This window comes from Girardinichthys multiradiatus, chromosome 15, assembly GCF_021462225.1.
Source record: "Girardinichthys multiradiatus isolate DD_20200921_A chromosome 15, DD_fGirMul_XY1, whole genome shotgun sequence".
Classification (NCBI taxonomy): Eukaryota; Metazoa; Chordata; class Actinopteri; order Cyprinodontiformes; family Goodeidae; genus Girardinichthys; species Girardinichthys multiradiatus.
In genome coordinates, this window is record NC_061808.1 from 9,837,043 (window position 1) to 10,352,300 (window position 515,258).

The window sequence follows — 515,258 nt, forward strand, 5'->3', positions numbered from 1 at the left end:
AATGTGACAGTAATTTCTTTCTGCGAATCAATGCATTTGCTTTATTCTGTTAGTTAGCAGGAGTCACTCTGTTACGGCCTCTGCGTGGAATTGGCACATTCTCTGTCCACCTTTCACCCATCAGACTACAGGTGAGGTCTGGTCATACTTAACGCTGCAAACATAACCGCTTGGCAGCCCTTTTTAGACTGTATCTAAGCCCAGATCCAGTTTAACTGGTATATAAGTTTACATGCTGTCTAATGTAGTGTTTTGCACAGGAGTTCATACTTCTTGAGCTTTTCCACAGTTTGTCAAGTTACAACTACAGACTTCAGTGTAATTTATGATAGCCCAACAACTCCAAATAGCTTTCCTGTCACTGATAAAGAAAAACTTCACCTCAGCATTCTGCTGCCACCACCATGTTCATGGTGATGTATTGTGCTTCCCATGTGGTTGAGAAAGTTACATTTTGATTTCATCCTACTAGAACAAGTTTTTTCCTGTTGCTGGGTCCCGGCAGTAGCTTTCTTCTTGCCACTCTTCTGTTAAGGCCTGAATCGTGGAGTGCACAATAAATAATTGTCAGATTCTCCCACCCAAGCTGTGGATCTCTGCACCTCCTCTAAAGCTACCATCTACCTCTGGTGGTTCTGTTATTAAGGCTTTCTTTGCCATCTTGTCAACTCAGCTGCATGGCCGTGTCCTCTTAGGTTTTCAGTTGAGACATACTTTGTCAGACTAAACATTGGTTAAGGATGTTTGCAGGGATGTTACTTATAACCCAACCCTGCTTTAAAATTTGTTGTGTTTCTAGGATGCTGTTTGTTCACTAATGCTCTCTGACACCTGAGGCTCTCACATATCACTTGTCCTTAAGCAGTAATTAAATTACACACTAGGACTGAAAAAAGGGGATGAAGGCATTTGGTTGCACTTGATTTTATTTAAAGGTATCAGAGGAAGAGAGACTGAATACAAATGCATGCCCCACTTTTCAGATTTTATTTGCAAGTTTTTTAAAGCCATGCAGTGTTTTTTCACTTCACAATTATGTCCTGCGTTGTGTCGTCTATCACATAAGTAGATTTGTGAAAAATGGAGATGAGTAATTTTGACAAAGCATCATAAAAAGCATTGATAAATCATAAGAAACACAGGGGAAATAAAAATTTAATGTCATGCTGATTGTCCAAGTTTGCTCACATTATTAAAAAAAGCACAGTCTCAAATATTATAGTTATACTTTAATGCACAAAGACAAACCATCAAAGCTTAGTGCTGTGCTTAATGGTAAACATCTCTCCTCAAAGTTGTAATGCATTTTTTGTAGTTTGTTGCTTGGATTTTGTTTCAGAAACCCTCTAAATCCTTCAGTTGATTGGCTACTCAAAGATCAGCTCCCTCTATAGATTTGTTAGATTGAGGTCTGGATACTGACAAGCCCATTCCTTGGTTGTCTCACCAGTGTATCCTCAGTCATTGTCATGGTGGAAGACTCATCTATGACCAATCTTTTAGTATTCTCATCCTAAATTTCACAGCAAATGACCCAATTCATTGGCCATACCCCCTTCCAGAAAGACAGCCCCAAAACACAACATTTCCACCTCCTTGCTCGACCGTTGAAATGGTGTTCTTCAGGTCATACTTCAGTAGTTGATGCAAAAAAAAGCTAAATTTCTGTCTCACCTTACTACAACACATTTTCCCAAGCCTTCTCTGCGTCATTTAGATGTTCAATGGAAACCTTAGTAGGGCCTGTATGTGTGTCCCTATAGCAGGGGAATTTACGATTTTCAGTCCATTATATCATAGCGTGTTAGCAGTGGTGTTTTTGCTGACTGTGGACCTACATGCCTTTGGATCATTAACAAGCTCCTACTGATTAGCTGTGACCTTGATCTCTCAATTTTCTTATGAACGGTCTCACCAAATAAGCCCCAAGGGTAACTGATGGGAATTTAATATTATTTTCCAAATAATTGCTCCAGCAGCTGCAGCCATCTCACTAAACATCTAGCTAATGTTCTTAGAGCCCATTCCAGTCTTAGTTAAGATCTTGCCCCACTAAATGCTCTTTGGACTGCCCATGGTGGTGGAGAGGTTGAAATTAATACTGTGAACTGGTGTTTTATACATATTATTTAAGGTCAAGAGTATCTATAAATTGAGTTGTTTGCAACATCAGCACGTAACTAATCAATGGGAACCAGAGTTAAGGGATCAAATACTGAATTCATGCAACTACATGCAAAGAAATTGCACATAGGCATTCTGTCAGCATTAAAATTAAACTAAAATAAATTTCACATTCTGTGATTTTGTTTGTAATTGAGCAAATACAGAAAATTCCCCTGCTGTGAAATAGACATTCTAAGCATTACAATTTTATTATTCTTTATGATCTTGTAGTCAAATGGAGTATGACACTAAAAATGTATAGTTTTTTTTCCCCCCATTTCATATACAATACTTTAAAAAAGGATGCTGACCCCAACAGATACAACAAATAGGATAAATGTTTGGTGTTACTTGGTTTACAGCCTTGTTAGAGGGACTTAAAGAAAGGTCCATTGGAGGTATAACCGCAGTTGCACCGATGAAAGGAAAATGGGGTCTGAACAGTCCAGCTTCAAACACAGATCTTTCCTAAATGTAGCTCTTGAACTATTTTACTGGAAGAAGATGATAGTGTTAAGCAGCTTCAGCAGGACAGGAGAGAGGCTGGACTCCTTTAATTTCCAGGGCCTTGTTGAACTGCACATCCATGGTCTTGGAGGCCTTGGTAATCTTTAGGTTCCTCATACAACCTCTGAAGGATGAGATGGTCGAAAGAGCTGCCTGGCGAACTCCAGCTGAGGAAAATATGTTTGCTGGTGAGTTATTTATGTAGAATACATATATATAAATATAGGAATTTTAGATATTTTATACACTGTTTTTACTGAATGGTTTTAGGAAGCTGCTCATACCAGGATATCCTCCAACATAGATGGGATCGTTGGTATCACAGATGTTGGAGCGAGCATTAGGAGACTGTGCTTGGATCTTTTCCCCATCGACCACCAGCTCCAGCCTGTGGCGAAGCTTGTTGGCAGTGACGTTGTGCCACTGGCCATCACAGAAGCTTCTACCTTCAGGCATGTACTCTGCAGTAATTCGACCAGCTCCGTTGTCAACATGGAACAGCAGCTAAATGACAGAAAAGGAATTTTAAAGACATTGGGGAATGAGGAAGAAGCTTTGTCAGGAAGATTAGTGCGAGTTTCAGCAGCCTAAAACTGATTACAATTTTTTCTAGCATGTTTAATAAACATATATTACAGTTTTTTAGTCTCACCATTAGATGAGCTGGTTGCTGGTTTGTTAAAATATCACAGTTTGTCAGCTGTAACCTTGCACATATGGAAATCCTCATTTGTCATTTTTATAGTAAATATGTTAGAAATGCAAAGGAATCCTCAGAGTGATGGAAGGCTCATAGCTACTCAGATGAATACTTCATTTTATCTGATCTTGATAAGATACATCAGTCGACTTTGCATGAGACAAACAAAATCCTGTTGTTACTATGTAAAACTTAATTAGTTATGACTGCCGGCTCCATCAATTGGCCTGGTTAACTGTTTCCAAGAAGAAATGGCAATAAAGTATAGTATATACTACTATATTCTGTGAATATTAACAATTTCAGTTAGAGTTGTTAAAACTGCTTAAGAAAAAATGTGGAACCAATCTATGAGAAACCAAGACTAGTTGTTGGTCGTTCACTGTGCTGAGAATATCTTCACTTTTTCCTATTCCTATTCCTGATTACAGAACTGTTGAATGCATATGTTTGATAATGTACCAATCAGAAGCTTTAGGTTAACTGAAAAGCCCAGGTGATTAGCCCAATACAGGAGGCTTGATTTACCAACCAATGCAACAAATTAGATCTAAAAATAAGTCTTCAGCAGTGTTTCCCAATCCTAACTTCTTAGCACCATAAACTAGCATGTTTTAGATATTTTTCTGCTAAAACATAACGATTTAAACAGATTTGGAGGTAAATGGGCTCTGTTGCACTTGATCTAAGCAGTATTTCAGGGATTTGAATCCAGTGTTTTGAAGCAAGAATACAGGTCCTTCTCAAAATATTAGCATATTGTGATAAAGTTAATTATTTTCCATAATGTCATGATGAAAATTTAACATTCATATATTTTAGATTCATTGCACACTAACTGAAATATTTCAGGTCTTTGTCTTAATACAGATGATTTTGGCATACAGCTCATGAAAACCCAAAATTCCTATCTCACAAAATTAGCATATTTCATCCGACCAATAAAAGAAAAGTGTTTTTAATACAAAAAACGTCAACCTTCAAATAATCATGTACAGTTATGCACTCAATACTTGGTCGGGAATCCTTTTGCAGAAATGACTGCTTCAATGCAGCGTGGCATGGAGGCACTGCTGAGGTCTTATGGAGGCCCAGGATGCTTCGATAGCGACCTTTAGTTCATCCAGAGTGTTGGGTCTTGAGTCTCTCAACGTTCTCTTCACAATATCCCACAGATTCTCTATGGGGTTCAGGTCAGGAGAGTTGGCAGGCCAATTGAGCACAGTGATACCATGGTCAGTAAACCATCTACCAGTGGTTTTGGCACTGTGAGCAGGTGCCAGGTCGTGCTGAAAAATGAAATCTTCATCTCCATAAAGCTTTTCAGCAGATGGAAGCATGAAGTGCTCCAAAATCTCCTGATAGCTAGCTGCATTGACCCTGCCCTTGATAAAACACAGTGGACCAACACCAGCAGCTGACACGGCACCCCAGACCATCACTGACTGTGGGTACTTGACACTGGACTTCTGGCATTTTGGCATTTCCTGCTCCCCAGTCTTCCTCCAGACTCTGGCACCTTGATTTCCGAATGACATGCAGAATTTGCTTTCATCCGAAAAATGTACTTTGGACCACTGAGCAACAGTCCAGTGCTGCTTCTCTGTAGCCCAGGTCAGGCGCTTCTGCCGCTGTTTCTGGTTCAAAAGTGGCTTGACCTGGGGAATGCGGCAACTGTAGCCCATTTCCTGCACACGCCTGTGCACGGTGGCTCTGGATGTTTCTACTCCAGACTCAGTCCACTGCTTCCGCAGGTCCCCCAAGGTCTGGAATCGGCCCTTCTCCACAATCTTCCTCAGGGTCCGGTCACCTCTTCTCGTTGTGCAGCGTTTTCTGCCACACTTTTTCCTTCCCACAGACTTCCCACTGAGGTGCCTTGATACAGCACTCTGGGAACAGCCTATTCGTTCAGAAATTTCTTTCTGTGTCTTACCCTCTTGCTTGAGGGTGTCAATAGTGGCCTTCTGGACAGCAGTCAGGTCGGCAGTCTTACCCATGATTGGGGTTTTGAGTGATGAACCAGGCTGGGAGTTTTAAAGGCCTCAGGAATCTTTTGCAGGTGTTTAGAGTTAACTCGTTGATTCAGATGATTAGGTTCATAGCTCGTTTAGAGACCCTTTTAATGATATGCTAATTTTGTGAGATAGGAATTTTGGGTTTTCATGAGCTGTATGCCAAAATCATCCGTATTAAGACAATAAAAGACCTGAAATATTTCAGTTAGTGTGCAATGAATCTAAAATATATGAATGTTAAATTTTCATCATGACATTATGGAAAATAATGAACTTTATCACAATATGCTAATTTTTTGAGAAGGACCTGTACATGGGTTTCAGGAAGTTAAATATGAATGACCAAAAACAATATACAGTAAGCCTAATTTAACCTACATTTCCTATTGTAGAAGTTAATACTGTTTTGATTATTCAGTCAATCAATAATTAGTTGACGACAATAACAGGAGAATGACTGTGCGAACGTGTGCAGAAGCACAGTGCTTATTTGTGACTGTCCTACACATCAAATTAAACTACCCCTTAATATTCTTACAATATAGGAAAGAAAAACAAAACGGCAGATACTGTATAACAATACAACTACTTACATTTATAACCCTCAAATATTGTCATTTTTTAAAAAACCAATTAACTGCATGTTTTAAACTGTCAAAACATGCAATAAAAATTATAAAAAGGAGTGAAGACTGACCAAAACTAAATGTTAAAAACCTAGTTTGGAAAATCTGGACAAACGTAGGACTTTTGAAAGGCTTACAATTAAGACTATAGAAATCTTAGAAACTTGTAAGCAGTCAGTCCCCAGAAACCAGTGTTAGGAAACAGTTTACATGATGCTTAGAATGAAGACAGCCAGCACAAAATGTCTCAAATTACTTAGAGACTACTTACTACCAGGAAAGCTGTTGGTGGTTGAGCACTTCAACCTCCATCATAAAGGCAATAAATGTATTTAGCAAGCGGTAGGGGGAAGAAATAAAACTACCTTGCCCTCGACAATCTCCAAACCCAGTCCGTCATTGGCTTGGTTACTGACTGCCAAAAGGACTCCACTGGTTTTACTGGTCCGAAACTCGAATGTGATTGACACATCCAGACCCACCCTATAGGAGGAAACTGAACAGACAAATAACTTGAATTATGATTTTTTTTCTTTTATGAACTGCAGGTGAAGTGTTGCAACACAGCTGCTTAATGGCTAAAATTTGTGGAAGCGCCCTGGGTGAACTCACCAGCTTTCAGATACCCAGTGCCATCAAAATAGGTTCCTGTTTCAGTCGCAACGAAACACCTTCCAACCATATGACTGGAGGTGGGTGCAGCCATGTCCAGTTTAAAGTCCTCATTTACTACTTCATTACAACCCAGAGAGAGAGGAAGAAGTGAAATACATTTTAAATACAGCAGTAGTTTCATAAATTCAAAAGAAAAGTGTATTAAGCAAAGCATGCATGAGTTCATACCTGTTGTAGTGCTTACAGGACTTCCAATCATCGTTAAGTTACGGATACACCCATTGATGCTGTAGAGAATCTGTAGACAGAAAAAAGTCAAGATAAAAACATTCTTAATTGTACTTGTTTCTGTGTATCCTGCTGACTGATGGAAAGACCAAGGGTCCTTACTGGTCCTATTCTCTTGGTGGTGTAGTCTTGCGGTAATCCACCAACATACACTATTCCAACCACATCTAAAAGGTCCGCCTGGTAAAAAAGAAGCCATTAATTGTATTACAGCAAAAACAAAAGAGACATACAATTGGTTTCATGCAGCAACTTATATCTGACTCAATGTTAAAGTTATCTTGTGTGAAAGACTGTGCTTACTGTCTTTGGACTGATCATCTGTTTGATGTATCGACGCTCAACAGTTAGCACAGCTAGCACAGCTCTCTGCTTAGTGCGTTGCACACGGATCTGGAATTAACAGGAAACAGAGCAGCCAGTGTATAGATAAAAAAAGAAATTAAAAAAGTTATGCAGGGATAACAGGGACAGTTTTAACCAACCAAATGCATATTATAAAAAGGCATTCTGTATAATTTCTAAATTCAGATTTAGCAACAGTAAAATAATAAATCCTTTTAAAAGTGCAGAGATGCAGTGAAACAACTTTAAATGACCGAGTCATGTAACTGCCAAGCAGTTATTGCAGATATTTGTGGGAAGCAATATAACATGGATGTTTTTACAATTATAAATGACTAAATATCAGATCTGATGTGCAAGTTTAAATAGTTTTTCCTGTATTTCACTTCTGGACATGGCTAAGATGTTCACAATGCTTATATTTACTGCAATAAGGTATTAATGTGGATCTGATACCGTTCAAAAATACCAGTTTTATCCATTTATTATAAAAATGAACCAAAAGAAAAAAGTGTAAGGGGTTTTACCTTGTGCCAAGTACCATCATTAATGGAGAAAGGAACACAACCAGAGATGTTCCCATGGCCAAGATCATAACCAAGACAAGCTTGACCCTCCTTGATCTATAAGCAGAGATTCATAATAAAGTCAGTAGACATGATATACAATTTGTAAAATGGACTACATCCAAACAGTTTGTTTCTTTCAAGTATTTCTGCATTGTCTAACATTAAAAGGGTGATCGGTCATGTTTTTCAGTGTAATTAGAACGGTTGTATATTCCTAAAGGGAATTAGGAATCAAATGCTGTGCCTGAACGAGCAGCAAAGCACAATTTGCATCTATGTGAGAACAAAAGGACCATACCTGTATGGAAACAAAGTCTGCATGGTTTATTCTTGCCATGTAGAGCACAAGGCCAGAAAGCTCCTTTGTCCTCAGCTCGAACTCCAAAAACAACCTGGGACAAACATGCATAAAGACTTTTGTTTTAAACCATGTACCCCTTTGCAGTCGCAATAAAATCAGTCAACATATTTTTCTGTGTATTGTCGTGACTTTTATCTTATTGTAAAGATGTTATTTCCACATGTTATTTTGTATCGTAAATTAAGGGTGAGTGGCAGGATTATGTCAGATTAAGATGGATGCTGTTCTATACTCTTAATCTTAATTTTATTGTCTTCCATTTCCTTTAGCTTAAACTACCCTTTAGGTATTAGGCATGAAACGATTATTGGTTTTAAAGCTTAGCATAAAAAATATTTTAAAAATCACCTTTTAAATTGTATTTAGTTACTGCGGCATTAAAAAGTTAGTTTTTTAGTTATAAAAATTAGTTATCAAATACAGCACAAGACGTACACCAGGAATATTCAAACCCTGCTGTACTGCTAATTGTAGCTGTTTTTGAATTTTACGTGTAAAAAGGCTTTTTAATGTTTTTCTCGCTTAATGCAGAAATAAATAACCTGAGTATTTCTCTGCTAATAGCCACTATTAGCAGCTAACACTAAGCAAGCAAGCAGCCGTGTCATCTTATCTTGAACTTTTTCACATTATCTCATGTTATAACTACAAACTTCAATGTATTTACATTGTTTGAAAAGTTTTGTTGCCTATATTCTGTTATGTTTTTCTGTAACAGCTATATTCATACAGAGCAAAATTAGGATGAAACTGTAAAAAAATAATTAAAAAATCTAAGATTTAAAGCAGCCTTGCCAAAGTATTCTTACCTCTTAAATCTTTTCATGCTAACTACAAACTTAAATGTATTTTACATAGATTTTATGTGATAGACCAACATAAAGAAGAGTATAGTTATAAAGTGAAAGGAAAATAATGCATGGTCTAAGTTTGGTATGCATCCAGGGAAGCTGGATGAAACTAACAGGGTAATCCTGGAAGAAAACCTTATAGGTGGAGTGGAGGATTGACCTTTACAGCAAGAAGACAACCCTAAACATACAGCCAAAGTTACAATTGAATGTTTTAGATCTTCTCCTGATTCAGCATACCTGAATATAATGAATGGTTCATTACCCGGTCTCCGCAGATTTTGATGATACTCTGAGGTTTTTCAGCCATTAGTCAGGCTGTGTAGAATTATTTTCTAATATTAAATGAGTTCAACTGTAATTGAATTGTTCTTTGCGATTATTGGTTTTCTGAATGTAAATCTGAGTTGGAGCAGGGACACATCTAGATCTTGCAGGACACGCTCTCTTGAGGATGTTGTCGGTTTACATCTGAGCATATTCATGTTAGAATGGTGTAGCAACCAATTATGTAATTATTTTGGCCATTTTAAATGTAATAATGCTTAAAACGTTTATTTAGCCAAATACATATTCTGCAACTGTTGATAATATGATCCATAAATACAAATTAAGTTCTCGGAAATAAAATATGTTATTCTTTCAGGTTTTGGCACAGTTTGCTTGCCAAAAAAAGGTATAGTGGTTATAGATGGCAAGGATATGCAATAAACAACGCTCTCCTATGATTTTGTAACCAATTTAGGAATTTATTGTACAAAAGCTTTGTTCATCTTAAATATCTAAATGTAAAACTTTATATATGGAAAAGGTTTATCATTTAGTGGAAGGTGTATATTTAGAGAACACTGGTCATGTGACTCACATGTTTAAGTTCAGCATTAACAAGCTACTAATGTAATACCTTTTACCAATTATTAGTTTTTATCATATTAGTTGTATTACATTTAAAATGGTCAACACATTTGCATTATTGGTGGGTATTAATTTGTCTATTATTACATTGTTTTCAATATTTCCCAATATTTTAAAATAAGAATGCCCATCACACTTCTTAGATTTTCATTTGTAAAATACTGTATTTTAAAACCTATGTCCTTTTTTCTTTTCACTTTCTGTTGGTCTTTCACATAAAATCTTGCTGAAATACAAAAAAAAAAAAAACATTTGCGGTTGTAAAGAGAAAATTTTAAAACAAAAAGCACGTTCAAAAGGTATGAATACTTTTCAAAGCTACTGTAAATGCTAAGGACTTAGACAATATGCTGCATAATAAAATCAAGTTTGACCCTAAAATGGATGCAATTCCTTCTTTACTACATTTACATAAAGATACACAAACTATTGCCTTTCCTCTGGATGGTGGGTTTATATTTCCCTATTTTCACCATAAATGCACACATACACAAGGAGTACATTAATGTGTGGCTCAGTCAACATGTTCACCTTAACAAGATTTGAAACTGGTGGCCATTTATGCATTTGTAGGTATCTTATCCTGTCAAAACTATCACTCATTTGCTGGGTTTTTCGTGTTGTACATGTTACCTTTGACAAGTAGATGTCTCCAGATGCTGTGGGGAAGTTTAACCAGTATAGCTAGTTCTATGTGAGTTCATTATCTACATAACAAGCCACAATATTTCCTCTTATGTTAGAGGGGTAGAGAACTGGTAACAAGAAATCAAGCGCATGAAAAATAAAAATATACTGAAAATTAGGATTTACTTCAAACTTACTTCTCTCTGACTTTGGTGTCATCAAAGGCGAAGCTCATGTGACTGTTTCTGTTCAGTCCAAACTGATAGGCCTTTTCAAGCGACGTCGGGGCCACAGCTGATGCACAAGAGTCCTGGAGATTGGACATGACATGTCAGCTCCACCGACAGGGTCTCACAACATTGCTCCTATTTTCTCCTGTCAACAGGAGCCTTAACACCCAGGTTCAACACTTGCCAATCATTCTAATTGGATCCCTGCTTCTGATATGGAAGTAACTGTGGCATTGGTAGGTCACTATGGGTTATTAAACAGCTCTTTATACAACTGCAAATATTATTTTTGTCTAAGTTCATACTGTAGATTTATGATTGCAGCCCAGAATTGCTAATTATAAGTACATACAAAAATTCAGAATCAACATAAAATTGATCACCCTGAGCATCATATAGTACAATTAGCATTTTTTAGAACTAATTATAGTGTTTATAATCTATTACATTTAGTGTTTTGATAAATCCAACACATTTTCCTATATTTCCTCAGCAGAATCACTTATATTTTCAAAATAATTCCCCTTTCAAGTGGTAGTTAACAGTTTGTTTTTTGGGTTTATTTACTCCCTTTCTTATCCCAGATTGCAGTTCAGCTCTTACCCACAAGATGTCATTGTTGTAGTTTTCTAATCATTCTTCCTCCTCCACTTCTTTTTAGGTTCTTCTTGTCTCCTTTGTTCAAACTACCTGCTTTTGAATTGGTGTTTTGTCTGGAACTGTCACCACTTTATACTTTAAACTTTTCCATCTTCTCTTGAGCAAAATTGAACTTCACTATTATTTTCCTTTTTATCTTTAAAGTATTTTCTTCCCATAATGGGGATTTTTTACAATACCAAGGTTTCCTTTTCTAAATATTGTCAACCCTGCTCTTTTCTGGTTACATGTGTCTGCCATTTTCCATATTTTACCTTTCATTTTTACTTAACCACAGGAGCTAAAAGGAGGAGAGCTAAAGTCTAAGTTTGCAGTGCAGCTACTCTTAACTAAATCCTTTTTCCTCATGCTTACGTTGGTCTAGATTTTTCCACTCTGCTTCAATCCTGAACATTAAACCGGGACTCTTTCGCCACTTTTTTTCTTTCTGCTGAATCCTTTCTTACCAGTTTTATCCTCTCAACATTTTTTTTCCTGAGTAGGTCCTCCTCCACTATTCTTAGCGTGTTATTTTTCTTCTCTCATTTTCAGTTTCTGCCCACTTCTTCTCTGTGGCCGTTATCCATTTTTTTGCTTTCACATTATCTCACCCTTGTAGTCACCAGAAGTCTTTTCCTTTTGCTTCTGTTACTTAATATCTAATTTCCTATCCTCATCCTGTGCTCCATCCCAAATTTAAGTACCAACAGCTTCCTATCTGTGCTGACGCAACTAATTTTTCCCTAAGTATCCCCTTCTCTTTTTTTTGAATCTACAGTGCCTATTTATACCACTTAAACTTTTTCAAATGGTATAAATAAAAATGGTCACAACCTCATAATAGGTACTTTAATGGGGATTTACTTTTTTTTTCTCTTTATTATAAAACAAAAAAAGTGTGGTTTGGCCTTGTGACTTAATACTTGCTGAAATACTGCTACTTCCAGTCTTTTGGGGTATGTCTCTACCAGCTTTGCACATCTAGACACTGTAATTTTTGCCCAGTCTTCTTTGCAAACTGCCTTATGCTCAGTCAGATTGTATGAAGAGCATCTGTAAGCATCAATTTTCAAGACTTGCCACAGATTTTAATCTGATTTAGTTCTCAATCATTCGAACACATTGTTATTCGTTGGTATAAACCAGTAACTACAGTGTATGGGTGTACATTTGGGGTAATTATTCTCCTGGAAGGTGAACCCCCACACTAGTTTCAAGTCTTTTTTAACCTCTGACAGGCTGTATTTAGCTCAGTTCATCCTCCAAGTCAATGCTAAAAAAATCATTCCAACAGCATACTACCACCACTGTATTTGTTCAAAAGAATTTGCTTTTCATTTTCTGTCACATAGTTTTGGCACCTTTGTTCATACTGTATGTTCATGGCTTTCTATAGCTTCCTTTAAACAATGGTTTTCTTCTTGTCATCTATACATGAAGGGGAGGAGTTTTTGAGTGAACACGTAGTTTTTCTGCTAACGGGCTCTCACCTGAGCTATATATTGCTGCAGCTCCTCCAGAGTTGCCATTAGACTGCCTATTTCTCCGCTTTCCTTCCCAGTATGAGACAAAGTTAGGATTTAAGGCAATCTGAGACAACAGTATGTGCATGTCTCTCAAATCCTCGTTCTCTTTCAAGTAAAGACATTCGCCGTTTGTGACCTTGCTTTGTTACAGCTGACACTCACCTATTATCTCATTCCGTCCTCATATCCACTACTCCTCCTCCTCAACCTCTCTCTCCTTTTGCTGTCTTATGCTTCCGCTATCTAACAAAAAAAGAGGCACGTCCCTCGTTCAGAAGCCTTTTCCCTCAATTCATCTCTGAGCTCTTCTCCTTCGTCTTTCCATTAAGTCAACAAAAGATGAGCGGCATTATGTTCAGAAGAACTCTCCCTGTTTTTATCCCTTCCTCCAAGGCTGTACCTTTTTTTTGTCTACCTTGTCTTCTCCCTTCTACCCTCTTTCATCCTTCCTTTTCTTCCCTTCAGCATCTTTCCATTAAGCTAACAATAGGAAAGCCGTTCTCCATTCAGGTCTTTCGCTGGAGGTCACACCAAGGCATTTAGTCAGAATTATGTGTATGCACATGACTTTCCACCACTCTGACGTACAGCGGGATGCAGATAAAACTACTAAGTGCCTTTTCATATAATACCAAACAAAAGTTTGAAGCGTTAAATGTTACTCTGATTTTTTTTAAGCAAGTCATTAGATTAATTGATATCCAAAACATTTACAATTGAAGAGAAGTAAATTTTTAAGCTGCAGATTTAAAAAAGTAAAGAAGGGCTATTTAATAGCTTTAAGTCTCAATGAGATTTAGGCTCTCATACCTTGAAAGTCACTGATCTTTACAGACTTGTTAAACATGTTACTCCTCCACAGGAAAAAAAAAAGAAAAATCAAGACAATTATTTTTCATTTTTTGCCCAAACAAGGGCCACACAATGGCTTCATATTTACTACTGTTAAAGCCAATTACCACATTGCTTTGAGGTGTGTTTATATTGCCGTTTGCTGTGTGCATCTGTATGACTGGGGGCTTGTTAAGGGTGTACCCTTTTCATTGACAACTGTAGACAGAATCAGCTCACCACGACAGTGGACAGCATTAAGCTGTTAAACATAATGACTATACTTGCTTAATCCTTGCAGGGTTACAGGAGGGCTGGTGCCTATATGCAGTGGTCAATGGGCAAGAAGCAGTGTACATCCTGGATAAATTCCCATTCCATCAAAGAGCAGCACAAACATACATGGAACAGACAACCATTCATGCACACAAAAACACCTAAAGGCAGTTCAGAGTGCCTAAGTAATCCAACATGAAAGTTTCGCACAGTGCAGAAAGCACATGCATTGGGAGTAAGGTCCCAGCCAGGATTCAAACTGCAGACTTTCTTGCTGCGAAGGTAATGGTGCTGAATGTACAGCCATTGAACTTGCCCTATATACAGTTAAGGCCCAAATTATTCATACCTATGGGAAGAAACGTGTGCCATCAGAAATTGAATTTGAATTTCTCAAACTGAATCTGTATTTGTGTAATTTGAAATTAAATGCATTGGTTTGAAATGAATTTCACTTAATTGAAACTAAATTTAATGGTTTGAAACTGAATTCATTTGCTCTGAAAATGTATTTTGTTGAATTGAAAAATTCAGTTTCACTACTTTCACTTTCAGTTCTAAAATTCAATTTCAGTTCTAAAATTCAGTTTTTTGTGTCAAACATCCGGGTCCTTGAAGCCACAGATTAATCAAACACAGATTCACCGATTCACGGATGTCATTCACTATTGCTGTGTCCAAATTGAGGGGCTACATTCTTTGAAGGACGCATTTGTTGGCCGATTACGTCATTGTGAGGCAATGAAGACTACAGCATCGCAGGCTCCTCCAAATAGGGCCGACAAATGCGTCCTCCTTTTCCCCAAATATGAAGGATGGGTCCAGTGTATCCTTTGTAGGCCACCCTATCCCATGATTCATTGCGGGTCAAAGTAGATTGTGCTAACGGAAGTAGCAAAGCCTGGAGGAGAGGGAAACGCTGTGAGCAAAGTTGGATATATTGCGCTTTCTGTGAAACAAAATGAACTTGTTTTTAGACTAGAATGTAGCTGTGTAAACCTGAAATATCTGCTCGGTTTATCAAGATTTCGCTTAATTCCACACGTGCTCCGACGTGTTCGGAGACGTCCGCTTCTGCTGCCCTGACACCGGACTCACAGCCGGCTCGCCTCGCCAGCGCACAGCTGTCCGTGGGGATTGAGTATGGGGTAAGAACGCTGTCAAAAAACAACGTGTATGTAAAGACGGAAATGTGTGCATATTAGTCAATAGTTTTGCATAAGTAAAATCCAAAAAAGGTATTGTATATTTTCTCTATACGAATACAAAATAAAATGTTACAGCTTCAAGAAATTACAAACACCAAGTTCAAGTTTACAGTTGTGGTTTATTCTTTATGAATACAATATGAAATAACAGTTTGCTTTATTTTCTTTGAGAATAAGAATTTACATCAGCGACTTGGTGTCACGTGATCTCAGGCTCAGAATATGGTGGGTGGAGTTATACAATGATGGACAGTAGGTGGCAGTATGCACCTCTGAATTTGTTGCGAACCGCCAGCAGAAGAAGAGAAGAAGCAGCACTAGCGCCAAGATGACGGACCAAGAGCATATATTAACGACATTAAGACATATATAAACTTTTTAACATTACCTGTCTTTGTACCGTAGTTTCTTGGTCTGTTTATTTGGCGCTAGTGCTGCTGCTTCTCTTCTTCTGCTGGCGGTTCGCAACAAATTCAGAGGTGCATACTGCCACCTACTGTCCATCATTGTATAACTACACCCACTATATTCTGAGCCTGAGATCACGTGACACCAAGTCAGTGACGTAAATTCGTATTCTCAAAGAAAAGAAATCGTATTCACAAACTGTTATTTCATATTGTATTCATAAAGAATAAACCACAACTGTAAACTTGAACTTTGTGTTTGTAATTTCTTGAAGCTGTAACATTTTATTTTGTATTCTTATAGAAAAAATATACAATACCTCTTTTGGATTTGACTTATGCACAACTATTGACCAACATGCACGCATTTCCGTCTTTACATACACGTTGTTTTTTGACAGCGTTCTTACCCCATAGTTGAAGTACGATGAACCCCGAGAGAACAGCTGACTCCCGCCACGTTGTTTTCAAGCTCCTGCTGGGTTTTCCAAATGGATGGAAGATAAACACAGATATAATTCAGTCAGATGAAATCTAATGTTTGGTTCTTTTATTTTTATGCTCTACAAATAAACTGATTTAAACGTTGTTCCTAAAGTTAATATGTTAGTGTTGAAATTGTTACATTTTTACAAACAGATTTACAAATAGAATTTTACTTTTTTTTTTATTTTTATCTATGAACACAAAACTTTAATAATTTAAATGGCTGAATAATGAACAAGATTATAAAACAAGAAAATTAGCCATTAGGGCTCCGTTTGGTCGGCTTCACAGCTCTGTGCTTCACGCTATCACTGTTGCTAAGCAACATAAGTTACGCTGAGGTAAATGCAAGATAAACGTAGACCGACGTAACACCGGCCGCACCATGCTGATCTGGCATGTCTAGCTAATAGCTACAGGTAGCATACGTGTTGCTGTTTGACCATCATTTGTTTACATGACACTTCTTATAGATGCTTTGAATTTGTGATGGACATCCGCCAAGCTCATGTATGCTGCACTGCTCCAGCTCAAATTGCCGTAAAGGAAGTTTAACCTGATGTGAAACGTAAATCGCTGAATCTGTGTTTGATTAATCTAAGGCTATCCTCAAGGACCCGGATGTGTGACACAAAATCTGAATTTTAGAACTGAAAGTGAAGTGGGCAAACTGAATTTTCAAAACAACGAAATACATTTTAATGCAAATTAATTCATTTTCAAACCAATAAATTCAGTTTTAAACCATTAAATGCAGTTTCAGTTAAGTGAAATTCAAATTCAGTTTCTGATGGTACAAGTTTCTTCCCATACATACCCCTGGTAGACTGATTTATTATTTTTATTGAACCAAGAAGTTTGCTTTTGATAGGAGACAGACATCTGGAATAATGTAAAAGGAGTATTCATTCAAAACAATTATTGGCATGTCAGAATTTCAAATTATTTATATCCTTCTAAATAATCAATTGAAAAATCTTTATTTGAATTAAAGCAATCAAACCCTTCTTATAACTGCTAACCAGTTTTTATCATGTTTCCACTGATATCTTGATGAGTAAATTTAGCGATGAGCTCTGAGTCTTTTAAGCTGGAAGGCCTTTTTGCCTTGACCCCAAATTTTTCTGTACCTAATTTAAGCCAGAACTCTGGTGGTGTCCCTTCAAAATGTTTATTACTTCCAGTCAGACGAAACATTTTGGTCAAATTAAAAGATTACTTCAAACATAAATCTGCCAGGGGTATAAATAATTTTGGGCTTGATAGTATAAAGATATTTAATAACCAGAACGAAATGTAACAGCATCAGCATAGTTACTTGAGCCAAACCCCATTTAACTTCTTTTCTATACTACATAGCCCTGCATCTGCTTTTTACACAGTCAGGCCAGAGAGCAGAGTCAGGTTAAAGTTCAAGTACACTTTGCAACTGCTTAGTTGCAAAGGCCCAAAGGGCAGTTGAATTCACACAGGAAAGCTTTAAAAATCCACAAACTGTATTCATACAAAAACACCTCTGCTATGAGAAAGTTATATTAGTCATGTTTTGATGCTAAAATATTAATTTCTGCTGCTTGTCTCTGGGGTGGGGTCAAATTTCAAGAACATTGTATGTAAGAAGATCAACAGATAATATCCATGGTTGCTTAGGAAACAAAATATCAAACTTTACTACCCCCCGACTCTCCCAAATGTGTAGTAATCTAGTCTTAGTTGGAAGTTGGCCTCTTTTATTGGTCACTGCTTAGGGCCTGATAAAAGCTTGGACTGGCCCTGCCAGAGAGACTAGCTTGTTCAAAATGTTTTAATGTAGGGGCGCCATCTTTTCAATAAATATTTTTTAGGGGCAAAAAAAGACTTGGAACTTGGAATGGGTTTCAAGTTTTTCCTATTTCAACAATATTTTCAATGCCTTGAAATATACTTTGACAAATGCAAATGTATTTAATTTGGTGTTAATGTAAATGACACCAAATTGTAGCCTGCTCAGCACTTTATTTCTGAAAACAATTTTGTCACCACAACAGATTTAATGCCTAGTTTGGTTTGTATGAAGCTATTTTGCTTGGTATCATTTTCAATTAGCCTCAGCAAGCAAACTGCAAATTCAAACAAAAATACTACTTATTCGTTATGTCATTTTGAAGGAAATCAGCCATGATATCATGGCTCCTTTAAGCATAAATAAAAATAACATTAGCTGACTTTTGTTCCATGCTAAATAACCAGAGCTATATAATATGATGGTATATATCCTCATATTGACACTCAGTTTGTTTACATAAAAGATTCTGATAGATGATATTTTTTGGGGGTTTCTGAAGTGATTTCCCATTTCACAGCAGGAAATTTTAACATCTCTAACTGGTTAATCATAGGTATAAAGGGATAGTTAAGGAAAAGTGATTCTATCAGGTCTGTCACATTTGGTCATTCTATAAAAAAGTGCTATTGTCATTTTTACATTTATGCATTTTGAAAAACAGTTTGCTCGCTGAGCCACTGTGAGAAAGTATAACTGATCACTTCATTGATTCAGCCTTTAAAACAAAGGCCCTGAAGAGGGACAATGAAATGTTTGGGCAACTTTAGAGAATATGCTGGAAAACAAAGATAAGAACTGTTAGTGTATATAGTTTGAATGACTTTCTTTATCATCAGATTGTCCTGACATTTAACAAAAAAAAGCTGGGGGCAGAGGCAGAAAATCTGGGAGACTGATGTATAGTTTAAATTTGTGTTTTAATAAAAAATATTGACTTAAATAAAATATTGACATAATGAGGGAACTATGCATCAGTCTGAGTGTGAATACCAGGTCTGTGCTGGGATCCAGTTTAGCAGTGGGTGGTGCTACAGCAGCAGACGCAGTGGGTGTGGCAGCACCAGGGACAGGGGGTGCAGCCTCCTGCAGGTCAGCAGTGTGAGAGCAGAAAGGAAGAGTTTAATGACAGCTGCAGAAATGCACAACAGCAATAAAGGAAGCAGTGATTTCATCAGGAAGGGCCATAAAACTTATTGTCAAATACAGACAGGTAATAAAGGTTTCCCATTATTTCACTATACCAATGACTTTATTAACATGGAAGACAATAAAACCCAGTTCAACTAAAATAACTCATAAAATAACACATTTATTGCCTGCACCCAACTGCAAATAAAAGTTTTTCATGAAGGTTGCTTTACACTATAACTGAGAACTACATGTAAAGGCTTATTGGAGTCAACTTTAACGTTCTCTTTATTACAGGAAATGTCTGGTTTTTCAATATTTCACATAGCCTCTTTCTTAACTAATGCTGAGTAAGGGATAAAACTGGAAAAAAATATATTACAAAGAGTGTGAGATAAACAATCTTCCAAGATACACTCACCAGCCACTTTATCAGGTACACCTGTCCAACTGCTCGTTAACACAAGTTTCTAATCAGCCAATCACATGGCAGCAACTCAATGCATTTAGGCATGTAGACATGGTCAAGACGATCTGCTGCAGTTCAAACCGAGCATCAGAATGGGGAAGAAAGGTGATTTAAGTGACTTTGAACGTGGCATGGTTGTTGGTGCCAGACGGGCTGGTCTGAGTATTTCAGAAACTGCTGATCTACTGGGATTTTCACGCACTACCATCTCTAGGGTTTACAGAGAATTGTCCGAAAAAGAGAAAATATCCAGTGAGTGGCAGTTCTGTGGGCGCAAATGCCTTGTTGATGCCAAAGGTCAGAGGAGAATGGCCATACTGGTTCGAGCTGATAGAAAGGCAACAATAACTCAAATAACCACACATTGAACCTTGAGGCGGATGGGCTACAGCAGCAGAAGACCACACCGGGTCCCACTCCTGTCAGCTAAGAACAGGAAACTGAGACTACAATTCGCACACTCATCAAATTTAAAAGTTAAGAATAAATCTAAAAATGTTTCAACTACATTTATTTTATAGGAACTTTTGACAACAACTAAAGTTTGTTTAGTTTATTCAACAATCATTTCTAAACATAGGCTACCCAGACTGAATAAATGTACTCAAATTAAAGGTTGAATCTTTCATTTCTCAGTAAGAATTTAATAATTTACAATAATTCTGTTTTTACACATCTTTACCAGGGTTGTTAATAATTGTGGAATGTACAGGTCCTTCTCAAAATATTATCATATTGTGATAAAGTTCATTATTTTCCATAATGTAATGATGAAAATTTTACATTCATATATTTTAGATTCATTGCACACTAACTGAAATATTTCAGGTCTTTTATTGTCTTAATACGGATTATTTTGGCATACAGCTCATGAAAACCCAAAATTCCTATCTCACAAAATTAGCATATTTCATCCGACCAATAAAAGAAAAGTGTTTTTAATACAAAAAACGTCAACCTTCAAATAATCATGTACAGTTATGCCCTCAATACTTGGTCAGGAATCCTTTTGCAGAAATGACTGCTTCAATGCAGCGTGGCATGGAGGCAATCAGCCTGTGGCACTGCTGAGGTCTTATGGAGGCCCAAGATGCTTCGATAGCGGCCTTTAGCTCATCCAGAGTGTTGGGTCTTGAGTCTCTCAACGTTCTCTTCACAATATCCCACAGATTCTCTACGGGGGTTCAGGTCAGGAGAGTTGGCAGGCCAATTGAGCACAGTGATACCATGGTCAGTAAACCATTTACCAGTGGTTTTGGCACTGTGAGCAGGTGCCAGGTCGTGCTGAAAAGTGAAATCTTCATCTCCATAAAGCTTTTCAGCAGATGGAAGCATGAAGTGCTCCAAAATCTCCTGATAGCTAGCTGCATTGACCCTGCCCTTGATAAAACACAGTGGACCAACACCAGCAGCTGACACGGCACCCCAGACCATCACTGACTGGGTACTTGACACTGGACTTCCGGCATTTTGGCATTTCCTTCTCCCCAGTCTTCCTCCAGACTCTGGCACCTTGATTTCCGGATGACATGCAGAATTTGCTTTCATCCGAAAAAAGTACTTTGGACCACTGAGCAACAGTCCAGTGCTGCTTCTCTGTAGCCCAGGTCAGGCGCTTCTGCCGCTGTTTCTGGTTCAAAAGTGGCTTGACCTGGGGAATGCGGCACCTGTAGCCCATTTCCTGCACACGCCTGTGCACGGTGGCTCTGGATGTTTCTACTCCAGACTAAGTCCACTGCTTCCGCAGGTCCCCCAAGGTCTGGAATCGGCCCTTCTCCACAATCTTCCTCAGGGTCCGGTCACCTCTTCTCGTTGTGCAGCGTTTTCTGCCACACTTTTTCCTTCCCACAGACTTCCCACTGAGGTGCCTTGATACAGCACTCTGGGAACAGCCTATTCGTTCAGAAATTTCTTTCTGTGTCTTACCCTCTTGCTTGAGGGTGTCAATAGTGGCCTTCTGGACAGCAGTCAGGTCGGCAGTCTTACCCATGATTGGGGTTTTGAGTGATGAACCAGGCTGGGAGTTTTAAAGGCCTCAGGAATCTTTTGCAGGTGTTTAGAGTTAACTCGTTGATTCAGATGATTAGGTTCATAGCTCGTTTAGAGACCCTTTTAATGATATGCTAATTTTGTGAGATAGGAATTTTGGGTTTTCATGAGCTGTATGCCAAAATCATCCGTATTAAGACAATAAAAGACCTGAAATATTTCAGTTAGTGTGCAATGAATCTAAAATATATGAATGTTAAATTTTCATCATGACATTATGGAAAATAATGAACTTTATCACAATATGCTAATATTTTGAGAAGGACCTGTACTGTATTAAAACTGTTTATTCAGTTTAAAGACAAAACAAACATTTTCATCGCCACTAAATGTCTATAAACCCTATTTATTTATAGCCCCAAAACAAAAACAAAATTAAACTACATTTTCTCTGATTAGGTTCAGAATTAACTTTTAAATATTAGCAAATTACACTGTTTTATCATGCTAGATATTTGGTAAACATGTTTTATGATTTTAAAGAAATCATTGAGCATCAAATGTGATACCATGGGCAACTGTGGCTCAGTAAGAAGAGTAGTTTTCTAGCAATCCAAAAGCTGTGGGTTCCATTCCAGCTTCCTCCTGCCACATGTTGATGGCCCCTGGGAAAGGCATTTAACCCCAAGTTGCCATCCGATTTGCGTGTTCATGTTTCTGAGTGCGATTGGGTGAATGTGGCTTCAGGGTAAAGCAATTTCAGTCGTCAGTATGACTGGGAAAGCATTATATGAATTCCATCCATTTACACTGGAATAAAGACCATGCATCCGAGACACTGAAGTCTTAAATTTCTATTTTTCTCTAGTTCCCAGCAAAATTAAGTAAATTTTTAGCAGTTAACCTTATTTGCCTGGCAGATGGGAACTCAGAACTATACCTTATCACATTCAGCAGTCTATATCATAAAAGTAACTTGCAGCCCATAAAGCAACAGACCATAGAGTTACAGCAGAGTTGGCACAGTTCGCTGCCTCTTGGCTTCATGATCAATGTCCTTTAAGAGATATAGTTTAGCAGCTATGTTGGTAACAGATAACCTATAGCTACTGCGAGATATTTATTAAATATGTAAAATAGGTGTCCCAAAGCTAAGAGTATGTATTTAATAGCCCACTGGCTGCCAGGTTTTTAGCATAGTGTCTAAACGTTAGTTCAGAGCATTGGCTCCCGTGCACTCATAATACATAAATGACATGCACAGTTAGCCTAGCGTAAGACTATGGCTCTGCACTGCCTGACAAGCTGCCAAAGGTGGTGTTTAGTGACTCAAGGCTAAAGCGTCTATAAAAAAGAGTTAATGGGCTGTACAACTGCTGCGTGATAAATCTCCAAGGTAGCACAGTGGGCCATGGCTGTGTTTCATCAGAAAGAAATAGGAGCATGATTGTGCTTAAGTTAAGTTAAGTTAAACCTCTGACAGTCAAAACTACAAAACATTAGTGGAGCACAACATCTATTTGCCCAAATATGGGATTATTTTCAACTTACACTTATGAGTAAATATAAACATTATTCAGTCGAAATTAACTACTGGAATTACAAATCCCTTAGTCTAATATGCAAAACCCTTATTTATTCGCTTTATTTTACACCCTTAGTTTGTGTTCTGCATGTATTGAGAAATTTATGTAACAGACTGTTAGTCTAACAGTGTGAGCATTCCCACTTACGTCTGGACCACCAGGATGAGATGTGTCAGGAGCTGGGGTGAGTGGAGGACTGACTGGTTTTGAGTCCACTTTCTTTTTCTCAGTTTCTCCTTCTGGTAGATGAGGGGGAGGTGGTGGTGGTGGAGCAAAGTTGGGGCACTGGCCAATTTCAGCATTTTCAAAGGAAATAGGCTGGGAGAAATCTGAGAGACTGAAAGATAAAGGCAATTAAAATGAGGCGGAGAGAAGTAACAAAGTGAGATAACATCCAAATTGTTGTTGAATTTGGTTTCAAATGAGAATCTTTTTTTTTTTCTTCAGGTTTGATACAATAATTCTCCAGGTTTTCTAGAAGTTTAGTGGACATGTGTAATCTAATTTAATATCTAATAATTTTCTCAATGTTTTATTTTCTTCGTTTTATTAGGCCACAACACTGACGTATTTCAATCACAAAAAAGACACCTAAAAGCAGTGAATGTTTATTTTTTTTACCAGCAGCCTGTGTGAACAATACACTTCATTGTTAATTTTTATTTCTGTTGCATATACCGAAATTGTGAAAAAATATTAATTTTGTCAACCACAAAATGAAACTATTTGCCAAAATGTAGATGTAAATGTATCATGTACCAGATCATTTTAAGTACCCCTGTACTAAGTAAAAGAATTATGTCTTAGAAAACGATCGACAAAATCTAGAGCAGATACAGATATATACAGTACAGTAAAGGGTTGTCTTTGTTTTCATGACTATGAATATTGTAGCTTCACACTGAAGGCATCAAAACTATGAATCAACACATGTGGAATTATATACTGATCAAAAAAGTGTGAAACAACTGAAAATATGTCTTATATTCTAGGTTCTTCAAAGTAGCCACCTTTTGCTTTGATTACTGCCCCGCACACTCTTTGCATTCTGTTGATGAGCTTCAAGAGGTAGTCTCCTGAAATGGTTTTCACTTCACAGGTGTGCCCTGTCAGGTTTAATAAGTGGGATTTCAAGCCTTATAAATGGGGTTGAGACCATCAGTTGTGTTGTGCAGGAGGTGGATACAGTACACAGCTGATATTCCTACTGAATAGACTGTTAGAATTTGTATTATGGCAAGAAAAAAGCAGCAAAGTAAAGAAAAACGAGTGGCCATCATTACTTTAAGAAATGAAGGTCAGTCAGTCTGAACAATTGGGAAAACTTTGAAAGTGTCCCCAAGTGCAGTCGCAAAACCATCAAGCGCTACAAAGAAACTGGCTCACATGAGGACCGCTCTAGGAAAGGAAGACCAAGAGTCACCTCTGCTGCAGACGATAAGCTCATCTGAGTCACCAGCCTCAGAAATCGCAGGTTAACAGCAGCTCAGATTAGAGAACAGGTCAATGCCACACAGAGTTCTAGCAGCAGACACATCTCTAGAACAACTGTTAAGAGGAGACTGTGTGAATCAGGGCTTCATGGTAAATTAGCTGCTAGGAAACCACTGCTGAGGACAGGCAACAAGCAGAAGAGATTTGTTTGGACTAAAGAACACAAGGAATGGACATTAGACCAGTGGAAATCTGTGCTTTGGTCTGACGAGTCCAAGTTTGAGATCTTTGGTTCCAACCACCGTGTCTTTGTGCGGCGCAGAAGAGGTGAACGGATGGACTCTACATGCCTGGTTCCCACCGTGAAGCATGGAGGAGGAGGTGTGATGGTGTGGGGGTGCTTTGCTGGTGACACTGTTGGGGATTTATTCAAAATTGAAGGCATACTGAACCAGCATGGCTACCACAGCATCTTACAGTGGCATGCTATTCCATCCGGTTTGCGTTTAGTTGGACCATCATTTATTTTTCAACAGGTCAATGACCCCAAACACACCTCCAGGCTGTGTTTGGGGTCATTGACCAAAAAGGAAAGTGATGGGGTGCTGCGCCAGATGACCTGGCCTCCACATTCACCGGACCTGAACCCAATCGAGATGGTATGGGAGGATCTGGACCGCAGAGTGAAGGCAAAAGGGCCAACAAGTGCTAACCATCTCTGGGAACTTCTTTAAGACTGTTGGAAAACCATTTCAGGTGACTACCTGTTGAAGCTCATCAACAGAATGCCAAGAGTGTGTGGAGCAGTAATCAAAGCAAAAGGTGGCTACTTTGAAGAACCTAGAATATAAGACATATTTTCAGTTGTTTCACACTTTTTTGTTCAGTATATAATTCCACATGTGTTAATTCATAGTTTTGATGCCTTCAGTGTGAAGCTACAATATTCATAGTTATGAAAATAAAGAAAACTCTTGAATGAGAAGGTGTGTCCAAATGTTTGGTTTGCACTGTGTGTGTATATATATATATATATATATATATATATATATATATATAGGGGGTTTCTGTACAGGTAGTATAGAAATCCCCCTCATCTAGATCCACACAAACCTTTTATAAGTTGATTACAGTCCTTATGGTGTTTCATTCCAAACAGTACATGTGAAGCTACTGGTTGTGTCAGTAATTAAGAAACATCCTAGTACAGACTCAATACTCCTGGTGGTAAAGCACTGTGGTATGTCCAAGAGAGCAGCATGGAAAAAAGCAGTTTGGTGAGTACTAAGAGGACTCTAGCATCATGATTGCACTTATACTGAAATTAGGTTTTTCAGATTTGTCACAATGCAGCTAGATATCAACATCAATGCCTATAGACAGGTCTCAATCTGGTGTGAAAGATGTTACTCAAGATTCAAGGTAACACTGGACCAAATGTTTTCTATAGCAATTTATAGGGATACATATACATTATAACAGGAATCATATTGAGAAAAGTAGGGAAATTAAACTGTAAATGATGCAGTTAAGCCCCCGTTATTCATACCCCTGACAGATCCACCAAATATGGACTATATAAGCAATATTAACATTTAAAGTGGCCTAGCCAGAATCCCAACTACAATCTGTGGAAAGAGCCAATGATTAGGGTGATGGCAAGGATGTCTTCCAACATCAATGACTTCCAGCTCATCACCAACAACACATCATAAATAAAAAAATTGGCTTCCCATTTTTTTTGTATGTAAATAAAAGCAAATTCTTTTCAAAATTGACATTTCTTTTGTTTTATGTTATCTTTTGAGAGATGCTTATCTCATTTCCTATTAGTGACAAAGTTCTTGGTTGAATGAAAATAATTTAAGTGTACATACTGTACAAACATGGAAAATGTTTCAAGCTGAAACCACTGAAGATAACTGCTAAAGGTACATCTTAACGGGTTGTGGGATCATAGGTCACTGATGGACAAAACGGACAAAGAAAGAATGCCAGGGGAGTTTAAGTTATTAGTATGTTTAGGATGGCAGACAATGCTAATAATACTCCTCATGCAGAAAAAGACACCAGCTTTCCTCAGCAGCAGTAATAATACCATCATTGATCTCCTGCAATCATTAAATACTCTTTGATTCAGTAGTGTGTTTACTAGACAACTTCTATGGGGGTTTTCACAGCTAAGGTGTTTAGTTTATTTAAAACAAACTGATTCGTTTTCCTCCTTGGTGTGGTTTGTTTGTGTAGATGTCAATTGCTCTAGGATGAGAACCGAAACAACCATGGGTTTATTTTTAGTGTGCAAGTGATCCAACCTCGATCCGTCACATCTACCAGGTGTATGCTGCAAGCTGGATCCAAATGATTTCCCGTAGCCAGGTTTGTGTTGCATTTTGGGATGTAGTAGAGTAAACAAACTAACAAACAAAGGCCCGCCATCTTTTTCGTAAAGCATGAAGGTCTATGCAACTTTCAAGATGTCTTCACAAAATCATCCGACAAACTCCTCGCATAATTTTGCTCTGAATAGTATAGAGAAACACAATAATGATAAAATTAAATTCTCTGTTTTCTATTAGATTGGAACACAGCATCTGTTTCCTGTATTTGCATTTGGTACTCCTGCCCCTGACAAATCTGACCAATAAATGTTCTCACATAGTTTGTAATGACTGATTTTGCTTCCCATGGAGTTTTCTCTGTGTGAAAGGGAACGAAAACATCAGAAAAGTTGCAAGTTAAACTCATTAACTAATTCGAACAAAACTAAAACTATAGGTGTGAATTGCCCTATCATGCAGTAACAAAACAAAACGACTCAAAAGAACAAAAGCTACATACACTGAATTGACCATAAGGTTCCATATGCATCCCTTGAATGGAACGTTGACTCTGTTGGATTTCTGCTCCACCTCTGCTGTAACACCACCAAGGAAAATGCGCTGCAGCCTAATTGGCTGGTTATTTGGGAGCTTTGCATCCCTCTTGCGTTCCTCATCCACCTGGACTGCAAAGGACCTGGAAAAGAACAGACAAGCTTACATGCATTAATAAGATTAGGCATTAATTAAGTCTTAAAGTCTGATATCAACAGGGAGATCAACAGGGAGCATAAACAAAGTTTTCCCTATAAAAATCATGCACTTACCTGCTAGCCAGCCTCTCTATACGCAGTGAATGCTCTCTGCCATCATTCAAGTTTCCTTGGTCAGGTCGTCTGATGACACGATGCTGACTAGGACTGCCAGTATTTATTAGGACCTCGAGAGAGCCTTTGTTCAGCATGACTGAAAGGTATGGCTGTAGGAGTTGGAGATAAAACATTAACTGAGGAACATGCAGACAACTCTTGAGACACAGCCAGGGATTAAAAATAACATCACAAGAAAATCATTAATTAAGAGATCAATTCCTATTTATATCTGCACTAAATTGGCAAAGGCATTCACTCATCCATCTAAATAATTGAAATCACTTCCATGGCCACAGGTGTATAAAATCAAGCACATAGGCATGCAGACTATTTCTACAAACGTTTGTGAAAGAATGGGTCACGCTTAGGAGCTCAGTGAATTCCAGCTTGGTACTGTGATAGGATGCCACCTGTGCAATAAGTCATGAAATTTCCTCATTCCTAAATATTCTACCATCGTATTGCAGTGGTATTATTAGAAAGTGGAAGCAATTGGGAACAACAGCAACTCAGAGATGAAGTGGTAGGCCACGTAAACTGATGGAGCAGGGAGATCGCCGACTTTTGCAGAGTGAATCGCAACAGACCTCCAGACTTCATGTGGTCTTCAGATTAGCTCAAGAACAGTGCATAGAGAGCTTCATGAAATGGGTTTCCATGGCTGAGCAGCTGTATCCAAGCCAAGTGCAATGCAAAGCGTAATATGCAGTAGTGTAAAGCACACCGCCACAGAACTCTAGAGCAGTGGAGGCCTGTTTTACTCGAGTAAGAAATGACACTTCTCCATCTGGCAATGTGATGGACGAGTCTGGGTTTGGCGGTTGCAAGAGAACGGTACTTGACTGACTGTGTTGTGCCAAGTGTAAAGTTTGGTGGAGGGGGGATTATGCTGTGGGGTTGTTTTTCAGGAGCTGGGCTTGGCCCCTTAGTTCCAGTGAAAGGAACTCTGAATGCTTCAACATACCAAGTAATTTTGGACAATTCCATGCTCCCAACTTTAAGGTCCATAAAAACATGGATGAGAAAGTTTGGTGTTGATGAGCTTGACCGGCCTGCACCTCAACTTGATAGAACACCTTTGCGATAAATTAAAGCTAAGATAGAGCCAGACATTCTCGTCCAACATCAGTCTATGAACTCACAAATGTGCTTCCGGAAGAAAGGTTAAAAATTCCCATAAACATGCTCCTAAACCTTGTGGACAACCTTTACAGAAATGTTGAAGCTGTTATAGCTTCAAAGGGTGGACCAACATCATATTGAACCCTATGGATTAAGAATGTGATGTCACTTAATTTCATATTGAAGTCAAGGCAGGTGAGCAAATACGTTTGGCAATATAGTGTATATTATGCAATGTTTTGGTTAGAGGGTCATGTCAATAATATAGCATTTTGATGGAAGAAATTATTCTAATGGGTTTCATAGCCAAACAAGTGTCTAAGTTAGACATGTTTATATAATTTCATTAAAATGCAAACGGATCACAATTTGTTTGATTGAGTTAACCTCGTTTCAAACTTTTAAAGAGTGAGCTCCAAAGGGAAAGAGAAAATTCAGTGCATACAATAATAAATCAGTCCTAAAGTTTCAGTGTGCAAAAGCTAATGACCTTTCAGTAAATTGCCCTATTTTTCTAAAACCTAATTGCACAACACAAAACATAATAAATTCAAATTAATAAAAACTTAGCAAAAGTCACTTGCAGCCGCCATCTGAATTACATCTTTAAAAAGGATCAACACAATCTCGTCTCACTTTACATGAATTCCAAGTGCTTTTTTATTATAAACTAATCAAAATTTCCATCGTATCTAGGAATAGACTCAGTCTCACACTTCTATAGTAAAGAAAACAGGTGGGAGAGAAAAAAAAGGTTCAAGAAACAATCTGAAAAGAAAACTGATAATGAATAGACGACGAAAATGGGGAGAAACTGGATGTTAAGAGAAAACAGGAAACTGGAGATAAACTAGAGATGAGTAGAAACATTTGGGGTGTATGGGGAGAAAAAGAAGAGGAGAGGAGAGCAAGGAGGAAAGGATAACAAGAGATGAGAGGAGCAGAGAGGAGGAGATAATGGGGGGAGAGATGAGAGGGCAGAGAGCAAAACAGCGAACTAGATAGAGATTGGGTAGGAGAGAAGAAGTGAGAGCCACAGAGGTGCTAGGGAGCAGCGGTGCGGGGTCAGGCTAATTTGAATTTTAATTCACTGTGTGCCAGAGGGCGAAGTGGGAGACAATTTACCACCTGAAAATGGAATTTCAATTTGAGGTCGGGGACAAATTGAACTGAGATGTAGCTACATCATGGCTCTTGGTGTGCCATCTCACACTCATACACAGATACAATAGGATGAACGAGCACACACAGACACACACATGAATTGGCATTGTCAAACATATTGGAGACTATATAGACTTTCAGAAATGCTTATAAATAAGTGTTAAGGAAATACATGAAAAATATGTAGCAAATTAGGACATAAGGTGTATTTTTAAAAACTGTGGAAAGCAGAAATGGGATCAAACATTTTTCTACATTAAACATTGAAAATGTAAACTTTCAGGCCTTTATACAATGCCTTGCAGATGAGCTTCTTTACTTTATATCATGTTCCAATGCTAAATTTTAATATAGAGTATCTCACAAAAGTGAGTACACCACCCACATTTTTGTGAATATTTTATTATATCTTTTCATGGAACACACTGAAGATGAAACTTTGATACCATGTAGCCAGTGTACAGCTTGTATAACAGTGAAAATTTGCTGTGCTCTGAAAATAACTGCTGGCAACAAAAGTGAGCACACCCTTAACTACAAATGCCCATATTGTGCCCAAAGTGTCAATATTTTATGTGGCCACCATGATTTTCCAGTTCTGCCTAAACTCGATTGATCATAGAGTTCACTAGAGCTTCACAGGTTGCCACTGGAGTCCTCTTTAACTCCTCCATGAAGACATCATGGAGCTGGTGGATGATAGAGACCTTGCGCTCCTCCACCTTCAGTATGAGGATGCCCCACAGATGCTCAATAGGGTTTAGGTCTGAAGACATGCTTGGCCAGTCCAGCACCTTTACCCTCAGTTTCTTTAGCAAAGCAGTGGTCATTTTGGAGGTTTGTTTGGGGTCGTTACCATGTTAAAATACTGTCCTGCTGCCCAGTTTTCACAAATAAAAAAAATTTAAGTGCATATTTATTTAGCACCTTTTACTCCGGTCCACTGAAATAAAACCCAGTGCAACCAATTACTTTCAAAAGTCACCCAATTAATAAACAGTCTATATGTGTGTAATTAAGTCTCAATATAAATCCAGCCATTCTAAGAAGGCCTCAGGTTTGTTAGAGAACATCAGAGAACAAAGAGCATCATAAAGACTGGAAGGACTCTTGTTTACCACAGCAAACAAGAGTCCTTCCAGTCCCTATCTACATTCTAAAGTTTTTTACACTCATTTTATAGATATTTATTCCAAATAATGTGAAACTTTATTTTAATGTCTGACAGTATTAACCTATGCAAGGTTGAAAAAGCAAATTTTTACATTTCTGTTTAGAAAAATCATTAAGACGCTTACTAAAGCTGATAAATTCTCATTTACATATCAGAACAATTTGGTGACATAACACACAGTGTATTTTAAAAACTTGAAGTGCGTCACCTACAACACTGGAAAGGTCTTAACTCTTGCAATTCTGGCAGAGGGAAAACATTTAATCTGGAGAATTTCATGCTCTTGTGTGGACACAATTACAATGTTTTCTATCTGACACTCTTATTAATTATTCATGCAAAAAAGAGTTTAGTCTCCTCAATCAAGTTCTAGATCTACTGCTGCATAACATAATGCCAAATAATTTCTTTGCTAAAAAATTCATGTTCAGATTTTTCCAGATTGGATTTGGCCAAACCTGGTTTTTGTATGTTGCATGAAAATATCTCCAGAATTGTGTTGTTTCGGTTAAAGTGAAAAGATCTTCTACATGCCACTTTGCTATCTTCTCTAATTTTTCCACTCCTGTTTTTAGCTTCAGTTCTCTTCTCTCTAAATCCCTCACCTGTGCCTCTGCTGGATTTGTCCTTTCTCCCTGTCCTTTCACTCCCTCTGTCCCTCTCTAAACCAGCCATTAGTCAGGGCCAAGTTGAGTTGATGGTGTTTTTAACCTCGCTTAACCTTTCTCCACACACAAGCCTAGGCACACATGCTATGCCTGCCAGCACAGTTTGTAAAAATAGATTTGTGCGCCCAACAACCATTGATGGCTTTAGGTAACCCTCTGTCCTCCCTCTTCTCATCTCACACGTAAACACTGACACTTTCTAATTTACATTTGTGTGAGCAGTGGGTAAAACATGCACATTAAAAACTCCTAAAATACATACAGGGGTTGGACAATGAAACACCTGTCATTTTAGTGTGGGAGGTTTCATGGCTAAATTGGACCAGCCTGGTAGCCAGTCTTCATTGATTGCACATTGCATCAGTAAGAGCAGAGTGTGAAGGTTCAATTAGCAGGGTAAGAGCACAGTTTTGCTCAAAATATTGAAATGCACACAACATTATGGGTGACATACCAGAGTTCAAAAGAGGACAAATTGTTGGTGCACGTCTTGCTGCTGCATCTGTGACCAAGACAGCAAGTCTTTGTGATGTATCAAGAGCCACGGTATCCAGGGTAATGTCAGCATACCACCAAGAAGGACGAACCACATCCAACAGGATTAACTGTGGACGCAAGAGGAAGCTGTCTGAAAGGGATGTTCGGGTGCTAACCCGGATTGTATCCAAAAAACATAAAACCACAGCTGCCCAAATCACGGCAGAATTAAATGTGCACCTCAACTCTCCTGTTTCCACCAGAACTGTCCGTCAGAAGCTCCACAGGGTCAATATACACGGCCGGGCTGCTATAGCCAAACCTTTGGTCACTCATGCCAATGCCAAACGTCTGTTTCAATGGTGCAAGGAGCACAAATCTCCGGCTGTGGACAATGTGAAACATGTATTGTTCTCTGATGAGTCCACCTTTACTGTTTTCCCCACATCCGAGAGAGTTACGGTGTGGAGAAGCCCCAAAGAAGCGTACCACCCAGACTGTTGCATGCCCAGAGTGAAGCATGGGGGTGGATCAGTGATGGTTTGGGCTGCCATATCATGGCATTCCCTTGGCCCAATACTTGTGCTAGATGGGCGCGTCAATGCCAAGGACTACCGAACCATTCTTGAGGACCATGTGCATCCAATGGTTCAAACATTGTATCCTGAAGGCGGTTGCGTGTATCAGGATGACAATGCACCAATACACACAGCAAGACTGGTGAAAGATTGGTTTGATGAACATGAAAGTGAAGTTGAACATCTCCCATGGCCTGCACAGTCACCAGATCTAAATATTATTGATTGGGTTGTTCTGGAGGAGCGAGTCAGGAAACGTTTTCCTCCACCAGTATCACGTAGTGACCTGTCCACTATCCTGCAAGAAGAATGGCTTAAAAACCCTCTGACCACTGTGCAGGACTTGTATATGTCATTCCCAAGACGAATTGATGCTGTATTGGCCCCAAAAGGAGGCCCTACACCATACTAATAAATGATTGTGGTCTAAAACCAGGTGTTTCAGTTTCATTGTCCAACCCCTGTACATGGAAAAACAAAAGCATGCATAACGATACAACATGATGAGCATTGTACGTTGATATAAATACAACTACTTGTGTTGGTAGAATGAATAACTAGCAACTTCACATCAAGTGCATGGTTGTTTATGCATAGGTAGAAACATCTGCACATTTCTGCCAGAGGTTTTTATTTTCATCTGGGAAAAAACCTCTAAATTATAACTACCAAAAAGTAAAATCAGCCAAGCTCTGCGATCATAGTCAAAGACAGCTTCTGCAGATCTTAAAGTTTATGTGTCTTTTGTGCAGTAGTTATCAGTGAGTGGATTTTTTTTAGCTTGAAACCAAATCCAATTAGCCAAGCTGCCAACAAATGCAAATCTCATTAATAAGCACGTGTGTAATCATCATTCACTTAGGGTATAGATATGAACTCACCTCTCCTGACTGTCTTCTTCTCCTCTTGGAACTTAAGTTTGACCTGCGAAACTTTGGCTAGAAAACAAACAGAAAAAAAAACAAAAATTGTAAGGAACTATTTTGAGATTCATTTTTTTTACTCCCACCAGGAGGCAGTTGTGTCAATGCAAAAATCATCAAGGTATTTATTTGTCATGTCAGACGTTTACATACTCATAAGCATTTTTAACAAATACTTTTAGGGGCCTTCCTTTTTAATACATTTTTTTTTCAGGTTGGAACGATGCTGAAACAAGTGTGGGTTTTCTCTAATCGGCACATTTTTTTTAGACTTAAATATATTCACATATCCATACTAACATTTGGTGAAATCCCTCAGCTAGCTGCAACTCAAACACATAAAAGCTTTGAGAGGATTCTGGCTGGATATTTAACCTCTATTGAAAGAATTGGTAGTTAGGTTAGAAGGTTGGTTTCCTAGAAACAATCTACTATATATATGCTACTATATATATGCTTCCAATAGGTCAAATTATTAGGCAGCATGGGATAAATTTTCACTGTTACGCTGATGATACTCAGCTTTACTTATCCATAAATGCTGATGAGCCCAACCAGTTAGATAGACTACAAGCATGTCTTGAAGATATAAAAAGTTGGATGACTTAAAATTTTTTGCTTCTAAATTCAGACAAGACAGAAGTTGTCGTCTTTGGACCGGAGTCTTTAAAAAAAAACTGCTTAGTCAATCACTTAACCTGGATGGCATTAAATTGACCTCCGGTAATAAAGTAAAAAACCTTGGTGTTATTTTTGACCAGGACATATCATTTAAATCCCACATTAAACAGGTTTCTAGGATTTCCTTCTTTCATCTCTGGAACATTGCCAAAATTAGAAATATCCTGTCCAGGACTGATGCTGAAAAGCTAGTCCATGCATTTGTTACTTCAAGGCTGGACTATTGTAATTCTTTACTATCAGGATGTCCAAAAAATGCAGTTAAAAGCCTTCAGCTGATTCAAAATGCTGCAGCAAGAGTTCTGATGAAAATTAAAAAGAGAGATCATATTTCTCCTATTTTAGCTTCCCTTCATTGGCTCCCTGTTAAATTTAGAATAGAATTTAAAATTCTCCTCCTCGCATATAAAGCCCTTAATGATCTAGCTCCATCATACATCAGAGATCTGATTGTTCCATATGTTCCTAACAGAGCACTTCGTTCTCAGACTGCAGGTTTACTGGTGGTTCCTAGAGTCTCTAGAAGTAGAATGGAGGCAGATCCTTTAGTTATCAGGCTCCTCTCCTGTGGAACCAGCTCCCAGTTTTAGTCCGTGAGGCAGACACCCTGTCTACTTTTAAGGCTAGGTTTAAAACTTTCCTTTTTGATAAAGCTTATAGTTAGAGTGGCTTAGTTTATCAGGGAGGGAGCCTTCCTGCCTCCCTGTTGGTTAGAGTAAGGGGGAGTCAGGTTTAGCCTAAACCGGCTCAGTTATGGTTTAGGTGCAAACACACCCTCCATTTCTGCTACCTGTATAACCCCTTCTCTTTTCCAATGGTTATAATCAGTATGAAAGAGAGAGGTATCCCAATCCTTGTGGTTTTTAGTATAACAATGACCATCAGTGGGACCCTTTGTGGGGTTCCTTGAGATGACATTGTTGTAAATAAGTGCCGTTTAACTAAATAATCTGAACTGAAACTATCTGTGTAGTTATGCTGCTATAGGCTTAGGCTGCTGGAGGACATAATGACCACTTTCACCCTCTTCGCTACATTCTCGCACTACTCTCCAATTTTGCATTGTTTGCTGTTATTTCAGCTTTTAACCTTGTTCTCTCTATTCTCTTCCTAGAAGCTACACCTGGCCTGGCTCTGTGTCTACCTGTGACACCTTTCTGGAGAGAGGAATCGTCCGAGCTTCTGCTGGCAACAACTTAATGCACACCCTCGACCGATGATCCACATGGCCCTGTCTTTTAGTGTTTAACCCTTTCTCTCTCCTAGACATGGCGATTGACTGAGCTTCTACTGTGACTAACTCTATGTGCTCTTTTTCAGACTCTAACCGTGAAAACTGGCACAGAGTTTATCTGTTCTTTCTTTCTAGGTGAAACGACTAAAGGAGCTACATCTATTAACATTTACTTTTCCTTCCCATAGAAAGGACTCCTGGATCAGTGCTTCTGTCTTCTTTTTGTGTCTCTGCTCTGTTCTCTCAAACCCCCAGTCGGTCGTGGCAGATGGCCGCTCACACTGAGCCTGGTTCTGGTGGAGGTTTCTTCCTGTTAAAAAGGAGTTTTTCCTCTCCACTGTCGCTACATGCATGCTCAGTATGAGGGATTGCTGCAAAATCAACGCCAGTGACTGTCCACTGTCTCTACATGCTCATCCAGGAGGAGGGAATGCTGCAAGTCACTGACTGGATGCAATCTGCTGGGTTTCCTTAGATAGTAAAACTTTTTATCCAATTTGAATAAATAACTAACTCTGACTGCACTGTTCAATTGTTAGGACTAACTGGAATGTATGTACCTGACTGTTGTGAAGTGCCTTGAGACGACATGTGTTGTGAATTGGCGCTATATAAATAAAACTGAATTGAATTGAAAACAATCTCACTTTTAGAGTTAAGGTTGGATCTTTGTGAAGGGCATTCCAGAAGCTACATGTCAGCCTGCTTTATCTATTCCAAACCAGTGTTGATGTGTGCTTTGAATTTTTCTTCTGGAAGAATACCAGTTGTATTCCACATTTGAACATGAATACATACTAGCAAATTAAGAAAAAGGGAGATTGGTTAGGATGTTCAAGAACAAATAGCAACCACCAAGGTTCGTGATCATCGTGAACTGGAATATGTTTGAGAACCAGTATCACTGTCAACAGTAAAGTGTGGTAAATGAACTGAATTTATATAGAGCTTTTCTAGTCATACTGACCACTGAAACAGCTTTACACTAGAGCCACATTCACCCAATCACACTCACAAATGCGCATGCATTCATACACCAATACACAGATCGGTAGGCAACTTGGAGTTATGTACTTTTCCCAGGGACTTCCGGACGGCAAAACGACTACCGTATTTTCCGCACTATAAGGCGCACTTAAAAACCTTTAATTTTTTCAAAAAATGACAGTGCGCCTTGTAATCCGGAGCGCCTTATACATGGATCAATTGGTTAATTGGTTGATCCATACTGGTTGTACACGGGGCTCTGTCAAAATGTTTCAGTACGACTGGTAAACTACAAAGCCGCACCGCTTGCAGCATTACGGCTACCGTAGTCAGGGGCGTCGCCGAAGTAATAGCGGTAAACACCTGTACTGTGCTTACTCCTAGTCCAACACCACTTGTGTGTGTATAACGTTTGAATGTACTGTTGCAGGAATTGCCTGAACTATAAGTGATTAGAAGCTCAGTGTGTGGGGTGTATGTTTCGTGTGTGTATATGGAAGATGTTGACATTACTCCTCCGGACAGAGGTGGCGCTGTGTGCTGCCGTAGCTGAGAATCAAGAGTGAAGGAGTGACGTCGGTATTATTGTGTGTGTAGGGTGGGTAGAGACGGCGACCGGAGCAGCGGTGTATGAGTCTGTAAGCCCTGTGTTTTTACGTGCTGCAAAGTCATTAAAAAGAACCCCGAATCTCGTCAACAACTCAGTGTTTTGATGCTGTTTCTTCATGCTCAACTCAGCAACGTATGAGTGAGGGAGTTAACCCCGAGGAAACTAGTAACTTCGGCCCTGGAGAAAGCGTCTCCCCTGTGTCATCAGACTACGGTCAGGGGACAGAAACAGGAAAGGTTAACAGTACTAACGTTTGATTTAGTGCATCAAACTGTTTCTTTTACGTGTTTACTGAATCAGGGAAAAGTTCCCTTTCACGTTTTAACTAACGTTTGATTTCAACTTCAACTTCATAGACTCCAATGCAGTCCTAACGTGCGGTTGGCTCTATTCAATAGAATTCCATGTAGAGGAGACCTTACCATTAGAGTGAATGGCGTTATCAGAACGCTGGTTTGTAGTGTATTAATAAAGTTTGACTGACTGACTTATCTGACTGTTTTGTTGACATTCTCTTTAGCACAGCTCCATCTAGTGGATGCATAACGCAACCCCGGTCAAACGTTTGACTGCAGTAGCTTCTATTCTATGCGCCTTATAATCCGGTGCGCCCTATATATGAAAAAAGTTCTAAAATAGGCCATTCATTGAAGGTGCGCCTTATATATGAAAAAAGTTCTAAAATAGGCCATTCATTGAAGGTGCGCCTTATATATGAAAAAAGTTCTAAAATAGGCCATTCATTGAAGGTGCGCCTTATAATCCGGTGCGCCTTATAGTGCGGAAAATACGGTACTCTTCCCACTGAGCCACAGTAAGCCCACAAGGGGTGCTGACCAAGACAGAAGTCCCTGTTCCAAAATTGACACCTTCAAGCTTGACTGAAATTTGCACCTACCAACATAGAGAACCGAAATGCCTTCTGAGGAAATGTTTTATGGTATATGATATAAAAACCGAGCTATTTGGCCACAATGGCAAAATGTATGTTTGTAACGAGTCATGGTGAAGCTTTTAAACCTAGGGCCACTGTGTTAACTATCAAGCATGGTGGTGGTAACTGGCTTTGGGATGGAAAAAAGCAGGCCAACATTAAGTTTTTAGACTGACCTTCCTAAAACACCAAAATCAGCGGTTTTAAAACATTTCTTGCCTATGTTCAAAAGGTAACAGACATCTGACCCAATATAAGTTGTGGTATAGGCATGTATTTGTGCCGGAATTTATAAGTTTGACCTTGTGTGGATTACAACACTTCAAAATATTTTAAATTGAGGGTACCCAGTTCTTGTACTTGAAAATAATTGAAACAGTTTGTTGGATGACAATTTCAGCCTCGGACAAAGAACAGCTGAAATAAATCATTAAAATCATAACTTAATACTGACACTCATGTAAATGATTGTACGCAAACGTCCTCCTAAACTGTATGTGAACAAAACATAGACTGACTAAAAGAACTCATCCTATTATTACACGATTTACTTTTAATCGTAAATTAATCTCCTTGTTTGGACTTGTTTGTTGGAACAAAAATATTTATTAGCAGTAATGTTCAAGGTGTTCTTTCTCATTTGGTGCATTATGGGTCAAAGGTGCTTAACATTAAAAGCTAAAAAAACAGTCTTACTAAATCTGCAGTAAAATCTATTTATAGCGCTACTTTAGAATTAAAATAAAGGCAAAACGTTTTCCTTAATTTTTTCATATATATTCCATGTTTTATGGAAAGAATGTAAGACAAGCCTTCCACAGCTTACTGGTATCCTTAAGGCACAATACAACTGTGGACTATTTACAATTTAATATGTAAGAGTAAACTACAAAACCTTTTTTTCTCTAAGATATTTGGAACCAAATTCCTAGAATACCTTCAAATAAATTTCCAACAGCATAAATTAAAGCCCCTCTGCTTCTTTTAGCAAACTGCACATCACAATCTGCTCAGAGGTTTTTCTGCAAGTATTGCTGAAGTGAGACAAACAAAAAACATTAAATAGATAACCTCCTGGCTGATTGGTGAAGCCCCTCCCACTGCCAGCAGTATAATCCCAGTGTCCGACAGAGTGCTGAAGGACAAGCTGATTTCAGTGCCGACTTCGAGAGACAGGCCGCCCAGCTCCATGTATCCTGGCTTACTGAAGCTCACTGTGTACAGGTTCTGTGAAATATAAGCAAGTAATGTTGTATTAGTTAATGATCCACAATCCATCAAAATGTCAAAGCATAGCTTGAAAAAGAAAAGATGTATCTGCTATAATCTTATGTTCTCAAAATAACAATAAATCCTTACAATGTGACTGTATAAATAGTTTCATGCCCTCAGAGTAAAAATATACTACATATTTGAAACATTCAGATGCGCATGAAAAATACAAACTACTAACTAAAACACTCAACCCAGTACCCTAATTAACTCTTTACATATTCTACACTTATATACATGAAAGGTGCAGCTGCATAGATTTCATTGTGAAGCCTGTTTCTCACTTTGAAGACTTTATAGCAGGCTCAGTGCAAACTTGTGTGTGCCAAATAATAGGACTGTAATGACTAACAAAATGTTAGACAGCTTGAGCTGGCCTCTGCTTCCACGTACGTCCTGCCTTTTTGTTTTATTCTTTGCATCAATACAGAGGAAGGCCATAAGGTGAATGACAGAATCAATGATGCACTAAAGTGAAACCAGTAGGAAAGACAGGGTCAAAAAGGGATTAAGATGAAGCGGGTCAGCAACTTAACAAATGTCAAGGCCTTTTCAAATCTCATTTCTTTGGTGTTATATTATTTTCATGTAAACTATTCATGTAAACAGAGGAATATGTCTAACACTTTAGAATCCACAGTTGACCAAAAACCAATAGATAGTCTGATATCTGTAAAGATATACCATAAAAGCTCCAATTTATAAACTTGGTGATCAGTGTTACCTCCACATTACATCCTTTAGTGACTCCTGTATAATCAGTGCTGCTGAGGAGATTATACGGAGTTCTGGAAACTTCAATGTCTCTGAGACAACCTGCATATCTCTTCAGGGTCACCTCTGACCTAAAAAGACAATAGCCATATTACTAAATGAACTAAATGAAATTGTTAGCATGAGAAATTCCAAACTTATTGGACTTTGTCTTTATGCAGTGAAGATGAATTACTGCAGCTATGAAATGATTACACCATAATTAAGTATCTTGAAGGAAGCTGAGTGAAGTCTGGAAATCAATAAGAAATTTCTGAATATGTTGTTTGTCCATATCGAAGCTGAAGTTTTCAGGGATTTCTGGGATTTTTTAAATTTTATTTTGACTTTCAGCATTGATTATGAAGGACGAAATAATCATCCACTTTTTCTGTTTCACAGTCTCTCCTTTTTGGGCTCAAAGACCAACCACAAAGTAAAAAAAAATATTATGTCAATATAGTAATGTCAACAGGGTATCAACAGTGCCATGAAAAAAATGTGCACTCGTTAAACTTTTAAATTGTCTGTCATGTTTTAACCACAAACTTCAATGTAGTTTACAGGAATTCTATGTGATAGACCAGGCATCTGCAACTTGCAGCTCCAGAGCTGCTAGTAACCCTATAAGCCTTCCAATACGGCTTTTAATAACTTTGGATAACAATTATAAATGACCAACCAATATTTTCAACATATTTATAACAACAAATGCAGGTTTTAGCTATTTTTTTTATTTGGACAGCTGAATTGAATTTCCAAAATAGAGAATGAAAGGTACTAGTAATGTTTTTTAGATCTTTTTTCCATTGTCATAATGTTGGAAGCTGTGCTTTTTTTTTCAGAAACATCAACATATGGAAAAACATGTATACATCCTCTTTTTGCAAAGGCTTTATGTTTTTCTTTATTCTAAAACCTAAAAATAGAAATAAACAACAAATTTCCTACAGTCAATGTTCATCAAAAATTAGAGATGGTCTTTTTCAACAGCTTCTGTAACATTTTCAGCTCTAAATTAGTTTTATGTAGCTGGACTGAGGGCAAAAATGGCTCTTTGGATTGTAAAAGTTGTAGGCCACTGTGATAGACCAATACAGAGGATTATAGGGAAGTGGGAGGAAAGGCTACAGGGTCTTCACAGATTTTTTACAAATTAAAATTATGAGAACTGTGACATGCATATGTATATAGCTCCTCAGAGGAAGTATTTCACAAAACCACCTTTTGCTGTAATTACAGCTGCTTTGTGTATGTCTCTTTCAGCTTTGCACATCAATAGACTGAAAAATATGCCAATTCTTTTGTAAAGCTCAGACTGGATAAAGCACATCTGTGACCAGCAATTTTCAATTCTCGCCACCGATTCCACACTTTTTAAATTTTATTTGAAAAAAAAAAAAATAACCTGCATCATCTTACATTCCCTTGATAATTAAATGCTACTTTGTGGTGGTCTATCACATGAGATCCCAATAAAATACATTAAATTAAAAACGTTAACATGACAGAATAGGTATGGTGGCTTCTGGAAGGCACTGTACGTTTTCTGGAACAAACATCAAATTCTGGCTAATGAAGGACAGAAAAGTGATTTGCAGCAAAGACCTTTAAGCCAACAAAACAAAGGCAATAATTGTGGGTTGCACAGCATTGCTAGCATCATGCAGTGATAAACTCTCTGTACATTTTTTCTAAATCAAAAGATCCAAAATTTATTCATTATTTTACCTGGCTGCCATGCTGTTAAAATAGAACATAACAATGCATTAGCACACAAATAATAAAAAAATAATGTAAAATATATTAAAACAAGTTTTTCAAAAGGAAAACAAACACTACAAATGCAGTCTTCATATTTAACACTACAACCACCAAACAGTCAATTTGATTTGACTGCCTAAGAGTTCTCAACTTTGTGTAACTGAAATTAAATTGAACCCGCTCCCTTCATGCTGCCACAGGGGGTTCAATTGTCATTATTGTCAAAAATGTTAATTACTGAATATTAGATCATTATTGAAAAAATTATAATATAGATTTTTCGGTGTTGACAGGATTACCAATAATCAAAGACTGAATGGCATCACTCCAGAAAATAAATGGCCAATATTTTGAATTATGGAGAATTACTCTGCTGTGCATGGAGTTGTCAAAAGCAAATCAACTCATTAATGTTACAACTCTTCGTCTTTTCTTTTGGCTATAAATTGTGTTTTTAGGTCTTATCTAAATTAAAATGTGATACGTGAGGTTTCAGGCAGGGTATGCTTGCCAATTACCTAAAGTAATTGGCAAGCATACCAGGTACAGTAACAAAGATTTTAATCAGGAAAAAATTAATGATTTTTTTAACAATCAATAATTGCTGAATGGTATTTTTGCAGACAATTGTGGTGGTTCTAGTGTTAAAACTATTTCACATCCTTCTAACATTTCTAGCATAAACACCATTTTACAAACATTGTACTCGTGTACATTTATTCTATCTTTATGCTTAATGAGTTTGCGTCTGTGTGTACCTGTAGTTTCTGATCATTGGCAGACCACCAAAATAGATTTTCTGGTTTTCCTTCAGGTTAAGACCAGTAGCAGAACCCTGAGATAAGGCCACAATCTTTTCTTCAGCACCACTGTCGATGTCCACAACAGTCACAGTGGCTATGTCAAGATGAATAAAGACATTTTCAGCAACAGAAAAGTAACTTGAGATACGTTATCTCTTTGTTTAAACCGACATCTTGTTTCATGACCTAAGGCCTACGTAGTCTTGCCAGTACCCTGTTTCTTGTTCCTTGACATAGTGAGAGCTTTCCAGCGTCCATCATTGTGGCGGTTAGCTGATATGGCACTCGCAACTCCTGATCCTAGGTCAAAATTCACCCTCACCTTTCCGTCCGACAGCTCCAGAGACATAAAGTCTTTCTGCAAAGAATAACATTAACATAAAAAGAGCTGTGGGGATCAGTAACAGACTTTTTGCTAAATGAACTGCAGATCAGGCTAATAAAGTATCTAAACAAAATTTATTACACTGCTATGCTAAAAACGACTGCTCATGATTTCCATTATTTTTATGCCAAACTCTTATGCTAATGGTATTAGACTTGGAATGATGCTGAGAGTCCTCACAGGAACAATGATTAAAACATTTCTCAATTTAACCTGGAATCCTGGCATCGTTCATTCTAAATTATGCCTATACTAAGAGAAAATATTAAAAATATATTTATGTGAAAACCTGGGCCCGTGTTCACAAAGAATCCTAAAGCTCCTAGTGATGTCCTTTTAAGAAAAATCTGAGCATTTCTTGAATTTTAAGATTTTTCTTTAAATTTTAAAGCACCTTAGGCCTTAAGAGAGTTCCTAAAGTGAACAGATGTTAAGAGTAGTCAGGAGGACTTTTAGTGAGCCTAAGAGTGTCTTAAATAGGAAAGATGGTGGAAAGACAGAGAGAAAGGAGAAATAATCTCCATACAAAAAACCACAGCAAATTCATAAACGCTACCGGCTTGATGGCATAGGGATCCACTCCTTAAACAGTCGAATAAATGAACACATAAACTTCTATAAAAATCCTACAATTATTAATATAGAGATAAGATTAACCTTATCATCCCCCAAGTGCGAAAAAATTGTTTCAGCAGCGGGACAGGTTAAAGATGCACCTCTAGTAAGGAAGAAAAAAAATTAATAATGACTAAAAAGTTAACAAAATTACACACAATACAGTAGAGAATTATGTAAATATTTACAGACTGTAAAATTATAAAAAAAAAAAAAAAAATTGGCAACATTTGGGAAAAACTCGCAAAAATATATATACCTAAATACAAACCCTTGATGAGATAAAGTCCAATAATCCAAACACTACAGGTCCTTCTCAAAAAATTAGCATATTGTGATAAAGTTCATTATTTTCTATAATGTCATGATGAAAATTTAACATTCATATATTTTAGATTCATTGCACACTAACTGAAATATTTCAGGTCTTTTATTGTCTTAATACGGATGATTTTGGCATACAGCTCATGAAAACCCAAAATTCCTATCTCACAAAATTAGCATATCATTAAAAGGGTCTCTAAACGAGCTATGAACCTAATCATCTGAATCAACGAGTTAACTCTAAACACCTGCAAAAGATTCCTGAGGCCTTTAAAACTCCCAGCCTGGTTCATCACTCAAAACCCCAATCATGGGTAAGACTGCCGACCTGACTGCTGTCCAGAAGGCCACTATTGACACCCTCAAGCAAGAGGGTAAGACACAGAAAGAAATTTCTGAACGAATAGGCTGTTCCCAGAGTGCTGTATCAAGGCACCTCAGTGGGAAGTCTGTGGGAAGGAAAAAGTTTGGCAGAAAACGCTGCACAACGAGAAGAGGTGACCGGACCCTGAGGAAGATTGTGGAGAAGGGCCGATTCCAGACCTTAGGGGACCTGCGGAAGCAGTGGACTGAGTCTGGAGTAGAAACATCCAGAGCCACCGTGCACAGGCGTGTGCAGGAAATGGGCTACAGGTGCTGCATTCCCCAGGTCAAGCCACTTTTGAACCAGAAACAGCGGCAGAAGCGCCTGACCTGGGCTACAGAGAAGCAGCACTGGACTGTTGCTCAGTGGTCCAAAGTACTTTTTTTGGATGAAAGCAAATTCTGCATGTCATTCGGAAATCAAGGTGCCAGAGTCTGGAGGAAGACTGGGGAGAAGGAAATGCCAAAATGCCAGAAGTCCAGTGTCCTGGACCTGGCACCTGCTCACAGTGCCAAAACCACTGGTAAATGGTTTACTGACCATGGTATCACTGTGCTCAATTGGCCTGCCAACTCTCCTGACCTGAACCCCATAGAGAATCTGTGGGATATTGTGAAGAGAACGTTGAGAGACTCAAGACCCAACACTCTGGATGAGCTAAAGGCCGCTATCGAAGCATCCTGGGCCTCCATAAGACATCAGCAGTGCCACAGGCTGATTGCCTCCATGCCACGCCGCATTGAAGCAGTCATTTCTGCCAAAGGATTCCCGACCAAGTATTGAGTGCATAACTGTACATGATTATTTGAAGGTTGACGTTTTTTGTAATAAAAACACTTTTCTTTTATTGGTCGGATGAAATATGCTAGTTTTGTGAGATAGGAATTTTGGGTTTTCATGAGCTGTATGCCAAAATAATCCGTATTAAGACAATAAAAGACCTGAAATATTTCAGTTAGTGTGCAATGAATCTAAAATATATGAATGTTAAATTTTCATCATTACATTATGGAAAATAATTAACTTTATCACAATATGCTAATATTTTGAGAAGGACCTGTATATACATAGAAAGTAGTACACATAATAAACAAATCAAAATAATTACATAAATAAGCTATGTTCAAACATTTTGATGCTGTGGGACAATTAATTTAATGTTGCTGAGTTTTATCAACATGATTTACACATTTCTAAATCCTTATGAAATTTTATCAACAGTTAATTTCTCTCAATTGATTACTAGGAGCATTTTTTTGTAACAACCAATCACAGTTCTTAGAAGACAGTGTCACACCTAGCACCAGGGGTCAACCACACCTTCTCACTAAGATGGGAATTTCTGTCGTTTCCTTGTTCAGAGTTGCTCTCAGCATTGAGCTGAATCACTCTTAAGCTAGGACTCCTTGCTAGGGCTTTTAAGGCTAAGATAGGAGCTCTCTGAGAGGACTCTGAGAATCTTTGAGAATGCCCTGATTTTTGGTTTATGAAGTTATATCAGGTATTGAATAAACTGAACATCTGTACCAGGGGTGCACAATATATTGCAACTCACATACAAGTCTTAAAAATGCAATAATTGTTAATTGCTACTGTACTTTAAGTATCATCAATTCACACTTGGGTTTGTCAATAAGATATTCAGCTTTTTGTAAGGAGTCTCACTGCAGTAGATGCCCACACGTGACACAGATTACCACGATCGAGATATCAGTCTTAAACGCACAGCCGAAAAAGATAGGAGGAAGGAAACCCTTGACTTATTGCAACTGATGTCATTGTCACAATTTTTATCAATAATCTCACCATCAAATGATTTTCCAAAATCGTGCAGTGGCTATTTTGAACTGCACTTCTTACTCTACTATCACTGTGGAGCAGGATAATTCTCGACTTATTAGGTCACATGATTCTTGACCATTTGTCCAGGGTCCACTCTTTATCCGATCTAGCAAAATGAACAATCCTATTTCAACTAACCTTAGGGTTTTTTCTTTAAGACTGTTAAATAGTTCTCTATTATAGTATTATATTATATATATTATATTATGACTAAACATTACTCATTCGAGTTGTACACATTTATAAATTTGGATTTGACTTAATGAGAGGTTTAAGGCACCTGTAACAAACAATAGTCAAGATTTATGTTAAACCAGATTTCTTAACAAATAGAGTATTTACTTTCAGGTGTTTCAAGCTACTTTTAGGAGTTTAGATTATTCTCCAAGTTGTTTTGTTTGCCTTTGCTGATCCTAAAAAAAAGCAACAAAAAATATAATTTCCAAAGAATGTGTCTTCCCACATGATTGCTTAAGGAAAACTTTCTACATCAGGTTTTTTTTTTTTTTTTTCTCCCAGTGGTAGGCCTGTGCTGCTCTCACCCACTTTCCAATCCTGCCATGCATGGGGCTGTATCGCAAAACATGTTAGGTGGATCTAAACCTGAAGAAAACAAGCACACTTTGGTAAACATCAAATTAACGCTCGGGGGCACCGATTGTATGGCAACCTCACTTTTGTCTGCCTGCCCCAGGGCAGCTGTGTCAGTGTGTGGACATGCGTAAGAATGGGTGGATGACTGACTGTAGTGTAAAGCACTTTGGGGTCCTTGAACTTGATAAAGCCTTATACAAGTGCAGGCCATTAAAGATTTACGATATGTAATTTCTATGATGCGTGTGTTACCCTTTGATGTTTCCTTGTTGTGTAGAGGGTATAGAATTCACAGTGTTCTACTGCGTCAGGACGTCACCATCTTTTATTTTATTTACATATTTAAGGATCAACTGACCATCTGATACAAATTTTCAGTGCTCTATATCTGCCTTAAACATAAACAATTAGAAAAAGTACACCGCTACAATAAGCAGACTGAGTAACTGCCTAATGTAGCATAAGATTAAGTTAGTGTTGTGTTTTATTCTTGCGGGCAAGATATTAGGAAGTCATGTAGTTGGAATAGTATTGTTATACATTGTAGTGATGATATCAGTTGCCAGAAATCAAAAATGTTCTCACTAAGCTTATAATAGACTGTGACCTTTAGCATGTTGGACCCTGATATCTGTGTCAGGTGTGGTCATACTGCAGCAAGACCTTATCCAACAGGCTTTATATGTTTTTGGTATGGAATGCAAGAGTTAACCAAACTGGGAACTAACAAATATTGTATTCCAAACAGTACTTTGTGATGTTATTATTGCACACACCAGTATTGCAGTTACAATAATATTTGATATACTTTGCAGTTCTGTTTCATATCATCAATCTCTGTTGCCAACATACCATGTCTTCAGTGGCCAGATACATGAGCAGAGCATCGGTGGAGAAGGTGCGGAACTTGAAGGTGACTGTGGAAACATTTGGGTTCCACCTTACTGGCCGTCCAACTGCAGCGTAGCCTTCGCCATCCAGCTGAAATGTCCCCTCACCATCGGTTCGCTGGGGACTACAAGAAAACAGATGGATAATCAGATTTCATTATGTTCAGTGATTTCCAAGATACAATATCACACACAAATAAAGAAAAAGGACAAACACAAATAATAAATATAGATGTATACCTGACAACACATCCTTTGCAGTCTCCCTGTCTGTCTCTGTAGTTCCATAGACCGATTGGTTTACCGTCCAAGAAGGTCTCTCCCATACAGCCTGTAAATGTTGATGCTCTGACTGCTTCTGCCTTCTACAGGACAGTAAAAGAAACCAATAAGGGGTTTAAAAAAAAGGACAGCCAGGTTCATGATGCCTTTGACAGACAGATACCTTTGCGGTGCCAAAGATCCCTCCTACAAACAGGTACGCATTCTGGTCAACGTCTAAGATGGTATAAGTAGTGGGTGAGTTGTCGCTGGCTGGGGATGGCATCATGCCAGCCATAGGGCCTTCCAAAGGATATACCGATATGGTACCATTCAGACCATTACTGTAGATGAAAACAAGGCACAAAGGTACAAGTGTTTTCAATGTATTACATGTTTTCTGGAGGAGTTACAATGACTAAAGATATTGTGTTCACCTGAAATCCTCTTTTATGACCTTTTGTTTCTAAAGACTAATGACAAAAACTAGGAAAGCAATGTGGGTATATTGAGCCACTGAGCTGCTCAGCCACATGAACCATCCACCTTGAAAGTTTGTTTTCAAGGCGGGAGTAACATTATGCATTGTGTAGGAGAACACTTTCAAAAGTCTGTGTGATCCCATCAGTAAACACCTTTGGGATGGAAAATGAATGCAACAGGTGGGACAACTCTTTTTTTTATATGAATGAGACTGTGTAAACAACAACAACACTGCAGCTTACAGCTGGAGGAAAACAATAGATTACAGTGGATCTATGTAATGATGTGCCAAAGGCTGACAAGACTGCAAACTCTAAATTTCCCAGGTGTGAAAACACAATTTCTACTCTAGCATGAGTAAGACAATGTTTTCGGGCTACTGCTGTTTTGTCTTTGCTGTTGCTATTGATTATTATTTGTTAAATAATGAGTGAGGAGTAAGGAAAGACAACATACCAGATATTTTATATAGTATCAGTAAAAGCACTGTGGAAACAGGCAGAAATGTTTTTCATATTTATGTTCGGCTGGGTTTGTAATATTTGTGATAAACTACTAAATGATTGGCTTATTATTACATCTTGTCGAAAGTTCAATATAAGGTGTGACTACACGTAATACATCCAACATCTTTCAGGGACATATGTATTAGATTAATAAATGTCTATTCATGCAGGCTTCTTACCGAGACGCTTCTATCCGGTGCCAGTTCCCATTGTCGATTGTGTGATGGGGATACTCAACCCTTCCCACCCCCGAACCCACATCCCAAAGGAAATTCACTTTCCCCTTACGCATCTCCAAGGCCAAGAAATCAACCTGAGGTACAGAGGAAACATACAAAAGGATGTGTCTATAAATGTTTAGTGCATTTAGCAGTGTTAAGGTCTCAAGTCCGATGTAAAAAAAAATAATGCTCAGTGCCTCACAAAAGTATTCAAACTGAACCTTTTCACATTTTAAAATGTAATTATATAAAGACAAACTGTTTTCCAGCTAGGTGACTGCTGGAGACAATTGGTTGTACTTGTTTTAAAATAGAGGTATGTGACTAAAGGAGAATGAATGCATATGCAACATGCACATTTCTATTTTTAAAAACTAAGTATCACTTTCAATTGACTTCAAAAGTGGACTATTTTGTGCTTGTTACATAAAATCCCAAATAAACACATTGAATACAGTGGTTTGAACATGGCAAATGTGGGAAAAGTTCAACATGTATTATTATTTTTGCAGTCTTGAAAGACTATTTCCCTAACTGAAAAACGGAGGATTTGGAAAACTATCAGCATTCGACACTTTAAGTGACTTTTTTTAATAAAGATTTTTGTTGAAAATAATGTGGGGATAGTAACAAGACTCTAGATTCTCAATATATTACCTATTAAACTGAACCAATTGGAGCAATTATGTTGAAGGTAAATTGAAAAGAGAATGATAAAGTGATTTCACACCCAGCTTGGGGTCTATTTCAAGAGAACAAAAGCCGAAGCTCTCTCCAGTGGCCCCTTTAACTAAATTTTCCCTGGATTTGTTTGTGTTTTGATTAACAACCTTATTACTCATGTATGAGTTTTAAAAAAAGTGAGTTCTGAGCATGCAACCTCTTTTGCTGTCTTTGAACTACACAACATAATTATTCATATAGCCTTACGCACAATTACAGATTATCAGGAAGTCACATCTGAACACACAAATCACAGACAAACACACAAGTGAACACACTTCTTTCTAGTCTCTCCAGAGTATAGGCAATTATTCATTAGCAGAGATCACAGGGAAGCATTATTATTCAACTAGCATTTCACTATTATAAAAATGTAAGATCTGAACAAAAAGACACACTGAATTATTATTTATACTAAATTAGAATATCCATGAGAGACACAAACACATATGTGTCGAGATGTCCCAGTATGATGAAGCGAAGCAAAGATTTCTCCAGGGAAATCAGGGTAGAGCAGAGAGTAACACAAGCTTCTTGTTAATTGCTGCTCCACTCCAACACACTCACAAATACACTGCACACAGTTTGGGACTATCAGAAGTAACTTTAAACAGTGCTGTGTTGTATTTTAAGGATGCTGAGGGGTATGTGTCAAGATGTATTGATTATTCTCCCATTAGACATATCACCATAGGAATATATGCAGACTGAGCTGCTTCTTTGTCTAGTTTAAGACTTAAATACAACTTGTGTTTCTCTTTGTGTATGCAAGGTTTTGTGTTTGATAAACAGAGCATTTTTCAACTTGATAAATGTTGTTTGACACAAACTTTAAGATGACATGGCGCTGCTGCCCATGTCATCTCCAGAACATCACCCACCAGTCACATTTCACCTGTACTTCAACAGCTCCACTGGCTTCCAATAAAATACAGCCTGGAATTCAACATCTTGCTCTATACATTTAAGGCCATCCATCACCTCGCTCCTACATATCTTTTGGACCTCCTCCACATTTATACTCCCTCCCAGTCTCTTAGGTCAGCTTCCTCCATCAGCCTCATTGTGCCTCCTGCACGTCTGACCACTGTGGGATTCAGGGCCTTCAGTCGATCTCTACAGATGGACACTGCCACTCTCTCAAATTCTGGCTGAAAACTCATCTGTTTAAACGTGCATTTTTACCATGATTAGCTTTATGATCCTTTTTTTTGTTCCTGATTTTGTTTTATCTGATTTTTGTCTTTTTTTTACTTTTCTTGCTTTTACTTTTGTAAGGTGACCTTGTGTGCCCTGAAAGGCACCTTTAAATAATTGTATTATTATTATTATTATTATTATTATTATAAATTAGATTAACCTTAATTTATTACAGTATTATACAAGATATGCCTGCAAAAATATATGTAGTGTCTTTAGTGTGGGACTGCAAACAATACATGAAGGAAAAAAATGCAGTTTTTTGTGCTGCATTCCTATACTGTCAAAACAAACTGTATACTTACATATTTGACAGATCCCAGGTAAAAAAGGAGGTTATCAGATGTGGTGGTTTTAACATGAAGGATGATGGCATTGTACCTCCCTTTTCTGATATCTGGGCGATAACTTCGGAGGCAGTCACCACCTGATGAAACTGAGACTTTGATCTGGAAAACAGGAGAAAATTTGTTAAAAAACATTTACTTGTTAACAGTCCAGGACAGCCTCATGGTAAAGACAGAACATTTATTGTAATAAATTAAAATAATTTCAAATCAAATACAATATGAAGAGATTGATTTTAAGCTTATAATGTATATAGAGGTGAATCTCAGTACATTAAAATGCCATTCAAAAAGGGAACATGTATTGTTTCATTACAAAAAAAGATATATTTCAAGGGTTTATTTCTGTTAACTTTGTTGATTATGGCTTACAGCTTATATAAACGCATATTCTCCAAAAATACATAACACAAGATATAAAAACTTTATTTTAATTATATTTTATGGCCATATTGGAGCCTACACAATCATGAGGAAGACTGCCGACTTGACATTTGTCCAACAGACTGTTACTGATACTCTCCACAAGGCAAAAGACCATTGCTAAAGATTAATGTTCACCAACTGCTGTAAACATATCAATGAAAAGTTGAGTAGAAGGAAACAATGCGATTGAAAAAGGTGTATAAGCAGCAGGGATAACAGCAGCCTTGAGAGAATAGTGAACCAAAGCCCAATTGAGTTTCTTCTGGTATTGTTCTTCTGGTGTTCTTCTGGTCTTGAGAAAACACAGTGTGTTTTCTCAAGACCAATGTCATAGCAGATGTTTACCAATACATTTTAGAGTACTTCATGCTATGAGTTATTGAGAAAGATGGATACACCACACAAAACAATACAAACAACCTGATGACTGTTAATAAAGCAACTTTGGCCTCCTTTACACCTCAGCAGAGCCACAGATAGACTGACAGACAGGGACGGACTTTATTGTCACTGTATTTAAATACAACTAAATTTGCAGCTCCTTGTAAATACAGAACTAAAAACCTCACCCTAACCCCTGCTAACCCTAACCCTAAAAACTGAATAAAATAGGTAAAAAAAATTAAAATTACGGTAATTTTATGAGACCCTGAATTTTGAGGTTTTGAGCCATACAGTAATCATCAATTAAATGGTAAATGGACTGAACTTATATAGCGCTTTTCCAGTCATACAGACCGCTCAAAGCGCTTTACACTAGCGCCACATTCACCCAATCGCACCCACTAACGCTCACACATTCATACACCGATACGCAGATCGGTAGGCAACTTGAGGTTAAGTGCCTTGCCCAGGGGCACATCAACATATGGCAGGAGGAAGCTAGAATCGAACCCACAACCTTCTGATTGCAAGACGACTACTCTTCCTACTGAGCCACAATCGCCTAATTAATCAATTATATCATTCTATTTGTAATGTATCCATACATAACTGAATTTATGAATATGCACTTGTAAGAAAATGTACACACATTATTAAAACACTAAGTCACGTACCAACATTTAGTACAAAAAATGCACACAAGAAAACTTTGGCTCCAAAGTATGGAAATAAAATTTTCTCATTAATATACTTCCCATTCTGCATTAATGGGCTGCAATAACATGTGTCAATGTCAAAATAACATACTGAATTTGCTTGTTTCCTGGCCTGGTTGATCAGTTCCTTTATTTGTGAGATGTTGCGCCTCAAATTGTCTTGAAGCTTTTTTATTGGTTGCAGCTTCTCCAGCAGTCTGTCAGCTTCATCCTCCAGATCCTTTACTTTAGCTCCTGCAGCATGGACTAAGAGAAGAGAGAGATGGAGCAAAATGAGTTTAAGCGATGGCACAATACTGCTTATAAAAATACTACAGAGTTCATCTCAGCTGAAAGTGGAAAGCTTGCAGGAAATTTAATAATTGAAAAGACAGAAATACGAAAGAAGAGCAAAAAAAGTAGTGAGAGCCAAAGAAATTAGTGTAGCATAGCATTCAAAGATAACTGCTTTAATTTTATAGTGTACATTGTGTAAGACAAAGTAATAGAAAGAACTTTAAAATTCAGAAAGGCGTTATATGTCTTGCAATGAGCCGATATTTCATGCTCATTTTCACTGGAGGCATTAATTGAAGCAACTGTATAGATACGAAAGACAGCCAATAAATTAGTGTAAGGTGCATCAATACAGCTGCAGAGATCAGTTTATATTGGTATTAACTGAGCCGGTTAAACAAAAATGATTGCCTTATGGTGTTAAAAACTGGAATTTAGGATTTTTTGTTTTTGTCCAAGAACAAGAACTGATTATAAATCTGTAAAGCCAAACATAGTACTATATAATAGTATTGGTGCACCAGTTACAATAATTAATGTTTTTCTATTAAGGTAAGTGAAAAATACATACTGATTGCTGTGGGGATTGAAAAAAGAGAAACAAAAAGAAAAAATATCAAACATTAAGTTGACTTTACCAGTTAAAAATTATAAAATTAAAAACAAAGTGTTGTCTTCATAATTAGTATACAATTACAGAAATATGAATTTACCCAGCCAAAAATCAAGCATATATAATTTCATTTAACGATTTGTGAGTTAATGTCAATACCCAATAATAAAGCACTTTACTGTTTTTCTCAGGGTCCTGGATCATCTGATTGGCTGTATCAACAGTTTTTTCCAACTCGCTGCAGTTTAGCTGCAGGCCTCCAAGGCGCAGGTTCAAATCTGCAAGGCGCTCTAAGATGTCTATGGCTGTAGCATTGGCATCAGCTGCTACTGCTTTTGTAGCTGCTAGTTTAGCAGACGTATCTGTGAAAAATGCGAGACACAAAAAATGTATGTTGCAAATTAACAATGACCACAATGGTAAATGGCGGGTCTAATTTAAATTTGCTTAATGAAGAGGGTCTATGATTTGTTTGGTCACAAACAGATTAAAATAAAGAAAAAAGACAACTGTCAGGTTGGATTTAAATACAAAGCAATATTGACTCAAGAATTGCTTTAAATTACAAATACTTTAAACTGTGAATACAAAACAGCAAACTGGTATCCAAAATGGGGACGTTCTGATCCCAAGTACTTGTTTAGGTGCTTTATCTGATGAGGGCATTGTAAAACGTTGGTATCAGAGTACCTGTCTAAGCTTATCTCTTGATACCTGTTGTTGATCTAATGTCTGGGATTTTATGCCTGCTGTACACAGAAAATTTGTACATGCTAAAGTATATGCTATATATGTTATCTTCTCAAAAAGCTGTGTCTGAGCTGCAAGGAACAACACTAAAGCATCAGTCATTTATGATGTTCAAAGCAAACCACAAAGTTTATGAAACAAAAGACAGCAGTTTGTTTTCTTTAGTTTTTTTCCAAAACAATTAACTGGAACCACACTAAAATAGGTTATGACCTGAATACTTTCAAACAAAGAGTAAACATGCAAGCATAAATTTTGCACCTTAGCACACTGCCTGACATAACATTTTTAATGTGAGCAGGACATGAGTTTATTAAAGACTCTAGCTCTGTGTGTCAAGTAAGATATATCTTTAGAAACATAAGGTTGTCCTTTAGAAACTCATGTTGGGACAAAATATCCTAGTTGTCAAGAAAATGAGATACTGCAGCATCATAAACCCCATTAAAAGTGAGGTGGGAAACAATCGCAATGTAGACCAGGCAATACTGGTTAAATACATTACTATTTTACTGCATTTTAAAACTTCTGAGATTTTAAACATATATACAGACCCATTTAATAGATTAGAATATAATTTGAAAGTCCATTTATTTCAGTAATTCAGTTCACTGAGAGTAACAATATTTAATTATACAGACTGAGGTTTTCAAGCCTTTATTTCTGTGAATTATGATGTTTTTCCATTTACAGCAAATTAAAACAAGACATTTAAGATTAGAGTATTACATCAGACAAATTAAAAAAAACATTTTTACTACAGAAATGTGGGCTTAAAGCTGCATTAGGAAAAAACTGAAAGTTTGAAGAAGCACACCTTATAGATCCCTCCACCTTGCTCTCTGCTGTGCTTACAGCCCTAGTAAGCTAGTAAGCAGGGCCACTGATGATGGCAGATAAACAGCTATGGCACATTCACTGGTAGGGATGAATCATAAACGATATGCTTTACATTGACTATGGCCTGTTTGGCGTGCCCATACTTTGACTACAAACAAGGTAGTCAAATCATTAGCAGAGGGCCATTAATACAGCTGCAGCACACTGGCAATCTAGAAGGATGGTGGGGGAGGGTTGTGACCAGCTTCTGCCAAGGAGCGGTTTATTACTGTAAATGGCAGTGGGATCACTGGGAAAAGCCAGAGGAGTGTGATTTTTTCATAGATAACCAGTCTCACATTATACCATCAGGACATAATGACACTTTTAATATGTTAAAAATTATTTTTTACAAAGGTTACCTACTGCAAGTTATAATAAAAAGTATGTGCATGGCATTGATTTCAAATAAGTGTCTGACTAGGATTCTCCTGCACACTGTATCTATAAACATTATTATTCCATATGCAGTATAGGGTGAAGACTGTTATTTTTAACTACAAGCTGCATGCTAAAACATACAATTAGCAATTACATTAGCAATAATGCCTCCAAACTGAATGGGCTTTTAACCCAAATTTCAAGTGTAGTATTAATTTTGGTGATTTATGACCTTGGTCATGTACCTTCAACATTACTGCAAAGCAGGGACCTCTTTTTTTGCAATGGTACTTATCCACTATCTCTCTCTCAGGAATATATGTGACTTGCATGATGACACACGCCCACACCCACACACACCTAGTATAAGTGTATTTAAACAATCCTACCATTGGGGATGGCGTTGAGTGTCACCAGGGTTCCATTAACAGCAGTTAGAAGGCCTTTGGTTTTGTCTCTCGCCGTCTTAACTCTGCCCTTCAGTCCAGCCACGCTGTCCGCATTTTCTACACACAAAGTAAATGATGATGATGGTTATATGTCGGGCTCTTTAGTAATAAAATATCCTCCTTCCCCTCCCTGATGAAGATTAATTGCGATCACATATGGGGAGGTAAATAATACAGACATACTGCTGCAAAGATAATATAGAGATGATTAATGGATGTTTGTTCACTTAACAGTCCTTATTATAAATGTTTTTTATTAATGTGAAAACTACTTATGTTAAATGTCACGCAAATGTACTATACCCAGCTCAAATAAAAAAATGCATAAATAAATTCAGTGCACAAATCAGTATTTAAAGCTTTTATTTAACAAAAATAAATGTAACCTTGTACCCCTTGTACAGTCCTCCAGCTCTGCACCATTTAAAGCTATCTCTATAGTGAAAAAGATAAAATAATTCAGTTCATGCTTTAAAAAAGAAAGATGATACAGAATATAGCTTTAACATGACATGGACCTAAGTACACTGCTCAAAAAATAAAGGGAACACTTAAACAACACAATATAACTCCAAATAAATCAAACTTCTGTGAAATCAAACTGTCCACTTAGGAAGCAACACTGATTGACAATCAATTTCACATATTGTTGTGCAAATGGAAAAGACAACAGGGGGAAATATTTGGCGATTAGCAAGACACACTCAATAAAGGAGTGGTTCTGCAGGTGGGGACCACAGACCACTTCTCAGTACCTATGCTTTCTGGCTGATGTTTTGGTCACTTGAATGTTGGTGGTGCTTTCACACTCGTGGTAGCATGAGACGGACTCTACAACCCACACAAGTGGCTCAGGTAGTGCAGCTCATCCAGGATGGCACATCAATGTGAGCTGTGGCAAGAAGGTTTGCTGTGTCTGTCAGCGTAGTGTCCAGAGCCTGGAGGCGCTACCAGGAGACAGGCCAGTACACCAGGAGACGTGGAGGAGGCCGTAGGAGGGCAACAACCCAGCAGCAGGACCGCTACCTCCACCTTTGTGCAAGGAGGAACAGGAGGGGCACTGCCAGAGACCTGCAAAATGATCTCCAGCAAGCCACAGATGTGCATGTGTCTGCACAAACGGTTAGAAACCGACTCCATGAGGATGGTATGAGGGCCCGACGTCCACAAACGGGGGTTGTGCTCACAGCCCAACACCGTGCAGGACGCTTGGCATTTGCCAGAGAACACCAGGGTTGGCAAATTCGCCACTGGTGCCCTGTGCTCTTCACAGATGAAAGCAGGTTCACACTGAGCACATGTGACAGACATGACAGAGTCTGGAGACACCGTGGAGAACAATCTGCTGCCTGCAACATCCTTCAGCATGACCGGTTTGGCAGTAGGTCAGTAATGGTGTGGGGTGGCATTTCTTTGGAGGGCTGCACGGCTCTCCATGTGCTTGCCAGAGGTAGCCTGACTGCCATTAGGTACCGAGATGAGATCCTCAGACCCCTTGTGAGACCATATGCTGGTGTGGTTGGCTCTGGGTTCCTTCTAATGCTTGACAATGCTAGACCTCATGTGGCTGGAGTGTGTCAGCAGTTCCTGCAAGATGAAGACATTGAAGCTATGGACTGGCCCGCCCGTTCCCCAGACCTGAATCCAATTGAGCACATCTGGGACATCATGTCTCGCTCCATCCACCAACGTCATGTTGCACCACAGACTGTCCAGAAACTGGCGAATGCTTTAGTCCAGGTCTGGGAGGAGATCCCTCAGGAGACCATCCGCCGTCTCATCCGGAGCATGCCCAGGCGTTGTAGGGAGGTCATACAGACACGTGGAGGCCACACACAATACTGAGCCTCATTTTGACTTGTTTTAAGGACATTACATCAAAGTTGGATCAGCCAGTAGTGTGTATTTCAACTTTAATTTTGTGTGTGACTCCAAATCCAGGCCTCTATTGGTTAATAAATTTGATTTCCATTGATGATTTTTGTGTGATTTTGTTGTCAGCACATTTAACTTTGTACAGAACAAAGTATTCAATGAGAATATTTCATTCATTCAGATCTAGGATGTGTTATTTGAATGTTCCCTTTATTTTCTTGAGCAGTGTATTTATGTGAAGGTAAAGTGGTGTGCTTAGTTCTAAAAATGCAAAAAAACCTCAGACTTGCTCTGAGGATTTACAACAAGAATTTAAATATGAGGTTAAACTCAGTGAAATACACTCAAATTCACTTTTGACAATTATTTTTGTAAAAGACACTGTTATGACCTGGCTCAAAGGCCACAACAAAAAGGGAGACAGTGTGTATAGGAGTTCTAAAATATAGATTTATTCAACACAAACTAAGGTTTAAATCAAAAGTTTCAAATTTGAAGTGAGAAAGTCAGTTGAATCAGTGGTATTGGCATGAGTGGAGGAAGTATGTGAAAGTGTTGTAAGGTGCAATCAAAATAATCTAGATGGCAAAAGACAGCAGCATACCTGTGGAGGAGAGCAGACAGGTTTTAAAGAAACAGAGCCTTACGAGATCCTCAGGTGTCCCGATTCAGCAATCAATTGCATATGAAAGGTAAATTTAAAGTGGATTTAAATTTTTTATGATTTGTTTTCTTCAAATCTTTCATTTTTCATAAGCAATTTGTGTCCCTTAAGTATTTCTTGTGCCACCAACTCCTGTTCAAAATGCATACTATTTTAGTGTAAGATTGAGAAAAAAAAAAGAAACTTTTGCTGACTTTGGTGAAAGAGGATCAGGACCAGTGTTGCTGCCAATTTTTGACACTCAGATGCTCAGATATGGCCACCAAACAATTCCAATTTGCATATAAAAAGATTCACGAGTATTTGATATATTTGGTGAAGAGTTATTAATGGCATTTTCCAGAAGTGGAAAAACTGTGTCAACACAAAATATTTCTAGGCATAAGTTGCAGGTGCATAGTGCAGGTTTTTAAGTTAAATATTATTTATTTTCGTTCCCATACGTGCCCTTCCAATTGTCCGACATGTAAAATGAGTTATCTTCTATTTACCGCAGTTGCCTCTACAGGCTAGATTAGTCAGTTTATTAGAGAGTGATTCGGGTCGAATTCTCAGGGCGTGTCCATGGGTGTGACGTGCTACCTGCTACTACTATGTTGAGAGTCAACTGTTTTAGAAGATGGAACACAAAAGACCAGCCACATCCGCATCTCAAACCGCATCACAGACTCCACACAAGAGAAGAAAAAAGACAAAACAACTTTAGTCTAGCTGGATAAAAATGGCAAAGTTGGAGTCTGATCGGCAACAAGAACAAGACTGGAGTAAATATTGGGGGAGTTTTGAAGCAATGGAGGGAGCTCAGATCTGCCCTGGGAATGAAAAGGGACCAGCATTTGGCCCTTTTTTTGCAAAAAAGGTAAGATACAAAAATACACATTGCATTATATACATTGAACAAAACAAAATAACAAAAGTTATCAAGTGAAATATCTACATTACTGACCAACTAAAAGGGTAGCTAAGTTTTTCCTCTAAAAAAAAATTTGATTATGGACTCGATATGAAAAATTTCGGTACAAACTAAAATATTTCTATATAATATTAGATAATGAAATAATACTTCTAACTTTCTTACCTCAGAAAAGTCGGTATAATATTATATAATATATATTATATAACTGAAGTCGCAGCGGCAGAGGACAGCTTTTTTTCTCTTATTTCATGCGCACGCACTGACACTGGTGTCATTTCAACTTGTCGCCAGAGGGGGCACACGCCTGAAAAATGGATCATGCTCTATGCTCCTTTAAAAGGTAATTGTGTCTAAGTGACAATGGTGAAGCACAAGATGAAAGGACCTACGAGGGTTATGTTTTAGATATAAAGCGTCAACTGTCAATATTGTGGGTCAACATTTACTGTTCAGTTTCAATACAGTTTAAATTAAATATTTACTTCAGCCAGTGGCCATTGATAATAGTTAACACAGCTGCATATGTGGCCCTTTGAAAAAATGCTTCCCAACCCCTGCTGTTTTGACTTATATAGCTTCAATTTAATTTATAAAATTAAAAAAAAATTAAAAACCTTTAGGATTTTGGTAGTGTAGGCAGCTACATGCTGACAGGTGGTGATAAAGGCAGCAGATTCACTTCTTTACTTAAAGAGCAGAGTATGACATACAGTTTTTTTTTCTTTCCTACAAGCCGAACACAATACTGTATTGAGGCTTTAAATAAACATATCCAACACAGCCAGTAAATCAATGATCATCTCTAAATCTATTCCCTCTTCAGTTTGCAAGGAAAAAGACAGTTGTGATGAACTTTAAGATACAGGTCCTTCTCAAAATATTAGCATATTGTGATAAAGTTCATTATTTTCCATAATGTCATGATGAAAATTTAACATTCATATATTTTAGATTCATTGCACACTAACTGAAATATTTCAGGTCTTTTATTGTCTTAATACGGATGATTTTGGCATACAGCTCATGAAAACCCAAAATTCCTATCTCACTAAATTAGCATATTTCATCCGACCAATAAAAGAAAAGTGTTTTTAATACAAAAAACGTCAACCTTCAAATAATCATGTACAGTTATGCACTCAATACTTGGTCGGGAATCCTTTTGCAGAAATGACTGCTTCAATGCGGCGTGGCATGGAGGCAATCAGCCTGTGGCACTGCTGAGGTCTTATGGAGGCCCAGGATGCTTCGATAGCGGCCTTTAGCTCATCCAGAGTGTTGGGTCTTGAGTCTCTCAACGTTCTCTTCACAATATCCCACAGATTCTCTACGGGGGTTCAGGTCAGGAGAGTTGGCAGGCCAATTGAGCACAGTGATACCATGGTCAGTAAACCATTTACCAGTGGTTTTGGTACTGTGAGCAGGTGCCAGGTCGTGCTGAAAAATGAAATCTTCATCTCCATAAAGCTTTTCAGCAGATGGAAGCATGAAGTGCTCCAAAATCTCCTGATAGCTAGCTGCATTGACCCTGCCCTTGATAAAACACAGTGGACCAACACCAGCAGCTGACACGGCACCCCAGACCATCACTGACTGTGGGTACTTGACACTGGACTTCTGGCATTTTGGCATTTCCTTCTCCCCAGTCTTCCTCCAGACTCTGGCACCTTGATTTCCGAATGACATGCAGAATTTGCTTTCATCCGAAAAAAGTACTTTGGACCACTGAGCAACAGTCCAGTGCTGCTTCTCTGTAGCCCAGGACTGAGGAATGCGGCACCTGTAGCCCATTTCCTGCACACGCCTGTGCACGGTGGCTCTGGATGTTTCTACTCCAGACTCAGTCCACTGCTTCCGCAGGTCCCCCAAGGTCTGGAATCGGCCCTTCTCCACAATCTTCCTCAGGGTCCGGTCACCTCTTCTCGTTGTGCAGCGTTTTCTGCCACACTTTTTCCTTCCCACAGACTTCCCACTGAGGTGCCTTGATACAGCACTCTGGGAACAGCCTATTCGTTCAGAAATTTCTTTCTGTGTCTTACCCTCTTGCTTGAGGGTGTCAATAGTGGCCTTCTGGACAGCAGTCAGGTCGGCAGTCTTACCCATGATTGGGGTTTTGAGTGATGAACCAGGCTGGGAGTTTTAAAGGCCTCAGGAATCTTTTGCAGGTGTTTAGAGTTAACTCGTTGATTCAGATGATTAGGTTCATAGCTCGTTTAGAGACCCTTTTAATGATATGCTAATTTTGTGAGATAGGAATTTTGGGTTTTCATGAGCTGTATGCCAAAATCATCCATATTAAGACAATAAAAGACCTGAAATATTTCAGTTAGTGTGCAATGAATCTAAAATATATGAATGTTAAATTTTCATCATGACATTATGGAAAATAATGAACTTTATCACAATATGCTAATATTTTGAGAAGGACCTGTATTTAAAATGACCTTGTTTGTTAAACAGTCATAAATTAGGGTCACAATTTCAGCCCCAAACATACACTAAACACAATTTGTTGTGATAATTATTAGGGCTGACCTAATAATTATCAGATATGATATTCCAAACAAATAAAACAACCACCACTATTTGGTAGCAAATATAAATAAACTTTTTAAAACTTTGTATCTTTTTTATGGTTAATATGTTTCATTTACAGGGTCGTGATAGAGGTTGTAAATATCTCTTTATTGTTCTGTGCTTCATTAGCAACTCTAGTAGTATCCAGAAAAAAACAAAAAAAACAAATAATTGGTCAGTAAATAAAAAGAGAGGGATTTAATTAAGAATGCCAAACTAAAAACCCTGAGTAGGGCTCCAATTAAACATTTCATAATCAAGGATTGATTTTCCAAGGGTGATTTCATACTTTCAGGAAAAGGTTTTTGCTTTGAGTCCAGTAAACATTGTACACAAACAGTACCTTTAACATCATTTTGAAGTTGTTTGGCTTTGTTCAGCAATATTTGACTCTTCTGGAGAGCACTTTGAGCTGCCTCCTTTACTGGGACATCTGGACCCAAAGCCTGAAAAAACAGCAATGCAAAATCTGTCACTTAATTTTGCTTTCACTGCTAGAAAATAATGCTTTCACAAACTTAGATGTTACATAACACTGAAACACTGCCTCATGACAAAAAGAAACACTTACTTACATTTAGTAACTTTACATGGAATTTAATCATTATTACTTTGTGATAATTGGGGATGGCGAAGGTAATCAAACTACTTTTTTATCTTCTAAGAGCTTTCTTGGGCCTCACTTTGAAATCTTCCTAAACTTAAACTTTAACGTCCTTTAAATTTGATAAATATTTCAAAAACTGCTTAAAAAAATGCTATGATCCCTTAGTCCTGACCAACGGGGAGCCAATCATAAATTTTCTTATTGAATGCATGCTTGGACGCACGCAACAAATCTCTTGTGTTGAAAGTACACTGTTAGGGTCTCGATGGCTGTAGTACTTGCTACCCCTTCTGAAGCCTGTATATTTCAGGTGTATTTAATAAAATATTACTCTAAAAATTTTCATTTTTGGTACTTATTTTTTGACACCTAAAGAATCAAAATGAATGCAAAACATGGAAAATAAGACTTTTTGACCCACTCAAAAGATGCGAGTTTCTGAATTCTTACCAGTGCCAGAGCCTCATTTGCGCTCTGTTTGGCCGCCTTTGCCTCTTTCTCCGCTGCATCAACATTGGCTTTAATGTTACTATAAGCATGGACAGCAGCAGTTGCATTGAAGGACAGGTTTTTAGCTTCTGCCAAAATACTTTGAGGTGAAGCATAATATTGAGGGGGAAAAAACATGACAAATTAAATTACCTGTATGCACACCTTTGCATATTATGGCATTTTTCAATCAAAAATACTACTTTTGCTTGTGTTAATGGCAACGATTTGGCATTTCTGTCAAATTTTAAAATGTCAACCTTGAAAATAATAACAGGATTGCAAAAGAGGTAGAAAATAAACATTCCACCTTGTACCCTTTAGGACAAGGGTGTCCAAAGCAGGTCCTCGAGGGCCGGTGTCATGGTTTAGATGTTTTCCTGCTTTAAACACACCTGATGCAGGTGATTGGAGCTAAGAAAAAGCCTGTTAATCAGCCATCAACAGAAATCAGGTCTGCTGAAGCAGGGAAACATCTAAAACATGCAGGACACCCACCCTGCAGGACTGACGCACTGACATTAGACACCCCTGCCTTAGGGTAAAACAACACTTTCAATAGAAATACATTTTTATCAATCTAAACTGTTGGATTAAAAATAAGTTTTATTTAATTATCCATCGTTTGTTTTGTACCTGTTACCATGTTTTTTCAATATAATGAGCCCTCAGACACACATTAGAAAGTGAAATCAGTGATGTGTTTGTAATATATTCACCCATCTAAAATGGCTGCTGATTCATTTAGCTGTTTGGCATGTTCCTCTGCTTCGTGGACATGTTCAGCTAGCATGCCATCACTCAAGCCGTCGGCAAGGCCCTGAACCTTGTCATCCAGCCGAGCATGAAGACGACCGAGCTCTCTCTTCATCTCCTCCACGTCCTACGAATAGGGATCAGAAGCTTACATTTATATTTACTTAGCAAGATAAAATAAGTTTCTTTTTTATAAATGTTCTCAACCAACCAACCCACTCACCCACCCCACTCAGAATGCACAACAGTAAAAATAGTTTTAAAAGGTCGTGGTGCTTTTCCTGATAATTCAGTACCTCCAGCTCCTTGTTGATGTTGTCAGAGAGCTCGTTTGCCTCATCTAGTAGATTATTTCCATCTCCAAGGATCTTCTGTGCATCTTGCTTCACAGCATCAACTGCATCTCGCCTCCTCTGCAAAAAAACCCAAAAACGGATCATTAAGCATGTCTGCAGTAATACACTTAATGTACAGTGCCTTGCGAAAGTATTCGGCCCCCTTTAACTTTTGAACCTTTTGCCACATTTCAGGCTTCAAACAAAAAGATATGAAATTCTAATTGTTTGTGAAGAATCAGCAACAAGTGGGACACAATCGTGAAGTGGAATGAAATTTATTGGATGAGTCAAACTTTTTTAACAAATAAAAAACTAAAAAGTGGGGCGTGCAATATTATTCGGCCTCTTTACTTTCAGTGCAGCAAACTCACTCCAGAAGTTCAGTGAGGATCTCTGAATGATTCAATGTTGCCCCAAATGACTGATGATGATAAATAGAATCCACCTGTGTGTAATCAAGTCTCCGTATAAATGCACCTGCTCTGTGATAGTCTCAGGGTTCTCTTCAAAGCGCAGAGAGCATCATGAAGACCAAGGAACACACCAGGCAGGTCCGAGATACTGTTGTGGAGAAGTTTAAAGCTGGATCTGGATACAAAAATATTTCCCAAGCTTTAAACATCCCAAGGAGCACTGTGCAAGCAATCATATTGAAATGGAAGGAGTATTAGACCACTGCAAATCTACCAAGACCCGGCCGTCCCTCTAAACTTTAATCTCGAACAAGGAGAAGACTGATCAAAGATGCAGCCAAGAGGCCCATGATCACTCTGGGTGAACTGCAGAGATCTACAGCTGAGGTGGGAGAGTCTGTCCATAGGACAACAATCAGTCGTACACTGCACAAATCTGGCCTTTATGGAAGAGTGGCAAGAAGAAAGCCATTTCTCAAAGATATCCATAAAAAGTCTCGTTTAAAGTTTGCCACAAGCCACCTGGGAGACACACCAAACATGTGGAAGAAGGTGCTCTGGTCAGATGAAACCAAAATTGAACTGTTTGGCCACAATGCAAAACGATATGTTTGGCGTAAAAGCAACACAGCTCATCACCCTGAACACACCATCCCCACTGTCAAACATGGTGGTGGCAGCATCATGGTTTGGGCCTGCTTTTCGTCAGCAGGGACAGGGAAGATGGTCAAAATTGATGGGAAGATGGATGGGGCCAAATACAGGACCATTCTGGAAGAAAACCTGTTGGAGTCTGCAAGAGACCTGAGACTGGGACAGAGATTTATCTTCCAACAAGACAATGATCCAAAACATAAAGCCAAATCTACAATGGAATGGTCCACAAATAAACGTATCCAGGTGTTGGAATGGCCAAGTCAAAGTCCAGACCTGAATCCAATCGAGAATCTGTGGAAAGAGCTGAAGACTGCTGTTCACGAACGCTCTCCATCCAACCTCACTGAGCTCCAGCTGTTTTGCAAGAAGAATGAGCAAGAATTTCAGTCTCTTGATGTGCAAAACTGATAGAGACAAACACCAAGAGACTTGCAGCTGTAATTGCAGCAAAGGGTGGCGCTACAAAGTATTAACGCAAGGGGGCCGAATAATATTGCACGCCCCACTTTTCAGTTTTTGATTTGTTAAACAAGTTTGACACATCCAATAAATTTCATTCCACTTCATGATTGTGTCCCACTTGTTGATTCTTCACAAAAAATTAGAATTTTATATCTTTATGTTTGAAGCCTGAAATGTGGCAAGTGGTTGAAAAGTTCAAGGGGGTCGAATACCTTCGCAAGGCACTGTATTTTTATCTTAGTTTTTTTGTAATTACTTTTCAAAAAACCAGTCTGCCTCCTGATCTTTTAAAATTGCTGCTATTGAAAGTTTTTCATTAGACATTGGCTTTTCTTTTAACTAATTCTACATTAACTCCATCTGACCATCTTCGTAGGACTTTTTAAGAGCTGAGCTATAAGTCATTTGGTCATGAAAAAAGCATGGATTAACCAGTGAGGCATGTCAATGTGACAAAGAGGCAAAGAACCAATGTTAAATGTATCTTCGAGCACTACACTTGGTTATAAGCAGTCTGATGTAAAAATAGAGTTCGTTACTCGAATCTTTCTATCAATGAAAATGATAAAGATAACAGAAGTGTGCACATTACTCCAGTTTTAGCTTCCCTGCATTTATTGCATGGAATTAATTCCAAGATGTTAGTTTTATCTATTATGGACTTGCATTGACAGTCTTGGATGTGTACATGTTATCTAATATTTTTACAATTTGTTGTTATTTTATTTTGTTCCAATATTTTTGCTCTGATGCACTTTGTGGTTCTTATTTGTTAAATGGAATTATTCTAAAGTCAATTAAATAATCTAAGAAATAAATGGGAATTTTAAAAGTGAATTTCAGAAAAAACAAGTTGTAAGTAGCAGCACCTATGCACAACAAACAAGAAAGATTGTTCTTTTGATTTAATGTGCACATTAAACCTAATTTGATAAACATTCAAAGTTACACTGCAAACCCTGACAGCTGGTAGTGTAGAGATGCTTTAGGACATTTACGTTACTGCTCTTTAACAGGAGAAAATAGATCTAAATTAAGTCCATATTTTGGTTGCAACTATAGAAATGTTGTATTCATTGTATGTTTAACGTGGAAAAAAATGTAATAGCCAAACTGTAATCATGACTGGTAATAATGTCTGATCCTTCTTTATGTTTTAGTTGTGCTGCACCTGCAGAAGAGTAAGGTTGGCTTTGTTTTGTTCCACCAGCGAGCCAGACTGCCTCATTTTTCCCTGGGCAGCGTGCAGTAAATCTTGAGCCTCCTGGAGCTTCCCCTCATGATCAGACAGCTTCTCTTTTATCTTTGAAACACACAAGGAGGTATTTAAGTAATCCAAGTCATTTAGTAATTTTGAAGGCAAGATTAGGAACCAGAGATCATTGGTACCTCAGCTTTCAAGTCTTCAGTGGACTGATGAGGGTCACCAAATATTCTTTTGACTTTCTGATACAGCTTCTCTGCTAGACTGTAGGTAAGGAAAAGAGTTAATTTATATTCAAAGATTGTATGAGGATATTATGATTCAGAAGAAAGGAGTACTTATTTGTATGCATTACCAATGTGAAAACAATTCAAAAGTAAAAAACTGTAATGACATTATGACTTTGCCTCTATAGCATTTAAACTGCAAAACAAGCTGCTGAACGAGTCTCTAAACCTTCATTTCTGCCGTCATGTCTGTCTTTGCCACAATGAGACATTATCTCCTGCGGTAAGTTGGATGGCTATTGGACAAAACTTGGCAAAGGTAATTTTTTCTGTTATGATCATCTGATCATCCATCAGAAACAGACTTCATGAGGGAGGCCTGAGGGCCTGATATCCTCTAGTAAGTTCTGTGCTCATGCCTGGTACTGTGGAGCTCTACTGGCATTTGCTAGAGAACAACGGAACTGGCAGGTTCGGCCCTGGCACCCTGTTCTCTTTACAGATGAGAGCAGGTTCACTCAGAGCTCATGGGACAGATATGAAAGAGTCTGGATAAGTTGTGTTGAAAATTATGCTGCCTGTAACATTGTTCAGCATGATTGGTTTGGTGGTGGTTCAGTGTTGGTCTGGGATGGAGGAACACATAGACCTGTACAGGATAAACAATGTCACCTCGACTGACATTAGTTATCAAGATAAAATCCCTAGACTGATCGCTAGACCCTTTGCTGGTGCAGTGAGTTCTGGGTTCTTCCTGGTGTAATATAATGCCCGGCCTCATGTGGCAAGAGTATGCAGGTGGTTCCTAGAGGATCAGGGAATTGATGACATTGACTGGGCTCCATACTCTCTGACCTAAATAAAATAAAACATCTCTGGGACATCATGTTTGCTTTCATCCGATGCAACCACGTTGCACTTCAGACTATCGAAGAGCTCAGTGATGCCCTTGTCAGTATCTGGGAGGAGATACCCCAGAACACCATCCTTCATCTCATTAGAAGCATGCCTCAATGATGTTTGTCAGTTTAAATTTCTCACTGACTTTGGATTAAGCTTTCTGTGGGTTGGTCATTTTGATTTTCATCAAACGATGGGGCATCCTCTTGTTACTAACACCTTACCCGTTCCATATCAGTATGGATATCCAGCATGATTTTTTTTCTGATGTGTTTTCAAAGTGTTCCTTTCATTTTTTTGAGTAGTGTAGAATAAATGTTGACTTTGTATCAATTAGCTCATTAAGATTTTTTTCATAGCGTTTGGATAACATGTTCTTATCTCTCAAAATAAATCGTAACAATGAGAAATAAATTAAACTTTGTCTCTTTTTTAATATGTGATATTAAATCTTACCCTAGGAAAGTTCAGGATTTACAAACATATATACAGTACATCAAAGTTCAGATAGATTGGTATATTTGTATAAATATGAGATTGATAATTGAAACTGATAATTTATATAGTAGTATAATTTAATATAGGACTAAATATCTACTGCATAATTTGATGATGATATGATTTGGCGATTATTTTCTGTATTTTCTTTGGCAGCTATGCACCTGAGAGTTATATTATCAATAGTGACATTAATTTGTGATTTTTAATCATTGACATCGATTACATTTGATCATTTCTGTGGAATACAACAGTTTTTGAAGAACAAAAGTTATTGTGTCAACTGATACTACTTGGTCTTAAATGTAATTGACCAAGAAGAGTGGTAACTCACACCAGTATACGAAATACCAATTGCATCTTGGCAAGGTGATTCTGACAGCATCTTTAAATGCAGCTTTTCTGCAGGGCTAATACAAACCTTTGTAGTTAGACATAAATGGTTAGAAAACATGCAAAACTGCTAGCAATATGCTTTTCTTTATATTTATATTTAACTGTTGGTTCTCAAAATTCTGATAATGTGTTGGAGTGGCATGACTTTTAGTGAGTCTCTTTGGAAGCATTTAAAATACTTTAGTAGCCACTTTTTCTCCTTTAACATAAATAATTACCACAACTAGTGTCCTCCATTTAATATGACATTGGGGTAAAATTTCACAGTGTTTGGGGATACGGGGAATGCAATGATTGAATAAGATAAAACTTTAATGAACCCTGTGGGAAATAACGAGAAAAAAATAAAAATCAAGGAGAGGATTGTCTAGTCATTACCCATCTATTGTACCACTGCTTTGGAAATAGAGTCCTAATTTAGTGTATGAATTAAATAAAATCTAATTTGCAACATGTGAACAAATTTGCTTGACAATACTGAAAATATGTTCAGTGTGAAAAATATACAAACAATTTACATTTTCTGGGACTCTGAATGAAATAGCCCCTTAGGCTTCAGTCAAATAATGAAGTGCAAAAAAAGTCACACAGTGGCTGAAGTAATTTCTCTTTGTCTCCATTTCACTCATTCTCTTCATCCATGTCAGCCGTTCACCTCTCCTGCTGTTTTTTTTCCTGTCTCATTACATGTTCTTTGTATCTTTATAACTGCCTCTGTTTATGCCCCTACGGTGATATTTTTAATTAACTCATCGACCTTTACTACTCAAAGAGACAAAAGGGGAAAGAGGTATGAAGAGATAGATAACTTATTCCACCAAATGCCTTGAGAGAGAAAGAAAACGTTAATGAGTGATAGTGAGAAACAGTGAGAACAATCTTTGCAACATCAAACACAAAGACAGGGCTTTCAGATGTACATCTATGAAATACCTGCTTACTTTTCTTTTCATTTCCAGTGTCAAAAAGGAAACAAATCAAGAAAACAATTATAGTATATAGTATTTTAGTTATTTTGGATGATTTATCCCATTTTTCTCCAAATGTGTTCTCCATGTTTTAAAATAAAACATTTTACAGCCAAATCTGTTGTGCTACAAAATAACTTTCAGAATTATGAGATAAAACTGATTTTGAAAAGCAAACAACTACATTTTAGTACATAAAATGCAGGTTGTTTTTGCAAAATAATATTTGCTTCATTAATTTCAAATTAATTTACCTCTTAAAATACAAACATACATGAGGCAGAGTTTAGGAAGAATGTAAAAATAAAACAAATTCAAAGGTTTGAAATCAGATGTAGTTGGCCTGCATTTCTCTTTCGTTTGTCCGGTTAATATTAATATAAAAATGAAAAAAAAAGTGACAAAGAGTCCCAGAAGCAAGCAAGAGATGCAAGACAAGACAAGTTGAAAATAATAAAGTATAGGTATGAATGAGAAAGAAATGGGCAACACTATAAATAAGACATTATGCCAACAGGAGTGGTAATTTTCCTTAACATATTCTGAACAAAAAAGAAATTACACAAAATATAAATTATGAAATTTATGCTTTAAAACAACTCTTCACTTTGCATTTTAATAAATAAAGAAAGCCTGTGTATACACTTCTTTATGTATCAAAGAACAAAAAACCTTTGTCTGCAAAGACAAAACATTGTGTTGTGTGGGAGAGAGGTGCAACACCTTAGTTGTGTGTGGTGTGTGTGTGTGTGTGTGCACGTTCTCATACTCCTCCTCTTCTTCTGCAATGCTTTTCATCCCTCCCAGCTGGCGTTTTCTCATCTCGGCTAGCATTGCCTGGATCTCCTCCTTCATCTCGCTAAGGCTTTTGTCTGGAGTTCCATCTTTCCGCAAGAGGGTCCTGTTCAACTCAGCAGCCTTGGATTGGAGGTCTGGATGTAAAGAGAGACACAGAGGGACTGCTGTGAGGATGCGACCAATGGACAGATTGAGTTCATGTAGCTGCAATTGTGAAAGCAATAAGGAAGGATATTTCAGCTTGTTTGGTTTCAGCTATAATAAATTGAAAATATTTTTCAGTTAAAATTGTGTTTGTATAAATGCCGACAAATGACATTTAAAAAAAAAAAAAAAACTTAATTTTAAGCCTGGCTTTCATCTGCAACTGTTACAGTGGAACACTTGCATATTTATGTTGATATATATATATATATATCAATTTGTCTTGGGAATGACATATACAAGTCCTGCACAGTGGTCAGAGGGATTTTAAGCCATTCTTCTTGCAGGATAGTGGCCAGGTCACTACGTGATACTGGTGGAGGAAAACATTTCCTGACTCGCTCCTCCAAAACACCCCAAAGTGGCTCAATAATATTTAGATCTGGTGACTGTGCAGGCCATGGGAGATGTTCAACTTCACTTTCATGTTCATCAAACCAATCTTTCACCAGTCTTGCTGTGTGTATTGGTGCATTGTCATCCTGATACATGGCACCACCTTCAGGATACAATGTTTGAACCATTGGATGCACATGGTCCTCAAGAATGGTTCGGTAGTCCTTGGCAGTGACGCGCCCATCTAGCACAAGTATTGGGCCAAGGGAATGCCATGATATGGCAGCTCAAACCATCACTGATCCACCCCCATGCTTCACTCTGGGCATGCAACAGTCTGGGTGGTACGCTTCTTTGGGGCTTCTCCACACCGTAACTCTCCTGGATGTGGGGAAAACAGTAAAGGTGGACTCATCAGAGAACAATACATGTTTCACATTGTCCACAGCCCAAGATTTGCACTCCTTGCACCATTGAAACCGACGTTTGGCATTGGCATGAGTGACCAAAGGTTTGGCTATAGCAGCCCGGACGTGTATATTGACCCTGTGGAGCTCCTGACGGACAGTTCTGGTGGAAACAGGAGAGTTGAGGTGCACATTTAATTCTGCCGTGATTTGGGCAGCCGTGGTTTTATGTTTCTTGGATACAATCCGGGTTAGCACCCGAACATCCCTTTCAGACAGCTTCCTCTTGCGTCCACAGTTAATCCTGTTGGATGTGGTTCGTCCTTCTTGGTGGTATGCTGACATTACCCTGGATACCGTGGCTCTTGATACATCACAAAGACTTGCTGTCTTGGTCACAGATGCGCCAGCAAGACGTGCACCAACAATTTGTCCTTTTTTGAACTCTGGTATGTCACCCATAATGTTGTGTGCATTTCAATATTTTGAGCAAAACTGTGCTCTTACCCTGCTAATTGAACCTTCACACTCTGTTCTTACTGGTGCAATGTGCAATCAATGAAGACTGGTTACCAGGCTGGTCCACTGTACATTTAATAATAGCCCAAATCACTGCTAGGATGTCATTAATCTACACTTTCTATTTGATTATAGACAAATTTTAGTTTAATTAAGGATGTATTCACACCAGGAAAGTCCTTTAGTTTGCTTGTTTGGTCCGGACAAAAAGCCGACTTTATTTTTTTTGTTTGGTGCGGTTTGCTTTCACATTGTACTTTTTGCAAGTGAACTATTACTTGTAAACAAGTGACGGTCATTGCTCCCATTGGACAGAAATGATGAGGGCAGGACACAGCACAGACCCGGGAAATTTAGGAAAACAACCGTAGACGTGCTGTGTGCACCAACTCTTTTCTGCATATTTGTGCCGGTTTTACAGCTGCAATATTATTGTGAGAGTCAAGAGCAGCTCAACTTTGCAAAGTTCTACTTATAATTTTAGAATGGCAGCGGAGAATGCATGTGCCCTGTTTCACAACATGCCAGTAGCGTTGCTAAGTACCATACAGCTTATCAGGTACTATTTCAGTACAATGTACACCTTTGCTACTGGCTACAGTGGCTTGTTAAGTCCAAAGAGACGTATGTTTTCTGTAGTTGGTTCAGATTGGGGCTGGTTCGTATTCAGACCATAACCCTCAAAAAGTGGGTCTCAGTCCGGTGGTTTGGTCCGGATCAGAGTTCGCTTGAGTGTATTCACACCTGCACAAAAGGTCCATATAAACGGGGGAAACGAACTCTGATCTGTTTAAAGCGGACTAAAAGTAGCACGTGTGAATACACCCTAGGATTTTGTGAAAGTAGATCATCAAGCTTCTAGGGCTTTGAAAGTGAATAGTCAATTAAAAATCTAGTAGTACTCGACAATGGTTTTGTTTGGAGTTTAGATTTTGATATTTTGCTTTCTGAAAACAATAATTAAGATGTACTGATAAGGCTTAATGTTATTACCACCCAGTCAATAGTGGATTGGTTAGATATTTTCCGTACAGTTACCTACTTTTTGGTCCCTGCTCCAGAGCGGGAATGACTGGCGCCAAGTAGTGAGTACATGTGACGTGAACTGACTGCTGTTTGCTAATTGGCCCAGGAGAAATAAGAAGGTTTTCAATGAGGTAGTACAGGAAAAGTTCATAAAACTCAAAACTGACTACAATAATATTAAAAGGACCACATTTGCTGGAGCGGGTCAAATCAAAATCTAATTTTACTATTCACAATTTAAAAACCATGCCTGAAAACAGAAAGAAAAGAAAAAGGACACATCAGCTGTACCAGTTGATCACACATAAAATCAGCTGTTTAGATGCACAAACATTTCCCCCAAAACACACACTACAATATCACCATGAAACAGAGTGTTTGGTGCAGATATGTATTGACGCTCCTTAAGAAAACCAGCATCTGCAGGAGGAGGGAGCTGACAGAGAGCAGCTGCCTGTAATCAGACTGCATGCTTTGGATCAAACGGGAAGAACACACCGGTGAATCCGTGGAGCATAAATATCAAATATTCAACCTAAAGTTTGTGGTTCTGTGCTTAAAAGTCATTGTCTTCGTTATTGCCATGGCTGAGACAAAAGGTTCATCATAAAGCCAAAAATTATAACTTCTTCAGGCAAACTCTGCAGCTTCACCAGTCCAAACAGCAGCGCCTCTCCGCTCTGCTTCTCATGTCACACCCCTCTCACATCAGAACCCCTGAGCCTTATTTTATAATTTCTGGCTGGGTTTTATTTCAGATAATTATCCCAGTGGATAATTTTATACATGAAAAAACATGACATTCTTGCATATACAATAATACAAACATTATTAGTACTTAGTTTATGTTTTTATTTTCTATTTATTTTTTATCGTTTCACACAGAATAGTTTAAAGTGACAATATCAGAGAATAACGTTAATAGCAGCGCAGCCCATTACACTGAGTGGGTCAGTGGAAACACAACAGGTACCTTGCAGAGTAGAGCGAAGCCGATTGGAGCAGAGCCTAAAACGAGTCGGTGGAAAAGGAGCATTGGATTCAAAGTCAACATTGGAAATAGGTTAGGTCCCACTAACCATTCCTGAACCAATTTTCACACTTGACCTTTGCACATTATGCTGCTGAAAGAAGTTATAGAATTCAGAAAAACCCATTTCTGTAAAAGGTCGTGTATGATCTGCAACAATCATTAGGTAGGTGGTATGTTTCACAGTAACATCCACAGTAATGGCAGAATAAGGTTTCCCAGCAAAACATTGCGCCATTCTGCCTCTGTCAGCTTATTTTCTTCCCAAAAGTGCATCCTGGTGCCATGTGCTCTTGACGTAAGTGACACACGCACCCAGCTGTGCATGTAATTTTTAGACTAGACCACTTTCTTCCACTGCTTGCTCCGTAATGATTTCCACGAATTAACAGGTGCCATGATAAAAAGATAATATTTACTTCACCTGTCAGTGGTTATATTGTTATGCCTGATTGATGGATGTGAAAAAACACCAGATTTATTTAAAATATAGCCCTATAATAATTTATTACAGATCTAGAGCATCAAAGTGATGTAAAGTGGCAAAGACCAGATTTCAGATACTAAATGATGGCAGTGATGTACCTCGTGAATAATATTATCCACCAACTTCGAATAACTTCCTATGGAAGGACCTTCTTAAAAAAAGGCTTAAAATTAAGTATAAATTCAGCTTAATTCTTTTAATTTGTGGAGGTGAAAAGTAGTTCTCATCAAAGTTGTAAACCTAAATAGAATATAAATAGGATGGCATTGAAAGAAGAAAAATCACCCATTAAAATCAAACTCAGAAATTCTTATTTCTACATCATGCTATGCAAATCTACAAATGGTTTCCAATACTATATCCCATATATGCACTAATAAATGAATGTCTCATTTGATTTCATCAAAGTATAACTTGGATAACTGAAAACATTTGATTAGAACTGAAACAACACCTGAACCATAAACAACCAACCTAAAGTAAAGTGAAATATACTGTGAGGTCCAAAGAAAAATAAAATTAGATTTGAAAGGGCCAGAAAATTCATAATCATTGTGTAAAAATAAGATATCATCGCACTGCAAACAAAACCACATAGTATAGTATGTTACATTTGTGTGTATTTGGTAAACACGCTGAATCTTTTTAATGACTCAAAACTGAAAAATTGCACTCTTTGATCTTTACTCCTTTAATCACGGTTGAAGTTGAACTCAATCTCAAATATATCAATGATGAAACATACCAGGGCTTACTTAAATAAACTCAACCTGCCTGACATTAATGAGGATTGTGCACATGTATCAGTGCAGGAGCATAATTTGTGTGGGTGTGTGTGTGTGTGTGTCTGAGATGGGGCAGTGCTGCATTTCACTCATTTGAAGTGTAAACATGAAGTGATTAGAGCCAAGACAGGAGTTAAGCCATCATGCTAATGAACATCTGGACTGTATGTGTGTATGAGCGTGCATGTTTCCTCTAACAGTGTGTGAACAGAGAAAACAAAAGTGTGTGCCACAGCCATATAATTACATAGTAAGATTTAAAAACCAATTAAACACTTAAAACACGGACGGAATCATATTAAGGTATTTGGCAAACATTTGTGAGGAAATTGTGTACAGTGTTTTTCTGCCTTATTGTGTGTCTGCCAGTTTTCGCACATTTGTACAACTCTGCACACAAAGGAGTTTGTGTATTGGTGTGCATTTGTGTGTTTGTGATGGCCACTAATTAAGTCTCTAATTGCTACTCTCAATCATTCAGGGAGCCAGGACACGGTCTCTTTTTTTACTCTCCTAGAAACACAGATACAAATACACACCATAATCACACTTTGATTAGTCAGAGGGCCAGAGAGCTGGGAGCAACAACAAAGAGAGGACAGTTTCACCACTGCAAGTCAGTATGAGTTGATTTGGCAACTTTTCTCCCCAAAACCACAAGAATTTTATAATGGTAATAAAAAAGCAATAAAAAAAAAAAAGAAAATTTGGTGCTACAATCTTTCATACAACACGTTTGTGTTTCATACCTTCGAGTACAATCATACCTTCAATGCATTACTACAAATTAGTCTAATTGCTTAGAATACAATTACAGTTAGGTTGAATAGTGAAAGACTGAGTTCCTTAAAGTAGGAAACTTGTTAATGTTAATCCAGTTTACAAAAAGTACATCATATTTGATGCTTTGACGGTGCCTTTTCTGTCTGTCTGGCCCGTTTTAACCTCTGTAAAGCACTTTGTGTTAGACCTGACTTAAAAACAAAGTTTTATAAATAAAGTTTGGTTTAATGATTAACTGATTGTTGCGAGGGTAGGATGAATTGTGTGATTTCAGATGTAGAGGGAGGGTAAAGAAGTAGGGCACCCTTGAACTAGCAAAGAATGTCATAATCTAATCTGATATGGTGCAATGCATTTTATTTATTAGAAATAATATGTATCCCTTACAACATAAATAACATTATGTCTGTTTCTAGCCGGATTACTAGTGACATGACACATCTAAAACACAAGCAAAGTACAGAGTAGTTGTTTAGTTCAAAGGAATCTGAGAAAATGCCTGATGTATCAATTTGTTGGAAGGGATTTTCCATTGTGTAGTGGAATATTTGAATTAAATTAAAAATATAAGCTTTATACTAGGGCACTGGATTCAGGCAAAGACTACGGAAGTTGATAGGATAATTATTTTCCGTTCTAAGATTAGGTTAAATTTTACATTTTATAATGCTGAGGAGCAAAGTCAACAACTGCCTCTGCCTGCATTAAGGAGTTGTACTTTCTCCCTCTGAATATACTGCTATCAGACTATCTTAAATATCTAGCTGGCAGTTCAATAAGTCCTGTAGTTAATCTTCGTTTCTATGTAACAAAACGTTCTAATGCTGTCCCTCACACAATGAACAACAATCTGCACATTTAAGGCCAGTATCTCTATGATAGGCTTTTCACCTTTATATCCCAGACTGCCCCTTTTAGAATAGCTTTGGCAGAGGTCTTGAGTCAATTCATTTCAACAACAGGACCGAGTGAAATATCCTTTTCTGAAGGGAATACTGAACCTATTTCTGGGTAGAAGTGGTGACAAAGCAGGAGATTACCGACTTTGTTTGAGACTTTAAAAATTAATGCTACTATCGCTGACCTTAATAGCGTAGACATTGTTTTAAACAGTCTCAAAGAGCATTTGTTTTTGGATTTTTTGAAAAGAGCATATTTAAACAAATGATAAAACTTAATCTATTATATGAAATGCATTGCCATAATCTAGCTGTCTTTGACACTATTCCTTAATCTGAGGTCAAGTTTAGACCCCCTGGTGTGGAAAAACAATAATTCCTGCAGAAGGCTAGATAAAATAAAGCAGTTCAATTTTCATTTCAAATGCTGATAAGAGTAAGATAAAGTTAATAAGTAATTCATTACAATTAATGACTGGTAGAGGCAACAATACTATAATTTTTCAACAGGAAAACAAATAACTACTGACAACCGTTTTTATATTGTAATTCACATCTGTGCTTTTATAATTGTGTCAACCTTCTCCAAGTTTAGCTGGAAAATAATTTTTACAAAAAGCTAATCCACTTTACACAATATCAGCATCTAGTCAATGATGGGAAAAATGAGCAAATTACATGTTCTTCAGTTAGGACCTAGTGGAAAATAAATTCAAAAAGAGACCAGAAACAAGAGTGTGTTATGAAAGAAAACTGATCACTGGCCAATTATTTTGTTCTAATTAGTACAGTAACTTGCCAATTGCCAGGGAAAGTACTAAAGTTGAGAAAGCCCGGTAGATAAATTTTCTTCAACAGTTGCACTTTATCATGGTTGTTACTTTGATGCTGCAGCTTGAGGAATCTGTTGATAGTTACAGCAACACCTTGCACCAGAAGCCCATCTGGAGCACTGTCAATTTGTCTATTGGCAACAATTTCTCAGGTGCTTTTCTCCATTAGGTGAGTCATTTGGCTGGCTTCATATAAAGCTTCCTTTAAAAGCTGACAAACAGTATCTCAAGGACTATTAAGTCTTGAGATTTTTAGGAAACTTGATGTTTCTTCCCCCCCCCCCCCCCCCCCCCCCCCCCCCCCCCCCCATTTACTACATTGTATTTTCCTTTATCCACATTTGTGTAATATGCTTTCCTATATTCCCCACAAGGGGAAAATGTAAAATTAACTCTAGTGAGAAATTAAATAAAACAATAGACAGCAGATTCAAGAAAATGTTGACAGGATTTGTTGGGAGCATATAGAAGAGATGCAGAGCTCAATTTTTACCTTTAGCTCCCAGCAGTGTGTCTTTGATGAACTGCTCCAGGTCATTGGCTCGTTTATGAATCCTGTCAGCATCATCTTCCACCTGCTCTCCATCAGCAGATACCTTAGTTGCCTGTACAAAAAAAGTGCATAGGAACATCATAAAATAATAAACAGGCATTACATCAGTGAATATATTCAAGTAAAGTAAACACAACACTAGATGTAGAAAAGGTGACATGAGAGAAATACATACACAACAAACACAAATCAATATTGTGTGCAAAAAGGTAGAAGACTTACTGGAAAAAGAGAATACACAACCTCATACATTCAAAGATTAAGAAAAGTACAAGAACACAGGAGGATGAATGAAATTTTGACAGGGATGAAAAAAATATATCAATACACTTAATTTAACATGTGCAGACACACACAAAGTTGGAGAGTGAGAGTAATTACAGTACAGACCAAAAGTTTGGATACACATTCTCATTCAAGAGTTTTCTTTATTTTCATGACTATAAATATTGTAGCTTCACACTGAAGGCATCAAAACTATGAATTAAAACATGTGGAATTATATACTGAACAAAAAAGTGTGAAACAACTGAAAATATGTCTTATATTCTAGGTTCTTCAAAGTAGCCACCTTTTGCTTTGATTACTGCTCCGCACACTCTTGGCATTCTGTTGATGAGCTTCAACAGGTAGTCACCTGAAATGGTTTTCCAACCGTCTTGAAGGAGTTCCCAGAGATGCTTAGCACTTGTTGGCCCTTTTGCCTTCACTCTGCGGTCCAGATCACCCCATACCATCTTGATTGGGTTCAGGTCCGGTGAATGTGGAGGCCAGGTCATCTGGCGCAGTACCCCATCACTCCTTCTTGGTCAAATAGCCCAAACACAGCCTGGAGGTGTGTTTGGGGTCATTGTCCTGTTGAAAAATAAATGATGGTCCAACTAAACGCAAACCGGATGGAATAGCATGCCGCTGCAAGATGTTGTGGTAGCCATGCTGGCTCAGTATGCCTTCAATTTTGAATAAATCCCCAACAGTGTCACCAGCAAAGCACCCCCACACCATCACACCTCCTCCTCCATGCTTCACGGTGGGAACCAGGCATGTAGAGTCCATCCGTTCACCTCTTCTGCGCCGCACAAAGACATGGTGGTTGGAACCAAAGATCTCAAACTTGGACTCATCAGACCAAAGCACAGATTTCCACTGGTCTAATGTCCATTCCTGGTGTTCTTTAGACCAAACAAGTCTCTTCTGCTTGTTGCCTGTCCTCAGCAGTGGTTTCCTAGCAGCTATTTTACCATGAAGGCCTGATTCACACAGTCTCCTCTTAACAGTTGTTCTAGAGATGTGTCTGCTGCTAGAACTCTGTGTGGCATTGACCTGTTCTCTAATCTGAGCTGCTGTTAACCTGCGATTTCTGAGGCTGGTGACTCGGACGAACTTATCGTCCGCAGCAGAGGTGACTCTTGGTCCCTTGGGCGGTGCTCATGTGAGCCAGTTTCTTTGTTGTGATTGATGGTTTTTGCGACTGCACTTGGGGACACTTTCAAGGTTTTCCCAATTGTTCGGACTGACTGACCTTCATTTCTTAAAGTAATGATGGCCACTCGTTTTTCTTTACTTAGCTGCTTTTTTCTTGCTGTAATACAAATTCTAACAGTCTATTCAGTAGGACTATCAGCTGTGTACTGTATCCACCTCCTGTACAACACAACTGATGGTCCCAACTGCATTTATAAGGCTTGAAATCCCACTTATTAAACCTGACAGGGCACACCTGTGAAGTGAAAACCATTTCAGGTGACTACCTCTTGAAGCTCATCAACAGAATGCCAAGAGTGTGCGGAGCAGTAATCAAAGCAAAAGGTGGCTACTTTGAAGAACCTAGAATATAAAACATAATTTCAGTTGTTTCACACTTTTTTGTTCAGTATATAATTCCACATGTGTTAATTCATAGTTTTGATGCCTTCAGTGTGAAGCTACAATATTCATAGTCATGAAAATAAAGAAAACTCTTTGAATGAGAAGGTGCGTGCAAACCTTTGGTCTGTACTGTATATCTTTAGGTGAGATTTGACAAGACCATCTTGTATAACTTTAGCTTGTGTGCATTTGTGAGTAAGCATATAGGGTATGGGAGATAGTACCACTGTCAACAAATGTCAGGCATTCAGTCCCTAAAAGTGTGTAGCTTGACAACATGAATGTGAGTGTTGTTGTTTTTTTTACCGTGTCCTGTCCGGCAGAGTAGCGCTCAGAATTGTTGTCTGAGTGCCAAGAAATTGCCCAGCAGATTTACTTTCACAAGCGGAGCATCACAGTTAATGCTTTAAAGCTCTGCTTGATATTTATAAAATAAACTTTATTATAAACTTCTTTGGGAATGTTTCAATTGTTACGGACAGGGAGACTGAAATGAAAAGGAAAAAAGAAACTCAAAAAAGAGAGAGATGGGGCAAAAGGGAAAAAGGGGAGAAAAGGAAGAAAGAGTGGAGGAGAGAAAGAAGGATGAAGAGAATACAAGATTGCACCCTACTTGCTTATACACCTGCAGCTGTTTTTTTTTTTTTTTAACAAAATAGTACATGGTACTTATGAATGTAAAATGTACTTAGTGAGAGGTGCAGCCCAAAATAGAACATCTGTGTATCTGTCAACACCTAAAGCTTTACACCTGTGAGTATGAGTGTGGACGCGCTTTTGTATACAAGGTTTCTCCACAAAAATATGCAATAGCGAGTGTGAGAACCCACAGACCTGCCCCATGGTCCCTGGACGGACACTGAGGAGATCCGAGCCACAGATATCCAAAGGCCCCCCAAAGCACAGGAACCTTAGGAGAACTACTGCCGGAACTACCGCAACCCCCCCAGAGAAGAGCAGTGGAGAGTCCCAGGGGAACCACCCAGCAGCGACAGTGCAGAAGCCCCAGGGAGCCGCAGCGACGAGCCCACAGGCCCTGCTGGCAGCCGTCCACGCCCGAGCAGATCCAGCCATGGACCCAGAGACCCGAGACCCCGGGACACACCACCCCCCAAGCAGAGGCCCGACAGAGCCCAGGGGGCCAGGCCCCGGCAAGCAGCCACCGAGAGTGAGCCAGCACACACCAAAGCACCCAGCCCCTCCAAGAACCACAAGTACACCAGCGGTCAGAGACTCCAACCACCGGCAGGTAGTGTGGCGGGGAGGGAATAGGCCCCCCATAATATGGGGGAGGCCTAAGCTGATCCAGGAGAGGGAGCAGCACAAGACCCAACCTGTCACAAAAAAAAACAGGCACACACAGTTACAATCACCCACTCCCACCCTCATGCATACGCATAAAATCACTCACACCCAACGTAAAGACAAACAACAATGGACGTCATACACTCACTCACACTCCCCATGCATACTCTATACTCCCAGGTCCAGGCGCCGGTACCCCTTAGGGAAAACCAGCCCCCACACCCAGGAAGTGGTCCCCTTCCATCCTGGGGCAGAGACAGGCAGACAGCGCCGGCACCGCCAAGACCCAGGGGACCCCGGCCCGGCCCCCGCCCCGAACCCAGTCCCCAACAACCCCCATCCACCTCCGGAGGGGGGGCTATGTTTTTTCACTTGGTAGGTGTAGACCCACACTCAAGGTGTTTTTTCCATTTTGGTTAACTTCCTCTCACAGCCATCCATGGCAGCCTATATATTTAAGGAAACTGCCATTCCACAGAATCATCACCTAAATAGGGTGGGCGGGTTTGTCTGGAGCTATGGCCACTAGTATGGCCTGCCATTTAAAGGTAGCATCAGGGAAGGGCTCAGACTGAATGTGATTTATGGACCTCAATGGCAGATAACCACACAAAACTGCAAACCTCGACCAGATTAGGGGAAACCCAGATTATGGTCATGTAGTAAGGTCTTTTGGGGGACCTTGCCACATGTGACCAACCATCTCAGGGCAGGGACTCTATGTCTAATCTGATCTAGTTTTAGGTGAGTGAGATGTTTACCTCTTTGCATTTTCAAGACCAATTAAATTTTATTTCAGCCTATTTATATAGCCCCAATTTACAAAAAAATGTCATTTCCAGACACTCTTCAAAAAAGAGACATAATTTATACACAGGAATAGTTCAATAATTCAATTTAATCATATAAACAGAGTCAAAGTCCATTACATACATTCCAACACAATCCTATGTTAAGAACTTTGGTTAATTATGCCAATTGGTAAAATGCTTGCTAAGGTAACTCAGCCAACTGCTTGACATGAACCACTGGGTATTTTGTTGTTGGAGTTTTGTGCTAACACTGTTTTAACGCTAGGTTTATCCATAACAGCATACAGAATACACGCCTGAGACAGTAAGGAATAGGCTGCAATGTCGCTGCATCAAATCTAATGCCATAACAAAGCCGATCTTCCACTTACACTTTGTAAATATCCAGATGAGCTCTCTCATACATTTACCACTTCAGTCTTAAAAGACTTCTTTCATTTTGTATTGCAAATATCTGATTTAAAATCCCAGCAAAATTATTTTTTTTCTGATAAATTTAAATGTTTTCATATCATTTACATCTTTTCTTGCAGACTTCCTTCTTTACACTGTCAGAGGATATCTTAGTTTTAATATTATACATTTATGCCTTTAATCATGGAAAATTTTCATTTTTATTTGCAAATTTACAACTTTGTAACTGAAAATTCGAAAATCTTTCTCGCAAATATGTAAAATTACTATAGGAAAGTCAGGGTCTTTGCAAAATTTAGTCTTCTGTTGCCATTTATTATTTTTACTAGAGAGCTGGATCCGGTGTATGGGGAAGTGGCTGGACAGACCTGGTGAACTGAAAACATATAGTGGAAGCTGCAACTGAGGAAACCATCTCCTGATGGTCAGGGTTGAAGATTTATCTCATGTTCTGGAGGAGGGTAGAAATATAAAATATGGCCTGTTGCTGGACACCAGCTTTGCTAGAAGCTTTCAAACTAAACAAGGAAACCTCTAGGGCCTGGTTGGCACTGGGGAACTTCTAAAAAAAAAAAAAAGAATAAGAAGTGCTAGATGGCAAGAACGACAGCAGCTTCTGTGGTTGAAGAAGCAAAAACTCAGGCATCAGCAGAATTGGAAGAGGCTACAGAGAAAAACTTTCGATTGGCCTCAAGCAGATTCTAAAAACGTTTTAACAACTTAAAAGGCTACACAGTTTCAGGGGGAACTCCAGACTGACTGGCGATATTGTTGGGAATTGACAACCTAACTGTACCTCACTTTGTTCATTTAACATCATTTAGGCGTTAGGCTGCCTCCGTGGGTTACATTGTCTGTTATATAAGCATTATTTGAGTTTGCATGACACTAGACAAGCAATATGTAAATGCTGTGTATTGAACTTTTACAATTTCACCAGCTCTCAAAAAGTTGTGATATGTCTAGATTTACTTGACTCTAGAGTCAGTGCAATTTCCAACCCTCGCTTTAGGGTATGAGTAAGTCACTACACCCGAGCTGAAACTTCAGCCATGTCTTTGACTACACACAGAGAGAAATTGAGATGAAAAGAAGAAAAGCAGACCCTATCTAATGTGAAGTAAAAAAAAGGATGTGTACCCTGCTGTGTAGCTGGTCCATCTCAACAACCAGTGATCCTAGGTTGGAGTCGGCCAGTTGCAGTAATCTCTCCGGAGCTTTCTGAGGCGACAACATGTGCTTCAAAGCAGAAACAGAGAGATAAAAGTATTAGAGGAACATCTGACACAATGTGGCCCCGAGCAATGTTTTCACAACCACCCAGTCCTCTGCTGCAGGGCAAAAAACAGAGGAACAAGCAAAATAATTTGCACTAAGAAACATCTAAAAATAGTTATCAAAAAACTCTATATAGATTACCTTTTGTTGAATGAAAATGTTAGAGAGATGCCCTAACTAAAAATAAAGAGAAGAGCACTTAAAACTTGAAATTTCTCATAAATAGTGCATTTAAAAATATTACATAATGTAAACCTACAGTCAGCTGAAAGGAAAAGATTTTTCTTTCAAACATTCATTTCAATCTTGGAAAACTGGAAAACTGTTGATGTAAAGTAGAGCTTGAAAATTTGAGAATGAGACCTAAACATCTAGTGTTCATGATGATAGACCAACCAGAATTAACTAACATTAGGCAGAAATATGACAATTTATCTGGGGAAAAGGATCCAATTTGGTCAAAACAAATGTGTTGATTTAATAAACAAGCTATCCATTTCTAAACAAAACTTTAATAAGTAAACACAGCAGAAGTGACTGATCAGACTAATTGATGAACTTGGTGAAAACAGGCCAGTTGTTCTGCACACAAAATGTCAACACTCCACCATTTCTTTCCCAATGAGTGTTGTTGGACCATAAATGCCTGTCCTTTAACAATGTATTTCTTTACAGTTTTTAACAGCAGATCATTTTTAAAATTGCAGTCAAGCCATTTTGACTTTAAACATCAATCTAAAATCCCCATTGCCAGGCAGCTGCTCAAAATTACTGTTCACAGTACTTATGAGTTCCTGTATGAAACTGTTATTATTATTGAAATTCTCACACATGAAAATAATTTTACACACTGTGAGTTCACTGAAGACAAGATTAATTTCATCCCAAATTATTAAAAAAATTACTTAAGATTAAATAAAAATGAGCAACCTGTGAAAAGTTAATTGAAAAGAGGTATGGTTGAATTTTCTTTACTAGTGTGAATTTGATTATGTAAGAATACACGACATTTCAAAAGATCCCCCGGATGTCTAAGCACAGTAACATGTTCCCATTTAAGTTTACTTGTCTATCTAAAAAATCTTTCTAAAAAACAGCCAGTGTTACCCAGCCTTGTTCAATTAAACAATGTTACCCAGAACCAATACACATAGCAACAAAGAAAGCTTGTGGCTTTATATATATTGTTTTACCTTGAGCTCCTCCGTCATGTTCTCAAAGCGGTACAAGACTTTATAAGGTGGTGGCAGGGGTGTGGTCAGAGTGACATCGGTGATAATGCGATAAAGACGGTCCATATCACTTATTAGCAAACCTGAGCACTCATCGTCACAGGCTGGAGGAGAAAATAAATGAATAAAAACACAGTTCTGAATCAATTAGTTTGTAATGAGCCCCACTAAATTCATCTGAAAGATTTTCTGACAGCACAATGATGTTTTTCTTTGGCCATGTTTCAGTGTAAGCTCTTTTTTGTGACTGTATGTCTTATATAATGTGAACCTCTAAATATATCAATATGTGACTATGCCTGGATGTTTCTGTGTGTTTTGTTATTCTAGCATCAGAAAGACAAGGCTGCTGATGCATGAAATCAGCGCAGAGAGGAAAGAGCACCTATTATGAACACACTCTGCAGGCAAAAACCAAACACCCTAATGCACATGCGCACACTTGGGAATTCACTAAGATACACAATTACTTTTTTGTGAAGTGTTAGGAATTTTTTTTTTCTTTTCACCCTGGGGCTGATTTATGGCAGAAATTAAAATTCCTGAGAAATCAAAGATAAATTAAATAATATACAAACTGTTTCTAGTCTATCAATCTCTGACAAAACCAAAAACAAACAAATTTAGCACTGCATTCAAGAAGTCTCATGCACAATTTTTATGCACACACACTAAACCTAACACTATTGTTTGTGGCCACTGCATCCAAGCTGTCTCATGCATAATTTGCACACACCTACACACCCCAACCATGTGTGGGTGTGTGAATGATGTATTATAAATAAGCCTATATTGCTTTGAGTTTGTGTATTTTTTCTCTATAGTATAACAAGTGATCAACCTAGACTATTCAAGTGCTTGCACTTTCATTTTTAAATTTATCGTTATGGTGGACTTTATGTTAGCATCTACATTTTCCCCTTTTGTAACTATACAACTGTTCATAAATATAAAATTAAAGCAAATAAAGAACCCCAGAAAAAAAGAAAACAAATTCAAACCAATATAATTTGATCAACTTTAAGCTGATGTATTAAGCAATATAGTGAGCATGTGATACCTCCTTTATTTTTCCCATTGAAGGTAATCTGTTAAGGCCTAAGTCACCTTCCAGACATGGGCTTGGGGATACTCATATGTTACATCTGCATCTAATGGAATAATAATTACATTGTGGGCATCATTTTGTAGATCGATGCTGGCAACTTTAATAATGCAACAAACTGTATGACATGACTTGTTAAATTTAAGTTACATTTCTGAACTTGCTAAGATGTTAATTTTTCTCTTATTCAGGACAAGTGCTTTGCTGTGCCAGGTGGAATGTAAGAAAAGCCAGAGCTTTTGAAAAACACTGAGTGGCATCACGTTTCAAGTAAGCGTCTGTTTGACTGGCCCCCCAATCATCAGAACCAGGACCTATGATTAGGGTTTGGACACAAAGGCAAACAGCTTTGTGTCGAGGTGGCACTGCAGCACTTCCGTTTTATGGGCACACATTCAATGTCGAAACATGCAGAACAAACCTGACAGCAGCAATTTCACACTGGTCTCTTGTCTTACAACCTTTTCTTCCATGTTCTTATTCACATGCACACGCTTCCCTCCAGACAAGCTAATGGCGCTAAAAAGGCACTGTCATTACGTTCATGTTAAGTTTAAATTAGATCCAAATGACTTTGAAATTATTTTCTGAATGACTTGAATCTGACTTCTGCCATGATCTCTTGTCTCCCATGGCAACTAGAGGAAAGGCCTCTGATTTGCATTTCATTGCCAAATTACAGCAAATATTACAACATCGGGTGACACTGCACATGTGTGAGCCACCAGAAATTAAATTAAATAAATAAGACTGAATGTAGGACTCATGGGGTGCAGAACCTTCTGATGGAAATGGGGTTTACGTTTGTTATAACATCTGCAGTTGGAGGCTAATTTGTATAATGACTTGAATTCAAAATGCTTTTTAAATAGGGTCAGCAGGTACACACCAACCAGTCATGGGACAAAAAAATGCTACATGTTACCAATGCAAAAAAATATCACTTCAAAAACAAACAAACATAAAAGAAAAAGTAGATATACAATAGACTTTGCATTCTACAGATCAACCATCAAAGAAAATCATTGAGCTCTATAAAATATCCTCTTTTAATTCCAAGTTTTTCAGATCACAACTATACCCTAGTAATCACACTTTATCGACAAATGCTGGTTATTGGTGCTGCAGTTACCCATTATGTCTGTTGATTTGTTTGTTTTAGAAGGGCTGCATTGGCAGAAACTGTAGCTTCATTTATTGTGAAGTTGCACCAAAGTCATCGCTGTCTTTGGGGAATTGGGAAGATTTTACTAAAAATGTATTCAGCTGATGTAATGAGTCTTTTTTATGTTGCCCAGAGGTTTACAATACTAAGTTAATCTTAACTACAAAACAAAAACAATTTGGCAAATCATCTAACTTTTAGGAATGTGGGACAACAGTGCTGTGAAATCAACTAAATAATAGATATCATGCTATCTAATATCTATTTAATGAAGCAGAAATGTTCACCTACAGTGCTGCAAAATATTCAATTCATTTTACCTTTTCACATTCTGCCACAAACCTTAATGTCTTTTATTGTGGTTTTATGTGATTCACCATTAAAAAGTATGAGTTTCATAACTGCTAAGTGTAACAATTTTTTTGTTGTTGTTTTATTCAAAGAATGTACCGTAAGAATGCAAATCTGGAAAGTAGTAGTGTAGTGATTATTTTTACTACCCGCAGTTAAATCCAATTCCTCTAATGATGTCTAATAAAACTATGTTTGCTTTTATATCCATTTCACATTTATGGAATATGTTGTATTGGTCCTTTTACATAAAATCTCAATGTAACGCATTGAGGTTTGTGGTTTTAATGTTACAGAATGTGAAAAGTTCAGTGGGTATTATTATTTTTCAGAGGAACTCCATTTCCTAAGAATGTTAAGAACATGAAAACAAGAGAGTCATAAAAAACCCAAAAAAACTTGTTAGTCTTACTGATTATCCCAGAAGGTCCACACACATGCCTATCCATGCACTGGTCACACGAAATTCCAGATGCCCCAACCCTGCAACGACACTGGCCCGTGACAGGGTTACATGGTCCTGGAAATGACCCCCATGAAGAACACTTACACTCCTCACAGCGACCACCTGGCATCCTTGGGTTACCGTGGTAACCAGTGGCACACCTAAAGGAAAGGACAATCAAGATAGCATTAAAAACAAATCGGTCATTGGAAATTAGTGAGATTTAATGTTTCTTCATGTTTGTCCAACCTTGTAGTTGGACAACCACTGGTGCAGTACTATTCAAGCGTCAGTGTCAGTGACTAAACAGAGTTAATCTCCATAAAAAGGAATTTAACTCATTTAGAAAAGAAAAAAAACATCTTACATGTGTTAAACTGAACTATTTGACCATCTGAAGAGAAGACAAGACAAAAACAAGCTCAGTGGTATTAATGATGATGGCATTTCTCTTAGATGAAGTTCTGCTTTTTTACATATTTGAGAAATAACCAGCATGCACCAGTGCAGACCTGGGATGCATTTATAAATACATTGGTGCTGAACAACTGAATGCAAAATTTTGCACAATCTGAAGTAACCACCCTTGCCAGAGTTTTGAGAATGAAGGACTGGGTCAAAAGTTTGACAAAATCTGATTGTTGCAAAAACATCATATTGTGTGAGAGTCATGAGGTGACCATAGGAAATATTTTTTGGAGAGAAACCTCCAAAATCAAAACAAAAAAAATGAGTGCACCATTCATTTCTATATTTATTTAACCAAGTAGTAGGTAAAGAAATTGCAAATATGTTAATAATAATAATAATAATAATCATCATCTTTATTGGTCATTGCACATGTACATTACAATGAAATTTGTCCTCTGCATTTAACCCATCCCTTATAGGGAGCAGTGGGCTGCCATTGTGCGGCGCCCGGGGAGCATTCTGGGGCTAAGGGTCTTGCTCAGGGACCCAGAGTGGCAATCTGTGGGATACGAACCTGGCCCCTTGTGTCCCCTCTGGAACGCAAACCTCCTGTTCTAACCACTAGGCCACAACTCATCCATGGAAGCTCCATGGCACCGTTATTTCCTGTCCGAGATTCTCTTAATGCAGATAAATGTCCAAAGATCTTTATTTCTTTTCTGTATATGAGTCTCACCTTTCACAATGTTTTCCCTCATATCCCTCAGGACAGGCTGTACAATGGTAGTCATCCAATCCTTCTGCTATGCATGTAGGGCTAAAACTTGATTCAGAAAAAAGTACATCAATTACTAAATAATTAAAACATTACATTTTAAATACCCAATACAAATGCAAAAACCCTAATTAACTTACAAAAAATGAGTTACTGATGCATGCTCCTTCAAAATTGCAAGCACAGAAGGAAAAAATAACCAGAAATATTACTTGTTCTCAGGGATGGAGAGAGGACAGGCACAAGGTTTACAGTCATCTGGAGAACCTCGGACCACACCGTAGAATCCTGGAGCGCAGCGTTCACAGTGATCCCCTTCTGTGTTGTCTTGGCAGTTCTACCAACACAAATACACAAAATCCATTGCCATTTTGAAGACTCCATTTATTCCTACTCCTTTAGAAGTCTCACACAAACCTGTAGGTCCTGAAATGTCCATCTTCCACCTAGCATGAGTTCTGTTTGTGTGTTTTTATAAGGATAATGTTGATGCAATTAATGTAGTTTGGAAAAAGATAAAAGAATATTCAATGTCAGTGGGCTTTTTGCAAAGTTAAAAAATAATAAAAGTTAAGCCATATGGTTATCTCAATGTTGCATTTTCTACCTGCCCAATAAGATTAAGACAACAAAGTATTCATTAAGATAGAAGAAGCTTTTATAGAGTGTTTATCAGAAACTTATTCAATAATTAATACTAGCATACATGGTTGGGTTTCCACAAGTGTAGAGGATCTTATGCTCTCAGCCACTTTAATAGGCACACCTGTCCTATAGATTATAATGAATCAGCCAATCACAAGGCTGCAACTCAACGAATTTAAACATCTAGACATGGTGAAGATCACTTGAAGTTTAAACTGAGCATCAAAATGAAGCAGAAGGGAGATGTAAGACACTTTCAATGTGGCATGTTGTTGGTGCCAGATGGGCAGGTCTGAGTATTTCAGAAATTGCTGATGTGCTGGGATTTTCACCAGCGCATCAGCAGAACAGAACAGACATCTCTCGGGTTTACAGAGAATGTTCAGAAAAAGAGGAAATATACAGAGAGTGGGTGTTTGGAGGACAAAAGGGCCTTGTTGTTAAAGGAGAATGGACTGAGTGGTTCAGAGAGGCAACAGTAGCTAAAAAAAAAAAAAAACACTCATTGCTATTAAGGTATGCAGAATATCATCTTTGAATGTGCTACATGAACATTGAAGCAGATCGTTTTTAGCAACAAAAGACCACACTGGATGTCACTCTTGCTACCTAAGAACAGAAAACTGAGGCTACAATTTGTAAAAACTCACCAAGTTGGGCTTTAGATATCTTGTAAAATAAATGCAATGAAAAACTGGGGCAGTTCTGAAGGCTGGTGCTAACAAGGTGTACCTAATAAACTAGTCGGTGAGTATATATTTTTTAAGAAAGGGGGGCTGGTTCCACTGGCTGACCTGCGGCAAAGTCAGAAGAAATAAAAAGTAGCATACAAATATTTCAGTTTTCCATTGAAAGGTGTGACAGCAAAATTTGTCAAAGCGGTGTGTTTGGATTTGAGGTGAACCATTTAGAGCATCATTCTGAAATATTTTGACAGAAAGGTGATTTCAATTCCATTCTAATCTTTTCTAAAACTACTTGAAATTTTCTGTTATTTTAAAGGGAGAGATGAATGAAGGGACTGACTGAACAGTTGCATATATCTAAAAGATAACTGGGAAGTGCCCAATGTGATTCCAACTGCTTTTAAAGTGCCTAGTATCTCCACAGTGGTGGCAGGGAAACAATTGCCCCTTTCTCTTCACCATCCTCATTTTCTCAGCTTTTCTTGCCTTTTTAACAGTTCAACTGTTATCTAGCCTGGGCTGCTTTGGATAAGAGATGCATTTGTCCACACGGTAATGATGCTCAGGCCCACCTCTGCATGATGAGGTGTAGTAAATAAGACTGTGCACCGAAGTAATCAACTGGTCGTTGGTGCACAGGTACTATCTTACATATTGGAGTTTAACTTCCTTCTTCAAAAGCAGACAGAAATAAAAAAAGATTTCAATAACCTGTTATTGCAAAGATAGGCACAACATTACAATGATATAGATATTTCTACAGATCATTTGTAACTTAATTTATAAGCGTACAAAATATCTTCTACTCTTACTCTTATAGAAACTATGCAAAACAGTATAAATACAATAATTTTCGAACATATGCACACAATAAATTAACAGAGGTAAATGCTCAGCAATGTAAACAACTAACAATACCGTCCACCACACATACACAACTGAAACAAAACTATTGCACACAAAATCAATTATCTCTACTGTTCATATCCCTAAGGTCCCATCTTATGTGTTCCATTGGTTTGTTGAAAATGGGAACTTTAGTTGGTACAACAGAAAGTTTTTTTCTTAACGAGGCAAGTCATTTCCATTACCTTCCTCAATTTCACGTTACTGCTAATTACCACAGAAACAAACTCGTTTAGCGTTTTCAATTTAGCCTGGTCGGTTAGAAAATGCTAATGATGCCGTTATGGAAAATGAAGTAGAAATGGGCAAGGAAAAAAAGGGCTGGGAGGCAAAGTGAGACAGAAATTAAACAAGAGGGAGGGAAGACGCAGAAAGAGAGAAACAAATTGGTACATGACGAGAAATTAGGCACCAGTGAAACAAAATGAGACAAGGTGAAGTGGTCTTGTGTACAGGAAAAAGAAAAAGGATGTAGATGTAGATGATAGAAGAAATGATGTCTGAATAACCAAGCAAAGAGAGGTGGAAACCTTAAAGGGATATGATTAAGCCATTCAATGAGTAAAAGCTAAACTAAGGGAATGGGAAAATCAGGGGAAAAACACATTACATTAACATATTAAAACAGAGAAAGGAAATCCAAGTGTCTCAAATGTACATGTTTCCTGGGAACCAGCAGATAGTGAGATAACATTTGTCTGAGAAAATGTTGAATTTAACTTAATCCATTACTAAAGACAAAGATTCTCCTTCTGCTTTTATGGACTAAAACTACAAGTTTTTGTTTTGAAGAGAAGTTAAATAATACAAGGACTGTTGCAGTAGCCCATTTCAAAACATACAGGTAGAATTTCTAAATTAGGCTGTATTTTGTGGAGGTTTAATACAGAGGGAGGCAGTAGTCATAAGTGTACCTTTTTATAAGAATAATTTTAATGGTCGGTAGTGGTCCCTTTAAAGTAGCTTACCTGTAACATGTTGAGGACCTTGCAAACCAGTTAACCAGTGGTTAATATTTGAGTTAAAACCATATACACTGATAAATGTAGTGAGGATTAATGTCTCCCACTGGCCAGTGGTTGTCAGATGGTTGTCATGGAGACTGGAAGCAGGCTGGTGAACCTACATTATTGTTCTTGGCAAAGAAGTTATGTTGAGGCAACTCTCTCTGGTGTCTGGGTGTCAAGAAAAAAACAGCTGCAGCTAACTGCCGATGCTGTTTCACACATCATCAGACCTTTGACATTCTCAACAGCTACAAAGCCTCCAACACATAACTAATGAAAAGAAATGGCACTTTTAACTATTCCATATTCCACACTCGTTCATCTCTGTGATTTCTTGGTGGCTTGAAAGGATAAAATGCTATACACAGAAATCCTGCTGTATTTACCTGTTTTGTGACAGAAATACAGGACAGTTTTAACACTTAAAAAGCTGATTCAGATTCATTTACTTTTCTTCCCCAAGCCCGATCTGCAGGACAAATCATGTTTGATGAAGTTAATTTTATTTCCAATACAGACTGTTGCTATAGCAATTATTTCTAAAACGTATTTCAAGTTTGCCAGTTTAAAATTATTTTAATTAATTAAATAAAATTAAATAAGTTAAATTAATTAATTTAATGTTTAATGTAGGTAATCCTATGCGTTTTCTCAGTTTATTGTTCTTAGCTGTCAGTAGAGGCCCCCTGATGTGGTCATCTGCAGCTGTAGTCCAGTTGCTTCTATGTCTGGTACGTGCCTTCAGAGGTGGTATTTTGCCTACCTTGGTGAAAACGAGTGGTCATTTGAGCTGTTTACTTTCTATTTCCAGACCATTCTACCAATTCCCCACTGATTTAAAATATTTTCCCCCTAACTCCTGATGACTAGATTTGAACTTTTATTGACCATTCTCTAAAAATTGCAAGAGGTGGCTTTGAATGAAAATCGTAGTAGATCAGCAGTTTGTAAAATACCCAGACCAGCCCGTCTGCCACCAACAACATGTCACATTTAAAGTCACCTAAATCAACATTCTTTCCCATTCTGATGCTCGATTATAGCTTCAGAAAGTTGTCTTCATCATGTCTAGATGCCTAAATGCATTGAGTTCCTTACATGTGATGCTGATTTGTGTTGATTGCAACTGAACAGGTGTACATATTTACCTGGCTAGTTGGTGTATGTGAAATGACAAATTACTTGTTCATTTATGAATATCTTGCAATCAAAGGAAGTGAGTACTCACATGGTCTTTATGTTTTATATGAGATCCCCCCCCCCCCCCCCCTTTCTGCAATCCTCTCATATGTTTTCTAAGACAAAAGTGGAAAATGATTTGATAATCTTTTGACCGAAGTCAAGTCAAGTGTGCAGGTGACAAAGCTATGTTCACAAATCTTGTGTTGCAATTTTCCAAGAATTGCAACACAGATTATGGATTAAACATAAGGCATTCAGACCTTTTTGCAAAAGGTATTTTGCCAGCTTGCTCAACGCTTAAAAAAAATTATAAAACCAAAAACCGCTCATTTACATAAGCTCATGTAGGGCAGCCAGGGTGCTCTGGAGGCAATTAAAAGGTGATCAAGAAAAATACATCACGGTTAAATATAATTACAGATAATTACATTGTTTATGAAAAATGCTTTTGTATTTAATTTTTTTAATTTACAGAAATAATATACATTAAAGTAAAGCAGGAATGTAACTTTATAAGTCAGGTGTAGAGAACAAAAAAAACTACACACAATACAAGTTAGCCAGGTGGTAGTTAATTATTGCCAGGCTAATTGCAGTACCTGACATCCCTCCTCATGCATATCCACTCACACTTTCTCATTACACTCGTTTCTCTGAAAACTACTCAACATATGGCTCTATGATGAGCTCCAGCAGCAGAGAACTCACACACATGCATACTCATTTACCTGGCATATGGATGTCTCAGGGTCACAAGTGGAGGAATGCCCACTGCACTGACACTGGACACAGCTGCCCATGCCAGCAGCTGTGGGCATTCTGGATGCTGGAACCGAAACAAGCGACCCAGCGCGGAGACGATAGAAACCTGCAGCACATTCCTGCAACAAGATGGGGGAAAAGAAACACTGCACAAATCCAGCTTTCACAATAATTCTGATATTAGAATACATAACTAAACAGATGCATGCAGGGACTCTGGCAAAAGTCACACATTTACTTCCCTAGGTAACAGTTTACTCCTTCCTCTCTCACAGATTATTCACTCCAGTAACTTTTGGACAAAGACACAAACATACATCTCTGGGCATGTTCACACGCACACAGACTTGCAAGGTAACTCTCTATTCCTCTCTCTCCTGTTCAGTAGTAATTAATGGAGTCCATTTAAAGAGCCATCTGTTCCCTCTGCAAGCACTAAATGCCCGTTTAAAAATACTTTATTAGCAACGACGGCAGCTACAAATAGCACAGCCATCTGTCTGACGAGCCCTGTATGACCTGAGCATTTTAAGTTTAGCTGCAGTTTGCTTGTTGGCTTCTATTTGGCTTTGTTTCAACAGTATGTGTACCTTCTAAATTATATACACCTGTAGTTTTTCCAACAACATAGATCACCCTTGTAACATAGACACTTCAGGGACTTCTATCCAAAGTTATGCAGATGTGTAGTCTGTGTATCAAAAACGGTCTTCATGGAAATTTAAAATTAAGTCACTGCTAAAAGAATGTTTGTGGCTTAATAGAAGGAGCTTGACCACTTGGAGCATCTCCTTTCCTCAGTCATGAGGAAAGGAGATGCTCAGAAGATTAAAACTAGTGAGTTGAATTACTTCATGTGCCTTAAAATGGGTTAAAGAAATCTTCTTGTCATACTCTACCAGTTACAAAAATGTAAGAACATCCCACTTTGACCAAAAACCCCAAACTGTTTCTGGGAAATTACTGAAAACTGATGACAGACAGAGGCTTCCCACAACATGCATTTTGTTTGCAGAGGACTGAGTGTTCACATATGTGCATACCTCACAAGAAAACCCAGAGTATCCAGTAGGACAGTCACATTTTTCTATTTGACGGGCTTTCCCGTTTTGCTCCGTCAGTGTTCCTTCCTCTGCTACTGTTAAGCTGATCTCTGAAATACTGAAAGACAGAGGTTAGAAAACAATTGATCAATGAGAAACCTTTCAGAGGTATCTATGATACTCTGTGTTAGTGTTTTACCGGCTATGTCTCATCAGGTTGCCATGTGATGCCTTTATTAGGATGTAGTCCACATAGAACAAAACATCCATGAAGTCATCTCGAGTCATAGACCGGCCGTCTGCGTACTTCCATTCATGCTTCAAACACACAGATAAAACATGCAGAGAAACTTGATCTCTCCAGCCTTAAAGTTTAACAAGTACTTCTTGCATCACAAGATTTAGGTAAAATACACTGTACTTTCTGAAGATATCTATCTAAACAATGTTCTTAAAACATAGTATTCTTAAAACATTATCCTTACTGTACCTCTGTCATGTCGATCTCATGACGGGTGAGCTGACCAATCTGAAGTCCTGGGATGTGCCGTGTTATTATGATATTGTGGTTTGGACCACCTTTAATAATGACTTGAGGCTCATATGATGAAGGACCAGTTTCATCTCTGGCCTCGTAGTACACAGCATATTTCAACTGCCCGCCGTAGGCTGTGATCTAGTGAAACAGACAAGGTATTTTCCCTGTCAGTATGTCCAAGAAAACATGATCAGAGATGAGTTTTTAAGTCTATTTACAACCTGGGAATACATATCAAATGCATTTTTTGTTATATTTGGGAAATCAAATGCAAATCTGTCTCCATTTTATTTTTTCCCTAAATAACCAGTTTAATTCACAGTGGTGATATGTGTACAGTGAATATCTGATGTTTCTCTGGGTGAGTTACTACTGCTTCTTACTGTAAGGATTATGATTATTTATGAATGAATATCTATCAAACATTATAATTAGACATCATAATTCAGAACAATAATTTTCTTAACCAAAAATCATTGCTTAAAAATAGAAATCAGAGATGTCCTCTGGTATTGTGCTTAATTACAATTAGTTAATTGTCATTAATAATTGATAATTATTAACCAAAACTACACAAAATGTCACTGTTTAATCAGATGCTTCACTGAACTGTGGGGGAACTTTGACCTTATTTTGACAGATAAATCACTCTTGCATGAAATAAACACAAATGCTCTTTATATATGTGAACATTTATTGACAACATAGCAATACAATTACTATTCTGGTCCAAAAAACCTCACCTAACTAAATATGCTCTATTCTACAGAAAGGAGCAAAAAGACTAACTAAAAATAATAAAGAAAATGTATGCACATTGAGTGTCTATGGAATTATGAATTATGGAGAAAATGTGCAAATTGGGTTAACTTGGAAAGTGGAGCAGAAACACTGTACAGGGAAGCCTTCTTGGTGCGCTGATGCGTCTTGATGGCGGCGATCAGCTGATAGAACAGTAGGGCCACGCCCCTTTAGCCACTAACAGCTGATTGCCCCAAATCTCGAACAAAGGGTCATAAAACTCAAAGGTGAGAAATCAGTTGAAAAACTCAAGTAAACTTCTGAAGGCTACTCTGCTGGACAGGACATGGTAAAAAAAGGAAAAACTCCAGTAATAAAACTGGGACAAAGGAGTGGTCAGGCCACGAGGCCCAGACCGCAGCTGCTTTGAATTAAAAACTTTTAAAAGTCCAACTTCTAACTCCTGGCTGATTTAAGATCAGCCAGACAATAACATACACACGCACAACACTTTCACAGCATAACACTTCCATCAAGATTGCATGCAACAAATTAATACCTTGGATTAACTACTGGTGATTCTAAATCACCTTAAACTATGCCTGACCCTACCCATACCTCTAAATACACCGATCCGATTTAATTTAAAAATAATTAAATTACTTTGACGTTGACTTCTTCTCTTCACCGGCATGAGGATGGGTAGGTCTGAAGAAAAACTGGGGGTGGGAGACCAAAGTGTCACGCGTCTGTGATCAACTCAAAAATGGTAAACTTCTCCTCCGTCCAAAACGGGAAAATATGAGGAACCGTTGCAATTGATTGAATCAACAAGGAGGAAAACTCATCTCCTTGGCAACAAACCTCTGTTGGTTTTCACCTGCGCCGGAGTGTCGGTGGGGTCTTCGATCGGTTTATGAATCTTCTGGCCTTCTTGTATCAGACAGATTTCCAGCTTTCAAGCTCTTCCGGGAATAGTCGTGTGGAGGAAAAGTCCGCCTGCGAGCTTTTGTCTCTCTAGATATGCGTCTGCATGCCATTTCCTGCGTGACCAAAAAGTTTGGTTTTGCACCTGTTTTATAATCCTGGGTGACGTCAGAGCGGCAATGCCTGTTGAGCTGCACATGTCGAACTTCGCAGCCTAGTCCGTCTGTCTGACCAAACTAGATGGCCTCAACATTACTGATGAATGATAAACTACCTAACTGATGAGCAATGAGATTCAATAGATACAGTAATGTGATGTTTTTCTTTTCAAGTTTTGTTTTTAACACAACACCAGTTGGGACAGAATGTCTGTTTTGGCCAGTAAACTGTGCCTGGAATATCATTGGTGAGTGAGTTCAGAGGTATGCAACCACAATACTAATGTAGACCATGTAATGCTTATGAAATAGAGCAAGGTATTTTACTGCACTTGAACTATTGAATGTTCAAGCATTCACGTGACACTGAATTTAATGAAGTATCACAGTAAGGCCTAAATAACTCAGATGGGCATCTAGAATAAAACAAAATCCCTGAATGGGACATACTTTACCATTATTGCATATGAGCTGATTACAATCAGAGCTGAATTATGAATTTTGCATATGCGACATTTCAAGACCACAGAGTGCTCTTACCATAGAGCCTGTTAACTGCTCTGGCAGTTTCCAGTAGTATGGTTCAGACAGAGCTGCTGTGACCAGTTCTGCATGGGCCAGGATCTCAGGGTGCTGGAAGCTAACTCCTGTTCTCTTCTCCACAGTATTGGATTTATCCACCAGAGGGAGCACCTTCTGCTCTGGCTTCAGTGTCAACTGGAATACAAGTAAAAAAACATTAAACTCATGATTAACGATCCATGGATTTGAAGTTTTACTATACAGCTGTCAAGCAAAACAACAGATTTTCTGCTTGCCAATGAACACACTACTGACTCACTAACAAGATGAAACTTTAAAAAAAAAATCAGTGGGTTATTGTTTAAAATCCACTGAAAGGACTTTAACACTGGCCTATAAAAACATAAAACGCATTCAACAAATATTTTAAGCTACATTTTTATTCTCTGGCTTCAAATAAAATATTGCATGAAAAGGGTTAAGCATCCATAACCACAAAATGGTAAAGGTGACTGTAATTTGTGTCTGTACAAAAATCTGCTAACACACATCATACTGCAAAAAAGCAGAGGAGCTGAGTTGAGTTTTTAAAATGAAGTCCATTCTAAGAAACAGAGCTGTGGTACCGTAATCCTGTTGCTTTTTTAAATTGTTTCTTTCAGCTTTTTTTCTTTTAATTATTAAAAACTAATCTTTGAACTTTACAGTTTTTTCTCTCAAATATAGGAGAATCATTTGAGAGAGTTATTCAAATTATGTTCAACAGGTAAATTTCTTTTTAAGGATATCGTTTGTTTCATATCAGAAACAAAATAGCAAAAAGTCATCATCACAGTTTCATATGAAAAACAAAATCCTTTGTTACACTAGCGTTAACTAAAAAAAGTTACTTTTCCACCTTTAGGTAATTATTTTGGTGATACAACTAAAATGCATCCACTGGAATGCAGTACTATAGAAAACAGAAAAACATTAACCATCACTTATTGAGAAAATAACTGAACATATTTAAGTTTCAGTCACAGTGAGGTATGACCTTAGGTTGTTTTTATTTCTGTTATTAAAGAAAGTCAGAAGGATCTCATTTCTTTCTGGGCATACCTTGAAATGTACTGTGTCAGCTTTATTTTTGGTATTTGATATACGGCTATTATTTCAGTTATTTGCATTCTAGAAAGAACAATTCACCCTCTCTTTCTTAAGCTCTCTTTTGAGTTTTATGTGTTGATATTTCAATATTACTTGAATAATATTAGAGCTTATTGTTGCAGTTGAGTGGACCAATTTAAAAATAGATTCATTGTCCCTCTGATGCCATCTCTCTCTTCATGTATGCATAATGAGATAAGAAAATGACCAATACCGATTGCAAGCAGCACTAACTAAAAAGAAACCCTCAGAACATTCAGCGTCTTGTAAAACTATAACATTTAAACACATTCCACACTGTGAGCAAACATGAACTTTAAAATGTGTTATTGGAATTTTATTGGATAGACCAACCCAACGTTTTTGTTGTTTTATCCTTTAGAACTTCATTCTGTAGCATCTTTTTTAAAATCAAAAGTGCTTTATAAATAAAATATATTATTATTAATTATTATTATTATTATAGTGAAGTGTAATTATAAAGTGGTAGAAATAAGATATTGTCACTGTTGGGCAAAAAACTTGAATGTGCATTTTTTGTCAGTTTCATTTACTTGTGAAAATCAGCTACTGATCACCATTCACATCTCAATTGAGTTTCTTTGATACATTTCAAAAGGAAGAGTAAAAAAAAAAAAGACGATGTAACTTTGTAGACTTTTCTAAGTCTGAAGTGTAGAGGCAATATGCATTTTTTCCATTTGCTGTAATGTTACCTATTTGGAGATACACTCTAGTATTGGGTCACACCACCAAATCAATGAATTCCAGTGTTCCACTTCTATGGCTGCAGTTTTATTAATTTGGTGTGGAGAAACCTGGTAGCCCTGCACAGACTGCTGACCTCAACCTTCTTGAACTCATTTGGTACTACAGCGGAGGCTGCAATTCTGGTATCTCATCTATGAACACACTTCTAGACCTTGTGGAAGATGTTTACAGAATAGTTAAAGTTGCTATGGTTGGCAATGGTGAGTCCATCAACAAGTTGGACCTTATAGATTCAAAACAGGATGTCATCAAAGTTCATGTAGACAGACAAATACTTTTGGCAATAAAGTGTACAAGCTTTCTGTCCAACATCAGCAGTAAGTAGAATAATAAGACCCCAAGATGCAATATTATTCCCTTTTCAGGTCATGCACATACTAACCTGCAGTATTTCATATGTCGTAAGGGAATAAAGGTGATTACTATACAGGTCCAGACTACGACAGTGAAGCAGCACTATTTCTTTAAAGCTGACAAATACAGAACGTGAAAACCTTTGTAAGTTGAAGCTTTATTTACACTGTGAATTATGATAATGCTTTATTTAATGATGTGATTTTGACCTGAAAGATTATTTCAAATCCTGCTGCTACACTAAATATATTGACTCCTGGACTTTTAATGTACTCGTACTCGTCGTCTTCCGATTTATCTGGGACCGGGTCGCGGGGGCAGCAGACTCAGCAAAGACACCCAGACGTCCCTCTCCCCAGACACCTCCTCCAGCTCCAGCTCCTCCGGGGGGAGCCCAAGGCGTTTCCAAGCCAGCCGAGAGACATAGTCTCTCCATTGTGTCCTGGGCCATCCCCTTGGCTTCCTCCCGGTGGGACGTGCCTGGAACACCTCCCGAAGAAGGCGTCCAGGAGGCATCCTGTATAGATGCCCGAGCCACCTCAACTGGCTCCTCTCAATGTGGAGGAGCGGCGGCTCTACTCCGAGCCCCTCCCGGATGGCCAAACTCCTCACCCTATCTCTAAGGGAGTGCCCGGCCACCCTACGGAGGAAGCTCATTTCAGCCGCTTGTATCCGGGATCTCGTTCTTTCGGTCATGACCCAAAGTTCATGGCCATAGGTGAGGGTAGGAACGTAGACCGACCGGTAAATCGAGAGCTTCGCTTTTCGGCTCAGCTCTCTGTTCACCACAACAGACCAGCAGTCACCTGTGACACATGGCTTCCCCCTCTCTTCACCCAATTTCTTGTCTGATGTGCTCTTTGATCTTCATAATGCTGTTTAATTACACATTTTCTCTAACACACCTCTGAGGAATTCACAACGCTGCTGTATTTAGGCTGACATTAAATTACACACAAGGGAACTTTCGTAAATATTTTAGTGACTTCTGCAAGCTGTTGGTTCCAGAGAGTAAAGGAGACTGAATAAATATGCACTTCACTCTTACTTCATGCATTTGGTAAGTAAAAAATACATGTTTTATGAATTTTACATTTTAAAGCTATTATTTAGTTTTGCTGATTAAGAGTTCAGCATTTCACTCTTTGTTTATGGGGAAAATGTTTTGAATTGATGTGTGTCTTTTCATAAACTCCATGTTCTCCTGTGTAGTGCAAGTTTCAGTGTAAATGTCACCCCTGTGTGGAATGTGTGTCTATAAAGTCTTGATGTGTGTGGGCACTTGTATTTCCCACTTCACTTAGTGTAATCTCACAATTCAGTGGTTCAGAGAAAATCTCCCTCTTCCCAATAAACGTCCAATTTTTTATGCATTTCTCTGACCAGTTTTCCCTCCCTGAATCCTCCTCTTGTCAACTTTAAATGAATGTTTGTTGATTAAGTGGAGCCATCCCATTTTGTAACATTTACAACACAAACAGCAATTTATTTCTATAGGCAACAAATTCTGTGATGTACTGTAATTTTTAGAAATATACCTATCCTTATCAAATGTAAACTTGTCATCTGTCATCAAATTTGTCAGTCATACATATACCCCTTCTTTTGGACACAATGTGTAATTTAACACACTTTGTTTGCATTTCTAAGATTTATGAAATAAATGATAACAATTTAACTTCCTATCAGAAGGGAAAAAAATTAACAACTTTATTGATTACTTGTTTGTCCACAAACAAAAAAATTTTTTTTATAAATGTCTAACAGTATTTTAGGAGAAATATGAGGTTTGGCCAGCATAAGGATTTTAGATGTTGTAGAACAGTTTATATTCCTTAAAATGATGAAATAGCCCTTTAGTTTAGAAATTTTCAAGTCCTGCCACAGATTTATTTAATTTCCCTTTGGGATGAATAAAGTCTTTCTGAATTTGAATTGAATTTGTGGGGCAACTGACAAAATCTTTCCCCATTAGTTATGGCAGCATGCCGTTATGGGTGGTGAGCCCTATTGTATATCAAGAGCTGACATTTCTTACAACTGGATTTTTTTGTTGTTTTCTGATGAAAAATATCAAATAAAGTATTAATTAGCTTTGCCAGTTTTACTCAAATAAGACAAGTTATATTTTGAATACTCACCGACATCCTTATAAGTCCTTGTGCCTCCGTGCATGAGTGTGTTAGTCCATAACAGTAGCACTTGCTGCAGCCAAGTGGATCTTTTACAGATAATCCAAATGTATCTGACTTACAGCGATCACAGTTGTGCCCTTCCACATTTTCCTAAAATAAGAGAGACACAGAAGCGAATATCAATTTTGTTTAAATACTTTTGAACCTCTTCTGAAAGTTTAGAAAAAGGCATTTTTGCTCACATTTCAAGTTCTTTCACCTGTTGATTTTGGCAAAAATAGTTTGTTGCCAGAGTAATGTTACAGTGGAAATAGATGTTTACATAAATTGTATAAAAAAAGATCCATAACCTTTTTCCCTATCCCTGTCTGACATTACAAAAATACCTAAAGCCAGAATAATAGATTTGCAAAGAGATTGTTTTTTTTTAACTTTATGTAAAACCAGAGGTTTAAATTCACTAAGATTGATATAAACTTATCCAATTAAAGGAAAGCCCAGATGATGATGATGATGCTGCTGCTGCTATTGCATTGTAAGCTTCTGGTTGATTCAAAACATTTGAGTTATATAGAGGCAGACCAGAAGCAGATACAACACCTCAAACACATTGCTCCCTTCTGTGATATTGTGGAAGACAAAATAATGAGGCAAGATTTCATGAAGAGATTTTCTTCAAAGTGGAATGTCCCAAAATTCCAGCAAACTGTTGGAAGAAGTTTGTAGATGGAAACAAAAAACAAGATCCAAGTCATACAGCAACTTTAGCAAATCTAGGAAATGTATGTAAACTTCTGATTTTGGAGGAATAAAAAAATATCTATTTTTTTACTACCATGTGGCAAAAACAAAATTCAAATGGTAATCCTGACTGACCTAAAACAGGAAAGGTTTGTTGGCCTGCTTTAAAACAGTGGTGAACAAAAACAGGTTGTGTCTTTAATACAGTGAATGTGAACATCTTGTTTCAGCTGCATATATAATATTTTCAATAAACCTTTGGCATCATGGACATTTAAAAAAAAGAAAAGGAATAAATGTCCAATAATGGAGGGTTTAAACAATTTCAAATAGGAGTAAAGATATGATAAAATTCAATTGTACTGCTTAGTTGTATAACAATGTTCAAACAGAGAACCAGAACTAAAAAAAACAAAACAAAACAGATTAACCATGAGACAAGTGACAAATGAGTGACAAGCATTCAAACTCATGTCTTTTAAGAAAGACCATAATACAAATTACCTGACATCTCATTAAAGGTTACGAATTTGTGGAGCATCAATACAGAAATGAGTGAAAACAAAAAACTACCTTGTTTCCGTAAGGCATAATAAGATGTCTGAGGTCAAAAGTGTCATCTGTCTGAGAAAGTCTTTATATAATCTGCACATGCCTTGATTTTGTCAAAGATTGAAACTTGTCAAAGTGATAAAGTGATGATTCACAAACGTCCTTGTATGTAGTTGGTGAATGTTTACATAAAGTGTCAAGCTAAATGTTTTAAGGCGAGAAAGGGTAACAGGTCACATAAAGAAGAAATGGCCTGCACTTGTATAGTGCTTTATCAAATCCCCAGAGACCACACAGTCATTTACACTACAATCAGTCATCCACCCATTCATACACACATTCACACACTGACAGTAGTAAGCTACAATGTAGCCACAGATGTCCTGGGGCAGACTGACAGAAGCGAGGCTGCCATGCAATTGGCACCACCTGGCCCTCTGACCAGTATCGTCTGGTAAGGCGGGTAAGGTGTCTGGCCCAAGGACACGACAACTGAGACGGAGAGAGTGGGAGTTCGAACCAGCAAACCAATTGTTACAGGGCGAACGTCTACCATCTGAGCCACAGTCGTCCCCAAAGGAAAAAAAGGAACGTTTTTTTTTACACCAAAAAACTACAGAAACTTTTATTCTAGCTTAAATAACCCCCAGTCGGTCATGGCAGATGGGCGATCACACTGAGCCTGGTTCTGCTGGAGGTTTCTTCCCGTTAAAGGGGACTTTTCCTTTCCATTGTCCCTACATGCATGCTGAGTATGAGGGATTGCTACAAAGTCAATCCAAGCGACTGTCCACTGTCACTACATACCCATCCAGGAGGAGTGAAAGCTGCAAGTCACTGACGCGATGCAGTCTACCGGGTTTCCTTAGATAGAAAACCTTTTAACCGATTTAATTAAACTGAATTTTACTGCATTGTTTGATAACATCAACAACATCAATTGGAATATATGTACTTGACTTAGAATCTGTATGATTCAATTAAATTGACATTGCAAAGTGCCTTAAGACAACGTGTTGTGAACTGACACTATATAAATAAACTGAATTGAAACTGGATTAAATGTCATATGTATTGCCAGGGACAGAAATGACAAAAACAAAATATCCATCAAACAGAACAGAAACTCACACATACTCCATCTTCTCTATGCCTCCTAGCTTAAATATCTAAACTCAAAGACTTAAAGCTGAATTACCTTAAAGTAAAGCCAAGCAGAGCACAGCAGTATGATGCCATGCAACAAAAGTAACAGAATGATTGCAAAAAATAACATGGAAGTGACCAACACAAGCAGAAAGGAGCCTGTAAGCTTTACCTTGCAGCTACATTTTCCTGTTCGGTCTGCACAGGCACACACTCCTCTCTCCAAGTCGCAGGTCTGGCTGTCTGATCCTGCAACGCTGCACTCACACTGGATGCACTGTTGGAAATATGCAGACAATACAGACGAAGGGTTCTATTAACCCAAGCTAAGAACATAATAAGGTATTGGCCGGCTATATGGTTTAATTAATTTAACATCTTAACAGAAATCCTATCTTAATGTTCTTTAATTCACTTGTGCTCCAAAGAATTGAGTTAACCAGTTGTTTTTTCTTTTGATATTAAAAAAGAAGGTAAATTTTTTAAATGATCAATTATCTTTAATTTGATCCTTTTTTAAGTCACATGTGTTACTAAACCAATGTGAAATTTTATATAAATGTTATATTGCCAAAAATCGGTGGCCCAACTGGAGTCTCAGGGGATACTCATGCCACGCCTAATCATGGGAGGAATACAAAGTACTGTACAGGGGTGCGGCGATGACGCACAGGTAAAGCTTGTGATCCAAATGTACGGAGGCTACAGTCCTCAACATGTGTACGAGTCCCAGCCTGTTGACCTTTTCTGCATGTATTCCCCTCTCTCTCTAACTCATTTCCCATCTGTCAATTTTCAAAAGGCTAGCAGTGCCGCAAAATAAATAAAATAAAATAAAAAAATAAAAAGGTACTGAACTGCAACAGAGAACAAAAGAGACTGGTAAAAACTCAGAAACCCAGAATGCTGCAGAAAAGAAAGAAACCCAGAATACACTGTAATTAACCCATTTTCATCACCGCCCCCAGGGAGGAGGAGTCACAGCTGGAATCCCAGTGACATCACCATGCCAATCTCTTCGTTCGCCATCTTGTGAGTCCATAAGCGTTTTTTTGGTGGCCATCTTGGTAGTCCATCACTCTAATCAGTCACAGTGATGGCTAGTTAACTTAACATTAAGAATCAATTGTCCTAAATGTTATTTACTTCTATCATAACATTCTATACATAAAACAATAACTGACATAGATTGAGAACTGTTTGGTTATTATTTCCTGATAATCAAGCCATTCCCTAACTTAATAATTTTAATAAAATTTACTAACTTTATTAATACTTGTCCTTGGAACTTATTAATATTAACTGATAGCCAAACCAAACAGTGTTGCACATCACTCAAGTCCTAAAAAATAAACCTCAGCATTTGTGTTTAATTATCTTTAAAAAAGAAAAAAAGGGCACTCTAAAGTAGCAGCACCGCGTTAAACATGTTTAATCTTGACCTTTTACCTGAGGGAAGTCTCTATACCCAATTTGACATTCATCGCATTTTTCTCCTCTGAAGGAATTGAGACAGAAGCAGCAGCCTGTGTTGACGTTGCACTGCTGGGTGACTGAGCCAATCACATTGCAGCCACACTCCTTTTTTCAGAAACACAAACAGGATTACACATAAACCTTTTTGTCTATAATCGTTTCAAAACATTTAGACAACGGGAAACATTTTTTTTACATTTCTTTGTGGTAAAAATCTGCCCACAATTTGATAAAAAAGAACAAAAATTTAAAATGTTAACTTGAAAAAAATATATACTAATAAATTTATTTTAACTAGCCTGGACCATTAAAGTGACGTTACTATGGACAAGAAAAAATAAAAATAAAAAAAAATCAAAGAAAAGGTACTTTAAAGAGGAAAATCAGAAGTAAGAAAACAAGAAAACATTTTAAGTGCAATTATGTTATTTGAGAAGTTCATTTACTGATTTCACTGATTTGTTAACAGTAACATACTAATTTGCATTTGCAAATTTTTTTAATTGTGCTACCTAGTTTCATTTTACAAGGAGTTTATCCCAATGCAACACTTTTGATTAAAAAACTGTCTCACCTTACATCCAGTTGTGATATCATGGCCCCAGTGGTTGGGCGCACAGCGGTCACACCTCTCACCAATTGTGTTGGGAGGGCAAATACACCGCCCAGTGTTCGCATCACAGTTGTTTCCCACATGACTGCACTGGCAGGCTGTCAGATTGGAGAGCAACATCATTGAAGAACATTACAAAGAGCACAATGTAGGACAAATTGTAGAAGACACAAAAAGTATTTTAATGAAATTCAACAATTTCACAGTTTATCTTTCAAGATCATTCAAGCTGCCATTGACACACTGATTGGATACAGCTGTACTAATTCACAATAGGAAACAGGTGTAATGATTTGCAAGCTAGGAAAAAAATAGACAGGGGAGGGTCTTTGGTGAATGGAAACGGAAAGAAAGGATTAAAAATGTCAAAGCTGAAAAAACTAATAAATTGAATTTTACCCATTATCAAAGAAATGTAATTATGAACTCAAAAAAAAAAAAACTTGTCTAATCTTATTGGAAATTTTCTGGTCTACTTTCATTTATCCATTTTACAGTCTTGCTGTTTTACTCTAAAGTTTAAGTAACACTGAGGAGAGAAAATTATAATCTTTTCTTCAATGTGTTCATTGCCCTCCATGAAGTGGTATAATCCTTTACACTAAAACCAACAGCTTTTTCATTTAAACTTTTTGAAGCAGCTTATTAAGAGCTACAACTGGTCCTAATTTGACCCTGGTAATCTTTGGTAAAAGGTTTCTCCTGAATGACTGACTTTGCAATTTTATTTTTCATTAACCTACAAAAACAATTTTTAGTTTTACCCAAACTGCAAAATTTGTAAAAACTGACTTTCTTTCTTCAAGAGCCCCAACGTCACTTCTGCTACTTGTAAAATGAACACACACAACTGCCAGCAATTTCTAATATTGACATTTGCATATATTGTTTTTCTTTTTACTTTTCACAACTGAGAAAAGCTATGATGACTGCTATCTAAAGTCACAATAAGCAGAACAAGCTGAATTTGATATGTTCACTTCAAACCTACGTGCAAGCTGAATTTTGCAAACATGACTATTTTGAGAACAACTTTGTCAGAAGCCAGTACCCCTGAAGCATTAGGGATATGCTATTGTAGTGTTTACTGTATTTTGTTTTACTAGCAGCTAGTTTGCTATAGTAACAGTTCATTCTTTCTGGTGGTTTCATGTACATAAAAGGTTATTGGTTTTCTGTTACAACCACTTTTTTCACTCCATTCTTGTCTTTATATGTATTATACACTCACAAGAGCTTTTCTGCAGTTTTTGCTTCAAGAGGGCAGTTTTTGTCCTCATATACAAAATAAGTTTAAACATATAACAAGAAACACATTTACAAAGTAGTCAAATATTTTGCATTTATAACTTTAAGGTTTGATATTCAGGTGAAGCTGCAAAGAGGCATATTCAAGATTAGACTTGTTCTTTAGATGAAAGTCTTGCATAAAGTTTGTATTTCAGATGTTTATGAACTATAAAACAATCTTAAAAGAATAACATGAAATAACTTTATTTAATGTAATATTTTTGAGTGGACAACACAAAGACAAATCTTTTTGTGAGAAATCAATTTCTTTTTAGATGACTTAAGTTCTCATCTTACGTGTGCAGCCACCCTCCTGGAAGTTGAAGAATCCTCTTGAGCATCGGTCACATTTGGGTCCATTGACGCCCGGCTGACAACGACACTGACCTGTTTCGTCACAGTCGAATGACTTTGAACCGAATGAGTTGCAGTGACATGGGACGCACACTCCACCTGTCGTGACGCCGTGAGTTTGAGGCTGAAATAAAAAACAGTGAAGGCTAAGAAGGTCAAAAGCAGAAAGGACAAAATGTTGCAAAGAACAACTTTTAATTAAGTAGGAATAACTAGATTTGGAAGACTTTCTTCAAACAATAAGTGTAAAGAATAATCTATGAAAAAACGCTAAAATAGGGCATTAATAATTTCACTCTTAATGTGTGTCTTCATATGTATATCTTCTTGTCTTTAATCTTCTAACATTAGTGGCTCTAGCAACTAAAACACCAAAGCAAATAATGACACCACACAGCACGCAGCAAGATGCTAGTTTGGTTATTAAAAATCAGAAAGCATGCATTATTGCCACTATTTTTCATGAAAAAAAACACAACAACAAATAACTTTCACAAAGAATACTTTAAACACGACTGAGATGAGTCTACATATATATTTCTCAGCAAAAAAAAAAAAAGATTCTACATCTCATTTTTTCCACTTAGGTTGCAAAGCAAAACACTCAAACACAACCACTGCCATCCACATGCAGGGTGTGTTACCCCTGTCTGAGGCCTGTAAGCTCCCCTGGGACAACCCCTTGTTGTGCCGGAGGTCCCCCCCCACCTCTGCTGCACAGACTCCATTGGAACACGCTCAACGGGCCGCCGTGTCTCCCGCCTTTCGTAACCTAGGCGACGAAGGTCACAGCGTCGGCCCATGAAGCCGGGGCGGCAGATGCAGCGACCCTCAGTGTCGCAGCGCTGAGAGATAGAGCCATAAGGACTGCAGCGACAGGGCATACACTCCTGAAGCTCAGAATCCCACCAGCAGTTAGGCTGGACCAGTAACAATCAAGATTGATGGATGGGAAAAAGTGAGGAGTGAAGGTAAAATTAAGAAAATGAAGTGAGGATAAACAAAAGAGAATCAATTAAATAGTAAAAATTGCACAAATTCTACAGCACCTACCATAACAACAAAAATTACAGCAGAAACAACTGCAATGTTTGTGGCTGTTGAAATAAAAAGTTGTTTTATAAAAAATCTTTGTGTGGACACGACAACAACAATGCTTTATTACAAAAGCTATTTCTGTGTAACTAAATATCCTGTGTTTTGTAGCTTAAAAAACAGTAAAAATAGTTTCTGTAGAATTATGTTGAGGTTTAAATGATGAGAGGGTGATTGTAGGCTAAGCTATCACTAATAGTACAGCAGATAGTATAAATAAACCTAAATATTGAGGAAATCGGAGTACAGTAAGATAGTCATTTAGGACTGTTGATAATTCCCAATAATATTAAAGAACTAAAAATATATTTAAAAATTGAAGCAGAAAAAAACAAATAAGAATGCTCTATGGCAAATCAGTGACAAAACATATAAAAAAGCCACAACACTAGATATGCATCGAGAAAGGGCCCAATTGTATTGGTCAATTTTCAGTTTGATTAGCCCTAGCTTTTGACCAGGCTGTCAGAAAATTCAAAGAAATCGGTTATTGTTTCGATCAGTGAACATTCCTAAGCATTACTGGGTCACTAACAACACTCTTCAGCATGACCACTATTACTGATAAAAGACGACTGAAAGTTAACTACAGTCAGTTAACTATAATCATTGGGCTTTAAAAAGAACCAAAGGAATGTTAAAATCAATTTAAAAGAAATATAAATTTTCTATGAAGAGTTGCAGCAAATTTTTGGCTCATTCATGCTGCGATCCAGCAAGACTGAGTGAGAATGGCAGCAGATACCAGGACAGCTGATCAGAGAGAAGCACAGTTGATCTGTTTTGATCTTTCTGAGCTTTCAGTCCATCTGTCATGGTACATGTTGGATTTGAACATTTTGGTTGCCATTTGGAAACCTCAAGGTTAAGGTATTAAGGTAAGGAACTATATGTTGCTGTTTTAGTAATGCTGGCTGCGTTTATTGTGGAAATTGCTAATATAGAATGCTAACGACCATTTAAACTGTCAGCCCTGATATAATTTTCTCTGTGAATGAAAATAGTGACACCTTGTTTTGCGGCAACTCTTCTCACACACGCACACAGAGGTACTACCTCTGCTCCTGACGTAAATAATTCATCGTTTTCAAAGCTGGAATGCTAGAAAAAAATATTTTGAAAGTTGTTCCTGTGTGTTATTATGGTCTTTAACCAGAAATGCTAATCAGCTAAAACTGGTATCCACAAAAGTCTGATGAGTGCATCTCTAACTACTATATTTGTCATACCAGTTACTATAAAGAATAAGAATGCTTACCATGCACTTATCGCACTTTTGTCCAACCACATTTTCTTGGCACTGGCACTGACCATTCTCCTTGTTGCAAACTTCTGATACAGAACCATTAGTGTGGCACTGACAGGCTGCAAAAAGAGGGGGAAAAAACAAAAATATGAATATTCAACAACAGCATGACTTCTGGTGTTGATTCCTCTTTGACGTGTGTTGGACGAGTGTTTTAAGTAAAGAACTCCCACAAGTTCACCTCGGTTTTCCTAGTTAAAATGTCCCATAAACAACAGAAGCGTTCAACTGTTCTACATTTTCATAGGTTCTAAGATCTTTTTTCATACCAAAAGTTGGTTTTTTTTGCAAAGTTGTAAACAGTTAAATGGCAACCAGCATTCCAAAGCGATTAAGTCTATATCAGTGCAGACAAAGAGTATGCATTGTATAGCATAAGATTAAGTAACATCATTGTTGTGCAATTGCTGTAACATTTGAGTAACACTTGCGTCGATTCAGTAAAAGTACAACATATGTGCTGTATTCACCTTTGACAATGAGGAAAATACCAGTAATAATATTGAACTTCAATATTAGTTCAATGTATGTAGTTTAATGCTTCAACAGATGTTTTTTGATTCAGTTTATTTGACCATTTTGGGATTCAGTAGCCTAAATATAATTTGTATTCACAAACACCAAATACATCTCTCTTCCATTGCTTCCCTACCTACTTTAATAATTTATTTTCCTTGGTTGGGAATTAAAAATAAACATTGATTTTACACCAAATAGGACGAAAAATGGATAAACAGTTATTTCAGGTTTTGCAGAATAAGGCAAAGAAACTAAGGCTTTATTGTGGGGAAAGACGCATCATGCAAGGGAAATAAACAAAGAGCACTTCTTTACTTTGTTGATCTTCCAGATGGGTTATTACAAAATTACAGAACAAAATGTTTTTCAAGCTGAAAAAATCTTGACAAGCACTGAAAATAATTGCGTAACACAAGAGAAAGTCACATTTTATTCCATAATAAGGCTTACGTTGTAGCGACTCACAGCACAGAGTCCAGATGGTGGATAAAAGGTGGCACTATGGGGTGTGAGACTGTAAGACACATAGACAAGCATATACCTGCACATTTTTTTTTTGTGCATATGTTTGTGTTTATGCATGCCTGAATGTGAGTACATAGCAGTGCTGAATAGGTGTACATTTGTGGGACGGCATGGGTGCCCTTCTGTTAATTGTATTAGTGTTTCTGCATATTTCTGGTGTTTGTGTGGACATCTGTGGTGAGCTAACTCCTTTCTTCCCTAACTAGGAATCACATTTGTCGTCCTGCCTGCTCTTCATTTAATATGAAGCAACAGCAGGAGGCAATACAGACTAGTACTCATGTATGTCCTCGCTGTGTGATATGGTGTGTGTCGCTAATTTTATTACAAAGTGTATACATAATGTTCTTTTTGAGTGTGTGTGTATGTATGTGTGTGTACTCATCTATGCTTTTAATAGGCTTATGCAGCAGATGCAAGCTGTGATGCTGGGGCTTTTAATTGTGTATCTGAGGGGTTGATTGGCATATGTAGGTGTGATTTTTCATCAGCTGGGATTTAAGCTTAAAGTAAAAAAAAAACATGAAGTCATGCAGAGTATCATAATTAGACTTCAAAAGTAAGACTGTATGGGAATGACTCTTGGTATTCTGTAACAAACTTGTAAAATTACAAACCGAACAGGTGACAAAGACAAAGAAGTGGACAAACAACAAAACAAAAGTTTTTGTTTTTACCATTTATATTTATAATATGTGATATTTGGTAAATGGCCTGCACTTGTATAGCACTTTTATCAAGTCAGAGGACTAAAAAAGCTTTACACTACAGTCAATCCTCCACCCATGACAGTGGTAGACTACCTTGTAGCCACAGCTGCCCTGGGGCAGGCTGACAGAAATGAAGCTGCCATACAATCTACACCACCGAGCCCTCTGACCACCATCAGCAGGCTAGGTGGGTGAAGTGTCTTGCCCAAAGACAAGAAGACAGAGATGGATGAAGCAGGGGTTGAATCTGGCAACCCACCTTTTACAGGACAAACCCCTGCCACCACTGTCATTGAACATAACAGATACACAAACCGATAGATACACAATTACTTTACTACAACTACCTTTTTTATAATTATAGTGCATACTGCCTTCACATGCATCCAACTTTTTAGAAACAGCATTTTTAAAGTATTTCAGCTTGGCAAATGGTCATGACCATCTTGGTCTGTTTGAAGCTGTAAGTATAACTCTAATTTTTCTACCTTGTAAACCACCTGATTAGTGACTTTGTAAAGGGTATGTATAATTTAACAATATAAATACTATCAGACATATGATCTGAACTTTTAACATGGATGCAAATTTACAGCAATATTTCCTGTCTCTAAAATCATTGACTTATGCCTGCATATTATTATGTACATATATAAAAGTGATATATATGTTAACTGGTGAACACAGACTGTATCTTGGCTCAGGCTGGTATTTTTACTGTTGAACATAATAATTTTCTAACTGAATGCCAAAGTTGAGTGCCAAAGTTATTTGACAAGTCAAACTGCAAAATAGTTATCCCAAACGTCCATAAAACAGCTTAAATATTGCATTTTCAAAACTTTTAGGAAGCATTTGTGAATTATAGTTACCACAGGTCCACTTACTTCTTGTGAATACAGAAACATTTAACAATCCACAACAATTTTCAAAAGATTTTATTCTTATGTGTGAAATGCATGAAGGTGTAATTTTATTTGAATTTACTCACCAGACAAACTGCTTGGTGGTCAGATTTGCTCCAAAATACCAAACATTTTTTTTCTTTTTCAAAAGGAAATAAACTGAACCGTTATTACCCCAAATTGGAGTACGCAAAAATGGCCAACGGCAAGAACTTTGATGTACAAAGAAGGAAAAGGATTTTTTCATTCCAATAGCGCACAATTGGACTCAGTCTGAACTCTTCTACTCCACTCAATAAAATTCATTAAGACTGGGAGTGATGGGTAGAGAGAGGCAGACAGAGAGAGAGTTGTTGTCTTTTAATACTTCTCTGTGGTCTTCTGTCATTCGTACAGGATCAATAACAACCCTCCATCTCAAAGACGCAAGCAGCTGATCAGTACCGCAGGAGAGCAATAGATCAGGCTGATTAATCAATACCCATTTAGGTGGGTAGAGAGGGGAAACACCTACAGAACAATGAACTATCAAATGCACATTAATACCCTTTGTCAGGCTGTCTAGCTGCTTTTGTGCAGCCCTGAAATCCTTTTATGTCTGTTTATCACTCTACCTGTCTGTTGAGCTTTCTGCCTTCCTACTTGTGCTTCTGGTTTTGTCAACAGAGCAAGCTTTAATGAAGAGTTTCATCAAGATGTGCCATCTGTACATTTGTATTTCTTGCCTTCTCCCTCTGCCTTGCTGTCTCTCTTTTCTTTTCTCTCCAAGGTATAGTTTTTTATTCTCACGTTTAAGCACAGCTGGCAGTCGGTGGGCCGCTCAGACATCACACCTCCTACTGGTACAGCTGCTACTTGACACACTCAGATCCACACTCCAGATGGTGTACCATCTACTCAGTGTTTTAGTGAGACTATTAAAGGTATAATTTAAATAATTTCAGCTATGTTTCTTAAGGACAAAGTGCTCTTCAGAGCAACACCCCTACTGGGTTACAAAAGCTACCCTGCTGGCACTCTTTACAAAAACAAAACAAAAAAAGAAAAACGCAAAAAGCTAATTATATATTCTGTCTCTAAGACCCAATGGGTATCTTTCTGAATACAGGTTCTTTAAATGGCATCTTAGGACTGGTTTACAGTCTCTAGACAAACCTTTCAGTCAGTATGTAACATTCACTGATTTAGTGTCATTGTGCTGCTGTTTGATATCTAGGAAAGGGATATAGTGTTCACAGTGCAGTTTCTTTCTTTTGATAGCACTAATAGGAAACAACAAAACAACATTGACAAGGGACTGCAAATAAATTATGTTGATACAAATACAGTTAACTTTTAAACAGCATTTCATGAATCTTCATTCTGCACAAAACCTTTTTTTTCATTTTAATTATTTAGTGAGGACAAGACATTCCTACTGGTATACATCATATATTCTCCAATGTGGAGACAACTGACAGGTATTGCCTCTTCAGATAAAATGTTCTGCTGCTAATGTATTTTTGACTCATCTTCTGAATTAGTCCAAGTCATTTTTGTTTTGACAACATTACAGTTAAAAATGTCCCAGACAATAACAGATTTAGTATCTGTATCATGTTTCAGCTGAGCCTTAAGCCACAATGCAGTTTCTTCTCTGGCCATATATCAGAATCAGCTTTATTGCCAGGTTTATGCACACAAACAAGGAATTTGACTCTGGTACACTTTGCTCTCTGTGAAGATTTTTTTTCAACATAAATGCAAATAAAAAGTATAAATATCTTTAAAATGTACATATATACACCAGTGACTTTACAAGAGAGATGATGTAAGATCAGTCCAAGTATGCATGGTGCTGTTCTGGAACTCTGACTCTGTCAAGTGTTCATCAGGTTGATGGTGTTGAAAGCTGAGTTGTAGTCCACAAACAGGATCCTGGCCTACATCCCTGGGTGGTCGAGGTGTTGCAGAATGAAATGTAGCCCCAAGTTGACCGCATCATCTGCCGACCTGTTTGCTCAGTAAGGAAACTGCAGTGGGTCCAGCCTGTGATGACCACAGATGTCAGGGCGACAGGCCTGTAGTCATTTGATCCTATGATGGTGGGTTTTTTTGGGTACTGGGATGATGGTGGAGCATTTGAAGCAGGAGGGAAACTCACACAGCTCCAGTGACTTGTTATAGATCTCAGTGGAAATGGGTGCCAATTGGTTGGCGCAGGCTCTTAGGCATGATGGGAAGACATTATCAGGTCCTTAGGTTTTTCTTGTTTTCAGGCGCTGAAATAGCCTATTTACATTTTCCCCTGAGATCCTTAGGGTAGGCGGATGTCTGAAGGTAGGGGGTGGTTGGTGTATGGGAAGAATTTGCATCTGAATAAGATGTGGAGGGGTTGGGTTGAGGTGTGAACTGGTGCTTTTCATACCTACAGAGAGCACAAAGCTCTGAGGCGGCCATCATCGCACCCATATCTTAGTTTATCTTGAAATGTGTCAAATGTGGGTTAAAACGTGAGGAAATTTAGCGCATTTTGCAAAATAGAAATTCCTTTCCTGTCTATACAGTGTGTGTATCACATGTGATGTACTCTTGTCTAAATGTCTTGTACAATCAATTTTTTTCCTGAACATCTGAATGTTCAATTCGTGCCACCCTAATGGTCTAATTATTATTAGCTAATTTAATCAGTAAGTAGGACAGACTGTGAACAACTGGTATAGCTCGAAACAAACACCATGCTGAGGTAACCAAATCATCAGCTCAAATAGAGCATCTACATAGTAGTGTGAGATTTACTAAGGCTGTTATTAGAACATTACTGCAACTTTTAAGTACCAGTCACATACAGGGGTTGGACAATGAAACTGAAACACCTGGTTTTAGACCACAATAATTTATTAGTATGGTGTAGGGCCTCCTTTTGTGGCCAATACAGCGTCAATTCGTCTTGGGAATGACATATACAAGTCCTGCACAGTGGTCAGAGGGATTTTAAGCCATTCTTCTTGCAGGATAGTGGCCAGGTCACTACGTGATACTGGTGGAGGAAAACGTTTCCTGACTCGCTCCTCCAAAACACCCCAAAGTGGCTCAATAATATTTAGATCTGGTGACTGTGCAGGCCATGGGAGATGTTCAACTTCAATTTCATGTTCATCAAACCAATCTTTCACCAGTCTTGCTGCGTGTATTGGTGCATTGCCATCCTGATACATGGCACCGCCTTCAGGATACAATGTTTGAACCATTGGATGCACATGGTCCTCAAGAATGGTTCAGTAGTCCTGGGCAGTGACGCGCCCATCTAGCACGAGTATTGGGCCAAGGGAATGCCATGATATGGCAGCCCAAACCATCACTGATCCACCCCCATGCTTCACTCTGGGCATGCAACAGTCTGGGTGGTACGCTTCTTTGGGGCTTCTCCACACCGTAACTCTCCTGGATGTGGGGAAAACAGTAAAGGTGGACTCATCAGAGAACAATACATGTTTCACATTGTCCACAGCCCAAGATTTGCGCTCCTTGCACCATTGAAACCAATGTTTGGCATTGGCATGAGTGACCAAAGGTTTGGCTATAGCAGCCCGGCCGTGTATATTGACCCTGTGGAGCTCCTGACGGACAGTTCTGGTGGAAACAGGAGAGTTGAGGTGCACATTTAATTCTGCCGTGATTTGGGCAGCCGTGGTTTTATGTTTTTTGGATACAATCCGGGTTAGCACCTGAACATCCCTTTCAGACTGCTTCCTCTTGCGTCCACAGTTAATCCTGTTGGATGTGGTTTGTCCTTCTTGGTGGTATGCTGACATTACCCTGGATACCGTGGCTCTTGATACATCACAAAGACTTGCTGTCTCGGTCACTGATGCGCCAGCAAGACGTGCACCAACAATTTGTCCTCTTTTGAACTCTGGTATGTCACCCATAATGTTGTGTGTATTTCAATATTTTGAGCAAAACTGTGCTCTCGTACTCGTACTCGTCGTCTTCCGCTTTATCCGGGACCGGGTCGCGGGGGCAGCAGACTCAACAGAGAGGCCCAGACGTCCCTCTCTCCAGACACCTCCTCTAGTTCCTCCAGGGGGAGCCCAAGGCGTTCCCAGGCCAGCCGAGAGACATAGTCCCTCCAGCGTGTCCTGGGCCGTTCCCTGGGCCTCCTCCCGGTGGGACGTGCCTGGAACACCTCCCAAGGAAGGCGTCCAGGAGGCATCCGGTATAGATGCCCGAGCCACCTCAACTGGCTCCTCTCGATGTGGAGGAGCAGCGGCTCTACTCCGAGCCCCTCCCGGATGGCCGAGCTCCTCACCCTATCTCTAAGGGAGTGCCCGGCCACCCTACGGAGGAAGCTCATTTCAGCCGCTTGTATCCGGGATCTCGTTCTTTCGGTCATGACCCAAAGTTCATTGCCATAAGTGAGGGTAGGAACGTACACCGACCAGTAAATTGAGAGCTTTGCTTTTCGGCTCAGCTCTCTCTTCACCACAACGGACCGGCACAGCGCCCCCATTACTGTGGCAGCCGCACCGATCCGTCTGTCGATCTCCCGCTCCATTCTTCCCTCACTCGTGAACAAGACCCCGAGATACTTAAACTCCTCCACTTGAGGCAGGAACTCCCCTCCAACCTGAAGAGGACAAGCCACTCTTTTCCGGTCGAGAACCATGGCCTCGGACTTGGAGGAGCTGATCTTCATCCCAGCCGCTTCACACTTGTCTGCGAACCGCCCCAGCGCATTCTGTAGGTCTTGGCTAGAGGGGGCCAGCAGGACCACATCATCTCAAAACTGTGCTCTTACCCTGCTAATTGAACCTTCACACTGCTCTTATTGGTGCAATGTGCAATCAATGAAGACTGGCTACCAGGCTGGTCCAATTTAGCCATGAAACCTCCCACACTAAAATGACAGGTGTTTCAGCTGTCATTGTCCAACCCCTGTATATTCCCTAGCAGTGGTGCATATGTGCAAAATGTATAGTATCACAGATGTGACACTCATGGTACAGTATTTTTTATTATATATAAAAAAACAAATACTCTGTGCTGTCTAGTTTAGTTAGTGATTTGAATGCTAGAGTATCAGATGCATAGGAAGGCAATGCTGGAGAATTATTTACCTAAGGGAACATATTCCAGTGCCAGTAAAACGCAAGGCAAATATGCTATAGTATGATGGGTAGCATTATTCCTATGCTAGAATTTCTAAATCTTTTCCTTTTCAAAAATTGTACAATTTTGACATTTAGATACAAATAATTTAAATTGAAAATGCTGTCATATTTTATTATAAATGTTTTCCACAAATCAAGAAACAAAACGTTTGATTGCTTTTTATGGATGGATGGATGGATGGATAGATGGATGGATGTGGATGGATGGATGGAATAAAATGGAGAGGAATTTGTAAAAATATAGATGTTCCCCCTTTTCTTTCAATAAGTGTACACTTATCTCTAGGTTCTCAGCCAAAAACTGAAATACCAAATTAATGGTTGCTAAATTGTTAAAGTCTATTGTTAAAGTCTATTGGAACCAGCTCCCGGTTTTGGTCCATGTGGCAGACACCCTGTCAACTTTTAAGGCTAGGCTTAAAAGTTTCCTTTTTGATAAAGCTTATAGTTAAAGTGGCTTAGGCTATCTTCCTTATTTTTACCTCCGCCTTTCTCCCTCCCTGTTGGATGGAGTAAGGGGGAGTCAGGTTTAGCCTGAAACCGACTCAGTTATGGTTGAGGTGCAAACACACCCTCCATTTCTGCTACCTGTATGACTCTTTCTCTTTTCCAATGGTTATAATCAGTCAGACAGAGAGAGGTATCCCGATCCTTGTGGTTTTTAGTATAACAATGGCCATCGGTGGGCTCTAGATGGACAAACCTTATCAGTTTATTATTTTACTTAGTACCCCTACATGTGGCCCGTTTCTGGGGTGGCCAGGCTCTGGCACTTGGTGGTTTGGTCTGGCCTCCCCGGCGGCCCCGCGCCGTTCCGGACCCTTTGTATGTGCCTTGAGACGACATTGTCGTAAATAAGTGCTATATAAATAAATAAACTGAAACTGAAACTATCTCTGTAGTTATGCTGCTATAGGCTTAGGCTGCTTGAGGACATAATGACCACTTTCAACCTCTTTGCTACATTCTCACACTACTCTCCAATTTGCATTAGTTGCTGTTATTTCAGTTTTTAACTTTATGTTCTCTCTCTTTTCTCTTCCTAGAAGCTACACCAAGCCTGACTCTGTGTCTAACTGTGACACCTTTCTGGAGAGGGGCATTGTCCAAGCTTCTGCTGGCAACAACTTAATGCTTACCCTCTACCGATGATCCACATGGCCCTGTCTTTCAGTGTTTAACCCTTTCTCTCTCCTAGATATAGCAATTGACTGAGCTTTGACTGTAACTAATTATATGTGCTCTCTTTCAGACTCTAACCTTGAAAACTGGCTCAGAGTTTATCTGTTCTTTCTTTCTAGATGAAACGACTAAAGGAGCTACATCCACTAACATTTACTTTTCCTTCCCATAGAAAGTACTCCTGGATCAGTGCTTCTGTATTCTTTATGTGTCTCTACTCTGTTCTCTCAAACCCCCAGTCGGTCGTGGCAGATGGCCGCTCACACTAAGCCAGGTTCTGCTGGAGGTTTCTTCCTGTTAAAAGGGAGTTTTTCCTCTCCACTGTCGCTACATGCATGCTCAGTTTGAGGGATTGCTGCAAAGTCAACGCCAGTGACTGTCCACTGTCTCTACATGCTCATCCAGGAGGAGTGACTGCTACAAATCTCTGACTCGATGCAATCTGCTGGGTTTCCTTAGATAGAAAAACTTTTTATCCAATTTGAATAAATAACTGAATCTGACCGCACTGATCAATGGTTAGGACTAACTGGAATGTATGTACCTGACTTTTGTGAAGTGCCTTGAGACAACATGTGTTGTGAATTGGCACTATATAAATAAACTGAATTGAATTGACTTCAATATAACTATATAAAACTGGAAATTTTTTAGCAATGTAGATGTTTTTCCTTTTAGAAAATAAATAAAAAATAATGTCTGGAAAATGAAAATTTCCTTTACACAATTTTCTTTTTTCCATACTTGTCCAGAACTAGAAAAAAATAATAAAAGCTAATTCTATAAGTTACCCAACTTTAGTGCATAGAAACCCTGCTATGCCTTTATCCATATCCAGTAATTAACAATGTCACAGGCACAGGCAAAATATTCCACTGCACATTGTGATACCACTTAAATAGGCAAACATACAGATACATATGATCATATTTTATGACCATATCAACGTGACTAAATATACCATGTAAAATTAGTTATCAAGCCTGTAACAGACTTCAGTATACAGTTTTACATCAATTGCTACATCAATCAAGATATTAAAAATGTTGGTATGGCATCATATATAATTGGCAGACTTTAATAAACTAAAAAATAATAAACTATGATACCAAATAAAGCATGTCGGAACATGTCAAACAAGCCCTATTTTCCTTTGTTCACCAGTAAAATATTTCTAATGGAAAATAAATCCACATGCATTTTTGAGAAGATTCAGAAGTGCAGGTCATACCTCTTATTTTAATTTATGCACTTGAAAAATATTGTTTGATGAACCTGAGTGCACTACCCCTTCACCCTCCCATTACATCTAAAAAAGGATTAGGGAACCTTGACTCCCAGGAATGAACATGAGGTTTAGTGGCTACCAAGTAGGGAGAAGGGTTGAAATGGGATCTGACCCACATGTTTGGATTGATTGAATCTCTATTTTTACTGCCTCACTAAATCTGTAGATTTTATAAGTGGCTAGCACTAACATATTTCCCACAGCAGTCATGTTGAAAAGCTCTGCCAAAAGTCCTAAAAAGGTTGAGCTAAGGTAACAGGGCAAGTATTCACAAAGAATCCTAAGACTAAAAGTAGCTCCTTGTGACATCATTCTAAGAAAAATCTTAGAACCTTCTCGAATTTTTCTTAGAATTTTCCCTCTGTAAGATAGGGAAGTTATACACAAAGGATCTTAGGCCCTAAGAGAGCTTGCCTTGCCATCGCAACGCGATGGGGGCAGGATGCGGCGGGGGTGCTTGGAGCGGGGCTGTGTGTGGAGTTTGTTCTGTGTGGGTGTGGCTTTCTCAGCTTTTCAGGGATGGAGCTCACCTGTGGGGATGTGCCCCTGTGGGAAGGGGATTCATGGCATTTGGGTTCAGGGGCATGTGCTCGGGGTGGCCCTTTAGGGAAATTCATTTTGGGGTTCATGGGGAGTGGGGGGCTCATCAGAATTCATTTGGGGGTTGCGACTGTTTCATCCTGTGGTGGCTCTGGTTGGTGGGTTCGTTTGGACTGGGTAAACCCCGCTTTTGTTCATGGTTGGGGACTGGTGTCAGGGCAGGGAGGTCGGGATGCGGGCCGGGGTCACTCGGGTTTGGGCGGTGCCGGCACTAGTCTGGGCTGGTGCTGGGGCGGTCTGCCTGTCTCTACCTCCAGAGGGAAGGGGACTACCTTCTGGGTCTGGTGTCCGGTTGCCTTTATGGGGTGTCGGCACCTGGACCTGGGAGTATAGAATATGAATGGGGAGTGTACGACGTCCATTGTTGTTTGTCTTTATGTAGGGTGCGTGGGTATGAGTGTTTTTATGTGTACGTATCAGGGTGGGAATGTGTGATCGTGAATGTGTGTGCCTGTTTTTTGTGTCAGGTTGGGTCTTGGAATGCTCCCTCTCCTGGATCAGTTTAGGCCCCCCATCAAACGTGGGGCCTAAACCACACTACCTGCCGGTGGTTGGTGTCTCTGCCCGCTGGTGTACTTGTGGTGCTCGGTGTCTGGGGCTGGGTGCTTTGGTGTGTGCCGACTCACTCCCGGTGGCCGCTTGCCGGGGCCTGGACACCTAGCCTATGGCGGGCCTCTGATTGGGGAGAGATATGTCCCGGGGTCTCGACCCATGGCTGGATCTGCTCTGGTGTAGACGGCTGCTGGCAGGGCCTGTGGGCTCGTTGTGCAGCTCTCTCGGGCTTCTGCACCATGGCTGCTGGGTGGTCCCCCTGGGGCTCTCTTCTGCCCTTCTCTGTGGGGGTTGCGGTAATCCCAGTGATGGTTCTCCTAGGGTTTCCATGCTCTGGGGGGCCTTTGGATGTCTATGGCATGGATATCTGTCCCAAGTCCAGGGGGCAGGTCTGTGGCTCCTCACACTCACTAATGCATATTTTTATGGAGAAACCTTTTATACACAAGGGCGCTCACACTCAGACCTACAGGTGTTTATATTCAGGTGTCTAACAGATACACAAACGTTCTATATTGTTCCATATATATCGCATTTACCACTAATTACATGTTGCATTTATAAGTACCGTGCACTTTTCGGTAAAAAAGCTGTTATTATGTATGTTTCTGCAAGTGTAGAAGCAAGCAGGGTGTTATCTTGTAATCTCTTCATCCTTCTTTCTCTCCTTTATTCTTTTCTCCTTCTCTCCCTTTTCCTTTTTGCCCCACCTCTCTCTTTTTCGTGCTTCTTATTTTTTCCTTTTTGTTTCTGTCTCCGTGTCCGTAACAATTGAAATAATCCCAAAGCAGTTGCTAATAAAGTTTATTTTACAAATATCAAGCAGAATGTTAAAGCTTGTGAAAATAAATCTGATGGGGTTCTTCTTGGCACTCAGACAACAATTCTGAGCGCTACTCTACTGGACAGGACACGTTTAAAAAAAAAATAAATAAATAAAAAACGAAGGAAGGAAAATGTAAATGAGGTGAAGAAGTATTTGCTGTATTGTACATGATGATGCCAGCAGCCAAAGACTAAATGGTCATCTACAACGCTCCCAATCTGTGGAGAAGTTTGCTGGTGTGCTGCAATCTCCTTCCTAGCTTCTGACTGCTGCAGGTACCAGCGCTGCTCACATTCCAGGCTCATGCTGAAAGCAGAGGGAACGACGCATTTATCTGCTTGGGAATACCTGTTTGTTCGCACCATGATCCCAGGACCAAACTTGCCTTTCAATTCTCCTCTCTTCTCCTCCACCAGCAGTCTTTGCTCCTCTGTCCGGTTCGGTTTTCTCCACCTTTTTTTCTGTTTTGTTTTGGTTGTTTTATCAAACTAAACCTCTTTATACAAGAAGGAGATCAGAGTACAATGCTGAGTTTTATTATTATTAGTGAATTAATATGACATAGATGCAGTATGAAAATGTCGAACATGACCAGCATGTTGAGTAAACATAATAAGCTAATCAAAATAATGATTAGCATGTAAATAAGCTACGTTTAAACATTTTGATGCTGTGTGACAATTAATTTCATCTTGCTAAGTTTTATCATCATAGTTTAAACATTTCTGAATCCAGTCTAAATTCAATCATCGGTTAATTTCATCGGTTAATTTCCCTCCATTAATTACTAGGAGTGCATTTGTTTTTTAAAAGACAGCGACACACCTAGGGTGAACCACACCTGCTCACATTAAGACAGGAATTTCTGTCATCTCCTTGCTCAGAGCCACTCTCGCCAGCAAACACAATCATTCTTAAGATAGGAGTCCTTGCCAAGAATATTTAGGCTAAGATAGGAGCTCTCTGAGAGGACTCTGAGAATCTTTGTGAATACGGGCCCTTTTTATAACATTCTTTTGTGTCCTTGATCCAAATGAATAAAAATATGATGAGATTAGTTCCCAAATAAAACATTTAAAAAGTCATTGTTGTATAGTATAATTAGGTCTAAAAAACTTACGTTGGCAGTTTTGTAATGTGATGGCGTCACCATAGTAACCGTCAGCACAGCTGTCACAAGTCACACCATCATAACCCTGGCGACACCTCAAACATTGGCCTGTGATCGAATCGCAGCTATCAGGCACAGATAGGTCCAGATTGCCATTGCAAGTGCAGGGTTGGCAAGACCCTCCTGGTAAAGCAGGTTGACCGTAGTATCCATTGGAGCATCTAGGTGGCAGCAGAAATATGAATAGAATGAGATTGAGTACCATTAGCTACACACATTAGAATAAATCACTTTGACGGGAGAATAGGTTTGAATAGTTATAATAATATGCATATGAGACAAAGTGCGAATGTTTTATTACATCTTCAAGAACCTTCCCTGTAAGGGTACACGAACGGGTGCTGTAAGACATGGATTTTTATACTGTTTCTGAGGCCTGTTAGTTGTTTTTAGTGTACTTCATTTGTAAGCAGATGTCTGAATTTTGAAGTCCAAGTCTGAAAAACACCTAGAATGACCCCAAAGTAGGTCTCTCATCAACTCTGACCTCAAAATCATATATGGCAGCATTGGACAGAGGCCTGGTGTTAGGTTATAGAAGCACGAGAAACTAAAAACGATAAATATTCAAATGCATTTGAAATGCAGTTTCATTTGTTCTCTTTGTATTGGGTGCCACACACAAGAAATACACGTCCTGTCCAAAATTTAATTAATAAAGAGGAGAACATGTTTTATTTTTGAACTGAATAAACAACATTTCCTTTTTACACTTATGCCAAGAGTAGAGCAGTGATGTTTTAACTGAAAGGGCTTTAAAATACCTCAAGACCTAATCATCAGTTCGGCTTGTTGCCGCTAAGTTGTGGCAATCAGATTATTTCCTGTTGTTTTCCATTTTGTTTTCTATTGAAAGAACCAGTAGTGCTATATTCCCTGACAACACAGGTTTTCTCCACTTTTATGTAGCAATTGCGTTTGAAAATATACTTTTCCGTGGCTTTCTGCAGTAAAATTGACGGCCACTCTTATATATCTAACTACAGAAAATTACTTTTAGATTTGAGCAAGAAAAGTTAGTATACAAAACAGTGTCTGTACTGGTGGCTTCTTTGGAGAGTAAAAAGCTAAAAGTAGAAAGAAACTTGTTGCACATGTGTGAAACATAAAAGGTCAACATTAGTCAGAGCCCCAATGCCTGTTGCAGTAAGGTCCAGTACAAAATATCTTTCCTGCCCACTGTAATACTATTTTAATTCCAAAAAATGATAATCCTATAGGATTAACTGTATTACCTACTGGTCTTAATTTCATCTGCATTTTTATTGAATATAATTAACAATCTATTACAGCAAAAAAAAAAATGCACATCTAAAATTCTCACTTTAAACTAGAAAACATTTAATTCTGCTGTGTTAGAAGGTCTAAACACATGTAGGACACCTAAAACATGCAGGTTTAGTGTGAGATTCTAATCTATTGTTGAAAGGTCCTTAATTTCCTTGTGAAACAAAGCTCTTTTGCACCATTTACCAAAAAACATGCAGTAAAAGAAATACAAGAAAAAAGGTTTGGACTTTAGATATCAAGGAATGTTGAATAGGTGTTTACTGTCAAAATCGTTCCAAGAGTTTTTTATTTTTGCTTTTTCAGACTCTTGATATGAATAATAAGGGTGGGATGTTCAGATGTGGGAAAACGTATTAACTTAAGAGTGCAGCACAGGGACAAAAAGCCACAAAAAGCAAATAAAGAGCCTTTGCTGAAATAAAGCTCTACATGCTGAAAAGGGGAATCGAGATGAAACAAAAGGAAGAAGGATAGAGAAAGTCAGCAAAGGGAGAGTGAGAGGAAGGCAAGTGAGATGGAGAGGGTGGAAGGGTCTTCACATTCAAAAGAGAATTGAATTTAGAGAGGAGGGAAAAGAAATAACCGAGAGAGGGAAAGAGTCAAGAGGAGCAAGCCGTTATTACCACTGACCCTTCTTGGTACTCAATAGAACTGGTTTATTATTTTGTGTGTGTGTGTATATACACATGTTGCTGGGGTGTGTATGCATGTGAGTGTTAAGTGTCTGCTGTGTCAGGAGTACATCTTCCCAATCAAGTGGCAAACTGTTCAGAAATCAATCTCATTTTTGATAGAGAGGGAGCATCAAGCGTAGTGCATGTGTTTGCTTAGAGTCTTATTTGTAATATGACTCCCCAGTTTCAGCTCTCTGTTGCTTTTAATTCAATTATATTCCATTTTATTAATTGGTAATCCATGTATAGCTCCAATATGTGGTCAAGGTATTCATAAACAGAAGGTTAAATACTTGTTAAAGACCATAAACCATGGTGAAAACAAAACTTATTTTAAATAATGTATTATAACTAGGGAGAAAACTATAACATTTTCACATACAACGTGAGACATACTTTTAAACAAAAACCTTTTTGGGGTGTTTTACTCTCTAAAAGACCTGCTATTTTGGCACCAAATTCATTCATGTAGTTTTTGCCATCAAAATACATCAAAACAATTATTTTGGCTTGCACCAGTCATTGATTTCCCTGCGCACCCACAAAACCTCTCATATAAAGGGTTTGCGAGGGGCTATTGTTGGAACGCTAAATCCGTTTGGCTGCCAAAAGAGAAAACTCAGATTCTGAATGTTAGTAATCAGATTCTTTACTAGAGTACTGGACTGCATCATAATTTATGCAGCTAAACTTGGACAGATGCTGTTTCTGTGATGAGGAAACTGAATTAAATCTCATAAAAAAACTAACTACAAACTGCTTTACTGGGATAAAATATAACCAACTTCATCTAGCTGAAAAAGTGTTAATTTCTAACTGACGATTCTTCTCTTTGAATTTCTTGTACAATATCCTCTTCGTCAATTGAAATCAAATTAAATCTTTTTAGTTTTGTTCCATACCTCAGAGTAGCTAAAACTAATATTCAATAAAAATATATATACACCCATAATCGGCCATTTTAAAAGATTAATGATAGCTTGCCTAATTTATTCTAAAACCATGTTTTATGTGTTTGGAATCATTGTCCTATTACAAGTCTGAGCCAAGATGGCAGCGGGTGTCATGGCACGCAGTCTCTCGGTTCTGAAATGTTTTTTGTGCATAGTGGTGGCCCTACTAGGGATAAAAACCCACTCCTTGTTGGTGAATGAGTGACCGAGGCTTCTTAATATCCGTGACTACCTGCCAAAGCTCCCCTGTGTTAGACAGCAATGGTTGGCTATGTATTGTAACCACAGAAGCTATGAGTATAGGTGCAGCCCTTCAAGGCTATTGTTAGTGGTTTATCCCTTGGTGCAAAAACTTTAGTCCATCCCCACTTGCTGGACGGGCCTCACTCAGTCTGTATAAATCGCGCTTAGACTGGGTAATCGGCTCCCAAATAGCATTTCTTTCTTGAGCCATTTAAGAACCAATGAGACCCAGAGCTTAAAGGGCTGCACTTAAACTCATAAAATCTGGGGTTACTATGCATAACCAGCGTTCTATTTTGTGTAGGCTTCGCCCTTTAAGGCTATCGCTAGTGGGTTAAAGGTGAAGCCTGAAATATGGTCTATGCCTCACTGGGTCCGTTGAATGAATTGTAAAGCACTTATGTTGTCTTTAATGTGCTATATCCATAAAATCACATTGATAAATTCACAGAAAAAGCTTGACAATAATTGATAATTAAGCGCTTCAACAGGATAACCACAAATTACATTAATACTGGTTTTGGAATGGAAAAAGCAGGTGTTTTTTTTTTTATTATCATTCCACCCTGAAAAAAAAACATTCAAATAAGAACTCAAAAACCAATGACAATGTGGTGATAATTATATGTAAACTTCTGATAAGCACTGTATATTATTATGTAGAATATTCAAATAAAGATCTGTTTCTTTCTCCCTGAATTTTTTTTTTTTTTATTATGTTATTTAATTCAGCTCATTTTTAAAATTATTTAAAATACCAGAATGTCCACAAAATGTATATTTATTTTATGTCTGCCTATGCATTTTTAACAAAATAAATTACATGTTATAATCAAACAGTTACAGTTCTTTATGCAAGTTTTACCTTAACTTGAGTAAAGATCTAATAAAGTAATGCAACGTTTTTTGAGTACTTTATTTACCTCTGATCAGATATGTAATATAAATGTAAGATTTATATAAGACAAAGTTGGAAGCTGACCACATAGTGATCCAAGAGTTTGTTTCAATACCATACACTGTATTAAAAAAGATATCCCTTTTTTGTGTTTTTAAAAGGGGCAAATGAGTTAAATGTTTTCCTTTCCGGTTATCACTCACATTTGTAATGCTGTCGGTTTAATAATGCCAACGAATATAATAGCAAACATTAAAAATGTAGCTATATTATCAACTGCTAATTGGCACTAGATCAGACCAAAATAATATGTATTATTTAAAATACCTCATGTGCAGGACCATTTAGATTCTTGCCAGACCCCGAAAGGCAGCTTATGATTCACACAGTGTTTTAGCTGACAAGGTTGGGGCTTGCAGGGGCTTTTCAGCTAGATTTTAAATGGATGTTTATGGACAGAAAATTGAAAAGCATAACCACTTAGCAGCGAGTGGATAGTCAATTAGCATTGGATGAATAGAGTGGCCATTTTGCTAAAGCCCATAATACAGACAAATTGCCATATTACAATTAATTACCACAAACAATAACAAAAACAGGACACATAATGAAGTAGAATAGCAGGTGGAAGGTATAAATCAGACTAACAGAACAAGAAACTACTGCTCATTACCTCTTTATACTGCCATTAGTTAGACAACATTATTTCATTTAAAATAGCTTCTAGTTCCGTAGATAATATAGGAATTCATATCGACAAAAGTTTGCATTAAAGAAGAATATCTTAGTTGGGCCTTATGTCAATGCTAGATCATATTGGCTGTAGCCTGGATGGTAGCCTGGTGGCGAAGTATAAAAATCGCAGTGAGTCAGAGTGCCACTCAGCAACAAATGAGGTTTATAAAAAGACTAAAAGACAGACAGAGAGATTCTGCTCTGGACAGCACTGCGAGGTGAGGCATGCAGACTATGCAGCACTCCTCCAGCAGCACCAAATATAAACAGCCTGGATATTTGCAACTGCAGTTTTACAGGAACACAGTGTTTCAGGCTCAACATTCACAATGTTAAGAGATTAAGCCTGGCAGTAATATCAGCAAACAGTGATGCACAACATTTACCCAGGTTATGAAAACATTTCATCTGCTTTGGAAACAGGCACCTTGAAAATTCAAAAATTTACACTTCAGTAATAAAAAATGGAAAAATCATGGCAGTTGATTAAGTATCATATGATCACTAAAGCATTGCAACTTTTGTTCTAGTTGCAAACATAAGAATCTAATCTCCCTGTCTAATAGTGAGCGACATACAGAGCATTCCTCTAAATTAGAAAGGCTATAGAAAAGCGAAACTCTAAATTATTGATACATTTTAAGGGTTTTAGGGTTATTCTAATCTATGAATACAAAATAAACAAAACAACCCTTTAAACAGAAAAAAAGGATTTTATGGCTCAAAAAAAAAAAAAAATCAAAAAATCAAGAAAGGAGCTAGCAATTTTGTTTGACACTAAATGTCTGCCAATTTTAACTTTGGTGTATTTTGAAAAGCTTTTGTAAGTTTTAATAAGTGGAGAATAAAGTATCACCTAAACATTTAAAACTGGGTGTACACCTTTCTTATAGCTGACACAAATCCCCTAATGAGGCATTAGTCCTTAAGGACTGGAAGGCACGGGCTGACTTTTGGTGCTAAGGTTATAAAAATGTACTATTTTAAAACACATAAAAGTTTTCTATCATATTTATTTTTTACTGGTTTAAATTCCTTAAATAATATACCAGAGAAAGAGCTGGAACGATCAGAGTTTTCTCTGGGTGTGTTAAGCATGGTGCTCTGTTGACCCTCCCCCACCTATTGCTATACACTGCCAGTCAGCTGACTGAATGAAGGCTCCTACCCTTTTTCCATGCTTACAAGAAAAATATATTTGGCTGTTTGGAAATACAAAATCCAAATATTCATGGTGTGGAAACAAAAGAGTGCCACCCATCACTCTTATTAGGATAACATTTTTGAAAACTATAGCTGGAAAGTTAAGAGTGATATCACCTGCAGGTTGGGTACGGAAGCAAATAGCCTATCAAATTAACCTGTTGTTATGAACTTGCTGTTAAAAATTACTACTAAGCCTAACCAAGTTTTATTCTACTTTTTGCTGATGTTTGTTTCATTTTGGCAGCAGGAGCAATCGTTACTATTCGCTTAAAAAAACAATTAGATTATGTTCCACATGCATTTTACATGTTTTTGTAAATACCATCAAACCATGGTACTTTTACTCAAGGCAGTTATACCATGAAATTCTCATACATGCCCAATGCTAACAAAGGATGTAAGCAATAAAACCAATTAATTATTTAGTTCACGGTATTTGAGAAATTTTAACACAAAAATACGATTTTGCCCCTTTTTAAGGAGCTTGACAAGGAATCTGTAACATGTGGGTTTGGATCCTCCAAGGCTTCTTTGGACCTGCCACAGTGGCTCTTAATAACTGTCTAAAAATGTTTTAACATATAGACCCAATAATAATGCAGGTTTAGCAGTTTTTTTGGAATACTTGCATTGAATTTTCACAACAGAATGACACTAAAAGTAGCAGTAATATGTTCTGGATCTATTGTTCTTGTCATTAGGTTGGAAATTATTCACTTTTTTTACATAATCTTGAACAAATATCAACATTCTTTTAAAAATTATCCATCCTCTTTCTAAGTTTTTCTTTGTTTTAAAACATAAAAATAGACATTTTTATATGGAAACAAATTTCCCATAGAAGATTTTTTTTAATTATAACTTTTTTTCAGAAAGCCATGCAACATTAATGTCTCTAAAGGCTTATTTAGCTGGACTGGGGGCAAAAAATGGCTCTTTGGGCTGTAAAGATTGCAGACCCCATGGACTAGACATACTAAACCCCTAAAGGAATTAGCTCTATGAGGTAAATTGTTTGCAGTACAAAACATCTCCTCTAAATTCCTTAGGTTAAAATTTAAATATGCAGACCATATATCAGGCAGACCAAATAAGACCAAACTCAACATGTTTTGCAGATATACAAATATAACCCCCTAACTTAAAATAAGTGATAAAATAATTAATATAACTACACTATATTAACAGTATGGAAGTCATTTTTACATTCATACTGCACTCTGCAGAAAAAAAACTCTTCAGAGTGAGATCTAGAGGCAGATGCAATATATATATATATATATATATATATATATATATATATATGAAAAGTCACTGGGAAGCAGTGAGGCTGAATATAAAATCCTGGCTGGGGGTGGGGGTCACGGTTCATGCGTATAACTTTCTTGATACGTTTACAATACAATTTATGAGGAAACTTAGTTGTGTTTTTGTAAGGTTTATGGAAAGCCTGTTTATCAAGGAAAATAGTGCACTGAGGACATTCTTCCAAACAGCTGTGCTAAACCCAACTGTTTAGAGGCTGATGAGAAAACATTTTTCAAGAGCAGGATGGAAATAAAACGTCTTGGTTTGTCAAATTTGATTGTTGATTTCAGGTTCAACATGCATCACGTACAACATGCATGCACGCAGGAGATTTCAGTTTGCTCTCACAGTTACAACAATCCTAGCTGCTAACAGCTGCTACATTCTGACATCTGATGCTGAACAGAGGAATGGCAGAGCAAGATGGTTGTTGGTTTTGAAGGAAAATAAAATCTGTGGATTTTGTCACAGAGAACAAAATGTTAAATTAGTGAGGTTTGGTTTGGGTAAATGTTGTGTATGTTTGTGTTAGCTGGGAGGTAGTAGTGGCGAGGCTGGGACTGCTGATCTAGTTAATCTTTAAAAATATACACACCAGAGCTTTTTTTGAAATCTTATCACAAAATTGTAAAAAAATAAAGTCAGACTCTTTCTTTGGTCAAAATTCCTTACTTTGATAAAAAAAAATGTTCTTCATTTCACTTAGCCTGGGTGGTGAATAGACAATTTACACAGACTCCATCATCACATGACAGTAGAGCCTGAAGTTTTAACAAGAACACCACCCAGTGAGAAAGACTTCTCATTAGTGTTGAGCTGCTTAAAAAACCAACAGCTAATGGTACAAACATGTCAGTCAGCTAGGATAATGAAATGTGCAATGGATAGACAGCTGGATGGACAATGAGTCACAGTATTCAATACAGTTAATGAGCAGCATATTCCATTTATATTTGGTTGCACCTGACTACCAAATAGACCGTTCCTGAACTGAAAACATAACAGTTTTTATTTTGTTGAACATCTATGTGCAATTTTAATGGATTCAATTAGATCTTAAAAATAATATGTATCTATTTGGTTTAGATGATAGGTTAATGGCAGGAAATTGCAAAAAAATATTTTTTATAGATTTATTGATTTTAATAATGACATGTTTTGAGTGTAAAATGTGTTTACCTGTCACATCTTGACCCAGTGTTTCCAGGCTGACACCGGTCACAGAGCAGCTCTCCTCCTTCAGCAAGGTGGCATGTGGGACTGAAGCTGTTTTGGCGTAATTGTTGTTGAAGTTGTTGTTGAAGTCGATAGCGTTGTCCCAGTGTAAGGAGAGGCAGGTGGAAGAGGAGAAGGAAGAGAACACACAGGCGAGTTAAGGCCATTGTTTGCTACCTGAATGACACACCTGCGTCCCTGCTTTTACTTTCCGGTTCTTTTGGTTCTGCTTTCACACATAACATACATTTATTTCTTACTAATAGCCAAACAAACACATCTACATCTAAACAAACTCCTTAAACTCCCCTCACTACAAACTGTTGCCTAAATGAACTCAGACATAGGGAACCGAAGTAATGTGATAGTTGTTTGCCCCCTGTTCCGTCACCCTCCCACTTCCATAAACTATAGATAGTTCAGTTGGCTCGGATTCCAGGCTCCAGACTGACTCACTAGATGACGGACTGGCTCATTATGAGCTGCTCACTGAGTTCCAGATAAGCTTGCTTGGCAAATGGACTTACATAAAACATAACAAAAGCCACTTCTATTCATAAAATCTGATTATTTATATAGATGACCAATTTCACAAAACTACATATCTTTGTATTTTAGCTAGATATGCATTTAAGGTAAGTTTAAGTTAAAAATATATCCTGTAATTGTGCCTGTTTTGTGTTTTTAATGTAATTATTTTGTGGTAACAAATAGTGGTATTCTTCAGTTAATATAATTTTTGATCAGAACAAAATATGGAAAAGATTTGGCAGGCTCCTGTATTGTTCCTGTTAACCTTACAATGGTTTCAAGTGTAAACAGCGTCTTTCAAAAGTATTCTACCCCTTGAACTTTTTCACATTTTTTCATTGTATAAAAAACACTTCAATATATTTTATTGGGATTTTTTTTTAAAATACTAACACAATACATTACTATAAATAACAATTATTTTCCAAGATTGTTCTACATTTAGCTAATTCTATCTTCCCATGAACTCTGACCAGCCTGCCCTTCCCATTCATTATGGTGTCACCGCCACAGTTCTCAAACTTGGTGTTCCTCCGAAGAATTTGTGGCATCAACTTGCATCAAGTTCATATCGCAACAGAACCCAATGACCCTAAAATGCCAAACATTTCACTTCTGATACAAGTATTTCTAAAATCCCCACTTCTTTAACAAAGATTTAAAAAATCTGCTACAGTGTGTATGTGCTTAATTTTAACTTCAGCAAGAGTTTATTATTAAGATTATCCCAGGATAACTAACCTCTAGTTCACAGTGATTCCGTCATCTGTGCGTTTTGCTCTTCATCGCCAATACAAGCCATTCTGATCAATGTGGTAATTCACACTGGCTCCGTGGTGCTATGGCATGACGGAAAGCCATCCTCTATTGTCCGTCAGAGATACAGATCAAGTTTATTTTTGATGGATGGCAGAGCAAAAATGCGTAAATTTCAATAGGGGTAAAATTCACAGATGACTGAGTTGTTTTCAGATGCATAAATGGGTCCTAAAATGCATCCAGTGTGAATTTCCACACTGCACATTTTGCGACAGATGACAGCGTGAACTAGGGGTAACTGTTATAATCCCAGCTTGTCTTTCTTGGTAAATAACACAATATTGCACATCCCAAATATACTGTTTCCTTAATGTTTAGGTAACAAGAAAGAAAAGCCTGTTAGGAATATTTTTGGAAACCTTACTATTACTTAAAAGATGACAACTATAAAGTTGATACAAATCCAATCTGACTTTACAGTTCAAGATCTGCATAATGGAGTTATGCCCATCAGGGAAATTAAAGCCTCTGTTGAATGTAAATCATCAAGAATTTTAATATAAATTGTACAAAAAAAGAATAAAACACCCTCTAAGCTGTTGGGGAAACATAAAATGAGCCAAACTCAAGGACCAAGCTGATTTCCATTGATGCATTATAAATCCCCATCCTGCTCTAACAGCAACACTATTAAATCCCTTTATCTAATGCTCAGGAAAACCTAGATGTTGTTAATAAATACAAAACATTCAGCTACCTTTTTGTGCCACTGGCTTCAGTGAACATCAGTGGCTGAATGAATATTTTTAAGTGGTTGAAAGGCATTGCACCTCAAGCTATTATTACTGCAAGTGTTGGAGGAGGCAGAAAATGGGAACGGTGAATTGTGTCTTTCTTTAGCTTGTAGCGTTGTGGAAATGACACGTCATGACTGCTTGAAAATTCCCAGCTGCTGCTTACAGCGTGTTTGTGTGTGGGGATATATGTGTCCATTTCACCAAGATCTGATGGGAATGTCTCTTTCTTGTATTTACTCCCATACATCCCTATTCTAGGCCAACAACAGCATGCATAATATTGCGCATAGATTCCTAACCTAAGGCCAACAAGTCTTCAACCAGTTTGCTTCCTAATGTTGACTCACAATGAGACAATCTTGAAAAACATTAAATAGTCCTCAGTCAAATAACGGCGCCTTTTCAAGAGTCACAGGTCAAGGGTCACCTATGTTCAAACACAAATAGAGCTAAGGTGAAAATAACATGCCAATTACTTGCATAACTGTCCAACAAAATGGAACTGGCAAACTTAAGAAATGTCTCTCATACCAGTACATGACTATACAGGTCAAATTCTTACTTTTATTAGGAATTTTCTAATTAAGTTTAAAAGTCCTTCCTTTTAATTATGATGTTTGCATCCACAAAAGATGCTTTAAGTACACAACCTTGTTTCATCGAGAAGTTCATTTTTTCCATTATGTAAAACAAAACGCTGTGTTTTGTTGAGCATGTATAAATTTACATCTTTACATCTGTGTAATAATCTGAGTTAGATTAAACAGTTAGTGATACAATACGAGAAGGTGGCAGGACAATGTGAGTGGGCTTTTAAAGAAAATGCTGTTGTAAAGAGTTTTCTTCAAGACGATTTGAGTGTAATTTGCATTCATTTTGAATGTGCATTCTGATGGTTCTAATGATAATGACATTTAGTCCCACAGCGATGATGCTTCTCATCATAAGCTTTTCCACTCTACCTGTGGTGATGATATTTCTGAAATAATGTCACTACAATTAAAATCCTACCAAAGATGAAGTCTTTTTATTGTGTTTGGAGATTATGAAAAGAAAGATTGAAAAAACAGAAGCAGTGAAGAGATAGCACTGACAGGCTGGTCATATTTTCCTGTCAGAGCAGGATTAACCCCGGGTTCTCCAGAACCTACTTGTTGCTGGGAAGATTAAGTGGGCAGGCACATGGCTGACAATCCTGGGTTGTCCCTTGGGTGGCATTGCCATAGTAACCAGGTGTGCAGGTGTCACAGTGGTGGCCAGCAGTGTGGTGGGTGCAATCCTAGGAAAGACAGATTTAACATTTTAGCAAGGCAACGTTTTACAAATTGTCTGCTTCAATTGTAGTAAAACTTTATCAAAGTTTTGCTTCAATGTTGAACTGAAAAATATTTAGAGGTAAGGTAAGGTAAGGTAAGGTAAGTTTATTTATATAGCACTTAGTAACAAGACATTCAAAGCGCTGTACATGAGGAAGAACAATTACAATACAATCACAAAGAAAATAAACACAGAAGGTAGATAACATTAATAATCCTTTGAGTTTTACTGGTAAGAGCTGGTTCTAAACCAATCTTTCTAAAGAGGTAATTATATCATTAAGTCCTCTATGTAAGGGAAAGCATATTGTGCTAAGAGAGAATGATCCTTGGGTTCGCTGGTATAATGCAGTTGTAGTCCAATAATAACAGTCATTTGCATCCACTGAAATTTAACTAAGCAATCACTGAGTTCTGACTAAGGAAGCTAAGTCACTGGTGTAAAAACAGCTTTTGTTCAATTTTTTAAAAACTAGTAATATTTTCCTTTCACTGGTAAACCTTTTGAGAAATCTAAAGATTTATGAAAAGGAGAAGAAATTAAATCCACATTTAGGTAAAAAATAAGGGAACAAAATCAATTTCAGATTGTTTCTTGTGCCCTGGTGCATAGTTTATAGACAGCGTAGAATACTGACTATATAAGGGAAGGCAAATGCAGATGCAGATTTTGTTGTGATACAAGCTAATGCATAACAAGGATTTAAGGATTCACACTATCAACACTATTTAGTATAATTAATATTTAGTTTCAAATGATTAGAAAAACTAGAAAAAACAAATGTTACAGCAACAGAATTGAATTAATGAATAATATATGTTAATACATTTTTATCGGTGGTCAATTTCCCTTATTAATGATTTCTGTCAAAAAATGTATTATTAGAGAAAAAGCAAAAAAGAAAATAATCAGTCTCAGGGCTCTGAAGGTTAATGATGTGTATCTGGACTAGCAATGCATTTCATTATCATAATAATACAAACAAACAGAGGATTTACAATTACAGAATAACTGGAAACCACATGAGATTTGCAAAAGCATTCACACCCCTTGAACCTTTTCCTATTTGGTCATCTTATACTCACAAACTTCTGTTTGTTGAATTGGGATTTTATTTGAATGACCAACACAAAGTACTGAAAATGACTGATTTGACTAATAATCGTATTTACCCTCAGGTCCATTGAGTGAATGCTTAGTAGAACTAACTTCCACTGGAATCACAGCTGGAATGTCTTTTACCATCTATATAGTGAAATTTCAGCCCATTCTTTGCAAAATACCTCACGATCTGTCAGACTGGATGGAGAGAATCTTTGAACAGCAATCTTCACTTGTTGCCACAGATTACCAATTAGATTTAGATCTGGACTCTGATTGAGTTTTGCTGATTGTGAACATATTTTGGTCCAAATCGTTCCATTGTAGCTCTGGCTGTATTTTTTATGGTTTTTGTCCTGCTGAAATGTGAACCTCCACCCAAGTCTCAAGTCTTTGGAGCATCCAACAGGTTTTCTTCCAAGATTAAACTGTGTTTGGTCTTTCCATCTTCCCATCAACTCTGACAAGCTTTCCTCCCCTGCTGAAGAAAAGCCTCTCCAAAGCACGATGCTGCCACCACCATGTTTTCATGCTAGGGATGATGTATTCAGAGTGATGCACAGTGTTAGTTTCTGCCACACACAGGGTTTTGCCTGCATATCAGTAAGTTCAATCTTGGTTTCATCTGAGCAGAGGACCTTATTTCACATGTTTGTGTCCTCTACATGGCTTGTGCAAAACTTGTCAATAGATTCTGCCACTCCTTCAGAGTTACCTTGGGCCCTTTAGTTGTTTCTCTGATTAATGCTGTCCTTGACTGATCTGACCATAGACTGCCATGACTTAGTAAGTTTACAGTTTCTGCCATACTACAATACAAATTAATTACTTAAAAATCACACAGTTTGATTTTTGTTTTAGATTCCATCACTGACAGTTGAAGAGTACCTATGATAAAAATTAAAGACTTCCACATGCTTTGCAAGTGGGAAAACCTGCAAAATTGGCAGTGTATCATATACTTGCTCTCCACACTTCTCTCTGTTTTTACTGTTTTCCCACTTTCTACAACACGTTTTTTTATGTTTTATATCTAAATCTGCACATCCATAGGAATAGTTTTGACCAAACATGCAACATAAAAGGTTAAAACATTTTGAAGAAAACCGGCCAGACAAAAGATCTAGTTTTTATTATTTTACATGTCTTATTCTTTCAAAGGAATGGATATCAAGTTGCTTGTGAATATCACAAATCATCATTGTCATCATCATTTACTACTAACGAGATGCACAATATGAATATGACTAATTTGGCCAAACATCTGAGAAACAACAAGCTGAACAAGTACAGCTCTCAGCCTCTCCAGCAAAACATCACTGTAGACTTTGTTTTGACCATATTGCCTTGAGGCAGTTCCTCAACCAATAGATAAATCTTTGAAAAGTTTACTGGTTTCAAAGCCGTTTTCTCTAAGATTAAATGTTTTCATTGCAGAAATCAGTTTCCCAGCTTTAACAACTCTCAGATTTTCAGGGACCATGTGTGGGAAAATGTTAGTATGTCAGCATGTTCCAAATCTTTTGTTTCTCATGTTAAATGGACTTACACTGCTGAAACACACGCTGACACTTACACACTGTGTTAACCTATAAGTCTGTGGCAGTCAGTCAGTCATTCGACTGGAGCTACAAATCACTGGTGTCAGTGAAGGTGTGCGTGGATGAATCTGGCCGCCTGTCTGTCACTGTGTATACAAGTGGGACATGTGCACGTGTGATTCTAAGTGAGTTAATGTCAGACTGTGTGTGTGTACGTAAGAGATAGCCTCCCTGACTGACTATCTTTCTGTGAATGCACGTCTACCTTTGACACATCCTGCTCTTCTATAATGAACCATAACACAGAAAAATAAACCCACAGGTGTGTGTATATGTGGATGTGTGTGTGGGAGTGTGTTCTTTGTGTATGCTCACCCCTGTGGGTTTTAGTGTGTGTGTATTAGTCAATGGCAATTGACAGAATTAGCCTAAGGCTGTGGGAAGAGTGGGGAGTGAGTGTGTGGAAATCCACATGAGAGGGTAACATGTACGTGTCTGTTGTACATATATTATGTATGAGTGTGTGTGTAAACAGCAGGAAAGTGCATCCCCTCGCAGTTCCTGTAATGACAACTAGATGGCAGATCCATAAGAGCTTCAGTTACTCTTTTCTGAAGGTCATGTACATTTTGTTTCAAATATTGTATTACAGCATATAGAATAAAATAGCACTTGATGATGTTCAAAAGCCCTGTCATGTCATTACTGATTTAGATGAAAACAAATACCAATTGAAATTAATATTATTAGAAGAGTTGAAACTTAAATGGTGGACATTTGTGGCAATAATTTTTTTGTAAATTCAATAGCAAACACCCATAAAACATTCAATATCATCTGTCTTCTGCTCTTAAATATATATATGGATATAGTCCATTTGATACAGTGCCTTGCAAAAGTATTTATACCTCCTAAACATTTTCACATGCTATCATTGTTACAATGGCAAATTTAAATGTATTTTCAGGGCATTGTGCATAATTGTGAAGAGAAAGGAAAAATTATACATGGTTTTCAATTCTTTTTTTAACACCTGAAAATATGAGAATTGTAGTGTGCAGTGGTATTTAGCACCCTTTACTCTAATCTCCCTAGCAGTTCAGTACAACCAATTGCCTCCAGATGTCACTTAATCCATAGATACAGTCCAGCTGCGTACAATTTAATTTTAGTATATAAACACTGAGAAGCAGCAAAGAGGATCAAGGTAACTTGGGAGGAACAGAGATCCACAGTTCAGGTGGGAGAATCAGTTGAAATGATAACTACTAATTATGCACTCAACAAATATGGCTGTTATTGATGAGTGGCAAGAGACAAACCATAGGAAGTCCTTTTCAGTGTCTTCCACAAGCCATTTAGGCATACAGCAAACATGTAGAAAGAGGTGCTCCAGTCAGATGAGACAAAAATGTAACTTTTTGGGCTACATGCAGAATGCTGTGTGTGACTGAAAATTAACACTGTACACCACCCTAAACAGAACAGTCCATTGGTTAAACAGGGTGGTGGCACCACCATGCTGTGAAGAGCTTTTCTTTAACAGGTAAGCTAGTCAGAATTCATGGGAATTGGCTAGAGCTAAATATGGGGCAATCCTAGAAGAAAACCATTTAGCAACTGCAAAACACTTTGCAGATTTTAATATATTTGTAAAGATATTTGCCAACCCAGTATCCCTTTTCTTTCACTTTACAAATATGTTCTATGTTGTGTTGCTCTATCATAGAAAATGCTTATAAAATTCACAGACGTTTGTGCTTGCAGGGTGATAAAATGTGAAAGGTTCCAGGGACATTAACACATATGCAAGACACTGTAGGTCAGAGTAGGAGAGGGAGATGCCCCTTTTACAGTTCCACAGCTCTGCTACCTACCTAAACTTTTTTGGGATTACTGTCGAACATTAGACAGTAATCCCAGTAATATTTTCCAGAAAACTGCTACGACATGTAATTCAAATTTTTCTAAATCAAACATCTCAGGAAACAGTATCTATAAAATATTATGTTCTGTCATTCCAGCTTTCATTTGCCAGCCATGATATCTCATTTGTGTTAAAAAAAAAACCTTAGAAAAATTATCTTTTGTTCTTCTGTTCCATATTGTAAATATACAAAATACAAGAGATTTTTTATTTCATAATATTCTTACCAAGCAATGCCCTGTGAACTCATGGCAATGTGAGCTGTGTCCATTACAGTTGCAAGGTTCACACACACCATTATACAGTTTACTGTGGACCCTCCGGAAACCAGGACGACATGTCTGAAACACAAATTTCAAAAGTGAATTAGCAATTTTATCTGCAGTTCAAGCTATGTGTGTGCAATTTATTTTGTGTGTGTTTACTTCACAAGATAATCCTCCATATCCAGTAGGACAGGCACACATTTCTACAGCTGATGCTCTCTTTCCACTGGCAAAAGGATTTGCCACCTGCATTGAGAATGAGTGGAGCCTGTACAGAATATAACAAGATGAAACAATTAAGCACTGGCAATCTATCTACACTTGAAATTAAATTTAAGGTTGTTTATTTAGCTTGGTGTAAAAACGTTCTGCTCTGAGCTCATTCTTACTGGCACAAAGTAATCTAACAGCAATCAGTTTCATCCTAAAAAATAAGAAAGAATTATTTGTTTTGGAGTAAAATTTCATAGAAACTATTTGAGCAGCTTCAGGTAATAAAACTAATAATTAGTATGCACATTTAATTTAATTACATATAATTACATATATTTAATTACAGATAAAAACTGCATTTCATAAATATACTAAGTAAGATCGTGTGCTTCTGTTATTACATAATATCCAACAGAGTATTCTTCCAACCTGTAGACAGCGCTTGTTTCCGTGCTGTATGAGGCTCGCACCATTAAACCCGTCACATTGGCCAGCACCAACAGGAAATCTCTTCTACTGATCGGCTGTCCTGTCTCTGAAACCAGGAAGTTCTCAGGAAGGAGAACAATGTGTTTGGTGCTGGTTGAGGATGGATACACTGGCTGGCCAAACCTGTTGTCTGTGAGTTTCATCCCACCTCCCTGATAGAGAGAAAGACATAGGATACAACAGTTGTAGATATATTTAGTGTATTTACATGGTAAATATATACATATATATATGTATATATATATACATATATACAGTTTAATGAAATTGGAAACTGCTTTTTCTCTGTGTCTGTGTCTCTGTGAGCTAGTCCTAAAAATAGGGTGAATGATGGGTCATTAGATAATGAGCTTCAGTTGCTATTGACATTTTGCATGAACTAAATGCAAAGCGAACTGAGCCAGGACCTTGTATCTGACCATCTCTTGTTAACCGTGGATCAATGGCATGTAGTAACTAACAGAGTGACAACCACCCATGGGGGAGGAGGGAGCAATTGCACCAATGAACCATTAAATAAAAACTTATTGATATAAAAGACAAGTAGGAATTGGTCATAACAACAGAGAAAGCAGCTGCAGGACTGAAAGATGCAAAGATAAAATATGATGAATTCCCTTGTTCCGAAAAATACCTTTCAAAGTTGGTCTGTCACCAGAAATGTACAGCAAATAGTTAGCAGTTAATAATGTTTATTGGCAAGGTGGTTATATTGCCTGTTCATTTAAGTAGCACATTTATGAACTACTATTTTGCAGATGTTCCTTTTAGACTATATTTTAATTAGAAATTCTATTATTTCAGATTATTCAGTTACGTTTGATGCACATTGTTCACATAGAGATCCATGTTTGGTCATTTGATGCAATCACTAGCCCTTGACTTTCAACTTACTCAATAAAAGCAAATCTCTAATTTTCAGCACAAAATTCAGCAAGCTATCTACAGGTGAAAAACAAAACTGAATGTAACAAAATTGTAACGTGTTTTGTAGGTCAACGTTCTGAGTCTATTCAAGTTGCAGGGCTTGATTTCACTGATAATTGTAATTTTTATATCATATAAATAACATTTATCTCACTTTATAAAAATGTTTCCCATTTGTTAATACCTCGAATTTTAACTCCTTGTCTATAAATCATCTAAGCGTGAAACAGATGAAAATCAACTTTAAACTTATTCTAGAGAAGATGTAAGAAAATGTTGCTAATTTAAAACAATTTCCCAAATATATACAACAAGGCAAAAATCCAACTTATGATAAAAAGCAAGGAAAAAAATCAACATCATAACTTGATATGCAGAGAGTAAACAGCAGGGGTAAAAAAGAGGCAAACATGAGAAAAAGGCTGAAAGAGAGATGGTGAAGAGGGGGGAAGTTGGCTGACAGTGTGTAGGTGGTTCATTATTCTCATCATTTGAAGAGGCCTTTTGTTGACAAGAACCAAACATTGTCCTCCTCTCCTCTTTCCATTCCATCCACACTGGCATGTGTTAAAAAACAAGCTTACTGTTTAGCCACTCTGCATAATTCATTTGTCTATGTATTTCTACCCCTTTAAAGTTTTGTCTTTGTTGTATTCCTTGATTTAGTTTGCAAATGATAAAAAAAGGTGGTTGTAAGCAGTTTCTTTCCTTTCACTTTTTTTCAGTTTGTAAAAACATACATCCAGAAGGGTTCTTATGTCTGTGTGAATTTTCGTATTTGTTTAAATTGTGGTGAAATGCCTCCACACACACTGAGAATTATCACAGATCAAGTTTCTGAACATTTTGGTTTTAATTCAAAACCTTTTTCTGATTTTTGCCAAAAACCAACTAGTGCATATTATCACAATCACCTCAGACCTTTAGTCAAGCATGGAGATGCAGCTAATGATTCAAAGGAATTTTTTGCAAGGCATTTGGATTCCCTATGGCCACTGGATGAGCCATGGATTCCTCTGTATCACCAAGTATTCCAGAATTAAATTTAAAGGGACTATATTAAACACATATGTCTTGCAACCAGAGAATCAACTACTCAAGATTTAACACATTGTGAGTTAAAAGACTTGAGATGTTGGAATAATCTAGTCAAAGCCGAAATCGTATCCTGAGTTAATCATACAAGCCTCAAAATTATTGGGGAACTTTTTACAGACTGTTTTTGTATTTGAGATTTTTTTGTGACATAAATAATGACATGGCAGAATACGTCATCTTTAATTCATGTGACATTGTTTTTCATACTTTACATACAAAGATCTGATAATGACCAGGGCCCATATTCTCAGAGTCCTCTCAGAAAGCTCCTGACTCAGCTTAAAAATTCCTGCCAAGGAGTCTTAGATTTAAGAGTGATTCAGCTAGTTGCTGACAGTGACTATGAGCTGGGAGACGACAGAAATCCCTATCTTAGTGAGGAGGTGTGGATGATCCCCTTGCTAGGTGTGATGCTGTCTTCTACGAGTTGTGATTGGCTGTTGCAAAAAAAAAACTAAAAAACAATTGCGCTCTAGGTAATCAATGGAGAGAAATTAACTGATCATAGCTTATTTACATGCTCATCATTAGTTAGATTTGCTTGTTATTATGTTTACTCGGCATGCAGGTTGTTTTTGCTACTTCATCTATTTGATATTAATGTTGACACTAACCTGTCAGCATTTTACGTTCTTGTATGAAGAGGTCTGATTTGGTAAAATGACCAAAACAAAGAAAAGGTGGAGAAAACTGAATTGGACAGATGAGCAGTGCCTGCTATTGGTACAGCTGGTGGAGGAGAGTTGAAGGATTAATTGGGTCCTGGGATCATGGTGTGAACAGGCATACTTGGAACCGAACAGATCAGTGCATCATTCCCTCTGCTTTCACGCACCATCCTGGAATGTGAGAATTGCTGTACCGGCTGCAATATCCTCTCTAGCTTTTGATTGCAGCAGGTACCAGGACTTCTCACCGGCAAACTTCTCCACAGATGGGTGAGCTACTGACATCATCATGTACAATACAGCAGATACTTTACCGCATTTACATCTTCCTTCTATGAATATGTGTCAAATTCCATATATGCAATGTTTAGATTATTGTACTTTATCTTGTCTAGTGTGTATTTATGTGTATATATATATATATATATATATATATATATATATATATATATACACTTGAGGTTTATTCAAGTTTATTCCAAATTTTTATTTTTGAAAGCATTTTACAGTCTGTAAATATTTAAATAATTCTTTACTATATTGTTTGTAATTTTTGTTAAGTTTTTATTCATGTTTTTAATTTTTTTCTCTATTGTGTATTTATCCTTCACAATATTACCTTACTAGTGGTGCTTCTTTAACCTGTCTTCCTGCTGAAACTATTCCATTTTCCCCTAGGGGGATGATAAGGTTTTTATCTCTATATTGATAACTGTATGATTGTTATAGAAGTTTATGTGCTCATTTACTCGACTGTTTAGTGGGTGGATCCTTTATTAATTCACTGTTCTTCATTGTACGGCGGATATGTCGCTTTCCTCTATCTTTCCTCCATCTTCTCTGCTTAAGACACTCTCAGGTTCATTCTCTCAGGCTCAGTCCTCTTCACGACTCTTAACATTTGTGCACATTGGGAGCTCTCTTAAGGCCTGAAGGTGCATTGTGAATAAGTTGTATCTTAGCGGGGGAAAATTTTAAGAAAAATTTGAGACATTCTAAGATTTTTGTGTGAATGGTGTTACTAGGAGTTACCTTTAGTCTTCGGATTCTTGACGAGTCCAGATCTATTTTTTAATTATATCCTAATATATACAAATTTGAAACAGCCTTTAACGTTTTAACAAGTTTGTTTATTTTATTTTTCTCTATGCTTTTTAAGCCCGTTTGTTTTTTGTGTACCGCAATTTGGCACACACTAGCAGTGTTATTTAGTGATGAGGAAGACATTAACAGTTAACTAATAGTGTTGCTGCTTTGCTTATTGCTGCCATGCATCATACTGCAACCTGATCATTATAATAGAGAAGGTGGGAAAGACTCCATCTGCATTTTTATTGCTCAGTTCAGCACTTCTCTGCATGCTGTGGTTGTTTTTGTGTATATGTGCATGTCAGTTTTTCACCACCTTTTTTGCTGCATTATTTAATGTTCACCACTGCTAAAGCCAGTAGGTAAAGCAAAATATGCTAAGGACACAAATAAATAAACATGCACAACAGTTTCTAGGGTTATGTGAACACTTTTCCCAAACATCAAAGCAAGGTAATCATCAGGGCTTGGTGACACTCAAAGTCAGTGCCTTTTTTTCTCCGTAAATGGGGTGTATGAGGTACTTATGCATGACCACGGTACACCCTGCTGTGGGTGTATTTGTTTCAAGGGATTGCTTGCAATTTATTGCTGTGAATGTGGTTGCAGAACTCGATTTAGGTACAAAAAAGGACCCATATTTAAAAAACAAATCACTATCAATTGAACACCCACTTAAACTGGAGGCTACATTTACAATAATTTTACAGTTAAAACAAAGTGTCTATAAAACCCCATATAGTTATCTTTTGATGGCGTCATGAAAGATCTCTGGAAAAAACACACAAAAAAAACACTTAAAACTTACCTCTATGATAAGGTCAGGTTCTGAGGTGACTCTGATGGCTACCTGCTCTTGCTGATGCGTTGTATAGGACACCGTGAATACCACATCTCCTCCATATGCCAAAATCTGAAGACACACAAGCAATAACACATATAGGTTAAAATTATTTGGGTTTATATTCATAGAAGTGGTTGAGCTTTTGTGTTAGGCTATTTTTCCTGGAAGGGATCATTCACAAAGCTATGGGTGGGATTAACTTTGTGTTTTTCATTCCATAGAAGATACACCTGGCCCTGGAATTGTGTTAAGTTCTGGATGAAGCCACTGAACAAGCTTTTAAATCTAGTCATGTATTGTACAACTTTTATTTTAAAGTACTCCTCAGCCAGTGATTTATTTTAGTTTGTTATTGTCTACCATAGAAAGTAATTCCAGCAAAATGCTTTTGTTTAGCTGTGTTTCTTTTTTAATTAAAGCCATTGACCAAGCTTTGCTGACATTAATGTGTATACCGTTTTCTTTTGCATAGAAGGTTCTCCTGGCTTAGTGTTACTATGCTTAGCTGTGCCTCCTGATGAGCAGCTTCATTCACAGAACCTCTGCTGTCACAGTTTTTTTTTTCAGAGAAAGTCCAAGAACACATTGATGGATCCATTGTTATCAAAAGGTCTCTATAATCTTTGTTTCTCTTTTCCATAAAAAGTTATTTTTAATCAAGTGGGCTGTACGGTGGTGCAGTTAGCAGCACTATTGTCTGCAGCTGGAAGGTTCTGGGTTCGACTCCCGGCCGGGAGTCTTTCTGCATGGAGTTTGCATGTTCTTTCTGTGCATGCATGAGTTCTCTCCTGATACTCCGACTTCCTACCACAGTCCAAAACATGATTGGTAGGTCCCTCTAAATTTCCCTTAAGTACAAATGGATGTGTGCACGGTTGTTTGTCCTGTGTGTCTCTGTGTTGCCCTGCAATGGACTGGTGACATGTCAAGGGTACCCTGCCTCTTGCCCGTAGACCAAAGGAGATAGTCTCCCCCGTGACCCTGTCTGGTAGAAGCGGATAAAGAAAATGGATGGATGGTAATTCTCAGTCACAACTTCTGTGTTTTTTTTTTTTTCTTTCTGCCTTCCTGTCCTCTGAACCCCAGCCAGTCACAGCAGGCGGCCAGTAGGAACAGGAATTAAACAGAAAAGTTGCTTCCTGTTAAAAGGGAGTGGTTCCTCTCCAACTGTCACCACAAGCTTGCTTAGAATGAGGGGTTGTTGTAAAGTCATCAACTTTGACCGGTCAGTGTAATTTGCAATGTTTCTGCCTTTTTATTCACAATTTAACTGATTAACTGAATTGTGTTGAAAACTGTTGGATAACAATTTGAATTGGACTGCCTTTATGTGATTGGATCTGATAATATGTTCAGACTGCACTAATTACAAATGGATTTGGACCAAATTAGATTCTGGCTGGATATGAATTGATTCTACTTGCCTTCTAAAGTTCCTTGAGATGACACTTGTTAATTGGTGCAATACAAATAAACTGAATTTATTAATTTCCAGACCAGATGTATTTATGAATGCTAAATCAGTTATTTTGGCTTAAGTTCTTCTGTTTTACAAAATGCTCAGCCTTCTATTTGTGCACAGTGGGAAGAACAAGTATTTGATACACTGCCGATTTTGCAGGTTTTACCACCTGCAAAGCATGTAGAAGTCTTTAATTTTTTTATCATAGGTAGTCTTAAAGTGTGAGTGACAAAACCTAAAACAAAAATCCAGAAAATCACAGTGTGTGATTTTTAAGAAATTAATATGCATTTTATTGCATCACATAAGTATTTGATACATCAGAAAAACAAAACTTAATATTTGGCACAGGAACCTTTGTTTGCAATTACAGATATCAGACATTTCCTGTAGATCTTGACGAGGTTTGCACACACACTGCAGCAGTGATTTAGGACCACTCCTTCATACAGATCTTCTCCAGATCCTTCAGGTTTTGGGGCTGTCACTGGGCAATACAGACTTTAAGTTCCCTCCAGAGATTTTGGATTGGGTTCAGGTCTGGGGACTGGCTAGGCCGCTCCAGGACCTTGAGATGCTTCTTACACAGCCACTCCTTAGTTCTCCATACTGTGTGCTTCGGGTTGTTGTCATGCTGTGCTGCAGGATTTTAATCCATGGCAGTGTAATGTGGAGAGGTTGGAGTTTGTTCGATTGAACATGTGGACAGGTGTCTTACACAGACAACAAGTTCAAACAGGTGCAGCTAATATAGGCAATGAGTGGAGAACAGGAGGGCTTCTTAAAGAAGAACTAACAGGCCTGTGAGAGCCGGGATTATCATAAATAATCATTCTGCTACACACCAAAAAGACTAAAACCACAGTTTTAAAACATCATTGTAAGTTTCTAAAACAAAACTAAATTTTTTGTGGTAACAATTTCTCAAGAACAAACATTCAGCAAAGTCTTTGTTGTCCAATGGTGTTTCTTTGCACCCTTTCTGTTGACACCACCAAAATGAACTTGAGCTGGGAAAACGCTGCATCGGCATGATCCTGAAATTTATTATTCTGCTCCATCCTGAGCAGTAATGGGTGGGGGAGTCAGATAATAATGCCACTATAAAACAGAGAGAAGGGGACACTCTGGAGAGGAGGAGAGAAAGATAAAGAAATGGTCCTTGAGAGAGTAAGTGAAGAAGTAAAACGTAGGCATAATGCCTCCATAAACCTCCGCTATTCTGCATCATTACGCACACTTCTTAAACTAGGATGAGGGAATCACTCATTTGGCACTGGCTCTGAGCGTGCACACACACCCACACACACACTCTTGTTTTGCTATATGTAGTGAGGACCATGTGTTGACTCCCATTGACTTCCATTGATTTTCAGTCATTTTCAACCCTTTCTATGCCCTAACCCTGACAATAACCCTAAACCTAACTATTACCAGTGCATGCCTAACCCTAACCTTAACCTAAAGGCAATTCACACCTTAGTCCTAAACCTAACCGTTAGCAAAATAGGTCGTGAGGACCAGCAAAATGTCCTCACTTTGGTACAAATGGTCCTCAATTTGATGGTGAAATCGGGAAAATGGTTCTCACTGTGAACACACACACAAACACACACACACACATCCGTGTTTTACTATCTTTATGAGGACTTTTCGGTTACTTCCATTGACTTCCATTCATTTTCCTTGATTTTTAGTGCCTAACCCTGACCCTCACACTAACCCTAACCCTAACCAGTTAATACCTAACCCTAACCCTAACAATAACTCAATTCATACCCTAGTCCTAAACCTAACCCCTGTCCCAAGAACGGAATTTGAAAAAGTGAGGACCAGGAAAATGTCCTCACTTTGTGATAAAAATACGAAAAATGTTTCTCACTCAGCAACAAGTACAAGAACACACACACACACACACACACACACATACACACACCAGGGAAGGCCTACAGGGGTGCTACAGTGGAGGTTTTTATTCAATAAAACTCATTCTTGATCTACCTCAATTTACCGACTTGGACTCCAGAGGATACTAAGCAGCCTGCACTTATCTAACGCTTATGCTGCCTGACCTCCTTTTGTCATTATCTAAACTGAAGTATGAAAAAGTATTTAAACTTTTCATCTAATACCTACAAAACAGCAGAATTGTAACCTAGAATGCATATGAATGCAAAAGTATGCATTTTTTTCATATTTTGCCATGTTACAACCACAAACTTTGATGTATTTTTTAGGGATTATGTGTGACAGGCCAACACAAAGTGGTGTATAAATGTATAGTGGAAAAAAATTATTTTCAATGATTTTTCACCTTTTTTCAAAATCACATCTGAAACGGGTGGCATGAATATGTATTTAGCTTTGTAGATCTAGAAACTAACCCATTCTAGCACATGAATATGGACTGATCTACATCATTTCATTGTAGCTCTTGCCCTGCTGGCATGTGAGCCTATGCTCAGCCTCAAATATTTTGCTACTAGGATTGCCCAGTGTTAAGAAACATCCAGATTCCTTTTGACACTAAGGAAAAGTGTCACAATTACTGTAGCTTTGCGGTTTTCTGGATGATGTGTAGTGACAGTTTTCTGCCACACAAAGACTTTTGCATGTTGGCCCATTTTGGTCTCATCTGACTCGGCGGAGAAGTAGCTCCTTCCAAATGTTTTCTGGTTCTTCTACACTTTTCAGTTTACTTTTTTTTTTTGTCAAATAATGAATTATATTTTTTCTCCTACTTCACAATTACATGTTGGGTTGTATCTAGTTAAATACATTGAATTTTGTGACTGGAATATGAAAAGGTTTAACAGGTATAACTATTTTTGTAAGTCAATAAAGCCAGTTCCCTCAAGTTTGAAAAAAAAAAAAAAAAAAAAAAGTATTTTGACAGAATGAGGGTTGACCTTCAGGTGCTCAGTCAAAACCAGCGCTCATACAAACCTGCTGCCACAGGCAACAGAAGAGTGAAAGACCTGATTTTAGCACAAATATCTGTTGGTAAATATTTTATTTTTCTTAATGTATTTTGTCACTAGAAAATGAAGTTTTTGACCCAAGTTGTAAAGTAATTTGTTTTGTACGCAACTCTAAAATTTCAAGTAATCCATTTGAGAAAAAAATGTCTTGCATACCATAGAATATCTGTTTTCTTGAGCTAAAATGTTAGATGATCCCCAAGCCAATAATGGGTCCAAACCTTTGTAATTTACTTTCTTCAAAACTATTGACTATTTCTCAGAAAACCATGTTTTCATGATGCCATCCCTTGAATTCTGGCCACCAATCAAATCTTTTTCATAGCAACAAGAATGTTAAACTCCACCCTTGGAGGGGAAGAAATGAAGACATAAAATGGAAGAAACCCAAGAAACCAATGAAAAAAAACACAGCAGGAGAGAGAGAAATTATCTGTAGAGAGAAGGGAATTATGGGTAGCAAAAACAATCACAGAATAAACACTCAGCTGAAACAGACATTGGTTAGATGCACCCCTGCGAGCTATATAAGCCTGTTATTAGCTTTAGTAGTGGTCAGGACAAAAGAAAGTCATAATCCTCACTGTTCAAACTGTAATAAGGAACCTGACTCAATTTTCATTAAAGTGACTGCTTTGTTATTAGCTATGAGTAACAGCTTATTGTGATACAACAGGTGGAAGGAGGGATGAAGAAAAGTAATCAAAACAGAAAGATTTCCAATAAAACAACAACAAAAAAGTGCTGAAATAAATAGAAATGATTTTCACGCATTCACACATTAGGTTAAAGGCAGTCTGTTGAGGGAACAATAATAATTACTTCCAAAACTAATTTCAATGAGAGAAAAAAGGGTTTTGCTTAAGAGGTGCAAGATGAGTAAACTTATATTTAATTTACAGTCTATGCCAAGGAGTGGGTTTGACACGGAAAGTGAGAGGAGGAGTAAAAATGAGTCACTATCCAACCCCACTATTCCTCCAGGGTACTCAGCAGAGCCTTGATGCAATATAACTTTTCCATAACTTTACATAACCAAGTCAAAAGTTTAATGACCTACAAAGTATTACTCCATCCTGATTTTAGAGTAGGTATTCAGAAGGTCAGATTCATGCCACAGTTTAATGCTCTGGTGAGAATAAACCAGTAAAAAGAACCTACTGTGCAAAACCATTGTAATTTCAATAGCTATACAAACATTCAGACACCACAATATTTAAATCATCTTTAGGGTAAAAAATGTATTTGCATTCATATGAAAAATGTAAGCACCAATTGGACTTTTGCCTCAAACATAATCCGAATTGTGAAAAAAGGGGAAGAAATTAAGTGATGAACTGTTCAACATTTCTCTCAGTAAATGTATTTCTATTGGTCCTAGTGACATGAAATTTACACTTGATGCCAACAAAAAGTAATCCACACATACAAAGAAATTAACACAATTGTGTTCACATGTTAAGTTATGTGCAATAAAGTGGAATGACATGCTTCCTGGAATGAGTTGGTCCTTGCTAAAGGAAATCTAATTTCCCATACCACATTTAGTGTGTTTATAACTTTGCTAATGTAATTACGACTAATGACTGATCTTATCAGGAGAAACTTTTTTTTAGGACATTGGGTATTTATGAACATATCACTTTATGAACATTACTCTCTGTATTAACTGTTTTATATGTTGTCAAGTGTTGCAGAGGGTGCAACTTAAAAACACTTAAAAACAACATTGCACTTTGAAGTGGGTGTATGCAGGACTATGGCATGATTATTATTGCAAGAGGCAGATGAGAGAAGGTTACAGGCACTGTAACTCAGTATGCACATCTCATTTAGACTGATGACTAAGAGCAGCTCACTTTTTTGTGCTTCCAGTGTCGTCTTGCAGCCAATCAATTATTGTTTTGCACTCCCACGGATCACTGGGTCTTGAAAGTCAGTTGCAAATCGTGTTGTGAATCTTACTTAAAGAAGCTAACAAAGATAGAAAGATACTTTATAGTTGAGAAATTTATATATGTATGTATGTATGTATGTGCGTACGTACGTATAAGATAAAACTTTGGATATTTTTCTCTTGCAAAAATACTCACAGGGTGCTGCAGACACCAAAACATACGCATTAAGCTGAGGTGAGTTTTTTTTTACAAAACATAAAGGAGAAGGTAAGTTCTGCATGTTTTGAGCAAATGACGCTCTGTTGAGTTTTCAAGGTTCCCAAAATGACAGGTGTCAAATGTTATCACCAGATCACTTGAGGGTTAGTACCAGTTATTCATGATGTTTACACCACCAGGTGGCATAAAGGTGTAGATAAATATTTCTAAATATTTAGCTACAGGAGGTATGTTACAAAATGTTTGAGTGGACGTTTTGAGTTTTGAGTGGAATATCGAATGTCAAATATCTGTTCTAAATGTATACAATGACATTGTTTAACCCTGATTTGGGCAATGACATTGACTTTCAAGAATAAAAACATCTTAATTTTTATGTTTTTTAAATTAATAAATCAGTTCTTCTTTCATTAATAAGGTCCTGCTATGCATTGAGGGTAAAGCCTTATATATATATTCATTAGCATGAATTTGAATTGTTTGGCATTCAATTACGTTTCAAATTTCTTTTTCAGGGTGAGATGGTGACAGCTTCACTAAATTTTAAAAACATGAATTGGGTTTTTCTTTACTATGGTTAAGTTCAAAATTATACTTACTGGCTCAAATACACACATAAACCGCTCCAGATATTTGAACATCCCTAAGCAAGCCAACGAAAAGTAACTTTTTGTTGTAATCAACAGGGTCTTGGCACCATTCTGTTGGGATATTTGACAAAACTTCCTGGGAGAATTGGGAAAGCTCTGTTAAACTAGTTGGTTTCTGGGGATAAAGCCAGCTTTTAAACATTGTCCAGAAATTTTCAATAGGTTTGAGCTAAGGGGCATCTCACATGGTTAGTTTTAACAAAAATGTATTCAATCCTAAGCCATGTGTGTTTGTTATCACTGTTAACAACTATAATAAACTGAAAGATGCAGGAACACCAGTATCATTGTTCACAGTAAATGCTAATTGTACATAAACATGACAAATCTTCGTGGGGCTGAATGTATACATGTGACCCCTTTCTTACTTTTAAAATTCATTGGTTGTTTTATAACTATTCCACCACAAAACAAGGAAGGTTCATTATTAAAATGGTCCAGTTTAAAAGGAGCATCTTAATCCATACAAGTAAAAATATGGAAGAAAACAAAATGGGAACATTTAGAAGAAAATTTATTTCATGTGATCTAGGCCAGATGAGTCACATTATAAATAAAATTGTTTTTACACTATCAATGCTTTTGCTGTTTATTTAACAGATTACAACTCTGCAGCTTAGTAAAAGTTGATCTGCGCATTGCAAATCTGAAATTTTATAATAAAATCAAATTTACTCATCATCTACAGGAAGCATCAAGCTTAACAACAAAGTAAAGGAAATAGGAACATTTCTCCTAAATTACTGTGTTTGTCTCCAGTTTTCAGCCGGGACAAGGTTTTCTCCCTTATCATTCAAGATCTTATTTTTTTTATTATGGCTTTCACCAAAAACCCATAAATTAAGAAAAATAGCTATGGTAAAGCCCCAAAAGAAAAGTTATCAAAAAGGTTAGGAGAAGAAGTTATTGCAAGCCAAGTTGTGTGTTTGGACATGAGTTCCAGCACATTTTGAGTTTCTTTCATCATCTGTCAGGAAAGAGTATTGCTCTTCTGTCCATGTTTATCCATTGCGTATCTCAATCTTACAATGCTCTGTTTTTGTCTGATTTTGACACTTATTTTTCTCTAAATGATGAGAATTCTGTGGCTTTGAAGCTTTCATCTGTCTTGACCACACGTCTTTTTTTTTTTTTAAATCAGCGTATCTGATGGATACAAAGGAGTTGGAATTTTGAAGGCTGCTGAAAATTCTGCACTAGTATTACCTTATTTGCTTTATGCACAGGCACCTAAGGAAACTTTACACTCTAATATAAACCATAATAACACTTTCCCCTAACTTTACAGAAACTTTCCAAACATTATACATTTTTAAAAAGACATTGGCTCATGAATTTGAGTTTATTGTAACACTTGATTCAATGTCCCTTTGCACGATGCACTTCTAGCACAAGCAATTTTGTTGCCGTTAGCATTATAGCAGAATTGGCAGAGTTCCTTTAAATTAGTGGATTTCTATCTATACAGTTAGTCTATATTGTTTCAATAGGAATAATATCAATAGTTTGGAAAGACCATTTCAAAAGTAAAACATTAACCGGTTTATCTATTCAGAAATCAGTTTTGATGCATCTTTGGGATCACTGTCCCAATTAAGTCTCAGCCATCTGACCCAATTATCCCACTCAGGTAAAAGACATTTGGGTTGAATAACTAGGAACAATCAGGAACCACCAAGGCTGAACCCTATCATCAACTGGAAAATGCTGGAACGCCAGTGCCACTGTGGATCTTAAATAAACTTTCACCTCACCATGGATTGAGAGGGCTGTGACTTAAAAAGAAAATCCTGCTGCAAAATTAACACCTTAAAGGCTGACTCATATTAGCAGCTGCCCTCAAAGAAAAGTGTTTTCTGGCCAGATTGTGATAGACTAAGTTATCTGGGCTAAAATGACCAGAAGAATGTTTGGAGTCCAGCTGAGGCCTGCAAACCAATGGAAACTCTACCAACTGTCAAGCATGGTAGTGGCAGCATCATCCTGTGGGGTTGTTTTAATGCTAGTGGCACTGGTGCTTTGTGCAAGGTGGATGGAATAGTAAGAGAGTAAGATGTATGTTTAATTCTTTAACTTTACCTTGAATTAACAGGTAGACAGTTGAAACCTGGACACAGTTGAATGTTCTAACAGCACAAATGATGCCCAACACATTCAAACTGGTTTTGGAAAAGATTAAAGTAGGATAAAGACAAACGTTTGGGAACTTCTCACCTTAACTATGTTTAAAAGCCAGGAAACCATCCAATTTAAATGAACAACAAATTGTTCCAAGAAAAAAATCTAGGCAGAATTATGTGAGAAGCTTGCACAAAAAAAATTGTTAAGTTGTGTTTTGCAAGATGATTTTTAATCAAAATGAAACAACTGGTCGTGGTATTTTATTCTAGCTGTGTGGAAACAATTTCATTTTGTGTACCTCATAATGCTGCCTGAGATGCAAAGCAGGCATATATTTGAGCCTACATTATATATATAATTTTGAAGAAAAAAAATACAATAAAGTCAAACTCCCCCATGCAAAGAAAGAAATCATTTGAAGAAATAAAGCTAGTCTGAGAAAGTTGAAATGTAACCAAAATATCATTAAACCATTTCTTAACATAAAAAATTACATCAAAATATATTAGAGTAATAAAAGGATGCAACCTCTCATTTGACAAGATCCTGAGGTTATTTTTGGCTCTCTAAATTAAACTCCACTTGGCCTCATTGCTGTCAGACAAACTCTAAACCCTGTGAATATTCTTTTAACAGCATGTTCTTTAACGATGATAACAGCCATCTTTGTGGATGACAAATCCTTGGACCGACATGGGTAATAAAATACTCAATGAGCATCAGTGGAAAATGCTTCTGGTCCGACGAGCAGCCACGGAACAGGAGCATTCACGGCCATAATAAAACTGGAGACCATGCAGAACACAGAACATTATCACATACACATTTACGTTCTTATACATCAACTGCTAGCTTGTTATAACAAGCAGAGCCTGTCACTCCCAATAACACACACTAAAATGCTGTTTCACTGTGTGTGAAAGTCACATCAAGTCAAAGAGCATCCATCTCTGTAACGCAATCAGAGAGTGGAGCAAAGAATTGCTTTTTCATACAGTACGCGCATATAGTGCTTCAAGCGATTGGACGCAGATGGATGGATACACGCACATACACACACACACTGTAGTAATTTGTTTGTTTCCCATGTTTGGAGGCATGCGGTTCTGCTTCGTCATCCCTAATGCCTCCAAAACACATCACTATCTGACTTATGTAGACCTGGGAGTCTGTGCGAGCATTACTGTGTATGGCTATGTGTTCGGTGTGTGCATGTGTGCGGAGCTAAGAGAAAAACAGTTGATTATCGAGTTCAACAGGCGAAACACTGTTTACCCCGTGAGACACAAAGCAAGTGAGAGAGATAGAGAAAGAGGCAGACAAGAGAGTTGAGGTGGGGAGGAGGTGGAGGGAGGTGATTTAGGAATAGCGAGGTGAAAAATGGGAGTCCTGGAGAGATGAAGCGAGAGTTAGAGGAGCAGGGCTGATGAAAAGAAGCTGGGATGGAGGGATGGTTAGGGGGAGGGAGGAATCGAAGCTTAGACAAAAAAGTGAGATGACAAGCCAGGCCTGCAGGGTGCTATGTAATGAAATTCAGTGGTAGATCCCTCTAAGCCACGACACGCAGACAAACATCACAGTTGGTCTGTTGTTGTAGTAGTAGAGCAACAACTTCAGAAACATGGACTGCAGCTATTTACCAGCTGGAGTGATAAAAGTCCAATCGTTCCCAGGGAAAACCACAGTCCAATATCAAAGTGTCGACATTAGCAGAAGCTGATCCAGAGAAGAAGGCCTAGGAGGGAGAGAACATCCCAGCGGGGCATGTTCACAGCAGACATCCACCCAGGAGGCATTTTGTTTTCGATCACAAATTGGATGTGTTTACGCATTCAGGGCTAATGATGCAGTATCATAAGAGCATTTACATATTTATACCATTTTTTTTATTATCCAATTGTAAAATTGAGTGTGATCCTGAAATGTTTAAGCAAAAATTACTCAATCAAAACATTATTCTAAAAGGACAGAGGAGTACACATTATTATAAGTGTGTGCCTTTAGTGGTAAAATATAGTAATCATAATTACTTGGGAAATCTTTTAATTTTTACAGATGTTTCAAAGGATCTAGCAGAATGTGCCTGTTCAAACCTTGTTGCCCAAATACATTTCAGGTGCGTTCCAGTAGTAGGCGGATCCAAGATCGTTCACAACATCCAAGTGTCTGACGGTCAGAAATAAAGGTGTCTCTCTGTGAACAGGCCACACCCTCCCTCCTGTCTCTCCAACCAGGTGCCAGCCAGCCAGAGAGGTCACCTGGAAACACAGCAATCACACAGAGGAGAAAAAAATAGGCCATTTACTTTATTCTGCAGAGAATCTTTTCACTATAATTGCTCAGTATACAGGTCCTTCTCAAAAAATTAGCACATTGTGATAAAGTTCATTATTTTCCATAATGTCATGATGAAAATTTAACATTCATATATTTTAGATTCATTGCACACTAACTGAAATATTTCAGGTCTTTTATTGTCTTAATACGGATGATTTTGGCATACAGCTCATGAAAACCCAAAATTCCTATCTCACAAAATTAGCATATCATTAAAAGGGTCTCTAAACGAGCTATGAACCTAATCATCTGAATCAACGAGTTAACTCTAAACACCTGCAAAAGATTCCTGAGGCCTTTAAAACTCCCAGCCTGGTTCATCACTCAAAACCCCAATCATGGGTAAGACTGCCGACCTGACTGCTGTCCAGAAGGCCACTATTGACACCCTCAAGCAAGAGGGTAAGACACAGAAAGAAATTTCTGAACGAATAGGCTGTTCCCAGAGTGCTGTATCAAGGCACCTCAGTGGGAAGTCTGTGGGAAGGAAAAAGTGTGGCAGAAAACGCTGCACAACGAGAAGAGGTGACCGGACCTTGAGGAAGATTGTGGAGAAGGGCCGATTCCAGACCTTGGGGGACTTGCGGAAGCAGTGGACTGAGTCTGGAGTAGAAACATCCAGAGCCACCGTGCACAGGCGTGTGCAGGAAATGGGCTACAGGTGCCGCATTCCCCAGGTCAAGCCACTTTTGAACCAGAAACAGCGGCAGAAGCGCCTGACCTGGGCTACAGAGAAGCAGCACTGGACTGTTGCTCAGTGGTCCAAAGTACTTTTTTCAGATGAAAGCAAATTCTGCATGTCATTCGGAAATCAAGGTGCCAGAGTCTGGAGGAAGACTGGGGAGAAGGAAATGTCAAAATGCCAGAAGTCCAGTGTCAAATACCCACAGTCAGTGATGGTCTGGGGTGCCGTGTCAGCTGCTGGTGTTGGTCCACTGTGTTTTATCAAGGGCAGGGTCAATGCAGCTAGCTATCAGGAGATTTTGGAGCACTTCATGCTTCCATCTGCTGAAAAGCTTTATGGAGATGAAGATTTCATTTTTCAGCAAAACCACTGGTAAATGGTTTACTGACCATGGTATCACTGTGCTCAATTGGCCTGCCAACTCTCCTGACCTGAACCCCATAGAGAATCTGTGGGATATTGTGAAGAGAACGTTGAGAGACTCAAGACCCAACACTCTGGATGAGCTAAAGGCTGCTATCGAAGCATCCTGGGCCTCCATAAGACCTCAGCAGTGCCACAGGCTGATTGCCTCCATGCCACGCTGCATTGAAGCAGTCATTTCTGCAAAAGGATTCCCGACCAAGTATTGAGTGCATAACTGTACATGATTATTTGAAGGTTGACGTTTTTTGTATTAAAAACACTTTTCTTTTATTGGTCGGATGAAATATGCTAATTGTGTGAGATAGGAATTTTGGGTTTTCATGAGCTGTATGCCAAAATCATCCGTATTAAGACAATAAAAGACCTGAAATATTTCAGTTAGTGTGCAATGAATCTAAAATATATGAATGTTAAATTTTCATCATTACATTATGGAAAATAATGAACTTTATCACAATGTGCTAATTTTTTGAGAAGGACCTGTAATTTAAGTCATTTTTGTGAAAGGGCTTCTGCTGAATTGCACCCTTGTCCCTGTTCTCCCTCTATATTGCAAGTGGATGTTTAAAAAAAATGGTCAACTTTCAATTTTCAGTTTTAATCACAGTAAGTCTCTAACCCCTAACACGAGACATACAAGATCAACTGTACAGTACATTTCCTACAGCAACCTAATTTTCTTTTATAAAAAAAGAGTTTACTATATTTGCACCACCATGCTGACAGCTCAGCTGGAATGCTGTTTTAATTAAACTCCATGTTACAATACATAGTCTGTTACAGTTACATATATTTTATTGTCATTTTGCCTTTTCCTACTTAGCCCTAAACAAACCTATTTGTACATATGTACTCAAAAATTGCGTATCAGGTTATTTTGATATTAATACTTAAAATGCTTAAATACTTGGACTAAATATGAAGATAAAATTGTTAAAATGCTCAGATCTAATGTATAATTTATTTTAATGTATGTTGTTATTAGAAAAATTTGTATTACACCATATTATGATATATTTTTTATATTTATCTCCATTTTGCCAGAAGACTCTTATGAAGTATTAAGCTCTGAAGCTCCATTCAGTGAGCCAAGTGCACTTAGCCCCGCTCCAAGAACCCGCACCACATCCCATCCCCCAATACACAGCGTGCTGCGACAGCAAGGCAACAACCTCAGCTTCCCGGTGCCTGACCTCCAACAGTGACCTACCTCAACGATGTCAAACCTCTTAAGGGAAGATTCTAACAGACTGGAGGAATTACAACGCTGTTAAGAGGTTGGACACCGAATGTCTGCCTGTTGAGTTTGCCATTGTTAAATGCTTTTTGGTGGGGCAAAGCCATGGAGATTTGAGCTATGCAGGCTAATGCTAACCAACCAAAAGGCAGAAGTTGATGCATGAAGACCCAGGCCCTCCTCATTCGCGTAATGAGGCAGAAATGCATACAGAAATGTAGAAAGCACAGGCATAAATAAATAGCATTGAACAAACAAACATAAAATACAAAAAAAATACAGAAAATATTAAAACATACACATAAATAAAGTCATTAATAAATAAAGCTGAAAATTGTAATGGATAATAAATAAATAACGTAATAATAAAATGTGTATGTTCACAAGTGGCATCAAGTTTTTTTTGAACAACTTTGAGTTTTTTTTCATCTGATGAAACTGAAGTGGGTGCAGCGCTCCCTGGTGTCACTAAACATTGTTATATTTGGCTGGGAAGGGCTGCTGTAAAATGAAACATTTTGGACAAAGTTATGGCACTGGGGGCAACTGATTGGTGATTGTTGCCCATATATGTGGTTACAGGCTTCAGGCTATCACCTAAATTTGTCTTCGTCGAAATCCATTATTAATAATGTTCTCCTCTTGTGTTAAGCTTAATTAAATAAACTGAAGACCCCTCTCTGACCATCAAGTTGCCAAGTTGTGTCAGCATTGGTTGTTCTATTGTTGCCAGACAGAAGCCTGCCCTTGGTGGGTCCATGTGATGAAGCTGCAGCCTAATGCATTCTGTCGCTTCTACCTTTTTTCTCCAAACATCTTAAGTTAGCTAAATATAGCTGAAAAAACAGCACAAATGGGTGCTGGTCATTTTGCCCCATTGCCTTTCCATACCTCTGTACCTCTTTTTTTGGTACTTAACCTTTTTAATATGCAAAAGTGAGCTGTCTAGTACCCACTGTAACAACTGATGGTTAGAATTTTCAAGAGTCTACTGTAAGAAAATGAGGTTATATGACTCCCATAAATAACATCCACCAGCATGGTGTTTCTTGGCGCTAATTGGACTGATTGTGGATCCTAATCTCTCAAATTTCAAGAGTGAGAGCCCTAAAAAAGAGATTGGAACCAACATTCATGGGATTGTAACAAGAGTAAAATAAAATCTATAGAGGGTTTAAGCATTTTTAATACTATTAACTCCATAATTAATAAAATACATATTGCCTCGTGATTTATGTACATGGGTATGAATCATGCTATACTGGCCACAGTTAGGTCCATTTATTTGTGCAATTTTATTTCCAAGGACTGCACGGTGGTGCAGTTGGTAGCACTGTTGCCTTGCAGCAAGAAGGTCCTGGGTTCGAGTCCCAGCCTGGGGTCTTTCTGCATGGAGTTTGCATGTTCTCCCCGTGCATGCGTGGGTTCTCACCGGGTACTCCGGCTTCCTCCCACAGTCCAAAAATCCTGCCTGTTAGGTTAATTGGTAACTCTAAATTGCCCTTAGGTGTATGAATGAGTGTGTGTATGGTTGTATGTGTGTTGCCTTGCGATGGACTGGCAACCTGTCCAGGGTGTACCCTGCCTTTCGCCCATAGACTGCTGGAGATAGGCACCAGCTCCCCCGTGACCCACTATGGAATAAGCAGTAGAAAATGACTGACTGATGACTATTTCCAAGGAATATTTAAGGATTATGAATTAAACCTGAAATGAGCAGCTTTTTGTACCTTCATACTGTCTTTTAATGCAAGCTTACAGTAAATTGCATCTTTTGTTAGTGAACTAAAAAATAAAGCAGAAAGTATTGTTTGAGGTAATTAGGAGTATTTTGTTGGTTTCAAACAGAGATGACCCTCATGCTTAAATAGAAGTAACTTGCTTGTTGTCACCTGATCAGTAGCAGTCAACTGAAAACATATTTAAGTCATGTAGAATGTAGCCAGGCTTTTTAATCCCTTGAGCTTAATTATTAAGCCCAGTGGATGGTCTTAATTTGATGCTCCATACAACTGTAACTGACAACGTAGAGAATGTTCAACTAGATTGGTTCATTTAGCATCCAAGCTCCGGTTTCACAGCCCATATAAACCAAGCTGCGACAAGAATGTCAATAATGCTAAATATTTCTTATGTTTCTGTGAGTTAAATGTACAGCTGCACAACAAATGCTATGAATGAGAAACACATTTATTTGTTTTGTATATTTGTAATATGTCAGCAATAACCTCTTAAACTGGCACCTTGAAAGTTTTTTTTCCAAACCCCTAACTGATGATGTGCATCTCTGTGCTTGTGTAAGAGCCAGACCCGGACACACACACACACACACACACACACACACACGTGTCTTTACAATTAACCTAACCTTGGCTTCCCCTTTCGAACACACACTCACACAGAAACACACACACACTTTCAGTATCTAAATCAAAGCTGTCATCCTGTCAGCATCTCCTCTTTCCTCCTCTCCCACCCCACCTGTCAGTTAAGAACTCTTTTCCTCTTGCTTCACCTCTCTTCCCCCTCTTGCCTCGTGTCTTCTCCTTTCCAAACTTGTCTTCTTGTCTTTCCCCTCTGAACTCTTTCCACACCATTTTTACTTTTCTCCTTGTCTTTCCCCTGCATTCTACCTCCCTCTTTGCTGTACTCTGTAATGGCTGATTCTTTGTTGTAGACCTTAAAATACCACATGTGTAAAACGTTAATACCAACAGAGTTAACATCTCTGGGCACTGTTCCCCTAATTTTGTCTTGGTTTTTTGTCACCAGGATAAGTGTTTTACCTTATTGAGAACAGGATTAGGGTTGACCCTAACTTATGGCTCTAGTCATTCTATATTATTGCTTCACAACAGTTAATCAAAGAGCTTATTGGTAAGCAGGGATGTTGCCTAACCATTTGCCAACACTGAAAACACTGAAGCAATACATTCTGTATTAATATATCTATCATTAACAGTTTGCAATCTGATCTAGCTGATTAGTTAACTGGATATGTGTGCATACAGTTGGTATGATTGCAAGCAAAGGATTTCTCTTTAGTAAACATATTTTTCTGTTTTTAGGTTTATTTAACTATATAAGAGACATGAGTCTAAAGCTACAGTAAACGATTTGTACAAGACCTGTGCCTCTAACTCAACCTAATATAATCTGGCTACAAGTAGGTCTTCTGTTTAAAGAAAATTGTAAGTATGCAAATGCTTAAATGCCTACACCAATTTGTTTTTAATTTTTGACAAAGCAAAAACCAAAATCTTCCAGTTTGACCTTTTAATTAGGCACTTCAAAAATGTGTGCACCTTTTGAACCATCAGGTCCACATTCTGCCCATCTATTGGCTTTGAATCACAAACTGCTTTGATATTTGACAATGAGATACAATCATCTTAGAATATTTCCATCCATATTTTTGGCATCTGCTGTTACATCATCTGCACTGCACTGTTATCTTTGCTTAGCAAATAAGTAAGTAAAGTTTATTTGTTAAGTGCCTTTCTCAGGCAAAACCATCACAGAATGCTGTACAGAAAACCAATAAAATTACTAATAAATTAAGTGCCATGAAAAAGATAAAATAAAATACAATAAAACACAATAAATACAAACATTCAACAGAAAGCCTTTTTAAACAGGAAGGTTTTCAACTGCTTTTAAGAGAGTCCACATAGTCATCTAAATGTAGCTGTAGAGGTAGATTGTTCCACAGCCTTGGTGCCGCAGACTAGAAGGCTTGGTCCCCCTTGGTCTTAAGTCTGGTGCGCAGAACAACAAGAAAATGTTGAGCCTCAGAAAGCTCCGGAGCTTAGGAGCTTGGCTCTCGCAAACAGACAAAGAAGAGTGCTACTTTTTTGACCCTCAACTGTAATGTTCAAACTTTCATTAATAAAAATCAACAACTGTTTTTAGCCTCTCATGCAGTATTATGAGGTCAGCAAAATGAAATTGTTTCCAAAGATTTTCATAAAATACTATGACCGGTTGTTTAATTTTCGTAATTTCCACCAACATCAAAAGTGTCTGGAACACAAAACATTTAAAGTAAAATTTTATCTTTCAAAGTTTAATAAAGTGCACATCAAAACTAGCAATGTGACTAAACCTTTACATCCATTTGAGCAGGTTTTATAATTGCAGCTTTTTTGTAAAATTATTTTTAATCAAATGATAAATTTCAGTTTTTCTTTTAAATACAGGCAAGACAAAGTCAAAATGGCAAGCAAACTACAAAAAACTTTGCAAAATGATTTTTGGCACACAGAGATAATGTCAATGTCCCCCTATTGCTATGTTTTTTATGTTTATAGCAGAAACCATTCTTAGGTTTCTTTGTTATTTTAAAATAATAGAAAGCCAATTTGTTTAAGGTCATTTTATTATGTTATATGTGATTAAACATTATCAGAGAAGAATATGAACAAGTAAAAATGCTTACATTTCCAAAGTCCCATGGGGAGGAAGAGCACTGGCTTGCAATTCCCATGCAGAAGCACTTTTCGCAGCCACGTCGATTACCACGTTGCAGATTGTAGAAACCAAGTTTACAGCGATCACAGTTCTCTCCTTCAACATTTTCCTGCAGACAGAAAAGAACTGCATGAAGCATACTTTATGAGCTGTCCTCAAATATGAGCACAAGGAATGCTGTTGCAATGCAAATGTGGTGAAAATAATGTTGACAAGGCTAGAAAGGTTAACGCAAAGTACTTGTCATAATGAGTGTGAATGCAAGTGTGTGTGAGTCTGTCTCTGACCTTGCATATACAGGGTGTTACACATGGGTCAGCGTTGATGCTTCCTTCCACGCTGCAATTACAGCGCTCACAGGTTGGGTAGCCTTTATAACCAATAGCACATCTGGACACAGATACATTTAACAATAAAGAACACCATCATAAAATTACCAAACTATTATGTTGGTTAATATCATAAACCCTGCCAATGTTTTTGCCTGCCATTGATTTATTATATACAGTAACCTAAGGTAAGGCACATATGCAAAATGACAAGAAAACTTCACAGTTTATCGGCAAAATGAATACAGAAACGTTTATTTTTGTCTGCTGTAATCTTATTCTTTTAATTTATCCTAGAGACGAGTACTACTAAATTAGATTATTTTTGAATATTTGCAATATATATATATATAATAAAAATTGCAGTGTAAGAAAAGATAAAGCAACTTGTTTAGTATTATAACATGACAATAAAACAACTACCTTATTACAATACATATTTTGCTAGAGCTCAGTGCTGCTTTTGACACCACTGACCACAGACTTTAGCATATCATCATGATCACGGGTGTAGAACTCAATTAGGTAACATTATATCTTTATGACAGATTTAAATTTGGAAAATTTAGTAATACATCTGCAACCAATTCCAGCATAAATTATGGTGTTCCACAGGGTTCTTCTGTAGCAATAGTTTTATTTCCTTTATATATGCATCCTTTGGGCTGTTGTATACAATTTACACTCAGATTTATTAATCACTGAAACCTGATGAACGTAATCATCAGTAGAACTTAAAAACGTGTCTTGAAGACAAAGAATTAAACAAAAATTAAGTTAAACTGAATAAGTAATTGTTTTGATCCTCAAAAACTTACCTTTCAGGTCTCAGATTAAACAAGTAAAACAAACAGCTTCCTTTCACCTTAACAGCATCTATGAAATATGGAAAATATTCTCTGACATTTCCACAAAAAAACATAAATAAATAAAAAATGGTCCATGGTTTCTTCACCAGAGAAACATGAATTTCCAACACCAGAATGGCAGAGAGCACACCTTTAAATTCAGGCTCCTTCCTTGTTCAACTTGCTCCCTCTAGGCTTTAGAAAACGAGTTTAAAGGTTTCACTTTGAAAGAGCTTTTACCTAATTACTATTTCATTCAAAAATAGATTTTCTCTCATTGAATTTCTGATCATGTTTTTATCACATACTCTCAAAATAAGTAAAAGCAAATTTAATTTAGTTTTTTTTATCGTTTTCAGTTGCATGTTGTGTTACATTTCTGTGTAAAACGCTATTGAAATATAAATAAAGTTGAGTTGGGAATGGTCAACAAAATAACATGATTTACCTCAATGGCAGATTCAAAGATTTGAAAATCAAGTTTTTAATTATATGATAATTTTAATTATCATTGGTTATATTTATGCTCATTAAAGATTAAAGTGTAAAAATTATTTTCTCAGGAAACAACATTCACTTATGAGTCAGGCTGCAGAGCCACTCAAAAGAACATCAACTTCAAACATCTCGTCTATACATGGTCATTTATTAAGTGACTTTTATATCTTATATAAACTCACAGTGTGATATCATTATCTAAGACCTTAATGGAACCTTTCTGGCAATTTTCAAACAATAATTTGAGCGGACAGGAGCTGAAAGGCTCTGCTCACCTGTCACTACATTTCTGTGTCTTTCAGTGTGTGAGTATGTGGGTTTCTAACCTGTCACATCGCAGACCCCCGAAACCTTCCTTACACCAACATGACCCTGCTGGCTGACCTGCCAATCAAACGTATACAAAGACAAACATTTTAAAAGACACTATGAGCAGGACAAAAAAGGAAAAGAAAACTAGCTAAAGCAGCTGCTACTAAAATAGATCTACTTTTGTGACATGAAAATAATAATACTCAAAGAAGCACAATTGTCTCTTAATATAAATAGTCTGGCACTGTCAAAAATATTATTTATATAACAAGAATTCCAATAATATAAACACCACAGGATATCAGGTGGGATTAACAAAGAACTATAATAAGATGATCAAAGTCTCACTTTAAACTCAGTTAAAGGAGGGAAGTGTGTGTGCGTGTGTGTGTGTGTGTTTGTGTGTGTGTGTGTATGTGTGTGTGTGTGTGTGTGTGTGTGTGTGTAAGCTCTAAATGTCTCTAAGAGAAACATGGACTGACATAGGAAGAAAAGAGAAAAAAAAATTGTTTCCGTACCGGAAAAAGCTTGACTTTCATCAGCAACACAAGTTTGGCTGATAGAACCATATGGATCACAGGAGCAAGGAATGCAGGGGTCCTCCTCATCCACACTGACCTGGACAGGCAAAGAAGACAATGTTTAACTGGAGTATTAACATTACTGTAAATGACCACGTACAGTATATGTATATATATATATATATATATATATATATATATATATATATATATATATATATATATATATACACACACATTATAGAGATTGATAGATCGATAGATGCATTTATGTGTATATGCATACCTCTGTAGGTCTGTAGTAACCAGAAACACAGCTTTGACAGTTGATTCCAGCTGTGTTGTCACGGCAGCCAATACAGACACCACCGCCTCGATACTGACCATGAATATCAAGGCTTAGGGATAGGTCAGCTACAGTCTGATTAAAGTAGCACTCCTCTGCCTTATTATGGCAGTTGCATTCTGAAAACACATGGACATAAATAAAAAGTGAATAAAACTCCAACACAATATATGCAGCCAAAGCTAACTTTTCCTTCAACCCTTTGGGTTTTATGCATACTGAGACAAAGAAGTTTTTACACTTTTTAGACAGTCCCAAAAGGTTCATATACTGACCATGAGTAAGAAGTAAAAAGCTAAATTATTTCCATTCACTTAGTGTGCACTGAAAACATGTAGTTTGCTACATTTAAAAAAGGGGTCTTAAATTCTCTACGTTGATAAAAGGACTGTTATTTTAAATTACAATGTAAAATCTAAGTAGTAACATTAAAGAACAGCAAAAAGGATACATTGGCTGCCAATAGTGGCTAACTTGTGCAACTCAAACCTAAAGAATGTACCTGCTAAAGAGTACTAGAGGACAAAAATAAATTTGCATAATAGTCAATGTGACATCCTCAAGTTTCAATTTGTTAGTTACTTCAAAATATGTTTTATTAAATTTATTTGAAAGTAACATACTTTATTACAGTGCCTTCCAGAAGTATTTTCTCATTTTGTCATGTAACAACCACATCTTTCAATATTTTCTATTGGCATTTTTTGTGATGGACCACACAAAGTAGTACATAATTGTTAAGTACTGAAAAAGTGTGGTGTGTAAAATGTAGCACCCCTGACTCGATAAGATTTTATGGAACCAGCTTTTGCTGCATTTACAGCTACAATTCTTTTGGGGCATGCCTCTACAGCTTTGCACATCTACATACTGAACTTTTTGCATAATTTAATATCAAAGTAGCTGAAACTGTCAGATGGGATGGGTCGTTTTCAGAACATAAATTTTAATTTCTCAGACCCCATTGAGAGTAAATGTATGCATGTCATGAATAGCTTGCACAGGATGAGAATCTGCTGCAAAGTTAATGATTCAATGCAATTGGCTGGGTCTCCTTAGATGACTTTGTACCAATAAGCATAATAAGCCAAACTTGAATTAATTGCATCACAAGTAGAATCCAATTGATCCATCAAAAATGTCCCAATCAAATGCATTGATTGTGATTATGACAAAATATGAAAAAGTAAAAGAAAAACATTGATATTTGTGCATTGCACTGTAATGTTTGAAAATGGCAGTTTAACAATAAGATATTCTGGACAACTCAATCTTTAACATCTGGTTTTTTAATTGCTTGCTCTAGTAACAACCTTCTTTATAGAAGTGATGTTATGTCAATGTCAGTGCAGTAAAAGTGGTTATAACTTGGCCTGTGTAAAATAAAATGGAAGTTGCATGTTACATGTTGTAACCTGTTTTTATGATAACAGCTTCTGACTTAGTCTCTTTACTGCTGTTGATCAAGGTTAAAAGAGAAAGAGGTGACTTTTAATGGCCTAATATGCCAAAGTCCAAAGTCCAAAGTACTGTACACTTTTTTGGTTAGTCGTATATAAGGCTACAGTACATGCATGTTATCTGTTTATTTAGCTTCAATATAGTTTAGGGAAACATACAGCATAGCATGAGCAGCCACAACACCTAAGAGCTCTCTAACCAAACCTGGTCCATCCTGTTGTGGATGGAATGTAAAGCTTAAGTAGACTTGGGAAAATAAGGTATGCATTTTTTTCTTACTCTCACAGACGTGTCGGGTGAGGAAGGTTCCCGCCATCCATGGCTGCTGGTGGTAGCCTGGGCAACAGTGATCACAGCTCTCCCCGCATGTGTTGTCCTCACATTCACAGCTAAACATCTACATAGATACACAAAAGAAATAAACAGTCACTATGTGTTTTACAGATGTTGAACTGTTTTGATTTATTGGTCCTCTGCAGTCTGGATGCTGGTTATGAGAGGTTTGCTAAAAATTTGAACAAACTGAATAACCACAGTATAAAATTCCATTTTAGTCACTTTCTCACCACAGTATACTGAGTTCCTGGTAAAATAATTAACACTCAAATCTTAGCTTGCTTGAAATGTACAGTATATCAATCAAATGAACAAGTTTGCCAAATCCAAGTTTTGGAAATTTTAGTAAGTAACTACAAGAATAATATGTAATTCAAGAATCATAGCAATAATTATTGTTTTGCTCTTGACTGAGTATTTCTCCTATTCTGTATGTGAAATGCATTTTCTGATGGCTTTATACTATTGCCTTTGTGTATTCTCACACTGACAAAAGCAGCCTGGACACCTTTTTAAGTTACATATTTTTATATAGTGAGCTAATGAAATACTGTTGTGCTCCCAAATTTACATACCCTGGCACAATTATAGATTTTCTGAAAACTTTTCAGAGAATATTTTAAATAATATTATAAAAACCTTTCATTCACTCATGGTTAGTGGTTGTGTGAAGCCATTTTTATCAAACAGGTGTGTTTGCTCTTTTCAAATCATAATGACAACAGAAACTGCCTAAATGACCCTGATAAAAAGTTTACATAATCTAGCTTTTAATATTGTCTATTCCCCCTTTCAACAGGAATGACAGCTCAAAGACTTTTGTGGCAGTTGTGGATGAGACACAGATGGTAATGATACCTTTTCTTCTTGGCCAAAAGCCTTAAGTTCCTGTAAATTATTGGGCTAACTTACATTAACTGCACTCCCGAGATCTTCCAAAAGTGCCACAGTGATATTAAGGTCATAAGACTTAGATGGCCACCCTAGAACCTTCACTTTTCCCTGCTGTAGCCAATGACAGCTAGACTTGGCTTTGTGTTTTGGACCATTGTCATGTCAGCACATCCAAGTGCATCACATGTGCAGCCTCCAGACTTATAAAGGCATCCAATATTTTCTGATAACAAGCTGCATTTGACTTGCCATCAATTTTCCATCAAGTTTCATGTGCTTTTGTAGCTTACATATCCCCAAAACATGAGAACAACCTTGGTGTTTCACAGTAGAATTGGTGTAACTGATAATTGGGGCCATAAAGTTCAATTTTGGCCTAAATGTTTGAGGGATATTGTGAGCAGGTTTGCTTTCTGGCATTGGCAAAATAACAGCCAATGCCAGTAACTGTACTATTCAGTCCATTTTTTCTTCAAATGGCAGTTGTGCCTGGCAATTATGTTTGTCTACCCAGTTATAAATTGTTCTCAGCACAATCCCTTATTTTCCACTATGTAGAATTTGAACACTGCTGATGTAATTTCCTTGGATATCCTTTTATATCCATTTCATATTTTCTAAAGTTTGACTATCTTTTACAGCAGATCCTGTGATAATAATATAACTTTCCTCATGGCTCAGAATCCAGCAACGTCAGTACGTGACTGGATAATACATGCAGGAGTGTGTGAGGAGCATGGAACATACTGACCCTTTATATACACATCAAAGCAACCAGATCAAAAGGGAGTAGGAGTACCCAGAGAGAACCCATGCATGCACGGGGAGAACATGCTAACTTCATGCAGAAAGACCCCAGGCTGGGAGTCGAACCCAGGACATTCTCGCTGCAAGGCAAGTCCTACCAACTGTAACACAGTGCAGCCCTTTTTATGGTGTTCACTATGACAAAAAAAAATGACAAAATATAATCATTGCATATAAAATGACTTCTCTCCTTCACTAACACCATAGGTAACAGAAAATATTTTGTATCATTAATATTCTCTGAAGAAATTACTACAGAATTTGAAATTCTACCAGAGTATGTATATTTATAAGCACAATTGTATATCTAACAGATCACAATAGGTGAGGACAATTTATATTTTTGTTTAGAAATAGTCACACAAATCTAAAATAAGACAACACTAAATAGTGAATCACAACAAGAATGACCTGTTAAAAGACGAACAAACAACAATGTATCCACAGGAGAGCCAGTCACACTGAAAGAATTTGGTTTGCCTTTCAGCTTGTTAGTAAACAGAAAATTGGTTTCCTATTATTCTCCCACAACAGAAATAAATGTTAACCTCAAACATAGCAAGTAAAAAGCAGAATGTAACAGCATGTTGGCCAATTCCAAGGTTCAGTAATTCAGTTCCAAGGTTCAGTAATTCAGTTCAATTCAGAGGATCTTTTGTGAATTGGGTTATTCTGTGGGTGTGCTAGATTTAACTGGGAGGGGTTGTTGTACAGTAGCTAAGGCGAAAGCCAAGTTTGGATTTGTTGGCAGTGGTGAAATTCTCCTTTTTATCTGAAACAAAAAACACTCAGCGGCCACATTCATCAAAGCACAGAGTTCCAACATTATTTGCTTTTCTGGACTTTCCTGCATTGGTGGTTTGAGCTTTTGTCAAACAAAATGAGGCAAGTCTGACCTCCACAAAATTACTAATACTGCGGTGGCAACATTCCCATATCAGGGCCTTATAAGCCATTTTAAAGTTGTAAGAATACACAAAAATTACCAACTTACATATTTTTATAGAGCCTTGCAAAAAATCATATTAAATTCAGTTTATACCAGAGCAAGTTTTCATGTTTTTCATATAACAATCACAAACTTCAATGTATTTTACCCGAAATTGTATGTATTGCCCAGTCTTCTTGGCAAAATAGCTCAAGGTCAGATAGATGAAAAGATCTGCGAACAAGAGTTTTGCAGCATCTAACAGGTTTTCCTCTAGGATTACTCTGTATTCAGCTTCCCATAAACTCTAAACCTCATCACTGTCCCTGCTGAAGAAATGCAATGCAACATCCCAGCAATGTAGATTTTGTCACTTTCACAATGTTTTATGGTGGAGATGGTGATTTCAGAGTAATGTGCACTGTAGGTTTGCCCTTATGTAAGCCAAAAATGTTCAATTTTGGTTTCACCTGATCCTAGCACCTTCTGTCACATACAGCATATGCATGGGCTGGTCACTGGTGTTAAGGTGTACCGTAGTTTTAAAAAGTTAACTTCAAAAACATTGATATTTCTCATCATACTGCACCTACAGTTTAATGTACTCAATATACATTATGCATTCTTATTTCAGCTCAAATTCAGCTCATGTTTATTCCATGTTTTGCTTTACTCCAGTGCATCTGTTAAAAAAAAAAACATCTTCTAGAATGACTGTTTTTAGCTGACACCGACTTTTATTCTATTTGTGCAATTATTTTTCTAAATATCTTTTGTTGAAAAAAACATATTACATTGTCTTGAGTAAGGGCTGCACAGTGGCGCAGAAGGTAGCACTGTGGAAGGTCCTGGGTTCAACTCCCAGCCAGGGAGCAAAGAGTTTGCATGTTCTCCCCGTGCATGCATTCTCTCCGGGTACTTCTCCCACTGTCCAAAAATATGACTGTTAAGATAATTGTTCTCTCTAAATTGCCCTTATGAATGGGTGTGTGCATGGTTGTTTGTCATGTGTTTTTCTGTGTTGCCCTGTGATGGTGTACCCCTCCTTTTGCCCATAGATTGCAGGAGATAGGCACAAGCTCCCCCCGTGGACCTGTACAAAGAAGCGGGTATAGAAAATGCTAAGCTGTGCTCTTGGTCACAAATAAGTGTCATTGACCACATTATCATATATACAATTAATATACTGCATTGCTTTACCAGCCGCAATTTGATAATTGTTGCATTTTAAATGCAAGCAGTTAAATTATATGACTTATGTTTAGTTTAAATTTTGCTTAGATCCAGTGATATCTTGACGTTTAGTATTTTTACTCATAATTTGTGTACCATGAGAATCTCATACCGGCCTTAAGTGGACACATGCTTGCTGTATAAAAAAAATGGGACCATAAAGGCTGGATTTGACTGGACAAATAATATTCATTGTGTCAAAGAATTATCCCATATGAGCTGTAGATCTCTGCAGCTCCTCCAAAGTTACCATGGGTATTTTGGCATATTGTCTGGTTAATGCTTTTTTTTGCCATACCGGTTTAGATGAAAGGTCATGTTTTGGGAGGTATGCAGCTGTGACAAATTATTTCCATTGATTTCCATGATGTTTTCAAATCTTGGGATATTGTTTTAAGACCTATCTCTGCTATGAACTTCTTCATAACTTTATCCCTGACCTGTCTGGTGTATACCTTGGTCGTCATAAGGCTCTACCAAATTCTCTACCAAACCTCAGAGGCATTCAAAGGACAGCTGTATTAGTACAGAGATTAAATTATGATCAAGTGGACTCTTTTTTTTAAATATGCGACTTGTGGATGTAATTGGTTAACGTGGATTTTAATTAGGGATATCAAAGTGAAGGGGTAAATACTAGTGAATGTCATCCTTTTGTAGTAGTTAGTACTTTTGTAAAGCACTGTAAATATGCCACCTTTAGTCCAGACAAACAACTAAAAACTAAACTAACAACCAGTGCATGTAAATGTCAATGTGGCTCAAGCTGATAGTGCTTTCGAGTCTGTTTAAACACTTCTGGAAAATAACCTTTAAGGCTGGGAAGAGAAAAGAAAGTAGGAAACTGGAGCTCCACACACACTACCGATATCACTTCTTTTCATTGAGATCATCACACAGGGACCAGACACCAGTGTCACATCTGAGTTACACTGTGTATTTAAGCCTCAGGACATCTAAAAATCACACACAATTAAGTGCTGGTGTGTGGTCAGAGAGAGAAAAAAAGGAAGATCAGATGTCTGGTATCAAACACATCTGTGTTTGAAGTGACATGAGAGACCACCTTTCGCTGTGTGTCACCTGTGTTGCTGAAGGCAGCTACACACACACACACACACACACACACACAAACACACAGAAATTTGATATAAGGTTATAAAAAAAACCTGCAGCCTCAGGGTACTCTTTGCTCTCATTTAGTACTATAGAAGTGCCTCATTGCATTCATGGTGTTGTTAACTGGACTTAGAAGTAAAGAGTGGAGTGTTGTACCTTTGTAGCAGGGTTGAGTGGACAGGCTTTGGCATGGCCATAACAGATACACATCCCTCCAACTGAGATGTCCTTAATGGAATAATAGTACTGACAAGAGAAAGCAAAAACATGTAATGATGACAACAGTGCACTGATCAGAAAAATACTTGTGTTAAAACACTCCTTGTGAAATAATGTTTTAACTGTGTTGAACAAAAAAAGGTTTTCCAGATGTAAAAGTTGGTATTGAAAATATTATCTCTTTAAAATATGGTGAATATCAGTTTCATAAATTTTCCAATCCTACTTGAGAAAAAATGGAAAGCAACAAAGCTTAAAAACAGTGTTGTGCCTTTAAAGCTCACCCGTCTTGTCACAATGAGATCAATATCTTTGGGGTCGCTGAGTGTCAGAGTCATGAGGTCAGCGTTCAGCGTTCGTATTCGCTGGAACACCAACCTGATGTAGCGGGCAGAGGTGAAGGTTAGCAAGGTCGGAGAGGGGTTATCTGCACTGGGCCGCCCATTGATCAAAGATGTATGGATCTATAGACAGAGGGTCAAGTATACATATAGAGCTAATCAAAGACATGCTGCCAAAACCAATAAAAAAGGCCCAACTACCCCCACAGTACCTTAATATATTGCAAATTACTATCATATAAACACATATTTGATGTCTGTATTGAAATCACAAAATACATTTTCACAAATCTCACCTAAATAATCATTTATGTGTTGAATGTGCTGGTCAGTTATGTCATGGTGATGTTTTTAAAACTCTCTTCCCACTCTGCCCACTCACACAGTTTCAAAGTTCAAATATGTTAAAAGTAATCCTCTTCTTGAGATAAAATTTGTTGAGTTGTATGTTTGACCTTTATTGCATAAAATGATGTCAGCAAATGAATTCCAAGCTCACTCAAATTTTAGGAGTAAGTATAGAAAAATAATTTCGGAACACCACCATTTATTTACAATTCAGTGCAGGTCCAAGAGATAACCTGCAGGCTTCACTGAACATGAGTTATACATGAGAATGCAGGAGATGCAGGTTATTCACAAAGTAGACTTTGAAATGTTTTCATTTCAGAACTGGTGATTTTGATCCATTACTTTTTAAATGCCTAAGTAGACAATGTAAACACACAGTGTAATAAAATTTATATTTAACAGAATTCTTACAAGGTCAAATAGTTTATCACCACTATAACATAGCTGGAAGGATTTTTAAAGGATCTACAACTGACCTCATTAAACCACTTGGTGTTATATCAGAGCGCAAGTTTCAGATCGGAGCAATGTAGAAACTAATCCAAACACTAGATGACATAAAAGTAGTTGTATCAAACTCAGGCCTCCTGATTATTTTTTACATGTTGTTTTGTCCAACACCACAAGTGAATGAAACAGAAATGTACCTTAAACAAAATAACAAATAAATGTAATGAGTTAAAGTTTAAGGACTTTTTACCCTACGGTGGTACAGGGACTATAATGTTGCATTTGTCTCTGATCTAGGATTTAACACTCGAGTTGAGTGCATTCTGGTTATAAAACACGTGGGTCTTTATCATTGTTTGCATAGTGGCCAGGCTAACTTTAATGAGCAATGCAAACTTATAACATTAAGCATTTTTAAAAACATTTTAGGTATTCAAACAATAAAAGAGCACGTTCTCACAGATTATTCTAGACTATAGGTGTCAAACTCCAGTCCTTGAGGTCCAGTGTCCTGCGTCTTTAAGATTTGCCTCTGCTTCAACCCACCTGAATAAAATAATTCGATTATTGGACTCTGGAGAACATGACTATATACTGAGGAGGTAGTTTAGTCAGGAGTTTGACACCCCTGTACTATACTATGAGTACCGTTGGTTTATTGTGATAAAGTATCAGATAAAAATTCAGCAGTCTATACCTGCAACTTTTATATAAGCAGCCGTCATATGGGGAGTTCGTAGAACACCCAAATGCAGGCAGGAGGCAAGAACAATTACTTCGAGGCAATTTAATAACTAAATAAAATTGCAAATTAAAAACTATATAGGAGCCACAAAACAATGAGGAACAACAAGAAAATCCTGCAGAGTAGTAGAAAACAGACAACTTAGATACTAAATTACTTGTTTTGATAACCTTTAATTCAAAATCCAAAATATTTAAGACATGTTTAACCTGAACTGGATTATTATTGACTTAATTGTGTAGCCATTATTCCTTTTATTGAAAAAAGATGATTTCAGTGCTTTATTTCAGATGTAAACCACCTAATATGGGGTCTAGGGTGGAAGGTACAAAATCTATTGCTAAACTGGATTGTTCAACACACACTTCCTCTATGTTGTCACAAAGAAGAAAAACAGATTTCTCAAATGATAAACTGTTTTAAAGAAGTAATTTATTACATTAAGTATTTTAGGTTTTGAAGAAGATCTGACCACAGTTTGTTCAGATTTAATAAAAGCAGTGAAATAGACCCATTCAGTGCCAAATCAAATGCTTGCATTTTAGACACTAATGCAACTGCAGAAATGATTCCATGGAAGGACAGCTAGCAGACACTTGAGATGATACAGTCCCCACAACGGACTGTGGTGTCTTGCAGTTGTAAACTCATTTATTACCATTGATGATTACATCTATTTGCAGGAAACTAGAACTCCACAGCATTAGAACAGTGTTGGGGTTCCCAAACTTTTCCATACCATGGCCCCCCAAACGGCATTAGCTTCTGGGCGGGGACTCCCTTTTGCAAACCCACAGACGATGCTAAAAATTATGTAAAGAAACATCAGCTTTTTAAAATGTCTTTTACTAATTATTCAATGATCAATACAGTTGTTTAATGTAAGAATATTATTAAAATATATTAACACAATTATAATCCCACTGAACAAACTGTTGAGAATAAGAACAGTGTTTTGTTTTTGTTTTTTTATCATCCCCCAACCTTTCTGAGGTCGTCCTAGCGCCCCCTGGCAGCCCCCTAGGGGGCCGCTGCCCCCACTTTGAAAACCACTGGGTTAGTGTATTTGAATCCTTGCTTTGAAGTTATGTTCATCCTGGTATGATAATCTTGAGACTTGGTCTTTGTTCACACTTGTAGACATATGTGGGTATCCAAAACTTTACATAAATAAAGAAACACAACAAGAAGAAAACCGCAAGATAAAATACATTAGGAAACCAAAATATTATTATCATATTATTGTTCCAGCCCTGACCTATATTTAAAGAACCCTGAAAGGTGATTTGCTTCAGTTTCTTTCACACATCACCAATAATCATCAAACAGCCACATAATGAGCAGGGCGAGGTTCTGATTGCCTGCCTGTCCATCTGTCGGTCTTGTTAATGTGGCCAAAAGCAACATTTGGCATCTGTAAAAAAAAAAGTCTCACAGAGAGCTAACTGTGTGTGTGTGTCAAGGGGGAACCCTTGATGGGTGTAAGCTGCACACTTGGAAGTAACGAAGATGGCTATATATGTGTATGTGTGCGCTGCCATGTGTGTACAGCAGTCGGATGACATTGTGAATGTGTGTGCGATGCAGTGACACATCGCCTACGACTCATTATGGTTTCACTGTGATCAGACGGCTCGGGAGCTGTCAAACACACACACACACACACACACACACACACACACCAACAGACACCTTCGTCGTTACTTGCAGCTCTTGACATCTCCCAGCTCACACCCCCTCTAGTGCTCCCCCGCAGGACACAACCATGAACAGCACAAACACAATGTGCACACACCAGCACACATGTAAAATGCACTCACACACAGGCTTTGAGAAATTAACAATTAGAAGCCTTTGTAGGCCATGAGAATGTGTGATTGGTTTGTTTTCACTCTTCATTTATGTGTATGGGAATATGTTGGTGTGTTTTGTAGTTCCTTTTCTCTTCATTAATGTCACTTACAGTGGGCATGCTCCTCTATTCATCCTGGTTGCAATCACATAAAGCTGATCAAAGCAGCATCACAGTAAATGCTGGTGAACTCAAGCTGTGTGAATCTGTGCTTAGCCAAAAATAAGACTTCTGTTTTTGATTAAAATGTTTTATGGTTATGCATGTTATAGAGCATCACTTGTCTCCACATTTACTTCTCAGCCCATCCAATTACCTTCAATTAGCCACTAATCCACCAGATTATCTGATGTGTCATAGCCAGGAAGATGTTTTTTTATATGTCTTATATTTTCCTCATGTTTTTCTTGCCTGTAATATTCAAACAATTGTTTTGAAGTGTTTTAAATACCCAAATCTTTTTTTAAAATACCAAATACAATTCAAAAGGTAGTGTTTATAAAAAGTAGGGACATATTTCCAGTTATGTTAAATTGGCTATGACATTTTGTAGCAACTACCAACACTGACTGTTCTAGCTATAAAAGGAACATGTTTTCTCATTTATTTATTTGGCTTTTTTAGCAGAAAGTAGTTTTTGAGAAGGAGATCAGTGTTTATGATAAACCTGCATTAAAATACATTTGTTTTAATGTCTGAAATGGAAGCAGTGAAATCCAAGATTTTCAAAAACAATTTTTTCTGTTGTTTAGAAAAGCAATCTTAGTAGCAATCTTAAATATTTTTTGTAAAAGTAAAACCCAGCTAATCATTATATTAAAGACATATTACTTTTTAGATGTTCCTTTTATGCTAATTAATATTACTGACCTGTTGCCAATAAACCTAATCAGTTCTGAAACCATTAGGTATTTTGCACAACAATTTTTTTCCACCAATTAAATAATCACAATCTCAAATCTCACATCTCAGTGTTGATATATTACGATTAATCTTTTGATTGACACTTTTATGGGGCAACGGGGGCAACAGTGGTAGGGGTTTGTCCTGTAACCTTTTGGGTTGCCGGTATGAAACCTCACTCTGTCTGTCTCAGCCGTTGTGTCCTTGGGCAAGACACTTCATCCACCTTGCCTGCTGATGGTGGTCAGAGGGCTCGGTGGCGCCGATTGTACGGCAGCCTCACTTCTGTCAGTCTGCCCTAAGGAACATTTAATGTATGAATGGGTGAATGACTGATTAGTAAATTACCTAATCAGACCAGAGATTATTATAGTTCAATAATACTAGTTGTTTCTTTAATCTTCTTTAATTTAATGCCTTTTTCTTACAGAGCTAAAATGTCATTCATGCGCCACACAAAGGTTTTTTCAAAACTGGTCCAGGGCTAGTGCTAGAGCCAGTATTAAGTGGTCTAATAAAAGAACTGACTGGGTTTATCCACAGCCAGACAACCAGCATGGTACCATAACATCACGTCACTGGTATAGTCCATCTATTGTACTTTGAATTTTAGGAGGGGTTTGCAACTCAGGGAGGTAGTTAATTTCAAATTTATTTTGGTCTCCCAACAATAGATGTCCACATATTACTTGTGTTACTATGCTGGAGCTGGCTGACTACCTAAGTGAGAATTCAGGACATTTTGAGCATTACCTCGCCGTTCTCCAGTGGATGAATCTTTGAATAAAATGATGTGCAGATCACTTCATCATCTCTGGTGTAGGATGGAGGTCCTGTTCGTGGATTTATGTTGAACCTTGTCAGGCACTCTGTGTCTGTGATTGCGTAGTACTGCCAGGGTTCAAAAGTCACACCATCTATTGAACGCTCCAAGATCCAATTACCTGTGGACAACAACATTAATCATGAAACGCATCAAATACGTGACGTGAAGATGAGAAAGGAATCCATATAAACAATGATCGAAACTGCTGTTTGGGTCATGCTGATTATTATACATGGAAAATTGACATAACATTTAATTTCATATTTGTCTTTGACTGATTGCATGCAAGGTGAGGAGAGTATACTTATGGGAAAGCTGAACAGACTAGATAGATGATAGTTTAGATGGCACCAACCAGTGAACACATGAACAGAATAAATCTAACTATCAACATATGGGCCCTCCAAAAGCCTATTTTTGTCAGTAAAGACTGACATAATTAAATTAAGATCTGAGCTGTTAAATAAATGTAGGTACTATTATCTTGCACCTCTGTAGAAACCATGAGCCTAAGATTGTTACACATTAATATTAATAAAATCTAAAGCAAAAGCACAAATGATTTAATGGAAGCCTAATCACTTAATTCATGCAAATTCTTCTTCAGAGGATCATTTGCTCTTAAGATTGTATTTAATGGATTTACTTGCTCATGAAACAAAGGCTGAGAATATGCTACCAAAATCCCCTCTAATCACATACTCTTTGCTTCGTAATCAAAGCTGTAAAACTGGAAATAGTGTATTGCCGTCATAATAAAACCCATAAAGAAGAATTCATACCTGGACGAGGCGAGTTGGCTGCCTTGATAATCACATAGGCAATCTGGAAAATCTGAAAAATGCAGACAAAAGAGAAAATGACACAATTATACTGTGTCCTAAAGAAATAAGTATGGTTTCTGCAGATGATTTTTTAAATCATCTTTACATTTTGAATATGGTTTATTTTTTTCAGCAAAGGTACATAGACAATGGATAAATGTATATGGGTAAAATAATGTTGGTTAATGAAGTATGGATTTCCAAAGCAGGACTTCACAGAAATAGTTCTTAAAGTGGAACTAAGTCCCATAGAAAAGAATAACTCCCCAGTCAAAGTTTGAAAAATGCCACCAAAGTGGGCAGCACTAAGTGTGGGGATGAGTGGAGGGGGTTAAACAGGAGTATGGTCCGGAGGACGAGGGATAGTGGCAGCTAGCTTAATTTGATATATTGACACAAGAAGGAACCCCCTCATCATCGGAGGTTAAGGGAGGCTTTACGGATCCCAGGGGGCCTGAGCCTTTACAGATGGTTTTACACCCATGGTTTTATACCCGAATGCGGGGTCTGTGACGTAAGCATATGCCTAGCTGTACCAATTGAACCATTAGGAAAAATCTACTGCAGTAACCACCGTTCAACCCAAAGAGGGCAGCACTAAGACGGTTTTAGGACAAATATTGCAGAATTAAACAAGTTTAGATGACATTTTTAAAAATAGCACAGTAACAAAAGCATTGGCCTTAAGATAGCACACTTAAGGCCCAGTTTAAACAGTTTATCTCCCAAAAAAAAAAAGTTGAATTGAGGTTTAGTTTCTCTTTAAAAAGCACATTGAACAAATCCCACAACTGCTAACTCTACATAAGTAGCATAAAATCAAGCTGATCAGTGTTAGTAAACAGTAGGGCATGTGAGCTATTTTTGAAAGATTTCGACTATAGCTGAAGAATTGAATCAGATTAGTAATGATTAATAGATTATTGAAATCATCGTCAACTAATTCAGTAATCGAATAATTGTTAACTGGAGTATACAGACTCTTAAACATGCCATTTGCTGAAAGAACAACCCATTCAGAGCAGTAATTAGGCCAAAAACTTTACACATATGCTCTATCCAGAACTCCTCAAGTGGCATAGTTTTAGCTTCACCTGGTTCAAATTCTGTAAAAAACAAAACCCTCATATTAAGCAACTTTTGCTATCTGATTATTAATCGATTAATCAAAATGCCATCTGTGAGCCGTGATGGACACTATTTTGGACAACAAAGCTAAAGCAAATGATGGCAAGAACAATGATAATCTTCACAATGTCATTGGTACGAGTCATTTTAAATTCCTGTTTGATTTTTTTCAGTCTGATGGATACATCATTTGCCACTGTCATAATTGCTAAAGGTTTTTGATAATGAACTTTAACCTTTCCAGTCTGCGCTCATCCTCATTTCATCCTATTGCCAAACTTACCGGAAGTCCATGCATTGTTCCAACATAACATTTGCTGCAGGCATAAAGAATGAGTATAAACAAAACTTAAGACTATATTGACAGATTTCACAGAAAGTCTGGCTGGTGGCATTAAACTTTGAAACCACTATCTTGTCAAATGACCTCAAACAAACTATGCCTACAAGAGGTAGAGTTCAACATTATTTTATTTACTTGCTTATGCATTTAAACAATAACAAAATAAAGGAGGGAAAGGATGACATGTAGTAGCAAAACATGTCAATCTTTTTCCAAAATTTAAAAATAACCACATAACCGCAGACATCTTTAATCTCAAACTAATGAAGTGGTTAATATTAAATAAAACATTTCAGAATTTAAAACTGGTGTAGCAAAATATGCAGGCATAGCTCAAACCAACAGATAAACACAAACAGATTAGATGTAGGTCAAATGTGGACTCCCTGTGTCTCCCTGTCACCACCCTGTTTTCCCTCTACATTTTTTTTCTATGTGGGCACATCTTTCTTTCTTCTCATGATGTGGGAAGCAGTGTCGTATTGCAGCAATTAGAATGGAGAGAAACAGTGTGTTTGTGTGTGAGAAAATGTCTTTTAAGGTAACTTTATACCAGTTATTCAAGGCCCCTACAAAGAGTCACTGTTACCAGAATTCAGGATGTATGTGTGCATGTTGAGGGATAAAGAGAGTGAATGTGTGTGTGACTGACAGGGGGAATTAAAGTTTTCAGCTGTATCTTGTTATATGGTGACACTTTGATAGAGCCAAGCAGCTCTACCAGCTCTACTCTGATAAACAGAGTTAACTCATACAGTGTATATGTTTTTTTTTTTCGCTGGGTAGGGGTGTTTCACTGAGACACATTCCCAGTTTTGATCAGATGTTGATCAAACGGGAAATTTCTTCTGCCTCCAAAGCTCAACATAGCATCAACAAATAAAACGGCTGATAACCGTCCAGCTGAAGATCACACAGATGGCAGTTAAATGTCACTTAAACTCAGAATATTTAATGACAGATTTTCGAGCTTCTGCAAAAATAAACTTTAATTGGCCAAACCGCAAACCCCCCTTTTTTAAATGAGTTTCTTTTAAGTTTTCTTCTTTTATAGTGCAAGAACTACAAGCTCATAGCAGCTGAATGTCTGGGAGTTTCATCAGGTTTAGTTTAAGGTCCTGTCACTTCCACTCACAACAAAACATAGAGGAATACAGTATCAGTCAAAAGGTTAAACTTTTAATGGTTCCAATTAAAGGACAAATAGAACTTTAAATTCTTAGAATTAAGAGTCTTATTTTCAACTAATGCTCTAATGTACTGTTTTGTGACATTTGTTCAAATGACTATTCTTCATAATAAAACAGAGGGACATGAGTCAAAAGGGCAAATACAGCTATCTTGTTAAAGTTATTATTAATCTACAACAGTGGCACAAAAATAATGGCAACAATGTTTAAAATCTGATATTTGAAAAGGGTACCTGTAAATATGTTACTTTAAAATGCTGAAAGCAAAGTGATGAAAACAGAAGTGATGATGAGATCACACTCTTGTCTAAGCACTGGGTTCAACATACAGCTGCAAATTGGCCCTAAAAACCAGAGTTTGGTTTGAATTGAAGTCTTTACATAAATAGAAGCAACCACCTTTTGAAACATTTATTGATCATAAAAAAAACGCAACTCAGTCGGATAGTGTTATATGAAACAGAGCTTCAGAAATAAGTATTACATGAAATGATTACAAAACAGCATAGGTAAGTTTACAAACTTTCATCATTTACATGTCATTTATTTTTTAGCTTTTAATAATGGATTTGAAGTGTTCCGTTTTTAGGGTTGAATCGTTACAGAACATCCAACTTTTGAATTGACTGTACAAAATTGGGAGAAATCTTTCTTAGCAAGTGATAGCACATTTTGTAGCCACCAACAAGCTTCTGGTATCTGACCCATGATTTCACCCTCTAATAAAACAGGAAGTGGTTAGAATCTTTAGAAACACCTCAAAAACCATCATGGATCAAGCCTGCCATGAACTGGAAACTATTGGAACTTCATTAACAGTGCTCAAACGCCAGCAAGTTTTTTCCACTGGCATTGACGGAGAGGGAGCCAAAATAAATGAATCAGTAAATATTCTGATCCAAATTTGACACCTTGAAGCTAGACTGAAATTTGTAGGTCCCCACATGGACAAGGTAAAAGTTTTTTTTAAATTAAGCTTGTTGGTAGCAATGGCAAGAAGTATCTTTATAGGAGTCAAGGTTAGGCTCTCGAACAATTACCAGCAATTTGGAAGTCCTCTTTATTTTTCACTATACCATCTACCTTGCAAAACGCCAGCGTCGCTGGCCCTGAACTACCCCCATTGGTTGGTACAAGGAAAATAATTTATTGAACTCTACCAAGAAAAGTAAGTATCAAACCAAAATTAGTACTAGAAGTTTGTTTAAAGCTACAAAAAAACATGTAATTTCTTTACAACTTGCTAAGGGACATTTATCTAAATATTGGGGGGGGTTGTATGCATAGATATTAACTTGTATAAATGAGAAGAAATGCACAATAAATTCAAATTTGTGAACCCAACTCTTGTTTTTAAAAATCACTTTAACTATACAGTCCATTATTTGTCCACCCTGAAAAACAAAATGGTTCAGATAAATCAATAAAAGACCAAAATCAATATGAAATTCATGTCTATGGTGAGTATATGCTGATTTCTGGGCGGGAATGTACCTTCCGGTAGGGCATGGGTTCATCTCACTGATGTATTTATGTGTCAAAAGCAAAAAATCATTCACACACAGTTTAAACATTTTGGGGTTTTTAGCACTTTAACAAGATGGTCACAAAACCGCTCTTTGGGAACATTTATGCAAAACATGCAAATAAGCATATTTAGTACTATATCAATCCATTTAAGCCTTGTGTCCAGTATGGTTGGGTTGCCTACAATTAGACTGAGGAATTCATTTTGTCTGAGTTTGTTTGGACACAGTTACAGCGGTTTAACTGAACAGCTGGTGTTTACGGGTCACCCAAATGGAAACGTGTTAAAATTCTCCCTGGCTCAGCAAACTGGCATCAACTTCCATTTCCAGATTGCACTTTCCACCACAATTTGCACACAAGAGAACAAAAGACTGATTGAGGTGGAGAAAAATCTGAATATGATTAAAGATACATAAAACTGTTGTTTAGGATTTAGGTGTTAACACACAGATGCAATTGTGTAGTATCACAAGTGGACATTGCGTCAGAGCAGTGGAACTGGTATGCAGGGTCGTTAAAATGTACCGCCACTTCAAATGAAATGCGTTAACATCTCCCTGGACTATTAAAGTAGGTGCTGGCAGGGTTCTCTTATGTGAATCATCCAGAATTCCTGGCCACTGCTAAACTAAATTCATGCAAGCAAGCAGCAGATATTCGGTTCAACCATCTGAGTGCAAAGCCTACCCAATTTCTGAATGAGCTGACACAAAAACATGAATACAAAAATTAGGAGACATTTTGAATGCAGCTGTATTTTGAATGATTGCCTATTGATAAGGCACCAGCAAATAGAAACATTCATATTGGACCAAACCAGCAGACAAAAAATGAAATTATGGAAGAACAAGTATTATTAGGTTTGCTTAAACAATAAAAACTAAAAAGTACATCCTTACATATAAAATAGATATGTTAAGAATTGGCCTTTAAAATCTACTATATGCGAGTCTGCTTCTGTCAATACTGCCAAAAAAATCCTTTTAAATGTAAATACATTACATGTACACATCCAGTGCTCACAGCCTGGGTCTTAATTTGGCATTTAAAGCTTTTGAATGCTTTTTAGCAAGCACATAACACCAGATGCTACACTCTCTCCCACACAAGCTACCGTGCAACATTAAACCAAGAAAGTTACATTTGCTGCAACAGATGCTTAGTGAACGGTTTCTGTTAGATATTTTTGTTGTCTCTTAAGGCTCTGTGTATTCAATGTTTATTGCATAAAATAGGCAAAAACTAAATTTGATGAAAATGATTCTGTGATATAGGTTTGTGGTAAGTTTGACGTTTCTCAGCATCATAGACAAATCTACAACATCTACTAAAATGGCCCATTTCGAAGCCATCTACTGTGTGCAGTGCTTTGCAAAAGTATTCATACCCCATGAACCTTTAAAAAACCCGCCATGTTACAACTCCAATCTTCAAAGTCTTAATGTGATTTAATGTGACAAACAGAAAGTAGAAAATTAATTACATGGAAGGAGAATGATATGGTTTTCTGTTATTTGTTTTGTTTTTACAAAAGATTAGTTGTAATCCATCAACCTTACTCTCATACCCCCAAATAAAATCCAGTACAACCAACTGTCTTCAGAGATCACCTAATGAGTAAATATAGTCCACCCCTGTGTAAATTAAACTCAGAGGAAATACAGCTGTCAAGGCCTCAGAGATAAAACCTTGAGGAAACAGAACATGCAAGACCAATGAACAAGCGCAACAGGTCAGGGATAAAGTTGTAGAGAAGTTCAAAACAGGGTTTGATTATGAAACAATACTTGAAGCGTACAACGTCACAGAGCACTATTAAATCTATTATCTGAAAATGGAAAGATATTAAAACTGACAGGCTGTGCAAGAAAAGCAGTAATCATAAAACCAGCCATGGTAACTCTGGAGATCCAAAGCTCATTTTGGATACATTTGTTGACAACTACTAGTTTGGCAATTCACAAAGCGGCTTTTTATAGAAACCCATCATTCAAATAAAGCCATAAGTAGTCCAGGTGCCGGTTTGCCACATGATTCTTGGGTCAAATGAGACCAAAACTGAATTTTCTGACCTAGATGCAAAACATAATGAATAGTGAAAAACTAACACTGCATACACAATTCCTACCATGCAACATGGTGGTAGCAGCATAATGCTTGGGGGTTGCTTTTCTTCAGAAGGCACAGAGAAGCTGGTCTGAGCTAATGGAAGATGGATTAAACTAAATACAGGCCAAGAGAATCCTGGAAGAGAACCTGTTAGCAGTTCCTCTTTGGTAGACCTCAAGCTGATAATTAATAATCTATGAACTCTTCTAAAAAGAGCTGGTAACCGTAATTGCTGTGTTTTCAAGGAAACCCATCATCCAGGCACAAACTAAGAAAGAGAAGAAAGAGTTCTGTTTTGTTTTAGTCCAACCAGTAACGGAGAAAACCCATTTATAGGCAACTATCACTCAAATATGAATATTATACAAATAACTTTTGTGTAATAGTCATGTCATGATAAATTGCTGTAATGGAGCACCCCCCTAATATCTTTCTGCCTCACAAGGAAAAACAAATCCAATATACACACATTCTAAACATGTAAATAAACAAAATAAGTATTTCAAGAAAAAAAAAATTCTAATTATTTTACATTCCTACAAATATGCTCCTCTCCAGGTTTAAAGCACTTTTCACCCGAATCTAATAAAAAAGATTTCTAGTGTGTTCTTTAAAAAAAATGTAGTAATTTATCTGAATATTTTGCAATTATAAAAGCTATTTCCACAAATGCATACATAATGAAGTTAACCTAACCAATGGCATGCCCATCTTCTGTGTGGAAGCCTTCAAATATTCAAAATTGGCTGCTTGTGTGTCTTGAGGTATTTCTGAACTGTGGATAAAAACATCTTTTGAGTGGCAGCCGCTTTCAGGACCCCGATCACCAGCTTCTCTTTTCCTCCCAAGAGAGCAGAGCTGGTTCGTGATTTGACCGCCATCCATCAATCAAACTGATCGCAGGATTTCCATAACAACCACAGTGTAAATGACTTCTGTCTGAGGCTCACAAAAGATTTTCCTATTTTTAAACCAAGTTACACCTAAATGTACCTATGGTAAAATAGTCATATTAATTGTAATATGTATTACTTAATCTGTAGAAAATGTGTTAATTTCTATAACAGCAGCAAGATTGTAAGACATCACTTACAAGTACTGAAGTTGGAGGTCTCCCAAAAAAATGCAGCCTTTTACATTAAATCTAAAAATCATTCAATTTTGTTCTAAAAGTTCTCACAAGGTTACAAATGAATCACAGTCCTCCTCTGCAGGTCTCTGTGGACAACTTCTAGTGTATTTTCAGGTCTGATGGATTTCCACGCACAATTACAGTTGAAGAATTCATCTGAAAAATTGATGAGGAACATAAACAGACATCAAATGTCGCTTTCACGCACACACGCCAACACACGTGGCCCCTCAGCTCCCACTTTCTCTCTCATTATTTAGTCTTTCTGTCCAGAGAGGCTCAACAATAACAAGGAAGGAAATGAGAGCGCTGATGTCATAGGCGATAAACCACACATACTTGCACACAAGGGCACTGTCATTTTCTGAGTGAGATGACTGTAGTCGCAGGGGAAATTTTGTCCACTGGAGGGTAAATAGCTTTTCGTTGGACTGATAGAGCACCACACACAGACACATAAAACACCTACTGAAATGTAGGCACACTGACAAAAGTCAGTGGCTAAAGGGTGTATATTGTACAAGCTCCACAAATTAGCATTAAGGTAATAAGTGAGTGAGTATGCAACTATTTAAGGAGGTATAAAGATGTTTGCATGTATATGTGTTTTGAAGGCTGATTATTTGTGGAGAAGCCCTATTGCTGCAATGAAAGCTGTGATTAAAGGGCTTGAAAGCCAGAAAGATATCAGGAAGGCCTCGTTTTTAATTTAATGTTCAGATATATACTCAGCCAACTTATTAGTTACACCTTGCTGGAACATGGCTGGAACCTTAATGTTTTCAGGCCGGCCTTAATTCTTCATGGCAAAGATTTAACAAGGTATCATAAATATTTCTCAGAGTTTTGTGTCTATTTTAAAAGATAACATCATCCAGCTTCCACCATATAACAAATATGCTCTATTTGATTGAGATCTGGGGACTGTGGAGGCTGTCCTATTTAAACAATGATCAACTGGTTTCTTGTTCTTTGCTGACAGGAGTGGCACCTGGGGTGGTCTTCTGCTGCTGTAGCACATCTGCTTCAAGGTTTGATGTGTTGTCTATTCCAAGATGGTATTCTGGATACCTTGGTTGTACTTAGTAGTTCTTTAAGCAACTGTTGCCCTTCCATCTCAAATCAGTCTGCTCATTTTGATGATGGGTTTGAGATTCAGCAAGTCATTTTCACCATGTTTAGACTGTATAAACTGACTTTTTGCCACATGATTGGCTGATCCACTTTTTGTGTTAAGCAATTGAACAGCTGATGCTAATAAAGGGGCCGGTGAGTGTATAAAACTCTTCTCTTCTTTTTGTCTTTGTATTTACAAGAAAAAATTGAATAATCATTTCAAACAAGTTTTTATTGTAACAATTGATCCAATGAAATTTAAGGTTTTTTTTGATGCTTCAAAAAACCTTTTGCAACAAAAAATGCATTTTTATCAAATGAATGTGCCATTTCATATGTGCCCCTCCTTTTCTAATTAATCATTAATATCCCACATTTTATTTTAACTTTATTCTTCAGGCAGGATTGTACATTTTGATGAAAGCCAGATGAGATGGGTGTTGCTGTATTATTATTATTGCATGTTCTGCAATAGATATTAACAATTTATGTTGTGGTATTCTTCTGGAGTATTTATGTGTTATTACTCAAAGTTAACCTACTACAAAGCTTAGTGGGAACTTTTAACTGGCTTTTCTCAGTAAACTAAGAGATTCTAATGAATTGAATCCCCATGCAGGATTGGTTTTATTCTCTCTCCTAATAATTCTAATGCAACTGACTAATCTATTTTGTTAAATTTCTATTCTAAAGTTTGTCGTAAAATATCCAGTACACAGTCTCTCAATCATACAGTTAATGTTTAGCATTCCAAATCAAAAACTAAAATTGTATTTAAGTTGTGAAACATGCATATGAATGATTGATGTAACATGTAGATTTAACTAATTCTAGTACTGCTAGAGGGGGATCTTTTTATGTTTTCTCTTTTCACAGTGTCTCTAGATATCCAGAGTCATTGCCCTCTCTTGTGCTCTTTTCTGCTCATTGCCCCCTAAATGTATACGACGAGCGCTACACCACGACAAATCCATCAACTTACTTAACAGTTGGATGAGGTACTTTTCCACATACTTATCTTTTGTTTCATGTAACACCCATCTGGAGTTTTATTCCCGAAAACTTCAATCGTAGTTTCTAGCACACAGTTGTGATTTTAAAAATTAAATTCTACTTTTGTTTTTATTAAATTCACACATTTACACTTTTTCCTCAACCATCAACCACTAGCTGATGTTTATCAGTTGTCATGGTAACATTGTGATCCTTACACGTTTTGTGGTAGCAAGTTAAAGTGGCCAGTAGCTAGAGAAATGGATCTCTGTGTAATTTTTGGCAAAGCCCAAAATTGTTCATATCCATGGAAGGTACAGTATATGTTTGAAAAATTCTTTCAATGTTACAGACGTGTTTTTCTCTGACAGAAAGTTATTTTAAAAATTTTGGAGTTGCCCAGACAGACTCCAGACTTGAATCTTACAGAGAATCTGTAGAGGGAGCTAAAGATTAGGGTGATGGCAAGAAGGTCAAAGACTTGAAGCTCATCACCAAAAATAAATGGTCAAATTACAAGTGGAAACATGCAAAAAAACTGCTCAGCAATAGAGAAGGAGCTGACTGCTGTAATACCAATGAGGATAAATAACGTATAAAAGGTATAAATAGTTTGATATTGGATCTTCTTTTAAACTGATATTGCTCTTACAGTGCGTTATACCCTTTCGAAAGATGCCTGTCTAATTTCCAATCAGAAAGAAAGTTCTTGGTTCAAGATATAAAAAAACTGCCAAGAGCATGATTCATTTTGGAACCCACCTCCTTAAATGTTCCCTCATAAAGGTTAAGGTTTTCTTCTATAATTTTCAGTGTGATATTATGTTTCTGTGCTGGATCCAGCTGTTTAACTGGGATCCAGTTAAACAGAATATGACACAAATTGATTTCACTATGACAACGTTTAACCTGTCATAATGCCAAATTGTGTTTTTTATAGGAGGACAAATAGTAATCTCCCCCAAACAGTGTGTGTAATACAATAGGGTATTATATGACTACTGAGACTTATCATACTCCCCAACAGAAGCTCCGAGGTTCGCGTTGCCATACATCCCTCCATGTGTCTGCGTAGGTTTGTTCTGTGTGAGTCTGCATCCTCCCACAGTAACAAATACACTCACAATAAGGTAACTGGAAACTGATATGTGTGGTTTTCCGTCTGAATGTCTCCTATAGATGTCATCCCCATGTCTCAGAGCTATCTGAAAGGTTTTTTGCTACAGTAATAACTAACTCTTCAATTTAATATGCTTGAAAAACACCAACTAGGAGCAAAATATTTACATTTTGAAAGTTATTAGATATGTCTTAGCAACAAAGAAAGAAAAGCTTTGGAGCTGGATATGATTCATCAGTTTTAATGAATGACTTTGAAGAGGACACAAGCTGAAACATAATTGTGTGAAAATGAAGGTGCTCCTTGATGTTCTGCTTTGCCAGAATTTCAACATCTTTAATTGCAATCTCCTTTAAAAATGAAAGGTCACCACTAACATTTTTCTAGCTATTTTAAGCTATAGTTATCACTGTGTGAAAAGAGACTTTGCACAGCCACCTTAAAAGTCTATTGACAGTGACAGTTTAATAGGAGAAAAAGGAAATTTTTGATGCAGTGGTAATTTAAAAACAGGGTTACAGTAATAATTAATTAAATAACACCATGATGCCACAGTATCTTAAGAAAAGTGCTGAAGTTAAAATTCATACCTTATTAGACTACATTCACAGGGCCTTGCAAAAGTATTCCTCCCTTTGGAACCTTTTCTTATTTTGTCCCATTACAACCACAAACTTCAATATAATTTATATGATGAGTCAAAGTAGATCATGGATAAATTATGCAGAAGATGGGGAAATGTTTAAAGCAGGGCTAGGTTACAAAATGATACCCTAAGCTCTGGTCATCTTATGGTGCATTCTTAAATCTATCATTTGAAAATGGAAACGGTATGGCCCAACAGCAAACCTATTAAACCATGGATGTCCACCTAATACTTTGGAGGACTTGAATGAATGTGGCTGAATTTAAATGCACTCTATACTTTTTATATTAATATTTGTAAAAATGTGTTAAAACATTGCATCTTTTTCCTTCAACATTCTGATTATGCATCACGTTGTGTTGGTCCATCACATAATATCCCATTAAAATAGATTCAAGCTTGTTGTTTTAATGATATGCTAAACATTTCAAGGGTATAGGATTTTTTTAGGAAGTTGATGTTGATAAAACTCACACTATCGGGTTTTCCTCTTTTCAAATTAATGTCAAATTAATAAATGTGCGTGGTGTATACCTGTTTCAGGTCCAGTGTGATTGTCACGTAGTGGTATTCCATTCCATTCATGATAGACGGACTTTGCCACCAGTGGTTGGTTCCGTCTATGGCATATTTAATAGGATGCTGCTCTGCACATACACGGAAAAAGGCAGATTATAAAATTTTCTTTTGATGTTTAATCATTACATTTTACTTCCAAAAAAAACCTAATTCTTATTCTGGATGCTGGTATAACTCACACAACAGCTTTAATGGAGAAGGTGGATAAAACAGACACTTTTTTAAATGACGAAAGCACACCTTGATTTATACTCGAAGGCTGTGTATTTGGGGGGCTATTTGAGTGTTCATGTATGCAAATCAATACTTCCAAGTAAAGATGTGTAGTTTCAGGTTGGAACGCCAGCTGCCAACTAACCGCTGCTTATGTTTGACATTTCCATGACTAAAAAAAAAAAAAAAAAAAGAAACTATGACAACTGCTGCTACTTAAAGAAAGAAAACAGCATTGAGAAAAATCTTTGTTTTTCTCAACTTTAATTTCACAGTTTCTCCTCAAGACTTGTTTTCCAGGAGAAAAAAGAAAACAGAATTCAGAATTCAGTGCGTGTACAATTATTAGTCAAATTAGCTTCATGACCATGTTATTTTTTATGTATATTGCACAATTCCAGGCTGCATAAACTTGGATGCTTATTGGATTTATGCATATCATGGTGATGTGTTTTGTGAGAGGATGTGGCTTAAGGAGATCAAGATACTATATTAAGATCTGAAAAATTATTAGGCAGCCTACACTCACCAGCCACTTTATGAGGTACACCTGTCCAACTGCTCGTTAACGCAAATTTCTAATCAGCCAATCACATGGTAGCAACTCACTACATTTAGGCATGTAGACATGGTCAAGACGATCTGCTGCAGTTCAAACCGAGCATCAGAATGGGGAAGAAAGGTGATTTAAGTGACTTTGAACGTGGCATGGTTGTTGGTGCCAGACGGGCTGGTCTGAGTGTTTCAGAAACTGCTGATCTACTGGGAAAAAGAATGGTCCGAAAAAGAGAAAATATCCAGTTAGCGGCAGTTCTGTGGGCGCAAATGCCTTGTTGATGCCAGAGGTCAGAGGAGAATGGCCAGACTGGTTCGAGCAGATAGAAAGGCAACAGTAACTCAAATAACCACTCGTTACAACCAAGGCATGCAGAAGAGCATCTCTGAACGCACAACACGTCGAACCTTGAGGTGGATGGGCTACAGCAGCAGAAGACCACACTGGGTGCCACTCCTGTCAGCTAAGAACAGGAAACTGAGGCTACAATTCACACAGGCTCACCAAAATTGGACAAAAGAAGATTGGAAAAACGTTGCCTGGCCTGATGAGTCTCGATTTCTGCTGGGACATTTGGATGGTAGGGTCAGAATTTGACATCAACAACATCAAAGCATGGATCCATCCTGCCTTGTATCAACGGTTCAGGCTGGTGGTGGTGGCGTAATGGTGTAGGGGATATTTTCTTGGCACATTTTGGGCCCCTTAGTACCAAATGAGCATCGTGTCAACGCCACAGCCTACCTGAGTATTGTTGCTGACCATGTCCATCCCTTTATGACCACAGTGTACCCATCTTCTGATGGTTACTTCCAACAGGATAATGTGCCATGTCATAAAACACGAATCATTTCAGACTGGTTTCTTGGACATGCCAATGAGTTCACTGGACTCAAATGGCCTCCACAGTCACCAGATCTCAATCCAATAGAGCACCTTTGGGATGTGGTGGAACGGGAGATTCGCATCATGGATGTGCAGCCAACAAATCTGCAGCATCTGTGTGATGCTATCATGTCAATATGGACCAAACTCTCTGAGGAATGTTTCCAGTACCTTGTTGAATCTATGCCATGAAGGATTAAGGTAGTTCTGAAGGTAAAAGGGGGTCCAACCCGGTACTAGCAAGGTGTACCTAAAAAAGTGGCCGGTGAGTGTATATTCCTCAGGGAAAATGAGCTAAAACAGAAATTTTTACTGATTCTGATAAATCAAAAATTGTAATGTCATCCACCATTTTGTTGCCAATAGTCAACAGGGAGTCAATAGGATGAGAAAAAAGACACACATTAACTGCCAAGATTTGCGATAAATCAAGCATGAAGCCACCAGGAACCCCAGAAAATGCACCCTCCTGGAGTGCCCCAAAAGAACCATATGGGGCACAGATTTTCAGTATATTTTTCTAAATGTCTGAAATGTTTATCTGAACTTTTTTTATTTAATATTCTCACTTTAACAGAAAGAAATTCATTAGGTTTTATAAAAATTCTTCACAGTAATAGTTGCACAATAATTTCCACATGTATATGTTATCATAAGAAAGCCATAAACCTAGTTTTATCTAAGATTTATTTATATTTTGGACTGATAGAGGATGGTAGTTGTTAAATAAAAAAATTATTCACAACACTGCTTGCTTAATCATTTTGCACACAGTGTAATTGATACAGAATACATAAAAATGGTTAAATACTAAACAATATGTCAGATTGTTGGGAAAACACCTATACCTTCCTCTTATTTTTTAATGTTTTATTTTGCACAATTTTGGCTGTGTTTATACAAACGGCATACCATTATACGAGGTTGTGGGTTTTAACTTTTTTATTCTTTATTTTAAAATTCTTTATTTTAAATTCTTTCATATACCTCTAAATATAAAGAAATCTGTGTCCATCCACAATTTATGTGCACAGACTCACATCCAAGATGCATACAGTAACACTCCAATTGGATTTTACTTTTCAAAATTTCATAGTTTATTGATTTCCACTAAGTAAGGATATTTTTCATTTACTGTTAATCAAATAATTTGCAGCCAAGTGGTAGGTCACATCTTAGTTTTAGAGCCTGCCAAATTACATCACTCCATTAGGTCTATACCAAGAGAAAGCCACCACAACAGTCATGTTAACAGCCAATTAAAACATATTTACTCACAGTAACTGCCTTTGGAGTTGCTTAGCCTGAATTTAAACACTAAAACAAGCTATTTAGCCCCCTATCCAGTACTTTGCGCCCATCTTAAAGATCAGGTCAAATTATTCCTCTTGCAAGTCTTGGTCAGCAGCTACCTCAGCAGGAGTCAAACGTGAGCTTACTGCAATATCTTTTTTGCCATTTTTCCAATTATAGTTTACTTCCAGATCACTATTTAATTTGGTTTATCCTTGATTGTTTCTAACCTTGTTAATAAATTAAGACTGGTGCAGAGGATGGTATATTAAAGTGTCTGAATATTAACAAAGTAATTTACTAAATTCTTAAAGCGGATTATCTGAATTATTAACTTAATAGATGAATGCTTGAAATTAAAATTTTCTTCAAATCTGTTTTTGATCATCCAAAAAGAAATAAAAACATCATTCAAAGCTTTCCTTTTAATGCATAAACAATCAACAATTTGAGGCTGGCATCTGTTTGTGGCTGTGTAGATGGCAATACCTGGAATCAAAACTTTAAAAATACATCAGAAAAAAAGAGATATAAAAAATATTTGCCTTGAATTGAACTGAGACCTTGAACAGGCAAGCCACAGGCACAAAGCCAAATACACTCACAAACAAAGAAAGGACGCTGTCTATAAATCTAAAAAAAAACTAAAAATGAATGAAAAATAATTGATGCTGTTCATTTCACTTTATTGCAATTTAAACACCTTTGGGATGTTTTACACCCATTTTGACAATGGACTATTTAACATGATTGTCTATATTATACTCGTAGCTTACTGTAAGGAAATCTTGTATGGTAATATGATTCCAATAAATAATATCTACCAGCAGCAGGCCACTTAAAGTGATTTTCATTTTATATGGGGTCAGAATCTATCATATATTATAAGAGTTAAGTGGCTCAAACAAGAACCAGAAGCAAAATAAATGGGAATATAGTATAATCTGTTTTTATTTCAAGATATACAATTAAATTATATAGGCTTACGCATAATTGATTAAAATACTACGTGGGTTCTCACCGGGAACTCCGGCTTCCTCCCACAGTCCAAAGACATGCCTGTTATGTTAATTGGTCACTAAATTGCCCTTAGGTGTATGAATGAGTGTGTGCATGGTTTTTTGTGTGTTGCCCTGCGATGGACTGGCGACCTGTCCAGGGTGTACCCTGCCTCTTGCCCATAGACTGCTGGAGATAGGCACCAGCTCCCCCGCAACCCACTATGGAATAAGCGGTAGAAAATGACTGACTGACTGACTGACTGAAAAAAATAAACTGATACATGTTGGGGTACATATGGATTAAATGGTTTGTTTACAGACATGAACATGAGGGTACAAATTAGGCAAGAGGTGAAATGAACCAGAGCCAAAAAATACATTTAAACAGACCAAAACCAAGCAAAGAATTAGAAACCTATTAATTTTAATAGACAGGAGATCCTAGGCAATAAATTTGAATGAGAGTCCAGATAATTTGTAACTGTAAAGAAAATTGCATTTCAGATTGTATATCTGGACAGTACCTCAAAAGATCAAAATATACACAAATGTGGTCTCTGTCACTTTCTCAACATAATTTATCCTCCTGCTATTTCACATAAATGATGAGCAACCATAACATTAGGAGAACTAGCAGGTGAAGTAAATAACACTTGTTAACTTGTCATTGTGGCATATGTTAGAGGGTGGAATATAGGTGTCAATATAGGTGTCAGAATAAACAGTATATCACAGTTTGTCGTATAATGGGCTCCGGAGCTGAAGTCCAGTCAGTGTGCCTGTGCTAGTCATAATGCTACACCTAATTGGTGTAAAGACTTTTTTCCTTTTGGGTGATTTGCTGTAGAGTTAATAACTTGCTGGTTTACTGATAAACTGACTTCTTCAGCTGTTGCTAACTGCCTAATTGAATAGTTGATTTATTCTGAAACAGCCTGCAGGCTAGTTTTACTTTGTCATCTTGTCATTTTGAGACCGATTCCTTTGTTGATTTGATAGTCATCATCTCAGACAAAATGTTTGATTAACATCTGCCTAAACATCCTCTGATTAGTGAATCTCACATGATTAGTGTGTGTAATCTCCCAGACTTTAACTCTTGTGGGGTTAAGAATCTTTCTCACCAACTGGGTTTGGACTCTGTTGGTTGCAGATCTGACATTGTGGGTTCGTCACAGGCTGACCAGGGACGTGTTCCACCAGCTTACAGAACATCTCTGGACCATTTGCACCACAGGTAGCATTGGTTGCTATGTCTGCCATGGTAGCCAGATTCAGCACAGCTGGGAACAGTCCTGTGAAACAGAAAAGCAACACACAAGTAGTTACAACAAGAAATAATAGATGGAAAATTAAAAAAAAAGGTATTTCCTTCTATACAAAACAAGCTAGACATGTATATGTGTTTTTGATAAACAGACATTTTTAAAGAAAAGACAAATTATTTGAAGAAGTATCCTTAATTTAACAATCACCCTAGTGAATATGAAGCTTGAGGAAAGAATTAACAGAATACAGAAGCTGTGTTTATAGATGACCTCTAATTAAAGGCAAAAATAACACACATTTAATTGCTAAAATACTACAGTGGGAGTTATTAGGAAGTGAGTCAAGAAACACCTGTGTTTCTATTGTATTGAGTAATTAACCTTGAACATTAGAGGGCAAGGGTTTTATGAGTTGGATTTCTTCTTACACCATAATACAGTTACCTTCATTTACCCCCACAGACTGCAACAGTCACTGAGGACTGCCCTATGAAAAATTACATGCAGAATTTTTTTGTGTGCGCTAAATTTGCTGAAATTCAACAAAGAATGACCCTATAACCCACCAAAATCTCATTGCTTAATAATCTTACAATTTCTATTTAAAGGTATGCTATGGAAAGCGCATGTTTGACTGGACAAACACAGTGATCACATTCAGATTAGAACAATCTGAGCAACATAAATCCTAAAATGACAACGAGGAACAGGTAAGGATCAGATGGTAATAAAACCAAGGTGTGAAACACAGTGAGTTAACCAAGCTTGGACACAAAATGACAAAGAAAACCATGGTTTCCAAATAAAATAGGAAATCAAGAAGAATTAGCAACACAGAACAGGAGCTTAAGGAAACAATCAGCAAGGCACGTGGCAAGTGGAATTGAAAATGCTTTTAAAAGCTATGAAATCAAACCAATACAATATTTATCTTAGATTATTTCAAAGCTGTTATTGTTTAAAGCCATTCCAAACTATGTGAAAATGTGTAAATAAAACAGAATTTTAATTAACATTGCCAATCCCGACTCTGGGGAAGAAAGGAAAAAAGCATTTCTGCTCAGGATCAAAATAGACTTTCTAAAGATATCATTTGTAACAATTCTATAGTAGTTAAGCTTTGAAACTGAATTAAAATCATTCCTAACTAAGAGGACGTTTGAAATCATCTATAGATTTTATAAATAAAACCTGCAGATGTGTCTGTTAAGAACAGTCATCACACACACAGAAGCTGCTGCAGCAGCATATCTAGTTCATTCAAGCATACAATTGTTGAATGATCAACAATGCTGGACAGTTTTAATTGCTTTAATCTGCATCTCAGAACATAATTGCTTAAAAACATTGAGAGTGTCATCGCTCTCTGTTACTGTGAAGTCCACGGTTTCTTTAATGAAATGCTTCGATTACTATTAGCTGATTTGATCAATTTATATAAATGCAGATCCTGCAGTGGAAATTCAGCTTTAGTGCTAGTTATACATTTTGTCTTTTTTTTATCTTAATTTTGTTTGTTGTTTTTTTACTCAAAGGTTACTATAGTAATTTATGCAACCCTGTGAATTAGTATTGGAATTTGTAGCAAACGTATGGTCATTTAAAAAAGACATCCTTAATTGAATTACTGCTAATAGGCAGCAGGTAGATAATGTTCTTTTGCCCAATCAAAATTCAAGTAGGGGAGCTTGAAATGGCAAAATATCTTATCCCATTCTGTTATAATAAAATCATGATCACAACTTTATAATAGTTTACTGCCCTTACTTAAAGAAATAATAGTGCGTTTAGACCAAAGAACACTTGTGCACAGATTATTGTATTTTTCTGCAATTCTTCCAACTTAGGTTACGTACAATTGAGATTTTATGCTTAGAACATGAAGTATTTTTAGTCTCAGACTGTTATTAAAGGATTTAAACTCATGTGAAGTGGGCTTTTGGCACATATAGGTAATTTTAAGGGGCTAAAGAGAAAGAAGGGAAATAAAATTGATGCATCTGCACAGGAGCATTGACATTTTATGTTCTGCATGAGAAGGATTTGCTGAAATGGTTACATTGGTCCAATAAGTACAGAAAACAAAATACAATTAACGACCAAACTCATGACAATATCATGATCTCTCTGCAATATTTTCTAAACCTTCACTGTCTTATATTGTCATGTTGCCTAACCCTACTTTCAAACATCAATTTGTAGTTCATATTCAAATCTCTGATGCCAAAATGAATAAGATTAGAAAGGTGATTCATAAACCTTTTAATGACATCACAGCATCTTAGTTCAGCTCTGAAAACATTAAATGCAAGTAACTAGTGACTAAAAGGCCAAGATCCCTGGCTCTTGATTACTTGCACAGACCAATCGCAACCATACAAGTGCAGAGGGACAATGTGGAAGGTTTTTGAACTGTAACTGCTGCTCATCTGTTCTGTTCCCATTGTAAAATCCAGATTGGCGTGTTTAGACAGTATGACAGGCCTGTACGAATTCAAGTACTGGAATGCTCAACATACATATGGTCCAAATTTACTAACTGCAAAACACATGCAAATGTGTACTACATTACATAAGATGGTCTGGATAAAGATTAACAACTGTTATGGCTAAACAGAATGCATATGGAACCACGCACAGAAATGCACCATATCTGCACAGAAGGAAAACTAAAGTGAAGAAAAAAATGAATCAGTCTGTGGACAGTCCGTGTGTTTGTCCAAAGTAGTCCAGCTGTTTGGCCAGATGTCAATGCTGATGAACTGCAAAGAACATCTACGACACCAAAAGGCTCTTCCACGTTTGTACATATTCTCACACATTTACCCACAGCTGGTCATGAATATAATCAGTCAAATAGACCTAAATCCAAATCTTTCAACAGTGATATTTGAGAGCTCTTGTCTACTTAGGAGGCCCACACTTGTTATTCAGAGTTTTGGACAGATAATGTTCCAGAAAACCCATTTTTTTCTTTTCTAAATTCCATGATTGCACACGTTCCCTAATTTATCTCAGAAGACTAAAAGATGACTTGATACATTTTAGCATCTTTTAAAGATTTACTGCTAAAACAAGCCAGAATTGATAAGAACATCATTTTTGGGTGTAACTAATTTTAGTAAATGGCTGCTTTGGACAGAGTATAAAAATCCAATTTAGATTTTGATGTTTGCACTACCAGTTACCAGTTTGTCATTTTAAAATTACTTATTATTTAAGTAGAATTGATCAAATTGTTAAATGGCTCCTTATGAAGCAACTTCATGTATTGAACAAAAAAAGAAAGGCAGAAGATTCAACTGGAAACAAATCACATTTCATTGCATGTGAAAATCCTTTTATGAAAAGTAATAAAAGTCCTTATACAGATGATACACTTGGCCCTGTCTTTAAGTGTTTATCCCTGTCTCTCCTAGACATACTGGCTGAGCTTCTACTGTGACTAACTGTATGTGCTCTCATTCATACTCTAGACTTGAAAACTGGCTCAGAGTTCATCTGCTTAGCAGTCTTTCTCTCCTAGATGAAGCCACTAAAGGAGCTACTACCATTAATGTTTTACTTTTCTTTCTCATAGAAAGTACTTCTGGATCAGTGCTTCTGTGTTCTTTTGTGTATGATCTGTTCTCTCGAACACCCAGTCGGTCATGGCAGATGGCTGCACTGAGCCTGGTTCTGGTTTCTGCTGGATATTTCTTCCTGTTAAAAGGAAGTTTGACTTTCGACTGTCGCTACATGCTCATCCAGGTGGAGTGAATGCTGCAAGTCATTGACATGATGCAATCTGCTGGGCTTTTAGATAGAAAAATGTTTTCACCAATTTGAAAAATAAACTGAATCTGACTGTACTGTTTTATAATCAGGATCGATTAGAATGTATGTACCCGATTTGAAATCTGTATGAATTGACTGAACTGAATTTGTGTGCCTTGAGACGACATGTGTTGTGAATTAGCACTATATAAATAAAACTGAATTCAAACTGAATTGAATTAAATAGAAATGTACCTAGAGATATTATTTGAATTATGAGAGGCCCATTTCTCACTATGTCACTATGGCTAGGCAAGCTCCATGTTTATCTTGCTACCAGGAACAGTGAGCAGGACGGTAAAGGAAGTAAAACAAAATCTGCACAGAAAGAAGAGTGCAGTAAGAGTCGTCTCTTGGGGTCACCAAGCACCCATAACCATCATCAGATATAAAGATCAGCACGACATTATTGCAATAAAATAATTGTTTTAAGGCTTTAGACAAATCTTTACCAGCGATGTAAATAGGGGTAAAATGGTATTGGGACTGTGCGGAATATGTCTACTGGTTATAGAATTGCTCACATCTGAATGTGAATATGAATTCAGTGATGTTGCAGAAAAGTTTTATCCTGCAAGAAAGTGATCTAAGAACCCCAACTGCTGAATGAGCTGCAAGCGAACATTTAAATAAATGACCGGTAAAGTTAACCCAGGTAATACAAAGCAAACTTTGACAGCATTCAAGGGGAGCTCTCAGTGTTCTTTAACATTCAAAGGTTTACCTAGACTAATGCAAAGAAGTGTTCTATAATAATATTTAAATATTACATTTTGGTTTGATATGGAAAAACCTTTTCACAAACATGTTTGATTGTGGGCTGCACATTGATCAGGAGTCACATGGTAAGAGTTAATGACTAAAAGTGTGTAAAAATGTGAGTTTGCACTCTTGGTTTAATGTTAATATAGACATAAAATATATAAACATTCCTATAATAAGTGACCCTTGTAGATGAGTATTAGAAGCAGTGATATTTGTGGGAAAGCATCTCAATCTGCAAATTATGTTCAGCCTAGTAGTGTTCCAAAGCCTTCAAATGTACAAAACGCCTAGCATTAATACAACCGTTGTTTATATAATTTTTTATTTAACCTTTATTTAACCAGGCAGGGCAGATTAGGAATTTCCTATTTACAAATGCAGCCTTGTAAAAGGCAGGGCCTTCTGAGGGAAAGGGAGTAAGGGGCTGTAAAAGCAGACAAGATAAGTAAAAGTCAACCCTTTTTCACTGAAGATCACGACAACAGCAAAAGTCACTTTTGTAAATGCTGTATCACAACCTTTTCAGTTATATCTACCCATTGTGAATGTTCTTTTGGATGCCTCAAGATTTTAAGATTGATATTTGTTAACCCTCTAAAGAAGCCCTTCAGTGGAGAATATATTAAGTCGTTACATCACTCTGTTGCCAACATATTATTTAATTTAGACAGTTCTTAAGATTTAACAAACTGCATTAATGTGTTCTAAATATAAATTATACCCACGCCTAAACCTTTTAATACCAAAGAAAAGAAAAAAGACATACCATCTTTTAGTCATATGATCAACACAGATAATCCAGACTCCAGTTTCAGTTGAGACTTTCCCGCTGATCCTTTGGATGGATTTTTAGAGCTCTGCTTCACACCTTGCCAAGAAATCAAGCCAATATCCTGTGTATTCTGAGATCTGATTCAAAATCTGGAAAAGACTTTGCTTACTAATACATGTGGTAGACTGTAAAACCTTTAAAGAAAAAATGTTTACCTTCATTTGAGTCAGCTAATACTTGAAGCCTTTTAATAAATCTGGCTGGTCTTGCTCTCTCAGTCTAGAGGGGAAAATAGCAAAAATAGAAACAGGGTAGCATTATTTTTGTTTGGTAGTATTAGGAGGGTAAAATATTAAAGGCTCTTGCTTAAAATCTGCCTTTCTGTGCAGATGTATCTCATTTCACATTCACCTGTTGGGATTTGATATTTCCTTAGTCAGGAGCAGCACACTGCATAACACTTTTTTTCTGCACATAATCTAGGTTCCACCTCCAACAGCGGCATCTCATTAAAAATAATTATCATTTTAATGTAATTAATCAACTAGTCTGATTTAATGGTTAGCTACACTGGGCTTCAAATGGTTATATTTTGTAATCTGTCAGTAGTAACTGATGCATCTACAGCTTATGCAGTAAGTGTTATTGAAAAAATATTTGACTTTTGGCATAAAAAAATAATAATAATAATTTCAAATTTTCCAAATATAGGCCTTTTTTTCCTGCAGGACACTATTTATATTAATATTTAATTTGCCAAGCTAACAAAAAAATAAAGGACTGATTAAACTACATCTCCCAGCATTCACAGTAGTGCTGGGGATTCCGCTATCATCACCGATATGTACTCAAGTCGGTGTACAAACAGAAACTTTGAAGACGGTACCGGGACCGCAGCTCCGCGAGCCAACTAGCTGCTGACTGAATGCAACTGCTGTGTGCCACACAGCCTGATCTGGCCATTGGACTTCCTGGACTCCATATTCTGAGAACACTACAAAGAGTTGTCTCACAGTAGCAGACTTGAGTCTGGACAGAAATAAAATAGTTTAAGGTACAATGATTTAGATATCGTTTCAATGTGTTTGTTTGGTGTGTTTTGAATTGTTGCATGCAGAACGCTGAGCCGACACTCTTGCCATTTCTTTTGAATATTGCTCATTTTATTGTGTGATTATTTTGCTTTGTGCTTAACTGGTTGAGTTCATAGCAGGCCGCTGAGTCTGCTCTGCACGATTTGTTAGATTGTGAGTAGCCTTGAAAACCCTGCTTTTTTTTCTTCTCCCACACACACACCCGTATCAGTACTGCCGCACGTTTGGGGACCCACAAGCTCATGTGTCCCTTTGTCTGGTCTTTAATGCTAGTGGTAGCCATTTTACTCTCTAAAACTCAAAGATATTATTTGTTATTACAGTAACTCTGAAAATTGTGAGCTCTATCACTTGATGAATTTTATTATTATATATGCCAATTTGTTTTTATTCATAAACAAAAATCTGCAAACTCAACACCTAATGTTGCCCATTTTCTCTCAGAACAGAACCTTTTGAATGAATCACTAAAACTGATTAACAATAAAAAATTACTTATTACTACCTACTATAAAAAGTTTTTTACTGAAACCTCTAACTTGTTACTTGTTTTGGTTTTATTATTAAGTACGTCAAGTACGTCAATATATATTTTTGTAAAAGGCTTTTCATCTTACACTCTTCAATAACAATTTCATATCTTTTAGATGGAAGGCAAGATCATCTTTTCTATGTCTCTTTTCTGTTCAAAAAAAGGCGGAAGCTTCTGCCTTTGGGGACAAATGGAACATGGCATAAGTAGCTAAAATTACTTGTTCCTTGTTCACTGTCATATGCTTTTTGAAAGGAAGGTTTTGAATGTTTCTTCACTGCACTTTTCTTTTGAGAAGTTTCAGATGAAGCAAAAGGCAGTTTGAGCGAACATTGCTTTTATTTTAGCTGTTTGGTAGTTCTACATCACAGCTTACTTTAGTGGTCCCAGCAACGGCAGCCCAGGTACCACCAGTGGTACTCCACAGTTTGAAAACAGCTGGTTCATAAATCTGCCATTTACCATGACAACGTCTGACAAAAGTCAAAGTTATTTTCAAGAAAAACGTAAACCTTTGTATGATTTTGACTTAAACCAATGATAACAATTGTCTTGCAAGTTTCAACAATAAGGCAAAAAACCAGAGAAAAAAGGAATGAGGGGAAAAGACAAGGATTCATGTTTCATATTCACTGAATGATGAGGACACAATGACTGTCTGACTATAGGTCTATGAAAGCCACACACACATAGAGCTCAAGTTCATCACGTTCCATTCCATTCTCTTTGCTCTGATAACCATGGTAACCTGTCTGTTGGCCTTTCTATCCTCGATCTATACGCTCTGTTACACAGACGTCTCGGAGGCTTAACTGCTATGCAGAATCTAAATTATAATGCTGTTAGCCTCTACAAGTATGGTGAGAACTGGACAGTGTCATGGTCAAATAAGTTTTGCCATTACATGTTTATTTTTTATTTAGCAGTTATTATAGCTGGTTATAAATAAAAATATTTTGTATTGTGGATACAATTCTATGTGGTTGGATCAAGGCCCAAACATTTTTAATGTATGTTTTGGTTTCTAGATGGTATTTTATGAGATCATAAGTAATGGAATAGAATCAGAGGTGGGTAATCCAAGTCCAGAAAGTAAAACACCTGTACAGAGATTAGTTCCAACCATTTGCATTTCCAGCCCCACAACTTGGACAAGGACTAATCACCTGGTTAATTAACAGAATCAAGGAAAACTAGGCAGGGCTTTTATTTTCTAGGTCTGTATTACCCACTTCTGAATACAATGTTTGTTTGTTTTTTTTGACTTAACATTTCAATCAATGCATGTATAGGATTCATTTTCACGGTAGGATCTAGATTAATGGTTTGTAGCCAAAGCAGTTTGCAGTCAGGATGAGTCAGTGCTTGGCAATGTGAGGACATGGTTCTCTTGCAAAAAAAGGTGAAATGCTCTGTCCAGTTTGGGGGCTAGTCTACCGCATGTGAAGGAGTTTATATATCTGGGCGGCTTGTTCATAAAAGCTCTCCCATAACTATATTCTTCTATGTTCTAAATCTCACCTATGGCAATACAAATATGGATCATGGCTGAGAGAATTAGATTTCAAATACAACCAGCTGACATGAGCTTCCAGACATTGGTTTACTGTAGAGATAATTTGAAGAGCTCCTTTATCTGGGTCACAGGTGTCAAGCTCCACTCCTCAAGAGCCGGTGTTCTGCAGCTTTAACATGCATATATGCTTCAACACACATGATATATAATTAGGTAATTAGAGTGTTTTACACTCGCTATCCAGGAACAGCTTAAAGTAGAGCCAGTGCTTGTCCACATCAAACCAAGTTGGTTGAGATGTTTCGGCCAATTGATTAGGATGCGTCCTGAGTTATCTGGGTACATCCAACTGGAAGAAAATCTCTACTGATTTGGGAACAGCTTGAGATCTTTCTGGTGTTTGATTTTTGGATGTCTCTCCTGGACCTGTTACCTCTCTGAACCAATACCAGATAAGTAGACAGATGGATAGATCAGAATTTATTTCAATTTATAGTTACCTTTAGTGCATTTCTGCTAAATTGGAACAGAAATGTAAAATTACCAAAACTATTCCTCTGTGACTTGCAGCTTAGTTAGCATCATAACGGTGGTAATACCATGTATCTAAAACTGCTATAATAGAGAAAGCTTAAATGAGACCTTAATTTTTTGCAAACTTTGTCTAATAAATTATTTAATTCCATATACACAATACCTTATTAGTCATGAAAAAATGTTTTGCTTCGCTTCATCTGTCCAAACACTAGACATCCATACTTATCTATATCCCAATAAAAATTGTAATTCATTAACATGCCATACATTAAATCGTATAAACTCTACACATGTCCACAGACTCAAGGTGACAGCATATTCTTTTCCATCCCATAAAGATTTTTTATTTCACTATGAGTGAAATTGTATTTGCTTTTTCTGTCATGGTAGAAGATGATATGCAGCATGTGCTTTGCTCTGTGTGTTTGCATGCGTGTGTTGCATCTGTGATGGATGTATTATTGTTGAGTATTGAGGCTAGATGTATGCTTGATGGAATAAAAAGAAGGTTGAAAAAGACAAGATCATCTCTCTCTGCATCCCTGTGTAACTTTCCATCTCACCCTCAATCCTGAGTGTTGGGCTGTGAGAGAGAGATATGGATGAAAGGAAAAAAAAAAAAAAAAAGATTGATGGAGAGCAAGAGATGGATGGAGGGATTCCCAGAGAAAGATAGAGCACTGTTTAAAAGGGGTCAGGCCCAGGAGAGGAATGAGGGATGAGGCTGCCATAATCCTGTAACACTCACACACACAAACATTCAGAACCCTTTTACATAGGTATTAACATACTGAGGTGTGTACGTGCATCAACACGCAGAGGTTCATCCTGTACAAAGGCACTTCAAAATAAAATGTACAAATCAAAACTCAGGCACAGAAATTAATATAGACCATAATAAAACAGTGGTTTCTATTCTTCAAGCAACATAAAGATGGAGTTGGCTTTATAAAAATACCATAAAACTACATTGTTAGCCAAGGTGTGCCTAAAACACCTATGTGAAAACAATTACCTCTTGTCCTTTCATGTTACTAGAATTCAGGAAATGGGATTTTAACCATTTAGCAAGGGCAGAAATATTCAATGCATGCCAAAATCTGTGACAAAAATCATCAAAATGCACTCTTGGAGGTGAATATCAACCAAAGCTATGATCACAATAATAAAATTGTTATCTGGATATATTGAGTATCCTCTGAAAATCAGGGAGAGAATATTGCTTTCCTAAGGCGACAATTTATTGCCTATATTATATTGATGTCTATTCACAGCTAAAGTCATGTTGTAGGCCATGAAACTTTATAATAAAAGATGCAACAATACTTTGTGTGTTTAACTACACTTTCACTTTCAAATACACGTAAAATGCCTTCGTTATTCTCTGTAGTTTTTCTTTTTCTTTTACTTGTGGTTTGTTCTTTAAAATGGTTTTTGTTAGTCTTGTTCCATAACCTGATTCCTCCTGTCAACCATTTTCTTGATGCATATTTCCTGCAAGATATTGAAAGTGACACAACTGTAGATTTAGTAATTCCCTCCAACCCTGGGGTGGACCATTAATCTACAACAAATGTTTGAAGCCATTCATTATTTTATTATATATTGATTTCAAGGAGCCAGACTTAATTGTGTTTTTTGTGAGGTTTATTTTAAGAACTCCTCAATTAATCTTGTTTATAAAGTTGCTGGTCCAGGAACACTATTTATCAAACTGTTGATGTTTCACACAAACCTTTTTCATCTTTTGGGTATAGTTCTGTTTTATGCATGAAAGGTTTGGAGATAGCAGTTCAGTTGGGAAAAAAAAACAAAAGGCAAAAATGCTATATCCAAATAAAATAATAAAAGACCACCAAGAAGGAAAAAGTTACAAGAAAGTCTGGCTCATTAAAAACAAAATGTAAAAAAGGGCCACTGAAAATTTGCTCTTGTGCTGCACTGTAATTACTCACTGGAAAGGTCAATATCTTTTCAATTGATAAAACATGAATATGTGGACATCAAGTTGGCAGTTTTGAACTTTCTGTGTCTGTTTGCACAGTGTGATCCCTCTTTAGATGGCTCTAGATAAATATACAGTTTCTTGGTATTACTTCTGCAGACTTACTAAAATAAGAAACATGCATATTAATCTTTACTTTTTTTTTTTATCCGCCTCTGTCTTTACATTCTCTGACTGCTATTTTTTTGACCTCCAGGGTACTCGTGGAAAGCTGTAATGAAAACTAAATCAACATCCTGCTCTCCCCAAGACTTCCTGCCTTGGGAGTGTGTTTTACTCTGTGTATGTCTGTGTGGGTTACTCTCGGTAATGAAGCTTTAAAATAAAAGCAAGCAGTTGTATAAGGAGACAGCAACGAATGAGTTATACAAAGTAAATAAAATCAGAAATCGTTTCAAAGGGTGAGGGAAGGAGAACTGCGGACAGATCAAAGGCTTCAGACCAAGCTCACATGTTTAATTTCACTCAAGAGACTTTTATGATTTCACAAGAAGTCAAACCCATTTTCTCTCTCAACATTACCTACTTTTACAGTATGACTGCACAATGTTGCTTTAACAAACTTTTTTTTTGTTTTGACATTTATTAATCCAACTATATATAATTAACAAAAATACACTTTGAGCACAGAATAAAGATTATTTTAGTAGCTGGATGTGCACTCAGTTGAAGGAAATCTGAGCCTAACATGCTGTTCTTTCCCAGATGTTCGAAACAGAGAAACACATCAACCACATACTCAAACATGGGCTTAAGTGTGTAAAGCTTGATCGCTCTTTTTCCAGAAGCACTCAAACTCAGACTAAACAGGAAATTGGATAACCTTTAAACAGTTAATAACCTACTTAGACACACACAAACACATACAGTGACCTAGACATGTCCACCGGAGGCTACATTCACAAATGTGCTCCAAACTCGGGGGTGTTTATCCGTCAGGGGGACAACTGGTTTTGCTTGCAGTAATTACGTTTATTACAAAGCCTTACATGACGACATGTGAGGTCTCTGACAAAATAACTTTGCCACAACAAAGAAACCTCATTGTTTGACTTGATGAATACCATTTTCCTAATTGTATAGACTGGTGATTGGGGTGACTTAGAGCACACTATGAGACTATTGTAGCTGGTTAACAACACAGTAGGGTCATGGACATCCATGAAGAAAAGGGGAGACCCAGACATGGCATGCAACAAGAGGACAGGAGGAACCTCGTTCTTCAGTTATCTCTCTCCTGGCTGGGGTTATGAATGTAACTATTTTAATTAGGGATACTGAAACCTCAGGTGATGTATTTGACCAGTGTTTGTGGTTTTCATCCAGTTTGGTTAGACTGGTAATTGTGTAACTGAAGTTGAAAACAAGAAGAGTCTTAACGTATAACCTAGGCAATAGGTTCTTTATAGCTCGGCTACAAAGGAGCAGTCCTTTGGGCACAGTAGTTGTTAAGGTGCTCTCTATACTTCCCAAGGATTTTCAAGATAGGATGGCTCATCACTTCTGGAACTAAGGTTTTCCTTAGGTTTCCTTAAGTTTGTGAGCCTAAGCATGATCCAGTTAGGGGTATCAATGTACAGTATACTAAGGTATTAAAGATTCCAGTTTCAGAATGGCTAATATTATCCGTTGTGCCACTTCTGATGTGATGCCAGAAAAAGTTTTCTTCAAGAGTATGGATCAGAAAGCAGCACGGTGTCACCCTCCCCTGCTTGTTACTGCGCACATCCAGTCAGATGAGAGAGGCTGAGAGAAGCCTGCTACACATTTTCACATTAAAGACAAATTTTAGCAGACTGGAAATATTTAAAAAAAGAGTCAACTGTGGTGTGGAAACCAAAGGGCCCATCCCTCTTATTAAGGTAATGCTGTTTGGAAACTACAGTTGGTAAGCAATGAGTGGCCAGTCTATCAAGCAGCTGACAGCAGGCTGGTGCCCGAGTAGATATCTTCACTAATTACCTAGCTAATATCAGCTTCTTACACTTGTGTTACAACAGAATAGCAAAAACGTGCAACATTTTTTACAATAAGCAGATGAAAACTACAGCTTAAGTAGGCGTGGGTATTCTACATTTTGCCTATGTATCAAACTAAAAACATAATAAATGTTATAGGTAACATTTATTGATGTGATATTGTTTAAGTAGGAATAACTGTTGCATAGCTGTTAACATAAAAGGCACAAAACCTTTTTTGTTTTAAACACCATGATACTTTACTTATAAATATGACTGAAAGCAATTACTATGTGCTGTTTAGCAATACAACTGCACTAATGTAACGGGTTACTAAAGTAGCTTATGTAGTAACAGGAAAGTTTCATTTTCAAATCTTTATTGGTGTGCATGTATTTGTGTGAGTCTCTGACCATGAACAGAGACAGATGCATTGCCACGGTAAGGAATTACAGACAGTAATATTCAATAAATTGGAATATTATTGAAAAGTTCATTCATTTCAGTAAATGAATTTTCTAAATGAAAAACAGATTAATTTACTACAGACAGATGATTTCAAGCTTTTATCTTTGTTAATTATGATGATTTTTTGCTTGCAGCTAATAAAAACACATCATTTAAGATTAGAATATTACATCAGACCAATAACAAATAAATTGTTAATACAGAAACATGGGCTTAATTAGAAATATGTATAACACCTGCTAAATGGTTGTTACTTTCAAAAGATGCTTTTAATCTGACAAACCAGCCTCTTTTGAACCCCTATTCTAATGTATTGAATATGACTGTATGTAGTGCAACAACAAAAACATGCTTGATTACAATATTACTGAAAAACTTTAGGGCCAAACTAAAAACCAAAAGAGAATGCAGCAGATCCCAAGCCAACAAGAACAGCTTTTTTATATATATATTTTACAACAAATTTTAAACAAGATATGCTACAACTTATTTTCACTCTGGATATACTTTCGGCCAAAAGAAAATAATAAATAATTAAATAAATAAATACTGCTCAAAAAATGAAGGGAAAACTTAAACAACACAATATAACTCCAAGTAAATCAAACTTCTGTGAAATCAATTTCACAGCTGTTGTTCAAATGGAATAGACAACAGGAGGAAATCTTTGGCGATCAGCAAGACACACTCAATAAAAGGAGTGGTTCTGCAGGTGGGGACCACAGACCACTTCTCAGTACCTATGCTTTCTGGCTGATGTTTTGGTCACTTTTGAATGTTGGTGGTGCTTTCACACTCGTGGTAGCATGAGACAGACTCTACAACTCACACAAGTGGCTCAGGTAGTGCAGCTCAACCAGGATGGCACATCAATGCAAGCTGTGGCGAGAAGGTTTGCTGTGTCTGTCAGCGTAGTGTCCAGAGCCTGGAGGCGCTACCAGGAGACAGGCCAGTACACCAGGAGAGGTGGAGGAGGCCGTAGGAGGGCAATAACTCAGCAGCAGGACCGCTACCTCCGCCTTTGTGCAAGGAGGAACAGGAGGAGCACTGCCAGAGACCTGCAAAATGACCTCCAGCAGGCCACAAATGTGCATGTGTCTGCACAAACGGTTAGAAACTGACTCCATGAGGATGGTATGAGGGCCTGATGTCCACAAACGGGGGTTGTGCTCACATCCCAACACTGTGTAGGATGCTTGGCATTTGCCAGAGAACACCAGGATTATTAAATTTGCCACTGGTGCCCTGTGCTCTTCACAGATGAAAGCAGGTTCACACTGAGCACATGTGACAGATGTGACAGAGTCTGGAGACACCGTGGAGAGCGATCTGCTGCCTGCAACATCCTTCAATATGATCGGTTTGGCAGTGGGTCAGTAATGGTGTGGGGTGGCATTTCTTTGGAGGGGCACATGGCCCTCCATGTGCTCACCAGAGGTAGCCTGACTGCCATTAGGTACTGAGATGAGATCCTCAGACCCCTTGTGAGACCATATGCTGGTGTGGTTGGCCCTGGGTTCCTCCTAATGCAGGACAATGCTAGACCTCATGTGGCTGGAGTGTGTCAGCAGTTCCTGCAAGATGAAGACATTGAAGCTATGGACTGGCCCGCCCATTCCCCAGACCTGAATCCGATTGAGCACATCTGGGACATCATGTCTCGCTCCATCCACCAACGTCACGTTGCACCACAGACTGTCCAGGAGTTGGTGGATGCTTTAGTCCACGTCTGGGAGGAGATCCCTCAGGAGACCATCCGCCATCTCATCAGGAGCATGCCCAGGCATTGTAGGGAGGTCATACAGGCACTTGGAGGCCACACACAATACTGAGCCTCATTTTGACTTGTTTTAAGGACATTACATCAAAGTTGGATCAGCCTGTAGTGTGTTTTTCCACTTTAATTTTGTGCGTGACTCCAAATCCAGGCCTCCATTGGTTAATAAATTTGATTTCAATTGATGATTTTTCTGTGATTTTGTTGTCAGCACATTCAACAAAGTATTCAATGAGAATATTTCTTTCTTTCAGATCTAAGATGTGTTATTTGAGTGTTCCCTTTATTTTTTTGAGCAGTGTACATATACATATATATATATATATATATATATATTTTTTTTTAACTGCAAATGTTAATGTTGAAAAAAAGCTGGTTAGAAAATGTCAAGTTAAGCAAAAAAAAATAAAAAATACCTAGCAACATTGTAAAAAGGAAAAGGCAGAGATGGGGGGAATGTTTACGTGCAATAACTCCAAGAAAAGTGCTGGAAGTGATTTAGCTGAGCTCAGATCAGTTGGTGGTAAATCTGTCCTCTGATGGTCCAACTGCTCTCTCACATACTCTCACTCAATCCATACCTGATGAGGCAGTGATGAGAGCTTAGTTAAATCATCCTCAAGCACCTCGGACGAATAAATGTGTATGCTTGTGGTTGTGTATGATTTAAGATGGAGCTATCGGTGATAGCCTTAGTATGTACTTACACTCCGACCTACAACCAAGGCCAGTACACACACACACACACACACACACACACACACACACACACACACAGTTACGTACTCTCAGGGGAATAAAGTGGAGATGTTGGTACTTGTAATGAAAACATGCCAGTGAGTAGATTTACAGGAGAGAGCAACTTGACCTCTGATCCCACAAACAATCTAATCTTCTCATGGCTACAAGCACTATATTCTCCAGCAACCTTCAAATAATACACAACAGAACAGAATCGAATGACTCTCTTGGGAAAATGTAAATGTCATATTTGGATTTGCATTTGTCAACTTAAAACTGTTGATTGCTCTTACTATTTAAGTTAATATGTTCCCTGGAGAGTGGAGATAAAGTCTAAAATTTAATAACTGTGCAGTCTTTTTGAACATACAAAGCTAAACATTAACACAACTCAACCTTTTAGAAATTAAAATGCTAACATGACCACAGTGGGAACATAAATAACAGAATATTTCAATATGTTAGATGTTCTTATTTAAACATCTTGTAGTTACAGCCAGTTTGTCAAAGGAACTTCCTCAAGCTTTCAGAGTTTCACAGTTTAAACATCCAAATCTTTTAGATTATCTATTATTTTAAAGTTTGATATTTAAAATAAGTGTAAAATAAAATCTATGTTCCTCAATAACAGAGTAAAATAAGAGTACCGAATACACTTTCATGGCCAGGGGTGCCTTTTAAAAGGGCAAATGACCAAAGCCAATTCATGAATTTCAATAAATTGTTTCTTGAATCAATGACTTGCATGCAAAACACATTTAAGTAAAAGATGGTTGAATAATAACTCCCAAATGCCCAGTAGCTACTATAACTTTTAATTTTTAGTAACGGATCTGTCCAAAAACCATAGGGGTACTCTACCAGAGGTTCTGTGATATTGATGTGGAGACAGCATAAATGAACAACAATAAAATATAGCTGCCAGAAAGAAATCTCTTTTCAATGAAAGATGTCATAAGCATGTGCTAAGGAGTTCTTTACTGGAAGTACCTAATTTTTTTTGTATGATTTTTATTAGTTAATCCAGAACATATGAGTTAAATGGAGGCACATGTGTGGATGTATTTTAGGGCAACACCGTAAACAAACTGCTTCCATGTGTGACATCATGAGAAAATCAAAAGAAATGAGCCAAGATGTCAGGGAGATAACTGCAGACCTCCACAAGTCTGTTTCATCCTTGGGTTCTATTCACAGATGGCTGAAGAAACCACATTTATTTGTTCAAACAATTACATACAAGCATAAACACTAAAATGAAGCCATTATTCCAAAAGCAGCATAAAAAGCCAATTTACAGTTTCTAAATGCACACAAGGATAAAACTCTTGATTTTTAGACATATGTCTTGTGGTCTAAAGAGCACATCATCTTAACAACATCTTAAGATATCAGAGAGGAAGGAAATGCTTTGTTGCCAATAGGTCTTCCAATGACCCTTAGAATATCATCAGAATAGCTACAAAGTGGCCTAAGGACAACAGAGTCATTGTTTTAGAGTGGAGCCATGATCTCAGTCCCAGAAGAAATATGTGGGCAGAGAAGAAAAGATTTGTGCGAGCATCACGGCCTACAATCCTGACTTAATTACACCACTTCTGTCAGGAGGAATGGGCCACAATTCCAACAAAATATTGTGAGCAGCTTGTGGAAAGGAACCCAAAATCTTTGACCAAGTCATATAGTTTTAAGGCAATGATGCCAAATATTAAAGAAATTTATGTAAATTCTATCATTGTTCTGGGATTTAGCAAATAGAAATAATTTTGGTAATCCTAACTGACCCCATACAAGGAAAGTTGTTTGTAATAAATAAATAAAAAATAAAAAAACAGGTTGTGTCTTTTTTTGCAGTGTATTTAGGAATCTGCCTTACACTGTATATTGTTTGTATGTAATCTAAATTAGGGCAAGTTGTGGGAGCTAAATGGTTGGGTCATTGCCTCTACAGAACCAGAGCTCTTGAAGGATATTCCCAATAGGTACTGGTCAGGACCTAATATAATTGTTTGAAGGAAGGAAAGAATGAACTGACACAGACAGCTGGGTCAAGGCTCACTGATGCTTATGTGGAGCAAAAGTCTTGTTTAATTTAATGAAGGGGTAGATCTTCTGAAAAAGGTGAAAGCTAGTATATGGTGTAAGAGCTAAATTGATGCATGCCGGTCAGGGTGTTAATGCTGACCTGTGTCGCTTGATATCCACAAATGGAAGACACAACAATGGGCAGGTTAGCATTACAGCTAAACCACAGAGCAAACAAAGAAGGTGAATTGGCCTGAAAGTTAATGCCTTTCCATGTTATGGATGTTCTGGAGGTAAAATGGGAACCAATTCTATGTATGGCAAGGGTGTAACATTTGATCAGAATAAAGTTATAGGGAGACAACCCTTTCACAGAATACTATTACCCTGAAGGCTATTTGTGCAAGTGCAAGCTTCAGAGCCTGGTAGGGTCTCCAATAGTGAATAGACCTCAGTGAAGCATTTGTCTAAAAATAATTTGATGGCAAACAATCACAGAAATTGGATTATTATATAGGCCAGTTAGAGAAAATGCCTGACCTGACTTAAATGCAAAAAAAGTAGCCAGTAGGTACAGAATATTGGCACTGTTGGTAGACTTTTAGCGAGTTTACCAAAAGCTGACAAACGCATTTGTTATTTCTTTTGGGTTTTCTAAAACTTTAAATAGTAACATATTTCCCTGGACAAGCTACAAAACATTACCTTTTTATTTTGTCCAAGGTCACGATTACTCCATGACAGGAGTAAAACCCAGAGATAGATCTCAGTATATTGGAAATGCACTGATGGTCCAGAAATGCATTGCCAAAGATGAAGATTAGCCTCTTGAAGATTGCAAAACTACAACAATAAAGAGCTTATGCTGATTACAAGCAAAGATATACACATAAATCTCAAACACCCGATGCCAACGATAGTTAAATATTAATATACCCAGCCATCAGAACTCACTTTTAGCAACAAAGCTTTCAAAGGGTGAAATGTTTCTTGGGTTTATATACATGAAGATCTCTTATGTTGATAGCAGTAAATTACTCTATATCCATACATTATGGTAATACCTACAAAATTAGAAATTGAATTTGACTAAACAGAGGTCTACAAGATATACAAAATGTAAGAATATAAGACCTAAAAAGAGAATTTATACCAAAACCTTTTAGGAAGAAAACTAAATCAGATAAAACATGTCACGTTTTTGCCTTAGTATAATATTTACATAACAACAAATAGAGATTAAATTTTTCTGTTTACATTTAAACTTTTTCTAGATATCTTCGATTTCAAAGATTTGAATGGAGAACAGCTTAGTGTGTTTAAGTTAATGTGATTTCTAATGTATTGATGTAGATGTATTTTTCATCAGTGTGCTGAGCTTCCCACCTTGACCATGTTTTCCATTTGTCTGGCCAGGAAATAACATTTTCTAGAAGCGACCAGTGGGGTCACAAGGGATTGTGGGTAATTGGAAATCCAGATGGATGTGCATGTGCTTCTAGGAATAGACGGTTGCGACAGAGATCAAACTGAACACGTTCCACAGCATTAATGTTGCTCATCTATGTCTGTGCACTCCTATTCTTTAACTTTTCCCCTTGGTCTCAGATCTTCCTCAAGTTTTCAGCCATCATTCCTTCTCTTCTCCTGTGCTCTCTATTCAGTCGACCAATGAGTGCCACTGAGGGAGACAGGAAATTGCATACAATCCAAGGTGAGTGGGTGGGTCCATAGGGACCAATCAACTAAATATGTGCTAAAGGAACTCCCACTAATCATTCGGAATATTTACCAAACATGAACAAACAATCTTCGTTGCTTTGTCTGAGGAACCACTTCTTTATCTGGGTAAGAATATTTTTTCTGTGCAGAGCAAACCATTAGAAAGAGTCTGATGATAGCAAGAATTTCAGCTTTTAGTTTTCTGTTAGCAACAATGTAGCCGATTCCTAGACTGCATAAAGATTGCAATCTTAAAGTCAACATTGATAACATCACTGCAGGCTAATAAAAATAGAAAACACATGTTGAGACTTGATTTGAGCACAAATGTACAAAACAGGAAGTTCTGGCTGAAAACAACATTTAGCAGGTTAATTTATTTCAGTCTAAAACTATAAAAGCTACAGTGCCTTGCGGAATGTATTTATATACAGACCTCATCTCCAAAAGTTTGTCATGTAAGAACCACACAATTAAATGTATGTTTGTTTTGATGTAATAGACCAAAATATAGTCTTTAATTGTGAAGTGGAAGAAAAATAAATCGTTTTTAACAATTCTAACAAAAAAATGTGACGTGTATGTGTATTCAGCCCACCCAAAATAAAATGCAGGGCTACCAGATTGTGAAGACACAACATTAGTGGAGTCCACCTGTGGGTTATATTTGATGTCAAACTCCCCTATAAAAACCTCAGAGGGTTGTTAGAGAACATATGTCAGCAAACTGCATCATGAAGACCAAGGAACACAACAAAAAGTTAAAGTTGTGGATAAATTATAAAGCACAGCTAGGTTATAAAACAATATCACAAACCTCTAAAATCTCAAATAGTGTTTGATTCATCATTTAAAAAATGGAAAGATTATGGCACAACGTTAAACCTACCAAGACATGGTGGCCCACTTAAATTGACAGGCTGGGTAACAAAGCCATTAACCAGAAAAGCAGCCAGGAGGCTTATGAAAACTCTGGATGGGATGCTGAGATCCCCAGCTCAGGAGGGAAAATCTCTTGAAAGGACAACTATTAGTTGTGCATTTAACAAATCTAACCTTTATGGCAGAGTAGCAAGAAGAAAGCCTTTGTATGGTTTGCCACGAGCCATGTAGCGGACATAGCACTGCAAACATGTGAAAGAAGGTGCTCTTGTCAGATGAGACCAACGTTGAACTTTTTGGTCTGTGCGAAAAAGCCTAGTTCTTTGAACACAAAGAACAAACATTCTTCACAATGTAAAAAGGTGGTGGCGGCATCATGCTGTGTGAAAACGTTTCTTAAGCAGGAATAGCAAAGCTGTTAAAAGTTGATTGAAAGATGGTCATATCTGACAAGCTTGAGCTAATTTGCAAAGAAGAATGTGCCAAAATCTCAGTCTCTGGGAACTTGCAGATGTACATGTAGCAAATGTATGTGCAACAAAATATTGGTTGAAAGGACTGAATACAAATGCACGAAACACTTTTTAGTTTTTTATTTATAAAAAATGTGCCATCTACCTCCTACTTTAAAATGACTTCTTTTGTGTTGGTCCATCACATAAAACCCCCCCAAAAAACATTTAATTATGTGGTTGTAAGAATAAGCAAACTGTAAAAAAAAGTTTAAGTTTAATATGTATAAGCCCACAAATATACACCTGAAGTTAATCATTAAGGCCTTTTGTCATGACTCCAAATCACCCAGTGTTTAAACCAATATTCTACAAAGCAGCCCTGATCAAAATAATTAAAAAAAGCAATTTTATTTCCTCTATTATTTGGTAATATTAAACACTTGATGTTTTTTTGTTGTTCTTTTTTTACTTCAATAAACTCCTTTCAGGCAACTAACATAATTAGGATCTGAACCACAGGTTGCTAGCTCATCACTTTTAACCACCGCTAATGAATTCACATCTGCTATTAGCTGACCCCTGGCTACCACTAAATGTTCCACTGGAAATGTTCAGGTTAGACTAAGAGAATGTACTGGATCCTAATAGAATGTGTGTGCATGTCAACAGCACTTTACAAAGGTCTTAAGTTTAATTAGACTAGGAATTTCAATTTTATTTGTGAAAGCAGTCAACACACTCTCAGCATTTTCCATAACTGGCTGGTTGAGTGAGTGTGTTCAGGTGTGTAGAATAACAGTAACAAGATAAATTTGCCTATTACAACAACAGGTTTGAAAAAACACAAATTAATGGTTGACTGAATACAATACAGCTTTGACTACAATGCTCTTTCTGTCAAGTTTAGATGCATGGTTGACCAAACCATCTGTTACACATGCTTACATGATTCGTTTGTGCTTGTATGTGTGTAGTTAAGTGTGTGTGAATGAAAGAGTGGGAAAGCACTGTGTGTGTGCGTTGGAATATATAGCATTTGTTACAGTGGCACTACAGACAAACCGCTCCCTGGATAGACATTGATTTTCACCCAATGGATCTGGCTGTTAGCAAACCTAATAGCTTGGTGGGTAATGGCTACATGTTATGAATGGACCCCTAAATGTGGAAGTGTGTTGGAGAAGGGAAAAAAGAAACAGAAAAACCCAGAGGAAAAAAAGACAAAATGTCAAAATGATGTAGATGATGGAATTAGGAATAGTGATGCAAGAAAAACGATAGGGAAATTTAACTGACAGGAAAAGGAAAACAAGGATTAGATCACTTGTGAACAGAAATGGGAGCTGCCATTTACCATTCTGCTAATAGATTTCAAAAGGAAATAAGTAGTTAGCTAAATGAATAGGCCCTAAATGACACATTACCACGTTAAAGGCTGATTCCACACATTGTTAGAACTCTGACTTTTCCATGCATCATCAGTGCTGTGTACTAGTGTAAGCTTGCCACTAGTGTACAGACCTGCTGACTCAGCAAAGACATGCAAAGAAACATATACATCAGCAGAGGACTATGGAGAAATGCAATGTTTTAAGAAAAAGCAGCCTTTGTACAGAACTTTGTTCTGTACAAAGTTGAATGTGCTGACAACAAAATCACACAAAAATCATCAATGGAAATCAAGTTTATTAACCAATGGAGGCCAGGATATGGAGTCACACACAAACTTAAAGTGGGAAAAAAACACTACAGGCTGATCCAACTTTGATGTAATGTCCTTAAAACAAGTCAAAATGAGGCTCAGTATTGTGTGTGGCCTCCATGTGCCTGAATGACCTCCCTACAACACCTGGGCATGCTCCTGATGAGATGGAGGATGGTCTCCTGAGGGATCTCCTCCCAGACCTGGACTAAAGCATTCGCCAGCTTCTGGACAGTCTGTGGTTCAACGTGACGTTGGTGGATGGAGCGAGACATGATGTCCCAGATGTGCTCAATCGGATTCAGGTCTGAGGAACGGGCGGGCCAGTCCATAGCTTCAATGTCTTTATCTTGCAGGAAGTGCTAACACACTCCAGCCACATGAGGTCTAGCATTGTCCTGCATTAGGAGGAACCCAGGGCCAACCGCACCAGCATATGGTCTCACAAGGGGTCTGATGATTTCATCTCGGTACTTAATGGCAGTCAGGCTACCTCTGGCGAGCACATGGAGGCCCATGCGCCCCTCCAAAGAAATGCTGCCCTACACCATTACTGATCCACTGCCAAACCGGTCATGCTGAAGGATGTTGCAGGCAACAGATCGCTCTCCACGGTGTCTCCAGACTCTGTCATGTCTGTCACATGTGCTCAGTGTGAACCTGCTTTCATCTGTGAAGAGCACAGGGCACCAGTGGCAAATTTGATAATCCTGGTGTTCTCTGGCAAATGCCAAGCATCCTACACAGTGTTGGGATGTGAGCACAACCCCCGTTTGTGGACATCAGGCCCTCATACCATCCTCATGGAGTCGGTTAATAACTGTTTGTACAGACATGCACATTTGTGGCCTGCTGGAGGTCATTTTGCAGGGCTCTGGCAGTGCTCCTCCTGTTCCTCCTTGCACAAAGGTGGAGGTAGCGGTCCTGCTGCTGGGTTGTTGCCCTCCTACGGCCTCCTCCACCTCTCCTGGTGTACTGGCCTGTCTCCTGGTAGCGCCTCCAGGCTCTGGACACTACGGTGACAGACACAGCAAACCTTCTTGCCACAGCTTGCATTGATGTGCCATCCTGGATGAGCTGCACTACCTGAGCCACTTGTTTGGGTTGTAGAGTCCGTCGCATGCTACCACGAATGTGAAAGCACCACCAACATTCAAAAGTGACCAAAACATCAGCCAGAAAGCATAGGTACTGAGAAGTGGTCTGTGGTCCCCACCTGCAGAACCACTCCTTTATTGAGTGTGTCTTGCTAATCTCCAAAGATTTCCCCCTGTTGTCTTTTCCATTTGAACAACAGGATGTGAAATTGATTGTCAATCAGTGTTGCTTCCTAAGTGGACAGTTTGATTTCACAGAAGTTTGATTTACTTGGAGTTATATTGTGTTGTTTAAGTGTTCCCTTTATTTTTTTGAGCAGTATACACAGACTCTCTTGTCTTCTGCTCACCTTTAGTTGACCAGCTAGTTTTTATAATGCAAACTAAATAAAGAATTACTTCAGCCCCAACAAAGTATCTTTCTCAAAGCATCTCTTACAAAGATTATGTTTTCCTGACATTCCCAGCTATTATATCATTTTCTTATATATGAAAGCCACATGCAGCTGCACTGGACTCACTTAGACAAAGTATGAGATCATAAAGGTTAACCACTTATTTTTCTTAATTTTCTATAATTGAATAAATTCACAATTATTCATCTTGATGTATCATCAATACTGAATGTACATCTTGTCAAAATTATAATTGTGATACAGCATTTATAAAGTAACTCTTATTAGCCAGTATTTTAGTCAAAAAGGTACATACATTCATAAGCTTGTACATGTGTGAGGCTCTCTGATGTCACAGAGGTAGAATAATTGTAATTGGCCTTTTAACTTTTTGGCTGAATAATGACAACTTCTACATAGCTAAAATGTTTAGTTTTTATGTGTTGATCAGCCCTGGTTGACATGTTCTGAACAAAAATGCAAATCCAGCTGAGTAGCTAATTACTAATTAGAACGTTCTCTTTGTCATGAGTTTACTTTTTGTTTTGTTTTATTTGGTTTATATTTTGTTTGCAATAAATTAATGTTTATTGAGACACCTTATAACAATTGATAAACTGATAATTGATACATTTCCTATGTTTATTCTTTGAACAAGTATTATAAAAATTAAAAGAAATCTCCTTTTCTTATTAAGTGCAATTAAAAACTCCCTGGAAATGTTAAGAGTTGTTCTTCTGATAACATTAATTTTACTAAAATTTATTAGACTTGATTTCAATAACCAGGACAACTAGGGACATTTATTAGCAAGGGACATAATTGTAACATATTTTACAGTAACTAAACAAATTTTTTGGCCTGAAACTATAAAACACATCACACGTCTTCAGTAACTTGGAAAGAAAATATCAGCTGTGGACCAGCTGGTTAGAAAAGAAACACAAAGTACGAAAAGAAAATATGCCTGGAAGTACATAGAGAGCTTCAAAGTTTTCCCATTGCTTTGAGTCAGTGAACAGCTGCTGATACCAAGACAAACAGTATAGGCGTGTCTGCAGTGAAACAGATGGATTATTTTAATGCATTAGGAATACTCAATTTTATGGGGGAAATGAATTGTAGGCACATGGGAAAGGAGTGGTAAAAGTAAGAGTGTGTCAGATTGAGAAAAGTCACAGCATTCAAAGTAATGATGGCTGAGGTTCAGAGGTGAATACAGCTTGTTTTCTACAATTTAATAATGTGGTTATAATTGTGAGGGACATGTTATGTACCCGTTGGAGTGTGTTAGGTAAAATACATACAAAAAACAAATTTAGAAGTAATTCTAATAAAACTGTAATATTTTGAAATGGATCATGATGATAATGGTTTACAATTCTATCATATGACTTAAAGTGAAGTAATTTCAGTCAGGATTTTTAGTCCCAGATACTGGGACTAATTTAATGTGAAGCAGTGTACTAGTGTTAGGCTAATGTTAACACACAGTGCCTTGCGAAAGTACTCGGCCCCCTTGATCTGGTCAACCTCTTGCCACATTTCAGGCTACAAAACATAAAGATATAAGATTCAAATTTTTTGTGAAGAATTAACAACAAGTGGGACACAATTGTGAAGTGGAATGAAATTTATTGGATGTGTCAAACCTTTTTAACAAATAAAAAACTGAAAAGTGGGGTTTGCAATATTATTCGGCCCATTTACTTTCAGTGCAGCAAACTCACTCCAGAAGTTCAGTGAGGATCTCTGAATGATCCAATGTTGTCCCAAATGACTGATGATGATAAATAGAATCCACCTGTGTATAATCAAGTCTCTGTATAAATGCACCTGCTCTGTGATAGTCTCAGGGTTCTGTTCAAAGCGCAGAGAGCATCATGAAGACCAAGGAACACACCAGGCAGGTCCAAGATACTGTTGTGGAGACGTTTAAAGCCGGATTTGGATACAGAAAGATTTCTCAAAGATATCCATAAAAAGTCTTGTTTAAAGTTTGCCACAAGCCACCTGGGAGACACACTAAACATGTGGAAGAAGGTGCTCTGGTCAGATTAAACCAAAATCAAACTGTTTGGCCTAAATGCAAAACGATATGTTTGGCGTAAAAGCAACACAGCTCATCACCCTGAACACACCATCCCCACTGTCAAACATGGTGGTGGCAGCATCATGGTTTGGGCCGGCTTTTCATCAGCAGGGACAGGGAAGATGGTCAAAATTGATGGGAAGATGGATGGGGCCAAATACAGGACCATTCTGGAAGAAAACCTGTTGGAGTCTGCAAGAGACCTGAGACTGGGATGGAGATTTATCTTCCAACAAGACAATGATCCAAAACATAAAGCCAAATCTAAAATGGAATGGTTCACAAATAAACGTATCCAGGTGTTGGAATGGCCAAGTCAAAGTCCAGACCTGAATCCATTCGAGAATCTGTGGAAAGAGCTGAAGACTGCTGTTCACGAACGCTCTCCATCCAACCTCACTGAACTCGAGCTGTTTTGCAAGAAGAATGAGCAAGAATTTCAGTCTCTCGATGTGCAAAACTGATAGAGACATACCCCAAGAGACTTGCAGCTGTAATTGCAGCAAAGGGTGGCGCTACAAAGTATTAACGCAAGTGGGCCGAATAATATTGCACGCCCCACTTTTCAGTTTTTGATTTGTTAAACAAGTTTGACACATCCAACAAATTTCATTCCACTACACGATTGTGTCCCACTTGTTGTTGATTCTTCACAAAAAATGAGAATTTTATGTCTTCATGTTTTGAAGCCTGAAATGTGGCAAGAGGTTGAAAAGTTCAAGGGGGCCGAATACTTTCACAAGGCACCGTATTTGCACTGTTTAAATGCAACTCATTGAAAACGTCAATCACAACTAATTCACTGCAGTTTTAGTTATTCAAGTGCAGAAACACTAAGAAAAAACAGTTCTCCTGCTTCATAAACTTGTTGCTTTGAACATCGTAAAATTCCATGACTAGCGTTCTGCATGGCTCTCCAATTCACAAACAACTGTCTGGGATATAGAAACCAAGTCCTTAAGTTGGCAACACTGAACATAACATGTAAAGAAATCACATGACACAGACAAACAGGAAATGGCAGCAGCCAATACTGTATTCACTGCACTGTAAACATTATCGTAGAGGGTGAACAACAACGCGTATTAGTAGTCAAGGTTAATCAGAGACTCCAATACTTGGAATCAGATCAGAACATCCCTAATATAAACATTTGTCTGTTTTTTCAAACATCAAAGTCTCTTCTTGAAATGTGAATTAGTTCATTTTAATTTTTTATTTTCTTTTTGGAATCAATTTACTCTATGTCTGCTGCAAACCCAAAACATCCCATCACCCTAGGAACACCATCCCCCCAGTGATACATACTGTTGGTAGCTTTATGCTGTGGGGATGTTTTTCAGCAGCAGGAACTAGGAAACTGCTCTGTTTAGATGGAAAGATGGATGGTACTAAATACAGGGATATTCTTGAGCAAAACTTGTGTATGTCTGCCTGTAATTTGGGACTGGGACCCAGGTTCACCTTCCACCAAGACAATGACCTGAAGCATCCTGCCATAGCAACCCTGGAGTAGCTTAAGTGAAAACATTTAAATGTGTTTAAATGGCCTATTCAAAGTCCAGACCTTAATCTAATTAAGAATTTGTATTAAGACATTGCTGCTCACAAGCGAAAACCATTCAACATGAAGGAGCTGGAGCAAAAAAACCTTGAGGAATGGGCAAAAATCCCAGTGGCAAAATGTAGCAAGCTAATAGAGACTTATCAAAAGGTGCTTGCAGTTGTAATTGTCGCAAAAGGTGGCTCTGCAAAGTACTGACTTTAGGGGGGTGAACAGTTAAGCACGATGGAGTTTTGTGTTATTATGTCTTATTCATCGTTTGCTTCATAAGAAAAAAATAGTACATCTTCAAAGTTGTAGGCATTTTTGGTAAATGAAATGGTGCAAGCTCTCCAACAATCCTTTAAAATTTCCGATTGTGAGGCAACAAAACATGAAAAATGCCAAGGGGGTAAATACTCGTGCAAGGTACCGTACATGTGCGGATTAAAATTAATTTGACTTCGTTTTTCTTTAAAGATAGTTGTTATGGTTCAACAGAACATTAAGCATGGAAACACAAAAATCCTTATCAAACTTTGTAATGAATATTTTGAAAAAAAAAAAACCAGACTAACTGGCACCAGTAACTTAAAAAGATCCAGTAATAAAAGAGCAATAAATGTCATGCCTCATATCAGAGCAGATACATTTCAAAAGGGCAAATGTATTTGTTAGAAATTCCCTGCCCAGCAGAAGACAATGAGTCAGATAAATTGCAAGAGGATAGCTATGGTCTCCTGTAGGAATAAATGTGCTGACATACCTCCCACCTACTGCCAGATCAAGCCTTGGGCGCAGGTGAATGCTTAGGTCGGCTTTCTTCAGTGGGGCCGAACAAGGTCAGCAGAACAAACAAAGTATGAATCCCACAGATATTAAGATGATGAATGTTTCAGCCTTTTTAGGGAAAAAAAGTTAATGAAAAAACTGCTCCCCATTGTATTTCAGAATGTGACACTTGCTTCTGATTTAGGGGTTTATTTATATTTTTAGAATGTATTGATCCCAGTAGTGGAAATCTTAATATGGAGGAGTGAAAAACATCAGCTGCACTCAAGAATAAGGGTCTTTTCACACAAGAGGGTCGATTTTGATGGGTTTTTCCTATTGTTGATGAAGATGTGAATATCTAAAAAACTAATGGTGTTGATGGACTAAAGTCTAAGTCAATTATGTCTATTTTTGTTGACCAACATATTTATTTATTTTTTTTATTTTTGAGGAGAATTTTTCAAACTTTAAATAAACTATATAAAACATTGTGAAACTAAAATGCTGAAATGTGCTAGCTGAAGTAGTAGCTTATTTCTACTTTTGTGCCTCCAGGGATCTTGTGGTGGAGAAATTTCAGATGACTCGCAACCATCCATTGCTCCACCTCACATACAGCCTCAGAAGAAGAGGCATACCAGTACAGATGACTAATTGTCCCCAAAACTACAGCTGATTGAATGGTTAATAATGACAGTGCTTTTTAATGTTTTGAAAAGAACAAAGCAATGTGAATTTATAGTTTTGCCATTGACATTGTAATATGCATGGAGCACAGTTTTACCAGCAAATGTGTTACAGAATTTTATTTATTTTTTTAACCATGTCCTGTCTGGCAGAGTAGCCCTCTGTGGAGCATTACAGCTAATGCTTTAAAGCTCTGCTTGATGTATACAAGGTTTCTTCATAAAAATATGCAATAGTGAGTGTGAGGAGCCACAGACTTGCCCCCCTGGACCCCGGACAGATGCAGAGGAGATCCAAGCCACAGACATCCAAAGGTCCCCCAGAGCACAGGAACCCCAGGAGAACCACCGCCGGGACTACCACAACCCCCCCAGAGAAAAGCAGGGGAGAGTCCCAGGGGAACCACCCAGCACCCACAGTGCAGAAGCCCCAGGGAGCTGCAGCAACGAGCCCACAGGTCCCGCCGGCAGCCGTCCATGCCCGAACTGATCCAGCCATGGACCCAGAGACCCGAGACCCTGGAACATATCACTCCCCAATCAGAGGCCCGACATAGCCCAGGAGTCCAGGCCCCGGCAAGCAGCCACCGGGAATGAGCCAGCACACACCAAAGCACCCAGCCCCAGATACCGAGAACCACAAGTACACCACCGGGCAGAGACACCAATCACCGGCAGGTAGTGTGGCGGGGAGGGAATAGGCCCCACGTTTGATGCGGGGCCTAAACTGATCCAGGAGAGAGAGCAGCCCAAGACCCAACTTGACACAAAAAACAGGCACACACAGTCACAATCACACATTGCCACCCTCATGCATACACATAAAAACACTCACACCCACGCACCCAACGTAAAGACAAACAACAATGAACGTCATACACTCACTCACACTTCCCATACATAGTCTATACTCTCAGGTCCAAGTGACAATACCCCACAGGGACAACAAGCCCCCAGACCCAGGAAGTGGTCTCCTTCCCTCTGGGGGTGGAGACAGGCAGACTGCCCCAGCACCTGGACCTGGTCCTAAGCGACCCCGGCACGGACCCCGAGACCCCAGTCCCTAACAACCCCCATCCTCATCCGGAGAGGGGGCCATGTACAAAAGAGGGGTCTACACGGTCCAAACCAGCCGGCCAACCAGAGCCACCACAGAATAAAATAGTCCCAACCCCCCACTGAATTCCGATCCCAACCCCATGAGCCCCCTGGCCCCAATGAACCCTGACATGAATCTTCCCAGAGGGCAACCCCCAACCAGGACACAGATATCGAACACATGCCCCCAAACCCAAATGCCTTATATCTGTTGTACAACTACAGAGCAACACTGCATCATACCCTACCAAGTTTTGGTTGTAACAGCACATAATGTAAAAATGTTAAGTGAATGAATACTTTATCAAGACACTGTGCATAAAACAAAACTATTACCACATACCAGTCTTGTTAACTGCAGTTGTATGGCCTTACAACTCAGGCTCTAATAAATAAGGAATTTTAATTTACCATCATGAAAGATAAGTTTAAATGTTCAATAAAAAGCATAATTGGGAGATTCATCAGGAGCAACATAACTTCTGAGGAATTAAAAGTAGTTGTCTTTGGTTCACAGACTACCCATGTTAAGACCAAAGAGCATATGACAGAAAATGGCAAACACCAAGTGAACTGTGGCGCTGCAGACAAGTTTGGTCATTTAAGCGTTCTCCTTGAAAAATTAAGTAAATGTTGTAAAAGCCTTTAAATATAACGCCTGGTGCTTTGGGTCAAAAGGTCAAAATATGATTTAAAATATGTTTGAAAAGTCAAATTGTATAAAGATATGTATTCATTAGTGCTAAAGTAATAACACAAAGAAAAAAAAATTTAACACCAATTATTCTGACACACAGCAAGATTTATTAATTTAAAACTCTGTTAGTCTGCATATTTCATTATTTGATTTCTCCCTTAATACTAGGCCTAAATAAGTACAGCTATTATACTATTTACAAGAAAAACTACTATTCTTCTTCTGGACCAAACTGAACAAGAAAGGACACTGTGAAATACTTTTCTCCATTTTGGTCTTGCCCAGTCACAAGCCAGGACCTAAAATTCCCAGGTGTTGTTAGTCTATTACTACTAACAAAGATTACTGCAAAGATTTTTTGGCCCTGTTGGCAAACTCATGCACACACAACACACAAACACACACATCTAATTTTTCCACAGATTACGTCTCATGCCACATGTGCACATTTGCTCTGTATTGGGTTCTCTATGGATTTTCCCTTGGACCAGAATAATGGAAATACAAAAAGTATAATAGAAATGTGAAATTACATACAGAATATGTCACTTCACACATACACATACATTCACACGCAGATATTGATGAGAAAAACAACTAGAATAACGGGAAAACAAAAAGTCTATACGCAACACATGCGTCTTTGGCCCTCATTCATTCTGCCGGCATTTTTCACTCTCTTTGTCAGACACCCACACACAAACACACAGTGACAGAGGTGCGTATAAATGTTAAATCCATAGCTAACCAGGCCAGCCTAATAGACTCTTATTCCTCTGACGCTTTATCAGCTCAATCACACAAACATTCAGCCCCAAAATAATGGCCTTTCTGTTTGTTGCCTCTCGGTGTGTGCATGTGTGTGCCCCTCTATCTCAGAGTTGTGCAGCACAGTCCATGTGCACTGCATACAGATTGGTCAATAAGGACAGAAATAGCATTTGTTGGGTTTGGAAAACCAATTTTTCTATTAATGTATTTAACGTTCTCTCAGTCAAATTGACTGCATATACTTAAATAAGAACTTGTCAATAAAAAAAAAAAAAAATGCTTTTATCTGAGGCACATGGTTTTGTTAAAATAAATTAATTCAAAACTAATCTTTGAGTCAAATTCAAGGGTGAGCAGGAGGTCTGAGATAGAGATCCAATGATTGCAGTTTTCCAACTTGGTTTTATACAGATCAGTGTTGCCAGTAGAAATATCAAAAAAATATTCTCCATAGCCTTGGACAGATATACACATTTCTACACAACTTCTGCATCTCTGCAAACATGAATGAAATGTGGGGAGTTCCTCGGCGCTGTATTCGGAGATCTCTTTCAAGCACTATCTATGTGCCTCATCATTTACTGGCTTTATTTAGTCTATTTGAGCTAGACTTAACATCATATACAATTTTACAATGCTATGTTTTGGTTGAATTCAGCAGTTGCCTGCATGTTCATTACAGAAAGGTGTTAGTAGAGACAACACAAAACAAATGCCCTAAATAGTAGTTCTAATTTTTTCAAAATAATGCACAACTGCTCTGCACTCTTCCAGACACATAACATCCATCAACATTTTCTAACTGTTCTGTTTCAGCCTGGCCAGTCCTCATCTCCATTTAAAATTCCAAATAGATTTTTAAGCTTTTTGTTCTGTCCAAATTTAGCCTGAACAAAGTCAAGATTATTAAGCCTATTTGGTCACCTCAAACAACGTTTTAACCCCCTTTAGACATCATAATACAAAGTTTTTCACATTTTCCCATTGACGAGAGAAAAGGCAAATTTATTTCCACATCCTTTTAACAAAACTTACCTTGAGTTGTATTTTTACAACAATGCAAGATATTCTGACTTTTGAGGTGTCCTGTGCTAGATTGTTGGTTGTATTCACAAAACACAAGGCAATCTAAAGTAACTTTTGGCAGTTCAAAGTTCAGGAATGTAAAAGGTTAGAGGCTGTCAAATAATAAAGGTCAGGACACAAAATAATTACAGCTGCACACACAGAAAAAATAACTAATTTGTCAACAAATGTCCAAAGGCATCCTAACATAATATCTTCCTGTTCCTTAGACACAACCCCATATTGTTTAAAGCATATTGAGACCATGTGTTGAACAAGGATGTTGTACGTAAGGAAACTGATCATTTCCAGCAATGTCTGAAGCCAGCTGGTATCAATACACAACTTCAGAGACTCGGAGGAAACGCAGTTCTTAAAAACAAAATGCAACTTAAACATTCTTACAACACAGTGACCCACAGCAGACAAGAGCAGAAGACTCTGGTTACCCTACTAGAAGGTGGTCTATAAATGTTTGTGATGTTGGTGAAAGTCTGGTTGAGTGACATTTTTAATTATGTCTGAGGGTATAATGTGTTACAGAGACGTGTCTTGAAAATTATTTAGACAATTTTATCACAGTGAAAATAATGCCAGTGCTAAAATTTATTTTTGATTGGTCTAGCCATTATAGACTAATTTAATAAAGGTTAATTAAAAAGATCCAAAGTTTACTTTTTTCATTACAATACACATAGAGTTAATCTTTGGCAGTTGACGCAAAGGACACTATGTATAAAAGCCTATCAAAACCAACATCTGTAAGTCATTAAAGTTGAGTAGTTTATAGCAAAAGGCATTTTTTATTTGTCTGGAATTTGACTGATCTCTTATAATTGAGACTGTAAACCACATCTTAACTCACTGGAAACCCGAATAAAACTTGTGACAGCAAATAACTTGCTTGAAACAGGACTGAATTTGCCTCAGTAAAAAAGTTGCACATCTTAGAAAACATGAAAACCAAGTGCGAAGTTCCCCAAGGCTGTGTTTGGATACTACTTTCATTCAACATCTACAAGTGTCTCATATTGTGTGAACTTAAAAAACAGGTTGCATAATTTCAATTTTAACTCCCAGAAATTAAAAGGACAGAACAGCTTCAGAAAATTAAAGCTGCATTTACACTCAGAGGTATCTACTCTTCATTGTGGGTGAATTTAAACAATTCTGCGAAAGAGAGGACCAATAGTTCATTGTTCTATGCAACGTGTATGAGTGCCCCTGAAGTGCTCAAATGATTGTTGGATGAATTACTTAGAAGAGAAAGGCAGGTCATCTCAGACGCTTCACACATTCAGCATGCAGCTGTGAGTGAATGTTCATTGGTGTAGCCGAAGCGTGTGCATAGTGCACCTTAAGATTAAGTAATGTCATCATTAAATTAGAATTTATCCAGCAATTACATTACATGTGCTTCAGTATTTGATGATGAAGGTGTTGCTGGTGTATTATCAACTTATTGACATGTATCTTAATATGCTATAGAATGCATGGGATATGCAATTGCGTTAATGGCTGTATATTCAATTAGTTATGTTAACAAACGTAGCTGTAACAACATTTAATGTCATTTCTACTTTAGAAAAGTACAAGTTAGAAAAACCCTATTCACCAAGTGATCTAGACTTTACCAAACCAGTTTAGATGAAAACTGTGGGGCAAAAATTGAACTGTTTTGTAGGTCCCAAACTTTGGGGTTTCTCAAGCACAGAAAAAGAACTTTGTACAAACTGAATCCAACTAAGTTAAAACAATCCAAAATAAAGCTGGGGGTGTTTGTCTTGCACTATGGCGTGCTTTGAAATGTCTGTGTCAGACAGATTTCTCCTGTAAAAGACAGCTTTGCTCTCAGTGTGCTCACTGTGGATAAACAGAGGTTTTGAACTGAAGTGATTTAAGTAAGAACAAAACAATAGGACCTCCAGAACTGACGTTGAAGAATACCAAGGCAAACAGTCCCGGGCTAGACACTGAGCTCGGCTATGGCCGCAGAGGTTGTCAGCGATACTCCTACACAGGATGAAAGGAAGACAGCGAAGGGGCGGTGGAGTGGATGAGATGAAGCGCAGGGGGAATAGGCAAGGAGGAATAGTGGAGAGAGAAAAGTGCATACAAGTCCTGCATGCTTATAGAATTAGTGCACCTAAAGAATTAAATTACATATTTAATCTGTGATGATTTTTTTCTGATTCAATATTTCACGTTTTTTGGTGTAATTAGAGAGGGGTAGCAAAATCAGAAAACAGAGGAAAAGCAGGGGAAGAAATGAAGAGTGGAAAATAGGAGCAAAGAGGAGGCCAAGGAATGAAAGGAGAGAGGGAAAAAACAAGAGATGAGGGATAGGAAAGAAAGAGTCAGACAAGAGGGGAAGAAGATTTGGACTTGCAGAGGAGAATGTCTGTGTGCGCCTTTGTGAGGGGGCTCATTATTGACACCATGTGTTACCACAGGAAGCCCTCTGGGAAAATATAAGCACCCCAAAAGATCAAACAGGGGGAGAAGGATGAGAGAATGGCATAGAAAGATGAAGAGGCTGAGGTCACTCCAAACTCTTTGCAGCTGCAGACATTTGTTTGTTTATGTGTGTAAGGGTCAGCAGCGTTTGTTTTCACAGCGGTGCATCTTTATGTCAGGCGTACCATGATGCAGCAGCAAGTTCACAGCATCAAATCCCACAGCCAACATATACAGATATGCCCATCTATCTAACAAATCTTCTATCCTTTGTAGACGTATGAATATTTAAAATACCTCTCGTCTGCTGTGCTTGATGGGATTTCAAGAGTAAACCTGTTCAGCTTCTGCAGACAGACTCAACAAACATCTGTTTAATATTGTTTTTCTGGGTGAAGCAGATTCTGTTGTAATACAAATGATGTGAACAAGGATCATTAAGATTCCGGAATGAAACAATTGCTCCTTACAAATGAGTTAAAAGCGAAGTAAATTGATTAATAATGGATTATTAGTCACAAAAATAAAACCTTCTAGTCTGCGGTGCATTTTAACAATTGTAGAATTATAATATTAACACTTATAAATAATTTACTAAGAATTTTACAAAGATACTAAAGACAAAAAACACTCAGTATGGCAGTAAGAATTGACACTAGACACTGAGGGCAATACCAAGCAATTAGGATGGACAGTAAGCAGCAAGTTTAGAGACTATAATCAACACTCTGGTCAATGAATGACCGTTGACAGATTCCTATTCTGAAGCATTATCATTAAACCCACCTCACATGACGTTTGGGGCTGAATTTTTGCAAATGGAGTTGGTGATTTTTTCAGAATAAATGTTCTATTCAGTTCTGAGAAATACAGGCAGATACTTATCCATCATGTAAGGGAGGAGTTTGATTGGCCCAAATTTATTCTGCAGGGCAAAGACCCCAAAGGACATGAAGAACTATCTTCAGCTTAAAGAAGAACAAGAAGTCCTGGAAATGATGGGATGGCCCCGACAGAGCCCTGATCACAACATCATTGAGTGTGTATGGGATTACATGAAGAGAACGAGAGATTTGAGGAAGCCTACATTAACAGGAGAACTGTGGTTAGTTCTCCAAGGTGTCTGGAATAACCTACGTACCAGCAAAGTTCCTTCAAAAGCTGTGTCCAAGTGTAAATAGAAGAATTTATGCTGTCTTAAAGGCAAAGGGCAAATATCGATTTGATTTGGATGTTTCTTCTGTTTATTCACTGCATTTTGTTAATTGATGAAAATAAAGTATGAACACTTCCGTTGTTAAAAGCATTCTTAGTTTACAGCATTTTTTCATACCTGCCTAAAACACTTACACAGTACTGTATATCTAAAGTCAGTTTGATTGAATTTACAACAAAGTCTCAAGAGTGTGTTTGGAATATCAAACATTAACAACAAAACAATTAATTTGTATGAGATTCGGAAAAGGCATGACAACCTAATTACAAAAGTAACCTCTACTGGTAAGTTTATTTTGTTTTCAGCAGGTTTTAACATACAAAAACCACCTGACTTATTGCCAAGGTGTTTGGCCTCAAAGTTCTAAGTTTCAGTATTATTTGCTCTTGACTCTTTACATGCTACCAAGTAAACTAAAAGTAAATTGCTGCCAAACAAAATGTATTTACGAATACAGCAGCTGCAGATGTGTTAGACAATCTGAAAAGGTCACAGGAACAAAACCATCAGAGTCCACTGGTGCACTAATCAGACTGAAGATGGGTAATTTGGCTATCTCAGTAATGTCAAGAACAAGTAAGAGCACCATAATATGGGGTGACTTCAGAAAATACTTTATTTTCTTTAATTGAAGATAACAGGTTTTACTGGATAAACATAAAAGAAATATCTGCTATTGCTTTATAAACACTATGCAAACACATGGGATAATTTATACGCAATATGTATCCTCAATATGGAATGTAATCAAACCTAATTGGATGTTGCAGCTTTACTAAAAACTCTCATTAAATGTATTTATCATGTTTAAAATTGTGCCCAGCACATTCATATCTCACACAACAGTCTGTATCATGTAGCTGGTGCTCAACATATATACAAACCCCCTCTATAAACTCACAAACACACACACACATATACCAATTCATCAACTCATACCCATACCCTGTTTCTCTGTCTAAGCCCATCGCAGAATGGAGCTGGGCAGAGCATCTATTGTGTCCCTGGTAGAATTAACTATTGATTTTCTCCTCAGCATTATCAATGCTGTTCTGACAGCAAAACACCCAAAACACACACTAGCACACACACATGCACAGACCTGGATTTTCTTTAAGAAAAAGATTTTGCTTTTAAGGAGACAGAACAGTTTCACAGAAAAGACCGAAAGTCAAGTAACACCATAGTGTTGCAATAAAGCTACAAAAACTGCCACACAGTGATAAAAGCAAATAACCAAATTTCCAAAACAAACCACAACAAACATTTTATAGTCATAGCACACATGAAGTAAAAACAAAGCCCTGTAAAATATCAGACAAACATATTTATGATAGGTTGAAACTCAGTCAGAGTCAGATGAATGTTGTATTTGTAAGCCTCTAAAAAGTTGCATTGATTTCACACTAATTACATTAAAATACTTGGATATTAGATTTTGGTAAAGTAATTTATGAGCTCATTTGAAATATTTCAAGCAGAATTAACTAATTTTGCAAATCAATGTAAAATATAAAACAGTAGAGAGCCGGTAAAATTTCTGATCACTGACCTTTACGTTAACAGTGCTAAATACAAATTTCCCATACTTGATATGATTAATGTTCTAATAACACATAAATATTTATTATACAACAAAAGTGTTTTAACAACTAAACCACACCATATGTTTACCTAAAATGTATTGCTTGTATTAAGCACACTTAAAAAAAGCTTCTAAATAGGATTTGACACAGAGGTCTATTACTCTAACCTCCTCTTCAAATTGGAAAAGACAAGAACGCCTTACACTTAACGTAGTCAGAACATGCCAACAAGAAAATAGTTACTCACTTAAACTTGTCAACCCCTACGGTCAGAACAATATATACTATACAGACAATATAACTGTTTAATGCAACTGGAACTGAGACAAAAAAAGGTTGCACTGACCAAGTGTATTTTACACTGGAACTATGCACAGGGAGCAGGGAATTGAGAGAGGTAAAAAAAGAAAATCTCCATGGCTTCCTGTATCTTAGGGTCACAAATCACCATATCCACATGGCAACCAGTTTTGTGAGAAGCATTCAAGAAAAAAGCTGTTTCTGCCGCACCATCACAAACATAAAAAAGGGGATTTTACTAACTGTGAATGTGTCTTCAACTGAACCCATGTGCTGTGGTCAGATGACACTAGGATTAAAAACTTTATATCAGAAGCTTCACCAAGTAGATCTGCTATAAATTAAAGGAGGTAGAAAAGCCCTTTATCCACACAGGGCAAGTATGTTGGGGGACCTGTAATACTGTGAGCCCATTTCTTTTACTAAAACCGCAGAACTTCAAAAGCAATGAACTCTTTTCTATCAAGTCCTTCTTCCTGACCAAAGCCTTTCTAATTATTTAGGAGACATGTAGCACCGGTATAAATTAGCACCCGGCTAATTTTAGCAGTTAGAAGGATCTTCTAACAACCAGACATATACACACCTGTTGGTGTTCATGTGATCAATGTCTTTGACACAATGTCATTGGTGATATTTTTTCTGGCTTGAAACTAAGGACAGACTCACAAACAGTAAGCCTTGTTTGTGAAGCGTGCAACATAGAGACAGGCTACATTCAAATGCTGTAATAAGTTGATTATTGTCACTGTTTAATTTTATTCACCTCTGATATGAATGCTGGTAATTACAATTTATATAATTAGGTTAACGGGAGCAAAACTATCACACTGATAATAGCTGTGCTTCAGTTCCCCTTTCTTTAAAAGATATAATGGATCCAATGTGTCTAGGGCAAGGTTGAAGGTGGAGAAAAGAGAATCTAAAGAATTCTGAATTTCATATTTAGACATAAAAATTATTTGGTCACTCCCAGATATTAGTCCGTCCTAGATTTTTTTTTTTCAGTAAAGGGTGAATAAGTACAAGAGTTTTTTATACTTTCAAACGCATTTAGTAAAGCTTGCCTGTTATCATATACACATATTAGAACAACATATTTTAGAAACAAAGACAAATTATTTTACCTTATAAATTTGTTGATTTTTCTAGAAAAATAACCAAACTGATTAACATCGTCTCATCACATACAGCCCAGTTTGGCTAAATCAACAGTATACTAATCTTATGAACCATCTGGAGAAACTAAAAGAATGTTTTATCTGCAGAAAGATTAAGTTTGCCAAGCAAACCCTGTGATAGAAAAAAAATCATAGTATCACTCTGCACATGTGATTACATTAAAGTATAATAAACATCAACAGGGAAATCAGTTTTACCAATCTTCCTGATTCTTTTGTTTTAAAACTGCATAATGTGGCTTCTGTGGGAAGTGGATATTATGAGTAAGTCACAAGGATTTGCCAAATAAAATTTTGATTTCCCAGTTGAGTCACACTGTGTGTTCATATATACAGTACAGACCAAAGGTTTGGACACACCTTCTCATTCAAAGAGTTTTCTTTATTTTCATGACTATGAATATTGTAGCTTCACACTGAAGGCATCAAAACTATGAACACATGTGGAATTATATACTGAACAAAAAAGTGTGAAACAACTGAAAATATATCTTATATTCTAGGTTCTTCAAAGTAGCCACCTTTTGCTTTGATTACTGCTCCACAAACTCTTGGAATTCTGTTGATGAGCTTCAAGAGGTAGTCACCTGAAATGGTTTTCCAACAGTCTTGAAGGAGGTCCCAGAGATGCTTAGCACTTGTTGGCCCTTTTGCCTTCACTCTGCGGTCCAGCTCACCCCAAAGCATCTTGATTGGATTCAAGTCCGGTGACAGCACCCCATCACTCTCCTTCTTGGTCAAATAGCCCTTACACAACCTGGAGGTGTGTTTGGGGTCATTCTCCTGCTGAAAAATAAATGATGGTCCAACTAAACGCAAACCGGATGGAATAGCATGCCGCTGCAAGATGTTGTGGTAGCTATGCTGGTTCAGTATGCCTTCAATTTTGAATAAATCCCCAACAGTGTCACCAGCAAAGCACCCCCACACCATCACACCTCCTTCTCCATACTTCTCGGTGGGAACCAGGCATATGGAGTCCATCCGTTCACCTCTTCTGCGCTGCACAAAGACACAGTGGTTGGAACCAAAGATCTCAAACTAGGACTCATCAGACCAAAGCACAGGTTTCCACTGGTCTAATGTCCATTCCATGTGTTCTTTAGCCCAAACAAGTCTCTTCTGCTTGTTGCCTGTCCTCAGCAGTGGTTTCCTAGCAGCTATTTTACCATGAAGGCCTGATTCACACAGTCTCCTATTAACAGTTGTTCTAGAGATGTGTCTGCTGCTAGAACTCTGTGTGGCATTGACCTATTCTCTAATCTGACCTGCTGTTAACCTGCGATTTCTTAGGCTGGTGACTCGGATGAACTTATCGTCCGCAGCAGAGGTGACTCTTGGTCTTCCTTTCCTGGGGCGGTCCTCATGTGAGCCAGTTTCTTTGTAGAGCTTGATGGTTTTTGCGACTGCACTTGGGGACACTTTCAAGGTTTTCCCAATTGTTCGGACTGACTGACCTTCATTTTTTGGAGTAATGATGGCCACTCGTTTTTCTTTACTTAGCTGCTTTTTTCTTGCCATAATACAAATTCTAACAGTATATTCAGTAGGACTATCAGCTGTGTACTGTATCCGCCTCCTGCACAACACAACTGATGGTCCCAACCCCATTTATAAGGCTTGAAATCCCACTTATTAAACCTGACAGGGCACACCTGTGAAGTGAAAACCATTTCAAGAGGTTGCAACAGAGATACAGAGAGACTGGAAGAGTCACAGAAAGGCATAGAATTGGACGTCCTTTGGCCACATCCCACACTAATAACTGCTTCATTGTGAAAAGTGCCCTGTGGGACTGGATGATAACTGCCACTGAACTCCGGGCACATTTATGGGAGGTGATAGGTACCCAAATGTCACATCAGACCATTTGAAACAGTTTACATCAGCGTGATCTACGTGTTAGGCGACCTGCAAGAGTACCACGCCACCAGGCACAGGCATCATTGTCTTGTATGGGCCAGGCAGCATTTACACTGAACGAGGAACCAGGGGCCTCAGAGCACTTCTCTTATAAAAGTCGATTCACGTTGAGCAGAAATGTTGGCTGCCAACAATGTTAGAGACATAGAGGAGAGCGCTATACATCAGCCACTGTTGTCACCAGATGGGCCTTTGGTGGTGGTGTTACAGTGTGGGCAGGTGTGTCCAGTCAATACAGGACAGCCCTACAGGTCCTTCTCAAAATATTAGCATATTGTGATAAAGTTCATTATTTTCCATAATGTCATGATGAAAATTTAACATTCATATATTTTAGATTCATTGCACACTAGCTGAAATATTTCAGGTCTTTCATTGTCTTAATACGGATGATTTTGGCATACAGCTCATGAAAACCCAAAATTCCTATCTTACAAAATTAGCATATCATTAAAAGGGTCTTTAAACGAGCTATGAACCTCATCATCTGAATCAACGAGTTAACTCTAAACACCTGCATAAGATTCCTGAGGCCTTTAAAACTCCCAGCCTGGTTCATCACTTAAAACCCCAATCATGGGTAAGACTGCCGACCTGACTGCTGTCCAGAAGGCCACTATTGACACCCTCAAGCAAGAGGGTAAGACACAGAAAGAAATTTCTGAATGAATCGGCTGTTCCCAGAGTGCTGAATCAAGGCACCTCAGTGGGAAGTCTGTGGGAAGGAAAAAGTGTGGCAGAAAACGCTGCACAACGAGAAGAGGTGACCGGACCCTGAGGAAGATTGTGGAGAAGGGCCGATTCCAGACCTTGGGGGACCTGCGGAAGCAGTGGACTGAGTCTGGAGTAGAAACATCCAGAGCCACCGTGCACAGGCGTGTGCAGGAAATGGGCTACAGGTGCCACATTCCACAGGTCAAACCACTTTTGAACCAGAAACAGCGGCAGAAGCGCCTGACCTGGGCTACAGAGAAGCAGCACTGGACTGTTGCTCAGTGGTCCAAAGTACGTTTTTTGGATGAAAGCAAATTCTGCATGTCATTCAGAAATCAAGGTGTCAGAGTCTGGAGGAAGACTGGGGAGAAGGAAATGCCAAAATGCCAGAAGTCCAGTGTCAAGTACCCACAGTCAGTGATGGTCTGGGGTGCCGTGTCAGCTGCTGGTGTTGGTCCACTGTGTTTTATCAAGGGCAGGGTCAATGCAGCTAGCTATCAGGAGATTTTGGAGCACTTCTTGCTTCCATCTGGTGAAAAGCTTTATGGAGATGAACATTTCCTTTTTCAGCACGACCTGGCACCTGCTCACAGTGCCAAAACCACTGGTAAATGGTTTACTGACCATGGTATCACTGTGCTCAATTGGCCTTCCAACTCTCCTGACCTGAACCCCATAGAGAATTTGTGGGATATTGTGAAGAGAACGTTGAGAGACTCAAGACCCAACACTCTGGATGAGCTAAAGGCCGCTATCGAAGCATCCTGGGCCTCCATAAGACCTCAGCAGTGCCACAGGCTGATTGCCTCCATGCCACGCCGCATTGAAGCAGTCATTTCTGCAAAAGGATTCCCGACCAAGTATTGAGTGCATAACTGTGCATGATTATTTGAAGGTTGACGTTTTTTGTATTAAAAACACTTTTCTTTTATTGGTCGGATGAAATATGCTAATTTTGTGAGATAGGAATTTTGGGTTTTCATGAGCTGTATGCCAAAATCATCCGTATTAAGATGGGAGTTTTAAAGGCCTCAGGAATCTTATGCAGGTGTTTAGAGTTAACTCGTTGATTCAGATGATTGGGTTCATAGCTCGTTTAGAGACCCTTTTAATGATATGCTAATTTTGTAAGATAGGAATTTTGGGTTTTCATGAGCTGTATCCCAAAATCATCCGTATTAAGACAATGAAAGACCTGAAATATTTCAGCTAGTGTGCAATGAATCTAAAATATATGAATGTTACATTTTCATCATGACATTATGGAAAATAAATAACTTGATCACAATATGCTAATATTTTGAGAAGGACCTGTACACTTTGGGAATGGTACAGTGACAAGCCCATACTACCTGAATAACAGATTTTATCCAGCCATTGTCCCCCTGCATGAACAACACGGAGCATTGTCATCCATAAAGATGAAATTAGGCCTAACTCATCGAGGTTGCATCATTAAAAATAGCTGCTGGAGACTGGGAAACCTCGAATGGAGCAGCCTGCGCTTTCTTCACACCTGAATCCTGTTGAAAATCCATGGGATCAGCTGAGTCGCCACCCAGAGCCCCGTAACTCTGTACCCCAGAACCTCAACGACCTGAGTGCCGCCCTTCAAGAAGAGTGGGATGCCATGCCTCAGCAGACAAGAACAGAATGAGATGTTGTTGTCAAGTTCTAAATCTCCATTATAGCATACCTCTACTTAAATGTACTACCTTCATTATATAATATCACTGTGTTGTGTACTTTTTGCTTCCCATAGATTTCATCCAGAAGGCAAATATCCCTAACTTTAGGGATATTTGGGTTATCTAAGGTATTTGTGTGGGTATATATATTTTATTTTTATTTTTTTTTTACCAACAGATGGCACTTATACTTTGGATGATGAAACCAACCAAAAATGGTAACTTAAATGCCAAGGCATCAGAAGCAGTCAAGCATAAAAAAGTATTCCAGTTAAAATGTTGATATACCTAGATAAATCCTAAATTTTCCTACCAAGCCCTTCCACTGTCTTGCAATGTAATGGAAAAAAAAAAACTCAAATGACCTATTTAAGCAGTCACACAGTTAGTGAATGAAAACAGTAAATTCAATAAGAAATTTAATAAGACTAAACCACACAGACTTAAGAAACAATCCTACTAAACAGCCTTTGATCATTGGATATTTTATCTTCATGACATGCTGTTCATGAAACTTTCTCACACAGCCAAAGGCATTAAGTCAGTATGTCTGGTCCTAACACTAAAACAAAACTGCCAGCAAATTTGCATGAACATTCACCATCACCAATAAATACAGTTTATCAGCCAGAAAAACCAAGGCAAATTAAGAATAGGAAAACATTTTTGGAATGCTTTGATTTCATTTTGGACTCTTCCAGTTTGTTTATACCTCAAGTTTATCTTGTTTATCTATGTTAACATCATGCCTAAAAATCTCCTCCTATGTCTAAGTTCTTTTGGACTTTCCATCTACCCATTTCATCCATCCTCTCTCTTTAAATAATGTATCCTCCAATGTCTAACAACTCTTGAACACCAAACCTTCCTTTCTCTTTCAGACCAGACCCTCCTCCCCCACCCTTTTTCCTCTAATGATTATCTCCTGGTGTCTGTCTGAGCTCTGTCGCTGACAGAGAGCATGCCTGGTTGACACGCCTAGTAATGAGGCTGCTAACACAGATGGCCTCTCCAGCCTTCTTCAACTCACTCTCTTCTCCCTCACACACAAACAAATATGCAGAAACACTCTCGTCCTGATGGCAGCCCCCTCCATTTCCTCAGCAGGAGGTCCAGAGCACTCGTGGGTTAAACACAAACAGGGGATGTTCTCAAGAAGATAAATAGAAAAAGGTATGACAAGCAACATATTGTTCTCACCAGTTAGTAGACAGACAACAGCACCAAATCTCACGAAACATGGAAGCAAATAATTAACCATATTATCATGACCACTCATAAGTATAATTAGAAACTAATATTCTTCTTGGAAAACTTAGATCCTGGCCTTTACAAAGGGGAATTTAAGCCAAACCATCTTTAGTGCTAGATGGGAGCCTGTGTTTGCTTAACACCAGATTTTTTTTATCTGCCCAAGCACCAGCCCTTGCATTAGAAAACTAGTGCTACAGTAGCACCATGTCCTTTTTGGGTGAGAATAAAGAAGTTTGTTTTCAATGGGACTTTGAGGCAATCTTACAGAGTCCAAAAAGCAATGCAAATTTTCCTAGCCAGCACTATAAAAAATGGGTTAACAAATGCCAACTGTTGGCATAATGATACAAAAAAAAGTTATTGCTTGGCTCTAGAATCAACACTACAGTGATGTTTGCCAAATGTTTGAGTTCGATTCTGATTGCATGCAACTGAACCTTGGATGATGAATTGAAAGTCATAAATGGTTTGTAATAGAGAAGAAGCTGTGTGACCAACTCCTAAAGAGGCAACTTCAAGTCAGTCAAATTGACTTGACTTGAGTTTGCACATAACCCCACTGGAGAAGGAGGCTGGGCAACAGCAAGATCTCTGAATCCAGACTGATGTACAATTGGTGCTGATAGCCAAAATCCTTCTGTCCAGACAACAGAATCGTAGGTCTGCTGCAGCCCATCATAATCCTGTGGTTATTATCTGAGGTACAACATGAAGAAGCAATGTAAATTGTGAAGACTACCTTCACCTGTCAGCTATATAAAATTTGGTTACCATGAAAACTATACGCAGCCTAATGGGCAGACATTGTTGCACAAGGATTCATACAAATATCTTAGGCAACTCCTCCTGCTACATGGGCGTCAAGAGAAGTTTTATGGTAGATTTTTAAAATACTCTTTTTCAGCCACTTTAAATTATGAGTATACGGAACATGGAACCATATTTACCGTGAGAATTGCAAGATGCTTCGAAAAATGACATACACGTATCCATCTGATCAGCATCATTTTGCTGTCAGAGATAAAAAAAAAAAAAAAACTACTTTGACAGGAGATGTCTATTCTGTACCACAGCATTGGAAGAGTGATCTGAGAAACAGTAAAATGCAAATCCTTTTGACATGTTTATGTCATGCGGACCCAGACTGTTCCGAGCTTTTCTGAAAGCTGAAGTGGAATCCTACCTAATATTTGGCAAAGTGTATAACAATTTATCTGATTATTAATTGGTGAAACAGGTGATCACCTTCAACTGTTATTTCCATGTTTAGGAAAATTCTCAATTTGCTGTAATTTATTGCTAAATTTGCCCACATGTTTAAGAACTATAAAAATAAAAACATACTTACAATAATACTTTGACTGTTTTTGTTAGCCAAGCTATTTTGTGGTGGTTTGTTTCCTCTTTGTTTTTTTCTGTCTCAGCTGTCAATCCTCATTTATACACCGGGCTTTGTTGCTCATTTTTCATTGTTGAAAATGTCACGACCCAAACACCCACAAATACACACACACACCAAATAAAAGAGCAACCATTCTTTCTGGTGCCTTTAATGGCATGATTTGTTCCATAAGTAGATTAATCAAGTTAAGTCTCATTCCTTGATCACTGGAGTTTAATAAAGTCTGTAAGGATTTTTTTTTTTTTTTTACTTCCAACCGTACAGAAAATTTTATCTTTTTCAATCAGAAATGTGTGTGAAGGAGAAACTCTTGGATAGGTGTTTGATAGTATGTATGCATTTTGTTTAGAGCACTAATTATGTCTATTTGTCTAAAAAGATATAACAGCTATTTCCAAGAAGATGCATTCTAAGCACAAGAGGTGCATGAATCATATCTATTGCTATTTTATAAAATGATATGTCAAGAGACAAATTCTGCAAAATCAAGTCAAGCCAAAGGCTGCAGGCTCATTTTATAAACAACATAAAACTGGAAATATCTAGAAAACATCTAATTTGGCTATGCTTTTTATATGTTTTTAAAACAAATTTCCAGAATTGAACACATACTGTACACATAAAGTGAGGCAGTGAAATAGTAGGAGCTGGATTAAACCTGAATTGAAGTTTGGTGATTTAATCTGCAGCCCCTCCAGCATCAAAGTGGAACATTGTAGATCATATGACCAAAAGGTATACTGCTCAAAAAAATTAAAAGGAACACTTCTATAATATTAAGTCAGATAAGATCCTGGAAATTTTTATTTGGTCAGTTAAGTAGTGGAGGGGGTTGTTAATCAGTGTCAGCCGTTTTGGTGTTAATGAAATTACCAACAGGTGCCCTAAAGGGGCAACAATGAGACCACCCCAAAAATAAAAATGGTTTTGCACATGGAGACATTTTTTCCCCACCTCTTTTTTTTTTTTTACTGCTTTTCAGTATTTTTACATTTGACCGGGTCAGTGTCACTACTGATAGCATGAGGTTATACTTGGACTCCTCCACTAGGATGGCACATCAATACATGGCATTGCCCAAAGATTTTCTGAATCTCCCAGCACACTGTAAAGAGCATGGAGTAGACTCCAGGAGACAGGCAGTTACTCTAGGAATTTATCTCAGAGGTCTTCAATACATCAGCAGTACGGGTATTTGCTTTTTGAGCAAGGGGGAACAGGATGAGTACTGTCAGAGCCCTACAATATGACCTCCAAGTGGGCCACTTGCACAAATGTCTCTGACCAAACCATTAGAAACAGACGTCATCCAGATGGCCTGATGGCCCAAAGTCCTCTAGTAGGCCCTGTGCTCATTGCCCAGCGCTGTGGAGCTCAGTGGAGCACTGGCTCTCTGCTCTTTTCACAGATGAGAGCAGGGTCACTCTGAGCTCATGTGACACATGTGAAAGGGTCTGGAGAAGCTGGAGATTACTATGCTGTCTGCAGCACTGTTCAAGATGATCAATTTGGTGGTGGGTCAGGGTTGGTCTGGGGAGGAATAACAATGGAGAGATGCATAGACCTGTACAGGATAAACGATGGCACCCTGACAGCCATTAGGTATCGGGGTGAAATACTTAGACCCATTGTTAGACCCTTTGCTGGTGCAGTGGTCCTTCCTCCTGGTGCATTATGATGCCATATTTTATGTGGCAAGAGCATGTAGACAGTTTCTGGAGGATGAAGGAAATTTTACCATTGATTGGTCTCATTGCCTTCCTGACCTAAATGCAGGTTGCACCTCAGATTGCCCAGGAGCTCAGTGATACCATGGTCATGACTTGGATTAAGCCCCGTGTGGGTTGATAATTTTAATTTTCATCAACTGATGTGGCATCCTCTCGTTCCTAACACATTACCCATTCCATATTGGTATAGATATCCAGCATAATCTTTTGTTTTCCAATTGAGATCTGATGTGTTTTTGATATGTTGTTGGAATTTTTTTGAGTACCATAGTATGAATATGGATAAATGTTACAGGAGTGACCCAGTAAGGACCACGTAAGGACTCCACCCACTTATGCCAACACCTCTTTGATCTACTGCTATCAAGCAAATGCTGCGAAGCCTTTTTCACCAACACAAGCAGACTCAAAAACTGTTTTCCTCCCCACAGCATTTGCTGCTCTGAATCTGACCAAAATACTGACTGCTAAACTACCTCATTTTAAATAAATAAATGCCCACCTGCAGATATATCTTTTAAAAATACATGACTATGTAAATGTGGCTATTATTCAACTCTCATTACCAACTAAATGATTCATATTTACAACTGTAATAAAAACCATGGGCAAATGCGTACGCTGACCTTAATATTATTTGTTCACAATTTATTTATATGAGTTTATATATTGCAATATTTATTCCTCTTACTGTGCAACACCCAGTCCTCACCTGCGTTTGAACTCTCACGTTAAGATTCTTAATATTTTTGCTTTGTCATTTGTTGTAACTCTATTTTATTTAATATAATTTTTGCATCTTTTGAGTTGTGATTAAAACACTTTATCTACTATTGCTTCTCTTTGCATATGCTCTGTCTGTAATGATGAAAATTAATTTCTCAAGGCCCGCTGAAAGCTCAAAATGGCTCAGATGGCGAAAGAGTCGAACTTTCTGATTATTTCCCTTGGGCGTTCCTAATTTCACGTATCGACAATAATGTAATAGCTACATCCTTCATCCCAATACACACATTCTCGCTAACAGGTCATCATAAGCAACACCTGTAGTTCATAGATAGCACAGAACTTGTTTTATGAAGTCTGCTTATTTTTACATTTAGACTTACATAAAAGGTGTTTTTTAGATACACCATCATATGTAGCAAGATAAAAAAAAAAAAACTATAACAGTTGCTTCAGAGCAAAAATCATTTTTCGTTATCTATGGCATATAAATGACAGTGTCTCAAAAAAGCACTTCTGCATTTAGAGGAAAAAAAATGCACCCGTCGAATGCGACAGTGACTGGTGCCTTCAAGTACAACCTTTATCAGCAATAAAAATCAGGAACTTCAAAACAACATATAAGCATTAAAACCACATTTTAAATAAATTAGTTAAACAGACAAATCCCATAGTTCCAATATTTTTGGCAGTGTCAGACCAATATCTGATATCAGTATTAAATCACTTTACCCTAACAATAACCCAAAAAGTCAAACAATCCATCATTTAACAAAAAAAAGATAATTGACAAAAAAAATACTTAACAAGTGGCTTTGATCATATGCTATACTGCAGGATAACTTCATTATACTATTAAAAATCTAAACCTGATAGACTGGTACAGTAAAATTGATAGTTTTGCCAACTGCCTTCTAAAGCAGCCATTTTTGCCTATCATTGAAGCAGCTTTACAAGGTCATGACAAAGAAAGGTTCAAGCACTCGATATAATTTATGGCTTTAGAAATAACAACACATCCATCTCTAATCTCTGACCCTCTGTGTTTCTTTGTGCGAACACAGAGCAAACATCCAGGCCAACGTCTCTCTGCATGTCCTTCTCTCTCACATGTGGGTTTGTGTTTATTGATAACGCCAGTTTCATCTGAGCCCATTTAATGAAGCGCTAAGAAATTCAATGAACGGGCGAGACATTGTAGAGCCAGAGCAGGGGGTGAGTTTTTGTTAACTTTCTGCCATATTTTGCCCATTTCCTAACTGTAAAGTAAAGGGAAAGTTGGGGGCATGAACAAGGACCTTTCTAAACGACACCGAGTTCTGGATGTCACTCTGCTTAAACGGCTCCTATAACAGCGGCGCGTATTGGAGCATCGATTATCTATCGGTCTCTGGTGACTCACCCCTCTGCTGGGTATGGCAGCATTGCCATAACAACGCGTCGATAAGCACCAGTAGGAGAAGAAGTGGTCGATCCATCTCGCTCTGTGTGGTTTGATGCCCTGCTGCGCGCTGCGGAGTGCGCGCCGTCCTCTGCGGTTCTTCGGTGTTGAATGACAGAGAAAAGTTTCACACAAGTTGAGCCAAACTTTTCCTGCAGACCTCCTCCTCCTTCTCCTCCTCCTTTTCGCGCTTTTTTTTCTCCTTCTCCAAATATAGTGCAGAGACAGATAGATATAAAGATGGATAGATGTGAACATAAAAACCCCTCGAGGTAAGATGGGCACTAAAACACGGCATCTAAAAGGGTTAGAAAATATACATCAATGCTTTTGCTAAAACAGAGCTTGGAGATAAAAGCTTCAATGCTACAAAGCAAATGAAACATTACATCAGCTCTGTTCTCGTTAATGCAACCAGAGCAAATAACGGGAAAAATATAGAAAAGATGTGGAAAAGATGCATTTGTGTACAGAAATAGATCTGGAACTGGGAGAAGTTTTTATGGAGTCCTATCAGCTACATACATTACTGTTCTATGGCTCCTCCTGCTGCCCTGCACAACTTACCACACTCTGGGGCAAAGAATGGACACCCACTAAAGCACAGCTGGATGCTGCTGAAAAATATAAAGTGAAGGAAACAATATAACAGTCTGTGTATACTTGCATATGGCATAATTAATCACAACAAATGCCGCTCAAAACAGATAAATAACTGGAAAATATTTATGTTGCAAAAAAGAATACAAGTATATAACATCAAGAAATAAATGTCTAATCACCTGGGCAACCGACTGCACTGGAGATGCAACAGTAACGTTGCTTATTAGCAGAGACTGAGCTGATATATGTCTGTATTTCTTGAGTGCGTTTAGGTTCTTTAGCGTCAAAAGCAATGTGTTCTATCTTCTATAAGTGCAGTTGAGAGTGCAATCCCTTCTGCCATCATATCTGTTGGGGAAGCAACGCCATCAGAACCTGTCACTTAAAAAAGCTGAATAAGCTGATAAGGACAATTAACTTTATTGTAGGTTACTATTCACAGAAAAGATAGTTCACAAAATCAAGACCATTATGGAAAATCCTGAGATTTCTCTTTGCAACACAAAAGCGTCTTCTGTGAAAAATGTCATCAGATATGCTACAACGCAGACCACTGTGGGAGATTTTTTCCTACCCAGAGTTAAACCATCTATCACAATTCTTTAAGGAACCTAAGAAGCACACTAATTCCAAGTAGCGAGACTTCAGTGTAGTCTTCCAAATGTATTGTACAATACATTTTTAGGACCAAAACACAGGCAGAATGGCAGGGGCAGAGCTGATGCAAATCAAAAATGTTTAAGGAAAATACCTGATGTTTATTAAATCCAAAATCTATATTCCAAACTCTAACACAACAAGCATAAAATAAACAGAAGAGGAAGCCAACAAGAAACAGTTGTGCAAACCACATGGTAACAGGTGGATACAAGGGGGGAGGGGAGATTACTGAGACTTGAAACAGGTGAAACTAATCACTGCTGAGGCTGACAAACAACTGAGGAAATTTAATGGGAGGCCTGGTTAATAGAAAATAGCACAGAGAAACCTGAAAACCACATAATAACTATGCAGAATATAACTCAACAAAAGGATAGCTCAAAATACAAAACCAAAGTGTAAACAATATGGTAAAAACCTCCAGTAACAGAAACCAGGGAGTAAATGAAACACAGAGCACAAGGAATCAGACTACCAAAATAAAACTGGAAATAATGCATACAAAGGTAAACAGTAACTAAAGGCTTAAAATTAACATCAAGGAAACATCAATAATCTGTTAAGGGAGCTAAAGGTTAGGGTGATGGCAGGACTTGGAGCTCCTCACCAAAGATGAAATGCAAGAGACTATCCAGGGTCATTACAAGCCCATCCGGGAGGAGTGAATGCTGCAAGTCAGGGACTCGACGCAATTTGAATAATAAATTGGATTTTACTGCATTGTTTGATAACTAGGATCAATTACACGAATATACTTGACTTGGATCTGTATGGTCCAACTGAATTGACTTTGTAAAGTTCCTTGAGACAACATGTGTTGTAAATTATTGCTATATAAATAAACTGAATTGGATTGAATTGAACAGATTTATGAAAGACAAATGCAAAGATCATTTCAGAAGAAATTATATTTTTAAATCGCCATGGTCTATATTCCTTCATACTCATACTATGCATACATAAAAGGAACTTGTATAGGCTGGGCACCAGCATTAGAATATCATCACATATAAAAGTGAAGATTGTGGATGATTGGAAGACAAAAGTAAAATCTTATGTTTGAAAGTCAAGTTTAAAAAAAATAAATAATTTAGTTATTAGTTATCTGTTATGTGTTGACCATTTAGGAGCCTTTAGAATGCCTGAAAGATTTTATAATGATGTAACAAAGCTAAAACAGTTTTAAAAGAAATATTTGTAGCAATCTAAAAAAAAAAAAAAATCACCTAATACGAACATAAAGGGTTATTTTTTGTATCTGGCTTTTGAACAGCAAAGTGTAAGAAAAAAAAAAAAAATCAATTAAAGACTTGAGACTTTTACAGCCACTTGTATAAAATAGAGAAAGGATTCAGGTTGATTGTTTTTATGAACACATAAATCTGAATAAATAAATTTGCTGCAAAGAATTTTTTCCATCGACCGCCTCTTTGAGTGTAAACATCCTGCTGTGAAGGCCATTAAAGTTGTTTAGTCCTTTACTGCTGAAAGCACAGGCATATTATAAAGTTACAGCTCAACAACCTGTCAATCACTGTCTGTGAATGCCATATTTGAAAAATTTTATTTTAGTTTGGGTCCAGAAATTTGTGTAGCTGTGTGTGTGTTTGGCTGAACATATTTGTTCAAATGTGAGTGAGGTTATAAGTCAGACCTCACAAGACACAGAGGCAGGGTGTGTTGGAGCCGAGGTTGAAGATGGGGTCTCCTCACTGGGGTCGGAGCTCTGGGCAGCCCTGGAGGGTTGTTTGGTCTCTGTGGGGGCGGGCTGTGTCAAGATTACATTTGGGCTGGAGGACACGGTGAGTCGCATCATGAGGAACAACTATTTTCTTAATTAGGGATAAATTACTTTTCTTGTGTACAATTATATGTTTACTGCATTATAAACATCTGGATATGTACTTTCTGTTGCTTCAAACCACATTTATATGCTAATATTCATTATTTTACTAAGCTAAATAATTGAGAATTCCTAAATTGTCTGAATAATTTCTAGCTTAATCATATTGTAAGAATATGCCTTACTATTATCATCAAGTGAATGATGCTACTGTAGGAACTCACTTGAAAGGTTTTCCTGGACAGGCCTTTTGAAGAAGATGAGGAGATGCTGGTTCTTACACACAACGATGCATTGAATCAAACTTACACTGAGGGTGAGAGATTGCCCATTAAAAGCATAAAAAGCCGAAATAATCTCCAGAGTGATGACACCAAAGGAAACAAATTATTCACAGAGGAAACCAGTCTGGTTTTCACACATTCAGATGACAAAACCTTGAAGGATAAATGCAAAATTCCAAGATCCACCGTCAATGGCATGCTGGAGAATCCAACATTAAAAGAAACCAGAGCGGAAGTTCTGCCCACCTCCGTCACCATAACGTCAGCAGATTACTGTTTGTTCAAAAACACAAGCTGCCATGACAGGGAAAAACAAGTGTCTGAGATGCAAGCCAACAATAGAGAGAAGAGCCTACGTTTAAACCAGAATCAAGAGAAAAAGAACAATTTCTGCATGATACATGGGCCTTCTAGAGGGATACTCTCAGAAAATAGAACTAAGGAAGATGAAGAAGAAATGGTGAGCCCTTATAATCTAATTACCTCACTTCAAGAAGAGCATCCCACCACAAGTCTGGCCTCTCCAGTTCAGAGCCTCAGCACTGATTCCACAACTCTGAATTCCCATCCCACCATCACGGCCTGGGAGGCAAGCTGGAATGTCACAAATGCCATACAGGTATGCTGAAACAGTTTGCATGATCACAATGATTTTTGTTTCCTTAAATAACCTGCAGAGCTTGTTTATTTATGCTAGATCTCTAAAAAAAAAAAAAAAGGACAACCCTTAAAGAGATTTTCTTTCTTTTCATACATCTTTCTTTCCCCTAAAAACATACTCTTTTTCACTCCAAACCTTATAATTATAAATGTCTGAGTAGTACAGGTGTAATTTGTCAGGGCTTTGGTTGTCATCAGGAGCCAGTTCTGGCGATGACTTGTTCAGGATAACCACTTCTATACTAACAAAAGGAGTGATAAGAGTGTCAGCTTTTTTAGACTTAAACAACTTTTTTGCTGTGTTTTGGATCTCTGGATTAACTTGAGAAATGTTCCTTACTCTTGTTAACTGCTTCAACCTCATATATTCACAAGATCAAATTGGTTATGTTTTATTCTTTAAGAGTGAGTGTCAAAAATATGTAGTTTTTGTATGTGCTATTTCTTTTGTAAAGGCAATCAAAAACATTAGAACATATTTAATTATTATGTAAAGAGTTTTCACTGTCTACTTTCAAGATAAATGACTATATAGGCCATAAAATAAGAAAAGGTCAATCTATAACATATGAAAGACACAGTAGGAGGTATAAGAATGGTGTCTAGGAATGCTTTCAAGGAATCCACAGCACATTTTCTCTTATGGCCAATGTTTGCTGAATAGCTGTATGTCTTTCAGCTCTAAAAAGAATTGTCCGACTTTGGAATTGGCTGGCCAGAACTCAAATACAACCAGAAATGTAGGTTTCACCAACTAAACCTTGAATGGTGCATCAGGAATCTAATTATAACTAAATCAGATCACTAGAAGATGGAAAAAGTTCACCTTAAAACACAAGTAAAATATTGAAAATAATTGTGTCATCTTTGCTGAATTATTTAAAACCAGTTGAACCTGCATATCCAATTTGTATGTTTTGGGTCTACCCTCCTTCATGTAATAGTTTTTGTCAGTTTACTGTGCACAGATATAAGACCTCTTGCCAGAATGTTTTAATTTATCTCACTGAAACCATTCTTTAAAAAATGAAATGTGGTTGGTGTGAACACCCTAATTCTTTGTTCAAGTTGACGTTGTTACAGTACTCAATCTTTTTGCATAACTGTTTATCAGCTCACCAAATCCAGACTACACAAAATTTGCCCTCTCCAAATGTGCCAGACATTAAGGGTTTACCTGTACACAGACCTTTTCAGATCATCCCACCGATTTTTCTGTTGAAGCTATTCTTGTTGATTTGGTTGTATGCTTTGGGTCATTGTTGTGACAAAAGATGAAGTTCTTCTCCATCTTCAGTTTTATGGAAGAAGTCTAAGGATTTTGTACCAGTGCTGACTGGTAACTTGAACTGTTCATAATTCTCTCCACATTGACTAACGCCTCAGTTATATCTTCACAAGCCAGATGGCTTGAGAGAATTCAGGCGAGATGAACCTCCCTTTGACTTTAATATCTTCATTTAAGACTCATGGCAGTCACTACAGTTACTGAGTTAAACAGTGGATGCATATCCAGTCTGCCAGTATTGAACAATTGGGCAAAACCTGAACTAACATGCTTTAAGACTTTCGACTTTACCCTGCTGCTCTTTCTTTTTGGTGAGCGTCACTCACGTTATATTTGGAAATTTATAAAAACATTGATGTGCAGTTAGTGTGTAGGTGTACGATTCTGTTGAGAGATGCTGTTTGTGAGAACAGAAAGGGTATAATCCAGGTGTAAGACCCAAATACCTGGTAAAGAAAAACAGCCCTAGGGCCTTATGCTGCCACCACCATGCTTCATTTAGTGATGTGCAATGTTGTTTTTGTAACATACCTTCAAAAGATTTAGCCTCCATTTATCAGTCCATATCACATTTTCTCACATTCTTTCCAGAGACTTCAGATGTATTTTTGGAAATTTAGCTTCACTTGGTGTTTTTTCATCAGAAGGAAATACTTCTGTCTCGCCACCCCACACCATAGCCCATTCATTTTAACCCCCACAAGCCCGGGTACGGGCATCACCCCAAAACTCAGTTTCAGCTATTCACCACATGGCTTTTACACACAAAACCAGCATGCCTTCTGAAAGGAGAAATATCACAGATTCCACGAATATAAATTTAGTCAAAATCCACCCAGGATTTATTCAAGCTGAAGCAATGTAAGACCAGAATTATTACTCATGTTTGAAAAACACCATTACTAACATAATGAGTACTTAAATATTCAACTATTTAATTTCAGAGAAAAAATCAATTAGTATTCTTTTGAGCACAAACTTCACAAAAACTCCTTGGGGCTTAAGAAGTTAATCAGTATTGGTAGGATGTCCAGATTTTGGTAATGTCACTTGCGCGGCATATTTCCTCCCCTTGATGATAATGATCTTCTTGGTATACTATGAAAAATACTGACTATCTTCACTGTATTCCACAACATACAGTATCTAATACCTTGGAAATTAGTTTGTACTATTCCCCTGACTGATACCCTTTGACAATCCCTATGATGCTTTGCAACCTCTGCAGACTGTGGCTTTTGCTGGGAGATGTACGTAAGAAAATGTCAGGAAATATATACAAGAACAGCCTCACTTTATTTGGTATTAATCACAGGCACTTTAATTGAGGGAAGATGTGTACTGTGTTTACATTTGACATAATAATGTTGGTGACCTTAATGACATCTAGGTTATTTTATGTTCCAGTTATCTATTTGTACAGTTGTTCCTCTTTTTTCCATTCATTTTGAGTCATTTATTTAAAACTGGTGATACTTTGAAATTTAAGCTGCAACATATAGGAGTCCTAATGTGAGTCCTAATCAGAAGCGCCTGTGGCTCAGTGGAGAGAGTAGTCATCTTGCAATTGGAATGTTGTAGGTTAGAAAGTTGTATGTTAGATTCCAGCTTCCTCCTGCCACATGTTGTTGTACCCCTTGGCAAGGCACTTAACCTCAAGTTGCCAACTGATCTGCGTATCACTGTATGAATGTGTGCACATTAGTGAGTGCCATTGGGTGAATGTGGCTCTTATGTAAAGCACTCTTGAGTGGTCGACAAGACTGAAAAATCGCTATATAAGTTCAGTTGATTGAATATTTTAGTGTTTCTCTTCTGATTACATTGAAAATGCACTTTTTTCTCAGTTCATCTTCACACATGAGCCTCACTTTTTGTTGGAAATGGTTCTTCAGCCCTTTCTCTAAAAGACAAATGCAAAATGTAAATGCAAATTGCCAGGGTGTTAAGTTGCTCACTACATTAAAAAAGCATCAAGCATTTTGCATACCATTTAATTTGCTCTTACTGTGTTTTTCTTTTACATTGCCAGACAATGCTTTGTAGTCTCACAGGATGTTTGTCAGACACTCTCTCATATTCACTATCAAATTAAGTGTGGATCAAATTATTACAAAAAAAGAAAATAAATCTCCTGGTCACAGTGTGCCTGCATTGCAGTAAAGCGAATGGCTTATAATGCTGCAAATGCTGTGCTGTATTCAACCGCTGCACTCATGTAAATACTCTTTCAATGAATGGCTGTGGTGTAATTGAACAGTGTCACCGGGTCCGTTGAGAATCCATTATGACATTAGAGCATCAATATCCAGCTGTACAAACACACAAAAAACACACAAATGCTGACAGTGCACGCAAGCACACCCTTTAGGAGCTGGGGGGAATTTGCATTCAAAGTCTTTGTGTTTTAAATGTAAAAAATTATTTTTAATCACTCTCAATACAGTTATCATTTACAAGCAGCAAATGATGGTTAGTGGATAAACAACAATAGTATGTGCATAGTTTGTTAATGTGAGCATATTTATCTGAGTGCCAGGATTTTTTCTGTTTTCCTTATAAGCCAAGTTTCTGTGCCAGGCAAGGCAAAAATACTCAGTCGATGTGCTATTCCATATCACCTGTTAAAACTGCCTATTAAAACTAATGGGGCACTCCCAGTTCTTGCAGCAATATAATGGCGTAAAAATAAAGTAAAATAGATCCCGGCTTCAGGTTATTCATTTGTTTTATGCCTTATAGCTGAAACAGTATAATTTTTTTTCCGAGGCTGTTGTGTTTTTTGCTAAAGGTTAGTTTAAATTTTCCTGTATTCGGTCATGATGAAGACAAACATTGTCAGATCCTGTTATTTGATAACCACATCTCCTTATACAGGTAAAAAGGACATAATTTGATCTTATATTGAAGCTGAAAAGAAAATAAGTATTTTTCTTTGATTTCTTCATTGATACCACTATAAATCAATTTCTGCCAGCTTAATAAAGCTTTTATTAAAAAGCAAATTTGCTGCCAAAATGCTTAAAAAAGCGACTGGGTCTCTCAGTGCTCGCGTAGTGGGAATATTTTGAAACTCAGTTTGATTTCAAACACGATTGTTAATAAGGCAGCACTAGCGTATGTCTATGATAAGATTTTTCTTTTATTTATTTATGTCACAGAGAGTAAGGCTGGTATTATACAATTTTACAGGATACAGCAAAGCAAAAAGCACTACATTGTGTAATCGATTAAAACAGATTTATGATTTTGTAAGTCTTTGCAGAACCACCTTGTGCTGCAGTTACAGCTACCTGTGTATATGCATACACTGTATGTCTTTACCAGCTTTGCACAAAAAGGGACTGACCCATTCTTATCTGTAAAACAGCAGTCAGATATGATGGAGGGTGTCTGTGAAAATCAACTTTCAAGTCTTCTGTGGATTCACAGCTGGACTTAGGTCATGACATTTACTCTTGCATTCAAACACATGAATGTGCTTTGACCTAAACTGTGCCATTGTAGCTCGGGTTGTATGTTTAGAGTTGCTGTCTTGCTGAAGGGTGAACCACTGGCTCAGTCTAAAGTCGTTTGCTGTCCCTGATAGTTTTGTTGATGATTTTTCTGAATTTAGCTTAATCCATCTTCCCATCAACAATGAATAACTTTGTCTCTGCTAAAGAAATGCAGCACGATGCTGGAATAGTGTGTTAAAGGTGATGTGCAGGTTTCCACTACACAGGGTTTTACAAAAAACCAAAGAGTCAGTTTTAGTCCCATTTGACTAGATCACCTTCTTCTACATCTTTGCTGTGTCCTAAATGGCAGATAACAAAGTTCAAAATGAATGTCTTTTCACTTCTTCCAACAATAGCTTTTTATTGCATGTTCTGTTGATAGCTCCACCTGAGCTGTGGATTCTTTCCGCTCCTCCAGAGTAATCATGGACCTTTGGCTGCTTCTCTGATTAATGCTGAGCTAGATTTGCAGTTGTGCCAAACTGTTTTCATTTTTAGACCCTGTTTTAAGCTCCTCCACAACTTTATCTCTGGTCTGTTTGCTGTGTTACCTGGTCTTTGTGATGCTGTTTTATCACAGATCAGCTGTATTTATACTGATATTATATTATACAAAAGTAGAATTAGATTACTAATTCATCTGAAGGCAATTGCACTGGATTTTATGTAGGATTTTTAGAGCATAAGGGGCTGAATACAAATGCACACAACATGTCTTCAATTTTCAGTTGTAAACAAAAAATTACAAATACATTAGTCTCCACTTCACAAGGATGTGCTATTTGTGTTTGTCTTTTAAATATGATCTGAAAAAAATACATAGATGTTTGTGACTTGATCGTCATAAAATGTGAAAAGTTCTAGAAGTGTCAATGCTTTACCAAGGTTCTAAAAATAACCTTTCATCTTTTTTTTTCTGTACAAATGAGTCAAATGATAGATTAAAAGTAATTTTCAGCACGAAACATAATGAGCGTAGGAATTCAGCCAAGATGTTATTGCTTAGACTTTTCAGCAATCATTTAATTACTTACATGGTAGCTGAATAGCAATAAAGATTGTTATACCAACTCATTTTTTATTATATTAAATGATCAATGTGACTAGGAAAGTAAGCCTTTCTCTCTTGACAGAAGTTCCTCCTCTCTTGTATTGACTCTGGAATAATTACACACTTTGATAAAACTTGGATATGGGAATTTAACTGATTTAAAAAAAAAATGGCACTTTTGTTATTTAAATGTCAAACCTGTCTGGTTCTGCTCATATCAGCTTCACCTAATCCCCTCATGGCAGTGAAAAGACAATTTCCTGTCACTTTTTTAAGGAAAAGACATGAGCTTGCATTAAATATTGGCCATGACCTGAAGGGGAGAGCATTGGAAATTATACAATGGAAAAGTCCAGGTGTGGCAAAAGTGCAGACAAAATACCATTGCAACTTTTTGATGTCTGATACATAAAACGGAGTATGTGCGCTTTGTTGTAGCCTTTAAATAAACATGATGTCTTGGTTATGAGATCGGAGAGGGAAAAGATCATTAAAAAAAGGTCTGTCTTCTTTCAACCCAATCAAGGATTCATTCCTTTTCTATATTGTGCTCCTTTGTGATTGGGAGCTGCTTCAGGATTTGCTCAGAGTAACAAATTAGCTGGCAAAAACAGAGAGAAAAAGAAGTGCCATGGAAGAGCAAGGGGAGATGAAATCAAATACTTGAGTGTTGAGTTTTCTCTCAAACTGCTTTCATCCCCAGCCGCTCCATTTGAACATCAAAGCTCCATCAGCATATGCCTAACAGACAGCAGTTACCAAATGGAAACTTGAAAAGGAAGAATGTTCACTTGTCTGTTTATGTATCCACAGTGTATGTTTGTGTCTGCGGTGTGTGATGTGCTTCCATGGATCTCTCGGTGAGTTTGTGTAGCTGCGTGTTCCAACATTCGAAACACAACTCCATCAAAGTAATAGCTTGTTGCCTCTTCTGATCTCCCATCACCCAACCTTGTGCTGTCTTACAGTGAGGCTTCACCTCCTTCCACCCTCTTTCTTGCTCTTGTCCCTCTGCTCCTTTTGTCCCCCACTGCTCCCCGCCCAGCCTCCCACTTTTACCTCCCTTCCCTCTCCTCAATCTTCCCTCTCTGGCAGACTCTTACATTTCTGTCTTGGTGACAGGCCAAAGCTCGACTGGCCTCTTCTTTCTGCTCCTGCTGGTCCCCTGCATCCTCAGACTCTCCAGGCGTCTCGCCAAAATTCTCCTCTCGCCTTCTCATCATCCAACCATGAACAGTTCTTTCATCTCTTTTCTCTTCCTTTTCTGCTCAGCTGTCCTTATCCCATGCTTTTTAGAATTTCATGGGTGCAATGTAAAAATAGAGAATTATAAAATGTTTTTCTACCAAGTGAACATTTCCAGATTTTGTCACATTTAACTATAAACTTCAGTGTGTTCTATTGGGACTTGTATGATAGATCAACACACAATAGTGCATTATTGTGAAGTGGTAGGAAAATGATACATGGTTTGAAAAAGCAGGGCAAGTAGACTCTTAATCAGAGATGCCGTAAATCGAAAAAAGATCCATAACTCAGGTAGCATAATCTGTTGTGAACTCCTGAATCTAGATTTAATCAAATGGTTAGGAAATCATTTTATAAAGAATTATAAAACCAATAGCTATAAAAAAATAATAATAAAAAGGGCCAAAAAAGAATAAAACTAATAAAACAATGCAGTGTTATCACAATTCAGTGTGAATATGTATGTTTAGAACCACAGTTTGTTTTAAGAAATTTGGAATATGGCCAGAAGAGCTTTAGAAGCTAACAAAAGCTGCTAGGTGTTAAGACAACCAGTTCACAATGCAAAGCAGATGTGCAAATAAAACACTATTCATATAAAATAATGTAAAACAAATCTTTTGCTGAATTAGATATTAATAACATTTTGAACAGCTGATTTTGTATGTTGTGTTAACTAGTCATCACAGTGAGGAATTCAGTTTAGTGATGGCCTGCCAAGATGGCGGCATGCTCTGGCCAATTCCTGGGAACTGCCATAAAAATCGGTTAATACTGTGCATTCTGGGATTCAGAGGTTTTACCAGTCTCTTCTGTTCTCCATGTGCAGATCGGTCTTTGTTTTCCATCTATTGCTGGGTCCAACATACAGATCATTTTGACGTTTAATGACAGAGTAGTGCATAACTTTGTACAGTGAAAGACAAAATAAAAAAGACAGAGTTGGAAAGAAGGTGGTAGCTTGCAAAATCATATAACCTCAGCAATTTATAACTGTATGTTAATTGTACCAATCAGTAGGACTGTTATTTTAAATACATTACGATTATTTGAGTATGATTATAAATTCTTGTCCACAATTATCATCAATTCTTAGGAGGCAGCAATTTATTTGGTCTGGATTTTGAAATTAACTTAATATTAAGTAAAAAAAGCTGATTGATGTGCTTTAAACATCTGTCAAAATTTGTTAAATACTACTGAACATTACAATCAACAAATTGTTGAATAAAGATGCGGGGGAGAGAAAGTAATGAAAACTATAACAAAGAACATTTTCTCAAATTAAATATAAAGGCAAAGAATGCAGTAAAAAGGGAAGTTTTTACTATGAATCATGTTAAATATTCCTTGTTGCAACCAATAAATCACAAAGATTCTAAATGAATAGTTTTTGAATCACTGTAATATCACTTGATCTAATATCACTTTTTCAGTCAAATTAATTTCTTATTTCTTTTTTACTCTCTCTCAGGGTATATTTGTATTGGGATTGCCCTTTGCTCTGGTTCAATCTGGTTATATGGGCTTGGTGATTCTGGTTCTATCAGCCTGGGTCTGCAACCACACAGGAAGGATCTTGGTGGACTGTTTGTATGAAGAGGAACACAGGTAGAGTTTCTATTAGGGTACACTTATTTGTTGTCATTTAGCTTTTTGCCATAGAGTTACTGTTTGATTCCCAGCTTTGACTGTTGATCTGTCTCTTCAATTCAGTTTATTTATATATCGCCAATTCACAACACATGTCATCTCAGGGCACTTCACAAAAGTCAGGTACATAAATTCCAATTAATCCTAATCATTGAACAGTGCAGTCAGATTCAGTTATTTATTCAAATTGGATAAAACGTTTTTCTGTCTATGGAAACCCAGCAGATTGCATCCAGTCAGTGACTTGCAGCATTCACTCCTCCTGGATGAGCATGTAGAGACAGTGGACAGTCACTGGCGTTGACATTTCCAGGACATTTTAAACTATAATGTCCTGAAAACAAAAGCATACTAGAATAAGTTTTAGATCTGAATTAGAGCCATTCTAGTTTCAGAAATTAGCAATAGAAATACAGTCCTAGCATAACGAGAACAGGTTCAGTTTGGAATCACAATGGTTTATTACATAGTATGTCATAGTAATGATGTGTTTCTGTATTTTAGCAAAGAATCTGACACTGTGTCAAAGGTCAGAGTTCGACACAGCTACCAGGATATCATGGATGCCTGCTGTAAAGGACTGTGGCCATACTGGTCAGTAGTCGGAGGGTGGCTGATCAATGTAGCTCAGGTAACATTGCTTTGTTCTATGAACAAAAACATAATTTCTTTACTCTTCATTCTCTGTACAATGCCAATAGCACATAAATGTGTTTGAAACAGGTACAATTTTGTAATTCTTTGGTTTTTTACACTAGCACCTTCAAGTAACATCAGTTCGGAGAGCTCTGCTCTATCCTGGTTCAGATCCTTACCTACCTCCTCCCTGTCACATGTCTGACGGTGTTCTGCATGGTTCTGTGTTTGGTTCTTTGCTTTTTATCCAACATTTATCCAAAGTTCTACCAATGGACCACATCATTTGTCACAACAGACTTAACTTCTATTGCTATGCTGATAACATCCAAATCCATTTTTCAACCAAATCCAAACCCCCCAGGACTCATTCCATTTTTACCAACCGAAACAATTTTCTCCAGCTTACCTATATGTGAACAACTGAACAAACATTTCTCACTGAATCTGCTCACAACTATTATTGACCAGTCCACACAAAACCTGCCAGACAGGTGTGCCACCTTGGATTCATCTTCACATTCAAGAACCACATCAGCAACATCTTTACAACTCTTTTCTTGTATCTCAAAAACATTGTTCGCTTTCACACTTCATTCTGTTTCTCCACCTCTGAAACCTCCACACATTTATTGCTTCCTAATTCGATTACTGTGACAGCATCATCTATGGTTCACTCTCCAAATTTCTTAAAAAACTCCAGTACGTCAAGACCTCCGCAGCACCACATCTTCTCATTCTCTCCAGCAACAGAGTTTATATAATCCCTGTTCTTTAGAAACTTCACTGACTTTCCTTCTTTCAGTTCTACAGCCAACATTCAAAATCATCTATAACTATATTTCATTATGTGTTGGTTTGTAAAGTGTCTTTGTGTATGGTGTAAAGCTCTTTATAAATAAAAATTATTAACATTGTTGTTTTCAAAAGCTTGCATTAGTCTTAAGCCTTGCAATACGTGACTAAAAGGTGTGAATGATAAGTATTTTGCTTTCCAACAACATGCAGTAACTATACACAGAAAAAATCTCTGTTTTTAGGTAATTGAATTGCTGATGACCTGCACCCTGTATCTGCTTGTCTCCACCACTCTGCTGTGTGACAGTCTGTCCGCAGTGGCTCTTCCCAGATCAGCGTGTTCGCTGGTGTCACTGATGTTCCTTCTGCCCTGCCTGCTGCTAACTGATCTCAGACCAGTCTCCACGCTCAGCCTGCTCTGCTCTCTGGCTCACATACTGATAAGGTGATGGAAATAAAGTAGAGACATCTTTTATTTTTCCCACAGAACTGTGGAAACTGAGAAGTCATCCACACTAATGCATCATTTTTAAGACTGTGAGGTGGACAGTCTAATATGTTCTTATTCTCACTCCTGCAATCTTGTTGCAGCTGCTGCTGGGTTAGCAGTTTTCTCACCTGGTACTGACTACTCTTGCTGTTTGTTTGATTTATTTCTAATGCCTTATTCTGTCTGTTCTGAGCCAAGTAGTGTAGGGATGGGGGTAGATATTTCACTGTTTCAGGGGTTCTGAGAGCTGTCTGGTCACTTTCTTGCTGTTTAATCCTGTGGAAAGGCACATTACCTCTCAGTTCAGACTATGGTAACTCAATATGTTTTTTTCATGATCTGTATAAACCCCTCTGCTGCATTATTTAATTAATTAACTAGCAGGAACAAGGAAAAGAAAACAGGAAAAGCACACAGCTATGTGTTGATATGCAAAAGTGGTACCCAGAAGGATACTCTATCCATTTTTCAGAACAATTTTGATCATACAGATGAAAAAAATGCAAATAAACTGGAAGGTTATTGCAAAATCTTCATAACCTTGAACCCAAAGTAATACTTGAGGCATTTTGTTGCAAGAAAGAAAAACATTGCATTCAATCACATCAACCATATCCTCTATGGCCATAAATGCAGGTATGCAGACAGGAAATTAAGATGTAAGATGCAAAAGAATGACTGGTGTGGGTACCTGGAAACCAAGTTGACTACAGGTGTCAAGGTGGGGTTTTGGATCGGACCAAAGTGCAGACAAGAGCTAGGCAGCAGCATGTTGTAAGAGTCTTCAAGTTTAATTCCAAAGGTTTACAAAAAAACTAAGCAAAAGCACTGCAGGTACAAACCATAAGTCGAAGTTCAAAAACTTACAAAGTAGACTCTGCAGGAAACAGGGTAACCCTTGGACCATAGTCGAGGGTAGCGAACGGGGTTGTGACGAACAGGAACCAGCAACAAACAATGACATAAAACCAACTAATATACTGAGGGATAACAAAGGGCAGGTAATTGAAGAAACAGAGAACAAGTGTGACAAGGAGACAGGGAGGCAGAAGGAACAGGTGAAACAGATACGAAGAATGAGCATGGGCAAAGTAACTAATAAATAAACAGAAACACAGACCAAGCAAACCTATAGACAAAGATAAATAATCAAATGGGGAATACAAAAACTAGAATAATCATGAACTAAAGTAAACAGAGAAACTAGAGGGAACATAGGAACAACAATAACAACCTAAGAACAAACAAAGAACCCATAAAGAAAACCTGAATACAAAAGTAAACAAACCTAACCACACTGACTGAATTAACTGGAAAGGAAACAGAAAATAAACTAGTAAACAAGAAGGGTGCAAAGGAACAAATACTAAAACATAAATAAACACAAAGATACTAAAAGAGAAATTAAGCTAGAGAATCCAAGGAAGACAAAGAACTATAATAATTACAATAATATTAATAATGATATAATAATAATAATAATAAACCATACAAAGTAAGAAAACAACCATAAAGGAACTTAAGAAGACTAGGAGGCGGTAGAGAGAGAAAAAGAACTACTAAACATGATACAAAAACCAAAATAGAAACATCTAAATAAAAGGTAAACAAACACAAAGCCACAAGCAAAGTCCAAAAATGTCACACCCTGACAATGGGAATCTCATGGCTAGGCATGTCAAACTAAAACAGCTCCAAATAAATAGACAACCCAAACTGGAATTTCTACTGTTCAAAAGCCAAGAAACATCCTCAACTATACGCCTACACCACATATGTGTGAAACACAGGAGTGTTAGTATCACAGTTTGAAGCATTTGATACATTTTTGATAAACCTGAATAAGGACATCATGATATCATCACTGAGTAAATTAGCCCAAAGGTTTCTGAATAACATTGTTTTTAAATAAATGTAGATTATGCACCGAGACAGAAACTTTAAGTCTTTAAGTCGTTCTATCAAAATTAAATTTGTAATATTAGGCAAATTTGATTACAACAATGACCTAAAACATCTCGGAGATTAAACCATTAAGTGTTTAATATTGAACTAACCATTATCTATGAATTCCACAATTATCGTTTATCTGAAATGTTGATGTGAAATCAGTACTTCGCTAATTGTACACAATGGTTTTGTGGTAAGTTTCAAAAGACGGTCAGGTTATTTTATGCATAAAGAACACCAATATAACAGACAGAAATCAAAAAAGGCTTACTGAGTTATTATAAGCTAAGGAAATGAAAATGATTTGGAAGTGAGGAGTGGAAAATAGGATGACTGATGATAAGAAACTTTCTGGCACCACTGTAAGTTGTGGGTTTTGTTCTGTGCACCACAAAATGAACTATTCAAGTGTCCCAAACATAAAATAAATCATTTTTACATTGATCTAAGAAAACTGTACCTTTTGCTTTATCTTTTATCTCTGTCAGCCTGTTGGTCATACTGTACTGTCTGAGCTGTGCCAGCAACTGGTCCTGGGCCTCCCTCTCTCTGTCTGTGGACCCAGAAGACTTCATTGTCTCAGTAGGTGTCATCATCTTCTCCTACACCTCGCAGATCTTCCTCCCTCCACTAGAAGGCAGCATGGAAGATAAAGAGCAGTTTGACACCATGCTGGGGTGGACCCATGGAGTTGCCTGCATCATGAAAACCACTTTTTCATTACTGGTAGGTGTGACTGGATGGTTCAGGCTTAATGACTTCTGGTGTATCCATTCACAATTTGTGGTGGCTTCTGAAAAGAGACAGGGTATAGACAGTTTTCAAATGCATGGTAACATTTGGCTCTTTCTGACAGCAGGTGTGATCCTGATGGGACAGAAAAAAGGACACACTGGTTTAGATTAATTTTAAAAAAATGTTTCTTCCTTGCAGGCGGTGTTGACTTGGGGGCCAAAGACCAGTGAAGTCATCACTGACAACCTACCTCCTAGCCTTCGGCCTATTGTCAATCTGTGTCTCCTTGCCAAAGCTCTTCTGTCCTACCCTCTGCCATTCTACTCTGCTGCTGAAATTCTTCAGACATGTTTGCTTAGAGGTGAAACAGCCATGAAATGATCTTTTATCCAAATTACTTATCTCAACAGTATTTGTTGTCATACAGAAAATTAATACATTTTTCCATTTAAAATAATTTTTAAGGTTTGTTTTAAGGTTCAACATCTGACTGATGATAACAGTTACATCTTGGTTTTTAGGTCAAACTGAATGACATGCAGTTCACATAATGTATTTTCTTCAAATTTTATATTACACTTTGTCTGTGTTGATTGTGGTTTGGATCCCTGTTTGTGTCATTTGAATCTTATCAAATATTAGAGATTATGATCTCTGATAAAACAAAAATAACTCTGAGCATCCAATAAAATTTATTGAAGTTACCTCACCATATTTTATTACATTAAAGATGAATAGTCAGTCAGTCATTCGCTACTGCTTCTTCCATCGTGGGTTGCTGGGAAGCTGGTGCCTATGTCCAGCAGTTTATGGGCGTGAGGCGGGGTACACCATGGATGGACAGGTCGACAGTCCATCGCAGGGCTAGAGAGGAATATATTGTAGAAAATTGATCCAAGTCATTGGTTGTCAAAGCAGATAAATAGCGTCCAAAAAAGTCTGTTACAAATGACCAAATCTGCAAAAATACAGCATGGGAAAGGGGTGAGATGACCATCACCTGCTGCCAACATTGAGAACAAAACATTGACTGTTTACTGTCATCAAAAACCAGCCAGTCATGTAATTGATCTTTTTTTGTTGTTATTTTCCATGTCTTTTTAAAAACAGATTTGACTTCTGGTTTAATCCTTGGCTCCCTTTTCCGCTCAATGATTACTACCTATGTTATAAGGTAACTTCTTCCTTTGGAGCCCCACCACTGTTAAAAGTGTAATTTCCAAGATAAACTAACTATAAAAGGCAAACAACAAAGAACTATGAATAATGCATACATTGCATTGAAGAAAATACTTGACCTTTCATACGTTTTCATGCTGTGAGCAACTGGAGTTTTGCAGATCAGTCCTATATTACCACTTTTGTATGCTGACATAGACATACTAAAGTTAAATTGGTCTTTCTTAGCAATTATAAATTAATTGTAAAAAGTTAAATATAGAATAAAAAGATAATCAAGTAACAATATTACAATATTAAAGCATAAAACATCTGAACAAAATGTTGATCCATCACTTCATCTGTTTACCTAACACCCGATTCTTACTGGAAGTGTTTTATCTTTTTTTTTAACCAATAATTCCATATTTTAGGAGTTACTTAATGTTAACATAAGAAAAATATATGTTCTGATAGCAGTTCCTTAAATCTGATGAAACTAAACAACTTGGAAAACCAGGAGTCATTGCAAAGCAAAAGTTGCTTGCGTTGTCAACACAGCTTGCCACCAGCAGCAGCAGCAGTGCATCTCTTTCCAACCTTTCTCCTTCAATCTCTCTCCAGATGCTCCCCTCTCATCTTCTTCCAAACAGAGCAGTCAAAGAGTCACTGATCCAGCCCTGATGGTCCGGGGCGCCTTGGTGGTGTCATCGTACTTACTGTCCATGCTAGTGCCCAGGTTTTCCCTGCTAATGGGCCTGACAGGGAGTGTGACCGGAGCAGCGATGACACTCATACTTCCATGTCTGTTTCATCTCAAACTGCAGTGGGAGCGACTTACTGTGCAGGACCGCCTGATAGATGTGGCTATACTGAGTCTGGGGCTTTTATGTAGTGTTGCTGGTGTGATTTGTTCTCTGAAAGGTCTGTTGAGAGATCTTTAAGAAGGTTAATTAAATTAAGTTACATAAGGAAACTGGTACTTGTGTTTCTTTTGTGTGTGTTATCTCTTATCAATGCGTGTTTATGCCTTTCTTTTACCATGTGTTTATTTCACAATGGAATGTGAAATAGACACATTTCTTTCTCTAGAGGCCAAAGTTATTCAGATCCTTTGCAGTCATCTAGTGCATTCAGGAAGGGGGGTTTAAAAGGACTCTGGACTAAAACAGAAGATTTCTAATGAAAAATGGTAAATGATACTGCTGTAATGTAGATAGAAAAGGAGAATAATTTTTTACCTTGTTTAACCTCCTAAGGAGAGTGTATGATTTAAATAAGTGAAAATAGGGTGTTTATGTTGAAAGTAATATTTTACTAATAACTGAGTAGCTCATTATCACAATAGCTTAGGAATGTGCTCAATGATGAACATCGGTATTGTTTATGGAAAAATACATGACTGGAAAGTGAATGGATATGAAACTATCTTTTATTTCACTGTATAAATAGCTTTAAATGCATAATACAACAATGTAATTATAACAGACCTGCTAAGTGTAAACTGTTTCTTTAAATATTAAAAATACTATAAAATCTCAATAAATTATATTGAGTCTTTTTTCTCAAATGGCAACATCCACACAAAAGAATAAAAAGATTGTTCCACTGCTTGAAGAAAACAATTTTATCTAAAGGTTACTTCAGCTGGTGAGGACGCGATTTTAACCATTAATCTGGAAGGTCAAGACTTTCTTTTATATTTTACAAACTCTGTTATGAGCAAGAAGCTTGTCATTTTTTTTCTAGGTATGCTGTACATATCTGGCGTACTTAGAAATAAATTTTAGACGGTGGTTATATCGCTTTAAGTTATTTTTCAATGTGTAAACTTTCACATGTAAAATATGAATCTTCAATAAGAAAAATATATGTTTTACAACTATGTTCCTTGCACATTCTTTTAGCCTTGTACAATTGTGATACTTAATCAATTCAACCAATAAAACTTAAAAGTTTCATTTCTCATACTATTTTACTTGTGTGTTAAAAAAGTTACACTTGATTTTGACAACAAAGGAATTGTCACAGACCTTGCAATGCATTGAAATACATGTTACTTTGCTTTGAGATAAGAGTTTTTATAAATATGATGTAATTACCAAACTCAAGATAATTATCTCCTGCAGCAGCTCCAACAAACCTCCCCAAGCTCTTTTCAGGTCCAAATCCAAGTGCTGCATTACAGTTTTAACAGAGGTTCCTGGTCATTCCAGACAAATTTTATTAACCAAAGAGGCTGCATACTGGCAGGTACTGCCAAAAGCTCAACTTTTAGTATGCATTCGATTTTATTTGGTAAAAGATGACATGTAATCAGTGTCACAAAATAACCACATCTTTCTTCCCATATTGGCTTCCTATAAATTTTAGAATAACTCACAGGTTTTATATTTCTTTGGGGCAAGTCAACATTTTATTGTTGTTTTTTAATGTTACCCAAGCCTTAAGTTGGGTTTTCTGTAAACTGTTATTACTTACTGTAGGTGGTCCTCAAATTCTTTTGAAATGACATGCATACAGGATATCCCTTCTCCGATAGATAGGCAGTATCTGTAGCTTATTTAAAGTATTGCTGGTGACTTTCTGCCTTGATATTCACATTTGGTGCTGTTTGATAAATATGGAAAAAAGGTTTTTACACAGAAGTATTGTCAGAAAATTTAGATGTGGTGTACAATACGTGTTCAAGAGAATAGACTTGGCTCTCTGCAATGTGTCTACTAAGAATATACATATTTTGAATCAGTAGTGTTGGACCACATGTGCTGAATATTGGACCATTTGCACGTTGCTGGACGCTACGAGGCCTTTTGACATCATCAGCAATTTTGTATCCCAGGATAGTCCGCTACTACAAATCCCAGCGGATATTGCGGTTTATATGACGGGGCGTCCCAAGTCTGACGTCACAGGAGATTATAAAGGAAGATGACCCCCTTTAAAGAGTTGCCTTTAGCTGGGGACCTCGACACAGTTACCACGCAACTGAAGCATCCCTCTGGAGAAGAAGAGGTCCCACATGGATTCTTCATTTATTCTCCTTCGTTGGCCAACGAAAAATTCATGAAAGAGGTTTCTGGAATAAGAAGGCCAGAAATTTCACTTTGCCGATCGAAGACGTGAGTTTAACACGTAACGGAAGAAAAAACCTTCACAGTGGTTTCAAGGAGACACATCGCCACCTTGTTTTGTTCTAGTCGACTGCTGACAGTCAGATCATATTTTTCCTTTTCGCCAAGGAGGCCAAAGGACGGAGATTGACCACTTTCTTGGAGTTTAACTGCGGACGCGCAGAAACTCTTCACCCCCCTTTCCTCTCTCACTCGCTGTCCCAGAAGGAAGACTTCAACAAGTAAAATCCACCCTTTTATTTTCATTTCTTTATTAGGAATAGCGTGGGCAGGGTAGAGGAGGTTTTAGTGCGATGTAGAATCACTACTTAGAGTCGAATGTGTTCTGAATTGTATGTGCATGCCATTGTTCTTTTGAAACGTGATTACTGTTGTTTTCTGAGACTGCCGAGTCTCGCAAGATTGTGCTTTCACCGTGTGAACACCTGAGAGCAAGCTCAGGTGCGCTGTGAAACTGGACTGCTATAATAACCTTATGGTGAAAATCAACCATTTTCTTTGTCTTCAACTTCATGTTTTATGAGTTGCCACCAAAAGTTTTATAACCCTTTGTGTTCTCGAACATCCCCAGTGGCGGGGGATGGATCATACACACTCACTGCTATTTTCATTTTGTGTAGTTAGATATTTTACCCTTCTGTGTAGAACTTTGCATGTTTGATTAGGTGAAGATTATTGAATCGGAATAGCGAGGTGGATCAGGCCGTTGATTCAATAAAGATTCACGTAGATAAAGAGAAGTTGTTTGTGTTTATTTTGTGCAAGAGTGATTTGTCAGACAAAATAAGGTTAAAGTTCCCCACGTTTCGGCAGAAACGGTTGATTAAACAGTGACATCTCCGATAATAGTTATCAATTATTACTGAGTATTTAACGGTTGTAATTATCAAAGGCGTTGAGCCACAATTACAACACCAGAAGACATCTCTGGTTTCGACTCATAAATTAGGATTCATTAACACAGGCAGATAATTCCATCACCTATGATCAAAAGGGCACAACTTAAGTTGAAAGTTTAAATTATTGATCATTCGTTAACACTTTTGGATAAAATTTAAGCGTTTTTGCTGGGTTTTATTGTGTGAAGCATGTTTTGATCTTACTCATAAACTAACTTAGTTGTCTAACTAGAAGGTAAATGATCTACATTAGAGAGCACTAACATTTATTTGAAGCAAAGAACAGCATTGAATGTTTTAGTTTCGTTTTCCCATTTTTAAAATTTTATTTTGAATTTGGTATTGCATTATTTCAACATTGTTATCTTCTTTCCTCTTTCCTTTTTGTGTGTGTGTTTGCTTGATTACTTCCATTAAAGCATAGACTTGGGTAAGCCACACTTTGAACGGTCAAACCTGTGTGCCCATTTTAAGCAAACCCATACACCTGCAAGATACATATATGAATCAGACAGCTAGCTGAACAGCTTAGCCTGTTTGTGTTGCTTCTAATTAATTTAGCTATCATTTGTCACAAGAACAGCTTAGCCTGTTTGTGTTGCGGCTAATTAATTTAGCAATCATTGGTCACTGAGCAACTTGCTGCGTTGCTGCTAATTGCTTTTAGTGGTGGTTCAGAGCTAAACAGCTTGTTTTTGTGCATTTTAGCCAAAGATGGAGGACACATCCCAGACTGCAACTGGAGATGCGTGTAGGTTAGAGCATCCCATAGGAATGCAAGCACAAGAGGCGATTGGGTCATTGATTCTGTTATCCACAGAGGAGCGTAAAGGTCTCAATGATTATGGCATTGAGCAATGTGAAGCCAGGATTCAGGAGTTGCTCCAAGTCATTAAAAACCCACCAAAAGACAGACAGGTCTCAGATGTGTTAGGACAGCTCACTCTGTTGTATCAGTGAAGGTTAATGTTGGAAGTTAACCAGCGTGTTAAACTGCAGTTTGAGTTGAATGATGCAGACGGTTTGTAGATGATGTATGTCCTTAGAGGTGAACTAACAGAAGTTGGAAATAGGTTGGAGACAATTGAATGTAACCAGACCACTCCCCCATCCCTGGAGGAATGGGGGGGGCGAAACGAAACACACCTCACAGGTTGAAACCTTTGAAGGTGAGCCATACCTGCGATACCCTGAGAGAACCTGCAGGTCAGATCTGGAGGATGTAGAAGCTGCTCTCCAGAGATTACCTTTCCAGGCTCATGGGGTTCCCCATACATCCACCGAGGCAAGAACAGGTGTAAATAGTCAGAATAGGTTCAGTGACGTGGTGCCCCACCCCACAGTAATCAGCAGCCATGAACGATACCTGGCTGGGGATCCAGCAGGAGTAAATAGTTCAGGGCTTAGAGGCGAGCAGCCTTCAAACTTGACTCGCAGTATGGTCCTCTACGATCCTTCACCTCCGCCAAGGCAACAGGAGAGCCGCCCCTGGGATTCAGGTGGTTCCTACCGCCCTCAAGCGCAGCCCAGGACCCGAGTCCTGGAATCACAGGGCCCACCGGTGTACCCTGAGCAGCCTCCACGGCCTCCCCCGAGGATGAGGCATGATGCACCAACACACCCTGAGTGCAGCCGGAGTGAACTCTCCGATGATGACTCAGATGGGCCGGCACCAATCCCTGAGAGTGGATTGCGCACCGGCCAGCTTGAGTCTCTGGCCAAAGACATGGAGCGTTTCGACCCTAATAATGCAGAATCAAACATTGATGATTACCTTAGGGAAGTTGAATGCTGTCTTCTAGATTTGTACTGCCCATCAGCACGGGAAAAATTGAAGCTCCTCTGGAAAACAACATCCAGGAGCGTCCATGTTTTCATGGAGAGCCTGACCCCCGCAGTCCGAGACCGTTATTCAACCCTTTGCGAAGCTTTAAGGGAAGAATATTCTGTGTACATGGACCGGGCCTCTGCCACATTTGGTGCTTTCACTATCCAGCAAAAGAAAAGTGAAGCACCCAGGGAGTATTACCGGCGCTTGAGAGCCGCTTACTTCCAAGGACGCAATGCTCCCGGCATTGAGGAGGAACATGTTTTTAAATCCTTGTTCCTCCACAACCTTCATGAAAGTGTGCGATACGATGTTACTATGTATTGCAGAACAAAGACCATGAGCATGCAAGAGATCCGGAAATATGCTCAGACGGCATGGGAAACACGTGCTCACCTGACCGAGGTATCAGAAGACGAGGCTAGGGTTTTACAGACACAAACAGAAAGGAACAGCCTTGCATTGGAAGATCGGGAAATGCCTTCAGCAGGAACCCATGGTAAGAACAGGTTCACGGAACAAGGTAGGTTTGGTCAGCAGGACCGGGGGATTGGCAATGAACGGCAACCAAAGTCTGGTAAACCGGATAACCCCAGGTCCAGCAGATGCCCTGACCTTCAAGCGAGGCCGAAAGATAAGACTGGTGAAAAAGGGTGAGACCAACACGCAGAAGGAATTATGGGGAAAGAGATGAAGGAGGCCTTACGCAAGAGGGTAACAGAAGCGGTGCGTGAGGCCTCCGCACCACCACAACCTTCGAAACAGGAAACTGACCATCCAGGTAAACCATATCCGAAATCCCCGTCAGCATGACTAGGCATGGACTCCGTCTCCACGGCAACCAGAGTCTATCTGGTCGGTGTGGAGACAAACCTGAGAAACCTCAGGAACCCCTTGAGACCTCGTCAGGAGAAACACCCCGGACTCCCTTCCTAAAATTCTTGGGTGAACTAACCCACAACACACATGCCGGTCGCCTATACTGTCCGACAATTATAGGGGGGTGCGTTAAGGCGAACGCACCCCTGGACACAGGATCAGAAGTTAGCTTGATGTGCTCAACCCTGTTTGAGGAGGTGAGTAGAACTATGCTCACTCTTGGTAAACCATTTCAAATTGAGGGTTGTGATGTAAGCATCACCAGCTACACCGAAGACCGCTTATACATAACCAGTCGGGTGTGGTTGGATGTTTCATTCCAAGACATGACTTTGGTCCACCCCATTTACATTTGCACATTGGACACAGAGCCTCTCCTTGTCGACCAGGACCTGCTGGACAGGCTGGCCCCCTCATTACCAACTCTGGACCCATTTGGAGGTGCCAAACCCAATGGGTGCAAGCAGCAAACGATCCGTTGTGACCAACCAGGTCACCAGCTTAGAGGAGCCCAAAGAGCCTCTCAGGCCCTCGTCAGAGCCGGGCATGGGCACCTCCGGGACACAGCTGCACCCAGCAACTCAGAAAACTCCTCCCAGATGCAGTCATGCATCATTTCTTTGCTCTTTAAAGAACCCAGGTGTGAAAACTTACAACCCCAAAGTCGTGGAAGGCATACACCTGGAAACCATGTTCATACCAGAAGTGCTTCTAGCATTCTGGCTGGAAGATTCATCAACCCAGTAGAGAGCTGTATGACCGCTTGTGCCAAAAAGATCCCCTCTTAACCGAGGCACAACACAGCCACACACTCCCTTTAGCAGATGGGCTAAAGGGAGTGTGTGTAGAACCTGCAATTTTTCACACACTGCATTATCAGTTATCAGATGCCTAAAACACTTCTCCTTTCAGTGCAAAAAATAGAAGCTCTGTCCAGCCGCATCCTTAAGACTCATTCCAGAAAAGATTTAAATTAAACTTATCTACAATCTACCTGGTCAAAACTATTTTTTATGACGAGTGGCTTTGGAAAGCCAAAAATGTTGACATGCAAAAGTCTAAATCTCTCAGCTGATCCTACAAGCACATGTTAACAAGTGAGGCCAGACATTTCTGCTACAACAATTACTGTAAACTATTAAATAATAGTAATCATTCCTAAATCATGTTTTGCCATTGGAACTACAGCTGCAACAAACGAAATGTACTATTTATCAAAAATATTCTGTATTTAATACTTCAATTAATATCCTTTAAACGTACTTATGGTAATCATAATTTTGCTCATAACAGTTGAACATTACAAAAAAAAAAAAAAACACAATTTGTCTGAAAGCTAGGTATAATGAACTACTGCTTAAACTGGGTGGTGAGATTGGTGACCTCTAGATATATTGATTAATCAAAAGGAAGACCTAATACCTCGTTATCAGCCATTGTTGTACTGATCCCCAAAAATGCATTAACTGGAGCTATTCCTTCTCCTGTCTCTTGTGATAAATGATGCAATTCACGTGCTTTGTTTTTGCTTTACCTTTTGTTTTTGTTTTAAATCACTTTGACCATAATTAATGTTCAGAATTTTTTTTCATCTTTTCAGAAATTGTCTTTTAGGGTCTATTCTTAAACTTTGCGGTTTAACCCATTTACATGAACAATCATTTCCTTTGAGGCAACGTTTCTTACTCAGTTTGAAAGAATATGCACTAACCACACAATCGGTTGCTTTGCATAAATGTGTCTAATGGGCAAACTCTTGAAAACAAAGCAATTTTCTTTTAGCCGAGGTTCTAAGTCAATCTTACATCATGATTTAAAAAATGTATCTGTCTTTTGCAAAGAGTTGCCCTGCATTACACCAGATTTCCAACCAGAAACTTTCCCACATAAAAAAAAATTAAGATTCCAATATTTTACCCAGCAAAACCAACGTGTTTGTCAGAGAGGATGCAGCAACTTTCTTATAGAGATGCTATATGGTATCATGTTCTCATGCTATTAGCTGACTACCGGATTTTTTTTCCTCCTCCAAGGGAAAACTGACAAAGAACCAAAAACCTCCCATACATACAAAACCACAGATCATCACGGAAGCAGCTGAGAACAAGATGTGATACACATGGCAGTAGCATTGAGGAACATGATATTCTAGCATGTAGCTGGGCCTGATACAATTTAGGATAGTTATAGCAAAATCCTATTAAGCATGACATTTATTTCGGCGCATGTGAAAACAAAAATCTGTCTAAGTTCTGGGTAATGGCTGCACACAGGCAAATAAACAATATATAAATTTATGACTTATTGTGTAAGTTTAGGATTAGGACATGGGAGCAGGTCTTAAACTAATTAATGAAAAGAAAAAGAAAAATGTTACCGGGCCTGAGGCCAGATACTTTAAATAGCATTTGTCATCTCTTTAGATAATTGTCTGACCCACATGCAAACCACACTCAAGAGCAAATAAAGTTTGAAAAGGTTTATAATAACAGCACAAGCTTAAGTTCAGCTTTTTCTTAGGTGTGTCAACCATGTGAGGGCACAATGGCTTCTTGGGCTTCATAGGTCTCAGGTAGGTTAGCAGTCTCAGGAGGTTACAGTGGAGGTTGGGGGTCCGGGAGTCCAGGGATCTTAGGGAGCCAAACCAAACAGCCAAAATGAAGGAAATCCAAGGTCAAACTGTTGGTATGTAATCCAGGTTAGAACAAGGTTCTGGATAAATGAATCCGCCCACACCTCACAGGTATTAGAAAGAAGCAGGAAAAACAGGTACTGGTTAGAACTAAAACTCTGTGTCTGGCAAGAATTACTTCGGCTAGGGATTTACCACATGGGCAAAACACTCTGGCGTCGAAGGACTGGTGACTTGGCTCCTGAGTACTCCTCCAAGGCATCCACAATCAGATGAAGATCAGGGACACCTGTGGAAGGAGTACACTTTGTGGCTCGAGGGGGACCTCTGGTGGACATGATACTCCCAAGCTCCAAGAGTACCCTCCCCTCAACGGCCGCCTCCAGGCGGCCCAGGAAAGGACGTGGGAAGAGAAGCCAGGTAGTCGGTGATCAGAGAACGGTCACAGAGAAAGGACCGCGGAACCCAGGTACGATCCTCAGGGCCGTAACCCTCCCAGTCTACCAAGTACTGCCACCCGCGGCCTCGCCGCCGGGAGTCCACAATACGGCGGACGAGGAAAGCAGGGTGGCCCCCAATGTCCCGGGCGGGTGGAGGGGGCTCGCCTGAAGGGCTAAGGTCACTGGTCTGGACGGGCTTGATTTGAGACACATGTAAGGTAGGATGGATGCGCATAGAGGCGGGCAGGCGTAGGTGTACAACCACGGGACTGATGATCTTGTCGATCACATATGGACCAATAAATCGGGGGGACAACTTATTGGAAAATGATTTCAGGGAAATGTTACGAGCAGACAGCCATACCTTCTGTCCTGGGGTGTACACTGGCGCCGGGAACCTGTGTTGATCCACATAGTGGCGATTTCTGTCTGTAGTGCGCAGCAGTGCTGCCTCAGTGTTGGCCCAAATTCTTCAGCAGCGGCGGATATGGTGTTGTACAGAAGTCACAGAAATCTCTTCCTCATCAGCCTGAAACAGTGGTGGTTGATAACCTAAAGACACCTCAAAAGGGGACAACCCAGTGGCAGCAGAAATGTGGGAATTGTGTGCATACTCAATCCAAGGAAGGAATTCACTCCAGGTAGTGGGTTCAGTGGTAGTTAGGCAGTGTAACATCGATTCCAGCTCCTGATTCATCCTTTCAGTCTGGCCGTTAGTTTGGGGATGAAAACCTGATGACAGAGAAACATGAGCGTGAAGTGCAAGGCAAAACTGCTTCCATACCTGTGAGGTGAATTGTGGGCCACGATCAAATAGGATTACTTGAGGTATGTCATGGAGACGAAAAACATGTTTGACCAGTAACTTAGCTGTCTGGAAGGCGGATGGAAGCTTCTTTAAGGCAACCAGATGGCAGGATTTGGAAAACCGGTCCACCATGGTGAGAATTGTGGTCATGCTGCGTGAGGGAGGTAATCCTGTGACAAAATCCAGTGCGATATGTGACCAGGGATGTTTGGGTATGGGTAATGGTTGAAGCAGCCCAGCAAGCGGCTGATGAGAGGGCTTACTTCGGGCGCAGATGGTACAGGCGCCCACAAACCCCTTAACATCATTGTGGAGGGTTGGTCACCAGAAACGGCGGGTGATTAGAGCAGAGAACGTCATTCAGCAGAGCCTGAAAGACTGCTGGAGCATTGCAAAGTCCAAAAGGCATTACTAAATACTCAAAGTGCCCTAAGGGAGTCTTGAACGCAGTTTTCCACTCATCCCCCTCTCTAATGCGTACCAGATGATATGCGTTGCGTAAATGAAGTTTAGTAAAAATAGTTGCCCCTTGGACTGGTTCAAAAGCAGCTGACAAGATAGGAAGAGGGTATTTGTTTTGTTGATACTGATGGCATATAAACCCTTATAATAAATACACGGCCGCAGAGACCCATTTTTCTTACTAACAAAAAAAAAAAAACCTGTCCCTAGTAGCGAAGAGGAGTATCTGATTAGACCAGCAGCTAGAGACTTGGTAATATAATCCTCTAAAGCTTGACGTTCCGGACGAGAAATGGGATATAACCTGCTGGCGGGTAAGGGTGCGCCAGGAAGCAGGTCAATTGCACAATCATAGGGGCAGTGTGCTGGTAAGGATAGGGCTTTCTGCTTACAAAACACCTCCCTCAGGTCGTGATACACAGTAGGCACATCAGACAACTCACAGGGGTCAGCCTCCTCATGAACTGCCGGCGCAGCAGCTGTTAGGGCCAGCACCCCTGCCGGTAGATGTTCTTTCAGCTCGAAGCCTTCTCCTTTCTCTGAGACGGTTGTCTATACGTATGGCTAGGGCGATAAACTCATTTAGAGGTAAAGGATAATCCAAAACTGCCAATTCATCCTTCAAAGGTTCGTTTAATGCATGGAAAAAAGCTGTCTTTGAAGCGCTAGAATCCATTATTTTATTCCTATTTTAAAGAGCCCTAGATTCCCACAACTATCTTCCCCAGACACCTTCTGGTTCCACCAAGGAACAAGACACAAGGCACAGATGAGATAAAATTTATTTTAAAAGTCCTGAGTGAGGCGCGGTGCTGATGGTGTAGGGGCAAAGCATGCGACCGTGTGCAGAGGCTATAGTCCTCAAGGCGGCTGTCCCGGGTTCGATTCCTGGACCCAGTGACATTTACCAAATGTCTCCCCCTCTCTCTACCCCTTTCCTGTCTACCTACTGTCAAAAAATAAAAAATAAAGGCCACTAGTGCCGAAAAACATATTTAAGAAAAAAGTCCTGGGTGTTTCAATTTTTTCCTAGGGAACATATCCTTAACACTTTCCATGGTACAAACATTTGCATGATTTACATAAGGAGACATATTAGTAAAACGACCGATGTTTTTAAAGTAAAATAACTGTTATGTGATGGATTTATTAGGCCGTTTATATGCTAGTATTTGTGACAATTGTTATAGTTATGTCGGGTTCGGCTCTGGTGCAAGCAACAATTACAGACACGCTTGACTGTTTTTAAGTAATTTGTTGAGAAACACAAGGTAGGGAATGTTAGGGTTCTACACCAGGATCTGGATGAACACTGGAAGGAGAAGGGAAGTATTAGCTAGAGGTGAAGTTATGTTGAATGTGGAATTGAGTGACAGGTTGAAGGAGCGGCTTACTGTTTGATAAGGATGGAGGTCCAGGGAAGGTGAGTAACTGTCTCAGATTGACATCCGGACTGTGTTTAAGAGGTTGTGCTGGCAGAACATTAGTTTGTCCTTCTCCAGAGTGAGGCTGATGGATGAGCCACAGCAGACTGAGGCTGGACGGACAGGAGAGCGATGCAATGGCGTGGCTAGGACCCAGGAGGACAGAGGTGCAGTGAGGAGACTAGAAGCAGCGGTACAAGGAAGGATCTTCTTGGAAGTCCTCGAGACGGAGGAACACCAGCCACTGAACTTGACACAGGATGTGGTAAATGGCTTCTGGAAGCAAGAAGACAAAGGTATGATCAGAGATCGAAATTCTTCATGATAATGTCAGCAAGACCTGGCCTGATTACAGTGCTATGTGAACTAACAATCTGGTGTCTCTCAGGGAGAATCCCTGCTCCGTAACAGCAGATGTGGAGCCTGCCAGTCGCACCCTGCTGGAGAGATGAGAGAGGACAACAGAAGAAACACAACACAAACCTGTACACAGACAACTATATTCTAGTATATATAACTATGTTGTAATGGTGTGGGAATTCAATTTCACATACTTTTGTATTTACTATTCCAATCTCCTCTGTAATCAGACATTACAGACTGGCATTGGGGTCATAACTATCTCGATTCATCTGGAATTATGTCCCCAGATAACTTCTACCTTAACATAAATTAACCCAAAAAGGCCTTGAGTATTTGTTTAATACTGCTTTTTCTTTAATGATAAAAACTGCAGGAGAAGCATCACCCATCCAATCACCTTTATCACAAAGCTTAATCCTGGTGTCATAAAGAGCTCTCTAAAACATCTTTACCTGCTCTCAGACAACAAAGAGAAAACAGATGGCAAAGGGGTAAGGAATAAAAGTGGCATGATTAGAAACAAATTTGAGAGAAATGTTAAAAGAAAAAAGAAACAGACAGAGAAATGAAAAGGTGAAGACAGAAAAGCTGATTATTGATGCGAAAGCTAGGAAAAGCCACTGTGGTAAAGTGAATTAGCTTCAGTGGATAAGGAGCTCTGTACTTGCTGCCAATTTCACTAATCCCACTTACGTCTGGCTGGAAAAGGCAGTGAGCGTATATGTATGTGGGAGTGCCATTGTAGGCAAAGTCTGCACATCAGCTCTCATATGGTCATATGTCACTGCAGGAGCCCATATGTTGTGTGTGGGAGCATGCATATGAATATATGTTTATGCTGTGTGTGTGTATGTTTGTCTTCAGTGCCAACCAGCTTTTAGACTGATGAAGTTGTCACACATATAACCAAAGCAGCCGATGGCTACTGTAAAGCTTCATGACTTTGTTTGGAGGATTGTCAGTATGGAATAAGGACTTCATATATCCTGTTTTTGGCAAAAGATGGAATAAAATGATGTCCAACAACAAAAGCAGGCCATCATTTTATAGCTCTAGTTTAAGTAAAAGCCTTAAAGGATGGTATTGAGTGGTTTAACCCAATTACTCAAACATTCCTGTATGTCCCAGTTAATGCAGTCATAGAGCTAGGCATTCTGTTAAAGTTACAGACAACAACCTGTGGAAATATTGATGAATTACCAGCTCCTGATTAAGCTGCACTTTATTTGTGCTGCCATACAGAGATGTTGCACTCATGATGCATGATAGAAAGATTAGGAATATCATCTTCAGAATTAGACTCTTATATAGCTGCTGCATCTAATTTACAAATAGACACTAAATTGATATTGTCTGCCTATAAGTATTTAGGTGTCTTTTGATTTGTACTCAGAAGTCCAGATTCTGACATGGAAAGTTTTAAGTTCCAGAGCTCCCAGAATTAAACATGGACAATAGCTGCTGTAGGCATGAAACTTTGTTGGTGATGCAGGAACAAACAATTGGCACTTCTGACCAGTTGTATCACATCCAATGTGGTGCACATAATGCTGTAAAATCTTTTTGTAAGCATGTTGTTTTAATGTTTGACTTAATTTATCAGCTTGTTTTATTTACAGGTGCTGGTCATAAAATTAGAATATCATGAAAAAAGTTATTTATTTCAGTAATTCCATTCAAAAAGTGAAACTTGTATATTACATTCATCCTGTTGGGACCCACAACCATGAGTTACAAAAGGAAATGCGATACGGACTTTTCTGGAACTTTCAAAATAAATTGCATTAACCTACTTCCGGCATAACGTAGGAATTGGGGGTAACAGCAGACTTCCTGTGACGTCACTGCCCAAATAAAAGCACCGCTCTTGTTACATCCGGCCTCTTCCACTGCTCCTCTGCGGGACCGGGATAGGGGAGGCCCAGCGTGCTGTTTCTTTGCTGGCAAACAGACATAACTCAAACTGGATCCAGGGGTGTCATAAGATCAAGCGATCATATGCAAGAGTTAAGTACTGATGACTTACTGTTGAAAGAAGCTGGTATTCATTCATAAAAGGGAGATTAAGGTATAGGCATTGCTTTACTTTCTCTCTGAGCCCTGCAGAACCAAACTGTGTTCCAGAGTTCCCTGCAGAGACGCGATCTCTACGAAGCAGAGTGGAGCGGTTTTTCCCCGGTCTGAAAGGACGACAACAGGAGCCGCATCCCGTGGTAACGTGCAGTGTGGTCAGAGGACAGAATGAGCCGTCTTTCACCCACAGCTACGGGGGTTAGCTGGAAGCTAACCGTTCGTTGACTGTGGATGTTTCTTCAAACTTCATCGTCGCCCGGACAACTCCTCAACACGTTCATGAGGTTAGGTTTTGGGCAGAATAATAGAGAAGGATTTAGATTGAAATGATCTAAACGTTTTTCATTTTATGAAGTTTGGTTTTGTTTGGGTTGAACTCAGCTATCTTGGTGCTAGCAGACTTATCTGCAGCACACGTGTTCAGTTTTGTATTCTTTGTGTGTTTTTAAAGTTAAGACAAACTTTACTTGAAGGGTGATTTTAACAGAAGATTGATCAGAACGCGCCGTCCGCGCTTATGCATTTTAAGCCTTTTATTGATGGTATTTTTAAAGGTGTGTGTTGGATTCTGGTGCTAAGCTATCAGCCTCCTTTGTTAGCTTCAACTGCTAACAGCTAAGGACACGTGCTTGCTGCCAAATAATATTTACCCAGAAAGGTTTAGTTTTCAATCCAGTAAATAATGTGTCCCTATCATTTTACTAAATTTGATAACTAAGTAAACACCATTAAGCCCAATTTCCCCAGAAAGATTTGCTTGTTTTCCAAAATATTCCCTTAAATATTTTACCATTTCCTTTAATAATATTTCTTTAAATATTATTTCAATAAATAAAGGCAGCTAATGAGACTCCATTGAAAATTAGTCTTCCAGAAGGTTGGTTTTATTCAGTAGATCATTCTTTAAAACATTATTTTATTCAATTAATATTTTATCTGATCTTGCATTGTGAATGGTTGTCTACAGGTATGCTGATTATTGGTTAGTTCCAAGATTAACTTAACTTCACTTCTAGATTCTTCAAGATAATCCTTGGTTCTCAGACATAAACATTGCATGGTAATGTTGCATCCCTCTTTTGGTTATGGTTTTCAATCATCTTTAATCAACTTCTTTATATTGAACATAGCCCATGAGTCTTCGTTATTCTTTAATCCTGCTTGGTAGTTTAGTTGGATTGTTTTAGCATAGTAAAGAGTTTGTTGATTGAAATATGTTTGACTATGAGTTGACTTATTTTTGTTAATAAATTCTTGTATTTTAAGAAATTGTGTGAATTCATTCCATGTGCGTGCAGAGTTTATGCTGTTCAATAATGTCAGAGCTCATCTCACACCTTTCTATTTTGTCCTAATACCATCGCCTTACTGGGCTGGTATTCACAGAACAACCCTTAACAGACTGAAATATTATTTGATAAAATATAAAAAATTTTATATTAAATATTAAATAATATTCTCAGATTCATACTCACAACAATTCATTACACACAGACTAATATATATATATATATTTTTATTTATTTTAATGTTGATGAATATCCCCTCCTTGAACCGCCACCTTAACGTGGTGGAGGAGTTTGAGTGCTCGAATGATCCTAGATGCGATGTTGTCTGGGGCTTAAATGCCCCTGGTAGGGTCTCCCATGGCAAACAGGCTCTAGGTGACGGGTCAGACAGAGAGCGGTTCGAGAATCCCTCATGATGACTACAGAATCGAGGCACGTGACGTCGCCCGGTACGGCGGAGCAGGGGTCCCACCCTGGAGCCAGGCCTGGGGTCGGGACTCGGCAGAGAGCGCCTGGTGGCTGGGTTGCTCCTCGCGGGACCCGGCCGGGCCAAGCCCGAACGAGAGACGCGAGACCATCCCCCAGTGGGCCCACCACCTGCAGGGGGAACCGTGAGGGACCGGTGCAAAGAGGATTGGGCGGCGGACGAAGGTGGAGACCTCGGCGGCGCGATCCCTGGATGCTTAGGCTGGCTCTAGGGACGTGGAATGTCACCTCGCTGGGGGGGAAGGAGCCTGAGCTGGTGTGGGAGGTTGAGAGATATCGACTAGAAATAGTCGGGCTCGCCTCCACGCATAGCGTGGGCTCTGGAACCCATCTCCTTGAGAGGGGCTGGACTCTCTTCTACTCTGGAGTGGCCCACGGGGAGAGGCGGCGGGCTGGTGTGGGTTTGCTTGTTGCCCCCCAGCTCAGCTGTCTCGTGTTGGGGTTTACCCCAGTGGATGAGAGGGTTGCATCTCTGCGCCTTCGGGTTGGGGAGAGGTCTCTGACTATTATTTCGGCCTATGGGCCGAGTGGTAGTGCGGAGTACCCGGCCTTCTTGGCGTCCCTGTCGGCGGTGCTGGATAGTGCCTCTCCTGGGGACTCCATTATTCTGCTGGGCGACTTCAACGCCCACATGGGAAATGACAGTGACACCTGTAGAGGCGTGATTGGGAGGAATGGCCTCCCCGATCTGAATACAAGCGGTGTTTTGTTATTGGACTTCTGTGCTAGTCACGGATTGTCCATAATGAACACCATGTTCAAACATAAGGGTGTCCATCAGTGCACTTGGCACCAGGATACCCTAGGCAGGAGGTCAATGATCGACTTTGTTGTCGTATCATTAGACCTTTGGCCGCATGTTTTGGACACTTGGGTGAAGAGAGGGGCTGAGCTGTCCACTGATCACCACCTGGTGGTGAGTTGGATCTGCTGGAGGAGGAAAAAGCTGGACAGACTTGGCAGGCCAAAGCGCATAGTGAGGGTCTGCTGGGAACGTGTGGCAGAACCCTCGGCCAGGGATGTATTCAACTCTCACCTCCGGGAGAGCTTTGACCAGATTCCGAGGAATGTTGGAGACATAGAGTCCGAATGGACCATGTTCTCCACATCTATTGTCGATGCTGCTGCCCGTAGCTGCGGCCGTAAGGTCTGCGGTGCCTGTCGTGGCGGCAATCCCCTAACCCGGTGGTGGACACCGGCAGTAAGGGACGCTGTCAAGCTGAAGAAGGAGTCCTATCGGCTGTGGTTGGCTTGTGGGACTCCTGAGGCAGCTGACGGGTACCGTGGGGCAAAGCGTGCTGCGGCCCGGGCGGTGGCAGAGGCAAAAACTCGGACCTGGGAGGAGTTCGGTGAGGCCATGGAGAAGGACTACCGGTTGGCCCCAAAGCGATTCTGGCAAACCGTCCGGCGCCTCAGGAGGGGGAAGCAGTGCTTTGCCAACACTGTGGGGGTGGGGAGCTGCTGACCTCGACTCGGGACATTATCGGCCGGTGGAAGGAGTACTTCGAGGATCGCCTCAATCCTGCCATCACGCATTCCCTGGTGGAAACAGAGGCTGGGGACTCGGGGTTGGACTCTTTCATCACCCAGGCTGAAGTCACCGAGGTGGTTAAAAAGCTCTGCGGTGGCAAGGCTTCGGGTTTGGATGAGATCCACCCTGAGTACCTCAAGTCTTTGGATGTTGTGGGGCTGTCATGGTTGACACGCCTCTTCAACATTGCGTGGCGGACGGGGACAGTACCTTTGGATTGGCAGACTGGGGTGGTGGTCCCCCTTCATAAGAAGGGTGACCGGAGGGTGTACTCCAACTACAGGGGGATCACACTCCTCAGCCTCCCTGGTAAGGCCTATGCCAGGGTATTGGAGAATTGAGTCCGGCCGATAGTCGAACCCTGGCTTCAGGAGGAGCAGTGTGGTTTTCGTCCCGGCCGTGTGACACTGGACCAGCTCTATACCCTCTACAGGGTACTCGAGGGTTCATGGGAGTTTGCCCAACCGGTCCACATGTGTTTTATGGACCAGGAGAAAGCATTCGACTGTGTCCCTCGTGATGCCCTGTGGGGGGTGCTCCAGGAGTTTGGAATCGGTGGCTCTTTACTAGGGGCCATCCGGTCTCTGTACAAGCGGAGCAGGAGTTTGGTACGCATTGCCGGCACTAAGTTGGACCTGTTCCCGGTGCATGTTGGACTCCGGCAGGGCTGCCCTTTGTCACCGGTCCTGTTCATAACTTTTATGGACAGGATTTCTTGGCGCAGCCAAGGGCCGGAGGGGGTCTGGTTTGGGGACCAGTGCATTTTGTCTCTTCTTTTTGCAGATGACGTGGTCCTGCTGGGCCCATCTAGCCAAGACCTACAGCATGCACTGGGGCGGTTCGCAGCCGAGTGTGAAGCGGCTGGGATGAAGATCAGCTCCTCCAAGTCTGAGGCCATGGTTCTCGACCGGAAAAGGGTGGCTTGTCCTCTTCAGGTTGGAGGGGAGTTCCTGCCTCAAGTGGAGGAGTTTAAGTATCTCGGGGTCTTGTTCACGAGTGAGGGAAGAATGGAGCGGGAGATCGACAGACGGATCGGTGCGGCTGCCACAGTAATGGGGGGGCTGTGCCGGTCCGTTTTGGTGAAGAGAGAGCTGAGCCGAAAAGCGAAGTTCTCGATTTACCAGTCGGTCTACGTTCCTACTCTCACCTATGGCCATGAACTTTGGGTCATGACCGAAAGAACGAGATCCCGGATACAAGCGGCTGAAATGAGCTTCCTCCGTAGGGTGGCCGGGCACTCCCTTAGAGATAGGGTGAGGAGCTCGGCCATCCGGGAGGGGCTCGGAGTAGAGCCGCTGCTTCTCCTCATCGAGAGGAGCCAGTTGATGTGGCTCGGGCATCTATACCGGTATACCGGATGCCTCCTGGACGCCTTCCTCTGGAGGTGTTCCAGGCACATCCCACCGGGAGAAGGCCCAGGGGACGGCCCAGGACACGCTGGAGGGACTATGTCTCTCGGCTGGACTGGGAACGCCTTGGGCTCCCCCCGGAAGAGCTGGAAGAGGTGTCTGGGGAGAGGGACGTCTGGGCGTCTCTGCTGAGTCTGCTGCCCCCGCGACCCGGTCCCGGATAAGCGGAAGACGGAAGACGACGAGTACGAGTACGAGTACAAGTTGATGAATATAACTGACAACTAATGAAAACCCCAAATTCAGTATCTCAGAAAATTTGAATATTACTTAAGACCAATACAGAAAAAGAATTTTTAGAAATGTTGGCCAACTGAAAAGTATGAACTTGAAAAGTATGAGCACTCAATACATAGTAGGGGCTCCTTTTTCCTGAATTACTGCAATAATGTAGCGTGGCATGGAGTTGATCAGATTGTGGCACTGCTCAGGTGTTATGAGAGACTAGGTTGCTCTGATATTGGCCTTCAGTTCTTCTGAATTGTTGGGTCTGGCATATTGCATCTTCCTCTTCACAATACCCCATAGATTTTCCATGGGGTTAAGGTCAGGCGAGTTTGCTGGCCAATTAAGAATAGGGATACCATGGTATTTAAACCAGGTACTGGTAGCTTTGGCACTATGTGCAGGTGCCATGTCCTGTTGGAAAATGAAATCTGCATCTTCATAAAGTTGGTCGGCAGCAGGAAGCATGAGGTGCTCTTAAACTTGGTAGATGGCTGCATTGACCTTAGACCTCAGAAAACACAGTGGACCAACACCAGCAGATGACATGGCACCCAAACCATCACTGACTGTGGAAACTTTACACTGGACCTCAGGCAATGTGGATTCTATGCCTCTCCTCTCTTCATCCAGACTCTGGGACCTTGATTTCAAAACGAAATGCAAAATTTACTTTCATCAGAGAACATAACTTTTGGACCACTCAGCAGCAGCCCAGTCTTTTTTGTCTTTAGCCCGGGCAAGACGCTTCTGACGCACTCTTGTTTAAGAATGGCTTGACATAAGGAATGCGAGAGCTGAAACCCATCTCTTGCATACATCTGTGCGTGGTGGTTCCTGAAGCACTGACTCCAGCCGCAGTCCACTCTTAGTGAATCTCCACCACATTTTTGAATGGGTTTTGTTTCATAATCCTCTCCAGGGTGGGGTTATCCCTTTTGCTTGTACATTTTTTTCTACCACATCTTTTCCTTCCATTCGCCTCTCTATTAATGTGCTTGGACACAGAGCTCTGAACAGCCAGTCTCTTTAGCAATGACCTTTTTTTGTCTTGCCCTCCTTGTGCAAAGTGTCAATGGTCGTCTTTTGGACAACTGTCAAATCAACAGTCTTCCCCATGATTGTGTAGCCAACAGAACTAGACTGACAGACCATTTAAAGGCCTTTGCACGTGTTTTGAGTTAATTAGCTGATTAATTCAATTCAATTCAGTTAATTTATATAGTGCCAATTCACAACACATGTTGTCTCAAGACACTTCACAAAAGTCTTGTACATACATTCCAATTAATCCTAACCATTGAACAGTGCAGTCAGATTCAGTTCTTTATTCAAATTGGATAAAAAAAATTTCCATCTAAGGAAACCCAGCAGATTGCATCGAGTCAGAGATTTGTAGCAGTCACTCCTCCTGGATGAGCATGTAGAGACAATGGACAGTCACTGCCGTTGACTTTGCAGCAATTCCTCATACTGAGCATGCATGTAGCGACAGTGGAGAGGAAAAACTCCCTTTTAACAGGAAGAAACCTCCAGCAGAACCAGGCTCAGAGTGAGCAGCCATCTGCCACGACAGACAGGGGGTTTGAGAGAACAAAGCAGAAACACACAAGGAATACAGAAGCACTGATCCAGGAGTACTTTCTATGGGAAGGAAAAGTAAATGTTAGTGGATGTAGCTCCTTTAGTCGTTTCATCTAGAAAGAAAGAACAGATAAACTTTGAGCCAGTTTTCAAAGATAGATTCTGAAAGAGAGCACATATAATTAGTTACAGTAAAAGCTCAGTCAATTGCTATATCAAGGAGAGAGAAAGGGTTAAACACTAATTTTAGACTTAGTGATCAGCAAATAACAGTAAGGTCAGCTAGTGGGAAATTGACACAAGTCTGTGAGTCTGAACCAGTTTGGATAAGAGATCCCAATGGACAGTCATGTCAGCTATCTATTCTAATGTTCCCTGAGTGTCCGGTGAATCTATTGGGACGAGATGGATTACTACATCTGGGGATAGCATTAATTCCGACCTCAGAAGGACATATTGTAGTAAAGAGAAAAGCAGAACTCAGCCAAGGAGATTTTTTTTGTGTTGAAAGGAGTAGGAGCACCTTATTACTATTATTCACTGGACGTTCCGAACAAACCACCCCTAGACATAGGGATAGCTTTATTAGCAGAAGGAAGAAATGTCATTACTCGACTACAAGATCAGATGACACCAGATGACCTACATATTACCTTGTGGTATAAAAATACTCCTGAACCAGATAAAACTATATACAATTATTCCAGCACAAAACACACAATTCAGTCAATGAAGGTGTCATGTTTGGAGGCTGCTGAGAAGGACCCAAATGGCAACAATACTTCGTCAGATGCATGGAGTGTAAAATGATGGATTGAATTATCAGAAACGTAGAGAGGAAAATCGGCATGGGAACCAGTACAAAAGCAAGAGTAGAATTCAGATAAAGAGATAAAGAAACCAAGGGGCTTAAATAAAACTTCACAAAACCTTAACATTATGACATGATACTTTATTGTTTTTTTACACTTTGCTTTTTGTGCATCATTAGAAACATACTCAAATGTTTTGGGTCACACCACAATCAATGAATTCCAGTGTTACAATCACTTCCATGGCTGCAGGTGTATAAAGCTTGGTGTGAAGAAACTTGACTGGCCTTCTCAAAGTACTAACCTCAACCTTCTTGAACACCTTTGGGAAGAATTAGAGTGGAGGTTGCAATTCTGGTTATCCCATCTTACTATGAACACACTCCTAAACTTGAGAAAGATGTTTACAGAATAGTTGCCATTGCTGGAAACGATGGGTCCATCAACAATTTGGACCTTATAGATTAAGAATAAGATGTCATCAAAGTACATGTACACGTAAAGCATACACAAACTTAGTCAAATACTCAAAATTCTTAACTATGAAAATAGATTGTATGTGTAATTATATATAGATCCTGAAAGCTTAAAGTCTACAAAAAGGAAAACCTTCTGTTTCTTTAATAGCATAAATTAATATTTGCAATATCCCTACCCACTGGCCAGTCATGCACCCCATCAACTGAAAATAACAACAATTTTCAGTAGTTGTTTTTGTGTTGGGTTGGCTAAGCTTCTTGTCATGAATGAAGTTCTCTGTAATTAAAATACACTTATGGCACAGTCTGCAGCATGGTCATTAAAATGCTAATCCTAATTTAAAATATGATGGAAATTATATAAAACTATAAATTCTCATTAAGTTTAAGGTAAAGGTAATAACACCATTTTTAAAACAGCTTTATTAAGGCCCTGTCATGGACTTTCAAACTATTCATTCAGACCCCACCTTTCCCCCAATGACCACTCGAGATAGGCACCAGTTCACCCTGCATGGATAAGAGGGTATAGATAATGGATGGATGGATGTTTTACTCAGTTTATGCAGAGTTGTGCATCATACACAGCTGGAAAACTATTTGAAATAGCGCTGTCCAAAAGCACAACTTTAATGTAAATTCAGTAAATAATTGAGAGTTTAGCATTGTAAACTATGGCAGCCTTCAGATGGTGCAATTCTGTGCAATATGTCAGCTAGAGTAGCTTAAAATTGGAGCAATTGCAAGCAGGTCAGGAAGGGGCGAATGTGGTCATCTCGTTTAGTTCAGACTCACATTTTCAGAAATGTATTTCAGTTGAACTCTGTTTGACCAAAGCTGCACCTGAAATCATTGTCAGGAACTGGCAGCAGATCAAAAGTTCATATTTAGCACATTTGTGGTGCATCTGGGCTCAGAGGTGTTGTTGGGATGATTAACAGTAACCTTTAGGAGGCTAACAGGTTAGAATTTAAACACTTTTTGTATGACTTAAATTTAAATAGGTATACTAGGTTTTTCTGGTGAATACTATGAAATTCAGTTTAATGTTAATCTTATTTTTAAGATTAAAATTTCGTAAATTCACAAACCTAGGCAATTTGCTCAGCTGTATTTTTATCAGCTTCATTTCTGCACTGGAATCATTAAACTAATTGCATTAAATGCTCTACATTATGATGTAAAGTTGTCCTTCAAGTTCAGCTGATGCCAGCATTTTACAGCCATTTTTGAGTCAGGTCTCCGTTATACTCTCTTGAGCCACAAACACAGCAAATAACTTATAACAGCGCTCTAAGGCCTGACAAAATTTTGGCACCACCCAAAACTTTAAAACCATTATTTGTATAAAGAATAAATTACATTCAGAATAGTGTTTCTGTATCAGTTAGAGATGTTAATGTTTTATTGCAATAATGCAGATTTTAGGAAGTAATGGATTGATTTAACCTTTTGACTGATTCATTAAAAGATTAAAAGGCATTGCATAAAGTTAAAATGCATTAGACGTTGAAATTATTATGTGTCGTCTACACAACTTGAATTTATTTGTAAAACCTGCAGCACTGAACTGTCCCTTCCTACGTACCATAAGGTGTTATCTCACATCTAAGCACTACAGTGTACCTCAAAGAAGGTTATAGGAACTCACAAGTTGCTTGCCATCCTCACAGAGAATACAGTTCCACAATAATGCAATCTGAGCCATCATCCCTCATGTCCACATTTTTTCAGGATTGGATAGATAGCTGACCAAAAATTTAAAAAATAACTTTAAAAAGATACACAAAGTGTGTTAAAGAGCACAAGCGTTAAACTTTTTTTTTCGTAGACCAGGCTAGATTATAAACCCATTACCAGTCTCATTAACTGTATCTATGTTTTAAAGCAACTGTTTTTTGTAATTAGGAAAACTTTTCGATTTTGTGGAAACAAATAGAACTAGGTAGGGTGTTGAGGCTGCCCTATTTCCTTGCAGCAAAAAGGTCCTTGGATTGAATCCTGGCCTGGGGTCTTTATGCATGGAGTTAAAATTTTTTCCCTGTACATTGGGATTGTGTCCGGGTACTTTGGCTTCATCCCACAGTCCATAAACATGACTTGTTTATGGTCTCTCCAAATTGCCCTTAGGTATGAGTGTTTGTGCACATGGTTGTTTGTCTTGTGTCTTTGCATTGCTCTGTGATGGGCTGGCGACCTGTCTAGGTTGTACCTCGCATTTCGCCCAATGACTGCTAAAGATAGGGACCAGCTCATCCACAACCTTGGAAGGACAATCTTATAGATGATGGATTAATGGATAGATAAATGAAACTGTGGGGATTTTGTAAAGTTTCTTAGGTGAGCCTCTTAGCACTTGAGTTCGTCTGCACATTATAATAAAACCACTTTGGTCAGCTGGCACTGTCATAGATATTAAGGAGTTATGGGCAGTCCTCCTGCAAGTCTATCAGTGCTGTACTACCTAATTCATCACACCAACTCATCTGCAAATCCATCCTTGGCAAGACACTGCTTTATCTAAACTCACCAGTCCACATCTCCATTAGCTCCAGCAATTTCCTTCTCTCTTCCATCCCCTCGATGAAGCACACACATACTTTGGCTCTAACCAACTCCACTGTACAGCTGCCAGAGACTTCAGATTCACCCCACCCCCAAAACTGACTGTTTCATTCCAGCTAAATCCCTTACCAAAAAAAGTGAGTTTGAAGAGTCTTAGGATTTTTTTCTAAAAGTGAAAGTATCTCTGTTATCTCCTCTTTATAAATTGATATCTGTTTTGCTCCTGGATGTTGTTGCTGGAAATAAGAATTTATATCCTGCTGAAGAAGGTTAAACAAAGATAAATAATTAAATGTTAATATTATGTCACTAGCTATACTGTAGCATAATGAGAGCATTATGATAATTAAACATCCTAATGAGCCTGGGTCATGTTTAATCTCTCTGAGTTTTGGGTCAGCAGATGTGGATGATGCCTCATTATGGAAATGCCATGAACAGAATCAACACAATTTTCTGTGTGATATTCAGAATAGGTTGTGATTACAGTCCACTTTAACCTAGATTTTTCCTAATTAAGGTCACAGTTATTTACAATCAATTCTTGTTTTCCTTTTATCGTTATAGTTTGCCATTTTCATTTTTAAGAAATGCATCTACTGGTTCATTAATAACTGGCCTTTTCAAAATGAACTGGGTAAGCAAAGTCAGACCATTGAGGAATAAACAGGCTAAGCAGTATTTGGAATATACCTGTTTTGAGAAAAGCAGACCTGTGTGTATTTTTAACACTTTTGCAAAGATTTGCAGTCAAATTGACTCTTAAATTTACCCAGAATTGTTTTGAAATTCGTAGAATTTTGCTCTCTTATTTCACATTCTGGCTATGGAATAATGTTTAGTGTACACTAAGGTTTAATGCTTTTGTTTCCTGAAGAGTGCTGCAACTGCTATAAAGACGTTCCTAAGCTGGACCATGTAATTTTATTTTTTTTTGTCTTTATATCTAAATTTTCTTTGTGTATTTTAAAGTCTATTTCAAACTTTTAACTTTTATCTTTGTAGCAGTCCTCCATCTTGTTAGGGCCTTCCTTCAAAAAGATAATTAAATCTCAACAGACATTTGGGTTAAACAAAATTAGCAACAAAATGAAAAAGCAAAATGGAACCAACCCCAATTTCAAAATCCAATACAGCCATGACAGTTCCAGCAATAAACTGTTTATTTACATGGTCCGATCTCAAAAAAAGTCTCTTATATTACTGTACAGCATCTGTTCATGAACCTGTTAAACCATTTGAATACACATAATTCTTAAAAATATATTGCTGTTGACTTTCTTCTGGCCAATTGTACTAAGCTTAGTTATTGAGCACAGCTGTTTGCAAATTTTGCTGGTTTTCCAACTTATAACTAGAACATGGTAGATTAGCATCGACATTCTGATATCTGAGTTCTGACTTATGAGGTAACCCCGTGAACATTTCTTTGATGTCTTGAAGTGGTTTTAGACATTTACCAGAATTTAAACGTAGATCTGTTTAAGTCAAGAATGATATGGACAAAAAAGTTATTCAATGATTAAGGTGATGTTGAAGTTAGAACCTCACAATTACTGTCTAAGAACTTTTACCCGGTAAGCCTCCAATCTGCATACCTTCATGTGCTCAGACAGTGTAATGGTCCTGGATGCCTGATGTGTATCAAGCATGGCTTTACTGTGAATGAATTAATGCCTTTTATTAAATTGCTAATTAAACTCCGCATCTCTTTTGCCTCAGAGATATTGTTAGGGTTTTTATGACTTTTTGTATTGTTTATCACTCATCTAAGTGCTTTTCCCTCCTTACATGTTGCAGGAAGGGAGATGGTCACAAGAATGAGTTATGCTTTTATTCTTTTATTATTTTATTATTTTACTAGCAGCATCTGGGGGCTATACACCAGGTGCCCACTTCCCACTTCCTCTGTTTGTTTATAATCAAGACAAATGAACCCTCACCTTTCTTACCCCACACACACACACACACACACATACACACACACACACACACACACACACACCCTGAATGTTTGTTGAACTCAAGCATGTATAAATAAAGAGAGATGGGTGCCAACACTTTGTAGTTTTGCACTGCAGAGTGTGACCTACCCTTGCCGCAAGTATAACTGACTGTGTCGTTTCCTTACTTCTGAGTTGACTAAATAATACCTATCATTAATTTGGTCCTTCGAGCCGGAGATTATAAGAACTAAACTGATTTTATCTTTCTTTGCAGTGACTGGCGGATCTCCGGGAACAGCCTGACGTCGAGTTAAGCGCTGCCGTACAGCCGCATTTAGGCCTGGTGGCTGAAAGTCCCGGTGTGTGACGTTCGCACCTGGCCTGTGGATTATTGTCTTACTCGGCGCCGGGTGACTCTGGAGGTCCGACAGAGTCACCTAAAAGTCAACTCCGAGGTGAGACAGTTTTAAAATACAGTACATGAGATAAGAGTAAGCGCTATATAAATGAAAGAAGAAAAGTATTTACAAGTCGTTTGGCAGTGTCTCGCCGAAAGGAGACTGCATTGGAAAGGTTTTATTTCGCCGCAAAGAAATAGTGATAAATTTAGGTAGTTATCTCGCCGTAAAGAGATTAAAAACAACTAGGTGCCGTAAAGTGAACTGGATAATTCTGTTGGTAACATTCCGCCGGAAGGGAATTAAGTTAAGTGTTAAATAATAAAGAGAGCTCATAAACTAAACTAGGTCGACCATACATATTGCTGAAGGGACATAAATATGTTAAAATACTAACTGTGTGAGTATTGTTTTGTGTGTGTTTGGAAGACTAAGCATTTTGGAAGAATCTTAGTAGGATTCTGCTGGTCTTGTGTTTTCTTTTGCCCAGAATAGAAAGACGTATTGGTGATTCTAGGAGATAAAGGTCGGGTTTAATCCCAGAAAATTAACACCGCTGCGAATTAGTTGCAGTAGAAGGGCGTGTTAATGTCCTTTCCTTGAATCTCATGCCAGTGAACTTCTATCTGGGACATTTACAGTATTGTGAACTAAAATTAAACATCATGGGGAAGAAACAAAGTAAACGAATTAACTTAGAAGGGGATGTAAAGTTTATGGAGAATTATGTAAAAGGAGCAGGTATGATCTGTCATAGATGGAACAAAAAACATGGTTTCTTGGGTAAACTAATGTTAGGTTTAAACCCCAACACTTATTACAACATCTGCACAAAGAAAGACACAGAGAAGTTAGTTTGTTTTAACTTGCAAGGAGAGTGTCCCGGAGACTGTCTCAGTTACAATCCTCCAAACACACTCTGAAGACAGTCTCCGCTCTTCATGCTTTTATTGGATAAGGAACGCCCTAGTTACATGAAGTTTCAACTGCTGAGGGAGTTTATCTTAATGTGAAAACAGACTGTTCTCACATCCTGTGCTCATGTTGCAACATCATATTCCTCTATGCATATAAGGAGATAACAACCATTCTCAATCAGTAATATAAACAGCACATCTAGATAGTAAATAAGTAATGTAGAATGAAAACTGAATAATGTATGTACATTTATGTAACATTTCCCTCCTGTTTATTCAGTTTAGCATTATATCAATTTTAAACATCATTCAGTGACTACTTCTTTTCAGATTTTCAGTCATGAAATCATTGCAATGCTAAAAAGTTACACTCAGAGGACCTCCCTAATAACCATCAGGGTCTGGATACAAGTCTGGAAAATGCAGAGACGTCTCTTCGTTGCTTGTCTCATCAGGGTCTTCATCTGAGTCCTCGTCTGGTCTTATAAGGGCATACATCTCTGAGAGCTCTGTTTTAACTGGTTGTATAGCAGAGGTGATTATTCGAGAACACAAGGCTCTTATACATATATAATATATTAACGATATCTTAAAATTGCAAAGGGATTTAAAATTAGAAATAATAAAAACCAAGAAACCAACTAAAAAGGAAAAGAGAAAGGTTGAGTATAAATTCTCAGACAAATGGCTGGAACAAAGTAAATTAAGAAACATTCAGAGGCAAGATAAGGAGGAGAAGCGACGGGAGAAGCTGACAGCTGCAGTCTTGGTGCGCCCACATGAGGAAACAGTGGTCGCATCCAGACAGCGAGGTGTTCAGCCCCCTGCCGTGCAGACAGCTGCAGGACAGGAGGCTGCAGCACAACAAATTGGAGGCGAGATAGAAGGAGCTGTTCCTACAACTCCTATAAGTAAGCAAGAAAAATTAAGTAATCCTTCTAAAACAGAAGAACAGAGCTCTTCTAGTGAGCCCTGGTCTCCTAATTCCTGGTGGGACACAGGAGTGCGAACTAGGAGTAAAAATAAGAAAACAATTCCCAGCATATACCCAAGCGAAGCCTTAATGGCTCACGAACAGAAATTTCATCCATCTGAAATAAATTTAGAGGGAGACACATTCCCTCTAGTTCAGGTAGCAAATCCAAACAAGTGACGCTAATCACCGACAGCCGCCAACTATTCTAGTATATAGACCATGGACACAGGAAGACAGAACTGCTGCTTTAAAAGGTATTCCACAGATACAAGAAGGCGTGGAAGAATTTCTAGACGCTATTACAGAACTCAGAGGAAGCTTTCATCTTAATGGCAGAGAGATGCTCCAGTGTTTTACCCAGCTGTTTGGTCATCGCTGGTGCAGAGTAGCAGGAGGTTTCACTGGATGCGATGACAATGGGGACATACTAGCACATAATTCACTAGATTTAAGGGACGCCTTACGCTTACTCTTTGAAAGAATTCGAAGAGTTTATATACAGACAGCAGATTTTGGTAAAATCTCACAATGCAAACAGAAGGAGGAGGAGGACCCACAAGATTTTTTGGATAGGATGAGACGTGTTTTTAGAGCAAACTCTGCTATACCATATGATGAAGCAGAGGGAGGAGCCTATCAGCAACAGTTGAAGAGAGCCTTTATGCAAGGCCTTAAAATTGAACTCAGACGGTATATAGATAAACACTGGGTTCATCAAAATACAGGAACTGTTACACAAGCTTTAGAGTATGTGCAGCACGCTCATAAAACACAGAAAGATAGGAAGACAGATACGTTTGGAATACAAGACAGTTTAATGGCTTTGCATCGCTCAGGGGCAAGCGGGCAAAGAGGACGGAGGGGATTTAGAGGTCACAGAGGAGGAGAAGGAGGGGGCCACGGCACAATTACACACACAGCAATGTGTGTCTGAGGTGTGGAAAAATAGGGCATTATGCTAGAGAATGTAGGACAATTTTACAAAACCCTGGCGCAAGAGATGAAAACTGCTGGATCTGCAATGAGCCAGGACATTTTGCAAGAGAATGTAATGAAAAGCAGGTGTATAACCCCAACTTTACCCAGAATTGACAATTACAGCCACAGCCCCCACCTCCTCCCCCACTAGCAGAGAAAAACAGTAATGAAATGGAAGAAGTTGACATACAAGCCACATTAGAACTTATAGTACAAAGTAGGACGCAAGATTTTCCATATAAAAACATAATAATAAATGGCAAAGTATATAGTTGTTTGTGTGATACAGGGGCATGTAGAACTGTGCTAACTAAACCTCCACCCGGAGTAAAATATTCTAACACCGCAGTGCATGTTAGATCAGCAGCTGGCACATCAGAGGTACATTACCTAAGTGCACCAGTAACAATAACAGAACCGGAGACAAAACTTACTTGTCAGGCTCCCGTTCTGATAAGTCAAAAATGTCCAGTAAACCTGTTGGGAAGAGATCTTATGCAAAAGTTGCATATAAATATAGTATTAACATAAACAGGTATGAAAGCTGTAGTGGAAGAAGGGGCCCTAGTCCTAAAGGAACTCTCACAGCCACATTATTACTGGTCCCTCGATCTAGGCCCCACACCAACAGCTCGAGAACTACTGAGGAGAACCAGCGAAAAACAAAGCTCCCAAGAGGCACAGTACAGGCTAGATACTGAACTCCATGTAACCATGAGATATAAAAATACTGCAGGGCCAGATTATCAGTATGATACTGTTTTTCACAGAGAAAATAATCAGACTGTTTCCATAAAGCATCTGTATGTTGACCCCAAAACAGGGAAATCTTCCACCTCAATCATACTGTCAGGAAGACAGCTTCAACACTTTAAAGGCAGTACACCTCATCTGTCATTAACTAAACCTGTGGGGGGTCAGTGGGGAGAATTAGAAAACTTTATACAGCGTGCTGAAAGAGGGAGATATGAGGCATTAACAAGTTCTGACTGGAAAGTAGATCCTAACACAGGAATCTGGAAACTCACTTTAGGGTGGATAGTTAAAGTCCATCCAAAGACACATTTGGATGAGGCAAAGTGACAAATACAGGGCCTAGCTGAAAGCAAAGAGAGCAACAGGCACCCTGCCTTAGCTGCTGTCCCACCTGAACTGTGGTCCCAATCATCGACTGATGTAGGACTTATAAAGGGATTTCCACCATATAAGGTTAAATTAATATCTGAAGAACAGCCAGTAGTTCGCCAGTATCCCTTGAAACCAGAAGCTGAAGAGGGTCTTAAGCCAGTAATACAGGATATGTTGAAGTCAGGAATATTAAGGGAAGCACCTGATGCTACATGCAACCCACCTATCTTTCCAGTGCAGAAAGCCAGCACAGGAAAGTGGAGGATGGTTCAGGATCTTAGACCGATAAATAAAATATTGTGACATGCGATTCCAGACGTCCCAAATCCACATACATTACTGCATTCATTAACTCCAGATAAAAAATATTTCTCAGTGGTAGATCTTAGCAATGTTTTCTTTACAGTACCACTGCATGAAGAGTCACAGCATTTATTTGGCTTTCAGTTTAAAGGGAAAAAATACACTTACACCAGACTACCACAAGGTTTCAGTGAAAGCCCACATGTATATACACAAGCCTTAAGATACTCTATGAGCACCTGTGAGGTGCCTGAACATAGTCAAGTCCTGTTGTATGTAGATGATATTCTTATAGCTTCAGATACTCAACAACACTGTGAGGAAGCTACTATAACAGTTTTGAAACATCTCTACCAGACGGGGCACAAAGCCTCTAGGGATAAACTGCAGTTTTGCAAGGAGAAAGTGATTTATTTTGGACATATGTTATCACAACATGGTCGTTCCCTCCTAAGTAGTAGAAAAACAGCCATACAAGAAGCCCCAAAACCACGAACTAAACAACAAATGATGTCCTTTCTGGGACTGTGTAATTTTTGCAGAGAATGGCTACCAGACTATGCAGCCATTGTACAACCCTTGCAATCTATGATCTATGGCAAAGACATGACATTAAAAGACAAAATCATAAGGACTAAGGAAGGAGAAGTAGCATTCACAGAGCTAAAAAATCTGCTTCAAACAACAGTCACCTTAGCTCTGCCGGATTATAGCCAGCCTTTCACACTTTGTGTAGATGCATGTAAGGGTTATATGAAAGCTGTATTAACCCAACCATTTGGCTCCAAAAACAGACCTTTAGCATTTTATTCTAAAAAACTGGACTCTGTGGCATCTGGATTTCCAAATTGTCTGCAGAGCTGCATCGCTGCAGTAGAAGCTGTGAAGCAGACAGCTGAAATTTTGTTGTGCCACCCGCTCACACTGAAAGTTCCTCATTCAGTGCCACTTGTATTGCTACAAACTTCACTTCCTTTCTTGACTCATGCAAGGCATATTACGTTGACCTCATTGTTACTCTCACAACCAAATATAACTTTGCAAAGATGTGGTCCAGTGAACCCTAGCACGCTAATTCCAACAGCAGAAGATGGGAAACCACATTCTTGCAAACCAAAGGTTGAGGAAGACACAAAACCTAGGCAAGATATCTCTCAGACACCTCTGGAAAACTCACAAATAATCTTTGTAGATGGATCAGCATCAAAAGATGAATATGGAAAAAACAGAGTTGGTTATGCAGTAACCACTGAAACTAAAATTATAGAATCACAGGCCCTGCCCCATACATGCTCAGCACAGACTGCAGAGCTGTATGCTATTATCAGAGTGTGTGAACTATATGAAGGAAAAATCCTAACCATTTATACAGACAGCCAATATGTATTCGGTTCTGTTCACCATTTTGCCAAAATATGGGAAAATAGAGGGTTTAAAACATCAACTGGAACATAATTGACACATTTAAATCTGTTAAAACGACTGCTGTTAGCTATCCAGCTACCTGCAAAGATAGCACTTTGTAAATGTAAAGCGCATCAATCTGATGAAACCATGGAATCAAAGGGGAACACCTTTGCTGATATTTCTGCTAAAATAGCTTCGAGGCTTCCCCTCACTTTGAAAATGTCAGATCTCTTATTTATAGATACAGATGTGCTGAAAGATTCACAACAATCTGCACCAGCTGCAAAAGTTAAATCTTGGCTGAATAGAGGGGCCATAAAGAAAGATGACATTTATCATTTGGGAAATAAGCCAATATTACCAAAGAATTTATACAAGACGGCGGCCCATGCAACACACGGGGTTTCCCATGTGTTGAGAGGGGGAATGATACACTTAGTAAATCTACATTTCCATACCATGTTTCTGACTATGCAAAAAACTTTTGTAGATCATGTATTATTTGCTGCAAACATAATCCACAGGGGAACATGAGACCCAAAAGAGGCCAGTTCCCAGCAGCAAATTATCCCTTTCACACGATACACATGGATTTCATAGAGTTATCATGGTCAGGGGGAAATAAATATTGTTTAGTGGTCATAGATGCATTTTCGAAGTGGGTTGAGATGTATCCGGCAAAACACTGTGATGCGCTCACAGTGGCAAAGAGTTTAGTGACACATTACTTCCCTACATATGGTATCCCACAAATCATAAGAACAGATAATGGGATTCATTTTGTAAATAATGTAATAGAAGTGTGCTCTAAAGCATTAGGGTTTCAGTTAAAAAAAACATTGTTCTTATCACCCACAATCTGCTGGGCTGGTTGAACGAACAAATGGAACAATAAAAAATAGATTAAGGAAAACAATGGAAGAAACAGGGAGGTCATGGCCTGAATGTCTATCTCTGGTTAAATTATGGATGAGAATAACTCCAAATCAAACTGGTTTCACTCCATTTGAAATAGTACATGGCAGACCTTTTCCATTGCCATCAGAAATGGATGACATAGGAAAAGCACAGCAGGAAACATCAGTAGCTGAATGCATGAATAAGATGTTACAAACAAAAGGAGTACAGTTGTCCAGTAGTCTGCCAGTAACTTTTGCTCCGGTTTCACAGAACCTGAGGCCTGGGGACCTGGTTCTGATTAAGACACTTCACAGAAAGGACTGGAGCACCCCCTGCTGGAGAGGGCCATACCGTGTTCTCCTGACCACACAGACAGCTTTGAAAATCGCAGACAGACCATCCTGGATCCACAAGAGCCACTGTAAGCTAATATCACCGTTACAGGTGCCAAACCAACCGACGGGGTAACAGGGGAATGACCGGATACAAAGGGGTTTGATCCATATGGTCCAACATCGCAAACCGGCGAAGAAAACAACTGACCTGTGCCCAATTTAGCATGGCTTTCTGTGACGTGTGGACAGGACTGATAAGCCTGAGCTTAAACCTGGTAGCAGGGCTCTTTCTGTGTTTAAGACAGGATCCACAGGATGTAACATCACATGAGAAGAGATGGACAAGATGGACACTGGACCCAAAAAGCAGATGATTATGATGACATGTTGTAAATGAATATATCTTCAATGCCTGAGTGTATTCATACTTGTAATTCATAAAATGACCTTATAGCAGAAAATCGAAAGAAGTTGCTGTTCAAGTGAAATGAGAAAAAGTGCAATGATGATATGAAGAAGGCTTGTTTTAATTCTTTAATTTTTTTATTATTACATTTTGTTTCTTTGCTTTATTATATTGTTTCACTCTGCCATGATTGGTGGTTGCCTAGGGCGGAGGAACCATGTAAGTGTTTCCCACAAAATAATCTGTTTTCCGTCCTGTGGGTTTGTGCTTACACAGAGTGTTTCATTTTACATGTATTTACTCATGACTTATTCGTGATAAAACAGGGGGGAACTGTTAGGGTTTTTATGACTTTTTGTATTGTTTATCACTTATCTAAGTGCTTTTCCCTCCTTACATGTTGCAGGAAGGGAGATGGTCACAAGAATGAGTTATGTTTTTATTCTTTTATTATTTTATTATTTTACTAGCAGCATCTGGGGGCTATACACCAGGTGCCCACTTCCCACTTCCTCTGTTTGTTTATAATCAAGACAAATGAACCCTAACCTTTCTGACCCCCCCCCCCCCCCCCACACACACACACACACACACACCCACCCTGAATGTTTGTTGAACTCAAGCATGTATAAATAAAGAGAGATGGGTGCCAACACTTTGTAGTTTTGCACTGCAGAGTGTGACCTACCCTTGCCGCAAGTATAACTGACTGTGTCGTTTCCTTACCTCTGAGTTGACTAAATAATACCTATCAGATATCCTGTCAGTACTACATCATCTCTGTGTTACTAAAAACCCTCATAAGTGATGCTGCTGTGTAAGAAGGAAGTTCTGTTTTAAAATTTTGATTCATGCTGACCCGCTGACCTTTTTTATTTTCACGAAGAATGAACTGAACTTTGTATATGTTGATATCAAGAAAACAGTGCAAAGCCTGTATAGCTTGAATTTTTAACCACACATTAGATTATAATCCATGTCATTTTCATCCACCAGTACAGTACAAATAAAATCTTGACAAAATCACCACTATTCTCTTAACTTTTGACTCCTACATAAACAAATTTAGATACACACGTGGACAAAATTGTTGGTACCCCTCAGTTAATTAAAGAAAAACCCACAATGTTCACAGAAATAACTTGAATCTGACAAAGGTAATAATGAATAACAATTCTATGAAAATGAACAAATGAAAGTCAGACATTGCTTTTCAAACATGCTTCAACAGAATTATTTAATAAAATGAACTCATGAAACAGGCCTGGACAAAAATGATGGTACCCCTGAAAATAATGTGACCAAAGGGACATGTTAAATCAAGGTGTGTCCATTAATTAGCATCACAGGTGTCTACATTCTTGTAATCAGTCAGTGGGCCTATATATAGGCTACAGGTAGTCACTGTACTGTTTGGTGACATGGTGTGTATCACACTCAACATGGACCAGAGGAAGCGAAGTAAAGAGTTGTCTCAGGAGATTAGAAAGAAAATTATAGACAAGCATGTTAAAGATAAAGGTTATAAGACCATCTCCAAGCAGCTTCATGTTCTTGTGACTACACCTGCACATATTATTCAGAATTATAAGATCCATGGGACTGTAGCCAACCTCCTTGGACGTGGCCACAGGAGGAAAACTGATGACACAACAAAGAGACGGATAATACAAACGGTAACAAAAGAGCCCAGAAAAACTTCTAAAGAGATTAAAGGTGAACTTTAAGATCAAGGAACATCAGTGTCAGATAGCACCATCTGACATTGTTTGAGGCAAAGTGGACTTAATGGGAGACGACCAAGGAAAACACCATTGTTGAAAACAAATCATAAAAAGCCAGGCTGGAATTTGCCAAACTACATGTTGACAACCCACAAAGCTTATGGGAGAATGTCCTATGGACAGATGTGACAAAAAGTTTACTTTTTGGCAAGGCACATCAGCTCTATGTTCGCAGATGGAAAAATGAAGCATATGAAGAAAAGGTTCTCTCACACAAAAACATGCATGTGCTGTCAGTTGAGGGGCCATCGCCATAGCAACAGAACTCTGCCTCTTCTGAGAGAGTAGGAGGCCAATGCTTGGCCCTTCAAGGTCAAAATGACAAATACTGCATAGCACCAAGTGGGTCTACAGCAGAGCTCCACAGTTTTAGTCATTAGGACGGTATTAAAAATAAAGTTTAGAGATACTAAACAAAAACTATAGGTCTCATAGATGTACACAGTACATCACTGAGAAAGTAAGTTATTACTAATTGAACAAAACCAGTCCTTGAAAGACAACTATGCTGGACTTTCAAAACAAAATTTAGACATACTCCAAAATAAATCATTGCAGCACTGGGCTTTACACTATTGCTGGAATTCACCCAGTGTTGGAAATTGGACTAATTTTGTCTTTCAAAAGAAAATGTAAGCTTTCAAAATAAAGCTTACATTTTCTATAGTTACTAGCTACACTGAAAGCTCATAAAAGAGTAGACATTAATTTTAGCATAGGATGAAAGTTTCATTTGACTAATGGAACCAAACCAATGTTCAAAGGAGAACTATGTTGGACTTCAAAAAGAAGACCTAAACTTGCTCTACAAAATAAAAGCCTCCTTATTTCACACAGCAGATAATTGCAGCATTGGGCTTAACATGACTTCTGGGACTCAATCAGTGTTTTCTAAATAAAACTCAGTTTTCCATAGTTACTATTTAAACCTGAGGCTGTTAATAGAATACACAGTGATTTCAGTATAGGAAGAAGGTTCCATATCATTACTGGAGCTAAGCCAGTCCTTAAAAGACAACCATACTGGACTTTCAAAATAGGACATAACTATACATTACAAAATAAAAGCCTTCATTTTTAACATAACCGATTACTACAGCATAGGGCTTAACACTACTGCTGCTCAAAGAAGGATGGAAACAGTTTTAGTTACTACAGTTTAGATACAGTTACTATTTGCATTTTCAGCTTATAATGGAGTAAAATGTGATTGTAGCATAGTACTTACATTTAGGAAATAAAACAATTGTTTTTGCCAAACTAATTCTTCTCATTATCTGTTCCGTCATCCCAGATGAACAGATATTGCCAGGAACACAGGTGGAAGGTGATTAAGAATCCCCTGTGCCAAGCTGTGTTGAAACCACTGTTATAGGCTTGATGGATTCTGTGTAATAAGGTCAAGTCTGAGGGCATTTTTACCCTCACATAATGAAACCTGGATCCTGTTTTAGGGACCACCTCTTTGGTCGTTTACATGAAATTGATACAGACACCAATTTACTTATCTTTCAAGCTCTTAAAGGTTCTACCGTCAACCCTCATGCACACTGGGACTACCTCATCCACAGAATCTTTGGCTCTGGTCCGAAAGGCACAAACCAAGCGGTAGGCCTCATCAAAATTTCTTCAGTAATTCTACAGGTTTTTTTTTGTGTTTTTTGCTGCTCTCTGAATTTGTTACCACCTTCTCATTAAACCTAGATGTTTTATCTAAAATCTTTTCTCTAGCCAACAGGTGCCTATTAAAAACGGTATTAGGAAGATTTTTGTCTTTTTGTTTTTCCCTTTTATTTTCCAAAGAGCATAGTCATTCCTAAAATGACTATGAAATATATATAACAAATACCCATTATCTTTGCTTTGCTATGCATCTATGGCCTAAACTAAGATTAGGTGCCTATTTTGTTCCCATGTGCTTTGCAAAGCTCAATTAGAACATGATGCAGTCGAAAAAATCTGAAAAAGAGCAACATCCTTGAAACCCATTTAAGAAGCACTTAGGTACTCTTTATTGATGGGCAGCTACTGGAAGCATGCTTTCATTTTACGCTGATTCAGTCTTTTTTCATTGATTGGTGGAACCAGCTGAAAATGCATCCATTTCCACCCAAAGGGAGGAATCTCTTGAAAATATATACTCTCTAGTTTCAGGCCAACTGCAATAAACACTGAACTGAGCTGACATCATCACATCATTAAAAGTCTTCTCTAGTTGTTCCTGTTCTGTGCCACAGCAGCTGCGATGTGGACAGACAGATGCTGATTAAAATTAATATCATCTGACATAGATCACACAAACACAATGACCCACATCTGCCACAGAAGCATGCAGACATACTGGGCAGTACATGTTCTCATACACACTACACTTGCTTGCCAGGTCTGGAGTGTGTGTCTGTGAGAGTGTTTGTATTTAGAGTGTATCGTGAGGTCAGTCATTAGTGATATTGGTTCTCAGCAGCTGTTAATCTGATCCGTTGCAACACCAGGTTATAGGATGATCTGTGTGCCTTTGGTTTATTGGAAATATGGAACACATCTGAACCTTAGTCTTTAAAAACTGCATTTTAAACTGCATTTTCTGCATTTTCTTGGTTGTTTTAATATGATTGTTTCTGCTTTCTAAATGAAAACAACTCTTAAATGTGCATAAACAAGCTATCCGCACAGCAGACAGTCTTTCGTAAATTGTAACCACTGGCAAATGTACACACATATTACACATATAAAAAATGTTGCTTTTCAGGGTGACAGTGTATTTCTATTTTGTGTGTATACATTTGTCATGTATACACACAATAACAGATAGTAATGGATTATCAATTAAGTTCTTAGACACTCTGAAAACACTATATTAGGAATAGAAAAGTATTTTATGTCAAGCCTTTTTGACCTAGATTGATGCATTTGTGTTACAGAGAATCTGTGACTTCAAGATTCCCAATTTTGTCATAGCTGAAATGTGTTTTCTAATGTTAGACTGTGCAATCAACAATTTTAAATATTTTAAGGCCCTTTGCTTATTGTTTTTAAGGATGTATAAGTGTAGAAGGCATTGTACATTTCTAATAAAGAGGCAAAGTACAAGTTTGGCAAGGCAGTGAAAGAGGCCAAACGACTGTACTCTGAGAAGCTCCAAAACCAGTTCTCAGCCAACGACTCTGCGTCTGTCTGGAAAGGGCTCAAGCAAATCACCAACTACAAGCCGAAAGCCCCCCACTCCATCAACGACCGACGCCTCGCCAATGACCTGAACGAGTTCTACTGCCGCTTTGAAAGACAAAGGGACAGTCCTGCAACCATCCCCCACGACACCCCCCAAAAGCTGCAGCCACAATCCACCACCCCCACCTCCCCAACCTCAAGAGGGGCCTTGGCACCTCCAACCCCCACCCTGAAGTTCCCCCCCACCAGCCCCCTACCCACGCCGGGGATGGCTCTTTCCATCCAGGAGAGGGACGTCAACAAACGCTGCTGGACCGGATTCTGTCTCACCAGCCAGCCTGAAGCACTGCGCTGATCAGCTGTCTCCAGTCTTCACAGACATTTTTAACACCTCACTGGAGACATGTCATGTGCCAGCCTGCTTCAAGTCCTCCACCATCGTCCCTGTTCCCAAGAAGCCAAGGACCACAGGGCTTAATGACTTCAGACCCGTCGCCCTGACCTCTGTGGTGATGAAGTCCTTTGAGCGCCTTGTGCTCTCATACCTAAAAGACATCACCGACCCCCTCCTGGACCCCCTGCAGTTTGCCTACAGAGCCAACAGGTCTGTAGACGATGCAGTCAACCTAGCCCTTCACTTCATCCTCCGGCACCTGGACTCCACAGGAACCTACGCCAGGATCCTGTTTGTGGATTTTAGCTCTGCCTTCAACACCATCGTCCCAGCTCTGCTACAGGAGAAGCTTTCCCAGCTGAGTGTGCCCGACTCCACCTGAAGGTGGATCACTGACTTCCTGTCTGACAGGAAGCAGCGCGTGAGGCTGGGGAAGCACGTCTCTGACTCTCTGACCATCAGCACCGGTTCCCCCCAAGGCTGTGTTCTCTCTCCTCTGCTCTTCTCCCTGTACACCAACAGCTGCACCTCCAGTCACCAGTCTGTCAAGCTTCTGAAGTTTGCGGATGACACCACCCTGATCGGACTCATCTCTGATGGTGACGAGTCCGCGTACAGATGGGAGGTGGACCATCTGTTGGACTGGTGCAGCCAGAACAACCTTGAGCTCAACGCTCTAAAGACAGTGGAGACGGTTGTGGACTTCAGGCAGAACCCAGCCCCACCTGCCCCCATCACCCTCTGTGACTCCACAATTGACACTGTGGAATCTTTCCGCTTCCTGGGAACCATCATCTCCCAGGATCTCAAGTGGGAGCCAAACATCAGCTCCCTCATCAAGAAAGCCCAGCAGAGGATGTTCTTCCTGCGGCAGCTGAAGAAATTCAACCTGCCAAAGACTATGATGGTGCACTTCTACACAGCCATCATTGAGTCCATCCTCACCTCCTCCATCATCATCTGGTACACCGCTGCTACAGCCAAGGATAAGGGCAGGCTGCAGCGTGTCATTCGGTCTGCTGAGAAGGTGATTGGCTGCAGTCTACTGTCGCTCCAGGAACTGTACACCTCCAGGACCCTGAAGCGGGCAGGGAAGATTCTGGCTGATCCCTCCCATCCCGGTCACAGACTCTTTGAGACTCTCCCCTCTGGCAGGAGGCTGCGGTCCATCCGGACCAATACCTCACACCACAAGAACAGTTTTTTTCCCATCTGCCACCAGCCTGGTTAACAAAGCCCGGAAACCACCTTGACATTCTCCCTTTCCCCCACACCCCCCCTTTTTTGCTGACAGGACACTTGTAACCTGTAACTCTATGCGTTACATTAACGCTCAGCTTGGACTCCTGCTTTACTTGCACTGCCATACTTGCACAATGATCACCTGCACTGTTGTATTGCTCTTGCATCTTATACTGCTCTACATTTACTCTCACTCACTTAAAACTGTGCACATATATTTATATTATATTGTAGATATGTTTATACTGTTTAATTTGTACTGTATTGCACCGACTACGCCAAAACAAATTCCTTGTATGTCCAAAAACGTACTTGGCAATAAAGCTTTTCTGATTCTGATTCTGATGGGAAGTTATTAATTCTTAACATGGCAATGTCACTGCTATTATTATTTTTTTGCAGGGTAAAAAAGATGAGTATCATTTTGATGATCCATATTTCTTGAGGTAGAGTTAAAGTGACTATTTCTCTAAATCTTCTAAAATACCTATTATTTTCTTTGATCCAGAAGACCTATGGTGTCTCAGAGTTTTATCATTGTGAAGAAGGCATTTTTTTCCATTATCTTTTTTCAATTACCTCTCAGAAAAAGGAAAGCCACAGTGGGAGCACATAGTCTACAACCAAGTTCATCAATAAAAAACTTCCATATATTGTAGTTTCTTGTGGAGATAAGGCTAATGCGGTCAATCTTTGGGAAGTCAAAGCTCTATGCTAATTTCCTGTAGGAATAGCAGCCTCCATAGACTGTAGCAGTTAGTGAAATAGATTGTTCAGTAGAAAGGTGGGAAAATCAGAACTCAGCAATTTTCACCATCTATTAGAGGTAATATTGCCTGATCAAGTGTGGAACATTTTCTCTCACACTCTCAGTAACTCTTTTTGAGTCTGACTCCCTCTTTCTATTCCTCTCTCTCTGCCTGTCCATTATGATGGGTAATGAGTGCTCCGTTTCCACTGCATCCAGTACTCACCGTTCTCTTAAAATACCAAATACCAAGTGCTCATAAAGTCGTCTTGCCAAGAATGACTTTTTGTTGTGAAGCAGATTTCGCAAATCCTCAGACACTCGATGTAATGTTGAAAGATAGTTACGTTTTCATCCACATTTAAAGAAAACATGTCGCTTTATAAAACAGGGGAACAAGATTTTTTTTACCTTGTTCCAAGCAAACAAAAAACCATGGAAAGAAAATGCGGCATTAAAACAAGACAGCAGTTTGTTTACTTTCCCGTCTAATTTTTGATTTTTTAAAAACAACTGATAGCTGCTTGTGTTCCTCCATCTTCCCATATCAAATGTTTTTATTCCCAAAAAAAGGCCACAAATACAGTTCATTTCAACATTTGGTCTCTACATAATGGATCACTTGGGTACTTTTACTTCAGTCTATCTGCATAGATATTACAAATGCTGGCAAAAATAATCACTGAGCATCGACACAAAATTACCGCTTGTAAGAAATATGTAATTGTGAAATTTTGTTGGTATATTCACTCTAACAATAAATCATTTTATTTGTAATGGATAACTGCACTTTCATGCATATAAAATTTTACCTTGATACAGTCATAAATTACATTATCAGAAACTGTGAAGTAGAGGTGAAAATACAGGTCCTTCTCAAAATATTAGCATATTGTGATGAAGTTCATTATTTTCCATAATGTCATGATGAAAATGTAACATTCATATATTTTAGATTCATTGCACACTAACTGAAATATTTGAGGTCTTTTATCGTCTTAATACGGATGATTTTGGCATACAGCTCATGAAAACCCAAAATTCCTATCTCACAAAATTAGCATATCATTAAAAGGGTCTCTAAACGAGCTATGAACCTAATCATCTGAATCAACGAGTTAACTCTAAACACCTGCAAAAGATTCCTGAGGCCTTTAAAACTCCCAGCCTGGTTCATCACTCAAAACCCCAATCATGGGTAAGACTGCCGACCTGACTGCTGTCCAGAAGGTCACTATTGACAACCTCAAGCAAGAGGGTAAGACACAGAAAGAAATTTCTGAACAAATAGGTTGTTCCCAGAGTGCTGTATCAAGGCACCTCAGTGGGAAGTCTGTGGGAAGGAAAAAGTGTGGCAGAAAACGCTGCACAACGAGAAGAGGTGACGGACCCTGAGGAAGATTGTGGAGAAGGGCCAATTCCAGACCTTGGGGGACCTGCGGAAGCAGTGGACTGAGTCTGGAGTAGAAACATCCAGAGCCACCATGCACAGGCGTGTGCAGGAAATGGGCCACAGGTGCCGCATTCCCCAGGTCAAGCCACTTTTGAACCAGAAACAGCGGCAGAAGCGCCTGATCTGGGCTACAGAGAAGCAGCACTGGACTGTTGCTCAGTGGTCCAAAGTACTTTTTTCGGATGAAAGCAAATTCTGCATGTCATTCGGAAATCAAGGTGCCAGAGTCTGGAGGAAGACTGGGGAGAAGGAAATGCCAAAATGCCAGAAGTCCAGTGTCAAGTACCCACAGTCAGTGATGGTGTGGGGTGCCGTGTCAGCTGCTGGTGTTGGTCCACTGTGTTTTATCAAGGGCAGGGTCAATGCAGCTAGCTATCAGGAGATTTTGGACCACTTCATGCTTCCATCTGCTGAAAAGCTTTATGGAGATGAAGATTTCATTTTTCAGCACGACCTGGCACCTGCTCACTGTGCCAAAACCACTGGTAAATGGTTTACTGACCATGGTATCACTGTGCTCAATTGGCCTGCCAACTCTCCTGACCTGAACCCCATAGAGAATCTGTGGGATATTGTGAAGAGAACGTTGAGAGACTCAAGACCCAACACTCTGGATGAGCTAAAGGCCGCTATCGAAGCATCCTGGGCCTCCATAAGACCTCAGCAGTGCCACAGGCTGATTGCCTCCATGCCACAACACATTGAAGCAGTCATTTCTGCAAAAGGATTCCCGACCAAGTATTGAGTGCATAACTGTACATGATTATTTGAAGGTTGACGTTTTTTGTATTAAAAACACTTTTCTTTTATTGGTCGGATGAAATATGCTAATTTTGTGAGATAGGAATTTTGGGTTTTCATGAGCTGTATGCCACAATCATCCGTATTAAGACAATAAAAGACCGGAAATATTTCAGTTAGTGTGCAATGAATCTAAAATATATGAATGTTAAATTTTCATCATGACATTATGGAAAATAATGAACTTTATCACAATATGCTAATATTTTGAGAAGGACCTGTACTTGTGCTACAAATCAAGGCTAACTAAACTCATAAAAGTTGTCTGTGATTACCAGAGGACACATACATATTTTGTTCAGTTTTCTATTAGATGCAATAAAAGTAGTAAAAAATAAACTTGTTGGCTTACTTGGGCCAGGATATGCATATGCAAGTCATGCATTTTGTGCTTTAATAACTAAAATCATGGACAATGGGTTTCGCTGTCAATGCAGCTCAAAGTTCTCACGTAAGGCACTGTTAACCTGAATCACCTCTGTTTGAATTGTTTTAGACCCAACATGCAAAGCTGTTTACAAATGGCCTACAGAAGGAACTTTAAACCCATGTAGTGGTTGAGTTGCAACCACTTACCAGAGAAGAAACAGGTTGACATAAGTGAACATAAAACCCCACTGCTCAGATTTAGTATTAGGTTTAAGAAATAATTATTACTGTGGTTACTTCCTAGGTACATGACAAACTCTTTCCATTTTTCTGATGAGAAGTGGAAATTTTAACTAAGTCAAGTCAAGTTTATTTATATAGCGCTTTTCAGCAACAAGGCACTCAAAGCGCTGTACATGAGGAAAAACATTACAATGATACGGAAAATCAAACACAGAAAAACAAATCAAATGACGTTAATAATCCTTGGGAGTTTACTGGTAAGAGCTGGTTCTAATCCAATCTTTCTAATAGAGGTAATTAGATCATTAAGTCCTCTGTGGTTAGGAATTCCTCCTGTGCTAGAAGAAAAATGATAATATTAATCCTTGAGGTCGCTGGTATGAGGCAGTTGTGGTCCTATCAATCGAATAGTAACAGTCATGGGCACTCACTGAAGTCTAAGTAAAGAGGCTGGGTCACTGGTATAAAACAGTTTTAGTCCAAACTTTTTAAATACTAATAATGTTTGGCTTTCACTGGTATTAAATTCTTGTAATACAATCCTTCTAAGAAATCTAAAACTCTCTGGTCACTGGTGTAAAAACAGCTTTAATCCAAATTTTCAAAAAGCAATAATATTTGGGTTTGGCTGGTAATCCTTCTGAGAAATCTGAAAATCAATTCAACCTGCCAAAGACTATGATGGTGCATTTCTACACAGCCATCATTGAGTCCATCCTCACCTCCTCCATCACCATCTGGTACGCCGCTGCTACAGCCAAGGATAAGGGCAGGCTGCAGCGTGTCATTCGGTCTGCTGAGAAGGTGATTGGCTGCAGTCTACTGTCGCTCCAGGAACTGTACACCTCCAGGACCCTGAAGCGGACAGGGAAGATTCTGGCTGATCCCTCCCACCCCGGTCACAGACTCTTTGAGACTCTCTCCTCTGGCAGGAGGCTGCGGTCCATCCAGACCAAAACCTCACGCCACAAGAACAGTTTTTTCCCATCTGCCACCAGCCTTGTTAACAAAGCCCGGAAACCACCCTGACACTCTCCCTTTCCCCCACACACCCCCTTTTTTTGCTGACAGGACACCTGTAACCTGCAACTCTATGCGTTACATTAACGCTCAGCTTGGACTCCTGCTTTACTTGCACTGCCATACTTGCACACTAATCATCTGAACTGTTGTACTGCTCTCGTACCCAATACTGCTCTATACTTACTCTCACTCACTTAAAACTGTGCACATATATTTATATTATTTTGTAGATATGTTTATACTGTTTAATTTGTATTGTATTGCACCGACTACGCCAAAGCAAATTCCTTATATGTCCAAAAACGTACTTGGCAATAAAGCTTTTCTGATTCTGATTCTGATTAACATTTCAGTCTGAGTGTTGATTGCTCTACAGACTCCATCTAACATCGCAGGCAGCTTTGGAATGCTTTGAACATCCACCCATGTTTTGCAAATCACTCAATATGCCAGGTAACCACCACCTCCAAAAAGCAGAAATCCTGCTATCAAAAGTCCAAATATGTACACATTTTCTACGTCCTCGACCGACGTCGTAGTCAGGTGCACAATCTTCAACTGCTGCCAAGAATCCATTTTGTATTCAGAGAAGAACGTTCCGTCTGGACAAGAGTCTCCTTTACCCTGTCTTCCCGTCGAAAAAAATTGATCAATTACGTTGAGAAACCAGCTGACCAAATCCATAATTTACAAGTTCGGCAGATATGCAAAGCCAGGCTCTGAGAAAAATACAGACAACAAGCAGAAGCAGGGATCAGCAGGGAGGGAGGGAGAGAAAACGCGTGTGTCTTCCACCGAGAGCAAGAAAAAAGTCAGTAAGGAGTAAAAAAGTGCAAAATATATATAATTTGAGCATGGCTCATAATTTTAGCAAAGAATTTAAAATAGTCTTGTCCTTGACATTTTTGATTGTTTCTCATATGACAAAATGGCTCCATTGCAATAGTTTTTAGTACACAGACAGGGACAATGGAAGTTTTTCCTCTCCACTGTCGCTACATGCATGCTCAGTATGAGGGATTTCTGCAAAGTCAACGTCACTGACTGTCCACTGTCTCTACATGCTCATCCAGGAGGAGTGAATGCTGCAAATCACTGACTCAATAAAATCTGCTGGGTTTCCTTAGATAGAAAAACTGTTTAACCAATGTGAATAAATAACTGAATCTGACTGTACTGTTCGATAGTTAGGATTAATTGGAATGTATGTACCTGACTTGAAATCTGTATGATTTGATTGAATTAACTTTGTGAAGTGCCTTGAGACAATATGTGTTGTGAATGGATTTAAATAAAACTGAATTGAATTGAATTGAACATATGCCAAAAAGGCTGTAATCATTTCCTAAAATCCCAATTTCCCATGTTTAAAACTCATTTTTTCCAACCTAAAAAGCTGTTTGTATGTGGATTAGATGTGCAAAGGGAGCAGAAAAAAGTTTATTTGTCAAAGTATTGAGACTGGACCTCAAACATTAACAATCTTAAAAGCAAATCCATCCACCGTCTTCATCTTACCTGAGATCTGGTTGTGAGGGTTACAGGTCTAGGAAGATAACCCAGACATCCCTCTCTTCAGCAACACTCTCTTGGTCATCCTGGGGGGTTCCAAGGTCAGAAAGTGATATCAAGTCACAGTTCTAGGTCTCATAATAGTAGAAGGTGCCCAGGGGGCATCTTAATCAGATATTTATCCCAGCTCAACTGATTCATTTCAAGGAGAAGGAGCAGCAGCTGTCCTTTAAGCTCCCTCCAGATATCTGAGCTGCTCACCCCACCTTAAATGGTGATCAACCATATGGAGAAAGCTCATTTCAGCTACTTTAATCCAGATTCTTGTTCTTTTGCTTATGATCCACATCTCAGGACAATCCGTAATGGTGGTAATGAGGATGAAATAGAAAATACAGAGAATAATTTTCTGGTTCAGCCCTTCGTTTACCATGACAAAGCTGAGCAATACTTACAGTGCATTTCTGCACAAGAGGCCCCAGTTTGTCCATCCTATCATCACCTGTAAACAGTACATAAAGACACTACCGTCTGTCCTCAAGGGATCAGTCAAACTCTTTTTGGTTAGGAACCATGACCTCAGTGAAGCCAAAGAAGCTTCTCGAGGCCATAAAAATGTTTTATCATTTGGCTTAATGTATTTTTGGAAAGAGAAAACATGTAACAGCAAACATATAAAATTAGAGTCATTATAGATTACAGTATTGTTTATGTTTGAACTAAAGTGAAAAGAAGGAGGAGTACAGATAAGCAACTTTTTTGTTTGTTCATAGCTATGTAGCACCTTTCATCAGCGACATTTCCTTGTATGTGTGTGCTTGTGTGTGTTTGAGTATAAGTGGATTAGAAATAATGAGTATTCTGATGAAAGACAATACTTTCACGCACCTCACATCCCTACACCCATTCCCTTGTCATGTTGTCCATCTACTGACAAAATCTCTGTCGCCAACCTCGTCGTCCTTTCATTCCTACCCACCACACTTTTTTAGTTTATCTGATTGTATCACTGTTGAACTCCCTTTATCCATTTCTGAATTATGTTATTTATAGTTAAAACAGTGAGCATGTGTCTCTCTGTGTGTAGTATGGGAAAAAAAACAGAGCAGTCCAGTGGTTGTTAATCAGTAATTAGTGCTCTACGATGTGTTGAGGATTAATTTACTGATTCCTCTATTGCCCATCTGTTGTCTAGGCACACACACACACACACACACACACACACACACACACACACACACACACACACACACACACACACACACACACACACACACACACACAACCACACAGCAGTCGTTTTGGACAAAGTGAGAACAAGACAAGCACACAGACTGTCTCCCAGACACACACATACAAGCTCACACACACACCTATACACACACACACTAACACATATACACACACAAAGTCTCTCTATCTTTCAGTAATAGTCTTGTCTGATTCTACGTTGTGTTTCGCAGATCTATGATCAGTCTAATCCAACAGGAGTCAGCCTCCCTGTGGCTGCATAACAGAATCAGCCTAAACTCTTTCACAGAAGATAAGCTGAGTGTCGCCTGCAGACTCACGGCACATTAGTGCGACATCCTTGTTTCTCTGCAGGGGCTCTGAGAGAAAGAAGAAAGTAGTGTTTTCAAGCAGGTATCCAGTCAGGAGCAACAGGGAAATTATTACAAATATAATTGTAAATTTGCTGGGTATGTTGTTTGTATTACGTTTAAATTATTTTATGTGAACTAAGGGACATAAATCAAAATTTAGTGATTGAAAAATGTGTTCTGAAGTATGTATAGTGCATAACATTAAGTTCCAGTAATACCTCAGTCTTGCGCGAGTCTAAAAATAAAAATCTATAAATTATTTCTGGCAACAAACCAACAACTATGATCGGAAAATTCAGGTGAATGTTTTGGAGTGTCTTAGTTTGGTCTGTGCCCCCATCAGACATAAAATAAGATTTGGCCTTTTGTTCCTTCGTTTTCTTCTGTTGAAAAATGCCTTATGCAATAACTCCAGCTATAATTGTAAATCAGAGTTATAAATTAATTAACAATGAATAACATAAAAGCCATTTAAGTCCCACATACTAAAACACATTTTAAGCTGTAGATGTGATTAATGCAGGGAAAATAAAAAATTAGAATCATGTTTTGTTTTGGGGCAAATAAAGAACTAGCTACAAAACAGCTGCATACTTTTCACAAAATACCTTTCCTACCTACCGCATGATGTGTCATTGTGAAAGATGCAACTGGACTGGACTGCTCTGAAGAATGAGAGGAGGCAACAGGTATCAATAACAGCAGATAAAAGAAAAGGATCACTAAAGGAGTTTCCTCATTGGAGGATAAGAGAACACTGTCTCTTTGGCTTTATACAGAACAATCTCCTCTCTAGAAATAAAGGTCTAAAGAAAGTTGGAGGCTGACAAACAGGCCATCTCAATGAAAATAAAGTAAAGGATTGTCAAACGCATGCTAGACAAAGTTTATCAGGCCAGAGAGCGCATCTGTTGCATGAATCCAAACTTCACACATCTCTTCATCTTCATCTGAAGTGGATTTAAAGAGACCAGCTTTCAAAGTTTCTCCAACTATGAGATCTGATATCACATCTGATACGTTGCTCCAACAAGGAGAAGACACAAACAAGAAATGGGGTGAAATTTAAGGCAACATTCAAAGTCATGTGTTGGCAAAGGATGTTTAAACTTTGGGTGGCAAGGAGAAATAGATTTTTAAATAAAATTATTGGAAATCATCTAAGGTCCCTAAAACCATAAAAATACTTTAAAATGCCCTAAACAATAACATTTTCATTGTAACCATATTAATATTTGAAACCATTCTAGCCATGCCGTTTATAACCATTCAAGGTTATCATATACAGTGTGACACAATCAGGATAAAAGAAAGCAGGCCTCCACTCAGTTAAATTAATTCAAATTCAATTGTTATTTTGTTGATTGAATTGGCTGTACTATTTTACTTGTTTTTTTGATAGAAAGTAAGGCAAATAAATCAAAGTTATCAACAGTAAAAACAAGCTCTGAGGTGTAAATAGTGCAAACATTACTCAAGTAGATGTTTTGAAATAGCTTGGCAAAGGTTTTGTGATGCAACAAGCCTTTTACAAAGGTAAGAAGGACACTAAGATTTTACCTTTTGTTACTTCTACAAGCTTTAAAAAGGTTTCAGGAGAATTATCTAATAACTTTAAATAAGAGTTATAAAGAAATAAAGAATGATAAAAAAGAAAGGCCATTTAAGAGATAGATATTGACATATATTAAACTGTAAATGTGATTAGATGCAAGGAAAAGTAATTAATAGTCATGTTTTGGTTTATGAGGAAATTATGAACCATTTAGAAAATGGCAACTTACTTTCTGCAAATACCCAGTGTCCTGCATGCTGTATCTTTGAGGTGGAGGTAACAGCTGTAGGGTTTGCTTAGGAAGATGTAATATTCATGCAATGATACAGCACAGAGCAACATTTTTAATCTGCTCATGTTCATATTGCCCAGGCCTCTCCTCACCCCTTAGTAGTTTCACTAGAGAATATGTGGTATCTATTATTTATTTAATAACTTTTCATACCTATGTGTTTACAGCAAAATAATACCAACCAAATGTTATAATAAGAGGTAGAAATCAGGATTTTTGGACCCCAAAAAGTAATTTAAGATCAGGCACCTGCAAGACCAAGTCAACCTAAAAAGTTGTTCATCTGCTTCATAAATTCAGAGCGTTACTTTGAGCATCAGAATATTTTAATGATGAGGGTCTCATCTGGCAGAGGGGAGCTACAGCAGCTAATACAGCATAACTCTCTATGTGTCCGCCATTGTAACTAGTAAAAGCATTTGTATTGTTAGAAAAACCCAGATTTGTTGGGTTGATGAAATAATTGGCACAATCTATAGTGTTTTGCAAGCCATTAACAAAGATATGGGTTACGTTTCATGCAGCTAGCATAAAATCAGAGGTTCAACAACTGCAGGTATCAAAAGTTGTTTGGCATTTAGATTTCATTAGTTTGTCGTGTAACATATTTTATACCTTTTTTGATACCTTTTGTTTTCTTTCAAAATTCTGCAAACTAGGTTATATTCAGTTTTGCACTCTGCCTTTTCCGCACATGTGGTCATCTTTTGCTAATTAAATCCCCTGCAACATGATAGCACTTATCCTCCCTGTACACTTTGTTTCCTTGTTCTTTGTCTTTCTTTGGTAATTTGCTTCGTGGAAAGTTTTGTTGGTCTGTGCTGTATTTTTGCACAGCATTTTAATTATTTTTACATGCCAATTATTGTGTTTTACAACCAGAAAACGTTATTCATTGTTCAGAGAAGGATCTTACAGATATTCAGTTCAAAAACTGGGTGCACACATTCGAAAATAATGTAAAGTTGACCTAATCTATGCAGACAGAATGACAATTACATGCACACACTGAAATTTATACGTACACATTCACTAATAATAATTTCACTAATAACATTTAACATTAAAATATTACAATAGACCACCAAAAAACATTTTTAATACAAAAATGTGGGCTCAATTAAAATATGTTTAATACCTGCTTAAAAGTTGTTTTATTTAAAAGCTACTTTTAATCTGACAAATGAGCCTCATCGGACCACATATCCTGATTTATTTATATAATTTACTCTACAAAAAGGATATCTCATGACAGAATCCTAATTGCGTGATTAACTTTCAAGCCTCCACATCAAAGTAGGCTGGCCACATTGATGTAATAGTAACTTGACCTTTAACCATTTAGATTATTTCTGTGTTGGTGCATGGGTGTGTGAGTGGGAAAGCATATGTGTTGAGTCCAGCCTAAGCCCAAGCACCCACACGAAGAACACCACACTAAGGAGCCCCCTGCCAGTCCCCCTATGACTCCGTCAGAGACCCCCAGGCTATCCCCACACCTCCAGTCCCAACCAAATCAGCACAGGTGTCAGGGCAGGAACAAGAGGATCATGTCATGCCCCATGACCTCACACCCTCCCCCACTGCACTGTGTTTGCATGTGTGTCTGTGGTACAGTGAAATGCAGATGTGTATGTCCAACGTGCATTAAAATTGAGTTTGTGGCTGGGTGTGCAAACCCTGCTACTAGCTGACAGCAGAGTCTCCCCAACTCCACTGGCAGTTGCTTCGCTCTCAGACAATGCACACGTTGGAATGTTGTTGTGATTATTAATCTGAGAATATTATTTAATATTTAATATAAAAATTTTTATATTTTATCAAATAATATTTCAGTCTGTTAAGGGTTGTCCTGTGAATACCAGCCCAGTAAGGCAATGGTATTAGGACAAAATAGAAAGGTGTGAGACGAGCTCTGACATAATTGAACAGCATAAACTCTGCACATTGATGGAATGAATTCACACAATTTCTTAAAATACAAGAATTTATTAACAAAAATAAGTCAACTCAAAGTCAAACATATTTCAATCAACAAACTCTTTACTATGCTAAAACAATCCAACTAAACTACCAAGCAGAATTAAAGAATAAGGAAGACTAATGGGCTATGTACAATATAAACAAGTTGATTAAGTATGATTGAAAACCATGACCAAAAGAGTGATGCAACATTACCATGCAATGTTTATGTTTGAGAACCAAGGATTATCTTGAAGAATCTGGAAATGAAGTTAAGTTAGTCTTGGAACCAACTTAAGCAATAATCAGCAAAGTTTAGACAACCATTCACAATGCAAGATCAGATAAAATATTATTTTAATAAAATAATGTTTTAAATAATGATCTGGTGAATGAAACCAACCTTCTGGATGACCATTTCTCAATGGTGTCTAATTAGCTGCCTTTACTTATTGAAATAATATTTGAAGAAATATTAAGGGAGTATTTTGGAAACGAGCCAAATCTTTCTGGAAAAATGGGGCTTAATGGTGTTTACATAGTTATCAAATCTAGTAAATGATGTTTAGGTACTATTATTTACTGGATTGAAGGCTAAACCTTTCTGGGTAAATATTATTTAGCACCAGAATCAAACACACACCTTTAAAAATACCGTTAATAAAAGGGCTAAAATGCATAAGCGCAGACGGCGCGTTATGATCAATCTTCTGTGTTTAAAATCACCCTTCAAGTAAAGTTTGACCTAACTTTAAAGACACAAACACAGAACACAAACAGGGCACGTGTGCTGCAGATAGCCTGCTAGCACTAATATAGCCGAGTTTCACACAAACAAAACCAAACTTCATAGAATGAAAACGTTCAGATCATTTCATTCTAACTGTTAATCTGCCCAAACCCAACCTCTGACCATGGTGAGGAAATGTTGTCCAAGGGGCGAAGTTTGAAGAAACGTCCACAGTCAACAAGCGGTTAGCTCGGTAGCTTCGCGGGGGTTGAAGGTGCGTTCGCTCTGTGAACAAAAGGGTTAGCTCCGGAGCTGTAGCTGGGCGGCCTGTCCTGTCCGCTGACCACACGGGTTAACACGATGATGCGGTCTCTGGTGTCTTCCTTCCATACTGGGAGACCCCATCTTTGCAGGGGCTTCTCTCGTACACCATTTGCTTCTGCAGGGCTCGGAGAGAAAGTCAGCAATGCTTATACCTTAATTTCCCCTCTTTATGAATGAAATCACCGGGTACACAAACAGTGCTTCACTCATACTTAACTTGTGCATATGATCGCGTGATCTTATGACACTCTTGGATCTAGTTTGAAGAGTTTGTCTTTTTGCCAGCGAAGAGACATCAGCGCGCTTGTCTCCCCTATCCGGTCCCTTTCGAAGGCCGTGTGGAAGAGAGCGGATGTAGCAACAGCTGTGCTTTTATTTGGGTAGTGGTGTCACAGGAAGTCCGCAGTTATCCCGTTTCCTGGCTCTGCCCGAAGAAGGTTATTGCACTTTATTTTGAAAAGTTCCAGTTTGAAAAGTTCCAGAAGAATTTGTACCGGAGTTTAATGTTGAAATCCATGGCTGGGTCCCAACAATGTGATGGTTGTGTACTGCTCTCAGGATTTTCAGCTGCAGCTGGAGGAAACCTTACACGGTGGTCTCTGGGTCTTCTTCTGTGTGCTCAGGAATGCTGGAGAAAACAAGGTTGTTCCACATGCTCCTCACTTGGATATCCAGTATGGTCTTCTTCATTTTCTTGTTGTCACTAGAAAGCTGTGTCATCCCTTCTATGAGTTTTTGTACACTTTCCCAAAGCATCTTGTTCTCAGCCGCTAGTGTTGCCACCTGTTTCTGATGTACTCTAGCAATTCCCTCAGAGCCTGGAATTCCTCATGCAGAACCTCTACCAGGGCCAATTCTGGCATCGAGACTTCTGCTCAATAGAGTCTAGCTTTTGTCTGGTGAGGTGTTGCTACTGCTGTAGCATTCAGGTCGTGTCTGCTTAGATGTTAGAGTGGCCACTGGCTTCTGTGATTTTCCCGAATTACTCTCTGAAAATGCTCGTCAGTGTGGCTCTGCAGACTATCAACAGTTTCCTTGTCCAGTTTGTCGTTGATGAGTAAAAGAACACAATGATTTATTTTTTAAGTTGCATGCAATAGTTGGCCAGATCTTATTGGCTTTTTTTTTTACCTGAGCTTGATAGCTGTTTTTTTGTGAAGGCCATGTTGTATACTTACACTCATAGCCGCTTTCCTCTGCTTAGTTCCATATTGTGATTTATTGTCAGACGAGGTGTGGTGGTGGACCCCAGAGTGCAGACAGGTAGGAAGCAGTGTAGTGTGGTAAGTGAAAGATTTAATAATAAAAAGGAAACAACCTGCAGGCAGGTTGGTGGTAGCAGATGCAGACATGGATGTCCAGAAGCAGAACAGGCTTGGCAGGAACAGAAGGGTCCTATATCAGTATTATTGTTAATATCATTGCACACAATGATATTAACAATAATACTGATATATTGAGTGGCTCTACTTCAAACGTTACCTCAAATCAACTTCTCCCTGTTGAAACTTTGTTCCAACAAGACAATGATCCTGAACATGCATCAGTACTGGTTTTAGAATGGATAAAACAGGCTAATCTTGGGCTTCTGGAATGGCCTTGAATTCAGGGCTATTGAATAATCATCAACTGTGCTTAAAAGTTGTGTCTGTGCCACAAAACTAACCAATATAGTTGAACTCTACAGCTTTTTGTGATCAGAGTTGACAAATATCCAACTAGAATAAACCAACCAGCATTTACTTGATGCAAAACTTGTTATGGACCTTTATTCAAATATTTCTAGGTGTGTATGTATCAGAACCTGTATGCATCATTTTGGCCCTGTGTGGATTAGAGAAAATTTACAGTAAATCCTAATTCTTGTTTTATAAACCATTTAAATTGTATGTTGCATTAAAAGTCATGCCACCAAAGAAGAATTGCTTAAAAAATCAATAAAAAGCCTTAATTAATATAACAACTCAGTAATATGTGTAGGTCAACCGCTGACTAGAACTCTATACTCTTAAAATTACCACTAAAAGAGCTGCACATGTGAGGACTCAGGATTGAGGCAACTTCCTGCACAGTACACATAGTACAACCATGCACAGCAGAAATGAGCTTTTCTTCTCTGACAGAGAAATCGGGTGTGTCATGTCATCGGTCAAGTGGAGAACTGAGCGCTGATGGGCTAAAGAAAAAGCTCAACATGATTCACTTGCAGTTTTCTGGCAGTTCTTCCATGTGAAGAAGTCTGCATGTTCCTCTGCCCGCCAAGCTGCCCACTGGACCACCTTCACATTCACTGGAGAAAGGCTTATTCCTCAATGGCTACAGTTTACAATGTGAAAAGGCCTTAAAGAAGGTAAAGTAGCACCAAACAGCACTAAAAGCATTGTTCTGACACTTGAATGACTTCAGTTATTTGTGGTTTTTCTTGTAAGTGTAAGAATGTTTCAAATTCTTGCAAAAGTAAAAATATTTTTTATACATTTCAGAACTAAACTCTGCAAATCAACCAGTTAAATGTTAATTACTTTGCCGAAGGACACTGCAATGGTATTTTTACAGCAAGAAGATCGTGTTTTACATTAGCCTGCCTCTGAACAAAAGAACCACTGTGAGGCGTTGCTCTTTGTAATGAGAGCTTCTCTAGAGTAATGAAACTCATGTAGAACAAAGAGACCAGTTCTAATATAAAACTGTGTCCTATTACCATAATACCTGACCCTTCTATTGGTTGAGGAGAGGGACATAGCCTTTGCTTTGGCCCAATCTAAATCTATCATCATGATATCAAGCTGAAATTAATGGCCAGAATAATGGGGTGCAGGCAAACGAGAATGAATGAAAGTAGAAGGGGGGTCGGCTCTGGGTGGTGGAGGACCTGTCGAAATGCATGAAACAGCAAGAGAAGGGGGAGAGAAAAAGGTGGGCTGTGTGGTTAGGAGGAGGTGGAGGAGGAAGGTTGTCAAGAAACAAGGAGCAGAGAGGAGAGTCGGACGAAGTGTGGAGATTTTTTAACAAAAGGTTTCCTGTTGAGAAACACTCACTTTCTCCTTTTCCCCCTCATTATCCCTCAACAGGACAGAGGGGAGGGAGGCTGTGATGGTGGAGAGAAAAATGACATTTTCATTTGTTCGTTTAAGGGTTTCTTATTATCACCTTTCATTAGAAACCTGCTCTTTTTCCCCCTCTCCCTTACTTTTTTCCCCTGCTCCTTAACAATAGACTCACATAGAATACTTTTTATACTTTCTCTCTCCATGTTCCCTCTGTCTCTCTCTTTCCACTCTCTTGTTCTCTCTCCGTTTTCTACACTGTAATTGCATAGCTGATTAATTATAAGGGAATCAGGAAGAATGAAAAGAGGCGTTGGCATTTCAACTTACAAAGAGACATCAGCCCAGCACCTACACAAACACATCGAGGCACACACACACACACAAATTCAAAAAGATAATTTTTACCTTTGTGTAGTCTTGTGTGAGTATTCTCTACTTTCTTTCTCTGTGCATATACACATATATATATGCTTCAGACATGGTATCTTAAACTTCAACAGATTTTATTGGGCTTTTATCTGATAGAGATAGACCATCACAACGTAGCAAATAATTGTACAGTGTGAGGACAATGACACATGGTTTTTGAATTTTTTTGACATTAAAAAAGTGTAGCATGCAACTGTATCAATACTTTGAACAGCAGTTGCGTTGACTGTAGCCTAAAAACCATAAGATAGCATCTACGAGAGAAGGGTTAAAGAACAAAAGACCCTTCGGACGTTGCAAGGCTTTACCATACATGGAGCATTTAAAAAGAAAATAAACATATTCTATGATAAGAAATATTGTCATTTAGATGGCTCTGATGGCTTCCAGTATTACTGGCACCACAAGAAGATCCTATTGGAGTTTGCTTTCTATATCATGATCTAGGGAGCGGGTTTTAGGTTGTCCAGGGGCACAAAAGCATGGCTAGCTACACTGACATGTTGCAGCAGGTATCTCTCCTAACTGAGGGCCCTTGCCTGTGAAATGATCACTGCTCTTTTAACCAGACAGCACTGCAGTTAACAGTTCTTCCAGCAGGAGAAAAATGCCCTCTTTTGAACCATTCTGCATGTTCCTTTGATCTAAATCCAATTTAAAATGTTTGGGGATTGATGGCATGGGAGGTTTTACAAAGATGGAACTCGGTTTCAAACCGTGAAACCATCTTCAACATATGGAGCAAAGTTTGCACTAGTCTACTGAAAACACTCACATCAAGTATGCTTAAATACTTCTCAGAAGTACAGGTCCTTCTCAAAAAATTAGCATATTGTGATAAAGTTAATTATTTTCCATAATGTCATGATGAAAATTTAACATTCATATATTTTAGATTCATTGCACACTAACTGAAATATTTCAGGTCTTTCATTGTCTTAATACGGATGATTTTGGCATACAGCTCACGAAAACCCAAAATTCCTATCTCACAAAATTAGCATATCATTAAAAGGGTCTCTAAATGAGCTATGAACCTCATCATCTGAATCAACAAGTTAACTCTAAACACCTGCAAAAGATTCCTGAGGCCTTTAAAACTCCCAGCCTGGTTCATCACTCCAAACCCCAATCATGGGTAAGACTGCCGACCTGACTGCTGTCCAGAAGGCCACTATTGACACCCTCAAGCAAGAGGGTAAGACACAGAAAGAAATTTCTGAACGAATAGGCTGTTCCCAGAGTGCTGTATCAAGGCACCTCAGTGGGAAGTCTGTGGGAAGGAAAAAGTGTGGCAGAAAACGCTGCACAACGAGAAGAGGTGACCGGACCCTGAGGAAGATTGTGGAGAAGGGCCGATTCCAGACCTTGGGGGACCTGCGGAAGCAGTGGACTGAGTCTGGAGTAGAAACATCCAGAGCCACCGTGCACAGGCGTGTGCAGGAAATGGGCTACAGGTGCCGCATTCCCCAGTCCTGGGCTACAGAGAAGCAGCACTGGACTGTTGCTCAGTGGTCCAAAGTACTTTTTTCGGATGAAAGCAAATTCTGCATGTCATTCGGAAATCAAGGTGCCAGAGTCTGGAGGAAGACTGGGGAGAAGGAAATGCCAAAATGCCAGAAGTCCAGTGTCAAGTACCCACAATCAGTGATGGTCTGGGGTGCCGTGTCAGCTGCTGGTGTTGGTCCACTGTGTTTTATCAAGGGCAGGGTCAATGCAGCTAGCTATCAGGAGATTTTGGAGCACTTCATGCTTCCATCTGCTGAAAAGCTTTATGGAGATTAAGATTTCATTTTTCAGCACGACCTGGCACCTGCTCACAGTGCCAAAACCACTGGTAAATGGTTTACTGACCATGGTATCACTGTGCTCAATTGGCCTGCCAACTCCCCTGACCTGAACCCCATAGAGAATCTGTAGGATATTGTGAAGAGAACGTTGAGAGACTCAAGACCCAACACTCTGGATGAGCTAAAGGCTGCTATCGAAGCATCCTGGGCCTCCATAAGACCTCAGCAGTGCCACAGGCTGATTGCCTCCATGCCACGCCGCCATGAAGCAGTCATTTCTGCCAAAGGATTCCCGACCAAGTATTGAGTGCATAACTGTACATGATTATTTGAAGGTTGACGTTTTTTTGTATTAAAAACACTTTTATTTTATTGGTCGGATGAAATATGCTAATTTTGTGAGATAGGAATTGTGGGTTTTCATGAGCTGTATGCCAAAATCATCCGTATTAAGACAATAAAAGACCTGAAATATTTCAGTTAGTGTGCAATTAATCTAAAATATATGAATGTTAAATTTTCATCATTACATTATAGAAAATAATGAACTTTATCACAATATGCTAATTTTTTGAGAAGGACCTGTAATTAACAAGATGAGGACTGCGCACTATTGAGTCCTTTTTGGAATTTCAGTTCTGTGTTGAATTATTTTCACTAATGGTGTTAAATCTTTGATCAGTTGTTTGACATCAAATATAATTTTCAATAAATTCCTTTTTTTATTTATTTTTTTTGGCCATTGCTTTTTATCTTTTTGTTTTATTTATATTAAAGTTGAACTTACAACCTTAAAAGTAATTAATAAAGAAAAAAATTATAATAATATGCTGCTAAATGTGTACCACTATTGGGACTTTCTTAGCAAAGAAACTGCCACAGAAATTGTCAGGATATGTAACTATTATAAACAAAAACATGAGTCTTATATTGTAAACCCATCAGACATGTTTCAGAAAAAAAGTCAGTTTATCCTCTCTGATAAGCACTACTACAATAGAACCTTAACTTGTGGGAAGATGCGGGTTTATAGTGGACAGAAGACCAATACCAATTAGAAAGAATTTAAGTTCAAATTCAACCATCCAAATCTCTGCACATGACTGGTTCTTTCATGAATATTCATTTATCAGGTCTTAGCCAGTTGGCGGATTGTCATGAGCTATGCTACATTTGCCAAGCCAGCCATCAAAACTAATACTTAATGATCAGAAGATTGCATTTGGACAAGCCAGAGTGCATGATTAATATTCCCTCACCGAAAACTCAACATTCTTTTATTCTGATGCTTATTTTTTCCTAGTTTCATTTCTTATTTAGAACTGATTAAAAATAAATTATGTTTAATGTATTTTAGAATATACATTGCATGAGCATTACATGTGTTTAATCTGATATGTTAAATCTGTACGCAGTCTTTTTCAATTCTATCATTCTAAAATGCTTACCTCTGACTGTGTCAAACTACTTTCTGCAAGAATATTCTTAAAGCTAGATGTTTGACAATGGTAGTAACTGGATGTGTAGTAGTGTGTAAAACAGTTAAACCACCAAATGCTAATTAGTACAAGTGCCTTTCTTTTAATTTAGTAGCCATTTTATACCTGACTGAATGTGGCCAAAGTTAAATGTTATTTTACTTGAGCTTGATAGTGGTGTTAAATAACATGTTTAAGTACTTGGCTGAAGACGAGTAAAAAGGCATCCAAAGTATAAACAAAAGGTAGGGGAGACCTAAAGTGGAATGCTTAAAAATTAATCGAAGAGACCACTGCTGTAAACAATCCACCAAATAGATGAGGTATTTAAAAAATATATTTTATTGTATTTAGGTGAATAGAGAGTGAGTAGAGAATCAAGGAAGCCTGTACTGCAACCAGCTGTCAGGTTTGTTTATGGAGGGGACAGTCTTGTTAGAGGAGATCAGTGGATGTTGGTAAGTATGAATTGGAATATGAGTGGGAGGCTACCTTGTGGGAAGACTGAATGAATCACAGGATGATTTTGTGGATCCTAGAGTTGGTGTTTTATCAGAAAACAGGTAAGTGGCAAGGGATTTGAAGATCATGCTGCTCTGCTTATGCAGAATATTTGATCTATCTGCCCCCATACAGTTAGAGTGAGCACAGAAAAGTGAGGAAGGTGATTAAAGCGCAAAAACGGAATGAGTTCAGTGGACGGAGGTGTATATCCCAATGAGAACTGCCAAAGTGAATCAACCAGGAGGATGTGAAAATACAGACTACTTAAATCACTAAGAACGTTTTAAGGAGTTTCACTGGATTGTCGCAAGTAGATGGAAAATCTTGTAAAAATCCATAGACTACCACTGGTCTTAATTTGCTGGATGAGCTGATGAGAGTATGGATGACCACCCAAAAGCACCCCCGAATCATCCATCCAACCATCTGTTTTGTATACTTGCTTAATCTTTTCAGGATCACGAGCAAGCTGGTGTCTGTCACCAGTTACAGGATCATGGGCAGGAGAAAGGAAAATAATTGCTTACTTTAAAAAAAATCCAAAAAGATCTGACTCCTTAACAGTGTAACTACCTGGAAAATGTAAAATCCTATTTTTATAGCTCCAGGCTGATAGACTGGTAGAGTTCTTTATTAATTTGATTAAGGTTCGTGCATAAAATAAATTCCAGAGAGCTGCAAATCATTCTCCAATTTTCTCCGTTATCCTCTTTGTTTTACCTCAGAATCAGCAACTTTTGGGGTTAGGATTAGATTATCTCATCTAAGTGAGACATTTAACTCATCATTAACAAAATGTCATAAAGTGGGTTTTTGATGGACCAAAATGCAGGGAAGAAGTCCTGAAGCTTGAGGTTTTCCGGTAAGATGAGTCTTTATTATCCATGGCAGGACACAGACAGGGTAGCAAACACATGAGATCACACATAAACTCACATACATAAGGAACCAGCAGGGAACAAAGGAAACAAATGCGCTTAAATACATAACTTAACAGCAGAGGGAACCAATGACAAATGTGAACCAAAAACAAAACAACCCAACCAGGGTGGGCGGAGGGGGCCTTGCAAGGAGGGCAAGACTTCAGGCAGCCGGCCTGGAGGCCGTCCCCGGCAGACCCAGAGTTCAGGCGGCTGGCCCGGAGGCCATCCCCTGCAGACCAAGAGTTCCGGCGGCCGATTCGGCGACGTAGGAGCAGGCGATCAGCAGGCCGGCGACGTAGGGGCAGGAGATCAGCAGGCATGCAACGCAGTAGCTGATGATCTGACGGCCTGCGACGCATGAGCCGATGATCTGACAGCCGGAGGCGGGACCAGAAGAACCCATGGTGGAGCTCAGAGACGTGTTGCGGAGACCGCTGGAACCCGGGCGAATGGTGCAGAGCGCTGGGACCTTAGGCGAGGCCGTGGAGATCTGCGGCGGAGCCACCGAGGCACAGCAGGTGGAGAGGGTGTGTCCTCGCACCCCTCAGGGACAGGAACAGGAAGTGGAAACAGGTCCTCCACGAACTCCTCCGGAACGGGAACCAGGGATGGAGGCAGTTTGTCCTCGGAGCCCTCCAGGACAGGAACGGGAACAGGAGCAGAGAGTGGAGGCAGTCCATCCGCGAGCACCTCATGGGCAAGAACAAAGTGTGAGGGCGGCTCGACTTGGGACCCCTCTGGAACAAAAACCAGGGACAGGATCGGGGTGTGGAGGCGGTTCATCCAAGAACCCCTCTGGAACAAGACCAGAAACAGGATCGGGGTGTGGAGGCAGTTCATCCAAGAATCACTCCGGAACAGGACCAGAAAAAGGATCGGGTTGTGGAGTCGGTTCATCCATGAACCCCTCCGGAACTGGACCAGGAACAGGATTAGGAGTCTGAAGCAGCGGCAATGGCTGATCAAGAGTTTAACCATGAGCCGGAAAGCCACCTCCAGCTTCAATGGAGAAGCAAGCAGAGGAGGGGGCAGGAGGCCTCCTCATTGAACCGGCGATTTCTCCCAGGGCCCTTTGTCGCTCGGCCTCAATAGAATGGTGAATCCGAGGATCAGGAAAAAAAATCCTTCCTCGTCTCGAGCCAGTCTTGGAGGCTGCCAGCTGTATCTCCAGCCTCCGCCATGGGGAGCTGGAAGAGGTAGCAAGGTGGGAAAACAATTTGACCAGAATCTCACCCTTTTTGATTTCCCTCTCCATCTTCCCTGCTTGGTCCCGTTGGCTGGTTCCCTCTGTCATAAAGTGGGTTTTTGATGGACCAAAATGCAGGGAAGAATTCCTGAAGCTCGAGATTTTTAGGTAAGATGAGTCTTTATTATCCATGGCAGGATACAGACAGGGTAGCAAACACATGAGATCACACATAAACTCACATACATAAGGAACCAGCGGGGAACAAAGGATACAAACGCGCTTAAATACATAACTGAACAGCCGGGGGAACCAATGACAAATGTGACCAGACAATTAGAGGAAAACACAGAACAGGTGTGGGTTAGGGGTGCAGGGAGACAAAACGAAAGACAAGATCAGGTAATTTAACAAAAACACAAACTCAAGAACTCAAAACACAAGCAGGTATGACACAAATGGAATGGTGCGCATTTCTCTTTAAAATACCTGATCTTTTTTTTTTTTGGAGACCTTGCCTTGGGGTTTTTTTGTTTATTAGTTCTAGAACAAAATATGATTAATACTGTCTGTGCCATATTTTTCAAGGACTCTTTGAAAAATAAAACTTATATAATTTCTTTGGTGTTAGTTCATTTATTGAGAATATGTGTACATAATTGTTTTTTTTAGGTGCGTTTTTAAACATTTGTGCACATACTTTGCTGATGTGATTTGTTCAGACACCAATAAAAGCAAATCTCATTATCATCAAAATGCTTTAGTACTAATCAGGTTACTGAGCAACCAGTGAGCCAATGGCAGCTACTAATGCCATTAAGTTGAGCCGTGATTGGATTGGGATCTTATTTCCACTTCCTGAAGGCTGCCAGCATTTTAATCAATAAACACAACAGCAGTGATGTCACAGTCCGTTAAAACTGTGAGTCAGTGATGTCACAGATTGTTAACATCGTAATGATGGTAGAGAGGAATAGAGGAGAGGATTGAGATGTACATAGCAGAATTCAAGGAATTTCCACCTCTGGCCTCCAGTAGACGAGGTATGGCTGCTGAAACACAAATACAGCATTATTATGCAAGGTAATTACATAGTCTTAGCAAGGAGAAGGACATTTCATGATGCTAGTGGAGGAGGAAAGGTGGAGGGAGAAGAAGGGGGTGTAGAACAGGTTACATAAAATCTAAAGCCATGTAAGCAAAACTGCTGAGCTGCTCCAGGGTAGGAGTGCTCTAGTGTTCATGAAAAAATGAGATGCCACTGTATCAACACATTTTAAAAAGCCTTTCAAAAATGTTTACAGATTTAGTTTAATGTGTAGTATGTAAAGCTACTTTGTGTAGTTGCTTTGTAAGGACATATAAAACAAACACCAGAATTTGAGGTTGAAGTAATAAGCTGATTAACAATCTCTTAACCTTAATGTTTTATTTTAATCATCAGTTCTCAATCATATTTCAATCATATGTGTTTTAACTTGATAAATAAATATTTTATTTAATACTTGTGGAAAACAGAAAATCATCATTTCTTTGGTTACACTTAGTTTATACTTCGGCAAAAGATAAGACAAATAACATATGACTCCATACAGGCTTCTCCAGTCTTTTGGTCCCAGAATGTGAAAATATACTTATTTTACGTTTTATTGATTTAACTGTGTGCTTTTAATAATGGTTGCATGGAAAGATCTCACCTTATTTTAACAATTGTCTTGATTGTTGTTGTTTTTTTGTGGATGACCGAAACACAGATTGGAACCAGGCAGAATCAAGTGAAAAGTGTATATATATAATGTGAAAACATGGAGCACAAAAGGGACAGGGAACATGATGGGAAACAAAAGATAAAAGCAACAAGATAACTGGTGTAAATTCTGAATGGGGTGATTAGTAGAGTGAAAAAAGGTAAGTGATTACACTAATATGACAATATGATCAAATGCATCCTTAAGGAATGTGAAATAGCTATCTAATGTAGTGGCAAATGAGGAGCCATGAATCAGATGCAAACTTCAGCATTATTACCACCCATTGTGTAATTCCATATTTTCTTAGAGTACCTAAACTGTGAGCAAATGTGAGGACACCTTCCACCACTGACTGGACATTTATATGAGCAATTGACTTGTTTTGAGGGCCGCACAGTGGCACAGTTTTTACTGTTGACTTGAAGCAAGAAGGTCCTGGGTTCAGATATGGCCCTGTGTCTGTCTGCATGGAGTTTGCATGTTCACCCCATGCATGAGTTATCTCAGAAAAGTTGTTATCTGAGATAACAAGAAGGGCACATTATGTGATCTGTAGCACACATAATGTGATTTCCAGCTAAGCTAGGCTGCCATAAATTATTTTTTGGAAATGCCTAAAAGAATTCGGTGACTTGAGCATCATTAGTCAGAGATACTATATTGCCACCTACTATGAAGTTTACATAGATGCTACACAAATGTAACAGCAAGTAGCTGATAATCACGTAATTTAATCTTGTGTGATTTAGATGCTCGTTCTGCACTGATAAAAGTCTTACTCACCTCAGCAGCCAAATGCTTAAAGTGGCCATATTTTTTGCTCAATTAAGGTCATATTTATTTGACCTCTTGGGGGAACAAATGGGTAGGGTAGAGAGCATTGAACTTTCCTCCCAAAATGGTCCAAAAAAAGAAAAGATGGAAAGGGTTACTTCAAAATAAAAGTGACTTACCCTATCCTGACACATTTGCACACAGTACAATACACCCCCTTAATGCCAAATCACACACAATATTTGTACTGGGGATGCATCATAAATGATATAAAGACTTCATGGACAGAACCGAACATGATGTTTCACAAAATTAGCTGAATTTCTTCATATTTGAACCTGTAATAAATGCATTTTTAGTCATCCCAACATACATGTCTCTATAAATAATTTAGGATCCACCCTTGTGTGGCAAGTTTTTTTTCTTTAAAATATCAGACAGAATCAAATAAGGGCTTAAAACTTGAGGATTTTAAAATATGCTTTGAAAAAAAGGAACTTCAACTAATGTAACCAAATTACACTCTTATGAGTTCTTCACAGAAAAGGTGCGTCAATAAATAAATTTCTCTCCAAAAATATTTCTCTTCTAACAACACTGATTGAATTCATTTGTTGATTTAATTACATTTTTTGTGATTTTTACAGTATTATGTGTTTCCAGATAAACCTATTACACATTTGTATGCAGCTGTGCAAAAAATAGTGGCCTTATCAGACCCATTTAGTTTAACTGTAACATAACGTTAAAACAAAACATTCTGGACAGTTTAATCCATTTAACCTGACCAATGCTGTTGCAGTCACTTCATTCAGTGTTTCATTCTCCCCAATTGTTTCAATTTTAAGGCCCTGCCATGCTTCTGTCTCTCTTGTGCACTGTCTATCGCTTTCTTTATCCCCCCAGTCTCTTCTGCCTTGGATCGATGACGAGGGCGAAAAGCTAATGACCCATCTCAGCAACCAATTCACTCAGTTCTGCCACACTCAGTACCTGTCGAAACCTATGAGGAAAGAGTAGAGGGAAGGCGAGGAGAGGACGCTGGCTTATTTATCTATAAAGCTTTTACCTTCTTTTCACAGACTGGGAGAATAGAGAATCAGATACACATAAGACTCAGGTTCTAGATTATTATAGAGAAGATGGAAACAGCAAACAAGACAAAATTACATTGGTTGCAGCTATGGAGAAAAGGGAAGAGACAAGCACTTTAACATTTTTACAGTTTTTATATTTTCCAATATGGATAAGACATTCACTAAAACCTGGTAATCCTTAAAATATGGTCAGTGAACAGGGGTTACAAACAATAATTAGGATTAAATTTTAAGTTTTGGTAACACCCTTTGTGCATACAGTTTCTCTGGGTCATTCTCAAACCAGGCAGCTGAAAAAATGTCTGTCTCAATCCATGATCTTCCTTAATCCCTAATCAGCTTTTTGTTAGGTCCAACTTAAAACATTCTGTTGGATCCAATTAATATTTTTAGAGCTAAACCCTAAGGGAGCAAGCAACAATTGAAAATAGTGGTTGATTTTGGGAAATACATTTTACTTGTTTTATAAAGGCTTATTTAAACTCCACCTGCAACCTAAAGGGTTTTTAAACAAGAAACATTTAAAACATACACTATTTAGCTAAAAGTATTTCCTCATCTGTCGTCACACACATATCAACTTGAATACCATCCCCTGCAGCTATAAAAGGCTTCAAATCTTCAAATCTAGTAAGGCTTACCAGAAATGTAAAATGGCCTGTACTTGTATAGTGTTTTATCAAGTACGAGGACCTCAAAGCACTTTACACTACAATCAGTCATCCACCCATTTATACACACATTCACACACTGACAGTGATAAGCTACATTGTAGACACAGCTGCCCTGTGGCGGATTGACAGATGTGAGGCTGCCATACAATCATCGCCACCGAGACCACCATCAGCAGGCAAGGTGGGTGAAGTGTCTTGCCCAAGGACACAATGACTGAAACAGACAGAGTAGGGGTTCAAACCTGCAACCCACCGGTTATAGGAAAACCCCTACCACCATTGCCACAACACAAGGTGTGTAAATGAGAACGTCTGACCATTTTTCCAGAAGTGCATTTGTGAGGTCAAATACTGATGTTGGTTGAGAAGGCCTTGTACACATTTTGTAATCTAGTTCATCCTAAAAGTCTTCTATCAGGTTAAAGTCTGCACTTTTTGTACCTTTGGAACGTTTTGTACCTTGCCAGAGTACGGTATCTCAAGCGGATGACACCGTTGTGAACCCATCCTGGACCCTGAAGTGGACCAGAGAACTGTAGCCTGGCATGGTTGCAACTGCTGTTCTTGGCACAGTATATCCAGACATGGAGGGGTTTGTTTGCAATGATAATGCATGCCGGGCCAGTATACCAAAAGCCAGAAGAGAGTATGTAACGTAAGAGCAACGCATTTGAGTAGGAGAAGAAGAAGTCTAGGTAAAACAAAGAAAGACCGAGAATCCGAAGACATAGGAGTTTGAAAATGTCTTGCTGGGCTACATGGAGTGCTGAAGAGGTGCAGGCACACAATTACCTTTGAACACCAACGTAGCAACAGAAACCCAGATCAGACGGACTTTCCCTTTGGGCATTTTTCTTCTCAATCAGTGCAATACTGACCCCAAAACAATTTGTTGGAACTGCATGAATTTGTTTGGTCCAGTTTAAAAAATCTCTTTGTGAAAGCAAACCATGCCAAATGAAAGTGTGTATTTTTTCACTCCAATCCCTAGACCAGTCCTTGGACTGGCCCAGCAGTGTTAATGCACCCTTAATGAAACTTGCCTTGTCCACTAGCGTGAGTTTGAACCGTAGGGGCCATGCTCAAACTGTTCAAAGAAAGTTGGGATCATGAAATTGCCCAAAATGTCTTGGTACTTGGTGGGGTTCCTTTCACTAGAACTAAGGGACTGAGTCCATCTCCTGTAAAACAACCCCACACCATAATCCCCTCTGCACCAAACTTAACACTTGATACCATTGCAGTCAGGCAAGCAGAATTCTTCTGGCAGCTGCCAAACCGAGACTCCTCCTTTGGATTGCCATTACATTAGCAGATACTGAGTGGTATCTCCTCCCACTGTCGCAGTACAGACAAAGGTCTCACCCAGCTGCTAACTATTAGAGAGAGGCTATAGTTACAACAATAAAAGCTGTAATTTTTAGCAACAAAACTATAATTTATGAATGTAACAAATTTATGAATGTCACATAGTGACTCTGCTTTATAACTTGTAAAAAGTAATTATAACATTCATGGAAAGGTGCAACTGGAGCTAATTTTTTTTTTTTTTATGCACACTTCCATGTTTTAGAGCTTTTGGGGTTGTGAAGAGGAGAAACCTCCAGTTTGGAGTAGAACCTGTTATTGCAACCATTAAGATGTCATTATTTCACAGCATTTACACATTGAAACTTATAAATTATAATCATGTCAAAATCAGAGGAAGTTTATAAAATTCACAGGTATTTTATAATTAAAGCCTGAGACATGTGTCCCAAAGGAGTATTCATAACACACAGCATTAGCTGCAGGTCGATTTAAGGATCCACAGGGGTTAAGGTTGCTTTTATTCTTGGCTTCTTGATTCGAAAAGCTTAGCACTCTCTTGCCACAAACATCCATACATAAATCCCCGGTAAATAAAAAGTACTACCACCCATCCATCCAGGACATTTTTCTTGGAATATTTTCACCTTGGTAATTAGTTTTTACCCTAGTAATTGCAATAGAAATGCAATAATGGCCACAGAAAAAGTTTCTGGAAAAGGTTCCAGAAGTGGAAATTCTCCTTTTCTTCCATCTTTATGATCCAGTTCAAATCAAGCTTGCTCTAAATCAATGATCTAATGTGGCAGATTTTCTTTTGTTATAAATGACTTGTTTAACCATATTATTGTGCAAACAGTCATGTTGCCCACCTGACATATTTTGAGGAAATGGGTAATATGCAACTCCAGAAAACCTGTGAGTGTTTATGATGTTTGAGCAACAGCAACAACAAAACATCCATCCATCCATTTTCTATACTCTCATAATTCTTCAATAGCTGGAGATTCTTTCCATCAATAAATGGACACAAGGCAGTTTATACCCCAGACAGGTTGCCGGGCTACCACAAGGAAACAAAGAGACACACAGGGCAAACAACCTTGTGCAAACTTGCATAACTATAGGCAGTTTAGATGGTCCAGTTCACTTAACATGCATGGTTTTGGACCATGTTAGGAAGATGGAGTTCTCAGAGAGAACCTGCGTATCCACGGGGAGAACAACCAGACTCCAATGAGATGGTTTGAGCCCAGTTCTGTCTTAGTATGAGACCAGAGTGCTGCCAACTGCACCACATATAGTAGAGCTAAGACAATACAGGCAAATGTTAAAATGAAATTGCAGTTGTAGTTCTTCAAAGGGCTTACTTCTCTGTATATGAAATTAAATTGAACAATTTGGAGTCAAATATGACTGCTTTTTTGTGAAAAGTCTTTGTTATTAAAGATTTGGTTTATTCGTGAAGGAGAATAAGTTAGACAGACCCTTGTGTAAAAAGACAGGCAGTAAGATATAGAGTCATTTTTGTAGGTTCGGTAACATAATAAGAGATTATGAAGGACAAAGAGAAAGGCAAACTGCCTAATCTAACAATTTCACCATTAGCCTGTAATTTCTTAGTATAAAATTGTTTTAGCTTTGGGTGAAAGGTTGAAAAATATCACACATTATCCCTGTAACATTACTGCAAATTAAGTCCAGAGATAATGCAAACTGGTAATAAATTATCTGCAGAGGTCAGTCAAAACAATGTTATTTTTTCTCCCTGAGGCTCATGTGCTGTGTGCCATAAGTTATCAAACCCACTGTGCTTCAACCTCCAAAGTCAACAGTATTTTGCCATTACAGGCTTCTCCAGGCTGCATCCCAGGGGTTTTTGACTGAGTCACTTAACACCCAAGTCAATCAGGGATAAATATTTTTATAACATGATGTAAACATGATGGGAAAATTATCATTTTAACAGGTTTTGCACAGATGAGTTATTTTTCTACTCTGAAAACAGATACTGAACTTCTCTGTCTCTTAGCCTTTTTTGTTGTTTATCCATCTATCTCTCTCCGCTCCCTTTCCTTAAGTTCAGCTTCAGTGCCTATCACATCTAAATTCATTAGAGCCTCGAGAGGATGTGCAATTGTGTGAGTGTGTGTGCATCATCAGCGCTAAATGATTATAAAGCACTGTTATTAAAAACGGGCATAATTACCATCCCTGTAGCAAAAACACTTTGACATGAATTTACCTCCTCTCCAGGCAAAGACACAAACACCACACAGACGTGCACACACACGCATGCATTAACACCACACAGATGCTTAAAGTGCTCATATCAGCAAGCACATCTATGAGTGCTGCACAAAGAGACACACTGGCACAAGGAAGATAATAGGAAGCACACACAAACACACACCTTTCTCCTTTGGCAAGAACAAACTCTGACAGGCTCTGAAGCTTAGTCTAATTTTCAACGTTCCTGGTCCTTTCTAGCCTGCAGAGAATGTCCACTAAGAACTTTACACGCTTAAGTTTGGAACTCTATTTCATGGCGTATAGTGCATTGTTTATTCTATTGCTCATTTTAAAGAAAAGAATGGGGTTTATTATAATCTCAAATTAAGCATCAATATTACAAGGATTTAAAACACATAAGGAAAACTTAAAGGAAATGCAAAATTCACTTTTTGATCGTTTTTTTATTTCCATTTGGGTATTTAATGCTTCTACAAATAGTCCAAATGCAAAACTTTCAGATGTTTTTTGGCTATAAACGAATGTTTTATTTTTTCTAGAAAACATGTGGCTTCAAAAGAATTCCATGACACTGTTATATTTATAGCTGAATACCAATGTGAATCAGTTAATCCAACAGTGTAAGTCACATACTACAAGGAAGTAATTCAACAATGCAAATATCTTAAAGTCTGTTGACTCTGACTGCTGATATTTTCTACTAAGTGTACGAATCCAGTTCCCATTAAAACCTCAGTGTAGAATTTGGGTGCCAAGCTGCAACACAAACGTGTGGACTAAGTAACAATGGACTGTTGAGATTCTAACCACTTTGCTCTGTTGAGCAAAATTGTTTGACTAAGATCCCTTTTGGCTGTATTGAGTGCAAGCATAAGTAATGTCAGATGCAAAAGCCTCTGAAGCCCAGAGGAAATATCATTTAAATACATTTTTATCACTGCTTCAATGCTATGCATATGACTAAAATGTGGAAACAAGTTAGTATTTGAATTATTCAAAAATAAATGATGAATATAGAAAGGCATTTAACATATCAGCCTTTAAAATTTACACTAACCATTTTAATGAAGGCAAACATGACAGTTGATTCCTAGGACTGACCATTCATGCTTACCATCAATAGAAAGTCTGATTGAGTTTGAAAAGAATGAAAGCAACAACAATGTGTTGGGAAAAAAAGACACAATGCTTTACACTGAATCCCACAATTGGAATGCAAATTTAAGTGTGTGCTTAGTTTAGTTTAGTGTTTAAAAACACACTTCTTTAAGTAAATGGTATCAAAAAGAAGACGATTTCAAAATGGGTACTTTTCTTAAGAGCAGTGTTTGTCTTTGTTTAGCTTTGACTGCATTGACATTCAGTCAGAGCCATACAGTTGCCTAAAAAGGACTGCAAATAAGTTGTAAATACTTTATCATCACTTTTACTGTTATCACAACGAATACCAAAAAATATTGAGAGACAATTTGAAATCCATATCACCGTCCCTAGTGGTGAGTTTGTTTGATCTTCAGCGGTGAATAAGAAGCCTCACAAATTGTGTATAAAACGTGCAGTAGTGCACCACTATTTGCACGACTTCATAAATTACAGCATCATTATCCAGTTAAAATTCTTGCATTCTAGATTTGTAGCCCTCTGCACAATGATTCTTGTTTTTATGAAAGTAGTACATAAAAGCCTTAGAAACATTTTCTGTGGAGACTTGTTGACCCCTGGAAGCCACTCTTTGCCCAAATTCTTTAAGGAAGCATCTGAGATTTTTACGTTCTCTTATCATCCTCAACACCATGCATGGTGAAAAGGTTAACTTGGGTCCTTTCAGCCTTGTTTGTCACAGTTTCACTTGTTTTAAACTTTTTTATTATTACTCTGTGGATATGAGAAAGTTAAGATAAGTAGCTGTTTTCTTTGACAGACCTCAGGCAAAGTGTAATAGGTCTATGTGTTGCAGCATATTTACACTCTAGGAAAACGGGATGTCATGAATTACTAATTAAAAGTACCTCGACTCTCTGAGCTTGTAATGCATGAATACAAAATGGTTTGGTTAAATTCATTTAACTGGAATTGTGGCACAGTGATTTTGTTGAAACAATTATTTCATAAATGTAGGACAATTCCTACTGACTAAATTTATTTAAATTAAAGGCTGGGATTTTAGTATGACATTAAGACCTTTTACACATCTCTAACAGGGAAAGTGAGTGCCTGTCTTTATGGAGGGCACTGTAAGTTCATTATGTAGCTCAGATCCTGCTTTTACCGGCACTGATAGCAAGAACATGTAATGAATCAAATTAATGAAATATAATTTCAACAAAACCTCAAGTCATGTATTGCCACCAGGTTTTTTATATTTTCTGTGTACATTTACATTATTCACTGTCTTTCTACCCATATATATATTCAATTCAATTCAAAAATACTTTATTAATCCCAAAGGGAAATTAAATGTATATATATATATATATATGCGTGTGTAATAAGCCACTGACTGTGAAACATTCTGCAAACAAATTAAGGCGGAAAGTAAAACTTTCAAACAGTTCTCTGTACCAATACCACTGCATTTCAATAATAAAGCCCTTTATTCATCCTTCCATTGTGTTCTGCTCATCCAGGATTCTGTAACAGGTAGAGAAGGTAAACCCAGATATTCCTCTCCTCAGCAACACTCCAGCTGATTCTAGGTTATCATAGGGTGTTCACAGGGCAGAGGGGATATATACAGGTCCTTCTCAAAATATTAGCATAATGTGATAAAGTTAATTATTTTCCATAATGTCATGATGAAAATTTAACATTCATATATTTTAGATTCATTGCACACTAACTGAAATATTTCAGGTCTTTTATTGTCTTAATACGGATGATTTTGGCATACAGCTCATGAAAACCCAAAATTCCTATCTCACAAAATTAGCATATCATTAAAAGGGTCTCTAAACGAGCTATGAACATAATCATCTGGATCAACGAGTTAACTCTAAACACCTGCAAAAGATTCCTGAGGCCTTTAAAACTCCCAGCCTGGTTCATCACTCAAAACCCCAATCATGGGTAAGACTGCCGACCTGACTGCTGTCCAGAAGGCCACTATTGGCACCCTCAAGCAAGAGGGTAAGACACAGAAAGAAATTTCTGAATGAATAGGCTGTTCCCAGAGTGCTGTATCAAGGCACCTCAGTGGGAAGTCTGTGGGAAGGAAAAAGTGTGGCAGAAAACGCTGCACAACGAGAAGAGGTGACCGGACCCTGAGGAAGATTGTGGAGAAGGGCCGATTCCAGACCTTGGGGGACCTGCGGAAGCAGTGGACTGAGTCTGGAGTAGAAACATCCAGAGCCACCGTGCACAGGCGTGTGCAGGAAATGGGCTACAGGTGCCGCATTCCACAGGTCAAGCCACTTTTGAACCAGAAACAGCGGCAGAAGCACCTGACCTGGGCTACAGAGAAGCAGCACTGGACTGTTGCTCAGTGGTCCAAAGTACTTTTTTCGGATGAAAGCAAATTCTGCATGTCATTCGGAAATCAAGGTGCCAGAGTCTGGAGGAAGACTGGGGAGAAGGAAATGCCAAAATGCCAGAAGTCCAGTGTCAAGTACCCACAGTCAGTGATGGTCTGGGGTGCCGTGTCAGCTGCTGGTGTTGGTCCACTGTGTTTTATCAAGGGCAGGGTCAATGCAGCTAGCTATCAGGAGATTTTGGAGCACTTCATGCTTCCATTTGCTGAAAAGCTTTATGGAGATGAAGATTTCATTTTTCAGCACGACCTGGCACCTGCTCACAGTGCCAAAACCACTGGTAAATGGTTTACTGACCATGGTATCACTGTGCTCAATTGGCCTGCCAACTCTCCTGACCTGAACCCCATAGAGAATCTGTGGGATATTGTGAAGAGAACGTTGAGAGACTCAAGACCCAACACTCTGGATGAGCTAAAGGCCGCTATCGAAGCATCCTGGGCCTCCATAAGACCTCAGCAGTGCCACAGGCTGATTGCCTCCATGCCACGCCGCATTGAAGCAGTCATTTCTGCAAAAGGATTCCCGACCAAGTATTGAGTGCATAACTGTACATGATTATTTGAAGGTTGACGTTTTTTGTATTAAAAACACTTTTCTTTTATTGGTCGGATGAAATATGCTAATTTTGTGAGATAGGAAATTTGGGTTTTCATGAGCTGTATGCCAAAATCATCTGTATTAAGACAATAAAAGACCTGAAATATTTCAGTTAGTGTGCAATGAATCTAAAATATATGAATGTTAAATTTTCATCATGACATTATGGAAAATAATGAACTTTATCACAATATGCTAATATTTTGAGAAGGACCTATAGTACCTCGTGTGCCATCCCAGTGCTATCACACAGAGGCGCCTGCAAGGTAGCCAGATCAGGTGACTCCTTAAAAGTGTCTTCTTTTTGCGAACAAGCATCAGCTCTACTCTAACCATCCCTCCAGATGATAGAGCTCCTTACTCTATTTCTAAGCCTGAGTCAAGCCTGTGGAGGAAACTCCTTTCAGCTGTTTGTATTCAAGAACATTTTCAGGAATACTTTCTGTCATAATCCATATCTCATAAGTATAGGTGAAGGTCAAACCAGAAAGGACAGTAAATTGAGAGCTTTGGTTTTTGGATCAACTCTTTATTTAACAGAACAGACCAGAGCACCATTCACATTACTGCAGACAAAGCCCTAATGTGTCCATCAATCTTATGCTCCATATGGCCGTCATTTGTTAAGGAGAGACTAATATCATATTCCTCTATTTAAAATACTGTCGAGACCCCTCCCTATTCTAGTGGGAGTAGTCCACCGTTTTCTGGTTAAGAACCAGGAACAGGTAAAAAGCTTGACTTTGTCCGCGTCCCTGTCCGGTGGACATTATCATGAACAGCTTGCACTGTACATAAATGCGAATGAATAAACCACAACTGCACATTATTAATGTACCAAGTGATTAGCTTAAAACCAGCTGTCACTGGTCACAATAGGACTCAAAACATCAGAGTTCTAACATCAGATGTCACTGATTATATTAGCCCTTATATATATATAAGAGAATTATAACTCGTGACATTCCAAGAGTTAACAAATTTAGACTTTCGTCAAAATTAATAACTCCAATATCTCCGTGCTAGTAACAATCAACTCTGCTACATAGGCAAAATTTTAGATGTTCGGACTCAGTCTGGTTTCTTCTGTGTAAGCAATGACTTGAGACTTGGTTTAACTTCAGTTAACCTCACTGTCCAGACAGTTGCTGCTCATCTGTATCCAGAGGCTGTGTTTTGTGTAAGACCACAATCTGAAACTGAATTAAATTTGCTGTTAATTTTAGTATCCGACCTAATTTTTATGCATGTATCCATTCAGGAACTAGATTTGTTTTATGTTTTGAAAGAAAGGATTTATTGCCAGATTAAATCCCACATTTAATCTAATCCACCCTGCCATAAAGGGGGGTGAACCAAAAGTCAAATTGCAATTATTACCCTTAGGAGGTGTAGCAATTTTCTTTTTCCTTTGCATTTTAAACAAAATTCCCTTAAAGGTTAAGAGTAGTGTCTAATCACTAGTTCTCCCAAAGAAAGGTGACGAATTAACACTAAATTCACAAATATCCCTAAAGAAAGGAGTAGCATTGTAACACTTAGAGCATAGTGTTGTCATAAGTCACAGGTTGAATGATCAACTTCTGTGCCCATTTTACAATCATACAAATGTTTGCAGTTAATGTATAGTCAAATATACATATATAGCTGGACATACATTTGTTGGATGTTGTTGCTTTTAGCAATTTCTCATAACTTTGTTGTTGTTTTGTAGTGTGCCAGAATGATGGAATCAAACTCCATTATGAATTCAGCAGACGTGGAGATGCAAAAGGTTGTTGTTGCTGATCTCATCCGATTGTCTCCAGATGAGCAGGATGCTTTAAATCAGTTTGACCTTGCCACATGTGATGAGAGGATTCAGGAGTTGGTAAATTTAATTAAGTATCTGACTAGAGAAGCTCTGATTTCAGATGTTCTTTGTCAGCTTACCTTGTTGTATCAGCAGAAATCACAACTGGAAGCTAAAAGATGTCTTCAGTTACAGACTGCACATCAGATGACTCTTCAAAGAGAAAATGCTGCAAAGCTTGAGCTCTCAAAAGCTGAGGAGAGGACCAAGAAAGCTGAAACAAAGTTAGTGGACCTGAAGGCAGATGAGCTCAAGAAAGCTTCATCCCAAAAGCAAGAACAGTCCCCCACCTCTCAGGTACCTGATTTGCATTTTCACTCACAGCAGCCACAGCAGTGGACAGACTCAGACAGCAGGCATCCAGCACCTAGGTCAGAGTCTCCCCTTCCTAAATTTAGTCAGTGTTCAGCTTACTTCCACAGACCTTAACAGAAATGTTGGAAGTCAGATGGTCTCCACTGGTGTCCTGCTAAATTCCACTGCAGTGAACAACCACCAAGATGACAGAGTGCCAGACTCAGCATGCACAAGTGGTCCAATTGGGTGGAAGGAGCACCCTTCTGGCCTGATCGGCACCCCTCTCCCTTCTGACTCTGTGTTGACCCCTAGGGACCAGGAGAGACACATGGTTCTCAGGTGACTCAATCCAACTTGACCCACCACCACTTGCACGAGTCTATTCATTAGAAAGCTCTCATTTAGATCATGAGAAAACTTGTTTTCTCCCCGAGTTTGGATCAGGATCTTCTACCATTTCATGAACCTAACCAGCATAACTTCTCAGATGGACATGGTCCACCTTGGGAGCATGGTGTCCATTTTAAGCAGCTTGAATTCCTTGCTAAGGACATAGAAGTTTTTGATCCAGGTAGCCAGGAGTCAAATATTGATGCTTACCTGCTTGAGGTTGAACATTGTCTTCTTGACTTGCGTTTTCCTTCTGATCGTGAGAAGCTGAGGCTTATTTGGAAAACAACAGCTAAGAGCGTTCATGTGTTCATAAAAACTCTTCCTCCAGAAATTAGCGACAGTTATTCATCTTAGAGTAGAGTACTATGTTTACAGAGATGAAGCTGCTGCCACTATTAATGCTTTGACAGTTTTGCAAAAACAAGATGAACCTCCCAGAGAATATTTCCACCGTTTAAAGACAGCTTATTTTCAGGGATGTTATGCTCCAGGTCTTGAAGACCACACTTTTAAGTCTTTGTTTCTTCACAACCTCCATGTTAGCGTGCAGTATGAAGTGACCATGCATTGCATAACAGAGAATCTCTCCACGCAAGAGATGCACAGCTTGTGTGGGAAACACGTGTCCATTCAGACAGAGCAGGAAAAGGCAAAGTTAAAGTGTTAAACATTCAAACTGAGAACAGGCCTAAGAAGAGGCACAAAGTAAGTCCCCAAGTGATGCAACAGAACCAGGGGGGTGGTAACTGGCGTCAGCCAAAAGACAAGCCACCAGTTAAAAGACAAACACCTTTTCACAGTGTAACATCGAACTGTAAGGTTGGTGGTAAAGAGTGGAGCCACTCCAAAGATGTCATCACAGAGGAGTTTGAGGTGATCTGCAAGTGTGCGTTACTGAGGTAACGGCGTTCCTAAAAGACATGGCAAGCCGTTGCAGTCCAGAATCAACCCTGTAAAATCTATCAAACAAGGTATGAAGATGTTAAATAATTTCCAACACCCTATATTCTGTTTTAATCTTTTCCTTTCTTATGGTTCTGAACTTCAAAAATTAAGGTTTTAAAAGCAGTATTATTATGGTGTGAAAATTATTACATGACTTTTGTTTTTGTTTTGTTTTTCTCTTTAAAACATTTTATTAGTGTTAGTCTCTGCCCAAGCCTGCCTCACTCCTGTCCAAACACTAACCTCTGAACCAAAAATGAACTGTTGAACTCTGCCTACCTACAGGAATCCAGTGACTCTTTTCACATGGCTGAGGATGGATGTTTAGCCCCTAAGACTGTGGACTTCATCCCATTCTTCAGAACTAAAAGGGGGGATGTTGGGACCCAGCCATGGATTTCAACATTAAACTCCGGTACAAACTTTTCTGGAACTTTCAAAATAAATTTCAGTAACCTACTTCTGTCAACAGCCAAGCAAACTGTAACAGCGGAGTTCCCATGATGCCACTGTCTGTATAAGAGCACCCTTTCTCCAACAAGCCGACCTCTTCCAGTTAAGTACGAGAGAATAACTCGTACTTAATTTCCCCCTTTTATGAATGAATACTGGGCACACAACCAGTATTCATTCATAAAAGGGGGAAATTAAGGTATAAGCATTGCCTGACTTTCTCTCTGAGGCCTGCAGAAGGAAACGGTGTTCCAGAGAAGCCCCTGCAGAGACACGGTCTCCCAGGCTGGAAGGAAAACAGCAGAGACCGCATCACTATGGTTACGGTAAAGTGCAGTGTGGTTGGCGGATACAACGAGCCGTCTTTCATCCACAGCTACGGAGGTTAGCTGGAAGCTAACCCTTTGGTCACAGAGCGGCCACACCTTCAACCCGCCCACAGCTACGGAGGTTAGCTGGAAGCTAACCCTTTGTTCACAGAGCGGCCACACCTTCAACCCGCCCACAGCTACGGAGGTTAGCTGTAGCTAACCATTGTTCACTGTGGATGCTTTCTTCAAACTTCGCCGCCCCGGACAGCTTTTCCTCAGGTTAGGTTTGGGCAGAACAGAGAAATAGAAGGATTTAGATTTAAATGATCTAAACGTTTTTTATTTATGAAGTTTGGTTTTGTTTATGTTGAACTCACCTATCTTGGTGCTACCAAGATATCTGCAGCACACTCCCTTAATATTTCTTTAAATATTATTTTAATAAATAAAGGCAGCTAATTAGACATCGTTGAGAAATGGTCATCCAGAAGGTTGGTTTTATTCAGCAGATCATTATTTAAAACATTTTATTAAAATAATAGTTTATCTGATCTTGCATTGTGAATGGTTGTCTAAAGGTATGCTGATTATTGTCCAAGTTAGTTCCAAGACTAACTTAACTTCACTTCCAGATTCTTCAAGATAATCCTTGGTCCTCAAACATAAATAACATTGCATGGTAATGTTGCATCACTCTTTTTGGTCATGGTTCTCAATCATCTTTAATCAACTTGTTTATATTGTAGATAGCCCATTAGTCTTCCCTATTCTTTAATTCTGCTTGGTAGTTAGTTGGATTGTTTTAGCATAGTAAAGAGTTTATTAATTGAAATATGTTTGACTTTGTGTTGACTTATTTTTGTTAATAAATTCTTGTATTTAAGAAATTGTGTGAATTCATTCCATGTGTGTGCAGAGTTTATGCTGTTCAATAATGTCAGAGCTTGTCTCACATCTTTCTATTTTGTCCTGATACCATCGCCTTACTGGGCTGGTATTCACAGACCAAAATTTTATTTGATAAAATATTAATATTACATAAAATTCTCAGTTTCATAATCCCAACACACCTATCTGCATAAATTAGAGTCATTTTACTGACATTAATGTCTTGTAAACCCATAAACAACTTCATGAGAAATAAATGAATGATTTCATTGTTTCTTTCTGGTGCATTTAGTTTATGTGTTTTTGGTTTATCAATTCTAGAGCAGAAACACACTCTGTAACACACTCCCACCATCCACCTGCCATTACCAGCTGGCAGATACACCTGGCTCACTGGCACTGTCCAAAAAAAATGGAGCATTACCATAGCAACCATATGGGGATGGTCAGGCATGGTGGAAACTGTCATGGAAACAGCAGAGCAGACAGTTGACCAGTGCCAACCATATAGGGCACATACACATATGCAAGCACCAATTACTCCTTAATATTGATTGGTACCTACCACACTCTAAAAAACCCAGGTTGTGTGTCATTCAGTATTAGTTATAACATTAATCTTTACCCAGATTTTGGAAACATTTGCTATGTCTATCAACTTTTAATACTTTTCAAATTTTCAGGTTTTTAGCAAAGCCAAACACCATGGCCAACTATGTCTGCCTTGGCTGGGTCTGTGGGCAGAATGAACAGGTTGGGGAGACAGGACTACAGCTGAAGTGTGACAAACCCCAGACAGGCTCCCATAAATGAGAAAAAAACATTTGAAGTGGAAAAGTTGGTGAAACAAAAATAAAATTTCAACATTGTACACATTTAGTACAATTTTAAAAATAAGAAATCTGTATCATCTCATGGAGCCACTTTTCCTGGGGACCACTGTGGCTCACAGCAGTTTAAGAACATCGAGTTAGAGGTAAAAAAAAATACCAAAGAAATATACATACAGCATATGTAGAAAGACATTTTAGTACATAAAACACTGCACATAAGGAGAGTTGACAGGAACAGGGAAGTTTATACATTCTAAGTTAGAGGTCCTATCAAACTGCATTAAATTCAAACTTCTTCAAATACCAGTTTTTGGCTTCAGCTAAGTGTTATTTTTCTACCATATTCTTCTTGCTATTGTTGTTTGCCTTTGATGCACCAGACTTTCTCTTCGTCTACCATCTTTGTCAGTCAGTCATTTTCTACCGCTTATTCCATAGTGGGTCACAGGGGAGCTGGAGGCCAGGTCATCTGGCGCAGCACCCCATCACTCTCCTTCTTGGTCAAATAGCCCTTACACAGCCTGGAGGTGTGTTTGGGGTCATTGACCTGTTGAAAAATAAATGATGGTCCAACTAAACGCAAACTGGATGGAATAGCATGCTGCTGCAAGATGCTGTGGTAGCCATGCTGGTTCAGTATGCCTTCAATTTTGAATAAATCCCCAACAGTGTCACCAGCAAAGCATCCCCACACCATCACACCTCCTCCTCCATGCTTCACGGTGGGAACCAGGCATATGGAGTCCATCCGTTCACCTCTTCTGCGCCGCACAAAGACATGGTGGTTGGAACCAAAGATCTCAAACTAGGACCCATCAGACCAAAGCACAGATTTCCACTGGTCTAACGTCCATTCCATGTGTTCTTTAGCCCAAACAAGTCTCTTCTGCTTGTTGCCTGTCCTCAGCAGTGGTTTCCTAGCAGCTATTTTACCAAAAAGGCCTGATTCACACAGTCTCCTCTTAATAGTTGTTCTAGAGATGTGTCTGCTGCTAGAACTCTGTGTGGCATTGACCTATTCTCTAATCTGAGCTGCTGTTAACCTGCGATTTCTTAGGCTGGTGACTCGGATGAACTTATCGTCCGCAGCAGAGGTGACTCTTGGTCTTCCTTTCCTGGGGCGGTCCTCATGTGAGCCAGTTTCTTTGTAGCGCTTGATGGTTTTTGCGACTGCACTTGGGGACACTTTCAAGGTTTTCCCAATTGTTCGGTCTGACTGACCTTCATTTCTTAAAGTAATGATGGCCACTCATTTTTCTTTACTTAGCTGCTTTTTTCTTGCCATAATACAAATTCTAACAGTCTATTCAGTAGGACTATCAGCTGTGTACTGTATCCACCTCCTGCATAACACAACTAATGGTCCCAACCCCATTTATAAGGCTTGAAATCCCACTTATTAAACCTGACAGCGCACACCTGTGAAGTGAAAACCATTTCAGGTGACTACCTCTTGAAGCTCATAAAAGAATGCCAAGAGTGTGCAGAGCAGTAATCAAAGCAAAAGGTGGCTACTTTGAAGAACCTAGAATATAAGACATATTTTCAGTTGTTTCACACTTTTTTGTTCAGTATATAATTCCACATGTGTTAGTTCATAGTTTTGATGCCTTCAGTGTGAAGCTACAATATTCATAGTCATGAAAATAAAGACAACTCTTTGAATGAGAAGGTGTGTCCAAACGTTTGGTCTGTACTGTATATATATTTCTATAATATATTTAAAAAATATTTTACAGGTGAATACTGTAAAAATTACGGTATATTGATGGTGTCTGCTGCCAGCACTTTACCTTAAATTTTAGAAAGACAGTACAATACCGTATTTCTGGTTTACAGTCTACTACTGTACAATTATTTTACAGATGAATACCGTACAAATTACAGTATATTACAGGTGTCTCTGCTGCCAGCTCTTTACTGTTATTTTACAGGAAAATTATTTACAGTGCAACTATTAGACATGCACTCCAAAAATCTGTCCTTAATGGCACAGTGGTTAAGAAAAGCAATCACTGACGAACCAAAAGAAGCCCTATTTGCACTTTACCACAAGTCTGACTGGGCTTGAGCTACTTTGCCAATAACAGGCTAAGTCAAACTGTCTTAAAATTTGCAAGGCATTGTATCTACATAATTTTGTACTGATCTTTATTCTTTCCTTTAGCAAGTAGTTTGCTGCTTTAAGTGTTTGTATATGCCTATTTAATTTTTCACCCACCCACTCCTACCCAATCCATTCCTGTTAATTAGAGTAGTCTTATTTGACCTTAGGCTTCAATGACACATGCCAACACAGACTTGCTGCTTTTAAAAATTACCATACAGATTAAACTCTATTCTATCACTTACAATAACATATTCAAAAGTGTCTTTGATGTGCAAACATACCGTGTGCGTTCTTACAAATGGCTGAATGGGCATTATGAAAAGCCAAATACCTCAGATTTCTCTTGGTGTGAAAACCTTTTAGAAATTCCAGTTTTTTCAAAGGGTCATTCTTTCTTTATGCAATTATTTTTATTAAATGCATTTATGTTCAAGGCAAATGTTTAGGTGTTTTGTCCGCATCTTTAACTCCTGACAGATCTGATTCTGTATTAGTTTCCATTTTTCTTGGTTTGCTTTGCTTTTCATGCATCTGGCCTTTGCACCCTACTTATACTATTGTTCTTCCTTCTATTCCGTTTTCATTTCCTATTGTTACGATTATTAATCGTAGAATATTATTTAATATTTAATATTTTATCAAATAATATTTCGGTCTGTTAAGGGTTGTCCTGTGAATACAAGCCCAGTAAGGCGATGGTATTATGACAAAATAGAAAGGTGTGAGACGAGCTCTGACATTCCAGATCAGATAAAATATTTTAATAAAATAATGTTTTAAATAATGATCTGCTGAATAAAACCAACCTTCTGGATGACCATTCCTCAACGGTGTCTAATTAGCTGCCTTTATTTATTGAGATAATATTTGAAGAAGTATTATTAAGAGAGTATTTTGGAAAAGAGCCAAATCTTTCTGGAGAAAGGGGGCTTAATGGTTTTTACTTAGTTATCAAATCTAGTAAATGATGTTCAGGGACTATTATTCACTAGCTTGAAAACTAACAACCTTTCTGTTAAAAACTCTTTAGCAGCAAACACGTGTTACCGATGAGCATTTGAGCTAACAAAAGAAGCTAATAGCTTTTTCTCTAATAATAAAAACACAACAGAAATTGTTGGAGGAAGATGAAATGAAATCATATCTATTTTTAGTCATGTGGAAATACTGGATGAGATGGATAAATAGCAAATGAGTCTTAATCTTCTTGATTGGTAGAAAATTAATGAACAGAAATATTTAGCAGAAACATGGGTACTTAGACAAAGTGAAAAAGAGGAAAAGTAGAAAACATTTTTACTTTGATGAAAAATTTCAGTATTTTGTGTACAACAACAAATCTTCGGTTTTCAAAACTATAAAAAGAAAAATTCAAATATGTTTGTTTTAAATAAATGTAATGTTTTCCTGCAAATCCCAACGTATATATCCTAAGTAAATGTTTTACTTATGTGCAAAGAAATTATTTTCTTAAAAGATGTAAAACAAAATGTTTTCTGTAATTTGGTTGACTAATTGTAGTAAGACTTAGTTGACTAAACTAAACTAAATGTAAATTGACTAAAGATGACTAAATTGTGACCAAAACTAAAATAGATTAGATTTTTGCCAGAGTACTGTGACCAAAACTAAATTAAAATAGGCAGACATGAAAGCACTGCCTTTGAGGGAAGATATTGTCTTGTCACAAAGATGTCATAAAGGGCTGAATATTGTTAATATATTTAAAAAGGCAAATTGCTAGCTTAATTTCTTAGTTTCTTAACTTTAATTTTAAATTGCATAGCCTTAGATGGCCAATCAGCACAGCTGATCGAAATGACCTGTGAACTAGAAGAAGGTGTGCAAGCTCCAGGCTCAATCATTTAATCAAACTTTAGACATCATTCAAATCATGATTACAAAATAAGAAATTTTAAAACATACAGATTTAGAGCCTGCAGAGTATAACAGCTCAAATTTTGAATTGTGGAGAATCCTTTAATGCAAACCCGTATACTTGATATAAAGAAGAAATAGAAAACATTTTCAAGAATTAACACCAAAGTTTACACAACAAATGCTTGCAGGTAGATATTATAACCCAAGAACAGAAATATAGATTTTATATATATTGCTGTTCACATTTACTGGCAACGATGTGTAAAAATTGTTAAACTAACTTAGGATTTTATTGACATAGCAGAATGTTACACTAAAAATGTGCCACAAATTACCTCTAATTTGAGTACATTTATTCAGCTAAAGTAAAATCCCACATAAATAAATAATTGTTTTTTGATGAAAGGCAGATGTGTTGATCTTAATAGGTCAAGAAATGGCTGCAAGAGTGTACAAGTCCTTATTCATATCCCATATCACACCAATAACTAAAATGTTTATTTATTTAGAAAATAACTAAAATCTTTAAATAACTGTGACTGTGACAAACAAGACTGGACAAGGACCCATAGTAATGTTGCCACCACTCCCAGTGGAAAGAATGTTCACTGTTAGGGCAGTGCAGCAAATTGTTCACTGTGAGTGTGTTGGTCAAATACTTTTACAGCAATCTTTTTATTTGACTAAATAATGTGAAAATTTTTTATTTATACCTTGAGAACTGTAACCAGGTTGTAAAACAAAGATAACTGACATTTCTATAGCCCTTTTCCTGAACATGAGCTATTCATAACCAGTTGTTTTTCTTCTTATATTTATCTTTTTCACTCAGCTTTTCATAACTTTTAATTCATATTAGAAATGTATTTAGCTGTCTGATTGTTTATTATTGCTCTTGTGCTGCTTTTCAAAGTACCAAGTTATCAAAAGTAAGGACAAGTATTTTCACTGACATTCACTGTCCTGATTTTTATTAAATAATTAAGTTCAGCTATTTTATTATTAAGGTGCCATGGAAAAAATTTAAGATTTTTCGAAAGACCCCTCGTTCCTCATAACAGAGTCATGGTTATAAATTTTAAAAGGCGTTCCTAGTTAATACATTAGAGCAAAAATTAAAATGGGTTGGCCTCCAGTTCTGCTAGCTGCTTTTAGTTTAGATTTTTTTAACCCAAACTATTCATGGCAGTTAAATCCAAATATTTTTTAATTTAGGACATCTTTTCTGCTGCCACAATAAAGCCTTGTGCTGGCAAAGAAAAAAAAAATGTATTTAAAGACAAAAACTACTACTAGACAGCCAATGCAAGAATTTTCAAATATTTCTTCATCTAAAAATTGTGAACTTCAAATCAGATGTTTCATCAGAACAGGAAAGGACATACTTCGACTAGGACCAACCCAATTTATAACATTCACATATCCAATCACTTAAATAATAGGTATCTGTTCAGAGAAGAGCTAACCAGCCTTGGAAGTGTCTATAGAAGTCACAAAGCAGGATACTTTCACAAAATATTACCACTTTTTGTAGCACTGTTGCCTTGCAGTAAGAAGGCATGGTTTTGAATCCCGGCCTGGGGTCTTTTCACCTGGAGCTAACATGTTTTTTTCTGTGCATGCACAGGTTTTCTCTGGAAACTCCCAGAGTCCACAAAATTCAATTCAATTCAATTCAATGGAGTTTTATTTATATAGCGCCAATTCACAACACATGTTGTCTCAAAACATGAACAGGTTAAAGTTAATTGCTTTCTCTAAATTTCTCTGAGATGTGTGTTTACATGTATCTGTGTTATCCTCTGATAGACTGGCAACCTGGCCCTCTTGCTCAATGGCTGATGATATAGGCACTAACTCTTCCAGAGTTAGAATGGATATATGTCTAGCTAGTTTTTCAATTTTGCAATACTTTTCAATTTTCATGGATTGAACTGTGCTCTGTTAGATGTTCAAAGCTTGTGATATACTCTCATAACTGAACCTTACTTTAAACTACTTCAACACTATTCTTGACATATATGTCATTTGGTCTTCATTGTGCTGTTTGGTCACTAATGTTGTTTAATAGAGCTGCTGAGATTAATTACAGTGGTGTTCTCCATTTAATAATTAGGTGAATTTATAAAAGAAAGTTTTTGCACTGGGTTTAATTTATGAGCATTAGAGTCAAGGGGCTAGGTACAAATGGACACCACATTTTTCAATATTTTATTTGTAAAAACAATCAATTTCACATTTAAATGCTACTTTGTGTTGATCTCTCACATAAAATCCCAATAATATGTATTACACTTCAAAATGCCCCTTTAAATGAGGAGCCTACCTTTGTCAAAGGATCACTGTCCAATTCATTTACAATTTATATCTGTCCCTTTCCCATAATGGAGGTTTTGCTTGTAATCAGACCTTCAGCACATAAGATTTGCTATTGCAGGGCAATGACTACCTACCATGATTTATCTCCTGAGATGGGGAACTGTTATTTCCTTTTATATTAAAGAAAAACAGTCTCTAAATGCAAGACATCAATATTTATCCTTTGAATTTTTGCAAAAAGGCTGCTGAACAACCAATGGTTCTTTTGTAAATTTGTTGGTGTATGTTTGACAAGTTGTATAAATGACCACTATCTCTATGTTTATATTTCACTAATACATTAATTTGAAAATGCAAAGGTATCTATTAAATGGCATATGAAATACTTCAAACAATAAAAAAATGCAAATATTCTTGCAATGTTTGTAGATTTTAATACAAAATCAAGTGTCATTTTAAAATGAATGTGTGTTCAGATAATATTAGTGTTCTGTAAATAAACCTACAAACATAAGGCCATCTTTATGTAAACCCTGGTATGATTGCACTGTTACATGGCTTCATATAATCATCTGAAACCTGTAACGTCAAACAGTAAAAAAGTAAATAAATTCAGCTTTCAACAACCACAGAGCCACCAGCGCAGGGTATTAAACAACATATATTTACATTCTGGAACATCACAGTGATAATTGATCACAAGGAATAACAGTTAATATCCAGAAAACCCTTCTAGGTAGTCACATTTACAGTAGCATCATAGGAAAACCTGTAATGAGCAACACTGTAAAAGTTTCCATGAACTTTATTTTTCCTCCAAACAACAAAGCATTTTTGTGTATATGCCTGCCTACAAACAGAGAAAGAAATTGTTTGCACCCTTTATGCAGCAGAGGTGGCACTAAAAGAGACAAAACAAACACTGATAGCATACACATGCCTTTTCCCTGCTCTTACATTTCTATCCACAACAGATATTTATAGCAGAACTGAGTATCAAATCAAAACATCTATTTTGTCTATTTGGCAGGGCTGTCATGATGTTATCCATTCCCACCCTGACATGCTGTCACCAGTGGCAGCAGATGGTGAAATGTGGGCAAATGCTGTTTTTAAGTCAAACTGGGGGATAGACAAAACTGCTGTTAACACTTGCAAGTTAGCCACTTTATAATTCCACAATAAGTAGGCGATTGAGTTGAAGAAGCAAAAATGAATTGCAGATATATGTGGTATTAGCAGCTCTCCAAGGATGAATTTTTGTGAAGTGAAATAGAGGATGGATAGGTCATCAAGGGTGCTACACTCTTTTAAATCACTCTAGGAAAGGTTGGTTCTTAACACACAGACACACACACACACACAAACTCACACAAAGAAATCATTCAGCTATGGTCACAGTCCACCAAGGTTTCTTTTAAATCAAATGGAAGCAGCTTCTGGCTGTACTTCCTGATGACTTTGCAGATCCTTTGCTGCTCTGATTCATTTTTTGTTCAACAGAATTTGTTCCTGCTTAATGTTTTCATTCTGTGGGTGAGGTCAATATACACAATTTTACATTAACCCAAATATATTTTAACAAAAGATTTTTGACTTTGGGTACGTTTCCCTTTGAAATGTACAATGGCTGTCTTTTCATGTCTGACTTAGATATCGTTCCGTTCTATTATTCTTTCTTCCTCTTTTCTGCTCTCCACTGTATTTCATTTATTGTGAAGCACTAGCAGGGGTCCCTTTGCTGAAGGTTGGCTGAGAGGCCCTGAGCTGGACAGGGACCCTACATTGTGCTTAGGATTATAAATATTCTTGTGTTAGAGCTTTAATCTGGTCGGTGGGCCCAACTAAAGCTATGAATGGAATGCATTTTCCCAAATAACTGTTTGTTTTTCCTTTTGTTTTGTTTTTTTTTTTCATTTTAATTTTACCCCTTCACCTATCCTCATTTTGTATACATGCATTGTTATTTAATTCATTCCTTCCACTTTGTACCTGTAACCAAACTATTTCCTACCCGTGAATTTAATCCATTTATTATTGTTTATTTTTCGTTTTTCCACAATTTAATTAATTTGTGAGAAAAAATAGTCATAAAACGCTGAAATGTATCTATTTTATCTAATTGTGTGTTCTAACATCTTTGTATTACACCCTATTTCAGTTTCATTTATTTCTTTGCCTCTAATCAAAACAAAATAACTCTGAGTGACCTCTTGCTATCATTTATTCGAGTTATAGACAACATTTCCTTTCATTACCATAGACAGGCACAAAATGTCTGGTCAAATGTCCATTGGCAGATGACTCCTTTTTGTATTCGAAATTGGTATGACCAAAACTACAAAAGAAGAGATTTTCTTGATCAATGTAAACACTGCAATAACAAGCAATATTTATGGGGATTTATACCAATTCTGTTCTGCCAAAGTGACTTCTCATGTCCAGTATGGGACCTTAGATGTGTGATGATGTCTTTATGCATAAGATCTATTTTTCCTGTTCTTTTTGTATAATGGTTGACTGTGACCATGTTGTCACATGATTCCAATTAATGCTACAACTAGAAGGGTATTTTTTTTTCAGTAGTCATAATATCTCATACTGTATATAATAAGAGCAAACTGACCAAAATGTGATTCAGAATAGCAATCAATAGAAACAGATCATAATATAAAGTCTTCAGAATAATACACAGTCAGTCAGTTATCTGGCTACCCTAGCTGGTGCCTATCTCCAGCAGTCTATGGGCAGAGGTGGGTCACAAGTCCATCGCAGGGCAACACAGAGACACACAGGGCAAACAACCACGCACACACTCATTCACACCTAAGAGCAACGTAGAGAGACCAATTAACACAACAGTCATGTTTTTGGGCTGTGGGAGGAAGCCAGAGTACCCAGAGAGAATCCAAACATGTACAGGGAGAACATGCAAACTCCATGCAGAAAGACCCCCAGCCAGGTGTCGAACCCAGGACCTTCTTGCTGCAAGGCAACAGTGCTACCAACTGCACCTCCATGCAGCCCCATCTGTGCTGATTCCTTCGTTGCAGAACTAAAAAAAGCACTTTCCAATCATGAGAGAAAAATTGATATGCATGTGTGTGTTTAGAAATTGGTTTTTTGACAGGTACAAAATTGAGGTTAGAAAGCACAATATGGCAACTTATTGGTAAAAAATAAGCAACAGGGTAAATCAACTCAAATCAAATCACTTGAAATACAGATTTTTTGGCATCAATTCACAACAAATATAGCCTCAGGGCACTTTACAAAGAAAATAGTCTCTATCTCCAATATCTGTTTCTTTGTTTAGTTCAGTCTTGGTTTCTGCCTCTTTGCCACAGCATATCCTTTGGTGACCACCACACCTGCTACGTATTTGGTCATTTTTCTCTCATTATTCAATTCAGCCTTGTTTCTTCAGTTTGATGCTAGTCTTTTTTTTTTTTTACTATGGAGTGTTAAGAGGTTTGAGGACCCAATTTGATTTGGGTCCTTCCGCTTCATCAGGTTTTGTGACACCTAAGGCTCTTTATTGAACCTGTTTGAAGCTGTCTTGTGGTAAGTTGGGGCATGTTGAACCTGTGGAATGAGTTTACATAGTGAAGTGCCCTGTGAAAGACTTTGGTAAGGATTTAAAGAACAGTAGCCAGGAGCTGCAAAATAGCCTTCTTCTTTAAAATGACTGGATGTTTTCAACAAGAGAAAACCTATAAAATTGGTGTTTCTATTTATTTTGGTTTTTCTACATATAGGGTTATATTTTGTTCTTTAAACTACGATTTGTTGTATTTTTTTGTTTATTTATTTATTTTTCGAAAGAATAGTGAGACTTTCTAGTTTTTATCATACTTTGATTGTATTAGATAAATGTTAAGGTTTTCTCTTTTTAAATGTGTTGGGACATGTTTCAGATTTCTAACACCCAACATTAGCCTTAAGGTTTTTTTTAGTTTTTTTTTTTAGACAAATCAATAGGCAACCAGAAGCAAACTTAAAGTTAAACAATAACTGTTACAAATGAGAGCTACTTATAACAATACATTTCTTGGCTGTACAATGTATCTAATTTTTTTCCCAATCAACTCCCTTCTTGTGACGTCAACAGCTCTCTCTGCTGCGCTCGCGCTCCCTCTACGCCTCGCTCTCTTCACTCCGCCTCGCGCTCCCTCTCCACTCTCCGCGTGAAACAAAGTGTGGACTCCGCGAGCGCCCGCAGGAATCGAAAAGCGAGAGCCTGGACTGAAAAATGGAGCCGCAACACCAGATGGAATAAAAACAACCCATGCACGAAAAAGACTGAGACGATTGTAGAAACTTGGACCGAGCAAACTTTTCACGGGAGGAGAACAGTCTGGTAAAGCCATGGATACACTTTTCTCTGTATTCCTGGGAGTTGTGATCCTCTGTCTGAGAGTTGGCTCCGTCTCCGCTCAATTACCGACAGGTAAGAAGAAAAGACTAATGCATTATTTGGAGTGTTTTTGAGTGGGTAAAAGAGAAGTTTAAACGATATATCACCCGTTTTTTCGTAGTGGAAGTGCATGAATTCCTGACAGGTGTGTGAAGGTGTTGAAGAAAAGTTAACCTTCGCTTTGTCAGTGTCCCGTCATGCCTGTTTCAAAGCTCCTTTTGTGCTTTTTTTGAAATGACGCCGGATGTGAGATTGGCACTTTTTGTGATTTTTGTCAGTTTAAATATTAAAAGTTCGTTTCGTCGGCGTACTTAAACCAGTAAATAGGGTTGTTTAATTTTGCCAAGTGGGTTGAGCTTACCATAACGAGTGTCAGGCTCAGTCAGAGGTTTGGATTGTAGCCCTTTATTTTATCTAAACTCCTTTTAAGTTGCGACAAAATATATTTTTAGTTTTACAACGAGAACTTTCCTCGCAAAATCTTGAGTCTGAAGATACAAATGTACATTTAGGACAAATTAGAACACATTTACTGCTGCTTTTATAGTTATTTGTTATTTATAAGTATTTTCATTAAACTGGTACGACACTGCGGACGAACAGCTCGTGCCGTTTAGACTCTTCGTGCAGCGCGTGAATTGAGAAGAAAAGTTATTGAGCCTACGGACATCACAGTATAAAAACTGTATAATAGCCATGTAGCATGATAGTGATCCCATAAAAATATATATTTTACAACGATGTTGCACTTTATTTGCGTTTCCATTAAGTGTTAAAGTAATACACGCGTTGTCTAATGCGTAAATATTCGTTACATTTTTTTTCTTCTTTTCTCTCTCACTTGTTTAAAGCAGTTTTAGAGTAATGATTTCCTTTGCTTTGTTCGAGATCGCTCTAAGTTCTATTTAGACTCATTTGCTACGTCCTTGGTTACGTTGGATCAAAATGGTTTGGCGTGGTAGGAATACGGATGTGACGAAAACGTATTTATTCTTTTAAGATGCTATAGGAAAAGCTGAACATCCAGGCAGCATTCTGCAACTCGTCAGACTTAAAATTCGAGTTATCCGAATTGCAAAGTAGTCTAAGCAATTCGGATTACTCGAATAGCAGAATTTGCATATTTTCCAAACAAATCGACGCTCCTGCAGGTAAAGCAGCTGCTGTTCAGGGCTTCTGCAAGAGTCAACTTTTCAACTTTTCCGAGTTGCGATATATGAGAAAAGCTTCTCTAACCCCGATAGTGTCTCTGCAGGTCACCTGGTTCCGTTTGAGCCAGCGCTCTAAACTGTATGCGGGTCCGCTGTGCATTAATTTCCGCATCAGCATCTGTTTCTCTTTCAACTCATGCACAGAGAGAGAGAGAGAAAGAGACTCACAGAACTGTACTGAGAGCTGACCTCCAAAATCCCACTAAAACCTTAAGGACGCATCACGCTCCAGTTAAGTCCTGCAAATGAATCCACATTCATTGTACAAAAACCTCATTTTCTGCTCCAGTATTCTCGCTGGCAACAATCATTTCAACTTTATCAGCGGACGTTTTATTGTCACCCCTCACCCCACCCTGTAGCCCACAGCTATCCGCTTCTCTTCCCCTCCTTTGGGGCCATTTGGTCCTCTGGGCAACAAATGTGTGGAATTTCTCTGAGGCCTCTTTGGGAATGTGAATGCTGTTAATTTGCAAGTAAATACTAGTGGCGGGATGCTGCCTCGAAAAGGGGGATGTGGAATATAATTTGTTTGGATAAGGGTTTACATAGATTACTTGCACTCAGTTGCATTCCAGAATAATGAGTTACTTGTGCATAAAAGCAAATTGAGTAATGTTATAAAAAGGTACATGTTAATGAGTTGAGTTTTACGAAACACGTTTTTGGCCAGCATCTTTGCTCCGGTGCATTATTCTATAATAAACCCCTATATTCAGGCACTGTAACTTGCACTCATTCTCAATAAAAATGTTTCTCATTAAGGCTAATAGTTTTTTTCTTTTGCAGTTAATGCTAATATGATATAAAGGCAGCAGTGAAACAATAACTGCATCTGTTTAGAAATTTCAAAAAGCTTTAAAAACTTTAAAATCTTTTATACATGAAATACACTATTTACAGTCTGTGCTCCAATATCTGTTACACTAAATTAGTCTCGGCCTTGTTTGATAAATTTTTAGTTTCCCAATTACTGAGTCAAACTATAAAATGAGTGATTCTCATAAATCTCCCACACTCCGTCTTCTTATCGTACTGTTTTGCATATTTGTATGTTGGCTAATCACTTACAAAGTCAGTGTAATAAACGCGAACAAGCCTGTGGCTCACCATCTTCACAAAGTCAGTGAGTTTTATATTAAATTGACAACTTTCTAAATCTGCCTCCTCTCTGATCCAGTTGTGACACAAATTCCAGGCGTCTTTAATCCTAATGAAGTGAAATGATTGTTTTCCATCAGTGTCTCCAGACAAATTAGAAGGTTGCCGCTCCCACTGAACACAACATCTGAGCTGGTTTAATTATAACTGTAAATTATTTTAGTATTTTGAACATTAGCACCAAGTTGGTTTAATTATAATTACTTTTCTGCTCCATTTAGGAGATGAAACAAAATTGGGTGTTTTTTAATGGAGAAAACCAAGAGAAGCGAAGTGATAGTGAGAGAGAGGGAGAGGAGAAAAAAAATCAAGAAACCATTGGTTTTTGGCCGTGGGCATCTCCTCCACTCAAGAGACTGTGAAAACGGCAGGAGGGAGAGTGTGTGTGTGAATCATTGTGTGCTTCTGTCATTTTTTGTGTATGCATGGTGGAAATTTGTGTGTCCGCTCTTGTGCTTTGCTGTCACTTAAAGAGACAGAGGCAGAACGACGTTTTTAAGCCCCCGGGTGAACAACTGTACAAAGACGAGTATCTGAAATGTTTGCCTCTCATTTAGATTCATGCGAAAAATGCCTTCTCATTCTACTCATGCCATGTAAAATGGCACCAAATCAAAGGCCCGTTTTATTTATTTTCTCGTTAAAAGTAATTCCTCGGTCTGCAGTTCTTCAGATCCATTTTTATGTCTTCTGCTCAAATCAAACGTCCTTTTTGCCCAAAGCCAATCTGTTTCTAGTGATTTCAATTTGGTGATAGATTAAAAAAAACTATCTCTTTGAAAGTACTGGCTCATTCCTTGAGCTGTTTGGGGACGAAGTCTGAAAAATGTAATTAATCTGTTGAGAGAATTCATTAGCTAATCCCTCATTACACTGTGTGCATGTGTGTGCCGGGGTATGAATGAATATGAGGATTTGTGTTGAAATGGATTAGCGACACATGGCGGTTGTTCAAACTTATGATATGATTGACAGATTGTGATCTTGGTTACTGTACTTTTTTACAGTGTGAACTTTATAAACCAAACCTACCAAAAACTGTACGTTAGTATATTTTTATAAATATGGTTTTGGTGTCACAGATCCCAACACTTGTCACTCCCATAACCATGAACTAAACAAATATTTGGTTAATGTTCTGAAGAAATCTGTTAACTCAAACATGTTTTCCTTAAACCTAATCAAGTAGTTGTAGTTCCTAAACATAAGCTGAATTACTTTTCTAAATCAACCCCTTACCCAAATTTTGTGTTTAAAGGTCACATATTTTAGTCATACACAAACCAAATCTTTCACTTCTGACTTCTAAGCTTTGTTTTAAATTTCTTATGTAATTTTACAGTTTACATTATTTATAATGAACCTAATAGATAGTGTATCTTTATTGCTGAAACTAATTACCATGCTGGGTAATGTACATTTTCATCTTCCTTAACAAGTTCCCCAAGTTTTTTAAGCAGGTTTGAAGATTTTCACATGATGAAGCATAAATAATGGCATGTCTAAGTCAAAGTAAGATGTAACTAACTGAGTGTCTGTAACAATAATGGATTGGGGCATTGGTTTGCACATTATTCAGCCTGCCACAATGTTTTTAGCTTAAAATTACCTGTAAAACAAAAGTGTCTTTAAATATCTCATTTCTCCAGCTAAAATAATGGTGATGATACATTTTAAGAAAATGTTGTTCTTTGTATTTGGATAACCATCCAAACCTAAATGGTGTTTCCTTCATTATAAGATCAGTGTCCTTTGATCGATTCCACACAAAGAGATGAACAGATGACTTGAAACATTGGGGCGTGCTTGGGGTCGTGGTGATGATGGTTTGGGTTTAGGATTAAAATCCATGCCCTGCTTCAAGCACAGGATTTCAAACAGTAGTGGGTATTGCAAAAAAATATTGTTTGCCACCTCGTATGTCTTTTGACTGTGCTTTTTAAAGATATGTGCACACCTGTTTTTCTGATATGATCTAAATAAAATATACACCACATCGGAAAACTATTTAGACCCGTTTTCACGTTTTGTTTTGCTAGAACCACAAACTTCAATGTATTTTGTTCAAATGTTGAACCAAAGACCAAAGCAAAGCAGTCCATAATTATGCCGCGGAAGGAAAGGATACAAGGTTTATTAAACTTTCTATAAATAAAAAATCAAGGCAGTGTAGGTTGCATTTCTATCAGCTGTGTTTGATACTTAAATTACATTTAGTGTACTCAGTTACTTTCAGAAATCACCTAATTAATAAATAGCGTCCACCTGTGTGTTATATAGTCTCAGTATAAATACATTTGTTCTGTAAGGCCTAAGAGGCCCACAGCTCTGCACATCAATCTGAACTCACAAATCCCACCATGAAACGTGGTGGTGGTAGCATCATGCTGTGAGGAGGCATTTCTTCAGCAGGTCAGACATGACCTGTTGAATAAAGCTAAATACTGGGCAATCTTGAAAGAGAACCCCTTCCAGCAGGACAACAACCTGAAACATACAGCCAAAGCTACAACAGGATGGTTTCTATTAACACGTTCATGTGTCAACATGACCCAGTCAAAGTCCAGACATAAAGCTCACTTAAGATCTGAGGCGATACTTGAAAATCGATGTTCTCTTTGACTTTTTTTATCCAATATGAATGGGTTTGAGCTATTTTGTGATACATTCAGTCTGTAGATGTGCAAAGCTGAAAGAGAGATATCACAAAAGAATGGCAGTAATTTTAGTAAGGATGGTTGAGTCTTTACTCAGGGGCGCTGATTCAAAATGCACACACTTTGTTTTTGTAGAAAAATATAAACAAATCATGCATCATTTTTCTTCTACTTCTCAATTATGCACTAAATTGTGTTTGTCCATCACATAAAACCCCATGAAAATACATTGCAGCTTCAGTTGTAATGTGACAAACTTTTAAAAAATGTTTAAGGAGCATTAATAATTTTGCAAGCACAGTTATCTTCGAGATTGTGGCAAATCATTGGGCGAGACAAATCAAGTGACCCATGAAAGTGATGAAGTTTTTTGGAAATTAACTGAGACAGATTACTCAAAACAAATCCTGAATGCCTGAAACATCCCACCCCTGATAAATGATGTTACCAGTAGTCCAGTATCATCAATCTCTGCTCTGCTCTGTGGCTCCGGTCACAGCTGTTGGTGCAAGGCTGCCTCTCATACATCCACACTCACATTTATTTATACACACACACACACACATACGCTTGTACACACGGTTGGCTAATGACAGATTAAGTAATCAGCCCTCACAGCCGATTCATTACATTATATTGCATGCATGTACACAGGCACATACACACAATTACATAGGCAGATGTGAGAAAACTCATTGCCAGCTATGTGGGCTTGTTTTTGGTGTTAAAGATATATTCACTGGAGGTTTGGCTGGTGATTGTAAGAGACTAGGAGAAACACTGGCAGGTGAGGACAGTCTTGGAAAAGAGATTATTTTTAGGGTTACCACGAGGGTTGGTTGAGGCAAAAGGGCAATGGCTGAGGTCAGACATGTGTGGGATAGGAAGGAAGTTTGTCTTTGGCAACTTGAAGCCAGACTTGACAGTTTGAGTTTACTTTTAAAAACTTGTTTTCCACAGTAAATAAAACAAATTGATTAAAATTAATGTGTTTAATGAAAGCTTCATCCCCAAGATAATCTTACGTGCATCTGTGGTTTTAAGATAACTTTTTTTTTTTGATAGATAAATAACGAATCTATACAGACAATCTCTCTCTTGCATTTGTGAACCTTTGCATGATTTCTAATCTAATTCTGTCCTATTATTCTCTGCTTTGCTTCTGTTGGACCCAGCTCACTTGGGCCGTGCAGAAAAGGGTGAGTTACGACTTGTCAGCGAAGAGCTGCGTTACATGTTTCATTGTTCTTTCCATAGTCTTAACTCTAGGTTCTTTTGTACCAATTATTCACCATCCTCCATCACACCTTTGAGGGAATTTTTAGTTTTGCATAACCATCCCATTGAGACTAATGGCTCAACTGTTATTTTGATACTTTTAAACTCACTGTGACACCATTGACTGTTTCTTTTGTACATCTTGTTAAGCAACCATCAAAGTAAAGCTTGTAGTTATAGGTTATGGTTTTCACTGTTAGAATTTTTGTGATATTGCAATTTATTGGATTTGCTCTTTAATTGTTTGATACAATGTCAAAAAAGTTTCAGTGATCCACAAACCTTAAGGCTATGTCTGTCGAGATTTTCTTCTTCCTGCAAATAAATAGCTTGAACTAACGAAATACTTGAAGCAACCTTGTACTGGCTTGCTGTCGCTTGCATTTATAACTTTGCTTACCTGGCTGCCAATTAATCTATTTGCCGCTTGTCTGTGTGTCTCCCTCCTGTCTTTCTCTGTCTGTTTTTCTGTATAGTTAGACAGCTGTCGGTAGAGTTTGAAGTTTCCATGTGATGTTTATTTAGCTGAGCCTGCTCAGTAATAAAGGAGCTCAGAGGAACTTTGTTCTTTCAGCATCTTTTTTCCACTCTTATTTTTTCTTTGCTGTTTTCTTCTGCTGTTTCATATCTTATGTTTTGTCTCCAACGGTTTTTCTCACTTTCACACACAAACACTTGTAGCAAATGGTACATTATAAGATAGTTGTTCTTGGTTGTGAAAGTCACAAGGAAGTAAACCACTAAGAATAATTTTGGTGATGCAGCCAGAGTTTGTTTGTGATTGCCCGGTATCCCTCAAGGTTTTTAACTGACCAAGCAGAAGACCTTTTTTTTGTTCAAAAATAGACTGAAATACTTAATCTTCTGTTATTTTTTCTAAAAGTCACGCTCTTTTATTCTGTAAAATGTTACCGAATGTTACCATCCATCCATCCATCCATTGTCTTCCGCTTATCCAGGGTTGGGTCGTGGGGGCAGCAGCCTAAGCAGAGAGACCCAGACTTCCCTCTCACCAGCCACTTGGGGCAGCTCGTCGGGGGGAATCCCAAGGCATTCCCAGGCCAGCCAAGAAACCTAGTCCTTCCAGCATGTCCTAGGTCTTCCTATGGGCCTCCTGCCGGTGGGACCTGCCCGGAACACCTCACTGAGAGGCTTCCAGGAGGCATCCTTACCAGATGCCCAAGCCACCTCAACTTGCTCCCCTCAATGTGGAGAAGCAGCGGCTCTTCTCTTAGTCCCTCCCGGATGACCGAGCTTCTCATCCTATCTTTAAGGAAGAGCCCAGACACCCAGTGGAGGAAATTCATTTCGGCCGCTTGTATCTGTGATCTCGTTCTTTCGGTCATGACCATAGATGAGGGTAGGAACTTAGATCGACCAGTAAATAAAAACTTTGCTTTTTGACTCGGCTCTCTCTTCACTATGAGAGACCGGTACAGCACCCGCATCACTGCTGATGCAGCACCAATCCGTCTATCGATCTCCTGCTCTATTTTTCCCTCATTCGTGAACAAAACCACAAGATACTTGAACTGCACGTATCGAAGGGGCTGTTACACTATACTGCCAGAGTACCTCCCACAGGATTCCCAGAGGGACACGGTCGAACGCCTTCTCCAAGTCCACAAAGCACATGTAGACTGGTTGGGTGAACTCCCATGCACCCTCCAGGACCCTGCTTGGGGTATAGAGCTGGTCCAGTGTTCCACAGCCAGGACGAAAACCACACTGCTCTTCCTAAATCTGAGGTTCAACTATCTGATGGACCCTCCTCTCCAGAACCCCCGAATAGATCTTACCAGGGAGGCTTAAGAGTGTGAATCCCCTATAGTTGGAACACACTCTATGGTCGCCATTTTTGAATAGGGGGACCACCACCCCGGTCTGCCAATCCAGTGGAACTGCCCCCGATGTCCACACGATGCTGCAGAGTCGCGTTAACCTACACAGCCCTACAACATCCATAGCCTTAAGGAACTCTGGGCGAATCTCATCCACTCCCAGGGCCTTACCAACGAGGAGCTTCCTCTGCTTCCTCATTGGAAGACTATATCAGCTTTTACTAATTTCAGGGGATTTTACTACTGAACCTTTCCTAGGTCTTTTGAGAGCTCTGTGAATAGATTGCTTTTGATAAAGGAAGCCATGAGGGTGCCGTAATTTCTATCAAATTAACCTTCTTTATAAAGTGCTTTTAAAAAAAACAAAAGCTGTTAATGTACCCTTTAAAAATTAAAAGAACTCCCATTAAAATTTAAATTTCCACCAAAAACAATGACTAAATTCCTGGCCAGGGCGTGAACGTTAAATGTGAGTGGCGCTAAGTGAGATGCAAAGTTTGTTGATGCAAGCTTCAATCTAGAAATGACCATCTCCAACTTACTATGATTTATCTGTGGGAAGCTATTTATGGGGTAAGAACGCTGTCAAAAACAATGTGTATGTAAAGACGGAAATATGTGCATATTAGTCAATAGTTGTGCATAAGTAAAATATTGTATACTGGTCCTTCTCAAAATATTAGCATATTGTGATAAAGTTCATTATTTTCCATAATGTCATGATGAAAATTTAACATTCATATATTTTAGATTCATTGCACACTAACTGAAATATTTCAGGTCTTTTATTGTCTTAATACGGATGATTTTGGCATACAGCTCATGAAAACCCAAAATTCCTATCTCACAAAATTAGCATATTTCATCCGACCAATAAAAGAAAAGTGTTTTTAATACAAAAAACGTCAACCTTCAAATAATCATGTACAGTTATACACTCAATACTTGGTCGGGAATCCTTTGGCAAAAATGACTGCTTCAATGCGGCGTGGCATGGAGGCAATCAGCCTGTGGCACTGCTGAGGTCTTATGGAGGCCCAGGATGCTTCGATAGCGGCCTTTAGCTCATCCAGAGTGTTGGGTCTTGAGTCTCTCAACGTTCTCTTCACAATATCCCACAGATTCTCTATGGGGTTCAGGTCAGGAGAGTTGGCAGGCCAATTGAGCACAGTGATACCATGGTCAGTAAACCATTTACCAGTGGTTTTGGCACTGTGAGCAGGTGCCAGGTCGTGCTGAAAAATGAAATCTTCATCTCCATAAAGCTTTTCAGCAGATAGAAGCATGAAGTGCTCTAAAATCTCCTGATAGCTAGCTGCAATGACCCTGCCCTTGATATAAAACACAGTGGACCAACACCAGCAGCTGACACGGTACCCCAGACCATCACTGACTGTGGGTACTTGACACTGGACTTCTGGCATTTTGGCATTTCCTTCTCCCCAGTCTTCCTCCAGACTCTGGCACCTTGATTTCCGAATGACATGCAGAATTTGCTTTCATCCGACAAAAGTACTTTGGACCACTGAGCAACAGTCCAGTGCTGCTTCTCTGTAGCCCAGGTCAGGCGCTTCTGCCGCTGTTTCTGGTTCAAAAGTGGCTTGACCTGGGGAATGCGGCACCTGTAGCCCATTTCCTGCACACGCCTGTGCACGGTGGCTCTGGATGTTTCTACTCCAGACTCAGTCCACTGCTTCCGCAGGTCCCCCAAGGTCTGGAATCGGCCCTTCTCCACAATCTTCCTCAGGGTCCGGTCACCTCTTCTCGTTGTGCAGCGTTTTCTGCCACACTTTTTCCTTCCCACAGACTTCCCACTGAGGTGCCTTGATACAGCACTCTGGGAACAGCCTATTCATTCAGAAATTTCTTTCTGTGTCTTACCGTCTTGCTTGAGGGTGTCAATAGTGGCCTTCTGGACAGCAGTCAGGTCGGCAGTCTTACCCATGATTGGGGTTTTGAGTGATGAACCAGGCTGGGAGTTTTAAAGGCCTCAGGAATCTTTTACAGGTGTTTAGAGTTAACTCGTTGATTCAGATGATTAGGTTCATAGCTCGTTTAGAGACCCTTTTAATGATATGCTAATTTTGTGAGATAGGAATTTTGGGTTTTCATGAGCTGTATGCCAAAATCATCCGTATTAAGACAATAAAAGACCTGAAATATTTCAGTTAGTGTGCAATGAATCTAAAATATATGAATGTTAAATTTTCATCATGACATTATGGAAAATAATTAACTTTATCACAATATGCTAATATTTTGAGAAGGACCTGTATTTTCTCTATAAGAATACAAAATAAAATGTTACAACTTCAAGAAATTACAAACACCAAGTTCAAGTTTACAGTTGTGGTTTATTCTTTATGAATACAATATGCTATAACAGTTTGTGAATACGATTTATTTTCTTTGAGAATACGAATTTACATCACTGACTTGGTGTCACGTGATCTCAGGCTCAGAATATACAGGTCCTTCTCAAAATATTAGCATATTGTGATAAAGTTCATTATTTTCCATAATGTCAGGATGAAAATGTAACATTCATATATTTTAGATTCATTGCACACTAACTGAAATATTTCAGGTCTTTTATTGTCTTAATACGGATGATTTTGGCATACAGCTCATGAAAACCCAAAATTCCTATCTCACAAAATTAGCATATCATTAAAAGGGTCTCCAAACGAGCTATGAACCTAATCATCTGAATCAATGAGTTAACTTTAAACACCTGCAAAAGATTCCTGAGGCCTTTAAAACTCCCAGCCTGGTTCATCACTCAAAACCCCAATCATGGGTAAGACTGCCGACCTGACTGCTGTCCAGAAGGCCACTATTGACACCCTCAAGCAAGAGGGTAAGACACAGAAAGAAATTTCTGAACGAATAGGCTGTTCCCAGAGTGCTGTATCAAGGCACCTCAGTGGGAAGTCTGTGGGAAGGAAAAAGTGTGGCAGAAAACGCTGCACAACGAGAAGAGGTGACCGGATCCTGAGGAAGATTGTGGAGAAGGGCCGATTCCAGACCTTGGGGGACCTGCGGAAGCAGTGGACTGAGTCTGGAGTAGAAACATCCAGAGCCACCGTCCACAGGCGTGTGCAGGAAATGGGCTGCAGGTGCCGCATTCCCCAGGTCAAGCCACTTTTGAACCAGAAACAGCGGCAGAAGCACCTGACCTGGGCTACAGAGAAGCAGCACTGGACTGTTGCTCAGTGGTCCAAAGTACTTTTTTCGGATGAAAGCAAATTCTGCATGTCATTCGGAAATCAAGGTGCCAGAGTCTGGAGGAAGACTGGGGAGAAGGAAATGCCAAAATGCCAGAAGTCCAGTGTCAAGTACCCACAGTCGGTGATGGTCTGGGGTGCCGTGTCAGCTGCTGGTGTTGGTCCACTATGTTTTATCAAGGGCAGGGTCAATGCAGCTAGCTATCAGGAGATTTTGGAGCACTTCATGCTTCCATCTGCTGAAAAGCTTTATGGAGATGAAGATTTCATTTTTCAGCACGACCTGGCACCTGCTCACAGTGCCAAAACCACTGGTAAATGGTTTACTGACCATGGTATCACTGTGCTCAATTGGCCTGCCAACTCTCCTGACCTGAACCCCATAGAGAATCTGTGGGATATTGTGAAGAGAACGTTGAGAGACTCAAGACCCAACACTCTGGATGAGCTAAAGGCCGCTATCGAAGCATCCTGGGCCTCCATAAGACCTCAGCAGTGCCACAGGCTGATTGCCTCCATGCCACGCCGCATTGAAGCAGTCATTTCTGCAAAAGGATTCCCGACCAAGTATCGAGTGCATAACTGTACATGATTATTTGAAGGTTGACGTTTTTTGTATTAAAAACACTTTTCTTTTATTGGTCAGATGAAATATGCTAATTTTGTGACATAGGAATTTTGGGTTTTCATGAGCTGTATGCCAAAATTATCCGTATTAAGACAATAAAAGACCTGAAATATTTCAGTTAGTGTGCAATGAATCTAAAATATATGAATGTTAAATTTTCATCATTACATTATGGAAAATAATGAACTTTATCACAATATGCAAATATTTTGAGAAGGACCTGTAGTGGGTGGAGTTATACAATGATGTACAGTAGGTGGCAGTATGCACCTCTGAATTTGTTGCGAACCGCCAGCAGAAGAAGAGAAGAAGAAGAAGCAGCAGCATTAGCGCCAAGATGACGGACCAAGAGCATATATTAACGACATTAAGACATATATAAACTTTTTAACATTACCTGGCTTTGTACCGTAGTTTCTTGGTCCGTTCTTTTGGCGCTAGTGCTGCTCCTTCTTCTTCTTCTCTTCTTCTGCTGGCGGTTTGCAACAAATTCAGAGGTGCATACTGCCACCTACTGTACATCATTGTATAACTCCACCCACTATATTCTGAGCCTGAGATCACGTGACACCAAGTCACTGATGTAAATTCGTATTCTCAAAGAAAATAAATCGTATTCACAAACTTATAGCATATTGTATTCATAAAGAATAAACCACAACTGTAAACTTGAACTTTGTGTTTGTAATTGCTTGAAGCTGTAACATTTAATTTTGTATTCTTATAGAGAAAATATACAATACCTCTTTTGGATTTTACTTATGCACAACTATTGACTAATATGCACACATTTCCATCTTTACATACACGTTGTTTTTGACAGCGTTCTTACCCCATAGCTATTTGCCATCCAGCATTTGACCTCTATAATGCATGTCAGAATAGAGTTTACCAGTGTTGGATTATCAGGATTTAAGGGCATATAAATGTGTATGTTATTTCCATATGGAAGATTCAACCCAAAGGGAGCATGCATAATTTGAAAAAAAACACCCCCAAGATCGATCCTTGAGAGACACAACGAGAGCAGCTATAGAGAAAGAAGAATTTCACAATTTAACAGAGTAGAACAAGTTAGACAGAAAATGTTAAATACATATTTCTGTTGGTTTTGCTGTTATAAAGTACAAGTAAAGTTGAGAAGTTTCAGATATGAGGAAGATATGTTACTAAGCTTTAGTCTGTTGTGCAGTGTTACCAAGTCCTGTAACTCCTCAGGAAGTTTAGCAAATGTTTGATAAGACATAGTTTAAACCAAACCTCTAAGGGTAATTTGCAGGAGGGAATATTGATGGCTTATTTGCTAAACTTTAACCATGCCTGGGTTAATGTTTTAAAATCTCTTTTTTTTCAAAATGTTTTTCTTTCTTTTTTTGTTAAGACTAAAGTAATAAAATTGAGAAATTAATTTTTATTTGTTTTGTGTAATTTTAATTCATATTCTTAATGTGAGACACATTATCCTAAACTTAGTTTTACTCGTGTAAACATTTGTGCAAAGTGTTCTATTTTATTGAGTAGTTTGAGCAGATCAGACAACCAATCTGCATGTAAGCCTAGGTGAACTGAAAAAGCCTTGTGGCAGCTTTGGACACAACATAATAAAGATTTCCATTAGTTCAGTTATAAAGACATCTGTCACATAAATGCGACGTACAGTCAGGCAAATACACAAAAGTTGCCAGGAACATTCCATTTGCAGCATGAAAAAAGATTCAATCCTGATCTTTGATTTGTTTTGTTTTTTTCATGAAAACTTCCAGCATGTCATTGACCTTCAGTCACTTTCATCCATAAAGCTTCACTATGTTCATCCTTGTGTTATTAAAGGACACAGATTTTCAGTGCCCTTACATTCCTTTCTAACTGTTCTCCTCTCCAATTTAAGCTGATTTCAGATCAGAAGTAGTGGAAAGCTTTTGAGATATGTTAACCCTCTTGTGTTTGTGTGGGCATACTGGCTTGTGCAAATCAGGGGCTTAAAGATGGCTAGCTGACCAGTCCATTAAGATTATCATCCTCCTTCATCCACAGACACATATCTTCACATCACCACACTTCTGTTTCTCTGGAGATTTAAATCTTTCATCAGATATTACCATTTTTCCACCAAATGATCTTATAGTCTTTTTTTTCTCTCTCAAATCTGTCTGTCTGCCACCCTAATCTGTCTTTTAGCCGGTCTGTGTCTCTTTTGTATATCCCTCCTTACCGCAGATGACTGCAGACACATGGTCAGCCTGACAGTGAGCGTGTATATGCACCTACAGTCAGTCACTCTAAAAGACAGGCTGCGTGTGGGAGTGTGGAGACAGACATTTAAATGTTGAACGGCTGTCTGTATCTCTGTCAGTCTTCTGGCTGGTTCATCTCCACCTTGATGTCTGACAAAACTGGGAGTTCAGTTTGATAAAGCCTTTTGTGTTGTAGTACCATCGTTGGTTTAAAAGTTAAGAGTTTGAGCATGTTGGTATTTAGCTTGCATGGTCTTCCAGCAGACTTTGATGCTAGTGGAGGGTCCTCAGGGTCGGTTGTGTATTTATTTATTTTTTTTATTGCTTTGCTGCTTCATACTATCTGTTAAGTTATGTGAACGCGTGTTCAAAAAAAAGTTTTTGTACCTTTAAAGCCACTTGTGATGCTGGCTAAGACACTAGCACTCACTTAGAGTTATGGGGTATTCATATTCAGAAAAAAAGCTACAGAAACATGAAGAAAATGTTGGTTCATTGCAGCTAATGGCTAAATTTGTAATGCTCAAGTTGAAACAGAAGGTTTGCCCAAATTTAGGTGGTATAACAGCCTTTAAGGTTTGGAGCTGTCAGTTGAAAAAACTTCATGCCAAAAACCCAAGGAAATCAGTTTAGACTTGAATAAATGAATTGATGATACTTACAAGCAGGAGAAAAATAAACAAAATGATCACATTTCCAAACATCAAGAACTACAGTAGGAAGTATAATCAAGAAGTTCAAAAAGAGCCACATGCTACAGCACAAGCCTTGAAGAGATTAAATGTTTCAAAGACACTGGATAACAAAAAAACTGTGAGATGTCTGTAAAGACCACAGCAAAACTGTGAGAACACTAATAAATTACTTGGTAAAGTCAGGAATTAGAGCTTTGCTCTAGGAGTGGACTGCATGATTGCATACCAATAAAAACTTTTCTTTGCAGAAATGAAACCTTCTTGCTAGACTGAAGTATATTAAGGGCGGCCTGGAGAAAGATTATGCATGCTGCAAAAATTTTATTTGTTCTGATCAGATGAAACTAGAGCCTCTGTCATAGAGATGTTGCTTATTTTTGGAAAAAGAAGGTGAAGGCCTATAACCAGAAAGAACATTCTCTGCACAGTGAACCATGCTGGTGTCTTCGCTGTACCTGGAACTGGGAATCTTGTCAAGGTGGAAGGAACCATGAAAAAAGATATTTTCTTTTAAAATATCCTTCGGCAGTCATCAGTAAAACTGGGTCTCAGTCATCTCTTTGTCTTGACCTGCACAAAGCCCTGACTTGAGTCCCATTGAAAAACTCTGGGGTGAACTTAAGACAATGATTCTCGCTAGAAGGCCATCAAATCTGATTGCGCTTGAAAGATTTGCCAGAGAAGAATGTTCTGGGATTCCTTTCTGAGTGCAAAGTAAAATAACATTACCATCCACAATAAACAATGGAATTCTTGTAGGGGGGGCTATAATTCTGTCCTCAACTGTAAATAGTCATAAAATGCATACATCTTAAATATACTGTATTTTCTGAAAACTTTCTTTTACACCCTATTTCCCTCCTCATTGGTTCTAAAACCCCTTGGACCAGTTAACATATGTTAACTAACCAGTTAAAATATGACAGATTAGAACCCCTGATCAAACAAGACTAACTCAGATGACCACTTGCTGTTGGATATTATTTATTGGTATCATAAAAGCACATTTTCTTAAAGTAGATTATGTGTAGAATATAGAAAATCACTTTTAATCATCTGTTGTGAAAGCCGGTACTAACATGGGTAAGAATTGGTACAAAAACGCCTCCAAAAGAACATAAAATATTAAACATCCAAAGCTACAAATGTACAAAATGGCAGAGGATAAAATGCCAAAACCTCTACATCTCCGATATCGTTAAGCTTTTACATACTTGGTGGGTTCAGTTTTAATTTCATAGTATAAACACATTGAGATGTGACAGACACAGATCTTGGATGGAAGAAAGGATAAAATGAAGCATTTTCAACATAGACATATTACTGTTTCTAATTGATAACTCAAATATAATCAAAGTCTTCTAGAATCAGGAGGATAAAAAGAGGATATTAAACCTTTGATGTTTGCAATCATAATGAATTATCTTTCCCTTATCTTGTTTAACTTTACAATTTACTAGTAAAATTCTGTACAAAGCTTAATCCAAGGACAAGCAAATTATACTAAGTAAAAACGAATAAGCCTTTAATTAAAGCTTTTATATTAAATTAAATTGCAGCAAATTTAAATATGTGACATATCTGTTTTTTTTTTTCCTTTACATGAATGTCACTCTTTAGAATGATGGATGCATATATTTAAAAATAAACTGCCTGAAAGTTGTGATGATGAATATTTTTGACCCATGTCTGCCTTGGTAATGGTAAATTATTAAACCAGTAGAAACCAAAAAATCCTATGCCAACATACAGTATGTTAGTAGCTTAATGCTGACCTTACTAAAATTAATAGAGAATATTCTGTGCCAAACTGGACTATTGGGGTTCACACCAAAGATTATGAGACAACAGACCAAAGATTAGGGACTCTCAAAACAACTGAGTATATCTTAAAATGTATTTTTGGTGCCCAGGTCCCTCTCGTGCTTTACTCCACTTCCACAGATTACACTACATCTGAAATGTTTACTGCTCACACAATGAAAAAACCCCAAACATCACTGTGTAGAAGTAAGCAACATAAACATCAGCTATGCTGAAAAACTAATGGCCAAAACAGAGGAGTCGGCCGTCTCTCGTACCTCATACCTCATACCCACAAACAGCCAACTTAGAGATTTATATCAATGGATTCATGAGACTACACAATAGTTTTTTAACTTCCATTGATTGCAGCGTGAGAAGAGCCACCGAGACAGTAACTCCCCCAGGCACTCGTTTTTTTAAAGGTTTTCTTAAGCTGCGCTGAATCAACTTTTGTGGAAAACCCTTAACCTGAGTTTGCCTGCGTAGATTAGAGAGGCGCAGAGTTATTCGCAAAGGCCCAAACAGTGCACCCTTTCCACTTGATGGATGATAAGACAGAAAAGGCAGTGCAGAGAAACTCCTAACAGACACACAGCTGCAGAACATGTGCACCAAGAACGATGCCAAAATAGGAAATACAAGGTTTTCATTGGCAGAAAGCCCTGAGAGTCTTCTTGTGGAAGAATAAACTTTTTAAGGTGAATGTCTCAATGCACTTAGTAAACCTAAACTTCCCAGAGTTGTTGATATTTAGCAGACTTTATTTTTGCTTAAGAAGTGAAGGAAAATCTGTTAATTAACTAAATGTTCTTCCCAATCCCTCCTTTTTTTCTTATGGTTAGTTTACCTCATCCCCCCGCTTTCAGTTCTCCTTTTTATGGCCCACTAACCAAAACAGAGTAACACAATGTTTATCAAACCATCCCCCTTCTCATGTACTCTTTATTTTTTTTCTCTTTCTCCGTGTTGCCCTCCTCCTAGCCCCCATGTACCTCAACTACACCACCCATTGCTCCTACTCCCGTCCCTTCTTGTTTCTCCAGTGTCCTTATGTCCCTCCATAACAAGAGCATGTGTGGGGTTTCCAAATCCAGACTCAATGGTCTTGTATTACAGGTATAAAGCGCTCGGATTTCCTTAAGGTGAAATTTGCAGATGGAAATGTGAAAATTAGGGTAACTACAGAACAATGCTTGATGAAGAATGGCTTCAAACTGCGTTTCATTAAAAAAAGGAAACTGTAATCTACTTAAGTATTTCCAGCTGGTGCCAGTGAATTTAACTCTAAAAGGCAACAGTTTATCTGATAGCTCAAAAGCCCAAGTACACAATCTTTTCAGTAGTGTCGTGCTGGCACAGAACATTCTCACCCTTTTGTATCCACCTTACCTCTCCCCTTTCAAATTAAGGTCTCACCCACCTTTAGGAAAGGTGCTAGTATTATTTCTGCCTGCACTTTTCCTACCTAATTATTTCCTGTCTAACTCAGATGAAGACCTTAACAATCTAAGACGTAGATAAAAAAAACTGTTTCTCTGTAACAGGTTGCCATGCTAGCTGTCTATGTTTGAGTATGTTTATGTGAGACCTGTGTGTGCCTGTTTTTTGAGTTTGTGTGCCGAGCGAGCTGTCTTGTTGGAGTAACGGTTAGCAGATACAGTACTACCTCTCAATGACATTAGCTGTCTCTAATGCTCAGGCTCAGGCAAACAGACATACGCACATACATTCGCACCATACTACCTTAACACAGTGTCACTCTGTCTCATAGGATTAGTCCCACAAAGCAGGTTACTTGAAGTTAAGTACAGGCTTGAAACACAACTACAACTGTCTATGTGTGTTGAGTTTTAAAAATGACTCCAGGTGCTCGAGAACTTGAGATGCACCAAGTAGAATTCTCTAGCTGTTTTTCATAATTAGTTTTTTTTGTTAAGCTTTGACCTGCTATGATAGATTTTAGCAAATTCTAATTTCCTTTTAGGATACATAATTTAAAAAGAAATAAGAACAGAATTCAAAACATTTTTTGCAAAAATTCCTGCCATGACAGGTATTTAATTATTCATGTTAGGAGGAGTTGCGACATCAGAGAGTTGCTGTAAAACAAGGTTTTACTCTTATCTTGAAACAAAGACAAAATCATTATAGAATGGACATTTTAAACTCTTGTTTTAAACATTTTAAATTCGTAATGCTAGCCGAGCTAGCTCCGTGTGTGTTCCCTTGAGAATGAAGATCCTGACCTTATCTCTAAGGGTGCATTCACACTTGCCACTTTTGGTCCACTTTAAATGGACCAGAGTTCGTTTCCCCACTTGGTCCGGACCTTTTGTACAGGTGTGAATACACTCAAGTGAACTCTGGTCCAGACCAAACAACTGGACCGAGACCCACTTTTTGAGGTGGTCTCGGTCCGCTTCCAAACGGACTCTGGTGCGGTTCGCTTATGATCTGAATACAAACTGGCCCCGATCCGAACCAACTACAAAAAGCGTACGTCTCTTTGGACATAAAAAGCCACCGTAGCTGGTAGCAAAGGTGTGTGTTGTAAGGTAATAATACCTGATAAGCTGTGTGTTGCTTAGCAATGCTACTGGCTTGTTGTGGGACAAGGCACGTAGAGAACGTCGGCGTTCAGCACGCATTCTCCGACGGGGTTCCAAAATTATAAATAGAACATCTCAAAGTCTTGTGTTGAATGAGCTGCTCTTCATTCTCTCAATAATATTGCAGCTGTAATAACGGCACAAATATGCAGAACAGAGGAGTTGCACGCAGCACGTCTACAGCTGTTTTCCTACATTTCCGGGTCTGTGCCCTGTCCTGCCCCCGTCATTTCGGTCCAATGGGAACAATGATCGTCACCCACGTGGCTTTGTTTACAAGTAATAGTTCACTTGCAAAAAGTACAATGTGAAAACAAACCGCACCAAATGAAAAAAATAAAGTCCGCTTTTGGTCCGGACCAAACAAGCGGACCAAAGGACTTTCCTGGTCACCAGGAAAGTCCTTTGGTCCGCTTGTTTGGTCACGCAGGTGACGATCATTGTTCCCATTGGACAGGAATGACTGGGGCGGGAAAGAGCACAGACCCGGAAATTTAGGAAAACAGCTGTAGACGTGCTGCGTGCAGCACCTCTGTTCTGCATATTTGTGCCGTTATTACAGCTGCAATATTATTGTGAGAGTCAAGAGTCTGGAGTCAGTGTTTTCAGAATGGCGATGTTGCTATTTTTGTAAATGTGACTTGACTGTGTTTGTAAGATGTAGTCATTTGGAAACTTCAGCATTGCAAAACAGTTGGTGATAAACATTTGCAATTGTAGTTTTCTTGATCATAAGTACAGTACAGGTGGGTAAAGGAGGTGCAGTATTGGAAATTACATTTTCATTGAGTAATTATGTGCAAGGCAGTATTTTAGATGGCAAGATCATGGCACAAGGTAAGGATAAAGAAAGAAGAGGCTTTGCTTTGTAATAACTGGGAAAAAAAGTTTTTCTTTGGAAACATTTGCAACAAATACAGTTTTGTTATGTTTATGTTGCTATGCAGTAATGCACACTGTCTTTGTTGTGACTTGCCCAGAGTCACAGTGGGGCAGCTCAGGCATGTCTGTTCAACGCAACTACTCCCTGGTTGAATAAAGTTTGCAGTCCATCCATGAGCTCACTCCGCCTCTTCTTCTAAGGTCTGCTTTCTATCACACCTCCCCCTTCACACTCACAAACACACTCTTAACTCTCACATACCTCCAACCAGAGTGAGTGAGCATGTCGACTACATGTGGTTTTGGTTAGCCACACTTTCCTCTCACAATGGCCCCACATTAACCACTTTTACTTCACCACTGTGGAGTACATATATATATATATATATATATGGTCCTATCAGTGGATGGCGTTGTGTGTTTGCTTGTAAATCTGCCTGTCTGTACATGCACAGACATTTAGGATTTTTGTGTGTCCTAGCCTAAGGCTGAGTTGAGTAGAACAGTGAATCAAGGTTAGTGGTCCAAAGAGAGCAACAGAGGAGGAAGGAGGGGAAAGGGGGGCTTTAATTGAGGGAGCAGAAGTTACAGAAGGAGAGCGATGGCTGGGTTTGGTAAACTGGAAGAGTGTGGGGACCTAATGTGGTCTTATTGGAACAAAATATGCATTTAGTGGATCTACAGTATCTTCTGTTGCCAATAATGAGTGCTAATGTTCATAATTTGCAACACTGAACAATATTTTTACAGAAGATGTAAAGGAAAGACTCATATGTATCAAAGCATGGATTCTTCTCAATGATGGTCCAGTTAATTAGTCAGGAACTGAGGTTGATCAATTTTCCATTGATCAGCTCAGTTTGCTTAACAGCAGGTGGGAAAAACAATCTGAAGTTTATATCCATATTTTATAAATGCAAATAAAGTGAAAACTGCTCCCTTTTTGATCTGCAAAGGCATAAACAAAAACCATATTCTTTGATGAACCTTCTTATCAAATGGAGGTTAGGGACATGAGCTTCGATGCATAAATGGAGAATCATCTCTGATGCATAAATGGGGATAATTTTTGAATTATTTTTCTGTTATATTTAAAACTACTTCCTTAATGAAGAAACCTGCAGCACATTTTGTTAAATTTTTTTCTCTGAGATATATGCTTTTATACATAAATTAAGATGATCTTGTACACACTTTATTTTCTGTTAGACCAATACATTTGTTTAAGAATCTGCAGCACATTTTTTTCTTATTTATGTGTTATATTCCTTGGAATTGGACAGACCTTTAAGAAAACTGGAAATCAGGTTCGGCCATTGAAACCCTGATCAGTGCATCTCCACTTCATTGGTTATTTGGATCAAGATAATTATTTAAAAGTTTGCGTAACAGGGGTTAACTTGATCCTTAAATTTACTTCAGATAAATTGTTTATGCGTTATAATGTTAGTGGGCTGATTTTACACCAACACAGAGTACACCACACAGTACTTCTCCCGGGATTCCCGAGAGCATGACTCACTTTAATCATATTGCTTGTTCTCTCAGCAAGAAAAGCCCAACTTTGCTTGCAGCCAACTCATCCAAGTGGAGAGTCTCCACCTACATGCGATATATCAGAAATCCAAGCTTTCTAAACAATGAGTGGGCTTAAGCAGTTGGCTGAGTTTTTGCTTTAGTTAAATCTGGCTGTTATGGTAAGTTTGCCATCTTTTATGCCCTCCTAAGTGTGAATCTTATTTCCTGGCTGCTGCAAAATCAACTTATTTTATCATTATAATGTACTGTCCAAAACACTGTTTTTGTTGATATCTATTTTCATATCCATAACCTTGGTGGAGAAATAAAACAGAAAAAAAAAAAGAGATTTTTTATTATGTGATAAAATGGAGCAGACTGTGAATTAATTACACTTCCGGTTGTCATGTACCAATTACCCTAAAATCCTGACTGTCAAATGATAATTGAATCCCATGATTAAGTCTATTGCTTTTCAAACTGGACTGGTAATCTATTTTCCTGGCTTTCACCTTTTGTAAAGTTGATTTTTATCATAATTTGACAGCACTGAGTTGTGCAGCAGCACATCATAAAAGTATGGGATAGCTTTTGTTGATTTTTTTGGATATGATGTTTAAATCTCATTGTTGCAATTAGCCTGATTGTTTAACTTCTGTTTTTTGCAGCACAAGGTAAATAGTTGTGCAGTTTTGTTTCTGCTAAGATGAACAGAATAATTGAGAGCTTCAAAAGGAAAACAGAAAAGACCATGGTGGTGTTCTGGCTCATAACCGTGACAAGAAGCTATTTCAATGTATGTTACAACCCACCACCTGCATGACACAGGCCTGAACTATAATCCTTCACAAGGTAGAGGAGAGAGAAATGAGAGTTAATGATACACAAGAGAAGTGGGCAAAAGTATATGTGGGAGATGGAGCAAGAGCTTTTTGAAGTATGATAAGGAAGTATGCAAGAACAGAGCAGACGAACAGACTGACACAACAAACGCTTGCAGCTGATATTTTCTTTTCTAATGTTCTTATCTGCTGATAACAGAGGAGGGAGGCAGTGAAAGTTATGGGGTTTTTGATAGGATGAAGGTCTTAATATTGGCAAACGTTTCCATTCTTTTTAACCCTGTGAATGGGTTTTGTTTTTGATTCTCAATTTTCTCTCCTGCTAAGTAAAAATGAACAAACAAGCTATCACTTGCATATTTATTTAATAGTAATTAGGTTTCTTTTTGACCATCACAGTGGAGACATTACAGGATGCCCACCTCACAGACGGGCTCTGAACTTTGTTCTTCATTCTAGTTTGTGTGTGTGTCTGTTCTAGTGTGTGCATGTTTACATTGCTAAGTGACTGGAATCCTATGCACAGATTGGCTGGTTTCTGCTCTGAAATCAGCCTGTTTGTCTTTCAGGGGGCCTGTTTCTATTTCACATTCCTAAGCTTTTGGTTGGAGCAGTTTCAGTTTGACCTCAGCGATAGAGTGAACGTTTCTTAAGTCTAATTTTATGCTTTCATGAATTAAGACAGATGGTAGACTAACTAAACAGATAGACATTTGATCAACATAAATAGAATTAATTAAAATTTGATAAAATTCAATAGATTAAGTGATAAATAAAAACATAAATATAAACAAATCAATTAATTGGACAGGGATTGGAATTGACAAATTTTGTGACTGTTTTGATCAGTGATCAGCAGGTCAGAAACTTAAAGAAAACTTTTTTTTCTGTTCATTAAATGCATCAAAACTACATAATATTTGGTCTATAAGAGCATCAAATGTAATTATATACTTTGGTGCACTTTTGTTTTAGATTAATACAACTCCAATAAAAGTTGCATACATATAGTATGATAAATAGTTGTAATATACAATTAGCATTATCAATTGGATTCATAGCACTTCCCGCATTGAATAACTTGCATCACATTTTTCAGTGTTATATCTTTGATGCATCTCGACATTGGTGTTGAGTAGACATCTTTCTATGCTGTGTTAAGAATGGGATCTCTCTAAAGTTTGTGTGTATATGTCTACTGACCCAATACTTTTGACAATGTACTACATTTCTGTCCCCATATCTCATAATTGAAAAAACTGGGTCATCAAATATGACTGCGTTATCAAAACAAGGATTCAAACGTCTTATTGTATGACTAGTGTAAAATGCTTTTTAAAGTTAATACAAATTATTTAGATTATTTATCATCCTAAATTGGAAACAGAACATTATAATTTTAAAATTTGGGATGTTTGTATGTTTGAAACACAAATTATTAAGAATAATAGGACTTTCTTACTTGTTCTGTAGTGTAATTATTAAGCATTTTAAAGATGCAAACTGTATTTGCATATTTGCCATCTGTCAATATAAGAAATGGTAAAATAAAAAATAACTAAAAATAGAACAGCTGTATCCTCTTCTCCTTCTCCTGTCTTCTGTGATTTTATCTCATAGGTTCAGCAGCTCATTATTCTGATCAGTCAACATTCACTGACATACATGAGTAACACCTCATTACAGTCTGTAAAAACTCACAGAAATGCTGATTTTTTAAATTCACGAACCTGGGTGAATGCCTAATGCGCTGCAATTAAAAGCAGAAATTCACTCATGTTGTTGTTTGTAGGAGAATACTGTCTTAAATATGATTTTAATATTACTTAGCTGAGACAACAATATATATTTGTGGCTTTTGAAAAGTATTACAGACAGAAAGTATCCAATAATATCAACTGAGTCATAGTTGTTATAAACAGTAGTAAAACAGTAGTGCGAAAATACTGAATTTCTTTCAGAACTTAATTGCGTCTTTATGGGTATTTAGTCATCCCAGTCATTTTTCCAAGAACTTGGGCCATTACCATCTTTTCCTTTTGGCTATCAGTGTAAAGACCAAAAAAAAAAAACAATTACCCACCTTTTCCTGGTTCTTTTCTGTCTTTTCCTTCATTGCGATTCTACTACCACTCTCTGTGAGCTTTAGAATCATGGCCCAAAATGTTATTGACATGCAGAATTTGCTTCAAATATAATTTAACCAAATATTGCATCAAAGCAGTCCCTTGCAATTGCAATGTTGCACACATTGATACTGATGATGATTGTGATTCCATATATTGTGTGGCAATAGGTAACACAAAGAGCATCATGATGTACTTATTAAGACTACTGGTTGATCCGTTATAAAATTAAGGTTAAACTATGTATGTCTATTCTTTGTAAACTTCATAAAATTTCTGGAGATCATCTTAAGAGTTCCCTTATTATGTTTTTATCTACTGTGGGCACCCATTTTAACACCAGTATACAACAAATGTTAAATCAGGACACAATAAAGTTATGTCCAACAATCTAAATAGGTCTGAATTCATTTTAAATCAATTTAGTTAATTTCACTGGAATCCAGTTAAATGGAATAGAATAGATTCAGATCAAAATACATACATTTCAGTTCAGTCCTACTTTTATACATACAAATTCAAATTCAATTGCATTTGTTATGTAAACCAGTAAAAATTGAAACCCCTGCCTTATAATGTATACTATCTAAAAAACAACTTAAAAAATGCCATCAATGTAACATTGTTCTTGACCATTTTTTTGTTGTTGTTGTTTTCAAAGTCTGGTTAAAGCAAGCAATAAATGTTTAACTTGAAACTGGTAATCACAGAGGTTAGAATTTAGTATTAGAATAGATGCAAACCATCAAAACCTATAATTTATTTAAAGAAAATATAAAAAAATTGATCAAAAAAGTATTAACTGTAATTCAATTTGAATCACCTTAATGAAAGGAATACAAGAGGATTAAGATAAATTCCACCTTGACAAACCAGAACATTGAACTGCTCTGTATTTCACTTTTGAGTTATTTACTTTTAAAGTTTTTGCAAGACTTTGATCAGAGGATTTAAGGTTGTGTGTGTGTGTGTGACTAACTATTGAATTGTGATGAGTAACACAATGGATCTGTTGATGTCTCCTGGCAGACAAAGTAACACTAAGTACAGTTTTTTATTTATTTTTTTGCAGATTCGTGTGTGTTTATGACAGATGGTTAATTACAAGAACGTGTTTGTATATGTTTCTACACATCCAAGCTGACCACAGGCCTGACAGGCAGGTCTTAATTGGTTGCCGTGGCCACTGATGATGTGTCCTGACAGTAACTGTGGTGTTGACAGAGTCCCCTGCCTGAGAGCAGGGAAGCATGCTGAGACTGAGACTGGGTCCGCTCATTCATCCTGCAGTTTGTTGATCTATTGGGTGTGTTTGCATATGTGTGTAGAAGTTCAGATGGAAGAGAATGTCAGTTAGTTTCTTGTTAGTAAGTCTGTGAATTTGCCAGTGAGGAAAGGATTAAATGAGAGACAAATAAAACACCCTTGCATGAACTCTGTTTTTCCGTGGTAAACATTGTCAAAGTAGGAAATTGCTTGTGGATTTCCAATCTGGAGGTGTGAAGATGGAATGACTTCAATCATTGCTTTATTCATCCCTCTCTTTGTCTCCTCTATCTGTAACCCTCTTCACCCCATCCTTCTTTTTTTTTTATACATCCCAGGAGGCAGCGGGAGGGCAAACAGAGTGAGTATTGTGAAATGTGTCAACAGCATGACACAACAGATCCACAAAGAGAGGGTCAGCTGTACAGAAACCGATTTATGGTGATTTACGCTGAAGTTATAGAACAGGTCCTCTTGCAAAAATCACTTTACAGAAAAGGAAAACAAAAAACAATGAGGCGAAAAATGTGTACAAAATTGTTGCACTGTTTAGCACTACAATTACTGCCTTCATTATGCATTCAGTGATTTCAGTTGTGCTAACCGACAGGCAAGAGACAAACAGAAGAGCAGAGGCAATTGCTGCACTTTGACAAATCATCACCCTGATTTCATTATGCACATTTGGTGTGCATGTCCTTGAAAATGTTGGGTGCTTTTAGCTTGCTGGTTGTGAACTCAGATGACTCTTAATGCTCGTCGTTTAACCTTTAACCTTAGCACACAGAAAGGGAGCAGCCAACACATGCACAAATAACTAGTTTAGTGGATGAGCTGTAGTAAGTGCTAAGGATTTTAAAGGAGTGCACTTGTGCTAATTTGTGTGTTAAAGTTAGAGGAAGTGTGTGCACATATTGGAGAATGTGCTTGTGTGTCTTGAGAGGTTGATGAGGTTCAAAAGAGACAATTTTCTTTAGGAGAGCTTAGTGGGATCTGCTCTTAATTTGTTGTAGTATGCATAGTTTGGCAGAATAAAGACAGTAATCAAGTAACGTTGCGAATGTTGTTGGATCGTAAAGGACTGGCAATAAAATCCTTCTTTAATTTCCTGAGCAAGAACACCTGTTCCTAAGTTGAAACTTCAAAAGTGAGAATATTGTATACATGCTCCTTGCATGGAGAATAACTGCCGAACTGTGGTTACATGATGATAGTGGGCGGAAACTGTCACTTGTGTGTGTGTTGTCCATCTGGCAGACCCCCTGTTCAACTCCTCCAGCACTAATGCACATATGGACCCTACACACACACATACATACTCACCCATATGGGGAACAGCTGAAAGAAAGTGCGCACCCTCCTACTCTTACCCCTTTTTCTTGATTTCTCCCCTACACCCTGCAGAGCTTCTGGACCCATCCAGGTGTCCACTCTCCTCCTCTGGCCCTTTTTTGCTCTTTTTCCTCTCTTTTCTCCTTTCTCCTTCTGCCCCATGTTTGAAAGTCAGCAGACCACTGACCCACTGCTAATGCTAAAAATAATACTTTTCACTCTGAAGTTAAGCAAATAACTCAATAGAGTTCAACTGTGGCAAACAGTGTTTTCAATCATTTGAATGAGTTTGGAGGACAGTTAAAGTAAAAAAAGATTTATCTCTCCAAAGATGGTGACTAAAGTCGCATTTAAGTAAAAAACAAAAGAAAACCTCAAAATTTGACTTAGATTTGTCTTAAAGAGTACTTTTCATTTATTAGGCAGGGATGTTCATGGACCATGAGCTATTAATGGTTTATAACCATCTGCTTATCTAAGCCGTAGCTTCCTAATAATGACCATACAGATGCTTCATAAACTGATATCTGTATTACAAGACTTTGGGTTGTTTCAGGAAAAAATAAATGTATGTTTTATATCCATAATCCTATTGTGAAACTAGTGACATTAGGCACAAAGCCACTTCTGGCTATATCAAAATAAAATAAGTTCTTGTTCTGTTCATTCAGAAGTTAATCATCTTTCACTAGCTTTCTAAAATGTGCCTCTCACTCTAGTTAGTCATTTATGAAGTACCTTGGAACATGTTTACTATGTAGACTTCAATGCAGATGTGGAAGGTGCTGTCCTAATAATCTTGCAAACCCTCTGAGTAAAGTAAGATGTAAAGTCTCAAGCATAGGGCTGCACAATGTATCACACATATATTGTCATAACAATATCACTTTGCACAATATTAATATTACAAAGATCTGTTTGGATTGCGAGATTTGCTGGCAATGTTTGCATGACAGTGATACATCAAGCTTTTTAGATGCACTTTCAGTTCACTGCTGAAATGGATGAAGGTACCTGAAATACCAAGTGTCCATAGAGTTCTGGAATTATACTCACATATGAGGAAGTGAGGAATTACTTATCGCAAAACAAATGTGTAAAAGCCAAGAATAGTTAATTACTGCTGGTTAGGATGTTAAAAGGCAAAACGTTATTCCATTTCATTGTTTATGTGATTGAATTACCTTAACATGGAAGACAGCTGGATGCTTTCTTTCATTTATTAAGTATAAAGTATAAACAATCTGTATTTATATAAACAATACTCTACCTTGCTTTGGTTTATTGACAGTCAAGGCAATAGAGGTAGCCAATGCTTCATATTTCAGAACATCCACACCTTTGAACCACAACAATAATCCTCAATATTGTGCATTTTCCTTTGATGGCACCAAATGAAGTGAAGCATCAACACAGAATCTTGTGGGGCTGTCCAGTGGTGTATCTTGAGGATTGTAGTGTTGGGCTTCTGTGGTTTGGGGTTGTACGGACCTATCCTATAATTGTTCGATTGGATTGGGATTTGGGGATTTTTAAGACCAGATCAGTTCCGTTGGTTTTTTTTGTCACATCTCTCAGGCCATCCTTGAGCTGTTTTCCAGAGTGGTGGTGTGCACTGCCCTGCTGAAGGATTCTGCTACTGCTGGGGAGTGATTTTGCCATGTGGGTGTGTGTTTACACTGTAAAAACATTTAGGCAAGTGTTACACTAAAGAAGAAAAGCACACGTGGTAGAGCCTGAAGTTTCCCTTCGAAAGATGGTATTACTACTTAACTAATTTTTTATGCTTTTCTGCTTAGTTTTGCCCAAATGTTTTTTTTCTGAAATACAAATGGTGTAAATAGGGAGAAAATTCATTGTGGAATAAGAAAATGAATAAATTAAAAAGAACAAAAAAGCTCTTCAAAAAGAAAGACAAGAAAAAAGGAGCCAAAATAAAAAAGCGATATAAATGGAAAAATGGCAACAAAGACAAAAAAGAATAAAGGGAATAAAGAAAGAAATAAAGAAGCAAAGTTAGAAAGGCTCCAGTTTTGTGTAGGAGTGCAGTTTCAGCTTTCTATAAACCCAAGAGCTCTGAATATCGCTTATTAAGCAGGGACCATGTCTGTGTATATGTGTGTGTGTGACAGGGTGATATATTGAAACACACCTCTGTGGAACAGCTGCAATGATGAGACGGAGAGTAGGGAGTAAGAGGTCTCGTCTACCTTACGCACACACACCCACACATTTCACACACTCACTCCTACATGCTGACACACAGTGCTGAGCCAAGTTCTTTATTGTATTACTAGGGCCAGCTTGTATCAAAGTGAGAGCATTGCAAAAGAACGAAAGAATGGGAAGAGAGAGATGAATTTGTTGTGACTGTTGTGGTGGACTCAGCTTTTTAACACAGCACTTTTTTATGCTCTTCTCCTCTTTCCCCCTGGATTCTCCTTACCACACACTCCTTTCTTCTCTCACTGCCACTCCTCAGCTGTGTCCTTACTTATTTTATTACACAGACATCCAAGCTGATACATAGAATGACAGAAATGAAAAAAAGTCAGACTGAGTGAAACATAATGCAAAAGATCTCTAAAGAAACGGGCAGAGTGATAAAATTGAAAAAGGCATAAAGAAAGAGGAAAAATGAGCAAAGAAATGAAAAGGCCCAGAAAGATGGTAAAAAAAAAAGATTTAATAGATTAATCTGATTTATCTATAATGAAATCAGACTCAGTCGGTATTGAGGAATGTGCTCAATTTAGCTTTTCTGCTGTTACCAACAGATTTACCCATTTAATATTCCAAAGATCAGTGGGAGAAGAAGCACATCGACCAGTTGGGTGCTTTGGGGAGAATGGCTAAGTAGCTTATTATAAATGCAGTGTTGACACTTTTTACCATTTAAAAAGTCTGCTGATGGTGTGAAGATTATCATTGCAGATTTCCAATCATATGCAAAAGCTATTCTAAATTTTGTTGACCACATCAAGTCAAATATGGTCCCAGTTAAGACTAGTTTTTCCTAACAATTTTACTGAGTGCTTTTTTTTCCAAGTGCTCTACTTTTACCAAATTTGTAATTTCCTTCAATCAAAGCACATTTGAGCAGCGCTAAAATGATTACTTTATTAATTACTAGAGAAATCAGCAAATAAAAGAAGTTGCCGGATCTTTGGACAGTTGAAAACTCAAAAATCTGATCTTCATTTCTATCAATGAATGCAAAACACTAAGTGCGATAGGTTGTGTTCACAACATTTTTCAAATTTTTTTAACTGTTACCGAGTGAAGAGTAGTCAGCTGGTCTATATCAGTGAGCTGTAAAAGCATAGTCAGAGGAATCACTGAGATGTATGTGTGTGTGTGTATACATATATATGTTGTGGGGTATGTATGTATGTATGTGTATGCATGCAATATAAATGGGAGCTGTATTTTTTTTTTTTTTACACAGAACCTTTAAAACATATTCAGTCAGGCTGTGAGACAGTGAGAGAGAGCAATACTTTTGTCAGTTAAGAAGAAGGCTCATTGGAATACAGCAGGGCTTTTATCTTTCTGACTGTTCAGCCTCTGTCATGGAACATGCTGGATCTGGAAATGTTGACAACCTTTTGGAAATCTCAGTTAGGGTATGGATCTACATTCTCACGAATATACATACAGGTGCTACTTTTGTATGCTAACCATGCTAACTGCCAACTGTACTATCTACTAATATGAAATGCTTAAGTCTATTTAAAATCTCAACTTTGTTATTAATTTGTTTTTGTTTTAACATAATGGTACAACCTTCAGAGGTCAGAAAGTCTTTATTTGCCATCTGTATTTTCTCACTGCTGCAGGTACATAGTAATTCTTCTTTCTAATACCAAGTTCATCAGTCAAACCTAATACACATTGAACGAGAGCTATAAAAATACTAACCTATATATCTTCAATAAGGCTACATAGAAAAAAGCTGAACACTACATTTAACAATAAAGCTGTGGGAACAGAATGCTTTCAGTAATTTGAAATGATAAATTCTTTAATGTATAACATTGACAAAAACACAAATGTCATTTACTGAGCAAAAACATTTGCTGTCATCTGCTTGGACTTTTTTTTTTTACATTTCTTTCTCCTTCCATTATCAACCTAATGGTAAGATCTTCAAATAGGACAGGATGGCAGTCCTGTTTTCCCTAAATATAACCTTTAAAGACATGAGAAACACATAATTTGAAAAAAAGCATTTGCTTGTAGGGCTTCGGGGTTGGATGAGATCCGCCCTGAGTACCTCAAGTCTTTGGATGTTGTGGGCTGTCATGGTTGACACGCCTCTTCAACATTGCATGGTGGACGGGGACATTGCCTCTGGACTGGCAGACTGGGGGGGTGGTCCCCCTCCATAAGAAGGGGGACCGGAGGGTGTGTTCCAACTACAGGGGGATCACACTCCTCAGCCTCCCTGGTAAGGCCTACGCCAGGGTATTGGAGAGGAGAGTCTGGCCGATAGTTGAACCCCGGCTTCAGGAGGAGCAGTGTGGTTTTCGTCCCAGCCGTGGAACACTGGACCAGCTCTATACCCTCTACAGGGTACTCGATGATTCATGGGAGTTTGCCCAACTGGTCCACATGTGTTTTGTGGACCTGGAGAAGGCATTCGACTGTGTCCCTCGTGATGCCCTGTGGGGGGTGCTCCAGGAGTATGGAATCGGTGGCCCTTTACCAGGGGCCATCCGGTCTCTGTACAAGTGGAGCAGGAGTTTGGTTCGCATTGCCGGCACTAAGTCGGACCTGTTCCCGGTGCATGTTGGATTCCGGCAGGGCTGCCCTTTGTTACCGGTCCTGTTCATAACTTTTATGGACAGGATTTCTAGGCGCAGCCAAGGGCCGGAGGGGGTCAGGTTTGGGGACCAGAGGATTTCGTCTCTTCTTTTTGCAGATGACGTGGTCCTGCTGGCCCCCTCTAGCCAAGACCTACAGCATGCACTGGGGCGGTTCACAGCCGAGTGTGAAGTGGCTGGGATGAAGATCAGCTCCTCCAAGTCCGAGGCCATGGTTCTTGACTGGAAAAGGGTGGCTTGTCCTCTTCAGGTGGGAGGGGAGTTTCTGCCTCAAGTGGAGGAGTTTAAGTATCTCGGGGTCTTGTTCACGAGTGAGGGAAGAATAGAGCGGGAGACCAACGGACGGATCGGTGCAGCTGCCACAGTAATGGGGGCGCTGTGCCGGTCCGTTGTGGTGCAGAGAGAGCTGAGCCGAAAAGCGAAGCTCTCGATTTACCAGTCGGTCTACGTTCCTACCCTCAGTTATGGTCATGAATTTTGGGTCATGACCGAAAGAACAAGATCCCGGATACAAGCGGCTGAAATGAGCTTCCTCCGTAGGGTGGCCTTGCACTCCCTTAGAGATAGGGGGAGGGGCTCGGAGTAGAGCCTCTGCTCCTCCACATCGAGAGGAGCCAGTTGAGGTGGCTCGGGCATCTATACCGGATGCCTCCTGGACGCCTTCCTCGGGAGGTGTTTCAGGCACATCCCACCGGGAGGAGGCCCAGGGGACGGCCCAGGACACGCTGGAGGGACTATGTCTCTCGGCTGGCCTGGGAACGCCTTGGGCTCCACCTAGAGGAGCTGGAGGAGGTGTCTGGGGAGAGGGACGTCTGGGCGTCTCTGCTGAGTGTGCTGCCCCCGCGACCCGGTCCTGGATAAAGCGGAAGACGACGAGTACGAGCATTTGCTTGTATTACTCCCCCAAAAGATGAAACCAAACCCATAAGGATAGAAAATGAATAATCCTGCAACCTCCCTCCCCTTAGAACACCTTGGTTGTATTGTATAGATGTTTTCAAACTAATTTGTTTTTTAATGTCTTCCTCCCATGGATTTGTTCCTAAAGAGAGCGGGCTTCATTCAGTCTATCCTTTTCATAGACCAGATGCAAGAAGCCTTTCCTTGACAATTCATGTATGTGTGAGGGGGCTTGCTCAGTCTATCTTTCTACCTTTCATGTCAGTCCAGGCATAAAGCAATCCATTCCTTGGACACATAGCCGCACAAGCCTGAGGGCAGCACACACACATGCATAACCTTCCACATTGCCTGTGGCTATATCTTCGGTCCAAGAAAGCTGATTTGTTTTTCTCCATCTAGTTGTTTGAGTGGATTTAACACAATGCCTTTGGCGTATCGCCTCTCATACACACTCATGTATTTAGGTAGACATATTGAAGAACATTGGAACATTTTTAGGCCTGTGTGCATGAAAGTTCACCCCTGTGGACATGGCATGGTCACACATGTGTCTCGATTTTGTTTTTGGTTCTTTTCCTCCAGAAGTTGTATCAGTGAAATATACTTTATTCCAATCATCTAGATCCATCCAGCTCACTAGTCCATCCATCAATATGTTGTCGAGTTAGTCAGGAAATGAACAAAATTAGAAAGCTCTTTCTGCATGTTTCTCTTTCAGTGACTTGCAAATTTCATATGATAGATCAGATGCTTGTTTACAAATAAGTCAAAATGTGTTGTATGTATTTAGCTTCCTTTACTTCTGTAAACTCACTTGTAAAATGCTGTGTGGCCAAAAACTAGCTCTCTACATCACCCTGAAGACAAAATCTCCATGATGAAACATGGCAGTGGTGGCATCATGCTGTGTGGACACTTTCTTAGCTGGGAAAGAGAAACTAGTCAAAGTTGTTGATTAGATGGATGGAGCAAAATATGGGGCAATACTGGTGGAAAACCAGTTAGAGGCTGGAAAAGACTAGAGAGTTTACCTACAAGCAGAATAATGCCTCTAAACATTAATCAAAAGGTGCAGTGGAATGGTTGGAATTATCTGTTCCTCCCTGACAGAGCATGAACTATTTGCAAAGAAAAATGGGCAACAAAGTATTGACCCATGAAAATGCGTACAAATACACGACAGATTCAGATTTTAATTTGTAAAAGAAAAAAAAAAATGACAAGCATGAATCCTTTTCTTTCCTCTTCACAATTATGCTCTACTTTGTATTAATCTGTCACATTAAATCCCAAATAAGATATATAGTAGTTTGTGGTTGTAACATGACAAAATGTGAAAAGCGCATAGCACTCTATATTGAAAGACCAACCTTCACAATTCTGCTGGCTTATGTTTATTGTGCTCATATTGTGAAGTGATTTGTGTAGCCATCCACACTTCAGATCACCTAGGAATGTGTTTTTCTGTAAAGGAATAAGAAAGTCAGGTTCCAGTTTAAAATCAGAAATGGTTTAGATACAAGAGGTGGGTTGCAAGTTTGAAATGTACTTTTCACATGTTTAGTTTTCTTTTCTTTTCTCTTTTTGTCACTATCAGTCGTTGTCCCCCCCCACACACCGTGTCTGCAGTACAGGATGCAGACAGGAGTGGACAGTTAAAGGAGATGACCCCTTGCTCTCACTGTCTCTCTCCGCATTACAAAGCCTCTTGTCCACTTCAATTACTTTCATTAATGTGAGCAAGAAAAAGACTACGTTCTGAGTTCGCCTGTGTGTTCTCTGTGGAAAAAGACAGAGTGACCGGGTTTGTTTGTGTGTGCAAGTTCGGCCCAGACACAAGTCAGCAACCAAACAGAGCGATGATTGTTGGGATGTTGTATAACACCCAATGGTTTCCCTGTGAGACAAACCAGACAGGAACCATCATTTGCCTTTCCTGCTACCATGGATGGCACTGACATGGAGAACGAGGAGGCAGAAAGTGATAGAGTTTGTAGGTATTTAGTGGTCATGACAGGAGTAAGAAGTGATCACAAGGAGAAGGCAAGGACTGAAAAACATCAGATGTAAATTAAAATGTAGCCTGTCTGTGCTTGTTTTCCATTATCAAGGTTCCAGCCTATTCACAAAACGAACACAAACAGTGTTAATTACTTGGCACGTATTGTGGGTACATGCCACAGTGAGACTGAAAGCCTGTGATTGTTTGTGGATGTATATCAAACAGAAGAAAGGGGTGTGCATGTGACAGGGGAACAAATATTAAAAAGGACAATGCTTTGGCAAAGTTTAAAAGAGCTAGCCAACTCTCACTTATTGTCAAACACAAGCAACCGAAGAGTTTTTTGTTACTGCGGTAAAGGTTTTCTGGTGACCTTTACTTTTTCCTAGAATCCACAAACATTTAAAATTGTGGTTCTCTGGAGCCAGAAGATTACAGCATGTATATTGCCTTGTGAAAGTAGTGCAATCAACTGTGTTTCAAAGTTACTAATTAGTAAACAGACTCCACCTTTGTGTAATTTAATCACAGTATAACTTCAGCTGTTTGGTAAAGGCCTCAGAAGTTTTTTTTAGTGAATATAGGAAACAACATCATGAAGGCCAAGGAACACAACAAGCAGACACTTCAGGGATAAAGTTCTGTAAAAGTTCAATTCAGTTTTATCTATATAGGGTCAATTCACAACACATATCGTCTCAAGGCACTTCACAAAGTAAATTCAATCGAATGATAAAGATTTTAATTCAGGTACATACATTCCAATTAATCCTAACCATTGAACAATGCAGTCAGATTCAATTATTTATTCAAATTGGTCAAAAGGTTTTTCTATCTAAGGAAACCCAACAGATTGCATCCAGTCAATTACTTGTAGCATTCACTCCTCCTGGATGAGCATGTAGAGACAGTGGACAGTCACTGGTGTTGACTTTGCAGCAATCCCTCACACTGAGCATGCATGTAGCGACAATGAAGAGGAAAAACTCCCTTTTTACAGGAAGAAACCTCCAGCAGAACCAGGCTCAGTGTGAGCGGCCATCTGCCACGACCGACTGGGGGTTTGAGAGAACAGAGCAGAGACACAAAGAGAACAAAGTAGCAGTGATCCAGGAGTCCTTTCTATTGGAACGAAAAATAAAATGTTAATGGTAATGGATGTAGCTCCTTTAGTGGCTTCATCTAGGAAAGAAAGAGAGATGAACTCTGAGCCAGTTTTCAAGTTTAGAGTATGAAAGGGAGAACATACAGTTAGTCACAGTTAAAGCTGAGTCAGTAGCTAAGTCTAGGAGAAAAATAGGGTTAAACATTGACAGACAGGGCCAAGTGTATCATCGGTAGAAGGTGAGCATTAAGTTGTTGGCAGCAGAAACTTGGACGATGCCCCCCTCCAGGAAGGTGTCACAGGTAGACACAGTCAGGCCAGGTGTAGCTTCTAGGAAGAGAAGAGAGATAACCTAAAGTTAAAAGCTGAAATTACAGCAAATAATGTAATATGAGAATGAAGCAGAGAGAGTAAAAGTGGTCATTTTGTCCTCCAGCAGCCTAAGCCTATAGCAGCACAACTACAGAGATAGCTCAGGAAAACTAAGCCACTCTAACTATAAGCTTTATCAAAAAGGAAAGTTTTAGCCTAGCCTTAAAAGTAGACAGGGTGTCTGCCTCACGGACTAAAACTGGGAGCTGGTTCCACAGGAGAGGAGCCTGATAACTAAAGGATCTGCCTCCCATTCTACTTCTAGAGACTCTAGGAACCACCAGTAAACCTGCAGTCTGAGAACGAAGTGCTCTGTTAGGAACATATGGAACAATCAGATCTCTGATGTATGATGGAGCTAGATCATTAAGGGCTTTATATGTGAGGAGGAGAATTTTAAATTCTATTCTGGATTTAACAGGGAGCCAATGAAGGGAAGCTAAAATAGGAGAAATATGATCTCTCTTTTTAATTTTCATCAGAACTCTTGCTGCAGCATTTTGAATCAGCTGAAGGCTTTTAACTGCATTTTGTGGACATCCTGATAGTAAAGAATTACAATAGTCCAGCCTTGAAGTAACAAATGCATGGACTAGTTTTTCAGCATCACTCCTGGATAGAATATTTCTAATTTTGGCAATGTTCCGGAGATGAAAGAAGGAAATCCTAGAAACCTGTTTAATGTGGGATTTAAATGTTTTTTACTTTATTACTTTAAGTGATTGACTAAGTAAATGGTTAGATTAAGAAACAATATCATACGCTTTAAAGATCTCACAGACAAGAGTGTGGTACATCATCAAACCTACCAAGACATGGCTGCCCACCTAAACTGGCAAGCTAGACCAGAAGATCATTATTCAGAGAAGTAACCAAGAGGCTGAAAACATGGCAGTGATCTCGAGCTGAAGTAGATGAATTTGTTAAAGGGACAGCTATTGAGTGTGTGCTGTACAAATGTGGCTTCATAGTAGAATGGCAAGAAGAAAGTCATTGTTAAAAGACTGATTGCACAGCTTGAGCTAGAGCTACAGCTTTCAACAGAAAAATCACTCTAAATATACAAACAGAACTACAATTGGTTTATATCAAAGCAAATCAAATGTCTTAGAACAGCCCAGTCAAAGTCCAGAACTAAACCAGTTGTGGAAGATTTGATAATTGCTATTCACAGACTCTCCATTCACCTTACTTGGATTTTGCTATTTTCTTAAGAAGAATGAGCAAAAATTTCAGTTTCTAGATATGACTATGTGGATTAAGACATGCTCCAAATTCAGAAATTCTGAAATGCCACTCTTTCCAGATTTTTGTAACCATAATAGTTATGGTTACAAAAATCTGGAAAGAGTGGCATTCCTTTTTGTGGGTCAGTCAGTAAGTACCCCAATACAGTGCATTAAAGTTTGTGATTTTCAAAGTTACAAAATGTGAAATAGTTCAAGGGGTATCAATACTTTTTCTAGGCTCTACATGTGTTGAGTTGTATGTCTCAATCATTAAGATTTGTTGGTCACAAAAAAAAAAAACTTGAATGATAGCTGCTTGCTGAAGGAGGTAAAGTACCTTATTACAGATAGAGTTCATGAAATGTGCCACTGTTATTACAGTGAATCTACAGCCTACTTTTTATAATTATTATACACAGCTGATGCAAGAAAAATCTAATTGACTGCATCAAGGGTTTGAAACAAAACTAGAAACTTTGAATTTATTACAATCCTCGTGATGCCAAAAGTACAAAAGCTCACTTACAATAAAAAAAAAAAAAACAAAGCAAACTTTAAGAAGAATGTGTTGCTATAAAAGTTGCACTTTAAATATTATAAAAAATGTCACCATCTTTTGTCACCAGTAATTAAAAACAAATTACTCTACCTGCCTCAATAAAATTCATAATCATATCTACCCGATTAGTGCATAAATGACTGCAAATGCATCTAATTACCTAATTAGTGAGTGGCATGCTTTAGTCTTTCTTGGATTTGACAAAAGTCTTTAAGTAAAATATTAACCCTTGGAATTATTGGCATACTGTGGCCTTGTATTGACTTCTTACGAAGTAAAATTTTTACTTCTGGGTGAAAATGTTCTAAAAACCTTTTACAGGGTTTTGATTTTTTTATTTGTAGCCATTTAAACAATTTTGGTTGGAAAATAAAAAGATTACAGTCATAATTTACAAAATTGAAATGCTAACAATGCTTCTACAAAGAATAAAAAAACATTTTGCACTCCTCTGAATCTGATGTGGCCGTGTCTGCTTTCTAGGTCCTTGATTTGTTGTGTATTTGTTTCTCTAAGGCTCTTGTTTATGTCTTATCCTATGACTTTAACATACAGGGCCAAACTTAATAGGAGGGCATGCTAGATAAAACTGTCTGATACCCTGGAGCAATAGGCCATATTCCTTTTGAAATGTAGAAAAAAAAAAACACATCCCAAGAAATGGACATTTTGGGGTCACATACATGGCTGGCATTGTTGTAAAGGATTTGTTTATCCATGTGTTCCTTTTTTTCTTTAGTACTGTTTGTTTTTACATTATTCACATCAGTTTAGGATTTTGTAGCTGCATTACATATGTTGCCTTGCAGAATCCTTGTATCCTTAAAGATCTTTTGGCTAGTTTAAAGAGCATTGTACTACTTGACATTTACATTGTTGTTGCCAGAACAATGACAGAGATTCACTCATGCAATGATGCCCTCAATTCAATGGTTGGGTACTCTGTCAAGGTCAGGGAACATTTTCCACTTACAAGGTACAGTGTTTCCTGTCAGTTTGAGTAAAAGTCAAGGTGACGTCTTTACAATGCTGACAAGATTTTAGTGTATCTGCAAACTGTAGAGGACTAACATTTTGTGTAACAAAAGCCTGTCATTATCAATTTAACATAGGTTGTTTCTGAAATTCTCTACAGAATTTTTCCTACATTTTTTAATTCTCACTTGCAGGTAAAGGAAAACTCGAAATATAAGCGTAATTGTAAAATATTTCCTTGCCGTTCATACTGATGACTGTTATATTAGTTATTTCTATGTTACAGATGGTTTGTCAGCCAAACATATCATTTTTGATAATCACAAAAGACTGGCAAAATTAATTAGTAATTGAAATATTCAATGTTATGGGCCTGTTGGAGTGAAAATCAATAAAAATGGTGCCGGTGACTCTGAGTGGAAGGTGTTAAACCAAAACAGTGTTTCATACAAGGCATGTTTATATGTGAAAAATTCAAAACATCAACCCTATAGAGATGTCTCTTCTTACTAAGCCAAGCCCTTTTATTTGTGTTTTGACCTCCATAAATGCAGGCAGGCACAAAGAAACAGGAGAAGGGGCATGGTTAACAATGGTGTCTGGTGTCTGATAGTGTGCACTGGGGTTTGTGTGCTTTTACATGTCTGTAAACCTGAGTAACCCTGAGGCGGTGCTTTAAAACGTGAATGTTAGTCAGAAACCGGTTGGACTCATTTCCTGCTCAGAGCTTTATCATTTAACTATAAATAGACACACAAATGCACACACCTAGTAACAGACCAATAGGTATCTGGCCACTGAGCCTCATAAGTCAGTTCTGAGAAATTTAAGGGTTTGTTTAACTAGAGTTAGGTGAATTATTTAGTGTCTACATTTTATTAAACTGCTCTCTAAATGTACAGTAGGTCATTTTTAAATATCATTCCACTTCAAGGAGAGACACAAGTGCAAACTACATGACCATAAAGTTTCACTGTCTTTCTCTAAAAATCATTATTACACATGTCTCTCTCACACACTGAACACACAGCATTTCCCTGTTGCAAAGTGTAATAACAGCTGTCCTCAGGCCAGTTACAGCTATCGTAAAGAGACGAGTACTCCCAAAACTCATTTACCACACACAAGCTGTGAAAAGGAGGGAATGGAGGGCATCTTGTCTTTCTCTCCCTGCCACTGTCGTGTTCTCTGTACATCTCAAGACCCAAGTTCTTTCAGCCCGTAAGTTATGTTTGGCCACATTTTAAACCTGAAGGTGACAACACGCACGATAGTGTATTCATCTACTCTTTGCGGTAGTACTCTCACAAGTCTCCTGGCTATTGTATTTGATTATATGTGTGTGAAAAGAAAAAGGGACAAAGGAGAAATTTTCACTTTAAATGTATAAAGGTGACACAATTTTCTCAGTAGTAGCATAATGACTGTGGAACTCTCTCCCCTTAAGTTTGAAGACAGTGGAATCTGTGGGGTTAAAAAAACGAAATAAATAAAAACCAATTTATCCATCCATTGTCTAGACCCGTTTGTCCTTGCGGGGTCACAAGAGGGCTGATGCATCTCTAGTGGTCATTGTGTGAGAGACGGGATAAACCCTGGACGTTTCGTCAGTCCATAAAAGGGCAACATAGAGAGACAACAATGCACGCATACACTCATACTTAAAGGCAATGTAGAGAGGCCAAATAACCAGTTTTTTTGATTGTGGGAGGGTACTCAAGTAACCAGAAAGAACCCACGCATGCACAGGGAGAACATGCAAACTCCATGTGATTTCAACATAGAACCATCGTGTTACAAGGCCACCATGCAGCCCCAACTAAAAACCCATCATTGTAAAATTCCTGTTGCTTAATTATATGGATGTACTGATGTCTAATGGTTTTATGTACAACACTGTGATCTATGTCTCAAAAGAAGCTATATAAATAGTTTTACTTGCATGTTCTGGCAAATAAGTACTTGAAAACCTTTACTAGTTCAAGTGTTAGTCTCAAATTCTAAATAATGGTAAATTAATAAATTACCGATAAAAACATTGAACCATTTTTTTGTTTTAAAACTTTTGTTATATTTGTTTAGCCACAGCAGGAATAATTGTTTTTTTGTTGTTCTACTTTAAAATAAAAGCATGGTTTAACCATTTTATGTAAAAAATTGTGATTTAACAAAAATGTGAGAATTGTATTTAAGATTATTGTTCAGTGTGCATTTCATACTACTCCAAGCTCACATTTAGCATACAACATATTCTTTTGAATGTACACCTGCCTTTGCAATTGAAAGGAGGAACGATTGCAGTTAATATTTGTTTGAAAACTTGCATATATATAAATACCTGGTTTGTATTAATACCTTGTAGCAATAACCATGGACATGTTTTTTAACCTCACCAGAGACACACTAACACTCTAACTGAAATGTATAATATGTATTTAGCTCTCCAGACTCAGGAGTCTGTCTCAGGACTACATGCTTTGGTAGGTCTCTGACTTCTTTGTATGTTACTCCCATTTGTATTTTATTCCCTTTGTTTGGGTCCCTATGGTTTCCAGCGATGTGCATTGTTTTCTTTCTGTGCTCACAGCAAAAAAGTAAATTTCCTCCAGGACAGTAAATGCTATCGTTAGGTATCTTTTGTTGTTCGACAGAAGTGTGTCACAGCTGCAGATAAAAGAGCTGCTTTGACACGCTGTTTTTTTCATATTTGATTTTTATTGGTTACAGAAGTCCCAGAAACATTTTTCGATTGTTATTTTAAGCCATTTTCTGCTTTGAAGTTAGATATTCTAGAGGCTTTTTTCATGTGTTTATTTGTGTCTTTTTTTCTCTCTCTCTCCATCTCTGTCGAACTCTCCAGTATTAGTGCTGTTTCAGTTTGTTCTTTGTGTGTCAGCGGGGAGAACTGCTCTTTGTCCGACAGGCTGAACAACAGAACTGCTTCTGCTGCACAAACACGCGATAGAGTAAATCCGACCCGCCCGTCAGTCAGTCAGTAAATCAGCCAGCCAGCCTTTGAACCCGCTTGCTGGACAATCGGAGAAGTCAGCCAGGCAGTTCAGTGTGTCATCAGCCTCGGTGCTGACTTGCTAAGCTAGCCGCTTCAGATTTAACCTACTTATATCTCTTGAATGGGATTTCTTCCTGAATTCACTGCAGGGTTTCTCTCTCCTCAGACTCTCCTTCCTCATCACTCTTTCCCCTGTCCTTCTCACTTCCACTGTCCTTCTTAATCTGGCCTTACTACCTTGTGTGTTTTCAGTTTGCCTGTGTCTGTAAGGGCTGGTGTTTAATGAGTGCTTGTTCTGCTCTTATCTCATCCACACCAGACCTGTTTTCCAGTCCAAAAACCTTGGCCGTATCCTGATTGGCTTAGAAAATAACTGCCCCATGCCTGCCCCTTTTGATTGGCCCATTCAAATACCATACAGAGCATAAAGAATTAGTTGACTGCATTCTCCTGGAGACTTATCAGTGAGCTATCAGGGACTGTGGTGAATGGTTTAGTGTTGCAGTGGAAAGAAGCTTTGTTGGCTTTGGCGGCATGCAATTATGTTCAGGTGTAGTAGCCTGTGCTCCACCCAAATCCAACCCGCATTCTGCCAACAATTATTGTGACCTCATTCTGTTCAGTATTGATCAAATTCAGTCCTTTTGTATAACTCTGTGGGAAAGGATCACCTACCCTGATTCACACGTTGTCACTCATTGGCCTGTATAGTAAAATGTCAAAGTCTTTAGAAATGCAGATCACTTATAATATGTTTAGATGCCTGGCAAGCAAATCTGCAATAAAATATTAATTGCATTTCTGGATTTTTTCCTCTTTGAGTCATAATATGGTTAAAGTTTATGCAGTCTGAATGTCTGTGGTGAATCAGCCAGTCAGCATTCTTGAGGTCAAGTGTGCGGGAAGAAGTATGGAGAAAAGCAGCCAGTTGAGACTTGTTGTTTAGGGATTTCTGGAAAGCTGCTCTCTCGGGTCTAAGCTAAGCTCAGTGCTGAATAAAGCTAAAGTAATTTCTCCCCCCTGACTCATTCAGAATGACACACCCTGATATTGAACCTAATTGTGATGATGGTTTATGGGTCATTATAGGCTACCAATGTCTGAAGTCATCATGGCACTTAATTGTGAGCCATAAAACTTTTATCTTTGTTTCATTTTGCTTGTCATCAGTACAAAAGGGGACAAAAGAGTGTACCTGCCATGATTGGCAAATACCTGAAGTATCTCAGTTTTTCTGAAACATCATATCTGATAGTGAATAAATAAAGTGGCACCTTTCTTACCAAACTCTAATGTTGCACAACACTGACAGCACAGATGATAAACAGAGTGGTGGGTGTGTGAAAAGGTAAATGGATAGACAAATGCACTAAAAAAGGAGGGGATGGTTCAGCTATCCTGAGAACAGGGGGGGGGATCCGACTCTGTTTAGGGCTCCTGGGTGAACTCATTTACAGGCGGGGAGGCATGCAGAGGGAGGGAGGTAATGGAGAGGTGAGAAGGATTTTAATGTTCTCTGCGAACAAAAAACGCACTCCTCTCCATCTCTCCATCTCTGGTCCCCTTTTTTCTTCCGTCTTATCTGCCAGCCAGTCAGTCAGCATGTGATGCTTCTTTAAATGGCACCATTTGAATAGTAATGGAGATTAACGATGGGGAGACAGATACAGAGCAGAAGGGCAAGAAAGCAAGAGATAGGTGAATATCATAAAGATAGTGTCTCTGAAAGGTTTTGACCCCCTCTCTCAACTATCTCAACAAACACACAGACAGCTGAAAAATAAAGAAGGAAATAGTGAGAATATCCAATAAGGTGTGATGAATTTTAAAGTTAAGTGTCCTGCTGGTTGTCAACAGATTATTTGGATTGTTTAATTAAGTTGCTGTCATGAGGAATTTAAACTCTAATAGACCTATTGAAGACACTAAACGAACATGGTGTGGGTTCTTGTAAATTGCAGTGGCTAATTTTGAAAGTTTGTGATCTATATTTTTTAAGATGTTTGTTAAAACATATTCAGCATATTAATCTATAATGAAAGTCTACTAGTCTTGGTGCTGAAACTATTACCGGATTAATCTGTAATTAAGGAAACACTCATTTGTTTCAACCTCTCAGATGAGAGTGTGCTGCAGGGCTGCAAGTAACGATTACTGCTTTGATTAATCACCTAATCACTAAGCTAATAAAGTGTTCACCAAAGGTGAAAAACATCCAACCAAAAAAGGTTCAGAAGCAAGACACTAACTTAATTATCACATGACAACACTAGATGCTGGAAAATCCCAAAAAACTTTATAAAATACTTTATAAAAGACATTAATTACTTAATTATCAAAAAAGTAATTTTAGAGCTCTGGAAAGATTTTTATTCCCTGGCATTTGTTAAAAAGGGAGGAAAAATTTGTTGTAATTAGATGGAGCCCAATCAGCACAGTCATGTTGAAGAGTTCTGATCAGAGTAAATGCCTTTCAACTCAAACAGAGTCTGAACCTGCTCACCCTGAGGCAATGTTTTCAGTTTGTGATGTAACAAACCTAGAGCGAGGAAATGGAGTACTTCCCATGGTTGGACCAAGCCTTTTCAAAAGTAATGCTGTGTGGAACTTTAGGTAACGTTCTCTACACCAGCTCTTCCTATTTTCATTCAAATCTGTAATAATGGTACTGTGGACCTGGTGAAGCACTCACAGTCCATTATGTTTTGATGCAGCTTTTTGTTTGCAGTTTTCCAGGTAGGCCGATGATTGAATTCAAATACTACAGTGTTTTGCAATCTAAACTTGTGTTTTTCTTCTTTTACATTACCTCCTAAAATTGTCGTGATCTTGACAGGGACAAGAAAGTTGGTAAATATAATACATTAAAGTTTCTTGTTGTTGTAATATGACAAAAGGTGTAAAAGGTCAAGGAGTATAAATAATTTCAACATGTGACAGCATATCTATGTTTAAATAATCACATTTTACAAAAACGTCAAAATAGAGCAAGCAGGATTCTTCACGGTTAAAAATTTAAAAAGGACCTCGGAAATAACATTTTCACCATCTTATAAGTTCTTATCATCAGAAACACATTTCATCCTGATACGTTGATCAGTGAAATATCAACACACAGTTGACACGGTGGTGGAAATCACAGCTGTCCTTTCATAGTCTGTGAAACAAATCATACGCTTCCTGTAAAAGGAAACATGAGATTTCAAAACTGCTTCAGTTGGATTTTGAATTGAAAATCCACTTCACCCCTCAAGAGAGATGAGCACGACGGAAAGGCTCCTTACAAGAAAAACACACATTTTTGTTTTTACTGTTACTGCCAATGGAAACCTATGAATTAGCTGAACACACTCACACACATGCAAGTCTCAGATTCAATTACAGCATTGTGAAATGAAGGAGAAATTCTTCAGCCTTCAGCACTTCTAATTAAACTACTGCACTGAGCATGCATCGTTGTCACTTTGTGTGCCTTTGCGCACATCTCCGTGTGTTACCATGTATTTTAAGTGTGTGACTGCATGAGCCGGCTTCTATGTTTTAACAGCTGAGGTGTATGTATATGGGTCTTGGCTTCGCTCTGCGCTGCAAAGTCCACTGAGGCATGATGAGTGAGAGCTTGTGTGTGTGTGTGCTTCTCTGATGTCACCTTGTATCATTTCAGGCTAATTTCACCTATTCTCAAACAGCTAGAGAGAAAGAGCAAGAGGCAGACAGTGAACAAAAAGCAGAGACGACACATAGAGTAAATGATAAGGTACAACTTTATTAGTGTCCTTGAGACATCAGCATCAGGACTATTTAGTGGAGCATGCTCACAGATAAAAAAGACAAACAGAAGGTGTTTTGATGTTCCTCAGAGAAAAGAGGTACCAAAATGGTGTTATTATTATCATTATTACCGTTATTAAGTATATAGAGAAAGCTTGTAGTTTCTTTTTCCCTTTTATAACACTTCTTTGCCACGTTGGATGTTAAAGTTGTATGTGAGTATAATTTAATGTCAGCTCACAAAATTATAAGCAGGTTAGTAAAAATTGCAATAATTTCAAATGAAGTAAATTTACTGTAATTTATTTATGTAAATGTAATTATTGGTTTTTATAATAATTATTCAATACTTTATTCATTTGTTATGATATGCAGACTTTACCCTTCAAAAGTCACCCAGCCTTTTCATTTTTTCTGTTCCAATGCTATGTTTTCTCTCTTCATTTTCCATACCCTTTCCCTTTGCCCAACCCTTACTCATTCATGTTGTCTTATCTGCTCTCTGGTGATAATATCTCTGCCAGCAGACTGAAACAGAGCTCTTCTGATAAATACTAGACAGACCGAGTGGTGAGAAGGAGGCAGAGGGTTTGTACTTTATGTAGATTATGGACAGAATTTGTTGTGAGGGTGAGATAGCATGTCTTCTCCTGAGTCCATCAGATTCCTGAGCAGATTTAGGCTTTTTCATCTTGGCTAAAGATCAGGGCTAAAACGTGAAGATTTTTTCAACCAGCTGACCTCTAACAATGTTACAGTCCTCTGAGCCTGTGAAAGGATTTCAGTCTGGACAGATACAAAAAAAGTTGCAATAATAAAAAAGTATATTTTTATTCAAAGACACTCGGGTCATGAAGGTTATTCTGACATAATGATTTAGTGAACTGAAGTATCTTTTATTCCGCAGTGTACTTGCATTTCTTGCATGCTAATAGTCTCCATGAACTTAAACCTATACTATAGATGCCCTCAGAATTTATAGGTTGATATAAGAAGAAAAACAAACAGCAAGTAAAATATCTTTGTATTTTTTTTCCTGTTGTAAATGGTTGTAAATTATTTATTTTAGGAACAAATGTGACATCACACAATGTGTGTAAGAGAGCAGTTGTTTTAAATGATTTTAACTTGCTTAAGCTTGCCATTAGCCATTACAGTGGTTAATGTGGCTAGCACTATGAAAATCACTCTTTGTGTATTTCATTGAGGTTGTAGATATCTTAAATCTGAGATTTCCTAAAGGCTCCCAACCTTTCCAATTTAAGCATGTCCCAAAGGTGAAAGCTCAAAAGTGCACTAGGCCATGGCACAGGGATGTATGTAGAAACCCTTATAACTTATCCTAGTGTTAGTTCAAAGTAAATGCCAGTATTGTGTTGTTTTTATTAGATGCAGTGAATGGATGAATTGTGACCCAACTAACGAAACGTGGCTTTTTATGGGATCTGTAATGTAAGCAAAAGTTTATTAAAATATAACACTCTAGACCCAAATACAATGTCACTTTTTTAGGCTCTAGAGTCAGAAATATCATATAGCCATTTAAAACTGCTAAGGTTAAAATGTGACTGTTTTAGTTTAATTGTCTACATTGCAGAAGATCAAGGTTACATAGCTGCTGTACCTAGATAGTTTGATCACAGTGACCTCAGTCTTATTTTCAGTCAATGATATCCAAGAATTATTATTTTGTGCCAAAAATCTTAGACTTGACTGTGGGTTCAGTTCAGATTTGCCTCTCCTAAGGATTTTCCTGGTTTTTTGAGGGGAGAAATTGACACCTCTGTTCATACACAGCAGTGGTTAGATCTGATTTAATATTGCCTCTTCTGCAGATCAGTAAGATCACAATAGGGGGAGCAAAAGCTAATCAAACTAGCCATTGTTAGACAGTCCGGTCCTTGGTAACTATTAATCTTGATTTACACTAACAATTGGGAGACGGCCCTTTTACCTCCTAGGACTCCCCTCTAGTCCTCCAGGGCACGTACAGATCCATGTTTTCAAAGAGTTTTAGTAAAAGCGCTTTTGTCTGATTCACCTCATGTAGGTGGAGGTCAATGCAAATCAACACAAAATGATTCTGAGTGATGGTGGCAGATGTTGTCTGATGCCATTCAGCAGTCTTTTAGAAAGACTGCACCCATCCTGTGTCAGTATCTGTGTGTGTGGGGTTTCATGTCTCTGCCCTTGAGCCTTTATCAAGTCCTTCTAATTATTTTATTATGCAAATGGAACACCATTATTTCATTAGTGAGGCGACCAATCAGAGAAGCTGATTAGGAAGTCATTAACATGCAGTCCGTGTGTTTCTCTCTCATTCTTTCTTTGCGTGAGTGTGCTTGTGTGTCCTTGTAATATAGGAGAAGGTGGCAATAATGACACATCTGGGCAAGTACTCATGCATATACATACATTTTGAATGCTGTGGTAAAGATTAGGTATACCACATTTGTCCATTAATACGTTCTGAAAAATGCAGATTTCTGAAAAAGGGAACCTTGTAGCCAGTATTGCTAACACTTCTAATAAAGCTTTTTATTTTTTCATGAGGACAAATACATATTATCCAATGATATTTTAACCTACAGTTAAAACCAGATGTTTACCTATACTGTTAGACTCAACCTTTTTCTTTCTCACTTTCTGTCAAATTTTCCCTCTTGTGCACCAGGCAAGATTCCGAAATATTTTCTAACGCCAAAACCAGACTAATAAAAGTTAAGATTCTTGTCTGTCTGGTGTTTAAACTGAGATGTTTACATATATCTCCTTAGAATTTGATAGTTGAATTTCAAACTATATGACTTTAGTCAAACATTCACAACCATCTCACAATACTTTGCTGAAATTTTGGCCCACTCCTTCTGACAGAACTGGTGGAACTGAATGGGTTCCGATGACTGACTTGCAAAGCTTTTTTTTCTGCCAACAAATTTCAATCGAACTATGTCAAAACTTGAGTTTAAGGTCTGCTTGACTCATTACTGGCAGCATGGATTTGCTGTCAGATGCATGCATCAGTGATTCTCTGTGTTGGTTTTTGTTGGCTTGACATATAGTAATGCAAGAAGTATGAACTGAGACCTTGGGTAGGCTAACTTGTAGTTCATATGTGTGCACAGACATCTTCACATTATTTTTGCGGCTCAAACACACACTCAGCCACACACGTTAGCAGTTGGAAGTGAATGTCATTCGGAGGTGTCCAAACCAGAGTTGAGGAATGCTCCATGTTTGAACAAATTTCTTTAAACTAGTAAAGAAAAATGTAGAACACTAGAATGTTTTTATTCTCTGCTGAGCCAAGTTGAAACTCCTCTGCCAAAGTATCTGTGTCTATGTGTACTCAATTAAAAACCCACTGCTCAAATTTAAAGCATGTTCTGCTCATATGCTGCCTTAATACAATTTATATACCGCTTTCAAAAGAAGGATTCATAGTACAAGGCCTGAAATACTTACACTTACTCTGTGGTATGTAGGTAATGTCAAAGAGGTGAAAGAAGGCCAAACGTGGTGTAATATACAGTCGAAGTCTAAATGCTCCTTAAATGTCAGAACATGGCCAAATAGATTTGCTTCAGTTTTACACAAAATCAGATTCATATAAAAATGGAAACATGTTTTAGTCTGAGTTATGTGTCCTAGTGTACATTTAAATGGTTACTTTTCTAATGTCCCTATATATGTCCTCTGTGTCCATCAGTGACCCCAATGATAGGTTGCAGACATCTTGAGTCGCATGCAGAGCAAGGCAGGTCTGAATAAAATGTATCCAATCATGTTCTGTATTGTTATCAAGAGATGGTTCATTGTTTTTAGTTTGCTCTGATGATGTTTTAGCCCAAGTTTTCCCTCAGTTTGCCTGCATGCAATAAAAGCCTCATTAATCACAAAAATCTTGTTGGAAAATTCACAGGTCACCCATAGAAAACTGAAAATATAAAAATATAAAAGCTTGATGATATATAACAGATAAACTATGATAGAGTGTGGTAATTGTCTGCCAAGATTCAACTATGCTATTTGGTATATGTACTGTGTTCATATGTACAATGTTGGCTACATGTATTGCCTTCCCTGGTGTCTTTTATCTTTTACTGCAATAGCATAGTCCCAACCAACTAATTTTTTTCCATTACCATTTTGAGTTTTCTAAGCTCTGCTAGGACTCTAACTGGACCACTGCAAAATGGCTTGGTGTGTAACAAAGGATGAATATGTAATACAAGCACCTCATGCCCACTCTTTAGTATGGTATCAATGAAACTGTGGACTGGTTTCTCTTTCAGTTACACTGGGAATCTTGTTCATTATTGGCATTATGAACCTTTTGAAATGTCAGGAGATTTGAAATAAAAATCCAGTGAACTCTACCCAAAAAACTAAAAATGGGTAATCATTGAGTTTTTCAACAGGATAATAATCTATAGTCTAATCAACACAGCAGTGGTTTGCCAGACACAAAATCTGTCTTCTGCCAATAAATGGGCCTGGAACTGAACTTGCAAACACTCCAGCGTTTCACACTTTGCTCTTTTGAACGATCCAGGGAGAACTACATGCGAGCAAGATGGAAACTGACACACACTGTAGGGGACCAAGATGTCATGCAGCTTCACACAAATATCCAGATGGACACAAACACTAACATTTTGACATTAAACGTGGAGAATATCACCTGTTTTTTATCATCCAGTAGCTGTAAATTGGTTTATAAGATAAAATGTTTGTTATAGAGTAGAAAAAATCAGCATGTTAGTACGCTGTGTGAGCAGCATCTCCTTTGTCCTGTCTGTTGGTAACTGGCTGTGACAAAGACTTAATTGAACTGATTGTGTCTGAACTAAATTTCACAGAGAGAGGCTGAATTAAAGGATGTCCCTGAGAGGAATGTGATCCAGTGTCCCTCTGAGGCTGTGAGTCACAGCCAGCTATGCAGCCGGCAGCCGAAGACAGTCGCTTAGTTTGATGTTAACTTGTTTCTCCTCTGGCGGCGTCTGTCACCTCTTGCTATGCCTCTGTAGCAGGAGCTCGGATCAGCAGGGTATCTGAGGGCCTGTCGTTCTGCTCTCCATCACAACCGTCACAATTTGCTTTAGGACACAGGTAGTGAAGCTCTATCCCCAAAATGAATACCAGAAAATTTATGTTGCTGACAGTGCTGGTTGCTAATAATGCTTAAAGGTGACCCCCTCCCATGAACCTATATCTGCAGTAGTTTTTCAGTCATTTTTATACATGCAATTTGCACCTCTAATTTGTTTCACCTTCATAACTTTTAACATAATTCGAGATGTGAAAGCTCCTGGAATAAATTTGTTTTTAAGCAAAGAAAGGCAAATAAATGTGTTCTCAAATATCCAGCCTTGATGTTAGTCTCAAAGATTCAGTGTAGAGTATTTCAAAACGTAACAAAGCATCAAGTAGCTACATGTTAAACAAAAATACCCTTTTTCCTACTTTCTGCATCACATTTCTGAATGTTGAGTTCTCTGTCATGTCAGCTTCACATGCATGCCAGGTTTTTCTTCAGTTAATTTATTATGTCCTAAGGCTTAAAAACCTCCAACAGAGAAAGTCATTGGGATCAGGTTTTCCTCCATAAAGCATGAACTTCGAGTTTGAAGGGCCTCAAATATAGTTTAATGTTTATTTTAAAATGAGATTCTATGTCTTTTGTGCAACACAAAGGTTAGGACAATGAACTGCAAACATCGGTTTTGTTTCCAATTTCCGATCTTCAATTTTTGTAAAGCTCAATACCAATTTTAGTCAATTGCGATTTCAGAATATTCAGCTAAAATCATTCATTTTTTTCTAGCCTTCCTGTCTAGGTGGTCATTGATTATATGTATTAGAAGGTGAGGTAACAACAGTCTGTGTACAGAAAATAGAGCAGTCATTGTAAAACAGTTGGCATTAATTAATATAAACAGCAATCTCTCTTTGTGTATTATAGAGTGGAGACCATTAACTTAACTCTGAAATTACCAACAGCTTGCCAATATTCGCAAATTCTGTATCTTTTTATAACAGACGGGTTGAAAGTTCAAAAGGATAAAGGACAAACAGCTTTGCTGTAATACTCTCAGCCTTCCCGGAAATTCTATATTAATTCACACCTTCACCAGGTTCAGTGGCAGACGTTTCTGTTTGTTCCTAAAAAAGTTGGGTATGAAGAGCCAATTTCAAACGTACAAAATGCCAAAATAGACAGCACCCACCATAGTCTGGCTCTCTGTTGGTGCAGCCAGGATAAATAGTCAGCAATGCTTCCATTGAAAGTTTCTTATATGTGTTTTTCTTCCTCGAATGTTTATTTTAAAAACCTCGTTGATACTGAAAGTAGCCAATTAGTCAGGGAGATAAGGACATTACCATTGGTGTGAGAAAAGTATGCTTACACATTCATTTTGCATCGATCTTCGAACCAGTTCAGGCTGGTTAAAACTCAGCCCCAACAACATTGTTTTAAATCATGACGTTGTTCACTTTTCTGAATTTACAAGTAATTTAAAGATTTTCAGCAAACTTTTGTCTTTTTATCCATGTTTACTTTAGCTCATGAAGGACACAAAGAACACTTTTCTTTCACTAGCTGGCAGAGACTTGAATCAGATGGTATTCTGGCTTTTGTTATCCATGTGTCTCCCAGCCATTTTATTAACACAAGCTGTGCATCACTGCTAGGTCAATGAATCACATAGCTACTAGTGACCAGCATGCTGTTCCTATCAGCGATATTCCCAGTATGAGCCACATATCACTGCAGGTCGATAGGTTTGGCTAGCTGTTAGGGACAAGTGACGTCTCTCTATGTTGAAGCCAACTTCTTGGTATGGCGGAGCCAGAGGCAGCCAGCTCACACATGGTTACCCCAAGGCTGAGATGATGGGCTCAGATGATCAGCTGAAGGCTCTGTTGTTTGAGTCAGAGGTGATCCTAACTGGCCTTGAGTGATGACTGATAGAGCTCGGACTCCTGGTGGTTTTTTAATGAACTCAGGCAAACTCACAGTTGAAGAAAGAAAGCAAATGGGAAAGAATCAAAGGGTGAAAAAGTGAATATTGTATCAAAGTAAACTTTATCTGTTTCTGCAAGTCATATTTCTGTTTAAATTAAATCAACTTTATGTTTTGGTTTTTTTTTCTGCAGGAAGCTGTACATTTAATGAAGGTTTCTCTCAGTGTGATTACCAACAAGACCCTTATGATGACTTTGACTGGACACACATCAACACCCAAGAGGTGTCATACGTCTCAGCAGACCTACCTCAAGGTAAGGTCCAGGTTTCCTTTTCTTTTCCTGTTTGCCTCTTTACAAGTTTTCATCTTCTACAGTCCTTCAGAATGATAAAATAACTTGTTGTTTTCACAAAATCCTTCACACCCCTTAAACGTTTCCACAGTATGCACAGTAATATTTCCACAGTAATTACACCACAAATCTAAAAATGTAATGGTTAGCAAGATTTTAATCATCAAATGTTCACTAATTATAAATACCTATTTCATATAGCATTCACATTACTGCTAATACAAGGTAACATTGTTACAAAGAAATGAAATATAAGATATAAACAATTACATTATTATAAGGACATTTAATTTTAGGATATCTATAATTAAAATTTAACTAGTAAGAAATAAGTTTACAAATTCAAAACCTATATATGTCCTTGGAAGACGAGATTTTGATTGTATATAGGAAGAATGTCATTCTAAATATCTGAAATATGAATTTTTATTGGAAACATGGATTTATGGATGGATTTATTTGTGAAAAGACCCACCCTGTACTTGTTAAATTGGCATGCCATGGCTGGGCATTAAGCAACTCTTCTCCATAAAGTCAAATGCCACACAACTTTCTCTGGCTCTTATTAAAGGGACTTGAAACTCTAGGAATAGTTTGATGGACAGTTTTAGTGGTTGTGTAAATAGAATAGGTAAGGCTATTAATTTACTTTCAATAAAACAACAAGATAGACCTGCACTCTGAAAACACAGGGGTATTAATACTTTTATCACTGTACATTTTTTCTAATCTTACATAATGCAATGAAGTGTTGAATTACTCCTGCCCAAAAACACATGTTCTTAATGTAATGTATTTTGTTTTTGTTTTTTTTTCGTTTTTTGCTCAGGACAAACCTTCGCTATACAAATAGCAAACAAGAAATAAAGAGCACAATAAAAAGCACATGTTTACCTGCATCCACTTTATTTTTGTCTTGTGTCTCTTGTCAATCATTTCACAAGCCCTGCAGCTGTGTTTTGTGACTTTTCCCAAAGTATTTTACAGTGCTTTGCTGTGGTAGCAACAAGTTTAATTACTTCAGCTACCCCATAAAATGCTTCCTAGTGTGTATGTTTCAGCTTTGGCTGATGGAGAAGCTTAATGCAAACATTTTACTTTAAACAAGTATTTTTTTTATCAGATCTTTACATTACTTCCTAGATGTCATATAACTACCCTTCTTTAACGTCTCCTTTCTTGTCCTTTCCTTTCCTCTTTCCTTCGGTCCTCTGCCCCTCTTCAATCAGTAGATTTTTTTTTCCTCAGCAATGATGATGAAGGGGAAATTAAATCTTTCTGCCTCAGGGCTGACTGTCTAATTAACAAAATATGAGGTCATTAATCAACAGCGGCCAACAGGCAAGGTTGTCTGCTTCACAGTGTTAAACGAAAAGTGTTGTAGCATTAACTAGCTGTGCAATGTTCAAATAAAAACCTCCTTCACCAAATCAAAATCTCAGAGGAGGAAGTTAAGATGTTTGAACGATGATGTTAAAGAGCAAAAACGACTAAAAACATGTTTTTGTTAAAGTTTTTGTCTTTTGCTTTTCTTCTTTCCCTCTTTTTTTTACTCTTGGTCTCTTTGTAGCTTATTACCCCATCCCCCCAGTCCTTCTTTTGTTTGTTAGGGGAGATTATAACATTGTTACTATGCCAATGTAATGACGTTGTTTATCTCCAACGCTTGTTATCATGGCAACTCACCTTTGCTGACATTTAAAGAAAAGTTCATTTCAGCATCTTTCTTCCCTTAGCTTTCACATAAACATGCCATAAACATTTTGTTCTAGAAATGTGGGTTGTTGTCTAGTACATTTGGCAGAACCCAGCCTTGTATTATGTGTTATAAATACCAAGTGGTGTCACTCTGCAGCGTGGGCAGAGTTGCCACCTCTATGAGGTTAAACACCTTTCCCAGGGGAGCAGATCTGTAATGCCTAGAATTAACATAGCATTAACTTCTCCAGAACCTTGTGGGATGAGTAGGGCAGAGGAATTGCAGAGCAGGTTAATGGTTTGGAGATGTTTGTTGCTGAAGGGAGGGATCAGTGCCTTGCCTAAAGGTACGGGAGCATGAACTGACATTTGATGTGCTAATAATGCCAGCAGGGTGTGGAACAGTGGTACAGTGAATGGCAAATAAGGCTTCTGGAGGGGATTAGAGACGTAACATTTAAGTAGGGTTTTTCAGAGAGGAAAGTCTTCAGTTGAGAGTAAATGTCTTGCCTATGTGCACGGCGGTTATGTTTGTGTTGGAACTGATTGTTAAATTTCCCACAAAGGCATGGCAAATTTAAAAATTGCAGCTCTAAAAATATTCTGTAAAACAGCAGGATTGCTACTTTTATTATTTTTTAAGTATTATTGCTTGGAATCTGAAAGATGATCAGTGATGTCAGAAGTAGATGAAATATAAATTAAGGTAGTTTTTTTCAAGTAAATGTGTTTGTCAACAGTAAAACTTGTTGGCCTTATCCGAGATTGTTTGTCCCATTTACTAATCATTCTTTAAGCCAAAGACAGTGAGTGTCTATGGATAGTTCGTAAATTATTTAAGAGGTAAAACTCATCTATGTAAGCTCACTGGGGGTTGATGTTGGCAGTTCACCATGACAAGGGCTGGAAAGCTACATTGGCAAAGAACGCTGTGCCAGTTGAACATTCACAGGCTGGACCTTTGAGGCTTAGCAGACTAAAGCAGATACTCTCCACTCATAATGTTGTCAGCCAGTAACACTCCAAACATATTTGGCATGCCTTTCTCTTCATGTCTTCTGTTTTTCCTCTTGCTTTGAATAGCAATTTCTCAAATAAAGGAGGAGAAAAAATAGACAAAGATGAACAATACAGCAATGTCACCGGATGTCTTAATAATAGCTAATGAGAAATGCATCAACACATCCTTAAAAATAACATTAAAGCCTTCTTCTTTGACAGCCCATCTGCTATACTTTGACTATATTCTTCACGAAGGTGGTATCATTTGAAATGCAGTCAAAGTAAAGCTTGATTTGTGGAGCACTGAGATGGTCTAGTCCAATCAGCCATTTTTCACCTTTCTGGGAGTATTGTATGTTGGTCAGATCAGCAAGGCTGCTACTTGATTGTTTGGACAGAGCCGTATGGAATTTATACTTTTTTTTTAAATATAATTTTTTACCGTATTTTTTAAATACATTCACAGTTTAAATAGAAGAACTTAAAGACATTTAAAAGGTATTGTTTTTCAGCCATGACTAAAACATGTTTTAATTTCATACATGTACTAACTCACCTAATTTCAATGAAATTGGAAGTAGATATGTTTAATGAGGGAATCATCTAAAACCTGTACAACATCCAGTTCCAGGAATAAGAGGAATCCCATTTTAAAGAATATCTTGGGCTTTCTGGAGGTTTTTCTGTTTGTTTTATTGTATAATTGTTCTGGCATTGTTTTTTTCTGTCCTGGTATGTATTTTTGTGTTATTGTTATGTCTGTTTTCTGTTTTACTTTTGCCAGTTCTGCTTTCTGTTCCCTTCCTCCACCTGGTTCAGTTGTTTTGTCTGTCATCCTTTGTTGTCTTACTTAAGACTGGCTAGCTTTTAAGTTTCTCATTTCATATTTTACTTTGGGATTCCCTGCTTACATTTCTTTCACCTGTGTAATGTCTCCAGTTGTGTTCAATATGAACCACATTTTGTAAGAAGATAATGTTGAAAAAACACATTTTGCAAACCTATTTAAACCAGAGTTTGCACACAATTCTAATCTTCAAATGAACACAAATGCAGATCTGCTTTTCTGCAGCCCGCTGAGGAATTATGCATGTGTGTAGGGGAAGGTCCATCCGTATTTATGTATTATATAGCTGGAGCAAAGTGCTTTGTATTTTGAAGGACCAGAGTTATTTGGGTCACGAAGTTTGGGTGAAAGAATATGTTTTCTAAAAGCTTGTAAAAAATTTTATGCAGGAGAAGAAAAGGGGAAAAAAGTGCTGTCTGTAAATATGTTTTTTTGTATAAAGCAAATAACCCAAATAACACAGTTGGAAAAAACGGATGATTTATGTATATGTATATGTATTCATGTGGTCATCATTGCAATAAAAAGCAAAATATTTGGTCTTAAATACTGTAAACCCTGATCATGTGGCCTTGGATGATAAAAAAATCATTTTAAGTAACATAAGAATGAAGAATTTCTAAATCTGTTCTAGTCATCAGGCAGGTAACCAAACACTAGAACCATTTTGAAACAGTGTTATTAAAACATCCTAACTTCACTAGATGGCTAGTCAATTTTAACTTACAATGATTAACATGCAGAAAAATAAATTGTAAATGAATTTATTTTATAAAATACAATTAAATTAAACAAGTAGTTGTATTGTTTTCCAAAAAATATGGCCATGTCACTGCCATACTGCTGTTGTTGTTGCGTGACACATTTAGGTCTGAAGGCTGTCATAGCAGTTTTTTTAAGCTCATGGTTATATTGTGTCATCATTCTATTAGGAACCAGTTTTGACTTTGGCATTTTGAAGACATCACCCATTTTAGAAACTGGCAGACTTAAGGTGTCAGATGTTCTTGGCATCATGAAGTCAGCTTGGATGGCACAGATCTTGTTTGAATGCCACTAGTTTCACAAACTGTCACTTACCCACATTTTCCCATGCTATTTTTGTTTCAGGATACTTCTTGTCATTGTTGTGACTGTAGGTTATCATAAGTTGTTTTACTAGATTTTTTTACTGTTAACATCACTCAGCTGTTTTAACACCCTGTTAATTCATTTGCTGGAGATAACTTTTATATAACATTTGCGAAAGTGCCAAAGGTTATATTTTGCAGTGTTGTGTGTAGTCTGACATATCTGGGTCTCTCGCTGATAGAAGTATTTTTAGCTGGAAGGCATCATAATGGCACTTTTCTCATGTCACCATTTTAGAATCAGTGCCAAAAACCTAAAAATGCGAATGACATTGATCATTTAGTTGTTTGATTTTGTTTTTGGGACATTTAAAGTCAGCAAGTAACTTTATTTTAATAAAGAAAGAGGGAAACATCTTTCAGCTTTAATTTGTGCAACAGTAGGCATGCAAGGTATTACTGACAACAACGAAAGAGAGGTGAGATCAGGTAGAATGAGCTACCTAAATAACTACAGTGGTGAAAGATGTATCCATAACCAGATGTTTGTGTTCATGTTGACAGCCTGCAACATTTTGCTTTTTTCTGCAGGGAATGTTTTATGTTTTCTCACACTAGAGTAGCTAAACAATAGCTGATAATCACTATTGTTCTTAAAATAATTGTACAATGTATATTGGCTATAGAAAAGTATAATAAAACAGCTTTTGTTACTGTCAAGGCCTGTTTTATGGCATTTTATCTGTTTTGTGTTTAGTTTAATTACACATTTTTTAATTGTACATTCTATTACAGGACATTTTCATCAGCCTCACCCTGTTATTAATCTTTTCAATTCCTCTTTTTAATCCAAACAATGCACATTATTCCACGAAAGTCAAAGAATAGTTCTGTGGCTCATCCCAGAAATCCAAGAACAAACTTGTCTTAGTATTATCTTGTGTGTTTCGTTCAGCTTCTGCTGAACAAATACAGCCTCATAAAAAAGTTATGTTTGGCTGGTGTCTTATTTATAACTAGATAATGTTAGATTGTCAGATTAAAACCAAACAGGAAAGGATCAGATTTCATCATATTTCAGAGCAGCAACATCTGGTGAAGGTCTTAGCTGATTACTAGAACATCTGGATGGGCAGGTTCTTTGTACACTCAGATTATTATTGTTTTGCTCCATTTTCAACAGTGGTCGATTGGGAAAATAAAGTAATGAATCACTCAGTACTGTACCAATAGCGTTTAAAATGCATTCACTAATTTTCTCATCGAGAGAAAAAGAGCAGGCTTCTGACTTCTTTTTGAATGCGAGAAAATAGCAGGATTTAAGACATTTCTGACAAGAACTGCAACCTTGTAGCTCTGGGTTTTTTTTAAGTGTCTGGAAGGCACTGATGTTTGTGAGAAAGGATAAACAGGAAATTTCGGATTTGAATTAGAACAACTTTTTTCAATGTGTCGCACCATTTCAGGCATACCATATAGAGAAGCTGGTTGCCTACATGTATTAGGGCTGATTTGCTCTACATAAAGGATATCTCAAGACAGAATCCTAGCTGCATGATTGACTTCATTAAATCAAGACTGGATCCAGCATCAAATTAGGCAGGTCACATTGATATGAATTAGAGTTTTATTTATAATATTAGTAATTTAATAATTTTTTTAAAAGTATAATCCTGTATTGAAAATAATTATTAAAACACCCTTAAAATGTCTAATAAGAGGTTTTTGCCCCAGGTTTTGAATAAAAAAATACACACTATATTTACACTGTATAAAACAATGCTTGTCTATATTCATTTATTCATTTTGGTCAAAGTGAATGTTGAACAGAGCTAGCACTAGCTTGCACAAACTGCTTAGCAACTAAGATGGAATGTTATCTTCTCTGTTGTGAACTAAACATAAGAACAATAACATCATCATACATCATGATTTCACCATTTAACACATTTTTATTTCATCTTGTGGAAGAGGTTCAGTGAAATCTGATTTAAACTGGCCGCCTGTAACGATTGATGATGGTCCTTCATGTCTCTTCTTTAACGCAACAAACTTGGTCACAATTGTTGACTCCATGCTTGTTTACATCTAACCAAACATCTGTCTCAGCAGCATAAACCCAGCATTTTGGATTGTGTTTTTAGATTGTGGAAGCAGTGCTTTATGGTGTCTGCATCAGAAAGTTAACCAGGAGGCAGGTAGAAAATACTGTATGAGGATGGGATAAGCCTACTCTGACTTCCATCCTGTTTGTCCAACATGTAAGAAATCAGGTAGTCATGGGGTACATTTACTGATGTTTTTATGAGAAATGCTTTCTTAGTAATTTTAAAGCATAATGCTAAAAAGAACCTACAAAGAGCAGTGGGTTTATTCATGTAGGTACATGTAAGACAAGATGTGGGCATGCAGCCTACTCTTGGCAAGTACAGTCATACTAGTGACTGTCTTCACACTGACTGCCTCCTTAGAGGGCACCATTAGGTAGTCTCTTTAGGCACTAAATCTCAATAAGTATTATGTGCACAAACAAAAACAGCTGTCACAAAAATGGGCCGATTCTTGGCTTACAGTCACAGGTTTGTGTTACATTTCTGATTATCTGGGATGTTGGTCTTCAGACTGTACTTAACTTTTGCTTTGTCTATCTTTGCACTCAGGTTCCTTCATGTATGTGGACGTTTCTCAGTATGATGTTGGGGAGAAGGCCAGGTTTCAGCTGCCAGTCATGAAAGAGAACGACACTCACTGTATTGACTTCAACTATCTCCTGACAAGCCCCGATGGCTCCAGCCCAGGAACCCTGAATATCCTGGTGAAGGTACTACTCCAGAGAAACTGGTGTATTTTTACTAACCTTTGTGAGGAAGCCTCCAGCTGTAACGGCTTAATGGTCTGAGAATGATTGGTTCACTGTATCTATCTATTTTATCTATCCCCTAAAGAAAAAAAAAGTATAGATTAAATACAAATGTAAACCTTAACCATCATCTGTGTAGCAATTTAGCTTCCCTTAGGCTACATTTGATGAGCTGGAATGCATTAATTTAAATGAATGAAAGCTTTTGTTTGTCACAATGAAACCAGGGTTTCTCCAGTTAAAACAAAATACAATTTATGGGAAAATGTTGTCTTTTGTTTTTTGAAAAATTCCCACAATTTATGCAGCAAACGTGCAGCATCTGCTGACTTGGTCCTTTAAAAAAGTGTAAGGAGATGAAATAACAGTGAAAATTGAAACGATACATGAATTTATTAACCTAAAGGCTCATTTCACTTTCTGGGGGAAGTGAAATTGAGTTTTGATTTGTTTAACTCTGTGTTTTAGATTTTTTTATCCTCTTTTTTTCCTGCTCTATTTTACTCTTAGATTTGAGAAGTTCTTAGATTGATAGTATTTTATGGTAGGGCTGCACAGTAGATATAATGTGTTGTCATCACTGTATCAGTTTTTCTTTTCATATTGCAAAGGACCGTTTGGAGTGCAATTAATGTGTTCCAAGTGTTATGAACTTATATTTTTCATGTGAATTTAATATTTTGCCAGTTGGAGTCAAACAGCAGCAGATGTTCACTTTTTTTGGTTTATTACAATTCTTTTTCATTAAATATGTGAATCTACAAATTGTGTGCAGCTTTTGTTACTCCTGAAAAACTGTGTTTTCACTATTTCTAGGTAAACAAAGGTCCTTTGGCAAACCCTATATGGAATGTGACATCCTACACTGGTAAAGTTGTGCCTATTTAGCTGATCTGACCTTTTGTTATTTCATTTTCTCATGTTTAGTCTAATTTTGTCTTGTAGGTAAAGGCTGGCTGAAAGCTGAACTTGCCGTGTCCACCTTCTGGCCTAATGAATACCAGGTAAATTTATGACTTACAGCTAAAAGCTACATACAATGATTCATTTCCAGTAGCTCTAATGTGAAAACACACATGGCACATAAATGTAGACCCCTACACATGCTGTTAGGCAGACTGCTGATTTATTTGTGTTGACTGAGTCTCAGGAGGTGACGACTAGGCTAGTGTGTGTTTATGTGTAAATGTGTTTACATGCATGTGAGCATGTTGCCACATTTGCCTTTGACACAGCCAGCATTGTCCTTCATGTTTTTATGTTTTATTTATGCATCTCTAATGAGCACCTGTCTTACCTGATGTGAAATTAATGGGTTTCGAAAGGAGAGAACATTGCAGGACCATTGCGTTAGGTTCTATTATACTGATTTTGTGTGTTTGTGTTTTGTTCTTTCTTAATTTGTGTTTGTGTGCTTGGTGGCTGTTGTTGACACATGTGCACATGTTTTTAGGGTATTCTGGTGTTGGATGTTCTTGCAGACATAAATTTAGATCAAGCTAGCACACAGAGCCCGGGGACGGTATAATATGACAATAAGGCCAAGTGCAAATCGTCCCCCAAATGGCCCATCTGGGGCCCGCATCTTTCTGACTGCGCAGAACTCACCACCTTGAAACCCATGTGTCAACATGTTTTAATTGAACATTATCATCTTAGTTTGCTGATGCGCATGTAACTTTTTCAGGCTTTGAAGCAGGTTATTGGCTCTGAGGTTATGAAGCTATTTTGTCATGTTTGAACATGCATATGTGTGCACCTTAGTTTGACTGATTTCTCCAGGGGAATTTTTTCTCATGTAGACATACTGTATCCCTGCAGACAAAAATAGATGAACCCAAAAAACACGTACACCTACACATCATTTTTGCTGGAGGTGTAAATATCAATGTCATCATTTCTTCTGTATCAACACTCAAGATCATGAAACCATTTTAATTTTAGTACTTTTTTATTAGGACTCAGTGTTAAACTGAATCTTTAAATGTAGATTTTTTTGATACAAAATGTAACATCTGAAAAGCAGCTGACACTGAAATAGTCAAACACGTCTTTGTTTGTCATGTTTGTCCATTGAAGCCACAGAATTGCGGGTTTTTGTTTTTTCTCGCTCACAGCGTAGCCACATCATTCTTTTACTTTGTTTATGAGCAAAATAGTGAGTTGCAGATGCGTTGGATTTTCGTCTCATTGCAGCTTTGTCAGCATACTTTGTCAACAAAGAACGTAGCTAGTCTGAAATTTACTAACATGGCAGAAAGGCGACTGCAAACTTTCCGTGCAGCTGAAGCACATTCCCTTTTTTCTCTCACCTTTATGTGCAGTTGCTGCAGGAACTCAGGTGTAAGCAGCGTTTGGATTCTAACTTTCTTAGACATTTCATATGTTAACACAGTTGAGATTATTCAGTTTATTTATAATGCACCAACTCAGGAAAAACTTTAATTTCAAAATACTTTACATAACATGCACTTACAAATTGTATAAAATCATGTACAATCCATTATATATACAGTTCATATCAATCTAGTTCATTCTAATATAATGCAATAATTCAATCTGAGACCATTCAAATTAAGTAAAGTCCATTTTCAAATTTAAAAATACAGTTCATTTGCAAATTATAACATAGTACAGTTTAATCTGTATTGTACTGTACTTATACTGATCTAAAAAAATATGTCTTGAAGCTTTATAGTAAGAAATTAGGTTATATATTGTTGCAGGTGATGTTAAATCATAAAGCAAACAAGATATCTTTAACTGACGAGCAGCTCATTATTTTTATAGATACAAATCAGCCTCTGATACCTTTTGTGCAAGCTCATAATACATTCTTAGATATTCTGACAAAACATAACGGCTCTTAATCCTTTTTTACCTGATTGTTGTTTGGGACTTTATGCAACTGTTGTGCTATTATTGTTTTTGCAGCACATACTAGAGGAACAACACAGAATGTGAGAGTGTTGCAACTATATTATGTTTTTTTGGGAGGTTTTTTTGTAGCCGTTGCTGACTTGAGACTCTCCTTTCTTTGACTCACCATCAGAAATCCATCTTCTGTGTTTTGCTGCTAGAACATTTTGTTGTTGTTGTTTAGCTTTCGTTAATATTAGTTTATGTATACAGGGACGAGTATCTAAAACCAAATTTACATGACTAAGAATTCAGACTATAAAATATGATGAAAAATATCTCCTCCCTGCAGCTTTAAAATATTTTTGATTCAGTGCCCGTAGATGCATACATCAAAGTGATATATGTAACCGAATGATAAGAGGATGTATGCCTTTGCCAAGTCCTACTCTGGAGTGATGATATGTCAGTACTTTGCCCTGAGCATTTTAGAGCAGCTTTGCCTGTGTGAGAACTTGTAAACACGTGCTATTAATAATCTTGTTGCACAACGATAAAATCAGTTAGTTGGCGAACACTTGACACCTGGACGATCAGAGGTTACTACTGTCCAATTCATAACTTACAGGGACTTGTGTCTGATAATGACATTTATCATTACATGAAATGGTGAGTTGAAATAATTGACTTACACCTAAGCTGCAATGACCCCAGGCTTCACAAAACGTATTTCAGTTTATGTGAAATATGATTTACTTATGGTTTTACTGCCAAAAGATGTGGCTTGATAATAAAAAATATCAAGAAACCAAAGGTTCAGATCTCAAGTTTGGAGCTATTTAAGTCACCAAAGACACTGAGAAACTAAGAGAAATGCAAAAAAATAAAAATAAACTGTCTTATCTTCAAACCATTCATCAGTGCTCCATCAAAAGCCCATACAGCTCAAGCAGAGTCAAAGATACTGCAAGTAAGAATGCACTCGGCATCCTCTCAGTATGTGATGATGAACTCCTGTGAGACCTGCTGTGTTCCCGGCTATTACATTGACAGGTTTGCAAATTGGTTGGATGGCGAGTATACGTTTTTATAGGAACAACCTCTGTCCAGCAATGTTTAACCAACTAAAGTCTTTTAAGTGGCAAAGTTTCTGAGAAAACCTCTCTGCTTGTTTTTTTTTCTTTTTTTAATTTCTGAGTTCCCTCAAAATCTCATTGGTGAACTGCTTCGGGCATTTCTTTAGGCCAACGGAGTTATTGATGCTAAATATAATAACTGTCAGTCCACATAAATGTATATACAAGTGAGACAATTTCAATGGGCCTTGTTAAAAAATATAACATAGCTATAAACGATCCAGAGAATCAAGGCGGAGAAGACATGTTAGCTGGTTGTCAAAATGGCTGAGACAAAGGTTTTAAAAATCTACTGATGTTTTTCTGCTGGGCACTCCACTGAGCTATGAGTGAAAGATGATAGGCGAGAGAGAAAAGATAGATTGGAAGGGGAGGGACGGGGGGAGAGTGTGACAAGCCAGAGATGATAAGCTATGGGTAAACAGTTCACGGCAGATTTCCCTTTAGAGGTGATGAATGACAACAACTGCTAACCCCTTTGCGCTCTTTCACTCTCTGGCTCTCTTTTTGATGGCTACCTCCTTTTCTCTCCTTTTGCTTTCCTTCTCTGTTCATTTCAGTGCTCCACACTGAGCAAACAGTGTTGGAACACAGATGGCAAGTGAGAAAAAAAGAAATTACATTGAGGAAATGGTTAGAAATGGATGTTGATGGAACAGTAAAGAATGAAGGGAGATGGGCAGCGATTTAACAATGACAGAGGAGAGTGGAAAAGTCAGTGTGAGGATGATGAGGAGAATGAGCTTTTTTAAATACTCGGATAATAAACTGGTGGGGAATCGAAGGACTTGTCGCAGCTCTTGGAGTGAAACTCAAATGTGAATGTAGAAACTGAGCTCTGATTATTTTCTTCTATGACAGACAGGGTTCCTTCATAGTCTTTAGAAGAATGGAATTTGATTTCAGTATTTTTTAGGTCTGAATAGGTCTGCAAAAAGAAAAAAAACGTTTATGGAAAAATATTTGTATTTACTGACTTTATTGTTTATTTCATTGCCTAAATGTTGTGTCCTTCTTTCCATGCATTTTTTCTTGTATCCTTCTTTTTTGTGTCCCCATTTTATGCTTCCTTCATTTCTTGTGTGCTCCTTTCAATCGTTCCTTGTGTCTTTCCTTCTGTCCCTCTTGTTGTCCTTCCATCCCTTTTTCCTTCTTTCTTTGTGTCCTTATTTAGTTCTTTCTTGTGTCCACTCTTCCTTTCTTTTCTTCTGTTTCCTATTTCCATTCTTTCCTTCCATCTAACCCTTCTTCCTTCCTAGTGTCCTACCTCCATTTCATCCTACATTCCTCCCTTCCTTCTGTTCTTCCTTGTGCTCTTCCCTCCCTCCAGTTTCAGGTTTTTGCTTGCACCATATACAAACCCTGCCCACTGTCACATCTGCCATAAATTTGTAGTAAATGTTTGTGATTTATATTTTGAAATCACTGTTAAGGACTTTTGTCTATTTTAAAGAATATGTGATGTGTCTTTGAGGTATGAAAACAACACTTTCTAATTTTAAAACATTCTATAACTTTGAGTTGGACTAAATGTAACTGTATATTTTAGTTTTCCACTTCTTTATTTCTTAATTTTTTTTTCTTGCTTAGAATTTATTTCCCATTCCATTTTTCATTTAAAATATTCAAATAGACTTGATAAGAAAAACCAGATGTTGTTTGCAGATCATTTACTTTCATTTTAAACTATAAATGTGTTTTGCTTGTTTTTGTTGTTGTTGTTTACGTTGTTCCTTATAACCGGCAGGAGCGCCAACGCTCCCATTTGCATGTCTATTTTTAAACGCCTGTAGAATTGCGAACAAATAAGCTAGAACAATACTTTTTTTGCAAATGAAACCGAAGAGTTCAACTTAAATATTCTACTCACCATGTGTGCCAGAGTACGGTTTTTATTTTCCAGAAACTGTGGCAGAAATCCAGTAAAAAATTGCATAAAACAAAGATCAAAATCCAGACCGCAGTGTACTTCCTACATCGGAATATGCGTGATGACATTGGTGGATGAACTATTACATGGTTTTCTTTCACACCAATGCCCACAACAACCGGAAGTGATGACATTTCCCGGGTGTTTTTTCCCGGGAGTGGTCTTTTTTTTTCCCCAGAAGTTGTAGTTTTTCCAGGGTAAACTTTGCTCGTACTTTCGCTTTCATTTTCGTTGTTTTTTTGCACTTTTTATTGTTTGAAGATGGTCTTATGAACATATATGTGTGCTCTTTTATGTTCGTTTTTGTTCATAAAAATTTGTGTATTTCAGAAATGAAGTTATGGACACACTCCAAATAAATTCCTTGTGGTTTGAAAGGGTTTTGTGCAACTTTTTTACATTGCAATTTTTAAGGGATACAGCTATGATATTTCTGTATTTAGGAAAATATGTGCAAAAGAAAGAAAACAATTTAACTTTTTCTGGTGGTTAATTGCACTTTTTAGCAATTTACTTAGTTAATATGGAGTTATTATATACAAAATATTAACATTTAGGATGTAAGAGTTGTATTGATGTATAGCAAATTGAAATGCTCCAAAAAATGGCTCTACAGCATGTACAAATGTAAAAATATGCTTTGGCGAACTTGTTCTATGGTAGGTCATAAAGGGTTAATGGCAGAATGCTAAGAAATTAACTTGTAGTTTAGAGATGGGTTGTTTCAGTCTTTAGGGGGCCAGAGTATCGCATGTTTTACTTTCCCTGTTGAACACATGCTTGAAATGAGTGGACATTTGCATGCTCAGCAAAACATAGAGATATTTACTTACTAGTAAGATGGAACTTGGACACATCTAAAGACTATCCTAATGCTTTATTGCATTTAGAGAACACACACAGCAGAGATTTAAACAATTCAACACACAAATTCAATTTGTTAATAAAAACAAAATGTGTTTACAGAGAATATGAATGATTCTTATAACAGCCTTCTTCACAGACTTCTGTTTGCAAGTTGTGTTTAAGTAACTATGTCAGCATTTTCACACTATGCAAGCTACTGTCTTGGATTACAAAATGCTAAATATAGCCTTTATATATGCTACAAATATATTGTCTGTATAGAATTACAGTGATAATAATCTAGATAATAAAAGCTAAATGTGCCTCCTTTACTTTTCAGGTTATATTTGAAGCAGAGGTTTCGGACAGCAAAGCTGGCTTCATTGCCATAGATGACATTCAGGTGCTCAGCTATCCATGCGGTGAGTCATTATCATGCCGGCAATTAGTCCTAGTTCGCTGAATAGAGGTTGATAGCTTTGGCCACTAATTAGACTGTACCTAGGATGGTTTCTGATGCAGCTGAATGGGTAGATAAGTAGGAAGGTGACACAGAAGAGGACAGATGCAGCAAAAAGAGAGACAAGGCATAGAGAAATAAAAATGGAGAGACTGTGAGTAAGGAAAACAAGGACAGAGGGAATGGGAGAGGGTGAAGCGGGAAATGAGACAGTATTAGGGCAATCATGGAGAGAGAAGATTCTGATCACTCAGCATTTTCTTCCCAGTTTAACCCAGAAGCACACACAGTTGCACAGACACACAGAGCAAACAGTCACTGTCTTGTCTCTGTGCTGACAGGAAAGAGATTGGAGCGACAATCCATTTTAAATTCTGGCTACGTCTTAGGTCCCCTTCTTTCCTCACTTGAGTGTTTCCTCACTGCTAGAGGCGAAAAAGAGTTGTGACGACAGTCTCACACTGTTAACAGAGAGGTCTGCTAATCTAAGGCCACAGGCATGTTCCTGGAGGTTCCTCATGTTAGCAAGAAAGCCATTACAATTTAGTTTGTTCATCTGTCTGATAGCAGCAGAAATCATTCAAGACAATTCTGTATCTTAATGCATTTTATTGATTAAAAGTCACAAAAATAAACTGTCTAGCACCGTTCCCGTATCCCTGAGGTTCCTCTCTCTTTTAAGGGTTGTTGATATAAACACATTCCCAGATCCAGACCACAAACCTGAAAATATATCAAAAAGAGGACCCTCAGGCCCATAAAGGCAGCAGGACTCCTAAATGGAAGGAGCAAGTATTTGAGAAGGAATTAGTACTTAGTCTCCACAGTGGAAGCATTCATTCTCACAGCTGCATTTCTGGACACAGGTTTTTGTGTATGTGTGTGTGTGTGTGTGTGTGTGTGTGTGTGCACATTTGCATGAACACATGGATGTGTGTGGGTTTTCAGTCACCGTAGGAGCTACTATCTGTGATTGCAATCACACCACCAGAATGAAAACATCATAACTGAAATACATTTTCCTGGTCTAAATAGCTTATTTCATTTCATTGGATTGTAGTGAAGAATTGGTTACTGTTGAAATTATGTATACTGGATGTGATTTTTATTTTAACTCATGGCAATTCAGTTTTTGATTTTCTCCAACTCTAAATCTAAATCCAATTGCAAAAAAATTATGAAATATAATATTTTGAAATGTATACAGCATAATAACCTGGGCTATTTTGTATCTCATTTACACTTTGAGCAGTCAAATTGAATGAAATAAAAAAAAAGAACAAACAGATGATTAACTATTTCTTTGACCTCGTTTCCTTTCAGATAAGTCCCCTCATTTCCTGCGTCTTGGGGATGTGGAGGTGAATGCCGGACAAAATGCCACATTTCAGTGTATTGCCACAGGAAGAGACACGTCGAACAATAAACTCTGGTTACAAGTAAGGTCATATTCAGAGACCAATATGAAATCACACAGATGTAAACAATGCTTTGGGGAAGTTTATTTAATCCACATATAACACAGACTACTATCTGCAGTGAATCTAAAAGATTGATTATTAACAATTTTATATTATTTATAGTAAAAAAAATCTTTTTATATATGCCTCTTAATCTAACTTATGTAGCTTGAATATTGACTCATTAAATTGATAAAAAAAATTAGATTCCTTTTGCATGTATTTTTTAAATACATATTTTATTAATTAAGTCATGAACAATACATAATTTTTGATTTATTTCTAATTATTTTTTTTGGGGAATAGAGAAGTGAAAAACAAACAAAATATAAAAGACATGTTCTTTTGTCTCCAGTTTATTTTAGTTGCAGAAATCATTTTTGTAAGACAAATCAAAAGTACAGCACCTCAGGTTATAATATGTAAAACGTTTTAACAATTTATTCTTTCAGTGTGTTTGGGGGCGTTCCCATTAACCAATGTTAGGATATAATTGTTTGCACTTTCCTATTAAATAAATTTAATCCAAGCCTTTTTTATATTTACTTTTTTAAGTTGATCAGATTGTCAAGGAATTTAGAAATATTAAGTCAAGGATGTCCATTTCTTAGCCTGTCTTAAAAATTGGAAAGACAATGCAGCATGCTATGCAACTAAGGTATTTGGGTGTTGATTTTGATAAAGAAAATGGCTACAAATAACACTCAGCCAACTGTGCCCATATCTACTGTAAGTATCTTTAGAGCAGAAACTAAAAAGGTAAAAGCAATTGAAACTGCAACAAACTAAGCTAGATGAGGGCCCTCGTTTGTTTTCCCAACGGTGAGGATGGTAAGGGAGATAAATATATTTCCAAAGTTTACTATTAGAAAACTGTAGCGTTTCTTTCACCATGATTTTGTTGTTCTTCATTAAAGGAAGAATTTATTTTAAGACTTCACGCGCATCTTCCCTAAGGGTGCAAATAAAACATGTTTGTTTGTTTTTTACCTACAGTTATTTAACATCTTTGTTCCTACCCTACTTCAGCATGATTTTGTGCATTTCTTTACTTTGAGACAGTTTTTAAAAATGGGAAAACAATCTACTGGCAAAGTTGTACCTATATCAAAGAGAATAAGTATTGAACCCCAAACTGACAATTTTCTTATCATTTGACATTAAAGTTTCCTTTTTGTGTACTTGGCTGGCTTGACAGTTGTCTTTAAGTCTTCCGTTTCAATTCAGTTTATTTATAAAATAAACAAAGCCAGTTTACCGCTTATTCCATAGTGGGTCGCAGGGGAGCTGGTGCCTATCTCCAGCAGTCTATGGGCGAGAGGCAGGGTACACCCTGGACAGGTTGCCAGTCCATCGCAGGGCAACACACAAACAACCACACACACACTCATTCATACACCTAAGGGCAATTTAGAGTTACCAATTAACCTAACAGGCATGTCTTTGGACTGTGGGAGGAAGCCGGAGTACCCGGTGAGAACCCACGCATACACGGGGAGAACATGCAAACTCCATGCAGAAAGACCCCAGGCCGGGAATCGAACCCAGGACCTTCTTGCTGCAAGGCAACAGTGCACGGTGGCACAGTTGGTAGCACTGTTGCCTTGCAGCAAGAAGGTCCTGGGTTCAATTCCGGGCCGGGGGTCTTTCTGCATGGAGTTTGCATGTTCTCCCCGTGCATGCGTGGGTTCTCACCGGGTAATCCGGCTTCCTCCCACAGTCCAAAGACATGCCAGTTAGGTTAATTGGTCACTCCAAATTGCCCTTAGGTGTATGAATGAGTGTGTGCATGGTTGTGTGTTGCCCTGCGATGGACTGGCGACCTGTCCAGGGTGTACCCTGCCTCTCGCCCATAGACTGCTGGAGATAGGCACCAGCTCCCCCGTGACCCACTATGGAATAAGCTGTAGACAATGACTGACTGACAAAGCCAGTTTATTTTTTAGAAATTTGTTGTCAGAACCCTGCTAATTGCATGAGGTCAATGACAATTTTAACAATTCTTCCATTCATGAGCAGGCATGTGGCAAAAGGTTGATTGTAGTGACTTGCTAACTTTATAGCAATCTCTTATACTAAGTTTGCATCCGGCAACAGTGGAAAGGAAAGACTCTCTTAACATGAACAAACGTCCAGTAGGACCTGGCTCAGTGTGAAAGGCCTTCTGGAGGTTTCAGAAAACAGAGCAGACTCAAAAAAAAAACACGCAGAGGCATTGGTATAGGAGTACATTCTATGTTAAAGCAAAAGTTAATGGCAGCAGTAGAACGTTTATTGGCTTTATCTAGGAGAGAAACATAGTAAGTGTAAAATCTATGGAATGGAAACAGATTAGCATATGCAGTGGTTACTGGTAGCCATGGCTCCTTCAGTTGCTTTGTTTTGGAGACACACAGGTTAAATACAGAACGACGGGCCAGTGTCATTTAGAGAGGGAGAGTAAAGAGAATAATCGGCAGCAATAACTCAGCTGATGCCCCATCCAGGAAGATGTCACAACTAAACATATACATGGTAAACATATACGAGGTATTGCTTCTATTGCGAGAAAAACAGAAATATTACAAAATATTCATAGCAGCTTTAAATGCAAATAATCTATAATTGGAGAGTATAAGGGGGAAAAACAGGAAAATAGTGCCTCCCGGTATCCACAGCCTATAGCAGCATAACTGCAGAGATTGTCTGTAAAGAGAAAACCTAAGACACTCAAAAAGGAAAGGCTTAAGCTTAGTCCTAAATTTAAACAGGTAGTCCAGCTCGTGGACATAGACTTTAAAGACTAATTTTCATTTCATTGCAGGGTCATGACTTTTCAAAGAAGTCAGTTCTGACTAAATCCCCAACAGTTACAAACTGATCCCGAATAATGTAGACAGTCTCAGATAAATGATATAAAGATATAACAGATAAAAGTATAAAAACAAAGAAAACCGTTTGCTCAGAGTGACATTCTGCAGAATGATAAGTCCCTTTTTAAAGAGTTAAAGACAAAGAGTTGCACACTAAGACACACACATACTCACTGTGACTGTAGGCTATACATCTAGCAGCTGACACGATCAAAGGTTAATAGCTGCTGATTTCATTATTGCTATATTGTAGTTATGACCTTTAATCCTGCCTTCAGTGAGGCAAAAGGGGTTGAGAGTGTGTGTGTTGGTTTGTGTGGTCCAGTACTGACTTGTGACCTTGAGCAAGTCACTTAAACTATTCCAGCCTCTGCAACATGTTATTTATCTGTGTGTTTATTTTGTCTCTTCTCCAGAGGAGAAACGGAGAGGATATTCCTGTGGCTCAGACCAAAAATATCAACCATAGACGTTTTGCCGCCTCCTTTCACCTCAAAGAAGTAACTAATCAGGATCAAGATTTGTATCGGTGTGTCACCCAGTCGGAGCGTGGCTCCGGAGTGTCTAACTTTGCAGGTCTTATTGTGAGAGGTGAGATATTAGGAAACATTTTTGCCTTATTCGTAAGTTTTTTGATTTTGATTTTTTTTTATCTTTGTTTTTGCCTTGTGAGTCACCTTTGATGATTATTGCTTCTGAAACTAAAGGCTTTCCAACCCTTTCTGCATGTTCATTAATATTTCTATTATGGCATGAGAATCTCAATGCACTTCACAATTTGATGTAATTACGATTCAGGTTACAATGCAATATAAATTGATTATTAACGTAACATGATTTTTATTACCTGTAATCCATAATCATCAAATTACAAGAAATAACAGCTTAAAACATTTCACTTTATGTGTAATGAATCTATAAAAGATATGAGTTTCACTATTTCTAAAATGAGAGACAGAAAATATTGAACTTTCTTACAATATTCTTATATTTTGAGATTTACCTTTATTTCTGGTTGTGAGAGTCATGATGTGGAAACTAAAGGAGCACCACCCATCTCTCATGTTAACCCCTTACTCACTGATTTTACTTAAAACATCAATTAGAAAACTGAATTATTTGGTTTTTTTTTTTGCAATCAAACAAATTAAATTAAGTGGAGATAGTTAATTTGAATATAGTACAAATACTAGGTATAAATTTAGGTATTTAGTATGCAGAATAGCCAGAGTAGATTTAACTGGGCATGAGTCTGACCCCTAGATGGAAATAACGTGCTTCCAGTATGATCCTCACTATGTGTAGAATATACAACAACTGGCACTAGTGGGATACAGGGCTGCATTAAAACCCCTGGCACTTAAAAGCCAATTTGCAACAACAATATGCTAACAGCTTAAAAACTAAAGCTTTTAAACAGCCAGTTGCCTGACTAATTAAACAGCTAATAAAAGCTTGTTAGACTCCTGGTGTGAGATAAACAGCAGAAAACTGTTAAAAAGTATACAAAATAAGCATGGCTACTTATAAAGTGGTAATAAATTAAGTTTGTTTTATACTAAATTATTTCCTAAGTAAAATAAATAACAATTAATCGATGTAATAGATGTTGACAACACCAGAGCAATATATTATTTTAACAGCAGTAGAAAAATTTGCCATTTTTTGGATTTAAGTAAAAGCAACAAAATAATGTTACACGTTTTTGCTTTAAATCTTGGTTCTACTACTGTGATACTGTGAAATCTTGGTATTTTTATTTAAGGATATCATTCCATGAAAATCTCATTACAGCCCATGTCTTATCATGACAAAGCTTTAGAACTAAAAACCAGTCCTAAGGTCCCATAAAGCATGACAAAATTGCACGCAGTCATTTTGTTGTCTTTTTTACTAATAAGCTTGTTGGGTCCACAATGTAAAATATATAAATATATACAGTGTTTAACACATCAAGGGTTGCCATACACCTGAATGTCTCAGGAAATGGTCTGTGTCTTCTCTTTTGCTATTTTGCTTTTCTATTATTTAAATTTTAAACAACAGTCTTTTTTATGACTTTTGGAATGTCAGATTCCCTTCCAATCAAGTGCAGGTCCTCTGAGTCTCACTGATTAAATGTCAGTCATTACCACAACGTTTACTAATGAGCATAGCTCATGTGTGAGCTTATGTACAGTAGATCCACGTTTGCCAGTCTTGCGGTTGAATGTGTGTGCACACGCGCTGTCTTTGTGTGAGTTAACTCCATTGTTGTCTGTGTGTACATGTGTGGGCTGTAGGCGGGTGTGTGTGGATAGGAAACTGTGTGTGGGCTTTAGCTGTCATGTGCTTCTGACATGTGGTTAATAAGGTGTCACCAATGTGTGTTTGAGATGGGATGCTTTATTCATTCATTTTCAATGGCTTACATATTCAATTCATCTCCCAGGGAGAGACAGAGCAGGGAAGAGTGAGAGGGGGGTAAAGGAGAAGGAGATTTGGGGAGAATGATCTGGGAGTGACAGTTAAAGAGTGGGGGGAAACCAGAGACTGGGGGAGTAAAGAGAAGAGTGAATGGTGAAAAAGTTAAATGTAAATAGTCGGCTCATTATTCGAAGGATATCCACATCAGAATGAAGAACATGTCCGAATATGTAAACAGCCCAGTGGAGTCATGTTTATTATTCTGCATAGAGATGACAGAGGAAGAAGAAATAACAAATCAAAGCTGAAGCGAGCACCATGAATATGAATATTAAATAATGTACCTCACATAATGGAGCTCTCACAATGTCCAGTGTTGGCGCCTCAGCTGTCAGTGTCACTTGACCCCATTTCTGTCGCAATTGTGGATTCCAATTCCCTCTGGAAATAAATCGATTTCTTATTTTCTTTGATCAACAAAATCTGTCAGAGTTGGCCACACGTTTCTGTGAAGAATAAATAAGTGGCTACTGTTTATCTGGAACGTCATTTTTGAAAACATGAAAAGGCAAAGACGAGAGAGGTGAAGAATCTGCACAGCAGGAGACGTATGTATAAACTGGAAAAAAAAGACCAATCTACAAACGAATCGAGGTTCATTCAGGATGGAACTGCTTTCTGCTTACAATCACAGCCACCAAAGAGGGTTTTACAGGTTTAAGGGTTATTGTTGATGTTGTCGTTAGAAAGATATCACAATAAAAGAACAGAGACTCCAAGTATGCATGTTGAGGGAAAGCAGTCTCATGTTTATTTATTAGAAATCAAAAATATCAGACTGGGGATGAGATGGGGGATGAGAGCCAGATAGAAATCAAAGAAACGGGGAATATGTTTATTTTCTTAAAATGCATGCATGTTGGAAATATAGGGCTCCTGCAGGATGATGGCCATTAATATGGACATACTCAAGCTAAAATAGTGAAATTTTTGCTTTGACTATTTTACTCGTTAATATTTATTTATTATGAAATTGAGGCCAGAGAGAGAGTGCTGCAGAATAGGGTATTACTTGAAGAGTCATGTACAAGATAAGATTCTAAAGAAGAGAAGATGGAGGAAGCAAAATCATAGAAATGTATGATAAATTGTTGATGTTTTGAAGATTTGACATTAGAACACTAAATAAGGTTTCATCTTTAAAGCCCAATAATTGCATTAAATTAGCTAAGTTGTGTTTGTCACACAGAGATGATCTAGCATTGACAAGATGTCTATGAGGCTAACGTGAAATGGAGTTGGGTTTCTAATTGTAAAAAACAATACATCACACATTTTCATAGGAATTACCATGATGGGAACACATATAGGGGCCTGGACATTTGCAGTAATAATACTTTATAGTATGTGCAACTATCTAGCTCATCCAGTGCACTTGGCACCAGTTATTATCATACTTTACAATCTTTGTTAGAACAAGCTTACATTTATACCTCAAAGAAATGAGACGATGCAGAAGAGAGAATAACATTTATAGTATCTATTGCATTTATTAACTGTCCGTGATTTTTACAACTGAAAATGTTTCCACGCAGCCAAACGTGTAGTTATTGTTAACGAGTTCAACGTGTAGTAGTGACAATCTGTGCAGCAACAAGTGAGGAAGGATGCTCTATACCCTATACTCTATACACGAACAGAAAAACCATTTATTTACTTTAAACAGTAGGAACAATATGGCTGAACATTTGTTAGCCATAGCTTGTTAAAACAGATGTATACCTTGATACTGGTAACTGCCCCATGGCTAGTTTCCTGTTACAACGGAAATATATATTAGATAACAATAATTATCACAATGTTAATGTATGCAACATCACATTAGCAAAGAACCGCATAGATGTTGAGGCGGCTGACGGGTACCGTGAGGCCAAGCGTGCTGCGGCCCGGGCTGTGGCAAAGGCAAAAACTCGGGCCTGGGAGGAGTTCGGTGAGGCCATGGAGAAGGACTACCGGTTGGCCTCGAAGCGATTCTGGCAAACCGTCTGGCGCCTCAGGAAGGGGAAGCAGTGCTTCGCCAACACTGTTTATAGTGGGGGTGGGAGACTGCTGACCTCGACTGAGGACATTATTGGGCGGTGGAAAGAGTACTTCGAGGATCTCCTCAATCCTGCCATCACGCATTCCGTGGTGGAAACAGAGGTTGGGGACTCGGGGTTGGATTCTTTCATCACCCAGGCTGAAGTCACCGAGGTGGTTAAAAAGCTCCGCGGTGGCAAGGCTTCGGGGGTGGATGAGATCCGCCCTGAGTACCTCAAGTCTCTGGATGTTGTAGGGCTGTCATGGTTGACACGCCTCTTCAACATTGCGTGGCGGTCGGGGACATTGCCTCTGGACTGGCAGACTGGGGTGGTGGTCCCCCTCCATAAGAAGAGGGACCGGAGGGTGTGTTCCAACTACAGGGGGATCACACTCCTCAGCCTTCCTGGTAAGGCCTACGCCAGGGTATTGGTGAGGAGAGTCCGGCCGATAGTCGAACCTCGGCTTCAGGAGGAGCAGTGTGGTTTTCGTCCCGGCTGTGGAACACTGGACCAGCTCTATACCCTCTACAGGGTGCTCAAGGGTTCATGGGAGTTTGCCCAACCGGTTCACATGTGTTTTGTGGACCTGGAGAAGGCATTCGACTGTGTCCCTCGTGATGCCCTGTGGGGGGTGCTCCAGGAGTATGGAATCGGGGGCCCTTTATTAGGGGCCATCCAGTCCCTGTACGAGCGGAGCAGGAGTTTGGTCCGCATTACCGGCACTAAGTCGGACCTGTTCCCGGTGCATGTTGGACTCCGGCAGGGCTGCCCTTTGTCACCGGTCCTGTTCATAACTTTTATGGACAGGATTTCTAGACGCAGCCAAGGGCCGGAGGGGGTCTGGTTTGGGGACCAGTGGATTTCGTCTCTTCTTTTTGCAGATGACATGGTCCTGCTGGCCCCCTCTAGCCACGACCTACAGCATGTGCTGGGGCGGTTCGCAGCCGAGTGTGAAGCGGCTGGGATGAGGATCAGCTCCTCCAAGTCCGAGGCCATGGTTCTCGACCGGAAAAGGGTGGCTTGTCCTCTTCAGGTTGGAGGGGAGTTCCTGCCTCAAGTGGAGGAGTTTAAGTATCTTGGGGTCTTGTTCACGAGTGAGGGAAGAATGGAGCGGGAGATCAACAGACGGATCGGTGCAGCTGCCACAGTAATGGGGGCGCTGTGCCGGTCCATTGTGGTGAAGAGAGCTGAGCCGAAAAGCGAAGCTTTCGATTTACCGGTCGCTCTACGTTCCTACCCTCACCTATGGCCATGAACTTTGGGTCATGACCGAAAGAACGAGATCCCGGATACAAGCGGCTGAAATGAGCTTCCTCCGTAGGGTGGCCGGGCACTCCCTTAGAGTTAGGGTGAGGAGCTCGGCCATCCGGGAGGAGCTCGGAGTAGAGCCGCTGCTCCTCCACATCGAGAGGAGCCAGTTGAGGTGGCTCGGGCATCTATACCGGATGCCTCCTGGACGCCTTCCTCGGGAGGTGTTCCAGGCACGTCCCACCGGGAGGAGTCCCAGGGGACGGCCCAGGACACGCTGGAGGGACTATGTCTCTCAGCTGGCCTGGGAACGCCTTGGGCTCCACCCGGAGGAGCTGGAGGTGTCTGGAGAGAGGGACGTCTGGGCACCTCTGCTGAGTCTGCTGCCCCCGCGACCCGGTCCCGGATAAGCGGAAGACGACGAGTACGAGAGACGAGAGCATAGATGCAAAATTTGATATACTACAACATTTCAGGTGTTATGCATTCAATGCTATGTATGCCCATACCTGACATAGATCTTAGTAAACAAGTTCACAAAGTAGTAAACAGATCATGATAATGACAGTGTTCCACCATAATATATTTCCTGCTTACCAGCCCTATTCACTGTTATCATATTTAATTAAATCTTTTTTGGTAGTGTTTTTGGAAGCATTAGCTGTAATGCTGCACTTGTGAAAGTAAATCTGTTGGGCTTTTTCTTGGCACTCAGACAAAAATTCTGAGCGGACAGGACACTGTAAGAAAAAATATATATTTTTTGGTAACCCACTATCCAGAATTTTGATATATAATAATAAAGACCACAAAAGGGGTAAAATATCTTAAGGCAAGTTTTGAACAGCAATGCTACAGATATATTTCAGCATGAACTAAAACTGTATTGTTCGGTAGCCCAAAGCCTTTAGTTCCAGCACAGATGGATGAATGATGGCAAGTTGCAGTCCTGCCATTACAAGTTTTATTGCAGATAAACAGCATGAAAAGTACAAGTAAGTTCGACCGTGTATTGTAGTCTGTATATGTATGTGTGTCACTTTAAGTTTGGTCAGAGGGTAGCTCTAATAAAGCCATACCCTCTGGTTCCTACTGTGACAGAGTACATCATCACGCTAGCTTTCAGTTCACACACACGCACGAGCCCAGACACACACATCACCATGCCAGCTTGCATTACACACAACTGATGGCCTAAAAATCTCCTGCAGTATTACTGTCACACAACTGAACAAGAATAAAAACATGCACACGTGAGAACATTCAGCTGATTTCTATACAACCAACTTTAACCTGTAATTATGTGTTAAGAATGTCAATTTCTTATTTTTTTACCATCATGTCTACATAAACACACAAAAACATAGTTTTCTTTCTTTCTCAAGTAGCAGTGACTGCTGAAGCTTTAGGCATTATGGAAAGCCTACTAACACTGTTTGCTATTGTTGCAATACTCACACAATGCTATGTTCACTTTTTCCGGGGTCAGATGTCCTGCAGCGAGTTTCCTGGTGATGTCAGCAGCAGTTTGGGAAAGCTAAACCTTATTGACAAGGTTGCTGACAATGGTCAACAAAATACAACGTGCTTCATGGGAGCAAATCACAAATAATCTTTCTTATGCCCCTTTCCTTAAGTTTTTTGTGTGTATTCCTATTATGTATTGCTTTATAGAACGTACGATGCTGTATGCACTGAAAATCACTGAAAAATGATTTAAAAATATATATATATAAAAAAAAAATATATATATATATATATATATATAAAGGTGTTGTGCAACCATTGGCAGCATGACTTGCTATGAGCTATTTACCAAACCAGGCAATAAGTATATTTTTTGTCACTGTGACAGAATTCCTTCTCTGTTTTGTTTAAATTTAGCTCCATTGTGAGATGGTGCTTTGTGGGGTTTTTTTGGTTAGAAATTTTTTTTTTCTTTGGAACTCTCCCATAGATGCCATTTTTTCCTAATCTTTTTGTTTTTGTTGAATCATGAACACTAACCTTAAGTTTGGCAAGTGAGGTACGCAGTGCTTTCAATATTCTTTTGGGTTCTTTTGTGTTTTCCTGTATAAGTTGTAGATGTGCTCTGTGTGAGTAATTCTGATAGGCAGGCCACTGCTGGGGTGGTTCACTGCTCTTCCATGTTTTCTTTATTTGTGGATAATGGATCTCACTGTGGTTAGCTGAAGTCCCAAAGCCTTGGAACTGTTTTTTAACCTGTTCCAATAGGCTGCACAAAACATCCCATATTTATCTTTGTTACATTTTTACTTTACGCAATATACTTATCACAAAGACTGGACTGCAAAAATGCTCACTAATTGTTTATGTAGGATGTGTTCAGGCTCTCATGGTCTGTAATATAGTTGTTTTATTAGTTAAAAGGTGATAATGGTCGAGGCAAGAAACTACAACCAAGTTACTTTAATGCCCAAACAGCAGAAATCGACCAGAAGCAACTTGATTTTTTGATTGCAGTCTGAAATTTAACTAACAAAAGTGTAGTTAATCACTATTAATTCATGATTTAACAAAGGGTCTGTGTATGTTTCCACATAGAATCAGGTTTAGCTCTTTTATCCCTTATTAAATGTTATTTGGCAAAAGTAAAAACCGAAAAAAATCTGTAAAGCGGAAATGCTTTTTGCAAGAACTATAAATAAGGGCAATCAACCAAAACAATAGTTAATGAATAAAATGAAAAAGAAATTAATCTTGCATATGGGTTAGGTCAGAACTGACAAGCTCATTTGAAGTTTTCACCATGCTGATCATTTTTGTTATCATTTACATTCGTCCCAAAAACCTGAAATATGATTAGAAGATTCAAAAATGTGATTAATAATATAAAACTTTGTGACAACAAACACACCACGAGATATTGTAATGATGCCACTGAGGTTTGTTGCTTTTTTTTTTAGGTCAACTGTACAAATGACAAGGGACTGAATAGAAAAAGAGAAAATCTTAAATTCAAACCCGCTTTTGGTGTTTTCCATCTAGAGTTACTTAATGACCTAGTTAGATTATATTAGTTATTTATCATTTATATATTTAATAGACTTTAAAGTGCCACACTTTATAATGTTTGTGTATTGAGCTTAACATGCAAGTTAAAAACAAGTAAGAATCACGCCTCTTAGAAAAAAGAATCTTTTGGTTTTCATTTCCTTATCCTCAATCATCAAGTTGTTCACTTTGTTTATTTGGTAGTGTTGGTAGCGAGTTGACATATGGTTGACGTTAGTTTTCTGAAGTCACTTCAGCGTTCATTATCTGCATTGTGTGTTTGTGTGTCCGCGCGTGTGTGTGTACATGTTTGAGTATCTGTGTTTGCACATGTGCATGTGCTGTCAAGCTTCACTATTTTATCTGTTTCTAAAAATGCCTCTTCCCAGCATGAACCCCTCTGACAGCCACATTCAGTACACAAATATTCCAACACACGCTCACACTAAGAAAAAAGAGGTGTCAAAAATGCAAAATATGACTAATATTGGAGAAGACACACATGGTACCACCCAAGCCCACATATTTAATTTAGATAACTTTGATATGACTGATGTTAGCAAAAAAATGAAATATATTTTAAAAGTAGGACCTTTTTCCTTCCTCATACAGACAGTAATATTTCCTGCATGAGGATGTGTCTCCAAGATAAATCTCTGTGATTTACTGCTTGCTTGGAAGGTTGCAGTCCATGCACTGGTGGAGTGATTAATGCGTGCATTGATGTATGTATGACTGTATGTCATGTAGATTAATCTGTCAGTCACGCGTCAAGTGTCACAGTTTTCACTGATCATATCATCAGTTATTTTTAAATGTAAACAATTTATTAACTGGAAACAGTCATATATATGCGCTGTGTATAATAATTGCAATTAATGAAAGAATGCAATCTTTTTTTTTCCATACTCACATTGTCAAATTTGTATAAAATAAGGAGATATAGCTTAAAGAGGAATTGAGCGCTCTAGACATTTCTTTACATCAAAATGACGGCAATTTAACATTCAGGTTTCCTGCTTGAATGAGTGCACATATCCTTACAACAATCTTACAAACATACAGTATGGCCTGTAGGATCTGACCTCCTCACGCCTTGCAGAATACATTTGTGCAGAGATATTGGGAAGTGAAGGGTAAATATCAGCCCCACAAATCAGAGCCTGCAGGTAGATGCTGGTGTAGGGATAAGCAGGCATGTCAAGTTTAAATGTAGCAATGCTGCTTGATTTGAAATTTATCAGAGGATGTACCAGAACAGAAATGACAAGTGTCCCTCGCTCTCTTGCAAAGTAAAGGTATTACAGCAGCATTGAGTTCTTGTCATATTTGTTATGTTATTTGACTATTTACAATTAGAAATAACGTAGTATTTCTAAGGCCAAGATTAATATGTAAAAGGATAAATAAGGTAAATGATAAATTGACTGAACTTATATAGAGCCTTTCCAGTCATACCGACCACTCAAAGCACTTCACACAAGAGCCATATTCACCCAATTGCACTCTGAAACGCACATACATTCATACGCAGATCACTAGGGAACTTGAGGTTAAGTGCCTTGCCCAGTGGCACATCGACATGAGGCAAAAGGAAGCTAGAATCGAACCCACAACTTTTGGATTGCTAGACAATTACTCTTCCCACTAAGCCACAGTTGCCTCAGTAAACAAGTAAACAAATGTCCTTGGTTTCAGATGTAATCAATGTTTAAGTTGTTATAGTCAAAATTTGCTAAAGCAGTTTTTTATGTTAAACCTTGTTACATCACTCGCTCACACACTCGTTTGCTCGCTCACTCGCTCACTGTGCATAGAGTCAAGATTAACATAGTTCACTGTCAGCGAGGGACACTTGTGGTTCCTCATCCAGTTTAGTGACCACTGGTCTAAAAATTCTGCCCCTGTGTCAATTACATTTGAATGATGTTCTAGGAACATCCTGTTAGATGTTCCTAGAAACTCTGATCAACTTAAAAAGTAAAGTGTAAATAATTCTTCATTATCCAGTAGCATTTATTTTGGATTGTTAGGGTACCAACAATTTTGGCACTGCTGATTTTGGTAAAAATGCTCATGTCTCTAAATTCTTTTCAAGACTGAGTAAGTGCTACTGAATAAATTTATTCTAAGACGTGCCACTTCTTACTTTTTGTTTTTGCTATTGTTTCACAATACCAGTTCTGTTAAGTTGCAACATTGCTTTATAGTGTGTTATCCATCTCAAGATCCTTTTAAACAACTTTCTGTTATTTTGTTTTCTCTTCAGAGCCCCCACACCCAATTGCTCCACCCCAGCTCCTAGGTGTTGGCCCTACATACCTGCTGATTCAGCTCAACGCTAATTCCATATTTGGTGATGGACCTATTATACTTAAAGAGGTGTGTTCTTTATGAGATGATAAATCATTTTTAAGCATTCACTTTTATGAGTTAAAGTTGTAATAACATTGAGTGAGTAATTTAACAGAAGTGTATTCAACAACTGATGGAAGAGAATCCTAAATGCTATAACAAGACCAATATTTTTTGTTTGATCATTCCCTTCAGGTTGAATACCGGATGACATCAGGCACCTGGACTGAGACCCATGCTGTGAATTCTCCCAACTACAAGTTATGGCACCTGGATCCAGATACAGAGTATGAGATCAGAGTGTTACTAACAAGACCAGGAGAGGGAGGGACCGGAAAACCAGGACCACCTCTCATTACTCGCACCAAATGTGCAGGTAAGACAAAGAGGTCAAGGAAAATTCACAGCTTTATGGATGAACATTCTCATACAGCAAGAAAAAATACAGGTACCCAGAGTTTAGCCAGGTTTTCTCTTGCACATTTTTCCTGTTGTTTTTTTGTTTTGTTTTTTGTCTACACCATCAACCATTGCCCTTTTGTTTTAGAATGAAAGTTTTATTTGGGGAAGAAATATTTGAAGAGTGAATAGGCAAGCAGAGTATGGGGAGAATAGAGAGAGGCTAAATTTAAGCAAAAAGGTGGGTATTCTGAAACTCAGATTGCATTTTTTATTCCTCTCACTTCTGACCTGTTTTTTTTTATCGTTTTACTTATGTTTACAGCTCCTCCTTCTATATATTCCTCCTTTCATATTCATTGGCTTTTCACCCTTCCTCTGTGCCTCCCTCTCCTCGTCTCCTTCGCTCTCTGTGGATCAATAGACAGAGGGCAGAAACAATGTCTGACATTTGTAGAAATAAACGACTGAAATAAAAGCACAGCTAGCCTGGAGGAGAGAGACGGCGCAGACAAAAAAAAAAGGATATGAAAGAGAGAGACACAAATAAAAGCAATGAGTTTGAATGAAAAACAGAAAAAGAGAGCAATGGAGATATGATGAAAAACAATAAGGCTGGGAAAGGAAGAGAAGAGAGACTCAGAGCGAGGAAGAGAGCAAGAGGCGAGGGAATGATGAAACTCGGGAATGAAAATGAAAGAAATGAAAACTCATAACCACATAGCCTGACTGATGTCTGTCAACCCCTCTCTCTGTGTGTGTGTGTGTGTGTGTGTGTGTGTGTGTGTGTGTGTGTGTGTGTGTGTGTGTGTGTGTGTGTGTGTGTGTGTGTGTGAGTAGGTGAATGAATTTGGATGGGAGTGTGTGCGTTTGTTCTTGATTATTGACAAAGAGGAAGTCATAGACTTGTTCAGGCGACTCATCTATTGAGCAGTTTCCTGAGGAAATTAATCGTCTTTCTACTCTTACAACTGGAACACGTCAACATCAAAGACACAGAGTTATTGTAATCCCCACAATGTGCTGACAATAGAATAAAGAAAAAAGTAAAGTCATGATTTAAATCAAGTCAGACATTATATTTTAGTTCTTGTGATAATCAGTTAGGAAAGACTTTTGATGATGTTTAGAGATAATTTTTTTTAGCTTAGTTTAATTATTACTATTGCACAATTTATTTATCATGGACCAAAATTCAAATTTTATGTTAAGTTAATTGCAAAAGGACTTACACACACTTACACATTTTATCACATTACAACAAACTTCAATGAATTCTACTTTAGGTGATAGACCAACACAAAGCAGTGCATAATTGTAAAGTGGAAGGAAAATGCTAAGTGGTTTTCACATTTTTTACGTTTAAAAACCTGAAACATTTAGTGAGCTGTTTTTTTCGGTCTGGTTTACTCAGATATCGATAAAAATCAAATCCAGGGAAACCAATTGCCTTCACAAATTCTCTAATTAGTAAATATAGTTCACCTGTTTGTATATTAATCTGACAATAATTGCAATTGTTTTGTTAAAGTCTCTGAAGTTTGTTAGACAAGAGTACTGAAGAAAAATAGCATCATGAAGACCAAGGAACACACCAGACATGTCACAGATAAAGTGCTGGAGTAGTTCAAAGCATAGTTATGCTGTAAAAGGATATCCCCACATCTCACAGAGCACTGTTCAGTCAGTCTTCTAAAAATGGAAAGACAATGATGCATCTTCAAACTTATCATGATATTCACTTAAACTGAGAGGCTTGGCAAAGGGAGCGTTATTCAGAGAAACAACAGAGAACCCCTTGGTAACATCGAGGGAGCCGCAGAAATCCACAGCACAGGGGTAGGCTCTGTTTACAGGACCACTTTTAGTGATATTTTCCCAATTATAACCTACAACTGAAAAATGCAAGGGAATCCTTTTTTTCTGAGATCATTAGCAAAAACATTAACAATGCTCGTGCATTATTTGCCACAGTCGACAGGTTAACAAACCCTCCTGTAACTGTAGCATCTGAACTCCACTCTACCAGGGCCTGCAATGAATTTGTTAAATTCTTTACTGAAAAAACCCAAAAGATCAGAGGGGCAGTCAGCACATCCACATCAACTCCAGTACCAATGTTGTCTCCAACTAGAACTGATTTTGACAAAATTTCCCAATTTCACCAAATAAACTGCAAAATCTTAGAAGAAATCGTACAGCAACTAAGCTCTTCTTCCTGCTGTCTTCCTGGATTGTAATTGTATCTACAGCGCTTTGAGTGTCTTGTTGCTGAAAAGCGCTATATAAATAAACTTACCTTACTTTACCTTACCTTTAGAGTGGCAAGAAGAAATTCATTGCTAAAAGGAAGCCCTAAGATGCCCTGTTTGCAGCATGCTACAAGTCATGCAGCCACATCCGCAGGTTGCCAAAGTAAACATGTGGAAGAAGACACTTGTCAGAGGAGATCAAAACAGGATTTTTTTACCTAAATACAGATACAAATCAGAAAACCAACATTGCATCTTAAACCAAAATGTAAACATTATGATAGCATTATCATTTTACCGTTATGCTTTATTTTAGCTAGACACAAGGAAGTTGGTGAGAATTGGTAGAAATAGGGATTTAACTAAATACAGGGAAATCATGGGAAAAAATGCTACAAAAGGCTACAAAAGAATTAATACTAGAGTGGACGTTTACCTTCCAGTAGGACATTAACCTTAAACATACAGCTAAAGCTACAATGTGATGGTTTAGATGAAAGCATATTCATGGGTCAAAACAGCCTAATCATAATTCAGACATAAATAGAGTTGAAAATCAGTGGCAAGACTGAACACATTTCAGAAGTGCAAAGCTGGTAGAGATACCACATAGTGTGCCTTGCGAAAGTATTCAGCCCCCTTGAACTGGTCAACCTTTTCCCACATTTCAGGCTTCAAACATAAAGATATAAAATTTTATTTTTTTCTGAAGAATCAACAAGTGGGACACAATTGTGAAGTGGAATGAAATTTATTGGATGAGTCAAAGTTTTTTAACAAATAAAAAACTAAAAAGTGGGGCGTGCAATATTATTCGGCCCCTTTACTTTCAGTGCAGCAAATTCACTCCAGAAGTTCAGTGAGGATCTCTGAATGATTCAATGTTGCCCCAAATGACTGATGATGATAAATAGAATCCACCTGTGCGTAATCAAGTCTCTATAAATGCACCTGCTCTGTGATAGTCTCAGGGTTCTGTTCAAAGCGCAGAGAGCATCATGAAGACCAAGGAACACACCAGGCAGGTCCGAGATACTGTTGTGGAGAAGTTTAAAGCCGGATTTGGATACAAAAAGATTTCCCAAGCTTTAAACATCCCAAGGAGCACTGTGCAAGCAATCATATTGAAATGGAAGGAGTATTAGACCACTGCAAATCTACCAAGACCCGGCCGTCCCTCTAAACGTTCATCTCGAACAAGGAGAAGACTGATCAAAGATGCAGCCAAGAGGCCCATGATCACTCTGGGTGAACTGCAGAGATCTACAGCTGAGTTGGGAGAGTCTGTCCATAGGACAACAATCAGTCGTACACTGCACAAATCTGGCCTTTATGGAAGAGTGGCAAGAAGAAAGCCATTTCTCAAAGATATCCAAAAAAAGTCTCGTTTAAAGTTTGCCACAAGCCACCTGGGAGACACACCAAACATGTGGAAGAAGGTGCTCTGGTCAGATGAAACCAAAATCAAACTGTTTGGCCACAATGCAAAACGATATGTTTGGCGTAAAAGCAACACAGCTCATCACCCTGAACACACCATCCCCACTGTCAAACATGGTGGTGGCAGCATCATGGTTTGGGCCTGCTTTTCATCAGCAGGGACAGGGAAGATGGTCAAAATTGATGGGAAGATGGATGGGGCCAAATACACGACCATTCTGGAAGAAAACTTGTTGGAGTCTGCAAGAGACCTGAGACTGGGATGGAGATTTATCTTCCAACAAGACAATGATCCAAAACATAAAGCCAAATCTACAATGGAATGGTTCACAAATAAACGTATCCAGGTGTTGGAATGGCCAAGTCAAAGTCCAGACCTGAATCCAATCGAGAATCTGTGGAAAGAGCTTAAAACTGCTGTTCACGAACGCTCTCCATCCAACCTCACTGAGCTCCAGCTGTTTTGCAAGAAGAATGAGCAAGAATTTCAGTTTCTCGATGTGCAAAACTGATAGAGACAAACACCAAGAGACTTGCAGCTGTAATTGCAGCAAAGGGTGGTGCTACAAAGTATTAACGCAAGGGGGCCGAATAATATTGAACGCCCCACTTTTCAGTTTTTTATTTGTTAAAAAAGTTTGACACATCCAATAAATTTCATTCCACTTCATGATTGTGTCCCACTTGTTGATTCTTCACAAAAAATTAGAATTTTATATCTTTATTTTGGAAGCCTTAAATGTGGCAAGAGGTTGACCAGTTTAAGGGGGCCGAGTACTTTCACAAGGCACTTTAAGTCTTACAACTTTAATGACATCAAAAGGTGGTTTTACAAAATTCAGGGGTCTGAATACATGTAGATGCCATACTTGTCAGATTATTTGCACAAGTTTATAAGACTATGCACCATTTAACTTTTCGCTCAACATATTTGCATTGGTCTATCACATTAAAATCCTACTTAAATAAAATGGGGAAAAAAAGTTTAAGGGGTATGAATACTTGTCGAAGGCACTGTATATAAATGACACATAATGCGCTTATGACGGCTAATGTGGCAAACATTCTCTTGGCATGGTGCAATAACTACCAGGACTCTCCGCAGGTGAATGAAGCTGGGGTGTTTTATCATTTATTCCTCAGTGTTTCTAGCCTTTAAGCTAAGCTAACCAGCTTCTGGATGCATCTTCTCATTTATATTCTACCAACTTTGCTGCATTCTCATTTAACTCTCAGCTAGGAAGCAAACAGCTATTAAAGTTTCTTATCATTAAATACACGTTTTTATCTGCATCACCCAGTTTAAAACTATATATCAATTTATTTGTGCATGAGAGGGTACATGAAATGTAAAGTATATACACAAACTATTCTCACTTGTTTATACCTTAAATTAGTATGCAATAAACATAGTTATCAGGTGGTAACAACACTAAGTAATTCTTATCACTGTGCTCTGCTGATTCAGTTTTTATTAAAGGGTTGTCTTTTATTATGTTAATCTTTTTAAGGCCATTCACACACATGCACATTTGTGCACGCCTAAAATTTTATTGAGTGCGTTTGTGTTAGTTATGAGACACACACACACAGGCCAGAAATGTTATTTAAATGGTAATGATTTCTTTGCTTTTCTGTTTGGTTAGGTTTGTCTGATCCCACCACCTGTAGTTTGCAGAATCTTTCATATATTGAAGACTTAGAAACACACTCGTACAGACAAACTTGTGCACCAATGTCAGGCAAAAAGGCTCAATATGCCACTGTATGAAAGACAGCTTAATTAAAACCTATAAAGTTAATAAAATCCTGGGGAGAACTCACACACTCTGCTGAGCAGGTGATATGATAAGAGATCCCTTCCTCTTTGCTTTTATGTCTACATCTATTTTCATCACATTTGTTTCTTAGTTTTCTATCTTTACCCCTTTCTCATGCTGTATCCTTCTCTCCACGCAGACTTTTCTCGATTTTTCTTCTTTGGGTGATGTATTGCTCTTGTCTGAAGGGTGAAAAATAATCAACTTGAAGTGAAGAGCAGTGAGTCTATGTGCAATGTGTGTGCTTGTCTCATTGGAGAAGATGATGAAGTAGTTTTTAATCCAAATTACTTTTTTTTCTCCTGAAAGCTCTTGCTCACGATCAGGTTCAACATACATATTCACAGATCCACAAGAAAACTAAAATCATAGGTCCACAAATGTACACAGAAAAAAAGCATGCTCTAAAATATGGCTTGAAGAAAGTGAGATTATTTAATGTTCCAACACTATTTCCAATAGTTATTTCTAAAACTGAGGAAGTTTTGTTTTTGCATACATATTTTAATTCTATTTCATGCAGAAGTTAGAAAACAGGTACATTTTTATCAGAAATGTCAGTTTATGAAAATGCAACTTTTGACCCATTATGATGCACTGTTATCTATCCAACATAAACCCATTTAACTCATACTTCTACAATAAACACAGAGCCACAAGACCACAGGGCTATTCGAACTTTTATCACATATAGCTGGCTTTGCAGCACTAAAGGGGCGTGCCATATAACTCAGTAGCATTCAATTGACAATATGCATAAAATGTGTGACAGGGATTTCACCTACCAAACAGAAAATCTAAACTTTTGCTCAGTGTTAAGCTTGCCAAATTTATGTTAGATTTTACAAATATAATGGTATGTTCTGTATTTTTGTTTGCTGGAATTATCAGTCCTTTTCCTAAACACTTGTATTCAAATAGTTTCTCCTATACTTAATGATATCTGGCTGAACTGTGTTAAAATCCACCTGATGGCTGTCCCAATGCATTCAGAGCTTAAACAATAAGCAAAGTTGTTTTGTGCATTCCTCAATATGTTATCAGCATCCAAATGTGCTGATCAACTTATTTGTTAGATTAGATAGTCACTATAATATGTAACTCTGTTTGTAGCCTCAGACCTCTTTGCTGCTGTCTGAGCTTTATATTTTTTCACACTTGTCCCCTGATCCCATCTTATGCTTACAGCTCATGGTTCTTAAAAACCTTTTTTACCTGCTGAGCTGGATCAGAAGCATAATATGTTTGGATCAACTTTCCCCGCCATTCCATCTTGACGCCTTTCAGCTGATCGTTGAGGCATAAAAAACATGTTTAATCTCAGATTGAAACTATGATCTAAAAGGAGTGATAACAAATGTCCACAGAATGTTCTATTGAACCTTTATCTATGACTAGCATAAAGTCATATTTTTGGAACAAAAAGGTAATATTTGAAAACATCCATCCATCTATCTATTCTCTATATCCGCTTCTTCTGTTCGGGGTCGCTGTGGAGCTGGTGCCTATCTCCAGCAGTCTACGGGTGAGAGGTGGGGTACACCCTGGACAGGTCGGCAGTCCATCGCAGGGCAACACACAGGACAAATAACCATGCACACACCCATTTACACCTAGGGGCAATTGAGAGAGACCAATTAACCTAATTAACCTTTTTGGAATGTGGGAGGAAGCTGGAGTAACGTTTGTACCCAGAGAGAACCCACGCATGCACGGGGAGAGTATGCAAACTCCATTCAGAAAGCCCCCTGGCCGGGAGTCGAATCGAGAACCTTTTTGCTGCAAGGCAACAGTACTACCAACTGCGTCAACTACAGCCCTATTTGAAAACAGTTAAGCTTAAACCAGGCACATCTGTGTCCTTTAAAAATGTAGAAGTTGTGGCAGTCTTTTTGCATGTTTCACATAATAGAAACTAAAGAATATTTTTCTAACAAACTGCTAGCTACTTCATGCCCAGTGACATGATTAAAATAGTTTTCTTAGATAACGTGATATGTGTAGACTCAAAACTGGTATCTCTTCACTGAGGTGTATTTTAAAGCTTTAGTGATTCATGGGTAACTGTTAAGTGATTTAACTATATAATTCAGCACTTTTCTAAACTCAAAATGAGTATGTTGGAGACCAACATTCATCCTGTTCAGAAGTATTCCAGCACTGTATTTATCTCACTTCATTGTTTAGCTGCATTCTTGAAAATACAAAGAAAAACATAAAGAAGAACTCAAATTTTTCAATCAGTTGAGAAACTCAATGTTCCATGCTTTAAAACATGATGCCAGAAATCTAATAGGAGTGTCCTTGTGGCAACTCAAATAACTTAGCAATAATAGTGGTAATTATTCAGTCAAAGTAAATACAATCAGTATATTGTCATTATACATTAGGCAAAATTCTCATATTAATGTCCCAAATTTACCTACTCATCAATAATAGTTAACGTTCAGAATGACAATAAACAAACAAAAAACATCCAACAAACATACAAAAAATCTAGATTTTGTAGATATTTAGGATAATTTCTTTTAGAGGTGGCCTTTGTTAATTTCTTTAAGAAATAACCTTTGCAGTGCAAAATTAAAAACAATAATTTATTTAGCTTCTAAGTGAAAACTAAAGACATCCAGCCTAGGACATCATGCAGAGGCAGAGACTGATTGAATGCAGTGAGTTCCATTTGTCTTCCTTATGACAGTGGAAGGATTACCAGGAACTAATTGGACAGATTAACTTGGATTTAGCAACATTTTCTCACAACCTTTTCTTCCTCAACCTCTTCTCTTGTTTCTGTTTTCTTTAATCTTCCATATTTTTTTCTTTAGTTTGACAGTGTAGCTGTTTATTTGTTGGCTTTCTGTCACTTCATGTTGAGGAAGCATGGTTGTGTTCCTGTTAGCGTAGTTTAATTTCATTTAGTTTAGTTTCCTTTGCTTTTGTTTTCCATGCTGTAATTCCAACCTCTGGATTCTGCTGATATGAAGCTTTCTGTCCTTGGTGTTATTGTTAGTGTTTATTGGTATTGTTGTTGTTTTCAAAGCTCCATCTGTGAAGAACAAAGCCTTTTAGTTTCAACATGAATCCAGCCATTTGTCAGTCTACAGGAGGAGAGGAAAGAGACAAGGCATACTCTGTGGTTTGCCTTTGGACTTGGTCCCATTTAACTTTGGCCACCTTCCAAACTAGTTATCGTCTCTCACCCATTCTACCTCTCTCCCCTTCTTTTCATCTTCCTTACTCTGCTTCTTTATCTGTCCCTCAGTCCATCCAGACAGTTCTTTCTTTCTTTCTTTCTTTCTTTCTTTCTTTCTTTCTTTCTTTCTTTCTTTCTTTCTTTCTTTCTTTCTTTCTTTCTTTCTTTCTTTCTTTCTTTCTTTCTTTCTTTCTTTCTTTCTTTCTTTCTTTCTTTCTTTCTTTCTTTCTTTCTTTCTTTCTTTCTTTCTTTCTTTCTTTCTTTCTTTCTTTCTTTCTTTCTTTCTTTCTTTCTTTCTTTCTTTCTTTCTTTCTTTCTTTCTTTCTTTCTTTCTTTCTTTCTTTCTTTCTTTCTTTCTTTCTTTCTTTCTTTCTTTCTTTCTTTCTTTCTTTCTTTCTTTCTTTCTTTCTTTCTTTCTTTCTTTCGCTGCTTTTACTAGCAGTAAATAGAGATAAGGCACATCACATTATGAATCAGGAATTTTCCTGCAATTGCTATTCATACATAATGTGCAGCCATTGTTGGTAATATAGAAAATGTCTTAAACATTGTAGTTATTTTTCTTGCTCTTGTTTTACCAAGCTGACTGGATGTTGGCAAGTGAACATCTTAAAGAGTTTTTACAATCAAACTGTTGTACCAAGAACAAAGCTTTCATTTTAATCTTTTGACTCGAAACACTTTTCCCCTCCCTGCTCACTTTAGTTGTCCAACTGAAGTTTATAACCTTTCTTTCTTTCTTTCTTTCGCTGCTTTTACTAGCAGTAAATAGAGATAAGGCACATCGCATTATGAATCAGGAAGGGAATGTGGTTTTGAAATGATGAGTGTGCCTTGCAAAAATATCATTACCTCTTGAACGTTTTCACCTTTCGACATACAGAAAGTAGTTTGTAGATTTAAAGTGAATGATTAAGAATACATGGTTTTCAAAATTGGTGAAAATATAAAATCTGAAAAGTGTGTCTTGCATTGTTATTCAGTCCCTTCTACTCCAATGCCTTTACATAAAATCCAGTGCAACCAAATGCCTTTGGAAGTCACCTCATTTCCAAATAGAGTTCACCTGTGTGTAATTTAATCTTATACACAGATGCTCTGTGAAGGCCTCTGAAGTTTGCTATATAATTTTAGTGAACAAACTGCATTATGAAGAGCAAGAAACACTCCAGGCAGATTAGGGTAAAGTTGTGGAGAGGTTCAGAGCTTGATTAGGTTGTAAAACAATATACTAAGCTTTAAGTATCTCACAGAGCTCTGTTCAATCCATCATTTTAACATAAAAAAGAACTGCACTACTGGAAATGCTCTAAGACATGACCATCCATCTGAACATACAAACACGGAGAGTATTAATCAGGCAACCAGACAAGAGGGCCATGGTAACACTGGAGGAACTGCAGAGATCCACATCTCAGGGAGGAATTTGTTGAAAGCAAAATTATTAATCACGGACTCTACAAATCTGGGTGCGATTTTCATTGTCCGCTTTACGTATTTTGGATGAAGCCAAGTTCTTTTACTCACTCATCTGTGCACCACCAAGTCATTGTACTATCAGCAAGTGTGAGCTCCCAAGCTAGTAACTTAGCAACCCACATTGAAGGACCCGGATATCTCCTTCTTTGTCATTTTGTTGGTGTACAATGATGTGGTGCATTACTGCCACCAGCTGGCTTGAAGTGTGGACCAGAATACCGCTGACTTACATACTGTCTGTCGCGCCTGTTCAAAAGTTAGTCATAGTTGAAGTAAAGCTATAAGAGGTCCTGTTTAATGTTTGCAACAAGGTATGCACATCAGCCTGAACACACTATCCCCACAATGAAACACAGTGGTGGCAGTATCATTCTGAGGGGTAAGCTTTTATTCAGCAGGAACAGAGAGGCTGCTTAGAGTTAATAGGAAGATAGATGAAGCTAAATACAAAGCAATCCTGGTAGAAAACCTGTTAGAGGCAGCAAATGTTTTGATACTAGGGCAGTGTCCATCTTTCAACAGATGACAACATCAAACAAACACTTTCATGTAAATAGTACCGTCAAAATGGAGACCAAAATCCAATTAAGAATCTGTGGCAAGATTTACGTATGTTGCTGTTTGTAGATGCTCTTCATTCAATCTTACTGAGCATTAGCTGTTTTGCAAAGAAGAATAGACAAAATGTGTGTCTCTCTTTGAGACATATACCCTACTAGATATGCAAAGTTGGTAGAAAAATACCCCACAAAGTCTTCATACTGTAATTACACTGTTTAAATGCTTCAGTATTGATTCTGGGGGCTGAATACAAATGCATGTCCCAGTTTTCAAAGTTTATATGTAAAAAATGTGAAAACCATTCATTCCTTTCCTTCTACTTTTCAGTTATGCTTTACTTGTACTGATCAATCACATAAAACCCCTTGGATCCCTATAATAAAATAAAATAAGTAGTTGCAATGTGACAAAATATGAAAAAGCACAAGGAGTGTGAAAACTTGTAAACTTTTTAGAAGGTCGCTTTGTGGGAAACCTTCCAGACATGAATTTACCACTTGAAACTTTGGCTTATGCAAGCCATGAAAGTGATTAATGCATTTGCCTTCCAGCTAATGAAAGTAATGGAGAGAACTTTCTTCTTTGTCTGACTTTGCATGTATTTGTGTGCATGTGTTTGTAACAGGCACCTGGTCATATATTTTGTTTTAATTGACAACTATCTCACTGTGGAGAAGTGTTGGCATCAAAAGACCTAAAAAATCTACGTTATTTATTACATTGCTGCGTGTGTGTGTGTGTGTGTTTGAACAGAGCTGTTTATGGGGAGGATCACAGGTATTGGTTTTAACAGACACAGACAGAAAAAAGAACCAAGACAAATGATTAAGAGACAGAAATAGAGTGAGGCAGGCAGAGAAAGCAGGAGTTTTCCCTCATGCTCTATTTAAATGTCAACTATCCAATAACTGGTTGAAGCCAAAATGAAATGCTATGACCCATTCTGCCATTAGCACCCAATATTGCACACACAGTACATGAATATTTGCTCAGCATTGAATTTCTAGCACAACCTTTCGTCTTTTTTAGTATTTTTCTGACTGTGTCATTTTATTGGCAAGATATTTATATTTAAATGGTGTAGCAACCCTGACATTATTGTAATATACCCTCGGTGTGTGTTTAGTTTCAGCCTTTGTGAGGTTTGTGCTTGCCCTTGACAATACATTCTTATAGGGAGTTTTAAGAGAGGTGAACACACACACACACACACACAAACATACATTTACAAACACCCAAACTACCTTGCCTCTGCCCAGATTTAATCTTGATTTTTGTCGCAACCTTAAGTGTGAGTGTGTATTCAGGTAATAACCGAGTGCAAGAGTGTGTACGGCCAGTTTCAGAGCCAGTTTGTGTGAGTGACAGGTAGATAATGGGTTGTCAAGAGGAAACAACCAGTCTGTGTCCTTGTGTTGTCTCCTCTGAAAGAAGAAGGCCAAGGAAAAAAAGGACGGGCCAAGACAAGGGGGAGTTTTAGAAAATACCTTTATTGTAAACTGTTTTTTTATTTAAAAGTTCTCGAAAAACTTTAAATCGTATCAGAGAATTAGAAGACAAAGTTAAAAGGAATAGGAATCTTCAATTACATTTGGTCAATTGCAACTTAATTGGTTTGTCATATTTGAAGAGTTTTAACTAACTTGTCAAATTTGTCAGTGATTGGGAATATTGTAGTCAGCAGACGGATCAGCCAAGGTGTCCAACTGACTTGCTTCAATTTTCCAAACAAAACAACGTTTTATGAGATCTGCATTTAAGCAAAAGTTTTTTTTTTTGTTTGTTTTCTTCAAAATTAGAAAGTTACAAAAAACTACAAAAAAGCTGATCTTTGGCGACTTATTTTAGACTTATTTTATATTTTTTCAATTTTAGATTTTAGTCATACTTGAAGGTCCTTGGGTACTTTAACATCATCAAAATCATGCATATTATGACTAATCATGCTTTTAATACTGTTTATGTCATGGATCAAACTCTGTTAACTCAAAGATTTTAACAAACTGTAAAAAATTATAAATAATGATAATAAATAATATTTGTGATTGTGCCTAGACCGGTAGAAGATTCTCATCACTACGATCCCTTTTTTGCCATTCTGCTTATTAAAATGTAATACTGGCACTATATCCATGCTGACTGTCGCATTGCAGCAACAGGTGAGAAAGGAGCAGCACTATGTTACTCACACTCTATAATGCTTTCATTCCAGTTTTTTTTTTACCTGTACGAATAATATGAGCGAAAAAGATTTTACATTCAGGAAATTACAACAGTGTGAGTATAGTTGTTTTCCTTGTGGATCCCTGTAAGCTCAGAAGATAATCCTTGCATTTCCTTTTGACATGCTCTTATGCAGAAGAATTCATCATGCTTTATGCTTGCTGATCAAGTGGTCACTGCTGTCTAAGAGGCAAAGGCTTTTCCGTAGAGTGTTATTCTGTCAAAGCTAATTACATGCTTCTTGACAGCATAAGATCTTTTCTACTTGGAGGAGTACTTCCCAAACTTAGACTCATATATCTTTGGCAGCCATTGGCATCTCCTAAAGATATTTGCCTTGTCTCTATACAGGCAAAGTAGTTGGCTAATCTCCTAAATTTAAATTGACCCTTGCTGTTGAATGTTAGGAAAAACAAGCTGATAGTCAACCATGTAAATTAATTGCTTGGCCTGAAGTGCACTCATGAGTGGCAAGTCAACAAGCAAGAAATGGTTGGAGTTTGAGTTTCTGCTCTTTTCTCTAAGTGTGTGTGTGGGTGTGTTATGACTGGGGGAGTATTGATCCAGTTAAATGAGCCAGTTAAGGTAATTAAAGCCTTGGCCAGTGAAGAAGGAAAGTACATTATATTGACAATAGCAGTCTGAATCCACATAAAGGATGGAAATCAAAGATTTGGCTCATAGAAGATATTGCATTTGAGAAACGGTTGAATGGCAGCACAGAGTAATGAGTGTTAAATTCCGTCTGTATCATCTTGGGGAAATGTTGGCTCTGCATTCCTTGTAGTGTTTGGCAATAAAAAGAACATGCTTATATCCCTTATTGCACAGTAACTCAAAACCTCATAAGTAAGTTAAAATGTAATTGTTCATATGAAAAAATAAATTACAAAGATGTTTCTTTAGACATCACACACACACAGTTATAATTTCTCTTGTTCTTGTGATGCAACTGCATTTTTTAAGACAATCACAATTTTCTTTCATCTTTTTGGTTCACCTTTTTTCTCTCCTCTCTTTTGTGTAGAGCCCATGCGTACACCCAAGAGGCTAAAGATTGCTGAGACCAGGTCTCGTTTGATTGCAGTGGACTGGGAGTCCCTGGGTTACAACATCACTCGCTGTCATACCTTTAATGTCACCATTTGCTACCATTACATGACTGCCAACAACCGCAGCAAAGCTGACTGCTTGGATATGGATCCTAAAGGTAACAATTGTATAACAATCAGATCATGATATAGTGAGAGATTGTGTTGCTGTATCAGGATTCTGTGTTTTCGGGATTATGAAATAAACTAGAGAAGACATTTTAATGACATCTTTGGATTAGAAAATATCTCTTAGTGTTAATTGCTGAAAAGTATGTTCACAAACCTGTCATTGGATAGGTTTCCCAATCACAAGGGGTAGGTTATTCAGACTATCATTAAGGCCTAGTCCATATTAAAAAAAAAGTCAGATTATCTGATGAGTTTACACCTCCCATCCATATCCAAGAGGCATAGTGAGAAAACCTTCTGTTTTTTTATGTTTTCCAAAGTATTGTAAAGTATATATTCAGAGATTATTAGAAATTGTGACAAAGAAGTAATGTATGCATGTCCACTCTCACTTTTTGTGTTAGAAACTCCACATCAACAACTGAATAGTATGTATTGATTTTATCTAGAGATCAGAAATTTGGTGTGTAATTTCTGATCAAAGCTCTGTCAACCTCTGACCTGCCCATTACAAAATTTTAGCCAGGGTGCCCGAACCCAGTATTTAGAGCTACTATCTTCAACAACACACCTAAATTAAATTAATGGTTCATTATCAGGTCTCTGCATATCTGAATTAAATGCTGATGAGGTAGCCACTTGATTCAGGTGTGTTGGGAAGGTAATGTATTTACAAGTTGCCAGATGATAGCTCTCGAGGACAGGAATTGGTCACCCCTGCTGTAAAATAAGTAGAACCTTACTGTGACATTTTCATAAGAGTGCCACAATCTAGTATGTCCCATGAACAATATAATATGAATCTTTAACAGGGTAAATCAGAACAACTTTGCTTTAATAGATAAGCTTTCAGCTTGTCTCCTGATGTCTAATCTGAGCAGCTGACTTTGTTCCTTTAAAATACATTTTTCTTTCAAGGTATTTCTTACAACTGTTCTTCCTTCCCCAATTTAACTTTTAATCACCTCACTTGTACAGAACATAGGTAACTGACTATTCTTCCATCAGTAACAACTTCCACACTGAACATTATTGTTGTCAGTGTGGCCTGTTAGCGCTTATGCATGATCAGAAGAAGGTGAAGTCAAGTTTATTAACAGATAATTCTGATCTCCAGCTAATTTCTTGTTGCTTCTTTAAGTCTTTTACATCTGTTTCACTGTTTCCATTAAACTTTACAGTTATTTAGTGAGTGCAAATAGTACACAGTCTCAAAGAGAACATTAGTTTTGCACAAATTTAAATTTAAAGTCTTGCACATCTTTAATCATACTTCTTGTGACGTAGTTAATATCATCATTGCCATCTATTGGGGCAGTGCTATTGATTGGAATCCCAGAGACCATGGAGAATAGATATTTTTTCAGTTTATAAAAAAAAAAATATCTACCTATTCACCTATTATAGTAGCCAATATAAATTTTTTGCCTTGAAATCTATTGATGCTTATGTTGATTAATCTGACAGGAGTGTGATATCTAATTATTTTCATGATTTATTTCTCTATGAGTTTATTTCCATGCACAAATGCCCGCCAACTCTTCTATTCCTGAGATTTACAATAAGGCATTGCTGCTTTTTTCCTATTCATGGTACTAAGTCTGTGTTTAAAAGTTGTGTACATTTGTGATTTATTTTGAGGCATCTGCAACACAAACATTCTTGTGATCTTTGCTATTCCCCATAGTCAAGACTTAAAATACCTGCTGCAAACACGTATTTGCTTCTGACACAGATAAAACACTGCATTTTAATCTGTACCTTTAGGCTTTGAAAGTGACAATTATATGGGCTAGAAATAGGTTGTTGTTTGACAATATAATTATTAGTTTTCTTTGTTTTTCCTTCTCAGCGCCACGTCACCTGGTGGGAAACCTGCCTCCTTACACTAATGTCAGTCTGAAGATGATCCTGACCAATCCAGAGGGGAGGAAGGAAAGTGATGAAACCATAATTCAGACCGATGAAGATGGTAAAAGCCACATTTTATTATTGTAATTTACTTTTTATAAATGTGGTTGTTTATATTTTAATGTCAGGCTGTTTTACAAAAATAAATACATAACATTTTATGATGCTTATCTGTATGTCTTCTTGTGCATGTTTTAGTTTGGTCCCAGTTTTCTCATTTGCAGAGCAGAATTGTACTGCTGGTTTTATTAGTATTTACAGATTGTGTCTCTCTGTTTGTGTCAACAGTTCCAGGTCCTGTTCCTAATCAGTCACTTAGAGCCACTCCATCTGAAGAGACAATAAGCCTTTACTGGAAGGAACCAGCTGAGCCCAATGGAGTTATAACACAGTATGAGGTAGTGTAATTTGTGGAAGCAGTTGATAGAGCTAAATTAGTAACACACATTGCCACATACATATTGAAAGGTGGTTTATGTGTCTGAATCTCTTCAGATCAGCTACATTGGTGTGCGCTCGTTTGACCCTTCAGTACCTCTGCAGCGGCCAGGACTCACAGTGTCGTTACCTTCGAATGCCACACATTACACATTTGCCCAACTCCACCCAGGTGTTACATATCAGCTGTCTATACGAGCATCAACGTCTAAAGGCTTTGGTTCTGCAGCAACACTTAATGTGACCACAAATATCTCAGGTAGAAGATAGAGTTCAAACAACACAAATATCCTTAACACCATAATTGCTGCATGATACTACTACTACTATTTCTCTCTTAAGCCCCGACAATAGACGAGTATGATGTATCTGAGGCATTTCTTAATGAAACTGCAACAACCATCACTGTCCTGCTAAAACCTGCACAAGCTAAGGGTGCACCTATAAGGTATTATTTTCACACACGGCATATTTCTTGCTTCTGGCAGATGAGTATTGAAGAAAATTCAAATTATTTAATTATTTTCTTTCTTTGTCTACAGCGCATACCAGATTGTGGTGGAGGAGGTGAATCCTCAGCGATCACGTCGCCAGGCTTCCTCTGATTGCTATGAGGTGACTGATATACAGCTCTGCATAGATTTAACAAGCCAAATATGCATTTACTTGGGTGCTAGTGTACATTATATGGAATTTAATACAGAAAATGAAATCTTATCCTCAGACATCTAATTGAAGCTATTAAAGAAGATCAATTTGCACAATTTATTATATAAAGCGCAGCTGTTTTGTACAAATGTATTTTCATTGCATAAACAAATGATATATTATGTACTATAACTATAAAAGCTGTCCTGTATATGATTTATCAATCTAAGTTATTGACAAATCATCCTTAATATACCCAGGTTCCAGTTTCCTACCACAGCGCATCAAGTGGTGGTTCTCCATATTACTACGCTGCCCAGCTATCCCCCAGCAACCTGCCCGAGCCTCTCCCCTTCACTGTGGGAGACAACAAGACATACCAGGCAAGTGTGCTTAAATAAATAAAAAAGTGATTGTCAATTTTTCAATAATGATGTTATTTAAAAACTTGAGATTAAAGAAAGTTGATAGAAAGCTTAAGCTGTACCATTGGTTAGCAAAACAGTCATGACAACTACATAATTATAGAAATTAGGTTGAAGCATGGTTTTTGCACTAGAATTAATTGTATTGTAAGTGGTATTTTTTGAATGTGCTTGCTGTGTTCAGCTAAATGCATCAGAGACAATTTTTGTAGCCAAAGTTATTTTACATTAGAAATGTATCTTACCAGTCAGTAAATGCACATGCAAACTGGAATATTGACAGCCAGTTGTAGTTCTTTGGTAATTTATGTCAACCAAGGCAGAAGGTAAGCTAACTAAGGAAGCAGTTCAGCCTTTTTACCTTGAGACCAGGAACTGATGTTGAGCCTGGTGCTGTGATGAGTGGAGCAGGGGTTTTAACAATGGGAGTAAAGCAAGTTCTGATTATAGTGAGCAAAGCTAAGCTAGAAGAGTGTTTTTTAGGTTGGCAGAATAAAGAAGGTCCCTTGTAGGGAGATAAGTGTTGGAAAGTGCAGGATGCAGGGATGGTGGATAAAAATTGTCAAAAATCACTGGTCACACAGCTGGCCTTAACCACCAGCTTCTTACTACTGAGTTTAGTGAAAGATCTGAGAGGCTGCCTTTAATGTGTATAGATGCTGATTGTGCAACTGATTGCAGTTGACAGGGTTCTGCTCTGACATACCTGTACTGACTTTAAACATCCAGGAACACAAGGATGAGGGGTTGGGGCAGGGGAAAGGCAACAGGCCATATTTTTGACAACATGACCCAACACTGGATTTGGTCTTTTTGTTTTTATTTTGCAAAACCAAATCAATAAAATATAAATGTTTTTCAACTGAATACATTAGGGCTTCCTATATTTGAATTGTAAACTCATACTATCAGTTTGTAAATAAACATTTTGAAAATAGACAGGAATGTATGCTTCGAGAAATTTGAATAAAACCCATTAAGCAACACTTTTATAACATGATGCCACAGTCCCTTCAAGGCACATACTTTAACATTCCTTCAATAACATTGACATTAAAGGTATAACTGTCATTATGTTCGAAAATAGCTCGGACCCACATACAGAGAACACTCAGGAGGAGGAAGTAAAATAAAGGTTGTTTATTGAAGATATAGTCAGGAGCGGAACGGACGAAATATCTCACTGTAAGGAGAGAAGTGAAGAGAATGGATGAGTATGGGTAACGGAGGGAAAAACGAAACTAAGAGCAAATAGTTAATTGGTTACAGAGATTGGCTTACTGAGTTATGATGGTCAGGTCGCCAGGGGGAATGAAATTCAGAATCCAGGTCTAAAGCAGGTATATCCGTAGAGAGTTCACTTGGTGCTGTTCTGTGGAGCTTAGGTTACCATGAACAAGTTCGATGTGCTGTGGCTTACGTTGAAGGGTGGACAGGGTACGCTTGTGGCTTGGCTCAGGAGACGAAGAGGACAGGAAGCTGCCAGCTTGATGCGAATCCAAACGAAGGTAGATCACAGGATAGGAATCCTCAGAACGAAGACAGGCTTGATCCTCCAGAGTAACTTTCAGAAACATAGTCCAGAAAACTCAGTGACATAGATCCAAAGCTTAGGCTTTCAAAATCTGCAGAGGAGCAAAAAACAAAGTTAAACGAGGTCGAAGAACAAAGCATAGACTTAGAGTGTGGCTCGAGTTTGTACCATTGTGGCAAAACACTCTCACATTGAAGTGCTGGCAGCCTCCTGCTTAAGTACTCCTGGCAATCAGTGGAATAAGTCACACCTGTCACCCAGCACACCTGAGAGCTCCAGCACCACCTGAGAATGAGCACATGTAGCAACCACAAAAACAAACCCAGATCCTGACATCATCCCCGCCCCCCTCAACGGTTGCCTCCTGGCAGCCCAGAAGACGTAGAAGGTAGGGAGGCACGGTAATAATCGATAAGGGGAGAGTCACAAATGACGAGTCACTTGAGACCACTGGCTTTATCTGGGAAACATGGAATGTGGGATGGATAGGAAGACTTGCAGGAAGGCTAAGACGAACAGCAGACGGACTAATTACCGTCTCAAACTTATAGGGTCCAATGAAACGAGGCGAAAGCTTCGTAGACATGGATTTAAGGGGCACATCAAGTCGATACTACGGTGCAGGTCTGCGTTTGCAGTCAGCAAAACGCTTGTTTTGAACTGCAGTGTGATTGAGGCTGTGGACAGTTGAGTTCCAAATGGTCTTACAGCCGTGGGCATGTTGGTGGACGGATGACACAGTGATTTCTCTTTCATGAGCAGCAAACAAGGGTGGCTGATAGCCCAGTGAGGCCTCAAAAGGCGAATGTTCAGTGGCAGAGGAGATGTGAGAATTTAAAGCATACTCTACTTAAGGTAGATATGCGCACCAGTCAGAAGGGTTAGTGGACATGAGACATCGTAGGGTTGATTCTAGCTGCTGATTTAATCCTTCGGTCTGACCATTAAACTGTGGGTGGTAACCTGAAGGTAATGAAATCTTGGCTCCGAGAGCTAAACAAAACTGTTTCCAAACCTGCGAAATGAACTGTGGACCTCGGTCAGACAAAATGTCCTGTGGAATTCCATGGAGACGAAAGACGTGTTTGAGGAGTTTGGCGGTTTGAAGGGCTGAAGGAAGTTTTCTGAGAGGGATGAGATGGCAGGCTTTAGAAAAACGGTCTACAATAGTGAGAATTGTTGTCATACCAGAAGAGAGGGGAAGACCAGTAACAAAATCCAAAGCTATGCGAGACCAGGGACGACTTGGGATGCTTAGAGGTTGGAGAAGACCTGCAGGGGGCTGGTTACAAGACTTATTCCTAGCACAAGTAGCACAAGACTGAACAAATTCCTTCACATCTTTATGTAATGTTGGCCACCAAAACGTCCTTTGAACCAATGCGATAGTTCTAGTAACACCTGCATGAGCCGAAAACCTTGCTGTGTACAGCCAGTTAATTAATCAAGCTCGTACTGTAGATGGGACGTAGATACGGTTAGGTGGTCCATTGCCAGGATCAGGCTCCTGTTGTTGAGCCTTTAACACAGTGTCCTTAATCTCCCATCTAAGTGCCCCGACCGTCCAACCGGGCAGTATGATGGGTGCAGGTTCCCTCACCGAATCGTCTGTGGCGAATTCCCTGGAGAGGGCATCAGGCTTAGTATTCTTAGGTCCGGGCCTGAAAGAAATACATGAGCCGAAACGAGAGAAAAATAAGGACCAGCGAGACTGACGTGGGTTTAGCCTTTTGGCTGACTGTAGGTAGGCCAAATTCTTGTGATCAGTCCAGACTATGATGGGATGTTTGGCCCCCTCAAGCCAGTGTTGCCACTCCTCAAGGGCCAACTTTATCACCAGGAGTTCTGTCACCCACGTTGTAGTTCCTCTCTGTATTGCTGAACCTGCGAGAAAAGAAAGCACAAGGATGAAGTCTTCCATCTTCAGAGTTTTGCGACAGCATTGCTCTGACCCCAACGTCTGATGCGTCGACTTCCAGGATGAATTGTCTTGCAGAATTCGGATGGACCAAGATGGAGCACGAGAGAACTTCTCCTTGAGGGTACGAAAAGCCACTTCGGCTTCGGATGACCAGGAAAAGGAGATCTTAGAGGTGCAGCAATTAGACTATAGTCCTTGATGAAACGTCTGTAAAAATTGGCGAATCCCCAAAAAAACGCTGCAAAGATTTGCGTGAGTCCAGCACCAGCCATTCTAGTACAGCTCTTATTTTCTTTGGATCAGAACGTACCTGTCCACCCTCAAGGATGTAGCCCAGGAATTTGACTGATGAAACTCACACTTCTCGGCTTTTACGAACAGGCGGTTCTCCAGGAGACGTTGAAGAACTTGGCGAATGTGTTTGCGATGCTCCTGCATATTCTTAGAGTGAATCAGAATATCATCTAAATATACGAAGTTGAAAATGTTCAAAAAATCCCTGAGAACGTCGTTGACCAAAGCTTGAAAAACCGCAGGAGCATTACACAGTCCAAAAGGCATGACCAAATACTCTAAATGACCCAATGGCGTTTTAAAAGCCGTCTTCCACTCATCCCCCTGGCGGATCCTGACCAAGTGGTAAGCGTTATGAAGATCTAATTTAGAAAAAAATGTGGCACCATAAACCGGTTCAAAAGCAGAAGTGATGAGGGGGAAGTGGGTACTTATTCTTAATGGTGATCTGATATAAACCCCTATAGTCTATACAGGGACACAATGAACCATCCTTCTTCCCTACAAAAAAAGAAACCCGCCCCTAGTGGTGATGAGGAAGGATGAATAATACCTGCTGATAAGGAATCATTGATATAGTCTTCCATAGATTTCTGCTCAGGACGTGAAATGTTGTAGAGTCTGCTAGAGGGCAAAGGTCAGCCGGGGAGATGGTTAATTGCACAATCATAGGATCTGTGAGGAGGTAATGATAGTGCCTTATTCTTGCTAAACACTCCCTTCAGGTAATGGTATTCTTGAGGTACATGAGTCAAATCGATTCCTTCGTCCTCACTGCTAGCCTGTGGGGGTAGATTTGGTGTGAACGCTGATCTTAGACAAGATGAATGGCAGTTAGCGGACCAGGACTCTATATGACACCTTGACCAGTCTAGATGTGGATTATGTTGTTGTAACCAGTGGAATCCTAAAACCAGAGAACCTTGAGATACTGGAAATACAAAAAATTATGTATTTTCCCTATGATTGCCAGATAACAGTAGTTCCACTGGCTTGGTTCGTTGTGTTATCTGTTGTAGTCTCTTTCCGTCTAAAGCTAAAACTGAACATGGTGATTCAAGGGACTCCACTTCTATTCCTGCCTGGTTTACCAAATCCAGATCTATGAGATTCTGTTCGCAGCCGGAGTCTATAAGTTAAGATTCCGTCAATGTACCCTGACCCACTAAAAGAGTCGCAGGCAAGCTGAATCTAGGGGCTTTACTATTCTCAGCTTGGTCCACCAACCCCCCCTTCAAAGCCTGTCTTTTAACAGCCCAGGGCAGGCAGGACAGGCTGCTACGAAATGATCTGCAGAACCACAGTAAAAACACTGCCTAGAAACTCTTCGTCTTTGTCTTTCTTCAAAAGATAAGCGGGTTCCTCCTAACAGCGTGGGCTCGGGTTCGGTAGCTGATTGTTGTGATGAGGCTTTGACAACGGATGGAGAATTACTCCTCAACTGTGGGTGAAAATATGACCTTTCTGCTCGGGCTCTTCTTCTCATTGTTATCTATCCTAGTTGCTAATGAAATAACCTCATCTAAAGTAGGAGGCTCCTCTACCATGGTTAATTCATCCTTTAGAGGATCGTCTAAGGCGTGCAAAAAAGGTAGTCTTTAGAGCCTCATTATTCCAACCAGATGTAGCTGCCAATGTACGGAATTCAATAGAAAACTCAGTAATAGGTCTGTGACATTGTTTTAAGGCCCTTAAACGTCAGCCAGCACTGGATTTGTCTAATACACGTGAAGTCTTTCTAAATTCTTTAACGAAGTAATCAAAAGTACAACCAAACTCCCTGCAATCAGGGAAATGGGCTTCAGCCCACTGCAAAGCTTTGCCGGTCAGTAATCCAATTATATATATGATATCTTTACATTATCATGAGGAAAAGAGTGGGGGGACCGGTTAAACACCAAACAACACTGAGGCAAAAAACCCCACAATTTCCTACCTCACCAGAGAATTTCTCCGGACTACGGGATGTGATGTCACGAAAATGGGGTGACTGAAAGGATTCCGGAAATGCAGAAGTGCCATCTGGAGGAGTGGTGGATGAAGTACCTAGCGTTTGTTGGAACATGGTGGCGATCTGTTCTATCTGTAGGTTGGTTTGACGTTGCTGTTCTGTAAGGGAACGAAGAGAGGAATCATGAAACTGGATCTGGTTAGCCTGTTCAGAGAGTCCTCCTGAGTGCTTCTGCTGGGTCTTGTTGGCGAAAGTGTTCTGTCATTATGTTCGAATATAGCTCGGATCCACATACAGAGGAGGAGGAAGTAAAATAAAGGTTGTTTATTGAAGATATAGTCAAACAAAACTAAGAGCAGATAGTTATTTGGTTACAGAGATCGGCTTACTGAGTTATGATAGTCAGGTCGCCAGGGGGAATGAGATTCAGGATCCAGGTCTTAAGCAGGTATATCCTTAGAGAGTTCACTTGGTGCTGTTCTGTGGAGCTTAGGTTACCGTAAACAAGTTCGATGTGTGGTGGCTTACGTTGGAGGGTGGACAGGGTACGCTTGTGGCTTGGCTCAGGAGACGAAGAGGACAGGAAGCTGCCAGCTTGATGCGAATCCAAACGAAGGTAGATCACAGGATAGGAATCCTCAAAACGAAGTCAGGCTTGATCCTCCAGAGTAACTTTCAGAAACGTAGTCCAGAAAACTCAGTGAAAATAGATCCAAAGCTTAGGCTTTCAAAATCTGCAGAGGAGCAAAAAACAAAGTTAAACGAGGTCGAAGAACAAAGCATAGACTTAGAGTGTGGCTCGAGTTTGTACCATTGTGGCAAAACACTCTCACATTGAAGTGCTGGCAGCCTCCTGCTTAAGTACTCCTGGCAATCAGTGGAATAAGTCACACCTGTCACCCAGCACACCTGAGAGCTCCAGCACCACCTGAGAATGAGCACATGTAGCAACCACAAAAACACAAACCCAGATTCTGACAATAACATTCACAATGTTCTTTCTGGTATTTGCTAAAGAAAGGTGACTGAAACAAAGATAAATTGATTTGTTTTCTGCTATACAGGGATTCTGGAATCCTCCACTGGCTCCAAGGAAGAACTACAACATCTACCTTCAAGCAGTTAGCAGCACAGAGAGGGTAAATAAAAATGTGTTAACACTGATGCACAATACTGAATCAGTGAGCTTCTGCTCCACACCTGTTAGCTGCTATAATTAAATATATTTAGTTGCAGAGACAAAGAGATGATCTTATAAGCTTTAGCCTACTTTAGAAGTTCTATGTAAGCAATGACTTGAAATCATAGCATGGAACTTTCAATATGAATACAGTTCATGCAATATTAGTCAATATTGAATTGTCTTTTTTACCAGTCTTTTGTATGGGACTTATATAAATATTCTCCTTATGTATCTTTTTATTTTTTTGCAGGAAACTAAGACACAGTGCCTGAGACTGGCAGCTAAACGTAAGAGCACACTGTCACTGTTCAGATATCTTGTGGAAACAAATACCCTAAACAGCTTATAGTTCTCAAAATCTGTGAAAAGGTTTGAGATATTTTAGAGGCATTTTGAGCTCACATATAGGAATGTATGTTGTTGCAGCGGTTAAAGTTTTATATTAACCAGTTTCTTTTGTTTTTTTGCACTCAACAATATTATATTGGTATGGTATACTATGAATAAAAATCAAATGAACCCTCGTTTGTATGAGGATGTCTTGAGTGGGGATAGTTATTTCTGTGATAGGCATATTAGAGATGATAATATATTATTAGTGCATTTCAAAGTGAGAAAAAACATCTATGTTATGTTTGCTTGTCTACAATTTTAACATTTGTATGTGCATGTTCTCCAAATAGCAGATTTCAATAGTAGCCATATGTTGATAGATTATCAGTTAGGTTTAAAATGGTATAGAGATTATCCAGGAGCAAGATAACACAAATGCATGTGCTGTTTTGGAAAAAAAAAACTAAATGTTTTTAATGGATCTGATGGATTAACATTTAGCTGTTTGGAGTCAGAACAAGGATAAACATAAAAGCTGTATTATGTTATAAATGAAACAGACAAGCAGTGGACAGTGACTTCTTTTTTATTTTATTGAGTTGGTATTTTCTAAGGTAGCATCATAATTAACATTACTAATTTCATACACAGCTTATGTTAAATACTAGACCCACTCAAAAATTTATTAGATATTTCCAGCCTATCGCTGGTTTATCTTATTTTCAAGATGTTGATATCTCCTAAATCTGCTTCTGATTAAGGTATGTAAAAAGTTTTTTTTTTTTTTATTGATCATACATCAGCACAGAGCATTGATGCTTTAAAAGTGATTACGTGTTTTTGGGGCATAATTATATTATAATTATATTATACAGCTAATATCTAGAAAGTGAATCACAACTATGACCTATCGTACCCTCATTAGCCATCTTGCTGCTGTTATTCTGCACTCAGTTGCTTTGACCTTGCAGTTCAATGGGCTCATAAAGCTACACAATCAGATGACATCATTTTGAGCTGAGTAAGCCGTTGCAATGATCCATTACTGCTAATTAAGTTGATGACAGCCTTGCTAACCATCTATAAGGACCAATTCAGTAAATGATGTGCTATTCGAATGAGTTAAAATGGAGAAAAAATTGCAGTAACCACAACATTTTGTTTAAAAAATTGCTATTTTTTTAGAGATCATAGAAGTCCAGCATGTGTGAGACCAAGATGTTTGCTTGTAAACATATAAGGAATTAGATCCATGGCTAGATCAAAGGTGTGGTTATGTGTCTGATGCCTGTAAGGTGTCATATTTCCCCATCCGTATATAAGACGAATGGGGGACTTTCCTGGGTCATCATATTTCAAGTAATGCTTGTGCGTGTAGTTGACCGGAACAGGTGGTCACTTATACCAAAACCTGCTGAAACAAACTGGCATTTTGTCCTTCTAGCCTGAGGAGGTATGAGTAAAACTAGAAGGCTTTGGAGAGGATTTTTTAATTGTAGATAATAATAGAGATGAACAAACTAATGGGGAAAGAGGTTGGACGAATGTCCCTTCCTTTCTCTCTGTATGTATTTGTGCACTGGAGCATGCACTCAGGAGGGAGGATTAAGTGATGGTGGTCCTATTAGGTCATCTGGGGTATTGTGTATTGTCATTGCTGCCTCAGGGATTTGTGTGTGTGTATGTGTGTGTGTGTATTAGTGTACTGACCTGGATCATTTTTACAGACATTAAGAGTCGACATTATGAGGTCAGGCTGTGAAGCCTTTCAAGATATGGATGCTGTCTTGTTTGATTTCTGTTGTGTTGTCTCCTACTGGCTTGTCAAAAGTTGTGGAAAGAAACATGTTGTCTTGTCATTTACCATAGTATTACAAAAAGAAAACTAGGTAGATTCAAATGTTTGTCTGTATAATTCATTTTAAAGTTAAAAAATCTTTAGAGGAAAACAATTTTTTATTCAAATTGGACATTCTAATTTGATATTGTTGTTTATTTATGCAATTTAGGATTTTTATGAGCAGAAAATAAGAAACAATTTTTTTAGCACAAATAATATTAAAGAAAACCCGCAACAGTTTATTGTAAAAACGATCTGCAATAAGCTATAATCAGCAGAGAAATCAGAAAGTCAGTCTTTTACAAATATCTGCTTGTTTTTGCAATGAAAAAATAAATTCTTCCTGAAATGTGTTATTTTATAAAAGCTATGAAATGTAGCTGAAATGTTACCAATAATTAATTACATCATATTAAGAACTCTAGGATTCACAAAACTAATACCGCAACTTACACTCACCGGCCACTTTATTAGGCACACCCTGCCAGTACTGGGTTGGACCCCCTTTTGCCTTCAGAACTGCCTTAATCCTTCGTGGCATAGATTCAACAAGGTACTGGAAACATTCCTCAGAGAGTTTGGTCCATATTGACATGATAGCATCACACAGATGCTGCAGATTTGTCGGCTACACGTCCATGATGCGAATCTCCCGTTCCACCACATCCCAAAGGTGCTCTATTGGATTGAGATCTGGTGACTGTGGAGGCCATTTGAGTACAGTGAACTCATTGTCATGTTCAAGAAACCAGTCTGAGATGATTCATGCTTTGACATGGCGTGTTATCCTGCTGGAAGTAACCATCAGAAGATGGGTACACTGTGGTCATAAAGGGATGGACATGGTCAGCAACAATACTCAGGTAGGCTGTGGCGTTGACACGATGCTCAATTGGTACTAAGGGGCCCAAAGTGTGCCAAGAAAATATCCCCTACACCATTACGCCACCACCACCAGCCTGAACCGTTGATACAAGGCAGGATGGATCCATGCTTTGATGTTGTTGACGCCAAATTCTGACCCTACCATCTGAATGTCGCAACAGAAATTGAGACTCATCAGACCAGGCAACGTTTTTCCAATCTTCTTTTGTCCAATTTTGGTGAGCCTGTGTGAATTGTAGCCTCAGTTTCCTGTTCTTAGCTGACAGGAGTGGCACTCGGTGTGGTCTTCTGCTGCTGTAGCCCATACGCCTCAAGGTTCGATGTGTTGTGCATTCAGAGATGCTCTTCTGCATGCCTTGGTTGTAACGAGTGGTTATTTGAGTTACTGTTGCCTTTCTATCAGTTCGAACCAGTCTGGCCATTCTCCTCTGACTTCTGGCATTAACAAGGCATTTGCGCCCACAGAACTGCTGCTCACTGGATATTTTTTCTTTTTCGGACCATTCTCTGTAAACCATAGAGATGGTAGTGCGTGAAAATCCCAGTAGATCAGCAGTTTCTGAAATACTCAGCCGCCTGGCACCAACAACCATGCCACGTTCAAAGTCACTTAAATCTCCTTTCTTCCCCATTCTGATGCTCGGTTTGAACTGCAGCAGATCGCCTTGACCATGTCTACATGCCTACATGCATTGAGTTGCTGCCATGTGATTGGCTGATTAGAAATCTGCATTAACTGGGCAGGTGTACCTGATAAAGTGGCTGGTGAGTGTACATTCTATCAATAATATGTAAAATAGCAACTGAATCAGTGCTTGCAAGAATGTTTCAAGCAAATTCCCATAAATAGAATTTATTTCCCCAAGCCTGTTAACTATTCAAAGTATAAGACTTAACCACACTGATACTAACTACAATGGTAGAACCTATACTTTCAAAAATATTATAGTTTTGTGTGGTTTACTGCCAATAAAAATGTATAGAATGCCTGTTTTTCTTTACACCCCGCCAAACTAACGTCTATCTACCTTGCATTTCCATGATGTATGGAGGTATGTGATTTTAAGGAACGGTCCGGGTTGACTTTCTATAGATATGATACATACATACATGATGTGGTTTTTTGCCAACCCAGGGTGCCACAGACTGTTTTGGGCATGCTGAAATGTTGCGTAAAATAGGTGTTGCTTCTTAGGAATGCAACATCCACTTCACATAGGTGCCACTTCTTCAAAACTGAAAACTTAAAAATTTAAATGCAAATGTCATACGTATGACCCGGGAATAACATAATTTGATAGCTACATTATGTAGACTCTCTGTCTGCACTGATGAAGATTCACTCACCTCAGCAGGATGAATGTTTTGATTGGCTGCCAGGACATGGACGTCCCACATATTTTCTGACTATTTCATCTAATTTTAATCTGATCATTTGGGAGAACTCATAGATGGTGTATAAAACAATGCACTTTCAACAATAGATTGTAAGACAATTGTTAAGTACAAACAAATGAGACAACCTCCTGGCAAAAAGTAACTTTGGTCTTGTTGACACTAATGCAGGTTATTCGCAGAACTGACATTTGAACCTATCATTCACATGCAAAAATTTTAAAAAATAAAAAGAAATGAGAAGATTGTAGGTAGTCGAAGAAAATATTTGAAAATAAACTTTCCAAAGTGTTGAATTTAAGAAACACTGTTTTTGCATGTCCGCATAGACTTGACTTTATGAAAAACGATGACACAGAGGTCACTTTCCATTATTTCTCTTTGTGCTAGAAACAATAACAAAGGTGCTTTTTTCATTGGTCCTTTCAAAATTGAAATGGTACGTACAAAAAGCTAAATATTTAAATAACAGGGTAATAGATAGAAGTAATGAGCTGTTTTTTGTTTTAATTTTGAAGTCGTTAATTTTCACCTATTGGCAGGAAATATTTATTACATCTTTAATTGGACTCTCATTTTTGAAACATCAGGATTTGTGTAGCTAAGGCCTTACTCTGTTCTAATGCAGTACCACACTATAAAGTTTATACACTTCATCCCAGTACACACACTATATACAAAACATCATCATAAGTGACACTTCTACAAATATGAATTTTACAAAATGTGTTTTAATTGTTATATATCCTTATTGAGACAAAGTAAGCCATGCTTTTAGATTTGCCAACCTTCATGGTAAGATAATAAACATTGTGACAGCAGCTTTACAAACAATATGGAAACTGAGTCTTTATTTTAGTATAATGTTACATAATGACATGTTTTACAAACATGTTTATAAAATGATGATGTTCAGATCACAAATACATGGCAGATAAAGCAGGATTGGGGTTATTTATATCATGTTGACACTTAGCATTTAAAGTAGATTATTGTTTGATGACTGTAGTGCATCATGTTGAGTTTTTTCACATATGTTTTTCTCTAGGATTATATGGATTACTATAATACACGGTAATGTTCTTACGTGGCAGTATACAGAATTCTGGTTCTGCAAAATAAAATGATTAAGTAGAGCTCCCGAGCTTGAAAAGCACTGCACTTTGTGTCCCTCATGAACCAGGTTTAGCCTCCTGCACTCTGCTTCAAGCATCATTGATGAATTATATTCCAAACAGTAAAAGTCAGGGAGTTCAGCCAATTCTCCAAAGTCATTAAGAACGGAGATGAGTTTGATTTGAGTATCATACTGTGACATTAGTGCAGACATTTTTAATAGCTACTGTCCAATAACAGGTCAAAAGTGTTACCAAATGAAAACAGGATGCTGAGGATAAGATGAAAAACACACACAAACAATGCATAAAACAAAAATTAGATTGAGTATTTATTATCTTCTGTGTTTGCTCTAAGTGAATATCTTTGATGGTTTTTCCACTGACAGATTGTATTTGGAAATAGAGCCAGTGTTGGCGGAGTTTATGGGTTTAGTACATTTGCCATCAAGTAATTACAAATGCTTTTAGCTCAGTTTATCAATCTGCAGAAGACAGTGTAGCCCAGGGACAAACTGATGCTCTACAATTGTCTTTTTATGGGACTTATTCTTAATGCTGTTTAACAAAATCTGAATTATGAAATTCACTGTCATGATAAACTGTGTTCATGGATATCTTACTCAAGAGTCAGCTCTGAATGACCTGCCATTAAATGTTTATTTATACAATGTACATCCCCAAAGCACAGCAGTGACATTGAATAAAATGTCTAAAAAAATAACTGAATGTCATGATTTTTTTTTAAAGCATTTAAACAAAACGTTTTTGTAAAACAAACCAAATCTCATCCTAAATCTAATATGGTTTATTGTTTTTGGAAAGATGTTCACCTTTATAGCTTCAACAAAACAAAGCACTTTCCTTTTAACTTTACTTCAAAAGTGAAACGCTTGAGCTCCAGGCCTTCTTTGTTGTACTTCTCATTTCATGGCATTTTAAATTTGGATTCGTCACACCAAAGACCAGTTTTCCTGTTTGCCTCAGTCCATCTTAAATGTGCTTTTTCCTAAAATTTACAGCAGCATTTCTGGGTGCTTTAAGATAAAAATTCTACTTTAATTTGCTATATTAATTTAGTGACATTCTGTGTTTTCTTTACAATGTACCAATTTTGACTGCACTGCTGTTGTCTTTAACACAGTTTCAGGTAGGTATGAAGATCATGGCTTCTCAACTGATTTCACCTATTTTGAAATTCAGGTTGTTTTTTGCTCATTTCAAGTTTGTTAATCAGAATAATGAAGTGCTTCACAAATTCACCATTAAACAAATATGTCTGTTATATATTTTCTTTATAAATGACAGATAAAATGCCATTTATAGTTGCCTGACATTTGTCTAGAATTAATTCATAAAAGGTTAATATTTACCTGATCTCTATTATAGGCATGATTAAACCCTCCCAAATTTAAATACTGCATCTGTTGTTGCCTTCCAGACCCGTCACCCCCACTGCTTTCCTGATCATTAGGATTTTGTAACGACAGCTTTAGAAAAAAAAATTATTCATAGGATTGTGAGATGTTGTGCTTTGACAACATGAGCTGATGGGTTGTGTAAATAGTTAAAAACAGTGTCAAGATTCTTTCTACATTATTAAACCAGCATACAGCCAGAGAGCAATGTTCCAGAGCATAAAATGTAAATAGGTATACAAAGATGGATTTGTTTTAGGTTTGCTTAGATTATTTAGTTAGGGTTTGTTTCAAGCCTTTCCTTTTTTTTGTCATTTATCCTTGTATCTTTCCATGGAAGTGTATGATTCCTAATAAATCTCAAAATAACCATAGTCTCAGTGATTCTTTTTTTCCCCCATATGTTTATTCATTTCAGTAATTATCATTGTTAAAATTTCATTCCTAATAGGTGCAACAGAGGAACCTGAAGTCATCCCTGACCCTGCCAAACAAACGGATCGAGTGGTGAAAATTGCTGGAATAAGTGCAGGTGTTCTTGTCTTCATTCTGCTGGTGCTGGTGGCCATCCTGCTGGTCAAGAAAAGGTAAGTTGCAGCCCCTTCACCACATCCACTAAAGCAGGTCTGATGGATTTTTTTCAATGGATACCATAAATTCAAACCACCAATACTGAAAGTGTGCAGAAGCAGACATTGAAATGCAAGAACATACAGACAATCGCTTAGCTGAATCCCTTCTCTTGTTGATTGTTGTTCCAGTATTTGTTGTAGTGGCACCATCTCTCATCCATCCATCAATATTGGTCTCCCCTCAGAACCAGTTTGTTTGCTTTCTGAAGGTTCTTTTAAGGGACCAAAAGGCTGTAGTGCACTCTGAAGTTGTAATTTTGAAATACCTGGCTTGCAGATCTCTAGTTAAATGAGACAAACAACTAATGAGATGAATGGTAAATATGACAGATAATATAAAAAGATATTTTCTAACAAAACATGTAAAAACTGAACAAATTCTCAAAATTGCCCTTATAAACCCAATCAAGGCTTGCAGAAGTTGAAGCAGTGAAGCTCAGGTCAGTTGTTCACAGATGTAGATTTTGGCAAAGCAAACTGATGAAAATGAATACCTGAAATATAACAAAGTTTATTATAAGAGAAAACAAAATAACCTTAACATTATTTCTGGCAGTAATCTGAGATGATCTTATTCTTACTGCAACAGTTAGGCCTGTGTTGTGTTAATTTGGCGCAGAGCTCCACCATGTGGTGGCTGGACACAGATACAGAAGGAGAGTTGATATTTTCACGTAGAGCGTACTCATTTCAATCATACAGGGAATCTCATCATTTTTAAAGACATATGACTGTTGTACAAAGGTTATATAATAACACATTTCACTTATAATTATTGTTTTTTATTTTATAGAATTTATACCTGAACAAAATCAAACATTGAACATTTTCAAGGATACATTCCAGTAAGACACATGTATAACACAATTCACCAAAAGCGATGGTAATTTGCAAACAGTATTTCTGATGCTACTTGAACACAAAAACACAAAAGTTGACTGCCAAGCTTTTTTTTTTGCAGCACTAGTGGCTTTTATTTTTGTTAGTGTGGGGTAAGAGGGAAGACATGCAGCATAGGTCTCCAGGGTCAGAACTGGAACCTGGGACAGGTGCATCAAGGACTGAGGCCTGTGTATAGAGTTTTCTGCTACAGCACACGCCACGCAACACTCCCCCTCAAAGTTTTATGATAATAAGAAAATCACAGTGTGGATAGGTTACTAAGTCAGTGAGAGGAAGCAGCTACTTACTTTAAAAGCCAACTTGCTGCCCATCTCTAAACCCTGCTGTTATTCAGGCTACACTTTTTAGTGTTGACTGCATTTGATAAAAAGTTCTCAGCTACTCTCAATTCCTGTATGCATGTAAGTGTGCATTCATTTTTATTAGTCATGTGCATACCTGTGCAAATGTGTATGCAAAAACATATATGTCTCCGATACTTTCATCAAAATCCTATGTTCATCGCAGTTCAATACAAAACATTTAAAATATCGCTGTTTATATTTGCTATATTCATAAAGCAGGATCATTCACAGTGTTACCTGTGTCATCCCCTCTGTAACACTATTCAGCAGTCTTTACAGAGAATCCAGGAATAGATCCTCTCAATTATTACTAATCATGATCTCGCTCAGGAAATCAAAAACAATTAGACTCTGAAACATGGAGCATAATGACCTCTTATCATTAGAGAACTTTCCTCTTGCAATCCCAGCCTCCTTATTGTTATTCTAATTTTCTTAATGAATTTATGTGACCCATCTGTCATGCAGTAGTTTCAGTTTGAAAATCTAATTACAACTGATAACCAGTGGAGTTGAGCTTAAAAACATATTTAAAATATAACTGCTTTTGGGCTCAATTTGGAATTACATTTGTGAGTGTTGAGGTCAAATATGTGAATTTCTATAGATTTTTAATACATGCAGTTAAAATATTTAATTATTAGGCCAATATAAAGCTTGTTTTAATAATTACATGCATGTGTTCCTACTTATTAAACATGTGGGGCTGTGTAATAATAATCAGTGATCTGCTTGTTATAGGAAAGAAAAATCTGCTTTCCCTGTCAAGATACATCTTTTTGTTTACATTTATTTGAAAGTTTTTAATTTTGTTCTGACTGGAAAATCATATATGTCAGATAACGTGTGAGCACTGCACTTTCAGAAATGTTTGGAAAAACATTAAAATATTTGTGAATGTTATATTTCTGAGCATATGGAACTATTTGCTTGATTTTTGTTTCATGAAGGGTTTTGGGGAGATCAATCTTCATTGCCATTAAACCTTTACTACAACACTGAGCAATACTGCATCTTTAAAATAGTGGGACATGATGACATTGCAGTGACATCATGCTTGTTTTACAGGAAACAAACTGTCTGGTGTTATTGATTGGATAGGCTTTCATCAGCTTTGACTGAACATTTAGAGGAGTGACAAATAAAAAAGGTTTTTGGTTAATCAAGGCTAAATATTTTATCCAGTCCAGTCATTGAAAAAATAGGAATTTTTAATGCTTGTTTTTGAATTTAACTTTTAAAAACAAAAGTGGAGAGGCTGCATGTTGATAGGTTGATATTGATAGTTTTTGTTCTGGTAGTTGCTTTTTGAGTTTTATAGCTCGTTTATAGCACTGAACTTTGGTTTAAGTTTTTGTTATTTTTCTGCGGTCCATAGCTATAATGGCTCCCCGTTGCATGAATATTTAGCTTTGGTAGTGAAAGGGTGTTTTCTTCTGATTCTGTTGTCACTGGTTGACACAGGACAGGATTGTCCTAATTTGCATATTCCCTTGTGTCTCATTTGTTTGTTTTTGTTTGCTTTCTGATTGGCTCTCAACCCCAGGAGGACCTACTATTCATACTCTTATTACCTGTAAGTAAACAACCAATCAACAACCAGCTCACCAAGCTGCTGCTATCTTACTGGGCGACTTTTTTTAGTGGCTAGTTGTTGTTATTTTTAAAGATGCAGTATACTTTTTTCAAGATAAAACACATTGTCAGCTATGACCTAACAACCAGCAAAGCCATCCTCATTGACGCCTTGCCAGGGTGGGGGTCAGTTCGCTTTCATACCAGTCATTTCAGGATTTCAGGAATGTTTTTGTTTTTAATTGTCTTTGTCAAATCGTGTTGGTGGTTTTAAAAAATTAATTACAATCCCCTTAATGTTGAATTATTAGCAATGCAGAATGAATAAAAAGGACTGAAATGATAGAGAATTGACCTTGGCCCTGGTGTCCTCTACATGCTCCAAAGTTGCTCCGAAGCAGGCTTAAAGTCAGCGATAAACCGGGACAACACTGGTCTAAGAGTGTTAATTGAAAAAAGAATGCTGCACTTGTGACTGGTAGCTCTTTGTGTGCATGTAGTCATGTGATCATCCATCTGCCCATCAAGTCACAGGTATCACAAAAAAAACCTCTCCATGTGCTCTCCTGCCACTGGATTTTAGCAAACTAGCTTCTTTTGCGGGACATTTGGACTCTTCGTCGGTGGCTCTTATGGGTCTGTTTCTTTTGTTGTGGGTTCTTCGCTCTTTGCTCATCATTGTCCATCACTTGCTATGACCAAAATGGATCCAGAATCAGTCATTTGGGAAAAAACATTAGAGCAACTGAAACACTGGCTGTAACAAACAAATACTGCAACATCAATAAAATAATTTTAATTGCTTTTCAGAGAACTTAATCAGAAACTAAAATTGTAAAAATGAAAAATTTAGCTTTATTTTGTCAACTGTATTTACTACAAACACGTAATCTAGTTTGTGTATAAAAGATAGATATATTTTCTCTCCTGCTTCCATGCGAGTTTACCAGCAATACAAACTCAATCATTGAAACCTGGTCATTATTCAAATATCTACTTCTGCTGAGTTTCTGAGTGTCTGTTTGTGATCTTAGAGGTGGACTTGGTGCATTGGGGTATAGAGGTAAAATATAAACCAAGAGTTGTATATTGCATCAGTTTGAAGACAGTCACAAATGGATTTGTTTGATCTCATAGAAGAACAGCCATTATTCCAGAACATGCAACTGCTTCTTTATCAAAGAACACAGATGGTAAATGGGCTACTATTTCAGTTTGATTGTCCCTTATGCAGTCACACAAATTTATACATGTACGTTTCATCTTCATAAACAGCAGGTATCTTTCCTGAGTGAAACTTTCATAAGCTCATGTCATTATCATTTTGACATATTGAGAACATAACCTACCAGTTGGAGGAGAACTTCTGTTTGCTGTATTTGGCTGCCAAGTCTGATGACAAAGGTAGAAAACAGAAATAAAAGACTGCACTAAATGCAACAAGTATATAACATATCTAGTTTTTTTTATTTATTGTACAGTTCTGTATTTGCAGTGTATAAGTTCTACTAATTACTCTTGACTGTTTTGTGTTACAAAATACTTTTTTTCAAAAATGAGAAGTTAGAACATGTGTTGACTCAAATACTTTCTCATAAAATACCTGATTTAAAATTAACATATTTTCATTGTTCATTGTTGGGAGGTAACCAACTTCACTGGAACATAGGGAGTTTGTTCATTTGTCCAGCTGTTGTTTTGACTGATACATGCATGGCTCTGGATACATAAGGGTCCTGCATGCTCTGACATGCCCACCAAATTAAGTCCCTTAAGATAATTTCCCTCCTGTTTTAAGCCATCATTTGTGTCCTGGTAGAGCCCATTTTATTTTTATGTTACAAACAAAGTCTAAATAAAAACTGGATACTTAAATAAGATAAATAGTATTTAAAATAATATAATGTCCCAGTTTCTCACATGAAATCATTTTACTCATATAATAATAACTGTATGTTGGTTAATTGTTTTCTTTAAACTGCAGTTTTCCTAAATCGTTTTGCTGGATTGTTGATGTCAAGTTAAAAGTAGTTTATTTGTAAGGCTTGGTTTGTACTTCAATCATTCAAAGAAATCAGGTAATGTTTAAAATGTGTTGAAAAACAAGAATTGAGTTATTGTGTTGAGTTTTCATTAGAGAGCAGGTTTTCATATTGGTACCTGTTGGATAAAGAGGATTTTCCATGGTTTGCATAAGAGGCTCTTTCCCATTGCTCCTCTTTCTGAGCCTTTTTTATGACTCCTACTGTCCTTGCTTGTTATTTCCTGTATTCTGCCTTGCTTTTTTTCTGCTTCCCGCTTCTTTTCTCATTTCTCCTCAGCATTGGCTCTAAACTCTGCATCTTGGATTAGCAGCCAGCAGCCCCCCGTCTAATTAGGACCTCCTTTAAAATCATTTAATATTATTAAAGCTATACCACCATTTTCAAGGCTGGGGTCTGCAGGCACATTGCAGCTCTATTTGTTTGTAATGCTTGACTGTGTTTTTTGTGCTTCAAACAGGAAACTGGCTAAAAAACGAAAAGATGCCATTGGAACAACGAGGCAGGAAATGACACACATGGTGAATGCAATGGACCGCAGCTATGCTGATCAGAGCACTCTGCATGGAGAGGACCCTATGGCTGTGACATTCATGGACTCTCATAACTACAACAACAGATGTAGGTTTTTAAACTGACACCGTCTCTTCTTTGAGACAATTAATTGTTTTTTGCTATCTATTTTCTTTTCTTACTATAATGATGCAAGGCTGCTCACAGTCTTATCCAGAATTTAAAATTTTGTCAAGACCCACTGCCTACCTACCCAAAAAAAGGTTTCTTATTGACCTGAAAATGGCTCATTATAGAAATGACATCTTAAAGATATACAGTTCAATAAATTATAATATCAGCCTTCAACTCATTGGGCTGTGGTGTCTCATCTTTGTCTTGATAATACTCTACAGATTATCTTTGGGGGTTTGCATCAGGCCAGTCAAGCACAGTGATACCATGGTCATTAAAGCAGGTATTGGTACCTTTGGCATTTTTGGCAGGTGCCAAGTCCTGCTGGAAAACAAATCACCTTGCCTATGAAGAGCACTGTGCTAAATTTGAACTTTAGAAAACAATGGACCAATGTCAGGAGGTGATAATGTAGGCACTTCTCACTGGGCAACTTGGATTTTGTGCCTCTCCATTCATCCTCCAGACTCTTGGAGTCTGGAGAAAGAGTGCTTTCTCCATAGACCACAAAAATATTTCTGACATTCTCAGCCTCAGTCCACACCTCGTAAATTATTGAAAGGACTTTACTACACAATCCTCTCAAGGTCACGATTATACATGCTGCCTTTGGACCTTTTTATACCACACTTTCTTCCATCCCCAGAACTTTCCATTAGTATTCTTCAATACGTCATACTGTGGACAGCATGTTTATTTAACAATACACGTCTAATACACTTGTGTGACTGCATTTAAAATGAGTTTTTTGGTCTTATATGATATTCTGCTTTTCTGAGTAACAAAATTCTGGGTTTTCATTAGTTGGAAGCCATAATCATCAAAAATAACAGAATCACTCTGTACTTTATGGATCTATGTTATGTATAAGTTTCACTTTTTTTAAACAAATAACTATAAGAAATAAACTTTTCAAAGATGAGATATATGTGAAACTTTGAAATCATTTGCAGTGACTAAATAATGGTCGACTGGAAATGGAATCCATATGTGTAGATAAGAGAAACTTTTGTTTCAGTAGGCAAAGAATGATTTAGCCCTTACAGACGTTTAAAAATCAAACATTTTAAATTACTTTTGCACCTCGTTTCCTTCCTCAGTGCCCAACGATCCTCTGGTTCCTACTGCAGTGTTAGGTGAGACATCTGGAGTTATTAGACATGTGCCCTATTTATCACCAACATTTACCCTTTAGAAATCACCAGCTGTTGTCATCTACCTCTCATGCTTGTTGCCCTGTCCTTATTGTTTCTGTGCATCATTAATCCCTGGTAGACATAGTTAAATTCTCCATCACATCGGAAATGTTTACATTTGCCATTTATCTTTGTGCCCATGGTAGATTGATCGATTTGAATTTTTTATATCCCAATATTATTTTTTTAACCAGACGTTAATCATTATTCTACTACGTTTAAGTCATATAAATGACATTATTGTCAAAGTTAGTATGAAATGTCAAAGATTCAAGAGCTGTATAGTCATATTTTACACGATTTGATACCTATCACCACTTTGAATTTGGCCAGCAGCCAAACACTTCATTCATCATCTGGTGTTCATGTTCAATCACATCCATCTCCAACTGTGGTTTCTGTTCTCTGCTGAGAGAAATGCATATTCATAGTAATTACCAGTTATCTCCCTCGAGATCTTTTTACTTTCACAAAAAAGACCACTTTGTGTCCAAAAAAGAAAGAAAAAAAAAGAATCACATTTCCATTGAAAAATTACAGCAGATTAAATATGTGACACCTCTGCATCTTCAAATTGTTGAATTTAGAAGTCTGGGTGCCTTCCCTAGATGCAACATGCTCATTTAAATGTGAACTGCCATGTGATGTGGAGTTCTAATATAACCTTAAGGCCTCCACTACCACAGTGCCACCAAACTGTGTTAATTAACTGGTCTATCACCTCTAATGTGGAGTGAAGGCCACAGTTTCAATCTGTCTTGGCCAATCACTTCACAACGGAGAATGAACTAGCAGGAAGTAGTAAATTAAGACACACTGTCAGCTCAAGTTTACTGTAAACTAGCCTAATGAGAGCTTCACAAACCTTTAACAGTCAGTAATGAGCTTAACATGTCCTCAGAGAAGAAAGAAGCATCAGTTGGATGAAATAAAGTCAGCTAATAAACAGTGATAATGATTAATTCAGTCTGATGTGCTGAAACATCTTGCTAATCCGTTATACAGCCCTAAAGGCCAATGTTAACTCATTCCCAACAGTTTTTCACCTGAAAGTTTTACAAAAAACTGCCTGCTATTAGATCTTATAAAATATAGAAATGAATACACAATAAATATTTTACTCACAAAAATCAGCTATTCAGATTTTATTTTTCAGCAATGAAATTTTTTTCCATGTAGCTTTAGAAGTCAATTTGGACTAGTGATTTAAAGAAATAGTTTTAAAAACTGATTTGCTCTTGGGCTTAAGTGTACATAAAACAAAGAGTAATTCATTATATTTCCACTAGGTGGCAGTGTAGTATCGTTCCAGCGAAATGACGTGTTTTTTATTTTATTTCCTGCTTATGTAAGCACCTTTGACCCAATTTAATTTTGCATGTTACAATTTTGTTGTTTTTGTTGTAAATGTTTCTGTACCATCCATCGTGCATAGATCTGTGAATTTCTTGCACACATATCTGAATTTAGTCTAAATGATTAAGAAACTCTGAATAAACCCTGTTGCTCTTTTTGTTTTATGCTGCATTTACATGTAGTTCCAATCACAGGTAAGTAAATGAGAAAATGAACTGAACCATGCTTTGTTTGTTGTTTGGTCAAAGGAAACTTGTTGTTTTGTTACAGTTACATCATAAAGTTTTACACTTAATAGAACAATTTTAGATGTTTAAATATTTAATTCTATACATTTCCTTTGATAGATGACTGTTTTTCATTCTAATGTTCCTTTTTTCTGATGGGAATAAATACCTTACCTTGTAACTTATCTTACCCCAAAATAAATAATAAACCAATTCTTCTAGGAGTCGTAATGTGCCATTTATAAAGCCTATATGTTTGATTAATCAAGATCACGTTTCCATAAATTTTTCTTTGCTCTTTCTCTCCTCTTGCAGATGAAAATCACAGTGCCTCTGCAGCAGAGAACAGTAGACTGCTGGATGTTCCTCGCTATCACTGTGAAGGAACCGAATCTCCTTATCAGACAGGACAGCTGCACCCTGCCATCAGAGTGGCTGACCTTCTGCAGCACATCAACCTCATGAAAACATCAGACAGCTACGGCTTCAAGGAGGAATATGAAGTAATATTGTGAACTACTCGGTCCAAGAATTGCAAACAATTTTATGGTCTAAAAAAATATATGAACATTCGCATGCATCAGGAAAACAAAGTATTTACCGCGTTGTATTTATTCTGTGCTCTTACATGAGTATCCAATTGTATTATATTTAAGGACCCATAACATGTAACTTTTCCTTTTTGCTGTTTGTGATACAGAGCTTCTTCGAGGGCCAGTCAGCAACCTGGGATGTGGCAAAGAAAGAGCAGAATCGCACCAAAAATCGCTATGGGAACATTATAGCTTGTAAGCAAGATTAATTTCTGTACCTTTAGGAACAAAAATTACAAATTTGTGAGAATGAAACAAATAAGCAAAATGAAATGACAATTAAATTCACAACCAAAGTTTAAAAACACATCTTAGGCTTTTGAATTAATTAAAATAGTCAAACTCAAGACAGCGTCTTGGCTGCTAAAGAGCTTAGCTTTAGTTTCAAACTTATGTCTGAGGTAAAATTTTTAAATATGCACAGTTAAGAAAAACCTAAATTATCTTAGTCTTTCAACACTAGTTTTTCAATTAAAATCTGATTGTTGTGCCCTTAATGACTTCAATAGCTCCCTTTTCCATTGCCTGTTCAAACCCCCAGGCTTATGCAAAGCCCAGGCTTTGCAAAGCCCAGGTCGAGTTTCGATACAAATTCGGGTAATTTCACTTTCCCGGGGCTTTACTTTCACAGGTAAATGTTCCTACTCTGGAGATAGTCTTTTCAGCTTTCCCTTGGATTTGTTAAAGGGGCAGGGTTGTGTGTAGCGAAGCATGGTACCAGCAGCTTCAGTAATGACAGAGGTTATGATACAAATTAATCATTTGTATACCATTAATTTGTCACAAAAAGTAGTTTAAGATGTTTTTAAGCAAGAAAGTAGACCTAAAACCTTAATCTGTACAGTCAGTTCATCAAGAATGAGCCTACATTAAAATGTTTTTTCAGAGTTCTCGGAGCAGCGGAGCTCCGCTTACAGACTGGTCTGGCTTCTAAGCTAACACTGCACTGGGACTTCCCCACTAACCGCTCCCTGAACTCAGCCGGCACTCGATGATTTCCCGCTACCTGTTATCGGTTTGTGGCGGCTGAAAAGTGAATAAAAAGCATTTAGTTGGTATGTGGTGAATAACCGCAAGTCCTGGGAGTGGACTTTGGCACGAGTTGCTGCCACTGTTCACCGGTTGTTACCACTGGCAATGTACCCCCTCTTCATCATCCTCTTATACAAATCTAATGAAACTCTGCAACCTACACCTGGGATCTGCAATCTTCAACAGTTTTGTAACTGGACAGGTATCTCAGTGTGCCAACGCTAGCACTCACCCACTCCTTTCACCTGTCATGGTAACTTCACCCACTCGTACTGAGGCATTTTTCAATTTTATGTCATCTAGAGATCATTCTTCCTCCATGGCGTAGATATAGTCATCGTGGCTCCTGCCACAATCACAGCATTAATAAGTTCTCATCCATAAATTCCATCTGGTCCACCACATGCATCCCCCCAACCCCCCCACGTATTTCTGGTCGGGGGTCACAGTGTGCTAGAAAACGTAGCCAGGTAGGCTAGCACTCCACCTCATAACAACTTTGCAGTAAACTTCGGCCTTTTGAACACCTGGGTCTCTCCGGCAGAAGACATCTCGTTCAGGACCTCATCATTGACCACAAGTTGGACTTTCTCTGTCTCACTAAAACCTGGCAACAGCCAAACAACCTCAGCACGCTTAATGATGCTTACATCTCACGTCCGAGTGACTCTGGCCATGGGGGAGGTCTCACGATTATCCAGCGTGAAAAGTGGAAAAGTGTTCCAGTTTCTCTTCCTCTTATCAGCTCCATGGAGTGCACTACTTGCATGCTGCGCAATTCCTCACCCGCCGTTATTGGACGGTCTACTGACCCCCAGGCCACACAAGAATTTCCTCTCTGACTACACATCTCTGCTCTCCCAACTAGCTACACTTGCACCTAACGTTATCTTGCTGGGAGACTTTTATATACACACGGACAACAAAAATCATCCACTCACAAAAGATTTTTCATCATGCCTTGATATCCTTGGTTTTTGTTTATTTTCAAACTCACCAACACACATTAAAGGGCACATTTGGACTTAATCTGCTGCCTTGGCATTACCCCAGACAATATTTTAGCTGAAGCTCCCTATTTCTAATCATTATCCCCTCTCATTTGCTGCCTTATTCTGTCCTACCACCATTAAAACACCTCGCCTTATCATTTACTGAAACATTAAAAATATAGACCTCTCTCTTGCAATCAGCCATTCTCCTGTTACATGGCCACCATCTCAAATCTCATCTCTAACTCTAAATCATCTACCTGTCTCTTCTATCCCCTTTCCACAGTCTTTGTCAGATCCTGCCTTTCCTCTCTGTTCCCCTCCATTACCACTAATATCCACTCCTTCCTCACAACTAGAACTGTCCCTACTTCCTTCAGAGTTGCAGTAATTAAAATCACCAACAGTCTCCTCTTGGCAGCTGACTCCAGTCTCCTCTCCCTCCTCATCTTCCTGGATCTGAGTGTGGCCTTTGACACTATCTCAAACTCCATCCTCCTCCACAGAGTCTCTTCTATTGGCATCAGAGATACCCCCTCTCTTGGTTCCATTCATTCCTCTCTGGTCGCAGTCAGTTCATTCAACTTAAAATGTTCCGTTCCCATCCCTCTCCTGTCTCTTTTGGCATACCACAGGTCTCTGTCCTAGGGCCACTTATTTTTATTGTTTATCTCCTTCCCCTCTGTTTCATCTTCCACTAATTCAACAACAAGTTTCACTGCTACCTGGATGACACCTAGCTCTACCTCTCCTCTAAACCACCATCCGCAATACCCCCTTCCCATCTTTTTTCTTGTCTCTCTGTTATCAACTCCTGGTTAACAACAAACTTTCTTAAACTTAATTTAGATAAAACTGAAATTATTTTAATTGGTACCAAATCCACCTTCTCTAAAGCCAATAACGTTTCTCTGACCATTGACAATTCCTCAATGTCCCCCTTCTTTCAGGTAAAGTTTGGGTTTCATCCTCGACAGCACTCTCTCTTTTCAATCTCATATTAATAATTGTATCTACTTATTTCCACCTGTGTTCCATAAACCGCCTCCTTCCATGCCTCAGTCCACTCCACTTCTGTCCTCAATCTTAGCCTGGTCACCTCCCATCTTGACAATTGTAATTCTCTTCTCTACGGTCTTCCACAAAAATCCCTCCATAAACTTCAAATGGTTCAGAACTCTGCCGCCTGTATCATTACCCAAACCCCCTCTTTCCACCACATCACTCTCATATTACAACAGCTACACTGGATCCCCATAAACTCCAGAATAAATTTTAAGCTACTCCTCATTACATTCAAGGCCATCTACAACCTGGCCCTACCTTACTTCTCTTAGCTCCTCCGTATTCACACGCTCTCCTGTTCACTCAGGTCTTCCTCCTCCATTCACCTCTCTGTTTCCTCTGTCCGCCTCAGCACCATGGGGGTCAGAGCTTTCTCTTACTCTGCCCCCCAGCTCTGGAATCAGCTGCCACCTGATATCCATAATATTGACTCCCTTCCTCAACATAAAATCTATTTCAAAACTCACCTTTTTAAATCTGCATATACCCTGTAATGTCTTATTTATGTTAAGTTGCTGATGTTTTGTTGGTTTTTTTGTGCTTTGTTTGCTGTTTTTAACTTGTCTTGTACAATGTCCTTGAGTGTTATGAAAGGCGCTTTTAAATAAAATGTAGTATTATTAGTACCAGAAAAAAAAACGAAATATATTTTGCCAGAAATTTGTGACATTTTAAGTTATTGTTTTTTTTATTATTAACTATTTCACTGCAGTTCTGTAAGACAAATGTTTCAATGCAATGGTTATGATCAGAGTACTTTAAATTTTACATGGACATAAAAAATACACATTCCCTAAGTCTTTTCATGGAAGCATTACTTAGTGGAGAATGAACTCTTTAATATTTTAAATTTTTCATAGAGGAGAGATAACAGTTCCAGGTTTGCAAGCAGTCTCCCAAAAGCGAACAACTCATCCTGCCATCCTCTGCTCTACTCTCTATGCATCTTCTACTTTATATAAATAGTTGCTTATGATTAGACAGTCATGGTATTAATTACCTGTAATCAACAGGTTTTTTTATTCTAATGAATAAACCTTTTGCTAAAAGCATGTTCTGTAGTTATCTGATATGAGTTTACCTAATGATAATAAAAAAAATTATAAGTGTGTTAATCAGTAGTTATTGTAAATACATCATGCAGTTGTAAAGCAACAACTCTGGCCAGATTCAGGTTGGCAAAAATTAAATGTAAAATAATGATTAAACCTTTTCCTGCTTATGGATCCAGTGCAACCTAATGAATAATGGAAGGAATTAATCAACTGTATACAACTCTACAGCTGCTCATCATTTATTATTTATCAAAATGATTTATTAGCTTTTAAACTGAGTAAAGGAGTAATGCCATCTGCTGGAATGAAGGTGTATTGTCATTAAGCTAATTTAAATAAATTGTCCGTGGCCTCTCTAGGCAATGGAAAAAGGACGTATGATATGATATTCCCTGAGGTTCCTATTGCCTGGGTAAAACAAATCCTGGGGCTTTAAATCCTGAGGCTTTAGGTGGAAAACCGGCTATTATCAAATTTGGTTTCAAAATTATGATCCAAAATGAAAAAAAACTATAAATCTATAACAAAATATTGTTTCTATTTTGTACTTTTTATTGTTGTAAGACTTTATTTACAAATAGATTTTACTCAAACAACACCATTTTTCTATTATCTTTTTCAAGATGATCATTCAAGGGTTATTCTGCAGCCCATAGAAGACGACCCATCCTCTGACTACATCAACGCCAACTACATCGATGTAAGTGGAAACACATCGAATGCTACTATTGGCTCCCAACGAAACCAACGAAACCACACTCCCTCGCTCGTATGTCAGGCCTATATACCTTTATTGCGTCTATCAGTCATGCATCAAACCATCTTATGCATCCAGCATTGCCAAAACCACCCCACACATGCAGTTCCTGTGTGTTTTAAAGATGTCCGTTCTTGTGTCTTATTTCAAGATTAGTTCATCCATTAACCCAATCTTTCTACATCTAATTTATTTTATTTTGTTTGACTTACACACAATACATCAATCTATTTTGTCATTTGGATTTTGTACCCCTAATCATTGGTGGACAGTTGAGAAATCTAAACAGCAATATACAGCAAATTGGTGTAAGTGCTGTAGCTGGTTACAAAAAAGTTTAGCATAAACTGATCATTAAATCACACTTTGTAACTTTTAGGCCCTTATAAAATAAAAAGAGTGAAATGAGTGAATTCATGACTTGCTTTGTAAACCTTGGACAAATCCAAATTTTGTGTTTTCAAGTTTTAGTGTTTGACCTTTCCAAAACTAACCAAATGCTGCTATCTTCCAAATACTCACAGTTTCTCATACTTAACTTATCAAAACATGAAAACCAGTTTTAGAAACATACTCAAAGTGTAAAAAGATGAACTTGTATCATCCATATGCAATTTATTTTCATTCATCTGCTGATCCATTTAACTGTTGCTTGGTAGCATGATTATCTTATATCATTTCCATCTTCTATCTCTTTTTTCCAGCTTTTGCTTCTACACATGTGCATGTTCTTAAAACATGTCATGCTTTTTTAATGCTTGCAGCATGTCTTTCTGTCTTATTATTTACTGTCATTTAGATGCATGCTATAACTCACATGAAACTAAAATTAGTTTGAATAGAATAGACACTCGGCGATCTGTTGCGGTGTTTTTTCTATTCAGTCTAATTTGCACTCTTGAACAACTATTTTGCATGCCTTATGGTCAGTCTTCCATTATGTCAATGCAGCTTTTCTTTTTTTTCTGATTGACACTCACTGACATTGTTGTGCTTTCTTTCTTTCCTCCACTTGTTCTTTCTGCCTGTGGCTTGGGCTGTAGATTTGGCTGTACAGGGATGTAAGTATCACTGTAGATTTTTTCAGTCACGCCCCTCAACCTTTTCACACCAGTCCACCCACACATTCATGCATACAACTTTCCTGATGTGCATCGAGTCACAATGCACATCTTTGAGTTGCTGGGGCTTCTGCTGCATGAAAGATTTCAGTTCATCTTGCCCACCTGCCATTTTTCTTCAGATCTTAATGTATGCAAAAACTTTGTGCATAGCCCAAATTTTTGATGTCTTCTGAAAAACCTGGTTAATGGTTTTTATTGGACTGATAAGTGTGCACAGTTCTTTAAAAACATGAAAGGTGATTGTAGCAATATAGTAAAGCTACTAACTTTAAAAAAATAGATAATGAGAAGTAAAAAAAAAAAAGAAACTGGACAAAGAGGACATTACAAATGCATCAAATGCTCAAAATAATGCCCAGTTAAAACAAAACAAAACAAAACAAAAAAAACAGAAGCATTTACAAGACATTAGTAATGTTGCTCTGTGTATATTTCCCGTCAAGTAAAACAAAGATTTGTGGTAAATAATCATACTGAAACTGATGTTGTGTTTTTAGGGATATCAAAGACCCAGTCACTACATAGCTACTCAAGGTAAGAGTGAAATACACATGCCACGATTAATTTTCTTTAGAATGCTAATGTAGTTAGACAAAGCAGGTTACTTATCTATAGAGAAATACTGTGTCTGTGTGTAGGTCCTGTTCATGAGACGGTCTATGATTTCTGGAGGATGGTGTGGCAAGAACAGTCGGCTTGCATTGTTATGGTAACCAATCTGGTGGAGGTCGGAAGGGTAAGCTGCTCCTTTTGGTTCGTTTATCATCTGTGGTAAAGTTAAGCTTTGCTTTTGTTCTTTACACAACAGTTGTCGTCACCATGAAAATGTTTTTTCAGCACTGGAATCAAAACTATTTAAGGCGGCATTTTTGTTTTTTGTGATCTAAACCAAATTATGATTCTGTGGCTATAGCTGCCTATGTTGTCTTTAACATAATCTTGATATTTGCATTTTCCAGGTTAAATGCTATAAGTACTGGCCAGATGATGCTGAGGTGTACGGCGACTTCAAGGTGACTTTTGTGGAGGTGGAACCTCTGGCTGAATATGTGGTCCGTACATTTACCCTGGAGAGGGTAAGTTATGTTTTACCACAATTTATTATGATTTGCTATGTTAATAAATACATTTGCCAATAAATTAAAAATAATGTTGTTATTGGACACTTTCCTATTTTTATTGGGGTGGAATTTTTACTGTAATATCTTTAGAAGAGAGAATTTGAGAAGAAATATATGTTATCTGTCAGGAATAATTAACATTGTCACATTTGTTTCATGATAAGGGGTAAAAAACAATTTTATTACAACTTCTTTGCAAGCTGTATATTTAGATAGATTTTTGGGACCTAAAGTAGATTTCATAACACACTTAGAAACAGTTGTTGGAAAATAACTTTATTTCTTTGCCCCTGAAGGTAATTACATTTTTTTTATTAAAGTTTACTTCTTAAACTAAAATGTTCTGAATTAATCCTTCTGCATAATGTTTTTCAATAATTGATGTGCATTTTATTGAAAACACATGAATAATTTTTAATATGGCCACATTGCAACACAGTCGATTCAATTCAGTTTTATTTATATAGCGGCAATTCACAACACGTCGCCTCAGGGCACTTCGGTTCAATCGAATCATACAGATTTCAAGTCGAGTACATACATTCCAATTAATCCTAACTATTGAACAGTGCGGTCAGATTTAGTTTATTATTCAAATTGGTTAAAAAGATTTTCTATCGAAGGAAACCCAGCAGATACATCAAGTCAGTGACTTGCAGCATGATGCCCCCCTCCCCCCCCCTCCAGGAAGGTGTCACAGCTAAACACAGAGTCAGACCAGGTGTAGCTTCTAGGAAGAGGAAAGAAGAGAGAGAGAACAGTCAATATTTATAGCAGAATAACCAGCCAGCAATTTTGTTTGTAAGTTAATCAGGCTGTCTTGTTTCTTGTTGATTCTTTGAGCTTTATCCTAACAAAAATATTTGTTTTCATACAGCGTGGTTTCAATGAGGTGCGAGAGGTCAAGCAGTTCCACTTCACAGGCTGGCCTGATCATGGTGTTCCATATCACGCCACTGGACTACTTTCCTTCATCCGCAGAGTCAAAATGTCCAACCCTCCGTCCGCGGGGCCGATAGTTGTCCACTGCAGGTATGAATATTCATGCAGATTTTTACATAGTAAACATACAATGCTGGTCATACTTATTGGCAACCATGGTAAAGACTGGTACAAACCATCAAATTAAATGCATCTTTAATTTCAGTAACATAATCTGAGTAGGAAAACGTTTTTAAGGACCCATCATTTAGTTTTAGTATATTTTATTCAGTGGGAAAAAATATCTTAATTAACAAATAATTGTTTTTTTGTTTTACATCACCTGTGTTACAAATTGTTGGTAGTCCCTCTTAATTTTTTTTGATAGGGGTGACAACAGTTCCTCCAAATAAATGTAACAGAAGCACATTGTATAAGCGGGACTGTAAGGGAGGCAAACAAATATCCAAACTTCAAAGTTAGGGAACTAGCAATCAGAGAGGAGCATCATGAGGTCACCATGCCGTTTTAACAATAATAATATGGTATAGGTTGTTTAAGAGTGATGTCAGAAAAGGCTTTTCAGTCCTACCATCACAAACTTAAACGCTGAGTTTGCTAAACTTTTTGTGGAACCTTGAACTGTCTGCTTTGGTCAGATGAGACTAAGATTAAACTTTTTACGAGGAAACTCTCCAGGTCAGTTCGACATGAAACAAAGAAAGATTTCCAGTTAATTCAATTCAGTTTATTTATATAGCGCTGCTTCACGGTGGCGCAGTTGGTAGCACTGTTGCCTTGAAGCCAGAAGGTCCTCGGTCCTAATCCCAACCTGGGATCTTTCTGCATTGAGTTTACATGTTCTCCCTGAGCAATTGTGGGTTGTCTTTAAGTAATCCCACAGTTCAAAAACATGACTGTTAGGTTAATTGGTCTCTCTAAAATTGTCCTTAGGCATGAGTATGTCCAGGGTGTACCCCGCCTCTCACTCAATGACTGCTGGAGATACTGTAGGTACCAGTTCTTTTGTGATCCTGCAAAGACAAGCGGGTATAGATAATGGATAAATGAATGGGTGATTCCCAGCTAATGTCATGTAAAGGCCCTTTACATGACAAACAGTTTCTGATTTTTGCTTTTAGTATTAGATTATGGGTCTGCAATAAAAGATTAATTTATTTCACACATCTTTTTTCAACAGGTACCAATAAATGTGCCTAGTATCGAAACTAAGACTTCTGGACTGGATATAAAGATGAATATTGATTTTGCAATTTGAAATATTTGTATTGCTATCTATCTCTCTGCAGTGCTGGAGCAGGGCGCACAGGCTGTTTCATAGTGATTGATATCATGTTGGACATGGCAGAGAGAGAAGGAGTCGTCGACATCTACAACTGTGTAAAAGCTCTCCGCTCCAGGAGGATCAACATGGTACAGACTGAGGTGACTGCATTACCCATCCTCCATCTGCATCCTGTCCTTAGATTAGACAGAAGAAAACTCTCACCTGGAGACTTAGCCATCAGCATGGTACAGATGGCTAAGCTGTAGGTAGTTATCTAACATTCATTCATATAGAAGTCACCTCATTACAGTTAGAACAGAACAGAAAATGTATGGTTACTGTGAAACATTACGACCAAAGATGCCTGGAATAAAGCTTTTTTTTAAAATTCACAAATCAAGTACACTGCAAAGGATTTAGTTCTTCTGTATCAGCCTTATTCAGCTGAACAGCTAGATTCTGTCATCATCCTATTACTTAGAGAGCCTATAGCTGTTCACTATCGTTTTATACAAAAAGAGCATCTTTAATTTGCTTAAAAAGTACCAAAAGTAAGATAAGCCACGTCATTTCATTTCATCTCATCCATGCATCCATTTTCCATCAGTCTTCACTGTCACTTACAGCGTCTTCATCCTCACTTTCACCTTGACTTCAGCTTTTTGTGTTAGCTGCCTGGTGTTTCACTTCTGCTTTATTTATCAGATTCTATGGGTTTTAAATGTCATAATGTTCTGTGGTGTAAATCACATACAGGAACAGTATATATTCATACATGATGCCATCCTGGAGGCGTGTCTATGTGGAGAGACGGCAATACCAGTTTGTGAGTTCAAAGCAGCATATTATGAGCTGATTCGCATCGACTCCCAGACCAACTCGTCCCACCTGAAAGATGAGTTCCAGGTAAACTGGGTACTTTTGCCTTCTAATGTTATTTCATGTAGATTGTTCTGTGTGAGTTTAAAATGGGGTCTGGGTGAGGTTTGGGTTTAGGGTTTTTTGGATGGAAGAGTTGCTGATCAAACTATTTATGCATCTCTTTTGTTCCGTCTATCGTTTTTGTGCTAAGGAGCCTGACTGTTTTTAATAGCCTCTGTACCTGTTTAGTGTTTTTCATTTCACAGGAAAATTTCTGGTTTCTTAAAACATCCTTAATGACATTTTACTGCTTTAATCTTATTCTTGGTGATTAAACATAAGAAAACAGCAACACAAATTAAAAAGGTAATAGTTGACATTTAAAATCGAATTACCATATTCAAATGTCTTCCTAGCAAGAAATGCACCTCCAAATGCCAAGCTTGAACCAGTAATGCAATTACTGGCCATATGTTGTCACCTAGAAGAGGGTAGTGGTATATTAGTTAAAGAATATGTGCTGCAGTTTAATATGTCAATAAACTCCTTTTGACCTAGCATGATTATGGGATGAGCTGGGAGGCAGGAGGAATTGGCTGTTTATTTGGCAAGAAGAAGGTCATTTCTGAAAGAAAGCTACAAGCAGTTTGCCACAATACATGTAGGGGAAACTGCAAACATGTTGAAATGAGGGCTGTTGCCTGGTGAGATGCACAAATCCACGTGTGGCAGAAAACAATTTTTTTATGTTCTTCTTTTACAGGGACATGGAAGATTGTCAACGTAAATGAAAAAGATGAAGCTAAAAACAGAAAAATACTAAAAGAAAATCTTGTAAAGGTTTCAAAAAAAGTAAAAAAATAAGGAAGAAATTAATCTTCAAGCAGGGCATCGACCTTGAACATACAGCCAGAGCTGCAATGCATGTTAAAGCAAATAACTGCATTAGCATGGCCCAGTCAGTCTGTGGCAAGATTTAAAAACTGCTGTTTACAGACAATCTCCATCCAATCATATTGAGCTTGAGCTATTTTGCAAAGAATGTTAGTCCCCTATCCTTTCAAATGTGGTTCTAAACAGCATTGCTCAAGGAGGCCTGAATACAAATGCACATTTCTAAGATTTGTTTTGCAAAACATTTTTAAAGCCACGTATCATTTTCCTTCCACTTTACGATTAGGCACTACTTCTTGTTGAGCTATCTCATAAAATGCTAATGAAAAACATTAGTTTGTGGTTGTAACATGGCAAAAGTTCAAGAGATATGAATGCTCTTCAAAGTGGCAATAAACTTGTTGCTGTTCACATGCCAACATCAATGAATCACTTCATTTTTAGCAATACTTCTAACTTGAATGTAACAGCATCTTAAAAATATGAAATGAGTTTAAATTCCTCCTTTTCTCTCTGTTGCCAGACATTAAACTCAGTGACTCCACAGCCCCAGCCAGAAGACTGCAGCATTGCACTGTTGCCTAGAAACCAAGATAAGAACCGCTTCATGGATGGCCTTCCTCCTGATAGGTGCCTGCCCTTTCTCATCACAATAGACGGAGAAAGCAGCAATTACATCAATGCTGCCTTGATGGATGTAAGTTAATGACTTATCAAATGCACATATATTCCAGGAAGGTTGTGTTATTTTCAACTAATGTAGCAGGAGTAGTTTGGGACATGATGTATTCTTTTCATAAGACATTGTGTAAAAACCGAAGAGATGTGTTAATTTAACACAGTTCATAATAACTCTTAAAAGAAAAAGATAATATTATGTTGTCCCAAACTGCAGTCATTTTTCTGTTGAAAATGATACAGACTTTAAAAAGATTAAAATTTATTCAAAAAGGGGAGCATATATTTTCTACAGATATACACACACAGACTCCCCCTTCCTGTTTGTGTGATGCTGTGTTTGTGGTTTTAACAGCAGAAGGCTAGAGACAAATCCAGGTTCTAAAAAGACCAACCACAAGCTTCTCTGGCCACCACCCAAACATTGCTTGCACTGGCGACAGTTGACACAGCTGTTTCTCATGTTCTCATTAGCTGAAAAACGAAAACATTGATTCTGCAGAAATGTAAGGGTAAAATCACATTATCTGATCATTTTCAGTTGGTCATTCCCATTAGAGAGGCAGAAAAACACAGTAAGGGATGGGTTGTAGGTATGTCAGTAGTTTCTGTTATCTTTAAGAAATTGAAACAAGCATGTTTTTGATAGAAATGTGGCTTCTCTCCAGCAAAGCTGTTGGAGGACAAACTGCTGCAGTCAGTGTAAAACCATTGAGATTCAGTTGAGTTTCAGTTGTTTATATTTAAAATTTAGGTACTTACCTCTGGCCTCTCTCTAACCAAGCTGTCTGAAGAGTTCCAGGTAACGGGATATGACTTCAAAACTCTAATACTGGATTTGTTTCATGGCTTCAGTGTTGTTCAGCAACCAGTTTCATGTTTTACTCACAAACCTCATTGTGACAACAGATTCTCATCATTATCATGACTTCTCGCTCACCAAAGCCATTCTCACCTGTGTCCCATGTGTAATTGCTCATTTTCATCTACAAATAATGTGGGCTCATTTAAATTTCAGTTCAGTAAGTTCATCATGTCAGTAATTGATTGATTTTTGTATGCCAGAACTGGTTAGCTATAGATAGATTATTTTTATGTGACCTTTGTTAAAGTCTGCCTGCTGAACTAACTGAACCGAAAACTGTGCCTTTTAAATTTAGAAAGTGTTTTTAGGCTAAATGTGTTTGCATGCTCCTGACCCTCAGGGTTAAAACCCACTGCATGATCACCTGACCAAAGATTCCCCTTTCACGTATGCTTCCTCTGTTCTATCTCACAAACTGTCCTAATACACTGCTTGATGTTTGTGTGTGAAAGAGAGAACAGAAGAGGTATTTCATTTACAGATGTCTAATAGTGCTCTTTTTTTTTTTTTTTTAAAGAAACACCTCAAGTCATTTATTTTTATCTCTGTGACCTGTAGAGCTACCGACAGCCTGCTGCATTCATCGTTACCCAGCATCCTTTGCCCAATACAGTTAAAGACTTTTGGCGACTAGTCTATGACTATGGATGTACCAGTCTGGTGATGCTGAACGAGATTGACTTGGCTCAGGTAAATGACTAATATGGTTTTCATATGTAATTTTTTATTATAAAAAATGCCTAACAAACTGCAAATAAGCATGTTCAACTACACTGACAACATTGTAATAATAGAGAAATAAAATCTCTGATGAATAACAACAAAGTATTCAGCAGGAGGGAGGAAACTGAATCCGTTTGTCCACAGTTCTTAGGCGTCTCCCTCTATCCATGTGTTTTTGCTATTGTTACAAAATACTTTAAAGAGTGGAATAGTATATATTTTTACTTTTTTTTTTTACTTTTTGAGAAAAAAATTATAATACGCAAAACTAAATGTAAAGAAGTTGTACGTTTATCAATATAGCACCTTTCACAAATATGGAATCACAAAGGGCTCCGCATGGCAGCACATATAAAATGTGTTGCCATTAAGGTAATTACTGTGCCACTGAAAATATTTGAGTGTATTTGCGCCACAACAAAAAATCAAACTTTTTAAGGGCAAGACAACAATAAAAGTGGGACCCCTACTTCTTAGATATGTAGGGTTAGTGCTAAGAATGAAAGACAAGGGTTGAAATAGCATTAGGCCTTAGAAACGTTGCCACTAAGTTCAGTAAAATTCCTTTTTTGGTTTAGACATAAAGGAACTACCAAATCCCTCTAAACCAAAATGGCTACCTATGTATGGCAAAGAACCAGTTTGAGTGAAGGACCAGTCCAAGCTGAAGGTTTGTTTGTCCAGTGCCAAGCACATAACATGAAGGTTTTGAATCTTCAGTTCACCATTTCATCACTAGTTTTTGCAGCTTTGTCCCACACTTAAGCTACTGTCTAGCTAACAGTGAGGGCCTCCTCCTCTGTTGCAGACAGTCTGTTTCCACTTTAACTAGTAGCAGACAACACTATACTTTTTTAAGTATAGAAATAATGAAGAGTCGGAATCTTTCTTTATCTTAAAAAAAGTATTTTAGTTCTAAATGAAAGTCCACATTTTGAAAACCTTAATGTATACCAGAGCAAAAGGTTCTATTAAAAACAAAAGGTAGGTATAACATTGCAACAAGCAATTGAATTGTGTTTATTAGTTATGTCTGCAAAAGATTTGGTAATTTTAATTAAAAAATATATTTTCACATCTATTTTTATTTAAAGGGTTGTCCTCAGTACTGGCCAGAAGAGGGCATGCTGCGTTATGGTCCAGTCCAAGTAGAATGCATGTCTTGCTCAATGGACTGTGATGTTATTAGTAGACTCTTCAGAGTCTGCAACCTTACCAGGGTTAGTATGCTGATTTGTATTAACTGGGCTCAATATCTTTGCAAAATCCATCACCAAATGAGCTGTCTGCATATCTACTTTCCTCACCAGTGTCTTTTCTCATGTTCCAGCCACAGGAAGGCTATCTAATGGTTCGTCAGTTCCAGTACTTAGGTTGGGCAGGACACAGAGAGGTCCCTGCATCCAAACGCTCCTTCCTGAAATTGATACTTCAGGTCGACCAGTGGCAGCGGGAGGGGGAGGAGGGAGAAGGAAGAACCATTGTGCATTGCCTGTAAGAACAGCGCATCGAATCTCATTTTGTTTTTATTGATTTTTATTTAAGGAGTGCTCATAAACAGGTCAAATATAAAGCTTAAAGCTTAAAATAATCATATTTGTCTTTTCTGGCACAATTTTCTTTTTATAATAAGAAGTACCGTAGTAATCAGTGCTGCATTGGTTATGTCTGCACCACAACAAGTGCCCAGTGACAACATCCAAAACAATAGCTAAAATAATTTGTGCATTCTGTGAGGTCACTCTGCTATTTTCTGTATCTTTGTAGAAATGGAGGCGGCCGTAGTGGAGTATTTTGTGCGAGCAGCATCGTGTGCGAGATGGCAAAGAGACAGAATGTGGTTGATGTATTCCACGCTGTGAAGACTCTGAGGAACAGTAAGCCCAACATGGTGGATACTCCGGTGAGTTGCTCCTAATTTAGAGTCGCAAACACACACACACACACACACACACACACACACACACACAACGAACAGCTGATGAAACACAAGAAATAGACAAATAAATGGTAAACAGCCTGCACTTGTATAGCACTTTACACTACAATCAGTCATTCACCCATTCACACACAGACAGTAGTAAGCTACATTGTAGCCACAGCTGCCCTGGGGCAGACTGACAAAAGTGAGGCTGCCACACACAGGTGCTACTCAGCCCTCTAAACAACATAAGCAGGCAAGGAGGGTGTAGTGTCTTGCCCAAGGACACAACGAGTGAGACAGACAGAGCGGGGGTTCGAAACGGCAACCCACCGGTTACGCCTCTATTACTGTTGCTACCTTCACCCTGTAAGGCTCCATAGGTTAAAAACCTATGGCTATTGGGACCATTGTCACATAAAATTTGCCTTAATGCAATGCTTTGTTATTTACTACTTGTAGGACTTCTTTCATGTGACCAAATGAGCTTTTGGGGATTTAAGCAATTTTCTACCTGTGCATGTAAAGATTCAGGTTCTAAGCTGGGCGCATCCACCACTTTATGTGTAACTAGATTATTCATGTTTTACATCCTATGACATGCTTTAACTTGGAGTTAAATTTGATTTTCACTCCCACACTGCTGTGTGCACTCTTTGATGATGCTCCCTGTACAATTTTAATAAACAACAAAAATGAATAACAGAAAGTTTTTGTTATTTTACTGACGTTTTGATAAACAACATGTTTCTGTATACATTATAAGTTTTTATAATAAGAATATTTGTTTCTGTTTTTTCACAGGAACAATATCGGTTCTGTTATGAGCTGGCTCTCGAGTTCATTGAGTCCTCTTAAGAGGAGCAAAGAAGATCAGAGGGAAGGGAAGATCTATCCTCTTCTTGTGCTTGATATTTTGCCTTTGCTTGCTCCTGATTCCCTCTGTCGCGTCCTGTAGCATAATTTTTTTTTTTGCTCAACAAATGGTGCAATCAAAGTCAGCTCTTTGTACAGAGTTGTTGAACAAAGGGAAGCCTTTGGACTTTTAAATAACAGTGAAGTGATGAGGAGTGCAGCGGAAGAGATGTTTCTGCTTTTTATTCTTTATGCTTATTGTACAGCTTTTTGAGTGCCGGTGGGCTCCTGTATGTTTTAGGGCCCCAGTTTAACTGTCAAGTCTCTCACCACAAACCCTTTCCTATGTACTTAATAATGCTTTGTGTTGTTACTGCTGCAGTACTCAGTGTGGACTGTAGATGTCTCCCTTTCTTTGGCAAGCTGTAAACACACTTTTCTTTCGAACTGCAAGTTAAAGTGGCACCGCATTCCCATTTCCATGCTGATTTCTGAGTATTTCTTCAGTGTTGAGCATCTCATCATGGTGATGTCTGAATATTTGCCGTCAGTAATTTTGTACCAGAACAAGAAACCTTATGTTACAACCCAGCCAAACTCTGTGGATGCTTTTGTTTCTTCCTAAGCCACTATCATGTTATTGTCAGGTGATAGTGAATTCTGAGGTTTAACATCATGATCTTTCAGCAATTTTGTTCCCATTTAAAACTGGTTACACAAAACTGTTTGATAACAGAATATAGATGAAGACAATTAGCTTTGTATTAATATGAGTTTACAAGTTTATTTTATTTTCTGTTTCACTTCTTGTTGTATTGTGTACTAATCTACTGAATATAAATGCTGAAGTATTTTTTGTACCCCAAATTGTAAAATAGACCACTTCTCATCACGGTAATGTTTGTTTTAGGGCTGGGCCCATTCCATTTTTGAATTCATCCAGTTCACAAACGGAACGTCACTCAAAAAACACATCTAAAAATAATTTAATAAAAAAGAAATTGGTTTACTCTCTTTTAGAAAACACTTAGATTTATAGTTTTGTTTCTGTTTTGGGCCTGGAATGAGTTGGAAGTGAACTGACCCCAGGCTTCTTTTGTTCTGTGCACTGGTGGCCAACACTTTTGTTTTAGTGTTATTTTGTTGCTGATGTTTATTCATAAGCCAAAGACTTTGTGTAAATATGTCTATATGGATAAAGCACATTGTTTGTATTTATTGTTTGTTTATTGCATTGCTTATAAGAACAATCATTTTCCATTTCATGTTTACTCCACCACTAGCGTTTCTTAAACTACTTATAAAGACGCAGAATGGGCTCCTTCATATAGAATCATGAGAGTATTTGTTGAGCCTGTAGTGGTTCACCACGTTAGATATAACATCGACTCAGTCCGTAAAGAAGAGTTTAAGAACACCTGATTGAAGCTGTATATTAAAGCTTTATAGTATTCAGTATTTAGGTGGAATCCAGTAGTCTTTGTTTTCTTTTTAAGGATCTCTGTAAAGTTACTGTTTTCCATTTCTTTTGTCTAAAAGCCCACTTTTCTGTTCATGGTCAGTTGAACATTGGTTGCATTTGTATGCGCAGTGTATTTTTGGATAATGGCTTAAATCCCCTCTTAACGTCTTAGTTGGGATAAGCTGTTTATCTTCATCCTCATATCCTGTTCAGCATTATCCCTGAATATACAGTGACAGAGTGATGTAAACAGGCTTAGTCAGCAAACATGCAGAGTTGTAATACATGTACATTTATTGTGCCTAATCATTTAAATTTCCACACTGAAACAAGCATTTTTAACATTGATCTTGAGCAGGGCTTTGTTCAATGCGTTCTTATGGACGATCGATGTTTTCAGTTCCTTGAACCATCATTAATTGTGTTTAATCAATACAAAAGCTTTTTATGAGGCATTACAAGCTTTCCTAATACAACATGTGTCTGTCTGTGCACAGACTGAGACAAAAAAGTGGAAACTTTATTGTAAATAAAAGGTCAAATGTTCCACCCTGTTATTGAGAGCATACGGTCATGTCTAAAGGGCTCTATTGTTGAATAAACAGTAGAGATTAGAATGATGGATCCAGCTTAAGAACATTAGTTTTGTTGTAGATTTAAAAAATCACAGATTGTACTTTTGGAAGATTAAAATCCATGACAAATGGTGTTAAAACTGCTATAGTTTTCACTGAAAAAGTTTATTCTGTTGGTGGAACATCAACCTTCACTGTTCTTTTTTTTTTTACAGATTTCTGATCTGATCCAAAAGTTATTTAAAGACACGTATTAATCCAGACTTTTGTTTTTATTGTTGTTTTTGGAATGTATATACCCCTCTGGGAAAGCTTTCCTCAGAAAGTTGTTGCCCTGAAGAGCAGAGAAAGAAGCTGGTGCCTGGATGAAAGGCCGGTATAAGTATGATGTCGATATTCATGGTTCATAATTATTCTTGTCTGTAATGTTTGGCTTCTTTGCTGTAATAAAAAAATGTTCTTTAACTAAAACCTCTGGATTCATGGCTTCTCTGTTTCCTCCTCTAATTTTGCACATTATCAATTGTCTAAAACCAAAGAAGACTTTTACAGCAGCTTGGTTTTGAGATTCATTAATTATATCTAACACAACAAAACTACAGGTTTACCCTAAAGCTTCTCTTGTCATGAGACACAAAACAACATTATCTTTCATACCAACCAAGACATAGCTGTTCAACTAAACTGACAAGCCAGAAAAGGAGAGCAAAACCAAGAGAAACAGGCAAGAGATTCAGTGTAACTCTGGAGAAGCTGGAGAGAACCACAGCTCAGGAGCCAAGGGAATATGTAGACACAACAAGGTTTAGTCAAGTACTCAACAATTCTGGCATCCAAGTAAAGGTGGCAAGAAAAAGTCCTAAGCAGTCCTGCTTGCAGTTGTAACAAGCCGTGTCGGGAGACAAAAAACATTGGAGAAGGTGCTCTGTACCGATCTTTTGACATTGAAAAAGGTATGTATGGCAAAATAATGTAAAATCAAAGCTAGCAGTTATTGTGATCAGACTATTTAGAAGTTTAGTGCTACTTTGTGCTGGTCTGTCATCAAAACCAAAAAAATACATTAAAAGATTTGGTTGTAATGTAACACAACATGGAAATGTTTAAATAATATGAATAGTTTTTTAAAGCATTATATACGTATTTTAGAAATTCTCAGGAAACATCCATATTTATAGCTAAATTTCCATCAAACATCTTGGGAAACAGCTGCATCAATGGCCAAGTCCTGGTTTGCTATATGGCTATAAAAAGTGACAAATAGTGCTGTTTTCATTAAAAAGTTTAATTTGCATAATTATTTACAACAGATGGTTGATATTACTTAGGAGGCAAAATATAGTAAGTCACATTCATAAAGCAAGAAAAAGAAATGATAAAAACTGTTGGAACAATTCCAAAAACTTGCATTTAGAAAATAAAATTTACATTAAATTTATCGATGAACAAATCAAGAAATGAAATTGTCATCCTAAAGTAATATTGCAAACACAAACTGATCTGTAGACTGCTGTAATACTGACCAGCAATTAAGCACTAATTAATACAATCATTTTACTATCCTGCATGCTATTATAAAATGTTGACAAAGGAACATGAAACAACCAAAACAAGGTCAAGAGCAGAAAATAGTTTTAAATAAATTAGGCCTATATTATATATTTATATATGTATATTTCTGTACAAATACTTGATATTTGGCATTATTTTTGTCCACATTATTGATATATTTAGCAATTTCAAAATAGAATTAAGCTAACCACAAACCTGTATATACTATCTGATGATTCTGATGTCACTTCCCAAAGCAGTGAGAGGCATTTTTGTATTTTTCTATCCACAGCCACAACACATTTTTCCACCAAAGGCAAACAGAACTGTGACTGCTCTATCTCTTCGTAAAACACTGAAAAATATGTTTTTTCTTAGCAGTTTCGCAATTATACACAACAATATATATGCTAATTAAACTATGTGCAATTCTGGCAGAACTGTTAAACTATGACCAATATAAGCACCCCTTAGAGTCAGTGCTGGATTCATACAATTACTCAGGCCCAGTACACAGATGGACACTGAAGTGGCAACAAAAAACACACATTTAATAAAACCAGTTACATAAAAAATAAATTATTTGAGGTTAAACCTAATGCTGCCCGTTGAAAAGAATAGTTTGTCATTCCAGAGTGTTGATCTTTGACACCACTTTATGTCTTGTGCAGGAAATATTATGTTAGCACCTCTCCTAACTTAGCATAAGGACTTGGAGCTAGCAAAATAGCTAGCCCTTTCAAAAGCTAACCCACTGTACATGTAGAGCTTTGGTCAAATGTTGACATGCAGTCATCATGGATATAGCTTTTAATGATGCATTTGAGACATTTTTTCTCCAGGGTGGAATCCTGTAACAAACAACTTATTTAACTGTTAAAAACGACAATTGTATATGTTTGAATTTAACTGTTAACTGAACTTATTTAACTGTTAAAAACAACAATTGTATATGCTTGAATTTAACTGTTAACTGAACTTATTTAACTGTTAAAAACAACAATTGTATATGTTTGAATTTAACTGTTAACTGAACTTATTTAACTGTTAAAAACAACAATTGTATATGCTTGAATTTAACTGTTAACTGAACTTATTTAACTGTTAAAAACAACAATTGTATATGTTTGAATTTAACTGTTAACTGAACTTATTTAACTGTTAAAAACAACAATTGTATATGCTTGAATTTAACTGTTAACTGAACTTATTTAACTGTTAAAAACAACAATTGTATATGTTTGAATTTAACTGTTAACTGAACTTATTTAACTGTTAAAAACAACAATTGTATATGCTTGAATTTAACTGTTAACTGAACTTATTTAACTGTTAAAAACAACAATTGTATATGTTTGAATTTAACTGTTAACTGAACTTATTTAACTGTTAAAAACAACAATTGTATATGCTTGAATTTAACTGTTAACTGAACTTATTTAACTGTTAAAAACAACAATTGTATATGTTTGAATTTAACTGTTAACTGAACTTATTTAACTGTTAAAAACAACAATTGTATATGCTTGAATTTAACTGTTAACTGAACTTATTTAACTGTTAAAAACAACAATTGTATATGCTTGAATTTAACTGTTAATTGAACTTATTTAACTGTTAAAAACAACAATTGTATATGTTTAAATTTAACTGTTAACTGAACTTATTTAACTGTTAAAAACAACAATTGTATATGCTTGAATTTAACTGTTAACTGAACTTATTTAACTGTTAAAAACAACAATTGTATATGTTTAAATTTAACTGTTAACTGAACTTATTTAACTGTTAAAAACAACAATTGTATATGTTTAAATTTAACTGTTAACTGAACTTATTTAACTGTTAAAAACAACAATTGTATATGTTTGAATTTAACTGTTAACTGAACTTATTTAACTGTTAAAAACAACAATTGTATATGTTTGAATTTAACTGTTAACTGAACTTATTTAACTGTTAAAAACAACAATTGTATATGTTTAAATTTAACTGTTAACTGAACTTATTTAACTGTTAAAAACAACAATTGTATATGCTTGAATTTAACTGTTAACTGAACTTATTTAACTGTTAAAAACAACAATTGTATATGTTTAAATTTATGGTAGATTTTCTTCTAACCTACACAAGCCAAAAATAGTACATACAGGTTTAAATATACACAGATCCTGGCACCAATATGTGGCAAAATGTCCTTTGGCAAGTTGGACCTTGACCACAGCCATTTTCATGTACTCATTAGCAATCTTCCCTGCCCCAAAGATGGTGGTAGTATTGTAGAATTCTTAAATTCAATTTTACCTCAATCGAGATGGTTGACACAGTTGGCTTTCCAAGCAAGACAACAATTCCAAGCACCCAAGTTGGTTTTAGTGTAGATGATGCAACATAACGCTATGCTTGAGGAATAGCCTTGATTTTGACCCAAATTAAAATTTATGGGCCATGTTGAAAAGCTTGGTTTGTGAAAGAAAATTTACAAATTTAAATAAATTTAATCTTACCACATAGTTTTGAGTTTGCATGACTAAGCTAGTCACAGCTTGCAACTTTGCACCATGTGAACAGGCAGAAAGAGCTCTAAATAATAAACTTTTAGGTACCAAACAGTTAATTCATTAAATAAGCTAAGCTAATCACAAGAGGCGTGTTAACAAAAGTGTTTTCTGATCAAAACAGTTAAATATGCATACAGCTTCTTATGACAAACTATTCTTTAACCAGCTAAGGAATCATCAAACATTCCTCTCATTTCAAAAATCAACATAAAAACATTTGTAATGTTTAGATGAGGGTTATTGCTTGAAAGGCAGACATACATACATAGAGACAGGTTTATCTGAGCATTACAGTAAATGTTCATATTTGCTTGCTTCATGGAAAAACAGGTTCTGAAGCCATCATGTGAATTATGAAAAGAGAGAATAAAAATATTGAAGACAATGTGAAAAGTAATGAAAGTTGAATGCGGTCACAAAAATCCCCCAACATCAAGAGCGGAAACGTAAATGAGAATATACCATGAGAATGCTGATGTAGAGTTTATGTGCACTTGATAGTTTTGGTGTCTAACAATTAGTCAAATATTACTAGAAAAATAAATAAAACTAAGGTAACAATATCTAAGACAGTAAATAGTTATTTCAGCACCTAGACATCTGTGAGGTTTAGCTTTAGTTAATTGAAATAAAATATGGTGCTTTTGATGCGGACAAAATAGGGAAAATGACTCCAAGGACCTATTCTTGAACATCATTGTAAGCTAGTTACATTTTGAACTTTTTATATCAGTGTAAACAAAACACCAACTGGCATATTCACTTCATCACATTTTGATGACGAGAAAAACAATCCTTTTTTGTTCCAGTGTACATTTATCACGATGCACATGGCGTCTTTAGCTGTCTCTTGTATGAAGTTCAATCTGCACAGAGGCCTGCAACCTCAGCCACCCTGCAGAGGTACTGCTGCATAGTACACAGGCATGAAAAAGTGTTCATGTGGAGCTTATAACTGCTCCTAATGATGTTTGCAGAAACACTCAACCGTGGGGTGAATAGCTATAGTCCAGTCTGTCTATGATTATAATAAAATACTATTGCACTTTTTTCAGCTGGTCCAGTCTCCAACTCTAGTATCCATGAAGACTTCACAATGGGCAAAGAGAAGATGACAATAAAGACATCTAAAAATGAAAAAATATATTCTGAAATATTCAGGCCATCTTTTATTCTTATGTTTTTAAAGTGGTTTCATCTATGGATTGTGAAGTATTTAAAGTCATAGTAGAACATCTATAAGGGTCTGAAACACATAGGTTAAAATGTGACCAGAATAAATGTCAGCAAATTCCTCTTTGATGTCCTCTAGACTGTATTGTGCTAAAGCTTATCAAAACAGGACAACTGAAGCAGGCAAATATAAACGTTATTCCACTTTTAACTCTGTGATCCAACCTAACATATAGTTTCCAGCCCTTTATGAAGGTACAAACTCTAAAAGGTGTTGCAGTCCTTTCACAAAGCTTAAACCAAACCTAAGTCCTAAGGAAATCAAACTGTAAGGCACCTGAGGATTTGTCATGTACATAGTTGCCAAACTTCTAAGCCCCATATAAAATGGTTGGGAGATTGAGAGAAACAAAGGAAACATTTATAGCAATTCAAAGATAATTGTACGATAATGGCACCATGATAGTATAACATCCCTGCAAGATACTGCAAAAAACACTTTGTGTGATTTCTGATATTGTAATTGTGTATCTTATATCCCTTACAATGTATTACTGTAGATGTGTGGTCACTCCCAGCACAGTGTCCCTGTAACGTCTAAGATCCTCTAGGTGTCAGGACTTCAGCCCCACTGTGAAAACAACCGAAGTGACATGATTTTTCACTGAAGCCACTGACTATGAAGTTGTGAGTGTATTATAAGATAATCCTTATCACTTTGTGTTTGCTTCTTACTGCCAGCTCTTTTAAAGTACCAGAGGACAGTCTCGCTAAGGAGGAAAGTTCACGACAGATTTGACTCATACCAACTGTTGGGTGGGTAAAATAGATTTAGACTAAACGTGCAGGCAACAGAAACATGAACTTAAAGCTGTAAAAAAGCTCAGTTTAATCTTACTTTTATTTAATACCTGCACTGGTGATAATGACTACCAGATTGGCAGCAGTAGACATGATGGAGTCACAGTTTGCAGTCTGTGGGAAGTAGACTTTATCTGACTACAGTCAGGTGGAAGAGCATTTAGAGTGTAAAAGTAGCCCATCAGCCATCATTCAAATAACGTAAAACAAATGCAATGCTTTCAAAAGATATTTCCTAATACAAGATGAGTTGAGATGACCAGCTGGGAGAAATGAAGATGAAAGACAAAACAAAAAGCAAAACTTCTAGAGACACTATAATCTAAAAAACCTTTTGAATAAGTTCTCACATTTTTGCAAAGCAAATATTTTAATTGTAGGTCTGGACCAAATTTTATAAACTTAATGTAATAAATTCTAAATTCTAATTAGAAATAGTTTTAGAGTATAATTCAAACATAGGAAACGTGTCACAATTTACAACTAATCGCAAATCGTAATAATTTAAAAATGGCATTGTTTGTTTTTTCCTCACAACAGCTCGGCCATAAGTGAAAGAAACTGTAAATGGAAGAAAATCTTAACCACATTAACCTAACATGTAATAGGAAATAAATTTAAGCACAAATGATTGGATCCAATATAAACAGCATTAATGTTGGAAAAAAATGCTAATTATATTCATCAAACCAAAGACTAAGCCCTAAGTATCTTAAGAGTTTACTGTAAGTGTATGATGCACTGGATTTGTCATGCAAATCTATGCTGTTATTCCTTTACAGTGGGCACATACCAATAAATGTTTATATACTTTATCTAAATATAGTATATATTTAGATAAATATTCTTAGTTAAGTTAGACTTTCCATTTGTAGTAATATAGTCCCCTGAAATATTGTAAAAATTCCTCATACTTTTTAAATTTTTGCCTCATCATAATCATGAACCATAATGTGTTTTATTGGGATTTTATGTGATAGACCAATCTTTACTGATAAACATGGCGGTGACAGCATCATGCTGTAGGGATGTTTTTCTTCAGTAGGGGCAAGAAAGCTGGTCAGTGTAGATGGGAGGCTGGATGGAGCTAAATACAGGATGATCCTGGAAAAAGAAGTGTTAGAGGGGGCAAAAGACCCGAGATTGTAGCAGAGCTTCACCTTCCAGCAGGATAATGAAGCTGAACATACAGCCAGGTCTACAATGGGGCTGTTTAGATAAAAGCAAATTTAATGTATGTTTTAAAATGACACAGTCAAGGTACAGACTTAAATTTAAAATTACGAATTGGTTGCAAGACTTCCAAATTGATGTGAACAAATGTTCTCAATTTTAATCTAACCAAGCCTGAGCTATTTTACAAAAGGCCTGGGCAACAGTTTTATTTTTTGATGTATAAAACTTGTGGAGACATACGTTAAAAGTCTTGCATTTGTAATTGCAGATAAAGGTAATTCTGCAAAATAGTGCATGAAGACATTGCCACATTTTTCAAATTAAAAATATGTAGCTCCATCAGTGGTTGTGAGTTACTGTGAACATCAATTTCATGCCATGCCTCAAATCTTAAATTGGTTTTAGGTTTAGAATTTAACTGGGTCTACTAATACATATGCTTTGATTTAAAACATTCCTATGGAACCATATGGTTGTATGTTTGAGAGTCAATGTCCTGCTGGAAGGTCAGCCTCCAGCTTTGTCTTCTGCAGCCACTAAAATTTTTCTTCCATATTTGCTTTGTATTCAATTCGACCCTTCGCATCAACTCTGACCAGCTTCCCTATCATTCTCTTCCCACAGCATTAGACTGCTAATTTTATGTTTCACTGAAAGGATTGTGTGTTCAGAGTGATATGGAAGAATAGTTTTTTTGCCACATGTAACAATTTTCATGTAAGGAGAAAAGTTGAGTTTTTATCTCATTTAATGAAAGCACCTTATTCCACATGTTTGTTGTCTTGGAACTAATTTAGAGTGAAAGGGGGTTAATACAAATGTGTGCCACCTTTTCAGATTTCTATTTGTAAAAACAATATACAGGTCCTTCTCAAAATATTAGCATATTGTGATAAAGTTCATTATTTTCCATAATGTCATGATGAAAATTTAACATTCATATATTTTAGATTCATTGCACACTAACTGAAATATTTCAGGTCTTTTATTGTCTTAATACGGATGATTTTGGCATACAGCTCATGAAAACTCAAAATTCCTATCTCACAAAATTAGCATATTTCATCCGACCAATAAAAGAAAAGTGTTTTTAATACAAAAAACGTCAACCTTCAAATAATCATGTACAGTTATGCACTCAATACTTGGTCGGGAATCCTTTTGCAGAAATGACTGCTTCAATGCGGCGTGGCATGGAGGCAATCAGCCTGTGGCACTGCTGAGGTCTTATGGAGGCCCAGGATGCTTCGATAGCGGCCTTTAGCTCATCCAGAGTGTTGGGTCTTGAGTCTCTCAACGTTCTCTTCACAATATCCCACAGATTCTCTATGGGGTTCAGGTCAGGAGAGTTGGCAGGCCAATTGAGCACAGTGATACCATGGTCAGTAAACCATTTACCAGTGGTTTTGGCACTGTGAGCAGGTGCCAGGTCGTGCTGAAAAATGAAATCTTCATCTCCATAAAGCTTTTCAGCAGATGGAAGCATGAAGTGCTCCAAAATCTCCTGATAGCTAGCTGCATTGACCCTGCCCTTGATAAAACACAGTGGACCAACACCAGCAGCTGACACGGCACCCCAGACCATCACTGACTGTGGGTACTTGACACTGGACTTCTGGCATTTTGGCATTTCCTTCTCCCCAGTCTTCCTCCAGACTCTGGCACCTTGATTTCTGAATGACATGCAGAATTTGCTTTCATCCGAAAAAAGTACTTTGGACCACTGAGCAACAGTCCAGTGCTGCTTCTCTGTAGCCCAGGTCAGGCGCTTCTGCCGCTGTTTCTGGTTCAAAAGTGTCTTGACCTGGGGAATGCGGCACCTGTAGCCCATTTCCTGCACACGCCTGTGCACGGTGGCTCTGGATGTTTCTACTCCAGACTCAGTCCACTGCTTCCGCAGGTCCCCCAAGGTCTGGAATCGGCCCTTCTCCACAATCTTCCTCAGGGTCCGGTCACCTCTTCTCGTTGTGCAGCGTTTTCTGCCACACTTTTTCCTTCCCACAGACTTCCCACTGAGGTGCCTTGATACAGCACTCTGGGAACAGCCTATTCGTTCAGAAATTTCTTTCTGTGTCTTACCCTCTTGCTTGAGGTTGTCAATAGTGGCCTTCTGGACAGCAGTCAGGTCGGCAGTCTTACCCATGATTGGGGCTTTGAGTGATGAACCAGGCTGGGAGTTTTAAAGGCCTCAGGAATCTTTTGCAGGTGTTTAGAGTTAACTCATTGATTCAGATGATTAGGTTCATAGCTCGTTTAGAAACCCTTTTAATGATATGCTAATTTTGTGAGACAGGAATTTTGGGTTTTCATGAGCTGTATGCCAAAATCATCCGTATTAAGACAATAAAAGACCTGAAATATTTCAGTTAGTGTGCAATGAATCTAAAATATATGGATGTTAAATTTTCATCATGACATTATGGAAAATAATGAACTTTATCACAATATGCAAATTTTTTGAGAAGGACCTGTAGTCCAAAGGGTTTAAAGGGTGTGAATACTTCCGTAAAGTACTGTAGCATAGAAGTCTATATATCTGCAATATATATATATATACCGTATATATATATATATATATACACTGCTCAAAAAATTAAGGGAACACTTAAACAACACAATATAACTCCAAGTAAATCAAACTTTTGTTAAATCAAACTGTCCACTTAAGAAGCAACACTGATTGACAATCAATTTCACAGCTGTTGTTCAAATGGAAAAGACAACAGGGGGAAATCTTTGGCGATTAGCAAGACACACTCAATAAAGGAGTGGTTCTGCAGGTGGGGACCACAGACCACTTCTCAGTACCTTTCTGGCTGATGTTTTGGTCACTTTTGAATGTTGGTGGTGCTTTCAAACTCGTGGTAGCATGAGATGGACTCTACAACCCACACAAGTGGCTCAGGTAGTGCAGCTCATCCAGGATGGCACATCAATGTGAGCTGTGGCAAGAAGGTTTGCTGTCTGTCAGCGTAGTGTCCAGAGCCTGGAGGCGCTACCAGGAGACAGGCCAGTACACCAGGAGACGTGGAGGAGGCCGTAGGAGGGCAACAACCCAGCAGCAGGACCGCTACCTCCACCTTTGTGCAAGCAGGTACAGAAGGAGCACTGCCAGAGACCTGCAAAATGACCTCCAGCAGGCCACAAATGTGCATGTGTCTGCATAAACGGTTAGAAACCGACTCCATGAGGATGGTATGAGGGCCCGACGTCCACAAATGGGGGTTGTGCTCACATCCCAACACCGTGCAGGACGCTTGGCATTTGCCAGAGAACACCAGGATTGGCAAATTCGCCACTGGCATCCTGTTCTCTTCACAGATAAAAGCAGGTTCACGCTGAGCACATGTGACAGATGTGACAGAGTCTGGAGACACCATGGAGACCAGTCTGCTGCCTGCAACATCCTTGAGCATGACCGGTTTGGCACCTGGTCAGTAATGGTGTGGGGTGGCATTTGTTTGACGGCCCTCCATGTGCTCACCAGAGGTAGCCTGACTGCCATTAGGTACCGAGATGAGATCCTCAGACCCCTTGTGAGACCATACGCTGGTGCGGTTGGCCCTGGGTTCCTTCTAATGCTTGACAATGCTAGACCTCATGTGGCTGGAGTGTGTCAGCAGTTCCTGCAAGATGAAGACATTGAAGCTATGGACTGGCCCGCCCGTTCC

General features: G+C 38.2%; 3 protein-coding genes and 1 long non-coding RNA gene across 28 annotated transcripts; 2 read left to right on the plus strand and 2 right to left on the minus strand.

The window, feature by feature from the left end:
* Positions 1 to 908: 908 nt before the first annotated feature.
* lama2 (laminin, alpha 2) lies at positions 909 to 250,488 on the minus strand. Of its 11 annotated transcripts, XM_047388558.1 has the most exons (77): positions 250,269 to 250,401; positions 205,273 to 205,336; positions 205,052 to 205,153; positions 199,561 to 199,731; positions 194,444 to 194,556; positions 182,561 to 182,612; positions 181,706 to 181,896; positions 176,595 to 176,774; positions 176,248 to 176,337; positions 171,054 to 171,171; positions 169,254 to 169,432; positions 168,965 to 169,064; positions 168,461 to 168,518; positions 166,747 to 166,849; positions 166,428 to 166,568; positions 159,398 to 159,562; positions 147,938 to 148,042; positions 143,288 to 143,499; positions 142,805 to 142,913; positions 142,607 to 142,720; positions 137,645 to 137,772; positions 134,371 to 134,457; positions 125,834 to 126,045; positions 112,406 to 112,512; positions 110,697 to 110,972; positions 109,996 to 110,176; positions 108,370 to 108,506; positions 107,769 to 107,900; positions 106,492 to 106,596; positions 103,887 to 104,030; positions 99,490 to 99,666; positions 97,076 to 97,261; positions 96,785 to 96,903; positions 96,586 to 96,703; positions 95,509 to 95,661; positions 90,567 to 90,691; positions 90,316 to 90,402; positions 89,136 to 89,329; positions 86,064 to 86,206; positions 84,733 to 84,831; positions 79,133 to 79,244; positions 71,302 to 71,464; positions 67,729 to 67,807; positions 67,511 to 67,642; positions 64,766 to 64,882; positions 64,433 to 64,596; positions 63,675 to 63,813; positions 62,961 to 63,063; positions 56,526 to 56,642; positions 54,306 to 54,488; positions 54,085 to 54,090; positions 53,329 to 53,483; positions 51,670 to 51,813; positions 49,400 to 49,533; positions 48,416 to 48,575; positions 48,211 to 48,335; positions 47,933 to 48,095; positions 43,170 to 43,314; positions 42,912 to 43,050; positions 42,121 to 42,132; positions 40,361 to 40,481; positions 39,436 to 39,591; positions 33,877 to 33,933; positions 27,768 to 27,919; positions 27,461 to 27,637; positions 23,333 to 23,522; positions 19,004 to 19,096; positions 10,783 to 10,895; positions 8,130 to 8,223; positions 7,790 to 7,885; positions 7,221 to 7,310; positions 7,020 to 7,097; positions 6,858 to 6,927; positions 6,627 to 6,746; positions 6,380 to 6,510; positions 2,958 to 3,177; positions 909 to 2,840 (listed from the first exon to the last, which is right to left on the minus strand). In XM_047388558.1, exons 4-77 carry the CDS (start codon positions 199,697 to 199,699, stop codon positions 2,680 to 2,682), a joined length of 9,690 nt encoding a protein of 3,229 aa, XP_047244514.1. In that variant the 5' UTR covers positions 199,700 to 199,731; positions 205,052 to 205,153; positions 205,273 to 205,336; positions 250,269 to 250,401; the 3' UTR covers positions 909 to 2,679. The 11 variants fall into 11 exon arrangements, with proteins under 11 accessions (XP_047244514.1, XP_047244509.1, XP_047244515.1 ...); XM_047388553.1 differs by lacking the exons at positions 205,052 to 205,153; positions 205,273 to 205,336 and having other exon boundaries at positions 250,269 to 250,488; XM_047388559.1 differs by lacking the exons at positions 205,052 to 205,153; positions 205,273 to 205,336 and having other exon boundaries at positions 89,274 to 89,329; positions 250,269 to 250,395.
* Positions 250,419 to 270,192, plus strand: LOC124882276 (vesicular inhibitory amino acid transporter-like). Its single transcript, XM_047388564.1, has 8 exons — positions 250,419 to 250,579; positions 253,659 to 254,316; positions 262,919 to 263,055; positions 263,602 to 263,728; positions 264,774 to 264,976; positions 267,460 to 267,697; positions 267,905 to 268,067; positions 269,489 to 270,192. Exons 1-8 carry the CDS (start codon positions 250,419 to 250,421, stop codon positions 269,806 to 269,808), a joined length of 2,007 nt encoding a protein of 668 aa, XP_047244520.1. The 3' UTR covers positions 269,809 to 270,192.
* Positions 270,193 to 360,156: 89,964 nt separating this feature from the next.
* On the plus strand, positions 360,157 to 504,736 carry ptprk (protein tyrosine phosphatase receptor type K). Of its 15 annotated transcripts, none has more exons than XM_047388774.1 (43): positions 360,160 to 360,274; positions 360,822 to 361,160; positions 367,332 to 367,355; positions 414,354 to 414,476; positions 421,793 to 421,953; positions 422,809 to 422,860; positions 422,938 to 422,996; positions 429,104 to 429,185; positions 430,547 to 430,662; positions 433,952 to 434,126; positions 444,555 to 444,667; positions 444,836 to 445,016; positions 459,035 to 459,217; positions 461,083 to 461,202; positions 461,430 to 461,539; positions 461,637 to 461,838; positions 461,922 to 462,027; positions 462,122 to 462,194; positions 462,488 to 462,610; positions 469,417 to 469,491; positions 469,786 to 469,822; positions 476,973 to 477,108; positions 479,947 to 479,976; positions 482,478 to 482,638; positions 483,805 to 483,840; positions 485,439 to 485,450; positions 485,799 to 485,986; positions 486,184 to 486,271; positions 490,844 to 490,989; positions 492,021 to 492,038; positions 492,599 to 492,635; positions 492,740 to 492,837; positions 493,061 to 493,177; positions 494,100 to 494,254; positions 495,454 to 495,577; positions 496,188 to 496,337; positions 497,710 to 497,883; positions 498,649 to 498,666; positions 499,288 to 499,419; positions 500,547 to 500,672; positions 500,783 to 500,946; positions 501,220 to 501,355; positions 502,178 to 504,736. In XM_047388774.1, exons 2-43 carry the CDS (start codon positions 361,079 to 361,081, stop codon positions 502,229 to 502,231), a joined length of 4,497 nt encoding a protein of 1,498 aa, XP_047244730.1. In that variant the 5' UTR covers positions 360,160 to 360,274; positions 360,822 to 361,078; the 3' UTR covers positions 502,232 to 504,736. The 15 variants fall into 15 exon arrangements, with proteins under 15 accessions (XP_047244732.1, XP_047244736.1, XP_047244734.1 ...); XM_047388772.1 differs by having other exon boundaries at positions 360,162 to 360,274; positions 495,454 to 495,589; XM_047388776.1 differs by lacking the exon at positions 498,649 to 498,666 and having other exon boundaries at positions 360,157 to 360,274; positions 495,454 to 495,589.
* LOC124882416 lies at positions 413,808 to 416,076 on the minus strand. The gene is made up of 3 exons (XR_007041896.1): positions 415,674 to 416,076; positions 414,471 to 414,540; positions 413,808 to 414,208 (listed from the first exon to the last, which is right to left on the minus strand). It is a non-coding gene; the product is annotated as an uncharacterized LOC124882416 (long non-coding RNA).
* Positions 504,737 to 515,258: the final 10,522 nt, after the last annotated feature.

Coding starts and splice junctions, on each gene's coding strand:
- lama2 (XM_047388553.1), bottom strand. CDS start 250,344: ATGGATCGACCACTTCTTCTCCTACTGGTGCTTATCGACGCGTTGTTA. Junction 176,338..176,594: donor ATCTCATTGTGACAAGACGG/GTGAGCTTTAAA, acceptor TTCTCTTGTCAG/TACTATTATTCCATTAAGGA. Junction 43,315..47,932: donor ATCTGGCCACTGAAGACATG/GTATGTTGGCAA, acceptor TATTCTTTGCAG/AAAGACTTTATGTCTCTGGA.
- LOC124882276 (XM_047388564.1), top strand. CDS start 250,419: ATGACAGAGAAAAGTTTCACACAAGTTGAGCCAAACTTTTCCTGCAGA. Junction 250,580..253,658: donor GAACATAAAAACCCCTCGAG/GTAAGATGGGCA, acceptor TTTCCTGGACAG/GCCTTTTGAAGAAGATGAGG. Junction 268,068..269,488: donor TCAGACATGTTTGCTTAGAG/GTGAAACAGCCA, acceptor ATCTCTCTCCAG/ATGCTCCCCTCTCATCTTCT.
- ptprk (XM_047388772.1), top strand. CDS start 361,079: ATGGATACACTTTTCTCTGTATTCCTGGGAGTTGTGATCCTCTGTCTG. Junction 461,540..461,636: donor GAGTTATAACACAGTATGAG/GTAGTGTAATTT, acceptor GAATCTCTTCAG/ATCAGCTACATTGGTGTGCG. Junction 469,823..476,972: donor CCTGAGACTGGCAGCTAAAC/GTAAGAGCACAC, acceptor CATTCCTAATAG/GTGCAACAGAGGAACCTGAA.